The 547,737-nt window shown below is 33.2% G+C and overlaps 10 protein-coding genes, 1 long non-coding RNA gene and 1 pseudogene across 13 annotated transcripts; 4 read left to right on the forward strand and 8 right to left on the reverse strand.

The window, feature by feature from the left end:
• The first annotated feature begins 32,031 nt into the window (after positions 1-32,031).
• LOC149476681 (uncharacterized) lies at positions 32,032-35,258 on the forward strand. Its single transcript, XM_089711940.1, has 2 exons — positions 32,032-32,156; positions 34,531-35,258. The coding sequence occupies exons 1-2, from the start codon at positions 32,037-32,039 to the stop codon at positions 34,681-34,683; spliced, it is 273 nt and encodes a 90-aa protein (XP_089568066.1). The 5' UTR covers positions 32,032-32,036; the 3' UTR covers positions 34,684-35,258.
• Positions 35,259-39,315: 4,057 nt separating this feature from the next.
• On the reverse strand, positions 39,316-401,055 carry nrm (neuromusculin). Of its 2 annotated transcripts, XM_089711855.1 has the most exons (33): positions 400,594-401,055; positions 368,368-368,538; positions 210,824-210,995; positions 146,635-146,789; positions 112,192-112,362; positions 92,260-92,406; positions 81,000-81,157; positions 63,814-63,831; positions 63,361-63,511; positions 62,585-62,696; positions 60,550-60,728; positions 58,916-59,092; positions 58,210-58,350; positions 57,401-57,509; positions 56,540-56,697; positions 53,794-53,852; positions 53,406-53,500; positions 53,025-53,097; positions 51,543-51,669; positions 50,764-50,848; positions 50,102-50,307; positions 48,659-48,741; positions 48,228-48,405; positions 47,968-47,985; positions 47,181-47,315; positions 46,789-46,822; positions 44,456-45,171; positions 44,016-44,114; positions 43,087-43,193; positions 41,329-42,462; positions 40,578-41,259; positions 40,007-40,048; positions 39,316-39,411 (listed from the first exon to the last, which is right to left on the reverse strand). In XM_089711855.1, exons 2-31 carry the CDS (start codon positions 368,429-368,431, stop codon positions 40,579-40,581), a joined length of 5,742 nt encoding a protein of 1,913 aa, XP_089567981.1. In that variant the 5' UTR covers positions 368,432-368,538; positions 400,594-401,055; the 3' UTR covers positions 39,316-39,411; positions 40,007-40,048; position 40,578. The 2 variants fall into 2 exon arrangements, with proteins under 2 accessions (XP_089567981.1, XP_089567982.1); XM_089711856.1 differs by lacking the exon at positions 47,968-47,985 and having other exon boundaries at positions 400,594-401,052.
• On the reverse strand, positions 66,337-67,016 carry LOC149476683 (uncharacterized; annotated as a pseudogene).
• Positions 100,627-105,720, reverse strand: LOC149476684 (uncharacterized). Its single transcript, XM_089711650.1, has 4 exons — positions 105,707-105,720; positions 102,034-102,267; positions 101,846-101,907; positions 100,627-101,771 (listed from the first exon to the last, which is right to left on the reverse strand). Exons 1-4 carry the CDS (start codon positions 105,718-105,720, stop codon positions 101,731-101,733), a joined length of 351 nt encoding a protein of 116 aa, XP_089567776.1. The 3' UTR covers positions 100,627-101,730.
• LOC149476685 (uncharacterized) lies at positions 361,062-362,374 on the reverse strand. Its single transcript, XR_016317834.1, has 3 exons — positions 361,830-362,374; positions 361,641-361,702; positions 361,062-361,566 (listed from the first exon to the last, which is right to left on the reverse strand). It is a non-coding gene; the product is annotated as an uncharacterized LOC149476685 (long non-coding RNA).
• A 34,900-nt stretch (positions 401,056-435,955) lies between the features above and the next one.
• Positions 435,956-436,681, forward strand: LOC149476686 (uncharacterized). The gene has a single exon (XM_089711962.1). The coding sequence runs from the start codon at positions 435,956-435,958 to the stop codon at positions 436,679-436,681; it is 726 nt and encodes a 241-aa protein (XP_089568088.1).
• A 32,631-nt stretch (positions 436,682-469,312) lies between these two features.
• Positions 469,313-474,440, reverse strand: LOC149476687 (uncharacterized). Its single transcript, XM_089711665.1, has 5 exons — positions 473,912-474,440; positions 471,932-472,027; positions 470,654-470,802; positions 469,708-469,860; positions 469,313-469,369 (listed from the first exon to the last, which is right to left on the reverse strand). The coding sequence occupies exons 1-5, from the start codon at positions 474,438-474,440 to the stop codon at positions 469,313-469,315; spliced, it is 984 nt and encodes a 327-aa protein (XP_089567791.1).
• A 6,706-nt stretch (positions 474,441-481,146) lies between these two features.
• On the reverse strand, positions 481,147-483,294 carry LOC149476688 (uncharacterized). Its single transcript, XM_089711666.1, has 6 exons — positions 483,240-483,294; positions 482,805-482,984; positions 482,587-482,735; positions 482,264-482,438; positions 481,464-481,641; positions 481,147-481,345 (listed from the first exon to the last, which is right to left on the reverse strand). Exons 1-6 carry the CDS (start codon positions 483,292-483,294, stop codon positions 481,147-481,149), a joined length of 936 nt encoding a protein of 311 aa, XP_089567792.1.
• Positions 483,295-494,703: 11,409 nt separating this feature from the next.
• LOC149476689 (uncharacterized) lies at positions 494,704-496,004 on the forward strand. Its single transcript, XM_089711707.1, has 3 exons — positions 494,704-494,785; positions 494,939-495,627; positions 495,822-496,004. Exons 1-3 carry the CDS (start codon positions 494,704-494,706, stop codon positions 496,002-496,004), a joined length of 954 nt encoding a protein of 317 aa, XP_089567833.1.
• A 6,919-nt stretch (positions 496,005-502,923) lies between these two features.
• LOC149476690 (uncharacterized) lies at positions 502,924-522,549 on the reverse strand. Its single transcript, XM_089711944.1, has 19 exons — positions 522,204-522,549; positions 520,880-521,036; positions 520,136-520,360; positions 519,880-520,053; positions 519,469-519,575; positions 516,402-516,625; positions 514,781-514,891; positions 514,529-514,606; positions 513,237-513,473; positions 512,818-512,979; positions 510,930-511,212; positions 507,163-507,260; positions 506,626-506,815; positions 505,420-505,476; positions 504,732-504,894; positions 504,333-504,467; positions 503,678-503,892; positions 503,330-503,485; positions 502,924-503,083 (listed from the first exon to the last, which is right to left on the reverse strand). Exons 1-19 carry the CDS (start codon positions 522,279-522,281, stop codon positions 502,991-502,993), a joined length of 2,943 nt encoding a protein of 980 aa, XP_089568070.1. The 5' UTR covers positions 522,282-522,549; the 3' UTR covers positions 502,924-502,990.
• A 2,588-nt stretch (positions 522,550-525,137) lies between these two features.
• Syx17 (syntaxin 17) lies at positions 525,138-533,216 on the reverse strand. The gene is made up of 7 exons (XM_089711966.1): positions 532,975-533,216; positions 531,954-532,149; positions 531,230-531,351; positions 527,733-527,855; positions 527,401-527,480; positions 526,510-527,324; positions 525,138-525,947 (listed from the first exon to the last, which is right to left on the reverse strand). Exons 1-6 carry the CDS (start codon positions 533,092-533,094, stop codon positions 527,105-527,107), a joined length of 861 nt encoding a protein of 286 aa, XP_089568092.1. The 5' UTR covers positions 533,095-533,216; the 3' UTR covers positions 525,138-525,947; positions 526,510-527,104.
• A 293-nt stretch (positions 533,217-533,509) lies between these two features.
• Positions 533,510-543,287, forward strand: LOC149476692 (uncharacterized). Of its 2 annotated transcripts, XM_089711963.1 has the most exons (11): positions 533,510-533,758; positions 534,272-534,303; positions 534,851-535,394; positions 536,274-536,814; positions 537,264-537,322; positions 537,510-537,717; positions 539,962-540,331; positions 540,405-540,567; positions 541,274-541,382; positions 542,326-542,437; positions 542,513-543,287. In XM_089711963.1, the coding sequence occupies exons 1-11, from the start codon at positions 533,743-533,745 to the stop codon at positions 542,636-542,638; spliced, it is 2,280 nt and encodes a 759-aa protein (XP_089568089.1). In that variant the 5' UTR covers positions 533,510-533,742; the 3' UTR covers positions 542,639-543,287. The 2 variants fall into 2 exon arrangements, with proteins under 2 accessions (XP_089568089.1, XP_089568090.1); XM_089711964.1 differs by lacking the exons at positions 542,326-542,437; positions 542,513-543,287 and adding an exon at positions 541,930-542,134.
• Positions 543,288-547,737: the final 4,450 nt, after the last annotated feature.

The following is a 547,737-nucleotide window of genomic DNA, read 5'->3' on the forward strand; positions in this document are numbered from 1 at the left end:
GAGGCAATTTAAGTACTTTTATTCAAAAATTCAAAGAAAATCTAAGTTAAAATAGCCTTACTTTGATGAAATTTTATGTGTATTTGGCGTCGAATTTCTAAAACATACAACAGAGTAAAAAATAAATAAAAAATACACATTAAATGATAGATTTATGCTTAAAAATTTGCAATAAAAAAAATACATATTATATGATTTATGAAAGTAATGGAATATTTTAAAGTTCTCTAGAATTTTCGATTATATACGGGAGCGCAAACGCTGTTACGGCAGACCGCGCTCCGCGCTTTAGGGAGTAGGACGTGTTGTGCTGCTCCGTCAGACACAAAATTACTAAAGTACGTTTTTCCCGCGCGTAGTAGTCGGGAAGCCCACGATACTAGATTAGAATTGGTGGAGTAGACGATAACGAGATAATAAGGTCTTATAATGTTTCCACTTTGAGCGCTTTCAGCCTTTGCTACTCGACTACACGATGATCACGTTCAAACGTAAAAATACTAGCTTTCGTCTAGCGCAATTTTGTATTAGGACTCTTAAAGACCTACCGCATACTTCTATGATATCTCCTCCTCTGAAATGGACACGAATATATTTATTTTAGGAGAGTATAAATAGTTTGTTTTGCTAGCTTTCTACCCGCGGATCTCCTCGCGTGGAATAAAATAATTAATCGTGGTTTTTTTAAGACGAGGCAGTATGAAAATTGTTACGAATTTAGATGCGTCCAACTCTTTTTTCATTTTTTGAAAATTATTATCATATTTTAATGATATAAGTACATATTCGTGAATTCAGCGCTAACATATTTTTTTCAAATAAATTGTCTATATAATATAGATGTTGAATGCTGTTACATTGTTACAACTTACAATATGTATCGAGATATTGAACCTAATATAGTACATTAGTCAAACGCCATTTAAAATTTTTAACATTTAATATAGTTAAGTAAGATGAGAAAATGTTAAATAGGTAAGTATATAACTAAAGATGTTTTATATTTGTATATATTGGGCTATAATCTAATAAATTAATAGCATATAGCATAGTAATATAGGTATCTAATCTAATCAATAAAATTCAGTGGATTCACACAGGGTGCTAAGGCCATTCGACGAAAAAATAGATAACATTTTTATGAGTTTATCTCTTTAAATATTTAAATTATACTATACTACTGAAATATTTTATAAGTAATATGTGTAGATTATGCCAATCGATGTAATCTATAAAGTATAATATATATAAAACTCAAAGGTGACTGATATAGTGATCTATCAACGCACAGCCCAAACCACTGGACGTATCGGGCTGAAATTTGGCATGCAGGTAGATGTTAGGACGTAGGCATCCGCTAAGAAAGGATTTCCCGAAATTGTTGCGGAACGGGGAAAAACGGGGATGCTCGTACAAAGTCGTGGCCCGTGGGCGGAAGCTAGTATAATATAAATAGATTATTAGATAAGTAATCTAAGGTAAAGATTATTACACGCATGTCATACGAATGTATCAATGCATGTGTTGAATTTAGTAGGTAAATTTTATGTTACGTAGAATCTGATAAAGCGACCTTGACTGTTTCTAAGCTTTATATTAGGTCCTTAGCCCACGTCGATGCTATGCTATGCTACAGCATTGCTACCATCGCTTATCGCATTTAAAGTGCTACTGCATTGTTCTATATCAAATTCTGAACTTAAAATAATAGTTTTATAGCATTTTAAACGTTGTTATATGATGTCCATCAAGGCAAGGTAATCATTATAAATATCTAATGTTGACGGAGTCCATGTTGGAGCTTTTCGCCAGCGGCTTCGCCAGTTTTCGTAGTCAAAGAAAAACGCTCATAGTTCCCGTTCCTGTTCGAGTTCCGGGATAAAACCTATTATCTGTTTTTCTGAGGTACCAAGCTATATCTCTACTAAATTTCATCCAAATCGGTTCAGTGGTTGAGACGTGAAGAAGATGTAGACCTATTTATCAATATAATATCTTACCACGTTACAGTACAATAATTATTATAATATGTATTTATAATTACTTAGGGCCGATTTTTCAATGCTTGGATAAAACTTATTCGTCGAATAATGTATAAAACTACCATTTTAAAAACGTATTCTAATTGCCCGTATTTGACAGTTTACGTGACATTTTAATATTATCGTGTAATACTTTATTGGACGGATAAGTTTTATCCAAGCATTGAAAAATCGGCCCTAAATTATATATTTATAATTTATATATAAATTACAACCTATCTAATAAGATTAACCTTAACTGATAGATAAAAATTACTTATAGATAAAAAATAACAAAACCAGATATGTGACAATTCAAATATGCGAAATCAGGTGTTTCCTTAGATTAGATTTAGATAATTTTATTATAGTAGCTTTTTTCCCGCAGCTTCGCCTGCGTAATCAAAAGAAATCCGCATAGTTCCCGTCATCGAAAGGTGGCTAATTAGCCACTATTTACGTCAATTGTCTCTTTTTCACACGATTGTTGAATAATAAGAATCATAATATCTGACTTTGAAGTTTTTGTGTGTGCGTTAGTGTGCCTTTATTGAAGATCGAATGTTATGTTAATAACCAATCTATACCCTCACTTATAATATCATTGAACCGGTGTCTACTATTGGCTTATGGGCCCTCTAAACAATGGGCAGCGTTGGCCCAACAAATGATCGCCAATATATTTAGGTGTTTATTAGAAACTAGCTTACCGCCCGCGGCTTCGCCCGCTTTGTCTAAAACCTAATAAATTATATACTAAAACCTTCCTCTTGAATCACTCTATCTATTAAAAAAAACCGCATCAAAATCCGTTGCGTAGTTTTAAAGATTTAAGCATACAAAGGGACATAGGGCCATAGTATGTAGTGATAAACACCTACAATGACGATCATATAGTCATATACATAGGCCCTCTACACTATCGTGATTGCCTCTACTCGCCCATCGCTGCCCATAGTGAAGAGGACCCACACATACAGAAAAACAAACACCGTTACCATGGTTACCATTGAGCAATATGTACACCATGCACGCTTTGATCCCAATATCGAAGACCTTGTAAACGATAAACGGGTCAAGCTCAAACTATTTCGTAAAATCAATTAGGTATGTTATTTATTGGAAAACAATTTAATTTTCGTGTTTACATGAGGAAAGTTTTTGTTGTGACTAATTTTATTGTAAACATACGGAAATTAAGTTTTTGTTGTGACTACTTCTAGACAAAGTCCGAGCCCCTAGGCACGATTCGTACGAATGCGCCACGAGTCAAAGGTCCTCGTACGCCTTTTCTCGTATTACAACACTACGGTGTTCATCTCGGGATAACACAACCATCCTGCCTGGGCCACACTGACCTTACAGAACAACAACCTTCCTCATGACATAGGCACTCCGTTCGCGTATCATGGGAACAACACCAACTCATTTGTGACATAGGCATCGACGATCGCTCATCACAAAGAGATACAACTACCCTGGACCGCAGCTCGGATAGCACACACAATTCCTTCGATGAACTACATTCCCGTTACAACAATCCACGCAACAAACTTTTACTTTACACAACGCACGAAAAAACACAAACGTCAGTATGCCGTTACAAAAATACGTAAACACATTTAAAAATAGTGAGCTTGAATTCTATCCCACTTCTGATATAAGAAATTACACGCGAGGCCGGGTTAAATATTAGTTTGAATGTAATAAGAATGTACTGCGATTCTACACAGCTACCTAATTGATGTAGGTAGTTGATAACAAATCGCAGCAAGTCAACGAATATTAGCAAAGTGAGGGTAGTTGGGTCGAACGTCGTATAAACAACGTCCGAGCCCTTAGGCACGAATCGTACGAATCACAGAACACTAGTACTCTTAGCTGAGGCAGTAACTATTCTCTAATCTGTGGCTGAGGTACGAATGCGCCACGAGTCAAAGGAAAGGTAATTTATATAGTTTTCGACAGCTAAACATGTTTTGACAGGCAATAGTGACAACTATATTGACAACTATTCATCCACAAAAATCCGAGACAAAAATATTAAATCAAAAGTTACGCCTAACAATATTATTATTTATATTATTCGGGTCTAGTATGTATTTTAAAAATGTGTACGGAACCCTAAATAAAAAATCGCTACAGCCAACTTATGGGTAATAAAAAAAATTATGATAAGGACCATTATTGCCCCATAAAAACAAACATGGTAACACGAGATAAGCGAAGTTATCAAGCTACGTCAAATTTTCTAAGTAAAGTCGTAAAGATTTTTTTTTTATAAATTAAAAAATACGTACCTATAATGATAAATGATTTTTATAAACTCAATTGAAATATAGCTTTCGTATATTTATGATTTATTTAGTGTTAAATGTGAGTATAAAAAATATGATAAAAGAACTATATTATCCATTGTTTTTATCTACCGAATATCATCATTTAAGCGGGCTACTCACGTACCTGCAACAGGGGCAATATTGGAATTGGACCCTTAATTGCCTCCTTAATTGTAATGTAGGCAAGCAGGGGCAATTTAGAGAACAACTGTTAAATTGCTGCGTCGTGCAACCGAGATTGTTCCAATATTGCCCCTGTGGCAGGTACCTGAGTAGCCGGCTTAAGCAAATAATATTCATAATGAGATTCAATTAATATAGCCTAAAAATTGCAAAAAAAAGCACATCTAAGTATATAAAGATAATTTTAATGATAAGCATTTCGTGTAAGTAACAGGTGTAATGATTAAAACAGATAATTTGATATGTGTATATGATTCATAATGTAGTCGGAATTAGTATGTCGTAGTCAGGTAATTTTGTATAGACAAAGCATGTTACTTCAAGTAAGTGACATCGTATAGAAAAATACTTACATTACAAAATTTCACATTACATTTTCATAAAATTTTATGTACAGTCTCGTCGCGGCGTTCGTGCGAGTGGTCGTGTTTTCTTTGTCGATATTCTTTTGTTTATAAACTCGGACGCGCTCGAGCGTGACGGTGCACAGCGCACGGCGCCAGCATGTCGCAGGCGGAGAGTGTGTGTGTAAGTGAAGAGACGGTTTCGAGGAAAGACTTTATTGATGGTAATGATAGTGATATTTTGCCGGACGAAAGTATGGAGACGGCTATAGAATTTTATAAGAAATCTGATGATATCGAAGATGATGGTATTATGGGAGTTCGACGAGAGAGGAAAAGGGAGAGAGAAAAGGATGAGAATGAGTGGCTAGTTGTAAAAGGGAAGGAAAAAAAGCAGAGAAATACTAATAATGAGAAAATTGAAGTCTATGTATCCCACCCTGATAAAATGCCGAAGCAATTCGAACTGGCTAAGCTGTTTAAAGAGCTGAATATATCTAATGTATTAAGAATCAAATATCTGAATCCGTATCGTATTCGCATTGAATTTACCGAACATTCCCATGCTGATAAAATATTATCATCAACGTATCTACAAGAAAAGGGCTTTAAAGTACAACAGGCCATGGAAGTTAGCTATACATATGGAGTGATACGAAATGTTGAATTGAAGCTAAATGATGAAGAAATAAAGAGTCGAGTACAATGTGATTATCCAGCCCAGCTAGTGTCTGTTCAGAGATGTAAGCGGAGAGAAGGAGACAATTGGGAACTCTGCGAGACCATTCGTTTGTGTTTTAAAGGATCGTATAGACCTCCCTGCGTTTATGTAGACGGTTTGAGGGTAGATGTAGAAAAATACGTACACTCGGTTTCACAGTGCCGAAAGTGTTGGAGACTAGGTCACACGATTAAAAGATGCCCGTCATCGAAAGTAGTGTGCCCTAAATGCGGTGGGTATCATGCCAATTGCGATATAATGGAGTTCAAATGCATTAATTGCGGTGGTAAGCATATGGCGCTTTCTAAAACTTGTCCGATGTATATTAAAGAACATAAAATACGTGACATAATGGCAGATTTTAGTTGCACTTACAGAAAAGCTCTCACGCTTTACGTTGCGCCCGAAACAGCGATTGAACCCCCAAAAGAATCTGAAGATCCTCCACCTGACTTAAATTCTAATATTTTTTCAACACCGATTAAAGTTTCCGACAATACTCCTTCATATGCCGATATTGTTAAAACAAAAGTTGAAATTCACGAACAAAAACAAGAGAAAGTTATACCTAAAAAGAGAAGAACAAAAACCAGAAATAATTTTCAAAAGAATTCGGTATTGGATTGGGATTTTTCATCATCGGCATCGGAACAAGAGACTAAAGACGAAAAACCAGACGATCAGGCGGCATCTAGTAATAGAATCAGCTTTAGCGAGTTGTTATTGAAACTGAAAGATATAGTATTTTTGAGTAAACTTAGTTGGCAAGCTATAGTAAGTAATTTGATAAAAACATGCATTGAATGGATTATACTTTTGATGGTAGAGAATGTATCAGATTGGCCGTTTGTTAAGAATATTGTAGATAGTGTATTTAAGTTTAGCAATGGATAAAAACTGTAATTTATTCAATGGAATTGTCAAAGCTTAAAACCTAAGATTGTTCTATTAGAAAGTTTGCTTACACAAGAAAACATACATATTGCAGTAATAAATGAAACGTGGTTGGAGCCGGATGAAGTGATTCATATTAAAGATTACAATATATTTCGTTGTGATCGAAGTGATGGTTATGGGGGGGTAGCCATTCTGACTCATAAGTCGATTAAGGCAAGCGTAAGGCCTACTTCTATTTCTAATGAAGGTATTCAAATTTTACAAGTAAGTCTTTTTAACTGTTCATTTTTGAAAAATATCGTGTCGGTGTACTGTCCTTCATCTGTAAATACTGATTTACATGATTGGATGGAATTGTTTTCACGGGTAGAAAGTAATGCACTCATTTTGGGTGATATGAATGGACATCATAGTACTTGGTCTTATAAAACTGATCGTAGAGGTAATAACATTTTTGACGCATGTTGTGAAAAAAATCTTGTAACGTTAAATGATGGTAGATCGACTCGTTTCAGAATGGTCGATGGCTTTTTGCAGCAATCATCTCCAGATTTGGCTTTGTCGACGTCGGATATTGCAATGCATTTCACATGGAACGTTCTCAATGAATCCTTAGGTAGTGATCATTTTATAATTAAACTCTCTTCTGGCTTTGTAAATTATGCATTCAATAATATTTATCGCAGAAATTATAAAAAAGCTGACTGGCCTATGTATAAAAATTGTCTTAAGGACTTATTTGGTGAGTTCAAATTTACAAATAGCTTACAAAATGATTACAACAATTTTGTTAATTTTATTGATATATCAGCTGATCTTCATATTCCAAATTATAAAATTAATTTAGATCCAAGCCGCAACTTTAAACCCAAACCTTACTGGAGTGCCACATTATCTAAGGCAGTGGCAGAACGCCGTTTAGCATTGGGATGTTTTCGTAGAAATCCTACTCCCCTTAATTTTGATAAGTACAAAAATGCTGTTGCAGTAAGTCAAAAGCTTATACGCCAAGCAAAATGTGAATCGTGGCAAAAATTTTGTTCTGATTTAAGTAGTAATATAAGTTCAACTGAAATGTGGCAAAGAATGAGATGGCTTAAAGGCTTTCGTAGACCAACAACATATGTGGACCGGAAAACAGCTGATACCTTATTAAACAATCTATGTCCTGATTATGTCAGTAACTTGAAACCAGATTTTTACTCATCGAATTCACATATTGAAACCCCATTAACGATACAGGAACTTGAAAATGCGATTAAATCTAAAGATAGTTGTCCGGGTAACGATGGAATATCCTATTCCATGGTTAAAAATCTCCCTGATAACGGGAAAGTTATATTGCTTGAACTCTTTAATCGCTTTTTTTGTGAAGGTTTTGTTCCGTCAGAATGGCATAATATTAATATTTTTCCTATACCGAAAGCCCAAAAGAACTCAAACTCCGAAACTACAGTAAGACCGATTTCTCTTATATCTTGCCTGTGCAAACTTTTTCACTGTATCTTGAAGAATAGGCTCGAGTGGTATCTTGAATACCATTCCATGTTTAATGATAGCGTAGTTGGTTTTAGGAGGACGAAATCTTGTTTAGATAGTCTTTCTAATTTAATCACCCAAATTCAGATAGGTTTGTCGAAGGGCTCCGTAACCATTGCCTGTTTCATTGATATTGAAAATGCATACAATAACGTGGATATTACATCCCTCTTAAGAATTCTAGATGAGAACGTAAAAGCTGGAACTAAAATATGTAATTACTTATGGAACTTTTTGCAGAATAGGAGACTTCGTGTTATTAATTTTAACAATGATGTTTATAGATATACAAACATAGGGCTCGCACAGGGGGACCCGCTTTCGCCTTTATTATTTAATGTAGCAACAATAAATGTGTGTAAAGAATTACAATCTAGAACTTTAGGAATATCTCAATATGCGGATGATTTTGTTTTGTTTGTAACTAATAGTAGTATAGGTACGGCAGTTTGTGAATTACAGACAGCTTTAAATAAGTTTTCAGTTCTTATTCAGTGTTTGGGATTAACAATATCAGTAGCTAAAAGTAAAGTGTGTCTGTTTAAGTCTGGTTATAGGAGGGATGTTGTTAAGTTAACTGTGGAGGGGACTGCACTCGAAGTAGTTGATTACGTGAAATATTTAGGGGTATGTTTTGATAGATCTTTGAGATGGTCGAAGCATATCGATTATGTAAAAGAAAAAATGCTCAAGTTCACTAATATATTTAGAGCTCTTCAGGGTGCAGGGTGGGGAGTCCATCCAAAACATCTAAGACGATTGTATATATCTCTAGTTAGGAGTAGATGTGACTATGCTAGCTTTCTCTATGATAGTGCAAGTACGTTACAGTTGTCTAAACTGGATAAGGTACAGAATGTATTTTTGAGGATTATAGGAGGCTTCATAAAAAGTACGGCAATTCACGTTATGGAAAACGAACTCCATCTGAGTCCATTGCATATTCGACGTCGATATTTGGGAAGTAAGTTTTGGTTGAAGTGTAATTCATTTACAAATAATAAGACTATTGAGTTAATTAATAAATTGGCCGAAGTTGGAAGTAATCGGTATTGGAGAAACAAAAGAAAGCCGTTGTTATTATCTATTCATGAAAAATTACAGTCGGTTTCTGTAATAAAGAGTGTTAAGTTAGAACAGTTCCAACTTGAAACTTGGGTAAGCAATCTTGATATAAGTAATTTAGTTATACCACATATAAAGGAAATAGACAAACCAAAAACTTATTATCATCCTTTAAGTCTTAAATTTGTAAGTGTTCAGTTTATAAACCAAATGTATGGGAATTATGGTAAAATATATACAGATGCATCTAAGACTGAGAGTGGAATTGGAGTAGCATTTTTTAATTCAAGTAATAAAGAGTGTATTAGGCTGTCTATAAATAATAAAAATATGTCCATTATGCACGCAGAATTATTAGCTATAGCTGAGGCTTTATCGTATGTCGATTCGTTAGGAGATGGAAGATATGTTATATTGACAGACTCAAGAAGTGCGCTCCAGCATGTGACTCTTTGCACCTCTGGTCGCCGGGGCCTTCCGGTAGCTTACATGATACTTAGTTTGGTTTGTAAATTGAACACAGATAAAAGAAGGGTAGTTTTGCAGTGGATTCCTTCCCATATTGGTATTGACGGTAACGAAAAAGCGGATCAACTAGCCCAAGAGGCTTTTGAATACGGAGAACAAACTCAATTTATACCATTTTATACGGAATTGCTTAGTGAAGCAAAAAAGGATTGTGTTAACTTGTGGAAAGAATACTTTGATGAAAGATCACTCTCAAAGGGAGTTTGGTATAAGACCATACAGAACACATTAGCAAAGTGCGCTTGGATTGACAATGCCAATATGGGAAGGAAAGAAGTTGTTTTAGCCTTGAGGTTACGATCTGGACACATTCCATTAAATAGATTTGCACATCTCATGAAATTGTCGGATTCCCCTAATTGCAGCCTATGTGGTGTAATTGAAGATACGTATCACATTTTGATGGAATGTGTCCGGAATGAAGAAGAGAGGAAGGAATTATTTGATTGTCAGTTCAATTTAGGCCTTTGTAATAGTATCTTAGCCCGTCCGACTTCAAATGAAGCGAGAAAATTAATTAAAATTGTATCCTTAGGTTTAAGTAGACGGTAGATAATATTATTTTGCTTTACTGTTAGAATAATGTACTTTGTTTTGTTTTGATTTTATTTTTGAGAGTGACATGATCAAGTATGATCACTCTCGTATTAAATAAAGAAAGAAAAAAAAAAAATTTTATGTATCGAGCATCAAATTAAAATAATTTGGAAAATCCAAAAGTGCACGCCTCATAATTTTTTTTTAATAAATATATATAAATTATTATTTTTGTTTATTTAATAACAATTAAACCACATCGAATCAGACCCTGAAAAATGAAAGGGTTCTATTCCTGAGCATACTCAAGCGTAAGAGAAAAAAAAAGACTCGATTAGTAAAGTATTTCGGTCGCTATCGTGTTAACAAGAAAAAGGATCCGCACATACAGACACACGGACGTCCAAGACAGAACTTTTTTAAACTGTTTTTTAACTAGTTTAAATAACAAAAATGACATCAAAAATATCATGAACGTTAAAAATAGTGTTTTTTCTTAATATGTGTGTGTATGTATTATCTTACAAGTGCAATGTATGATACATAAAGACATTTTAAGTTTGAAAAATCAGATGTTTTGCGCGAAGTGACAGTAGTACCCACCTCAACGCTTCGCTTATGAGGCGTGCAAAAAAATGATAAAAATTTTAATATATATAATAATAAAATTGATTCTAATACAGAGATTTGATTCGTAAGATAACCTAGATAAGAAAGAAGTCTTCTTCTTTCATATTATTTCTCAATTAAACTGAGTGTCATTTTATGTAAGTATTAAGTATCAAACATAATTTAAGTTTTAAATTCAATAAAGAAATTCGAACTATAAAATTTTAACATTAACCCCTCGTTTTCACCAAGAAACAAGTTAAATACTAGTTTGATACAAAACTTGTAGAATACTTTTCAAAACATAATTATTTATTTTACACATGTATTGAGACTGTCTCAAACATTCTTTCGTTCACACTTTGTAGCCAACAAGTATTTATACAAGTATAAAACACATTTGCGTTTACACTGAAGTCTGTGACATGGTAGAACTTGTCTGATCCATTGATAGCGTTCTCACCTACAAAACACAGTCGTGGTTTAGATAAGTATTGTTTATTTTATTGCAATTTCTGTATAATACTAGTAACAAACAAGTTTTAAACTTTATCCATGTTTGTTGGATAAAGTTTTCAACATACATACATATCACAAGTTTTTTTTTTAATAGAAATTGTACGACTGAATTTGTCTCGAATTCTACAAGTATTGCTACAAGAAAAACAAGAGATCATAAACATGTAGGCAACTTAGATCAGGCAACTAGAAGTTTTCAACCAACAAGTTTCATATAAGTTATCCTACATGTATCAAATTTTGTATACAACATGTTTTGCACATGTCTATGAGAAACGAAAACATTGCATCAAATTTGTAAAATACATGTATTATACTTTGGTGAAAACGAGGGGTAATAATAAAAATTTTAACATTAATAATTAAAGTTAAATTTTAACTTATTAAAAATAAAATACCGGCCTAATTGATATTAACCTACTCCTTTTTTGAAGTCGGTTAAAAATTGCAATAGATAGGGAAGCGATGAAGCATGCATATAGATTATTTTAATGATAACCATGTGAGTCTAAACTCTAAACTCTAAAGTAACTGATGTATTTATTTTATCTACATTATAAATAATTGAAACAATTTCACACCTTATTAAATATAAATAAATGTATTATGAAATTGTCACTTTATCACTCAAAAATGGATAATCGAATTTGGATGAAATTGAGCGTACAAAATAATTAATGATTAGCAGGTATTTTTTAATCGACTTTAATGCGAGTGAAGTCACGCGCTCAAAGCTAATTATTATTTGAAAAAAATCCGGCCAAGTGCGAGTTGGACTCGCGCACGAAGGATCCATACTATCAAGCAAAAAAATACGAAAAAAACACGTTTATTCTATGGGGACACCCCTGAATTATTACACACAAAATTGACACAAAATTGTAGCGACGTCAGTTCTTTAAATCAGAAATTGTTTATTATGTTTAGAATGGTTTATCAGTATAATCAAATCTAAAAATTATTTGTAACGGTCATTAATATTATAAACTAGCGGTCCGCTCCGGCTTCGCCCGTGGTACATATTTACGTTTTCTCTACATAAAAACCATCCTCGTACTTCAAGGAATATAATAAAAAAAGAATTATCGAAATCGGTTCAGCCGTTCTCGAGTTATGCGCTTACCAACACATTTTGCGATTCATTTTTATATATATATAAGATACGCAATCGTAATTGAAATCGTAATCGTAATTGAAAAAAGTTAAGCAAATGTGCTGTTCTAACAAAACGAAATATCATGTTATTCTATGTCGTCGTTACTAGGTTACGTTGTTGAATTTTGTTGAACTGTCAAATGTTGCCTATTAAAATGGCCCTACTATAGTTGTTGAGACGATCTTATAATCTACTAGCGACCCGCCCCGGCTTCGCACGGATGCAATGCTTATACTAAATACACTACAGAAAAACTGTGAACGTTGTATATAAAAACATAGCGGCCCGCTCCGGATTCGCACGGGTATAAAATAGATAGCCGGGCGGCCGGCCGGTACCGCTGCAAACGCTACGTCCCGCAATTTTTAAATCTGTAATATCTTCGAAAATATTCACTTAAATCATACGGTGTAAAGGGCCATATAGATCTATATTAAATGAACAATGTATTCAAGGTATTTAATTAGTTAAGGATTAATGCTGTATTGGTTAAAATCGCATCGAAAATTAGCCATTATTTGTCGTAAAAAGTAAATGACAAAAAAAAGTTATTGTGGGTTATCCATAAGAGATAGACATATACCATCGCGGACTTTTCTGTAGACCTTTTCAATGTGTATAATACTTAGTACATTATTTTGATAAAACTCGTAGGGTTCAGCCTGCGTTTGCAATGTAAGCGGAAAAAATGTAATTTTTTACGACATCACATTAGAAACCTCAAAAATAACAGTACTTCTCCACTATTTAATGGATGTTATTATACATATAAACCTTCCTCTTGAATCACTCTATCTATTAAAAAAAACCGCATCAAAATCCGTTGCGCAGTTTCAAAGATTTAAGCGTACAAAGGGACATAGGGACATAGGGACAGGGAAAGCGACTTTGTTTTATACTATGTAGTGATAGTGATTACACGAAAAAAATTGATGATTATTGATTGATTTTGTTGACTTTTTAACAGATATCTTGTGACCTGAGTTATCGAGGAATGGCAAACAGTTAAAAACTAACAGGTTTGAACTGGTTTGATATTTATCTTTCATTAGATGAGTTTTATGTTTTGCAACGTTCGCAATTAAAATATTACTAACTCTACGCCCCGACTCCGCTTAGGTTCCTACGTGGTAGCGTTGCAAGTTTTTTTAGATTATTCATTTTTTTATAGATACTTATCCTAGTGAAGATCAATTGAAGGAAGCTAAAATCATTAAAATCCGTTCAGCCGTTCTTGAGTTATAAGTGATAAAACTAACACGACTTATTTTGAATGTACCTACTACGAGTGGGTAATATTATGTTTATTGTATTGTATATTTTAACTTTTAAGCATATATACAGGGTGTCCCACTGTTGGTATACTAAGCTCAAAGGAGGTTATAGTTTTGCATACGCTGAGTACGTAAAAAATACTTATAAAATTCCAGACGCATTTTTTTTCAAATAGATGTATTCTTAAAACTTTATGTCATAGACAAATCACAAAATGCTCACATTAGCGAAGCGGTATATGCCGGCTGCGCGAAGCTAGAGAAAAAAATATGGATTTCCAGGAAACATTTAGCAAAAAAATTTGACGTAATTTTGTTGTTTTAGTATTTTTTACGTGATCAGTGTATGCTAAACTACAAGTCCCTTCGCGCTTAGTATACCAATAGTGGCACACCCTGTATAGGTCTAGATACCTACCTACCTAAGCACATTTTACAGTTAGAACCTATGTTTATATTATGATAACTAAACAAAGACAGCATCTTAAAAAAGAGCGCGTGTGCCGAGCACACGTGTCAGAAACGAGTTTCACTAAACTTCTTCAGCAATATTCAAAGATATCAAAAACATCACATTACCCCATGACGTGACGGTATTGTCATGACACGACCTTGAAATTTTACTCTCAACGTGCCTAAAGAAGTTTCACTTCAAACATAGCTTTTATATTTTTTACAAAATGTTTAAAACTACAGAAAGTAAAAAAAAAAATAGTTATATCTAGTTTTATCCAGTTATAAAATAACTGGTAGAGATTATATTATCGACCCATATTTTAGGAAAATCCGCATAGATGTCGCGATGATACGAAATTAAAGTTAAATATTCATTATCATTTATATATTATTCTGTTTTACGAAATTTTCTAAAAGAATGATAACTCAAAACATTGTAAATTGATAAAGTCATTGAAATTAAAATACAATCTTTAAGTAAGTAAAATATCTCTTTATCTATAGGTATATAAAAATGAATCCCTATCTCTCTATGGTCATGGTATCACGCGTGAACGTTTAAAGCGATATTGATAAATGTTTTATTGTGTTCGTTATGTATTTATTTTATTGTTTATTTTATTGGACTTTATTGTCAGAAGAAGGATCTTATGAGAGAAAATAAGAAATTTAGCCAATAGCCGTCCTCGATAAATAGCCTATCCAACACTGAAGGAATTTTTCAAATCGGACCCGTAGTTCCAGAGATTAGGGAGTTCAAACAAGCAAACCAGCGCGGGACACAGCTAGTTAAAAATAAAACGAAATATTAAATTAAAATAAAATGCAATCAATGCATAAAAAATAGTATGTAAGTAAATTAATATATAATAAGATAATGGAATGATATTAAACCGGTTAAACCCACAAGTTATCACTACCGATTCTTTATAATCTTATCAAAAAAGTGACAGATTCCGTTGGTCTCATCTCTGTTATAAACTTTGACCTACATAAAATGACTAACTGCATATTTAGATAATTTTGTATCCAAAAGCGTAGCTCTTTTTTCTGTAGGTATTAATTAATTTTTATGAATATTAGGTACATAAAACACTTTTAGCTTAACCCGTGACGCGTCCTATGTACAGACAGTTAATCGTAACTCAAAATGGTACTGTAGCGTCCTGCGTAACAACGACTGTTCATAACGCGGCCAATGACTTTGAAGGTCACCTGTAGTTCTTACAAGTGAATGTTTCCAGTATAAAAAATATTTCTCTATGCCTTAAACATTTATAATTCGAATCGACACGACTCCGAGACAGGCAATAGAGACCAAAACCACAAAATAAAAAAAAAAAGTGAATCATTGATTGAGTTGCGTCATCGGCCATAGTTTGTGACATTTGTCTTGTTCAACGAATATTTGGATTGTGAATTATGCCGAGAGGAATAATTAGATGAGTGATAATTGAGACGTATATTACTGGAAATTTTACGTAGAATACGTTTATGATATTGGTTTTAGGGATATTTGAAGAATACTCAGTGAAAAAGTGTCTCAACTTTTCAGTGCGGAAGACGCAAAATGGCGCTTTTTTTCTTGTTTGTGAATAATGGAGATTTGTTATTATTCATAGTGAAATACGTTGTGTTAAATGTGTGAAAATATAAGTGAATGTATTTGGCAATCGTGTAGTGATATGAAAACGTGAATATGATCATTTGATGACTCAGCATTATCATGTAAGTGTTAGTATGTAAGCAATTAAAATTAAAACAAAAGAAAATCAATTTTTTATAATTTTATAGAAAAAATATATCGTCATGATTACATTTTTATGCTATAACTAGTTTCTTCCTCTTTCCAAAAATATATCATACATGGCATATAATTATAGAACAATAGGGTAAATAAAATTTTCAAACTCGGTAGTCATAAAAAAGCTAGATTTCGTGAACTCCCTTGACACTATCGGGATCGGTGCCGGCTGTGCGCCGGACGCGTCACGGGTTAAACATCTGTTTACCACGATAAATTCTTTTGAGTTGCGTGAAACAATATACTTCTTTTAGAGCTATTACGCACTGTCGACCAGTCGCCGGCGACTCAGTCGCCGGCGACTGGACTTACTCCTGGACGACTGACGACTAAGTGCGCAAGCCCCTATTTAAACTATAGTAAGTCACAGTCGCCGGCGACTGAGTCGCCAGCGACTGGTCGACAGTGCGTAATAGCTCTTAACAATAGAAAAGCGCTTGACAACTATCTCGCCTGGTAAACGATGATGTGGTCTAAGATGAAGCGAGAAAATACGACAATTCTTATCTATATAAATAAAGATAAATAAAACCAACACGTTCTTCTTAAAACTCAATCCATACTACGTATCATCTTTACTTGAATTATCTCCAAAATATAAACAGTGAGATGTCAACCAGACGACGGCCAATTAGTTATATTTAATAAATATGAATTTATAAATATCATAATACATGTTATAGTCAAATCCCGAAACACAATCTCTTCGCGAAAGGACTGGTTTATCTTGGATCATGGAAATACGCGTGCCGCGTGCGTATGGTCGGCCTAGCTATGAATTATGAATTTCCATACATATGACAAGCGCGACTGACGTACGCACTGATGGTCGGTGAAGCTCTGCAACCGGCCTTAGGTTTGGCAAAGGCCGAGGCAATCCTCGAAATACATTTGAATTTCACCCTTTGGCCATTCTCCCATTGCGATACGCACAGGCGATTCAAGTATCCTGCAAGTCTCGGAGACTAGTCGCCGCGGAGTATCTCACATACATTGTACCGGTAGCGTAGTGTGCGAGCCTACATACAAATGTATGTGAGATACTCCGCGGCGACTAGTAGTCTCCGAGGACTTGCAGGATACTTGAATCTCCTGTGCGTATCGTAATGGGAGAATGGCCTTTGACTGAAGTCAGCAGCAGTCTCGGGCGTAGGCTAACGCAGCATAGGCATCGCACGAACATAAGACGCCTCAGCTAGACAACGACTGACGAAAATTGTTTAGTAAAATGCCGAAATATTACATTTATTTGGGCTTTGACAGAGTCATTATGCCAGACCTGAGGTTCGACCAGTCCAACCTAAGAGTGCCCGAGCTTCGGGGTTTGACTATAACTGATAACATAAATTAACTTTCCTATAACTGTTAACATAAATATTATATATTAACTCTCACAACAACGGAAAAGTACGAACATCGCTAATTAACACATTAAGTATATAAATGTACTTTAATCAAGTTTTTTGTCATTACTTACGTTATCAGCTATTTTTAGCTGAAGTCACGAGGAAGAAAGATAAACAGTAACTTAATTGCGTTGAGCTAACGCTCAGAAAGTAGGTTACCGGTTGAATGCTTTTTATTATTTTTTGACAATTTTGATTTATATAATTTTTTATTAATTGATGCTGTAAAAAATGATGTCTTGAATTACTATTTCATATGACGTTCCTGCGTTCAAAGGATTCCAAAAGTATTTGCTAGGTACCAGTCCAACTTTATGAAAGGAATCTGACGATCTTTCGTACTTCAATAAAGTTTTCAGAAACGACGTTAATACGAGGCTTATTTTTATACGCTCTACGAATTCGCACGCAATGTTCAAAATAATTATTTAAAAATTAAATGTTTGAGTCCTATCCTAGTATATTTCTAATATTATAAATGCGAAAGTTTGTGAGGATGGATGTATGTCTTTGCAGTTTGTTACTCTTTCACGCTAAGCTTTCACGCAAAGACTACTGAACCGATTACAATGAAATTTAGCACACATATAGAGAGTAACTTGGATTAACACGGTAGGTATTTTCCCGGAAATCCTACTGGAACGATGACTTTTTTGACTTGAATGGCTTTTTCAAAAGTAATTCTAAAATAAATCTAGTTGAACCATCGTTCACGTTTGTATCATCCTGGGCTTTGAACTTTAATTATCTGTGGCTAAATAAATAAATAAAGAACTAAATATATTGCTATTAATGAATCACGCTGTAAGTCACTAGACAAAACATAACATGTGGTCATTCACCGCTTGTTGTGTGTTGTGTTATTGAATTTGCACATTTTCCCCAGTTTTATCGAATTTATATATTTATTATTTATTTATTTAACACTTTATTGTGCAAGAAACAAAATATACATAAAGGTTACAATAAAAAAGCACAAAGGGCAGCCTTATCATTATACAGTGATCTCTGCCAGGCAACCATGGGGAGAAAGGCAAAGAAGCGAAATATGATTGTAAAACAAAATAAAAACAAATCTAATCGGTAAATCTAAACAAATTTAATCGGTTTTAATGAAAATACCGGTTTTCTTTGTTTTCTATATCAGATGAATATTATTGGCTTAAGCCGGCTACTCACCTACCTGCAGCAGGGGCAATATTGGAACAATCTCGGTTGCACGGCGGCGGTCGGAGCAAGTTCAGCTGTTCTCTATATTGCCCCTGCTTGCCTATACACATCAAAAATAATTTCAAAATCGGTTCATGCATTTGAAAGTTCTGAAGTGCAAAAAAAAAACAGTCTAATTGAGAACTTGCTATTTGAGAGAATTTTTGGAGTCGGTTGAAAATAACTTATTTTGCAAAATCAGGCTTGTTGCAACTATTTTTCGTATAGGTAGTTAAATTTATTTTCTATATTCATCAAGAAGGGTTTTCTTTGTCCAATCTTCTTAATTAAATTAAATATTAATTAATTACGGTAATAAAATCAAACCACGTGGATTGATATCAATATTATTTCACCGATAAATTTGTTGATAACATCATTATTCTCACTTCGCCCTTTGATTGTCTTTGACCTTTGGTAATGGCGAGGAAAATTTGCACTAAACTATGCATTATTTATAAAATAAATAAATATTTCAGGACATTTTTCACACACGGCACATTCCGATCCCATACTAAGCTTTCGCTTGTGTTATGGAAACCAGATGGCTGATAAACATACATACATATATCATTAAAAAATACTTATATAAATAATTAACAACCAGGCACATAGAAAGAAAGAAAGAAACTTTTATTTATCAAGGACAGCACAACACACACGCACACACATAGACATATTATAACATAAAGAACCGTAAAAGTTAAATAGGAAAACACCACAACAATAAATAGCAACAATAACACTTAAATTAATAACATAAAAAAACACGTACAAAAAATAACATGATAATCAGTATTTTTTATTAAGGTGTGTCATACGACCCTGACAAAAAGGAGACAGCTCAGCATATGCTGCAACTTCAGGAACATTGCCAGCGCTGTTTTTCAGTGCCCCCTTTTATTATGAAGGCTTCGAGTTGGGACGAAAGGAGTAACTTAGGACTACATATATACATAAATTCATAAAAAAATAAAATAAATGAGATATAAAACATAGCAAACATCTAGTTATGTTCATCACACAAATATTTGCCCTGATTGGGAATCACAGGACATAATAGGTATATATACTCAGGGGAGGTGGGAATCGAACCCACGACCTCTGGCTTTGAAGGCAGGGTCACTACCAAGCCAACCGGTAGGTCAAAATATTATATAACTTGTTTTTAACACGCTTTTACCTTTGCATTATAAGTGTAACGCATTAGTATTAACAAAACTATATTCTTAGTGGGATAGTCACTTATAATACCACAAGAGCTTCAAAATTATCGGGTATTTTCCGATAGGTTCGTTGCAAACAAATGAAGGAGTCAAGTTTTTAGTCAAGGTTAAAAAATGACGAGCGCGAAGCGCGAGTGATTTTTCCTGAAAAACTTGACGACTTTATTTGTTTGCAGGGAACCTTGAGGGAAATGCCAGATAATTTTGAAGCTCGTGTGGTATTCGGGAGATTATTTTTCCGTCCCAAATGTCGGCCAATAATTTCACAATTGAATTGAACCTGTCAGTTTGACGTCAACGACCAGAGAAAATTTTCAAAAAATTATCAGTATAATACCATGTAGGTTGTACCACGTGACGTCGAATGGTGCAATTCTCTATAATACAATAAGAAAAACTCATGAAATTATTGTACTGTCACCGATCCTTGAAGTGTACAAAGTTTGAATTAAATCGAGTCGTTTAGATGCATATACATATATATCGATTACATAATAATGAACAGGTGAAGCTTATAAATATTATAATATAATAAAAGGGACTCCCAAACTAATTTAACTGCGAATCAGGAATCAATATTTCCCCCACACTTAGGGTTAATTTCATAATATTATATGTTACCGTTTACAGTACATATATAATATTTTATAATAAATGTGTCGTTAATTATGTTTGCATATTGCTATATAATTACAGTATTTATGTATCCCACGTGTTTTACATGATATTACTTGTATTCACGATTGTATTGACGTAGTAACTATTAAGTTATCTGCGATCGTATTTGTATCGTAAATTAAGTTATAGAAATAAGTTACACATGTCTTAGATAATGTTCTTTTCGATAAGTGTTGTTGATAACTTGAAGTAATCTAAGTTGACACCAAAGTAATTTTTTTTCGACGTACAGATCCTATTCTACTAATATTATAAATGCGAAAGTTTGTGAGGATGGATGTATATTATGTATGTGTACATGTATGTATGTTACTCTTTCAGGCAAAAACTACTGAACCGATAACAATGAAATTTAGTACACATATAGAGGGTAACTTGGATTGCGACATAATATAGGTTTTATCCCGGAAATCCCACGGGAACGGGAACTATGCGGGTTTTTCTTTGAAAACGCAGGCGAAGCCGCGGGCGGAAAGCTAGTAATCGATATTGTACAGATGTACAGATATGTAGAGATAATAAATTCGATTAATGTCATGTACAGATATTGAGATTATCAAATAAAATTCACATAATTATATAATTTTTATTATTGACATAAAAAAGTAAATTTCTTTACTCTTTTAATGATTGGTAATGATTATATATTGCTTATTACTTTTGCTTGATTTGTTTAAAAATAATTGTTATAAACTATACATATAATAAAGAATATTAGATATAAGATAATGTAATTAATAAAAAAAGGAAATAAAAATAAGTTAATCTTCGATTAGTTCCTGCCAGACTTTTTCCGTATTGCACTTTGAAACTAAACGATAAACTCAGATTTTGATTTGATTATCTTTCTGCTTTTTATCTATTAATAGATTTGACCTAGCTTTTATCTGTATGATGATGTAAATAGGTAAAGAAAAACAATTATACGCTGTCTATAGTATAGCATTGCATTATCCTTCCTGAAACTATTTTGTTTTATAATAATATAATAATTTATCAGTTACAAAACAAGATTTTAATTAACTAAGTAAATTAAATAAGTGCCATGTAATAACTATTCTATCAAGTAATTTTTTTTAATTATTATATTCGTAATGTTTTTCATTTCCCCACACCTTCTAAAAAAATATTTTTTAAAGATTTTAAGTTTAATCGGCATAGCGCTTTTCTTTTACTGTCTTACGAAAAGAAAAACAAAGCTGGGCACCGATCGATTCGCCGGCTCGAACAGAGCACGTGTGCCAAATTTGAGAAGTAAGGATTCATAAACGGCGATTTTGGGAAAGTACGGCGGCCATCTTGTTTTCGCGAAAATCCCCATTTTACACCACCCCTGATAATCGCCACCATTTCCGAGCATTTTTTGTTCAGACACCCTCCCTCCAAGTGGCATCGTTTCTGCGCACCTCCAGGGGTCCACTCTCTTGTCCAGGGTGTTGGAGTTGTCTATATTTTTCCTCTGGTCGCGTGGAGCACCTCTACACGATCTCGTCGAAATGCCCCCCACTTTCAGTGTAGTTTCCGAGAAACGCAATGTCAGTGAGTCAGTCAAAGAAAGCAAACTTTTAAAGCACAGATTTTCTTTTCTAAGCATCGCCAATTACTAGATTTTTTAAGTAGTTACTAGCTGACCTTACTATCTTTATCCTTTTTTCGCGCGAACTGCGAAGTTTATTATGTAAGTTATAATTATGTGTCTCTGGCAGTTCCTTATTTAAAAATTAAACATTTGGCAGTTAATTCTATTTTTTGTAATATTATTTGAATCAAGCATCTTTTAAGAATACTTAAAATTATAATTAATGATATCTCTAAACTCGTTTTTAAGAAACCACGTGACCAAGGGATGTAGAGATTCATTTTTATATAAAAAGCTTTGTATATAAGTATTAAGGAAAAGTCACGTTGCTTACAAATTATATAAACAATAAACATACAGTTAAAAATCATTATTACACTATACTTATTAAAACTGACAAAAAATAGTTAATATATATTTATCTATATAGCTTTTTTAAATCTTTTAGAGTACTTTCTCTCCCAATTAACTAGTTTTAATTAATCCCTCAAATTTCTCATCTTTGTCAAGTTATTTTTGGCGTTTAAACATGCTATGTTTTTGACTATATCCTTTACCTTCACGATCGCTACACGGTGAGATCGAATCAGACAAGTTTGCATCACCTCACCCACCTTACAAAAATGGCGGAATTATGAATTTATCTAAATCACAATATTGGCACGCTCGTTGCTTGTGTTTCGGTGATATCTATATATAAGTATATATTATTAATAATTATTATCAACGTTATTTCTCATAAGCATTCAGAATTCTTGGCAGTACGGTGTTGTGTGTAGTGTGCAATGGCCTCCTGTGTTCAATTATATGTATGTATTATTTTAACGGAGTTAATTATTTACGGTGTTTATGGAATTAGTGTTTTTAATTTTTACGAAAATTCGAGGCGTTTAAGGGTGGTTTTTTGCGAGTTTAAAGATTTGTTGTAGATCGGTTCTGCTTTGGAAGTAATATTATATATTTAATTAATTAAAAAAGTGTTTTGAAACGGCTTTTTATGTGTTTGTGTAATAATGATGATTATGAAGTTATAAAAGTTCCTCGAATGTTGACTATTTTTGTGTTGTTGGTGCTTTTTATTGTACCATGTTTTAATTGAATGTTTCAAGAATTATTTTTCTGTTAACATAAGAAATAAACAATTGCATTTTTCTCGGAGTAATAAACTTAATAATTTAAAGAAGCATATAGTTTTAACTTTATTAACTACGTACTTTTTTTAAACTCTATATTACATTATATAAATAAATAATGGAACAAACAAAATAATCCATACTAATATTATAAATGCGAAAGTAACTCTGTCTGTCTGTCTCAATCACGCCTAAACAACTCAACCAATTTTCATGAAATTTTATCCCGGGAAAATGACGCAATCTCGGAAATCCCACGGGAACGGGAACTATGCGGGTTTTTCTTTGACGGCGCGGGCGAAGTCGCGGGCGGAAACCTAGTATCTAATAAACTAATGAACCTATTATCATTTTTTTTAATTCCATAAAATATTAATCCCCGTGCGCTTCATAAAAAGCTCATCAAAATAGGATGTACCTTACTTTTACGAGAAGTTATTTATTTATAGATATACTACAGCAGCCTGTTAGTAACAGAATTGTTTACATATCTCACTTATCTTAATCATCTGTTTTCATTTAATATAGTTTAATAAATGTACATCAAATCTGCTGATACTTGAAGAAATATTTAATAAATTAAATTAAAAAACACGCTTTAAAAAAAGGTTACTACTTTAGATACTATTGGAACCGATCCTTGATGAATTTTGAATTAAATCTTTAAAATAATCGAGTCTAAAGAAGCCGCTTACATACAAACTTTGAATCATACAGGAGAAGCTAATAAAAACGTGTTGAAAATATACACACACACGTCGTCTAATAAACATATAATTATAAACTATACTAGATGTGCTCCGCAGTTTCACCCGTATTGCTCCGCTCCTGTTGGTCTTAGCGTGATGATATATAGCCTATAGCCTTCCTCGATAAATGGGCTATCTAACACCGAAAGAATTTTTCAAATCGGACTAGTAGTTCCTGAGATTAGCGCGTTCAAACAAACAAACTAACTCTTGAGCTTTATAATATTAGTATAGATTACACTAACAAATAACGTGGCATTCTATTCCTAACTACACTAATTTTTAAAATTCGGTTTAGTAGATCTAGAGATCACAATCTCTTAGCTTAGAATTTGTATATACATGTTTACGCTACGTGTTATTAGGGTTAAAGGTTCGAATATCAGTAAAGGCAAAAATCGTTAGATAATTAATATACAGGGTGTCCAACTGTTGGTATAATAAGCTCAAAGGAGGTTATAGTTTTGCATACGGTGAGTACGTAAAAAATACTTATAAAATTTCAGACGCATTTTTTTTTCAAATAGATGAATTCTTAAAACTCTATGTGTACACCCATAACAAGCAACCCGCCCAACTTTGCCACCAGCACGTGAGCTATCGTTTAAGATTATGTTTTCATGTTTTTTTTTCTGTTATTGTTCAAAATGATTATGAAAATTAATAACTATCAGTAGGATTATGAAATTTTAGGTTAAGCCGGAAAAAATATACCTAGTAACATGGTTGCACAAAATTAACTGTAAAATTTTCAGCCGTAATGAAGAAAAAACTTTTCAATATATTTATGAAGGCTCTTTATTTCTAATAAGCATTGCTATCCTTAAAAACCGATTATAATCTTAGACTTCTAGCTTACGTAAAACTATATTATAATGATCTAAAACTACATTTAATTCGATTTTTTTGTACAAAAAAATTATATATTTATTTGACAACCCTAACGCAGCCATAACATAAGTTATCAATATTTTAAAAGTTCCGGCTAATTTATCTCTCTAACGAGATGAACTTGAATTTAAGTCAACGATACTTCGCCCGAGTGACGACTAACGGATAAAATTATTTAAAAGGTCAAGCGTGTGTCGGGTCATAGATTACATTAAAAAAACAATTTTACATAGTTAGTAAAGAAAAAAAAAACGTGATGATGCTCTTTATCTATAGTCCAAAATATATTATTATAGCGACTCATAGATAATAATATAAGTATAAGAGACATGAGTATTTTATTTTACATCAATCTTATAAATATAGTCAGTCTATATAAAGAGTTAAACGATGTAGGTACAAAATACAAAAAAAATACAAGTTTTCTGTAAAAATTTACTCATCAAAAAGATAATTTTACGTAGGTACTTTAAATTGTATTGTAAATTCAAGACAAGAGTGAACAGGTAACTTCTAAGGAAGCGCGCACCTTAGACCACCTTTTGCGTTTACCAGGAGCGTTTATCTACTATTATGACGTATTCTGTGCCAGGAGAAGAGATCGTAGTCAAGCGCTTCCTTAGTCTTCATAAAAACAGTATGAATATGTGTTGATATCAATATCAACAAAAAAGAAATCGCAACAATTTTACGGTTTATGGCCGCTTTACACAGGCACAGAATACATAATATGTAGTAGCTAAACGCTACAGAACGGACACTCTCCGCCTTCCGCCAAAATTAAACACTTACCTCACCCCGCACGATCAGGCTATAAATGGTCCGCATTTTTCTGCAAGGACGATACGCAACGAAGTAATTTTATTATTTTGGTTTTGTGATTATCGTTTTTCGTAGAAAATGGTTAGATATTGTTCTGTTTACGGATGTATTTCATCAGAAAAACGCGAATTTTTTTTACGCTAGTCACAAATGTGCCAACCATAAAGCGTTAACACACACATTTGAGTATCTACAGTGTGACTGTCAAAACGATAATTTTGTATGGATTGTCCGGGGTGTAACACAGGTAGAGTAGAGGTAGAGTAAACGGTAGAGTAGAGTGGTAGAGTACTAACTATCCTACTTACTATCCTACCTTATCCTACCTACTAATGTAGAGACCATTGGTAGAGTAGAGTACTGAAATTTGTACTAAAACTGGTAGACTTTCTACTGAGAACAAGTAGAGTAGTATGCTAGTTCACTCTACCTTTTACCTTACCCGTGTACAGCACCCATTGTCCCAGTGTCCGAAACCTATAAACACTTCAATATATAATCAGCATCATCACAGGCTTTGAGGGTCTAGAGAATATATTCTAATCAGTATTGCTTGACACAATTAATTAATTAGATATTGTACGAATTTCTGATAAAAATGATAACATAAATTGTTAAGCGTAGCTAGTTCATTCTTTATTTTTGTGATTCGATAAAATATGATCCTGATTTTCTTTTATTTAATTCAAAATTAATACAGTATGTCATCTTCATACATCTAAATAATGGATAAAGATGCTTATACGTGTGTTTTAAAGATTTAAGCGTACAAATGGATAAAGGGACAGAGAAAGCGACTTTTTTATACTATGAAGTGATCAAAGATATACAATACAATAATACAACAGACACGACAATACAATAATTTCATGAGTTTGAGCTTGTTTTTTTTTTTTTTAATTTTTCTATCGCAAAATAATCTCTCTATACATAATGTTTTGCTTTGATAAAAATCTCATGATTTCTTATCGTATTTTCTCTTAAGTTTATCATTTTATCGAGCAAGTCAGAGTGATTTTGGTATTAGATTTTATATAAGCAGGTGATCAATATTAAATAATACTTGAGATTACATGGTATAATACAGATAATTGTAAAATACGCAAATTTGTCGTCGTTGTAAAATCTTGCGACGTAATTTTTTCGTACATTACATACTAAGGTTAGATTTTAACGGTTGACACAATAATTCGTTTTTTTAACAATAGAACTAAAAACCGCTTACAAATTGTCAGAACTAAAGAAAATTTAAATGGGATCACATGGCAGAAACTAACTTTCAAATAAAAAATAAAAAGTATCAAAATCGGTTCACTCAGTTAAATTCTGAGGTAACAAAAATACTGTCGAATTGAGAAGCTCTTTTTTTGATGTGGGCTAAAAATTATTCAGAAAATAACCAATTATACCTGTTAGTTAAAAGTCTTTTGCTTTTTATCCCGAAAATCTCACTAGAAAGTAGAGCGGGAACTATGCGGTTTTTTTCTTTAAAAAGGCGCGGCGATGCCGAGGGCGGAAATCTAGTATGTAAAAACTTTACAAATAGCAACCTAAAAACCCATTCGGTACCTAGTTAGGTTTAATCATATGCGAAATATATGATAGGTAGGTAATATTTTACATAAGTACAAAACAATACCCCCTTTTAATCAATATCAGTCAACTAATTTATTAATGTCACCGTTTACTACATTTACTATGACACAAAAACGTCAAAATTATCAATTCTATTTCAAATAACTCATCCTTATTTGTTTTGATAACTCATTGAGGAAAATTATCAACAACAATATTATTGTTATTATATTTAGTGGAGATTCTTCGTGTCGAAGGGATGGAAAGCTTTGGGATGATGAATTTATTTTTAATTATTATTCAAAAAATCCCTTTACTTTTATTGATTAGGGCCCTGCCTGCCATCGGGATTGGTGAAACTTAGTGTTTTTAAAAAAAAAACTTTAACCAAAATTATTTAACTACTTTTTTGATGCACAAAAATAAACAATTTTCGCATTAAAGCTGTCGTCGGATCTACCTATATGGCTATATAACTATATCTAATAAGAATATATTATAAATTACACTAATATTGCTCTTTGTCAACTAATTTATTATTTAGTCTATTAACACTGAAATAAAAACACGTGTTAATTTATTTTGTCCAATTATATTGTTCTGCGAAGTTATGTAAACAAAAACAAGGGGCAAAGACCGGATATCGGGAATAGGTGAAAGTACACAAGATAAATAGGTCCAAAAAATAGACGCAAATCGAGAAAATGCGCAATATATAAACGTGACAACATGATTCAATCGTATTTTCTTTCGTGACCTGCCTGTGACTGCCTCAAAAAAGAAGCAAATTGAAAAATCGCTGTAACAAAAAGTACACACACACAGGGTCCCATGTAAAGTAGCTCAAAGTAGGTTATAGTTTTGCATACGCTGAGTACGTATATTCCATACGCATCTTTTTTTCGAATAGATGAATTCTTAAAACTCTATGTGTACACCCTTTAGTTTCTGTGATCTGTGGTGTACACTGTACAACCCGCCCAACTATGTGTGCGTGTACTAGTGTACACACGTAAGAAGTGAAACTTCTATAAGACCTTATTTTTCAAAAAAATAATTTACTATATGCAACTCAATTATAACGAAAAAATGTTACACAAAATTTTTTTCCAACCCCGATAAAGAAGTTTCACTTCATGAAAAATAAGCTGCAGCATAAAGCTACAAAACAAATATATCTATTTGATAAATATATGAGAAACAATTAGTCCGGTGCATGCGTACTTTGTGACCTAAATATTAGTAACATATTTAGGTTACATAATAAATAATATCGTCGTATCTTCAACGAAAAAGCGAAAAGCGCTAATTGTTTATATAATTATCGTCTTCGTTAAATTGATTTATAATTGAATTGTTTTTATTTATTCTTATATATAAAAATGAATCGCAAAATGTGTTGGTAAGCGCATAACTCGAGAACGGCTGAACAGATTTCGATAATTCTTTTTTTATTATATTCCTTGAAGTACGAGGATGGTTTTTATGTAGAGAAAACGTAAACATGTACCACGGGCGAAGCCGGGGCGGACCGCTAGTTCTTGATAAAATAATTTCAATTTAGGAAACTTCGTGGAAATATATTTTGTTACATACTTATTATAACTTAGTTTTCATGAGAATCTGCAAATTGCTTTTTGTTATTACATTATGCTGAAACACAAATTAAATTTCTCCAAAAATGTGACTTAGAAATAAACGTTTTATTACGGCTCAGAAATTTAATATCAACCGGTATAAGATTTAAAAAAAATCATATTATTTGCTGAATCTCAGCGTTCTTATTCGCCAATTAATCGAGTAATGAGTTGCCTATGTTGATCGCATTTCATAAGTGTGTTCAGCTGTTTTTGCTTTTAAAATCGTTTCATCCATCACGTTTATAACATTAATAGAAAGTCAGAAGCAGGGGCGTAGCTACCGCCGTATCAGCCGTATCAATTATACGACCCAACGTTCGTAAACAAAAATTACTAAAACCTTCCCAATTTTTTTTTCAGTAATGTCAAAAGTAAAAAAAAGCAGTTTTCTGGTCTCCTGTGTGTATATTTAATTTGAATTGTTTGTAAAAACTTTGGAATAAGGGACAGATAGATAATTATGATGAATAAATATTTATTTTAATTTTATGCAAACATTTTTAATTCTTCCTAAGGGCCCCCAAACAAATGTTTATACGGGGCCGCCAAGGCACGCTACGCTTCTGGTCAGAAGAAACATTTTTTTTCTATTCCTTAAACTTTATAAAGCATTTGAATGACATAAGTTATGTCTACTTTATTTTAAGTGTTATGTCACATAACACTTAAAATAAAGTAGGAATACAGTCAAGAATATAACGAAAACTTCAGAGACATCGTATTTTAAATTTAAAATATCTATATCAATTTAAAAGATATTTTATATCTTAATTGATGAAAATACTTCCCTTGTACGTGGAAGAATTAGTGTCACATTTATCAAGACCTAATTATAATCTTAATTACATTAAATGATTGCAATCGAATTATCTGATTAATGTAATATACCTAATTAAAATTAATTAATACTATTTTATCATTTTTGCATATCTACAGGGGTTCAGAACTCCTGTAGGGTTTGCTTTAAGCTAAGTCAGTGATAAAACTGATGTTTCAAAATGAATAAACATATTATAATACTAGATTTCCGCCCGCGGCTTTGCCCGCGTTTGCAAAGGAAAACCCGCATAGTTCCCGTTCCCGTGGGATTTCCGGGATAAAAACTATCCTATGTGTTAATCCAAGTTACCCTCTATATGTGTGCTAAATTTCATTGTAATCGGTTCAGTAGTTTTTACGTGAAAGAGTAACAAACATCCATACATCCATATATCCTTACAAACTTTCGCCTTTATAATATTACCTCTAGTATAGATAGATATATTCAGTTATTTAACTAATGCCTTGCTACTGAGTTTTTGGTACATGAGCTTTTTCGTTATTGACTAAAAAGCTTTGTACAACAAGCTTTGTACTTTGTACACAATTACTTACTAATCTTTTACAATTTTCACCAAAACTAGGCAAAAACCAATTTTACCCATGTGGCCAAAATTATTAATTATAGACTAGAGGGTATGAAATTCATCTCTATGATGTTCTAGTGTGTATTTCTGAGTCAACAAATTTATAGATACTCAATTCTTGTTGTCTTAAAGCTTTGCTGAGCTTAGACACCTATGTGTATAGGAAAAATAATATGGTGCTATCACCATATTATTTTTCCTATACAGCATTGAAACTTACTAATTTACTAACTATAACCCTGTCTACACCCTAAAATTTCTTTCCACCTAAGGCCAACCTTGGCCAACGATGGACCAATCATGTCAAATTAGGGCACGCTTGTTTTCTATTGTTCCCGAATTAGGTTATTTTTTGGGTCATTGCGAAACAAAGAGATACTTATCGAAGCACCTTTGACATGCCATGATATAATAAACAATCATATTATTTGCTCGGAGGTACCCATGGTACTTATCAGCCGATAATGGAAATTGGGTTACATTGATTGCGAATCATTGGCAATTAATATCGCATGTTTATTATTGATCTGGCTGATAATTAATTGACTGTATTTAATAGTATCTACTGATTTGTTAATTGGCTTTTTATTTAAATTAAAATTGAGTTTCAATTCTTATCGATGGATGTAGGAAATACTTACGGCTTTTTTAATAAGTTATTAAGTGAATCTATCCATACTAATATTATAAATGCGAAAGTAACTCTATCTGTCTGTCTGTTACTCAATCACGCCTAAACTACTGAACCAATTTTCATGAAATTTGGTATGGAGATATTTTGATACCCGAGAAAGGACATAGGCTACTTTTTATCCCGGGAAAATGACGCAATCCCGGAAATCCCACGGGAACGGGAACTATGCGGGTTTTTCTTTGACTGCGCGGGCGGAAACCTAGTACATATTATATAAAACTCAAAGGTGACTGATATAGTGATGTATCAACGCACAGCCCAAACCACTGGACGTATCTGGCTGAAATTTGGCATGCAGGTAGATGTTAGGACGTAGGCATCCGCTAAGAAAGGATTTCCCGGAATTCTTGCGGGAACGGGGAAAAACGGGGATGCACGTACAAAGTCGTGGGCGGAAGCTAATATAATATATTATTATTTTAACCTATCTACATTCTCATTTTAGGGTAACCGACACCAACTCATACCTACAGTAAAATGGTTAAAAGATAGGTGGTTTTTATACATATTTGACTACCTATGAGAAAGTGTATTAGATTGCAATTTTTAAAAAGTTTTGATTCTTTTTTTATTAACTACTTATAAGGAGAAGTGAAATTAATTGAATATTTAAAATCATATAATTTGTAAATACGATAATCATTTTATATTAACTATAAATGTATTCTGAACCCTTAGTACGACTCGCACTTGACTATTTAATTTATGGGAGCAAACGATCAAATGCGTCATCAATTATATTAATGATAAACATTTCAAACTTAATATATTTTGTTGCAAAATAGAGTCAGTATAAAAATAAATAAATGAATAACTTTAATATGATCACAAATACCTACTAGTAATATTTTTTTTTATAATAACATGAACTAAATGTATAATAAACAATTTGAACAGTACGTACTTAAAATTTTTTTAAATACATAGTTTATTTAACGTAATTTATGGACGCCCCCTAACTATAAAATAAAATAAAATACATATAACTAATTTATTCATATAATTTATATTTTCTTTGTATTTACAGAAAATCGCAATGATCAGCATTGTTCTGCTGATTTGCATATCGAGCCTCATCCGGGAATCGAACGCCATGCCTCCGTGGTTGTCTAAAAACAGCGGTGTCTTCACTGCTTCAGCGGAATGTCACACCGATGTAAGTATTTTTTTATAAATACAGTATATAATACTACAATAATATACTAGCTGTGCCCCGCGGTTTTACCCGTATTTCTCCGCTCCTGTTGGTCTTAGCGTGATGATATGTATGTAGCCTATGACCTTTCTCGATAAATGGGCTATCTAACACCGAAATAATTTTTCAAATAAGTAAGTTAAAAATTTAGAAATTAAAATTTTTTAACGCTGCAGTGTGGGAAACGTCGGGAAAATAATATAATAAATCGCGTTTAAAATCCGTTAAAAATCTTTCATTTCTAAATGTATAATACTCGCGTAAAATCATACACTAGAAAATACTAAGTTAAAAATTGTTTGTAAAATTCAATTTTCTGCCTTATCTGACCATCTCTTCAGACCATAGGTCTAAGATCCGAATATAGGTCAACCTTCACCGGCATGATAATAGAAAGAGACCAATTTTATAATAAATGTAGTCGATTAAAAAATCTATTAAAGATGGGTATGCTGGAAAAATCCTGGACGGGATATTTTAATTAATTTTTAAAAAATATATTTTTTTTAATTAATTGCAGTACTTATCAAGATAATAACAAAAAATTATAATAGACTTGAAGTATGAAACCTACAGAATGTGCAGCCATAGGGTTTTCTAATATTTACCTTGACAAACTGCTAGGTTGGCAGGTATAAACAGGCATGTCCGTACCGTTTTTTTTTTACTTTCACTTGATGGGATGATAGAAAAAAAATATATTTATCAGCATGAGCGCTGTTTTATAACAAAATTGTTTATTGTCTCAACACTTTAAAAAAATATTTTTTAATAATTAACTAAAAATATCCTGTCCAGGATTTTTTCAGCAAACCCATCTTTAATAGATTTTTTAATCGACTAATTATAAAATTGGTCTCTTTCTATTATCACGCCGGTGAAGGTCGACCTATGTTCGGATCTTCTACTATAGAAGAAGCCTATTTTCATCGAACAAAATATTTGCCTAACGTATATACATAAAAACGATAAGTCTGTTTGATTGACAATATAACGATAGACACAATTGGACCACATTGTCAAAACACTGACATTGACCCCCTGGCTTACTTGATTAATTGGACTGATAATTATCTTTTTATCAGAAAATATATAACGTTTAATATTATCATTTTTATTGGGTTACTACGGCGTTCCTTCATTTTTATTTATGGTATTTCTATCTTTATTATATAGGATTTATTATAATAAATTACGTTCATTTTTATATGGTTTTATCTTTGTCATAATTTATTATTATCATAATATTTTAAATCTGTCTTATCCACGTGACTGATAAGTTTTGATTGGTGAATGTGATGGCATGATGGCATGGTTTTTAATTTATTTTTAGAATTTTCACGATTTGAGATTATCTAATAATAATTTATCGAAGTTAAATACCATCAGCGGCAGAACTTCGATAGTTAAACAATCTTAATTTTCATTGGTAAATGTAATGAATTTACTCTTTTCTTTCATACTCCTTTGTTCTCTTCGGAGTAATAAATAATAAATAGAACTCGAATAAATGTGTTTTCTTTCTTTCATAATACATAATATTTATATAGTAAAAACTAAAAATCTACGCTAAGTGCGTACGTGTGTTTAAACATATTGTATAGAACAGAGATACTAAAGACATAATAGTTTGGAAAATCCAAAAGTGCACGCCTCATAATTTTTTTTTAATAAATATTTATTAATTATTATTTTTGTTTATTTAATAACAATTAAACCACATCGAATCAGACCCTGAAAAATGAAAGGGTTCTATTCCTGAGCATACTCAAGCGTAAGAGAAAAAAAAAGACTCGATTAGTAAAGTATTTCGGTCGCTATCGTGTTAACAAGAAAATCATCCGCACATACAGACACACGGACGTCCAAGACAGAACTTTTTTAAACTCTTTTTTAACTAGTTTAAATAACAAAAATGACATCAAAAATATCATGAACGTTAAAAATAGTGTTTTTTCTTAATATGTGTGTGTATGTATTATCTTACAAGTGCAATGTATGATACATAAAGACATTTTAAGTTTGAAAAATCAGATGTTTTGCGCGAAGTGACAGTAGTACCCACCTCAACGCTTCGCTTATGAGGCGTGCAATAAAACTCTATCATAATTATTATTCATATCTCTATAATTGCTCTTTAATCTTTTGTAATAATTTAATTGTCAATTAAAATTTATGATTCTTTTTTCGTATATCACAAAGGAAATACATAGGTATCTATCTTTTATCGTCCACCATTCCATAGATTTTTATCTTTCAAGTGGGGAAATGTATAGATTATCCTATTTCCTAAACTATTAATAAATCTAAAATTTAACAATTATTATTTTTACAGGACGAGCTGCTAGACCTCTGCCAGAGATGTGCCAAATTAACAAAATCAAGACTCGCCTACCCGGCATGTTGTTCCACGGACCTCCAGGCCAGAAAATGGTGCTCAGACTATGTGTACTTCGGCCGGGGACAGTATGACTTCTATTTAATTTAGAAGTTACATACGTTGAAGGAAAATCTAATTGGCCCCATAGTATTAAAGAAATTATGATGCTCAATCTGCTAAAAGTAAGCAGTATTTAAAGTGATTGACGTTTTTTTTTGTAAGAAATTTCTTTTGTGTTCGCAAAACTTGCGCTGAACTAAATGCAATGTATTGTGTGTAAAATATCGTAAAGAATGTATTTTTTCAAAAGTTCATGAGAATTATATTTTTCTATATTACACAACAACTACAACAGTAGCTGAAATGGCAACTCTATAATGGTAAAAATTGGAACACGCATCTTTTCGCGCCAAACTGGGGCGGATGCTGATGGATTTTTTTTTCTATTCTTTATAAATTTATATGAAATATCAAATTCAACTCTATAATAGTTTAATTAATACATGGATGTAGTATCTCAAAGATACATTTGGATTATAACGATAAAGTGTACAAGCTCAAATATACCTTAAACCAACGAGATAAAGCCCAATTTGGCACTAATCTTTGAATAGTGTTTTATCAGAATTCGCTAAAAATATTTTTATTATCGTTTACATCTAATAAAGTGTGTAATTGACTTATCTATATCTAAATATCTACTAGTTTTTAAATAATGAGTATATCCGGATTTAATCGGTTTAACAAGAAATAATTGGCTAGTGATTATTTGTCAGAAATTTCGATTCGTAATGTTCTAAAAAAACTCTGAAATAAGTATTTTTGAGACAAACTTAATACCTATGATTCATTAAATGTATCTATATATTTGTTTATAATATTGTAGTTGATTGTTTCCATACCTTTAATTCTCAACTGACAGTTCTTAATTATACGTAATTTTTTCGAAATTCAGTTATGAGTTTCATTATTAATTACAATATTCTCAAAATGATCACAGAAAACTATCAAAATATGTATATATAGTTTTATGTACGGAATGCTAAATAATATAAGAAAAGTCGTGATTTGCAAAATAATTACCTAGGCAACTAATTGTATTTTTTCCACATTCTTTTTATGTATATTTTATGCCAATATCTAGAGATGATAACAAAACTATTTTTGCAAATGACATTTATCTAATCTTATTCAAAATAAGCGAACATTATGAAATTCGATTGAGCAAATTGTATTATTTTATGTAACATTTTAAAATTTGTAAGTAATTACATATTATAATGAGATTAAACAAAAAATATATTTAATTATAAAAAATGTATATCCTTCGAATAATTCTAGATTAAAATATATTATTTTAGTTTTATGACATATTACTTTTGCCAAATGTATATTAATATATGACAAATTTTAGATTTAATTTCAAAATATGGCTGTGATAATATAGGTTATGTACATAGATATTAAGGAAAACAATAAATACGTTTTTTATATATACTGTTGTTTTATTATTATACCTCTATGATCTATGAAGAGGAGATGGAAGTAATAAATACATATTTTACTGATAAATTTATTTTATAGAATCTTCTGCCTAATGGGGTAAGAAAATATCCTTTTATGACCTATTTTAAGATCTACCTATAGGCAAAAATTCATAAAAATCGGTCAAGCTGTTTCAGAGGAGTTGTATTACAAACACAGTCGGGATTTTTATACTTATGAATACTGATAGGTATAAAAGGCATGAAAATCAAGGAATAAAAGAAACACAAATAAAAAATCCATAAATTTTATTAACACTAATATTATAACAAGTATTATGTACAACATTTCTAATTGTATCTAGTGTTGTTTACAGTGTGAAATAAATACATCAATCATCAAATAAAAACGAATTGAACAAGATAGAAAGATGAAAAATATTCGATCTTTCAATCCTTTTTAATTCATACATTAATTTATATTATCTACTTATAAGTAAATACAACTTACAAAGTACAACAAAATAATTAGAAAAGCTTCTTTTGATATTTTTAAGTAGTTATCCAAAGGCTTTTTATTGTAATAAAATATAAATATATTTTTTTATTAGACCTTATTATAAGAACAGAAAGACAAAGAGAAATAAAAAAAAATATATTTTTTGTTTAACTTTAATTCAATGATAATTAAATCAGTATTTATTTCACATTATTTATATTAATTTAAGCACTACAGTGCCGTTTCAAATCTGAATTTAAATCTAAAAACACAGTCGATAATTTCGGCTCTACTTTCAGATTGTTATATTTACATTAGTACATTAAAACTTATTTTTACTAGACATTAGTTTCGTATTTTAAAATAGTTTTGATGTGGTATAATAATGGCTTCCTTTTTGGCGAGTAAAAATGGGAAATATTTGGGGTTAAAAAAATATTAATACATTTTTGACGACCAAAACAATAGTCGATTAAAAAAAATATCTATGAAAAGCTTCGCATTTGAAACTATGGGACGCAACTAGCTTAGAATAAGTAGCTACATAAAGAAATAATTATATTTCAAACTAAGAAAAAAAAAATTGTCGTAATGACATTAAAATTAAAATACAAAAAAATCTCATTGTACCACACCAAATTGAATAGTATTAATAAAAAATCAACAATTAAATTAATGCAAATAAAAACTCCTTACAGGAAAATAAATGCCGATCACACTATGGGCCGTAACTACAGACTAACACATTTTTGTGTTATTTAGATTTTTTGTGAGTATATTTTGTATGTACTTTTGATTTCATTTAAAACAGGATTTATTATTAAGATTGAAGTATTGACTTATAGATTTGTAAGATTTTTTAGACAATTTTGTTCAGCTCTCGATATTTTTCGTAAGATTTTTTTTAATATGGAGTCTAAAAAGACATATTATTGGAAATTGTCGAGCCGTTTTCAAGTGTCATCTTAATAAAGTCTATTTAAATGAACACGAACATTAAATAAAATCATAAGTTTGAGTTTGAGTTTTTTATAATTAATCATGTTTTAAATCTGGTTTAAAGTCCTACCTATAATTCACAAAATACACTCACTAGTTATTTAATTTTTAAACAATTGTTATTTTATAACACATTCAATTGAGTTATTTTACTTATAAGTACACTGTTAGTTAAATATAAGTTAGTTCAACAAATTAGTTTTTTGTAGAACTATTTTAAATTATTAACAGTTAAACGTATAGATACTGATGTATTTATTTTAGTCACATTATATTATGCTAAAAATAATTCAAACATACATTTAATTTAAAAGAAGACAGTTAAAACCGATAAATAATAATTCAAGAAGTCATAAAATAATTCGATGTTTTTGAGTTCGTTTAACAATTATTTGAAGAATTATTAACTAACTTTAAAAATGAGGTACTATCGTATCTTTCATAAAATTCGCCATTTTGAGATTTTTTTCGGGTCATTTAGGTAGAATAGATATAATGCAACTAAATGAAAAATACACAGAATCTTAACAATTTTACTTATTATATAGGTATTAGAGCTAGCGCGCAAGAGCAACTTTTGTCTCCGCAACTATTTTGTCTCTCCCATCAACTCTTTAGGAAGTTGCGTCGCTACGTGCGCGCACTTTCTTACTAGCCAGTAGCCCATAGAGTTGATGGGAGAGACAAAATAGTTGCGGAGACAAAAGTTGCTCTTGCGCGCTAGCTCTTACAGTTCGATTACAATAATTTACAATAATTGGGTGGATAACGATTAAAAAATCCCGCTTGGACGGAAATAGTGATCTAAAATAGTGGTTCATTTAAATTTGTATTGCGACCTCTTTAAATTACCTGAAGGTACTCTCATTAATATTAATTTATTTATTTTAATGTACTGATTCAGTCATTAAAATAATTTTTATGATAAATTTTAATGAGGAATTAATATTGAAGGTTTTCTGATAGTTTTAAGGTTATTTATAAAGGTCGTGATACATTATAATTTATAAAATAACTTTTGGGGACTGAAAAGCGAAAAATATTTTTCAATGGTCTCATAGATAATGTAAAAAAATCTGTGGTTATTTCTTTGGCTAAAGAAATGATGCAGATGTATTTTGTTGTCCATTGATATGAGAAATTTGTCTGGCAAGTTCACTGGGAATCGAACCCAGAAATTATCTATTCTAATTATTTTTCGTCAATGTATTATATTATTAGACATATTTTTTTATACTTTCGCTTTGCAGTCTCCATTACTAAGTGAAGGAACTTTAAACAAAAAAATTAAAATAATTAAAAAAGCGTTTTAACATGCAATATTTATTAAAGGTATGACGAAATCATATTACAAAAATAACCGAAAATAAATAATATTCTAATTTCGTGTTTTATCCTAATTTATTCGCAGAGTATTTTATGAAAACTACATTTATTTACACTTTGTCTACAGTAGTTTAATGTACATACATTTGGGGTTGATTATCTTTGGTTTTGTGAACCGTTGGTCAATTCTTAGGTTATGCTTTACGAAAAATTACTTTGTTATAACAATAAGAGGTAATAAAATTAATTATTTCAGTACAATGTTTATTTAAATCATAAGATTACATGTTACAGATCAATAATTACAAAGAATTACCACAAAAAATAAAAATTTTGCCAAAATTTTTTATTTAAAAAAAATCAAAGCATATCATCATCGGGGTTCTGTTTCTCGTATATTTCCTGCATTTTCTGTTGATCTTTAACCTTTTTCATTTGCGCGTAGATGGAGGCAGCTTTGTAGTTGATCGGCCCATAGTCTTTCATGTCGGCGTCGGCGTATATAAATTGGTCTTCGGGCCTGAAAGGCTGGGGAAAATATATTTATTATTAGAATATAAATAAATAAAAATGTTGAAAGTTGTTGCTTAAATAATACTGATATAGAAGACAACAATCGATTTTGTAATCATAAAAATAAGGGGATTGGTTATACTTTTTTATGCAAAATACTTATGATCTATGAAAGATGAGCATTTCTGAAACGTGTTGTTGTATTTATTATACATATAGCAGATAGCTCCGAATAGCTCATTCGACCCTTTTTAAATATATTTTCATACTTTTTTTGTTATTTTAATTGTTTACGTACTTTACCACAAGTAAAGAAATAGAAATTTAGTGACAAAAAGATTTCCTCACTAGAGCCACGAATGTTAATTATTATTTCAGTTGTAATTAAGTCAAAAACATCAAAGAAATTAATTGTTGTGAAAAAACATTGTTATTAATTTTTAATAATAAAATTATTGTAATCGTATCGTATTGTATTGTAATGGTAATTAATCATATTATTTTATACACAAAAAGTTATACGTATGTATGTTAGATTAGAAATAGCAAAGCTTTATTAGAATTTTTTGAAGCTCAATAGAAGCAAGTTATAGAATGATGAAAAAATTACCTTTTTTTAATAAATGTACGTGTCACTCTTAGCTAAGCGGCCCTAGAAAAGAAAATAAAACGTCACAACACATAAACCATGCCTCTTTTGATATTTTTAAAGAAATGCATTAGAATTAAAAGATGATATTTTTTGTTAATACGCTACGCGGCTCTAGTGGTTTTCTTGATTAAAAACGCAAAAAAGAGAACTGTGTTTTGTTTACACAGGAAAATTTTCTTGGCGATGCAATGTCAAAAAAATGAAAAATTCGTGAGTTATAGAATTGTCATCTCTCTTGCTCATTACTGAAAAATACAATGTTATCCCACTCTTACACTAGCGTACGCTGTTCATTTATTTCTACATCCTTTACTTTGTTGTATAATCTTATGAATCAAGATTATTTATTGAATTATGACTATTCAGAATGTTTTGATCATAGTATCTAGTGCGAAAATAATATATGAAAACAAAACTTTATAAAAGTGACTAAATACTAACTTCACAAGTTGAAAAAAGTGGTCAAAATGATGCAATACTTAGTTAACTTAATTTAATCAATTAAAACAAAAAATGTTAGTAAACTCACCTTAAACATCTATCTCGTTAAACTTAAGGGTCGCGTATTCGGTTCTCGGCTGCGGCTTCCTACTACTCCCCACACTACACTTACTACTTTCCTTACTACCCTCACTACCTATAGTGTACGTATCGTACAAATGCCTATTAGAATTGACTGTATTTTTAAATTTTAAATTATGATTACCTAGCGCTAAATCTGCGTACACTAACTTCTTATTCTTAGGCTTATCCTCTCTAATATTCGTGTTATATTCTGTTTCTATGTGTCGAGACGAATTTGATATGTAATTCCCTTTTAATAAATGCAAGTACGATTTACGTTCGGAATCGTTAAAATCCGGTTCCGGGTAATCCGGATTTTCGTAATTATCGTAAACGCCTACGCAGGACAATTTTTCCCGGAGACTTTCGGACTTTTTTAAGCGATTTAGTTTTTGGGTGTTCTTCTCTCTAGTTCTGTTTAATGTTTTAGTGTAATATTGTGTGTCTGTCGGTTGGTATATCATGGGACCTATAGTGTTGTTGTAAGATCTTTCTTGGTCTACTGGAATACGCTTGTCTACTCTAATCGGTTGGAAATAACAAAAACTGTGATGTTTCTGAAGCGGTATTTGGAAGTTTTTCTTGTTTTTCCCTTTGCTAATGTTCGGGAAGTGATTCCGTTTTTGTAGATATTGGTGGTTAGTGTTCTGAAAGGGAAATTTGTATGTTAGTCACAATACACACGCGGAATGATGTTACAATGAGTGATGCTATACCTGTTCTACTTCACTACTATTTACGCTACTTGACACTGAACTACTGCGTTTTAATGTTCTCTTTGGCACGGGTTTCTCTGTTAGTTTTGGTATTTGTAAAGTTTTTGGTGCGATCACTTGTTTTTTTGGTACTTTGTTCATGTTTTGGTCGTTCAATTGGTTCACTACGGATTTCACTAATGATGTCGATGGTAAAGTTGTCAATGTTCTTTTTGGTGTAGCTCCAACTATGTTTGGTTTTGTCAAATCTAATGCATTATTCGTTTTATCATCTTCATCTGACGTTTCACCTTTATCGAAATCAATTTTCCTTAGTGTACTGAATTTTGATATATTTTCTTCAGATTTCGTGCTTCTCATGGGAGCGTCTATAGTATCTATTGATCGTAATGAAGTCGTATTTATCAAAGGCATAGATAAATTAACATAAACATGATCTGTTTTCAACGGAGAAGATAATGGAGTTATTTTAGTTCTAGGAGCAGGTACTGGTCTATTTAGAGATGTTACAGATGCACTTATGTCCTTCTCTTGGTCTATATTTTCTTCGTACACTTGAATCGAATCTGTGAGATTCTCAAATTTTTCAACACCACTTATATCTGATTTAAATTGTAGTAAAGATGGATAATTTTCATAAATATTATCTTCAGAATCTATTTTATCTTCGTTATCACTTTTATTATTGTTAATTTCATTGAAATTTTCCCCATATTCTGTATTAGGATAGAACCTTTCTATATTCCGTTTTCTTACAATTCTCATAGATTGGAACTTTGGTTTCGTTTTGATATTTCTCGTGTTCAACGAACTGAATTTTCTTGTATCTGATTCATTTGTTTCTTCATCTATAGTTGGAAATTGTTTTAGATACGAGTTCGGCATTGGAGGTAAATACGGGTTGACCAATACAGTTTGTTGCAAAGGAAATAATTGTTGTATCGGCGATAATACTGGTATTCCATATGTTGAAAAACTTGAATTTGCAGTTTGATAATTTCCAGTATTTTGTACAAAGGGTGGACAAACAACCCTTGGTGCAAACGAAGGGTTTGTTTTCAATTGTTTTTGCAATGTTTCAACGCTCGTGCCTTTTTTTGGTTCGATAACTCTAGGCTGTATAGCTTGTACTGGCTAAGCAAAATGTCATGAAAAGAAAAATGCAAATTAATATTTCAAGCGAGCACAAGGTTAAATAAAATAAAATCATGCTTGGTAAAAGCCAAAAGGTACTATGTAAGGTGAAAGAAAGACCTTTGACATACATTTGAGTTACATTTATTTCTTTTATAATCATAAACTACTACGGCTAAAATTGTATATTATTTTACCGTTTCACAAGATGAAAAGGTCTTTCTTGCACCTTGATTAAGTAATGATATTGTCAAATTAATAAAAAATAAAAATTATGTAGCAATGCATGATACATTCAAAATTAGTTTTTGTTTGCGACAAAAGAGGAAAAGCGATTTATTTATTTAGTAAGGGAATTCACTATTGATGGACATTTCGAATACTAAATCTAAACCATGTTTAGTTTTAATTAAACATTAAAAATGAAAAATACTGCAGTTGAGCAACGCGTATTTATTTCATTATTTTCATTCCTATTCTGAATTTATTTGATCAAAATTCTTCTATCTCCACCTTTTCCTCTATACAAATAAATCACTTTTCACACATATTAACAAATAAATTGTTATACATTTATAAATATAAATGTTATAAATATTATAAATGTTATACAATATCCCTTACCTTATTAGGCGGTTGTTGCAAGCCGTGGAACGGAAGGTTCTCGTACAGCCCGGGGTTGTCCGCTCCGAGGCCGTTTGCTGCATTATCTATTCCATTCGTAGCTGGGCCTGTAATCAATAAATAAATAAATATTATAGGACATTCTTACACAAATCGACCTAGTCCCACAGTAAGCTCAATTAAGGCTTGTGTTGTGGGTACTAGGCGACGATAAATATAATATTTAATAAATACATAAATAGACAACCCAATAACAAATAATTGAGTTCATCACACAAATATTTGCCCTGACCGGGGATCGAACCCGGGACCGTCGGCTCAGTAGGCAGTTACTTTACCACTGCGCCAACCGCGTTGTCAATATTAGTATTAAATTAATTGAATAATAGATTTAATTTAAGAATTTGTTCAAATCTGGCGAGTAAGATCCTATTACCGAAAGATATTGGCCGAAAATATAGACCATGGAATTTAAAACAGCTTTCCATTTATTTTACCACTTTTAATATTTTATAAGTCAAAGCTAGAAATGCTAATTTTAAATACAACTAATTTTAGATAAAAATAGAAATAATTTCATCCATGACCAATCTTGATTAAGATAAGGGTAGTAATGTGTTAATACAAAACAATTATTGTTAATTAGTTATTCTAGATAAGATCTTCGACTCTAAAAAAATATTATTATATTTATTTTATCATGTGTTACTCCGGTATTATTTATCAAGAGAAAATTGTAATAATTATAGCAATCAGAATCTAAAAATAATTACATATCTTAATCACTTTATAAATAGGTATATAAAACCATAAATAGAAATAACATCTATATATTTTAACAGTTTAAAAAGTCAAGAAAATAATAGAGGAATACATAGGATAATTACCAATTTTGAAGGTATATTAAAATTAAAATCATGCAAACTTACTGTCACCGGGTTTTTTCCGTTTTCTCGTATTTTTCTGAATTTTACTCGGTTCCGTTCTAGCGTTCACACACATTCTCTCAGGCCTTTTGAACGACACAACTAAAACATGCCATTAATAAAACAAAATGCTAACAAAAAATATCAAGCAAAAACTTGCTAAAACTTAATATAAATGTCTTTTTAGAAAAACCTTTAAAAGGCTTAAAATATGAAACAAAGATTAGTATTGAGGGTAGTAGATAAAAATTTCTTTGAAATTCCCTTAAAAATATTTTTTTAATATTATAGAATTTAAGACATTTTTATATTAAGTTCTAAGCATTAAAAAGCTAGTGCTTCATGCAGAGAAGGTGCAAATTAAACTGTTTTGTGTAAGTGAATGTTTTGATGATTATTTAAAATAACGTGAAAAAATTGTGTTTTGTATGAAAAATAACTACCTCCTTCAGTAACTATTACATTGGGCGTTTCACTCTGAAACAATAATCGTATTCTCTTTGGCCCATAGTTTTTATTCAAGCTCATTAAGGACACCGCTCTTTTATTTGTTTTATTTATTTTTTTATATTTCCCACTTTCATCATCTGAAGAGTCACTTTTTCGTCTCAAATTCCTAATAATCCCAGATACGAAGTTTTGCGAATTCTTTGGCTTCCCACTTTTCTTCGAATATTCTGTTTTCTTATCATCTTCGTTTTTATTTCTTTCCAATAGCCCCAAATTGCTTTCTTCGTTCGCTTTATTTTCTGTTATATGTTGTCTTTGAAGTCTCGCCGGGTTTTTGGGACTCAACGTATGATTTGAATTAACATGTACCAAAACCCCCGGTTTCGCCGGCCATTTATTTGGAGTCACAACATTCTCGACTTTATCGCTATCATTTTTATTCACTAATTGTTCTTCTTCATTAATATCTTCATTTCTATTTCTATTCGCGTTTATCGTAGCTTCTAATTGTGTTAAACTCGCTTGCAAGCTATTCGTGGTTCTATCTTGAAATTTGTTCATCTCTAAATGTGAGTTCTGTGAATCTACTAGTCTAGTTCTATCCGACGTTTTTGGGCTCAGCAGACTGAGTCTAGGCGACAAAGCGGGCAAAGCTTGAGATATTATCGATTGAGCTATGGACACTTCGTTTAAACAGCTACCGTCCGGACTAGTTGAACAAAATAATAAATGTTAGCGTCATGCCATGAATGTGAAATTAAATGTACACTTAAAATAAAAAGACAACAAAAAAGTGTGAAGACATGTTAGTAGTAAATGATAAAATAAACATAAAGATATACATAAATACACACATAAATAGAGAAGAATGCTTTCAATCCCATGCAAAAATTAAACATAATAAACTACAAAACGCTTTTAAAAGAAAGCATTCTCCATTATAATGTACCTGAGTTGTTAATGGTAGTCAGTCTTAGGACATCTGGTGTTAGTGCGGTTAGGAACCTAGGTAGGAACAAATTGTTATTATTTGTTAGTATATGTATTTGATGAACAATAAACAAAAAACCCACAATCAAAAATTGTATATAGAGTTTGAACTCTACTGCTATGTAATAAGGTGCTAATTTCAATGACTGTTTTAGAAAAGTATTTTTAAGTTAATTCCTTGGAAGTTTTTTCATTATCTTTTAGATGTGATTGTGAGTGTAGTTGTTTATTATATATCAATGATTATTATGTTAGTCGTGTATTTTGTCGAGAGGGTTCTACTGATGGTATAATAGGGGCAAGTCGCTTAAAGTATTTTTTTTGTGTGTTGGTAAATAATTTGTATAATTGTAATGTCAATGCTTAACTCTTTTTAATTACTCGCTATAATTATAGAGTATCTGTTTTATATTTACTGGTAGAATTGCTTAAATATTTATACATATAGTTCTCTTCGGTTCTGCTCGGATTGAACAATGACAAAATCTTTAAAAATGATATTTCACAGATAAAAACGATTACGAAGTTTTTACGCTTTTACTTTCAGAATAAAAAAGCTTTTCTATTTAAAATTAAAGTGTATGAAGTGTTAATTCTATAGTGTAATTATTGAAGTGTATTATTACCTAGATTGAAAGGCATGTAGGATTACTATATTATTACTTATTATCATGCATATAACTCCTTAAACCTAATAGCCATTGGTCCAAGCTCAAACTCACACTCAAACTCAAACTCAAACTCAACTTGAGGGCACAATAATTGGCGATCTTGAGTGTGGCATGGATATAGTGTGCCAAGAGTCTGCTCGGACCAAAGGCGTCGCTGAAAATATTTGTAAATAAATAGATATATAATATGGGGAAAATATTATATTATTATAGATACTTATATGTATGGGTTTTTATACCTACTGGGTTTTGGTTGGATGATGATGTTTTTTCTTCGTTTTTTACTCGAATTTTTTAATCAAATTGAATATATATACATATATCAATCAGTTTACACAAGCTTATTTCTTTCATTATATTTTAGTTGTTTCTTTAACACTTCTAAATAAGTGTAGGTAGATAAGGAAATGATTTTTTCAATGTACATTAATAATTTACTGGCATATTATTAATTAATAATTTATTATAATCTAAATTACATAGGTAGATTAATAATACTTATAAATATAATATCGAATAAATAAAAATAAAAATCAACATCATCCACCCGTCTCAGTCGATTATAATACTAATAAGGGAGTAATTATATAATTACGTTTCAATAATACATTATTAGTAGGAAAAAATAAGAAATTTTATAAGATAAAAAAACACAAAAAACTTACTTTTCGCGCTCCTCAAGTTCAACTGGATTATTGTCTAAATATTAGTAAAGTCCGAATTTTTTATTAGTAGGCGGCATCCGGGAAAAAACAAAAAAATAAAAATAAATTAGTAAAATTAATAAACATTCCTAATACAATCATTCATTAGTTAATATTCATTCTCAAACAAAACTTTACTTTTAAGATATTTTTTTTTAATTCAAAACATTCCAACAACACATAACTGTAAAAAAAAAATGCAAATTTATAATTAAAAAACACTTACAGTTAGTCACTAATTTAAATTAACGTTAAACAACCTATCTCACAAGACAAACATCACAAAACAACAAAAAATCACAAAAAAAAAAACATTTTCTTTTTATTTTTCAAAAAAAAAAAAAAAAACTTACACTTTGATTTAGCGCGCATTCGCCTACAAATGCAGATAATTAATATGCACAATATGATGGTAATGATGAGTATAGCGAGAGCTATTCCGCCGATGAGCAGGAGCTTCTGTCTGTCGCGCCACCATACTTTGTTACCTGGAATATTATCATTTAATCAACGGTGCACAATTAAATGGGGAAAAATAAATAAATGTTTCATAAAATCCTTGGTACAGTGGCTAACGCGTGAACGTAGAACCTAGGGGTTCGATTCCCGGTGGAGACGAAGAAAAAAAATGTCTTGGTCTGGTAGGACACAGAAGGCTGATCACCTACTTGTCCCTAAAGAAAATCGATCAGTGAAACAGATGTATTTAATGCATCTGCCCCTTACCCCACTTGGGGACATGGGACTTCACTCTTTAGAATAACAGTTTTTTTCGAATTGGCAATGTTTTACTGTCCCTTAAGAACGGTGTCTTTTTTCGAATTGGCAATGTTTTACTGTCCCTTAAGAACGGTGTCTCTTTATTGGTGAAAGTATTCTGAAATACCTAAATGAAATTGTTTCTTGACCTTGACCCTGTCTATTTAAAATCATCATTCATAAAGAAAGATAATGGTATATTCTTTTCTTATTCATAATTTTACACTATGGTTGCGAATAAAAAGAATATATGTACAGTGAAAAATCTTGTAAGTAGGTTTATCATGTCAAAATTTAAGTTCAATTAGACAAGATGTTTTGACCCTTATTAGAATTAATTGTTATGATTTTTAAGCATTTTTTGTCACGTAATATACTTACTATAACTTTCCAAGTTAGCTGTAAACGATAATGTTAGAATTAGTCACACAGTATTGTTATTATAGTTAGAAGTGACATTGAGTTTTAAATGATGAATGTAGTCACTTATTAGGAAACTCTGCTCAATACATACGTAAGTAGAGTTTTGGTTTGGACAATTTTTAGTAATTGTCGCAATTTTGAGTCTATACAGTTTTTTTAGTTTACAATGGTTAGAACTTAGAAGTAATAAGTTTTTAATTTTATTATACACAACTCACCCATAACATCCCGTTCACAAGGCCTCGACACCCCCACACTGTTACCGGCTAAACACAAATAGGTGCGGTACACATCCACACTGTCACTCAGTCGCAGATAACTCTGTACACCTTCCGACCAAATCTTTTCGTCTGTTAGTGTGTCATTGTCGTTTTTGAGCTTCCAAGTGAATGTGACCTGGAAATTATTATAATTAATTAATTACTGATTGGGTTGGCTTGGTTGGTAGTGACCCTGCCTTCCACTGGTCGTGAGTTCGATTTCCACCGGGGGCAAATATTTGTGTGTATAGGTGTTTGCTCTGTGTTTGGGGGTTAATTGTCTATATTTAATGTTTTTATTTAAAATTAAATATGTATATTTATAAGCTATCTAGTTTCCATAACACAAGCGATAGCAACCAAGTGTATAGGATTAATGTTGTACATACCTCACTAGGATTAGCATAAGCAGTGCACACTAAAACTTGGTGGCCATTGATTTCTGTCTGTTTTATACCGCATTCGGGGATATCTGAAATATCAAATGTAAATAAATATTATAAAAAAAATAATAACTATCATCTTCGGAGGGACACTTAATGGTATAAACAGCTCCATGTATTTATTTAACCACTCTATTTAACAATAATCCATGTGCGTAGATATATTTATATTTTTACTGATTTATTATTTTTTTGGATTTATATAGAGCTGACACATATTACGTATTAACAGCTCTATATATTTTACGAACCACACAATTAAGTTCTAAGTATCAGTTCAAGAAGAAAAGTTTAATAATTTTTATGACGTCGTTTTGTTTCTTAAGTATTTTTAAGTAATCATGTGGGTATCTGGCAGAATTACCAGCGTTGTGGAGTTTGCCTCTGCAACATTATGCTGAGTCAGGGCCTTTTTGCAGCTACAATGCAAGTTTGATATAATTAATGTCAGTTATAATTCGATTGTTATCATATATTTTATTTTTGTAATTTTTTTGTATTTTTTTGATGGTGTCTTAGAATGTATAAGCTTATCATTGTGTTGTTTGGTTGCAATAAATCTTTTTTTATTGTATTATTATTGTATTGTAATCAGTGTCCAGTCGCAAGTATACATACACTTGATCCAGTCTTAACTATAAATATCCTTTTGAGCTAAATACATGAACGACGTGTATACAGGGTGTAATCGTTAAGTGTGCACAGGCGATTATTCCGTAACTATTGCAGATATCAAAAAACTTTAAACTGATATCGAAAGTACTATACCTAATGAGTAAAATGACAATAATAACTTTTTAAAAATAAAACGAGAAATATCCAAAAATACTACATGAAACATTTTATTTCCCGTACATTTTGTATTCAAAGCAAATGTTCGAAATGACGTCCTCGTTTTGGAATACCATTGTATTCCACATCAAGCTCTATTTACAGTTTCTAAATGAACTTTCATTAAGGGGAGTCCCTTCATCGAAGCGGAGTAAAATTGGTTTACAAGATCAAAATTTTTCATGTATTTGCAATTATATGACGCTTTTAGAAAAAATAATCAATACACTTCAAGATATTTCCTAAAAAGTGTGCTAGTGTATTTTGCTCGATCATATAAAATCATAAAAATAGGCTAAAATAAAAATCGAAAACGAATTATTTATTAATGAAATTTCTGATTTTACAAATAATTTTTATGTAAAGATATGTATTTTGATGTACTACAGAAAACGTACTTTGGTTTTCAACTGAAGCCCTGTAATTATTAAATACATATTATATCTCAGAACTTAACGTTGCCACGTGTTTTCTTGACAAGCTGACGCTAGGAGCGACTCGCTTTAAAATGTATAGTATTTTCAACTCTCCGTGTTAGAGAGAGAGAGAGAGACTCACACATAACATCCAACAGTACGGTGGTATTAACAGCTCCATGTCGGTTATACGCCTCGCACATATAGTGTCCCGCGTCTCTCCTCGCCACTGGACCCAACAGTAGAGTGTTAGAGGAGGAGAGAATGAGAGATTGGTTGGTGTGGTCTTTGGCGGAACTCTTGCTGGGCTGTTCTCGGCGCCAGGAGTAACTGGGCATCGGGAATCCTCTGGAAAGTGGAGGAAAGTATGGTTTTTTAACTAGTCTGGTTAAATAATAATGAATATAACTTATATAAGGTTAGGTAATGATATTAAATACGTATATCTTTCTTCATTCGGTCAAGTATTACGACACATCAGAAATAATTACAGTATAGAAGTATTATAAAAATTAATAAAAACTGTTCTTAAACAACTACATTTTGCATTGCATGCCAATCAATTGGCGATTTGTGCTGAACAATTAATTATGTAACATCTGTAAATCTTCCACATTTCTTGCAAAATAAATCATTTCATTTCATTATTAACAAATAGCAGAAAGACAAACAAACACTATCATAATTCTGTAAGTATAAAATTTATATTTAATTAACATTTATTTACGTAGGGGTTAGAACCCCTACGTTGTATAGGGGTTGAATGTAACATTTTAGCACGGTGTATATATGAATAAATCTTACTTAGCTGAGCACACGACTTTGGCTGGAATTTCGTTCTCGATGACAGATACAACCTTTGGTGTTACTGTTATGTTTTCCGGTTCATCTGAAAATATATAAATATTCATAATTATTTTTTATAAATATAAAGAATATAAAAAATTCGATCACGAGGCGGGACTCGAACCCGCATCTTTTCACGCCCATTCGGCCAGTGACTTAGATCTTATGCTTTTATGGGTGTCATCGTAATTTAAGTTTATGTAAACTTTGTTTTATGTTCCAAATAAAGAAATTTGATTTTTTTTAATTGTTTATGTGGGAGACAGGATTGTTTTACAGTGTGTGTAGTATGTAAAGTGTGTGTGTGTGTATATGAACTCATACTCCATAGCGAACTTGGTGGTGCTTTTGATGGGCGGCTTTGTGGCAGTGCTTATATTATTACGTATGTGTTTTGTGTTACAACCCCTACGTCGTGTTGAATGAAACAATGTAGTATTAAAATTTTAAACACAAATTGGGATCTATGTATAATTTACAATTATTAATATTTTTTCCAATTATTAAATTTGTTTTATTTTTTCGTCTGTACATACACTTCTTAGGTTTAAATACCTCTAGCGGCTTCGTTGCAGTGATTATATATTATGTATGTGTTTTACAGCGAGTATACTGTATAGTGTGTATTTTGTGTAGTGTATGTGAAATCAAATCAAATCAAATCTCTTTATTTGTTCGTATATGGTCATACAAAGGTGTTAATATATGTGTGAGCATAGCATGTGTGAGTCACTCACACTCGACAGCAAACTTAGTGGTGCTGTTGACAGGCGGTCCGGCCGCGTTACGAGACGATCTGCAGGTATATCGCGCCGCCGAGCCCGCGCGGGACAACCCCCCGCCCCACGCTGTCATGTTCCAGTGCTGGAACAGATCATTATTTTATGTCGTGAAATTGTTGATCAAAAATAATTAAGCACAATAATAAAATAATTTGGAAAATCCAAAAGTGCACGCCTCATAATTTTTTTTAATAAATATTTATTAATTATTATTTTTGTTTATTTAATAACAATTAAACCACATCGAATCAGACCCTGAAAAATGAAAGGGTTCTATTCCTGAGCATACTCAAGCGTAAGAGAAAAAAAAAGACTCGATTAGTAAAGTATTTCGGTCGCTATCGTGTTAACAAGAAAAAGGATCCGCACATACAGACACACGGACGTCCAAGACAGAACTTTTTTAAACTGTTTTTTAACTAGTTTAAATAACAAAAATGACATCAAAAATATCATGAACGTTAAAAATAGTGTTTTTTCTTAATATGTGTGTGTATGTATTATCTTACAAGTGCAATGTATGATACATAAAGACATTTTAAGTTTGAAAAATCAGATGTTTTGCGCGAAGTGACAATAGTACCCACCTCAACGCTTCGCTTATGAGGCGTGCAAAAACAAACAAATGTTCTCGTACAAATCAGCTAAAAAGTAATCGGAGAAAAGAGCCGAGCAAAAAAACATCTTTTGAAAGATTCAAAGACACCAAAATCGTCAATACGATGCAACCGCAACCTTGAAATTTTACTCTCAACGAGCCTACAGAAATTTTACTTCAAAAAAATTGGTGACCCATAAAATTTATGCCCCATGCCCTTCACTATTTCTGTAGACACAAAAATCATATCATAAAATTGCTCCCTTAGATATATATGAAACCATTTATCATAAAATTGCTCCGTTACCACAAGAAAAATAGGAGAACAAAAAAATGCATGCAACAGTTACGCTTATTGTTATGTTTAATTTGCAATTACATAAATTTAAATCAAAGGGTTTATAACCCCTACTTCATACAGGGATTGATGAAAATAATTAAGTGTCGTGGTAATCAAATTGAGATCTATTAATATAATAATTTATAATAAAAGTGTTTTTTTATATTGGGATTGAAAAGTCGAAAGATTCTACTTTTATCGTTTTAAGTCGTTTAATGGGTTGTAATTCGTCAATTAGTTTAATTTTCACTTATAATAAACCTGTTGCAATATTTGGGCTGAATAAAGAAAAAAAAGAGCGTGTGTACCGAGCACACGTGGCAGAAATGAAACTTTTTTGGCAGGAATTGACAAAAACGTCACCTTAGTCTATGACGTGACGGTATTGCCATGACGCGACCTTGCAATTTTACTCTCAATGCACCTAAAGAAGTTTCACACATATCGGCACGTGGGGAATAAATTGAAAGTTTCTTAAGTTTGTTTCTTTTAAACTTACCAGAGTGGATTCCGTTGCTTCAAAATCATTTCTATTGACCTGAGGTTCGATTTTTCTCTCTACAACATAGTACCTGGAAAGTTTTAATTACATTATTAAATAAAGGTTTATTTTTCAACATGTGACAAATAATTTATAAACAGTCGAGAATCAACAAACATAAAAGTAAAATGGATATATTTTAATAGTATCACGTCACTCATAATTATTTGCTTTGGTCAACTCTTAATTAATACAATTTTAATAATATTTATAAAATATTCAATTTAATTATGTGCTGTCACAAAGAAAGCATATGAACACTATTATTATAAAACACAAATAATTATAAAATCAATAATTTCTTTATAAATCTAATTACAATAAATAATTGATAATTACTTGTCAGTTTTAGAAGGATCAATAACTTGTCCATCCTTCAGCCATTGTACACTGCAGAGTGGAGCACATTCCACTGTACATGAGAGGGAGATATTCTGAAAAAATATATATTATCATAAGTAAAACATTATTGATATTTGACTTTAATGGGTTTAAAAATTAAAACGTTTTTTTTTTTAAATTATAGCGAGCTAAATTGTGCTTGTGTACAATTGTGCATGCTTGTGACAATGTAATTAATTAATTATACGTTTTCTATGTGGTTTGTTTTAGTGTCTGCGATCACGTGAAATCTACCCAAATAGTTAAATATAGCTGTAAATAGAGCAATTAATATTTGCGGCTTTAAATTTGTTAAATATTCAATTGATAAATATTTGAAACTTACTTGAGATTTATACAAAGCTCCGCTGTAGTGATTCATTGCGTATTTGAAACTAGGTGGCGCTGAAACAAAATATCATTTTATTAATATTTTATGGAGATAGCTATTTGCATTGATGTATTTATAACTTTGGACTACGTCATAATTACTTTTTTGGTTTGACTACATATAAAGAAAGAAGAAAGAAATTTGAATAATTATTAAAGCATTCAGTTTTTGCGTCTTACATTTTGCAACAATATCACTTTTCATATTGAGAAGAAATCATCGTAGCCAAAAACAGTAACTATTTAAAAACTTAAACACATATTATTTATTGGAGAATGTGTCTATTTGGCATTCAACTATGCGAATTTGTTTATTTTCAATTAGCAAGTAAATAAATAGCTGACATTTAATCATCCGCCTAGGCCAATAATTAACTCACCCAACACGACCATACTCACGTAGACCAACTTACGAAAAAGCAGTTAAAATTTAATCAACCGCCTAACCTGCACCAGCCATTTAACCAATCGACTAGGCGCTTAATTAACTCACCCAACACGTCCACACTAACACTTGCCGACAGTCAACAATTATATTTCTAATTTGATCAACCGCCTAACCTGCACCAGCCATTTAACCAACCGACTAGGCACTCTATTAACCCTATACTTGGCAAGAAAAAATTTTTTTTTTTAATTGAAAAAAAACTTATTTAATATGTTTGTATGTGGCTATAGAAGGGGTAAAAAATAATAAAAAAAATTTAATGTCAGTAAATTGTCATTTATTGAGTGTAACATATTAGATACATTGCCAAGCCCTTAACAATCAACACTATAAAATCTATGTATCTAATTTGCTACAATGCCAACTTTTCAGTGCCAAACAAATCAGTTTTTTTAATAAAATACTTGTAACAAAACAAAACTTAAAATGTCAATATTCTTCGTAAAATAACAAAAAATCCATACTAATATTATAAATGCGAAAGTAACTCTGTCTGTCTGTCTGTTACTCAATCACGCCTAAACTACTGAACCAATTTGCATGAAATTTGGTACGGTGATATTTTGATACCCGAGAAAGGACATAGGCTACCTTTTATTGCGAAATATGTACCACGGGCGAAGCCGCGGCGGACCTCTAGTAAAATATAAAATTATTATGTTCTTCTACAGACATATAAAATTAGAATAATTAACAGCCTTAGTACTTATGTTATTAACCTTAAATCTTAATGATTAGTAAATTGAGATCAATCAATACAATAAAGTAAAAAATCAGTCTCACAATCGTCTTTCAAATTGTCATTAAAATGCAAGTGACGCCTCAGTAATTGGAACTTCTTCAGGGTCATTATATCAGCTACTTTGCTGCTTCGCGTATGTTTAGCCCAATAATCTGTATAAGCTGGTAATTTATGAATACCCATATATTATACAAGAATTGCCAGAAAATCTTTGATATCATTTTCTGTAACATTTATTGAATGACCCTTTAATTGTGTGCTATATAAATTTGTTTGTTGCAATATGAGAGAAATTATGTTATCAGAAAAGAACATGCCGAAATATTCAATTGGGCTTTTCTCTTCACTTGGCTCAAACACGATTTCATCTACTTCTGCACAACCAGTAAATTTGAACCGATCCCATTTAGGTTTTAACCTTTTAGGTGGTATTGCTTTGCGTTTTACTGTGACAAGTTTAGGTCTCTTTGAACGAGTAGACGTTGAAGGAAAATTTGCAAATAATGGCGACGTTGGAGGTGACTGATGATGCCGCTTCAAGTTACTAACTCGCGGTGAAGTTAATTGTGAGGGTGCAGCTAGTACAGATGGCGATGAAGGTGATGGTATCGGACACGAAGATCTGGTCTCAGTTGCTAATGGATTAGGCGATAAAATTGATGGCGAACAAGGATTAATCAATGGTGACTGAATTGAATGTTGACTGTATGCTTGTACTAAAGACTTTGAAGCGACTATTTCATTGACCTCAATATCGTCATCTGAGAGAAGATTTAGGTTTTCTATTGAAGATGGCAATGATGGAGGTGGCGAACTGCTATCAGAGTAAGGAAGGCGGGAGAAATATTGAACTTCGTCCTCAGAAGTATCATTTCGACCAAATCTGATTTTGCTCCCGGTTTTGGAACAAGAGCTACGACTTGCCGAGCTCTTCTTTGTTGTTGCGTGTTTAAGTGAGAAATTACCTGTAAAAAAATAATAATTTACATACATAATGACTACATTTTGGCCCCTTGGCTATAATCGATTTGGAAAACAAAACGAAATATTACATCTCTACAAATCTGGCAATGTCACATATTTGATACATAGCTAAAAATATGTAGAATGTTCGCTATCTAGCAATGTATCATATTTGCTACACTTGAAAAACAATGAAGATTACATGCACTAACAATTTATTTAGGTATTGGAAAATAGCGTTAGTAGTTAGAATATATAACAAGCTTTTTAAATTAGATTAGTTTTGAAAACAATTTTAACAAAATATAATAAATAATCTATAATCTTACTTTGCGATGCGTAGACGCATTCGATCGGTCCAGCATCTTGCGCTCTACTGACGATTTTAGTGTTGCAAGCACTTCAAAAGTTTTTATTTTTTGAGCATAAATATATTTTGTACCATATTAAATAATAAAAGTAAAAAAAAAACGTTAGATAAATTCTCGGGATTTTTTTAAAGTTGAATGTATCAAATTGTACACAGTACCAAGAATAGGGTTAACTCACCCAGCACGTCCACGCTCACGCTAGCAGGCTCCCCCTCTCCCCCCGCACTAGTGGCGCGACACGAGAAGTTGGTCCTGTGGTCCAAAGTGACCGGGTCTATGGTCCAGTTCTGGGATACAATGTCGCTTACTAGACGACCGCCGCGATGCCAACGGTATCTGAAAGTTTTTATTAGTCATATAATAAAAAATATAATTTTTAATACGTTTAATGTTACATCCTAAATGCGGCAAATTTTTAAGTAGGTAGTGTTTCGTGAAATATTCTGTAAGAAAAAAAGTATCCACAAAGTTACTATGTCTACTCTATTGACAATAAAAAAAGTTAATATTCTTTAAAAAAGTAAAAAACACGCATAACATTATTGTCACCGATCATTGATAAATGTTAAAAATTTGAATAAATTATGTCTGTTTAAAGTGGTTCAAAATTCAATGTAAAGGAGTCGGTTACATACAAACATACAGGTGAAGCTAATAAAAGCGTGTTAAAAAACTTCTAGAAAAAGCGACTGATATTTCTAATGCCTATGATATAATTGGTGATGGTTTAAAATTACCATTATTACGAAAACCCCTATATAACTTAGGGGTTACAAACCCTTGCTTATAAAATTTGATTTAAAGTAAATTACAACCATCCATGTAATATTTATTAGCTGTAAACAGTAATTTAACTGGCAAAACATAATTTTAAAATACAAAAAATAAGTAATGTCACCACAATATAGAGACAAAACTAGACAAAAAAACTTACTTTTATTCGATTGATATTTTTTTTTAATTGAGCTATATAGGCTCTATTTATATTTTAATCTCGACCAAAACCAGGAGAAACAACAAGTATAATAATTCTTCTTACCTATGAGCTTCAGGTCGACCCTTTTCTTCAATACTACAGCTAAGTACTAAAGATTTGCCTTTCACCACTCGCCATGGGGAATAAGTTAATTTCGCTGGACCGGGCGGATCTGAAATTTAAAAGGATAAAAATATCATTTATTTCAAGGAAATGTTATTATCTACATGTTACAGTCGAAAATAGTTGCCGGTTAGAATCACTTTTGACCAGCAATGATTTTTGACTGTAACATAGATGCATTTTTTCTCTGGGGGCGTCCACGTGAGGTGTTTTTTTTATTTATTTTTTTTTAACGATGATGATGAGATCTGACTAAACCTCCTCTCTCCCTAAAACAGGTCACGTTATTTATGGACGCCCCCCGACAGAGAAAACAGTCAAAACAGCTATTAAATTAAAGCATCTTTGAAGAAAGCTTTAAGCTTCAAGTTTACTTTTAACTTAGAGCTTCTTTGAAGAAAGCTTCAAGTTTACTTTTAACTTAGAGCTTCTTTGAAGAAAGCTTCAAGTTTACTTTTAACTTAGAGCTTCTTTGAAGAAAGCTTCAAGTTTACTTTTAACTTAGAGCTTCTTTGAAGAAAGCTTCAAGTTTACTTTTAACTTAGAGCTTCTTTGAAGAAAGCTTCAAGTTTACTTTTAACTTAAAGCTCCTTTGAAGAAAGCTTTAAGCTTCAAGTTTACTTTTAACGATATTTCAGTAGACATTAATTACTTGATCAAAGCAACCTATAAAATTTACTTTTCCCTTTTTCATAAAGAAATACAAAGATTCAAATGTCAGATTTTTTATTATTAATTCTAATACTTACAATTTACAACTAGTTCCGTATACTGGCTTTCATTGCCCCAGCCAGCGTAATTCTTGCCTTTACAAGAATAGTTGCCATGGAAACTCTTAGTTGTATCTTGTAGTAACAGCATCGATGGGTCCACTTCGTTGCAGAGGTTTTCTGGAATACACAAACACATAAAATTAATTGATAAATCATTATTAAAGAAACAATATAGTAATAATTTTAGAATAAATTTATTTTTAGGATACATTTTGCAACTTTTAAGATACAAAGAAAAGGAGAAAGAATTAAATTACGGTATTAGTTAAATATCGTGCAATCATACTAATATTATAAATGCGAAATTTTGTGAGGATGTGTATGTGTGTGTTTGTTACTCTTTTACGCAAATACTACTGAACAGATTACAATGAAATTGAGCACACATATAGGGAGTAACTTGGATTAACATAGGATAGGTTTTTTCCCGGAAATCCAACAGGAACGGGAACTGTGGGGTTTTTCTTTGAAAACGCGGGCGAAGCCGCGGGCGGAAAGCTAGTATTTTATAAAGTACTAGGTACGGTAGTACGGTTTCATCCGCATTCCTCCGCTCCTGTTGGTCTTAGCGTGATGAATATAGCCTAAAGCCTTCCTCGATGAATGGGCTATCTAACACCGAAATAATTTTTCTATACTACTTCTTACTACTTCTCACTACTAACTACTATTAACTACTCACCATCAGTCCCATTACACTCCGGTAGATGTTTCAGCAGCTCCCCATCCAAGTACCAAATAACTTCATCCAAAACAGCAGGGTTGCCGCTAACCACAGAACAAGTGAGGGTCACGTTGCGATGTTCCGTTTCAAGTATGGGGCTTTCGGGGCTCATTGTGAGTCGGACTTGGGGCTTAACTGGAATATTTAAAAATAATAGTTACTATAAATTTATAAAGAATAGAAAAAATTCGATCACGAGGCGGGACTCGAACCCGCATCCTTTCACGCCAATCCGGGGCGGATGCTTGACAAATTCAATAGAATAAATTCGATCGCTCTGGCGGATCACGAGTGGTTGAATCTGTACTTATATTTTAAGGAGGATTTTTTGGGTAAGTTTGTTTATTATAACTTAAAACAAATATTAATAAATTGATCTTTAAAAATATTTTACCATCATTACATCTGAGTATTATTAGGCTTCATTTTATAATTTTGTTACATTCTAATTATATTAATGTATGGATGTAAATTGTTAAGGATCAATCGAATTCTATGATAACAGTGATAAAGCTTTAAAAATAAACATTTACAGCCGTACAAATAAAAACTTGCTTATTCAAACCTTATGCAATGCATAGATATGATAAGAATAAATAAAGAATAAGGATGTCATAATTTCTTACAAATAAATTTGGAATAACGTCGATGTAACTATGCTCACGCTATGCAATAGGCGCGGAGCGGCAACGTAGCAATTCATTCACAAAATTATGAAAAACAATTCAAATTGTCTACGGTTAAACCTTGGTGCTGTCATTTTGACGCTCGTTTGACTTCGTCGAATTTGTTGTGAAGTTTCATTATACGATGTTCTGTTTATTTATTTTTTTAATATTTATTTGAAATAATTTAAATATATCATTAAATATGCAAGCAAATGAAAGAGAACCCTATCCAATATCCGGAGAAAAGAAGATAAACCCACCTTGAGATAGAGAGTTGCCAAATAACTGGTACTCAAAACATACAACTCCAAGCTTAGAAGATTTATATTTTCAACGAAAGCTTATATTATTGTGATAAGTTTAGAAATAAAAATAGTGTTTTATGTATGTATGGTTTGGCGCATGTCGTAAATAAATAAATCATTATAAATATCAAAAGGGTTTTTCATAATTTCGTATATTTTGACATTTCATACTAAATTTTCCATTTCAATAGATACGTAATGAAATTATTAATTTGCTTAACTTTTTCTACTTCTCGTATTACTCTCATTGCTATTATCTCAAATTTAGATTGAAAATAGGTTCTAAAACTTGTAAAACACAGCACAATGTACTAAAAAATACGTTATAACTCAGTTATGTCAGACTTATACTAGGGTGGTAGCCGGAATAAGGACGAAATAGCATTAGTATGAATACTTATTACGAAGTTATACTAGGTTTCATTTATTACGTGTTTATTTGTATGATTTTTCCTTATTCTTAGTTTATTCTTTTCATAAAATGTTATAACTCGTTTATTTGTACGGCTGTTAGTATTTTAATTTAATTTAATTGTCCACATTTAATTGTCCATGTCATCACCAGTTGCGTCAAGGATGATGAGACACGACGCTTTATAACAATTAGATGATGACTCACAGAGCACATTGACGCTGATCATCTCGCCCGTAGTCCCGTTGCCCACAACGTTAGCGAGCAGGCACGTGTAGTTGCCCATGTCATCACCATTTGCGTCGAGGATGATGAGCGCGTGTTGATCTGTCGTACCGCCTTGGTAGTGGCTTGTGTTTACGTTTAGACGATCACCGTTACGGTACCTGAAAATAGATAAATAAATACATAGGTCATACAATATTATAAAGGCGAACGTTTTTATGTTTGTTTGTTACCTCTACGCAAAACGTGCTGAACCAATTTTCATGAAATTTAGCACACAATTAGAAGGTAACATGGATTTAGCATGAAGACTAGTTTTTATTCCGTAAATCCCACAGGAACAGTTATTTTTAAAACGGGGGCGAAGCCACGGGCGGAAAGCTAGTATAATTTAAAATAGATATTATGCCGTCGTAAGATCGTAAAAATCGTTAGATAACTAACTCGGGGGATTGTAAACAGTCGAATTATTAGCATCACATTTATTTGCTTTGCTTGCAAATTAACGAATTCTTTTTCGTTAGACTATAATGCGAATATATCATGCAAATAATTTACATTTCCCAAAAGACTATTAAGGTGCAGTCGTAAGGTCGCAACTCGAAAGAGCTCTCATAATAATATCATACATCATCATCACTACATAGTATGTATAAAACAAAATCGCTTTCTCTGTCCCTATGTCCCTTTGTATGCTTAAATCTTTAAAACTACGCAATGGATTTTGATGCGGTTTTTTTAATAGATAGGGTGATTCAAGAGGAAGGTATTAGTATATAATTTATTAGGTTTTAGACAAAGCGGGCGAAGCCGCGGGCGGTAAGCTAGTACATAATACAACAGCAATAATTTGCTGAAATGTAATGCGTTAAACTGTAAGCATTAGGTATGTAATACGAATCATAATTAGTATTCCACAGACTACAATTTCACGAGATACATTATATTAAGACCTGCTGACTATAGAGGCAAGTTATTACCATTATTTTTCAAATTAATATCGAATCTATTCAAACTTCGCTGAAAAATAATAACGACATTAATAATAATGGCCAAACAGAAGATTTTGTTTAATCTTTTGAAACTCGGTTAAACAAAAACGAACAAAATCATGCCTTACCACAGCCGTAAAACTTGCTCACTTAAAGAGATTACGTATAAAATATTTCAAGATTAAAAGGCCTAATGCCACAAAAGTTAGTGCTTAAAACTTGCACCTTTATGACCTAACTTAACTTGGGCTTAACGTTGTTACATGTTACTTGTACTTCGCATGTTAAACTTTGTCCTATTAAGTGTACGGCCAAAAGATGACTAAAATTTTGAGCTAGATTTTGTGTTGTAAGTTAGATTGCTTAAATTTATGTTACACTAGCGTGTCCCGCGGTTTTCACTGGGCTAATTTGTGAAAAACCAGTACCCTGTGTTTAACACTGAGTCTTCAACTATATTCATTCGAAAGTTTATAAATAAATGGAGTGGTTAAGCCGTGAAAAGCCTCAGACAGAAATACTTGCATTAGATACTGGATTCGATTCAAATATTACAGGAAATATGTATAATTATATTATATCAAAGAAATATTTGAAGATAATAATTAATAACTTACTTATATTTTTGCTCATAAATCGACAATATAAAAATGAAACCCGTTTCGCATTGTCACGGCATCACGTGTGTACGGCTGAACCGATTTCGATAATTCTTTTATTATTATATTCCTTGAAGTACGAGGATAGTTCTTATGTAGGGAAAACGTAAATATGTACCACGGGCGATGCCGGGGCGGGTCGCTAGTTAATTATAATTTAATAGCTCCAGTCGACGAAAGAAATAAGGTTAGTTAATATTACACTTAAAATAATAGTACTTATCCCATTTATTATATGATTGTGATAGTCTAGTATTCATTAGGATGTAACATAACCCAACATTAAATAATATGATTGCCCCTAATTATCTCTATAGCTTTTTACATACAAATATCAATCATAAAGTAATCAAATTAAATACATACCATATAACATCAGTTAGAGATGATGGATTGCTCTCATATTCGCTTTTTAATAATATCTTCGTGCCTTCCACGACCGTAATGTTAGCGGGGCCCACGTGGACTATGGGAGGATCTGGAATATTATAATTATTGTGTTATTTTCATATACATAATATAGACTGAATTAACGCTGTGTTTTTATTAACACGTAGAACGATTAAGTACCTACTTATACATATAGAATAGCAAACACGCACACGCATTTATTCATAGTTTGAGGAGACCGTAGATTTGCGTACCTAATTGATAAAAATTTCAGCTTGATACCTCCACGCATTCCTGAAAAAAGGGTCTTGACAGACAGACAAACTTTCAAATTATTAAGGATATTTTTTTATATTACGTAACTACCTAATAATAAATTTTTTGTTTTGTATTCGTCTATCTTTGTTATAAGATGTTGCTTCTTGCGTTGAAGATAGGAAAGCGCTTGACAATCTCGTCTGATGTAAAGCTAAGATGTGGTCTAAGATGGTTCCTTACGGTAGGTACCGATTCACTCTACGATTGATGCTGCGCTCATCATTCATCATCATTTCAGCCTTTCAGGACGTCCACTGCAGGACATAGACCTTCCCCAAAGATTTTCATAACGACCGATCACCAGCGGCCGATGCTGCGCTATGTTATGACAATTCTCCAACTCCCCGGTACGATGTATGAGCTGATGATCGTTGTTACACACACGCACACACTTACTCTCTCCCACACACACATTTTATAGTAATTCTACTTACACCAAACCTCCAATTCCCGTGTAGCATGTATGGGATGATCGTTATTATCTCGCATAGCATCGTTCACAGCCTTGCAAATAAACTTGCGGCCGTTTTCAAAGCGAGTCGCTTCGAAGGTTAGGTTCGATGTCGTTTCGAATGTTGTGTCGCTCTGGAAAAAGAAAAATGAAATAAAATAAATAACAGAGGAAAACTTTATTTTATTGCTTGCAATGATTGATATAGCTATTAAAAAAATATTGCTTATTTTTAAGCTCTTTCAACTACCTATGCGGCTAGTGATCGGTAGGTATGCAAGCAGAACATATTAGTAGATTTTTTAATAGATCATAAAAACAAAATCCATGCGGTTTCAGATGCAAAAGAGAGCGACAATGATCGCTCTTATTACTAAAAAATCTTTATTGACTATAAAGTAATTTAATTGAATGATTTGAAGATCAAAAAACTCACCGATTCTACCTCTCGTTGCTGCGTTACATGAAACAAAAAGAAAGTTCATTAGACAATTAATAGCTCATGTATCTATTAACCAACTATAACAGACCATTAATTAAGTGCCTAGTCTTATAAATAAACGGTTGATTAAGTTTACACCACATACGATTTTAGAATCACAGCATCATAAAAAATGTTGCAATTTAACATACAAAGTCGCGGACTCAACTCAACACAAGTATATAAATAGTAGATATAATACAAAGATGCAGAATACTTTTAACGCCGTCTCGACGTTATACAAGTGAAGTGCCGCAAAAAATCTCAAAAATGTTTTCTGAAATCCTTTTTGTCCTTGCTCCAACTTTGCAAAGTTCATGGGAGTACGGAGAAATAAAAAGCGTAGTGCGTAATGGAGGGTGTAGGTTCCGTAGTTTTAATTTACTTTTTTGAATATGAATAATACATATATATACCTATGCTTCGTTACTTATTAAGTTCGACATAGATACATACCTACATTAAATAATTAATGTAAATATAAAAAATTTAGGATTTAAATAATACCAATAAAAACATCCCATTTTAACAATATAATATAAATGAATTTTTCTGTATCCAACACACGTAGAAAATAAAGCAAAGATTTTATCGAATAGATAACAAAGATGCACTTATTAAATGAAGTCGGTTAAATATGAAAACTTTTGTCGCAAAATAAGCCAATTATACCAGCTTCAGGTAAATACAACGCTGTGACAATCACAAAATGATTTTCACACTTTTAAATAATTAAAAAACCTTATAAATTTACCACGGAACCCTAAAAAAGATTTCTCAAACTTCCCATTAACAATTTAAACGTTAAAATCAGAGCTGCGTTAGCGAATGCGTAATTTCAAGTTAAAGATGTATTTAATAAAAAGTAACATGGTTTGCGCACTTGAGAATAAAACTTTATAAAGCTTTCGAATGCGAGGGTATTTTGAGAAAAGCAGGGACGTAATTAATGAGGCTTTGACGGGCTTTCATAGCCATTTTATACAATAATATTGAATCTGTATGTTACTTTCAACTCTCAGTAAGTAAATAATTAAAATTTTGAACCTGTATGTTACTTTTAACTCTAATTAAAGTAAATAAAATCAAAATTGAGTTAGTTGTTTTAAATATTACACGACTAACGGTTTATAATGTAACTTTTGTTGCAGTTATCATATTTAATTAACAAATATTTGTGTCCACAAATATTTGATGTAGCTTATATGCACATCGTGGAAAATGTTGCGGACGAATCCTAGAGTACCTATTGATACTCGGCAATATGATAAACTAGCTTTCCGCCCGCGGCTTCGCCCGCGTTTTCAAAGAAAAACTCGCATAGTTCCCGTACCCGTGAGATTTCCAGGATAAAACCTATCCTATGTGTTAATCTAAGTTACTCTCTATATGTATGCTAAATTTCATTGTAATCGGTTCAGTAGTATTTGCGTGAAAGAGTAACCAAACACACACACACATCCTCACAAACTTTCGCATTTAAAATATTAGTAGAATGGATAATGTATCTCCGTAAAACTAATTTAACGATATAAGAAAATCTTATTTTTAAACGCGATTACATTAGCATCATAAGAAAACAATAATTAAACAAAGTCAATTACAATAAACAAGAGACAATTAGAGGACAAAAGAATAAATAACAATGACTCGGGTTCGAAGACACGTAAGTCGTAACTTAATTAACTTAGTACAGAACCTAAGTAAACCTAATAGAAATTAAGTTTTCGCTAAGTTAATTTTTTAAATCTAACTTGATGAAAGCGGACTAGGTATAGTTATTTACGAATAAGAGTAGAAGTATCTTTATACAAATATCACAAATACGAAATATTTTTCGATCAGGGCTTAAATATATATATATACTGAAAAGCCGTATATTTCCCAAAAATTCTGACAATCTTATCTCATTTTTTTTTACTTCTTAATCTCGGATATAATAATGATCTTAATTAAATTCAAGCAAAACCAGGTCGTAAAGCCAGTCTAGATAAAATTATAGGCTCTAAAAAGCTACACTGCAAATCCGTCCCAAAGCAACCGAGGAAAACATTTACGACTTGAATGTACCTTAAATGCAGCCTACTAGAGTAATCGGATTAAGTGCTAGTGATGTGCTGAGTGCTTATCGATAATTTAATTCGTCTGCACGTGATATTTTATGCAGGATAGTGGCGGTTTATGGACCGATGATGAGAGGTGTGTGTAGTAACAAATTAGAATATTCGACAGAAAATCAGTAACGCGCGAGAAATCTAGTTTGGATGATAATTAGCAACTGTAGTATAATTTGTAGATATTAATTCTAAGTTTGAAACATTTCGCTTTATTTAAAAATACACTATATTATATACACATCTTATTACTATTTCCATTTATATTTAATAGCACGTTGTATTTAAAGCTTTAATTTAGGCTTTCTGAAGCTTTTGACGTGATGATTTAATCTACCTACTATAATAATAATTTATTTATTAATAGAACATCAGAGGTCCACTTGTAAGTATTATTTCTTAATTACTATGTTAGTTTACATTGTTTTTATACAGTTTACATTTACATTAATTTAGATATTATCATTATTGAATATTTTACCATTTATAATTAGTCATTTTATTTTTATTAATATAAGATGTGTGTACTTGCTCACAATGGTGCAAGTACGCACAATCGAATCTGTCTGCAATCATTTTAAGAGCGCTATTGGTACTGCCCCACACCCGGCGCACCAGAGATGTACATCTCTTCCGTATTATACTATAAAAGCAATCTACCCGAGCTTCAGCAAACATCCCTGATGTGCTACAGTGGCGAGGCAGCCCCATCAGCGCTCTGAATGCGTTGTTATATTGAATACGCAGAGCATAGTATGCCCGACAACCATAGTTATACCAGAGGCTGCACGTGTAGAAATTAGTTCAATATGCTCTGAATAGTGTTAATTTCACTTCAGTGGAACAACGAGCAAACCTCCTGGCCACCATGTTCGCACGGACCGACAACGCTCTACGCTCCCTCTCTATGTCAGCATTATCCTTCAAGTCGGATGTCAGTATATGGCCTAGATATTTATATTCATTGACTCTTTTTAAAACAAGCCCATTCAGGGTGATTGGAGGCATTGACCGGGGTGATTTCCCGCCTGCCTCGAAAACCATAACCTCACTACAATTATAAATATTACGGATAAATATTTTCAGCACAATATTCAATTTAACTCATCGAAATCCAATTCCCGCACTAGTGCTTTCGAAGCAGAGCCAGCAAAACTTCGTCCAATGAAATAGCATCAATTAATTCTTTAAATTGTTGAAAAGAACTGAATGAGAATTAAACCTGTTAGCGAGTTTGACATTTCATTGTGAAAGTTCAGCTCGCTATTATCGTTCGCGTATATAAAACTTGAAGTATTAATTAATTTATCGATAAGTGGTTCGAACAACACTATGTCTTAAGCGATTACGCAGTTTACGTGCTAAGACGATGTTTAAAAGCTGATATCACAACGTTATATTACGATTTAAGTAATAAATTAACAAAATGGAATAAATTTAATATTAAACTTGAGACTTATAATATACGGTTGCTCGACTGCTTAATATTGTGTAATGTTTCATGGTGTGTAGGTACAGAGGTATGTGAGTGTATATGTTTCTTTTATAATCCATATTAATATTATAAATGCGAAAGTAACTCTGTCTGTCTGTCTGTTACTCAATCACGCCTAAACTACTAAACCAATTTGCATGAAATTTGGATGGAGTATTTTGATACCCGAGAAAGGACATAGGCTACTTTTTATCCCGGGAAAATGACGCAATCCCGGAAATCCCACGGGAACGGGAACTATGCGGGTTTTTCTTTGACTGCGCGGGCGAAGCCGCGGGCGGAAACCTAGTATACATATAAACTTCTAAACGTTTTGGATAGGATACGAAAGACTATGAAAAACTTCATTCGCATCATCTGAAGGTTATGTTTTTCGAGTGTAGATATGTATGTATATTTAAATGTGTTTGTTGTCTTATTAACTAAACTAAATTTAGTATAAAAAAATGAATGACGAGATTTTTAAGTTATTTAATGTATCGGATAACAAAGCATTGACGATAACAATGATTAAAATATTTTAAGTTAACAACTGTTTTCTATTCCTTTATAAATATACTTATTTAATACTAGCTTTCCACCCGCGGCATCGCCCGCGCAGTCAAAGAAAAACCCGCATAGTTCCCGTTCCCGTGGGATTTCCGGGATAAAACCTATCCTATGTCCTTTCTCGGGTATCAAAATATCTCTATACCAAATTTCATGCAAATTGGTTCAGTAGTTAAGGCGTGATTGAGTAACAGACAGACAGACAGAGTTACTTTCGCATTTATAATATTAGTATGGATTTATTACTGCGTTAAATTATAAAAAGAAATGTTTGACGAAAAAGAAAATTACGTAGCAAGATTAAGCCGAAGTACAAAAGAAAAACTAAGCAATAAAGAAAATTAAACGTGAAGCCGCCTTTAAACTGTTCTCATGGAGGAATAAAACACTTTGGCAATATTCGTGGGTGTAGTGCTGGCCGTGATAATTGGGATGCTTTAATAAATTAATCCCTACTCTATATTATAAATGCGACGCTGTGCGTCTCTTCTTTACGCCACCACTGAACCGAATTGAATGAAAATTGGCATAGTTTGTGTGACCTCGGCACTAGGTCAAATATGCGGATATATCTACTACCTTGTATACGTTATAGCTCTGATTTAAAACTAGCTTATAACCTACAGCTTCGCTAACGCAACTGATAGAAGAAAGCAATAAGACGTTTTACCGCGGTACTAAACCGCCTACCTATGCAACTTTCTAGTCTTACAAAAATCGTATCATAATCACTTCGTTGCAATAAAAACAATTACAGTAAAAACAACTTACAAAAAATTAAGAATTTATCGATTTTCATGTCACGCACTGTATCTATTCTCGTAACGAATTAAAATCAATTAATTATGTACGCTGTTAACAGTTCAGCGGGGAAGACTTTTATGAATTTACATCGCTTCAGCGCTACTTAGATATCTTTAAATAATTATAGAACAGCTGTTGAAGTGCTTTATGGTTAAAAATTTTCTATAGAAAAATGACCAATGAAATAAGAATATTAAAAAGCGAATTTTTATATATTTTTTCGTTAAAATCGTTTTCATAATTAAGGTTTAAATCAAAAAAACGGGATAAATAATAAAATCGACCTAGTCCCACAATGGCTTGTGTTGTGGCCTGTGGGGTACTAGGCGACGATAAATATAATATTTAATATTTAATAAATACATATATAGATAATAACACCCAGACCCAAGAACAAATAATTGATTACATCACACAAATATTTGCCCTGACCGGGGATCGAACCCGGGACTGTCGGCTCAGGAGGTAGTTACTTTTACCACTGCGCCAACCGCGTCGTCATGGGGATGGAAAAATAATGTTCTAAAAGTCTAAAAATAATTAATATGACATCTACTAAAACTGGTTTGACTATTTCAATAATATTCCTAATATTTTGAGTTCGATTCTGCGAAATGTTCTAGCTTGTAAATCTTCTTCTTAGTTTATACTAAAAACAGAATCTACATGGAAATAGTTGTTATACCTACTTGTTGTTTTGTACTTATTGTCTTCTGTTAAAAATAATAACTTTTATAATTGAAAAACTAAGAGCAGTTCGTCGAGCGTTAATTATTTTTGCTTGAAGAGCGATTAATCAAGTTAAATAAATATAACCTAAGATATTCAGATCTAGATCACAACAGAGTAGCGCAATACTTTATTTTTATAATAAAAACTAGCTTTTCGCCCGCGGCTTCGCCCGTGTTTTCAGAGAAAACCCGTTCCCGTAGGATTTCCGGGATAAAACCTATCCTATGTCCTTTCTCGGGTATCAAAATATATCTATATCTACCAAATTTCATGCAAATTGGTTCAGTAGTTCAGGCGTGATTGAGTAACAGACAAACAGACAGAGTTACTTTCGCATTTATAATATTAGTATGGATGTTTGTACATTGTCAGTACATTTTAAATTATAAAAAATACTAGCTTCCGCCCGCGGCTTCGCCCGCGTAGGTTTTGATAAAAGGTAAGGCCTATGTTCTTTCTCAGGGTCTAAAGATTGTCTGTGCCAAATTTCATCAAAATCGATTGAGAGGTTTTAGGCTTTAGCGGGAAAGCGTAACAAACAGACAGACAGAGTTACTTTCGCATTTATGGTTCTACTTAATTCCGGTAGTAAACTATCAATTCTATCTATAATCATTTAGCCGTAACTGACACATTTAAACACAGATTTATTATTTTAAATTCCCGTAGCAGTAAATTTATTTACTCTATATTTCTTTTAATCACGAAAGATTACAGAAATATTTTTACTTGTGCAATTAAAAATATTTAATTGGAGCTTGGAGTTGCTTTACGATCATTATGAATAATGAGCGAAGCCGGGTGAGAGGCGAGTCTATAGAAAGCTTGTAATCGTCATAAAAATATTAAGGGCAATTTTGTAAGTATACAAGTCAAGTCTGGGTAATATAGGGTTCAAAGGTTATTAATTATATAGGACTAGGTTTCCGCCCGCGGCTTCGCCCGCGCAGTCAAAGAAAAACCCGCATAGTTCCCGTTCCCGTGGGATTTCCGGGATTACGTCATTTTCCCGGGATAAAAAGTAGCCTATGTCCTTTCTCGGGTATCAAAATATCTCCATACCAAATTTCATGAAAATTGGTTCAGTAGTTTAGGCGTGATTGAGTAACAGACAGAGTTACTTTCGCATTTATAATAGTAATAATGTATTTATTATTATGTTTTAATTTTTTTTTATTTAATTATTCAGGTATCTTTAATGAGTGTATTATGGTGGACCATTCTATATATTTATTATCGAAAAAATAGATTTTTTATAGGTACTTATTTCAATACATGATACTTATTTTACGGCAAGGATGCATTATAAGCCAGTTGAGACCCCTCGTACTTATTATATTTTTTATATGTGACTAGCTTTCCGCCCGCGGCTTCGCCCGCTTGGTCTAAAACATAATAAATTATATCCTAAAACCTTGCCTCCTATTCCTCTTGAATCACTCTATCTATTAAAAAAAACCGCATCAAAATCCGTTGCGTATTTTTAAAGATTTAAGCATACATAGGGACATAGGGACAGAGAAAGCGACTTTGTTTTATACTATGTGAAGTGATTTAATAAAAATAATACTTAACACGAAGTTTTCTAACTTGCACCTATACTATAGCCAGTCAGTATTTCCACCAAAATAAATTCATCAAGATACAAACATACAGTCACGCACAATTCGTTACAAATTTAAGACTAGTCTACGTTTTTATATCACCTCCTCCTTTCTTAACAAATATAATATATCAAGTATTCAATATCGAACCTCAAGTTGCCAATAAAAAACCTCTTCCTAAATCTATCACTGACTTGACGTAATGAAAAATTGCAAGCCAATACATTACGGGCACGTGGGTATAAAGATAATTGATGCCTCTAATGAGCTCAATATGTGATTTATTGGAGTCATTAATAATATGTGCTAATTGCCATGTGCGAGGTATGAATAAAACGCTTAGGGTCTGTTTTAATTGAGTATATCTTCACAAATAATCTACACTAATATTATAAAGAGGAAAACTTTGTTTGGTTGTAATGAACAGGCTCATAAACTACTGTACCGATTTTAAAAATTCTTTCACCATTCGAAAGCTACATTATCCACGAGTAATATAGGATAGGTTTTATCCCGGAAATTCCACGAACGGAAAGGAACGGGAACTATGCGAGTTTTTCTTTATAACCGCGGGCAGAGCCGCCGGCGGAAAGCTAGTATAATATAAACTGTTACATAATCTTTAGTCCGGGAAGATATAGAAAAATATGTATTACTTCTGTGATTTTTTTTTTAATTTTAAATGAAATATTTTTTATTAAAAAACAATTAAATCGCCATAATCTATATTAATTAATATTTCTGGCTTTTCGATCAATTTATTACGAGCATTGTAATAAAAATACTTCGTGTAAGTTACATACCTTTTATCCTTTTTCCTAGAATTTTAACATATTGCTTTTGAAATAATAATTTAATTAAAAAGGCTTAAATCGATATTAAAATGCATCATGCGTATTCCTAAGTCTATAAAATATTGTAATCGTTTTATGTTAATGTACCACAATAATAGGTATATTAGTAATAAATTTAATAAAGTATATAATAATAGACACATCCAGCAACCCTACATCTTCGTTTTAACCTAAATTCAATTTCCCTTGTGGTGTATTTTAATTAAAGACGTCACACCGTCAGGTATTGGTTAATTCAGATAATATTACACGACATATTGTGTGGAAATTTCTCATTAAGTATTTTAATGAGGGTACTATTTCAATGCTTAGAGATGATATAACATTGTGTTTGTAACCAGACTCTGAACTGGACCAAATTTTAAGGTTGTTTGGTAGGGATGAAAATAGATTCTATATTTATCACAATACTAGCGGTCCGCCCCGGCTTCGCCCGTGGTACATATTTATGTTTTCTCTGCATAAGAACCATCCTGGTACTTCAAGGAATATAATAAAAAAAGAATTATCGAAATCGGTCCACCCGTTCTCGAGTTATGCGCTTACCAACACATTTTGCGATTCATTTTTATATTATAGACTAGCGGTCCGCCCCGGCTTCGCCCGTGGTACATGTTTACGTTTTCTCTACATAAGAACCATCCTCGTACTTCAAGGAATATAATAAAAAAAGAATTATCGAAATCGGTCCACCCGTTCTCGAGTTATGCGCTTACCAACACATTTTGCGATTCATTTTTATATATAAGATTTATTGTAAGGGTGTGAAACATGCGCTGGGAAAGCTAGGTTTAAAAACGTAAATATTTTTCACATCATGTGCATTATATGTATATTGTATATATATAAAAATGAAGCATACCACATCGTATGTATATCTTAATAGCGAAGCATAGCGTCTTAATCAATACTGTAGCGAATACGAAACGAAAGTAGGCAATATTGTAGGTATATGCAAAAGTCTGTATGTATGTCAATTACACTTTCATGGTAAACCACTACACCGATTTAGATGAAATTTGGAAAGGGAAAATTAGGATGAAAATGTTTGCCCGTGATTTCTTTCGCAAGAAGACATCGCTATCACATTTACACGAATTAAAAGTTTTTTGACGTGACTCGTTCGCTCTGAGGCGTTCCATGTAAGGCTGGAAGTGCAAGCGAGAGCGCGGAACGAGCGACAAAGAAGCACAATCGGACGTTGTCACGTTCAACTATCGTCAGTAAACCGACTTTACAGACAACCAATTTTTTTCAAAAATCAACCTCATATTGTTAAAATTGAGAACGTAAGCTTTGCTTCGCATACTTTGGTTAAAAAAACTATATCACAGACGATAAGCAATAAAACAAATTGAATCACACCATTACAGTTGGTTAAAGATAAAATCTTACGTTATAAGAACGGCAGCATTTGCTGATATTCAGCGAAATGTGAAACACTTCAGCGTTATTACAGCAAAAACTGAGAACGGGTAATTCCGGGTACCGTCTAAATCTAACAAAAACTCCTTGGCGCAAGGAAGGATTACCAGATATTTATGGCGTCATCTGAATTAAATTTAGAGTAAAATAGAGTGTGGTTATAATAAAAATTTACATTTGCTGTTTCTTTTCAAACTGATTACCGGTGGTTACTATTTGTTGTATTTGTTGTTTGAAAATCTGTACATGACAAAAATGTGTTTTTTTATTTAAATAAACAAAATACCGAAAAAAATCGAATATCTTATGTTTTACGCCAGATTTGTGAACACAAAAGAAATAAATTATGTGTAAGAATGAAACACGATTCACAGCTGAGAAATGTCGTCAATTAAAATAATTACACAAAAGTTTGTCTAGTACGTATAGGTACAGGCATGAGTAGTGATGTGCCGTGCTCGATGGAATTCAAGGTTATTGTCGATATGTGCTAAAATATTATATAATCGAGAAGACGGCACATAGTTCGATATTTAAATATTATTCGTAATAGATGTTAGAATTGTTTAATTTAATCCTTGTTAGATTCGTTTTATGTTATAAAATAATTAAACACAGTGATTCGCATCGTTTAAATGTTTTCTGTTGCCTATCAATCAACATTAAACAGAATGTAGTCTGCTACTTGATGCTATTTTATTTAACATCACGTCGTTCTGCACAAGAATAAGCTAGATTAAGATATAACCAATATACAAGAAGGAGTAGCTATATCATTCAATAAAAGCTTAATGTCTTCGATTTTAAACAAACTCAAGTCAAACAAGACACTAATAAAATTATAACATTCATTTTATCGATACATACACATCACTACGGCTAATTCGATCCTACCGTGCGGCAAAGAGGCTCTCCTTTACGTTAGCCAAGTTTTTTCAAAGGAATGCAAACTTTCTGAAACTTGTTGGGCTTTGAATATTTTCGCTCTTAAGATATAGATGTGAGATTACGTAGATTGCGTTATGTTTAGCATTCAAGTAGGTAGCATTCATTTAACTTGGAATTTGCGATTGAAATACCTAGATAAATAATACCTATATCTAAATGATTTAAAAAAATAGTGATTTTCTGAGACACAGGTAATAACCTAGTTCAGAAGACAGAGCGAAATAGTGAACCGAATATGTAAAATTTGCTAATAAATATTATTTTTTTATTTTTATTTTAGTGATAGTTATACCAAAGTATGCCAGATTTTTACTCGACTGCATGAAAATGAGTAATGTTTTAGATTGTATTCACAAAGTACGGTCTATAAAATATGTTTGTATTTCTTTGTGTACTTGCTGTAGCGTAAACAGCTATGGATTTTATCATAAAATCTCGTGAGACTCGTTTTGTATATGAAAAATAAAATCCTTGATAAAATTACGTGCTTATGAAAAAAAAATGATTGATAACTTTATACCTAGGTGTTTAATGTTTATACCTAGGTAGTTTTTCTACATTTTTTCTATAAACGGTAAACCTATGGAGCAAGAAATCAAAGAAAAGATCACTTTTCATGAACCTACTTGTACTACTCCGTTTCTATCGTAACAATAAATATTATAGAATACAATTAATGTTATTAGTACTTAGCTAGGTATAACATATCAATTATAGCACATGTTACATTTTTTCTGTTAATTTGTTTCGCTAGGTCAATGATACTAAGATTCACATCCCAATTTTCCCGCCTATTCTAATGGACACAGTAAACATGATTAATTTTTCATATGTACCTACGTAGTTACGAATACGGTATCTAAACAGACTCAATATTTTATTAACCTGAAAATACTTCCTACTCATTGCTATATTATATGTGTTCAGTCATGGTTCAGTCGTTTTAAAAATTTATATAAGCGAGAGAGAGTTACCTTTATCTAATAATAATAATAAAATGATATTAATTACTCACAATAATTCATTATCGATGAAAATATAATCTCTTCAATTCTACACGAATTTAAACTTCTGGATAAACAAATTTTAAATTCCCACCAATATTCATTCTTCACATTGCACATTGTACATTTCACATAGGTACTAAATAACTAATGCTTCATCAATAACTTGAATAACAGCCATAAAACAAAACAATTACTAACGTAACACTATTCGCATTGGCGCCAAAAACTAGACTAAATTCTTTTGAAATAAAAACACAAAATATGACAAAAGCGCGGGCGCCGGGCGTCGCCGCCTAGAGACTAGAGTCTAGACCTCGGTCTAGACTGTCGCTTTGTCTCTTTCCCGCTATAGTGTCTCTTTCCCTCGCTTCCCGTTATACGCTCTCGAAATTTTCAAATCTTTTTGTGTATTGTATTGAAATGTAAACAATATTGTTTCATAATTAAAACCTAAAAATATAAACCTTTGTTAATAATTAATTTATGGCTTGAATGAAAAACATAATGTGGTTTTGTTGTTCAGTAAGTGTCAAAATATTTAGTTAATTTTTTAATTGCTTAGGAAAAATTTTAAAGAAATCACGATAAGTTCGAAATTTGAATATTGTCTTGATCATTTTTTTTTTTATTATTTGAAGATTACAAATAAAAAGGTTTTAAACTAAAACTATTGTAGGCTTATTGTAGGTATTATCGATACCGCTCTTCAGTAAGATATTATTCTCTTATATATAAAAATGAATCGCAAAATGTGTTGGTAAGCGCATAACTCGAGAACGGCTGAACCGATTTCGATAATTATTTTTTTATTATATTCCTTGAAGTACGAGGATGGTTTTTAAGTAGAGAAAACGTAAATATGTACCACGGGCGAAGCCGGGGCGGACCGCTAGTTTTTAATAAAAATGTTTAAGTAAATGGATTCCGCCGACTAATGTCCAAACGGTAAATCTAATACATCTAACTAATTTAAAGTTATTTCCTTGAAAATAATGAGCCCATGTAAAATTCACAAAGGCCGCACAAAAGATGTAAAATAAAAAGAGAGATTCATCATTCAAGTATTTTTTTGTTAAACGCAGTTGACATTGAAGGATGACTGGATAAATTTCCTTTTAGGGTTCTTTCTAACGAGTCTGGAACCTTTCAAGGTCATTAAGCATTATTTATATATCTATTCAGATTACATAATATAATATAAATACTTACTACGTGTATATTAAATGAATCTCATACCAACGCTGAGTTCCTAAATGCATGTACCTACCTAGTGTAGCAAAGCTTATATTATTTTCTCTTGGTCTTGATTGTGCATTTTATTTAATTTTATAAAAAAAAATGTGAGCCGTCATGGGACGCCTGGCAGATGTGAAACATCGTTCGGTTTACAAGTGAGCCTATAGATGTGTATAGCGTGGCGACCCGTCGCCATGGCAAGCGTCGCCACGTCAACAATTCGGTTTACAAGTGAGCCTAATATAGATGTTTCACATCAAAAGGTTTTAAAAATGAGAAAAGTAGATAAAGACATAATATTTTAAGCTAAAGCCATCAGATTATTCTGTGCCAAAGCATCGAATTGGGCAAAGAAACATACATAATATATTCGACAGCGGCGGCCTTAGGTGGTGGCGAACAGGGCAATCGCCCGGGGCCTCGCTCTTTCAGGGGCCTCGCGCAACAACCCACCCAAGCGAATTAAAAAAAACAGTTGTGACAGTTGCGTCTGCTGAAAGGAGTTTTTCGAGGCTTAAAATTATTAAAACATATTTGAGGAATTCGATGACACAAGATCGGCTTTCAGCCCTTGCTAATCTTTCAATCGAAAATGACGTAGCTCATTCGTTGGATTATTGTGCTTTAATTAAAGATTTTAGCCTTAGGAAAAGCCGCAAACATCAATTTTAAAATTTATCATCTCTGTATTTGTTAATTTGGTAAATCTTTCTATGTATAAATATACAAAAAAAAATTTAAAATTCAAATTTTATTCATTTGTATAACTTTATCATTTCTCCTCAAACATAACAAATACGAAGAGCAAAGGGCCTCGCAAAGGGCCTGCCGCCCGGAGCCTCGCAATGGGTAAGGCCGCCGCTGATATTCGATTATCTTCTTGATTATTTTTCGCTACCATTCCTTAACCGTGGCGAAATTAAATCTATTTTCTATTTATTCTTTTAATTATACGTAACGTTATCAAACATTTGATTACACAACGTTAACCGCCCATAATTTTGGGTCCAAAACATTAATTTTCATTTAACTTTCAAGATTTTAATAAGAATTCCGGTGCTGTTATCTGCGAACTTAATTCGATCGTAAATTCCCAACTCTGGCTCTGATAACGAGAATAAAGTGTAATTTTTTAAATTAATTTTCATTAACTATGGATATAAAGTATTAAAGCATGAATTTTGTTTTACATTGCACTTATGGATAGTTTGTAGTGTGTAAAGATATAAAATAATTGAGTATTTTTAGTCTGTGGTACTATGTTCTTTTTTATCTATGGTCAGTGGAAATAAAAGAAGTCTTCAGCTGTCATTAGAAATGGAATAACAAAATTTTCGTTCATTCTTTTTTCAATTTTTTAAGCGGGATATTTTTGTTACTACTGCGCAGTCGTAATATGTTGGTAAGTGTATAAAAGTAGTTCGTGCATGTGTGTTTTTCAACACAAAGTTTAAATTCTTACTCATATAATATTATATCGGTGTTGGTCGGATGTCAGTAGTTCTTTCTCGAATAGAAAACAATTTTAACGTTATAGTTTTTTTCTGTTATTCCGAGTGAAACCGGGGCGAATAGCTAGTAATAACAATACAATTCACGAAGAAACAAAAGAATTGGAAACGGTTTTAATTTTTACCAAACACAGTAAAAGTTTAACCGGCTCGAAGTAGGTAAGAAAGTGTAAGGTTTTCGTTTGTGAACTTTATTGAATTTGACTTATTGGAGTCGGCGGTGCTGACGGCTAGCGGTAAATGGAACAGAGAAAACTGTGGAGCGGTCTTAATTTCAATTTGAAGTATTTGCTTTTGTTCAGTTTTATAAGAAGTTTGAAAGGCGTTTCATGGATATTGTTTTAGGTATTTCAGTTTTATTAATACCTAGGTTAAGTCTAGTATAGTATTTAATATGTAAATCATAAAGACATTAAACTAAAAGCTGATCTTTCTAACGCATTCTGATATAAAAAAAACACAACATAGCGTATAACCTTTCTCAAAACAGTTTTTCAATTCGTATCAATAGATTTTGAGATGCGCTTGTACAAACAAACAAATCTTAATACTGACTATTCATATTTCAATAATCCAATACAGACTTCCATGTCTTTTATTCACGAACAGGGAAATGCTTACGTCACAATTAAACTTTAACAACAAAGCAACTGATTGTTGTTTAACGAGAAAGCGAGGGCTTTTACATTTAAACGTACATTTTCCTTAATTGTTATTCATATACATTATAAGTATTTGTATATGCAATCGTTTTAATTATAAGAATGAATGTATGTATGTTTATCTATCTGTTTTTAAAGCGTTTAATTGTTTTGAATGAAGTTTAAGACTTGAGAAACATTTCTGTTTTAGTTTTATACCCGAGTACGGCGAAGCATTACTACTATTTCACATTTTGCGTTTTATACGAATGTCTGACGTAGGTAGTAAATATTTGCTAATCTGTGGTATTACTAAAAATACTCAATTAAGCATAATACATTAAGCGAGCGTCCTTAAACTGCGAAATCATACAATTTGCCTGCACAATATTTTCTATTCCATCTTCAATGAAGATATACAATTTGCCTACGCAATATTTTCTACTCCATTAATTTTCAAATTAAAAAATAACCAAACGTCCGCTCCATAGTTTTATTGTTAACAGCAGGTGAGGTTCTGCCGTACTCCGGGCAGCGCTTGAAATTACCAGAAATATATCTTTATATAGCTTGTAAAATCTAGACTCGAACTAAATTTTATTTAGTACCAAAGTCTGGATATAAAGTCCTTTTATGGGATTGGATTTACTAAGTAACGTTTTGCTGTATTTCCTAGGAATAGTTAGAGTCAAACTGGTTGATGAATTGTGTCTTAAAGTAGACAGATTTTGATGGGATTTCAGATAAGTGACGTTTTATGAAGTAACTTTAATATACGAAAATAAGTTGCTATGAAAATTAGTACTTATAACCTATTTTTATTGTAGATAGGAAACGGCTTGACCACAATCTCGCCTGATGTAAAGCTAAAATGTGGTCTGTGTGTGCCGTGTGGTTACGAAAAATATGAAACGTTGCATTGAATAATATTATATAAACCGATTAGGTATTTATTAAGAAGTTATATCGAACTTTAGTAAAATTGCAAAAAGTATACTTAACGGACGTAAAACTGGACTTATTAATTAAAAAACGTTATTTAATTCCTTCAAATTTACGTTACCTGCTTAATGGATTTAAAACTGGATTTATTCATTAAAAACGGGTAATATTTCCTTTCCTTCCCTAACCTTCTAAAACTATCTTACCTAAAGACAAACATAATACTATTTCCACGATATAAATTTCACAGTCCCCTTTTAGTTAACGTTTTCATTAGAGCAGATGACGTCATATTTAGTTACCCAATTTAATATTAGGTAAGTGATATTAGCTTTCCGAGTGTCAGATAGTGCTGTGTGAAAGTTGTACCTTTTTAACCGACTGTTATAAGGAGGGTTATGTTTTTGAAGTGTAGACTATACCTGTAGGCTGTATGTATGTAGTAAAGTTTATATATTTCTTTGTAGATTTTAGTTTGTTTGTTTTGTTTCTGTTAGGAATTATGACCATTTCGAAAGTATCAAATATTTCAAACTTATAGTACCTATAGTTTATACACATTAAAAAAAATATTCCACACAGACATAACCGCGTTCAATAGCTAGTATCTAACAAGGATATTCCAAAAAATCAGCAAATCCAATGAAAATATTTGACGAATTATAAAAAGCCTTCAATCAACTCGATTCAAATTAAATTATATTCTCAAATATTTGTGAATTCCTTTTTGCGGGTATTCGTGAATTAATTACATTTATTTTACCTTTCGTTATTGTAAGTGGTCTCATTAATTGAGTTAAAAGTGTATTGTGGGATTAACTTCGAATGTATAATAATGAAAAAGTTGTTTTAATCATTATAATAGAATGAATAAAAAGTATTGGGTAATGAATAAAATAAACCGTCATTAGTTACTATTGGGTAAAAATTGCAGGTTCGATTCCAAATAATGTATTACATAGTGTCGTAAACAAGTGTGTTAACTCAAATGTTTCTTCCATACCTGTATGTATTTTGATTTGGTAATGGCAATTATAATAATGAGTCAAGATATTATAACAATTGATTTATTTCGGGTACAATATGACTTATTATACGCTACCAATGATACTACGTACTTATTACAATCTTAAGTCATCGGTAAAACGTGTGCTTAATACAGTTGATACGTAGATACGTAATCACTACATACTGTTTTCTTAACCAAATATATCACAAAATGTACCCATACCACTATGTACCCTATTCAAAACAAAACAAATTTCAAACTGTACCCTACCTGTATGTTCTGCGTCTCTGTTGTCAGCAGGTCTGTACCATTGTACCATTCGATGGTGGCTGCTGGCCTGGCTCCAGATACTGCACACATGAGGGTCAGGAGTGTACCCTGGGTGACGTGCTCCCCCACTCCTGATATGGCTATCTTGTTTGGTGGTACTGGAATCAAATATGAACAGAGTTATGGAGTAAAATAATAAGGCATGGAATTGTAAGGTTGGACAGTAATCAAATTTTGGAATCATTTTAAAAAGAAAAAAAATGCTATTTAACCCCGTTATCGAAATTCTATTATTTAATTTTTTTTATTTATAAAAGCATTTAAATGATAACATAGCGTCCATAATTAAAATTAGTCAATTTAATTACATAATAAATGATGATGATCGAAGTTAAAATCTCATAACTCTTAAGTATATCCTTGTGTAACTTATTTATAAAGTCGAAAATATGCAATTATTTAAGCATAGTAACCAATATAGTTTTATTTTAATAAACAGAAATAGATAGCTAATAATACTATTGAAAACTTGACATTTTATCCAGTTACATTTGACCTTATCCATAAAGGGAAATTCATCAAGAAAATGACACAAGTCGTCATATAGACAGTTCCCCGGGGTCCGAAATGTTTTATTAGCAAAGTCAGCAGTTGTGAATAAGTTACCAAGTGTCCCCTAGAGACGAATAGTTTAGGGGCTGGTGGTATGACTATAGGTATAAGCGGAGCGGGAGCGGAAAATAGTACTCTATTCACTTATAAATTCACTATGTAATTAATGAGTAAATGTTTTATAAATGTTCTAAAATTGAGCCATTATTCCGTGAAACCGTTTTCTACAAAAGTGTAAAAAATATTCGCGTATAAATACAGTAGGTATTTAGTTGTTGGCATTGTTAATCGAGTGTTTTGCAAACCTGTTTAAATATACTTCCATTTTTAAATATCAAAAACAATTTAATCTTACATTACGATAATGCCATTGCGTACGAACGTGTTTAGCAGTTTTATCAACCCACATTTCATGTGCATTTTCAATTATTCCTGAACTTTTCTGTATTTAATTTTGATACACTGTTACTTTTTTCGCTCTGAAAATTGTTCAGCTTATCGCTATAAACACACCCTTAGATTCATAGAAGTTGAGAAGAGCCATTGAATTTTGGGTATCGGCTGTTTGGATGATATAAGGATTTAAGTTTGATTGCTTCTTGTGTGCTATTTTGATTATAAATTTAAACTATGCCGTTATACCCAGAGTTCTACATAATTTTATTAAAAGTGGGTTAAAAATTAAATATAGTTGCTATATTTTGATAACGATTCAATACTTGAGTATGTGTCATTAAAAGTGAAGTCCCATGTCCCCTAGTGGGGCAAGGGGCAGATGCATTATTCATCTGTTTCACTGATAGATTTTCTTTAGGGACAAGTAGGTGATCAGCCTTCTGTGTCCTGCCAGACCTAGACATTTTTTTTTCTTCGTCTCCGTCGAGTATGTGTTATAGTAGCTGTAGTCATTTATCTAATAAAATCGTGTTTTTATGAAGAAATAATTATGAATACATGGTTTATACTTGATAAATATTATGTATATACTTAAAAAAATAAGTAATATTTCGCTTAATTTCCTCAGAGTAATATCATTACGAAACGCTTATTAAGAAGTACACAAATTAATATCAAATATATATTAATAAGAATTTAATGAACCCAGAAATGTTTCTGCCAATAATATAAATGAAGAAATTGCTGTTCATACAAACTTGAGAAAATACGTCAACATCTTTGAAGTAAGTTAATAACTTAACCAGGAAAAAGTTGTATGTGTCAAGTTATTTCTTATTACTTAGCCTTTGATAACTTATTACGAGAGTGATGAGGAAATAATTTCCAATTACGATGTATTTAGCTGAAAGGGGACCGAATGTTTTCGTATAATATCAGGAAATGAGTTTTATTACATCCATACATACATACATGAATCAAACATGGAAATCCATAGAAATGAATGAAATTAAAGTCCCTGTAAGTAAAAAAAATACGTGTGGCACTCGGGGACTGCCGCGGTAAAGCTATTGCATAGCATGCCTTCAAGCCACACCTCCGTGCCCGTCGGAGTGGGGAGCGTGAGGTTTTTTCGTTACAGAATTTCTCGATTCGGTCCCCGCGCTCAAGGCCCGCGATAGAAGCTATGCAATAGCTTAAAAAAATATCATTTAAATTGTTTTCTGTCTGTTTGTTTCTAATTTTCACATTAAGCTTATGTATTTAATTTCATATTTTACAAGCTTAAAAAAGTATTTGTTAGTAAGATGAATCTAGATTCCTATAAGCTCTTCGTACAATTTTACTGAAAGTGAAATAAATCGTGTTTTAAATCCGTTAAAAGTATCACTCTAAGATATACCATAGCAACCTCATTCCCAATATTGATATTCAAGTTAGATACACCGAAGTTGGTGTTAGCACTAAGTTATATAAAATAAACAGCAAGTATTCAAGTTTGATTAATTGTCACTTGAAGTTAGACAGGGTCGAAATTGCTGGTTTTGATTAGATAAATTCTGAGTATAGTGTAGTACCTATTGTGTTTAGAATTTTAAAAGATATTGACACTAATTATTCATACATATTATGTAGGTTTTATGTGAGTCGACGTTTTTAACAGAAAATTATTGGTTTTGATTAATAATAATAGTTTTATTAAGTATTACCACAGACTAATAATAATATACACCGAATCGGTGGTAAATGTAAAAAATATGTATTGACGTTTCAAAAGTGCTTCTCCAAGAAGTCTAATTGAATAAATAAATGTTTGAGTTTGAGTTTGAGTTTGTATACAAGTATTACATATCATTTTCCCATTAACCCATTTAACCGAAAATTATTTAATTCAACTTAAAATATTTCTTACGACTAGTATTAAATATTCGAAAAATAAACTTTATAGAGTCCAATATCATAAAAATATCACACAAAACAGTCTATGACTTATACATAAATAATAACATAACTATCTCTAAAATTCCATCTATATATATATCACAAAATTCATACATATCCCCAGAGCTTGCGTGAAAATGTGACAGACAGACGGCAAGGAATTTATAATATTAGCATAGATGTCACATACCTGACGTCACTTGACATGCGAGAAGATATTTATATTTATTTCAAAGATGCATTGGTATTTATATACATAAAATATATTTCTAAAGCAATAAGATCTTAAAGTTTATATTCAAGTACATAATATACATATACAGTTGGGTTACCTATCTTAATCTCGAATTTTAATATTCCGAATATCATAATCCAGAAAACGTTTGGACATTTTTTCATAACCCCGAATTTTAAAATTTCGAAGTTTTGTTTGCCATATAATCGCAACTCCGAATTTCATTTGCCCATTTCTTTATTTGTACGACGTTTTATAATCCAGACGAATGAGTCCCAGACATACGAAATCTAAATGCACAAAATTCAGATGACCGTAATCCATAAGCACGAAAGCCAGATTTTTAAAACACAAATTTTTGAAATACAGTTAATTGATATCCAGACAAACAATGTCCAGATTTTTGAAATTCAAACAAACGATATCCAGCAAAACGTAATCCTTCCAGGGGGACGCAGCACGAACCTAACCTAACCTTCTGAATAGATTTTAACACTTTAACCTTTCTGTAATGGGCAAGTAAAACAATAGCGAGTCGGTTCTGGCACTCGCCGGCCGCTGCCGCGGCACGCTCGCTTCGCTCGCTCGGCTCGTGCATGGGGGGTCACAGTTCAAACCTAACCTAACCTACTGAGTCGACTTTGACACTAAAACTGGTCTGTAATGGACAAGTAAAACAATAAATTTACTTACTGACAATTATTATTTTCAGTCGATAGTAAAGGTATAATCACGATTGTATGGAAATCAAATAAAAAGATTATGAAAATCTGGCAATAGTTTATCTGTTATACGATTATATGGGAACCAAATAAAAAGATTATGAAAATTTGGCAATAATTTATTTGGAAAATGGTACGATGGGAAACAAAAAAAAGTATTCCGAGAATCTGGTATAATGAGATCTGTATTATGAGAATACGGGAAACAAAAAAATACTTTTTAAAAATCTGGTTTTGATGCATCTGGAAATTGATTCATCTGGGAAATTAAAAAAGGAATTTTAAAAATTTGTCATTCATTACATCTGTCTTTTAAAAGTTCTAACAACCGTTTTCGGGGTTTTAAGATTCGGGTAATAGAAATTCGAGTTTTTAATAGGTTACCATACAGTTGCTATTAAAAACCGGGAAAAACCAATTAAATCCACACAAACAAAGAAAGAGTAAGTAGACAAGTTTTTTTTTATTTGTTTTCATGTCTTGAAGAATAAAAAATTTATAATCTCTATCTATACCAATATTATAAAGCTGAAGAGTTTGTTTCTTTGAACGCGCTAATCTCGGGAACTACTGGTTCGATTTGAAAAATTCTTTCGGTGTTAGATAGCTCATTCATTGAGGAAGGCTATAGGCATATATCATGTCGCTAAGACCAACAGTAGCGGACCACTGCGGGTAAAACAGCGGAGCACAGCTAGTATTGTATAAAAATGAATCCATATTTCCCTTATCACGGCATCACTCGCGAACAGCTGGACCGATTTTGATAATTCTTTTATTGTTGTGATCGTTATTGTTGCGAGAAGCATTTTATGAACAAAAATTTAGGAAATTTTCGCAAAAAAAAAGAAAACTTAACGGCCTTATGAACTTTTCGTGAAGACAGGACCACGTCTATCGGGACAGCTAGTTAAAGTAATAAAATCTGTAGACAAATAATCTATTTTAATTAATCACACGTTCATATACCTTACCTATTATAGTGTTATATTCCTATTACATTCATGCATTATATACATAAAGGGGCCCAAGATTCATCCCTGTGGCACACCATATTTTACATAACAAGCATTAAGCTATCACTTAAGTGCTGTACTCGAAGCAATTTTCCGGGGCCGCTCGATAAATTGCGAGAGTCTAGCTAATAAGTGGCAAGATAGTGCGGCTAGTGATGTGCCAGATAATATGTATCGATAGATGTTGAAATATTTTAATTTATTTGATATTGCGTTAATGGTTGACATATTATATTTAAATTCAAAAACTAGTGTATTGTTGATATAAGCTCTCGTTAGGTAATATTAAAACAAATTCAAATTTCAAATTGAAAATTCAAATTCAAATATACAAGGTAAGTAATAAAACAACATTCTAAAAATATGATACTGTTCTCAAATGATAAAGCTTCAAAATAATCCATATGTATACTAGTTTTTTCATATGACCGATCTTGAAATTTTAGTAGCAAATTTATTTTTAAATGTTAACAAATATAAAAATCGACCATGACGTGGGATTCGAACCCACGTCGGTCTACATCCCACGTTTTTAAGACTAGTTGTTACCGATTTGATATATTTAAATTATATAAAGAAGTTATTTCTTATTAATTAACTTGACATCTTGATAATTTTAGCTTTTACTAGCTGTGCTTCGCGGTTTTACCCGCAGTGTTCGCTCCTGTTGATATTAGCGAGATGATAATTATATTATAGCCTTCCTCGATAAATAGGCTATCTAACATCGAAAGAATTTTTCTAATCGGACCAATAGTTTCCGAGATTAGCGCGTTCAAACTAACAAACTCTTCAGCTTTATAATATTGAGTATAGATATATAATATATACATCGCTAAATTAATATCATAGAAAATCTAAATCTTACTTCAACTGTAATACTCGTACATTTAGAATTGACTGCATCACATCAGTGTTAGAAAAGGAAATATACTTTCATGAATATTAAAATGCACTATGCTTACAGAAACGGCGCTTAGTCATGGCTATAAAAAATGGCGCAATATATTATATGGAGGCAATTTGACATACTTAGCGACCGCGAGATTATGAGCGGTGAAAAATCGCAGTCGAGTTATGTAACTACCAGATATTTTTTATATACTTAACATAATTTACTAATCTAGCCTAATATTAGTAGGAAAGATTTGATTGTTTGTTTGTTAATTATTTAAAAAGAACCTCACACCTCACTTAATATATTTTATCGAAAGCAAATTAGAAAGAGAGATTAGATCTAGTATATCTTTAAAACTAACATAAGTTGCATTTTTATACCGAATCGAACCAGGCGAAGTCGGAGCAAGCGGCTAGTATATCTAATAAAATATACTACAAAACTCAAACTGTTATTCATGATATTTTTCAAGTGCTTTTAATATAAATTGCATTTCATAACGTAATTTAAATTACAATAAATGTTTGCTTCTCTTTTACAAAACGAATATAGGTTATTCTGATATTTAGTGGTAATGTAACTTTGACAATACTTTTAACACATTTATCTAGTATTACATTATCTGTGACAAGGACGAACTGAAAATTCATTTCATTATTTAAAAGCCACATTATTATTTATACATTATACAACAAGAATTATTTTAAAAGCATACTTTGAATAGGCTTTATATTTTATCTTATTCATTCTTAGTTAATGTTCATATTTGAATATTGTTTTGACTTTTTGTTGTAAAATAGACTTTCACATTGCTTTCACAATGTTTTATCTAATATCTATCTAATATCTAATATCTAATATCTAATATCTAATATCTAATCTAATATTCTAATTATATATATTATAAAGGCGAAAGTTTGTAAGGATGTATGGATGTATGGATGTATGGATGTATGGATGTATGGATGTTTGTTACTCTTTCACGTAAAAACTACTGAACCGATTACAATGAAATTTAGCACACATATAGAGGGTAACTTGGATTAACACATAGGATAGTTTTTATCCCGGAAATCCCACGGGAACGGGAACTATGCGGGTTTTCCTTTGCAAACGCGGGCGAAGCCGCGGGCGGAAATCTAGTATTCTATACTTTACATATTATCTTCTTTGTACTTCATTCTTCTTTATTCTTATACGTAAACGTGGCTCCGTTTACATTCAAGGACTAAGCGTTTACTAGCTCTTCGCCCGCGGCTTTGTCCCTTTTCCAAGAACCATGCTATCCATTGATAAAAAACAGTATGAAAACTGGTGTATTAGATTTGACAGACATATGCGACTGACGACTATTTTTTATAATAATATGTAGTCAAGTTTTTAAAATTGCGATGTTATAATATTTTTTCTTGCGTTTTACATTAACAATGTTTATTATCGTTTATCGATACCACAGCACATCACTAGCCAAGGAAATTTTCCCAGCAAGCAATATGAAGGGTCGATAGAGCTCACGATGGACACCGCACTAGTGATAAATGAGTTACCTGTAACGTGTGGGTTTTGTTTCAGCGCCATTTTGCGATACTAGTTGAAACACGCGGGTTTTATCGTCTTTGTATTACTAGTTATGCCCCGCGGTTTTACCCGCATTGTTCCATTCCTATTAATGTTAACGTGATGATATAATTATAGTCTTAGATCTTCCTCGAAAATTTGAAAAATAATAGATAATATTATTTCGCTGTTAAATATACTCAAGGATATATTATATATCCAATTCGACGCGTGGTTCCTGAGATTAGGAATAGAAATTAAAAAGGATGTCGTGATAAAATGAAGAGCTTACGAGCGAAGTCAGCCGCAAAGCAAGTACATAATATTGTCACAGACTAATAATAATATACTACGTAATGTACAATAATATACAAATATTATATTATAAACTAAACGAAAGCGTAAAGTATAAAAAGATTTTAAAATTTTTAATTCACATTAAAAGCTTCCGGAATTACGGTATTCAGATTTAAAAAAGGTATTTTATTAGCGAAAAGTTAATTAGGATGAAGGTTCAAGAATCTTGAATATTATAAAAGGGAAAAACCCATATGGGTCACGGAATTTAGTCTTTATGGGGGACATGAATGAGTTAGTAAAACTAACTATTTGCTAGAATTACAGTTTTATGTGGAACTATTTTTTTCTATCTCTTACCTTTAGGTATAGTTAATTTTTATTGTAGTTTTGGGTTTCACAGCATTTATAAAAGAAAAAAACATTCTTTAAATATATACTGCGTGACTTTTTTTTTTAGTGCGTATGCATACGCAATTCCGGAACAATAACAGAAAACTATTAAAATATCATTTTGTAAATTAATAGCTGTTTTCCTTCCAAAATATTCGCGAATAATAGAATTAATGTTTGCCACAAAGGTAAAGATTATGTCGCGTTTGAAATCTAAATATTATTTTCTCTCGTTTTCTTTCAAATCCTATATCGATAATATAATGAATACATATTAAACAAGTTACATATTATAATATGCACTTTTCATAATTTTCTTAGACTGCTTCCTTGGTACAGTGGTTGACGCATGAGCCGAGGGGTCCTGGGTTCGATTCCCGGTGGAGACGAAGAAAAAAACAAATGTCTCGGTCTGGCAGGACACAGAAGGCTGATCACCTACTTGTCCCTAAAGAAAATCGTTCAGTGAAACAGGTGTTTAATGCATCTGCCCCTTACCCCACTAGGGGACATGGGACTTCACTTTTATAATTTTCTAAATGCAAGCCAAACGCGGATTTCTGCTGAATAGCAATAAAACGAACATTTGAAGGTAAAAAATAATAATTTTTAATTAAAAATTAATCCAGTTTCAGGTATTAAAGATTTCGTTCAGTTATCTAAGAGCCGTAATTATCCTTATTAATTTGGCGATATGAAGCAACGCTAATGAAAATTTATTTCTTTGAGGATCTTAAAAAATTAGTAAATTATTCCGTCTGACGGGAGTTTTAAATTATCGAGACATTTTAATTACTTCGTTTAGCTCTAAATGCTTTTTTGTTGAGTTTTTGAAAAAAATCAAATTATGCGAAAGGTCTGAGGATGGCACGTAAAATGCATGCAGCACGGCATGGCATATAAGCTATAGCATAATATTATAATATGCAATATTACTCATCCATTGGTCCCAAAAATTAGTACAACACCAATTTCCTGTTAGTTTTTCAGTTTACAAACATAATATTTTCCACGAATATTTATGTTACAAGTTACAACCCTATCTAAATTTAAGCTACTAGCACATTTCTCCCAAGCGGCAGCCCTACATCTGGTCTCAAATTTTAATATGATTTAGGAGCAATAACTCTGAATTAAGTTCGTATTTTTTGTCGGATTATCATAATTATATGGAAATCGGTTCTTGGGGAGTGTGGAGAGATTAATGTCATTTTATATTGCTAAGTATCCCGGAAAAATGAAAATGGCATTGGTAACATCTTTTGGGAGTTTATAAAAGTGGAGCAGCATTTATTCATGTCTCTTTTACTCTTATGTATTTTGATTTATGAGAGTGAGAGATGTATGTTGGTTATATGTATGAGATTTTTTTAATGGCGTGGATACTGCTGTAGCAATTTTGAGGTAGTTTTGTTTTCAGATAGGTATGTTTAATTAATAACGGATATAGTTTTACACTAAGCTAATGAGTTTGTTTGTTTGATACCTATCTCATAAACAGGTTTCGAAAATTCTTTCACCGTTGGATATGTACGTGATCACAAACTGTTAAAAACTATATGCCTACCACGAGTGAAGCCTAGGTGGAGTGCTAGTATATACTTGTGCCTATATCCTATGATTATTATAAAAAAATGTAGGAATGTATGGATGTTCTCTCTTTCACGCCGAATCAGCTGATCTGTTTGAATTACCACATAGGCTTCTTTCAGCATGTTAAGCGAGGGAATCCACGTGCTCCAGCTAGTATTCTATACATTTAATAATTCAACACTATCCAGCTCATATAAATTGCAATAAGCTACACGTAAACAGTTTTACTACTTGTATTCTAGGTCACAGTTTATAGCGCACTAAAATGTAGTCTAGATTCAAAGCGTTTCCTAAAAATGTAGCTGACGTGTTACTTCGAACGCGTTTCTAGTGAATTAATTCTTTTTCAAAGTGTTTGTTACATGTATGAAACGGATGAACCGATTTTGATTAAGTTTTATTTAAAGATAGTTGAATATTTTTAGCACAGATTCATGGTCAAGGGAGTTTATTTTTTTAAATACTGTTAAGCCGACTTTTATTAAATTGTAAATTTGTGCGGCCCATTTGTTAATATTTACTGCAAAAATTTATTTTGATCCTATGAAGATGAAAATTGGCATTGTAATAATTAAGTTCCAACTTATATTATATTTATATGTATTCTACACTATTCGAGTGAAATCACGTGCTTCAGCTAGTAATAATAGGAGTTGAGATAACCTCTTTTCGCGGTCGGTTAATAAAACGGATAAAAATAAATCTTACAGATTTAGTTTGAGGATTCCTAAACGTTTATGTCACATGAAGTTGGATGGGGGTTGTAAAGTTCGGAACACTCAAACTTATACTCAAACTCAACGGTTCCTTTAATCAATATAAGTTTTACAGGTTTTGAGTTCTGATATTTGGGTATAAAGTTAAGATTGTGTTACTATTTTAAAAATAAAGTGAAGTCAGTGATGCATTTTACATTTGTTTCATCATGATGAACAGAAATCGAACCCAGAACCATTTGCTACGCTCACGGGTCAATCACTGTACTTGAGATCATCATGTAATTAGATTTGTAAGTTAAGTCATTCATAAAATGTTATACTTAATCTTTTTTCGGTCGTAAGAGTTACTGAAAAAAAAAATCACGTAGGTATCACACGTGAACGAACCGCATTTTTATTTTTTTCGAGACCAAGGACTTTTATATAGGTACAATACCTAGCCCGCGACTTCGTTCATAAAATATGCATCGACAAATATTCTTTTAGCATGTAGATATTATGATACGTAATTTGCTAAACTATTATGTCTTTATACTACCAAAATCTTTAGGTATACTACCTACCTACTGTTAAAAGTTATATTTGTCAGAGACGGTCATTATTAATATTAGTATGGACGTAGATTCAAATTCTACCCTACCTCGACACAATATTTTTTTTGACGTGAAAACGTCTAATAATTCGATAGAGCCGGCTGCACGCACGAAAAAACATGACTCATGCGGCGTTACCTCGCTCTGAGGCGTTCCAAGGCTTGAAGTGCAAGCGAGAGCGCGCAACGAGCGACAAAGAAGCACAATCGGACGTTGTCACGTTCAACTATCGTCAGTAAACCGACTTTACAGACAACCAATTTTTGAATTATTTGTCTCTTCTCTTACCTCTAACATCCAGCTTCACCCTCCTAAGTACGGGTGTATCCATCGCGGCCGACGACACGTTACATACAAGCTCGCCGCCCAGCTCTGCCCGCGTTACCGTCATCGGTAGAACATGTTTCACTACCGATTGTTCTGTGATTGTTTGTGCTGCAACAAAAATTAAGAATTAATAATAAAAAAGAGCCTATGAGCACACGTGTCCGAAGTGAAACTTCTATGGCAAGATTCAAAGATACCAAAATCGTCGCCTTACTCCACGACTGTTCGGTATTGCCATGACGCGATCTTGAAATTTTTCCTGAAAGGCGCCTAAAGAAGTTTCACTTCAAAAATAACAAATGAAAAGCTATCTAATTATGCATTACTTCACAAATTACAATACGATTACGTCAAATTAAAAGTTGTGTGTGAATGAAAGTTGTATGTGTGTGTGTATGTGCGTGTCTGTGTATGAGACAGAAGATGTGTGTGTTATAATAAAAAGTTATTGAGTCTGAAGCAAGGTCTGAAGAAAACCTTTTATTTACGTTATATGGTAATATTATTATAAAAATGATGTAAAAATCAAATGTATCGTTTCTACTTTCAAAAATGTCAATCGTGCAATAAAATCTAGTAGCGTTAGAATTCCCGGCTATCTTACAAAAATAACAACAAACAGTGCATATAAAATATATATAACAAGTTATCCAATCAGTTAACAGAGGAATCTCAGTCAATAAGTCAAGATAACGATTTGCAAACGAGCCGAAACTAAGGGGATGACTCCGCAGAATTTCAGCTGGCGTGTGCTATGACAGCTCAACATTTTGTAAAGTTATTTGTATGGAAAAAAATTGTATAAGCATGACGTGTATACTGTATACTTTTTATTAATGGAATAAGTATACTAGTGTAAAAAATTTATAGTAAGTAATACGGAATAATAAATAAAAATATACAGTTTCGTCCTCTTAGCTTTCGCGTGATATCAGAATCTTAATCTTAATACCGAAAGTTTGTATGGATGTATGGATGTTTGTTACTCTTTCACGTAAAAAATACTGAACCATTTACAATGAAATTTAGCACACATATAGAGGGTAACTTGGATTAACACATAGGATAGGTTTTATCCCGGAAATCCCACGGGAACTATGCGGGTTTTCCTTTGAAAACGCGGGCGAAGCCGCGGGCGGAAATCTAGTTGAAAATATAGTCAACATAACATTAGTAAAATATATAAGTATCTAGGCAATGATCGAAGTATTTGTATACAGTAAAGTACCTAAAACTCTTTTTTTTGACCTTTATTTTTTTTAAATAAAACACAATTCTAGAGGCAGCAATGCAAATGCAACCTACAATCAAATAATTTCGCTATTTTCTATTAAAGATAATTAAAAATAATTCTATCCATACCGATGTATAATATAAGCAGAACTAATACGTTTACGTCGAGAAATCACGCGCCATATTGGAAAATTTGAAACAAACAAAATTGGATATAAAATAAATGGATAAAGATAGTTTCATGTTTCCATCTAAAATGATGAATGTTCTTCAAGGAGAACGGAAATTAAACCTTATTTTGTGCTTTTAAAGCACCTGGATGATATATGTCCTGCGTTTAGGTTTCATTTATTATAGTTTAGTGACAGACTCATTAGAACACTGGATCCTAGGGTCTTTAGGGACGTTTCTAGTTTGGTAATTAATTGTTTTAAGCTATTGCATAGCTTCTATCGAGGGCCTTGAGCGCGGGGACCGAATCCAGAAATTGCGTAACGAAAAACCTCACGCTCCCCACTCTGACGGGCGCGGAGGTGTGGCTTGAAGGCATAGCATGCAATAGCTTTACCGCGGCAGTCCCCGAGTGCCACACGTCGTTTTTTTTGTTTTGTTCAGTTTACATACAGTGTGTTTTGGTTTTACGTGAAGCTTTATGTGATTTCGTTTGAGTGCCAATTACCAACCTTTCTACGACTTCCACTAGTAGTAAATAAAGAAAATTGAAGGTTAGGAGGCTTGAATTATTTATGCTAACAGCTTATAGTAGAATGGCATACTTCAACATTTTATACTAGGTTGATTTAACGAATTGAATCTTTTATCAGTGATAAATGTTTATTTTTCTGTATTGTGTTGATTGTAAAGCTTTTTTAATTATATCTGGTTTAATAAATAGGTAAGTGTTTAGTCTGTGTTATCGTATATTACCTATACATATTATATTATATTAGTGTGAGTGTTACATACTGCGTGTGTACTCGGTGCTTTTCATTCCATACTCATGTAATTTTCCATATTTTACAATACTCCTACATTGTGTATTATCTGTATTTCTATAGTAATACCAGAACTAATAATATCAAAAGGTCTTTCGTGTCACAACTCACATTTGTCCCTTGAAACCTTACAAAAGATCGTACACCTTTCTCATGGCCAGAGTATTATCAAATAAACAGGATAAGACACTTACATCAAAAACAATTAGGTATGTGAAATTGTGAAACGACGCAAAATATTTTACCGTAGTTTAGTAAAAGTAATTGCAATAGACACAGAAGGCTGAACATACTTGATACTTGTCTGTAAAGAAAATCGAACAGTAAAAAAATGTAAAATGTGTTTACCACACAGGGCTAGTAAACATTTTATATTAAAGTTCATCTCTTTAAATATTAAAAAGAAATGTGTGCGTGTACTAGTGTACACACGTAAGAAGTGAAACTTTTTTATGACCTTATTTTTCAAAAAATAATTTACTATATGCAACTTTACAGAAATATGTCAAATCACGCGTGGTAGGGATAAGAAAAATATGGCGCGTAACGGAAAAAGTCACGTGTAACGGAAAAATGTCACGCGTAACGAAAAAATGTTACACTGAATTTTTTTCCAACCCCGATAAAGAAGTTTCACTTCAAAAATAAAATTATTTACCATTCAATAATCATGTATGTATGTACAAAATTACTTATTATATACATATTTGAAGAGACAATTACAATCTTACATAAATAACGTGTATACTGTATACTCAAACAAACATTTGAACAAATACGACCCTTTAACACCCTTGAGGCTTTATAATTAGAGTTTGAGACACGCAAATAATTATATCATTACGCCAAACAAACATAAGTTATTAACCAAATTACGTAAGTACTTAAATTAAAAAAAAATATTTTTTTTCGCAAATGTATTAAAATTGTATTTAATTTCATTTAAGTCGTTTGTACCGAGATTGACACGATATATAATAAATCCGAAAGTAATTGAACAACGTACTGAACTGATTTTGATGAAATTTGTAATAAAGAAAAGACATAGGCTAGGTTAAATTATAACTCAAGAAAACTAATAGATGAAAAAGACGCGGCTTTCTCGCAAAAAAGTGAAGAATCAGCAAGTGATGCCGCGGCAGAAAGCAATGGTACTTAAATTGTAACGAATATAAAACACGAAAGATCGATAAACATTACTTAAATAAAAGTTTTTGTTACTAGTTACGTCTTCAAAGTAATATTCGGTTGATTTAAAAATAATGAAGCCTTCATCCAAAAACTGCTGAGTCGATACCCGAGATTAAAACAAAAACCTTCCAAGTTAAATAAAATATAAACAGAAAATAGTGATGTTCGTCCGCCCGTAAAGATTTATCGATTGATTTATTTTCGGCGATTTTGATTAACGGTGCAAAATAAAGCAAGACCTGACCCGAACCTTTTCTAATCTGATGCGATAAGAGTGTAGTGATGTGGAAACATCGATATATAGTGAGCTGTCGATTTTTTGATTGTTCGAAGTATTAATGAAGTTCGAATAGCAAATGAGATTTTTATTTAGTAGGGACCGTAATTTTTGAATAAATAATTTTCATGTGAAAACTAAAAACATTAACGAATAAAATAATAAATAGGTGTATTGGTTTAGAATTATCATAATTATGCCTAATCAAATACAATAGATAATTCGAGTTACGCGAAAAATAAGTGTAAAAGATGAAAATCTTATTGTCTAGTCACACTGAATTACATTTTAACATTGTTTTACAAGATAGTATTATATTATCGTAATTATGGTTAGTAATAATTTTACTATGTATATTTACAGTATCGTTATTATGAATTAATATTTGTGTTACAGCTGAATAATTCAGAAAGGAATTCTTTCTTTTATAAATTTCCACTGGAAAGGTTTCAAAATATGAAGTGAAATAACTTCAATATTTCACTAGAAACTCGAAACAAATCCATAAACAAGCGGACATAAAACAGAGCCGTATCTAAAACGGAACAAAGCTATAACACATGAAAAATTTAAACACGTGGAAGCGATAACAGTTCTATCGATATATTTTATCGACTACCGAACTGCACTAGAGCGTAAAACGGAAAATCTAAGTCAATGAAGTGAAAATTTGTTCGCATCTGTTACCTATAGCACAAGGATTCATGAAATATGTATACTTAGCTTGGAGAAACAGCATTGTATTAAATGTATTCTTAAAAGATTGCCGAATACAATCCTGTATTGCCTTTTGGTGTTGGTGAAGAATAAATGTAATTCAAGATGTGATTGCTCCTATTGCTCCTATAAAAACCGATTTCTGATTATTTTAATTTATATGTACACGTTATACTTCCCTATCAAGTGTTATTTTCGTATATTTTTATACTTGTTTAAAACTTATAAGAACATCTGACGATTTGTTTTTTATATGATTCTGGAATATTTTTCAAGTTATAATAAAAGTTAATTATATTTCAATTTCATATTACAAGTAATAAGTAATAGTAATAATACCTATTACCTACATAATTACTTATTGGACTCGTTCACGTCTAGAAAAGACAATAACTTCTGTAGGATTTGGTCTAATTCGATTTATTTCGGTTCGAGAAGCGAAGTAATTGATACTATGTCGCCAATAATGTTGTTTATTTCGGAAAAAATCTACTGCGTAATAGAAATACGTTTATTTGATATCAATTGGAATACATGAAATAATATGTTATTGCGTGTAATTTTTTGAAAATGTGTTTACGTGTGTTTTTATATATCGATGAATAAAAAAATAAGAATATATTATATAAATAGTAAAATTGATTAGGTACCAATTGTAAATGTTGTTGTATTGTTTTAATTCATCTCAGTAAATAAAAATTGGTACCTAGGTACCTATTATATTTAATTAGCTTACCACTCGCGGCTTCGCCCGCTTTGTCTAAAACCTAATAAATTATATACTAAAACCTTCCTCTTGAATCGCTCTATCTATTAAAAAAAACCGCATCAAAATCCGTTGCGTAGTTTTAAAGATTTTAGCATACAAAGGGACATAGAGACAGAGAAAGCGACTTTGTTTTATACTATGTAAGTAGTGATAAGTTTTATAAGTAGGTAATTGTGTTAAAATGCACTTCATTTTAATTACTTCAGGTCGACATTTTCTAGGTAATCAACCTGTCATTAAAATTCCGACCAAATCGATGTCACGTTTTTGCATAATACTTTCCTAAACATACATTTAAAAGCCACAATGCTCTCGAAGATTCAAAATAAACAATATTTATTTATGTCGCTCGAAATGAAATTCCTTGTTGAATGGAGACGTAGAGGATTGTGAGAGTCACGCCCTGTTGGTATATGCTGGATGGTGGTATGCGGAAGGGAAGCAATTTTTATTTATTTATTTAAAGTGCTATTATGTGTGATGTAGTTGTAATAGAGAAGTTTTTGTTTTGTTATATTTTTGAGTGGTGGTGATTGTATGCAAAAGGGAAGACATTTTTATTTACGTTTTTATTCGATGAAATATGTGGTGGTCTTTGCTGGAAAATATAATTTCTAATTTAAAATTATAAACAATGGTTTTTGCAGGTATTTTAATTAGAAAATTTGATTAAAAAATTCCATAAGGTATATTGGCGATATTATATTATATTTAAGGAATTTACGACTACATCAAACTATTTCTGAAATAAACACATAAAAAAAATATAATTTCTATTGTATATAATTTTTTGTAACGCTTCAATTATAAATAATAATCCATACTAATATTATAAATGCGAAAGTAACTCTGTCTGTCTGTCTGTTACTCAATAACGCCTGAACTACTGAACCAATTTGAATGAAATTTGCTATACTTAGATATATTTTGATACCCGAGAAAGGACATAGAATAGGTTTTATCCCGGAAATCCTACGGAAACGGGTTTTTCTCTGAAAACGCGGGCGAAGCCGCGGGCTGAAAGCTAGTAATTATAAGTAATAACAATTCGTTTATTAATTTATCAAACGACAAAGTTATACATTCTAGCTTATGTGTCAATAACAAGTCTGCGTCAAGTTATTAGCAATTAATTCCAATACGAAATACCTTAATAAAATAGTTAATTACTGTAGTAAATAATTAGTAAGTGTTGTTATGTAAATAATTAGAAAACACTTCATCATATAAATTTCTCTTTTTCGTTTATTAATATCAATTAAACTCTCAAGAGCTATGATATATTAAATACTAGCTTCCCGCCCGCGGCTTCGCCCGCGTTTTCAAAGAAATACCCACATAATTCCTGTTCCCGTGGGATTTCCGGGATAAAACCTATCCTATGTGTTAATCCAAGTTACCTTCTATATGTGTGCTAAATTTCATTGTAATCCGTGCAGTAGTAGTTTCATGAAAGAGTAACAAACATACATCCATCCTCACGAACTTTCGCATTTTTAATATTAGTAGCATAGGATAGGATTAAAAAGGTAATAGTCTCTTGTCCCCTTGTGCACTTGCAGATGCATTATACATTTATTTCCCTGATAAATTTTCTTTACGGGCAAGGAGGTGATCACCCTTCTGTGTCCCACCAGACATTTTTTTTCTATAGTCTCCATCGAGAATGGAACGCAAGATTTTAGTTCATGCGAAAACCACTATACCAAAGAGGCTTCTAATTAATACCTAAATAAATAATAGATAAAGATTTATAATTAAAAGAAGTACGATTTGTCAAAATCAAGTTAAAGCACACAACATGGCAAAGTTGTTTAGTTCGCCAACTTCATAGATTTCAAAGCGAAGCATGAAGTATTTTATCCAACTTTGGGAACACCTGCTGAACTATCGGTTCAAATTTAATTAATGAAATTACCGTAAGTTTCGCTCCATATTCATTAATATTGAATCATATATAAGTTATTAATATTTTAGTTAGTTAACGTTCGTTGATTGTATGATTTCCTTTATATGATGTAAATTGTTTTGGATTCGATTCTTTGGTTCGTATGATTCCGTATTAATATCAGTTAATCATTTACTATATTTTAAAATATAATATATATATTTTTTTTGTACATAGAATTGTTCTCTCCACGTATCGGCTACACGTATTGGCTACATATTATATCGTGGTTCTCGTTTCACAATGCGGATTTGACTTATGTGTGTTTCATCGCGATACTTGCAGTTTGCAAATATGACCTCAAATTGGTTACCGTGATGTTTTAAAGCAGTAATATTTCCAGTGTGGAAAAGTGATGGCGACGACCTAGATATCTCTGTCTTCATCCCACATTGGAAGTTGTTAAATAAATAAAATATAACTTTATTGGTCCCTTTACATCAATATTAGCACAGGTATACCTATTGTGGAATAAGTATTGCTTTAAAACGTCATTGTAAAACCCCACCCATCCCCCACCGAATGATATTATTCAACTAGCTTTCCGCCCGCGGCTTCGCCCGCATTTTCAAAGATAAACACGCATAGTTCCCGTTCCCGTGGGATTTCCGGGATAAAACCTATCCTATGTGTTAATCCAAGTTACCCTCTATATGTGTGCTAAAATGCATTGTAATCGGTTCAGTACTTTTTGCGTGAAAGAGTAACAAACATCCATACAAACTTTCACATTTATAATATTACTAGATTTCCGCCCGCGGCTTCGCCCGCGTTTTCAAAGGAAAACCCGCATAGTTCCCGTTACCGTGGGATTTCCGGGATAAAACCTATCCTATGTGTTAATCCAAGTTACCCTCTATATGTGTGCTAAAATTCATTGTAATCAGTTAAGACGATACACAAAAAAAAATCTACTGCTTGGCGGGCGGAGTCTAATATCTCGCTATCGCGAACGCGGGTGTGCGCGAAGTCATTCTTGCAAACTCGCCGCGCTGCCGCTGGCCGACTCGGGACAAACATGTATGGAGTCGTCATACAGTTATAATATTCTTATACATATATTTAATTGTTGATTTATTGGTTTTATTTTCTTGCTTATAAACAAAAAATCTTCTTTTTAACAACTACTTAGACATTATTAATAATTATTATTATTATTTCGTAATGTTTACTTTATTACAAAATAATACAGGTTATAAATAATCTTTAAAATAACAAAAAATATTGTTACTCTGAAAAAATGAAATGGTACTCAATAACGCGGACTACTGAATGGATTTAGGTAGATAGAATTTGATGCTGACGTAGATATTACATCATGCCCAGAAATGAAAGGTAATATTTCTGAAAGAAGTTATAAACCCTAATTCTTCTCAGTCAAAGTCAAGAGTGGAAGATATCACTAATACAGTAAAACTGATGCGAAACTTTGGATGTTAATTTGTATATTTTTTTGTTAGTTGTTACTTAATCACGTCAAGACTACATTACCAATTTTGATAAAATATAGCTAATTGCCTGGATTTACACATAGGATACTTTTTATCCGAACTGAACACTTCTGTGGGATAAGACAGGATTCACGATATAATCTAATTCCACGCGGGCAAAGCCGCGGTCGGAATGATATTTTTTTAAATAAAAAAATTGTTTAAAAAAAACACAAAATATATTGACGCATGTATTTATTTTTTGCACTCTATTATAATTGTAATTATTCATTACAAATAATCAAAATAAAATAGCCAGAACAAAGTTAGGCCCTGGTAGGGTAGGTAGGCAGGTACAGCAATGTGAGACGAACACTGGCTTATTTATACCAATAATAATGTATTATAAACATTAAATTAAGTTTACTTTCTAACAACAAAAATACATAATATTAGCTAATGTGAAAGCGAATCAACCAATCATCCCACAAAAATGAAATGTGCACACAAATATTCATCCAAATCGGTTCATGTCATTAGGAGGAGTGACTGCAGCGCCATCTTCCGGGCCCAATTGTGTTTCCAGATCACCCAGGAACTCAATTTAATATACTTACACAAAATTTTTCGAAATGAAAACTCACATTACTATGTAAATATGAATATAAACCTGTTTTATTACTAAGCAATTTCCCGCACTGGTTTAGTAAGTATAAATGAAATAAATATCAACATCAAATTCTTTAAACAACATACTTATCTACCACCTTCTAAGAAATGTAATTCTTGAAATTATTTCGTATTTTTTTTTAATATAATACTACTCCAATGAGCTCCTGTTCCATATTATGTCCGCCATACTTCCACTAAGTTCACCATGATTTTTTATTTCTTTGCACTTTGTTGCTTTTTGCTAAAAATGGAATCATGCGATAAAACCAGTAGAGCTTTGATAACATACATTTTTGACTGAATAAAGGTACTTACGAAGGAGTGGATTCACATTGTGAACAATCAGTGGGTTTATTTTCCTTCTGGATTCCGGATTTCTGAACAGATTATTTATGCTATAAATGAAAAAATCTTACACATTCGTTATGTACTTAAAACAGGGGTACGTATCAAACATCGTCTATAATACAATTATCATCAAATTTAAAATAAAACCAACTTACTTCATTAATTTGTTCCAATTGTAAGCATTCTTTTTCCTCCAACCTTTATGTTTCTTCTTCTTATTTTCTTTATCGTCCCCATTTGTCTCATTTTGTCTTATCGTGTTGTCACCCTTTTTTACGATTGCGCGAGCGACACAAGTTCCCCGTGTGACGGCCGTAGCGGGAATGACTCGTGCAGCGATCGGGGTAAGAAGGTACAGGGCGGCTCTCGATATATTGGCTGGTCGGGCGCTAATTTCAAGTATTTCTTGTTTATTTCAAAACCATCGCATATTTCAAAATTCTAACACGGTAGACGTATAGGTTGTATATTTTATAGTTAATATCCAAAAAGTCGTAACTTTACGTTTGTTATTTTGAAGATGCCAGAGATTAAAAAAAAATAACAATGATAACTTTGTATTTTTTTTCTATCGAGAAAATATCATGGAATCATGTTTCTAAAACGGTAGACGTATTGTGTTACTATTGAACTTTCTTGTCAAGAATTTTCATCACGACAACTTTAATAATATAAAAATTACGAAGGTTTGAAAAGGGCCGTAAATGTTAGAAAAATTAATTCATCACCTTAAGTAGTTTTTGCGTGAAAGAGTAACAAACATCCATACAAACTTTCACGTTTATAATATTATATCAATATTGACAGCGAGGTAGGTATTTCTAGACTATTTCACTTTCACAGAACAGTCGAACGGAACCTCAGAGAAGCAAGTTTACGCGTCTTATTGCGAAAAATCTTCAGTTTTCACTGCGATTCATTTTAAATTCAATGATTCCGAAACCTCTTAAGTTTAAACTTTGTTTGCTTGAATATTTCTCAAATGAAATATGTTGGACGTGCCCATATTGCTTTTGTGGTTGTGTTTGCTTTGTTTTAAGCTAGATATTTTACCGCGGTTTCGGTTGATGACCTTTTCATCACAATAAGTTTATAGAACTTTATCTATCTTTATGCTCATGCTTATCAAATTAGTATTAGCAAAAAAGGCACAAAGTTTTTCACATATTCTGAACTTGCTGTGCCGCGCGGTTTCACCCGCATTGCTCCGCTCCTGTTGGTCTTAGGTTCATTAAATATAGCCTATAACCTTCCTCGATAAATGGGCTATCTAACACCGAAAGAATGTTTCAAATCGGATCAGTAGTTCCCGAGATTAGCGCGATCAAACAAACAAACTGTTCAGCTTTATAATATCAGTAGGTATAGATATTAATATGTGTATTGTGTAATGGGGCAATATTAGTGAGAGAGCTTATAAAATTCATGAAGTAATTTATTTATCTACCTGCTATGTGTAATACGTATTAATATTGGTGTAAGATTTAATAAAATTAATGACTAATTCACTATAACTCTTTATTTTAATTTAATTTATTCATCATTTATTTATTATACCTACAAATACTACTAGACTAACATACATTAATTATAGACATACAATATATACACACTAAGGTAAGATAGCTAGTGCAAACAGCCGGTTTCACTTGCATATCACTGGTTTGAAACTACGTAATTGCGTTCAGGACTAAGCGCTTTGTCGTGAGATTCTAAGTGGGGTGGTACAAAGGATACGATGTAGCGATTTTGTTATTAAATTATTTATTGTGTGTTATAATGTGTTGGTAAGCGCATAACTTGAGAACGGCTGAACCGATTTCGTTAATTATTTTTTTATTATATTCTTTGAAGTACGAGGATGGTTCTTATGTAGAGAAAACGTAAATATGTACCACGGGCGAAGCCGGGGCGGACCGCTAGTCTATAGTATAAAAATGAATCCCAAAATGTGTTGGTAAGCGCATAACTTGAGAACGGCTGAACCGTTTTCGTTAATTCTTTTTTTATTATATTCCTTGAAGTACGAGGATGGTTCTTATGTAGAGAAAACGTAAATATGTACCACGGGCGAAGCCGGGGCGGACCGCTAGTCTATAATATAAAAATGAATCCCAAAATGTGTTGGTAAGCGCATAACTTGAGAACGGCTGAACCGATTTCGTTAATTCTTTTTTTATTATATTCCTTGAAGTACGAGGATGGTTCTTATGTAGAGAAAACGTAAACATGTACCACGGGCGAAGCCGGGGCGGACTGCTAGTTTTTAATAAAATTTGCCTTAAGCGATAAATAGGTAACGTGGAACTAGGTATAGTTTTAATTTAGTCGTGTACGAGAATTGAGAGCAACCATGGAGTTTCTTGCCGGTTCTTCTCCATAGATACTGCTTTCCGAATCGGTGGTAATTGTTAAAAATATGCATTGACGATTCGAAAGTGCTTCTAAAAGAAGTCTAATTGAAAAAATGTTGTGTGGTTTTATGAAACCACGGTAAAAGTGAAACTGTTCGAACGGTTCCGAACACTGCTTTATACCTACTCGGCAGCCGACCGTCACGCGACATGCGCTACACAGACCAAAAAGTTTGAGACGATATTGTAATAAAAGTTTCAATTTAATAAATGTATGAGTTTGAGTTTGAAGGGAAATAATAGATAAGTGCAGACCAATAAAATTTTGTATTCACGTTTATTTCTATGTTGGTTACGATTTAAACACTAAAACTTAATTCGACTTATTAAAAACAATTTAAACTATTACAAAACATTATAATTAAACCTGCGTTTAACTATCAGTTAAAACAATACGTAAATTACTTCATATTTTGTACCACAACTGAAACTTAGCAACATTTTAGCAATGTTGACCGAGACTAAGGAGTTATCTTAGGTTCATAGTTATTGTGGTCGTGTCACTCGTTATACTGGACTGATTTAAATCTAGCTTTAGTATTCATTTCTAGATATTGCTATTAAGAAAATTGAATCCTTTATTTATAATATTATACTGAGAAAGTACTTATTTTTTAAAGGAATAAACAAAAAATGTATTATAATGATTTCTTAAATTATTTCACCAGCGGAAATCTATTCCTTAGTAGCAAAAGCTCAATTTTTACTGATTTAAATGCGATACTTAATTTTGTAGAAAAAAAAAAGAAACGAAGAAAAATCTTAAGCAAAAATGGTACCTAATTACTAAGATTTCGTCATTTTTTTCGAATACGGATACTTTTAAGTCGATAACTCCATAAACTAGAATTGTAATAATCTATACTAATATTATAAAGAGGAAAGGTTTGTATGTATGTATGTATGTATGTATGTATGGTTTTCACGCATAAACTACTGGACCGATTTTGATGAAATTTGGCACAGATAATCTTTAGACCCTGAGAAAGAACATAGGCTAACTTTTATTGCGAAATATGTACCACGGGCGAAGCCGGGGCGGACCGCTAGTATCATATAAATCACAATTCCCGACTCTGTAATAAACATTTGATTTAATTAAAACATCAAAGCATTCATTTAATGAACTATTTTAATTGGATGTGATCTAATTCCCTCGGATGCAGATAGCATTAAATTAAAAGTGAAGATACATCAACCATTATAATTTGTAAATTATTATCTCTATTACTATCTAATATCGGGTTAAAAATTAATATCAATGATTAATCGTGTTTTAATGTCTATTATTTTAACTAGCTTTTCCGCATGGTTTTATCCGCAAATATGAATCCAGTTTGATTCTAGAGTTTTCAATTATTTCCATTCCAAATTTCTTCCCTTTTCTTCCAGTTCTGAGGCGTAAGAAACATACAGGCTTTCATCCATACTTCCATACTAATATTATAAATGCGAAAGTAACTCTGTCTGTCTGTCTGTTACTCAATCACGCTTTAACTACTGAACCTATTTGCATGAAATTTGGTATAGAGATATTTTGATACCCGAGAAAGGACATAGGATAGGTTTTATCCCGGAAATCCTACGGGAACTGGAACTATGCGGGTTTTTCTTTGACTACGCGGGCGATGCCGCGGGTGGAAAGCTAGTATAAAATATTAATATAATATTATACATTAATAGTAAATTTATTAACAGTACGCTATGCATCCCAAACTGCACATTTCAAAGACATCTAAATCAAGTCACTCACACATAAAATAATTATTAGAAATTACGACTATCCAAGACCAAATTAGAACTAGTTTTAATCCAGTATTTCACATTTCCACAGGGACTAAACTCAAGTGTCCTTAAATTTAGTCTTTAATTAAAACAGTTCATTAAATATAACGTTTTCACTTGAGTTTGGAATATTGTGGTTTTTGCAAGCGAGAAATATCATAATTTGATGCTTAAATATATAATTATTTTAAAGTGTTATTTGTTTTGTTTTCGCGTATCTAAATGTTATAATAGTAGGGCTAAGTTTTCGCTTTTATTATGATATACTAGAAATATAAACAACTAGCTTCCGCCCGCGGCTTCGCCCGCGTGGTATTTTGATAAAATGCCTATGTTCTTTCTCAGGGTCTAAAGATTGTCTGGGCCAAATTTCATCAAAATCGGTTGAGAGGTTGCGGGAAACCGTAACAGACAGACAGACAGAGTTACTTTCGCATTTATAATATTATTAGTAGGGATAAGCTCGTATCAAATTACGTTATTGTATGTTATAGGGTAAATTATATTAATAAGAAAGCTATAAAACAAAACTTAACCATAAATTTAATACAACCCATTCCTAAATAAGAATTTATAAATAGACAAAAAGATCTGCTATCAACCAACATAACAATGCAAATATAAACTTAATAACATAACACTCAAAAAACAGGCTCAACTTTAAAACCAAACCACACATGTGTTTTATCCATCTAATCGTGCAAACACCAAGAACCGATAAATAAAAACAAAAAACAAAACCGATCAATCAGCCATCGCTATGACGGGACAACACGATCAAACTCGCCCATTAAATTTGAATTTCAATCGAGATCCGAATGACAGACGCAGCGGTGTCCAACATGTATTTAATTCTAGTATTTTTTGGTACAAAATTGCAATTTTAAGCTATTGCATAGCTTCTATCGCGGGCCTTGAGCGCGGGGACCGAATCCAGAAATTGTGTTACGAAAAAACCTCACGCTCCGCACGGGGACGGGCGCGGAGGTGTGGCTTGAAGGCATAGCATGCAATAGCTTTACCGCGGCAGTCCCCGAGTGCCACACGTTTTTTTTTATATCAGCCTTACTAATATTATCGATGCGAAAGTAATCTGTCTATACGTCTGTCTGCCTCTCTTTTTCACATTGTAACGATTTGGATGTAATTTTTTAATTTCAAAAGGAAACCCTCATTATAATAACGTAGGTAATAATAAAACAAAGTAAGTTATAATAATATGTCAATTCCAACCTAACTAATCAGTATTTTCACGTAGAGAAATTGTTTATTTTGTACTAATCATATCAAATAGTTAAAAGTAAAACCTTCCTAAAACTTTTCATCGTTTGTCACTTTTTAATTTATATTTCAAACTTTGAGAGCCACTAAAAATAATAACAAGGGACACACTGACTTTATTTCATCTGTGCTGTCGTTAGATTGGCGGCAAAAATGAACTTTGACAGTTATGACGTTTGATTCGGAAGTTTTTTTTCCACGGATTATTTTCATTGAGATAATATTACTATACGTATGGAGGAGACACCACGAACAAAATCTGTGCGCCATTTTTTTGCTCTAACTAAGTTTTAAAAATTATTATCTAGTTAGGTTCTTACCGATGAAAGTTATTCCTTTGCACATTTCCGTATTATTTGTATTATTTGTGCAATATCGTAACACACACGAAGGCATATTTGATGCGTTTCACTTTAAAACCATAAAAAAAAACCGTTCAACATACGTCATGTGGCGTATGTTGAGCGAAACATAAGTGATGTAGGCGGTGTCGTCTCCATATTTATGTATATCTCAATGATTATTTTAGGTTTTTATGACTATTAAACTGTTCATTGCTATTTTAAAAATGATAAAGTTTATAATGAGTAAAGTCTTTAAATTTTTAATCAGGTAATTGTACGCTTTTTTTTCTTAGATATTACGTTACATAATTAAATTAATACATAATACATAAAAAATGTTTGATTTTTAATAATTCCAAGTTCTGATTACACTATGTTTAAAATAGTGACAAATCACATTTTATAATATACAATTTACGACTTAAACATTTAATTAATATTCACAATAAACTATAAAAGCTTTTAAAGTTAAAACGACTGTAACAATTCCAAAATAATACAGCCACTTTTAATGTCACCCAACTCTCTATATATTCGGATCAATTCGATACCTTTTATTTTAGCTTCATTCCATTGTATCGGAATTCTACACAATTTTTCCTTTCCCATTTCGGCCAATGTTTGAAATTCGTTACTTTCATGCAATTTTTGTGCTTTTTAGGGTTCCGTAGTCAAAAACGGGACCCTATTACGCTGTCTCCATCCGACCGTATGCTACTAGGCTGTCATAATATTATAAAATTTACCGTGATAGTAAGATAGTTGAAATTTTTAAATATATTTCTGTTGCCGCTATAACAACAAACTTTTAAACAAAGTTAAGCCAGGGTCGATGCGGTCATAAATTGGATGTATGATTTTTATCGCTGTACGGAACCCTTTATGTCGCGAGTCCGACTCGCGCTTAACCGATTTTTTCTATAAAGTAAACTAAGTGAAAAATATTCGGACGTTTGATGTGAATCAGATGTGTGACAGTTCAGTCCATACATTGAATTTCTTTTTCAAAATGGCCGCCGTAGTTACGTGACAAAACATGAATTCGTCTGAGTGGGTTTTTGTATTTATTACTAGCGCTTTTTCATACGGTTTGATGTAAAAATATCGTTGGTTGTAGAAAATGTTTGGATTTTAGTAAATAATATAAATCAAACGGTTTTTGGACAATATCTCATTGAAGAGCATTTTAATTTGAGAGGATCTGTTTTAAATTAGGTAGGTATGTGGCTAACACACGATATTTTAGTGTATGTATTTTATCATACGTATATATTACACACAACAAGTATTTAAATATTTTATTTCATATTTATATTCGTATTTAATTATAACACAAACATTCATCACGTCGGGGTCACCAATTTGTGGACTGTGTCTTCATATCCATTTACACGCACCCCACAAACTGATTTTAATATAGGTTTGAATAAGAAAATAAGATAAAACAACGCTTTAAATTCGTATACAGTATATACTTTATAAGAGAATTTGGAAAAAGTTTTACAGGATATCTAACTCTGAAAACTTTTGAATCGTCAAAATTAAAACATGCTTTTTTACCACGAATCAAAAGCGCGTTTAAATAAACCTTATCTACGAAATAAAATTACTATTGAAAACCTACTATCAAAACTAAACACATGCTATTACTGGTTTCTAAAATTCCTATCAATTAGTGTCCAGCCTGTATACATATCTAGACTGATGAATGCAAACACAAGAACTCACTCGATATTCATGTCCCAATTGATTTGATAGATTCATGCTAAAACTGTCTATCTGAATTTCTGATAGCTATGCTAAAATAAGCAAACTATACTATACTAGTCGTTTGACCCGGGTTCACTTGGGATGGAAAATTAAGTCTTTGTTAATCAGTGAAGACGTCGACTTTCAAATCAATATAATACTTATTTTGAAAATCGGTCGAGTAAGTTTTTTTTTAAATCGTGTTAAACAAACAGATAGAAAATAAAATATTACCTGTTTATGACCAAACATTTATTAATTGCTACAGAATATAAGATTATATAAAATTACTATTTCATACTTGTCAGCATTTATCCATTTCTTATTTTATTTACATCTCTTACAAAAAACAAATTTAATTTCCAGCCCTTTCGTAAAAATAAAAATTAAAACTTGCCAAACTAGATTCAATAAAGGTCCTAGACTTTTACTGACATAGGCCATATTTCAGGCACGAAATTTCATTGTAGAAAATTTTGAAGACCCTTTTGAATTTCAAATTTACGTATAAAATGCAGATTTTCCTTTGACGATACGTTCATTATCAAAGACGGGTTCAGGTGGGCCTATTTGTAATGTATTATCATTTTAGGGTTCTTTGGGAATATAAAATTAGTTTGAAATAAGAAATTGTTAAAAAAATCCAGTTAGAATGGTATGAAAAGCAAATATAATTTGTTTTGCAGCAAGTATCATAATCCTCAGATTAATAATTCGATATTTATTCAATTCAATTTAATCGATATGATTCCTTCGATTTTTATAACATTGATGATAAGAAGAAAATATATGGGTAATATAAACTCGAACTATTTTGGTCGATACTTAGTAGTGTTGTACTTTACGTATCTATCAGAATAATACAAAAGCTATAGAAATACTAGCTTTTACTTGTAAATTCGACTACGAATGAACACATCTAAATTATCATGAGCCTGAGACACATTTCGCCACATCCTATAGCAGTCGAGTGAACAAAATCCACCATAAACAAAGTCCTTCACTAGAACCTAACAGAAACTTACGTTTATTAGCACAATATTCAGTGTTCACTCAACCGCAAACTCAAATAAATAACATTTAAAGCACACCCGGCAAACAGACACTTTGTATTCTAAAACAGTACGAAAACAATAAAATGGGAATCGAACCGATTGTGGTAAACATTTTAAAAGAAAATTTTCACACTCCATGATAGATACGCACTGTGCTGAGAGATATCTGAGAGATAGCTTGCTGTTAAATTTCTTTAAATATTATAAATTTAAAAGTAAATTTGTTAAGCTACTAGCTATAAGAAGTAATGGTAATTAATAAGACATACGTTATTATCAGAATATAACAATTTGATAAAGGATATTATTATTATTATAAAGATTTTCTAATCTTTCTAGCTCTTAAAAATAAAAATACTGAGATGAAATTGATGCCAAATAACTAGCATGATAGGTTGATTTTACTTTACAGAAATTTCTATATGTACACTTAAATATAGAAATACCTTCATAAATTAAAAACGCTATAAAGAAGTGATATGCACATATTATGATGACAAAATTCAGCACATTATCGATATTTCAAGCACAGTGTGTAAAGCGAGCGTGCTTGTAGACTGCAAATCGATAGGTTTTTAACAAATTTTCCAACGTTTAACCTATTGCAGAGTTTGTTTAGAGTTTGTTCTTGTTTACGAGCACGCTGCTTACATCAGAACAAGTGCTAACTTCATTCTATTTTGAATTTTAATGCTTTATATGTACCTTGTAAAAAAATATATATTTTTAACGACTGATTGATGAGATTGATATGTAAATTATACAATAGCTTATTAGCAAATGCTAATTAATAAAACTTGATGTGAAATATAAGGTGCGAATATGGTTACAAGCACATAAACATTTGTTACATATCTACAAAACACTTGCCTTATGATAAATGCCCTATATATAAGAACCCTTTCTGCAGTGGAACGAGATATTTTAACATTGATGATGTTGTGACAAAACCTTCAATTCAACACTCCTTGCTAATTAACAATGTCAGCCAATTACGAGCAAGAAGCAAATATCAAAGTTCAAATTCAACCGTAATTATTTGGGCCATGCACCAACTAATCCAACGTTTCTGTTATCTAGCTATAAATTACAAATAGGCAACTCGTTTGCTATTCACGCTTAATTTCGTCCGCAGTTAGGTCATCTAGATTAAAGCTTCGGTTACGTTTGAATTTGGTTTTGTGGATATGATTTGGATTCATATTAAGTTAGTATAATAGGTGATTGACTTATTCTGATCATGCTTGTGCTTTTCTATGTTTTATACGCTTTTATTCGCTTCACTTCAACTGTATGTTTGTATGTAACTGTCTCCTTTATAGTCGATTTTGTACTAATTTAATTCAAACTTTGTATCAAGTCTTCAATACAATAATTTCGTATTTTAGACCACATTTATTATTGTTTTTTCAGTATATTTATTTATTGTTTTTCCAGTATATTTATTTATATCGTGCTGATAATTAATTGTATCTTGCTTACCTTGACCTGTATATAAAATTCTGCATTGGCTATACTGCTCGGAAATAGACTGACCGATTTTTATGAAATTTACTTTGAATATTGTTCTATATTTGTATTTTCATAGCATATTTTGTGTATTTTCTCTATGCAAAGTGATAAGTAATATTAAGTAATTGTGTTCCCTTGTTTATTCCATGTTTTTTTCTACAGGTATAACTTACCATCCAGCCTTTCCTTGCCATTGAAGTACCAAGTGACCTTGGGCTGCGGCTTGCCATCCACCACTATACAAGTCACGTTCACCCGGGCTCGCTCAAGCAGTGGGCCGTAGGTTTCACCGTCTGAGAGCTGCTTGCCTTCACCGGTTTTGACTTCGATGGATTTCGGTTTTACTGTGGACGAATAAATTATTTTAATTAGTATTGATTTTGAATTAGTTTATAATAGAGTTGGTGTTATCATGAAGAACATTTGTTTGTTGAAAAATTGAATTCAAATTCAATAGTTTTGGTGACAAATGAAAGATCATTTTCAATACTAGACTAGACTAGAACAATGACTATTATTTGTACTTCAAATTCATATATTTCTATTGAAAACTAAAATCAATATTACAGATTTTGTTATAATATTATGTAAATTATTATATCATATTTGTATATCCATACTAATATTATAAATGCGAAAGTAACTCTGTCTGTCTGTCTGTTACTCAATCACGCCTTAACTACTGAACCAATTTGCATGAAATTTGGTACAGAGATATTTTGATACCCGAGAAAGGACATAGGCCACTTTTTATTGCGAAATATGTACAATAATATTATGTAGTAGTTAATAATATCAAATCTTTTTTATTTCTTACTTTTCCGTTTTTGAAGTCGGTTGTTTTTAACGCAGTTATTTTTATTTAATACTTTTTAGTGTATTTCTCAACACGAATCAAACGAGCCCAAACTCGATAAAGTTGAGTCAATATATTACTGAGTTCCTATGGCCACCTTCCGATTCCATCATCAAATCAGCTTCATGTCATGATAATGTTTCATCGCTATCAAATTTACATACGTATACAAAATTTCAGCTCAATCGGTTACCGGGAAGTGAATCAAAGTTACTTGCTACATATCAACTTAGTCATCGAGTACAGACAAAAATGCTCATAAAATAAAAACTACTGGGCCTATCCGAAAAAACATACGGTGTACGGTGTACATACATAAAAAAAAATATACCGGCCGAATTGATAACCGCATAAAATCGCATGGAGAGCTTAATTTTCATTAAAGGCTCTAATCGCACGGAAAGCTAAATTTTCACAAAAAAGCTCTAATCGCACGGAGAGCTTAATTTTCACAAAAACTCTCATCGCACGGAGAGCTTAATTTTCACAAAAAGCTTTAATCGCACGGAAAGCTTAATTTTCACAAAAAGCTCTAATCATGGAGAGCTTAATTTTCACAAAAAGCTCTAATCGCACGGAAAGCTAAATTTTCACAAAAAAGCTCTTATCGCACGGAGAGCTTAATTTTCACAAAAAACTAATCGCACGGAGAGCTTAATTTTCACAAAAAGCTCTAATCGCATGGAGAGCTTAATTTCAACAAAAAGCTCTTTTCGCACGGAGAGCTTTATTTTCACAAAAAGCTCTAAACGCATGGAGAGCTTAATTTTCACAAAAAGCTCTAATCGCACGGAGAGCTTAATTTTCACAAAAAAGCTCTAATCGCACGGAGAGCTTAATTTTCACAAAAACTCTCATCGCACGGAGAGCTTAATTTTCACAAAAAGCTTTAATCGCACGGAAAGCTTAATTTTCACAAAAAGCTCTAATCGCATGGAGAGCTTAATTTTCACAAAAAGCTCTAATCGCACGGAGAGCTTAATTTTCACAAAAGCTCTAATCGCACGGAGAGCTTAATTTTCGCAAAAAGCTCTAATCGCACGGAAAGCTTAATTTTCACAAAAAGCTCTAATCGCATGGAGAGCTTAATTTTCACAAAAAGCTCTAATCGCACGGAAAGCTTAATTTTCACAAAAAAGCTCTAATCGCATGGAGAGCTTAATTTTGACAAAAAGCTCTAATCACACGGAAAGCTTAATTTTCACAAAAAGCTCTAATCGCACGGAGAGCTTAAATTTCACAAAAAGCTCTAATCGCATGGAGAGCTTAATTTTCACAAAAAGCTCTAATCGCACGAAGAGCTTAATTTTCACAAAAAGCTCTAATCGCATGGAGAGCTTAATTTTCACAAAAAGCTCTAATCGCACGGAGAGCTTAATTTTCACAAAAAGCTCTAATCGCACGGAGAGCTTAATTTTCACAAAAAGCTCTAATCGCATGGACAGCTTAATTTTCACAAAAATCTCTAATCGCACGGAGAGCTTAATTTTCACAAAAAGCTCTATTCGCACGGAAAGCTAAATTTTCACAAAAAAGCTCTTATCGCACGGAGAGCTTAATTTTCACAAAAAACTAATCGCACGGAGAGCTTAATTTTCACAAAAAGCTCTAATCGCATGGAGAGCTTAATTTCAACAAAAAGCTCTTGATTTATGTGGGGTTAAATAGATAAAAATAATTTGGAAAATCCAAAAGTGCACGCCTCATAATTTTTTTTAATAAATATTTATTAATTATTATTTTTGTTTATTTAATAACAATTAAACCACATCGAATCAGACCCTGAAAAATGAAAGGGTTCTATTCCTGAGCATACTCAAGCGTAAGAGAAAAAAAAGACTCGATTAGTAAAGGATTTCGGTCGCTATCGTGTTAACAAGAAAAAGGATCCGCACATACAGACACACGGACGTCCAAGACAGAACTTTTTTAAACTGTTTTTTAACTAGTTTAAATAACAAAAATGACATCAAAAATATCATGAACGTTAAAAATAGTGTTTTTTCTTAATATGTGTGTGTATGTATATTATCTTACAAGTGCAATGTATGATACATAAAGACATTTTAAGTTTGAAAAATCAGATGTTTTGCGCGAAGTGACAGTAGTACCCACCTCAACGCTTCGCTTATGAGGCGTGCAATATACAGATTCTATAAATATAACAATTAAAGATCTGTTCTATGGGATAGCAGGGATATTGAGCATATTGTAACGTCACTAAAATTGAGGTTAGGTTTGCTCGAGTTCAATGAATAGCTTTGTTTCTTTCTAAGCAGAGGTAAGTTTATATCCTATAATATACATTATTTAGATAAAGAGTGTAACAGAAGAACAGTTAGGTAATAGAGATATTGGATCGAACTTTTATTCTTTTAGAGTACCTACCAAAACATCGTAGGTACTTATATATAAAATAAAACACGTTTTTTCATAAATCGTTTATTCATCAGTATCATCATAAACAATTAACACACCATCCAGAAACTGTGCTGGCGGCATTAAATCTGGTTGATACCTTGCCCAGCTAAGGTACCATATTATGCGCATAACGTGACAGCAGCAACCTACAGTTCTTCTTCCTACTAAATAATTACAATAATAAACTGTTATTGCTTCCCTTCCTATGAGAGCCCTCACTCAGCAAGAATGACATAGATATGTTGCTCTATTTCCAATCTGTAAAGAAATACTTTGTTAAAACACCTTTCATTTTTACTTTGAGATTTAAAAAGAAGATTATTGGCATTAGAAGATTATTATTACTTAAAATATTATCAAAACACTCAATAACTTAAATGACGAGGTAATATCCACTCTTATATCACTGCTCTAATTCTTTGATCGCGTTGAGAATCTTCTTAGTAAATGAAACCGTGTGCGCAATACAGAACGTCCACAATAAATGCATACACGTTGATAACCCAAAGTTACAGTGTCATCTTCATGATTTTCAATCTTCAAAGAATCATTTCCAAGTTTCCAGCATGCATCATATATGTGATCAGAGTGAGTGATCTACAAATAAAGAATTAATATTACAATTGGACAAAAGAAAGTGAATATACATATATTCTTATATATAAAATTCTCGTGTCACAATGTTAGTCTGCATACTCCTCCGAAATGGGTGGACCGATTCTCATGAAATTTTCTGTGCATATCGGGTAAGTCTGAGAATCAGCCAACATCTATTTTTCATATGTACCACGGGCGAAGCCGGGGCGGACCGCTAGTATTAATATATATAAATCTCGTGTCACAATGTTTGTCCTCAATGGACTTCTAAACCACTGAACTGATTATAATAAAATTCGCACACCATGTGCAGTTCGATCCAACTTGAGAGATAGGATAGTTTAAACATGTAGGTACCACGGGCGAAGCCGGGGTGGACCGCTAGTAAGAATATATTTATTCACATAATTCCTTGAAGTTTTATTCGCGAAAACAAGAAACAAAAACTCCAATCTTATTTCTCTAAAAATAAAATACAGCAATATAAAAGATTCATTTAAAACGCGAAATCTCACGGCTAAGATATTTTAAGGCTAAAATAATATAACCGAAAATATCTCGGTGAGATTAATAAAAACTTATAAAAGATATAATCCAGCGGAATGAAGCCAACTTTTAGAATATTTCTACACATAACGAGTGGATCTGGAAACGTGACCTACATCCTCGATCTAGATATATGCTATAAGTTTTATCCGTGACTTCACTTGCATTAACGTTATGTCGAATACTGAGTCTAGTTAGTGCCTTATTATTGGTACGGATATAATTTTTCAATGAGCGTCGCGCATTGCCTTGAAATTGAATCAGGTAGAGCTTAAGATTTTCTTTGGGCATTAAATGCTACTAGATTTCAAAGAAAAAACCGTATAGTTCCCGTTCCTGTAGGATTTACGGGATAAAAAGTCTATGTCTTAATCTGGGTCTTCACCTATATACCTAATTTAATTGCTATCGATTCAGTAGCATTTACGTGAAAGAGTAACAAACATCCATCCTCACAAACTTTCGCATTTTCAATATTAGTAGGATGGTAATCGTTACAGGTATGTAGGGAAATTTAGTGAATATTGTTGGCTTTAGGAATGTATGTTGGGTACGTGTCAGTCAAATGTTATGGTAAACAAATTAATTTTGAAAACGCATCAAGGCATTTCTTTATTCGCGCAACGCGTTGTGATCGTTTTCATTGGAACTACAACGCGATGTGGATATTTAATAATTTTTAACTCAATGAGCGTTTTCGATCTTTGAGCGTAACTTACCTACTCATAATTAATTGCGAAACTATATCTAAAATTACAATCAGTGAGTTACAACGAAATTTAAATATCTATTCGAACTTTTAACTTGTTTTCAAAGTTACCTACTTGATAGTTTAACTTTTAATTGACTATTTCAAGCTAGGATAGACCTGTAAAAACAATTTACTTGATCACGTTCAAAAATAAACGAATTTCTTTATTTTAAGTCCATCATTACAGACTTCATTAAGCTACAGTGATCGTATTAATACATAAGTACATTGCTTCGATTGCAATTTCGAAGGACCAAAAACTGAAGCTAATGAACTTTAAGCTTCATAAGTATGCCTTGTCATTACTCCTGACTGATAAATACAGTTGGAGAGAAAAGCGTTTTTCGATATTTTTTATGTGAAATATGTGCCAATTATTTTTGGAGTGTGGAATTTATGAATATTTTTTTATACATAATATGTATATAGAAAGCATTTTTTCATCGTTGAATGCTTTTCTTTACAGACACAATAATTATTATATTTTAGTTGTAGAGCTGTCTAAATCAATTGAAGGAAATTTTAGATAGTTGTGTAGTTTGCGTTGACTTGCAGTTTTGTATTCTTCTTCGTTTTATAGAAATAAAATAAGTAATAACATTATGTTACGATTGCCATGCCATCACACACATTTGAAACTATTTATAAATGAGGTTCTATTTTGCACTTTCACACCACCATTGTTTACATAAAAAATAACAAAATTATCAAAACAAATAACAATATATCGGAGATACCACTTCCAACCCTTCTAATTGATCAATTCTTACTCAACAGAAATGTATTTCGTTCAACAAAAGGGCGATTTCATCAAAAAATCTCCAATACAAGTTATGTCCGTGATTGTACTCTCTAGGGCCAATCATCGTTCCTGCTATAACGATGTTACCTGATTGCCTTCATTTTATTCGCAATTAAATTCGCTTACAAATTATGTTTTTAATTTCGTGATTTTGTGTATTGATTTTATGCTTGTGATTCGTTGGAAAATAATACAAATAGTTTAAAGTTTGATCGATTTTTAATTCGTGTTTTTACATTATTCACTAAAAATATAAATGGGGATATTAAGTATGTTTGTATTGTATTATCCAAATTACTCGTAAAATTGAAAATAATATAATCATCACAAACATTATTATTTACTAGCTGCGATTCGCGGTTTCACCTGCGTGGTCCCGCTCCTCATGTTAGTGAACTTAGCAGATCATTTTTAGCAGATCAAAAAAAAAAAAAATGTGAGTTCTTATCGCGTGCAGTTGAGTTCTACAGTTCCTGATACTTTTTAGACATTTGAAAAAACCCGACCTGGACCCGGCTTAACGTGATGCTAAGACGTAATGCTACGACGTGATGCTACGACGTAATGCTACGACGTGATGCTACGGCGTGATGCTACGGTGTGATGCTACTTCGTGATGCTACGGCGTAATGCTACGGCATGTGTAACGGCGTGATGCTACGGCGTGAAGCTACGGTGTGATGCTACGGTGTGATGCTACGGCATGATGCTACGGCATGATGCTACGGCGTGATGCTACGGCATGATGCTACGGCATGATGCTACGGCGTGATGCTACGGCATGATGCTACGGCGTGATGCTACGGCGTGATGCTACGGCGTGATGCTACGGCGCGATACTACGGCATGAAGCTACGGCATGATGCTACGGCATGATGCTACGGCATGAAGCTACGGCATGATGCTACGGCATGATACTACGGCGTGATGCTACGGCGTGATGCTACGGCGTGATGAAATATGACATAAATAAATTTTCTAGTATTTCTAAAAAGTATCAGGAACTGTAGAACTCAACTGCACGCGATAAGAACTCACATTTTTTTTTGATCTGCTAAAAATGATCTGCTAAGTTCACTAACATCCGCTCCTCTTGGTCTTAGCGTAATGATATAGGTATAGCCTATAGCATTCCTCGATAAATGGGCTATCTAACACCGAAATAATTTTTCAAATCGGACCAGCAGTTCCTGAGATTAGCACGTTCAAACCAACAAACAAACAAACTCTTCAGGTTTATAATATTAAATATAATAGAACTACCATCCAATAATATACTATGTTATCTACTCTTAGAAACTAATACGTCAAACTAAAAAATAATACAAAAACTGCGAAAAAGTTAATAAATAATAAAACAGAAGAACTACAATATGAGCGTCCCTCGTCATTGTTTCAATAACAGCGTGACAGTTTTTTCATAATATGTCACGCATATAGAGAAAAGTAATATAAATAATTGTTAATAGTTATGTTTGATATTATTTACGTGAAAATTCTCCAAAATAGAAAATAGTTATTGTTACGTTTTACATGACATAACCAAATCTATGTAAAGACAGAATTATGCTTGTTTTATAAAATAAAAGAGCGTGCGTGCCGAGCATACGTGTCAGAAGTGAAACTTCTTTGGCAAGATTTTACATCGTTGCCTTACTCCATCCGGTATTGCCTTGACCTTGAAATCTTACTATCAACATACATAGTTTACCTTAAAAAAATCTTTAACAACAATAGTTTAACTTAAAATATTAAGAAAAAAGCGAATATTCGTCATCGAATTTTCCTTCTTACACTTCAAAAATACGTCCAATACGGTGTCGAAATTGTAAAATGCAATTCAATAATAGGTGTGAAGGGATCCGTCCTCCACACGACTCAGCAAACTTTAAAATGAAAAAAGTACGCATCCATGAAACGCCTTCCCAGCAATTTCTATTTCTCAGACATTCACAACAATCTACACTCTGATCAAAACCTTATCGCTTACATACAAGGCACATTTCACAACGCCCTGCCACAAATCTCCATAACTCATTTTTCGCAGAGGACTACAAAAGTTCATGTTTTATCGAAATATTCGAATCGTATCGGAATCGAGCGATTTATTATTGAAGTTTGTGTACAGGCTATACAAGTTTAAAGTAGATAAGTTTTGTCTATGGACGGTAAATCATAGATGCTCTATACAAAATTGGGACGTTTTTCCCCATTTCTTATGTTGATTACAAGTCTAGCCGAAAAACATTTAACATAGAACAAAAAAGAGCGTGTTCCAAGCTCACGTGTCAGAAGTGAAACTTCTTCTACAAGATTCAAAGATAACAAAATAATCGTCTTACTCCGTGACGTGACTTTGAAATTTTACTCTCAACGCGCATAAAGAAGCTTCACATCAATAATAGTAATGTGAAGAAAACATTATCATGTTTTTAAGTTAAATCAATTTATTATCTGTCAAAAATGTATCCAACATTAATTGTGTGCGTCTAAATTATATCTCATTTTCCCGTTCAAAACAAACATAAATTCAACACGCAATAAACAACACAATTAAATAACATCTCAGCCGAATCTAATCCTGATTGTGTGAATTAATTCAAACGGTGGCACAATAAACAATTATACAGTTTACATGGCGGGTAACGAAACTGACAGATGTCAACACATGTCAGTTTTGGCGGCAATCGTGCGGTGTCATGGCGGCCTGTCAGGTTGCGTTGAGTTTATTTGCTAGTTACGAATGTGTGGTTATGAAAATTGACGTTTTCTGTACATAATATTATTGTGTACTCTTTAAATTGAGAGGAAATATTTTTAGTTTTATATAGAACTAGCGGTCATAATATTTACGTCTTCTCTACATATGAACCATCCTCGTACTTCAAGGAATATAATAAAAAAAGAATTATCGAACTCGGTTCAGCCGTTCTCGAGTTATGCGCTTACCAACACATTTTGCGATTCATTTTTATATATAAGATGAATAAGATCATAACTACCACACCGATTTCACATACTTAATTAATTTGACGAAACACTAATTTCAAATGTCAGAAGGTACAACACGGAAGGCAACAGCTTTTAATAAAAGAATAATTATTATCAAAATCGATACTCCCAGTCTTAAAGCACACCCAGTCGAAAGTGATAAGGTATCAAACCCAAAATAGAGTCAAATAGAGTCACTTTTCCTTTTTTGAAGTCGGTTAAAAGATGATAACAATCATAAAAATTTCTAATAAAGTGTTTTTTTTTCAGAATTTATCGATTTTGATTTAGGAAAGATTTTAAATTAAAGTAATAAATTAAATTTTTTTCACGTAACCCCGTTATTTTTGTTATAAGCACCTGCACGTATTTTGAAAGTTGTGTACTGTTTATTCTTCAAAATTTTCAATATAGAAGTTGTTAAGCCTCGTTTTCGTATTATTGTAACAAAGTCAGAAGCCAAAGGATTATAAGAGCCTTTCATTAAGTTTTGTTAAACTTCTCGATGGCCACGTGAGGCGGTTGCTAATATTGTGTATTTATCTTTGATTATGAGTGAGTTGGATTAGGCTGGAGGCACAATGGGTATTAAATAATAACGAATTTAAAAGGAAATTTATGTATCAAGCTTTTAGGTGAAGTAGGAAAGCGAATTATTTCTTAGATTGTTGATAATCGATACTAATATTATAAAGAAGAAAGGTTTGTAATTATGTACCTATGTATATATGGTTTTCACGCATAAACTACTAAACCGATTTTGATAAAATTTGGCACAGATAATCTTTAGACCCTGAGAAAGAACATAGGCTACCTTTTATTGCGAAATATGTACCACGGGCGAAGCCGGGGAGGACCGCTAGTAAATAATATTAACATAGCGTAAAGTTCGAAGTATAGAGCTAAACATAAATAGGAGCCTATAAGCTTATGCCCATTGCCCGCGCATTATGACAAATACCTACCCTTTTCTTGCACCCTTATTTCTTACTAATATTATAAGTGTTTGATAGCTATTCTTTTTGTGTATATCAACTTGTACTTTCAACCGCCATGATACATCGCATTTCCATGGGAATTTCCTTATAGTTTTTTTCTAAATACCCTATAACGTATGTGATATTAGATGTACGTTAAAGATAACCCAGTGTACCCACAGAATTATGAAGACGTTTGCAGTGTAACTTTTACCGTGTACTCGACTTAGAAGTTTAACGAACAAAATTCCGAATTATCTGAACTTCGATACGTAACAACGACAAGTATGTACAACTCGTACTACATTATTTACTACGATACTTTCTTTTGAATGAAGGCACATTAATATTCAGTATGTGGCTCTTTCTTAATAGTTAATTGTAGTACTAGTTTATAGAATAATAATTATTATAAATGCGAAAATAACTCTTTCTGTCTATCTGTTACTCAATCACGCCTAAACTACTGAACCAATTTTCATGAAATTTGGAGATATTATGATATCCGAGAAAGGACATAGACTACTTTTCCCAGGAAAATGACGCAATCCCGGAAATCCCACGGGAACGGGAACTATGCGGGTTTTTCTTTGACTGCGCGAGCGACGCCGCGGGCGGAAACCTAGTAGTTTTATAAAACTAAAGTAAACGTTTTAATAAGAAAAACCATGGACCGATATAATCTCAAGGAAAAACTTATGATTATTTTATGGTCGCCGATGTTTGTTAAATGTAAAAATTTTCAATTAAATATGTACGTTTCAAGTAGGTTAAAATCGAGTCGGTTGCATACGAATATAATATAGAAAAATATATGAAAAACCTGTTAAAAACACACACAAATTATAAGTACTTACTGAAAATGTTATCTAAAACTAATCTGCAAAATTCTAAAGATCGATTTCATCTTTCTATACAAAACACGAGCCAAAATAAACAAAGACAAACGTTCTAAACATTTCAGAATATTTCAGACTTATAGAATTTAATCAGAGCTCACAGCAAAATAATCCGGGTTAGCTCACCATACGTTAGTTCGTCGGCACGGCGTTTGAATATTCATTGCTTGCTCGAATAGCCGTGTTTACAACTATACTCCTTTATAGCGTTCAAGTGATTTAGGTACAATGCGATTGCTCCTTTCGGCTGGTGTTGATAAATGTGTAAACGCTCTCGTGGTAAGCGTGTCGTGTAATTTATAAGAATTGTTTTGTGAATATTTATTTTTATAGTTGTTTATTTATTTGAGTTGAGTTTTTCGAAGCGGTTTAAATTTATCTAAGTATGTACTAGCTTTTCGCCCGCAGCTTCGCCCGCGTAGTCAAAGGAACACCCGCATAGTTCCCGTTCCCGTATGATTTTCGGGATTAAAAAATATCCTATGTTTTTTATACAAGTTAACCTCTATATGTGTGTGCCAAATTTCATAAAAATCGGTTCAGAAGATTTTGCGTAAAGTACAAACAAACAAACATACAACTTTCGCATTTATAATTATATTAGTAGGATATTTTATTAAACGTGTGGATACAATATATTTTGTGAATGAATAATTTTAGGTTGGCAGAATATTAAATGTTTTCTTCTGTATAAATAAATCTGCTAACTTATTTATACAAAATATTGTCATCCGATTTATTATTCTACGCTAAACTGCCACCAAAAATTGCCAAAAATACAGAATTCACGGTAAATTTCCAAAAAAAACAAAGGTCGAAAATACATTCCCAATCACCAATACATAATTGACATTGAGAACCGGAAGAAAGATGGCGCGACCTCCGTCCGGGGAAATGTCAAAGTTTTCCAACTTCCTGTTATTGAATTTTAAACTAGTTTGCGTTACGGATTCAAATATAAGTTTTTTGAATTGAATTCGTATAAACGGGCTTCACATGTTATATTGGATACGTATTGATATGCTGTTTTTAGTTTTAATAATTAACAATGTTCTTAGAAGTTATCTATACTAATATTATAAAGAGGAAAGGTTTGTAATTATGTATGTATGGTTTTCACGCATAAACTAGTGGACCGATTTCAAAAAGTCTTTCAACATTAGAAAGCTGCATCTTCACTGAGCAACATAGGCTATATTGCATTTTGAAAAAAATTAGAGATCCTTACCAAAAATGCAATAATGTAAGCCAAGGTGTAAAAAATTCTTTAATAAAAATTCTGTCATCGCGTGCGCTGCGGAATCTATTCCTTGAAGTACGAGGATGGTTCTTATCAAAAAAACGTAAACATAACAATATATTATAACAAAGTCGGACCGCTAGTATAATATAAAAAACTTAGATTATCATAGTGAAATGTCACCCAAATTACGTTTTTTCTATGCTTTTAAAATAATTTACTGCGAACGTGATTTTATGCATGCAATACCTACCTAATATACACGTATAGAAAATTACTTAGCAGCGGCTGAATCAATTTTGATGGAACTTACCTATCATGCTTTTAATATTAACCTATAATTTTTTACTAGTAACTATTTGAAGAATATAAATAATACAATTTTAATCACCATTTAAAACCGTTTTATTTCAACACCGCAATTTAACCCTGAATAAATTATAATTAAAATATTAAATCAAAACATTAACCGTTCTCAATTACTCTAGGTCCATTATAATGTCCTTGGTTAAGCCAGATTAAATTTAATCCCCCTCATAATAGGGTTTAAATTTAATTAACGGGTTATGTTTGATTTGTCAAAGTGTTAAATAATTAGTGAAAACCGTATAAAAGTGAATCCTTTGAATGGTTTTAACTCTTTGACTGTAATTTTATTGAGTTTTTTAATTGGAGTGCGATCTATTTGAGTATGTAATAGTATGAATAGTTTGAATGTGTGTATGTATTTATTAAATATTATGTAGTAGGTATATGAAACCATATTTTGAATGCGTATAAAGTTTTAAGGATTCATATGAAGTATATTCAAATGAAAATATGCCTATGTCCTAGCAGTAGGAAAAAAAATAGAAAAAGAATAGGCAGATGATAATGGTAATACAATGCATAATATGTTTTGATTAATAAATATGTACAAGTAAATTGGAAACCAAATTGAAAGCCCTTCCCTATCTGATTGAATTAAAATAATAAATTAATTTAAATATTAATTAAACACAGGTTGATCCCTAGTTATTTACTTATTATACCTCTATGTAAAATGGAGTAGAAAATTTAATAAAAATTTACCGGCCTGTTCTAAGAAAATTCCATAATTATAAAATCCTAAATATCTGTGACATATCATCAAGTAAAAAAGAAAAATAATAAACTCCAAGACAACGTCATAAATATATACGATACGTATAAAAAATATTTACCGTATCTGTAACGAGACGTCGTAAAAAAAAATTTCAAGCAAATTACTTTTTTAATTTACGGCCCGCCATTTTTAATTTAGTTCGCTCCTTTGTTGTTTCAAATTGAAATTCCTGTATGTAACGCTCTGAAGATTTTAAGAACTTAACTATATATTAATAATAAGAACTTATCTATGGATATAAGGTGTCTAGTTTAATTAAAAAGGCTGTATGAATGTTTATGTACGCCCTTTGTAAGATTTAATGAATTTTAAAAATATTGTCGTACTTTTTCTTAGTTTTTTACTTTGTGAATGAACTAAATAGCGTGAATTATAATAGACACAAAGCATGTTTGAGTTCTGGTTTAAGTCAAATAAAAAAAATCCGATTTATGAAACTTTAAAACCAGGGTCAAGAAGTTGACTGTGTAACTACCAAAAATATTATAATCTTAGAGGTATACGGTCTACCATATTGTTTTTTTTAAAGTGAAAACTTCTTTAGCGGCGTTGAGCACTTTTTCTGTAATGGGTATAAAAATTTTAAACTCGCGTCAGGACACGTAACCTGATCGAAAAAGCGTAAGACATAATATCAAACATGCTCAACGTTAATAATCAAGTTTTCACTTCTGCCGGCACTCCCCCAGTGCAACCCGTCTTTTTTTTACAACGAAAGACTGTTTTAATAATGTAAATATTATTATATTGATATCTAAGTTGTAACGTAATGATTTCTTATAAATAAAAAACTGTAGCTAAAAGTCTTGTTAATTCGTCTACAAATTATATTAAACGAAATAATTGGAATAATATGCTTTCCGACTGTTCCTTTGAGTTTAAATTACCCTTATATTTAAGCACTAAAGTCCTTTTTCTGTCAGATTTTCATACAAAAAGATCTAAGTTTGTAAGAAAAACATATTCCCTAGTAAGTAACAAAATACTAGTATAAAATACAATTTCCAAAGTGACTTATTCACCGCCTTACACCGCCAAATATCGGTAAAAACGCATCACTAAATCTCCGTATCACAAATCGCAACACATTAGTGTTGTACCCTTATCGATGTCTTGGACGGTTTCCATGGCCACGCCTCTCGTGTTATCGATAAATTATCGACTAGACTTGGCTTTGTTTTGTGGATCTTTAGTATATTAGATTTATGTGATCTTAGTGTAGTTAAAGTGAGTTATGGCATGCATTTTGCTCAACGTTGTAAGTGCGGGTATCGAGGTTAAATGAGTTAGAGTGAAGTGGTTATTCTTGAGGTTGTAATAGGTTCAAAGTTTGATTTATCCGTTAATGTTATTGTAGCTGTCGTGTTTGAACCTTCATCCTTGTGTTTGTTTCTTCAAATCTGTTTTTATTCTATTTGTTCATAGTAATTAAGGAGAGATTTTATTCAATTATGTTACACCTGATATTTTTGTTTTAATGGCATTCAAATGCTACATCTTGTTAAATGTTACATCTTCTCTCATTTTATCAGCTTATTTCTATACTAAAAGTCGCAAGGCAATACTCTGTATATATAATTACTACAACGTTTATCTCGAAAATAAATCCCAGACTACTAAAAGAAACAATTTATAAAAATTCATAACACAAACCCAATTTATCGATACATTTCCACCACTACGCAAAGTATCGATGACTCCAGCACATCACTATCAATTTGGCAAGCTGTCATTGGCAAGCTCCAGGCGATGCATTATGCGCTATCGCAAGCTGAAAGGTGAAATATTTGGATAATTTCGCTTATCGATGAATTTTTTAAGTCGACGGCATTAGTAGCGCTAATGTTGCGAAAGATTCTTTTTAAAGGTAAGTACTTTGGATATATTTATTATTTTAAAACTGACTTTAGGGAATTTAGTTGTACAACTATAGTGTAAGACCTGATAATTACTTGTTATGAAATAAACTAATTAATGTGTGTGTGTTTGTACGTGTGTGTGTGTAATACGAATGTGTGAGTGCAAGAAAACTAAACATAAAACCTTCCTCAAGAACTACGATTTCAGGTAAAAACTGAATGAAAACCGGTACAGTAATTTTTGAGTATAATGCAAACAGACATTCGTGGTGGAAGGTATGTTTATAATAGTGATAACTGATAAGGTGGAAATATAGGATTTATATAATAGGTATGCCTTTTAAGTAGGTATGTATATGACATTTTCTTAACTTTCTTTATTATTAATTTTATTTACAACTAGCTTTCCACCTGCGGCATCGCCCGCGCAAAAGAAAGAAAAACCCGCATAGTTCCCGTTTCCGTGGGTTTCCGGGATAAAACCTATCCTATGTCCTTTCTCGGGTATCAAAATATCTCTATACCAAATTTCATGCAAATTGGTTCAGTATTTAAGGCGTGATTGAGTAACAGACAGACAGACAGAGTTACTTTCGCATTTATAATATTAGTATGGATACACAAAAGCAATACTTTTTTCATCTTTCTCATTTGCGTTATTTTGACAAATTCACATAATATACTTGAATAACTTACGAACAGAAATAACTTTAGATTCCGCATTTTCAGTGCACGTTGACGTCTTGTGTCCCGAGGGGGCAGAGTCCTACTTGTTGGCAAACTTGAGGTTTAAATAAAATAGATTTTCAATGGGCTTCCTTAGTTGCTAGATAAAAAATTTATTTTTAGTTTATTTCAAATTTTGATAAAAATAGCAGTTGTGTTTTTTTTTTTAATTTGAGAAGTAGGTATTTCTCTACATTTTATTTACTGCTGTGAAAGTACATATCAATATTTCCAAAATTCAGATAGTTATTCAAAGTATATTTAAGAATACAGGAATACCTCTTTAAGAGAGTTACACAGAAATGTATAAGAATAAAAAAAACGTTATGCAGTCTTCATAGTATGCGTACAAATTAACGTGTGTGTGTGTGTTTGTAGTTAATCGATTTGTTGGCAAGCTTTGGTAATATCAGAAACAGCTTTAACCCCCTCTGAAATAAAACAGCTTATAAATGCTCATTACAACATACGAGTTTTCCCTTTATACTAATACAAAATGGCAGCCAAATGTTTACGTAAAGGCTTATAAACGCGCCCTACTGGAAGAGTTTTTTTACATAAAAAACCACCCTCAGGTAATCCTAATAACGAAGATAACGAGATGAATCGTTAAAAACGTTAAAAATGTCGTTAACCGCTCAAGTATCTTGTTATTTATGGAAATGATTCCGATTCCGATCGTTACCCGTTTACGTGCCATTTACATGTCGCGATCAGTCGTGTCGTTACATTTTATCGTGTGGTGTTAACACCGTAATGAGCGTCTGGTTATAATCGGCTTGTTTAAGTCATGCTAAACATAATATGCATGTAATTAATTGTAAATTATTAGTTGGAGCAGAAAATTATGGTAATGTGTTTAATTTTTCTAATTGATTGTTGCACGATATTGTAATAGACTTATTATTATGTTTGTACTTTGAATTATAAGTTTATTAAGTTTTAAATAGAGCGCTTACAAGCAACTTACAAGTTTGTCTTTTAATTTAAATTTAAGATGTATTCTAGCATATTTATTACAAAGTAATTTATTCATGAAAAGCTGTTATTAATTCTAACATCTTTTGGAATAATTATGTTTACAAGGTTTCTATTCACAAAACCTCTAAAGGGAATCACTTTAAATGCAAATTTAAATTAAAATTTAATCATCCTGAGGTTTATAATCGGTTTCACAACTTTTCAGATAAAATTTGTCTTTAAATTTACTACAATAATATCGTATTTAGTGAACTCAATGAAGATAAAATCGATTTACTGATTTATAAAATATAAGAATTAAAATAATAAAGTGGAATGTCGTGGTAATTGTATTATATTTATAAAACAAATGCATATTCATAGTTGTAAAATTATAAAAATGACAGTATTTATATTTCATCAGTTATAATAACGATAAATCTGAAATATCGTGTCGTGATCGTATCGTACGATATAAATTTCGATGCTATAATGAGATGACTACACTTAACTCTGCCAGAGACATAATTATGCAACGTTGTTTGGTTTTTCTTAAGAGGACAAAGAATGTCTTCAGGAATTATACAGAGAATCTTATTTGGATAGTATTATCCTTTGAATTTGTATTTTTAAAGTCTGACGATTTAAAGGGGCTTTCGGTTTCAGTACGATTGAGAAACACAATATGCTATTATTGCTATGTTACCTTTATGAAAGTAAAATAATTAATTGAATTATAGTAGACTAGCCGCTCATCCCGGCTCCGCTTGGTTGACCCGGGATAAAATAAAGAAAATATAGGGCAAATGTGGCTTCTTGCTGGTTAAATAATTTAAAAAATCTGTTCTGTAGTTTCCTTTCTCTTGAATATGCAGATTCGCATTCGGATGGGTATACATATACCCATGCGAGTCGAATCTGCATACATACAATAGTATTATGGCATATGCTATTGCAATAGCATATGCCGTAGATAATTCAACATAGAAACATAGAATAGAGCATGCAAGTTTTGCAAAACTTGCATGCTCTATTTCCACCCTTTAAAGATAAATGAAAAAAAAAATCATAATAATATGTTTTGACCGTGGGTCTTCTACTTCTACTGAACGGGTATGTTGTAATTAAATCTTTCTACATTTTTATCCATCCCAAACAATAATCTTCAATTTATAAGTACATATTTGGTAACTTATTATTAAATACGCAACATCGACATCATAAATTAGGCGCCAATAAATTGCCAAAGTATTAATAAACTACCCACATTTGTCTATGAAAAGTTATGATAAACTGGTACTGTATCATCAATAACAGGAAAGATATAATCTATTTACGGTATGTGTCGCAAAAGTATACATTTGGCAAGACACCAGGCTAGTCTAGGAGCCGGCGACGTAAAACTTTAAGTGCTTTAGTTTGGAACTTTTTTATTTTTACACTGCATTGTGAATTTTTTACGGATGGAATGGCAGATGAGGGACGTTTTTTTGGATACTAATGCATTTGATGTTTTTATTATGATTTTGGGTATTATTACTTTTTGATACATGGTATGCATAATGATGATCTTACAATACTCTAAAAGTGTTAATTAGAATATACTTATAAAGTTTAACTCACTATGTGATATATTTAATTGAATTGATATTTAATTACTTGTTTCGTCTTTAGATACATGTTAATATATATAAATAATAAATAACGTGATATAATCATGCAACAGAATTAAGAAGGTATTGCACTGAATAAATTAAAATTAAAATATTATTATTAGCATAATTGATACATATTGTATGTTAATTTGAGATTTATAGCTAAACTAGAGGTCCGCCCCGGCTTCGCCCGTGGTACATATTTCGCAATAAAAGGTAGCCTATGTCCTTTCTCGGGTATCAAAATATCTCCATACCAAATTTCATGCAAATTGGTTCAGTAGTTTAGGCGTGATTGAGTAACAGACAGACAGACAGAGTTACTTTCGCATTTATAATATTAGTATGGATATTTTACCCATATAAAGAGAATACTATTATCATAGTCATTTAAACATATTATTTTTAAAACATTGGACGATATACATAACAAAATATAAATAAACAAAGGAAACTAGCTCTTACGTCATACGTAAGTCGTATCTTTCTACAGATAATCGCGTGCCACGACTACATCTTGGCAAAGAACCACTTGTCTCAATATGCACTTTGTGCTTTAAACTATATATTTGTACGAATTTCTGTAACCTTTGTGAGTAACCTAAATATTATAAACGTAAAAGTGTGTATGTTTGTTGATGTTTGAAGCAAAACCCACTGAACGGATTTTGATGATACTTGGCTGTCATGTAACTTCATATAATTATTATGTACGGCAAAATATCAATATTATAATATGGAAAAAATCGATTTTTCTGGAGGGTTCCCGTTATATTGCATTATATAGAAAACTAGCAGTGCCCTTCTATTTTATACGCATTGCTCCGCTCGGCTCCTGTTAGTGTTAGCGTGATTTAGCTTATAGCGTTCCTCGATGGGCTATCCGAAAGAATTATTCAAATCGGACCAGTAGTTCCTGAGATTAGCGCTTTCAAACCAACAAACAAACTCTTCAGCTTTATAATATTAGTATAGATATAAAAAAAACTAAATAATCTAGATACGTAACTAATTTTGATAATTTTTTCATAAATTGGAAGCTACATTTCGTAAATCATCTAATTAGTTTTTTTACATAGTAGAGCCTAGTAATTTATAGATAGTGTATAAATAATATGAAAATACTCACTTTCTAAGAACTATACTTCTCGATTGTGGAATCGATGTTCTTGTGAAGAAGTTTTAGATTCACTTGAGGTTTTGTGTTTATGACAAGGTACTTTACTTGGATATGACTTGGCTTTTATATAAAAAATAAAGGTTTTTCTTTCTTCAATGATTGGTAGTATTTTGTATATTACAGATATTGATTGAAAAATTCAAGGCGAAATAAGCTTAAACTGTATCGATTATTATTTGTGTATTCGAAAATATTCGAAGGAAAGAAAAGTATATAAAATTTGATTATAATAATTATCCCATATTAAAATTCAGAAAAATCTGTTCAACCGGTTGAATATTTGTAGACATCTAAACTAAATCAATTTATTTCTCACGTCAGGGTCACGAGTGGCCGCGTTAGTCAGGCGTCCCGGTTTGGCGCGAAAGGATGCGGGTTCGAGTCCCGCCTCGTGATCGAATTTTTTCTATTCTTTATAAATTTAAATTTATTTCTACTAACTTAACGACAAGCATTTAGTTTTGAATTTTTGTATTCAAAAATCTTTCCAAACCGTAACAAACGAGTATATGCGGTTTCAGACAAGCGCAGCCTGGCGGCAAGCCAATAGCGTAAATACTCCTATCTGTAAACTGTACCTTTGAATTTATTGTGCAATGTAAAATGTGTCTTATTTCGAATGGACGTAATGTTAATGTTGGTTCAATTTGAGGATAGGTGCAGAATGTAACCTATATGATACTAGGATGCGTTTAAAAATGCCGCTATCGTTCAGTTAAAGTTTTATTGGTTTTGGTTCAGTTTTTTCTAAGATAGCTTCGGACTAACAGAAATATAGACAAAGAGACGGATTAAAAATACATTATATGTAATAATATTAATTATTATATATTATTCTTTAATTACCACGAGCAATGCAAAAACTAATATACATTAATATACATACGTAATTAATAATATTCTTATTTATTTTGTCAATGTTTATTTTACACGTATTCAATTCTATCCTACACAATTTTTTCCATATTACCAAAGCATACTTACTACACTAAAAACCTACACAAAAACTATCCTTATCACCATATAATCGTCGTTGTAATCTCAAATCGTACACCAAAATAAAGAATTGAATTCACTAATATCTATAAAAATTGGCACCAGCTCTGACCATATCTCACTGCAACGGAACACTGGATTCTGGCCAGTAAATATGCATCGACCACGCCCTCCTGATACACTTGGAAACGTACTGCTTTTGGAGAATTGAAAGGAATTTATTTCAAGACCTCGAAACAGAAAAATATACTACAAGTAAGCAAGAAGTATAAAAAAATGTTGTGTGGTTTTATGAAACTACGGTAAAAGTGAAACTTAGGCACAAAATTATCATATTTGTACGATTATAATTATCGTACGGTTCGACCGTCACGCGACATGCGCTACACAGACCAAAAAGTTTGAGACGATGTAATAAAAGTTTCACTTTAAAAATATTGAGTTAGTTTGTTTGAACGCGCTAATCTCAGGAACTACTGATCCGATTTGAAAAATTATTTCGGTGTTCGATAGCCCATTCATTGAGGAAGGCTATAGGCTATATTATATCATCACGCTAAGACCAACAGGAGCGGAGCCACGCGGGTGAAACCGCGGAGTGCAGCTAGTAAGTAATAAATTAAGATTTATGATCGAATTTTAATTATTATTAATTTGATTTGTTTCTTTTATTCATCTGAATTTGAATAATAATTGCAAACCAATTGAATCAACCAGACTCGTAGCAGTATTTAGTAAATTAAACTGAAAAAAAAATTGTCATATTATCCAGGATAACTTTTAAACGATAAGCTGATGATTTGCAGAACATGTTAAAATATGAACTAACAGTCGAAGTCTAGCTGTAGAGGTTTATAAACAGCAAAAAAAGTTCTTATCCCATAATTTTTGTTAATCTTAAATAATTTGCAAATCGTTTTCACTGACTGTAATGTCTATAGTTTGCTACACTGCTATCAATTCTCTCAAACAATTAAAGTATCTATTAAATATATACAAAGCACTACAGGAATGTTGACTCTATTTCTCTTTCAAGGAGCATTCGGAGAAAATATTCGCAAAAGAAAGAACACTATGTTCTAAAAGGAACGGCCACAGAGTAAATAAATTCAGATGCAACGTTGTATTTTTTATTATTCCTTTGTTTTGTTCCATTTGTGTGGTTATGGCCGGTTGGAATCGCTTGCTGTTTGAATTTAATGCCATTTTACTTAGTAAAGACCATCGGTTTGGTATTTATTGGCATCTTAACAGTTTAAGGAAATATTTTATTGGTACAGGGATTTGTGTTCTGAAAGAAAATCGGTTTGAGATAAATTTGCACCTATTTGTGTGTTTTGTATTTTAGTTCTTGGTCTATACAATTGATTTTTTGACGTGATAACGTTTTTAAAATCGTTTTAGTCGGGTGACATGTTCAGAAACTTGTGTCACACCAAAACCTCACGAGCGCGATAGCAGGTATAACGAGAGAGAGACGGACCGATCTCCCGTCTCATCTCGAGCGCTGCCACCAATAAGACGTTATCACGTAAACATCTCAATCGTAAACCTACTTTACAAACAGCCAATTTTTTTTGTTAACAAGCTTAGTTGTCGTATTTTTTTTGTGCAAATACATCCTTAGGCATAACATACATAAATTCTTAACATTAGGAGCACATACATAATAATTTATTACAAAGCATTTAAAAATACTCATTATTTGTCCTTTACTGAATATCGATCACATAGCTTAGTCGTAGAATGAGGCTTTAGGTATAGAATATGCTACAATGTCTGGTTATAGTTTTAACCACTATCAACATATTAATAAATTTGAACAAACCCTCTATACCATTCTACTCTGTACAACATGTTTGCTCTGTCAAAACCATAAAGATCTCGCCACATTTTATATTTCAATGATAAATAGAGTTGAAACAAAACGATTTTGAAGCGTTTTGTAAACAAGTTTGTTTGAAATTCGCGTGAATTGTTCACGAAAGTGCGTTTACAGTGCGTGATGAATTTGGTTTCGTACTTTTATAAACAACTACCTGTGCCCTGCGGTTTTACCCGCATTGCTCCGCTCCTTTGGGTCTTAGCCTGATGGTATATATTCTGGAGCCTTCCTCGATAAATGGGCTATCTAACACCGAAACATTGCCCACATCGGACCAGCAGTTCCTGAGATTAGTGCGTTATAAGTTACAGCCTAAAAGATATAATAATATTATGTACTTCTCGCATTTTACTGCTCAATTTTTAATTCAAAATTTATTTTCTTTACCTTCCTGACCTTGCCATTGATTTTAAAAGAGCAACTATGGAGTTTCTTGCCGGTTCGGCTCCATAGATACTGCTTTCCGAATCGGTGGTAATTGTTAAAAATATGTAATGGCGATTCGAAAGTGCTTCTAAAGGAAGTCTAATTGAATAAATAAATATTTGAGTTTGCCACTAATTCATTTTTAATTATTTTCCTCTCACTAAGCAAGATCTTTCTGACCCTTAAGACACGTGGGAATTAATCAATGGGTCTCAAATAAAAGGTATTTCACGCCAAATGTACGTTATTAGCAAAAATCACCTATTCTACTCGTAATAGTCGACGTAATAATAATCTCGACCATTGTGTGGTGCAAGTTATAAGTGGAGCGTTTTTTATTTATATTTCTAATAGCGATCCGTCCCGGTTTCGCTCATTTATATAGCCTAGAGCATATACGACGGTGAAATAATTTTTTATAGCAGTGCAGTAGTTACTGAGATATGACCGTTTAAACAAATTCTTCAGCTCTATAATATTAAGGTATAGTTGTGGCAGGCTTTCGAAATATGCACGAATTTCTTATTAAAATGTTAATTTTTATTAATTATCTACGAATACGGCAAATATAATATTATATCTTACCTTTTAGTTACATTCTTATAGTTACTTATTGTAGTTCATTTTATATCAGCTATCAGCTTTACACTTGGACCAATCGGTCAGTGATGGTCGAGCCATTGTGAAGGTCCAGTTGCGTAATGTCACGTGAAATAAGCGCTTCTTACGGAACTAGTGATGTGATATATCGAAAGAGTGTTTATCGATACATTTACCACGCAATTGTGAATAAGTTTTTAAATTCCTTGTTAGAGATAATATGTTGTTGAGTTGTTTTAATTTTAATATATAGACGTACCTAATTGTTTTATAAATCATATTATTTGAATTCTTGCACTTTTTAATGATTTAACCCAATTTTCTCATATTATGCTAAAAATACCACTTAATATTATGTTGTACGATATTAATTTCTTGGTAAGTAGCATAATGGATCGTTTTTGGTTTTCTAAACAAAAAAAGGGACACACGGATGGAATGAGTTACTAAAATAACTGGTTTGCTCGTTCCAATCTATTACGGAATTGGAATATGAAATAAGTATTACGCGACACAAAAGAGTTAAATCTTAAAATAAAATACAATAAAACTGTAAGTAATGTTTTTAATTTTTGTTAGTCATTGTGTGTTATAGTTTGTAAATGAATGTGTCTGTTTATGCCTTATGCACTTCAATAAATAGTACGATATTTGTTAATATTCATCGATATAATTACATAATATTATTTTCACATCACTACATCAACTAATGCTTTGTGAAATTCATGCCGTCGTAAAGGTGGCGATTTCCCTCGAAGTCGATACATTTTATATACATATTATAAGAGCACACAGAAAATATATAACATCCTACTTTTATTATATGTATATGCAAAAGTTTGAATGTTTCTTTGTTTGTTACTTCTTCACACAAAAACTACAGAACCGATTTTCATGAAATTTGGCACACAAATAGAAGGTAACACATAGGATAGTTTTTATCCCAATTTGGATGCGATTTTAATGATATTAAAAGTCTTGTAAATCGAATATCTAATAATAAAATGGTGATTACAATAACAAAATAGAACTTAGAAAATAGAAAAATATTGTACAATAGTTATTTAAATATTTTGAAATGAACTAGAATTCTTTCGCATTTGTATCCAGTCTACAATAGAGTATTGTGCGATGGCCTGAATATAAAACAATTTATAATGCCTAGAACATACATAGACTTTAAAACGTATTGTTTTCTGATGAATTCTTATGTTTTGTATGAATATCTAACACAAGGTTGCTTGGATGATTTTTTATTTATAATTTTGTTGTGGAAAATAAACTTTATTTATTTATATTTTATTCTATACTAGCTTTCCACCCGCATAGTTCCCGTTCCCGTGGGATTTCCGGGATAAAAACTATCCTATTTCCCGGGGTAAAAAGTAGCCTATGTCCTTTCTCGGGTATCAAAATATCTCTATACCAAATTTCATTCAAATTGGTTCAGTAGTTAAGGCGTGATTGAGTAACAGACAGACAGACAGAGTTACTTTCGCATTTATAATATTAGTATGGATTGTACAACAGTCCTATAAAATAAAAACAAAACTATTCAAAATGTACAAATGGAGGCCTTATGGCTCAAAACCGTCTCTGCCAGGCAACCTTCAGGCAAAGGACAAATTTAAGATGGAAATTTATTGTAAGTTTTTATTAAAATAAAATATAACAGTCATTTTAGAAATCGTGATATTTCTTCGAGCTTGAATAATTAATGTTGTACAGTAACTAAGAATTTACAAACAAAAGTACTGACTTCACGATAAACATTAAATCAGTCACAGATGATCTCTTTACTTGTAATCTAAAACAAACACACATACACACACACAACTATTGAATTTAATAAATGAATTTAAAGTTAAATAAACGAAGAGCTTGTATTTTATAAGAAAAAAAGAAAAAAAAATAATCAATGAACCATCACAAGATATTTCAAACCCTTCAAAGTGGGTTAAAAATAAATAAACATTTTCAAAACAATTCTCAGCTCATACTGTATTCTGTATCGTCAAAAGGAATATAAACCTCGTGGAAAATTGAATTTAAAGCTACGGGCCTTTGAATTATATATTGAACGATAAACGTCGTTATTTTAGACCCTGTTTCTAGACTTGTAATTACTATATCCACCTGAATTAATTAAAAGTTTATTTTCGAGATAAATACGTTAGCAAATTTAATATATTATTTGCAGGCGATATAACAAATTATAGGTAAAACTTATTCGTCGAATCCTAACTTAAATATTATAAATGCGAAATTAAGTCTGTCTGTCTCTGGTTTACCGCAACCGATGAACCGATTTTAATGAAGTTTTGATACTAGATGAATAGACTACTAGATTTGATAGAGATACTTTGTGAAAGGTATATGATAATTTTTATACCGGAAATCCCACGGAAACGGTAACTATGCGCGTCTGCCTATATTTCGCGGGTGAAGTCGCGGGTGGAAAGCTAGTAACATACCTATAAGAAAACAATAATTAAAAATGTGTTCTTTTGCACAACTTTTGATATAAATATTACACAGTTGACATTATTATTTTATTGTAAGTATATGTATTATGTTTTATTGGATATAGCAGTTTTAACCAAGGATTGAAAATTCGTCCCTTATCAGATAAATAGTTCTGTTTAAACAAATTAACCGATTACATAATTATCAAGTTAATACATTATTAATGTTAATTATGATTCGTCATTATTTTGATAGTTTCAAAATTAATTGGGGCTATGCAATTTGATAAAATATAGTAGATAAGTATTGGTAAATGTATGCGTAAATTGTTCATATTAATTTGCGTCAATATTTTTTTGTATGATATAAGTTAGAGATTCTGGGTTCGATTCCTGCTGAAGACAAATAAATAAGTCATAAAATATACACCACTAACAAAGGCATTGCAAAGAAATCAATCAAATAAAATACAAATATATAATTTAAAATATAAAATACAAATATATAAGTATTATTTCCAGCATGGGAAAGAGATGGCACTAGACGACCTAAATAGCGCTGTCACTTTCACACATTGGAAATAAAACTGCTTTGACTGACTGACCGGTTGGCTTGGTTGGTTGTGGCCCTGCCTTCCAAGCCAGAGGTCATGGGTTCGATTCCCACCCGAGGCAAATATTTGTGCTATGAACATAGATGTTTGCTCTGTGTATGTAGTGTAAATTATATATATGTATGTTTATCAGCCATCTGGTTTCCATAACACAAGCGAACGCTTAGTATGGGATCAGATCGTGCCGTGTGTAAAAATTGTTTGAAATATTTATTTATTTATTTAAGACATTATAGTACAGGGGCTCTTTTGTCGAGACTAATATAGCAATGATAATAACCCATAATTTTTCATTGACAGCCAATCAAAACGGCGCTAAACGGACAGTCGTTAAATAATTACTATACTATTATCCACACTGGATTTCCCTGTAATATCGTCTATCATTTAGTACCTAATAATGGAGTTATTATTTCTTACGATATTGGAAAGCCTGTTATTAGAATTGTGTAGTGTTTGATGGAAGAGTAGGGAGACCTATTTAATCGTTTTTATTTAAATGTACATTACTTTGTATTCATGATAGGTGGGCGTTAAATAATTATTTTGTATGAAAAAATAAATGAATGAATGAATAAATAAATAAATGAATGAATGAAATTTTATGTGGGAAATATAACTTATTTTATGAAATTTAGGCTTATTTATTGAATAAGAAAAGCAATAGTTGGTTATTCATTAGAATTTTGTTAATATTCCTTGAGAACGACTCTATCAATTGGAAACAATGAAAATCGGTGTAGTAGTTTTTCAGTTTAAGACGAACAGAACTATTCATCTGTCTGTCTACATATAATATATTAATATAGACAACAGACATAGCATAATATTATGTAGGTATATGAAATGATGCACTACATAAATACGCAAAACATAAACAACGTCTACTAACTAAAAAGGAAAACATAATTTCATACTAATTACTCAATAATATCTTGAATATATTAGTCTATGATAATATATAAACACAACTTTTGTTCACAATAATGACACACTGAAAACAACAGCACAATCTACACACAACAAGCTACTTACACTATAATTATAAAAGTTCATGGCCCAAATAACACGATTCTAAGTGTAACATTCCGAACTGTACACAGGAAGGAAAACACAGCGCGATCCAACGATGCATTTTTCCAAACAATTTATTACGTCCTACATTGCTGGCTCGGTGTGCGCGGAAACGGATACAAGGGAACTGAGCGAACAATGGTTATGATGTATGTTGTGATGTTCGCACGATAACGCAAGTGATGGATTGTATATTGTCTTTAGGTGGTGAGGATTTCCTTCGTCATGCGGGATTACGAGAAACTTTTTGAGCGGTTCGCGTCATTGTGGTGATGTAGGCGTTTAAAATATGTTTTTGAACTAGCTTTCTGCCCGCGGATTCGGTTGTGTCAAAACTAAAATTTTACACTAACTTTCCACCCGTGACATTGCCTGCGTTGTCGAAAGCTTAAAGAAATGTATACTGAAACCTTCCACGAGAATGTCGCTACCCATTGGTGAAAACTGATGAAAATCGGTCAAGTTCTTTTTGAGTTTATCGTGAACAGACAGGCAGACGGACGCGATGGGTGATTTTGTTTTATAAAATTCTTTCTAATACAAAATAATTTACTGTCGTCTATTTCGCCACGTTAATCAACTTTCAGTTCAGCAAATAGCCTACCCGATTATTTTGTTTCTGTGATTATTTATATCTTGAAATAAAAATAAAAATATTGAACGGCTCAAGAATGAAAAGAGAAAACGTACTACGGACAGAGGGTATTAATAATTGTCTCATATTATATTTATTTTATACAATTGTTTATCAAACATACTTTTACTTATATAACGAATTTTATAACATTAACTTACAACTTCATTTACATATTCAAAGAGAAGAGTTGGCCCAACTTCACATCCTTGCGCAACTCCCAAGCGTGATATATCTTTTAACTAACGTTACATTTAATCTAACATTTGAATGCCGGTAGCAAACCATTCCCACCGTTACATAAATTAACAAACACAATATTTTGCACCTAATTAAGTTAAACTAAGTTATAAAACAGTTGAAGTTAACTTGGGTTACGTTGTAAAATGTTTTAACTGAATTATCAAATCCCGACGAGCTCCCCTTTCAACTGTGCCACCATTAATAGACTCACTATAGTACCTTATTTGGAACAACTCTTACCGAAATTCAATATGATTTTGTGCATATTATCCATACTAATATTATAAATGCGAAAGTAACTCTGTCTGTCTGTCTGTTACTCAATCACGCCAGAACTACTGAACCAATTTGCATGAAATTTGGTATAGATATATTTTGATACCCGAGAAAGGACATAGGATAGGTTTTATCCCGGAAATCCTACGGGAACGGGTTTTTCTCTGAAAACGCGGGCGAAGCCGCGGGCGGAAAGCTAGTATATAATAAATCGTAGCTGTGAAAAATCACCAAATGAGGTTTGTATCTATCTGATTCTTTAATCAATTATTATTAAATGTAGTATTTTTAACGAGTTAAAAACACGATTATCACATCGCGGAATTTAAATCAATATTCACTGTATCATTAAAAATTGCATTGTTATTGCAGTAAAGAATAAAATATTATCGCTTTCTTATAGATTTAATTTAGATTCGAGTCTCATTGTTGTAGTTGTAAACAGATTATGTCAACAGTCTAGTTTTAATCCTAGATTTACCTAGATTAAAATTTTATCCGACTAATAGAAATTTATTTTATTAATTCTTCAATAATCATGTAATATTTTAGATATATTATTATGTTTATATGTCTGGCTGGACCTTTATTTAAATGGCTGATTAAGCTAAGAATGTAAAATATATTGAAGACACTATCCCAAACCACATTTTAAAAACAACACGATGTAATATAATGGACGAGAAGAACACGGTCAAGTTAAAACTTCATAACTTGTTCATCGCTTACATAGACGATAAATATTTAAATTCAATTTATCGACAGGCGATACGAATTTTCAAACTAATTTAAATTCACTTTATATTCAGGAAAATGTTAGAAAATGTAAATTTCTTGACGATAAATAATTAATTAACACTAAAACTGCGACGGAGTTTAAAAGATTGAAAGCATCCCCTTAGGTCTTTCGTCCCCTCGCACTAATCACTTTAAGGCTAGGTATAAACGAGCGTATGGAACGTGGAGTTTACGCTATGTCATTATAGGTTACTTGAAATTGAATATAATGATGTTAAAATGTATAAAACTAGTTTCATGATGCGCACATTATTTCTTTTAGATCATTAACAGACAGATATTCAAAATATTAGTTTTATGTGTTTTTTTGTATTATGTACCTATATACTTATACATAATATAGATATACAGGTATTTACATTTCATATATTTTATCCAGATATCAGCTTTTTCGACTAAAATATGTTAAGAATACATGTTTATCATGCATAACTAAATCATTTTCAAATATTTAAAAGTGTGGATAAAATAAACACTTATCAACCAACCGTCATTATTTACACAACCGCTCGTGCATAACCAGCCTATTGTCTTGAGGTCACAAATTTTACATTTGTATGTAAATTATATAAAATGCTTGGATTAAGCAAATAATTTACATTCATTCATTTGGTGTTCAATCGAGCACCAAATGGCGCGTTCAATTTGCTCTAAGTCAGATTTTAATGTATTTTAAGCGATCTTCAATCATAAAGAGGAATACATTAGGATAAAATAGATCGGGTTTAAATTGGAAAATTGAATTTTTGCGAAATAACGCTCGAGTGATTCTTGTTAGTGTTTATGTCGTTTGAATTGCGATTAAATGGATTCTATTGGATTTAAATTTGGAATGGTGATTAAATTCCATTTGCACATTGATTTATTTTCATCAAGATATTTATTATAATTGTTCGATGGGGTTTTAGTTTTAATGGCCTAAGATTTTTCTTCTCTTATTTATAATATTATGATTTATTAATGAATTATCTTGTAGAAATAGTTTTTTACCTGCACAATGTTCGTTTAGGAATTGCTAAATACTTTAAAATTAAGTGAAAAATTTGGAATTAAATTTTTTTTCATAACAACAATAAGTATAGTAAATAATATGTAATAGGTAGTACGTAGGTAGGTACAGTTTGTACTCGAAGTTTCTACAACAGTTTTTTCTTACATTTTTCCTACATTCGATGTAATGAAACAACAAATAATTTAAACCAATGTATACATAATTAATCACTCCAAACCACCAAATCTAGATCTCTAGAATAAAAACATAACCTATAAACCATTTGACAAACTGGAGTTTCAATTAAACGTTAGTTATTAATTGAAGCCGGATGGACCGTCGGTCGCTTGCGGGTTAGACTCGAAACTCGTGCCAATATTAATTCTTTAATTATTTATATGGCTATTAACTAAGAATTGGGGATAATCTGTTTTTTAACGATTTATAAAAAGTATTTATATTGACCTAAAAAAGTTCCAATTTGGTTTCTATCTGTTACTAGATCGTAATAAATGTTAATTCTATGAAAAGAGAATAATATTACGATAAGCTTTATAAAAAAATGTCACAAATAAAGGTTTTCAAGTTGAATCTATGCCGAAATCTATGTCGAACTAAGCTATAGCATCTTAATCTTATACACGGCCTGTCTATTCAAAGGGACTTGCAGTAGGTAAATAATTAAATAATTTCCTGAAAATATTACTAACAACTAAATAATAATTACTTCAAGAAACCCATGATACTAATACGTATATTTCTTCCACAATCATAACAAGAAAGGGTAATCATAAAGTATGTAGGTATATTATACAAGAAAGAAACTATTACTATAATTTTCGTATAAACAAAGTAAATATTTGACTGAGACAAAAATTAAGTCCACCGGAATCGTTAAATAAACAATACAGTTCCATTTCTGTACATCGTGAAGGATAAACAATAATATTATGAAAGCGCCTTATTAGCTCACTATTTTACTTAATCGCTTTTTTATAATACATTGCTCGCTATGTTCCACCCAAAATTTGACTATTTCCAAGTTTTCATACCAACTCCGCAATGTACTGCAAATCAGTTTTAATATTTTTACTCCCTCTTCCATAATGAGGGTCACGTGCGTGTGAGAGAGAAAGAAAATGTAGCACATACAATCGCTTCGGGCGAAATGGAAGTAATATCCTATTGGCAATGAAACTGTTCACTAGTGATGTGCTAATTGGTTATCGATATCTAGTTTAACATAGGCATGGATATCGGTAATTGCTTGTGTAGTGTTACTTAATTGCAGCTATCCATATTAATATATTATATGCGTAATCGTATGAATATGATATTATGTATATTATATATGCGTATCGTAAAATTTTGTTTATACTTATAAATACAAATACCGATACCTACCCTATTATTTTTCCGGTCAGCACGGCTTCTAAAAATTTTTGCATCACGAATGTGTCACGTAGTACATAATTTTTAGTTAAATTTTCGCGAAAAAAGTATCCCATAGCTCCAAAGGTATTATATGCCTCTGTTAATGGATTTAGGGCCGATTTTTCAATGCCCAGATAAACAGCTAGATAGACTTTATTCTTCAGTTAACAAAATATTCAATTTTTCAATAGACGAATAGGACTTATCTATCGAATAACTACGTTATTTGAGGAATAAATCTATTTGCCGCTCCAACGGCCAGATAGCGTGCTATTCGACGGTTAGGCGTTTGAGTTGACAACTGACGCGTCAAATTTGGGATATTTTCGTATGTCATAACATAGAGCGTAGAATTATTAACAATTAAACCTCTTTCTATATAATTATTATCAATTAAAATCATATTGAAATTGATGTTTTTGATAGTACTGATGACCATGCCATTGAAAATTTGCTGAACGCTGCCTTTAAGTATGTCGTTTCTATCGTAAAATATATAAATTGAAACACAAATTTAACCAAACTCTTTACTCGAATCAAAACAACAATCAACAATCATAGAAGACAAGAGCAATACAAGACAAACTAAAATGCACTCCTGACGTGAGTCATAATGACGGTTGTTGACAAATTGCAAGAGTTGACTCTATCCCGCTCTAACCTGACTAATTTAATATTTTTGTTTCGCCACTCCGAGAGCAGAGCTGCCAATATGGAAATATTTGGTCAGATAGTTATTTATCAAATAAATCACGATTGAAAAATAGGCGAGCCGTTATGAGTTAGATAAATAATTGAATAAATCTATTCGAGAGGTAGTTATTAGACTGTTTATCTCGCGATTGAAAAATCGGCCCTTAGGATTACAAATAATTATAATTACAAAATTAATAATTGCAAAATAAGCTGTTCATTCCGTGCGACGATGAACCGGAGCATGCAAAACAAACTCAATCGGTATTCAGTCTCATTAATTTTGTGACTTCTTTACTTACACAATAAATATTCGAAACTTTCATAGTTGAAGTTGAAATATATTCAGACATGTTTTTCGACTACTAAATTAGTGGTGTGATACGATAGTGGTGTTACAAAGAAAGCCAATATTAGTATTACACAATTCATTTTATATGCGATATTTCGTAAAAGGAATAGAATAGAGAATATGAAAACAAATACGAAAAAAATATCGACACAGACAACTAAAATAGCGCATCACTAAAAATGGGATTTCATTCAATACGATCGCTTAATGTCATTTATGATATGCGTTGCGAATTAGTTTATTTATATTATTATACCCTCGTATCCTCGTCTGGAATATTATATTAATTTGAGAAAGATTGTGAAGATTGCCGGGTTATTCATATTGTCATATTATGCAGAGAGAGTCGAATTATTAATGTCATAAACATGACTAGAAAAGATTATTGATTTCGACGTCCGCACATGATGAAGGATGGCATCCTACTGATCTGTTTATGACAGAAATGGAGGGTAATCTGACCGTAATGGGAATGTGTGAATTATTATATGTATGTGTGCCTGCGTTATATATAATATACTAGCATTCCGCCCACGACGCGGCTTTTAAAACCTAATAAATTATATAATAAAACCTTCCTGAAAAATCACTCTATCTAAAAAAATCAAAATCCGTTGCGTATTTAGGGACATAGGGACAGATAAAGCGACTTTGTTTTATACATACTATGTAGTGATTATGTATATATTTTATGTTTGTATATCTGTCATACTGTGATTGACGCGTGAGTGGTAAGTGTTAAAAATATGTAAAGACGATTCAAAATAAAAGTGCTTCTAGAAGAAGTCTAATTGAATAAATAAAAGTTTGAGTTTGAGAGCCTAGAGCATAATTTGAGTTAGGTAAAAAATGCCTCAAATTGGTAAGCTACAGAATAAAGTTCATATACTCGGAAAATCGATAAGAAACAGATGTGAATTACATTTACCCCATAACCCACAAAGGAACACGGAACTTCACTTTTACGATTGATCGTCGATTGCTTTTTATTGGAATTACCTACGTATAATATAATATGTGACATATACGTAGATATACATAATAATAGTTGTATGTCTGTGAAAGTTTGTGAGGATGTATGTATGGATGTTTGTTACTCTTTCACATGACAAGAGCTGATTACATTTGTAAGTAATTATGTACAAAAATAGATTATATCCTTGATTAGCATAATATGTGCTACTTTTTACCTGTGTTACATGCAAGCGAAGCCGCGGGCTCTATCTAGTAACTGTACAAATGTAATAATATGTATAAATGAAAATTTTAAATAATTAATAGTTAACAAGTTACTTTGCCATTTTCCATAATAAGTATTCTACTGTTTTAATTAATACCTTATTTTTTTTCCTTTCTTTTACAGATAAAACAGCTACGTGAGAGAACATATTTTGAAGTTTATTTATGCAGTACAATCTGTACAGAAATAAGACCATACCGTCAATTTGTTAAACTATTATCTAAATCTTATTTTTGTAGTTTTATTTTAAGCCCAATACTAAAAAAAGATTGACTAAAAGCATCCACTTACTATAAGTATGGAAATCCGTGATCTGCACAGTATTACAATCCTCCCCCACTTGAAGGTATGTGATCTCGCAGCGGTAGACCCCCTCATCACCAGGCTGCACGTTGGTGATCACAAGCTCAGCGTACGTGGTGTTGGGCTCGTGGGATATTGACATCCTGGAAAGATAGAAAGATTTTTTGTATTAAATGATATTTAAATTTGTTTATTTGTAGCTCCCAATTATATAATTTATGTATATTTAGTTTAAGATAAGTACACAAAATAAGTTAACTGAGAAACACAACAATTTTTTATTTTCAAGTTTTTAAATGTTTATGAATAGCATTTTTTTATCTGTGGTAGATTTGTAAACTTGCTTTTACCGAGAAACATCGGTAAGAAATTCGATTCATATACAAATCATAATAATATTATGGAGTTACATGATATAGGTACGTTAAAATATTATGTAAATTGAATAATATATTTTCATCAGTTCTGATAGCTCATACTTATAAGGAAATAAGCAATAATATATTATTCTTTAGTAATATTAAGCATGTTTAAATTGTGTTAGATTTAGCTTTGTGTTAATTTGTATAAATGCCGAAATAATTCGATGATTGTTCAAATGTAATACTTAAACCACGTTTCATTTCATAAAAATCAATACGTAGCCACGTTTATGATATAAACTGACGTCTTAGTTTACAAAATAAATGGGATTATACGATTAAATAGTTCTGTAATAGACAGAAACTAAATAAATGTTGTTAATCAATCCCGGGAAGTTGGGCCAACTCATTTGAAACGTTACGAAACTCAATTAAAACAGTCAGTTACAGAAGATCTATTTGGAAACGTTTATTTTGTACGGTTTTATTATTTAACTACAACATAGCTGTGAGCCTGTGTATTGCGATGTTAGAGTCATTATAAAAAAGTGGTACAGCGTAAAAGGGGTAAGACAGTGTCTCCTATCGAATAATCTAAACTTAATTTTATAAATCTGAATAGTTTGTTTGTTTGAACGCGCTTATCTCAGAAACTACTGGTCCGATTTAAAAAATAATTTCATTGTTAGATAGCCCATTTATCGAGAATCTTAAATTTATATCAATTATCATGCTAAGACCAATAGAAACAAAGAAATTCGGATAAAACCGCGCGCACAGCTAGTATACAACATCAAATATATTATTATAAATGGAAAAGTCTATTTTGAAACTAGGAAAGCATATTAATAAATATATTTCAGTTTATTTTCACGATAACAGCTTTCTATAGATGAAAGGGAACGTCGCGAGGAAATCGACATGTCGAATATTTGCTTCTATTTGAAGATTTGTGTAGTTTGACATGTGATAACTCTAATCCACACATTATTGTTGTGAAAAAAGAATTTATCATCACAAAAGTACCTTTATTTAATAGTATAATCATATTACAAGACGACAGTGATAACTTTTATAAATATTAAGACTGATAGGCAAGAGATGGATACCTATCTATATTATTCGACCAAGCCAACTAGACGCTCGGGTGGAATGCGGCCTCCCCGCCCGCTTACCGCCTCAGGTACCGCGTTCGCCTTAGTACGGATCGCAGCATCGACGCATCTACGTTTCGCATCGCTAGTTATTTCTGTACTTTTTATTGTTAAATCGTTAAATCTTGTTGTTGACTGTTAAGTTTTTTGTTGTTATTTCTTTAAGTTTTTACCCTTTCCTTTCATTCATAGACAGCCCTCGAAATGGGGAAAAATAAGACTATTCATAGCGGAGAGCGAACAGTGATATTATTAATATTTTTATTTTTGCTATCTGTACCCGAGACATGGGCGGGTGACGTCACAGTTGAAAAGGGTCTAGTTGGCTTGGTCACGTAGTATGTCGCAGGTTTTTCATTAAATTAGGATTTTGTTGAAAAACCGGAAAATTACATAGTATGAAATCAATTTTTTTATTAACCTGTAACTTATATGAGAATCCGTGACATATAATATTATCTATACATACATAGATTACTATATTTTGTAAAAAATATCATTCACATAAGACCAGAAGATGCGGACGGAAAGCTAGTAGTATTATAAAGTTATTTTTGAAATGAAACTTCTTTAGGCACGTTGAGAGTAAAAAAAAATTCAAGGTCATGGCAATACCGTCACTTCATTGTTAAAGGCGGTGATTTTGGTATCTTTGAATCTTGCGAAAGAAGTTTCACTTCTGACACATGCTCTTTTTTTGACAATAGGGAAGCGCTTGACCACAATCTCGCCTGATGTTAAGCTAAGATGGTACACGCTTCCCTAGAAGGTACCCGCGGCCCCGGCTAACTGCGGCGGGACAGAACACAGTGGAGTTTAGTCGGTAGGTCCACTGCATATGGTTCATCTGTAGGTAGTGGGAGTCCGATATAACCTACGGCCTTTTCCCCGAAGGCCGTAGGTATGCAGGAGCATTCTCCACTCTGAAAAAAAGATGTGACCTAAGATGCCACGCGCTTCCCTAGAAGATATTAGGTACCCGTTAACTCTACGCTTGAAAATGTAATTATTTATATGTAAACTACAACACAACTATCTGTAGAATGATCGAGAAACCTTTCATTTTGATTGATTAATATCTGCTCTTGACTTCTCTAATTGAATTCTCGTTTGAAACGGCAACATTATATACTATTTACTGGTTGTTTTTATAGCTTTGATTAAATAAATTACATTTATTGTAAGCGTTTTATAGTTGGGCAATTGATATTTATATAACAAAAATGAATTGCCAAATGTGTACTTAATAAATATAAAGGTTAACCAACAGTTGGTGCGGTCACAAATTCGATGGGAGACCAATTTTTTTTGCAGTTTCTCTTCCTTTCGGAATCCTTTTTAGGTCACGATATGACTTGTACTTAACCGATTTTTTTATTTTAGAATATTAGTAAAATTCTTAAATGTCTTACGCTTACAAATATATAATTAAGTGTTTATATTTTACCTATTCACATTAGCAGGTTTATTATTATTGTACAAAACAAATTGACATTTATTTATAAACATATTAATTACGTTCATTATTTACAATTAAAAACGGCGCCTGTTTAATAAATGTTTACAAAACAATTTTTATGAATTACAAAGAAGTATTCTAAACATAAAATTAGTAAATCATAACATCATATTTTCATACCAATAAGGTTTTAATAAATCTATACTAATATTATAAAGCTGTAGTTTGCTTGGTTGATCGAGCTAATCTCAGGAACTACGGGTCCGATTTAAAAAATTCTTTCAGTGTTAGATAGACCATTTATCAAGGAAGGCTATAGGCTATATTATATCACCACGCTAAGACCAATAAGAGCCTAGCAAATAGCAATGCAGGTTAAAACCGCAGGGCACAGCTAGTAAATAGTTCTTATCACACTATGATGAATTTTCTTCACTATTAAACAAGTGAAGCGAAATTGAACAATTTAGCTCCAAATGAAGGAAACTCAATTAAAACATGTCGAGCAAGATAATCAATCTCACGGAATGTTTTCGCTGTTTCATCTCTTTACTTTGTATGTTTGTCCTTCTGTTACGTGGGAACGGATAGACTTTGTTACAAGTATTGAAGTATAGGACTTTATAATATTTATCTCACAAAGATTGAATAAATGAATGTTTGAGTTTGAGTTTGAAAAAAAAAGAACCTCTAAAAAACATAATATTTTTGTCAGTACATTAATTCATCTGTATATTTTTTTAATGTTCGACTGCATAGTCGAAATTGTTATTCCGTTCAAATTTTGTTGTATAGGTAATGCGTAGTTTAATATCTATTAACATCTTATAACTACAACCATTTCAAAGTATCAAACAAAAACAAGATAAATTACATTTTCGTTTTTCAATTACGACCCGACCATGCGAAATAGCCGTCCATTTTACTTTTTATTACATAGATTATGTCAAACGAAACTTCAAATTTTACAACAATAAGTCATTAAAATATTAAAGCGCTTTGTTGTGAGACGTAAAGCGATTTAATCGCTTTAAAAATTATCGCTCAACACTTCCAATACTCTAAGTGCTAAGTTTGAACAACAAAGCGCTTCAGCGATGGAAAATTTAAAACTTTTACGGTCTATAAAGACAGGCGTTTTATGTCAGCTTTTAGTTCGCTGCAAAATAATAATTCGAAAGACTTCCATTACATTTTTTATTGACGAAACATAACCATTATCAGTGGCTGTTGATTGGGTTATGAACCTTAGATGTATTGTAATAGAGTTTGAATTAATTTGTGTTATAAATATCGTTATTTTTGAAATTAAAGAATGCGAGTTTTTTGTATGGTTTGTATGTTTATATTAACCGGTTTTGACATAACTTGTACTTCTCCCTGTGTTAAACAATAACACGATTTTCTTTAATCCGTCAGTCCTCGGATCACAGACACAATAGAAAATCTATTGTGTCTCGGCCCGATCGGGCCGCTCGGTGGTCAATGGGTTAATTAAACACGTATTAATAATTGTCTAAAATCTAAAAACTAAATAGCGGTTAGTTATTTTCTCTACAAAACATGCAAGTGAAGCAGCGAAACCTACTAATTTAAATATATATTTTTTACTAATACGGATCGAACCTACACCATTTCACACACCAAGATTACTAAATCACCAACCCAAAAAAGCCATAATGAACAATTAATTTCCTCCACTCACACCGTAAAAAGCATATCCAACTCACGCTACCGAAATTCAGTTAATGAGACATATTAAATAGTTTCACGTAGGCTATTAAAACTAAAGCCGAGTAATATAATGCAAACTACCCGTTGGGAGCATGTTACACCGTAGCGTAACAATGTTATTGTGAACGTGATTCATAAAGTTGATTATTGGATTAATTATTGAACTTATATAAGTAATAATAATTAAATTATAATTGCATACATAACTTGTCCTATATTATTAAATAGGACAACGATGTATTTAATGTTATATGTAGTATTATAATAGGAAAAGCGTGCGCTTGTGGGCTATGGATGGGGTAGATCTTTTTCATATTGGTTTAAATTTAGTAGGTGGTAAAGTTAATTGCGTTTGTATTCTCCACATTACCATAGTATTTGTGATAAGAATAGTGCTTATTGTGAATTAGAAAAAGAAAATGTTGATTATCGTGTCTTACCTACCTGAAGTTGACCAACAGGGTTATGACTTAAATGCTTGTAAAATACAACTGTCTCTACTGTGTGAAATATACGCTGAAGATAATCAAACGTAACTTATACTGAAAGCTATATCTTTTATCTGTGCGACTCAAAATCAATTCAGCCATTCCAGCTTAAAACACCATTAAACGTACGCTTTAGTGACGGCACTTTAAATATAATCCCAATAAGTACCACTATAATAAATGGAACTTGGATTCCCGTATTTCGTATAATTTTTATGTGCGACCATAAAGCTTATATGAGCGAAAGCGTCAACATTAAACAGGCTGTAGTAATAAAAACGTACTCATAGAACTACTTTTCATATAAAACTGACTGTCTATCACACCGTGACGTAATAAAGTCGGGTGCGCTCGGCGATTCTAAATTTTTGAATAAGTAGTTTTGAAGTTTTTTATGGTATGATATAAAGACTTCTGCTAAAAATAGTTTATGTATTGTACATTCAATTTCGATATAATTTGGTTTTCTTTGAATTATTTTTATTTAGAGGCATTAAAATGTACATCATACATCTGTTTAATTGAATTATTTTTAACCATATTATAAGTAATAGTTTGATTTATATATTGTAAGTATAGGAAAATTTATCAGTATGAGTTTTAATTATTATTTTAATTTGTGCTGACAATATTATTATTAATCAGCAAGTGTACATTTTTATAATCGATAAAAATATTGTCTCTCCATCCTTAATAACGAACACAATATTGACTTTTTAATAAAAATATTGTTATTAATTTCTTATAACTATTACTTCATATTAAAAATATTAAAATGAATTTAATATTCGGTGTAAATGAAGTAACATGCATTAAAACCATAACTGGCACAATAAGGGTGTAAATTTTTGCCTGCATTTGAAACATGGAGCTAAAAACTAATATACTTTACTTTAATATCTTTCGATATGTCCCCCGTGGGGCATGGGGCAAACGTTTCCTGTTATTATAACGTTTAGAGGTTGATCACTATTGCAAATGGTCATTTTATATTCATCGTATTTTGTGTAATTTTTAAGCAACGTGCAGTTTTTGTATGCTGTCATCTTCCAAAAATTATAATTGCGAAATTTTGTATGTTTGTTTGTTTGTTACTCCTTCACGCAAAAACTGCAAAACCGATTTTAATGAAATTTGGCACACACATAGATAATATAAACTTAGATTAACACATAGGATAGTTTTTATCCCAAAAATCTCACGGAAACGGGAACTATGACTACGCGGACGAAGTTGCGGGGAACAGCTAGCTTCTAAATACGTATATAACAATGCTATTATTTTTACTTGCTAAATCATTGATTATTTAATACACTAAATCGCAATAAGTTAAATTGTCACAACTCATTTAAAATAATTGTACAAAAACTAAAACAATTGAGACGTTTTTTTGTCTCAAGGACAATTGTTTAATATCCCTTATCAAAGACAAAGAAGAGTCAGTCCATTGGCCCGTGTAATCGTCCCCGGTGCCCCCAATTGTGTGCCGCTTATTTCTCACTTACAGAGGACACCTAGCAACGTTGGAAAGGTTTGCTGTCTATTTTTAAAGATAATAATTGTATAGTTTGAAAAATCATGCTTAAACTCTCAATATTATTGTATTGTCACCGATATGTTATAAATATTCACAAAAGTCACCTTACAAAAAACTTAAATGAAGTGTCCATAAAACCTTTGCTCTCTGATTAAACTCCGTTTAAAGTTCAAGTAAGTTGAACCCGCGTTTAAAAAGATAAACAAAACAATTGAACAACATTAGGGCCACCCGAACCATTATCAGAAGCATTACTTAAACGAAGTTTACAAATTGGTGAACCGATAAACAACGGTTAACATTATTTCATTGACTCGAACCGGAGAATTTATATTTGTTAAGTTTATTTAGTGTTATTGCTTATTTTTGTTAAATTACATTGACTGGCTTTGTTCGCGAAATAATGTTCGGTAACTAAATTATAATTAAACTGTAATTTATCTGTACCAAGAAATATTTATTTGGTTCTTTTAAAACAAATTCTGAGACAATCCGTTTTCTTTTAAGTAATCTTCATCTTGGAACATTTTCTATACAAATATAATGCAGGTATACTTCAAAATAATCAGTCAGCTCAACGTATATAGCTCGTTTGTTATAAATAGATATTTACTTTCACTTCTAAATGTAAAAAATAAATAGCATTTTAACGCCACAGTGTAAAAAAAGAATCAAAATGAAAAACAGATTTACACATACTTAATTCTCCATAATTGTTAAGAACACCCTTACTATCTCTAAAAGGTTTTATATATCTAAATTGTCACACATTTCCTGTTATATTAATGGGATAATACCGATATCTCGTAGCATCCATCTACGCAGGTCTACAGCGCTACGCAGCTACGATAAATGCTACGCGACCAGCCCCCCTAGTCAAGTGGCTTTCTGTTAGCGTAGCGTTCAATAGAATAGACTAATGTATGAGATTGACGTAGGCTGTAGATAAACGTATCGCATCACTCATGAGTGTAAAAACAAACCTTTGATCGAATGTAAAGCTACGTACACATTTAGTGACATTAAAAATAAAATAACATATTATATTGTCATGGAAATGTAAAACTATTTTTCACTGTGGAATATTAAAATATATAGCTATATATTATTTTAATTACACGATTAACAATTAACTATTTCAATATTTTATATTTATTTTTAACAGAAATTTCATAATAATATATATAATGCTTCGGTATTTAGAATGCATAAAATATACTAATCTTTAATAGCAATATGTAAATATTATACATCTATCTTGTATATTTTTTATTTACTCTTGCACACTGTGCTTGCACATAGTGATGACAGTTTTATAATATAATTGTAATAATATGATAGTTTTTAATGTTTTGTTTTCGCAAATTCAACACAACTGTGAACACGCGGCATTAAGAACATTGGCTATTAAAACTTTATGAGTTCGTATAAAAAACCATCATGTCCGCTTCCCTTTCAGTCGAAGGTTCTGTACTTTTCTAATTATAGCTACAAGAAATAATCTCTTATGTTTCGTTTTATAAAATAGGAAATAATTCACACAAACACATACACAACCCAGACGCAAATACAAATGTATGAATTTTATCATAATTTATCTGTATACTAAAAAGTGTAGGTATCATTGTATATTTTAATAAGTAGGTTTAAATTGTAGTTTTTTTCTGTTGGTTAAATATAATTAAAATTAAGATTAAAATACCTTTCCTATAAATAAACGTTAGTAAAGTCTAGAGCAAATGCTCATTTAATTGTGTATTACAGTACTTGTAAATAAAACATAGATATTAAAGTTATGGAGTTTCTAGGGTTCTTTAAAGGGAACCCTAAAAAATAATAGCCAATCGGTGATTATGTTTAGAAAAGACCTTTATAGCCGACTATAAACCTAAAACATTAAGGCTTTATGGGCATTCTGCGCGAATTCTTTCTTGCCAAAATAATAGATACAGATATTTAATCATTTATTTTATTTTTAAAGTGAAACTTTTATTACATCGTCTCAAACTTTTTGGTCTGTGTAGCGCATGTCGCGTGTATCGCGGCTGCCGAGTAGGTATACCTACTCGGCAGCCGACCGACACGCGACATGCGCTACACAAAGCAGTGTTCGGAACCGTTCGAACAGTTTCACTTTTACCGTGGTTTCATAAAACCACACAACATTTTTTTTCTATTAATATTTTATTTGTAAGGCTTTATCGGTTTTTCTCGGAATAAATAAAGTAATAAGGGTAAGTTTATGATTGAATTCCGTTTAAAAACTGTACTCAATTCGATTCATTTGTTTGTGTGTTAAAGCACATAATTTTATGTAATGTCTGTAATTTGGTGTGTACAATAAGGCTCTCATTCATTCATTCGTTCATTATTATTCACATACTCGTTTTTATTAGGTGAGTTTGGTTTAAACTAACTTAGAATACAAATAAAATTTACTGCATTAGAATACAAATATAGGTATAACTAGATTTCCGCCCGCGGCTTCGCCCGCGTTTGCAAAGGAAAACCCGCATAGTTCCCTTTCCCGTGGGATTTCCGGGATAAAAACTATCCTATGTGTTAATCCAAGTTACCCTCTATATGTGTGCTTAATTTCATTGTAATCGGTTCAGTAGTTTTTACGTGAAAGAGTAACAAACATCCATACATCCATACATACTTACAAACTTTCGCCTTTATAATATATACATATATTAGATTATAGTGTGTATAAAAACCTTGCAAATATTCCCGTATATTTTATTGTTCTAACGTTTGTATACAATTAAATAACTTTATTAAATTAAAATATAATATACTCATTTACATTGTAAAAGAAAAGAACAAACACTAAATGAGATGAATAAAAACAGCTATGAAGCGAATTGAAATAGTACAAAGCACTTTGATAAAATCACATAATTCATTAACTTACATATCTACGTACAAAAGAAGACCTTATTATTTATAAAAAAGCATAAATGAATATTTTGCATTCAACAAATCAAATTATTACAAAATAGATTGCCCCGCGATTTTACCCGCATTGCTCCGCTCCTATTCTTTGCATTGCTCCTATGCATTGCTTCAGCTTTCCTCGATAAATGCAGTACTTATCTAACAGTGGAATAATTTTTCAAATCCGACCCGTGGTTTCTGATATTAGTGCGTTCAAACAAACAAACTCTTCAGTTTTATAGTATTAGTACAGATAAATAGTATTTTACAAAGCTTTATATTATTAACTTAACTTATAAATAAAAACCTTTACTAAGTTGATTTTATTCCTACAGAAAATTTTAAGGGAAGCATCCATACTAATATTATAAATGCGAAAGTAACTCTGTCTGTTTGTTACTCAATCACGCCTTAACTACTGAACCAATTTGCATGAAATTTGGTATAGAGATATTTTGATACCCGAGAAAGGACATAGGCTACTTTTTATCCCGGGAAATAGGATAGGTTTTATACCGAAAATCCCACGGGAACGGGAACTATGCGGGTTTTTCTTTGACTGTGCGGGCGAAGCCGCGGGCGGAAACCTAGTACTATATAAATATGATTTTGAACATTAAACGTATCAAAGAAATAGGGAATTCCCTTTGAAGACAATTCATTTAGAATTACCAATAAGAAGCTTTATTTTTACGTAAAGCTGAAAGCTTTTTATTTTTATTTTATGTATGTAGTTATGGAATTTTTATCATACCTATGTGCCTTTGGAAGTATTTTATTTTTGTATAATTTTAAGGTCAATCGATTACAGTAGAGATAACAAGTACATATTTGAATTTATGCCTTACTAGCTTTCCGCCCGCGGCTTCGCCCGCTTTGTCTAAAACATAATAAATTATATACTAAAACCTTCCTCTTGAATCACTCTATCTATTAAAAAAACCGCATCAAAATCCGTTGCGTAGTTTCAAAGATTTAAGCATACATAGGGACAGACAAAGTGGCTTTGTTTTATATTATGTAGTGATTCCTATCCAATTTATATTCATACGCAGATCTCTGATTTCTGTGTTTATGTAAAAAATTGGTTAAGATTTAAATATGTTTAAAATTATATTAATAAATAAATGTTTGAGTTATACGTATTCAATAACAAAGTCTACTTTGTTTGTAGTGTCCCTTTTACTAGTCTATCTATACATATAATAAAATCGTAGGAAAGTCAAAACTGTACATTGAATATTTTTTTAAAAGAATACATAATCCATGATCTATAATCGATATAGAAGCCAAAAATATAGTTTTTAGAATTTTTGTCTGTTTGTCTGTTTGTCTGTTTGTCTGTTTGTCTGTATGTTTGACCGGGCTAATCTCGAAAAGTACTGCATAGATTTACTTCAAATTTTGCATGAATATTCCTAAGAGGTCGGGTGAGGATAGTTTAAACATATTATCATGATATCACCTTCGGGGGAGGAGCTGTGAGCCTTTATTTTTCTTACATATTCCGTGTACTACGATAGCGTACAATCTAAAGACTCATGTTTAAATGTTGGTTTCGAGTAAGCCATGCTATTATCTAGCTTTACAAAATAAAAACTATGTCATTTACGTAATTTGGGCAGAGAAACAGTTAAATGAATCTTAGCAGTATAAAGACAAATTTGAAACAGCGCCATCTATGAAGTGTTAGAAAAATCAAACACACGTTAACTATTGGAAATTAATAATCAAATGACGCATATATAAATGTTGTTTGACAATATCTAGATTGACACTATAAAAATTATGCACATTGACATTATAAAAACTTGGGAAGAGAAACAGAATGTAAGTTGTATAATGTTAATTTTTTTACAGCGCCATCTATGAGATTTCGTAAAAATCAAATCAATTTAGATGTTAACACTACTGAATAAATTAATAATTTAAATATAATTATGTTATTTATTTAACTCTTTAGCCCATATCTTCCCTTCCCTATAAGGTATATTTCGTGTAAATAATAAATATACTACATTTTTTTAAAGTGAGGGTAGATGTTTATTATTTTAAGTAAAACTAGACACCATTATCTACAGTTAATCTAATATTGATTGCGTTCATTAGTTACAATTTTAAAAATCTTCGTATTTTATAAATTTACTAGCTTACCGCCCGCGGGTTCGTCCGCTTTGTCTAAAACCTAATAAATTATATACTAAAACCTTCCTCTTGAATCAGCCTATCTATTAAAAAAACCGCATCAAAATCCGTTGCGAAGTTTTAAAGATTTAAGCATACAAAGGGACATAGGGACAGAGAAAGCGACTTTTTTTATACTATGTAGTGATATTTATAAAGCAATTGAATGCCATAAAACCAAAAATATCAATTAATGCAATCTTCGTGTTTTGTGAATTTTCACCATCATGCGTTCCCACAAAAAGTAAGTTGTTACTTATAGGTATTTATTTTTTATAATGATAGCAATTCATGTTTTTTGTTGGTAGGTATTATATTACACTTTTAGAATGAAATAATAAAATGATGAATTCTTTTATTATTTTGAGGTGCATTGGGAACAGTAGTTTTTGATAAAATTTTATTTGTAAGTAGCTTTTTTTATAGATTTACAGTTAACTTTTGATTTTTTTATTTACAGATTCAATGCTCATAAAATTATATCGCCTTTGGAAGACGATTTCTGCTGATATTTTTACAACACCACTTGAAAATTGATGATTTGATGATAAAGATAGTAGCAGCGAGGATTAAGTGGAAATTAGTAATCATCCGCTTCGTCAATTTTTGACTGAAGTTAATGTCCAACGTCCAATGGTTCAATCATTGGAAGTATCTCGGGAAATTTTGGAGGATATTTTTCAGGAAGGAGAGGAGGCGCAGCCAACCACATATCAAACGACTACATTTTAGTACCGAAAAAAATGTTATTCCAAATGAAACGTAAATTTTGCACTCACAACTGTACAAGTAATGTTTTTATTTTGACTTTGCGGTTATCTGATTATAATATTTATCGTTATGGCTATCGAGGTACCGACCGTACTGGGATCAGAGTACATGATATACTACAGTTCATCATCCAGGATTGCTAAGAGCATTTTAACACTGAAAAAGATGTTTTCTTTGAATCGTAGTTGCTTCATTTATTTATTTTTAATCATTTTACATAATATGTTTTATATTTTATAAATATAATATCATTTTCATTATTTAAGTAGATAAAATAAATTATGTAACGGTTTTATAAGAAAACACAGTATATTTATTAGGCGACGGTGATTTCTTCCAGGCAAAAGATATTCATCAGCTCAATAAAATTGAATAGTATGTTGTTAGTTATTCTTTAGATTCACAATTGTAATGAGCATTTCCGCAAGCAAGTTGTATCGTAGTTTAGATATATCATAGTTTTGACATATTAAAGTTCCAACAAAACCCTCAAATTTTTGAGCAGGGTTGAGCAAGATAATTTGAAAAATGTGCCGTGTTAAGTATTATAGAAAAGGTTAGTTCGTTGGTAATTATTATTTCTTCTTCATTTACATGTTGTTAGTAAAAATAAACTTTGACTAACAGTCAAAGTATATTTTAACTAATACTACTTAATATCTATTATACCTACTTATGTTCAGTATTTATCTGTTTATTCATCATCATCAGCCCATATACGTTCCCACTGCTGGGACACGGGCCTCCTATGAGGGTACAGGCCATAATCCACCACGCTGGCCAAGTGCGTGTTGGCGGATGACACATGTCATCGAACCTTTTAATTCTTTGACATGTCGGTTTCCTCACGATGTTTTCCTTCACCGTTCGAGCAGTGGTGATGTTACAACATGCGCAGATAAATTGAAAAATCTATTTATTTCCTGCGCGCTCGCCTGGTCTCGAACCCCGGACTTATCGATTCGAAGTCCGAGGTCTCACCACTGAGCCACCACTGCTTATCTGTATTATTATTGCTTGGTAATTAATATATTTTCATGTCGTATACCTAATTATAAACATAAGTTTCATGTGTAATTAGCTGGATTTATTTTTACACACTCACAGACTTATATTTTATGTTAAAAGAGTGTTAATAGTGTAAATCATGATATTTTTTCACAATTAATAATAATCCTTTTTTCTAATGGTGTTGGCATTAAATTAAACCGCGCTGTCGTTTCGTTCACAAAAAGTGATGTTATGAGGAGCATATTCGGTCCTCATGTGAAAACAATAAACACGTGTGAGGCCCTCACGGCAGATCGGGGCGGTCTGACGCGAAGTGGGGACAGCGTTGTCACTGTATCGCTCTTGCCACGCTGTTCAACAGACTTATTCGATAGTTCAGTTTTGTGTTAAGACCGCTGTGACAACCAACCCGTGAGACAACCAAACCCGGTCTCCCCTACTATCCCGTGAGACCGAAACCTTCACTGAGAGGGTATGACGTCTCACAGCTGATCGCAAACGGCTTAATGTACTATCCCGTGAGACCGAAACCCTCACTGAGAGGGAATTACGTCTCACTACTGATCACGACAGTCATATTTTATCTCGAGAATCTGAAATTTTACTCAATATGAAGACCGTTTGACAAATGATAGGGTGCATCATAATATTATTCGATCTCTTGAAGATGAACATGAGTATAAGCAATGACTAGAGTAGGGACGCGAATATTACAATTATATGAGACAAGAACGATTAATAAGTTTGTTTAATGAAAGATTAAGAATTGAAACTATTCGGTCTCTGGAAACGGACGAATAGCGAGAGGCCCGTCTTACTGCAGACAGATTTCGTCATAGTCTTAATGACTTGAGGTAAACAATCTACGAATTCGGTGGTGTGGTCTGACAAATATAAAAGTGGGTTTGCTTATAACCTTACAATTGATTACAGATCATCTTCTGTAAAGGCGTAGTATGTTCTTTTTGTAATGCTTTAAAGTGTAGTAAGGAGTCGGCTTTCATTTGAAGATACACCGGAACCTTTGAAATCACTACTTTTAGAGGGACATACTGTGCAATGTAAACTGTTATTAGACAATATTCGCTCTTATAGTAGCGCGTTTCAAATGATCCTTTGGTGCTCAATAATTATCAGAAGGTCCGTTCATGCTTACTTTTAAGATACAAAGTCAAGTTTACCATTTGATAGGATCCCTTTTGCCTGTAGGCCAACCTAAGTTTGTTTAAATACCTATATTTTGTATTCGACTACAACGAATAGTGGAATACAAGAAATCAATATTTCTCAAATTTAAAACTGAACTCATTTCACAATTTTAGAACAGGTTAATTCGTATGTATGCAGTTTTAAATCGACATTACGCCCAGGCCACAGTATTACAAATTTTTCCTAAAATAGAGCAACGAATGTATTTTCGCATAGCAACGGAGGGGAACTCGCGGGGGGTCAAGTGACGCGTCACGCGGGCCACTTACCACAAACATGCTTAGTTATATTTTGATACTAAGTAATGTAGAATTTAAATCACATTCATTCATGTTTTCTTCAGATTTTAAGATTTTCTTATCAGAGTGTTCAATTTTAATGTAAGTAGTTAAATTTTATAAGAGACAATAATTAAGAACATTCAAAAATAAAGTGTCACGTATTTTTTTTAAACGACGAATGACGAAAAACGACCTAATCGCGGACGAAGTCGCGGGCAACAGCTAGTTAATAAATACGTGTGGCACTCGAGGACTGCCGCGGTAAAGCTATTGCATAGCATCGCTGTGCCGGTTGGAGTGGGGGGTGTTAGGTTTTTTCGTTACGGAATTTTTACATTTGGTCGCCGCTCAAAGTCTGAGATAAAAGCTATGCAAAAAAACATTCATCAAATAAACTTGAAATTCAAAGCGGATTATACAGGTTAATGGAGTGGCCGTAAAATATCAATTCGCCGGTTTTAAATTATCAAATTTTCACACAATAAAGATAAGAGTTGCGCAAGAAAAGGTTTAAATTCCTGCGGTTTATCACAAAGGGAGTTATGACGGTCTTTGTTGGCGCCATTTTTAAGGATTTCGTTTGAGGCTCTTATCACGCAGCGGGAGATTAACGCATCGGGTATGGCTAAGAAATTTGCGATTTTTCACGTTATTTTTTATTTTGTTAAGGTTTATTTTACATTGTAGAAACGATGAAGATGATCATCATATTAAGATGATAATCATAGAAGATTATCGTAAACTGTGATCCATTTTATAATTTGTTTTGTATTGTTATTGTGGTTCTGTTTCCAAGCTTTGACAAGGATTCATTAAGTAATTTATACAGACAATAACGAACTCTTTACATTCAACAAAGATTAATTTTCATGTACGAGTAACTATTTATGAAAATTGTATGAAAGTACTGTAATGTTATTTAAAAATATTCACAATGCGATAATCTATCTGTGTGCGAAATTTCACCCACATTCAAACAATTACTCTGGTGCTTTTAAGAAATAAACTTAATAAAACCAAACTGTTGAATTCATAATAGTTGAAAGCATAGAACATAATTATTATTAAACAGTGTGGAAATCACGCTTAAATCTAAACGTATCATTCCATTTAAAATCGCTTTAAAGCACTTCATCCGCTTATTTCATAGCCCAACCAAATAAACAAGAGGCTTTGCGGATTATCTTATAAAGAATTACGTGTGTTTGTTCAGGAAGTTTTTTAAGTAAATATAACTTGTCATGGTTTCAAATCCTGTAGGGTGATTTTGTTGCCAAAGGGGCTTAGGTAAAGTGGAGTATTTGAATCGGTTGATAGGGTTTTTGAACTAGGGATATTTTAGTATTATCTTATGTTACATTTTACGCGAGTATTATACACTAGCGGACCGCCCCGGCTTCGCCCGTGGTACATATTTGGCAATAAAAGGTAGCCTATGTTCTTTCTCAGGGTCTAAAGATTGTCTGTGCCAAATTTCATCAATATCGATTCAGTAGTTTATGCGTGAAAACCATACATACATACAAACCTTTCCTCTATAATATTAGTATAGATTTAGAAATTAAAATTTTAACGGATTTTAATTTTTAAATAAGGTTATTTTTACAAGTTAAGGTTGTAGTGAATAGTCTATTGTAACACTACGCTTTTATTGGCTTCAACTGTATGTTTGTATGTGAACTGAAGACTGGATTTTGATACACTACACAGATTTAGTTCAAACTTCGTATAATTATTAAGGATTGGTGATAAAACAATATTTCTACAGTTGCACGTTCTCAAATTTTTAACTGTAATTATTATTAATATAAGCTTTTATATTAATAATAATTACAGTTAAAAATTTATTTATATAATTATGATATAATTATTATTATCTACACTAATATTATAAAGAGGAAAACTTTGTTTGTTTTATTGATTGTAATGAATAGGCTCATAAACTACAGGACCGATTTTAAAAATTCTTTCACAATTCGAAAGCTACATTATCCACGAGTAATATAGGCTATATAATATCATCATGCTAAGACCAACAGGAGCAGAGTAATGCGGGTGAAACCGCGGGACACAGCTAGTTAATAATATAATGTGTTATCTGGTAGAACGTAGACGTTTTTTTATTTTTATTTATGTAAATTAAATACACATAACAGGCCACGATCTTGCCGGGTCCATAGGCGCCACATCAGTATCACGAGCAGATCGCAACCCAACAAAATGTGTACAATTACCACTACAATGGGATACAGCTTACAGTTATCTAAAGCGTATTACAATAAATTCATATTTAAAAATTCGATAATTTAATATTACATACAAAAGAAAGACAATAAAATTTTAATTACAAATAGTATAACCGGGACTCTATCATATAATTTGAACTCAATCTGAACTCTTTTATCATAAGAGCACATATTTATTTTAATCAAATTAATTGTATAGATATATCGAGTATACATTTCGCATAATTTATTATTAGATTCTGTGAATATAATATTATAAATGCGAAAGTAACTCTGTCTGTCTGTCTGTTACTCAATCACGCATTAACTACTGAACCAATTTGCATGAAATTTGGTATAGAGATATTTTGATACCCGAGAAAGGGCATAGGATAGTTTTTATCCCGGAAATCCTACGGGAACGGGTTTTTTTATTGTAACTGTTTAACGAAAAAGATACGTAGTATGTTGATGAACCTTTTTTAATAAACAAATAAATAAATTTAAATACTCCAACAACACAATTTTACCTATGTTAATTTTAATTCCTATTGTAAGTATCGTAAACAATTGTTGTTTCAGTCCAAAAGGGTTTCAAAGTAAATGTTTAATTTTATGTCTTTCTCGCATACCTATCTTTGAATTTCAGATCTTATTTAACTTAATTGTGAAAATTATGTTTATTTGAATGGCAATTGGCTTTTAATTCCCCCTGTATATCTTAAAATTGGTATTTTCTTGTTAATAATATTTTTTAATAATAGTTACACAGTTTAATATATTATTTAGACCAAATTTCAAATATCACGCGGTTGGACCGATTTCGATAATCTTTTTTCGTTTAAATAATATATATTATTACTAGCGGTCCGCACCGGCTTCGCCCGTGGTACCTACATGTTTAAACTATCCTATCTCTCAAGTTGGATCGAACTGCACATGGTGTGCGAATTTTATTATAATCGGTTAAGTGGTTTAGGAGTCCATTGAGGACAAACATTGTGACACGAGATTTATATATATTAATATTATTTAGAATAATTACAATATATAAGACGAGAGTTAAGAGAAAATATTGTCTATAAGTAAACGACCCTAACTTTTATACTATAACAGAGAACATTTGTCACGTAAGCTATTAAATAAATAAATCATGTTTTTCGCATGTTCCAAACGAAAGTTAATTTTCTTCGCTTATATTGTGACAAAACACCGAAAATGTAGGCTTTATTTTTATAGCAGAGTGTTCACGAGAGACGTCAAATCAGAGGCTAAATTATAGGCCGTGTACACAATACATAACGAGTGTACACTGTTGACGAAATTTGGATGCGGTATATGGAAAGGAAGATTTTTTTTACATTACTTGGTACATAAAAATGTTAATTTACCGCTACGTGGTAAAACTACGTTAAAAAAAGATATTTGGAAAGAAAAAACTATGATATTTTAAAATTTCTTGCGGTCTATATTACGTCGCATAAAATGATTACTTCCACAGTTACTTCATTAGACATGAGATATTTTACGATAGCGAGGTTTTGTTTTCGATCTTACATAGATAATTAAAACAGTAAGTTTCCTTGATATACCTACCTAGTGATATTATTTAGTAACTAACCTAAAACTAACTTATTTAGTAACTAAATTGTGTGAAAAATATTTTAATCTTTAAGAGCTTATACATAACATCAGTAAACATTCAAAAATAAAATGTATTTTATTTAATGCTAGCTTTTCCCGGCGGTTTTACAAGCATTGCTCCGCTCCTATTAATTATCTTAGCCTTCCTCGATAAATGAACTAAGTAGGTATCTAAAAGTGAAATAAATTTTCAAATCGGACTCGTAGTTTCTGATATTAACGCGATCAAGCAAACAAACTCTTCAGCTTTATAATATTAGTATAGATACCATATCCAAGATTCCCACATTCATGTATACAGTAAATATGAAGATTGGTGAAACAGAAGCGAATCCCGGCGGAGAGCTTGTATTTATCCTGCAACTAATTAGGTTACGTTTGTCTTAGAATTAATTAAGCCCAAGGATACCTGTTGGAACCTATGTTTTTTGTACGATATATTTTTTTTTAGACTAGCTTTCTGTTTACGGCTTTGCTTGCATATTACATCATTTATGATACTTTCAATGTTCTGTAGCTCATAATAAATCTACAAAATTTATTAATAATCTTAACATTTTATCAAAATACGTTCATCAGGAGAAACGTTACAAAAAAGTATACACAATAACTTTTGTATTAATACTCGTACGTAATATTTTTAGAGAAACAAAAATCACAAAATCAAGTGCATTGTCAAAGGAAAGCCACATCAATTTTAATTTAAATTAATTTCACGATAAAATCCCGTAAAAGAGAATCAGTAAATACTAACAAAGTGCATAAATATTGCCTTAAATTTACAGCTAACGTCATTCGAGTGCAGTGAATAAAAAATTATATGAATTGATTCGTAGTCAATACTAAATGTAACACAATACATATATACATATAATTATTGGGCCTGTATATTTGAAAATATTGCAGTAAAAATGACAATACAAATAAATCATTTTTAAAATTCCTTTTTTAATAGCAATCTACATAATATTACATATAATATATCGTTATTCTTTTACCACATTATATTACCTATTCCTAAAGTTCACATTTTAATCGAAGTCAAAAGTAATCTATGTACAAAAATTCATCAAAATTGCCATAACCATTTTTGAGTATTTGAATAAAAAACACAAAAAACAAACTGTCACACGTAAAACAGAACAATTTCCACATTATTTATGAAAGAACTTAAAAATAAACTCTAAAATCCATCGCATTCGCAGATCACTTGGTAGTTATCAAAAGAAACAATTTAAATTATATAAATCGAGATCTCATTCAAAATACATCCAAGCTATTTTTATGAAGAAAAATACCGATGCAGTTGTCACGAAGAAAATTATTCTGTCTGTCATTTTTATAAAAAATAGATACTAGGGAAGCAATGACGTCTGGCATTTGCGCTATTTTTTATACTATGTATTTATTTTATAATTAATATCGAGCTGTTTTATAAAAACTAATCTATACTAATATTATAAAGCTGAGGGGTTTGTTTGTTTGAACGCGCTAATCTCGCGAACTACTCGTCCGATTTGAAAAATTCTTTCGGTGTTAGATAGTCCATTTATCGAGGAAGGCTATAGGCTATACATATATCATCACGCTAAGAAACCGCGGAGCGCAGGTAGTTATCTATATGTCACGGACGAATTCTACCTATTATACACGTGGCCCTGTCGTTGATGCGTCTTGACGGAACACAGTGGGGTTTTGGTCGGTAGGAATCCGACATAACCCACTGCCCCTTCCCCGGAGGCCGTGGATATCTATGCAAGATTTCCCCACTTAAAAAAAAGGTAGTTATCTATATACACAGTAGTCTTCTATATTATATTTAAGTGTTCCCGCCACGTATCGCTTGGCTACATATATATCGGGGTTCCCGTATCACAATTCACAATGCGGATTTGTCGAATGTGTGTTCCATCGCGAACCGTTCCGTGCAGTGGAATGCTTACACGGTAATAGAAGAGTGAAGCTGAATTTTGACATTCGAAACTCATGTAAAATATCTATAGTACAGGTTATTACAATAATTTAAAGATGCAATGATGAATTATTTCACTTCTATCTATGCTTTAAGCATATAACTCCTGTACAGCAAATAAGCTCTCTAGCATACAATTTCTGCGTTGTATTTGGTACAAAATGTATTGTTAATTGATCCTAATTAGATTGTATAATGTTGTAAAACCTGTTCATTGATTTGCACAATAAAACTTAAAAAATAAAAACAGTCTTCTGACTATCCAATTATCCATACCTGTATATTTCCTAATAGGTGGTAAATGGTAAAACTATGTTATGACGATTCAAAAGTGCTTCTAGATGAAGTGTGATTATAAAAGAAATAAAAAATGGTTTGAGATTAAGTTTTGGTATATTTTATATATATATATATATATATATATATATATATATATATATATATATATATATATATATATATACTTTCTAAGAAATATATAAAGAAACGTCAGCTACATAAACTAGTCTTATCAAAATACATAACGAATAAGTTCAGCCAATTAGGTGAACCCGATAAAGAGAATAAATCAATCGCCCAGACATTGAAAAACTGTCACAGGAGGGAAAAAATCTACATTTTTAGCACAAATAAGGTATTGGATGCGGTCCAAGATGTATTTTCTACGCGATTTCAGATATTTTGAAGGAAATGAATGAAAAAAGTTCGTTATTTTATTCACAGGTAAGTAAAAGGTCGTGGGTTCGAACCGAATTTTATCAAGTGATATTTTTCACAAAAAATTTTATTAATAGCCAATTCATAAGACGATTATGATTTTAAAACTGTTTAATATACGTTAGGTATATTTTAATGTTGAATATAGTGATAAGACCTTAAAATGTGTCTGCACCTATACCATTTTATGATTCAACTTTTTATAATAACTTGTTCTTAGAACAAACAAATTCTAAACTTACATACCTAAAATATAATATTATGAACATTGCCTTTTACCAAACAAACTTATCTATTCCATATGCAATACATCATAACAAATATGTAAATTCCTACACAAATCATGCTAAATCACTGTACCGTCGTAATTAATCGCTACCGCTTATGAATTACACCAGTTCAGTATAAATCAGCCATCCGCTATAGGCCGGGGTGAAATGTGGTATGTAAATACGAACCCTTAGAGCCTATTCACACGGATTCTGTTTATTCAGACTTTTTCTAGAATCTAGGTATTAAAAACCCCTTAATTGGAAATCAAGTTCCAACTACCAAGAAACCTTGGAATATTTTACTAATTATCCATACTAATATTATAAATGCGAAAGTAACTCTGTCTGTCTGTCTGTCTGTTACTCAATCACGCCTTAACTACTGAACCAATTTGCATGAAATTTGGTATAGAGATATTTTGATACCCGAGAAAGGACATAGGATAGGTTTTATCCCGGAAATCCTACGGGAACAGGTTTTTCTTTTAAAACCCGGGCGAAGCCGCGGGCGGAAAGCTAGTATGCAATAAATTATGTTCCAGAAGATTAATAGCCTTTCTTTTAGTTAAAAGATACTCATAGGTATATTATAATTAGATCCAAAGAACTGCCGAATGTGACTGCACTAATACATTACAGTTAAATTAATACTTTTAGTTATTACTTTCTAAAAAGTCACTAAAATACCCCACTGAATACGTTATGACAAAAATAAATTCGTGCCATAACTGCCATTTAACTCTCATAATTCTGATATTCTCAATGTCACTTATAATTAACCACACCACTCTAAAATCCATTAGGGCGTTTACAGAGTATGCCAAAGATATATACTTACTCAATAATTAAAATGCCTAGTTATCAGTTCGAATCTATATCTCAAAACTACGTAGGTTCTCATTTCATCTAAACTAATATTATAAAGCTGAAGAGTTTGTTTGTTTGAACGCGCTAATCTCAGGAACTGCTGGTCCGATTTGAAAAGCTCTTTCATTGTTAAATAGGCCATTTATCGAGGAAGTATACAGGCTATATATCATCACGCTAAGACCAACAGGAGCGGAGCCAAGTGGGTGAAACCGCGCGGCGCAGCTAGTACAATATATACATGAAATATACCCGTGTGGAACCACCATACCACCGATATGAATTATGGCGCGGTTATCGCATGATTCTTTGTCAAGTTTAAGACGAGGGTTTCCCGATTTGTCTCTGAGGATAAAGATTTATTTCAATCCCTTAGGAATCTCCCGAAATTCCCGCTATTGAAGTTCTGTTCAAATGAAATGCGTAGCGCGTAATAAATTGCGTTAAACTATACGTTCTTGTAGTAATAAATTACGAATAGAGGTATTACTAGAAACGTGATTTGATATGAAATCCCTTGAAAGAAAAGTTCTATTCTATATAATCCATACTAATATTATAAATGCGAAAGTAACTCTGTCTGTCTGTCTATTACTAAATCACGCCTGAACTACTGAACCAATTTGCATGAAATTTGGTATAGATATATTTTGATACCCGAGAAAGGACGTAGGATAGGTTTTATCCCGGAAATCCTACGGGAACGGGTTTTTCTCTGAAAACGCGGGCGAAGCCGCGGTTGGAAAGCTAGTCTAGAATATGTTAGAAAATATGACATGAAATGTTTAAATTTAACACAAAAATTTATATTTAACACGTTTTCATACAATAGGTAAGAATAATAAGACAATCAAAGGAGACATAAAGTAAGTAGTAGTAGTAAGTAAATGAAAGTACACTGTTAATTTCAATATTCACATACGAGATACGTTTTGGCGAGTAAATAAGGTCGAAATAGAGGAAAGAAATTTGCATTAAGTACGGCTATATGGATCATCAAGGAATGAACACAAATATTGTATTTTTAGTTTAGTCATTCCAATTTCTACTGTATCGAAAAAAATTAAAACAATTACTCGTTCAAAGAGGTTCTTGTTGAATACTTAGCCGAACAACTCTTGGTCTTAAGTTCTATACAAAAAGAAAACACGAAAAGGCTTCTGTTGCACGCCAAGTGGAAAAAATCAAAAAGTTCATAATGGGACCGCGCTACACCGCCTGTCTACCGGCCGCTGTCACACCGTAGCGTAACGTGTGACGTAATGTAGAGCATGTAGCGAACGTGAATGTAGAGGCAACTTAATCTCTATTGTTCTTATAAATATATAAATCATACACAGCCTTAATCTATTATATAAGTATAGTTTATTGCTAATTGGCTACCTTAAGTTATAATTTGTCCTTTGCCTGAAGGTTGCCTGGCAGAGATGGCTTTGAGCCATAAGGCCGCGATTTGTACATTTTAAATGGTTTTGTTTTATGTACTTTTATTTTAATATGTTGTACAATAAAGGGTAAATAAATAAATAATAAATAAAAAAAGTACTCTTGGAGTATTTTCATGCACACACAACTTTAAAAATTACGATAGTAAAAAGGAACTTATAGAACATGTTAACACACATAACATTTTCCATCATCCTTTCTCGCATTTGTTTAAGACGAAATATTAAAAGACGCATAAGCTACCTTATAGCTTATCTTACCGGTTACCTATATTTTAGTTTATAACCTAATAATGTTATCGAAGAATATATTATATATCAGAATATATCATATTCTGTATTAAAAATATTCTTTCATGCTTGTCAGTTTTGAAACAAGCATAAAATTAACACAATCAATCTGAATTGTACCTACAATTAATTTAAAAATATAATTCAATTATGAAACTATTTTAAGTGTATCTTTTCGGTGTGTTAGACGGCCTACATAGTTAAATAAAGATGGCGCACTCTGCGGAATGAATTCACAACTTTTGTTCAAGCGATTTCTTCATTTACTTACATTTCTAAATAACGCTTTTATAATTATATAAGTTGTTGTTCTATATAAATAACTTGAATTACTTTCAAAAGGTTTGAAACAGTTTTTTGAAAAAAGGTCTTTTTAACAGAATATAAAACGAGATATTTTTCAACTTCATTTTATTTTCTTCACCGCGTTCTGCAAGTAGGTATATCAATTAAACATGCATTCGACAAAGCATTGTGACATTTTATATCGTCATTTTATGATATTATGTTACTAAGTACTAACTAATCGGTGTTAAATGTTAAAAATATGTAATGACGATTCAAAAGTGCGTTTATAAGAAGTCTAATTAATCGATAAATGTTTGAGTTTGGAGTTTGGACTGATAAACGGTGTTCTGTAAGGATGTTAATAACCCAGTTAACGTTTATTTTGCGACCAAAATATTATGAAAATCGGTCAAATAATTTCGGAAGAGTTTGGTTACAAACACTCTTATATGCGAATTTATTATGTATTAGTAGTATCAATGACCCAAATTCCGCGTATATTTAGTTCACTAAAACCTGACTCATTCCGGTACAATATAGCAACTAAATCCATTGTCTCGAACATATTCTTCTATAAAAATCACGACAAAAGCTAATGGATAATCAATATCCACACGAGGTTGGGTTTCAGGTAACGTTAGGTTATGTATACGCTAATATACGAATGTGTAAAAACTTTATACAAATGTAAAAGTTCGTAAGGATGAATTAATAATAAATAAATAATACATTAAAAACTTTATTTGCATCAAAATAGGTACAGCTTATATATTACTAGAGGTCCGCCCCGGCTTCGCCCGTAGTACATATTTCGCAATAAAAGGTAGCCTATGTCCTTTCTCGGGTATCAAAATATCTCCATACCAAATTACATGCAAATTGGTTCAATATAGGCGTGATTGAGTAACAGACAGACAGACAGAGTTACTTTCGCATTTATAATATTAGTATGGATGAATCCATAGGCTCCTGAATTAGTAAAATACTGTGTCTCAGGAAAATTTTAAAAACAACAAATAACGGTAAGTGGAAAAGCGCTTTAATGTTTGTGTGTGTGTATGTGTTTTTATGTTTTAATAATTTTTGTGAAAGATTAATGTGAATCATTTTCATTTCATATTATAATCTTCTAATTATAAGATACAATAGTTAAGTTTATAAATAGCTGTTATGGAATGTTATAAAATTGTATTACAATAGTTGGGTAGGTTTTTTTTTGCTTATAATGCTTGCCTTGGCTTCGATTGGATTTTACAGAGATGAAAGAAATACCTATGTTATTTTCCTGTAGCTTTCTGTCAGAATTGAATGAATTGTCCTGTTCGGTTCACTACTTCCGAAGATTGCTACATATAAACATAAAAGAAACTTTACCTCTTTATAATATTAGTTTAGGTAAATGCTCATCATACACGACCTTAAACAGTTGGATATTCATAACTGTGTCCTGCGGCTTTACCCACATTGCTCTGCTCCTGTTGGTCTTAGCGTGATGATATATAGCCTATAGCTTTCCTCGATAAATGGGCTATCTAACACCGAAAGAATTTTTCAAATCGGACCAGTAGTTCCTGAGATTAGCGCGTTCAAACAAACAAACTATTCAGCCTTATAATATTAGTACCTATAGATACCATCAATAGTGTTAATTTTTGAACTAAAACTCACACATCCAAAACACTACTAATTCAGGCTTTAAAACGCATTCATTTCAATAAACGAGAACGAAGCTTCATTGAAATATTACAGGGCTTATCTTAGATGCAAATAGGGTCTATAAATCGATCGTCTAATTCGCAAAAACGAAGAGCCATTGCGATAGAGTACAAGCTAAAAGGGAAAAATTGAAACGGGCAGTATAGTACAGGAGGTGGTTGGGTGTTTGTTAATTTAAAAGCATAATTATTATAGTTCTTGTTAATGTAGTCTGACTGTATGTCTGTTTAAGAATCTTCGAAATTGTAGCCTGATATTGATGAAAACATCGCAGGTAACACATAGGATTATGAGTTGATATTTTGGTTGGTTTCACTTTTAATTATTGTGTCAATCAATCAAGTACTGTTGCGAAAAAAGTGTTTTGTTCTTGTTAATTTGACACCTGTCGTATTATTATATCCTTGATACTTTTATCCAAAAGTTATTACTAAGAACCCTTCGTCAATTCCCATGATATATTTTAATACTTAAATAATGTTTTATGTATAAAAACGTCAAAGCTTAGACACAAATAAGTTCATTCAACTGAATATATTTTATAAAGAACACTAAATATACGTTTAACATTACGTGAAGTAAAATATAATAAGAAAATATTCCATTCAGCAATCAGAGAATGCTGGAGGCAGTCAATTCTGTATTTCAATTGCTTACGAATTTTTACGTGTTTCAAACTAGTATAGAATGTGAATAAAGAGAGTTCAATATTATGTTCAATGATTTTTTTTTACTATACAATACTGAATTTAGTGTTGATTGAATACTGGTTTATTCTCTATATTTTTTATTTTATTTTATCCGGTGAATCTTCCTATATGGGTAAGTATAGTATATTAAGTAGTAAGATTGTTCACATACATACCAAACATAAAAATAAAAATAAAAGATTTAATTTAATTTCAACTGGTTTTACATTACATATATTTGATATAAAGTTAAAATGTATTTATTACAATTTAAAATAATATCTATTTCAAAAACACATACTCAACAAAATACCCCAACCGTCTCCTGCACTACAATGAAAGGCCGAATTAGGCTCCTGGACAATAGCTCTAGTACTGCAGTGTAATCGACGCTGTCTCCAATTAACTGCATCTGCACTGGGGGGAAAAATTACCCCATTGTTGTATCGGCTAACTGCTATTGGGTGGTAGAGATAACTTTCATGAGTTTTGACGTGAATATGATAGTAGAATATACTTTTTTTAGTAACTGTCTAAATGTAAGTATATATTTTGAAAAATTTAAAAGTTTGTTTGATCAAAATAATATGAAACTTTTATTAATTTTAATAGAGAGAGATCTAAATATAAACAAAATTAGAATTTTAAAAGTCTATTGCCTCTGTTTAAGTCCGAACTGCTGACTTTTGTGGAACTGCAAGGCTATTTGGAACATCATGCGTCAAAAACAAATTACTTTTATAAGATATGGTTAATGTTACGATGACTTAATTTAATACATAAATATGAGTATTACCTCCAAAATCATCTTAATAGATAACTAAGAGAACGATTACTAAATGGACACTACTAAAATGTAGAAAAACATAATATGTATAGCATGTTTGAGCTTTATTATTAACGGCAATTTTAATGATAATTATAGAACCTTCAAACTTTCTCAAATCCATTTTCTATAAAATCTAGCATCACTGCACAACCTTCGTAAAATAACAATTCACAATAAGAACCGGTACTTCTCAAGTACATTTAAAACAGTTTGTAAAATAACAACAGAATAAATCTGCAGTTTGGAAACCATAAAGTTTTGCAACATTTAAAACGTAATTACATTTAATAGTGTCAAATAAATTGTATTTATCAAGCGGAGCGCAAATAAGAGCTCGGAGTAGGATGGTGATGCATTCACGAAGTTTTCTTTGAACAACTTTATTGTACTTGTAAGCGATTTTATATTTACTGGGATGGATTTGGTGTGTCTATTTACTTATTTACGACTGCTACATTGTATTTTAGATATCATATAATAAGTGGGGCCTGATGACCACAGGTTCCCAGTTCGGGCACCAGCTTTCTTAAGGTTCCCTAATTTATTATATTTGTAAACATTATTTGCAAAGTTTTTTAACCCTCGTGGGAGAGATAAATATATATATATTTTTTTATTTATGTAATATGTATTTGGGTATATTTGAAAAAGGAATCGTACTTCGTAGTGAAAGTAGAAATTACTAGTTCTATGAAAGTAACATTATAGAAAATAATCATGTAGATTTATACAAAAAATTAAATGTATTAAAAATCAAGGTATTATGGTGTTTCTACTTTGAATATTATGACTAAGTACTTAAAATTAATGAGTAAGGATTATTTTCTAGAAAAATTCAGTGATAATAAGAAGCATAAACTCAAACTCAAACTCAAACATTTATTTATTCAATTAGACTTCTTCTAGAAGCACTTTTGAAACGTCATTACATACTTATTTTAACATTTACCACCGATTCGGAAAGCAGTATCTACGGAGAAGAACCGGCAAGAAACTCCATAAAATATAACATAATATCTCACTATAGGTTTAATGAGTAACTACAATAATTTATTTCAGACAATTTTTTTTAGCTTCTTGTAACGTTTAATACCTATCCATATAGCTGTTAATATTTATTAATAATGTTTTAGTGTATAAAATTTTCTAGAATTTACTTATTTTGGGTTTATCTACGAAATCCAGTCCTGTGCAGCTCATTCTAAGTTTTATGAATAGAAGTGAGTTTTATGAAGAAAATGTTTTAAATGTAAATACAGTTAGTTGAAAAGGTTTCAGCGATACTAACTTAACTTGAATTGCATACTTCTTGGAATTTTACCAAGATTATAATCTGTATATTATTTTACCCGACTGCAAAAATGAGTATGAATATTGATATATAAAACTCATAAAATTGATGTTCTCGAGTTCGTTAATTTGTAATTTTCAATTGTAATAATGCTATTTTAAAAAGCTTTTTTCTATTTTTTTCTATCATGTCTGTCATCGGTAAAACAATAAATAAATACAAATTCTATTTATAAAATAAAAACAGAATATTATGTATAAAATATGGTTTTCAAACGCTAAATGAGGCAATATGATTTGTTCTTTACAAACACATCCCTCGCTACGCATTATCGCACATCTCTTGTGGAAATGCACCCTAAATGAAGTCTCGACTTCATTGATTCATACCATTTTAAATAAAGAAAAATCAACCTATAGTAATAATTTTCAACACATATCCAATTCTTCACAAAAGAGTACTTAAAAATATCAATCCTGTACCCTATATACGTTATTTAATAAAACCCGTCACGTGGTACATTTGACCCCATATGACCGCATTTTCGTAACACGCATAAGCCATTAGTGTTTAGTTTACACAACTACCTTTAGGGTCCGATCGACCCTTTAAAAATATTTTGACAAAAGGTTCATACAAAATATACAAATCCATTGTTTGTTGATAGTGTTAATGGAATTTGGGTATCCAGGAATATATAAAATATATTATATTCCCTGGTCGCGCCAATATAAAAATATACGTAAATATATTCTTCGATATGAAAGTGGACTGTATTTTGATCTACGTGGTGTTCGCAAAGAGGGATAGACAGGATCATACGGCACGTACCTCGTCGGAGGGAGTAGCGTCCAGAACACACGCGCCGCCACGCGGTCAGGGTCCTCCAGCTCGCGGCGGGCAAGAACGGCGTCCAGTCCCACACTCCACACAAACACACACGCGGCGGTGAGCGCGACCAAGGGCCGGGGCACGGGATACCCCGGTGGTGTTACAAGGGCACAATGCCTGATGATCTAGAGAGCCTCGTGGAAGCTCTCCGGCGGTGGCCGAGTCCCGAACCTCGCGAAGGAACGGAGCGAACTCGACTGACTGCAGCGACACGAACGTCGCGTTCACGTCTTATTGGACGTGTCACGTGGTTAGTGACCACGCGATGATTGGTTGTGCTCGTATGTAGGGAAGGATGAAGGAACACACCACAAACAATAAACGTTTAATTTCTACATTTACTATTTTAATTATATTGGCGTTACCATATCCACCCGCCCTAAATGGGTCACCATTTAAAACCAATCATAAGATACAGCGAAAAACTATGACTCTAGGATCGCATAATGCGCGCGGGTTAATAAAGTCCTAAGAGCCACGGCGGTAATATAAATAACAAGTTCTATGGCTCTAGGAGCGCAAAATGCGAGCGGGATAATAAAAAATCCTAAAAGTCACGGCGGAAATATAACTAACAAATTCTATGACTCTAGGATCGCGTAAAGCGAGCGGGGTATAAAAAATTCCTAAAGTCACGGCGGTATTATAACTAAGAAATTATAAACGAAAGCGGTGCAAAACTTAAAATTAAACTTAACTAACTGCGGTAATATACTAATGCGATATAACTATTGTCTTGGAAGCGGACATAAACGAACGACCGGGCGAAGGTAAGTTCCCTTGGCGGTTCTAACTGTACAAACGCGCGCGACGTCGTCCTTTGAAGGATGTACTTTCTCTACGACGGCTAAAAGCCAGGTTAGGGGCGGTGCATTATCATTTATTACAACCACGACCGTTCCAGGAGTAATAGGTGTCGAAGGCGTATTCCATTTCTGCCTAACCTGCAAACCGTGTAAGTATTCCATTCTCCAACGTTCCCAAAACGACTGGACTAACTTGTCCAGTAGCGAATGCCTATCAAGCAAACTGACGTGATCAGATTTGACTTGCGGCGCGGGTAAAGCTAATAAAAGCGCGGTAATTAAAATAACACGAAACAAATATGTTATAATATTTATATATTTAATATGATAATAATCAATGATCATGATAATTATGTGATCATTGTGCGGCAATATCACTGGATGCTTATGTGCATATTCCAGGGCGGAATCGCCTAGACGTCCGATAAGGATAAGTCTGTTGCGAATAAAAGGCCTCAAGCGGTCGAGAGCCTGCGAATAAAATTTATAAAAGAGTATATTATAATACTCCTCTGCAAAATATTTATTTTGCAGGGCGGGAATAATTTTATTCTCAGCGAAATTAGGTTCCTCTACGGTCATCATAACACCGCGGCGGGTTAATAATATAAGGAACCTATAAAATATATAAAATACACGACGCGACGAGACGCGAAGGGCGGTATCGTATAAGGCGCAATGCTTTATAGGCGGGCACACAGTGTGCGCTAATAATTTTTGTTCGGGAATGTCTGCAATAGACTCACCATCGAGACTCTTAAGAGGCCAATCAGATGGGTCCGAACGAGCCCACTGGGTTCCGTGGAACCACAGAGGGTGCGAGACGAGATTTTGTGGCATAATGCCACGCGAAAGAACGTCAGCGGGATTTTCAATACCAGAAACATGGTAGAAATTATTTGATGGGATGTTATACACGACTGTGGGAGCAACGAAGCCCATCATGTCCCACAGACGGGCGGCAATTGACAAGAAGGAGTGCTTAGTGCACATCACATCGGCGGAAGCGGTAATTTTAAAAATAAAACAATCATCAACGGTAGACCAATGCAGACCAAGTAATTTATGTTGCACGGTCTTATCAAACTCCACCGCGGAGGGTAAAAGTTTGTGCGAAGCGGGAAGATTATCTAACACATTTTTGCTATTACTATTCCATTTAACTAGATCCCACTGAGCTCCCTTAAACAAATCGATGAGCTGCTGCGACGCGGAAACTGCTTCACATTCCGTGGGAATAGAGAAGGCGATATCATCCATATACAACGACGAAGACGCAATGCCACTCGCGAGCGGATATTTCGCGCCGTCATCTTCTACGAGCTGTCTTACCGTGCGCAGTGCATGATAAGGACTAGACTTGATGCCGAAGCAAACTCGATTAAATTGATAAAGAAGTAGCGGATCCTGCGGGCTGAAACGATATAAAAAACATTGAAAACGACGATCAAACTCACGCACGAATATCTGCAGAAACTGTTGGCGGCAATCGGCGGTCATGGCAATCGCGTGGAGACGAAAACCTAAAATTATTGTAAACAAATTGCCTTGTAAATTCGGCCCAACATGCAGAAGGTCATTCAACGAACGCTGGCTTCCAGAAGTTGGCATGCTAGCATCTAAAACCATGCGCAGCTTAGTCGACGATTTATCCTCGCGCAGAACAGCGTGATGCGGTATAATATAAATAGGTGTAGGGTCACGCGGATCATACGGAGGCGCGGGTGAAATATAATTCTTCGTTAGATAATCTTTTATGACGTCATCATATGCCAACCTTAATTTAGGTGAAGCCTGTAGCTTTCTTTCAAGGCACATGAAACGTTTGCGGGCAATATTAAATGAGTCACCGAGAGTGTAGAAATCATCCTTAAATGGAAGCGAAACAATATATCTGCCACTCACGGGGTCGCGGGTTGTAGTTAATTTATAATATTCTTCACATTCAACATCATCGGGATGTTGAACGGGCGGTGCGGTAGGAAGCTCCTCGAGCTCCCAGAAACGCCTGACTAATGAGTCAATAGCGGCGGTCTCTTGAACGTGACAACACGTCAAGGGCGGTTTATGTATGTTAGGTATGGTGGGTACTGAACCCATTATTACATAGCCTAACACCGTGCGCAATGCAGCGGGCGCCGACGAGTCACGAGATGCATGAACTACGTCGGGGAGAAGCAGATGAGGGAACAGAGAAGCACCGATTAATAAATCGATTTTATTTGGCGTACCAAAACTCTCATCTGCGAGCGGTAAATGCGAAATATGCGATAAGACAGAAGTGTCTATAACAGCGGTAGGTAGTAAATCCGTAACATGATCAACAACTAGCGGTGAAATATTAAAGAATATGTTGTTGTCAAGACGCGAATAAAATTTTATATTTACGGAATTACTATTTACAATTTTTTCCGAACCACCGAACCCCTTAATAATAGTACGTTCGGTTTTCTGCGGTTTAATACCTAAACGTTCACAACATTCATTCGTAATGAAGTGACTTTGCGAAGCGGAATCTAAAAGCGCGCGAATAACAAGCCGTTCGCCTTTACAATTATAAGCTACGACTTCAGCGGTTGATAATAAAATAGTACGTTGTTTATTCGCGGGCGCGTTGCATTGAAATGCGTTATCAGTATCAGCTGTATAGCTAGCGGTACATAGCGCAATGTCGGAGCGGACGCACTCGCCCGACGGCGGTGACGGCGCAGGCAACGGCGGTGTGCTGCGCGGCGGGGGGTGAGACGCAGGCGCGGGAATGGAAGATTCGCGTTTCAAATGTAACATCGTATGATGTTTTAATTTACAAATGCGGCAATTAGAATTAGACGAACAACTAGAAACTCGATGTTTTATACTGAGACAATTTATACACGCGTTTCTATCCTTTACGTATTTCAAACGTTCCTGCGGACTCATTTTATGAAAACTCGAACATTTATATAAATTTTGATGCGTAATATTTGTACAAAGACAACTATATGCGGAATCAGCGGTTGTTACGTAAGACTGATACTTAGGCGGAGCAGACGAGATATTATTTGAACTGCGGTTATAATTATTATACTTTCGAGGCGGTTTATTTATTCCCGAATTTGTGGAAGGATGAATGCGTTCTAATACCTTCGCACGAGTTTGAATAAATTGAACTAAGTTATCAAAAGTAGGCATTTCACTACCAAACTTTGTCTCGAAAGCGCGAACAGTATCTGAGTCTAACTTCTTCAACGCGATATAAACAATCATTAAATCTGTAATATTATCTAACTTTATATTCTGTAAGGCACGCACTGCGCTAATAAAGTTATCTGTAAATAAATCAAAGTTTGTTGCGGACGGAGAATGCAAAGGTTTAAAATCAAACATTTGATTTAAATACGCGGAAACTAACATACGTTTATCATCATATTTATTTTTTAAAGTTTGTAAAATTAAATTATAATTTTCAGCGGAGGGGGTTATACCAGCTATAACAGTTGTGGCCTTCCCCGTTAATTTACCTAGTAAATAATATAAACGCTCGGCATCTGTAAGGCCGGGATTGTTGTGAACAATTGATTCAAAATTCGAAAGAAACAGCGGAAATGAGCGAATATCACCCGAAAATGGTACTAATTCGATAGGCGGTAATTTAGGCCTATTTTTATGCAAATTATTAATATCTCCGTGTGACGGACTTGGTTGCGAATATTGAGATTTAATTCTTATAACTCTGCTATATAAAGACTCGAATGCAACGAGGCTTTTATAATCAGGTTTCGCGGTAGGTGTTAATAATAATAAGCGAGTATTGTATTCGTCTAAACATTTTTCAAATCTTTCACGTAATGATTCTATCTGCGCGGACTCGTCAAGGAAACTTTCCATAAGCGAGGCGTTGTTATGAACGTTTAAAGACAAATCATACATTTGTTGCACCATTTCGAATATAACTTCGCGTTTAGCTAATAACATGGATAACTGCGAATCATTTATATCTTCCGAATCATTAACATCCGAAGCGTCACTATCAGGTAACTTAGTCATTTTCTTAGGCGGCATTTTTAATAACAAAAGTATATATTCAAACAGAGAATGTTACAATACAAGTTACAATAACAAGTAATACGACTAAATAAAGTAGGTCAGCGACGCAAGCGTAATATGAACCGAGTATGAATTTTCAATATGGTCGGATTATAACAGCGGATCGCGGAATGACCTAGATAACGTTATAAATTCTGTGCCTCCAGTGAATAAGGGAATAACTCAAAAACAGCACTTTTCAGGAGAGACAAAAAACTATATATCTATACTAATTCTTTATTAATCCAAAATTTTAAGCTTGTATGTGTAAGATACGATGTTAGACTATATTTTTACATATGAACACATATTGTAACAACCCCATAAATATACTTTTTTCATGTTTTTTTGTAGTTGTGGCCTTATGAACGAGTACTTCATGGAATAACTCAATGTATTCACATAATTTTTTTTTTACTCTTTGCAATATAACGACTTATGCCCTTATGCACTATGTTCATAATCGCACAACACGACTTATATTATTGCCAGTTTTGGTTTTATAGAAATGATGTGACTTATTATGCTTGAAATTTGTGTACTTTATGACTCAATTGAGGCATTTTAGTGGAAAAACTATGCACGTAGCTTAAAAACCAATGAAATCAACGGGATTTTTTATCGTTATTAGATAATAAAAACAAAACAACATTTAGGTATTTATGCATTTAACCCTAGAAGTCCAATCTACGTAAATTTGACGTATGAACTCTTCTATATTTACCATCGAATCGCTGCAAAATCCAGAACCAACTTATTAGCCGTCGAGACCTCGCAGTACATAGTTGGCTCATCCAGGTAAATTCCGCCATTTGGTTATAAAGAGGATGTTGTGCGTCATTTTGACGTATAATTGGGCTTTTCGTAACTTTTCAGATTGTTTCAAATTTTTATTTTGTGATTTATTTGAATAATTTTTTTCCAAGTCACGTTTCACATGATATCTATAGTATTATACTATAGATTGAGTATAAAATGGGATCCAGACAACTTTTATACTAGGACAAAAAAACCTTCAATTTTAGTAAATGACGATTATTGTCCTCCGCTGGATTTGGACTTCAAGCAAGGGGATTGGGTGGCTGAAGATGTTGTCCGGAGTAAAACCGAATATGTTATGGGGTTTTGTTACCCATGTATAATGAAAGTCGTAGATTGTAAAATAAACCTTTAATCGATCTTTCAATAATACAGTATTATGTTGTTAATGCTATACAATGTTTCACCAGTCACCACAATGAGTCTAGTCTGTACAGGTTAGCAGGAGACAATCATTGAGTATTGGTATTAAATACGTATCAACTGCGTATTGCGTTTTGCGTATTAACTAGGTATTGTCCTAGTGAAAATTAATCGTCGAATCAATTTAAAATTCGATCAAGTGCGTTCCGTTTCGGAACGCCACAGATAATAAAATATAGATAATAAAAGTGGCAACGCCACAATGTCATGGTGGTAGACATTGAGGATACAAGCACTTTATAGAGATAATAGAAGCCCGAAAACCATATTCCTGTATGTTCAGTTAATACAGGAAAAGTTATAGGTGGTCAGTGGCGATATTTTACGGCATGATATAGAATTTTAACAATTTCTATATCATATAATATCCAAATAATGTAGATAAATAAAGAAAATACAATGAGCCGCAAATATTTTATGAAAAAATTAAGCACAGATTTGAAGGTGCCTTGGATGCAAATACGACTTGTGGCACGCACTTTGAAAAGACTCTACGTGACAATAGCCCAATTTTTTCAAAATATGTGGTACCAGAGTATCCATAAAATGTTTACGAAAATGCAGGACCAAAGAAGTATCGATATTGCGGATTTTTTTCCTATAAAAAAGGCAAATTACCAAAGCACAGTAGCTAAAACGCTATATGCGGAGAAAACAATATTCATAATTATTGTCAAGACTGGTTATAAATACTTTTTTTTATGCCACTATTATAGACTATAGTATTATTGTCTTGATTATTGTAGTTAGATAATTAAAAAAAAAAAGATTAAAAACGAGTTATTTTTTAAAAACTTACCCAATTATAAGAAGAAAATATAAGTTTAACATACTATAATATATATTTGTTGGCTTTTTTTAGATGATTCAACTATCGTTCTGTATTTATATAAACAAAGAGTATAATATCATTAAATGCACTTAATGTGTTAACTGTATTTTTAATATCTATTGCAAAAAATAGTTAATTTCCATAGAAATATATATTAGTATCCCAAGTTAACTGATGAACCTTTTTTAAAAAATATAAAGATTTGTTGTTGCAGATTTATTGTAAAAACGATTTAAAAATAATAAGGAATAGTGTGTGTTGTTTCCGTGCAGTATTCAATTAATCGACCAATAGCAACACGGCATTAATGCCAAACTGTCTCATGTCGTCACTTGAACCAATGACACTAAAAGAGTTGTTCCTTTATGCTCATGTTAGAAAAATGACACAAATGCGTTTATACTAAAATAGTGTTAGGACTGATGGAACAAAATGAATTAAGTCTTTATTCAAAAAGTATAACTACACATACGTCTTTGTGTTCGTGGGTACTTTTGACTCGAGACGAATAATTCCTTTGCGATTGCCTAAAATGATGGATAAGGTAACTTATACCGTTAATCACACCCTACTTATACCGTTTGGGTCATTCGAAAAAATGGGTTAGGACGCAGCTAGAGATATGACCTTTTGATATGTTGTGTATTTTGACGAGCTGAATCCAATGGTGCAATAAAAACCAAAGGGAATAACTCGTCTTACTCCCTTATTCACTGGAGGCACAGAATTTCGAGCGCGGGTAGCGGATAAATAAATATGATGAAATATGTTCGATTTATAATGATTTTAGCGTTATAACTGCGGATAAACGATATGAATATAGTTTTAATTAACTATTTTAATAATAATATACGCGTAACTTAATGTTACGGGCGGAATAAAATATATTTTAAGCAAAAAATAATAGATGACGCAATGTCGATCTATGCGGTATATTATAGTTATTTCACAATGAATGTACTATTAAATCGCTTATTAGGGCCTACAATGAGTATCCTAATAAGGGCGGGTTTAAAATATATTTTATATGAATAGTAGAAGACGCATTGTCGTTCTATTATATGCGGTATATTAAATAGTATTTCGCATTGAAGATACTACTAATCGCTTATTAGGTCCTACACAATGAGTATCCTAATAAGGGCGGTGGAATCATCAGGTAATGGTTACTATCCGGGTCGAAGGTACCACTCAATGGTCGCGCCAATATAAAAATATACGTAAATATATTCTTCGATATGAAAGTGGACTGTATTTTGATCTACGTGGTGTTCGCAAAGAGGGATAGACAGGATCATACGGCACGTACCTCGTCGGAGGGAGTAGCGTCCAGAACACACGCGCCGCCACGCGGTCAGGGTCCTCCAGCTCGCGGCGGGCAAGAACGGCGTCCAGTCCCACACTCCACACAAACACACACGCGGCGGTGAGCGCGACCAAGGGCCGGGGCACGGGATACCCCGGTGGTGTTACAAGGGCACAATGCCTGATGATCTAGAGAGCCTCGTGGAAGCTCTCCGGCGGTGGCCGAGTCCCGAACCTCGCGAAGGAACGGAGCGAACTCGACTGACTGCAGCGACACGAACGTCGCGTTCACGTCTTATTGGACGTGTCACGTGGTTAGTGACCACGCGATGATTGGTTGTGCTCGTATGTAGGGAAGGATGAAGGAACACACCACAAACAATAAACGTTTAATTTCTACATTTACTATTTTAATTATATTGGCGTTACCATTCCCTATTATTATATGTGCCAAGCACTCGTGTCAGAAGTGAAACTTCTTTGGCAGGACTCAAAGATACCAAAATCATCGCCTTACTCCATGGCGTGACGGTATTATCATGATGCGACCTTGAAAATTTACTCTCAAAGCGCATAAAGAGGTTTCTCTTCAATAATAATATAGTATTAATTGTTAAAGTAATTCATTGTAATTCATAAGCAAGTAATAATACGAGACGCTCACAGAATAAATTATTGTAAATATTTTCACATGACATAGTATCTGTGGCTCTACAAAGGAAAAATATTTATTTTCATATTGTTATGTTAAAATAAAACTAATAGACAAAGGAAATGTATCTCTTCGGAAAGACGATTTCTTATATAATTTCTATTTTATTATTTTACCATAAAGTTCCTAAGGTCCATCTTAATTTAAATCCAAAAAAACATCAACACATTTTCGGTATTTCATAAAAACAACAGCTATTTATGACCGAGAGAACCGGGCCGTAAAAATTGTACGTGAGGTGACCGCAGACCCCGGAATTTTATATACTGCCCTGGGTAAAAATAGAATAAGGTTTTTGATATACTTACAAACATGTTGAATGACACCGCGAGTAAATGTATTTCATGATTTTTTGTCGAGCAATTTCCAGCGTGGTAGAGCTTTGAATTAAATTTTCATCGGTTTACGCAGTTTAAAGGTTAGGTACGTATTTTAAAATAATTAATTTCATATTCACATTGTGTTTTTATATAATTATGTTAGGAATCGTCAGTCTGTCCAGATATTTTTGGTTTCAACAAACAAGTTTTGTAATAAGAAAGTCCATAAATATTTTTTATTTATTTTATTTTATTTTTTACACTTCATTGTACATGTAAGAGAAATTAAAATACATAAAAATGAAAAGTGTACAATAGGCGGCCTTATTGCTTAAAAGCAATCTCTTCCAGGCAACCATAAAAATAAAGGACATGTAAGACATAAATAATAGTAAAGAAATAAATTATAGTTCCCTATATACATTATACACTATACAACATGTTTATATACAGCATACATTACAAGGTCAGTAAGCCGCCTACGGAAGGTCACCATTTCTGCATTGCTTCTTTTTTAAGCGCACTTATATCACCTAAAATAACCATCTTCATCTATATCTATACTATCTATACTAATAATATAAAGAGGAAAGGTTTGTAATCATGTATGTATGTATGTATGGTTTTCACGCATAAACTACTGGACCGATTTCAAAAATTCTTTCACCATTAGAAAGCTGCATCTTCACTGAGCAACATAGGCTATATTGCATTTAAAAAAAAAATAGAGATCCTTACCAAAAATGCAATAATGTAACCCAAAGTGTATAAAATTCCTTAATAAAAATTCTGTCATCGCGTGCGCTGCGGAATCTATTCCTTGAAGTACAAGGATGGTTCTTATGAAAAAAAACGTAAACATGTAGGTAGGTACCATGGGCGAAGCCGGGGCGAACCACTAGTTAATAAATAAATCAACACAACAAATCGAAAATACCCAGAAACTTCCTGTACATGTACTAAAAACAGACATTACACACGAATAAATCTATCGGAGCTGTCATAATGATATAAAATATGTTTTCCCCACAAGATTTGCAAAAGAAATTTTTATTATTCAAAGTGTAATAAAGGTTGTGTCTGTAGCGATATGATCTGTGCCCTCGGGAGGTCTCTACATGAAGATTTATGGTCTACATTCGTGACGACACGGTACTACACGATTTTACGTCCTTTTGGTGTAGTGGTTAACGCGTGTGCGTAGAAGTGATGGGTTCGATTCCCAGAGGAGATTAACAAAAATATTTTGGCAGGACACAGAAAGCTGATTACCTACTTTTAGGCAAAGAAAATCGATCAGTTATACAAAATATAACAATAAAAAAAAATGTATAAATGAAATGAAACAGATGTCTATGCGATCAAATTCAGAATTAAATGGTGAATCCATTGTGACCTCATAGGTGTCAACTCAAACGAATTATCATCTAAGTTTAGCAATAACATTATTATTTAAAGTAAGTACATGTAATAATAGTTAGAAAAATAAAAATAATTCGATACACATTTTTAAAATTTAATTTGCCACAAAATGTCATTCACGTTCCTAATATCGATATCGATATACCTATATGATCGTATCGAAAATGGATGGATATTTGTTACTCTTTCACGCAAATACTGCTAAACCGATTACAATGAAATTTGGTATTTAGGTAGCTGAAGACCTAGAATAAGACATAGTCTACTTTTTATCCCGGAAATCTCACAGGAGCGGGAACTACGCAGGCGAAGCCGCGGGCGGTAATCTAGTATTTGATACTTTCGCTGATTTTGTTAGTATGTCCGTGTGCCTCCCGCTACACCCACGTTATCTCGTTCCCGGGAGAGCCGTGAAATTCCGGGAAAGAGCGCTCATTTGTACTAAATGAGACCTTTTATTTCGTATGTTATTTTACTAGATGTAACTAGGTTTCGCCCGCGGCTTTTGCTGTGATAAGAAGGATATATATTTAGGTAGGTAATATCAGTTTGAGTAACGGGTATATCTATATAATAAAAATAAATCACCAAATGTTTAGATACACGTAAAAATCGAGAATGATTAGATTAATTTGGATATTTTTAAGCTGTTGCATAGCTTCTATCGCGGGCTTGAGCGCGGGGACCGAATCGAGAAATTCTGTAACGAAAAACCCTCACGCTCCCCACTCCGACGAATACGGAGGTGTGGCTTGAAGGCATGCTATGCAATAGCTTTACCGCGGCAGTCCCGGAGTGACACACGTCTTTTTTTATTATTTTACATATTTGTTGCATAGAAGGCTTGTATGGACAAAAACACGAAAAAGAGGACAATAGGTCAGCACTAGGTCGATAGATCTAATCAATAAAAGCAATATCTACACATATTATTAGTATCTTTTACTTTATTTATAATAACATAATAATTTATCTACATAACTGGTCGCATACTATAGAGTAACGAAAATTACCACAGCAATATGAATAAATCAACACCAAGAAGGCAATAAAAATTCACATGCCATCAACACATCCTTACACCAAAACAGCATCCCAATTAGGCAAAACTTTCTGTATCAACTGACAAACACACAAACTTTCGCATTTGTAATGTTCCAACTCAAACAGTACAGTACAGTCAACTATAAAAACATTTAACCCGACTGAAACAAATTAAAAAACTATTTACTGTCGCCAGAGTAATAAATATATGCAGGAGCGAAATCTCATGACTTTGTATTCGTGTTGCGAACGTATTTATTTTGGTTCACTTCCTTGTGTGGGATAAGGGATGGGATTGTGCGATACGATCCCATTATAATGTGGGATTGCGGTGGGTATTCATTCGTAAAACGTAAGGTACAGGTTTGTCAATACAACTAAAATATATATTCTTAAATCTTAGCTTAAGATATTAGTTGTATGTATGTAATAATAAAAATAAACTAGGTTTCAGTAATTTCTATGAATACATTCGTTTGTAAAAGTCAAAATGTCTAGGACTTATAAAATCTCTAAGATATTTTATCACAAAATTAAAGTTGTTACAAGTAAATAGAGGTACATACATAATATATACACAAACTTTTTTTACAAAAAGTAAACTTTTCAGTTCGATTTAAGCATTTCATAAAGCACCTATAATTTACCCACACATTTGATAAAATAGAAAAAACGTGTGTACCGAGCACACGTGTCAGAAGTGAAACTTCTTTAGCAAGATTCAAAGATACCAAAAACGTCGCCTACATGATGTGACGGTATTACCATGACGCGATCTTGAAATTTTACTCTCAACACGCCTAAAGAAGTTTCACTTCTATAACCTACATAATATATTATATTTTATTACATTTAGCTATTATATATTTTATTACTTCATACGCTTATAACTTGGCCACAACAATTTATTCCTTCGCGCCCTTAGGGCGACAATAAACACGACTGTCCGCGCCTAACCAAACAGTTTGGTCAACGCGACCGGAATCTCTACTTGTTTATTCCCAGATATTTAAACGGCTTCCAAACGGAACTCTGTTTCTACTACATTTATAGGATATTGAATTTTATTTGAGAAGAGAAAATGAAACTTATGTAGGACATAAAAAGATAAAAATATCATGTAGACATATATGCCAAGACGAACAGAACGGATTTACATTGACCAATACAGTTTAATTATTATTATACATAACTTCATATTAGGTATAGGTTTATCGAAAGAATTGAGAAAAACTTAGCTTTTGCCCTATCATCTTTCTAGAACCCGCACTTCAAAATTGCTGATTAATTATAATAAATGTATTTATTAAATTTTTTTATGTGCACGCGTAGCAAACAAAATGACTAGGTCTCGCAGGACAAAAAAAATCATATATTTTATAGCCGTAAAGAAAATCGATCGTATCGAAACTATGTGAAACACATTTATCCCATACCCCACAAGGGAAAATGGGACGCAACTATCCCATCGCCACGCGGCACGAAGCCTACAAAATTTAATTAATTATAGACGACTGTAGCGACGTCCAAAATCACAGTAAATTACGTGAACATTGGCATTCACAATGGCATAATTAAACCAAAATGAAATAAATAATATTAAATTTATGATAAATGCAAAGTGAATTACAATTTGCGATTGTTATGGTGTCGTGCGATAATGTTTTAATTTACATGTGTTAGGGCTGCTACATAATATTATTGAAAGACTAGGTTCTCGCTTTAAACTTGAATAAATATATTTTTTTAAATTAATCTCGAATAAACAGACAAATGCGGCCGAGGGCTTTCTTTTATAATATACTAGCTTTCCGTCCACGGCTTCGCCCGCTTATTCAAAGAAAATCCCGCATAGTTCTCGTTCCTGTGGGATTTCCGGCAAAAATCTATCCTATATATTAATCCAAGTTACCCTCTACGTGTGTGCCAAATTTCATGAAAAAAAACCGATTTACTTAGCAGTTTTTGCGTGAAGGAGTAACAAACAAACATACACACCTAGGATAGGATAGGATAGTAGGATAGTATAGTACAGATAGGATAGTGATTCAGTGCCATCAGGTGATACCTACATACATACATGAAAAGCATCCACATGTCGTTTACGTTAGTGTCTATCTGCTTGATTAACCCGCGCAGGTGTACGGATCGACCCAGTGACGTATTAATTGAACTGACATTTTACCTTGCACTTAAGCTGTGTATGCACTTGCGACGTGATAGTGAATATCTGTGCATTTGACATTGTTTTATGATTTATTTAATATATTGTGAATATAGATTATAAAACGTTGTTATTAGATGCTTTATGCAAACACACATTCAATATCAAAACTAACAAGTTACAATCGGAAATGCGACTTTTTCGAAAAAAATCTCTTAGGTATCATATAATATTATTATGACAAACTTTACGTCTAACGAATATCCTTTCTATTTTTATAGGTAGGATATGATATCATGAATTAAAAATCCCGTCCAGTTATGAAAATTATTTCATAAATAAATTTTCAGTCGCAATTCGCAAGTGCATACCCAGCCTAAAACTATAAGGTGGAAGCGGTATTTTTGAGTCGGTGTATTCCACTCCAGCGATTGAACCTCAAAGCGATGCCTTTTCTTTGCTTTAAGTGGCTGTAGCTTTGACTTATTGAAGTAATTGTAAGACCTGAACATCTAACTTGAGTATACCTAACCTATCACGCGTCTGGCGCACAGCCGGCACCGATCCCGATAGTGTCAAGGGAGTTCACGAAATCTAGCTTTTTTATGACTACCGAGTTTGAAAATTTTATTTACCCTATTGTTCTATAATTATATGCCATGTATTATATATTTTTGGAAAGAGGAAGAAACTAGTTATAGCATAAAAATGTAATCATGACGATATATTTTTTCTATAAAATTATAAAAAAATGATTTTCTTTTGTTTTAATTTTAATTGCTTACATACTAACACTTACATGATAATGCTGAGTCATCAAATGATCATATTCACGTTTTCATATCACTACACGATTGCCAAATACATTCACTTATATTTTCACACATTTAACACAACGTATTTCACTATGAATAATAACAAATCTCCATTATTCACAAACAAGAAAAAAAGCGCCATTTTGCGTCTTCCGCACTGAAAAGTTGAGACACTTTTTCACTGAGTATTCTTCAAATATCCCTAAAACCAATATCATAAACGTATTCTACGTAAAATTTCCAGTAATATACGTCTCAATTATCACTCATCTAATTATTCCTCTCGGCATAATTCACAATCCAAATATTCGTTGAACAAGACAAATGTCACAAACTATGGCCGATGACGCAACTCAATCAATGATTCACTTTTTTTTTTTATTTTGTGGTTTTGGTCTCTATTGCCTGTCTCGGAGTCGTGTCGATTCGAATTATAAATGTTTAAGGCATAGAGAAATATTTTTTATACTGGAAACATTCACTTGTAATTCACTACAGATGGCCTTCAATGTCACGGGCCGCGTTAGGCACAGAGTTTGTGCGCAGTACACTACAGTACAATTTGCGTTACGACACAAATATTGTGCGTAGAACGTGTCACGGGTTAATGCAATGCGTTTGACATTTGTATGACATTTGCTATTCTTGCAGTTGCGTGAGGTAGCTTTTTTTCATTTTGTGAATGTGTTTAGATTTTTCCTTTTTATTATGTGCCACCAAAATTGTATAGGTTATTATTGTAAGGTGCTTTATTTGTGTTAATAAAATTATTATAGCAGTTTAACTAAAACATAATCAGCTTAAAGCTTTATTGAACCATATTTCTCGTTTCAATAAACAAAAGACATTGAAATGAAATAGAATAACAATAATTTCACCTTAAAACTGTAAATAAGCTTACAAATGTTTGTAACTATAAAGCCAGTAATACGAAGAGCTCTTTTTCAAAACATTCCAGAAACTTGAAAGTCGTAACAATAATTATGTTTTAATGAAACACTTGCCAAGTTGAACAACTTCAAGTACTTAGGTATAAAATTAGTCGAGGAGTTTAAATTTCATAAATATTTACATTAACACCTCTAATTAGTATACCGTGGTATATACTTACGTTGGCTAGCTTAGTTATTAATTTATTGTCATTAAAGAATGTGAAAAATGTCATCCGTTAAAAATTTCTGACCCTAGTGGTCAAGGAATATGCGATACCTATTTCAACCGGGTCAACTCGAGTAAAAATTTGCCTATGTTACCTGTTAAATATATTTCAATTTCTACCAAGGAAATAATCTTTAAAATCAACAGATTAAGTAGCTATTGAGTTTATTCATCCCACACAAAAATACAAATCTTTCATGTTTACAACATTTGTATATCAAGAAAATCATATTTTAAGAAAATACAAAATAGTCGCACTGCCGACAACTCGTCGCTCGTGCACATCCAGCCTAACGCGATCCGGTTAAAACTGGCCTGAACTGAATCGCGCCAGTATTTTCCGGCCGAGCGCGCAACCAACGGTCAAAGCGCTTTCAACGCTTTTTGTACTTAAATACCGTGGGCTTTTGACTTTTACCATAAGAATTTCAGAGTGATCTTTTGCTTTGGAGATTCACCTGAGTGATATTTGATGGTGATATCTATATAATTGTTAACGATATACATTGAGTCGTGTGTAAAAATTGTGATGGAAGCTTTTTTATAAATTCAGCGATGTACTCGCAAAGTAAAATCTTTTCACTTTGTTATTATGTTAATTTATTACACATAACGTTACTTAATTATTACTTTAAGATTTTTTTTAAGTGAAAGTATAATTTGGAATATGCTTTTTTTGACGGTGAATTATTATTATAAGTTATTGAAGTGAAACTTATATAACGGGGTTGGAAAAAAAATGAGTGTAACATTTTTCCGTTACGCGCCATCTTTGATTCGACATAATTCTGTAAATTTGCATATAGTAAATTATTTTTTGAAAAATAAGGTCATAAAGCAGTTTCACTTCTTACGTGTGTACACTAGTACACGCACACATTTTTTTTAATTTCTAACAGGCTTCTTTCTTAAATATAAATTTGTTTACGTATATACTAATATTATTAATAGCTATCAAGTCATAAAATTTTATACAATTTACTTTCCTCATATTTTCCACTATTATTGCAATACTTAAAAATATTACGATATCCAGTTTAATATCGTAACAGTACAATTCTCAGTCTTGAACACTTAATATTTGCAAGCATATTGCGTCTTAGTCAACAGAGAACGAACCTATATGAAAGAATTGAACGATGCAATATGAGAAATATTTACCGCACGGAAATTTTAAAATTGGCCGGGTATCCATGTGCGCGAGAGAGGGTTATGTTTTTACGTGTGTGACTGTGTATGTATGTAACATAACGATAATAGTATATAACCATAGAAATCTAAATAACAAGACACTAGAAGTCGTAAGCGTGCGTGACCTTGTCGCCACTCAGGTGATTTGCACATCACCAGTGCATTCGTCACTGTTCAGTTGCTCTGGAGACCTATGAGTGTATACATGGTGTGTTTCAGCAATTCCCATTGCGGAAATTCTTCCACAAGTTGTAATTATACTTATAAAGGAATAATATTTCATCGGAAAATATTTCTTTTTAGAAATAATGCCGTTTTTCCTTAAAATTATAGAATATTTACAAGTATTACGAGTGTCACCATAGTAATCGAAATAACAATGAATGACACAGTCGACCATTCTTATTATCACGTTTGTTCGTATTGGAGCAAAAAGTCTCATATACTTAGGGATGTTATTCTAAAATAAACCGTAAATTCGTGCGTTAGGATACATATTCAAAAGCTTAATTTAATAGATAAGTTAGTTTTCACTAAAATCAAGCTGTCCAATAAAAGGCATAGTTTACTTGTGTGTACTGTTTAGCTTTCGGTTTGAATGTGTTGATTTTGGCGACAGCGGTTTTCATACGAATTATGACATTACAGCACTTCTATGTGTCTTGTTATTTAGATTTCTATGTATATAACGGTTTTAGCATGTTGCAAGTTATGTCATTTTTAACGCAGACCTGGAATTTTTATTTTATTTCATGATTCACATTGGTAATACGCAAAATGATATTGAACATGTCACATGACCATATTATATTTTTTATTCACTTGATTTATTCAACTGTCAACATACAACATGTAAATGAAAAACTTACATGTACTGAGATTAATGTTTATGTTGAATTCAAACCGTCAAGTTTTCTGATAAATTCGATAGCTAGTAGAAAACTTTGTCACGGTTAACCAGCGCTCAAAGGATGACTATCTGTAATCAGTAAGTGTTCAAGTCACCCATCCATAAACTGACCGCGCCATTTGTCACTTAACCTGCACGTTCAAAAACCATTGAATGCAACTAGCCGTTAAGAGTGCTCATCCTCATTAAGAGTACTGCGGTTATGTATAGAGCTATTAACGCGATCAGATGTGTGTAGACCCTCATATAGTAATAGGGACTATACACATGTATTCGTGTTATACTAAAATCTATTTCAGCGGAGCACTGTGCGTAAAATTAATATGAGTATCGTTCTGGGACAGGAATTTACGGATTGTTTATTAATTTAATTAACTGCCGCACTAAAATTGTTTGATAACGGTAATGTTAAAATGAATTTTGACCTAGCTTAATTGGGACCAAATTTGGACTAGGATTTGGGAGCGAAGTTGAATCTTAGATTTAATTTTAATATATTGAGTCTAATGTTGATGATAATACGGTTTATAATAGCTTGGCAAATAATAATTGGTTTAGGTTAAATCAATTATAGTTTTATGGATTTCCTAATAGCAAAGGTTATTACTGTTACTTTAGCAAAAAGTTGTTCTTAATCATTGTATAAGTATCAAAATACGTTCATGTACTCATTTACAATGAAGTCGATTTAAAAAATTACAAGTTCGTTTTTAAGCTCAGCAAAATCGACTAATATGTAATATCTAATAATAGAAATGCTGAATAATAATCATAAAAAAGAGCATGTGTGCCGAGCACACGTGTCAGAAGTGAAACTTCTTTGGCCAGACTAAAGATACCAAAATCGTCGCCTTACTCCATGACGTGACGGTATGGCCATGACACGACCTTGAAATTTTACTCACAAAGCGCTTAAAGAAGTTTCGCTTAAAAAATAACTGGCTGTAAATTTTGCTCCTATCAAATACATTTATCTTATGCCCAAGAAGTTCTTCACAAAAATATAATCTAACTAGCGGTCCGCCCCGGCTTCGCCCGTGCTACCTACATGTTTAAACTATCCTATCTCTCAAGTTGGATCGAACTGCACATGGTGTGCGAATTTTATTATAATCGGTTAAGTGGTTTAGGAGTCCATTGAGGACAAACATTGTGACACGAGACTTATATATATTAAGAAAAAATAAAGTAATCCTATCCAAAGGTTGCCTGCCAGAGATCGCTTGAAAGCGATAAGGCCGCCTATTTAACATGTTGTAGCTTATGTTTTTCTCTTTTCGTTTTCTTTTCTTCTGTATGTGTGTTTTAAATAAAGAATTTTGTATTGTATTGTAATCATTTTTAAAGCTAATTTTTATCATTTTCCCATAACATTTTAACAATATCCGTAGATATTTCCGTATCGCGTCAGATCGGAACAATTTCATTATACAGACTGATACCAATATAATGAACGAACATTTTGCTTGCATATTTGCATTGATCATTATCAATGATTTGTTAAAATTACATTATCTTTTCGGTTTATATTTTAGCATCTATATTATAAGCTAAACATTTTTTTATTCGTTTAAACTTTTGTGCTTATCAGTCAGTCTTTTTACCCTACTAGCCGATATAAGCAAAGCATTAACATATTTTAAACAACAAGGCCAAAAATAATATAAGTAGCTTTACATCGGTAAAAGAATTCTGGGAAATGGGAATTGCTTCTATATTTATTTTCGTTTTTGTTCCAGGTCAAGCAGGGTGCAGAAGGACGCCGGACGTGAAACTAGTTAAGAATAAATAAATTTAAAAACTATGTAATATTTATTTAGTATATAATAGTAGTTGAAAGCAATTGGACCGTCTTTGCCACAGTGATTCAAGTAGCAATTCTCCGAATTATAGGAAGCTCGCCTATTTCACAAAAAGAAAATAAATTAGTGTAACATATTTATGATCAATATGCCCTATATTCATAAAACTATATTTATCCACACTAACAGTAAAACACGTATATTAAAAAAAGGACGTGTGGCACTCGGGGACTGCCGCGGTAAAGCTATTGCATAGCATGCCTTCAAGCCACACCTCCGTGTCTGTCGGAGTGGGGAGCGTGAGGTTTTTTCGTTACGGAATTTCTGGATTCGGTCCCCGCGCTCAAGGCCCGCGATAGAAGCTATGCAATAGCTTAAAAATACAATCAATAATAAATAAATTGTATTTAATACAGAGATATTAGCTGATTTTCAATGCAGATTTATGTAGTACTTTCCACAAGATTCGCTTAGTTGATCACTAGATGGCGTTGATGGCGTCCAAGAATATCATTATGTACTTCCAAGAAACATCTCATGGCCAATTTGGACTTTAGTGCGCTTCAGCTGAGCTCAATCGGTCGTTTTGGGATTTGTCTGGATAATTGAACGAATGAGCTTTTTGACTGTGTACTATGGAGTAATTTATTAATAGATTTTATGCTATTGTTTTAAGAAAATATTATTTTGTGTTAAAATACAGTTAGAGTAGTTATTGTGTGTGTAGTATTTTTTAATGTGGTGTATATATTATAATATTATGTTGTTTATTGTTTTTATAATATATGGAATTTATTGTATTAAACTATGTTATAGTCTTCTGTGTTTTATTTGGTTCATAACTGATCATTCAATCACACATTCAAAATATCGTTTTATAATTTGAATTTGATTTTTAAGATTGTTCATAAAGCCTACAAAAATCTTGGTTTCATCTTGCGACAAGCTGATCCATTTAACGACATTACTTGCTTGAAAGTTCTTTATTTTGCCTACGTACGTAGTGTTCTCGAATTTGCAAGTGTGATCTGGCGACCGCAATATAAATGTCACATTAAAAGATTGGAAGCAATACAAAAAATATTTGTGAACAAAATGAATTATAAAACCAAACATTATTCGTTGAATTATGAACAGGCTTGCTCACATTATGGGTTAAATACTTTGGAGGATAGGAGAGATATAATAGACATTATGTTGTTATACGATATCGTGAACAACAAGTTTGACTATTCCACAGCGTTGGAAAATATAAAGTATCTTGTACCCACACAGCGTACTCGCCATACACGCCTATTCCACGTGCCGGCTACATCAACTAATTATCTAAAAATGTCACCGCTCCATAGGCTCCCGGACATTTATAATAAAAAATTTTCTTCTGTGGATCCCTTCTGTTCATCGCGTACTAGTTTTAAAAAGCAAATTTTACAATTAATCAATACTGAAGCTCAGCTCACATAATAATATAATACATTAGCTTTTTACACTCACTGCTATTACACTCACACATTCTCATACACGTACTTTCACACACACACACACACACACACACACACCCACAATCACATCCTACTTACCAGGTTTTACTTAATATTAAATTAAGTTAGTTTTAATTTATTATGAATTCGAAGACATTTAAAACATTTCCTTTCTTTATAAATACTTATTGGGCTTGATCAATGCTTACTTTACCTACATGAAATTAAAATATTTTCTCTTATCATTTGTAAAATTCCTATACTAGTCTTTGTTCACATACGTATATTATTTTTACTACCTATTGGTGTACCTTTTAATTGGCGTAGCTTAGTATTTATTCATCTCAATAATTGTATCACTAGCTGTAAGGTACCTTATCATAAATAAATAAATAAATAAATAAAAACTCTATTATTTTAATATAATTACATAAAATTATGAAGAATTTAATAAAATTACCTTCCTGACTATTTTTAATATATATAAATCTCGTGTCACAATGTTTGTCTTCAATGGACTCCTAAACCACTTAACCGATTATAATAAAATTCGCACACCATGTGCAGTTCGATCCAACTTGAGAGATAGGATAGTTTAAACATGTAGGTACCACGGGCGAAGCCGGGGCGAACCACTAGTAATATTTATAACCAACTATCACTACTTCAACCAGAAAACTTTCTAGGACCTTCCTCACTATTATTTCTATTTATATTACTTTACTGTTAAGATTTCAATCATATAACTTATCTAGGAAAACAATTTCACATTTAATACTAATTCTGAATGACGCAATAATACGCCCCCATTTAAACATACTAAGCGCTAGCCTTCAGCTGTGTCCTAGGCTATTCAATAGGGAATAGAACAATAGACTTGTGTCTTATAGAATACTTGTATACTAGCTTTCCACCCGCGGCTTCTCCCGTGTTATGAAAGAAAATTCCCAGGGGAATAACATGTTTCACCACAGCAAAAAATTCACTCTTTAGCTTGCTATCTCCAGGTACAAAAATAATATCATAAATCGCTCCTTTTTGACAATATAGAAATATAAACAAACACACATTCTTGTAATATTCCTAAAAATTAAAAAGCTCCGGTAGTATTATCATGGACTAATAGAATCTAAAGAGGACTGATGATTGTCATACTAGAGATCGTACCCCGTAATTTCAGCTTATTGCTAGATGGCGCTCTCATTTGAGCTTATTATTTAATTTGCAGTTTTAAAAGCGCCACCTAGTGACCAATTTTAGAACTAAGGAAACAGCAAACTATCGATTTTCAATTATTACATCTAGAGGGCGTTGTTTTAAAAACTCCGGTGTTTTTGAATTATTATTTTAGTTTTTAGGGAGCATCTAAGGAAGTGAGTACCTCTATTACGATTTCGACACCCACTACAAACATTCGACATAGTGATCAGAGTAGTGTATATAATATAATTATATTAAATATATTCTTTATTTTCTGTTAAAAAAATGTCTATATCTTTTTTCTTCTTAAGTATTCCCTTGTAAACAGTATTATTTATATGACCATAAAATACGGGAAAAGAAAAAAAATGTAGATGTACAGCGATGATTTGAACCAGCATCTATCGATTTTAAAGTACGAGACTCAGTCAACACAGCTACAGGCACTTTTACGTCTTACATTGAAATTTATGCTCTAATTGTTCGAGTATTTCTTTGATAAATACAGTTCATAGCAACGCGGTGGTGGAGCATCTTAAGGAAGTGAGTACCTTTAATAAGATTTCGACACCCACTACAAACATTCAACATAGTGATCAGAGTAGTGTATATAATATATTATATATATTCTTTATTTTCTGTTAAAAAAAATGTCTTATCTTTTTTCTTCTTAAGTATTCTCTTGTAAACAGTATTATTTATATGACCCTTAAAATACGGGAAAAGAAAAAAAAATGTGGATGAACAGCGATGATTTGAACCAGCATCTCTCGATTTTAAAGTACGAGATTCAGTCAACACAGCTACAGGCACTTATACGTCTTACATTGAAAGGAGATTGCCCAAGTGACTATGGCACTTGGTATCGCAATCAAACTTATTGTGTCAAGATGAAATATAGCTCAATTTAAAGCTTGATGTTAGTACTTTTAGAAACGATTAAAGTTTTTATGTAAATAAGCCGCAGTTCACGACAATAAAAATAAAACAATAGTTTTATTCAACGCTTCAAAAAAATACTTTATCGAGTTTATACTAACGATGAACGTTAAGTTTTACATTTATTACATAGGTAATATTTTAATTTACAAGACAAATGTGAAAAGTAAATCGTAATAAACATTAAAATTCAAAATAAATAACGTCGAACAATGCGTCGAACACATTCATTCAACTATGACATATGACGCAGGACGCTTGCAAGAGAGATAGATATATGTGTCAAAACAGAAACTTTACTTTTATTTCTATTTATTCGGTATAATTACGACTTAATAGTGATAAATATGATCATTATAAATACAAATAGGAATTAACAATATCACGAACACGTGACACAACTAGTATTTTACCGATTCCATACGTGGTCATACATGTTTCAAAAGAATAACTTTTACTATTATTTCAATTTATCCGGTATAATAATTAAGACTTAATATTGATACATATGATCATTATAAATACAAATAGGAATTAACAATATCACGAATACGTGGCACAACTAAAATTTTACCGATACCGCCCGTGGTCATTCTCCTTTATGATCTAATTGTTCGAGTATTTCTTTGATAAATACAGTTCATAGCAACGCGGTGGTGGAGCATCATAGAGTAACTTATATAGGATTGTGGAGCATCTTAAGGAAGAGAGTACCTTTAATAAGATTTCGACACCCACTACAAACATTCGACATAGTGATCAGAGTAGTGTATATCTTTATAATATAAAAATGAATCCCAAAATGTGTTGGTAAGCGCATAACTTGAGAACGGATTAACCGATTTCGTTAATTCTTTTTTTATAATATTCCTTGAAGTTCGAGGATGGTTCTTATGTAGAGAAAACGTGAATATGTACCACGGGCGAAGCCGGGGCGGACTGCTAGTCTTATATATAAAAATGAATCGCAAAATGTGTTGGTAAGCGCATAACTCGAGAACGGCTGAACCGATTTCGATAATTCTTTTTTTATTATATTCCTTGAAGTACGAGGATGGTTTTTATGTAGAGAAAACGTAAATATGTACCACGGGCGAAGCCGGGGCGGACCGCTAGTAATATATATTATTTAAATTCTTTATTTTCTGTTAAAAAAAAATGTCTATATCTTTTTTCTTCTTAATTATTCCCTTGTAAACAGTATTATTTATATGACCATAAAATACGGGAAAGGAAAAAAAAAAGATGTACGGCAATGATTTGAACCAGCATCTATCGGTTTTTAAGTACGAGACTCATCAATACAGCTACGGGCACCTATACATCTTACGTAGAAATTTATGCTCTAATTGTTCGAGTAATTCTTTGACAAAAACAGTTCATAGCAACGTGGTCCATGGTCTTAGATCATTAAGTAATGGATGGAGTACGCTGGCAAATGTTCTAACTAAACTTTCTGCTGATTTTGGTGCGGGGAAGGTAACTCACACTATTGAAACACAATCACACATTCACAAAAATAATTTGTGTCACGAAAGTCGTAAAAATTAACGAGTTAATTTACATTAATTAACCTTTTAAGCGACGAGTTTTTAAATTCAACTCTATCCCTAAGTTCATAAAGATTAAATTTGTATTTCATTCCAAGTTGTCTCGTGGGGAGTGCGGTTCAATATCGCGTTCTAAATTCAACTTTATAACTTAGAATATAAAGATTAAATTTGTATTTCTTTAATGCCTCAGCCCCCGGAATCACAGACACAATAGAAAATCTATTGTGTCGTGGGCCGTGGTCCGATCGGGCCGCTCGGTGGTCAAGGGGCTAAAAGATAGACTCGTAAGGAATGCGGTTCATTATCGGGTTTTAAATTCAACTTTATCTCTTAGTTCATAAAGATTAAATTTGTATATTTTCTTTCCATGATAGTCTCGTGGGGCCGCATCAATGATCGAGTAAACGACTCGATTATTTGTCTTGATCATATCGCTAAACGATACATCGACGATTATTAGAAATTGCATTTAATTAGAAATGTACGTTAAAAAAATATACACAAATTAAAGGTTATTCCATCTTTTTTAATATTCGACATGTTTGCTAAGTCCATGGTGGTCACGAAGTCACTCTCGAACAGCGATGAACGAAGTGACAAAAATAGGCGGTCCATCCTAAGGAGCGCTGGTGCAGTGAACTCCCATAAATAATTATAATAAAGTTGTGCTCATTCATTTAACAATTAATATATCTTTAATTTTAAATTAAATTTATCGTATACCTAAACTCCAATACGAATATCAAATGCCTAAATACGGAATCCAATAAGAGGTTAAGAGAAATTTTCAGTCCTTCACGAAACAAAAGATCACGTAAACATAGCGCAATCCATTTTATAGATCATCTTCATACTTGATAGTATTATTTTTTTATATTTTTATTGAAATTGATTCCAGAAGATAACTTTAAAAATTCATTTTGTTACTTTTATTAGTAGGTACGATTCTTATAAGTATTTTAGTGTATTCAACCAACTTAAAAAAGTGTGACTATTTTACAACAATTTGAATATGAATTGTATACAATATCGAAGCTTTTTAAGAAATGTATAAAATACTTTTTTAAGAATTATTATCATACATAATATTATGATACCGGCAATATATTATTAAACCCGGCATTTTATGCAATTCTTTTATGCATTTTATGCAGTCCGCCCCGGCTTCGCCCGTGGTACATATGTATTTACGTTTTCTCTACATAAAAACCATCCTCGTACTTCAAGGAATATAATAAAAAAAGAATTATCGAAATCGGTTCAGCCGTTCTCGAGTTATGCGCTTACCAACACATTTTGCGATTCATTTTTATATATAAAGATTTAAGATATTACTTTGTTCTCATGCTTTGAGTTAAAATTGTACCGTAAAATAGCGTTTTTTGTTAAAAATCTGTAATAGCACCCTTATTGTGGTGCTTTTTTTTGTAATGAATTTACTACGCTACTGTATTTTCTTTGTTTTAGACTTTAGTTCAATACTTAATTAAACACCCATACAATTTTGTCACGAGTCGCCTCTGGTCAAACTAACCGTTATTAGTGTTACGTTTACTCAAAATACAAAAATGAAGAAAGTATTATTTTACGCTTATTAAATCTTTAAAACTAAAACAAAATGATGTGGAGGTAGGGAGGTGGATTTCCTCAATCGAAAAAGGGAGAGACTAGTCTACTCGACCGGCCGGCCGTAAAGGCCCCGATTATTGATGGCGGAAAGTTGTATATATGCTCTGTAGCGAAAACATTTCGCTTGCGCGATTCAGAGCAAAAAATAACATTTAAATAAAAATATTTTTTTGCGTATTATATTTTACGTATTATATTTTACGTTATAGTTTACGTTTTTTGCGTATTATATTTTACGTCAAGATACTATTTGGCACATTGATTTTTTTTGTAGCGACATCTCTTAGCTTCATTAAACCGACTTAATGCTCTAAGGCGACATCTAGTTCTTAAACGTATAAAAAAGCTTATAAAAATGCCAAATGCTACTGTGAGTGACATCTATCGACAAAATTGGGAACTGAGAAACGAGTTACGTTTTTTACTATGGCGATTGTAAGTCTTCTTGAGTGTATTAGTCTATGGTATTATATAGTATTTCTTTCTAATTCGTGAGCGTTTCGAATTAAAACCTACAACCTTTTCTGTATTAAATACTTTCAATAAAGCTGGTTTAAAGATTTTTAACAAACGATCTAGTAATATATATATCATAATAATAATATGTTAGTTTCAATCGTGTGCACACAAACACATTTGAAGAAATTTAAAAAGTAACCTCACACAAGTTAATTGAAACTAGACATTCACATACAATTATATTTTGCTAGTGAATTATACATATTCATTTAATTTAAATCATTTTACATTAATATATAAACTTATTCAACCTTCTTCCCCTAATATAATATCTTCTTTTTACTAATATTCAAGTTGAATAAATTCTAAACCGCCTGTAACCTTAACCTAGGTACTCCGGACTTTAGAATTGTTACACGGACAATTCAAAAAGGACCCGTCGCATTACGCAAACTATAAAAGTAACCGACTAATTTAACTGCACGTGTAATGAGGGTTTGTAACTAACGCGTTTACGCTAATTTGCTTAAATTTCACTACCAAATGTTCATTGTAAGGATTATAGCTGTCACTAGGCGTATAAAATAAAAAAAAATGTGTGCGTATACGTAAGAAGTGAAACATCTTTATGACCTTATTTTTCAAAAAATAATTTACTATGTGCTACTTTACAGAAATACGTCGAATCACGCGTGGTAAGGATAAGAAAAAGATGGCGCGTAACGGAAAAAGGTCACGCGTAACGAAAAAACGTTACACTAAATTTTTTTCCAACCCCGATAAAGAAGTTTCACTTCGAAAATAAATGACAGGAGACAATTTTTTTATTATTTTTATACTTATAACAAGACCAGCACAGACGGCAGTCTTATCAATAAGTTGTGATATCTTCCAGGCAACCCACTCCGAAAGGAAATAGTAGAAAGGAGGAGCAGGTAGGTAAACAAGTACATACATTCATAAATATATACAAATATTATAAAGCTGAAGAACTTGTTCAGCTGTTGTGTTATTTGTTTGTTTGAACGCGTTAATCTCAGGAACTACTGGTCCGATTTGAAAAATTCTTTCGGTGTTAGATAGCCCATTTATCGAGGAAGGCTATATATCATCACGCTAAAACCAACAGGAGCGAAGAAATGCGGGTGAAATCACGGAGCACAGCTGGTAATAAATATAAAAATGATTATTTAACTTTTTTTTACAACAAAACAATTATTACCTCAGAAGACATCCTCCAATTCGAAAGTATCAAATAAAACACTTATTTATAACTAGCTTTCCACCCGCGACATCGCCCGCGCAGTCAAAGAAAAACCCGCATAGTTTCCGTTCCCGTGGGATTTCCGGGATAAAACCTATCCTATGTCCTTTCTCGGGTATCAGAATATCTCCATACAAAATTTCATGAGAATTGGTTCAGTTGTTTAGGCGTGATTGAGTAACAGACAGACAGACAGAGTTACTTTAATTACAATAAATATAACTGAGCATCATCTTAAACAAAAGCTTGAAACAATTCCACAGTATATATTTTCACAAGAGAAAACTATTTGACAACTGCAAGTGAATTTATAAAACATGCGGTAAAATATTCAGAACTGCATTCAGTTAAGTTAATTTCATTAAGGTCAAAACTTAGTCCCCGGGAATTAAGCCTGTGCCCTGGTTCTCATAATTCGAAGAACACAAGTTATATAAATTTAAATTCAACCGAAATTTTCTGTGGTCTAAGTTATAATCTTTCTTATAGGAATATAGGACATAATTTGACTTATGGCCAGTTTTTGAATAAAGTATTTGACGATAAGAACGTCTCAAACCATGTTTAAATACTGTATAAAGAAATTCTTGTTTGACATAAGTTTTTCGAATCTTAATTAAATCAATTTTCAATAATTAAAAAACCCGCTTTTAGTCTATAGTAAAACCTCATCTATTAAAAAATAGAAAATATGTCTACACAATTCTACTTTGGTTTGGACCATCTATATAAGTATAAAATTAAAACTCATTCGATTCTTATGAATCATCAATTTTGTATTCAAAGTGATTAAGTAATAAATATAAACTTTAAAACACAATCAAAATCGATCCAACCGTTTGCGACTTTAGCTCTACATAAAGTCAGTTTAAAACTTATTTACTCACAGCACCCATTACACATATTAATTAATTTTCATTTCCCCAAAAGAGCAAATATTTTTAATTAACAATTCGCAACATTTCAATCCCGCTACAGGCTACGCTCAGTGCCGCGTAGCACATTGCTACGTGATCTTCGTAGCACTCACGTAGCACATTATCAGCGAGTTAGTTAATACAGTTACGGACCGGAGTTACAACTGGACAAATATTGTCATGTCGCTGATGCTGATTTATATTTTATGTCCATAGGGATAAAGTTTAATTTTCAATTTCAACTCAAAGCTCGTAGAGGTAAGTTATCTTAACGTATATTTCTAGGACATTAGATAAACATGGCTTATTGAGTTAAGTCTTCTGTATGTATCTTTTAGATATTAAATTTCCTTTATAAACTTGTATTATAGTATAAAGGTTTAAGTATATTATTATAAAAGCTAAAGCTTGGAAATAAAAGTTTTAAGATCAGCTGTTTTATTTTCCTTTATACAAAGTGTGTATTTGCCATTTATCATCATAATTATTGTTTATAGTTTAAAAATTGTTCACGGGATTGTAAAATTAACTCAAATATTTTATATTAAAGTGATGTTAATTGGTCACAGCCGCCAATGTACGCCTATGTTATGAGGGTTTGCTAAAATCTTATTTCTTAGAAGGCTATGTATTGCTGTTGTTGAAGGACACTGTAGGGGGTAAGTAGTTCTAGATCTTCATCATATGAAACAGGATAATGAGAAGCAAGTTACTCCTATTTTCTATATCTTCAGTCGATTTATTAACATGATATTATATGTGTAAAAAGTACATTTAATATTATAGTAAGTAGTGTTAGATGAAATCAAGAACGCACATCACTAGTCGCGGCCACGTCCTCTCCCTAATACTGGCAGATGTCAGTCGATTGCGCGGGAAGAAAGCAGTGTGACGCGACATTCCGTTTGACTAGAGGAAAAGCTATTAATTCATTAAAAGTCTTTATTTAATATCCTATTAGTAGATACTTACTAAATTGCATTAAGATTGTGTTCAGTAATTTTCTAGTAAAAGAAACTAAACTAAACAACAGCGGCTTATAATATTAGTAGCATTTCCTTAAATCCAATTAAAGGCTATCCTTTCCAAAACATTTATCTAGAATGAAAATCCGATTCGGTCAAGCGCGAGTCGAGATAATATCCCAAATGGAATCCGTGATTCTGTTTCACATTTATCTGATGTAACTTTTGTTAATTAAGTTGCCAAGTTTTTACTTAACTCAAAATCTGTTGAATCTTGGCCATGTTAAATTAATTTGGAATTTACTGACAATCTTCCAGAGTTTTATTATTGACTAGCAGTCCGCTCCGGCTTCGCCGTGGTACATAAGAACTATCTTCGTACTTCAAGGAATATTATAAAAAAAGAATTAACAAAATCGGTTCAGTAATTCCCGAGTTATGCGCTTACCAACATATTTTACGAGTCATTGTTATAATATTATTATAGAAGATGTATAGAGATTAAATACAAATCTGAATAAGAGTTTCTAATTTAAACTGTCCTTGAAGCTCAATTTATACATAGCTTTGCCTCTGACTCCACGTGGGAGTCGATAAGACGGCTTTTCTTATGTAATTTGCGAAATTTTCCTTTGATACTCCGCTCCTTTTATCGTAGCGATGTAATATAGCTTACAGCCACAGTAAATTGGATACAGGAAACAAAAATATGTATTTTTAATTTGTATTCGTCTAGCAGTTTTTGAGAAAAACATTCAATCAAAACAACAGCTATACTTTATTATAGACTAAGATAATATATGCTAAACTATGAAAAAATATATATTCAATTCCATACATACCATTCATAAGATAAGCGCGTTCAACTAAATAAACATACTCTTCATATTTATCTTATTATATTCAATACATTTCGATATAATATCGCAAAGCAAGCCGTGGGCGACTCGTTTCACAAATAACTCATTCATATTAGGTATTTATCTTTATTAAATACTAGGTTTCCGCCCGCGGCTTCGCCCGCGCAGTCAAAGAAGAAAAACCCGCATAGTTCCCGTTCCCGTGGGATTTCCGGGATTGCGTCATTTTCCCGGGATAATAAGTAGCCTATGTCTATTCTCGGGTATCAAAATATCTCCATACCAAATTTCATGAAAATTGGTTCAGTAGTTTAGGCGTGATTGAGTAACAGACAGACAGAGTTACTTTCGCATTTATAATATTAGTATGGATTATCTTTTACAAAAAAGCTCATTACGAACCTCATATATTTCCCTTCACCATAAAAATCCGTCTCAAATGGCGTATCTAAAACTGGACCCACTACATGTCGGTTTCGCTTGTAAAATATTCATTTCCAAGAATAAATCCCGCAATGTAATATATCTGATGTGGTTAGTACGTTGAATAATTTAGACAAATACGCTTCTAGTACTGGCACTTGTAAATGTCAGTCTAGTGTAGCGTGCATTGCAATGTGAACCTTATTTCTTAGAATTAAAGTTCATTTCAGTTTGCGGAGTGTATTCTAAAAGTTATAGAATGTGCAATGAGATCAGAATAGGACGATTACGTGTGCAAAGGCCATTGTATTTCTATTGCTATTATTTTTTTGCAGTAATGAGTATTTTCTCTAGGAATGTCGCATGTTAATTGCAAACACTTTATTTCTTGGTAATGTCGTAAAGATTTCTATGTAGTTAGTGTTTATGGAAGTTTTAAAGTCACTAGTGATTATGTGAGGTAATAAACTGAAAAATAAATAGCGATGCAATATGTTATGCATGCTAAGTTGTATAATAAATTTGAAAATCATGTTGCTTGTTACAGCGGAATTGCTGAATCGGTTTTAATGAAACATAGTAGATTCATAAAGATCCCATATCAATGGGCTGATTTCAATATTGATGTAATAATTAAACGCCTTTATGTGGAATGATACTATAACAGATTTTTAACAGTTAGTCTTGGATTCAATTTTTCCTTATTGATCCTTATTGATTAATGACGAACAAAATAGCAATATTTTTGTGAAAGTACTTATTTATTATTACATTTCTGTATTATGTAGTGTAGTGTGTACATTTCAGGAAATACTTATCTAGCTTACCTGCCTGTAAAATTTTAGTAAAATAAAATCTCAAATTGCAATAGAGTTTGAATACGTAATAAGACGTGCCCGTCGCATTGAATCGAGTATAGGTAATAATCCAATTGGATTTATTAACAAGTGGTAATGGTATCGGGTCTCTTTCCATTACACCGCTATGTTTGAACTGATTTTATGCTTTTTACTGTGTTTATTTAACTTAACTGACTTTGAAACAAAATATTCATATTATGTGTTAGAATCGAGTGGTAGATTGATTTCAATTTTCCTGTCACTATATTATAATAATAAAACTGAAGAGTTCGTTTGTTTGAACACGCTAATCTCAGGCACTACTGGTCCGATTTGAAAAATTATTTCGGTGTTAGATAGCCTACTTATCGAGGAAGGCTTATAGGTTATATAATATCATCACGATAGAATAAGACCAACTGTTTTTAAAGTGAAACTTTTTGGTCTGTGTAGCGCATGTCGCGTGTATCGCGGCTGCCGAGTAGGTATACCTACTCGGCAGCCGACCGTCACGCGACATGCGCTACACAAAGCAGTGTTCGGAACCGTTCGAACAGTTTCACTTTCACCGTGGTTTCATGAAACCACACAACATTTTTTATATATAGAAATTTATCGTCAGACAACGGAAACGTTTCAATTTTCCTGCCATTGCTCAAGTAGTTACTGGTTCTATTAAAAATTCAACAACAACAGAACAGTTTGACGTGTGCGAAACTTTTAAATGGGGATGACAATTTTTCATAAAACTTTCGAGTTTCATTCCGGGAGTATGAGAACTTTTGTAGTTATTTATACAATAATGCATTTGAATGGATACATTTGGATTTATTTACGAAAACAAATAATTTGTTGTAGCTAGAGGACATTATAATACGGAACAATAATGTAATACTTTGCGTAATTATAAGCTTCCAAATAATACTAGCACCTCCCGTGGCTTCGCCTGTTTTGTTTAAGACATATTATATACTTTCCTCGATAACCAATCTATCCATTCGTGATTCAACAGAATGAAAAACGGTTCAGTAGTTTTTGAAGTGAAACTTCTTTATCGGGGTTGGATAAAAATTTAGTGTAACATTTTTGCGTTACGCCGTACGCGTGACATTTTCGCGTTACGCCGTACGCGTGACATTTTTGCGTTACGCCATACTCGTGACATTTTTAAGGTCATAAAGAAGTTTCACTTCTTACGTGTGTACTCTGGTACACGCATACATTTTTTTCTTGAGTTTATCACGAGCAGGTAGATAGAGGGGCGCGGCAGATGAAATTGTATTATAATTTAAGAAGTAATGAAGCAGGTCCACATGGAAGAAAAGTGTTGGCATAATCTATTTCCTCGGCCGACCCACGTCCGCATAGATTTTCATACATTAATTGCTTCGCGAGGCTGTTCATTCTGTGAAGACCCGCCTATATACAATATAATTTATTCAAAAATATAAACATATTAATTGTTCACTAATTATCATCAATTTACAGGAAAAAATGTAAGAAACATAATTAATATCAAACATTATTCTTAACTATGATCATAAAATATTATTTTATCCCAAATAATTAAAAAAATATATAAAAAAACCTTACCGATCCATCATATCGCCCTCCGGTCTATTAATAGCTGCATCTTTAGAAGCCGAATACACGTAAACCCGGGTGTCAGCCTTATACCACTTAATACTGTGCATCTCTCCACACGACTTGCCGTAGATACGGCAGCGGAGTCGAGCTGTCTGACCGACGAGAGATGAGGCGTGATCTGGAAATAAAAAATAAATAATAAATATTGTTAAAAAAACTAAAAAAGAGCGTGTGTGTTAGAAATGAAACTTCTTTGGCAAGTTTCAAAGATACCAAAATTGTCGCCTTACTCTATGACGTATTGGTATTGCCATGACGCGAATTTGACCATTAGTTTCTATTATTTATGTAGGTATGTCTTTGGGTATTGACTCTATATAAATTATAGAATATGTTGCAACAATTATATCAAATAAGTATAGCAGCTGTTGATACAATATTTATTAAATAATTATGTTTGTAAGTCTCTCCTCTTGCAACAGAATATAGCTAAGTTTTTATCAAACAATTAAAATGTAGCTTACTATGAAAAGAGTAAACTTCTGGTTAAAAAAAATACGTTAAATATTTTTGGGAATTTTTGAACGAAAGAATCGTGTAAAAACACATTAAAGCAAAAATTTACAAACTAAAATATAAATAAATAGTACACATTCGCATGCAAAGAAAGAACACTACAAAACCTAAACATAAAATACAAAAACCAACCAAGATAAATTCTAAAACATCTTCCTTCAAATCTTATTCAACCAGATTCAGAAATCCTAGACTCTAACTATAGTCCTTTTCACCTATGATGATTCCTGTGACACTTCATCGTGTTCCGAATTACGAATTTTATGTTTAAAAAGTCAAAATAATTTTAGTGCATAATATTTTTATTTTATGGCGGCATTATTACCAAAAATATAAAAATGAAACATCTTAAGCTTATAAATCAAAAACAGTATTGTTTAGTTTAATATAATGAAAAATAAAATAAAATAACACAAAAATATAATACCTACGCAATTCGTGTACATGAAATGGATCGTTGAAAAATCATAGAGTTGGAAAATCATATAATCGGCGCCCATCTTGTGATCGTTTGTTAATGGAGTCAATCGTCTGTACGAGTGCGTCAGCCTTGTATACAAGTTGCATTTTTATATTGATACTTTACGTGATATTCTGTTATTGTTACTAATTGTTATTGTTGGCTTTTTGTTGCTGTTGTTTGCTAAGTTTCCTTAGTTAATTGTTGGCGAAATGCCGAAAAAACTAATTTTGGTACTTTATTCAAATCGATTTCATTTCCATATAGAATATTATCGATTATCAGAAACAATTGATACGATTTCAGTAACCGACATCTCTACACGTGTCAAAAATCGATGTGTCACAGAAATCATCTTAGGTGGAAAGGACTATAGAAACACGTGTGAAAGAATACAGAAAATGACATTAACTACGTAATCCTAATATTGTTGGCTCGTATGCTATGAACAAACAGCTTTATATATTTTCTGTGGTACAAGTTATGAGCGATTTATTAAAAAAAATATTATGTGCTTGTTCTATCCTATAATAAAAATTTATAAGATAATATGTTTCTTTGTTACTCTGTCATGCAAAAAATACTGAAAGATAAAACAAGAATAATTATTGAGAAAGAATATATAATTAGATAGGTAAAGGCAGTTTTTATTGGCGTAAAGTTAACATAAGCAAAGACCGTCGTCTTTCGTGAATTCGTATTTTCAATATAAGTAATCCTAACTAGATTCATTATTTTAAGTAAAATGTAAAACTATATTATACTGCCTTGGTGTACAAGAAAATATTAACATTTTTCAATTCCAGTCTATTACCAGAAACCATATCGTATACTATCCCGTTTTATGTTTGTATTATTTAATTTTATTTCTGATAAAAAAAATTAAAAAATTTGGACAAGCATCGTTATCTTATAAAATGTCCTCTTATTTCGTCCTGACCTAAATGTTATACAAAATTAAACCTTCCACCATTACCATAAAATCGCTTTCAGCTTACACATTACTACGCTACATAAGACGTTATTCCGAGATGCGAAACATAATCCGTTCGTGAATACCCTTGTTGCTGTGAAATGGATTTTTGTGCTCTTTTAGATTATTGTTCAATCTCTGACATCATCATCCTATTATGATAATAGTTATTTTGTATTTTACATGTACAGATTAAGCCCAAAAAAGGATGTAACAATTTTGAAAATACTTTCATGTAGGTAGAGTTGTGGTAGAGCTATATTTTTTTTAGTTATAATTATTTGATAAACGAATTACCAGTCGAAGTTGGGTGGATCGGATCTATTTTTATTATAACGATCACATACTATGCTACTATATATACAATATTGAACAACAGAGAAGCATTTTTATTTATTACTAACACCACCAAAACTGTCTTAAACATTTTCCAAGGGAATATAATAATTTCGACTGAAAAAAGTTCCATACGATTTCCTCCACACTTAACTCTCCGTTAAAAAGTTTATTAATTCCTCAAATCAAAATTTTCATATAACACTCATTTTGAACAAAAATTCCTAAATCCCAGCTCAGTATAAACACAAACAGAAACACCAAAGTCAAACTGGAATTTCCATCCAAAATTAAATAATCCAGGATCAAGATGACCGATCCTTGAGGGTCGAGGATTATGACCGTAACAATAAAATTACAATCCTAACGCAATTTGCACGTATTTAGACGCCCTTTATTAAATCTATCTTATCCCGGCTTCGCTGAATGCTGTTAATAAATATGTTGCAGAATAATCTGCTCCATTGCAACGTGATATAAAGACACATAAACAAACACATTCGCATTTATAATATCTATAAATTTTTCTGCGAATTTTAAATGATATGTTTTACCGTAGCTTAGCCTATCATTCTCTAGCTTCCTAACTGACACAAAAATCATTAATAGTGACGTGACAGAAAGACAAACATAATAATATATACTTAAACATAATAATATCCCGACCGCGATCGCCTCCTTGGTACAGTGGTTGACGCGTGAGCCGAGGGGCCTGGGTTCGATTCCCGGTGGAGACGAAGAAAAAAAAATGTCTCGGTCTGGCAGGACGCGAAGGCTGATCAACTTGTCCCTAAAGAAAATCGATCAGTGAAACAGATGTATGCATAATACATCTGCCCCTTACCCCACTAGGGGACGTACGGGACTTCACTTATATTAATCCGGAATAAAAATTAAACATTGCCTATTACTATGCCTACATAACCACGAATACTTTTAAAAATTCTCAATTAAAACAAAACAAAATAGCATTATGGTCAAAATAGTTATTCGTTATAAGTTTATAAGCTCATATCACTCGTCAATCAATCCTTTCTCTAGTAAACGACATTTAACTGTATTCCTAAAAAACTGATAGTAAAGGTCATTTAAATTCCGTTAAAACTGTAGGTTTTCTAACCATCTAGCACATGGAGTAGATAATTGAACTGTCAACTGTCGACATCGTTTAAAATCGATATAAGCCGTAACGCATCCAGTGTTTGTCGAGCCGTGTTAGTGTAAAATTCAGTTTTTTGGGTGTAAAATCATTTTTAGTTATTGATAAAACACTTTATTAACATACTAGCTGTGCCCCGCGGTTTTACCAGTCCCGCGTTGATTGGTCTTAGCGTGATGATGCCTCGTCAATAAATGGGCTATCAATATTGAAATAATTTTTCAAATCGGACCTGATATTAGTGAGTGCAAACAAACGAACTCTTCAGGTTTATAATATTAATAGAGATTGCTACTAACTGTTTATTTAGAAATTAAAGATTTTTAACGGATTTTAAACGCGATTTATTCATTATATTATTTTCCCGACGTTTCGAACACTTTAAATCACTATCCTACTAAAGTATTAAAGTGCAACTATTTTATTACTTTGACGATATTAAATCTCACAAGATTATCCTGCCTTCATAATACTACACTAATATTGATACAAGAGTGGTTTTCTGTTAGCGTAGCGTTCAATAGAATAGACTACGAAATAATAATTTAGAATTTTTTTTATTTTCATATTGAATATAGTTAAAATTAAATTTAAACTTCATATTTATAGGAAAGTTGAGCTTGTTAGTGAGTTGAAATTTTTTATCACTTATTATCAGAAAATTCGCGAAAATCCCTGTTTCGTGTGTTCATTAAAACATTTTTAGTGATCTAATTAGCGAGTTACATTTTGTTAACATTTTGGTAACTAGACTTGTTCGTGTAAGAAAATTTATGTTTTTACGTGTGTTTCTTAAAATAGGTATAATAATTTAGAACTTATCAGTTATCTAAAGCATGTGTGACAAACTAAATGAAACTCTTACTCTTATTCTTCTCAAATACTAGATTTCGGCAGGCGGCTTTGTCTGTTTTTGTAATATACTAAAAACTTACTCAAGAACCACTCTATCTATAAAAGAACTGCATTAGTTACGTAGTTTTAAAGATCTAATCCTAGATATGGACGGAGAAACAGCAGAACATTCTTTTCTACTACAAAATAGAAATCTAAACAAAAATTAAAAAACAACTTCCAAAACTTTATTTCCGTACAATCTTTCAAGGTAAAACAAAACACCTTTTCCCAATCTAATGCGCTGATTACACCTAACGAGTACAGTGGCGAGTCAGTAAATACGCTCTCGGCCGAGACAGTTGCCGAACCGAGTGGGTGTTTACACTTATTTCACTAGTGGCGAGTCAGTTCAGTTTTGATCACGATGCTGACGTCTGCAATGGATCGAAAAAAAAAAGAATTTAAACGGGTTTTAAATCGGCTGTTACCAGTTATTATTAACGAATTGTGGGATTTATTAGAAATAATAAATAAAAATAATAATTCTTTGAAAAAATACAATGACGAAACGAACGAGTGGCGAGTGGCCGAGTGACGCGACGAGTGCGTGTTTATACCTGCCGAGCGGGATAGCGAGTGGGTACTCGGCCGAGTAAACAAATTGGGATTCTAGTGACTGTCTCGCCGCTCTTCTCGGCCGAGTACTCGGCCGAGCACTCGTTGAAGTGTTTATACCAACCGAGCACTCGGCCGAGGACACTGACTCGCCACTGTACTCGTTAGGTGTAATCGCCGCATAAGTATGACGTCACAATATAATAATTTGAAGCCAAAATAGCTTCGTTTTAACTTTTATGTAACATTGACGTATATGATAATGACGTCATAGTCTTAACGATACGGGTTAAATAAATAGCTGTAGAATATTATGATTTATGGTGATTATTTGTAACGATCATGACGTGATATTATTATAGTTTGAATTTGTGCTTTGTGTTGACCAACTTCGAAAAAGGACGTTCTCTATCGTCTTTTTTTTATTTGACATAATTTTAACATTATTTTGTATCATTTACAGGTGTGAACTGTTTTAAAATAAATAAGCTGATTTCAGAGTAGCGTCTGTTTTTATGCACACAGCCCTTCTTCTTTTGTGTCGAAACAAACGTTTCTAAATAATAAATGTTTTCTTCTTTTACTATGAAGACTAGTAGGTACCGCTGCGCTTACCAGTCACCATAATATAATAGAACACTTCATATTACAAATAACTTTTATCCACATAATGTACATAAGCGTGTGGATGTGACATTTCGAAAATACCGTTCAATATTGCCGCATCCATTTTGGAATTGTGTGTATTTTGACGTAAGCTTTCACTCCGCTACATTTGGTAAATTCCAATGAATTTTTATTTATTGCATTCGAATGAAAAGTTATTCGGTTATTCATGTGTAATCGAATGAAACTGGTAAGTGTTCGTTAGCAATTTTTAAATATTGTTTGTACCTTTGTGCAGAAATTTTACATTCAAATCTTTAGATATAACTATCATAGCAAAACGTTTCTTTTATTTCAAACTAAAATAAATGTTTATTTATCCATATAGTAATTAGAAGCATAGAAATATTAAAATCAATTTTAAAACGGTCGAAGATAATTAAGTTAATTCGTAAGAAAAAAAGTAATCTAATCTTTCATTTTTATTTACAACTAGCAGTCCGCCCCGGCTTCGCCCGTGGTACATATTTACATTTTCTCTACATAAAAACCATCCTCGTACTTCAAGGAATATAATAAAAAAAGAATTATTGAAATCGGTTCGGCCGTTCTCGAGTTATGCGCTTACCAACACATTTTGCGATTCATTTTTATATATAAGACTAGTTTTCCACCCGCATCTTTGCCCGCATGCTCTAAAACTGAACAAATTATAATATTTATCTTCCTCAAGAACCACGCTATCCATTAGTGAAAACAGAATGAAAATCGATGCAGTAGTTTTCGAGTTTACCACGAACAGACAGACCGACAGACTAACTGATGACTTTGTTTTAAAATATGTAGTGACATTAAGTAGGATAGATTTTTGTTAAATAAAACTTCAAGCAATATTCTCAACATTTATTTGAAAGCTTCAAAAATAACGTTAGCGTTAGTGACCATACAGTAGTTTGGTAAAAAAACCTAATTTTGCTGTCGTCTCTCACACGCGATCTAAGACTTATTTTCAGCCATTATTTTGAGGCAATTTTGTTAAGGCTTCGTCATATAGCTTACGAATATGAAAAATTTAATCGCATATTAAAGCTTTAATTTATTAAATTTTATATAAAAGAAAAAAAAATATAGCGAAGTATATCTAAAGAGCTATATAATGAAATTGGGTACATATAGGTAGCTGAAGATCCAGAATAAGACATACGAGAACTCTGTAGGTTTTTTCTTTGAATACGCGGGCAAAGCCGCGGGCGGAAATCTAGTATTATAATATGTAAATTTTAATCCATTAGAAAAACGTTAAAATATCTTCCTTACAAAACGCATTGCACTCGCCCATCTAACCCAATAATTCATTGAACAAAAAAAAAAAACAATGTCTGTACGAAAAGGCCTTAAATAAAAATCCCGCATTGTACAAGCATCATTCGTATTAAATCACATCAAAAACTTCGGCCATAACCGCTCAGCGGTTGGCAAAAGTTGGCAAATTAGCCGCCGATTTATGGCAAGATGCTAATGTGGCGGATAATATCGGGTCGTTCACGGAATAACTGATTTACATGTTTTCCCGTAACGTGAGGAGTAAACAGGTACGTGGATGTGTATAGAGTTTTAGAAGTGATACTTCTTAAAGCGCGTTGGCATGTCGTCATGGCAATACCGTCACGTCATGGAATAAGGCGACGATTTTGGCATATTTTTTTTTACAAATTTTACGTTTATAGAGGCAAACAGAGAAGGTTAATATTATTGTTATGTGTGTTTATAGGTATAAATGTCTGAAACAGATGAAGTGGCTTATTTTCGGCTAACAGCGGCTCCTTTTTTCGAAACATACAATTTTTTTTAAATTAGAATTTGCAAGCATCGTACTATTATGTATCTAATCAAACACATCATAAAATTATTACAGAAGTAAATACTTTTCAAATCAATCATGGTTATTCTTCAATTTACTAACTTGATAATTTCTCCTCGCACTATATATTATGTACTTATAATACTATTATTATAATAATTTACATTAGCATCAAAATAACAGGATATAGCTATACACAATCATACAAACGCAGAAATTTTATTTGCTGCATTTACACCTCAATACAATAATCTGTCCCTACAAACAATAACATAAACACAAAGCATACAACGCTCGCTCTGAACACACTTAATTAAAAGCCATTAACAAAAAATGCAATGAAACCGTAACTTCCGAAAGCGTCATACGTAAGAGTACCTCCATAGTATAAAGAAAGAAGTAAGTTATCTTCGAACAAAGGTAAATCGCGCCGTTTGTATGTAAGCGGAGCGCTTGGCCACGCCCCCCGTTCATGTACGTACGCAAGCTTGACTCACGCACACAACGCCGCTCGGTTCCTTCTCACACACCGGTCTCGTGAGGGCCGTGCCATTGCTGTGAGCGGAGTTTGTTTATACAATTATTTCACATATCAACTTGACAAGTAACAACCTCTTATGGTTGCCTGGAAGAGATTGCTTTTAAGCAATAAGGCCGCCTATTGTACACTTTCCAAGTTTATGTGTTCATATTTTATTTTCGATTCCTGACAAATGTACAATGAAGTATCATAAATAAATAAATCAAAACCCTGCGCCTCACGAGTTTGGGTACCGTGTGCTCCTCAACGCCGGAAGTTGGCTTACTGTTGGTCTTTATACTATGGTACCTCTTAATATTTGCATGGTGACCCAAATTGGAGTAATCCGAAAAAGTTTTTAAATCACGCTTTTGTTCATGACTCTATTGAGGAAGTTGCTTCATTTTAGCTGTCGGATAAGTTTGTATTAAATAGTTTTAAAGCGTATTACCTGTTTGTGTTCTTTGTGAAAATTATTTTTTGATTACTCTTTGGTGTAATATTAATATAACTTTGTTTAATTAATATGTTCATACATTTTACTCCTAATATAATTAATCTGCACATAGTAAGATTTTGAGTTGATTAAAATGCAGATACAGGGTCCCATCCATAAAACTCGTGACAGCTGTAGCTTTTGGAAATATTTTATATTTGTAGTTATTGTAAAAATAATCCTAAAAGATGTAATTTTCAATCCACACTTATATTATAAAACTTAAGAGTTTGTTTGTTTGAACGCGCTAATCTCAGAAACTACTGGTTGATTTGAAAAATTATTTCAGTGTTAGAGAGTCCATTTATCGAGGAAGGCTATTATACATCATCACGCTTACGACCAAAAGAGCGTAGCCACGTGTAACCACGTAGCAACGGGTGAAACCGTGGGGTGCAGCTAGTACATAATATAAATATAATCAATCAGAAGAAGTGCAGGAATATACAATTATTTCCACCTTATATTTGATTACTTTCTGATATTACAAAAAATATTCTTATACTAAAAATATTGTTGAAATACAAGCGATGTAAATAAAAAGCCATGTTGGTACATCTCAGTAATTCAATTACAAAGTTGCTTCATGTTCAACTTTGCGTCTGCAACTTGCTGTATACTGTGTACACTGACTTTGTATACCTACTGTACTTTATTTTGCAAAGCTTTGATTTTTAATAAGTTGTTGAAACATGATTGCGTGTAAGAAAGAACGTGGGTGCAAAGCATACATGTCAGAAGTGAAACTTCTTTGGCAAGATTCAAAGATAATAATCGTCGCCTTGCTCCATGACGTGACGGTATTGCTATGATGCGACCTTGAAATTATACTTTCAACGCGCCTAAAAAAGTTTAATTTCAAAAAATATAAGACCCTCCTTTTAAACTATTTACAAGACGGACTTATAAAAGGATATTAATAATTATGGAGGATATTTTTATTTGCCGCAAAAAAGTTAAAAACTAATTTTCCCGCTAATTTGCACAGAAATAGTTCTATTAGCCAAATTCAAAAGCAACTTATCAAACAAATACTTCCATAAATTCACTTGAACCTTTTAAAACTATGGCAATGAAAAAGAAATATTTCTTACAAGTTCGGTAATAAATGTGCAAGTTTGTAATTGGTCGTTTTACGGATATTTATGTTCGGGAAACATCGTGGCGATTCGGCTTTACATTAATAGCAATGTAAATTGATCTTTATTCAAATGTAACAAAGTTCCTTTTCGTTTATTATTCATATACGCTTGGGCGTCTGAAATTACACTTTTCCTTGAGACGGCTTGTTTAGATTTAGGTGTTCATTTTTGTATTACTGTTTTAAATGTTGGTAATTGTTATTATTTTGCTAGAATTTTTCCCAAATAATATATATTTTCATCTGGTTAATTCGAAAGGTATGGACCGATTGTAATGGAACTTTCCTTTGCAGAAAACTTCTGCTACATTTTGCAACGTATTCAATAATTAAGGAAATAATATAATTAATAAAATATGGTCATATGGCATTCTTTTCAATTCATCCTTTTTTCCATATTAATATTAAAATTCTAAAGTGTGTTTGTTTGTCTTTCTTTTTCGTCACAACAGTGCTATAAAATAGGATAATTTTTGTATCTGGAGATAGTTCGGAAACATAATTTTTAACTTGAATTTCCTTTGATAACAGTTTACAAGCTCTAATATATTTTAATTTTTAATATCAAAAATCGAAATTTACGTAAATTATTTAACGAAACAAGTAACCAATCAACGTTTAAGCAATCTCAAATAAGATTGTATCTGGTTTATTAAATTGTTACACAAAATTAATTCTTTGATGTTTTCAGCATTTTCTTAACAAATTAATTATGTACTTATAATTAATATTGCGATCAAAGTTCTATTAAATGTAATTTGTTACAATTGATAAAGGAAATTTATCTTTCGTTAATCAGAGGATATATTGATCCAACTCTGTAAAAAATATATTGTAATAATTTAATTTCGCCAACTACCTAGAAGAATAGATAATAACTATATTTTTATGTCTGATATTGTAGGTTGTAAATTGGTGATGATTTACGTTTTTTAGGGCTGATTTTTCAATGCTTGGATAAAACTTATCCGTCCAATAAAGTATTACATGACAATATTAAAATGTCATGTAAACTGTCAAGTACGGGCAATTAGAATACGTTTTTAAAGTTGTAGTTTTATATTCGACGAATTAGTTTTATCCAAGCATTGAAAAATCGGCCCTTAATCTATAATATAAAAATGAATCCCAAAATGTGTTGGTAAGCGCATAACTTGAGAACGGCTGAACCGATTTCGATAATTATTTTTTTATTATATTCCTTGAAGTACGAGGATGGTTCTTATGTAGAGAAAACGTAAATACGTACCACGGGCGAAGCCGGGGCGGACTGCTAGTTAATCAAATATCTTAGTCGAGTGTCTTAGATTTCTTGGAAAAAGAAGCAGTTGTTTTTCATCAACTTCCCGGACCTTTAGCCTACCTACATTTAGTAGAATGTCCATTTATAACTATAGCTTCAAAGGTTTTGATAAAAGCGAGCGGACTGTAGTCAATACTCCATTCGAACTAAAATCCACACAGTGAAGCCCATTCTAATATAACACAAATAAATCATACCGTCCGCATGTATCCCTGAATGATAGGAAAAAATAAATAAAAATCGTGTAGGTACGGATAGCATATCGTTTTTCTACGTCACTATCTTCCGGGTACAATACCCGTGATTTATATGCTGTCCGTATTTTATTAACATAGTCCGAGATTAATGCTGTTTTTTGTAACTGATAGATATCATTTTTGTCATTATAGTCTGTACTCATATTACGATGATAATAATTATAGTGATGTATGTGTTATGTTTGTATGGTTAAATCTACAGATTCACTAAGCAATCGATTTAATGTATTTTTTTACAAGTCTCTTTCGGGAATCGAACCCAGGTCCTATTATAACATTCATACTATTTCGTCTTGAAATAAATTCTATACATTTAAGTTTTTAATTAGGTACACATTTTCGTTCACAGTTGGTAAAGCTATCTATCTAATATTATAAAGCTGAAGAGTTTGTTTGTTTGAACGCGCTAATCTCAGGAACTACTGGTCCGATTTGAAAAATTCTTTCGATGTTAGATAGCCCATTTATCGAGGAAGGCTATAGGCTATATAATATCATTACGCTAAGACCAACAGGAGCGGAGCACTGAAACCGCAAAAACTGCTGAAAACTGCTGGGCACAGCTAATAAATACTTTAATTACACATTTTTCGTTCACAGTCGGTAGAGCTACGTACCTATAAGTAATATATAATTGAACCTCAGCAAATCTCATTGCGTATTATAAGCTTAGTATATTTGCAGGCTCCAAAATTGTCTGAGATACTATTTGCAGTCTAGACAAATAAAAAATAGGCATTATCTACAATACTATAACAGGGACGTACTGGGTACAAAGTAGGTACGCTGAAATAAAGAAGTAAAAGAGAAACAGCAGCTCAATTTCTCTCTTTCTTCTTTATTAAAGAAGATCTTAAGAAAAAAATATTACATTAAAACTACTAGCACTACTAATAGTTCAAAGTTTATTAATATTAAATACAAAACCAGCTATATTCTGTTATGCCAGGATAAAAAGATAGACAATCTCATATGGAATCGATCAGCTGATATTGATAAGGAACATAATCATAACATAATATTTCTATATATTATATGTTATTTTTATTTTAGGAGACTATCAGTTGCCAAAACATTATTTTTATAACTAAATAACTCAGTTGAAAAGATAGATCAATAGCAATTATTATTCATGATCTCTTATTTAGAAGTTAAAATCGTAATTGCTTTTGAGCGTCTTTAATTGCTTCGTGAAATATAAAGTTTCACATTAATTAATCATGAATTTGCGTAAATAATACAATTATATATTTAATTGACATTAAATTAGCGACATTTGTATATTATATATGTTAATTGTTTTTACTTATCCATATTATATCAAATTTCTTAAAAATAAAATAAAAATAACTGTCAATTATTTCATTTAAATACTTCCATTCATGAGAAAGCTGTAATGAATTACATACAATAAAATACAAAAATTCCTATGGAAGGGGGAAAATTTAACATTCCGTCAAGTCCGGCCCTGGTGTCCATTTAGAATCTAGATCATAAAAATCATTCCAAATCCCTCACGTCGACAGTTTTTTTGCTCTATTATTTATAAATTATACATTCTACCCACATTTATAGAATATAAATTATGAAATATGCTTTTCCTTAAACAAAAATTTCTTAGTCAAAGATTATTTTACTTATGAACACATACAGCAGAAAGCTTTTATAGAAGCGGTCTAAATTTAATTTAGATACAATAAATGTGTTTCATATTTACTCCATATTAGACCCGACTCAGTATTAACCAATGATTTCATTATTGGAATCAGTGTTATAGTTTTCAAAGATAAATTCAAAGATTCTATAATAATAATATGTAATACGTAGATGAATTTTATCATCTCTTTGAATTTGTTAAGGCATTAAAAATATTATTATCTTTTCAAAACCATAATATTATGTGTAGCAGTTGTCGCTAACTATAATTGTTAGTTATTTTTTTATTTACATTTCCCAAATCATGATAATTTTCATTGAAAAAAAAGTTTTCAAGTTCTCCGACTCCGTCACAAGATGGCACTAGTTCAACTATTTTTTTTCAATGATATCGTTCATTGGGTAACCATGATGTATTTAGGAGTAAAATTATAACTTTAATAAGTGAATGAATGCAGCGTACCTACCACGCGATTAGGAACTTCGTTCCAACAGTATTATATCCAATGTGGGAAAGTAATGGCGCTAGACTAACGGCCTTACTAATAAAAAGTTAAACAATGGATAAATTTCTACCATTTTATACCATAGCTGTGTCCTGCTCTTGCTCACATGAAATGTCAATCATAAAAAGAAGACAGCTTATTGCAGTAACTAATCCATTGCATAGCGAATGGGTAACATTTCATTAGTTAGTCCGTACCAATATAGCGCTGTCATTTTTCCAAACTGGAAATAACACTGCTTATGTCTTAACATACATAGTATAAGAGCTATACCGCACTTGACACATAATATTGGGCAGCAAAAGCCGCAAGTCACGCTTAGCTTTGTATTTGACTCACGTTGTGACGTAGGTTCGATGGTGTGTCAGAATATTTTGCAGTTATCATCATTTCTGAGAGGCTGACGGGTACACTGTTAGTGGTAGATCATCTATGGATATAGTGGATGGATATATATTTCACTATGGATATAGTGAAAATAAATATAAGCAGTATATAAGCCTGTTTTTATAGAAAATACAGTTATTACCAAAATACTGTTATTTATAGAAAATACAGTATTTTGTCACACGCATCACCTTTTTATGTAGATATAATATGTTACCGTATTATTAAAACTTATAAATATCTTACTAAATAATTATTATATTAGCGGCCCGCCCCCGCTTCGCCCGTAGAATAAATAAGAACCGTCCTCGTACTTCAAGTAAAATAATTAATTAAATCGGTTCAGCCGTTCCCGAGTTATGCGCTGACTGACACATTTTGCGATTCATTTCTATAATATAAGTAGGATTATGAACCAAGGAATTGGGATTATTATTGGGATAAACAGGAAATTGAGAAACTGTTTTCTTATTTATTTCTAGCAAGGTAGTTAAGTATCCAGAGTCATCATATCCAACGATGTAAGTATTTTTAAAATCGGCAACGTAATTCCTGAGTTTAGTGCTTTCAAACAAATAACCTGACAATATTATAAAATAAAAATATTAGTTATCCCGATGATAAAATACCCGCATCTCAGTAGTGGGAACGTATATGGGCTGATGATGATGAATATTATTAGTATAGATACATTAGTAATAATCTATTCTAATATTATAAAGCTGAAGAGTTTGTTTGTTTGAACGCTAATGTCAGGAACTACTAGTCTGATTTGAAAAATTATTTCGGTGTTAGATAGCCTATTTATCGAGGAAGGCTTATAGCACGTAGGCTATATATCATCACGCTAAGAACAACATAAGCTGAGCCACGCGGGCAAAAACGCGGGGCACAGTTAGTTAAATTTATTTCAAAATAAGGCTTAGTACTATCACGTTGATGTCAGCGATGTTTACCTCCCCTCGTCCTTGAAGTTACAAATGTTTATATCCAACTTTATGTAATAACTCAAGTGAAACGTCAAACATAACGACAAACTAAGTTAAAGTTGGTAACTTAACTATGGATACATTTACTTGTATAATTATTTGCTAGTTAAGTTACAGGAACGCTCCGCTTTATTAGTTTTACTTACTTTTCAACACGTGGTGTGGTGTTAAATATGTGAATGGCTGTCTGTATATACAAAATGAATAAACAAATTTATGTGTGATTTTAAATACGGGTATAGAGATGTTACTCTATCTTTAGCTGGTGCTAAAATTGCAAGTTGGAGAATTATTTCTTATTTTTTATATGAATAATATAATTTATAAAAGACTAAGTATAGATAATTTATACCATTTGAAACACTTGAAATCGAACCTATTATCCTAAGGCACCCGTTACACGCTCAATCTAGAATGTGATCCTTGATCATGATCATTGATCTCAATCCAGATTGACTGTGTAATGTATTTGATTGACGGATCGTAAAATCTGATCAGAAAATATCTAGATTTTTTGAAATCAACGATCTCGATCCTTTGATCGAGATCCAGATTGATCGTGTAATGTAACATGCTGTCAAATTACGTCAGTCTGCGTTCGGAGCGCGATGGAGTCGGACGACAATAACGACGATATTCCGGCCCGGCCACAAGTGCTGGCTAGTTTTGCAGCTAAAAAATGTTGTAAATAAAAGTTGTTCCTCGAAAAATAATCTACAAAAATGGTCTTTATCATTTCTTCGTAAAATGATAAAAAAAAGTTTTATTGAAAAATATAAATAACTCTAATTAATGAACATTTTCGCTTATAACTTTTTTATTTATAGTTCTACAACAAAAACTTACTGGACCAAAGTTGTAGAGAATTTAATTTGCAACAAATAATGTTAACAATTTTTTTATCGGATAAATAGTTTAAGAGATATATCGTAAAAACCATTTCAACCGCTATTTTCAAGATGGCGGTCGTGGGACAAGGGTGGCGACCCCACAAACTTGGTTTTAGCTTCACACTGACCCCCCTACATATAAAAAAAATAAAATTGCGTCCTCTAAAAACGCAAGATTAGGCCTGAAAAACATTTCAATGGACTAATAATTATTGCTGCACAAGCTTTGTTCTTATTCAGATCCATTTAGTGGTTGTGAATGCGTGTGCATTTGACAATGTCGAACAGTGGACTGATATGACCTGGATTGACCATCTAATGTCGCGACGATCCACATAAAGATTCGTCAATCCGTCACCTGACTTGGATCGTGATCTGGATTGAGCGTGTAACGGGTGCCTAAGTTTTAAAGCATGCACTCACCACTATACCAACGCCTCTATTCCATACATAAATTAGTTATATGCTTAAAAACCATAATTTTTCATTTCCCAGTAAAATTAAACACAATTTCGTTACATATATCACGTCTAAGCACTAACGTCAGATTTATGAAATAGAAAATTGTCTATTAGCACTACGAAACTTGGCATATATTAAGTTTGAAGGGGATGTGTCGACAATAGTCGTCGTCGTCGTCGTCGTCTAATTTGCTAGTTCTTTTTGTGTCTACTTTTCAAAATTATATATCCTACTAATATTATAAATGCGAAAGTTTTTGAGGATGGATGTATGTGTATGTATGTATGTTTGTTACTCTTTCATGCAAATACTACTGAACCGATTATAACGAAATTTAGACACATACATAATAACTTGGTTCAACACATAGGTTTTATCCCGGAAATCCCACACGAACGGGAACAATGCGGTTTTTTTACAAAACGCGGGCGAATCCGCGGGCGGAAAGCTAGTCAATTTATAATGTAACATCATTTCCTGTACGCCTCAACTAAAATTAATTAAAAAAGGAAGCAATTTTCTTTATTCTTAAACGTAAAATAATATAAAAAAGTACATATTATTAAAAATATTACAACGTAACATATTACGTAATCTAACAGCAAGCTGCAACTCGCTTATTTCAGGAAAAATCTGCAGTCTTGCACCATACATTACATAAATGCTCTTATATTTGTCCATGAAACAGTGCCATCGCAATCCTTAAGAAAAATAGCGCTTTCCACGCCTCGAGAGGCGATTTGTCGACTTTTTGCTAGCAACCCCCTCACAGTTAGCGAGGCTATAAATTATGGCAATGGACTGTAATATGTCAGGGTTGAATCATTTTTTCTATGACTTATAATTTTCGAGTTTTATACAGAATAGTACAGTAATATTGAAATTTGATGTTTGCATTTAGTAATGAAGGTATAGTCTCCTAATGTCGGTGAACGAGAAGCTCCAACAATATATTATTATGTACAATACTAGTTGGGCCCCGCGGTATTACCCGTAGTACTCAGCTCCTTAGCGTGATGATATATAGACTATAGCCTTCCTCGATAAATGGGATGGGATAAATCTAACACCGCAATAATTTTTCAAATCGGACCAGTAGTACCTGAGATTAGCGCGTTCAAACAAACTCTTCAGCTTTATAATATTAAGTATAGATTACTGATTTTTCCCCAGTACAGAGCTGTCAAAGTACGCTTAACACGATCACTAACTTAAACGATGGTTTAGAGTCTCTGACCATCCGTTGATAACTTGACATTTGTAGAATCCGTCTTCACTGGGAACGGGAGCTGCCACTTGAGAAAATGAAAAATAAGTCAAATATTATTCAATGGATAGGGAACATTATTAGAAGTAGGTCAATAATATGAGAAATTTATCATAAATATTTTTTATATAGAAGATGAAAATCCATGGAGGGTTGTCGCGTAAACCACAGGACAGTTCTTTGGCAAATTATGATATATTATGTAGTTAGATATAAGTTACATATTATGTAAAATTGAATTGTAATATTGACATGATTATAAAAGAGCAACTACCGAGTTTTTTGCCGGTTCTTTTCCATATCTATGGAGAAAAATCAGAAATTACTGCTTTCCGAATCGGTGGTAAATGTTAAAAATATGTAATGACGATTCGAAAGTGCTTCTAAAAGAAGTTTAATTGAATAAATAAATGTTTGAGATTGAGTATTTTTTATTTATTACCACCAAAAATTATTCATTTATTCAGTAGGTAAATTAAAATTACCTCAAAACGCTATAAATGCAAATTCTCACCAAAATTGAAACAGTGATTGATAATGATACGGTCCCTAATAAAAAGGAAAAGCTACACAACAAAATAAACAGTAGACGCTGTCAAAACTCTCAACAGCGGCGTAGCAATTACTGGTATTTCGAAATATGTCGTACGTATTAAAATTTCGAATAGACATGTCTAGGCTTGACTGAAACTTTTTCAATTAGTACTTCGGCGATTGAATTAAAATTGAAATGGTTTTGATTTTTATTTATAAGCTTGCTATTCATGTCGTTTTGAGAACAGAAACTACCTTTTTAGCGCATTTTTTTTTCATATTTTAACGTATTTTACCTTTGAAAGTTTAGAGCCACTTGTACATTTTAAATGGTTTTGTTTTACTTTTATAAGACTGTACAATAAAGAGTAAATAAATAAATAAATCTTAAAATGATTGTTAGAAACAATAGAAACAATAAAAATAAATTATATTAATTATCAGATCATCAAAATGAGTTCAGTAGTTTTAAATATCACTTGTATTATATAGTTATTACCTAAGTTGAAAAAAATAATGTAGTGGTTTTACTACACAAAAAAGATATAAATATAAACATAAGCATTCTTTATGGTCTTCCTTTTTATATCCCCCTCCCACGATTCGCCCATAATTTAATTCACCAGCGAAATTTGCAACACAAACTGTTTTCCGATACGTTATCACGATTGCTTTACGGCTAAATTAACTGCGCCATGAACAATATAGGGTTAAAAATATATAATGCGACTAGCATTCCGCCCGCGGCTTCGCCCACGTTTTCAGAGAAAAACCCGCATAGTTCCCGTTAATGTTGGATTTTTGGGATAAAAAGTAGCCTATGCGTTAGTCTGGGTCTTCATATACCAAATTTCATTGTAATCGGTTCAGTAGTATTTGCGTGAAAGAGTAACAAACATCTATCCATCCATACTTACAAACTTTCCCATTTATTATATGAGTAGGAAGGTTTTATAATTTGATAGGTTAATGTTATCAGAAACTAAGTGTATTTGTAGTAAGCATTACTAGATTAGTATGAACATTTTGCTAAAGCTATACGAAAAATGTATTGTATCACATACGTTGAATTTTACAATCATTTACAGGTAATAATTTGCCTTCAGTTCAATAAACCTTTTTAGAAATTACCATTTAAAAATTCAAGAAATAATCAATATTTTGAAGTTAATACCTACATTTTTTTTTACTTTACTTTTTACTTTGTTGTTTCACATAAAAACTGCTCGTATCTGCATGAAATTTATCAAAAAAGGAAATCAAAACCTGGACTAGCACAAAGGCTATTTGTTTTCCATATTCCACTAGAGTAAAACCACGGGCTAAAGCTGTTAAAAATATATAGTTTAGTACATTTTCAATATTTTTGAAGTGAAACTTTTTTTCAAAAATTTCAAGGTCGCGTCATGGCAATACCGTCACGTCATGGACGTAAGGCGACGATTTTGGTATCTTTGAATCTTTGAAGTTTCACTTCTGACACGGTACATACACTCTGTTTTCATTTACTATATGGAATAATATAACATTTTATGAATTTTGCATAAATGCATAAAGATAAAGCCGAAAGAAAAATATTTTAAACCATTAAGCACCGATGATGCAATATAAATGAATCGCGATTTAAATCCGCTATTAATACTTCATTCAAACCATTTCTCATTATAATAAAATTCATTAAAAATATCCTACTAATATTATAAAGGCGAAAGTTTGTATGGATGTTTGTTACTCTTTCACGTAAAAACTACTGAATGGATTTGAATGAAACTTTACCACAATATAGCTTATACATCAGAATAACACATAGGATAGGTTTTATCCCGGAAATCCCACGGGAACGGGAACTATGCGGGTTTTCCTTTGAATACGCGGGCGAAGCCGCGGGCGGAAATCTAGTCATCCATACAAATAAAGTTGAATCTGCATGTAAAGCTTGATAAATAAACAGCTTATCTGCTACAGCTTAGCTGCTTAATCTGTTAATGATTTAAAATATCCATTCATACATAAAAATAAACTATTTTTCAGTTCAGAAATCGATTCCGAACGAAAAATAAAACAGCCCCCCTAGACAAGTGGCTTTCTATTAGCGTAAAGTTCAATAGAATAGATTATGAATGTATGAGATTGACGTTTGATTACGACGACGACGACGATTGATTAAGTCAATCTCATACATTCATAATCTATTCTATTGAACTTTACGCTAATAGAAAGCCACTTGACTAGGGGGGCAGGTAATTTTGCCTTGATATCGATTGTTTTGTCATAAGTCAATAAAACATGACGTTTAAAAATAAAATGCATTATTTTTACTAGCTTAAAAATCCAGTAGCATGCTTATGTTACCATTACACGCCGATTTTCTGTTGTGATGTGATACCTTCCTACCTAAGCGTTCTCCTCTATACAATAAAAAACTAAAACACACTAAAAATAATACTTTACCACGTAGTTATAATACAAGAGCGTCATCTAGTAGCACAATTAATAAGTACGAAACTGTGCAAGGATTAAAATTGTTTGAGCGCGGTATACGGGATTACGCTTGCTAGTATCAACATTGCACGCTCCGACTATATCAGAGTTGCTGATGTAAAGTAATTTTTAATAACGTTTATAAGTTCTTTGAGAATAGTTTTTAGATTTTACAGTCATGTTTTAATAATATTATGTAAATGTATAATGAGATCAAAATCGGTCCAGCCGTTTTGGAGATTAAGAAGCAGAGTTCAGCACTTGTCACGCTCCATCATAATTATACTAAATCTCATCATAATCGATTCAGTAATTTACATTTTCTTTATGTAAGATAGACAAGGTTGTGTTTAATTAATTATATAGGTTAATTATATTAACGTTTATAAAAACCACACAAAGAAAACAAAACATACTTAATTATAAAATAATAAAGTTGTCAACAAACGAGATAATTAGCGACTGTAGCGAAAAATAATGTTTTTATAGAATTACATTAAAAATGTTACATTTTAAATACATTGAAATGGTAAAAGTGTAAGTATTGACCTAAAAAAGTAAAAACTATTCAAATAGTGTTTAATACTTATAATATTTATATTATAATTACTAGCTGTTGCCCGCGACTTCGTCCGCGATTAGGTCGTTTTTCGTCATTCGTCGTTTAAAAAAATACGTGACACTTTATTTTTGAATGTTCTTAATTATTGTCTCTTATAAAATTTAACTACTTACATTAAAATTGAACACTCTGATAAGAAAATCTTAAAATCTGAAGAAAACATGAATGAATGTGATTTAAATTCTACATTACTTAGTATCAAAATATAATAATCTAAATTAAATGTAGATTAACAGTTTGAGCACACCATTATAGAATATGTACTTAAGTATTAAATTACGTTAGTTAACTTTACTAAAAACACGATGACTTTCTTTCGCGCTCGGTACCACAAACTAAGCATGTTTGTGGTAAGTGGCCCGCGTGACGCGTCACTTGACCCCCCGCGAGTTCCCCTCCGTTGCTATGCGAAAATACATTCGTTGCTCTATTTTAGGAAAAATTTGTAATACTGTGGCCTGGGCGTTATAACACGTCCAGGGAGTTCCTGAGTGCCGATATCACCATCTTGAGGAAAAGCTTCTAATGTCGATTTAAAACTGCATACATACGAATTAACCTGTTCTAAAATTGTGAAATGAGTTCAGTTTTAAATTTGAGAAATATTGATTTCTTGTATTCCACTATTCGTTGTAGTCGAATACAAAATATAGGGTAAAAGTGGGATAGATTTAGACTTTTTGAAATAGCCTCATAATTTTAAAAACATGAATCTTATACGAACACTTTGTATGAATATAGCTAGGTTAATTATCTGTTTTGAATCACTATATATATTTTTTATCCTATCATTTATAGATAATGTGTAATAAACATTTTTGTAGAACACCTTTTTTGAGTATAGATGCCTGCAGAGTTAAACAAACTTAGGTTGGCCTACAGGCAAAAGGGATCCTATCAAATGGTAAACTTGACCTTGTATCTTAAAAGTAAGCATGAACGGACCTTCTGATAATTATTGAGCACCAAAGGATCATATTTTGAAACGCGCTACTATAAGAGCGAATATTGTCTAATAACAGTTTACATTGCACAGTATGTTCCTCTAAAAGTAGTGATTTCAAAGGTTCCGGTATATCTTCAAATGAAAGCCGACTCCTTACTACACTTTAAAGCATTACAAAAAGAACATACTACGCCTTTACAGAAGATGATCTGTAATCAATTGTGAGGTTATAAGCAAACCCACTTTTATATTTGTCAGACCACACCACCGAATTCGTAGATTGTTTACCTCAAGTCATTAAGACTATGACGAAATCTGTCTGCAGTAAGACGGCCGGCCTCTCGCTATTCGTCCGTTTCCAGAGACCGAATAGTTTCAATTCTTAATCTTTCATTAAACAAACTTATTAATCGTTCTTGTCTCATATAATTGTAATATTCGCGTCCCTACTCTAGTAATGACTAAGTATAAGCAATGGCTTATACTCATGTTCATCTTCAAGAGATCGAATAATATTATGATGCACCCTATCATTTGTCAAACGGTCTTCATATTGAGTAAAGTTTCAGATTCTCGAGATAAAATATGACTGTCGTGATCAGTAGTGAGACGTAATTCCGCTCTCAGTGAGGGTTTCGGTCTCACGGGATAGTACAATATGCCGTTTGCGATCAGCTGTGAGACGTCATACCCTCTCAGTGAGGGTTTCGGTCTCACGGGATAGTAGGGGAGACCGGATTTGGTTGTCTCACGGGTTGGTTGTCACAGCGGTCTTAACACAAAACTGAACTATCGAATAAGTCTGTTGAACAGCGTGGCAAGAGTGATACAGTGACAACGCTGTCCCCACTTCGCGTCAGACCGCCCCGATCTGCCGTGAGGGCCTCACACGTGTTTATTGTTTTCGCACAGATTTTTTATGATATGAGGACCGAATATGCTCCTCATAACATCACTTTTTGTGAACGAAACGACAGCGCGGTTTAATTTAATGCCAACACCATTAGAAAAAAGGATTATTATTAATTGTGAAAAAATATCATGATTTACACTATTAACACTCTTTTAACATAAAATATAAGTCTGTGAGTGTGTAAAAATAAATCCAACTAATTACACATCAAACTTATGTTTATAATTAGGTATACGACATGAAAATATATTAATTACCAAGCAATAGACAACAGATAAGCAGTGGTGGCTCAGTGGTGAGAACTCGGACTTCGAATCGATAAGTCCGGGGTTCGAGACCAGGCGAGCGCGCAGGAAATAAATTGATTTTTCAATTTATCTGCGCATGTTGTAACATCACCACTGCTCGAACGGTGAAGGAAAACATCGTGAGGAAACCGACATGTCGAAGAATTAAAAAGTTCGATGACATGTGTCATCCGCCAACACGCACTTGGCCAGCGTGGTGGATTATGGCCTGTACCCTCATAGGAGGCCCGTGTCCCAGCAGTGGGAACGTATATGGGCTGATGATGATGAATAATACAGATAAATACTGAACATAAGTAGGTATAATAGATATTAAGTAGTATTAGTTAAAATATACTTTGACTGTCAGTCAAAGTTTATTTTTACTAACAACATGTAAATGAAGAAGAAATAATAATTACCAACGAACTAACCTTTTCTATAATACTTAACACGGCACATTTTTCAAATTATCTTGCTCAACCCTGCTCAAAAATTTGAGGGTTTTGTTGGAACTTTAATATGTCAAAACTATGATATATCTAAACTACGATACAACTTGCTTGCGGAAATGCTGATTACAATTGTGAATCTAAAGAATAACTAACAACATACTATTCAATTTTATTGAGCTGATGAATATCTTTTGCCTGGAAGAAATCACAGTCGCCTAATAAATATACTGTGTTTTCTTATAAAACCGTTACATAATTTATTTTATCTACTTAAATAATGAAAATGATATTATATTTATAAAATATAAAAAATATTATGTAAAATGATTAAAAATAAATAAATGAAGCAACTACGATTCAAAGAAAACATCTTTTTCAGTGTTAAAATGCTCTTAGCAATCCCGGATGATGAACTGTATCATGTACTCTGATCCCAGTACGGTCAGTACCTCGATAGCCATAACGATAAATATTATAATCAGATAACCGTCAATGATAATGGTGTCTAGTTTTACTTTACTTAGGGCCGATTTTTCAATACTTGGTTAAAACTTATCCGTCCAATAAAGTATTACACGATAATATTAAAATGTCACGTAAACTGTCAAATACGGACAATTAGAAAACGTTTTTAAAATGTAGTTTTATACATTATTCGACGAATAAGTTTTAACCAAGGATTGAAAAATCAGCCCTTAAAATAATAAACATCTACCCTCACTTTAAAAAAATGTAGTATACATATTTATTATTTACACGAAATATACCTTATAGGGAAGGGAAGATATGGGCTAAAGAGTTAAATAAATAACATAATTATATTTAAATTATTAATTTCCAACTGTGTATTCAGTAGTGTTAACATCTAAATTGATTTGATTGTTACGAAATCTCATAGATGGCGCTGTTACAAAATTAACATTATACAACTTACATTCTTTAAACTATGTTTCTCTTCCCAAGTTACTTAAATGGCATAATTTTTATAGTGTCAATCTAGATATTGTCAAACAACATTTATATATGCGTGATTTGATTATTAATTTCCAATAGTTAACGTGTGTTTGATTTTTCTAACACTTCATAGATGGCGCTGTTTCAAATTTGTCTTTATACTGCTAAGATTCATTTAACTGTTTCTCTGCCAAAATTACATAAATGACGTAGTTTTTATAGTCTCAACTGTAAAGCTAGAAAATAGCGTGGCTTACTCAAAAACAAATTTTCCAATAGTTAACGTGTTTGATTTTTATAACACTTCATAGATGGCGCTGTTTCTAATTTGTCTTTATACTGCTAAGATTAATTTAACTGTTTCTCTGCCAAAATTACATAAATGACGTAGTTTTTATAGTGTAAAGCTAGATAATAGCGTGGCTTACTCAAAAACAACATTTAAATATGAGTCTTTAGATTGTACGCTGTCGTAGTACACGGAATACGTAAGAAAAATAAAGGTTCACAGCTCCTCCCCCGGAGGTGATAGCATGATAATATGTTTAAAAAAGCCTCACCCGACCTGTTAGTAATATTCATGCAAAATTTGAAGTCAATCTATGCAGTACTTTTCGAGATTTGCCTGGACAAACATACAGACAAACAGACAAACAGACAAACAGACAAACAGACAAAAATTCTAAAAACTATGTTTTTGGCTTCTATATCGATTATAGATTACGGCCCAAGTATTCTTTTAAAAAAATATTCAATGTACAGTTTTGACTTTCCTACGATTTTATTATATGTATAGATTATAATAGTAATTATGTAAATGTGGGTAAGTCTGTAGAATCATAGCTATGAAATTGATGAACAAATTTGAGTTATATCTATACTAATATTATAAAGCTGAAGAGTTTGTTTGTTTGTTTGAACGCGTTAATCTCGGGAACTACTGGTCCGATTTGAAAAATTCTTTCGGTGTTAGATAGCCCATTTATCGAGGAAGATTAAAGGCTATATATCATCACGCTACCACCAACAGGTGTGGAGCCACGGGGGTGAAACCGCGCGGAGCAGCTAGTTTTTATATAAAGTTTTATTCGATTGTATTCAGCTCTTATTTATTTATATTTGTGTTTGATTTTGAGTTTGAGTTTATTTATTGGATTGTAGCTACAAATTTTGATAGTAAATTATGTAAGCATTTAAACAACTCACGTAGAGATAGATTTGGTAAAGCTCACATTAAGGTATATATTGTAACATCGTATTGAATAATGTTATCTGTTAATTATAATTAGACATAAATCAATAAAATTATATTTATAAATCGTAAATCATTATTAAAATGAAAGAAAGAATCTTTGTTGAATTTTGTTGCGAATGGTAAAGAATATCTATTATCTATGTTTAAGTAAAGATGGCGTCTAATATCTAAGTACAACGTTATAATTTGTGATGATATTTGCATTATCATCAAATATAATGCATCATTTATTCTACATCCTAACAATCTTTTACATGTAATAACACACACACATTAAACAATTTATTAAATACTTAACAAATTTATCACTTTAAAAACATCGATACCTCCCTAAAACGTTAAGCACACTTGAAACATACCCCACTTTTTACATGGATTAAAGTGGGTGTAACCGCTGAGTTCGTAATGCCCCTAATCTTACCCCCTGACACCTTCTAAAATCTCTATGTCAGTACTCCACGAGACGCTGGCTTTATTAAATTTCAGACTCATCAACGCGTTAGGCTCTTTACGCGTGGGACGAAACGCAGCATTTGTTTTCGTGAATGTTATAATCTCGAGATAATCTTTGACTTCTATAAAATAATAAGATCGATACCGAAGAGTTTAATTATAAGTTATTGTTTTGAAAGGTTACAGTATGATTATAGTAATGGAAAAAATATGTTGCCATTGCAAATTTATTTAAATTGTTAACAGACGTTCTCTTCGAGAAAAAATAACATCGTTTTTGAGCTTTATCTAAATCATCTTATTTCACCTCAAATTACAGAATTTTGAATGTTATAAAAACACCGCGTTTAAACGCGCAGTCAAACCACCCAGTGCGTATCAAGCCTAAGTAATAGGTACATGATAAAGTGGTTCAACACTCTATTTAGGTAATTATGCGAAGATGAGCCGAACATTTAGAGTATTAAGTAATGCTTGTGTTGTGATAACTGAGTAATTAAATTATAGAGATTAGTGAGGTTAAGCGACGGTAGGTGCGGTTACAGTTTGGATGGGTAGCTTTTTTAAATTAGTTGTTCAGCAAAAAGTAGATAGTTAAAATAATTCAACACGGTAGGTAATTGTAATTATCTATTGAAAAGCCGCTTCAACATGCAACTATCCTATTTTGATTATGAATGTGATTTGTCTGTTTGGTTGCTTATAAGTTATAACACAAGACCTAAAGATGAAATTTTGATATTATAATAGTTCTTTATGTGTATTATTACAGACAAAATTTTGTTTAATAATAATATACTGTTACAAAAACTACATCTTCGTGAAAAACTTTTTGAGTAGGTAATTGTTTTGTAGCTGACTTATGATTTTAAATAAAAACATTACAATAATTAATTTAAAAATCTTATTTTTCAAACAACATTCCCAAAACCAAGGAAAACCACCTTATCACAAATTTTTATTTATCAAAAACACTTTCCATTTCTATACAATCTCTTCATCCCACTTTCCCCATTCCTGAGTATTTATATTTCTAAACAATACTAGGACACGTTAGCAATCGTCTAAAATTGCTAGCCTCTCCACCCGGCGCTACGTGCGTTGTTAAATTTAATTGACACATTCGAGGGTCTGTAGCACACTCCAACTATTGGTTATCGAACATCTTGGTTTTTGGTTGTGCTAAAATATGTGTATTTTGTTTTGTAAGGAAGTTTTGGTGGATTAGAAATGGGGTTTATGTTACGAGAATATGTCTAATGTTAATATAATTTAAAACAATAAAAAAAAACTACGACAAATACGTTTACGTACAAACATACAAACATAAATGGACAATTTCAAAAATTACTTAACCGTTTTTGAATATTCTTTCATTTGTAGGAAATTAAATAAAGTTATATGAATCTTAAAGGGTTTAATTTCTCACGTATATCTATTTTAACATATATTTATGTTCTCTTAAACATCTAGAGATCGTAAAAATCGTTTCAGCTTTTCCTTATTATTTGGCCTTTTGACAGTGTTTTAAATCTAGATGTTTTTTAAAACCTACTTTTACAAAGCTTTGTTGTATCCTGATAAAAATCAAATCTAGCTCGATCAAATCTTCTGCACTTTACGATCACTTTCGATACAATGCCACCATTCAACGTCTCAAAGGCCTATCCTTTCGCTTTGAATCGAAACACATTTGTGATAGTACCTTAGTGCTCGTATGTCTAATTGATGTACAACTACTACTTGATATCTAAATTGTCTAAATTTAGTGGAGTAATTGATCATTTAATTTGTTGTTTATCGTTTATTAAATCAGCAAGTAAGTATGTTGTTTAATCTTGTTAAGGTCAAATAATGTATGAATGAGCCGTTGATAGAGTAAGAGATTAATAAAAAAATTGAGTTGAGTTCAGGATGAATACTATATTTATTGTAATTTTATAATGTGTAATTTCTTTCTTAATTCATTTACATCCCGACAAACAACACCAGTTGGTTAGTTTTAAAACAATCTAATACTTATAAATTCAACTAGGACCTAGGTAATACATAAAACGTCTTCTTGAGTTCCAAAAACCAAGACCTCATGAATTTAATGATTATCGTAAATTTCACAAAAAATTAACTTACGTACAGCACCGATGAATACCTTAGCTATAATTCGTTCTTTATTTATTTTTTTTGCATTTGCCAAATACTCCTCAAGGGATATATTAGTACAAAAAAATCGTTTTATCCTTATTAATCACAACACATAGCGGTTTCCTCGAAGCCTGCGAGGTTTCATATCGTTCAAGTGCGCTGCGCCTGACAGCCGCTCTTACAAACTTCTGTTGTTTTTAGGATTGAGCACAGTTATAGAGAATCTAATATTTCGGATAAATATATATCACCATTAAATAATATAAAAACAGTATAATAACGAGTACGATTTTTAATAGATAGAGCGTTTTCGAGGAAGGAATTTAGTATATATAATTTATTAAGGGCTGAAAGCTATATGGGCACCAAAACTGCAAATACTCTTCTATCTATTGAAAAAGCCTTATCAGAATCGGTTGCGTTATTTTAAAGATTTAAACATACATAGGGATGATGATGAGGATGGATAGCGACAGCGACTTTGTTTTATACTATGTAGTGATAGTGCATAATAAGATAAAATCTATATAATTTTAGATATTATAGCTATATTTATACAAACAATCCTAACACTCATCGTGATTCGAGAGACAAATGGAGATTTCATTTAATTAACTGCGAAGTATTAACGACTTAAATTTGTTAAGTGGTTGGTTAATTTGTTTTTATTTTGTTTTAATTGTGTCTTTTAAGTTATTAGTGACATAATCATTACTTTTAAGGTATTATACAACTTTTAATTTGTAGGTTGTTTGATGTTTCATATCTTTATACTCATAGAAACGAATCCCAATTGCTCTTGGTCATGTCATGACGCGTGAAAAGCTGGACTGATTTCCATCATATTTTTTATTTATTTATTCGTTACTTCGCGGGTTCACCCGCGTGGCTCTGCTTCTCTTAGTCTTAGCGTAATGATATATATAGCCTTCCTCGATAAATGAGCTATCTAACACCGAAATAATTTTTCAAATCGGACCAGTAGTTCCTGAGATTAGCGCGTATTCAAACAATCAAACAAACAAACTCTTCAGCTTTATAATAGACTTTTTTTTACATAGGTAAGGATGTATTTCAATTTTTAAAATATATCAAGTAGTTTACGAGTATTTTGTTTACTTTACTTAAAAAAATACATGCGTTTTTGCACGCCTCATAAGCGAAGCGTTGAGGTGGGTACTACTGTCACTTCGCGCAAAACATCTGATTTTTCAAACTTAAAATGTCTTTATGTATCATACATTGCACTTGTAAGATAATACATACACACACATATTAAGAAAAAACACTATTTTTAACATTCATGATATTTTTGATGTCATTTTTGTTATTTAAACCAGTTAAAAAACAGTTTAAAAAAGTTCTGTCTTGGACGTCCGTGTGTCTGTATGTGCGGAGGATTTTCTTGTTAACACGATAGCGACCGAAATACTTTACTAATCGAGTCTTTTTTTTCTCTTACGCTTGAGTATGCTCAGGAATAGAACCCTTTCATTTTTCAGGGTCTGATTCGATGTGGTTTAATTGTTATTAATTATAAACAAAAATAATAATTAATAAATAATTATTTTAAAAAAATTATGAGGCGTGCACTTTTGGATTTTCCAAATTATTTTTATTTATGATATTAGTTTAGAACAGTACTTTTGAAATAACATGGTTAATATAACTTATTTATATTGATTACAGAACTGAAGCCCATCACTATCGAAAGACAATTATTATTGGACCAAATTCTCACGACATTTTGTGAACATTCCCATGTTACTGTGAAACTGAGAAACAAAAGACTACTGTGTTTAAGTTAATTTGGTTTTGTTCAGAATTCGGTTCACTTAATGAGGTTTTGATTAAAAATTGCCTGAACAAGGACTTGTATTTAGGAAGTGTTTCCTTTATTTATAAATTTACGTTAAAAAGTAGAAAACCCTTGTAGTGATATTCTAAAAAGCTCTATTCGACTTATTTAGAAATAACGGAAACTAGGGCGGGTTCAATATTCCGTTTGAAAAATCCCTATAAAGTAAAATAACGATACCAAATTAAGAGATGTTGATAAAAATAAACTCCTTTAATCAATAGAAGAGTTCTCATCTTAATTAGGAAATTTATTACTAACTCAATATTTAATAAAATTCCAATTATCTTTAAATTATTAATCAAAATTACTTATGGAAAACGTATATCTATACTTTGTTTGTTTGAACGCGCTAACCTCAGGAACTACTGGTCCGATTTGAAAAATTCATTCGGTGTTAGATAGCCCATTTATCAAGGAACGCTATATATCATTACGCTAAGACCAACCGGAGCGGAGCCACGCGGGTGAAACCAAGAAGCGCAGCTAGTATAGAATATTGATAAAAGCATCCCACCAAAAACATTTTCATGTAAAATGTTGCCAAGACGAGCCCATATGACTCGCACTGTCAAAAAGTTATCAGATCTCATGTAGAGCCAAGCTTCTAACACTACACGCCCTAACTCTACAAGGCCTAACTTCACAAACTCTACACCTTAGTCAAAATATGTGGCTTGGCCATTTCGCTACATTCACATCGGCGTAAGGTGAAAAATTAATTCACTGTTCATTACTTTTGTGTTATACAACAGTTCTTGTAGTAACGAACGGCCAAGCCACATATTTTGACTAAGGTGTAGAGTTTGTGAAGTTAGGCCTTGTAGAGTTAGGGCGTGTAGTGTTAGAAGCTTGGCTCTACATGAGATCTGATAACTTTTTGACAGTGCGAGTCATATGGGCTCGTCTTGGCAACATTTTACATGAAAATGTTTTTGGTGGGATTTCATTTCTTTTTGTAAGTTGTTTGTAACAATCTTTTTTTATTTTTAGCTACTGTGTGGACGTAAGAGGCAGGAGACGTTCGCAACACTTCTATTCATTCATATTTATATGATCTGATCTGAAGTATATGTCTCAATATATGTCGATTAAATTTTTAATTTTTTTTAACAAGGAGTACCTATACATATATATATCTAGGGGAACCAAGTTTTAGATTATTAGATTAGACCTCTAGCGTCATCAAAATTTAATTTAAAATTACAGGTCTCATACAAACTCCCATCCCCTAGTTTAAGGGGTTGGGGGATGAAAGTTACAAGTTTTATAATTTTTTTGTTGTTTGTGTGCTAATACTAGCTTACATACAAAATTTCAGCTTTCTAGGACATTAGGAAATACCTTAAGAATTTTGATGATCATCAGTGAGTCAGTGACGAAATTAGCGTTTTTTAGATATAAATAAAATCTGAAGTATAAAAGCTAATGTAATTAAAACTTAATATGTTCAATAAGTCCGCTATTGACAATATATCCCGAAAATTTTGTTGATCTAGCATAATCCAAACCCAAGTTATGAGGGTTCAAAAAAACGTCGAAGCGCTTCGAGAAAAGGTAGGTAGTGCCCGTGCGCGTAGTCGCTTGGCTCGTCTTGGCGGGGGCACTACCGTGCCCCCAGATTTAAAACATAAACTCTATCGTTCTTAACATATCAGAATATGGATTTGTCGAATGTTTATTAATTCATCTTGCTAATACATATTATATAAGGTTTCATCGCCGTACCTGTAGATTTTAATTCAACCTCTTGTCTAATCTTATCTCAATTAGATACAAATACCTATATCAATATCTCACAACAGCCAAATCTTTAAATAATTTTCTTATTCTTTCCGTATTAACACATAATAATATTATACGTCCACACCAAACGTACTTCCTTACAAGTACCATTCGCTAATTCTCCACGAGATTTCCTAACAAATAGCGAACAAAAGTGTAATAAATTGCAAGTTAACCCTAAACTACTTGCGTCGATTATACCTGGTACACTTCGTAATCGTCTAAGTGTGTGTCGACTCAATTTCATTTGGGGTCAGCTCATAAATCTTCGCTTCTGAACGAAATCTTGTGTGGTGTGAGTAAGAGGTGATAGCGATTATAAATATGTAATGTAGGTAGCCTACCTTACTTCATTTTGGAATAAAAACATAAAGACAAAGCTTCAAAATATAGGGAACAAAATGTTAGAAGTGGAATTTGAAAAAAATCTGAAACATGTTATTCTTGATTTGTACGCAAAGATCTCAATACCAAAAGTTTATTAAATTTAATATAGAAACTGGCTTTATAAAAATGTCCTTTCTCAGTGACATTGTGAGATGTAGGCTAATATTTCAATTTATTTGCACAACATAGCATGCACTATATTATACTTTAAATCTTGCACCTTCATAGGTGCGTAGGTACTTATGCTATGTGCAAATAAATTGTAATAATAAGTAAATTTCTGCAAACTTTAACATTCTGCAAAGTTCTTGTCAGTGAACCCACCCCATTATATACGATATTATATTATATGACTAATCAAAAAACATATCAACTAAAATACACTATAGCTTATGCTATTAAGGACTAATAATATCTATGTAAAAGTGCAGCATTGCGCATATTACGTCATAAAAAGCGTTATCTAGTTTCACCTAGATCTGTGGCAACACTTTATAGCAAAATGCCTCTATTACGGTGTAAAATATCAAAATATTAACCCTCATTTTTAATTTCAATGTACGTGCGAGTTAAATGTCGCTAGTCGCTTATAAAATACATTTTATTCTCCCGAGTTTCAGGCTTCTGTTTAATTGTAGAATTATTACAACATCGCACGGATTACAATCAAATAAACGAAATTAAACTTTATCACCGACGCATAAGAGTCATGCGAATCGCTTTTATAACTTTGCAAATTGAAATTCGAGATAAGCCGTGTTATGCGATTTTGGATCTTATCTCGACGTGGTAAAGCATATGTTGAATATAGGGTTGTCACACACATAATTCTTAATGTGAGGTAATATGTTATTGTAGGGAAATGTTCAGAGAAAATGAAATAGAATTTTCTTTAAGTGATCATGTTTTTATTTACGACACTTGTGTGAATTTATGTTACATTTTATAATTTCGGTCTGCCAGGCAGGTAACAACAATACTACGATATGATATTATGAACTTATATTTTTAGAATGAGTACGTTCATACGATTTTATTATTGTTACGTAAGACACTACACTTTATTGTAACTAGTATATTTTAGACCCCTTTTCATGTTTTTGTATAATATTTTAAAAACGATTCGAGTGAAATTCGGGAGTATTTCTCTTCTATGAGAATAAGATTTAAATTATTTACCCCTGCAGTATTATCTTAAACAACTCGGTCTTACATCACCACTATAGAAGAGTGTAAATAAAACAATTTACCTCAACTGTACACACGTTTATTCTCCACTAACCTTAAAGTATAGAACATTTAAAGTACAATTATGACAAAAACCGCCTCACGAACATATACAATGTAATTCGTGGAAAACCGCAGACAGGGAGTTGTCTTCAATAAACATTCCACTGACAACCCTATTTGCAACACAAACGAAAGTATACCTTATGTACAAGAGAATAAAGTTTAAATTAAATCGAGCGTTGTTTATAAAGGTTGTTAGGGTTGCGCGAATTTTAAATTTATCTGTTTTTAACATCAGCTCAAAGATGCTTTGCGAAATAGCAACAAGGTAACGTAGATAATTTTCCATATGGGGGTTTATCTTACGTAAGAAAATAGTATATATATGTATTTAGTTTTTTATGGCATAGGAAAAAAATGAGCACGTGGGCCACCTATAAATGTTAAGTAGTCACCGCATAAACAAGCTCTAGCTACAATAGTAATATCACAAAGTTACATTATTATGTATTTCGACGATCAAAACTATTCTAAAAGATCCTAATTGAATTAATAAATGATCGAGTTTGAGTTTAATTTTTCGCATCAAAACACAAAAGTCTATAAAAAATTGCTAAAAAATATGGGTCACGATTATCCATCATTCACATTAAGTGGTTCTGAATTAAAACAAGAGCTCCTTAATTAACAATAAAACGTAACTTGTTAATTATAAACAAACTCAACCAGCAGATAAAAGAGCAATTTTCCCGACTTGCTCTGCGCTTTCTTTATTTACGACGTGCTACGGAAATCGTAAAATACGCTGAAATATGCCACGCTGTCATTTATAAAGATATATAGATACTGGATGTGATAATTTTATTTATAAAATGTTTCTTTTTTCGAGTAAAATCAAATGAGTTGTGTTAACGTTGATGTTTTAATGAGTTTATTTTTAAATATATCTTGGACTCTGTTGCTACCGTTATTTTGCGAACTAGTTGTGGTATCTGTATATTAAAATATAACTGAAATTTTAATTCATTTAAATATGCGTATAGTTTTGCTCACGCCTCTGAATCGTAATAGTATTAAATAGCAAATAGGTACCACCGGATCAGAAAGTAAGTAGTTCCTTTCCTAAAGAGAAGTTTCATAATATTAGGTATATTTTTACACATTTTTTCTTATTTCAGTCATTTTTAGAATCACTTTATGAGTTAAAATGGTTCAATTAATAAGAAAATCAACTAAATCCTTTCGTCTGCTTATTGCTACTAAATATAAACATAAGCATAAATATATTTCATAGAATGTATGGTTAGTAGTAAATCTAGTCTTATCTAGGAACAAATTAATCTAGATCCATGTATTGGCCCATATTTTCTTAGGCGTAAAGTTCGCGAGCTTTATTATACTTGAAGTTGAAGAAACTGCAATCAAATTATATAATTTATGTATTAAATAAGTTAAGGCGGTATTTTTTAGTTTATTGGCCAGTTATTTTAAATCATTGCTGGGTTGTCCTTGTTGCTTGGTTTAGGGGATGTTATGTAACTCTCGGTATTGTTTATGTACTCATATTATATATTGATTTTTCGGGTCTTGTTTGTTCAAAATAAGCAACACAATATAATAGTATAAGAATATATAGGTACTACACTAGGTACACAACAATATTATAATATATTAGTATGATTCATAAGAATTGTTAGTCAAACTTTTGGTTAAGATATATTATGTGTATTTAGAAAATATGGTTTTAAAAATAATCAATAACATGTTATGAATAAATGATATTTAATTGATTTTTTTTTGTTTTATTTCTAAAATTAAATACTATAAGTAACTCTCTGTGTTCCGAATGGAGATGACGTTATTCAAAGAAAGCTGCTATCTGTACTCCATTACGACGAAATTTGTTCAGCCGTTTCTACATACAATAGTTCTTGCAAAGATTCATAGTAAATACTGTAGATACGGGATATCGCAAGAAATATAAGAAAGGAAAATCACGGAAAATCTCTGTAACGAATTATATGTCATATGTTTTGACGGAGTGTTTAGAGCTCGAATTTTCTAGAAAACTAGTGCTTAGCAAATTGTACCTATGTTTATACAGGGTTACTTGTAAAACACCGGCAACCTCGCAGGACAAGAAAGCTAACATCATAAGTAACAACATTTGTTCTACGACTTTTGATAATTTGTTAGATTTTATTTTCATACAAAAATAAATATTCATATAATTTTCCGTCTGAATATTATAAACTCTACGCCTCCCAAAAATTACGTAAACAAAAAGCGAACGAGAGGGGGAAGGGGGCGTTGCGTCGTCCATCCGATAATTAATAGAACATTGACTTACAAATGTAAGGAGAGTACAATAAAAGTTTAAAAAATCATTTAAAAATAATTTATTGCGTTATGCCAAAAGTCGTAGAACAAATGTTGTTACTTATGATGTTAGCTATCTTGTCCTGCGAGGTTGCTGGTGTTTTACAAGTAACCCTGTATAATAGTTGTACTATAATATTATGTTTTATTTAAGGGCTTGGTCTAGTAGTGCAAACAAATGCATCCTGTCATCCTATATGTAAATAATACAAATGTACTAAGGGAAAGTTGCTCCACTTAATTTTTAAAAATTAAATCATTCGTATAATTTAATATTCGTAATAAGTACCAAAAATGACAATTTGAAACAATTTTCGTGAAAATTACACCGGGTGATTTTTTTTTATCAGTACACAAAATTTGCGAATACTTTCTATTGATATCTTCAACTTCATGTTTATATAACTGATCAACTTTTACAAAGAAATTTGGACGAAATATAAAAAAAAATAAGCTTTCCATACAAAATGCATAACTCTATACATTTTTTTCGACCTAAGTTTCTTAGTGAAAGTTGTTCAGTTTAACTAATAAAACGGATAAACAAATTTTGTATTTAATAAAAAAAATGTAATGTTTGTGTTAAAAAATTATAAAATAGAAAAATACGCAAATGAAAACAAAAGATATTTATTTCTGACTAGCTTCCGCCCGCGACTCCGTCCGCGCGGATGTCAGTCTTCGCGTCTTCTACAGATTTATTATATTATGTATGTATAATATATAGATTTATATTGATAAACCTAATAAATATTTTGCTAGCATTCTGATGCTTTATCGGTTGCACTGGATTTATCTCTTTTTTTTCAATCGCTTGAATGATATAGGATGGGTCCTTGATGGGCATCGAATGCTGAAGTCTCGAATCAATCAATTCTGACAGTAGGCAATTTATGTAAAATCTTGATAATGGTCCATCATTTTATTTTGCCTAAACGTTACATACTTTTTTTATATATTCTATTTTTAACGAATGATTCACTCCAGTCCAAACAGCAAATAAGCAGACTTCTGCTTCTGCAACGTTTAGTTGTCCCTGAATTTGGAAAAAATAGTCATGATTCTTATCTATGACAAAAGTGTTATTTTTTGCATTGTATTTCAAATATTAAATTTTTTTTAACCGCATCTTCCGCATTCATGTCTTTTGCCGGAATTAGACATTTAACTTCTACTAGTCCCATTTTCCCTTTTTGATATGGGAGTGTATAAAGTAAATTTTTTAGATATTTCTCGTTATACTTTTAAAAAGTTATTATTGTCATTTTGCTCATTAGGTAAAGTAATTTCGATATCAGTTTTAAGTTTTTTGATACCTGCAATAATAACGTCATAATTGCCTGCAGGCTGCACATACTTATCGATTACACCCTGTATACAATCCACCATCCACATTCATAATGTTTTCCTGTCCTCCTCTCCTTTACGCTGTTTACCGATACATTTGAAATGAGTAAATCTGCTACCACTGAAGGATGTTTCATTGTGATCAGCAAATTTTCACCACTGTTGTCGATTATTTGTTTTTCATTTTTAATCAGCAATTGGGAATCATCAGTTTTGTTTTTTGCAGATTGGTGATGTACCCTAACAATACGTCGAAAAGGGAAAGCATCAACGAATTATCGTGTTCGTCCTCTTTTTTTATTCTTCGCGTCTCTGTTACTTCTGTTTGTTTAGTTCTCAACCCCACTGAATTTTGATGATGTGATGATAATCCATTCGTTTTAATATTGGTACTTAGAGTTGGTAGACTAAACTAGAAATGGTGGACAAAATTTGTCAGCGCGTCTGTAAGATCAGAATATAAAACCAACATCCTGTATTTAAGTTACAAAATTAATAATCAAACAACATGCCGCTACGTTGAAAATGACTAGAAGAAAAAATTAAAACACCTCGGATCAATTTTGGAGTAAACATATCATTTTCCCCGTATGGGGATTTCCCCGGATGAACTTGGGAAGTTCAAGTTCTCAATACAAGTTTATATTATATTTCGTATTTCTCAAACGAAAAATAAACATTTTTGGAACTTCAAAAAAATTATATTATAAGAAAATTTATGAGCTTACTTTAGTTTTAAAGAAATATACATCCCTTTACTGACACCCCGTAAAATAAAGAAATTGTTGCCAATCACCTTTGCAATCTATTTGGTTTCATTAACTTTATGTTCGAAGATAATTTTTTTTCTAGTAGTTACACGCGTATTTTTTTCGTTTATTTTCCATATCGAAATCAAATGTTTAAAAATACGAATATTTGCACAAAACTAAGATAAAAATAATCAATTAACAAAAATATTAAATTTAATGAAGTAGAGCAACATTCACTTCGGTATGAAGGAAAATCGAGCGTAGAACACACGTCATAACGCTCCGGCCCAAGGAGCGCGACTAAAGAAATTCGCTAGGATTTTTCCTTATTATTTTAAATATTTTTTTAATATTTAAAGAATTATCAAAATTAAAAAAAAAATTTTTTTAAAGGATTAATACTCATTGGTCTTCAACCAACTCGAATAAATTAATGGAAAAAATAACTTTTAGCAGTATTTATCAATCGATTTTGTGAGGCAAAAAATGTGAAATTTAATGAATTTATAACGTTCTAATTAAGAAAATCATAAGTTTTTCGGCAATTGTATTCAGCAGTTTTTAATAACGACTATATAAGGATAATAATGCGCTGATCAGATTGTGTAAATTGTAATCGGTTGCAACGTAGTGAGTGCACAAACTTAGCTCGAAATGATTTTGGGGGAAAGAGACTTATCTTGAAGGCCTGATTAAGGTAACATAAAGTAACTTTATAAATGTGAAAAAATTCACGCGCATTGCGTATATAACACTATTACTAAACAAGAAAAAAAAATTCAGTTTATCATTTCATTAGCCGGGAAAAAATTGTCAAATAACTTGTTGAAAACGCAATTTTGCTAGACTGCAGCCTTAAGTCGTAGTTTCGAAGAAAAATCTGATAATATGTGCATTCAAGCTATAGGTATATTAAATGTTGGTCAATTATATAAAAACATAATCTATCTATATCTATAATATAAAAATGAATCCCAAAATGTGTTGGTAAGCGCATAACTTGAGAACGGCTGAACCGATTTCGTTAATTCTTTTTTTATTATATTCCTTGAAGTACGAGGATTGTTCTTATGTAGAGAAAACGTAAATACGTACCACGGGCGAAGCCGGGGCGGACCGCTAGTAAATAATAAAAACATTTACATCTAAATAGTATTTTTAAATGTGTATGTATTATAAGTCTCATTTTTTCTTGGTGTGAAATACAAAAGAAAAGGAGAAATTTATTTAAAATATTAGATAACCATACCACCTCAGTATATTAAAACAATCAATTTTATTACAACACACTTTACAAATGAAGTGATAAATCTTCATCCCCCTTGCACCCATTCATCTAACATATCACCGTCTCTTTCCCACCCAAGATTTGAAACCGCCAAAAACGATTTGGCTAAAAGCACTCATTTGTATTGCTTTCAAATACAATGACTTATTTCATGTGAATACTATTTCTATTGGTATATGCTTTTTCGTATATTTCAACGAAATGAAGGGAACATGTAGGAAAATTCAAAATATAAGTAACGTTGCGTATTTAATTCTCGGGTCACAGTGTGAACTCTTCTGAAAGAGCTTAACCGTTTTCTATGTTATTTTTCATGTATATCCGTTACATCTGCAATAGGGAGAAATAATAAAAATATTTAATATATCCCATAGGTGATTAGAAAGTGTCGTCAAAACAATATTTTCTGATTGTGATAAAATCTACCATCTTTAGAAAATCTAATGTTATTCTAATAATTATTTTTTTTTATTTATATAAATTAATTATAATTGTAATTGAGAAAGTAATTGACTGTTCGTCATTCTATTGCCCTTCCTACCTAAGCTACTGAATCGATTTTAATGAAATATTGTAGAGAGGTAGAGTTGACCTTGAGAAAAGGTAATATTATGTCGCAAAACTAAACCTTTAATAATTTAGAATGAAGTAAAAGCTCCAATATGAATATCTGGAAATTATTACTTATTAAAATAGTGATAATTTACTATTTCTATTTTCAGATTATTAATTGTAGAGATTAACAGACAGATCTAAAATCCTAGTGTGATTATAATCTATATAATATGTAAAAATAAAACCCGTTTTCCTTGGTCACGGCATACGCGTGAACGGGTGGACCGATTTCGATAATTCTTTTTTTATTATATTCCTTGAAGTACGAAGATGGTTCTTATGTAGAGAAAACGTAAATATGTACCACGGGCGAAGCCGGGGTGGACCGCTAGTTTATTATAATAAATGTCCATAATAATCTAAAATATACATAAAACATTGTAACCATTTTCTTTCTTTCAACTTATAAAAGCCTAAGCTATCACAAAAACATAACTTGCTATAAATATTGTTGTCATAAATAATATTTTCTATGGAAATGAAGTCTACAAAACTAATACAGTATATTAATAGTTCAAAGTATCACAACTTATAAAACTTACCCGCAAGTTCGTAGTTTGCGGAGATAGCAATAAAATATTATGAACCTTATTATATAGAATTTATAACTTTTTTCATAACGTTTTCAATGAAGATACATACAACTTTTTTGAACGATGTACTTAAACTATTATGTTTAAATAGATTTTTATGATTTTATTTAATGGTTTAAAAGGATTTATTTCAGTGTTTTTTTACCAAAAATACTTACGTTACTGAAATATACAGGGTGTAATCGTTAAGTGTGCACAGGCGATTATTCCGTAACTATTACAGATATCAAAAAACTTTAAACAGATATCGAAAGTACTTAACCTAATGAGTAAAATGGCCATAATAAATTTTTAAAAATAAAACGAGAAATATCTGCAATATTTACGGAATAATCGCTTGTGCACACTTAACGATTACACCCTGTATATTTGAGTAGGTATCATTAACAATCCATTGAAAAATACAGGAAATTTCTAAGTCGTGCTTTTCCACCAATAATGTACGAGGATGTGTAGCGAGGAATGTGTTTGTCAATAACCAATAGTATCGCTTCAAACGCTACACGCTTCAAACTTCAAACTAAATGAAGCGATATGATTGGTTATTTATAAACACATTCCTCGCTACACATCCTCGCACATTATTGGTAGAAAAGCACCCTAATGATGATTTGAAAACTACAGAACTTCGAACTGATTCTTTTTAATAAATTACTATTTATCTCTTCTTTAAAGAAACTGCTTTCTGAACCGATCCATATTAATCTACGTAAAGATAACGATTCAACGTCTCTCCTTAAAGAAATCTAGTAAATTATGTATTACTAGCTTTCCTCCCGCGGCTTCGCCCGCGTTTTGAAAGAAAAACCTGCATAGTTCCCGTTCCCGTGGGATTTTCGGGATGAAACCTATCCTATGTGTTAATCCAAGTTACCCTCTATACGTGTGCTAAATTTCATTGTAATTGGTTTAGTATTTGCGTGAAAGAGTAACAAACACACACACTCATCCTCACAAACTATCGCATTTATAATAGTAGGATTTTAAATTGAACAATTAAATATAAAAGCCTCTATTGAATATTTACATACATAAATATAATATAACACATGTAGTTATTTACCGAATTAAAATTACAATAGCGAGAAGTGGGATGTTCTATACAACAGAACTACAAATCCCTTCAGCTCGAACTTTGCGCTGCTGACACGGCAGTTTCCAAACTATACCGTGTTTCTATGATGTACTAATGTATCCTGGATCTGTTTCATACATAAAATACTGGAATATTTATTATCAATTTTAATAATTTTTGTATTTTCTCTACTTTTCTTATGTTGGTAGATTGAGTAAGAAACATGTTCATTACATTGTTTCTTACCGTAATAAGATTATTCAAAACCTTCTAATTATTTTTTTACACGAAATGGCATAATCTGTATGAAATTAAGTAAATCTATACTAATATTATTAAGCTGAAGAGTATGTTTGTTTGTTTGAACGCGCTAATCACGGGAACTACTAGTCCGATTGGAAAAATTCTTTCGGTGTTAGATAGCCCATTTATCGAGGAAGGCTATATTATATCATCACGCTAAGACCAACAGGAGCGGAGCAATGCGGGTGAAACCGCGGGGAACAGCTAGTAATAGATATTAGTCAAGATTATAATATAGGTTCATTTTTACATGGATACAACGCGAGTATTATAAGTTCATAGTGTTAGATCATTTCCCAAATTCATAATAATTTAAAAACATCATATTATAATGTTACAGAATTTATGATGATTCTCTATCGAGATGAATCCATCTAAATACCACTAAAAATCTACAATCTACAATCCTACATTTATATTTTTTCGTTTAAGTACCAATATGTAGTTCACTAACAACCTAAAAATTTGTTTATCATTTTTCGTTCACCAAAATATATCTCAGGTCAAACTCCGAAGGAATATTAACACATATTTCTGTATTCAAAGTATAAGTTGCCAGAAGTCGCGCTAAGCCACAAGTGGCGCGATTTGTTGCGAATTTTAAGCGGCCCCAAATACTTTAAGCTTAAGTTGAGCTTTTTAAGTTTAACACTTGACACGATGTTGGAATATCATCAATGGATTAAGGTAAGTTGCGTGTAAAGCGTATTTTATTTTAAATTTTAATCTTATATATAAAAATGAATCGCAAAATGTGTTGGTAAGCGCATAACTCGACAACGGCTGAACCGATTTCGATAATTCCTTTTTTTATTATATTCCTTGAAGTACGAGGATGGTTCTTATGTAGAGAAAACGTAAACATGTACCACGGGCGAAGCCGGGGCGGACCGCTAGTTTAACATAAAAGATACTTTATTTCTTATCTTTCTTTCAATTTAATTAAGTTTCTAGTTTCTAATTTCGCTCTAACATAGTCCCTAGAAATTCTTATAAATACAGGTATGCATATTATGTCTCTTGCAAAATTTCATCAAATAGTGTTCGGACAGTCAAATGCGTTCGAAACACAGGTAAATGTATAACTATTAAGAAATAGGCTGAAAGTATATAGCATACGTGCAAATTAATATTTAAAATTTAATTTGTTTTATAAAATGGCTTCATTGTGTGACGGTATAGCATTAATAACGACCGATTTCTTGAAACTCCTTAAATTAGCATGAAATTTATAAAATTAGTCCTAGAAATCTAATTATAACTTTCTTGAACTCTGAAGTAGGTGAACTAGATTTTAACCATCTTTAAAATAAAAGTATTGAAGACTAATTAATTAATGCTGTTCGTTTAAATATCTTGCCATATTTTTGGTATACCAAGAACTACTTGACATATTTTACTTTCAACGATAATATTCAATAGTATTTAATTAAAATTAGTCTTCAATTATCAACTTCACTGATCTACACAGTACAAAATATAATCCTTTTATAGATAGCTGTGCCCCGCGGTTTTACCCGCATTGCTCCGCTCATAATGCACTTAAAGTGCATATATAATTCCGCGCCCTTCTTAATAAAAAGGCTATGTAACAGTGAAATGATTTTTTAAATCGGACCCGTAGTTCCTGAGATAAGCACGTTCAACCAACCAACAACTCTCCATCTTTATAATATTAAGTATAGATTGAAATACTGTCCCTTCTTTTTTACCAAATAACACAAAACTACAATAAAAGAAAACCCCATCAATCTAGAATCCCATCCTTTATTCAAGGCATGGGATTCGATCCCATACAATAACCATTACACAGATCTAAAAGGAAATCAAACAAACACAGAGCCCAAACAGATTTGGAATTCAAAACTCAATTTGTCCGCGCGATGTGTTCCAATAAAAAACACAGATAGCCTACGGAATCTCCGTTTCGAATGTATGCAGTTTTGAGCTTTCGTTATAATTTTTAAACCATACGTAGGGCCTATGTAACTGTGTATATTAATGGCTTAGAATATGTATTGTAGAACAAGATAACAATAAGAGGCTTTCAGGCGGATTGATAACTTCGTCGTGTTTAAAATCATTTAAAAATTGTTTTATTTATGGATGCGAAGAATAGAAAAGATGAAATGCTTATTAATTATGATTAAAGAAGTACGCAAGAATATTTAGACCAGGCATTTTTATTTGACCTTTATTATTACAACACTTTAGTAGATTTTGGTGTTTAAAGAAATCATTCAAATAAAATGACTCTACGCGAGTCAGTAAATTACGTTCGAAAAATAATCTGAAGTTTGTGTGTGATTCTATTTACAATTTGGTCAAAAAGATCATACATTTTTATACACCCATTAACTAATTAAATAAAACACAATATATAACCAAGAAGCTTTTCTATACTTATATTATAAAGAGGAAAAGTTTGTAATAATGTATGTATGTATGTATGGTTTTCACGCATAAACCTCTCAACCGATTTTGATGAAATTTGGCACAGACAATCTTTAGACCCTGAGAAAGAACATAGGCTACTTTTTATTGCGAAATATATACCACGGGCGAAGCCGGAGCGGACCGCTAGTATCTAATACACTGGAGATTGCACTATGAAAGTTTACTTGTCACGGGAAGGTATGACCTTGAATGAAGCCTGGTTGTTCCTTCATCCCTTTCACACCAACTTGCCAAGTTAGGTGTGAAAGGGACAAAAATACAACCAGGCGTCATTCAAGGTCATACCTTTCCGTGACAAGTAAACGTTCATAGTGCAATCTCCAGTGTATTAGATATAAGCTTCTTGTATATAACCAATATGTTAACATTATACAGGCTATTGATACAATATAGATTGGCCAATCAAATTATATGAACATCTTATCAGCAAATGACCAACCGCATTATGTACTAATCTTATTAACGACAATCGTGTTGACCGACTTTAAAAACTGATGATATTCATACTATGAACAGTGATAGCTTGTTAACTAAATTATTGTTTATCTATATTTCATGTATTTATAAAATATGTAACTAGCTATGTGCCGTGGTTTTACCCGTATTGCTCTGCTTATTGGTCTTAGTGATGATATAATATAGCCTTTAGCCTTCCTCAATATAATTATGGCCTATAGCTACCTAACACTGAAAATTTTTTTCAAATCGGGCCAGTAGCTTTAAAGCAAGCAAACAAACAAACTCTTCAGCTTTATATTATTAGTATAGGTCTAATGTACAAATTTAAACATGGCTATAGCGAGGCTCTATATTCATTGAAATTACTTAATATATTTGGTCACGACAGAAATATAAAATATATTTAAAACATAGAAATGATAATAGGTACATATTGAGAAACAGTGTATGCTTGTAAATGCATAACTCTAAAATGCCTGCATGAATAATTACAATGATAAAATTAGTCTACACAGTTTATAACCTACACCAGAATTATAGTAAAAACTATGACAATAGCTAACAAGTTTGAAATTTAACTAAAGCTAACTACAAATTAGTTCATAAACCGAATTAACATTCAACTCTCTAGTTTATACTTCTACGTTAATAAAATTTGCTTTTACTATATTCTGAGTACAATCAACAATTAAATACTAGTTTTAAACTGCGACTTCGCCCGTGTCTGCGAGTAAAATTATGCGTAGTACAACTGCATATTATATTATCACAGTATTACAATATTATTTCCTAATACTGTGATATTATGTGTAGGTATGTTTGCTACAAATATTGGGTTGTTTGGAGGAAATCGCTCATGAGCCAATACTACATATTATTTAGAACTAGCTAACTAGCTTTCCGCCCGCGGCTTCGCCCGCTCAGTCAAAGAAAAACCCGTATAGTTCCCGTTCCCGTGGGATTTCCGGGATTGCGTCATTTTCCCGGGATAAAAAGTATCCTATGTCCTTTCTCGGGTATCAAAATATCTCCATACCAAATTTCATAAAAATTGGTTCAGTAGTTTAGGCGTGATTGAGTAACAGACAGACAGACAGAGTTACTTTCGCATTTATAATATTAGTATGGATGAGTACTGTACTATGTAACAACCGATCTGTTTCTATGTATGTGCCTTTAATTAATAATATAGACTCATAGAGTATTCGTTCATTAATTGAAACGCAATTGTAACTTTAGTATAGGAGCTAACTAGGCCTAAGTTTAAGGATAGGTTTAATCCAAACTAATATTATAAATGCGAAAGTAACTCTGTCTGTCTGTCTGTTACTCAATCACGCCTAAACTACTGAACCAATTTGCATGAAATTTGGTATGGAGATATTTTGATACCCGAGAAAGGACATAGGATACTTTTTATCCCGGGAAAATGACGCAATCCCGGAAATCCCACGGGAACGGGAACTATGCGGGTTTTCTTTGACTGCGCGGGCGAAGCCGCGGGCGGAAACCTAGTTTTCTATAAACCTAAAAATACATATTACTCTGTTCAACAGTAGATTCAGATTTAAGCCTAAGGGTGCAAAAGCACCCTTATCCACCAATAATGTGCGAGTAATAACCAATCAAATCGCTTCATTTAGTTTGAAGTTTGAAGCGTGTAGCGTTTGAAGCGATATGATTGGTTATTTACCACATTCCTCGCGACACATCCTTGCACATTATACAAAATCATCCTTAAAATTACTATTCTAATAACTTACTAATCCCAGCTTAAAATTATCCTACAATTCCAGCTTTTCCCACATAACAACCCTCCACAAAAGGACAATATGGAAATTGAAAGCAAAAATCTTAACAGAGGAATTGTTGCATTTCTGTACTGATTTGAATACGAATAGAAATTAAACACTTTGTAGAAAAATTGTAACCGTTCGCTCAGAGCGCTCTCTAGGCGACGAATTTACATTTTTTAACCGACTGCTTAAATTCGTAAATTTTTAGGGATTTTTATTGAGAAGAGTGTATTGAATTAAATGCTTATTGACTATAACACGTGTTTTCATCAATACATAGTACAAAATACTTGTCACTATATCATGCTTTTGTTAATCAATATCACTACATAGTATATAAAACAAAGTCGCTTTCTCTGTCCCTATGTCATTGTATATGCTTAAATCATTAAAATTACGCAACGGATTTAGATGCGGTTTTTTTTAATAGATAGAGTGATTCTAGAGGAAGGATTTAGTATATAATTTATTACGTTTTACACAAAGCGGGCCAAGCCGCGGGCGGTAAGCTAGTATTGTATAAAACAAAGTCACTTCACACTCTGTCTTAAGACTTATACAGTATACATAGTACAAGATATATGGCAAATAATATTATAAGAAGTCTTGATTATTTTCTACTAGAGGTCCGCCCCGGCTGCGCCCGTGGTACATAAAAAGGTAGCCTATGTCCTTTCTCGGGTATCAAAATATCTCCATACCAAATTTCATGCAAATTGGTTCAGTAGTTTAGGCGTGATTGAGTAACAGACAGACAGACAGAGTTACTTTCGCATTTATAATATTAGTATGGATTAATTCAGACAAGCTTAAACCTCATAACTGTCCTTATCCTATAAACGCAAACTTTAACAAAATAAGGCAATCATTTAAAAGTAAACTTACTAAATCGCCTTTAGAAATAAACATTTTAAGTTACATTCGAAGTATTTTGAATGAAATATTTAAAAGTATTTTTAAATACTGAATGCATATAAGAAGTCTTCAGTGAAGTACTCTTATTACATCGACTCAAGCTTCGTCTTTTGATAAAATATATTTCTTTACAACCACTTGATTTTTAATAGTAATTTTATTTATTTTAATTGCTTCAACATTTATTTATTAAGTATTATTTTAAGTACATTCACCTGTACTATTTAATTTTAAAGTTAAGTTTGTTTTTATTAATAAAATATTTAAATATTGTGTGTGTATGTGTGCAGTTCGTTTCTAAGATGAAAATACAAGATACATTCTTTTAATACATGATCTTTAAACGATTACGATGATTATGAAAAATTGAGTTAAATATTTATAAATGAAGAACTATTTTCATGATATTGTAATAAAGCTATGTAAGGAAAAAAATGTTTCGATTAAAAAATTACACACATATTATTATAATGTGTATCCTAGTTAGTAGCTAGCGGTCTCACCCGCCCTCCGCGTGGCTCCGCTTCTGTTGTTTCTTCTGTTCCTCGATAAATGGGCTATAATACACAGCAGTTCTTGAGATTACTGAGTTCAAACAAACAAACAAAATCTTCAGCTTTATAATACTAGTATAGACTATAGATTATTATCTACTCTAGTTTCGCAGGAGGCTTTCAATCATTTCTAATTCAAGGAATTACATCGTTTCTAGTGTTACAATTATTTATTTCAAAGGTACAAAAATAGCAAAACAAAAATATTCCATCCGAAATAAAATGCAGCGATATCTTCTGTTACATTACATTCCACATCAAAATTCAAGAGCAGCGATAAGTTAGGACACTTTGGAGTTAACAGGACAATAAATCTTTCGTACTTGTTCACCTTTCGTATAAAACTATATAATACGAGGTTTTTATTTGCTGCAGTATGTGTGAAATATGATACAATTATATGTTACTAGCTACTTGCCCCGGCTTCGTCCTAACTTTCCTACTTGAAATGGAAATATGCTATACTTAATAAAAACGTAGCTTTTTAGTGGTAAAATAATATTTGAAATCGGTCTAGTAGTTTATGCGTAAAATATTACAAAAACATACATACAAAACATAAATGTTTCCTCTTTTTAATATTGTTGAGATATATCATTGCAAAAGAACGATATTTATATGGAAAAATACTTTAACAAGATTAGGCGCAACGAACCGTTTTATAAATGATGTTTTTCTATGTACAAACATAATATTATTATTGAATTGATGTTATTACAGTAAACAATAATATTTACTTCTTCTATCTAATTAACGGTGATTATAATAATAGCTATAGACAATTAATTTCTAAAGAAATTTAATTTCTAAGCTGATTTTCACAGCAAACATCCTGTTTCCTTTACATTTAATAAATAATGTTAAATGTAGGGTTCTTATAAAGCCGATTATTTAATTAAACAGGCTTTACGCACACTGCAACAAATGTACCTGTTTACATTTGTGTGTGTGTGTGTGTGTGAAATTTAACAGCTACTTGTATGGAATATTTGTGTCGTGGGTGTTTTTCCTTTCGTAAAATAAAAGACCCAGAAATAGATATAAAATTAAAAGCAAATGGAAAAACCCGCTGACCTCTGAGTGTAAGTAATTTTGATCCTAATAAATACTGACGAATGCTGACTCAGCAAAATTTGTTCTATCATAACAACCTTATTTTTATATTAGGCTGAAAAAATAGTTTACACACAACCTACGCTTGGAACTACAAAAAATACTTACACAAAAAAAGAATCACGTAAATCGGTTCAGAAACCTCGGAGTAATCGGTGTACAAAACATACCGGCCGAATTGATAACCTCCTCCTTTTTTTTGAAGTCGGTTAAAAAATCGAATATAACAAAATATTCTAAACATCTTAATATTCATGAAGTAAAAATAGTAAGTAATTATAGTGCAATCGTATTTTATTCCAATCTAATAATCTAAATTCGTCAATAAATAACATCACAAATTTCTTAGTAACAAATAGATCTTGTATTTCACGACAACTTGTTTAACAAACATCCCTTTATACAATTGACGTCTATCCAGAGGTTATCCAGAGGTCCATCACCCCAGGGGATACTCTGATGAAGGTACCGCCTTGGGCTTGTAGTGACCGCTCTATGTTGTCTCTGTGGACGGTTAATATTTTGACAGTTCTACTGTTTGCTTACTCTATGGTCGTTTAAATTTGAAATGTTATATAAAGTATTCAAAGTTCAAACGCCAATGTGTTTTATATACGGTCTAATTAATAGAAAAACCTAATTGCCTCGATTTAACTAGCCGCTTGCCACAACTTCGCTCGTGTCGATATGGTATATAAAATAACCTTAATTTAATTCTATGAATATTTCTAATGATAGAATAATTTTAAAATCGATAGTGTTTTCTATTATTTTATTAATTACACAATAAAAATCTTATCTTCAGGAGAAATAAAGAAATTTTTAATATTAAGTTGTAGAGAAAAAGTCCAAGAATCTTAACTTCTCCTTGCTCTATAATAAGGTAATTTGAACAAAAATGGAGGTACATATATTAAAAATTCAAGTATGATCAAGAAACGCTAAATAGCTTATAAAATAGGTCGCTTCGAGCGGCACACTTCTCGTATCTGATGCTGCCCTGGTATCTCGGAGAAAAATATTCAAAGGGATTATATTATTATGTTATTATAGTTAATTTCTTTATTTGCTCTTTGTATTTGAATATTATTAATTGATTACTATGTTAACGAAATTTCCTATTTTATGTACTACTTCGGTAAATAATTATAATATTGCAAATATTAAGTCACAAATATAAAGTATATTCTTAGTAAATATTTATGAAATAAAGTTTCAATCAGTCATATTATCTGCATAGAAAACATGCTCTTCGAAAGACAATTTACGCAAAATAACTATTCCTTCTTTAGTTTTTTCTGGCATTATTACATATTATAGACAGTTATTTTTGAACCTGTGGTCACCTTAGACCTTATAATACTAGCTTAAACTAGACTAGCAGAACTAGACTAACTTGCTATCCTAGCATGGAAATCTAGCCTCGTATATAACGGGCATAAGAGGCATTTTTTGACACATTCTTATGTCAGAAGAAAACTCCATCCTACATTTTATTACTTGAGCAATAGACAAAATATAAACGTTTTCAATATAATAAAACATCCGCCAGTACAAACCTAGACAACACAAACTTCCCTACAAAATAAACCATCGTTATATATCTCAATAAAACAAAAAGATGAACAATCAAACTACCCTCGCTTTTGTACTTCATACAAAGCGCAGTGTAAACATCTCCCTTCAAATTGGCTGCCACTTGACGAGTCCACACCGTGCGCTATGCATGACACAGTTAACTTGTTTAAAAGAATATTTTTAGTTAGTGTCAGTATAATTATTTTATTTCAAAAAGATCCTAAATATGAAATGAACAGCAACAATTTTTCAGTGGTTAATAATATGGTTTTTAAAATATGTTAGAAATAACCCGCATAGTTTCCGTTCCTGTGGGATTTGCGGGATAAAACTATCATATGTGTTAATCCTTACCCTCTATGTGTGTGCCAATTTTATTGTTATCGGTTCAGTAGTATTTGCGAGAAGAATGACAAACATCCATACAAAGTTTCTCATTTAAAGTATTAGTAGGATCGAATTTTTCATATGCCTAATACTATTCTGCATACATTCAAACTTTTAGAGTCTGTAGTAGTTTCAAAGGTAGGTAATAATATAAATCAATGAATGCATTATGATTTTTATTGTTAATATTTTAACTCGGATTTATGTGTGATACATTGACATTCGCCTAGATGTGGAAATATTTAAAATATCAGTATTCATCAATTTGTATTCAAAGCCCTTTATCATATTTAAGAAACCAAACAAAAAAATAGTAAACGATATTTGTGTGGAATCGCCTTTATAATTACCACCAATGCAGTGTTTGTTCAAAAACTCTCAAACTAAAGTCGAAATTTCGAATTAATTAGGGAATTATTGGCTATTTTTTGGCCTGTTTGTCTGTCTAGGCTTTTATACTCGACTACTGAGTCCTTGTTTTGTTTTGTTGGTAGTGGTTATTTCGGTATGGTGTTTCAACAGAATTTCTGCCTATAGAGCTAATTCCAATAAAACTATATCTAGTGGTTAATAATAGTTCAACTAAAAATATTTGTGAAATAAGTATTTTATTAATTTTATGATATTAAGGGCCGATTTTTTAATGCTTGGATAAAACTTATCCGTCCAATAAAGTAAGTATTACACGATAATATTTAAATGTCACGTAATCTGTCAAATACGGGCAATTAGAATATGTTTTTAAAATGGTAGTTTTATACATTATTCGACGAATAAGCTTTATCCAAGTATTGAAAAGTCGGCCCACAATATAATCATTGTTGCATGAGCATGACGCTTTCGTAAACTCGTATTAAATCGATAAGTAGGTATACTATGAAAACAATTGCAATTGTTCATCATGTAAAAATAAATTAAATATAAACAATGTTTATATTAATTCCCATTACAATTAATTGAAATATTCCATATTTAGAAAATCGATTGAATACTTACTTCTTTATAAATGTCAACCTTTTTATTATTTTATGTTTATTTTAAAGTGAGAAGCTCGTTATCTTCCAATTAGACAGCATGAGAAGACTTGAATGAAATTTACCATCACAGAACTTAAGACGCGACATTCAACGACATTTGCAGTAAAGGCATTTACAATTTACCTTTCATTTAAGTTAAACACAACCTTACTTAGCAAGTAAAAACCATAACCGCTTAATCCACACTTAATTAAATCGAGAAATTTTCACAACATAAAATTTTAGAGCGCCCTCAAGGAATGTCATTAACGCGAACTTAAAAAAAATGCCCACAATTTTTCTTATTTCTATTTTGCCTCGATCTCGAAATTGTATGGCTCTTCTGAAATAATAGACAGGGATATAAGTGCCTCTTAGGTAGGGTGCCGGTTGAATGCCAAGTGCACTCTAGTCCGACTGAATATTTACGGATTCGCTCGTCATTTTTTCATGGGATTTTTGAATCGTCAGCCATCTTAATTAGCATTGAAGGTTGACGATACTTCACTGTTTAAAAATTGTTAGCCGGAGGGAGCTTAGGTTGCACATGGTAAACTAGACGTGATGGTTACTTTATGTAGTGTGCTATATGCATATGGTATCCTGTCCTGTCATATTATCCTGTACAGAACAGGATTCCTATCCTATCTATACCATGTGTTTGGCCTATGATCCTATCCTACTTGTAACTATAATTATATTCTTGTAATTGTGTAATATACTTGTAATTATAATTATGTTAAAGTTCATTTGAAAGATAGATGTTTGTATATTTACTCGGATCTATGTGAAATTCGGAACAGAGATGGTCTGGATCAGTTTTCAATCTGAGTGCCATGCGTGATGCGAGGATACTGTTTCTTTGTTTTGGACCAGCTTATTTACACCTGTATTTGCTTTGTTTGATTATGTGTTGAAAATCCATAACACTTAATCATTACCCTCTAGCCAAATTAAGGTGTTTAAGGAATCTGGGACAAATTATAACGTGATGGAAAGCAAGGTATTCTTACTAAAGTAGGTATCTTTTTGTGGTAAAATAGTTATTTTAATCCATAGATATAAAGATCAAGGCATTCAAGGATAAACCACATAACATACTGACAGATAGAGGAACAAAAAATTCCATCATTTCAATATATGATAAACAATACAGTCCCAATAAAAAATGCCTATTCCTTAAGGATTACATCAAAAGAGTCGAAGATAATCGTGTTACTACATGGTTCAATGACCTCGTAAATGACGTTACGAAATAAGGAAGTACTCATGGTGTGTACATACTTTATTTATAGTGTAGGATCTGGTTGGAAATAAATGTAGTCGATGAAGTAAATATACAATTAATCGTAGAAGTAATATATAATTAATCGTTGTAAGTTAAGTAACTGTAGTTACTTCAATAAAATAAAAGAGCTGTGCAACTGCCTGATTACAAATGATAATATAGGCTAAAGTTCGTCAAGATTCATTCAGGTGTTCTGGTGTGATTGCAATACAAACATAATTCATGATAGGATTATACGTAGGTACTAAACTTTCACATTTATAAAATTAATGGATATAATTAAATTTAACAATAATATAAACTATGTATCTTTACCAAATGGATAAAGTGAGCATGTAATATGTAATATTGATATTGTATTGAGGATACCTCTATTTACACGAACTTTTCATTTATAAGATAGCTGAACAAAATCTGCAACAGTCTCTTATACTATAATCATATTGAATTTCACGGTACAACATCCAGTCTTCGCCCTCTGGGATACTTGATTTGCTAACATGTACGCATTTCTGTGAATCAACTATATATTCATCATTTGAAGGAAAGAAATTGTTATTTTATCACTAGCTTTCGCCCGCAGCTTCGCCCGCGTAGTCAAAAACCCGCATAGTTCCCGTTCCCGTGGGATTTTCGTGATAAAAACTAACCTATGTGTTAATCCAAGTTCACCTCTATTAGTTTAAATTTCATGAAAATTGGTGCTCTTGCAGTTTTCGCAATTATAATATTATCTATAAAATTGATCAACAGATTTCGATGAAATAAAACAAATAAAAAAAATATCGCTTGAAGGATATTGCGTTTAAAAATAATATTGCTCTTTCTTCTGTTATTAATAATATGCGATGGTTATATTATTCTTTCGAACAACATTTACATAGGAAAAACAGCCTCAAAAAATTACCAAGTTAAATATTATTTATGTTTCAAAGTTTCGCGTTAACTTTATTGATATTAAACCCTGCCTTCCGTATAAAATTAATTTTAAATTAAAATTTTATTTTCATTACCGTAAAAATTATGAAGCTCAGTAAACAGTAAAAAACCAAACGCTCAATGAATTTTTCAGTGAAAATTTCAATACATTTACAGTTAAAGAAAAATCTTTTCATAATAAATATAATAGTTTTAAATAAAATAACGATGAATGGCCGGAATTTTGAAAGCAGTAAGTCGCAACTCTATTCACTAAATTGAAAACAACTTGTGTATGTAGCAAATACTTATTTTACCTTAGTGGTAGTTAAGTGTAGTTAGTTTAGAGCTCTAAGTTATGACACAAACATACACACAGAATTTACTTACGTCATTGCATTATGTATGACTGTAAACCTCTCTTTCAATTCATTTATAATATTATGTACATTGTACACACATTATTTCATTTATTATAAAATAAATTTGTATTATTTTTAATTCAATAGGTAACAATTCTATAGGAGGTTTTCTATAAAATATGTTTTAGTATACTTCGGAATAAGTTATTTGCAGTATTAAGTTAAAAATAATATGCACAAAAGAATAGATTGCATCATATAATACTATGTGTCACTCATAATATTATTATAATGGGTTTTACATGCGCATGTTTCACAGCAATAAGACAAGAAAACAAAGAAATTTAAGTTATTGAAGCAAGTAATGCAAGTACATAGAAAGTTCGATAAGTGATATTCGAGTGACCTTGCTAGCAGGATTCACGCACGGCTACACAATCCTTACTGTTTTATAGCATACGATATTGTGTCGTGGCGGATCGCGGCTAAATATAACGGTCATTTTTTAAAGTGAAACTTTTATTACATCGTCTCAAACTTTTTGGTCTGTGTAGCGCATGTCGCGTGTATCGCGGCTGCCGAGTAGGTATACCTACTCGGCAGCCGACCGTCACGCGACATGCGCTACACAAAGCAGTGTTCGGAACCGTTCGAACAATTTCACTTTTACCGTGGTTTCATAAAACCACACAACATTTTTTTTGCTCTTTCAGCAGTGTCCTCGTATATTGTAAAAGATATGAAAACACTTGTATTTTTATTTTAATAAAAAAGTTACCGCATAATATTTGAATAAATTTGATAAAAGCTTTTTTTTTCAATGGTCATGGCAATATCGTCACAGAATGGAGTAAGGCAATGATTTTGATATCTTTGAATCTTTGAAGTTTCACTTCTGATACGTGTGCTCGGTACACATGCTCTTTTTATTGCTACAATATTTATTCTAAAATTGTATGCTGATATTATGAATTACATTTTTATATTATGATATTATGATAATATATAATATTATGTAGTTAGATGTAAGTAACATGTAATGTAAAATTATATTGTATATGGACATGACTTTAAAAGAGCAACTATGGAGTTTCTTGCCGGTTCTTCTCCATAGATACTGCTTTCCGAATCGGTGGTAAATTTAAAGAATGTAATGACGATTCAAAAGTGCTTCTGGAAGAAGTCTAATTGAATAAATAAATGTTTGAGTTTGAGTTTATATCAAATATCAATCTACGTTGTTAAAATAAATTTCGCATTTAGCGAAATAATACTTATCGTAACATTCTTAATAGGAACAAAATAATGTAATTCAATACAAAGCGACATATTATAAAAATATCGTACGACATATCGTCCGGTGTAAAAGGGCAACGGACGTAAGCGTACCCACAAGGATTCACGGACGGACGGACACAGGTCCTTTGTGTTTTTGTATAATGATGCCAACGGTTTCTTACGATTACAAATTTATATGCTTTTTTAAAAAAATATCTTCATGTCTAAAACACACTCCAGTTGTTTTGTGTTAACAAAATGGCGATCTACCCACAGTTTATATTATTTTATTTATGGAGCTACGTATATCAAAACAAAAATGGTATATCATAATATATAACTTTTGCCGTTGATGGTGTTTTCAACGGTTTCAAACGGGCCAGTAGTTACTCTTTGTAATTAAAATGTTAAAACTTTGTAAATGCTAACTCTTTGTAATTCTAGAAAAGGTTGTTTATATTATCTTGGCATCATGGTCTAATGATTTTAAAAATGGTAGTTAATACAAATAACAGAGAGACATTTATCTGAAAATACTTTATAATCTTCTTATATATAAAATTCTCGTGTCACAATGTTAGTCTGCATACTCCTCCGAAACGGGTGGACCGATTCTCATGAAATTTTCTGTGCATATCGGGTAAGTCTGAGAATCGGCCAACATCTATTTTTCATATGTACCACGGGCGAAGCCGGGGCGGACCGCTAGTAATATGTATAATACTTGCCTTAAATATTTACTTGCATGTTCAAGTACTTACATATATTATATCCATTACCTATTTCACACCCTAGATTAATTGTATTTACTCTATAAAAGTAACATAAAAAGCCTTTTAAAGTTTCATGTTTATATAAAAAAGCCCGTATCAAAATCTATACAGCATTTTTGGAATAGAAGCATACTTACTAACATAACTGTGACAAATAGTTACTTTCACATCACTATTATAATAATATTTTTAATGCGAATAAACCACTCTACCACGCTATCATTATACATTTCTCTGTTAAAAAAAAGACGGGTTGCACTCCGGGAGTGCCGACAGAAGTGAAAACTTGATTATTAACGTTCAGCATGTTTGATATTTTGGAATGGTATCCGTCTTACGCATGGAATATAAAGGCTAAAAAAAAACCATCCGTCTTACGTTTTTTCGATCGACGACGCGCTGACGCGAGTTTAACCCTTAAATTGTCACCCCTAGATAACTTGTGTTTATAATGTCCAAATTTGGAGGATGTGTTGGAATTAGGATAGAAAAGAGGAAAATGAAAAAAAAAATTAAAAATTTTAATTTTTTCTATTGTTTTCACTATGTCACATAAAACGGACACTGCCAATTATATGTACATGTTCGAACCGTCACATATAACGGACATTGCACATTATTCCTGCAACCGTGGTACATGAATACAATGCACATTTTCAACTCTGTAATTCAAAATTATTATCAAATTATAATTATGGACGATCTAGAATAAGCTTTTCAAACATCTGTCTTAAAATGTTGGTTAAAACTTTAACGATATCGTTAAAAATAATGGATTTTAAAAAACGACACTACCAAAAATCACAGCCTAAGAATATGCTAAGAATTGGAATATAAATAGTATTACATAGCCTGAGAACTTATCTAATACACCAAGAAAGTCCTCTTCCCATTCCTTATATTGTACAGATTGAAATGTGTTTGCTTCATCGTATGCAAAGAAGTCGTATACCATGCCTGAAGTACCAAAACAAACAGGAAATTTAAATCGCTTTTTTTGGATTCTTTGGCATATATTATATCCATTTTCTGCCAGTTTTTTAATTTGTAAGGTATTTTTTTTTAAATTTTTCAACATTGGGTGGTATTTCTGGTAAGTAACATCATGCTGTGGCTGAAGAACTACTGAGAAGTAGGGAAGATTCATCTCGCACCGCATGTAATGGCTGTAATTCTGCAGCAATAATATTTTGTTGATGGTAAAAATTCTGACTTTTTGTGTCTTCATTGTGTCTCAAATCAATATGTCGTATAATTCCGAAGGTATGGTGCTGGGGGTAAATGATTGACACTGTTATCATAGTAAAATCACTCCCGTAGGTCTACATTTCCTTCAAAATCGTCATCTCAACTCAACGCCAGACTCTTCAGCTTCCGCCAGAGATAGGTAGGGAATTTTTTATTGATTGCCAAGTTATGCTCCTCTAAAACATATTAAAAATAGAGAAAAATATATCAAAATGATGACGTTGAAAATGGATGGCCTTATTGGCAACGTCCGTTACATAGGACATGTGAAGAATACCCTAGTATATACTCCAAGTTGTCAACGTCCGTTTTATGGGACATCGTATATAAACTAAGATTTGTATTCCAAATATTGTAAAATATGTAAAGATTATGTCAAAATACTATACTTACAATCGTATTCTAACTAATAATATAACATTATAAGCAAAATAGCAAAAATACTTACAGTTATTATCAATTTTATCAGGAGAGTCAAGAGATCCGTTTTTTGCAATTTTCAAATGGTCACCATTCGCGACTGTACTTCGCTTTGGTAAAAAAACCTGCATGTATGCGAAGGACATAGCTAGTACCTTCCCAATATACCGATTAGCAAAGCTTAGGTCTGCTATAACAGCGCCAGCATGTGTGTAAATACTATGTCCTTTAAAACGGACGAAATCAATTTAAGGGTTAAGATTTTATACCCAACGCCGCTAAAGAAGTTTTCACTTCAAAAATATTTTTATGAAACGAACTTTCTTTTAAAAAGGCACAAAAAATATGTTAGGATAGAAACCTACGTCTTCCTGTAACTTTATCTATAAGATATCGAATTTCACCAATACCTTCGTAGTCCCATGACACAATATTGTAAAAAAGAACACAAATATCATGTTATTTTTACTAGCCTCCGACTGTTGGTTTGTGTGTACTTTTTCTAAGGCGAGAATATTCAGTAATCTATACTAAATACTAGCTGTTGCCCGCGACTTCGTCCGCGATTCGGTCGTTTTTCGTCATTCGTCGTTTAAAAAAAATACGTGACACTTTATTTTTGAATGTTCTTAATTGTCTCTTATAAAATTTAACTACATTAAAATTGAATACTCTGATAAGAAAATCTTAAAATCATCGAAAATCATAGACATCGAATATCTGAGGAAAACATGAATGAATGTGATTTAAATTCTACATTTCTTAGTAATTAAAATAATAATCTAAATTAAATGTAGATTAACAGTTTGAGCGCACCATTATAGAATATGTACCTAAGTAATAAATTACGTTAGTTTACATAGTAACTTTACTAAAAACACGATGACTTTCTTTCGCGCTCGGTACCACAAACTAAGCATGTTTGTGGTACGTGGCCCGCGTCACTTTACCCCCCACGAGTTCCCCTCCGTTGCTATGCGAAAATACATTCGTCGCCCTACTGTAGGAAAAATTGTAATACTGTGGCCTGGGCGTTATAACACGCTCAGGAAATTCCTGAGTGCTGATAGACTTCCGTCTATCGGCATTTATACCAATTTTATATTAATATCACCATCTTGAGGAAAAGCTTCTAATGTCGATTTAAAACGCATATATACGGATTAACCTGATGAATTAACATGTTCTAAAATTGTGAAATGAGTTCAGTTTTAAATTCGAGAAATATTGATTTCTTGTATTCGATTATTCGTCGTAGTCGAATACAAAATATATTTAAAGAAACTTAGGTTGGCCTTCAGGCAAAAGGGATCCTATCAAATGATAAACTTGACCTTGTATCTTAAAAGTAAGAATGAAAGGAGCATCTGATAATTGTTGAGCACCAAAGGATCATTTAAAACGCAATACTATAAGAGCTAATATTGTCTAAGAACTGTTTAGATTGCACATGTTCCTCTAAAACTTAAAAGTAGTGATTTCAAAGGTTCCGGCGTATCTTCAAACGAAAGCCGACTCCTTACTCCACTTTAAAGCATTACAAAAAGAACATACTACGTTAATATCGCCTATACAGAAGATGATCTGTAGGTAATCAATTGTGAGGTTATAAGCAAACCCACTTTTATATTTGTCGGACCACACCACCGAATTTGTAGATTGATCTTCTATGTTTACCTCTAAGTCATTAAGACTATGTCGAAATCTGTCTGCAGTAAGACGGGCCTCTCGCTATTCGTCCGTTTCAAGAGACCAATAGTTTCAATTCTTAATCTTTCATTAAACAAACTTATTAATCGTTCTTGTCTCAAATAATGGTAATATTCGCGTCCCTACTCTAGTCATTGCTTATGCTCATATTCATCTTCGAGAGATCGAATAATATTATGGTGCACCCTATTATTTGTCAAACGGTCTTCATATTGAGTAAAAGTTTCAGATTCTCGAGATAAAATATGACGATCGTGATCAGCTGTGAGACGTAATTCCCTCTCAGTGAGGGTTTCGGTCTCACGGGATAGTACAATATGCCATTTGCGATCAGCTGTGAGACGTTATACCCTCTCAGTGAAGGTTTCGGTCTCACAGGATAGTACATGCCGTTCGCGGTCAGCTGTGAGCCGCAATTCTCGTTGTGAAGCGGATTCAGGTTCGGCATAACACATGTTGTTTTCGGTCAATAGTAAGCCTCTTATCTCTAACGATCCTTGAGAACTCTTATTTCTCATTTTCTTAACTTTGCTCGAATTTCGATATAAAGATTTTTTAGGTGGCACTGATGCGGGTGAATAAAAATTAAGTTAAAGCCTGATTCCCACGATATGTTTGCTTCACAAATCCGACCGCGCCACACCACACCACATGCCATGGGAATCGGCGCGATTGTCGCTCGCCAGTGCTTGCCATACGCACACATGCCGTGGGAACGCTCAGTTCAAATCGCGACGGATGGCGACAAGCGCTTGTCGTCTGCCAATGCTTGTGAAGCAATACATATAATAAAATTGTGGAAAAGTGATGTCTGTACAATTAAAATATGTAGAAAAAAATTAGCAGGTGTTATTATTATCGAGAAATCGAGAGAAACCATTTTTTTCTCTTAAAAGCTCCCCCCCCTCCCACTTCCCGAACTCCGATTGACCGTAATTTATTTTTCCTTACATTTTTATCATATCCTTTTCTAATGGGTTTCATCCTACTGCGATTTTTTTTTGTTTCAAAAATTTAGATAATTTTTGAAACAAAAAAAAATCGCAGTATATAGGTATATAGGTAAATTTCCACATAAAATGTCCTTTAAATTATGTCGTATTATATTTTTAACCCCCGACGCAAAAAGACTGGTGTTATGTGTTTGACCGCTATGTATTTCTGTGTGTGTGTGTGTCTGTCTATGGCACCGTAGCTGGCTAACAGGTAAACCGAATTAGATGCGGTTTTTTTTGTTAGGCAGAATATTTTCCGACGCTGGTTCTTAGATAAAGTGTATCAAAATTGGTTCATCCACTTATTATACCTACATAGGGGTAAAAGTGGGAATGAAAAAAAATGAGTTATAATTTATTTTTAAAGATCGTCGGGAAGATTATGAAATTATTTATTCCTTTTTCTATACACTTTTCTTCGTCTAAACGGTTTAGTTACGTGCTCTCTCTCTCTTCAGCCTTTAGTTACGTGCGTGAGACAGGAAAGATCTAATTTGGATTTGTTGCTGGATTTGATAAAAACTGAGTATCGATTAAGCTGATCAGTGGCTACACCATAGATTATTAAAAACATCCGTTTAAGAAAGGAAGGAAATAGAATTTACTCCTCTCCCCCCCCCTGGTTCCTAAAAATAATATGACATAATTTAAAAGAAATTTTACGTAGACGTACACGTACGTAGAATTAGTTAGGCATTTCTTTTTTGATTTTCGATATTATATACTAATCATAATTTTTAATTACATTATGTAGTAACTATTTGGTATAGGTTAGGCATTTCATTTCTTGATTTTCTTTAATAATTTGGTACGTAAGTTTTTTAGCTCAGTTTAGTAAGAAATTTTAATAACAATTCTTTCAATTATTTATGGTAAAGTCCGGTCGCGGAGCAGGAAGAATTTCGTACATTAACCTGTCACTGTCACTCCCTTGTAAAAATAATGTGTCTTGCTCGCACAGGTGCAATGACCGCCGTCCTTAGGGATTGTAAACCTTTAACCTGAGAGCGTAAGGTTTGTGTTTGCTTGATTGGTGTCAGGTGTTCAATTATGATTTTGTGAATTCAAAATTTATAAGAATAAACCTCAAACTCTTTATGTCCAATCAAAATCCGCCTAAGTCGAAATCGCGTGTTAGAATAACGTATTTCTGTAATATTGTACCTACATAGTAAATTATTTTTTGAAAAATAAGGTCATAAAGAAGTTTCACTTCTTATGTGTGTACACGCACACTTTTTTTTATATAATATATCGTTGTTATTGAAAAAGTTAAAATGTAACTAACTAATAAGTATTGTAAATGAATAGAGGACATTTATTTAATAAATTAGTAAAAAACATTTTCTCCTCCAAATATTTCATGTAAACTGCACTTCATTCAAAAATGTTTGTGACCACTGTCAGTAGGTAAAGAGGTCATTGTACGAAATTCTTTCTGCTTCGCGACCGGACTTTAGTACGTATTTACTCAATAATTGTATCTTAAGTAGTAATTCAGCATGGGCGTAGCCACGGTGGGTCTGGGTGGGGCGCTTACCCTGGCTTTGATCTGGTAGGTACTAATTGTGAAGGGGAGTGGGCGTGGGCGTGGGATTGGGACTGAACGTGGCATATGGCGTGGGAGTGCGAGTGGGCGCGGGAGTGGGAGCATGAAAATAAAAATGATTTTTTATTGTTGCCCCACCCTGAGCCCATGGTCATAGGTCCCATAGTCACTATTCCACGCGAAAGAAGTCGCGGGGACAGCTAGTAGACAAATATAATCAGAAAGCTTTGAACTCCTAAGCTCAACCATAAAAGATAGACATTTATGATGTCGGGAGATATTTTTTATATAATATGGAGAACATTTCTTTCATACTTGATTTCTGTGTAGCTTTAACCATTAAGATACACGCATTAAGAACGCACACGCGACGAAAGCTTAAAAATGGAGTTGCTGCTCTGCTCACGAATATGAAAAATAATAGTTATTTAGGAAATATATTTCATGTGCAGAATTGACCTCTACAGATTTAATATAAGTAGGTATACATAATATATTTAGATTCCAATTTCCATGTAACGTTAAATTCGACTATACAATAACTAACAGATAACGCAGGTTACTCTCGTTTCCGTAAGTTGAGGCGGCTACATATTCGGTCCTAATAACATGACTTTTTGTGAACGAAACGACAGCGCGGTTTAATTCGATGGCAACACCATCAGAAAAAAGGAAATATTTTTAACTTTGAAAAAATATTATGATTTACACTATTATTAATACTATTTTAACATTAACACAAAATATAAGACTGTGAGTGTGTAAAAATAAATCCAGCTAGTTTCACATCACACTTATGTTTATAATTAGGTATACGACATGAAAATATATTAATTACCAAGCAATAATCATATAGATAAATACTGAACAAAAGTATTAACAGTCAAAGTATATTATTTTTTACTAACAACATGTAAATGATGAAGGAATAATAATTATCAACGAACTAACCTTTTTGTATTAGAGTCCCGCCTCGTGATCGAATTATTAAAACACGAAGATTTTTAAAAATGTAACCAATGAACACAATCAATATTAGATTAACTGTAATGGTGTCTAGTTTGACTTAAAATAATATACATCTACCCTCACTTTTAAAAATGTAGTATATTCACACGAATTATAAGCGCACCTTATAGGGAAGGGAAGATTTATTATGGGTTAAAGAGTTAAATAAATAACTAACATAATTATATTTAAATTATTAATTTTTAACATTGTGTTCAGTAGTGTTAACATGTAAATTGATTTGATTTTTACGAAATCTCATAGATGGCGCTGAATCAAATTTGTCTTTATAGTACTAAGATTCATTAAACAGTTTCTCTGCCCAAATTACGTAAATGACGTAGTTTTTATAGTGTAAAGCTAGATAATAGCATGGCTTACTCAAAAACAACATTTAAACATGAGTCTTTAGATTGTACGCTGTCGTAGTACACGGAATACGTAAGAAAAGTAAAGGTTCACAGCTCCTCCCCCGGAGGTGATAGCATGATAATATGTTTAAAAAAACCTCACTCGACCTGTTAGTAATATTCATGCAAAATTTGAAGTCAATCTATGCAGTACTTTTCGAGATTAGCTCGGACAAACATACAGACAAACAGACAAACAGACAAACAGACAAACAGACAAAAATTCTAAAAACTATATTTTTGGCTTCTATATCGATTATAGATCATGGAATATGTATTCTTTTAAAAAAATATTCAATGTACAGTTTTGACTTTCCTACGATTTTATTATATGTATAGATTATAAAGCTGAAGAGTTTGTTTGTTTGAACGCGCTAATCTCAAGAACTACTTGTCCGATTTGAAAAATTCTTTCGGTATTAGATAGCCCATTTATCGAGAAATGCTATAGGCTATATTATATCATCACGCTAAGACCAACTGGAGCGGAGCAATGCGAGTGAAACTGCTGGGCACAGCTAGTAATTATATAAACTATATAATAATAAATAGCTATTATCTTCCTTTTTAAACAAAGAAATTTATCAGTAATACCTGTTATTATAATAATATCTGTGCCCTGTGGTACATAATGCTTAAAAATTCGTAATATAAATGTTCGTTTGTCTGTCATTCACGTAAACACAGAAGTTTTCAGTAAAACTACAGGTTGATTTTCAATCTATAGTCCAATAGCATTTGAGATTGTAATGACGTCACGATTGCTTTGCTTTCTCTAATTCCGGGAAAATATTACCACGTCATTATTGTTTATTTAATGTGATATATTTTTTATAATTTGTTATTGTTAACTAATTAGTTGTTATTGTTATCTTAATTGCGTAATTCAAGAAGTTACGATTTATTTGTTTGTATAAATTTAAAATGTGTAAACATAATTAAAGAAATAAAAACTATTATAATATTTAATTTTGTTTATAAAATATTCTAACGATGTTATTGAAAATTAAATGCTTTATAATTATGAATCTGATTTTAAAATGTGATTATATTTTTAAATTATTTAGGTATTGTATTATGGCAATGAGCCAAAATGCGTACAGACAAGGCGAGAATATAATTTGGAACATTTTTTTTTATAATATTGAATGTGAAATCCTTACCTTTTGGTCTTATCTTTACTAATTATTATCACTACATAGTATAAAACAAAGTCGCTTTCTGTCCCTATGTCCCTATGTACGCTTAAATCTTTAAAACTACGCAACGGATTTTGATGCGGTTTTTTTAATATATAGAGTGATTCAAGAGGTATAGGTTTTAGCATATAATTTACGTGGGCCACTACATTGGAATGTCCGTAATTGTACTTTAATAGCATTTCTTAACACCAATCTACTCGATGTCGTTTTTGTTCTGGATTGAGTTTGGGAGCAATCCACCGGCAACCAAGCTTCCTAACTTTGAAATGTTCATGTAAAATTTTCTAAATTTGTCTCATACCAATCCCCAAATGTCCTCGAATCTCCTAATAAGTGATATGGCAATTTTCTTAAATTAGTCGTCTGACGGTAGCCATATTTTCCTCCGTGATCGCAGTTGAGGGTCGACCTTCACGAATGTCATCATGGAGAGAAACATGGCCGCGATGAAATTCAGCATATCAATGCCTTACAGTGCTCAAATGAGGTGCTTCCCTCCCAAAAGTATTTTGAAGACGAGCAGTGCAAGCTTTCGGAGAAAGCGAACTTTTAAAATCATCAAAAATGATTGCCCTAAAATTGTTTCGTGTTAGTTCCGTTTTTGCTGCGGACAACGAACTTCAACTTGAGATAAAAAAAAAATGGACAAGCGTTTCCCCCTAAATTTTTTTTCCTCAACTTATAAGACTTCATATGTTAAAAAAATATAACACTCGAAATTCAAACATTTATGGGTGGCCAGAAACGCAAAACTTTTAGTGTGCACTAGGTATTAGGTTATGACAACATCATTCAACCTCAATTGAAGCCATTAAATAAACCAAAAATATCAAAATCATTCAACCTACTTAATTTTTTTGTGTCTGGAGATAGTAGGCTAGATTAATGTTTTGCTAGTTATCAAAATAATCACGCGCCAAAAAAGTACATTCTTCATACTGTCTTACACCCTCAACATAAGAAATCGTATCGTTCATTTACACCACACGACACACGATAATTACGGCAGGTTCCCACGGGAGCGTCGTGTCGTTCCACTTGGCTGGTTATGTAAAGTGGTTTTTACCACATGGTGATAACATACGGTGTAATAAGAAATATAAAGAAACAATGAATTTATAAAGGCATATTATTATTTAAGAATTTTGAGATTAGCAATTTTTTTTTCGTCGAAACAACCATCTTTCTTTACATACAAAATTATATTTATTAATATGACGTACAATTAGGAAATGTATTATTTTAGTAATCCAAATCAATGCAGACAGACAGACAGACATTCAAATTTAGGTATTGCATTACTAGCCGGAATAAATATAAAGTATCTACAGCTTGGTTATCTATTGGTACTTAAAATAATTTTTAAAATCGATTCAGCAGATCCATAGATTACCCCGAACAACACAACAAACTCATTAATTCACGTTCTTTACCTTTTACAATATATTTTTTAGTTTATAATAATTGTTAGATTAGTAGGTACCTAGGTATTAACTTAGACTTCAAAATCCTCTTCTCAATTCACACCATTTTATAATATAACAAGTAAGAAAACCAGTAATTAGCCTCATTTCCATAGAAACTCAGTATAAAATAAGATAGGAATTTAATCAGTAGGTACCTAGGAGCTAAGTACAACCGCAAGAGCCCATCTGACCAGGCATTGCTTTGGCTTCGATATTGAGTTACGACCAGACTAACTTGACCCCTGTAGCAGTTTGCTTTATTTTTATAGTTAATTGAGTATTAAGAATAAAATCAGGTTAAAATGAACTTAAATGTAACACTATTATGTTATCTATATTGTTAAAAAAATGTATATATTTCATTGGCTCGCTCTGGCTTGATGACTTTTTTGAATTATTTCGAACTAAAGGTCCGCCCCGGCTTCGCCCGTGGTACATATTTCGCAATAAAAGGTAGCCTATGTCCTTTCTCGGGTATCAAAATACATGCAATCCATACAAAATTAATTAAAATTACATGCAAATTACATGCAAATTGGTTCAGTAGTTTAGGCGTGATTGAGTAACAGACAGACAGACAGAGTTACTTTCGCATTTATAATATTAGTAGGGATTAATAGCTAAAATTTATCAGCTTACGAAATGTCGTTTTATTCATGACACTGGATTAATTAAAGAGAGGAGAATTTAAACAGATAATAATTTAATCTAGTTATCCTACTTCCCACTTACATTATAAACGAAAAAGTTAAATAAGAATATACGGGTGTATGTTTGTTACTCTTTCACGCGAAAACCACTGAAATAATTTTGATAGTACTTTGCAGAAATGTAGCTTATGTAACAGACTAACACATAAGCTATAGAAATACGTTAATTCTGTTTAACTGCATGGCACAACTAGTACCTAATGTAAATATAATTATTGTTTTATTATTTTGTTGCAGAAACAATAACTTTTCGACTAATTTCCTTAATTTCAAATTTTAAAGGACTTTCGCCAAAGGGTTCAGTTGCGGTCCAATACCCCTAAAACTACTGAACCGATCTTGTGTAATTTATAAAGGAGATAGCTGTCAAAAGTGACAAGGGTCAGTCAACAGTTACAGGTAAGAATAATACGAAAACTGAAGTAAAATATATATTTCCTTACCCGACTATAGTAAAAGGAGGGTAATATTTTCCGAGTGTATGTATCTATGTATGTTTATTACGCTCTACTTCTACTTTATTTTTATTAAAAAAAATATTTCAAATAATATTAACTCGATTGTTAATGATAGGATTCTAATAAAGAAAAAGATAGAATAAAATATTTAGACAAGTACAAAATATTTCATGGAAGGTTCTTACACTATGTTTATTTGACAACACCATACAAAATAATCCATACTAATATTATAAATGCGAAAGTAACTCTGTCTGTCTGTCTGTTACTCAATCACGCCTTAACTACTGAACCAATTTGCATGAAATTTGGTATAGAGATATTTTGATAAAGGACATAGGCTACTTTTTATCACGGGAAATGGGATAGGTTTTATCCTGGAAATCCCACGGGAACGGGAACTATGCGGGTTTTTCTTTGACTGCGCGGGCGAAGCTGCGGGTGGAAAGCTAGTCTCATATAAACGTTTGAAACGCAACTCGTATCATATCGTAAACACTAAAACTGTGAACTACAAAAGCCCCAAAATCTCAGGCAAAGCCGCATGTAATTACATGTATAAATTTTCCTAACATTACATTATTTCACACAAGCAAATTTCAACACTATTTCTAAGACACTACAGTCTAAAGTCCCAATACAATGCGCGTACAATATTTGAAATTTACGCGCAAGCAATTCCAAGTCTTGTCTTGCGGGAATAGAGTAGGAATTCTAGTATCAAGAAAGTTTCATTATGGCTGTAATTCTAAAATATGAACAATTTAAACTGCAACCTTATCATCAAAACATAAAGTCTAAATTTAAATCTCACTTTGATAAATGTTTATTCCAATTTTGGACGGTCAGATGCAAGCTAAAATGAACCTTAGTATCAGGACAACCCGTTTCTAATTTATTCTAAGATCCCATGCACATGGAATAATTATTAGGCTGTTATTGGGCTTGATTTTTAATAGAAGTTATTTGTAGGGACATAGGAAATTACTTCTTAAAAAGTTGAGTCTAAACTAATCTTTTCAAATTTAATAAGTTTTGAAGATGCTTTTTTTAATTTCACGAAATTATAGGATAGTAAACGTAGGTGCCTAAATGCGGGTAAAACCGCGGGACACAGTTAGTTATAGATATACTCAACGAAAGTTATTCGGTCTGTCTGTTTGTCCAACCTCGGAAATTACACTCTAACTGCATAATTTAACTGAAGTTTTGATTTCCATGCAATGAATTAACGAAGCAATTTATTATTTTCTTATTATTGTTAAGTACCCACGATAACTTCTTCTAGTAAAGTTAAGATAAGTAATTTTGTTTGAACGCGTTAGAGCTCTGGAACTACTTATTTGAATTAAAATATTATTTTTGTGTTGAAATAGTCAATTTATTGAGAAAGGCTATAAGGCAATGGGTATCATGTTCGAAGAGAACGAAACTGCAGGGCACAGCTAGTTTTCTTTAAATATTAATAGAATAAAATAATTCTCAATTCTTTGCTGATCTCCATTAGCAACGTGCTTTCATACAAAATGCAGGTCAACATAACTGGTTGGTTTCAAAGACGTTCATTTATTAAAAAGTATAAAATATGTAATTTTAATTTTTTATTTGACAGCGAGACATGTTTAAAATTCGAATACCGACATTCTAGAACATAATATTCAAAATTACATTTTAGAACGTCTCGTGTACATCGATATATACCATAAACATGTAAAGCGATTTTGAGTCGTATGTCCTTAGTAATACAGTTCATAATAATTTCACTATCAATAATTATAGAAATGCGATAATGAATCTTATAACCATCATCATAAAGTGTACATTAATTGAACATTGAAATTTGAACTTTATGCTCGTGCGATAAGCGCTACATGGTGTTTGCATAAAATTATCCGCTTCGTTGCATTTGATAATTGTTGCTATTTTCTCACGGATTTTCTCTTAGTCCAGGAGATGGCAGTTAAATTTATTATCCTTATTTGTATGAGATAATAAATTATTATTACTTACACCTTTTCTAAAGTAACATGTTTTCATAATTTTATGGAAAAAAGAATTTAATTTTCATGATATAAATTTTCATTACCTTCTTTATGCCTTGAAGGTAAAATAAATGAAAATCATTTATCAGTGGATGCCTACGTCACAGTGGCTATCGCCTATCTGCGTGCAAAATTTCATCACGTTCAGTCGTACAGTTTGGGCTGTCACCTGTGCGTTGATAGATCCGTCAGTCAGTCACTTTTCGTTTTATATATTAAGTATGTAGGTTAATTAGGTCCAATTAATAATCACACAAAAATAATTACCATTCAAAACATATCAAACCTTTTTGTTGACAAGATAAATGTCCCTTCACATAGACAATTCTTGCACCCAAATCACCCGTCCTTATCTACCGTCGCGATAACGCTAATGAGTGAGCGAGACGGACGTATGTCAATCAGGCCTTGATTGATGAAGACGGCTGATATAAATGGTTCTTTGTTAGAAATAGATATTTGGAAACGCTTTGGAATATAGTTTCTCATATTAGTTTTAGGACAGTAGTTATCAATTTAGACTGGCAATTACAGATATTTAAAAAGCCAACTATGGACTTTATTGCCGGTTCTTCTCCATAGATACTGCTTTCCGAATCGGTGGTAAATGTTAAAAATATGTTATGACGATTCAAAAGTACTTCTAGAAGAAGTCTAATTGAAAAAATAAATGTTGAGTTTGAGTTTGTGTTTCAATAAAATTCAATTCCTGGTGAAAAAGTATGGAAATACTAGGTACTAATAATTATAATTACCTCAAAATATTTGAAAAAAAATAATCGGGAAAGTATTTCATGTCATTTTGTATTTACTGCAGTTGTAGCAACGACAAATAGATACATATTGTATGAAATCAATGACAGTGCAAAATTTATAATCAATTTGGAAATGGTTGAATCTGATGTGTAATTAATAATTATTAGAATGAAGTGTAAAATTAATTACCAATTTGCATTTTAATTATAATGCTGTACTTAATTCCAATCCTGATGCACGAACAATTTTGTTATATTCTTAGTAATCGTATTTAACGAATAATTAATTGATTTTTAGTTTAATAGCATGAATTAATTTTATAAATGTTTAAAAATTCTTAAAAAAAACAAATTCAAAGAAATCAAAATCGTCGCCTTACACCTTGACGTGACGGAATTGCCATGACGCGATTTTGAAATATTACTTTTAGCGCGCCTAAATAAGTTTCACTTAAAAAAATGAGGATCCTGATTGCGAAGAACTACATTTTTTTTCTTTTATCGTATTTTCAATATATTAAATTAATACACACATACTTCAGTGGTATATCCCATAGAAAATATATGAATGTACATTACACATGCTTTAAAAACTTAACCCTCCTTTGGCGCAGTCGGGAAAATGCTCCAATTTGTAGTTTCAGTGGTTAACACAAGCGATATCTATTATTATCTAGATTCAAAACATCAGATACTAGGAGAATCACTGGTTATGGAATAACTCGTGACCTCATTTGTGTAGGGTTGTCACTTATTAATTTTATAATTAATACAAATTTTGAAGTCAAACTGTATGATTTATAAAGTATTGCATATAATATCTGTAATATAGAAGCTGTCTATTAGAAAATATTCATTTTAAAATATATTAATCAGTAATGAGTCATAATCATTTATAATATTTAGCGCCTTATTTCCAGAAAAAGCTCACAGCACATAAGAAAAACAAAACTAGCTATTCCGTCGCTGCGGTGATATTCTAGCTATAGCCTTACATAGTATTATCACGTATTATATTATCTGTGGTCTTACGTCTTGAAGTGATGTCGTTAGACGACCTAAAGCGTTGTCTTTCCACACTGGAAATAATAATGCCTACTAATTAGCTATTCAAACGAGCAGCAGCCCTATTCAGCCTCAACCACATCCGTTGTCATTGGCCCGAAATATTCGCGCTCGTAACATAATGCACTGCTATCTCCTACCTACGTGCATACAGTTACATGTCATTTGGACGCTTGCTTTTTGCTCGCGGGTTTATCTGCATTAATCCCATAGATTAATTTAATCTCTGTTTTCATGAACACAATTAATTTCTTGGCATACGAGTTTTCATGGAAATAACAATTGGAAAGAAAATCATCGACTTCGGCATTATAAATTCTTGTTCATTTTAAATATAGGCAAATATCCTGACGATTCTCGTAAAAACGCTTGTTGTGTGCGTGAGCCATTTCAAACGTGTTGTATGAAGTTTCCCTACTGGTTGTATCTGTATATTGTGACGCGGGTGAGAAGCTTTATACCCAGAAGGTCAGATTTTTACAACTTATTAAATATGGTCATAAATTCTGGTAATAAATAAAAAAAAGTACAGTTTATAATAAATGCCTTTATGTTTAAGAAATATACGTGAAATATACCTTTGGAGCAACTGTAGTGTAAAGGACATGAATAAATAATGACAGCTTCAGCGGATAGTACTGTAATATTAATGTGCCATACTAACATGATCATTTGAATATATTATATTCATACACGCTCATAAATACATAACAAACCAGTTTAATATTACAGCGAAAGTCATATTACATAAGTAAATCAACTAAGAAAAAGTGAACATGACAGTAAATTATAAGACCAATAATACTGTGCATTGTGCAGTACTGAAAAAGGCATACTTAATGAAAAAGGCATTAATTAGCCTGTCTATAAGTCAATGCTGATTTTCCGTATCCAAACATCAAAATATACAATCATTTAAGAATTAAAACTTTTCGTTTTAGTAAACTATTACTACTTTTCATTAGTCGTATTTAATACTAAAACTTCGCGCTCTTACCTTATATTAAGTAAACTATACTCAAACTCAAACATTAATTATTTATTCAATTAGACTTCTGAATCTGAACCTTCAGTAGATACATCTTCTTATATATAAAATTCTCGTGTCACAATGTTAGTCTGCATACTCCTCCGAAACGGGTGGACCGATTCTCATGAAATTTTCTGTGCATATCGGGTAAGTCTGAGAATCGGCCAACATTTATTTTTCATAATATGTACCACGGGCGAAGCCGGGGCGGACCGCTAGTAATATATTATATTATTTTTAACATTTACCACCTTATAAAAACTACATTCCGTTTCAAAAACAAACAACCCTAACCAGTTTATCATTACAATTAAAAACGCAAATCATTGAAGCATGGAACATTAAACTGTACTGTCGCTAAAAAGCGTTATCACCATTTTGTTATCTTCACATTTTTGCGACTGCCCGGCTACAACAATTATTCGTGATGCCATCCTTTGAATGACAATTTTATGTTCTGTTGTGCTTTGTAAATGTTTATCTGTTTGTTTAATTAAATGTTAAGGTCTGGCCTGTTTGTGTGTCGTTGATACGGTTTTTGTTTAGATTTGCATGCGAGTGTAACTTTCTTTTTATGTGTGGAGTAAGAAGCATTTTATGTGAGTAAAACGAAATATTATATCCTCTATAGTTAATATTGTTAGGAATAAATGTTGGTGTTAAGATAATATTATATAGATTAACAATGTATGTTTTGATTGTTCATTTGTGATGAGATTTTTTGAAGTGAAAACTTCTTTAGCGGCGTTGGGTATAAAATCTTAAACTCGCGTCAGGACACGTGACCTGATCGAAAAAGCGTAAGACGGATGGATATCAAACATGCTCAACGTTAATAATCAAGTTTTCACTTCTGCCGGCACTCCCGGAGTGCAACCCGTCTTTTTTTTTAATTTTAATTTAACTAATTTAAATCTACGTAGCTATTTGGTTTCGCGTATATTATGTGTATTATAATTAATTTCAAAAAATTCGCGCAATAAATTCGCGTGTATTATAATTACATTAAGCGTTCCGTTTTCTATAGATTTCGTATATTTCCACACCACACTAGGCACCCTTTTCTTTTAGGTTTAACTTTTACTTCCCATTATTTCACCTCGAAATAAATCACCTTTACTGTTTTCCCTTTTCCTTTTCTTTAATTACTCAACCAGTCATCACACACCTGTGCACATTTTCCTTAATAAAGAGCCTATGTGCCAAGCACACGTGTAGAAGTGAAACTTCTTTGGCAAGATTCAAAGATACAACCGTCGCCTTCTCTGATGATGCCATGGCATCATCAGGGAAGGCTCACGTCATGACGTGACCTTGAAATTTTACTCTCGACGTGCAAAGAAGTTTCGCTTCAAAACTCAGATTCCCATTCCATTCTTCAAATCAAATTCAAAATCGATCAGCATACCAAACTTATAATTGCAACCTCCGTCAAAAGTCTCCGGATCTTGGAAAGCGAAGCCAATAAATCAGTAACTAATACAAAAACTGTCCAACGGTTTACTATCGCTCAGGTGTGGGTTTGATTTACACGCTCGGCTGCCACAAATCACTCTTTATGGTTTATGGAGGTCTGTAAATTCAGGGTGCTTTGGGATTTTGACGTCCACTAAGTAGAAATGTACTTGATTCGGTAAATAATTGAATTGTACTGGATTCGTTAAATAATAGAAACGTAAGTAAAGTAAGTACTTTCTATTGGGTGGGACCATAAACAACGAAGAAGAAGTACTTGATTCTTTAAATAATAGAAAGGAAGAATCGCAAATTGTTGCTAATGACGTGGATGAATAGAAAGATATTTTTCGATTTGACGAAACATAAAAGACATGTTAAGAAGAATAAATAGATGAAGTAACTGGTCATATCTATCCTGCTAACAAGAAACATTAGTACAATATGAGGATAGATGAATGGTAGTTTGTGCCTTCACTCAAAATCAGCTTAGTACAATATTTAATTTAGCAAAGAGATATAAATTAGGGTCTGCATTAGCATTTTAATTTATAAGCTACCTCTAATACCTGATATCAAATTTATGTATAAAAATATGATTATTATGTCCGAATGTTTTGAGATGTGAGTTTTAACTTTTTGTTTGAAAAAAAGTAAACGGGCAAAGGTAAAGAGACAAATAAACGGGTAATACTTATTCCTAGAAATAAAAATGACTTTTTATAAGCATGTACTCGAGTCTATGAATAAATTATATAAGTTTGAATTTGAGTTCAATAGATGTTCAGAATTTCTGAGAAACAGCTTTCTCAAGGTAAATTTTGAGAGCAGAAAGCAAAATAATGTCGAATATTTTGAAGTATTTCCAGGAAAATTTAAAAAATATCAACTTGCTAAATTCTATAGTTGTTGAATAAAACGTCAAGGGTTTACACGTGTATGCAAATATAAATAGAATTTTTATATGTATGCCTACATCAGCTCTGCTGTTATAGTTTTTGAAAGAAAAACGACATGTTCAAGAATCAAACATTACCTATCTTTTGTATAAAAATTCATTTCTTTAAACTTAAACTAGCTTACCGCCCGCGGCTTCGCCCGCTTTGTCTAAAACCTAATAAATTATATACTAAAAGCTTCCTCTTGAATCACTCGATCTATTAAAAAAAACCGCATCAAAATCCGTTGCGTAGTTTTAAAGATTTAAGCATACATAGGGACATAGGGACAGAGAAAGCGACTTTGTTTTATACTATGTAGTGATAATAATGTAGATTGGAGATATAGGAGTCAAATTTCTATCTATTCGTTACGAATATACTAAGAGCATAATATCTTGATACGTATGAAAAGATATACAAATAAAATGTACGGTGGATGCGGAAATGTCGAATATTGGGTTAAGCGTCGAGACTTCCTCTTGCTTATGGCGTTATGTTACTGCTTTATACATATTTTGTATAAAGAAAACTGGCCGATTCTATGGAAAGAATCTAAAATATAAAAATGAATCGCAAAATGTTTTGGTAAGCGCATAGCTCGAGAACGGTTGAACCGATTTCGTTAATTTTTTTATAATATTCCTTCAAGTACGAGGATAGTTCTTATGGAGAGAAAACGTTAACATGTACTATGGGCCACGGGCGAAGCCGGGGTGGACCTCCTGACAATAAGGAATACAACAAAAAAATAATTATCGAAATCGGTCCAGTCGTTCACGCGTGATGCCGTGACCAAGGGAAATATGGAATAATTTTAAGACCTCAACTCCTATGTACGTATATATTATATATTTTAGAGAGTTTTCCACGTATAACTTGACTACATAATATATCGTTGTTCCCGTATGACAGCGAATTTGTAGAATGGAGATGTCGAGAATGCTCAAGAATTTTAACATTGAGTTCTATTTTAATCGCCCAAAAGCCAGACGATATTAAATAATTAATTAAAAACAACCTCCGAACACTCAAATATATGTAATTGGATCCTTTGTTGGATAATTCGAGATGTAATTATACAAGTAGCGTAATTATTTTTGGCGTACGATCTCTTATTGATTGTAAATTAATTGATTGCGATGGCCTCTGATGTGATTGCACATGCTTTATGTATATGTAATTGGCCACTTCAGTTGTATAGGTAAGTAGTCTTTGTAAATCGCAATTGTTAGTATTTTTTTAATACAATTAAGAGCCGATTTTTCAATGCTATCAATAAAACTTATCCGTCCAATAAAGTATTACACGATAATATTAAAATGTCACGTAAACTGTCAAATACGGGCAATTAGAATACCTACGTTTTTAAAATGGTAGTTTTATACATTATTCGACAAATAAGTTTTATCCAAGCATTGAATATCGGCCCTAAGTTGAATGAAGTGTGTTTAAATGTAATGTCAAGTTATGAATCTAAATATGGAATACGTACACAGTATAACCACAGTATTACAATATAGGAAATAATATTGTAATACTGTGGTATAACAGTGTTTATGTACGTATTCTTCTAATATTATAAATGCGAATGTTTGTTTCCTTGTTACTCGTTCACGCAAAAACAGCTGATGAACTTTGAATTTGGCACATATATAGAGGGTAACTTGGATTAACATACGTATTTGAAGATTCCGAAAATGCCACGGGAACGGGAACTATGCGAAAAGCTAGTAAATAAATAATGATAAAATTATATCTATTTATCTGTGTGATGCAATGAATGTTGGAAACGTGAAGACACATTTTTATAGGATTTTCATCTATAACCCAGCCAAATTGCAAACCCCTACCAAAGATACAAAGCATACTCTAACACTATTTCACGGTCGGTTTTGGTTAGGGAGCCAGGTGCAAATTTGGTTAACTATTTCCTCTCAAGAGATAATTCGTCAGACGCATGAGAGTATAGTATTATAAAGCCTCGTGAACGTCAGCTGGCGCTCGGTTGGGGGGGTGCCTCCCACGCACATAGGAAAAAAAAATACATTCATTCATTCATTTCCTCTCAGCTAAAAATTTGTCAAATTGTAGCTAACCCAATATCTCAACGAAAAAAAATAGTCAGCTGGTTACAACATGGTGTATTATACGTCAGCTGGTGTCTCGAACATGAAAGTTAAATTTAAAGAAAAATTTATTTTCCGTTATTTCCTCTCAAACAAAAATTTACCTGATGATACCTTATATGTAACTGTGGATAAATATATATGTCAGCTGGCTGTATCTTGGTGGAAAAACCGTCAGCTGATACGGGAGTCTACAACCGCTCTTCCCCCCAACCGAGCTCCAGCTGACGTTCACGAGGCTTCATAATACTATACTTTGATGCATTTTACTAATTACCGCTTGAGAGGAACTTGGTCATAAAATCTGCTGCTGGCTCCCGGACCATTTATTTTACTAAAATATAATAGCGCGTCCCAAACACCAGGTGCCTAAGTAGTGGAGATATATTACGGGGGTGCAAGGATGGATAGCATCCCTAAAGTCTTGCCTGTCTTACAGCAATTTATCTTTTTAATTACTTCACTATGTGCGCCGTTTTTAATTGGCCCTTTTTTGATTGGGTGTTTCAATTGTTATGTAAAGATAATGTTCTAGAAGATTGGAAATTTGGAGAGACTGTATAATTTGTTTTATTTTATTCTTTGAAGGGTTTACAAATTGTAAGCAATTGATTAAATGCTTTTTACAATAATAAATCTATGCTTATCTTTATTCTATATGAATAAAATGTAGTACTTTTTGTAATAGACAGTTTTTATAATAATGTGAATAATACATTGAGTTAATATGTAATGGAATAATACTGATATAGAGTTTTAACTGCAAAGAATATAGGTATTTTTAGAATGTAAGTAGAATTCCAATGTTGCTATCATAATGTTAGTGAACTTAGCAGATCATTTTTAGCAGATCAAAAAAAAAAATGTGAGTTCTTATCGCGTGCAGTTGAGTTCTACAGTTCCTGATACTTTTTAGAAATAGTTCTGGCGTTTTTACCTTAAAAAACGACATTTGAAAAAATGATCTGCCAACTTCCCGTAGCAGATCATTTTTAGCAGATCAAAAAAAAAATGTGAGTTCTTATCGCGTGCAGTTGAGTTCTACAGTTCCTGATACTTTTTAGAAATAGTTCTGGCGTTTTCACCTTAACAAACGACATTTGAAAAAACCCGACCTGGACCCGGCTTAACGTGATGCTAAGACGTAATGCTACGACGTGATGCTACGACGTGATGCTACGACGTGATGCTACGGCGTGATGCTACGCTGTGATGCTACGGCGTGATGCTACGGCGTAATGCTACGGAATGTGTTACGGCGTGATGCTACGGCGTGATGCTACGGTGTGATGCTACGGTGTGATGCTACGGCATGATGCTACGGCATGATGCTACGGCGTGATGCTACGGCATGATGCTACGGCGTGATGCTGCGGCGTAATGCTACGGCGCGATGCTACGGCATGATGCTACGGCATGATGCTACGGCATGATGCTACGGCATGATGCTACGGCATGATGCTACGGCATGATGCTACGGCATGATGCTACGGCATGGTGCTACGGACATAAATAAATTTTCTAGTGTTTCATTTTACGCGAGTATTTCTAAAAAGTATCAGGAACTGTAGAACTCAACTGCACGCGATAAGAACTCACATTTTTTTTTTGATCTATTAAAAATGATCTGCTACGGGAAGTTGGCAGATTATTTTTTCAAATGTCGTTTTTTAAGGTAAAAACGCCAGAACTATTTCTAAAAAGTATCAGGAACTGTAGAACTCAACTGCACGCGATAAGAACTCACATTTTTTTTGATCTGCTAAAAATTATCTACTACGGGAAGTTGGCAGATCATTTTTTCAAATGTCGTTTTTTAAGGTAAAAACGCCAGAACTATTTCTAAAAAGTATCAGTAACTGTAGAACTCAACTGCACGCGATAAGAACTCACATTTATGTTTTGATCTGCTAAAAATGATCTGCTAAGTTCACTAACATGCTATCATAATGGTGGACGATAAAACCTATTTTTTCACGTTTATAATTAGGTTTTATAGCAATAGCTAACCTAACCTACAAAGTTTTACTATGGTGTTAATAAAGGTTCACTAGAGCCGACAAAAATAAGACGCCGCAAACATTTTAACGTGCAAATTTGAATTCTAACACATAGATGTACAGTCCTATTTTCAATGCTGCTATTGTTTTGAAAAATTCGAATTGAATTTTCGCGTGTTCGCGTCTATTACAAACACTTAATTGGCTCGAAATTCGACGTGTTTCATGGATTTCCATTCAAAAATGTACTTTAATTGAATAAAAATAAAATTCAATTTCGATTACACCTTAGTTTTGATAGCTGAATCGCTTTTTTATTGGGAATTAAACCTAATCGTCTCGTGGTAAGATCGAATTTTGATTTGAGTTGATGTGAAGTAAAGTTTAGTTTTTTGGCCGATATAAGTATCGCATTTGGAAACTTTCATCAAATTATTTTTAGAACATTAGCGGCGGAAATTCATTAAAGATATTGTGGGATTTCCGTTATTATTTTATTGAACATATAAATATGTGAAATAGTTATTATTCTAATGCTTACCAAAACTTTTCATTGATATTTCTACCGTTTTCTGTTTTATATAATAACTGATGGAAAGATTTTTGTATCATTTTTCGGTGGCTTCTCCATCGATTTTTTGTTCTATACAAAAAAAAGATAATATAAATACTACTTTACAAACACTGGATCGCTTGTCACGATCTTACATAGAAAATAATACATTATTTAATATTAAGGAAGAATATCACCTTTGAAGAAAGATATCAGAATATCTCGCAACGACAGATTCTATCCCATTTGATAAATTACGAGGGAGATGCAAAGAAAAATGTACCCTTTTGCAACGAAATACAGTTCAAGTTACATCAACAACTGCTGTGATGGATCGGCCTCAATGAAATGAATGTTGAAACAAAAATGTTCTTTATTTCAATGCTGTTCAGAGAAAAATTCCTTTGAACATTTATTAAAAATTAAAATAGAACAAATCTTTGGCTGTTATTTAAAAATAAACCATAGTACCCAGATAATAAAATTCAAAAGTATTATTCGGTGTTTACAAGAAAATGTGTATTAATTTCCACGGTACTGTAATGTAATAAAGAAGATTGAACTTTATTTCGTACGTAGTAAGGTAATATTTCATGTGCTTTAATTTTGTTTAGTAGCGTTCGAAGTAGGACAATGCTACGTATGTGAATTGAGTTTTTAGTAAAAAAATAATTATTTATGCGTTATTCTAATTACGCCTTTTGTTTTTCAAGTTACTTTTTAATTTTTATCTATTATTTAGAAATAAGAGCTTATTATAGTCACAATTATGAAAGATATGCGGGTATATTATATAGGGTTTTATCTTTTCTTTTATAGTTGTATACAGCTTGACACATTCTGCATACTACTTTTACATGTACCCACCTTAGTCCATGATAAAATATTACTTTTTCTTAGAAATTGTGTCAATTTAACTTTGTTTCACGGCGTATTTATGATAATATGGTTTTTGTGTGGGAATGAATTTTTTTTATGGTAGAGCAAGACTTTTCCTTATTTATAATATAAGAGATATTCATCCATCAATTCAAAATTAGTATTATAAAAGGCGAACACTACATAACTAAAAAATATACTTGCCTTTTTCAGGATTGCTGTAGCTAAAATAAATTTGAATTTATTCATTACAGATATACAAAAATCAACTTTTCCTTTGTTTTAATTATATGAAAATAAGAATATTTTTCATGTAATTGGAAGCAATGTACCAGGCGTACATAACACCCAAGAGCTATAACAAGATAAGAGACATTACAGCAAAACTCTATAATTAATTCGCGGATCAAATACTTACATACAAAAATTAAATCATTCCTTTATAATTTTAAGTAATTAAAGATTATATTAGTGTACATATAGGTAAATCAACAAAAAATAAATCAAATACTAAGTATGTGTAAAATTAATAAGGACATAAAAATACAGATTGGTCGCATATTTGTACCAGGCGTACATAACACCCAGGAGCTATAACTTAAGATAAGGAACATCGTAACAAAACTCTAATTATATCCCGGTCAAAACGTCGCATTGGCCCGGAAACGTACCGGATAATTGAATTTAAGTTGATTGAAACGTTTTAAATGGTTTTAAACATCAATTTATTTCACTTCGACCTTTATAATTACTTTTCTATTAGGAAAAGGGACGAATTTAGTATTATTATTGTCGAGTTTTAATCCAGTTAGTTAGGAAATTGTCTAGAGGTATTATGATAATGTATTTCTGACTGACTGGCCACAGGGACAATCACTATAACTGATGTTTATAATATTTTATGTGGGTTACGATCCGGGACAAATAATTTGTAGACTAGTGTAGCAAGACGAATGCCAATTGCCATGATAGTTATAAGCTAGGTCTTTTATGAAATAAAAATTTATTAACCTTCGAAATAGAGGTAAACATAACTTCGAATGCCAGTTACGTTCTCCAAATTTAATTAAATAACATAAGGAAAAGCCACGAATTGAAAAATGTCCTTTGTTATGTATATATGTATACCCTATATCCTTCCCCAATAAATGGGCTATCTAACACCGATTTTGTCAAATAGGACCAGTCGTTCCCGAGATTAGCTCGTACAAACAAACTCTTCAGCTTTATAATATTAGTATAGAATATATTGATTGGTGATCCCCATTTGCACAGTCGGTTAACAAAGAGTACGGTAATGTTTGTCGCGGTTCCATTTATCTTTCGCGGTCGGTTGTCATATTTCACGTGATTACAATTAATTTCGTATTGGTACTTAAATACTATTTATTACATGAATTATGTTTTTGATATTGCTTTATATAGGTACTAGTTTATGTTTGTGACTTTGTCTCAGTTTTGTGGACGTAAGCTATTAATTTCTTAACTTAGGTACTTTGTGTATTTATACATATATTTCAAACTTTTTTTATTTATATTAAAAACAAAATATTGAATTTAATGCAATCGCATCATTGTAATGAAAGTAAAATAGACAATTATTATTGAATAGAAAATTCCTGCTATTCAAATCAAAAATATCTATACAACATTAGTCAAATTTAGTGGGCATTATCGAAAATAGGATGGATTCAAATGATGCGAATAACCAAACCCGCAGCGGGTTTGTTATAACTAATCACATCACGCGAATTTAGCATTTAACACATACATAATAAAGGTCTAAATCGCATACGTAATTGTTGAAATTAATCACCTATGATGTGCGGGGTGTATTGAAAAGGAAATGTTTCGTTATAATGATCAATTTAATAAATTTTAGCCAAATTACCGATGATATGAATTTATTGGTACTAATAGGTATTCTGTAATATAATGTTAATTACCGACAAGAATATTACTATTTTAGGAATGAGTAGATTAAAAATGTTATGTTATATCCACATTCCACATCCCAATGGGTATATTGACTTCCGTTCCATCCTATCCTACTAATATTATACATGCGAAATTTTGTGAGAATGGATGGATGTGTATTTGTATGTTTGTTACTCTTTCACGCAAATACTACTGAACCGATTACAATGAAATTTAGCACACAAATAGAGGGTAACTTGGATTAACACATAGGATAGGTTTTATTCCGGAAATCCCACGGTAACGGGAACTATGCGAGTTTTCTTTGAAACGCGGGCTCAGCCACGGAAAGCTAGTTATCAATATACATAACTGACATAAAATCCTTACAATAATAGCAGTAATACAGTAGGTATTATAACTAGTATAGTACTAGATTTCCACCCGCGGCTTCGCCCGCGTTTTCAAAGGAAAACCCGCATAGTTCCCTTTCCCGTGGGATTTCCGGGATAAAACCTATCCTATGTGTTAATCCAAGTTACCCTCTATATGTGTGCTAAATTTCATTGTAATCGGTTCAGTAGTTTTTACGTGAAAGAGTAACAAACATCCATACATCCATACATCCATACAAACTTTCGCCTTTATAATAGTATTAAGATTATAGTATCTGTGGTATTATCATCCAAAATCATTGATAACAACGCTACCTGTATCAAAACGATAAACCAATACATTTGAAACAGGATTATGCGTTAAAGCGTTATAATTTAAATTAAAGTATGATTAAAGCACGCAATAGCTTAACCTCGGATTAGTTCAGGTTTCAATAGATTTGCATTTCATCGCACTATTATTGGCTGAGTGATTCATTATGATGTTATTATTTTAAACGCAAAAAAATGTGAGTTTAACTTATGTTTCTAAGATTAGCTGCTTGTCATGGCTTCGTCCGGGTAGGCAAAAAAATAAATTATTACTTAAGTTACTCGGTAAATAATTCTAACAATAATTGTTAACTAAATATGAGTATTATTTATTTACGAAATAATAACCAAGCAGTTTAACACCAATTACATACATTGATATATTTATAAGTTTTAAACTATTTTGTAATACCTGCATATTTCTATTAAATAACATTTGCTCTTTTTCTGCGCACTTATAATAATACAAAATCAGACACGCAAAAAAAAAAGAAATACACAAAATATTAAAAGTCACCTCGTTAACGAAAACCTTCACAAAGAAAAAGCCAGGCATCAAAACCTGGCTACACTTGCAAGCAAGCAATCCTGTGCTAAAAGGGATTGGAATTACCTCAATCTGGAATCGAACGAAAGGGCGCTAACAAATCAAACGAAAGCCTAACTTGCTTAGTTAAAATAACATAAGTTGTGGGTTAAGTTAGGAGCGACTGTTTTCTTTGAAAATGTTAGTTGTGTTTTATTTTAAGCATACTTCATGATGTAGTTAAGGATATTTTATCGGAATAAACATTTAAAATACATAGAATTGATGTAATTCTGTGAAAAATAACAGATTAGTTTTTTACTTACGTACTAGTAAATCTTCTCTTATATATAAAAATGAATCGCAAAATGTGTTGGTAAGCGCATAACTCGAGAACGGCTGAACCGATTTCGATAATTCTTTTTTTATTATATTCCTTGAAGTACGAGGATGGTTTTTATGTAGAGAAAACGTAAATATGTACCACGGGCGAAGCCGGGGCGGACCGCTAGTTACTAATAATTATGAATCTAGTTGTTCTATAAAAAGTACTCGTTATATTTGTTCTAATGCTTCGTTTTTTATTTACATAACATATGTGTACTGAAATTCATATTTGGTTTTAAAACTTATATTTTTACATGTCTTTACACGCTGTTGTAGCAAAAGTATGTCTCTCTACATTAATCTTGTAACGTAAACGGACGCACTCCAAGTCTGTAGAAAACGCTGTATTTTTGCTGTTCTTGAAGGTTTTTATATCATAAAAAAGATATTCAGAACATGTTTGCTTTATTTATCTTTATTCAAGCCATTGCTAAACTTTATTATGGTATTATGCATTAATATTTTGGTACCTCCTTTAATGTATAAATATGTGATTTTCTTATCAGAGAAATAAATAAAAAAGCAAGAAGATATTAATAAAAAATAGTTCAAAAGTTTAGACCATGTTCCAAATTATATACGATATTTATATAGAGTGATCATTACCGCCGCTTCCCACAACTTATATAGCGCTGTCAGCACCTCTAAACCATTCGAGTTTGCTTGTTCGTGTGTTTGTCTTCTCGTTATATAACGGAAGGTTAAACGATCAATTTAACGAACTCAGCTTTTATTTCACTTGAAAACACTCGAATATAATTGATCTACTGTTAATTGCAGGTTAAATTGAATACATATTTTTAGTATTCCGAGAGTTTAATATTACCTTTGTATGTTTGTACATACTTACTGTATTTATATAAAGGTGATAAAAGCTATTTTATAATTTTTTGTAGCTAGTTTTAACTTTAGAGATTAATCAACTAAGGTTGCTACTTTTTAGTGTGAATAAAAATTTTAAAGGAAATTTGTATGCGCAAGTAGTTTAGATACGCACACACACATACATGTGTTACTTATATCTCCATAATATACACTTGATTTACATCTATGCCTACGACTTGTGGTTCCAACTGGCTTTCCGCAATGTTGTCTAGCAAGTCTGATGACATATCACATAGCATAACTCTCCCACAAAAAAAACAACCTATTTTCGTACGAACGTATAGCTATTAATTGTATAGAGGTATTTTATAGGCAAGCAGAGGCATAATATAGCAAGCTAGGTATGATAATTGGGTAGATAACATACACATTATTCAATAGCTGTGCTCCGCGGTTTTAGCCGCATTGCTCTGCTCCTGTTGATCTTATCGTTATGATATATAGCCTATAGCCTTCCTCAATAAATGGGCTATCTAACACCGAAAGAATTTTTCAAATCGGACCAGTAGTTCCCGAGATTAGCGCCTTCAAACAAACAAACAAGCTCTTCAGCTTTATAATATTAGTATAGATTATTTTCCCGACGTTTTGCACAATTTCTAAATGTATAATACTCGCCTAAAATCAAACACTACAAAATACTATAATGTGATATAAAAACATCATTAAATCGAAATCATACACATTTTTTTAAAGGCAAACATCAAACACACCCTTTAAGTTACTGTTGTTGTAAATAAAAAACGGATTTACGAGTTATTAGAAACTGTTTTAATTAAATCAATCACAATTAGGTACAGTTACAGTCACGGACGACGCCAAAAAGGAACAAGGAAGTTAACCACAGATTATAGCAATAAAATAATGACATTGACAATGCACCACAGATCTAGTACAATACACAATGTAAATGTAAGAAGGCTGCAATTTCAAATTTTAACACACCCACCAAATTAAAGCCTTCTTCAGTCTAAACTACAATTTACTTTACATATTCCTTTACATATAAACACAGATCAAAATAAAAAATTATCAAAAATGACATACATAGTCATACACACAGTTTGTAACAGTGTACTGATACATTAATATGTATTACAACAAAACAAAAACATCAAAACAAAAATTACATCTTTAATTTTACACCCATTTTATCTCTTAAATATTGAAATCTCACTCGAGGAAGGGGTTTAGTAAATATATCTGCACACTGTTCATTAGTACATATATAGCTTAAATCTATTTCATTCTCTTGAAACTTCTCCTTTACAAATTTATACTTTACATCAATGTGCTTACACCGTTTATGAAAATCTACATTTTTAATTACTGATATTGCACTTTGATTATCTACATTTAAGCAAATTGAATCCTGATTATACGCACTAATATCACAAAGTAATCTTTTAATCCATAAAGCTTCTTTTGTGGCCGAACACGCAGCCATGAATTCTGCCTCTGTAGTGCTCAGTGCAATGCTCTGTTGCCGTTGACTCGACCAAGTGACAGCTGCACCATTTTTTATGAAAACATACCCAGAAGTAGATCTTCTAGAGTCGGTGTCTGTGGCATAGTCTGAATCACTATACCCTTCTACTATATTATTGTCTGTTGAAGAATAATTTATACCATATTCTTTAGTTTCTTTTAGATATTTAAGTATCTTTTTAACAACAACCCAGTGAGTGTCATCATAGCAATCAAGATACCTACTAACTAAGCTGACTCCAAACATGATGTCAGGCCTACTTACAATAGCTAAGTGCATAAGAGAACCTACGGCCTCTCTATATGGTATTCTCTCTTCAAGTGTCACCTTTTTCTTTATTAGGGAAGTATGAGGATCAATAGGTATACTACATCCATTAGCATTGTTCATGTTAAATTTTATCAATAATTTTTCAATATATTTTGTTTGATGAATGAATAAGTGTCCTTTAGACCTCTCTATTTGCAAACCAACAAAATTTCTTGGCTCCATAGTTTTAACTTCAAAATTTTCTTTTAGCTGACTTATAACTTTATCAATTACAGATTTATCCTTTGATATTATTAATCCATCGTCAACATATAACAACAAATAAACTTTAATACCATTTACATGACCTGTATAGACACATTGATCTGAGTGACTGTTATTAAAACCAAAATTGTTCAGAACAGTTTTGAACTTAGAGTTCCAACACCTTGGAGCTTGTTTTAGTCCATAAAGAGATTTTTTTAATTTACAAATATAGTTTGATGGAACATCTAATCCTTCAGGTGGATACATATATATATTTTCTGTTATGTCTCCATACAGAAAAGCAGTTTTAATATCAAACTGTATCATTTCAAGATTGTGTTGACATACTTCAGTTAGTATAATTCGGACTGAGTCATATCTCACCGTTGGAGAAAATGTTTCTGTATAATCAATTTGATAGCTTTGTGAACATCCCTTGGCACATAATCTAGATTTATAAATCATACCTGTTGGCTCATCTTTGATACGAAAGACCCACTTGCATCCAATAGTCTTAACATTTGGAGGCTTCTCTACCAACGTCCAGGTTTCATTTTGTTTGTGTGCCTTAAGCTCCTCCTGAATTGATTGTTTCCATTTGTCTCCATCCCGGCACGACACAGCTTCAGAGTATGTCTGCGGCACATCAGGTAATGTAACTCCATCTATGCAGAGGTAAGTATTATTATCTTTTATTATTCTTTTAGATCTTGTTGTTATGTTAATATTCGGTAGTAATTCAATTTTTCTTTCAGGTATGTACAGAGATATGTCATCATCATTGGAATGAAAAGAATCATCGCTATCTGTTGCGGAGGTTATATCTTTAGATTGGGAATTATCCAGTGAATTTTCATTCAACTCAGAATTTACATTTGTAGGCTTAACATTACATGTTGATTCTATATTTTCACTACTAGAAATTGGTACTACAACATTATTTTGTTTTATTGAATTTTCCAAAAAGACAACATCTCTACTTACAATTCCTTTCTTTGTTTCAGAATCTATGAATTTGTAGCCTTTTGTACCGTCGCTGTAACCAACAAATATCAATTTTCGTGACTTTACATCCAACTTACTTCTTTTTTCTTTAGGAATATGCACCATCGCAGGACATCCGAATATTCTCATGTGGCTCAAATTTGGCTTTTTTCCAGTCCATACTTCATATGGTGTTGCATCTGATAAACTGCGGGTGGGAGAGCGGTTCACTATGTAAGCTGCTGTAGTTACTGCTTCAGCCCAAAAATCTTTCTGTAAACCAGAGTTTAACAACATACATTTAGCACGCTCAATAAGTGTACGGTTCATTCGTTCGCTTAATCCGTTTTGTTCGGGTGAGTATGGATTTGATGTCTGGTGCAAAATTCCATGCTTTTTCAGGTAAGTCTCAAAAATATTATTTTTATATTCAGTTCCATTGTCAGATCTAAGAATTTTTATTTTTTTATTCAATTCATTTTCCACTCTATTTTTATATTCAACAAATTTTTGAAATACTTCACTTTTGTTTTTTATAGGATATATGCATACTCGGCGAGAAAAGTCATCAATAAAGGTTACAAAATACCTTGCTCCTCCTATTGATGTCTGCTGCATCGGTCCACACACATCACTGTGGATAAGTTCTAGCAAGCTGGTTGCTCGGGAACCTTCAGCAGGGAACGGTTTTCTCGTTTGCTTGCCTTCAAGACAGGTAACACAGATGGAATTTTCCATACCTGTTGACAAGTTGACTCCTTCTGTACAGAGAGGTACCTTATTAAGACTTGTGAAATTTAAATGACCCATCCTTTGGTGCCACAGATAAGTATCATCATCAGCCTTGGCCATCATGACTTGCATTTCTTGAAAAGTGTTTAACAGATATGTTGCATTCATTAATCTAGCATGTGCTACTAATTTGTTACTAGCATTGTAAATTTTACAGCCAGATTCATTAAATATTACATTGCATCCACTTTGAATTATTTTGCTGACTGATAATAAATTAGTTTTCAATTCTGGTACAAATAAAACATTCCTCACCTGTATTGAATCGGTGCTGCCATCATGTGCCTTTACCTTAATACATACATTCCCGCAGCATTCAACTTTTAATTCTTTGTTGTTAGCAATCCTTATGCTCGGTACAGGTGAAACGGTGATGTCAGTGAGCCAGTCCCGGTGCATAGTCATATGCATGGATGCTCCTGAGTCAACATGCCAAGAATTAGACTCATTTGCTGTGGATGCTGAAAAAGCTGCAACATAACCTGTGTCTTTATCTGTTTTTTTACTGGTTGTCTTCTTATGCCAACAATTTTTGCTGAGATGTCCGTACTTATTACAATTAAAACATCTAGGGCCTTTCTTATCACTTTTGGGCAAGTATTTTTTTGTGTTTGTATAAAGTGCAGTAGTGTCTGACATTTTCACTTCCTGTAGTAATTTATTTTTTACTAAGTCAGCACTAATTTTCATACCGGAACTTTCTAAGCTTTTTACATCCTTTTTCATAGCCTTTGGATCATTACAATCGGGTTCCCTCGTAAGGCATTCATCTTACTCCTCGTGTTGCAGATACGCTCTGACGGCGAAACTCCAGTTGGACCAGTTGTCTCGTCCCGTGAGTTTTGGGATCGACATAATTGTATTGTTACTGTTCATCTTGAATTTTGAAAAGCAGCAGAAAGATCGCGAGCCGGTAACTGATGTGAGGTTATGCACGCGGTACTTTGTCGGACTAAGTATTATTCAACAATCGACTGTAATCTGTACTACGGCAGGTTGGCCTGGGCCCATAACCTGTTGTTGTAAATAAAAAACGGATTTACGAGTTATTAGAAACTGTTTTAATTAAATCAATCACAATTAGGTACAGTTACAGTCACGGACGACGCCAAAAAGGAACAAGGAAGTTAACCACAGATTATAGCAATAAAATAATGACATTGACAATGCACCACAGATCTAGTACAATACACAATGTAAATGTAAGAAGGCTGCAATTTCAAATTTTAACAGTTACCCATTAAACCACTTTCCCGAACAACAATAAGTTACAATCAAAGAATTAACAAAAAGCAATCAATCTTCAAAGTAAATCTATCATATTTCGCATTCAATCCCACTTCCCTAATTGAAAATAATTTGTTAGATTAGAAAATAAACGAGCATTTAACAAATTCAAGGAAAGAGGAAAAATTTTAATGGCAAAGTTACTTTCAACGTTTGACGCCGAGCGGATTCTTTAAACGCAGGAAAACTTTGACAAATCATTAATCTGAAATAATGGCAGCGTTTTTGGAATATTTCTGTATTAAATATTTTGAGTTGTTCGAGCAAGAATGAGGGAGGAATGCGCAATTTTTTAAGAGGAAGATACTCAACCAGTTCATTGTAGATTTTATTAAGTAAGTAAGTATATAGAGAAAGAAAGAAAAGAAAAACGTAACAACAACCTCTATTTGATACTGCATTTATCTAATTCAAACCTGGATGAATATCACGTTGTAACAAAATTAATCTCTTTCCGATTTTAATCGCAAAGGATTGTGAGGACCTTTATTACATTCTAATGAAAAATAATTGACCGATTCCGAATGAACTTTGGCATCGAGATAGACCAAAGTCTGGATTAGCACAAGCTCTTTATCTGAGTATAATAATATGACAGAAGTTGCAGTTTGAAGTTAGTGAGATACAAATTGTCCATTACTGCAAGGTTGTAAACATTACAGTAAATATTTAAATTTGCTGACAGCGATCTCTCTCAAGGGAACACGGCTAAAACTGTATATCTCTTAGAAACAGTTTCTGAGCCAAATAAAATTAAATAAACACGGCCACTTGTATAATTTTACTGGACGTAATGTGTTGGATGTCTTTATACACAAGAGAACTAAGATAGTTATGTTTCGAACGTTTTTATATACATAAGTAGTAGTTTAACACTAACCTTGTAGGATGTTTTTATGTAAGTTCTAGTTTATTACACTAACTTTGTTGTGCAAAGACCCTGCTAATAATGAGTATATTAAAAAAGTATATTAAAAACTAGCTGTGCCTCGCGGTTTCACCCGTATTGCTCCGCTCCTGTTGGGCTTAGGGTGATGATATATAACACCGAAATAATTTTTCAAAACGGACCAGTAGTACCTGAGATTAGCGCGTTCATACAAACAAATAAACAAACTCTTCAGCTTTATAATATTAGTATAAATTACCCGTTAGTAGCAGTATAAAAATTAAGCATATTTAAAGTGCTGAAAATTGAAATTTCTAGCTTAAAATTTATAAATCAATCGTCCAGCTTTTCCATTCACCATCAATCGACATTAAGCCCAGATTTACCTATATCTAGGAAATTCCATGACATCCACACAAACAAACCAAACGATCGAGCTATTAATAAAGAATGCCGCTAGTTTGAAGTCACACTGAATCTCCATGGCATCGCAATAAAAAGTCAACTTTATTGCCTCACTATAGCGTTCATTTCGCATTAACACTTAATCACCTGAAAGGTTTAGATAGGGGCTTTTTATTGACGTCATAAACATGACGTACCGCCAACCAAACAGTTTACGACTACTTTATGACGATCACGACAATGTTATCGTAAAATTTAGATTAGCAGCCCTTCGTATGTGTTGATGTAATGACTGATATCACTATGGGACAACTTATTCGTATGGATATTACAGGTAGCAGTATTATAGACCCTAGATTAGAAGCTACCGTACGAACGTAAGTGATTTACCAAGTATACTTCATTTTAAAATCTAAACTACGTACGTAAGAATTAACCAATAATAAAACGCATTCACATCTAAAAAAAGTATATTTCTTCTAAATATATACAGGGTGTCCCACTATTGGTATACTAAGCGCGAAGAGACTTGTAGTTTTGCATACACTGATCACGTAAAAAATACTTAAACAACAAAATTACGTCAAAAATTTTTTGCTAAATTTTTCCTGAAAATCCATGTTTTCTTCTCTAGCTTCGCGCAGCCGGTATATATCGCTTCTCTAATGTGAGCATTTTGTCTATGAAAACATAATATTAAACGATAGCTCATGTGCTGGTGACAAAGTTGGGCGGGTTGCTTGTTATGGGTGTACACATAGAGTTTTAAGAATTCATCTACTTGAAAAAAAAATGCGTCTGGAATTTTTTAAGTATTTTTTACGTACTTAGCGTATGCAAATCTATAACCTCCTTTGGGCTTAGTATACCAACAGTGGGACACCCTGTATAATGAAGACTTAATACTATAACTAATTTGCATCTAAATTATAATAAAATTTTAAAGTTTCGATTCCGTCAGGAGCTCCAATAAGTACCTATATTTTACTCTTATATTGAGAACAACGTAAATTATTAAACCTGTACATACACAATATTATTAGTAGAACTCAAATGGTAATTATATTATATTTTTCGATACGAACATGTTTAATCAACGCATTATTACACATTCATGCAATGGACATAGTGAGTAAACATGTACTTAACAAAGTAAATAGTCTATTTAAGTTTAAGCACTACACAGCCACATTCCAACTTGTATATATTTATTTGACAATGACAAACATTCAACTCCTACATCTAATTACATGTAAATAAATGATAGAGTCCACTTTGTATGTAAGACGATATTTTTATCCCACATAGTTATATACATACTAGTCACTCGTCCCGGCTCCACCCGAGGTAATAAACAAAATAATATGATACTGATAGTCCGTAGCTGTCTATTACAAATAATATTTTTTTAAATCGTTTCAATAGAGCTAGATATTATGCACTTAAAACATCAAAAAACTTGAACCTTTTTATAAAGTAGATGAGAAAAATATATAAATCTCTTCTTATTATACACGTATGGGAATCTATAAATAGTAAACATTTTAAATAATCTGTAGATACAATTATAATCACTGATATGCTAGATTTTATTAATTTAAAGTTATTGATAACACATTTTTAAACCCTGTTATAACTTATAATTATTTGTCACTGATCCATGTTTTCAAGTTTTTAGTGCTGGAAGAGACTTGAAGTTGTCACTTTATAAAAAGAAGAACTTTGTAAAACTTGCAACATTAAAAAACTTGATTTATTCTATAAAACAGGTATTAAGCTTACGGCAAATAATGTCGTAGCCGCGTAGCACCGTAGCACCGTAGCAAATAACGTAGCACTCCGTAGCGTTAATACTTAGGATATTCTCGTAGCGCGACTTTAAAAAACTCTGACATCCTTTCCTTAAGCTATGTTTAATATAAATAGCTTGAAAGCAACTTAATTTCGAAAGTAAATACAGTGAAATTTGTACGCAGATTGTCTTGAAGATGCAATTTTGAGATTCATTGCAATATAGTTAAATGTGCTTTTGTCAAGGATTTTTATTATTTATATTTAACATTAAAATTGATATGTATTTAATTGCATATTTTCTTTTCTTGTTTCAGAATACACTGGGGAGGACTGGTTTATACTTTAGCAAGAAATAAAATTAGACCACTATCGAATAAGTATTCTGCATCTACAATAAATTTTATATTATTCGTCAAACCCTTCCCAACATTACCAAAACAAACGCACATAACAATTTCCAAAATCTTCAGACATTCCATCAAAAACGTTCCGAAATCCTCAATTAACCGAAACAGGCAACTGTACTTATTTCGATGAAACTTTGACAATTTCGAGTAATTTAAAGTAGACTTGAATCATTGGCAGCCCTCTCATGCTCTAAGATTTCATTTAATTCTCAATGGAAAAGTTTTCTGAATGTATTTGCTCAATGAGTGTTAAAAGGTTGCAAGATTAATGAAATCCGTTCCTTTTGGTAGTATGTTTAATGAGATATTTGGGAAGTAAATTTTATTAAAAGTTATGTACATAGAATGAAGTCTTTTGGGTGAATATCAGAAGAAACATATTATTTTCTTGAAAGAAAGAGATATTATGGCAGTGCTGGTGCAAACACTGCCATAATATCTCTTTTACAAGTGTCATATATACAAAAACTCTTTTGAAGGTGATTCAATCGCAATGTGGTAGCTAAATATAAATTGTAACTAACATTATACAGCCTTTTTGTCCGTCTTTTTGTCGCATTATGAAAAAGGCTAGATTAGAAGGAAAAAAAGAGAATACATTTAACTTATAATTACAACAAAGATACTATAAAGACATTGGATAGGTAGTAGAGTATTAGATACATAAATTTTTTACCTATAAAAACAGAAATAATCTACTTATAGTTCCCGGACAAAACTCAAATCTCATGAATTGTTTACAAAAAACGTATTCTTTTGTAAATAATTCACAGCCTACTATTTTAGAAGAATTTTAATAAAATCCTATGATATAATATTCTACATACCTACTAAAATATTAAGCCTATTCCCCGATGAACAGTTTTACTTGAAGTACAGCCTCATTCCACCGTCCTATAACTCTCATTTAATCTATTTTCAGGGATGATAATATTACCATTATTTATAATCCTGTTGCGATGAAATTACATATAAAAACAAAGATCTCCGAATAAAAATGACAATTTTTATAGGCGAAATAAAAAATACAATTTACGGGCTGTTTTTACAACGAGCGATAACTTTTTTTATTTAGCTAGACTTATTTTAGAAGATTGATAAAATAATCCTATAATATAAAAATGAATCGCAAAATGTGTTGGTAAGCGCATAACTCGAGGATGGCTAAACCGATTTCGTTAATTTTATTTTTATAATTATCATAAGGAATATTCCTTGTGGTAAGAGGATGGTTCTTATGGAGAGACGTATACATTGTACCACGGGTGAAGCCGTGGCAGACCGCTAATTATATACTAAAACCTAGATCATCTTCGTTCACACAAAATAAATAAATAAAAAAGACGTGTGGCACTCGGAGACTGCCGCGGTAAAGCTATCGCATGCTATGACTTCAAGCCACACCTCCGTGCCCGTCGGAGTGGGGAGCGTGAGGTTTTTTTGTTACGGAATTTCTGGATTCGGTCCCCGCGCTCAAGGCCCGCGATAGAAGCTATGCAATAGCTTAAAAATTGCTTTAAAACTTTGTCTCCAAGAAAAACTACCAATGAAACTTTGCAAAAGGAGTATTGACTCCTTTAAAATAAATTTCACAATGACCACGTCAGTGAATTTCTTTAGCAAAATACGAGAAGCGTGGCTCAATTTAAAATAGATGTTATCTCTCCAATCCATTTAACATTGACCCCTCACTCGGGAGCTCAGTCACTTGGACACTTGAACATGCAGGGATCTTTATAAAATGGATACATAGCTACCGACAGCTTGAGTTGTCCCTTATAGCTGAACGCTTTTAAAGAATTTGAAAGGTTCCAGCTATTTTTGTTAGCAAAATAACTTGGATCATGTAAAGTATTACGAATAATTTTTATTTTAAGAACTAACTTTATTAGTCATTTTCGGGAAGTTAATTGTGATTCACAGAAACCTTTTTTATGTGAGACGCCCTCACTGTAATATCTCGCTTTCTACGAACCCTCTGTAAAAGTCAAATTCAATATCATCTAATTACTACTAATATTATAAACGTGAATTTGCAAATTCGTATGGTATTAAAAATCGCGGAGAAATTGTTTACTGAAATTAAAAAAAAATTAGCTCCTATTTCCTAAATTCACTTAAATACGTTATACTAATACTAATAATTTAAGGGGGCGCATAAAGCAAAATAACCAATCTTCTATTAGATGATACGTGTAATATGCAAGACCAAATCTAAAAAATAAAATATATATCAAACTAGATGATATTTTCAACGATTCTGTTTAATCAAAAACATAAAATATTAAAATTTACTCGATAAAAAAAAATCACCAAGTTAGCTCTAATTTTCACACTTTTACGTTTTCTACTTGACATGGTAATACTTATTATGATTTTTTTTTCATAAACAATTATATTAAAACATTTGCAAGATATTTGTCAGAGCATTTTGTGTAATTACTTTTAGTTTTGGTTTTATCTGCGATAAACCACTTTTGGCGCTCTTTTTTTCTCGGGATAAACGTTTGATTTTGTCACGATAAAAGGGGTTTATCGCAGATAAAACCAAAACTAAAAGTAATTACACAAAATGCTCTGACAAATATCTTGCAAATGTTTTAATATAATTGTTTATGAAAAAAAAATCATAATAAGTATTACCATGTCAAGTAGAAAACGTAAAAGTGTGAAAATTAGAGCTAACTTGGTGAATTTTTTTATCGAGTAAATTTTAATATTTTATGTTTTTGATTAAACAGAATCGTTGAACATATCATCTAGTTTGATATATATTTTATTTTTTAGATTTGGTCTTGCATATTACACGTATCATCTAATAGAAGATTGGTTATTTTGCTTTATGCGCCCCCTTAAATCATAATTTAAGCCCCTTTACCAAAAAAACTAATATCTTTATCTAACTACCCTGACTTTCATAATACGGTGCTAAACCAAAATAAATCACACTGTAACATAATAATTATAGCAATAAAAGCTAATAAAGCACAAAGATGTATCTCCAAAAGATTCGTTCATTCGTTCGTTCGTTCCCGGTTGTCGTGACAAAGTTGCTGTAACTTGGAATTGTCAATGATTTCATTATTGGAGGGAACGTTAAAATGTAACTTTTCAGCAGCGCCTGTGTTAGCGAGTTATATTTATTATCTCTATTTGAAAAACAGGTTTATAATCCTGCCTTATTGTCAATTGCATTCTATTATTTTAGTAGTATGTAATTGAACATAGAAATTAAAAATGCATTTAATATTATTTCATCATTAAGCACATCAAATTAACCATAATATTGAATTTTGAAAGGACAATATTGAGTGAGCGACTTTGTATGAATGTCTTACATACAAAGTGATATACTATCACTAGTATAAGTATTTAATAATCTATGCTAGTATCCATTCTAAACATAGCAACACATCTCTATGGAAAATTGCCTTTATTAAAAAAAATCTTGTTTAAAAACTGCATCAGTTCATACTTAATATCACAAGGCCCATCATCAGTTCACAAGCTACAATCAAACAAACTTTCAACCACCCATTTCAAGTGAACATGACAAAGAACATTTTAAACTACAAGTGATATCACATAATACAGCTCATTCATAAATATCAGCTCGTATTAAAACGCTACAAAACGAACACAACTCGCTACCACTGGGACTACGTCACAAAATTAAAACGACAGCACGACCACACCCCGGACACTCCATACAAAATGATCGTTTTGACAGTCACACTGTAGAGACTGCAAATGTGTGTGTTAACGCTTTATGGTTGGCACATTTGTGACTAGCGTAAAAAAAAATTCGCGTTTTTCTGATGAAATACATCCGTAAATAGCACAATATCTAACCATTTTCTACGAAAAACAATAATCACAAATCCAAAATAATAAAATTACTTTAAGTCAATTTGATTAATGTTGTCAATCTTCGTTGCGTATCGTCCTTGCAGAAAAATATGGCCCATTTTATGTCTGATCGCGCGGGGGTGAGGTAAGTTTAATTTTGGCGGGAGGCGGAGAGTGTCCGTTCTGTAGCGTTTAGCTACTATTATGTATTCTGTGGCACGACTAACAGAACTAAGTAAAAACAATCTGCACCAAATCTCACACTCAAAACTCGCACATATCCCCTTGCAATACAGTCGGAATTACAATGAAACCACATTCACTTCACTTCCGAGCGTGTAATCTAAATTAAAACTTAAGAGCTTTAAAATAGAACATATTTCAAATTGTCTACATTACTTAGCTTTTTAATTGGTTCCATTATGAAACGAATTTACGATCGAAAATGGCTCTTATAGCTAAGTGACATAAAAGTCATAATGTTTTTTATAAGTGGCTTGGAAAAACATTTGTTGTCTTACACAATTACTGTGGAAGCGAAAAGATATTTTATTTTTCAGGATATAAAGTTGATAATTGGACGATTCAATTTATGGAGGCTTTCCTAATTTGGTAATATTGATGTGAAGTCATAAAATACTTTACGCTTAATAAAGGTCTCAAAGCTAATTAGAGGAATTTTGAACATGAATATTTTCTTATTAGGTTTACCTTCTTTGTATTTTTATTGCCCAATTTATTTTTCTCGTTCATTACGAAAGTAAAATAATTGATGAATTAATAATGTTTAATAAGGGAACACGACATTTAACTTGTGTTCTATTTAAATTATTATTTGAAGACGGAGAAACATTTTTTTTAAATCCCAAAATATAAGTTATTCGTGACTGTACTATAACACCGATTTTAGGGCCGATTTTTTAATGCTTGGATAAAACTTATCCGTCCAATAAAGTATTACACGATAATATTAAAATGTCACGTAAATTGTCAAATACGGGCAATTAGAATACATTTTTAAAATGGTAGTTTTATACATTATTCGACGAATAAGTTTTATCCAAGCATTGAAAAATCGGCCCTTAGATGAATTGGAAACGAAAATAGTTGAAGACACAGTGTCAATTATCCAATCAAGCCACTATGTTATCCAAAAATCATTCATTTAGAGGTTGTAATAGGACATAATGTTGCTTAGCTGTAGTTTTATCCGTGTGTGAAATAATCGTTATTAGTAGTTATTATATTTCGAATAATATTTTTAAAATTTAATCTTTATCGTGAGCGAAACGTTTTTGCGTACAAATTAACAGAACTATAAACGAACAAAAAATATATATTATCATTGTAGTTATCAAAACACAAAGAACGCCGATATTTTGATGTATCGAATATAAAGTAATTAAAACATTATCAACACTTCAATTTAATTTATTTGCATAGATAATTAATCTATGACATAATGAAACTATTATGAGTTAAAACTGGTTAAAACGATATAATAAACTCGATAATAAAGATTATACAGCCTTCCGACCGTTGTAATTAGGGCTTTACACACTGTGCGTTTGTAAATCTAAACTAATATTATAAAGATGGATTTGTTTCTTACGATTCAAATCAAAACTACACGACAGATTGATTGTAATGTTAAACAGTTTTGATTAACAACTACTAAATCAACCACAACTACAAGTACTAACTAAAAGTAACTACTAACTAAAAGTATATATATTATTTTGGCTATATTTAATTTTCTATCGCGTTTAATCCGTAAAAACCTTTGTATCTAGTAGAAAAAATGATTAGCTTAGGCTACAGCTGTTCTATTTAAAATAAAAAAATATTTGTATTTCAATTTCATTAAAAAACATTTATTAACAAATCCCACAGAGATATACCATTTACCTACAAAGTAAGGCTTTACATGAGATTTTTCATTTTAAATACTTACTCTGTAACCAATATCGTCAATTCTACGAATTTCACTTTGTCCTAAAAGTACACAACAGTTAACCTTTTACATTTACATGCCTTTTTCCACGGTTAATGTTATAAACACAACACAAATACCCTGACTATGATCGTTATTTACTCATTATTCTTTAAATGAGATAAAAATAAATAAATAATGCACTAGCTTCAATCAATGGTGTTACTACCATTACAACCAAACACAAAAGCTTTTATTTATCTGAATATAAAATTTCAACCAAATCGGTTCAGTATTTTAAACTCTATCCTTACATTTTATATGAATTCAACTAGATTGAGTCGACCAAAAAATATCAATTTCTATTTCTATTGATTCAATTTCTATTTCTATTGAAATAAATCGTGTTTTTAAACCGTTTAATCCAACGCAATTTAATTTATTTGTCCCCCACTTAATTCACCTCAATTTACAATGAATACTGATCTAAATTGTAGATCAATGTGACATGATAATCTATCCGTACCTAGGCTAAGCCCGGATTCCTAAGACGAACTAAACCTGTACATGATAATAGTCCTTACGTTACATGACCCTATCTTATTACATCTTGATTTTCTGTTTCGGATGTACTCTGTATCATCTCTACATAGTAAAACAAAGTCACTTTCCACCCTCAAAATTTCGTCGGAATTTATGTTTTAAGGGTTTCGAACCTACAGATAATAAGTATGAAAAAAAATATTATCATTAAATTTAGCTCATTGAATTTATTCATTTTTATCTAAATTTTGCCTTTACTTCGAATACTATAACTATTCTGCAAACAACACTCGAATAACTATTACTTGAAGTCAGTAATCGGCTTATAACATTGAAGACTTTGATTTATTTGAGTCCATGATTTATTCCATTCCTATTGGTTGCCTAACTATGAATACTTATAATTACGTAATAAATATTCTTATAAAAATACACACATTTCATTTTGTTATTTATATAATATATAGGTATGCGTTAGTTTCTGATTATGTATGTACTATTAGCAGGAGAGCCCGTGGGAGATCGTCCTTCACCGATCTGATAACCAGATGAGACGTATTTTTTATTAAATATTTTTTATAAACAAATATGCCTTTAATTGCTTGCCTATCGAAAAGTGGTCATGGCTATTTTTAATTAAATTAACTTTTATCGGTTTTTTTTCATCACCTTCATACTTTTGATAACCAAATGAAATTTATTTGACTGATAGTTTTTGATACACAGAATATGCCTAGGTATGCTTTTTTTTCACCTATTTTGACTTACCTGTTTACACCTGCTTGCCAGGTAGTTATACACTGAAATGAGTAGGCAAGCATACCAACAGGAGCGGAGCAATGCGGGTGAAACCGCGGAGCACAGCTAGTTCCATATATTTACATTTAAGAAATTGTAAGATTACTAGATACAACACAACACAGTGCGTACAATTTAAACATAAAAGTTAATATTACGACGCGATATTGTTGAAACGCGTTCATTGCGCCGTTTATTTTATTTCAAACTGTATTACTTTATATTACTCACGCAATAAACAGGGTGGCTTTATTTATTACGACCCTCCATGCTTTGGCTGTACAACCTTTCGCAAGACGTGTACAATTTTATAGGATTATAAATTTTATAAAGGGGACAATAAGATTCTTTTGTGTTTTATGTGAAAGGGGATCAAAGGAGCTGAGCTTCATGATAATAGAAGTAAGTAGCAATTGCTTTTGGATTGGAAACATTAACAGGAGATTTAATTTATTTCATAAAATTAACAATTTCATACAAAACTGACAAAATGTTCACAGAATACATGTTTTTTTTCCATGCATAGTGTAATTTGTGTAAGCAGTGAATTTGTAACAGACTAGCTGTGCTGAGCGGTTTTTCTCGCGGTTATATATGCGGGAAAATTCAAGAATTACCGTAGTTCATATGTTATTCTGATGTATTAGGATGTATTATTTATTATGATGCTATATTCCCTAAAAATACATCAAAATCCGGCCAACAGTTTTAGTATGAAACATTAATAAACATACATAAATCATCGCAAAACGCATTTATAATATTAGTAGGAAATAAATTCTCCTAAATGGGTTCTAGGAACTATCAAGTTTCTTGCCGATTCTTCTCGATTCACATGACATTCCAATTTCCAGCTTCAATAGTAAGCTTCTAAGTTTTGAACTAAATTGAAAGCGAATTTATTTGTGACTAGCTGACCCATGTCTGCTCTTAAAACTATTTTTTTTACACTTTTCCGCTCCTATTAGTCGTAGCGATGAATGCATAAAAAAATCACAGTTCGTAAGATTAGAACGTTCAAACATACAATTAAAACTAAACTTCAAAACTTCAGATTTATTACATATAGGTTTCCGACCACGGCTTTACCTGCTTTATCTAAAACGTAACAAATTATAAAAAATAGCATCAAAATCGGTTGTGTAGTTTTTAAGATCTAAGAACACATAAGGACATAGAGGCAGCGTGAAGCGATTGTGTTTTATCGTGTAATAATAATAATTATTATTATCTATCTTATATGTAAAGATGTATTTTAACTTGAATTAATTCAATAGAACTAGTGCACTAAAACAACATAGTACAAATAAGGCTCGTTACACATCACGCATTCCAACGCTAGCACGCTCACTGACCACCTCGGTTGCGAACGCAAATGCCATTCCAATCGGCTTGCGTAACAATCCATGGTTGTGATTAGACGCCTAGTGCGTATAGCACCTAAAGCTGTTTGTATAGACTGTGGTCTATAAGTCTATAAATAGTACTACGTGGTAAAGGTTATCGATTCTAACTAAACATGTCTAATGTGCTACGCATGTTTTCCTTTTCTTTAATATAATGATATCATTGTAAAATTTGTAATGATACATATAATTGTTAATTAAATAAATAATTTAAATAAATATTAACAGTCGAATGTCATGTGTTGTGTCACGTGTTATTTCGCGTGTGTCGAATGTCACGTGTGTCAAAATATGTCACGTGTGTCGAATGTCACGTGGGTCAGTGGTGTCACGTGTTGTGTACATGCAAGGTCCGAAAATACCAATTATGTTTAGGTAGGCATAAATTAATAAAATAAAAATAACTACGTTAAAAATTGCCGACTTCAAAAACGTAACAGTAAAAAATAAAAATGATTTGATATTATTAATTACTACATATTATTTAGATGTACTATATACTACATAGGTTTTGTGTCGGTGCACGGGCTTAATACTTAATAAGTATTTAGTGCATATTTTAGGTGTATTTTTTTCAACACGAATCAAACGAGCCCAAACTCGATAAAGTTGAGTCAATTAATTACTGAGTTCCTATGGCCACCTTCTGATTTCATCATCAAATCAGCTCTATGTCATGATAAATTTTCATCGCTATCCAATTTACATACTTATACAAAATTTCAGCTCAATCGGTTACCGGGAAGTTAATCGAAGTTACTTGCTAGATCGAGATCAGACAAAAATGCTCATAAAATAAAAACTACTGGACCTATCCGAATCAATCAATTTTTATGGGACCAATTCGAAACTATTCCGCATCAATCAAAATAAGAATCACGTAAATCGGTTCAGAAACCCCGGCGTAATCGGTGTACATAACTAAAAAAAAATTATACGAGTCGAATTGTGAACCTCCTCCTTTTTTTGAAGTCGGTAAAAAAAAAATAGAGACGCTAAATTTCACTGCATTGGTCTTATTCTGACCGGAATTGTATTTGAAAATGATTTAGTTTTTGTTAAAAAAATATTAATCGATGTTCTCAAAACAGATGAAGGCTCTTTCATTTTAGTGTTTGTTATTATTAATTATCGATTTATATTCTCAATATCACGTTTAATAAGAGAAGTAAAACTTTGTAAGGAAACTGTGTATATCTAAGAACCAAAGACAAACGACGTGTGCTATCTACGAACCCGCACTTTGCCAGCGTGGTGGATTATGGCCCAAATCCCTTTACTTAGGAGCTCTGTGTCGTTTACTTTATTTATCTCAAACAGCTATAAGAAGAGAAGAATTTCCAAAATCGGTTCGTTAGATTATTTGTAAATCATATAAACAAATTAATCAAATATTTTCATAATAAAATACGTGTAGCAAATTTACCAATACAAATCTGAAACCATAAATCAAAACCAAATAACCATTAATTATTTAAATTGAACTAGCTACCGCCCGAAGCTCCGCTTGTTTACTTTTGAAATCACCGCGTTCAAATTTTCTCGAATAAATAAAACAAAATCAATGAAATTTAAAGATCTTTAGTCCCCTTTTATAAACCAAAGTTAAATATTACAAGTGTCCCTCATTACAAATTTAATAAATATTCCAAACGAAAATGCATAATTTTACCGAATTTAGAAACAACGGAATTCAGGAATTGTTTTAACCCCTCAATATTGAGGAGTGAATAATATTAATATCACGCTTTGGCCCCGTACAGAATTTACATTATTAATAAAGGTTTTAACGTAATACAATGTAACGTATCGTGATGTGAAATGACATAATTAAAAGCAGTGCTGTAATGTGACAATGGCAGGCACACGCGGTCTGACGCGTGGCGTTGTGTGGCGTAGCGTAACGTCGCGTAGCGTGGCGTAGTGTAACGTCACGTAGCGTGGCGTAGCGTGGCGTGGAGTGATAGTGACAAACACATTCGATGTGACGCAATGTCACTGTTGAATCTTAGGTACACTAGACATTCAAGTTAATAGTTTACCGCTATAGCTTAAGTTTTATGTTATGAAAAAAATAATAGGAATAAAAGAAAAAAAAACATTGAATACTACAAAGACTAGAGATAAAAGTAAACTGATACTTTCTACTGATAGTATAATACGTAAAGTTGAAATTTACTCTCCCTTATATTATGGGAAATAAACGAAGGTTGTTAGAGAACCCCAAAATCTGCTTAAATAATAAATTATGCATTCGTTTAAGAATTCCGACACGGTGTCTAAGACAATTCTTTGTCGATTTCTTTAAATCAACGACTTTTTCATATTCACCGCGTTTTGAACGCTTGGAAAACGTCGCAATTTTTATATTATAGGTGAAAGGAAGCATTTTAATAATATTCTTAGGTTCTATGTTTATTCATATATATTCAATATTAATAAGCATATTAACAGTACAATAAACAAGTGAGCAGATCATAAAATCTCATAAACATACGCTATTTTCCCAAATTCCTTCTTTCCCAAAATCTAAAATTCTTATCCATACCGAGATAAGTTTTTTCTTGATATTTTCTATGTTGCAATGCATCCAATTAATGTAGGTAAGTGTTTAATAATAATAGTTTCGCCAAATCAAATTCTACACTCATCATTTCAATTTCAAAATTACTAATAGTCAGAAGAAAAAAAACGCTACGTTTCTGCAAACCGTGTGAAGTGCCCTTACATCATTCTTTAACTTGCCCCTTATCTCGACGCGTCATTAATAAAGCTCGGAGCGGATCCGCGGCATAAATTCACACTTAACGACACCTGACAGTGTCCCACAGTTCTAATGGCTGTTACAGACGAGATGCGTTTTATATTTTTACTCTTTTATTTTGCAGGTTTCTTACGAGAGTGTTATAATGACATTTTTTTACATATTCTGTTGTGTTAAAATGTTTCTCGATGTTAGATAACCCATTTATCGAGGAAGGCTATATATTATCACGCTAAGACCAACAGGAGCGGAGCAATGCGGGTGAAACCGCGGGGCACAGCTAGTTGTTCATATCAATAATAACGCCTGTTTATTATTGCTTAGGTAACACAATAAAAAATAAAAATGTTATATTAATATTTCCATTTATTTCAAGTACCTTACATCAAATTGTATACATTTTGATCAAGTACAACAGAAAATTGAAAAATAAAACGAAATAGAAGCTGCGTATATTTTTCAGCAGCCATTTTTTCAAAATAATCTTGATTAAGTTTTAATTGAAGCGTATGAATATTTTTTCTATTTGACTCACGTGTTGACAAATTGGCCGTACCTGAAACAATAATAAAGGAGATTAAATAGTGATAAATATAATATAATAAATCTATGTTAATAATATAAATCTGAAAAGTTTGTTTGAACACGATAATCTCAGGAACTGCTGGACCGATTTCCAAAATTCTTTCACCATCCGATATAAGTATACGAGCGAATGCTCATTCCAACCCCACTATGTCAAATTATTATTTTAGTGTAAACAGGCGTAGAGCATTCTTTCGTTATTCTTAGTGCGTTCGAAAAGATTCTATGCAATGTTCTAATACTGAACAATACTGAATACGAGTTTCGTTTACACTAAAGGATCCCGAAAGAATGCACTTGCTCTAGTTCTAGCTCTATGTTCGTTTGATGGAAATGCACCGTTATAGACTAGGTATGTACCACGGGTGATGACAGGGCCAACCGCTAGTATTGTGTTATAATTTCTAAACCGCTTGTCTCGGCTTTTCCCTAATAATATATATGGTATAATATACTTGGTAGAGACTATCTAAGAGAAAATATTTTTTAAGTATTCTCTAAAAACGAACCTGAAAATGTTATCCAAATTTCTATTAGTTATTAGTAATATTTAAACAGATTATTATTTAACACAGATGCCGTACAAAAATGGTGGTCCACAAAGTCGAAATTTATTTTTATTTTCCGACAATTTGCGGGGTTTTGGTCATTTGATTGTGTACGGCATCTGTGTCATACTATTTCTATACTTACAGCTTTTAATCCATTCAAAAATCATGGAGACAAGGGGAAAAAATCTCTACATGTACTTTCGAATTCTCATCTGCACTCAGGTGGACAGTTTACAAGTGACATCATAGTGCTGAATCTTATTATTTTATGCTCTTATATCGTTCTAGATAGGACACCTTGTGGTTCAAAGGACCCATAATTTTTTCAACATGGGCCTGTAGTCTATATATAGTTCCTACGTTTGTATTAGTTAGTAGTTAGTTGTATTAGTTATTAGTTACGAAACAAGACAAACATACACATTTTTCCATGAAATGAATAAAAACATTAATTAGAATTTAATCCCATTTCTAACACTCATATGAAAAGTTTTCAAATTAAAAGTAAATTACAAGGTACTTGACAACGGTGTTCGTATGCGTTTGACGTTAATGCTTGTTGGGTAGATAATTATTTATTTAAATGCTTCTCTGGTTAATAAATAATATTTAAAATAAATAAAATATTATGTATGTGAGGTGTATAATACTTGTCTGTAATTAAATTGCTTTATTGTTTATCTTCCGTAATTAGTTTTATCGTAGATTCATATCTTATGAGTAAATTATTTATTCAAGTGTACTTTAGTAGTTTTTACATTTTATATTATGTTTACAGAAATTGTGTTATAATTTTTGATTTGAATTTCTTTTAAATTCGAACGGCCGTTTTTGCAAAAACTTGACATCTATAATATAAAAATGAATCCCAAAATGTGTTGGTAAGCGCATAACTTGAGAACGGCTGAACCGATTTCGATAATTCTTTTTTTATAATATTCCTTGAAGTACGAGGATGGTTCTTATGTAGAGAAAACGTAAATATGTACCACGGGCGTACGTACCGGGGCGGACCGCTAGTATATAAATAAAAATTTGACACCGCTTTTATATTTTTCAAAGCAATGTGAAATATTAATTTAAGATATAAGTAGGTAAACAAACTACGAATAGCGTATAGTGATTGTGGTGGGAATATCCCGTAAATTTTTGTTATCTAGTGTAAAGCAGACATTACGATAGTTGCCTGTGCTATGTAAAATATTACGTTTAAACGAACAAAATCTTGGAAAAATCTTGTTTTTAAGCCGTTAGTACAAATTTACCTTTACCTACTTAACCAGCAGCATGTAACTTATGAAAATAATATGGCTTGAATGGAAATCGGTAAAGTACGGTTTACTGTTGAGGCATCAAAACCAAAAAGTCTAAATTTTTATCTTTAAAATATCTGTACGATCCATTTCACAATTTGCATGTACAATACAACAAACTATTCAAGCGGATAGTTTCAAATCAAACATGAAATTCAAACATATAAATAACAGAAGTACCTCAGTGGCTTGCTTCGGATTAGACTGTCAGATGGGAGCAAAGACGAAGGGCTCTACTGGGCTTAGGGTTTGGCTAACAATTGCTTATGTTTGGATGTGTTTCTTGTATTGTAATTTGAATTTGTCTGATGTATGTGTGAGAAAGAGGATTAACATTGGACTATGATGTAATGTAGATATTATTATGAAACTGTATGTTTCGTTGTCCGCACTAAAGTGCATGTTTGATAGTATTTTTTGTGGATTTTATTGTTTTTTTACGATTTATTGATTGATATACGAATAAACTAATGTATTAGCTATAAGTTTATCAGCCAGTAAATGTCCCATTAAAAACAAATCTGTCGTTTTCGTAAACAATCGACAAACACAATTTATTTAAATTATGTTTTCATATTGGTTTATTCTAAAGTAAAATCTGAAATTTATATTTTCTGTTTTATTTATTTTACTTTATTAACGTATAAACTAAATCATAAACTTCGTAAAGTCATAACTAAATATCTCATTTATAACATATATTCAATATCAGGTCCTTATTCACTTTTTCATTGAAATCTCAATTTATTGTTAACATCAACGCAAAATCATAATGAGCTAGCATTTCAGGGAATCGCCAAAATGTATCGTTTTAAATTAACGTGTTTCGTATATTTAATATTTAAACTATAATCTATAATATTTCGTAAGAGATTTAAATTTGAATAAATTATTAAGATAAACGAGTTTATTGTGAAAATAAACAAACATGTAGAAATAGTTTTTTATAATATACACTTTCTCGTAAAAATAAGTTACTTATTTCATTAAAACAAATTGTGGCTTTAAACATAATATCCCGAAGTTTATATAAATCGTTAAATAAATATAAATTTTGTTATAAAAATTGAATTATTCTCTCTTAAATTCAAAATATTAAAATTTTTATTCCTTTTTGGAAATTCAATATAAAACCCTGTCTAATAATTAATTTCATGCGAATTCCAATATTTTTAATAAAAATCTACAAGAATAACAATCAAACAGAATATTTAAATATGAAATCATTTACACATACTTCGAAATCCATACACATAATTATTTATAACATAAAATGTATCTCTTACTAAAACAGATCTCAAAGGTATAAAGAAATATTATGATTTAAACTACTTTAATTGTAAACTACAATATTTTTTGTTCATGTACTCGAACCTGGGACCTCAAACATGCTAACCACTAAACCAACAATAGATTGGCTTATCACAATAGATCTCAGGTTAATGAACTGTCACCACTTGTGGCCATAGCGTCAGTTAATTACAATACAATACTAGCAAGCAGTTTATGAGATAATACTATTGGTAGATATTATCTATCGATACTAACATCACTACATAGTATAAAACAAAGTCGCTTTCTCTGTCCCTATGTCCCTATGTATGCTTAAATATTTAAAACTACGCAACGGATTTTGATGCGGTTTTTTTTTAATAGATAGAGTGATTTAAGAGGAAGGTTTTAGTATATAATTTATTAGGTTTAACTTTAAGATAAAGCGGGCGAAGCCGCGGGCGGAAAGCTAAGCTAAAGTAACTAATATTGTAAAGAAAATCGTTAAAATTGATGATGTTAAAACAATACGCGGTAATTATGTCTGTATCGTCAAATCGTGCTAAAAACTTAATCATTTATTTAATCAATTAGACTTCTAGCACTTTGAATCGTCATAACATATTTTTAACATTTACCAACGTATATTATTTTCGATCTATCATTTTGTACAAAACTCTGAAACGACTAGATATAAGTACATTTCACTTGTAGTTAATAAATTGAAGTTAAATGAGACGGATCGTATGGAACTTTAACAAAAAGGATCATCAAAATCGGTCCTACCAGTCGAAATTTATAAGATTTAATAACAAATACTTAGGTACAAAAAAACATAATAGAGAATTTCCTCTTATTTTCTGTCAACTTTTCCTACTTATTACTAAAATAAGTATAAAAAAAGTCGCGGGCACAAACTAGTAATATAATATTCATTCCTCAACCACGAATTTCTCTAATAACGGAATAAATAAGAACAAACGAAGTTACACAAATAATGGAAAATCTAATACTGGAACCACATTTTGTTTTCAAACGAGTTCAAACGAATCAATGAGTTTTACCGAATCCCTCCGATTGTTTTGTGTGGTGTAACGTATGAGCGGTAGCGGGAGCGGATTTATTTTATTTTATAAGTTAGATAATATTTTTGTTAACTTTGTTAAAACTGAATACACTTACCGACATATTATTAATTGCATTCTATATAAAATATGCAAGCCCTAAATCTAACACTAATAAATAGTTTTAAAGTAATAAGAAACGTAGAGCCAATTTATGGCAATTACTCGTCTTTATGCGTGCATTAAGGATTTTAAAAATCCTTTCACCGTTTTATATTATGTAAATGATCCCTGAATGCTATAGGATAAATATGTACGACTAGCTGTGCTCTACGGTTTTACCCGCAGTGCTCCGCTCCTGTTGGTCTTAGTGGGATGATAAATATATTATAGCCTATGGGCTATCTAACAAAAAAAAATATTTTTTTCAAATCGGACCAGTAGTTCGCGAGATTAGCGCGTTCAAACAAACACACTTTTCAGCTTTATAATATAAGTATAGATGAGTGAAGCCGTGGTGGACATATACTTTTTCTAATTGTTTGAGGATAATTCGATTTGATAAATATTTAAGCTTATGCCTTGCACCATAATCTGCTAGCGACAAGCAAATGAGCGTTTCTGAAAGCCCAAGATAACGAGAATATTATATTATTATTGATGTTCAATGACGTCACCTAATAAAGCTTAAAGTAAATGAAGCCGTAGAGAATGGTCTTTAGAGAATGCAATGAACTTTTGTTATAAGTATTTTGTATTACTAATGGGGATGTATTTATGGAACTTGTACTAATATTATGAAGCTGAAGAATGTGCTTGTTTGTTTGCATGAGCGCGCTTATCTTAAGAACCACGGGTCTGATTTGAATAATAATTTCACTGTTAGATAGTCCATTTATCGAGAGAAGCTATAGGCATCTTCAGGATAAGATAGGCGAAGCAATGCGTGTAAATGCACTGGAATTGTGTGACATGATACAGCTAATGTATTACATACTAGTTGTTTTACCCGCATTGCTCCGCCCCTATTGGTCTTAGTGTGATAATATAGAGACAATAGCCTCCCCCGATAAATGAGTTTTCTAACACCGAAATAATTTTTCAAATTGGATCAGTAGTTCCTGAGATAAGCGTGTTCAAACAAACAAACAAACTCTTCAGCTTTGTAATATTAGGTATAGATTAGTATAGATATCTCTAAGTGTTCATTCACCACCACCATTTCTGTAAATATTATGTACTAGCGGTCCGCCTCGTGGTACATATTTACGTTTTCTCTACATAAGAACCATCCTCGTACTTCAAGGAATATAATAAAAAAAGAATTATCGAAATCGGTCCAGCCGTTCACACGTGATGCCGTGACAACGCGAAACGGGTTTCATTTTTATAGGTATATACTAGCGGTCCGCCCCGGCTTCGCCCGTGGTACATATGAAAAATAGATGTTGGCCGATTCTCAGACTTACTTACCCGATATGCACAGAAAATTTCATGAGAATCGGTCCACCCGTTTCGGAGGAGTATGCAGACTAACATTGTGACACGAGAATTTTATATATAGGTATATATAGATTAACACATAATCAAGAGGATTAATTGAAGCTTAAGTTATATAACAACATTCAAGCGATTTCTTTTTTATATTCTACATATGCTTATTTGTAAACGCATAGATATTATCAACACAAGAATAAAGATTTTTTATTTGAATACATATAATATTATCGTGAATAACTTTTTTTAACTTGGATTAACACATATGATAGGTTTTATCCCGGAAATCCTACGGGAACGGGAACTATGCGGCTTTTCTTTGAAAACGCGGGCGAAGCCGCGGGCGGACAGCTAGTACAGATATATGTAATTGATAGATAAATAGGTTAATTTCTTAAAAATAATTTAGGTTACCCACGTAACTGAGAATCAAGCAAGTATTAAATAAGAACATAGATTAACCCAGAAGTTTTTATAATACTTCAATTTCAAAGACATTAGGTTCGTTAAACTCCAAGCAAAGGTCACAGGGAAAAACAATTGTGGGAAAATTTCCCACGACGCTTGCTACAGACTGCCATACAAAATTATACTAAACTAAAATCAATCGTATTTCCTAACAATAGAATTCAAAATCAATAATCGAGATTTCTCACTTACACATGCAAAATTTTTTGTTCCGATTTCCCGTGTTTCGTAATTATAATTCTTATTGCATTGTGTTAGAGCATAAATTAACGTGCACGTGTGTGAAACTTCTTCTGCCATTGAACTTAAAACTTTCTTGCGTAAGAAATAGAATTCTTTTTACAAAAATAATGTTACGTAACTGGCAAAATTGTTCCCATAGGTGTTTGTATTTTCTTGAGACTATCTCGAATTGAATCTTAAATATACTTTAAATTATTTCGTCTGTTCTAGAAACGGAAAGAAAAACGACTATAATAGTAACGTTCCTTTCTAATATTCATTATACTTATTTGTTAAACTAGCTTCCGCCCACGACTTTGTACGTGCATCCCCGTTTTTCCCCGTTCCCGCAAGAATTTCGGGAAATCCTTTCTTAGCGGATGCCTACGTGTCCTTACATCTACCTGCATGCCAAATTTCAGCCCGATACGTCCAGTGGTTTGGGCTGTGCGTTGATAGATCACTATATGAGTCACCTTTGAGTTTTATATATATAGATTTAAGTTTCAAATCATCACTTTGGAAACGTTCGAACATAATAATATATCTAAATATTGTATACTTATAAAAGGTGACTGACTGCAACTTAGTGTTCTATCAACGCACAGGCCAACCGCTAAACGGATCGGGCTGAAATTTGGCATGCTGGTAGACTACGTAGACATAGACGAAAGCAATTCTACTTTTTGAAGTGAAACTTCTTTATCGGGGTTGGAAAAAAATTTAGTGTAACATTTTTTCGTTACGCGTGACATTTTTCCGTTACGCGCCATCTTTTTCGTATCCCTACCACGCGTGATTCGACGTATTTCTGTAAAGTTGCATATAGTAAATTATTTTTTGAAAAATAAGGTCATAAAGAAGTTTCACTTCTTACGTGTGTACACTAGTACAGGCACACATTTTTTTTAATTAGGACGTAGACATCCGCATTAACAAGGAACATAATTAACATAATTAACAAGGATTTTGATCAATTCCACCAACAAGGGGATAAAAAAGGTTACGAAAGTTTGTACCATGAAAATTTATCTTTTCCACGCAGGCGAAGCTGCGGGCAAAAGCTAGTTATAACAAAAATATTATAACGATTCAAAAGTGCATATTAAGTACAATATTATACCTACCTTTAAAATTTAGGGTTCAAATTCAAATTCAAATTCAAATTATATTTATTTGCAAGAATGTAGTTACAAATTATAGATCTCAGTTAACCGTATTTTCAAAAAAGAGCCTAGATTTTTCATACAACGCAATGCACATTCATTATTTTTTTGAAAATTAAACTGCTGAAACAATGTTGATAAATTTTATCCCGAAATTACTTCGTTGCGCCATATAACGGAAATTACGTGCAAATAATATTTAATCAGAATGATAATAATTATGAAATTGTTAAATAAATGAATTGTAATTAATGTTTAGAAATTAATTTTAACTATTATTTGCATACCATTCATTGGTGAAACATTGTTCAAATAATGTAATATGTAGCATCAATGTGGCATGTTGCAAATTAATTAATATATTGTTATATTATTATCGAATACACCATTATTATTTTTAGGTATATAGGTAATATAGGTTTATAGGTGATATAGGTATTTGCTTAGAATCCGACGTCGGCGGGTGAAACAGCGCGACAACTACTTATTTCATAGTTTTGTTATATATTTAATTTAAATGTATTGTCAAGTAGGCAAGTAAATACATTTTATCGTCACCCAGATAGATTCGAACCTACACTCTGCTTCAATGTCCCCTGGACCATCAGCTCAAATAATTACTGATATTATAAATGCAAAAGTATGGATATCAAATGAATGACAAATGTTTGCCCTCAATCACCTAATAGCTGCGAAACCGATTCTGATAAAGCTTAGCCGTATAACTTATATATGTAAACTAGCTGTGCCCCGCGGTTTTACCCGCATTGTTCCTTTCCTATTGGCTTTAGCATGATGATATATCCTACCTATCCTAGATGCCTACCTCGATAAATGGACTAACACCGAAATAATTTTTCAAATCAGACCAGTAGTTCCTGAGATTAGCGCGTTCAAACAGACAAACAAACTCTTCAGCTTTATAATATTAAGGTATAGATAAAACAGATTAGTAAAGGTAATACAGCAACTATGGAGTTAATGGATTATGGATAATGCTTGACGAATCGGTGGTAAATGTTAAAAATACTATGACGATTCAAAAGTGCTTCTAGAAGAAGTCTAATTGAATAAATAAATGTTTGAGTTGGAGTTTACATGTGCCCGTGGTTGTTTCCACAAGCTAGTGAATAAATAAAAGACAAACAGTGACTATTCCAATGACCATTTAGTTAAATCTGAATCAGGCTAAAATATATTTGTACCGGAGTTCATAAATACAGATAAGCGGCTCAATGGTTCACAGTTAAACTGATTTAAATGGCTTTTTCACAAAATTGCATTTATTCGATGCTTTGTAGGAATTAGGTCAAAGTATGTGTGGTGCATAGTTACTATTGAGTCTTCATTGATTTGTAATAAATTTTAGAAAAAAGAGAAATTGAAAACCAAGGTTTTATTGTTTTGTTGAAGGAACTACTTCAGTTGGTTAAATTATTGTAATCGATGTTCAGCATCTAAAGTTTCTTTTTTTAAATTTAAACTGCAAAATTTAGAGCACCGGTTCGGAAAGCAGCTTCTACAGATAAGTGTGAGCAACAAAGTCTATAGTTGCTCTTTTGTAATTTTTCAAATCGAACTAGTAGTTCCTGATTAGCGCGTTCAAACAAACAAACTCTTCAGTTTTATAATATTAAGTATAGATATAGTATAGATGTATAATGTTATGTTTTGTTGTAAGTCACACGTCAACAAATTCAAACGTAGGCCACGCATCACTATTTGACATTATTGAAGTGTCGTGTGTGTTAGGCTCAGACCACGTATGTAATTATTTGACACCTTAGTACGTGCACAGATTACCTACTAAATAAGTAAATAGTTACTAGGTACATGTAGTTGATACGTTTTCGTCTTACGATAGTTTTAACAATCAGACCACACTTTCAACTAATTGGCATTAATTATAAGTGTCAAACAAAGAAACATTATTTGCTTTTCTTGGTTTTAGCTGTCTGATATTTTTCGTAATACTGTACTCATATAAAGTCTTAATATTCTTTAAAAACATGTTCTTTATCCGACGCATCACTTTATTAGGTACGATCCACGCATGCAACTAAATTAGATACATGTCACAACTTTACGTCCACACACACATTAAAAAGTGACGTCACATCACATCAGGTAGACGATAATACCAAGACATTTCACACAACTAAGACTAAGTTCCGAAAGCCAGGAGCGTAGTCATAATGCGTTATTCGAGCCTGATTGAAAGGCTGTCACCGGGTAATGTAAACATTGCCCGGATTAGCACCAAGTTTTCGTATGTTATTACAAGCGTACTGAAAGGCACATTTACTTAAGGTTTTAAAAGGGAGAGGTAAAATGTGAAGTAAAATAAGGATCTGAATATATGTTGTGATGATCTTATATGATGTTCGTAAAAAACAATTGTCCAAAATTAACAACGGCCGTGTACCGAACCTTCAAAAATTAAATTCATTTCTCTACATTTTTAGTTTGAGATTTCATTTTAGTAAATGTTTACTGTACTTTACAGTACTTTCTATTGCTTTTTATTCTTAACAACCTACCGCGACTTACAGATGAAAATGAAAAGGTTTTCCATCTGATTTACTAAATATACCTTCCCTATTATTACGGTGAGGATTATGGTTATCTAAAATCAAATTTAAATTAAACCAATTACAACCATAGCCTTTCAAAAAAATCTTATTTACTTTCTAACAGAGATCTTACAAAATATATCCACAATACCTACACTTACTAACAATCAAAGACTTCATACTCAGATCATCGAACATTCCAGAACAGCCACAGTGTAGCTCAAATCCACCGTTACAGCAGTATATCAACGTCCGCAGAGATCGTAAAAGCGACAAATGTATGGGTGCGGTTGGACAAACACCATTTGGTGTACTGCTCTCTCTGCTCTGTGCTAAATGACGTATGGCCAGTTAAACAGTTGCAACAAGCTTGGATAAAGATCTTTTTGAAAAACTATTGATGTGAAAAATTTTGTTTAATTCGTTGAACCAATTTGGCACAAAAAATTGCACGTAGAAACAGTAGATAATTTTCAAAATATTTGTCCTGATTAATTATAATTTAATAACTATTAACTACATACTTTACTGCAGTAAACAAATGCTTGACTATTAAACTTATAAATAAAGCTTTAATCTGAGATAAAATAATCACAAATAACATGTTTTATTAACTTTAGACATATGTACCATATTTATTTCTCAAAAAGATTACATTTGAATCACTTACAGAGAAATAATAATAAAAATTATAAACATGTTTGCTCGCATAACGTTGTACATAGTAAGTAGTTTGTTAACACAAATAGAATACAACAAGAATAAATAAAAAAATATTTTATTTACACAATTGTTTTATTAAAATACGTATTCCAATAAAGATAAGATTTCGTTTATGTTGTCACTCACCCCAGAATAACTAAAAAAAATAGTCTAAGAGTCAGAGATGTCGCGACATAGGTACATTTTTACATATAGGTACAAATTGATATCATATAATATTATAAAGCACAAGAGTTTGTTTGTTTGTTTGAACGAGCTAATCTCAGGAACTACTGGTCCGATTTGTAAACTTTTCGGTGTTGGATAGCCCATTTATCGAGAATGACTATAGGCTATAATATAATATCATCACGCTAAGACCAACAGGAGCGGAGCAACGCGGTTGAAACCGCGGGGAACAGCTAGTTTATATATATTTTTTTCTTTAAAACGCAGGTTATATATTCGAACTTCCACGTGTTATTTACGAATAATCAGTGTTCAATCACTTTTCAATTAAAATTGATTTATTTCATATAAATATTATATCTTATCTTATATATAAAATTCTCGTGTCACAATGTTAGTCTGCATACTCCTCCGAAACGGGTGGACCGATTCTCATGAAATTTTCTGTGCATATCGGGTAAGTCTGAGAATCGGCCAACATCTATTTTTCATATGTACCACGGGCGAAGCCGGGGCGGACCGCTAGTATTATATAAAATTGATTTAAAAAACATTTCTTTTGATTTATTTAAACGTATTTGTGAGGCCTCATTCTGTCTCCATTAACGATTTAAAGCAGATAGCTTTTTTGATGACAAAAGCGTCTGCAAAGGGTCGAAATAACGAGAAATTAATTTGAGACGAATTAAACTATTCTACAACGAAATTATAATGAAAATTATTTATGTAAATTGAAAGATCTCAATTTATTCACAGTGCAGATAAGGCCTCTCTTTGTTCAACTTTTTTATTAGCAAATAAATGATTGTTTAATTATACCGTTGAATTAAGCATATTTTATTTGAATTGGAGGTTCTTTTGGTAAAATGAATAAAAAAAATCATTTATTTAGTACCAATTGATTGACATAACAGTATACATATTATATTAACCTGTGCTAGAGACGACCGATGACTTCCATACTAGACTTAGCAATAGGTGGCAATAGCCAGTATTGTAATATATACAAATTTAAATTATTTAATTTTATCCTTAGTAGTAAGTATTTAGTAATCTGTGGTTATATGGTAAGAAAACATCGTGTATGTCACTAATACATAGTATTGTGTAGGAGTGGAGTAATACAATAATATTATGTAGGAGTAACATACACGCTACATACAAATTAAAAAGTTTGTTTGTTTGAACGCGCTTATCTTAGTATCTGCTGGTCCGATTAAAAAAAATCTTTCAATAAGCCTTCTCATTGAGGACGGCTATATTATATCAACATTAGGATTATTAGGAGCGGAGAAGTGCAGGTAAAACCGCGGAGCACAGCTAGTTTAGTATAATTTTATAGCAGTTAAACGTTAGGTTTGAGCCTACGCAATCACAATTTATTCGCATATATTTTTAACAAAAGCTCTTGATACGCCTCAATAATTATGGTCAGAGTTATTGTAACATGAACATTTTTGTTGAATTAAAATTGTACTTCACTCTATAAACTGTTTTGAGGGAAAGTAATCTATGTAATCTATACTATATTAATATTATACACCTGAAGAGTTTGTTTGTTTGAACGCGCTTATCTCAAGAACCTGGTCCGATTTCAAATATTATTTCGGTGTTAGATAGTCCAACAGGAGCGGAGCAATGCGGGTAAAACAAAATGGGGCACAGCTAGTTGTAGATATTTGTAATTAAAAAAAGCTATTAATGCTATCTTTACTGTTTACGTAAAACATACAACATTTTCTATACTTTTGTAATAGAAAAAATTAGAAAGAATACCATCTTTTTTATATAATCTGATAGAAAACAATTTACTTCCCGTTAAAATAATGACCATTCCTTTCCTTATATATCTTTATCCGAAGCTATAAATAAAAACATTTTCTAATAAAAGGACCCATAAAATAAAGACGGTAGATATATCTATACACACACACATATAAGCCAAATTGTCATTTGATCTGCCATTCACGCCCACAACAAATTAAGCTCTATCCTCTTTGTATTATGACATAATTTCGCATAGCAAGTAAACATGAAACCTATACCCGGTTATGATTACATTATCAATGTTTTTGTAAGTAATGGAAGTTATTTTTGGATGTTGTTTTTAGGGAACATAACGGGTTTTGCTAAATTTGAAATAACAGGTAGCTGGGTTGACCTGTTTCCGTGGTCAAACGTTTATACGCAAGGTTAGCGAATGGATGGGTGATTTTGATTGAACGTTGAATAAAAAAAAGAATACACTTACTGATAATTATCAAGCGAAATGTTTATAAAAACGGGTGAAACGATAAGGATAAATTTATTATTTGTTCTATATTATTTTTTCAAACTACACTTAGTCTATATTTTTCTTCATGTATTAAAATTGAAACTTAATTAATTTTTTTACGATGTTACATCATGTAGACGTCTAAATTCATACTTACACTAATCTTCTACACAAAAATTAACTTAAACGCTTCAGTTCAACATTAATTTCTACATTTTCATTTATCTTTCACCTTATACAATCACCTAAAAAAACAGTATTCCAAATTTAAATTTCCCCATTCCAAATGACACCTCATACGATTTCAACCATATCGTTAACACCACGAATACCCGCATTCTATAAAAACGCATCAAAACCCCGCACGTTTCGCCAATATGTCTGCCGCTCCCGTATCGAGCGGACGTGTGCTGCTGACGGTTTATTACAATTTAATATTTAAGTGTTTCTATCTATGAGGGAAACGTTCGCTATTTGCTGTATGGGAACGACTTTATTTGAAACATTTGGATTCTGTAGATGAAATGTGAAGGAATTCGTAATCTTTAAAAGATTTGCGACCGAGTGTATGCGACATTTTTCATACATATTTATATCCCCTATTCTAAACTTTTAAAGTCTGTTTTTATATGGACAAGTTTTAATTCATTTTATTCAAAGCTTCTCTCTACCAAACTCTATGAAAATCGTTTCTTTGATTTAAGCATGAAAGCGAAACAGGTCGACAGAGTCATTTTATTAATCTTATATATAAAAATGAATCGCAAAATGTGTTGGTAAGCGCATAACTCGAGAATGGCTGAACCGATTTCGATAATTCTTTTTTTATTATATTCCTTGAAGTACGAGGATGGTTTTTATGTAGAGAAAACGTAAATATGTACCACGGGCGAAGCCGGGGCGGACCGCTAGTGTACTAAAGTAATCATTTTGTATTTATTCTAGTATGAAAAAAAATATTGGATATAAGTTTCATAGACACACAAAAGCACAATGATTTAATTTATAATCCTTTGTATTTTCTAGTTACTTTATATTTAATACAAGCGACCCGCCCCGGCTTCGCACGGGTGCAATGCTGAATGCTGATACTAAAATACACTACAGAAAAACTGTGAACGTTGTATATTGATATTATGTATAAAAAAACATAGCGGCCCTCTTCGGCTTCGCACGGGTATAAAATGCCGGGCGGCCGGCCGGTACCGCCGCAAACGTTACGTCCCACAATTTTTTAATCTGTAATATCTTCGAAAATATTCACTTAAATCATACAGTGTAAAGGGCCATATAGATCTATATTAAATGAACAATGTATTCAAGGTATTTAATTGGTTAAGGATTAATGCTGTATTGGTTAAAATCGCTTCGAAAATTAGCCATCATTTGTCGTAAAAAGTAAATGACAAAAAAAAGTTATTGCGGGTTATCCATAAGAGATAGACATATACCATCGCGGACTTTTCTGTTGACCTTTTCAATGTGTATAATATTTAGTACATTATTTTGATAAAACTCGTAGGATTCAGCCTGCGTTTGCAATGTAAGCGGAAAAAATGTAATTTTTTACGACATCACATTAGAAACCTCAAAAATAACAGTACTTCTCCACAGTTTAATGGATGTTATTATACATATTAACCTTCCTCTTGAATCACTCTATCTATTAAAAAAAACCGCATCAAAATCCGTTGCGTAGTTTCAAAGATTTAAGCGTACAAAGGGACATAGGGACATAGGGAAATAGGGACAGAGAAAGCGACTTTGTTTTATACTATGTAGTGATGATTATAATTTCGATATATTTCCAATCTTCCAAGAATCTGTAAGAACGAAGGAATATAATGCGCTAAGTTCATTCAAGTAAGTATTTTCTTATCATGAAAGTAGTTTATATTACGAAATTATTATTTTACCTGACTCTTGCAAATGCCTTCCATTTGCTTCATGTTTATTGTTTAGTGATCAGGCTATAGATATGAATAAATACATGTTCTGGGATACATCCTCAAACTAAGCAAAATAGTTCGAGCGGTAGGTATAATTTATCACATATTATAATGAGGATAGGAAAACTATTCTTAAAAATATATTGATCTTAAAATTCATGAAAGGATAGGATGATAATAGAATTTAGAAACTAGACGACTCAAAAACTACAAACCTCATAACAAATAATAATTATTACAAGGTAGTAGTTATATTTCAAGAATTAAAACTACAACCAAAATTCAAAAACAAATTTTATTACACAAAAAGAGATATCCAACATTATATTCGAGCCTTACATTATATTCAAGCCAATATCCGCGAAATGTCTGTCTGAGCCAGAAGTAATTTTAATATTTCCCAGCAATCCCATCTCAGTTTCACAGCAACAAATTTAAAAACACTAATCAAATAAGATCTTGCAGAAAACCCGCCAAGGGAGCACAGATAAGAAAGCGACCAGAGATTAACATAGACTAATGAATTGCATCGTGGCATTAAGATGCATAAGAAAATGTCATTTGATCTTTAATTATTTGATTTAAAAAAATTAAAATTCATATAAGTGACGATTTTGTTGTATATATTTATACATTTACGTAGATTGGGTGGTAGAGATTGTTGTCTAGCAATAAGGCCACTTCTTGTAAAAACAATACGCTTCTTATGATGTTGTATAATTTATTGTTGTTGCTTTAGTCTGTGAAATAAAATGTCATAAATAAATGAACATATTCACATAGAATCGTCTAGTAATTACCTACTGTAATAGGATCTTACTTTAATGCAGCAGTTCTAGACATTATTTAATCCATAGTATTTTTCTTATAATAATATGCTATACCAAAAAATATATCATCATGACACAAAAGCAGATGTTCCAAAAGATTCACTAATCACATTTTTAGATAACTGAATTACCAGGAGAACAGGAATATCAAGGAAATACGCAGTAACGGCATCGTCACTACGATTATCGATTAGTATATCTGCAACATACCTTGAATATATGTATGTTTAAGGCCAGTCCTGTGTCCATCACAATTAGCAAATATTCGGGTTCGCTATTTAATTCATTTGGGTAATTTTCTCCAGATAATATCTTCCATTAGCAGTCTCTTTTACTAGCAGTTCCTTTCTGACATTCGGCCTATCGGTTTGATGAATCAGCTGGCTTTAATGTAATTAAGAATTCTCTAGGGACACGTAAAAGAAAAATACTTTAGTATATAGATGTGCTTTCAAAGATAAATCGTGTCAAAATGTGCGTTTTCTGGCTCTACATAGTCAGTGGTAAATTATATATACGTACTACAAATCTAGCAGTAATAGCAGAAACGTATATTGACTCATAAATACATCACTCAATTATATTAAAACAATGTCACCATGTAACCGAGGTTCACAATCATAAACCAGAAATAATTGTGTAATAAGACTAATGACAATTATATTACAACGATCTGTAATAAAATCATAACCCAAACAACACAATTTAACCCTAACGTATAATTTCTCGGAACAATTTAATTTGAATTTCCTCCATTATCTCCCTGACCTTGGAAGCCGTTTGTCTCTCGAAACAAAGCAACCTCTATTTCAGTTTATTCTTTACTGTAATCTGATACAGCAATTTCGGAATACGTACTGATAAAATGACCTACATCACTGTCTCCAAATCAGGGAAGTATTGGCAAGAGGCAATCCCGAATTTTATTCCGCGAATGATTGAAAACAAGTGCCCTCGACGAATCAATTTTACAACGTTTAAATTGCCGATAAAATCAACCCTGTACTTCACAAAATAAGGTAGAATATCCCTCAACACAGGACAGAATTAAGTTGGGAATTTGGAAAATTTACAAAATTTCCTCACGCCGATAAGTTCGAGTCTACCCTAATAACAATAAAGTAGAAATTCGAACGGCTGCACTGGTTCAAGGTTTGTATCCAATCAACTCTGCAAAATTGTATTTACTGCCTGATTAAACTGTATTCCAAGGTGTTAAGATTGAATTTAGTCTGAGAGTGCATCGAGTGATTTGGTTTAGGGTTGTTTCCTCTAAATTAGGTCACGTTTGTAGACAAAGGCAGAGCTACGTTCAGCCCTAAGTAACGCGATATATTTACTACTTCCCACGTTCCGTTCCTTGGAGATTTTTTTCCTATTGGTCAATGTTTTTCTTGTTTTCAAAATGGACGTGGGAAATGTAATGGGATTTTATTTTCTTTCACTGGATACGTGTTTGTTTGTAAATACTCATTAGTTGCTTCTAGTTTCATTCGATTGGCACCACGAAGTAGTACGTCTGTACCGAAGCATATTCTTGTTAATGAAAGTTGATTTCCGTGAAATTTTTGTTCGTTTTAAATATTTCATTTCAAACACTAGTTTATAAACATTATTAATTTCAGTGCATATATTTACAAACTATAATTCTATCTATTTTATATATTATGTTTTAATAAACAACTTTAAAATGAATTCACTGCATTGATATTTGTGTAGTAAATCTTCCAATTCTACCACCAAAACCTATTTTCTATATAGACTTCCAAATTACTTACACTTTTACCCAACACATTACTCGTCTTTTCATTACCCACTTATCACCTCAGTACATATCAAAATGATTACTAAAACCCCTACCATAAAAACGCGTAGTGGTCGGATCCTTGCAATTTATCTAGAAATGATTCACGTCGGCGTGTTATACTGACGTAATCACTTTATCTCAGCCTGGAGGCTGTAATCGAGAGAATTATGTGCCGAGAAAAATTAGTATCGCCCAGTTCATTTGGTGAATTAGGAGCGCCTGGCTGTAAGTAATATTGTATGGAGTTATAGTGTAGTACTTAGAAGAATTTTTTCATGAAAGAAGAATTAGTACTTAGAAGAATTTTTTTGAAGAATTTTTTCATGTAAACGGTGAGATTCTGTGTAGTAATTCTATATTTATTAGACTTATCAGAGATTTCTTAGACAACAATAATTATGCACACAAATTTCATGAAAATGGGTACAGTTGTTTCGGAAGAGTTTAGTAAAAAGCAGCATGACACGAAAATTTTATATATTAGAATATTCGACATGTAATGAAGTCGTGATATTGACCTAGTTATCTGTTTGTTATTGGATAGATTTCTGCGTATTGAGAAATTGATATGGCTTCAATATTTTATAGTGAAAGAGAAATAAATTCTTGTTTTGAAAATATATACAGAAATCTATGCTAATATTATAAAGCTAAAGAGTTTGTTTGTTTGTTTGAACATGCTCATCTCAGGAACTAATAGTCCGATTTGAAAAATTCTTTCGATGTTAGATAGTTCATTTATAGGAATTCTATAAACTATTAATAACATTACGTTAAGACCAACAGGATCGGAGCGATGCGGGTAAAACCACGGGGCACAGCTAGTATTATAAACACGTTGGTTTTTGTAGTTAAATATATAAAAAAATTAGCTATTGTTTATAATATCTGGTTCTAATACTAATTTACTAGGTACAAATATTTTCAATGTTAGTATTTCCCGTATTTATTTCCTAAATTTACATATAAACGTTGTGCTCCAATATTGTGTATTTAACTTTGTATTCAATGAATTCCATAAGAAAACATTACCCATACTCGTAGATACATCTACGACAATGCGTTTATAAGTTAAATTTATATTATGGCTTCGTTAAATAGAACGTGTTAATGAGATAGAGCGCTAACTTGACGCTACGAATTTGATGTATTGTACTACGCGCTATTGGCTTTTTCAGATAATATAACGCGTACTTAGCGCTCTGTTTGACGATATATTACCACATATATAGCCAAAACAAATCGGCGTCAGTTTAGCGCTATAACGCTGTGTACTTATTTTTATTTACATTACTGTGTAATACATTTATTTAATTAAGAATTAAAGAAAATAAGGAAGAAGAAAATAAGCTACTCGTGGCCGAACGAAAGATTCTACGCAAAATCCTAGGTCCCGTTAAAGAGCCAGATGGTAGCTTCAGAATTCGTAGGAACGCGGAAATTCAACACCTCGTGGCCGAGCCCAACATCATTGGCCAGACAAAGGCGCAACGCCTCCGATGGCTCGGTCACGTTTTAAGAATGGGGGATGATCGGGCCGTGAAAAAGGCATATCTGGGCATTCCAACTGGCCGACGCCCCGTTGGCCGTCCCAGATATCGATGGAGCGACGCAACAGTAGCCGATTTACGAAACTTGGAGGCCGTCAATTGGCAAGAAACTGCGCGCGATCGAGGAAAGTGGCGTAAACTCGTGTCGGAAGCCAAGACTCTGTTTGGGTCGCAGAGCTAGTTTAATAATAATAAAATAATAATAATAAAATATAATTAAGCGTTGGGATATCGCATTGTCGGGCGCTACAATCGCTTTCTATCTGGCATAGCCTTTAGTAAGGTAACTTCAAATTTGGGACTTTAACAAATTAAATGTATGCAGACACTGTTTGTCTTCCATTGGAACTCCTTGTTTCGCGACAGTCTATGTGTTTGTTCAAACTTCGCTTTGAATTGAAATATCAAATATTATGACTCGAAGCGAATGGAACTAATATTCTAAATGCGAAAGTTTCGATGATATTTATCTATCTGCAATAATCCTACTATCCTACTAATATTATGAACTTTGAAGTCTGTGAGAATGTATTTTTGTTACTCTTTCACGTGAAAGCAGCTGAACAGATCTGCATGTAATTTCGTAAAGAGATAGATTTAAGGGACATTGCATATCTTAGGGATAAAATAGTAATACTTTTTAGTTATAACTATAATGTAGGTAAGTGAAAACTATATTTTCTAAAGTCAATCTTTTGTAATAATGTATTAAAGTTTTTGCACATGAAACCGCAGAATACAAGGCTTTGGAAGTTCTCATAAATTAGCTTAATTAGGCGCGAAGTAGCGGATTTAAGCTTGTAAATAATATTATGGTAAAGGTATTTCTATCTCTTTTGTTGAATTTGCTAATAACTTTCAATTGAAATAAGTTCATAATATTATAAGCATTATGTATGTTAGCCTTTCATTACTTTTAAGTTTAACTTATAAAGTTATAATTAATACTTAACCAGATTATACAATCTTTAGTAAACACGGATCTGATTTTATATTTAAATAAAACCGGCCAAGTGCGAGTCGGGCTCGCGCACAAAGGGTTCCGTAGCAGCAAATATAATAAATTACAGTTAAATCAACCTATCTCAAAAACTATAAGAGATACTTTGATCAAACCAAAAATCGTTGAAAGAGTTAATTAGCATGCATCACCTCTATTTTTTTTAGAATTTTATACCCCGTAGTTATAAAAATAGAGGGGGGGGGACATACTTTTTACGACTTTGAGAGCTGATATCTCAAAAACCGTTCACTTTAAGAAAAATGTTTTTTAGAAAACTTTATATCATTTTAAAAGACCTTTCCATTGATACCCCACACGGGTATGTACATCGAAAAAAAAAATGTCATCCCTCAGTTACATGTATGGGGGGCCCCACCCCCAATTCTTTTTTTTACTATTTAGTGTCATATTTTTGTAGCGGTTCATACAACACATATTCCCATCAAATTTCATCACTGTAGTACTTATAGTTTCCGAGTAAATCGGCTGTGACAGACGGACAGACGGACAGACGGACAGACGGACATGACGAAACTATAAGGGTTCCGTTTTTGCCATTTTGGCTACGGAACCCTAAAAAGAACGTAATTTTTTCCTTAATTACAGCTGCATTTAAAAACACATCGAATGATTCCGAGTTAAATTATTCAAAATGCGTTCGAATTTTAAACTTGCCGCGAAATAACAAAAATGTCAATAATGAAAACAGAATATATTTTAAAACGGTGTTCCAATTTTTTAAAATTGGAACTGCTTTTTAAAAATTATTTCAGTGGGCCGCCAATTACCTTCGTTTTCGTGTATCGATATTTTTTCAATAAAATTCGACCCTTTTAATAAAAACAGTATTCCGCAATTAGACGAAATAGCTGTTAGTAAAATGACATTCTCTTTTTTGTAAAAACTAAAACATAAATTTATTTTTCTAATAAATTTATTTCTTACTAGCTATTCACCCGCAGCTTCGCCCGCAGAGTCTTAGAAAACCCTACATAGTTATCGTTTTCGTGAGATTTCCAGGAAAAAAACCAATACTGTATCTTTTCTCAGGTCTTTAGCTAACTCTGTACCAAATTTCATCCAAATGGGTTCAGTTTTAAAGGCGTGAAGAAGAGACAGACATACAGATAGAGTTAATTTCGCATTTATAATAATATAAGTATTGTTGTATGTCTTTGAAATCTTGGAAACTACTGAGCCAATAATAATAAGAGACAGCAATTTATTCATTATTCATGCTCACGTTTTCTATAAACTATTGGAAACAGGTTAAACATAGTAATGAAGATGTTATAATAACGGAATTCGTAGAATTTCAAAGATAAACTGCTTATAATTTTGGCAATTAATTGCCTCTAAATTATCCTCCTTGTAATATCTAAATATAGATGTTATATCATTCGCTAGAGTGATATAGGTAAGCCTTTTTTAACTTTTTCATAGCTTTTGTTGTTTTAAGCAAGTTAAAATTATTAATAATGCTTACCTACTACTTACAAACAACAAACAAAATACAGAATCAACGAAATGAAACATTAAAATAAAAAAATTAAGTAATAAGGTATATGCAATGCACCCATCTGACGTGATGACTCTATGACTATGACGAATGACCCATCACATTTGGAATACCATCGCATCATAATAACTATAAAATTAAAATTCGTCGAATAAATTCACAACACGCTACATTTGCGGAATCAGCTAATACATCCCATATTATTCCGAACAAAAACCATTTATTTGACAGTGGAACGGAACAATTTTTAGGGCCGATTTTTCAATCCATGGTTAAAACTTATCCGCCCAATAAAGTATTACACGATAATATTAAAATGTCACCTGTAAACTGTCAAATACGGGCAAAGAATACATTATTCGACGAATAAGTATTAACCAAGGATTAAAAAAATCAGCCCTTATTAATCTTTCAAATTACTCTGCAAATCCTAAACAGCAGTCCACTCCAGAAGTTTCCATTTGATGACGTTTGTTTTAATTAAAAACAGATTGGTGTTGAGTTAAAATGCTATATAACTTCAAGTTTTATAGTCTGTCTGGATGTAGGAAGACTGGATAGTGCATGTAAAAAGTACTAAAGAAACTACATTGCATGAAAACTTCATTATTTTTTATTCGCTACAAATCGTTTTTATATTTTTATATAGGTAAGCAGAAAATAACTAGTTTGACTCTAATAATTATTAAAGATGAATCTAAAAAAAAAGACGGGTTGCACTCCGGGAGTGCCGGCAGAAGTGAAAACTTGATTATTAACGTTGAGCATGTTTGATATTTTGGAATGGTATCCGTCTTACGCTTTTTCGATCAGGTCACGTGTCCTGACGCGAGTTTAACCTCCTAAGGACCAAGCTAAAAAAATCCTATTCTGCATTACCACCCATTGTTCTCACCTGAGTACATAAAAATACAACAGACCTGCGACCCAATGGTATTTTTTTGTTTTTTTTATTGTTAGAGTTAAAATTTACTTGTGAGATTTTTTATCTGTGTAAAATATAGCTTATAGAATACATTTCTGAAAAAAAAAAACTCGATTTATTTTGTTCCCATGTGATCACATCAGACCTAAGTGAATCCAAAAATTTTTTAATTAAAATAAGGTTTTACTTGTAGATTTTTTTATTTACTTATGTTATAACATATGAGATCATACAATAACCTCTACAAAGTATACAAAAGAATTAAAAACAGTTTTTCTTAAATTCTAAATGTGTAAGTTTACTACATATTAGGTAATAAAATATCTAAACTATCTGAACATATGTTAAAAAAAGAAATAAAAACATTGGAAGTACAATATTAGGAACTTGAAATATCAATGAGCTAACTAAAAATCGATTCGGAAACAAATGGTGGGTCTCCTAAGTCTTCATCACTAGGAATAAAATCTCCGTCAGTCGGCTAGGAAATCGAATATATTATCGTCACGAATAACTGAAAAAATAAGGAAGATAACTGTTTATTTTGATTGCAATAGTAATTCCTGTTGACAGTTAAAATAAATTATAATCATAAAACAGGACAATTATACTCAAAATTACTGTAAAACAACAAAATAAATTATTAACTAATTAAATGTTTTATAGTCATTGACTACCAATGTCTTCAACTGAGTACAAAAAAAATGAAAATAATGTTGTAAGTAACGACCAATGTTCTCACATGATGACATTAAAATTATCCGTGAATTTAAAAAATACAATATGAATTGTTTCGTTAAATTTAATTAAAATACGTTCGTGTACTGTTTTTACTATTTATTTTTCAATACCAAATGAAAATCAAGTGAGAGATTAATATGATAATTAACGATTTAACTTACCTCTGTTACGTTGACCAGCCATTTTAAAAACTTTAACTAAAGTATTTTAAAATTCTGTGATTGGATAACCCATTTACCTACCAAACCTAATAGTTCAATTCAGCCAATCGCGTTACACAGTGATCATAGGCAGAAAAGCGCGGTATTTTTTAAGATATTTCGAATTTTCGATTTTGTCATCGGATGAGGACGGTGGTTGGTAATTTAGTTAAAACTTTTTGGTGCTTTGGGTTGTAATGGTGATGGTGTTTTTGTACTTATATGAGGCCATTGGTCCTTAGGAGGTTAAGATTTTATACTTATTACAGAAAAAGTGCTCAACGCCGCTAAAGAAGTTTTCACTTCAAAAACCTCTTAACATTAACGAGCAAACCAATCAGCACGCATCATTCAATCGAATGAAATTTAACTTTTTTCACTTCAAATGTGATTTTTTTTTATACATTTTTCACTTCGATAGTTTATAATGTAACGAAATTAATGCGTTATATTGCAAGCAAATGATAATTTTTTGATAGCTTGCAATCTCGCGAGTAAGATTATAATTTAACGGTTCTTCTCAATCTTACGACGACGTATAAAATAAACCAAAACCAAATACCTTGTACTAACTACTCACAATTTTACATTCTCACGTGTTCACATAATTTAAACTTAACAGATAATTTAGGTCACACGTAGATACTAGATAATAAGTTCCATCCAGTACTCTAGATCTTCGAGTAATTAGAAGTACGCTCGCTTCAAAAAGAGAAATACCTACTTAATTTGCAAACTTCATGTAACTTTGTTAACAGAGCTATTTAACTTGAGTCTATTTTTAAGTGACCGACTTGGTCGGGCGGTTTGTTTGAGTTAGAACCTAGGTATTCCTAAAATACCTATCATAGATAGCACTACCTCAGTTTATAAAGTGATTAAATGCATTTTTTATTAGTATAAACATAAAAATTAACGCAGTGCTATTAAAAATTGGTTTCTTAATTATTATTATTTTCAAATTTTTAAAACTATTAAGCATATCCAATTTTATATTGTTTTTTAAAACTATTAAATAATTTATTAAATTAACAGTAATACCAATGAAATAAAACGCGTGAAATTAGAAATATTCGAAAACTTATTCATTATAGGTATTTTACTTTGCACATTTTTATCTCCTACACAATTAATATCATCTATACATATAATAAAATCGTAGGAAAGTCAAAACTGTACATTGAATATTTTTTTAAAAGAATACATAATCCATGATCTATAATCGATATAGAAGCCAAAAATATAGTTTTTAGAATTTTTGTCTGTTTGTCTGTTTGTCTGTTTGTCTGTTTGTCTGTATGTTTGACCGGGCTAATCTCGAAAAGTACTGCATAGATTTACTTCAAATTTTGCATGAATATTCCTAAGAGGTCGGGTGAGGATAGTTTAAACATATTATCATGATATCACCTTCGGGGGAGGAGCTGTGAGCCTTTATTTTTCTTACATATTCTGTGTACTACGACAGCGTACAATCTAAAGACTCATGTTTAAATGTTGGTTTCGAGTAAGCCATGCTATTATCTAGCTTTACAAAATAAAAACTATGTCATTTACGTAATTTGGGCAGAGAAACATTTAAATGAATCTTAGCAGTATAAAGACAAATTTGAAACAGCGCCATCTATGAAGTGTTAGAAAAATCAAACACACGTTAACTATTGGAAATTAATAATCAAATGACGCATATATAAATGTTGTTTGACAATATCTAGATTGACACTATAAAAATTATGCCATTTAAGTAACTTGGGAAGAGAAACATAGTTTAAAGAATGTAAGTTGTATAATGTTAATTTTGTAACAGCGCCATCTATGAGATTTCGTAAAAATCAAATCAATTTAGATGTTAACACTACTGAATACACAGTTGGAAATTAATAATTTAAATATAATTATGTTATTTATTTAACTCTTTAGCCCATATCTTCCCTTCCCTATAAGGTATATTTCGTGTAAATAATAAATATACTACCTACATTTTTTTAAAGTGAGGGTAGATGTTAATTATTTTAAGTAAAACTAGACACCATTATCTACAGTTAATCTAATATTGATTGCGATCAAAGAGTACTATAATATGATTGCGATCATAAGTTACAATTTTAAAAATCTTCGTATTTTATAAATTTACTAGCTTACCGCCCGCGGGTTCATCCGCTTTGTCTAAAACCTAATAAATTATATACTAAAACCTTCCTCTTGAATCAGTCTATCTATTAAAAAAACCGCATCAAAATCCGTTGCGAAGTTTTAAAGATTTAAGCATACAAAGGGACATAGGGACAGAGAAAACGACTTTTTTTATACTATGTAGTGATATTTATAAAGCAATTGAATGCCATAAAACCAAAAATATCAAATGCAATCTTCGTGTTTTGTGAATTTTCACCATCATGCGTTCCCACAAAAAGTAAGTTGTTACTTATAGGTATTTATTTTTTATAATGATAGCAATTCATGTGTTTTGTTGGTAGGTATATTACACTTTTAGAATGAAATAATAAAATGATGAATTCTTTTATTATTTTGAGGTGCATTGGGAACAGTAGTTTTTGATAAAATTTTATTTGTAAGTAGCTTTTTTTATAGATTTACAGTTAACTTTTGATTTTGTTATTTACAGATTCAATGCTCATAAAATTATATCGCCTTTGGAAGACGATTTCTGCTGATATTTTTACAACACCACTTGAAAATTGATGATTTGATGATAAAGATAGTAGCAGCGAGGATTAAGTGGAAATTAGTAATCATCCGCTTCGTCAATTTTTGACTGAAGTTAATGTCCAACGTCCAATGGTTCAATCATTGGAAGTATCTCGGGAAATTTTGGAGGATATTTTTCAGGAAGGAGAGGAGGGGCAGCCAACCACATATCAAACGACTACGTTTTAGTACCGAAAAAAATGTTATTCCAAATGAAACGTAAATTTTGCACTCATAACTGTACAAGTAATGTTTTTATTTTGACTTTGCGGTTATCTGATTATAATATTTATCGTTATGGCTATCGAGGTACCGACCGTACTGGGATCAGAGTACATGATACAGTTCATCATCCAGGATTGCTAAGAGCATTTTAACACTGAAAAAGATGTTTTCTTTGAATCGTAGTTGCTTCATTTATTTATTTTTAATCATTTTACATAATATGTTTTATATTTTATAAATATAATATCATTTTAATTATTTAAGTAGATAAAATAAATTATGTAACGGTTTTATAAGAAAACACAGTATATTTATTAGGCGACGGTGATTTCTTCCAGGCAAAAGATATTCATCAGCTCAATAAAATTGAATTGTATGTTGTTAGTTATTTGTTAGTTATTTGCTAACAGACAGTATAAACATTTGGCTCCTAAAATGTACAATGCCCTTAATAATTACCAGAATGTAACTAGGTGTACAAATTACCAAATAAAATCTAAAATTAAAAACTGGCTCTCTACTTTTGATTATTTAAATACTGAACGTTTACTCTATTAACTAGGACAGTTCTTTTCTCTAATAAAGTCATTCACACACTACACTCCAACACTACACTCTCATACAACACTCTCACACCTACACACCATATCATGTTTTACGTCCACACACTAGGGTTAACCGAGTGGATTATAAACTATTTTTATTTTTTATTTTTATTGTTTTATTTTTTAATGCATGCATAATTATTAAATAGGTAATTAATAATAATGTATAATGAACAAATGTTGAAATGTAACAAATAATATTATAATAAATTATGTCTAAAGCTGAGTAAATTCGTGTACATACGCCATTGTAACAGTGTAATATAAATTAGTGTGAACACAGGCTCCTGAAAAACAGTTTACAACTATATTCGGAGCCTGGGTCATTAAATTTTTGTAAAATATATCTAATGGTGCAAATAAATGATTTATAAATGATAAATGATTCTTTAGATTCACAATTGTAATGAGCATTTCCGCATGCAAGTTGTATCGTAGTTTAGATATATCATAGTTTTGACATATTAAAGTTCCAACAAAACCCTCAAATTTTTGAGCAGGGTTGAGCAAGATAATTTGAAAAATGTGCCGTGTTAAGTATTATAGAAAAGGTTAGTTCGTTGGTAATAATTATTATTTCTTCTTCATTTACATGTTGTTAGTAAAAATAAACTTTGACTAACAGTCAAAGTATATTTCAACTAATACTACTTAATATCTATTATACCTACTTATGTTCAGTATTTATCTGTATTATTATTGCTTGGTAATTAATATATTTTCATGTCGTATACCTAATTATAAACATAAGTTTGATGTGTAATTAGCTGGATTTATTTTTACACACTCACAGACTTATATTTTATGTTAAAAGAGTGTTAATAGTGTAAATCATGATATTTTTTCACAATTAATAATAATCCTTTTTTCTAATGGTGTTGGCATTAAATTAAACCGCGCTGTCGTTTCGTTCACAAAAAGTGATGTTATGAGGAGCATATTCGGTCCTCATATCATAAAAAATCTGTGCGAAAACAATAAAGACGTGTGAGGCCCTCACGGCAGATCGGGGCGGTCTGACGCGAAGTGGGGACAGCGTTGTCACTGTATTGCTCTTGCCACGCTGTTCAACAGACTTATTCGATAGTTCAGTTTTGTGTTAAGACCGCTGTGACAACCAACCCGTGAGACAACCAAACCCGGTCTCCCCTACTATCCCGTGAGACCGAAACCTTCACTGAGAGGGTATGACGTCTCACAGCTGATCGCAAACGGCATATTGTACTATCCCGTGAGACCGAAACCCTCACTGAGAGGGAATTACGTCTCACTACTGATCACGACAGTCATATTTTATCTGGAGAATCTGAATCTTTACTCAATATGAAGACCGTTTGACAAATGATAGGGTGCATCATAATATTATTCGATCTCTTGAAGATGAACATGAGCATAAGCAATGACTAGAGTAGGGACGCGAATATTACAAATAAATGAGACAAGAACGATTAATAAGTTTGTTTAATGAAAGATTAAGAATTGAAACTATTCGGTCTCTGGAAACGGACGAATAGCGAGAGGCCCGTCTTACTGCAGACAGATTTCGTCATAGTCTTAATGACTTGAGGTAAACAATCTACAAATTCGGTGGTGTGGTCTGACAAATATAAAAGTGGGTTTGCTTATAACCTCACAATTGATTACAGATCATCTTCTGTAAAGGCGTAGTATGTTCTTTTTGTAGAGGTAATGCTTTAAATTGTAGTAAGGAGTCGGCTTTCATTTGAAGATACACCGGAACCTTTGAAATCACTACTTTTAGAGGAACATACTGTGCAATGTAAACTGTTATTAGACAATATTCGCTCTTATAGTAGCGCGTTTCAAATGATCCTTTGGTGCTCAATAATTATCAGAAGGTCCGTCATGCTTACTTTTAAGATACAAGGTCAAATTTACCATTTGATAGGATCCCTTTTGCCTGTAGGCCAACCTAAGTTTGTTTAAATATATTTTGTATTCGACTACAACGAATAGTGGAATACAAGAAATCAATATTTCTCAAATTTAAAACTGAACTCATTTCACAATTTTAGAACAGGTTAATTCGTATGTATGCAGTTTTAAATCGACATTAGAAGCTTTTCCTCAAGATGGTGATATCGGCACTCAGGAACTCCCTGGACGTGTTATAACGCCCAGGCCACAGTATTACAAATTTTTCCTAAAATAGAGCAACGAATGTATTTTCGCATAGCAACGGAGGGGAACTCGCGGGGGGTCAAGTGACGCGGGCCACTTACCACAAACATGCTTAGTTTGTGGTACCGAGCGCGAAAGAAAGTCATCGTGTTTTTAGTAAAGTTACTATGTTAACTAACGTAATTTAATACTTAAGTACATATTCTATAATGGTGTGCTCAAACTTTTAATCTACATTTAATTTAGATTATTATATTTTGATACTAAGTAATGTAGAATTTAAATCACATTCATTCATGTTTTCTTCAGATTTTAAATTTTTTTTATCAGAGTGTTCAATTTTAATGTAAGTAGTTAAATTTTATAAGAGACAATAATTAAGAACATTCAAAAATAAAGTGTCACGTATTTTTTTTAAACGATGAATGACGAAAAACGACCTAATCGCGGACGAAGTCGCGGGCAACAGCTAGTAATTATTATAAAATCGCTTCATTGCAACGTGAAAGGAGGACAAACATACAAACACGTGCATTTATAATATTAGTAAGGTTAATCAACTACAAAGTTTATATCAGTCAATATTTCAACCAACCAGTCAAATACCCAGCCTTATAAAAACTACACTATCCCATATATTAAACTATTTGTAATATAATATTTTACAGCCGCATAACTTATGTAAGACATTATGTAGCTACGTGACCGTCTCCGCGATAACTTATCATTATTGCGAATCGCGTGTCGGGCGGGTAAGCGTCGGTGTGCGAGGTCGGATCTTGGATGGGGTATTGTGAATAAAATTAAGAGTTGTGTACTTACCTACATACTTATTGTATTCTAAGTGTGTCTAATGAAAAATGTAGCTAAAATTAAACTTTTATATCTTACTTGTTGTGCCCCGCGGTTTTACCCGTATTTCTTTGCTTCTATTGGTCTTAGCGTAATGATAATATATAGCCTTTCTGGATGAATGGGCTATCTAATTCGGAAACAATCTCAAATCGGACCAGTAGTTCCTGAGATTAGCGCGTTCAAGCAAATAAACAAATAAATAATACTCTTTTCAGCTTTATAATTATTCAGTCAAACGAACAGTCGGTTTTGATTGATGGAACCAAATTACATCAAGATATGAAACGGTCGAGAATTATGATTAATAAAATTTATAAGACAATTGTATTAGGCGACCTTATCGCCACTTAGCGTTCTCTACCAACAAGTTTGACATCTCGTCAATACAATTTTATTAACTGACAACCCTTTAAACGCAAATTTATTGCTATTTGTGAAAATTCCGTAAACCAAATTATCTTCGTGTTGTGAATCACAAATACTGTCATGCCCTTGTATGAACGTGCGATCGAATTTAATATGCCGCTTATTGTATCATTAAACTAGCTTTTCCCACGGCTTTGCTTAACTTCACGTCTTAAAAACAAACTTTCATCTACTATGTTTGACTTTAGGAATTGCAACCAATGCCATCATTTTCGTTTTTTTTTTACGTTTTGATGTCTATTATAAATTCAAACATTTTCGCTTAACTTTAGGACTTTCATACAATAATACTAAATATTTTATTCGATTACATTTTCTGTTGACATATTATAATATTATATTCGATAGTTCTGGGATTATTAGATATTTTTTTACCGATTGGAGCAATAGTGATGTGAAAAAAATGCACTTAAATTTTATAAAAATTTCATTTTCAAGTTTCCATCACGCTCGCTACAAAGCGAAACGTCGGTAAAATAATATAATGAATACATCGCGTTTAAATTCCGTTAAAAATCTTTAATTTCTAAGTTTCCATCCCTCGTATAGTTAATATCATTTAAATAATTATGATTATCATTCTATCACTACATCTTGTCTTCTATATAAAAATGAATCGCAAAATGTGTTGGTAAGCGCATAACTCGAGAACGGCTGAACTGATTTCGATAATTCTTTTTTTATTATATTCCTTGAAGTACGAGGATGGTTTTTATGTAGAGAAAACGTAAATATGTACCACGGGCGAAGCCGGGGCGGACCGCTAGTAGTATCTATAAAACAAAATCGCTTCCTACTGTCTTTAAAACTACACAACAGATTTTTACAGTTTTCTTTAATAGATAAAATCGTTGAGATTTATCAAAAGCGGACGAAGCCATGGGCGATATTGAATTAAATACTAAAATTTGTTATGTTAATAGTTAATATGATTCAGCATTACTAAATATTTAGTAAGTTGTGGCATTACTGTACACAATGTACATTGTACAAGGCAGGTAATTAAGCATTGCGGCTTTTCGAAATGTTCTGTTAAAACAATTTAATAATTTCCTCCTTGTTACCTTTAAATATTTCCTGCATTACGAGTATTTTATTTCGTACGGAAACAATTTTATATGCAAAAATTTATTCCATCGTGATAAATTTTTTTTCGGCTGACTTCAAAAAAGGGTCTCAATTCGACTGTATTTTTTATTGTGACTTCAAATATCTAGCGGTGACCCGTTTTTGATGATGATCTAATTGTTTGAAAGGTCCAAGTTTGACAATTTGAAAGCTTTTTGATAAAAAAAAAACAAACATTTCTTTTGCAAAGATTATGTTCTTTATTGTTCTATATATTTTTTCAACATAATAGTTTTAGAGTGACCTATTTAATTGTATCCACATGTTCACGCAACTTAGAATTATAAATACATATAAAGTCGAGAATTGGTCTGTAATAATTTGCATACACACTGCAAATGCTAAACTCTGTCTTACCGGTTATTACATAGAAACATGATCATTTATGTATTAATTTGTTTCAGGAAAATGCTGTATACTGTATCTTTATTTTTTTTTCGTGTGATGCAAGAGTCTTTAAAAATATGCAGTTGTTTAGAACTATCACACAGAAGCTGTGCTCTATCAAAGAAAAATATAAAAAAACACATTTACGGTAAACTCATGAAATTATTAACTATATATTCGTATTGCCACAGATCCTGGATAAGTGTTCAAAGTTTGAATTAAGTAAAATAGGACCTTCATATCTCAATTTTACTTCGAAAATAAGTTTCAAATCACCAAAACATTATCTTCATTATTACATTACATACCCAACTTTATTTCTCACTATACGGTATACCCATACAGTAAATCTTATAACACACACATACATACATACATACACATATAAATCCCATAACACACAGAAAGACAATACGAAATCGTCAATATGTCGACCCTAGCAATAAAGAGAATCCCTTCGATCTCAGCTAACGCCATTAGCGACCCTCGGTTCGATTCCCGAGTTAAGCAGACTGCAACAATTCAATCAGGGGGGAAACTTTTGCATATTTGGTCATTAAATGCGTTAATGGCGTTATTATTTTTGAGTGACAGTGTTGAGATTTATGACGTGTGATTAATTTTGTAGAGTTGATGCTCTTTTGTAGATGTTAGGCTACATGTCTTGATTACCTTATTAACAGGATTATATTAAGAGTAGAATATTTAGATTATCTTGTACATTAAGACTGTGATGCGGCTTTGTTCATGTTTTATCCACCTAACCTGTAACTATACTGTAATAGATATTATTCTATTATATTTCTGCCCCAAAATGTTCAGATCAATAATTAAGTGATTATCACAAAAAATATACTTCTTTCTCTTTATGATGTATATAAAAAGGTAAATAAAATCCTTAAGAAATTCACAACTACCCCCAAAAATCGAAACCAAATAAACTCCCAACACATTTCACCCTAATGCATGTGCTGTTAACATAATCCGAATCTTAAACACCCCTCGAAGCCATCGACAGCTATAACATTATTTGAAGAGGATTGTCCCATACCCCATGGCCCACACCCCATACCCCACGACCCACGAACAATCATTATAACGTCCCCCACTTACGATAAAAATCTTTCGCATTTGGGATTTTTTTTCGAGTGTTTCTCGTATTTGACTATACGATTTATACAAATAACATTATGGCCATTTTTCTCACTTTCTGATAAAGTTTAACCCTTTTTCGATAGTATTATGTTACGATACTAACTTATTATTATGTATTTATTTGATAGACGAGCGAAACAATGAATATGTCAAAATATTCAATAAAAACTGTATCACTTTGTACTTAAAAGATAGCAAATATAATGAGATATGAAACTAAATCTGGTCAGCTTTTTACCATTTCAGTAATATTACTGTAATATTACCCTCTATCCATCGCTGATACAAAGTTTGACACACAGCAGTTAATCGGAAAGTTCCAAAACTATTGTATCCAACAGTTTGTCACTATTTCTATTTTTTCAAAACACTTGACGCCCTTTACAAGTTGACAAACTTTTCCAATCCCGCCTGTCCGCCGGCTACCCTATAGCACATGAGTAGAAAGACGGAACAGAGACTAAGCTTCAAACAACCGCGCGAATCGATTGCACTACTACAAGTACGCGGGGCATGTGTGTGTGACCGCAGGCCGCTTGTCACGTACGCAGCGATTCTGGAAAAAACCGGTTTGCGCTTGCACAGGCTGAGGACAGTCTCAGGGTTGATATGACGCACGTTGTTTGTTTTATTAGTTGCAACTTGCAAGTTTTAATATTTTAATATAAAACGTAATATTGTATTGTTAAAAATGGTTGTTTATTGTACTGTGTGTATGAATAATACTAGAAAAACTAAAAATATATCATATTTCATTTATCCCAAGGAGTACAATAGGTGAGTAAATATTTTGATTATTACTTTTTCAAGTTAGTACCTACTTGCGTTTATTTCATTAGGTCCTTTTTTAATAAGAAGAGAATTAATTGTACACGGTGTGTTTTTACCTTTCATTATTATTACAAGTTTAGCATTAATTGTAAGTATGTATGTATGTATTGTAAGTGTGTACATACCCAACCCACCCAGGTTGGGTTGTAGACTGTAGTAGGTAGTTTTGTTTAATTTGTCTTAACCTATTGTGACAACCCTACCAAAATAGGTAACAATTTTGCACGTTCTTAAGAAGCTTAGTCTCTGTTCCGTCTTTCTACTCATGTGCCTATAGTGTATAATAACATGGATTTAAACTTACTAGATAGGATATTCTAATTACAATAATATACTAGCGGTCCGCCCCGGCTTCACCCGTGGCCGCGAGTGCGTAAACGTCCTAAGTAACATCTTATAATATTATGAAAACGCTCAATTTGTTGCAAAGCGCACGAGAACGGCTGACTCGATTTCGTTAATGCTTTCGCTAGTTTTGTAAAAAAAATAATCGGTGGGCCTGTTTTTAGATTTGGCGTAGGTACAAAATTTCTAGTGCATAGCCAAAAATATAAGTGTTTTACAGAATTTGACATAATTTTAATCATTTCTGTTTTTTTTTTCAGGAACGGAGAGTGCCTAGTTGCTATGTTTTGGAAGACACCTTTGGAGTTCATTTCTATTATTAAATACTTGAGTTTTACTACTTGAATTTTTTCCCTTATTAATAAAAAATTTAAAATACCCTATCTAGAATACTAATTCCGTGTAAGACGTCCATTTTGCTGTGACGTCACATTTTACGCCTGTCTAATCATTAAATCTCCAGATAATAGATTGACACAGATTAAGCAAAATTCGAGAGCTGTATAATCTTAGCCATATTTTATTAAGCCTCGTTATATTTTTTGCAATTAAATTGAATTAAGATAGTCTTTCTGGGCTGATATTTTTGTGTACAATATTATTATGTACTCCATTATTTATCCTTTAAATAATTTTGTACTTCACGCAAACACAGACAATCGGATCTGTATGAAATTATCTCTCAATTTTAGTCTGGATTAGTAAGTGGTAAAAGTGGGTACTTCCTGAAAATACTACCTGTAACAATTTTTTTTTTTCCTGTGGATTGGAAATAAACGGGCTTTTTATTTATTTATTTATTTATTTTAAAAGTGGGTACTTTACCCTAAAACTGCGAGAGTGAAGCCGCAGCCCGCAGATACCAAATCTATGTATATTTCGTGATGCATATTTTTAACAAGCAATGCATTAAATACAAAATAACACATACGCATTACTACATAGTATTAAACAAAACTTTCTGCCGTCTGTGTGTTTTAAGCTTAGATGTTTAAAACTTCACAACATAGATTTCAATGGAATTTTTTAATAGATAGAGTGATTCAAGAGGAAGGTTTAAGTATATAATTTGTCAAATTGTCTATAAGACGCGCGCGGAAAGCTAGTAATTATATATCTTATAATTATTTTGTTTATGGTCGACCACTACGTTTGGTTTTTGGTCTCTTTTGTTTATGGTCGACAAATTACGAAAGTAACATCCAAATAAATAATTCAAAAGGTCATAAACGCCATCGGGTACTTAGTGAATTTGAAGTTTTCGATCTCAATTTTACGGCTCGTTTTACGACAAAAGCAGTAAATCAAGATGAAATTTTCTCGGAACTTAGCTCAGCACCATCTCAGCACAAACGGACATGCGATGCATTTAGGAATTAGGCTTTAGGTAATATTATTCTAAGCATTTATATGGATATTATAAGCAGACTTTTATCTATAAAAATGAAACCCTTGGTCACGGCAACACGCGTGAACGGGTGGACCGATTTCTATAATTCTTTTTTAATAATATTCCTTGAAGTACGAGGATGGTTCATATGGAAAGAAAACATAAACATGTATCACGGGCGAAGCCGGGGCGGACCGCTAGTTTTATATATTTTCTGTTTTGTTATATTGGATGGAATAAATAAATGTTTACCTAGTATCACTACATAGTATAAAACAAAGTCACTTTCTCTGTCCCTATGTCCCTTTGTATGCTTAAATCTTTCAACCTACGCAACGGATTTTGATGCGGTTTTTTTTTTATAGATAGAGTGATTCAAGAGGAAGGTTTTAGTATATAATTTATTAGGTTTTAGTCAAAGCGGGCGAAGCCGCGGGCGGAGAGCTAGTTGTATTATAATAAGATGTTTGTTTATCCGATGTTCCAGACGTTTTTCTGTGAATTCTTTAATTATATTCATATATTCAAATATAATGACTAAATTTAATTTGTTTAATAATTAGCAAATTAAAGATAAATTTCAAAGTAAAAAACTAGGTATATCTAAAAGTAAACAGTGTTATATAAAATTATAATCGTTAAATAAAATAGCTATACTAAATATCTCCATAATATTAAGATACAACGAGGGCTGAAAAACCGAATCTTTTTAGTTTATATATAACATAGAGACAGATATAACCGCTTCATCCCTCTATTATCTCAACAGCCAATACGATCTATGAATATAAATCGTATCTAAATAAGTTCATCCGTTTAAAATTACCCACAAACATATTAAACTTACCCTCGCGTATAAATTGAACACCCGATATCAATCATTTAATAATCTCTCCAAAACAAGGCAATAACTTTAACCATCAGACATAATATCCAATGTCATTTCATATAACCCCAAGAAAAATACATTTGAGGGTACCTCGTATATCAACAAAATCACCCCGTACTATCACACAACCAAAGCATTAGATACTACCGCTTGATTTAAATAAACGCGTAGCTTGCGCGCTGCGTACAAACGTTGTGTAGTAAATTATCAAACGAGTGAGTAATGTAAATGATACTGTCGTAAAGTGTCGTTTATGTGGGGGGAGATCGAATGGCTCGTGGCACGAATGCTTTGGCTTTATTTACACCGTATTTACTATTTTTTAAGTCGTAATAGTATTTCAGTTTTTTACAGTGAATTTTATTGCATGTAAGATGTAATATTATTTATTACATATAAAGGCATCAAATGTTAAATAATCTTCTCTATGTTATATTATGTAAATTCTTATGTCACATTACTCCGAAATGACTGGACCGATTCTCAAATTTGTTGCTTTGTAGATCTCCGAATCGGCCAACATCTATTTTTCATACCCCTAAGTAAGTAAGTAAATAAATACGATTCGGTGTAAGTGTGGAACATAACAAGATCAGTAGATTCAGCAATTTGTAACATTGTAAACATAGCGCGTGGTATATGGGCCAAAGTGCTCAAAAAGGGTTACATATCTATGTGTTTTGGTTTTTTATTACTTTCTTGTTTATATTCACAGTATTGAGGAATTTTTAACTATTGATGTTTCTTTCTAACTGGTAAATAGAAAATATTCGAGTATAATTTGTGTTTGTGCTTTAATCTATACTAATATTACCTATAAAGCTGAAGAGTTTGTTTGTTTGTTTGAACGCGCTAATTTCGGGAGCTAGGTACTGGTCCGATTTGAAAAATTCTTTCGGATTTAGATAGCCCATATTTCGAGGAAGGCATCTCATCACGCTAAGACTAGCAGGAGCACTGCGGGTAAATCTGCAGGGCACAGCTAGTGTTAAATAAATTGGAAAAAGACTCTGTTTAGTTTGAAATTTATTCGTGGTTGTATTTTGTGCTTACATTTACATTGAAAATTACATTTTGCGTCTTTGAAAATACATATAATTTATCTATCCATGTGTGTGTATGTCGTTGACTTACTAATAGTTTTTAAATAAACTACAGATTTTATAAACTTTACGTTGTAGAAGCTTCCTGCTCTTCTTTGACCAATCAAAAATATGTAATAATAATGTCAGAACACAACAATAGATATTTCTTGTGATATTTTCTTCAATGAACCTCATTATTCTTATCTAGGCAACCCAGATTTTGTATAAAACCTGAGCATAATCATCTAGCAGAGATTCAAACAGATAATACTAGGAACTACCCGAGACCTGTTATCACGTTTTGCAAACCACATAATATATAGGTACTTCTTTATAAAGCGCTTTTTAATCATCATGATAATTAATACCTATAAATTATTTACCACGTATGTAAAACCGACTATGAACTATCTCCGGTACAAATCTCATACAAACTATCTGTGCTTTAAATGCTGTGCTGTGTTTATATGAAGTAGTGACAAACAACTAAACAGTCAAACAACCACATTAATTTTGAGTTTCATTAATTAGGCTAAAATGGTAGGTAAGTTCTCCAGTGATAGAGCTTTTCTGTGACAGTCGATTATACCTAACAGTTTTTTTTCTCCCTTGGTTTTTCCTCTTAATTATCATACTATTCTTAATAATACAATGATACTGTTATCTAATAAAAAAATAAACAAACATAAAAATATACTAGAATCCATGAAATATAGCATTGACATAATAACCTAGCGGGTTTTCATGATCCAATTTCATCGATGCCACTATTGATACGGTCAATGATTTTCAAAATCCAACCTTATCTTCATAATATTTTGGCCTAATTTCTCTTGTAACTGCAGCTACTTTGAAGTTATTTAAATGTCATTTGGAGTAGTTTGATAGCGCATCATTAAAATAACATGACAATTATGTTATCGATTTTGGTAGTAATTAAAGGGGTGTCCAAAAGCTCAAACTATTAAATATGATTAAAGTTGTTTAAGGATAGATAAAAAGTATATTCTTGGAAATATACACGAATGTAGTACTCAAGTAAGAAAAGCTTACTCACTTACTTACATATATATTACACACACTTTCGCACCTACTATAAAAACTATTCATCTGATAAATGTGCGTATTTTATGAATCAATACGTACAATAATATTATATAGACATAATGAATTTTTTTATGTTGCAGACTGTACTACAAACAAATCCTTTATCAATTAAGAAACCTTACCGTTAATACAACATCTCTTAGGGACTTCATTATAGTTTGAATGTAACCAGTGCCCCGTCAATTTAGACGAATCTTAAGACACCTCTCAAGCTAAATTCAAGCCGTTTACGTTTCAGAGTTTACCTTTGAAATAGACCCTCTGTCCAGTGAAATCGGGCAGAAATTAATTTTACCTTTTATTTAAAGCAAATCCAACTAGCGAAAAAATCATAGACATTTCGTTTCATCCAAAATTGAACTACTGACCTATTTTGTAAACGGTACAAGGGTAGTCATCGAACCAAAATATTATTTACGTAAATGAAAACTGATATCAATGAGTTTTTAGCACAACAAAACAGGATTATATGGGTTATTTTGGATTCATTAAAAAACGCAACGTTATAACTTAACAAGGAGACGAATAAATGACATATTATAATACCTATGTATGATGTTGTACTCAAGCGTGAAGTAAATGTTAAACTATTTGGTTTATAATTTTCATTTATAATCGATAATTCTATAAATATATTATCGACTTCTGAAAAGCTTGGGAGGAAAAAGCTTTCACAAGAAATATGCTATATTATTCCTTGTGAAAGATTGATTATTTTTTTTTTGTTTTCATATCGTGACTGTGGCTGCGAGCAGCGGGCATTTCCTACCTCAGAAATGTTATGAACATGCAAATATGTAAAGATGGATCATCTTACTAATTCTAAAACATGAAAATCGACAACAAGGCTTTTCAAAAGCGCTTTGGATCATACTAATTACTTATCACGAATGAAACACAGTTCAAATACATCTCTGTACATTCATTACAGATAACTTATAATCTAGATTACCAAACAACTGAACCGCAGGCATTTACATGTTCGAACTTCAGTCTGAAATCGAGAGGCATTTATAAAGAGCTACTTAATCCAAGATAGATGGCCCTCAGTCAGGACGGGGTTCCGTTTATATATTGTAACTAGATTTCCGCCCGCGGCTTCGCCCGCGTTTCAAAGGAAAACCCGCATAGTTCCCGTTCCCGTGGGATTTCCGGGATAAAACCTATCCTATGTGTTAATCCAAGTTACCCTCTATATGTGTGCTAAATTTCATTGTAATCGGTCGGTTCAGTAGTTTTTACGTGAAAGAGTAACAAACATCCATACATGCATACATCCATACATCCTTACAAACTTTCGCCTATATAATATATATTAGATATTAGATAGAGAGGGATTTTAACACAACCTTGTAATTGTTTAATGTTAAATTCGATTTAGATCGTTAAATTACTTGACGAAAATAGATAATTATAATGGTAGGTAAACAAGTCATATTTTACTTATTGAAGTTGTTTAAAAACTCAATAAATTCATAAAAATTCGTAATTTAATTTATTACAATTCCATATTATTTACTGTTTTTACTAATTTGGTTACAAACTTATATGATGAACTTTTAAAATTTTATGATAAGACGTATAAAGATGAACTAACAAAACACTGAGAACTTCCTCCTTGTTAATATTTGTTTAAAAGCCAATAAATTTAAAAATAATTTGGAAAATCCAAAAGTGCACGCCTCATAATTTTTTTTTAATAAATATTTATTAATTATTATTTTTGTTTATTTAATAACAATTAAACCACATCGAATCAGACCCTGAAAAATGAAAGGGTTCTATTCCTGAGCATACTCAAGCGTAAGAGAAAAAAAAAGACTCGATTAGTAAAGTATTTCGGTCGCTATCGTGTTAACAAGAAAAAGGATCCGCACATACAGACACACGGACGTCCAAGACAGAACTTTTTTAAACTGTTTTTTAACTAGTTTAAATAACAAAAATGACATCAAAAATATCATGAACGTTAAAAATAGTGTTTTTTCTTAATATGTGTGTGTATGTATTATCTTACAAGTGCAATGTATGATACATAAAGACATTTAAAGTTTGAAAAATCAGATGTTTTGCGCGAAGTGACAGTAGTACCCACCTCAACGCTTCGCTTATGAGGCGTGCAATACATTTATTAATTGTTTCACCCGTAATGATCAATATAAACAATCTTATATATAAAAATGAATCGCAAAATGTGTTGGTAAGCGCATAACTCGAGAACGGCTGAACCGATTTCGATAATTCTTTTTTTATTATATTCCTTGAAGTACGAGGATGGTTCTTATGTAGAGAAAACGTAAACATGTACCACGGGCGAAGCCGGGGCGGACCGCTAGTTTAAAATAAAAATTTAACATCAACGTGAAAAACTAACCCATATTCGTACACTGCACTAAAAAAACATTCCAACACAGCCAAATGAATTAAAAGCTCCATCGATCAATTCGTAACTAACGGACATGGGGCATGTTTGTGCCCCTTGCCCCAGGGGCATCGTAAGCCTGTCTCTTACAAATGGCCATGGATTTACAAGCCCTGTTAGTGTCGCAAATGGGACCTTTGGAACTTTGCTTTGTACTTGTAATTTGTTCTATATACATACTATTGATGGTACAATAAATGTGTGAAATAAACTCGGGAATGATGTTTATGAAGTTGTTTTGTTAATTAAAACGAAAAATGGCTCATTTGGTGATAATTATCAATCCCAAAAGCATAGCATTTTTATCGATGTCTCTATACGTTATGAAAACATTAAAGAATGGACATCTTTATTATTTACTAGCTTTCCACCCGCAGCTTCGCCCGCGCAGTCAAAGAAAAACCCGCATAGTTCCCGTTCCCGTGGGATTTCCGGGATAAAACCTATCCTATTTCCCGGGATAAAAAGTAGCCTATGTCCTTTCTCGGGTATCAAAATATCTCTATACCAAATTTCATGCAAATTGGTTCAGTAGTTAAGGCGTGATTGAGTAACAGACAGACAGACAGAGTTACTTTCGCATTTATAATATTAGTATGGATTACATATTTAAATAGGTAGCACATAATACCTAAACACAAGAAGAAATAATGTTTATCGCACGATCATTATTTTATCTCGTTTCGATAAAACATATTTTCGGTATAAAATTAGCTATCAAAATATAACTCCTCTCATATAAAAACCAAAAACTAAACGTTGAGCGTATTTAAACAAATTAACAAAATAAACATTGATAAATGGACCATAAATTCAATCAAAAACGAACGAAAAATTACAAATGAAATTGGCAAACAAAAAATTTAACAAAATTCGCCAAACAATTTTTCGATAGATAATAAATTATACCGAAAACAAACAAACCCTCTTTATTGGAAAAATATTGGTTTTATTGAATTAGGATCTGATGAAAAAAAACAATATTCTAAAATGAATTAGAAATTTCAACGGGCTCATATAAGGAAGTATATAATATATATGTATCTAATGCCCTGGAGGAATCAGGATTTGTTGTTAGCATTGGTAACGATAGAAAATAAATTACAATATAGCAATAATAATCGTGTATTATACATGTAAATGTATGATTTTAATATGTATTATTCTTACATTAAAAAAAACTTTTGTATTATGTCAGCTAATCAAGCGATAAACTCATTCAAAGATATATCTTCTATATAAAATGTAAAATACCTAGACACATGTTTTCTAGCAGTGGTGATAAAACCCACATCCACTAGAATAAGCAGATACACAATCCACTAAATTAGTTGATCATTATTATAAATTATCATAAGCGTCTAAAATATTAATCTCAATTATTAATTTCAATTTAAAGCCGATTTTTCAATCCTTGGTTAAAATTTATCCGTCCAATAAATTATTACACGAACATTTTAAAATGTCACCTGTAAACTGTCAAATACGGACAATTACAATACATTTTTGATATGGTAGTTTAATACGTTATTGGATGAATAAGTTTTAACCAAGGATTGAAAAATCAGACCTTACTCAATTACTATACATATGTTCACACAACAGCTAATAACACAAAACTTCAACAACCTTGTACAATCTTCCAAGTAACTCGTGTAATATTATAATTCCTGTCAAAACGTTATCCCATGAAATTATTCATTTAAATCATGTTTAAATCACCTCAATTTTATGCTAACGGTACGCGGAAATTGTAAAGTAGAATTGGGTAGTCATTTCATAAATTGCATTTGACCTGCCGCTATTAAATTTGAATTTTCCCATATTTAATATTGGGATGTTGATGTATTTTCTGGCAATCTTATGCGTGACTTGGTGACCGAAATTTGTTAAATCGATTGAATGATTCTGTAATGAATTTAAAGGGGATACAATTGTGAATGCAATCTGGCGTTGTGCTTTCGTTTCTGATTTTATATATTTCGTGCTGATTTTGAATTTTCTATCCTATAAGACGAATATAAAAATTATGAGGTTAAGACGATACACAAAAAAAATCCACTGCTTGGCGGGCGGAGTCTAATAGCTCGCTATCGCGAACGCGAGTGTGCGCGAAGTCATTCTTGTAAACTCGCCGCGCTGCCGCTGGCCGACTCGGGACAAACATGTATGGAGTCGTCATACAGTTATAATATTGTCATACATTTATTTAATTGTTGATTTATTGGTTTTATTTTCTTGCTTATAAACAAATAATCTTCTTTTTAACAACTACTTAGACATTATTAATAATTATTATCATTTCGTAATGTTTACTTTATTACAAAATAATACAGGTTATAAATAATCTTTAAATAACAAAAAATATTGTTACTCTGAAAAAATGAAATGGTACTCAATAACGCGGACTACTGAATTGATTTAGATAGAATTTGATGCTGACGTAGATATTACATCATGCCCAGAAATGAAAGGTACTATTTCTGAAAGAAGTTATAAACCCTAATTCTTCTCAGTCAAAGTCAAGAGTGGAAGATATCACTAATACAGTAAAACTGATGCGAAACTTTGGATGTTAATTTGTATATTTTTTTGTTAGTTGTTACTTAATCACGTCAAGACTATTACCAATTTTGATAAAATATAGCTAATTGCCTGGATTTACACATAGGATACTTTTTATCCGAACTGAACACTTCTGTGGGAAAAAACAGGATTCACGATATAACCTAATTCCACGCGGGCAAAGCCGCGGTCGGAATGATATTTTTTTAAATAAAAAAATTGTTTTAAAAAAAACACAAAATATATTGACGCATGTATTTATTTTTTGCACTCTATTATAATTGTAATTATTCATTACAAATAATCAAAATAAAATAGCCAGAACAAAGTTAGGCCCTGGTAGGGTAGGTAGGCAGGTACAGCAATGTGAGACGAACACTGGCTTATTTATACCTATTATATATATATTATATATTTATACAATAATAATGTATTATAAACATTAAATTAAGTTTACAACAAAAATACATAATATTAGCTAATGTGAAAACGAATCAACCAATCATCCCACAACAATGAAATGTGCACACAAATATTCATCCAAATCGGTTCATGTGATTAGGAGGAGTGACTGCAGCGCCATCTTCCGGGCCCAAGTGTGTTTCCAGATCACCCAGGAACTCAATTTAATATACTTACACAAAATTTTTCGAAATGAAAACTAACAAACTATGTAAATATGAATATAAACCTGTTTTAGTACTAAGCAATTTCCCGCACAGGTGTAGTAAGTATAAATGAAATAAATATCAACATCAAATTCTTTATACAACATACTTATCTACCACCTAAGTACTAAGAAATGTAATTCTTGAAATTTTTTCGTATTTTTTTAAATATAATACTACTCCAATGAGCTCCTGTTCCATATTACGGCCACCATACTTCCACTAAGTTCACCATGATTTTTTATTTCTTTGCACTTTGTTGCTTTTTGCTAAAAATGGAATCATGCGATAAAACCAGTAGAGCGTTGATAACATACATTTTTGACTGAATAAAGGTACTTACGAAGGAGTGGGTTCACATTGTGAACAATCAGTGGGTTTATTTTCCTTCTGGATTCCGGATTTCTGAAAAGATTATCTATGCTATAAATGAAAAAAATCTTACACATTCGTTATGTACTTAAAACAGGGGTACATATCAAACATCGTCTATAATACAATTATCATCAAATTTAAAATAAAACCAACTTACTTCATTAATTTGTTCCAATTGTAAGCATTCTTTTTCCTCCAACCTTTATGTTTCTTCTTCTTATTTTCTTTATTGTCCCCATTTGTCTCATTTTGTCTTATTGTGTTGTCACCCTTTTTTACGATGGCGCGAGCGACACAAGTTCCCCGTGTGACGGCCGTAGCGGGAATGACTCGTGCAGCGATCGGGGTAGGAAGGTACAGGGCGGCTCTCGCTATATTGGCTGGTCGCGCGCTAATTTCAAGTATTTCTTGTTTATTTCAAAACCATCGCATATTTCAAAATTCTAAATCGGTAGACGTATAGGTTGTATGTTTTATAGTTAATATCCAAAAAGTCGTAACTTTACGTTTGTTATTTTGAAGATGCCAGAGATTAAAAAAAAATAACAATGAGAACTTTGTATTTTTTTTCTATCGAGAAAATATCATGGAATCATGTTTCTAAAACGGTAGACGTATTGTGTTACTATTGAACTTTCTTGTCAAGAATTTTCATCACGACAACTTTAATAATATAAAAATTACGAAGGTTTAAAAAGGGCCGTAAATGTTAGAAAAATTAATTCATCACCTTAATAAAAGTTTTAACGAAACATACCCAATTTTGTCGAGATCGCATACCTTGTCAATCGATTTTCAATGAGATTTTCAGTGTTTAGTAGAGACATGTATTACGATACTAGAATATTTTATGTAAGTGTATTATCAAATTACACACAGATAAACACCAAAAGCGTAGCACTTATTTTACAAGGTAAAATGATATAGTTTGAAATAATAATAGCAATTTATAGTTATTATATTATTAGTATTCATAAAGCCTTTGATTTTTTAACAATCCCCGCGGCTTCAATTAAATAAATATTGTAATATTACTAGGTACCACGTGGGCGTAATTTTTCTGGAACGTTCTAACATTATTTATTCATTATTCTAACATCTTTAGCCTGTATTTCATTATAATGAGCCCTTGATTTTCCCAAAACTCCACCTAATTTATATTTTCTTTAACCCTTTTTTGTTTCGCCTCGTGTAAGTAATTGTTAAACTGGAGATTGAATAGGTTAAGCGTTCGTTCTCGCTGACTGGTTTTGGATGGGGTGCGTTTATTTGTGCATTTTGTGTTGGCTGAATATAATTATTGTCTCTATTAAAATTAAACCTTTGAAACTAAGTACTTATATATTATTTTCATATATATTATTATATACAGTAATTTAAAATTTCTCAATATCTATTAGCATGTCTAGACGTATCTTGAAATGTATATTGTATATTTCGTTATTAAGTAAAATTATTATTAGGTTCTTTTTCTATTTTCAATCTCGAAATCATCATGATTATCATGTAAACATAACGACAGAAAAGTTCTGCGTTTTTTAAATACCTGCATCTGATCCCAATACAAGAAAAACATATGAATATGATGATGAATATACCTAGTATTTTTGTAGATGTCAAAATTTAATAATTTTTCACTTTTTGCATAAGAAATTTTTTTTCGAATCGATCCATTAATTTTTGAGTTTATCGAATATATAAAAATCTCATCACTTTAGTCTATAATTTTCCCAAATACAAGTACCTATATTCGCTCTATTTATGTATTACATCTTAAGGTGAACTCTAGCAAATTAATTGCCAAGTTAACTGTGTGACAACCGAACAACCAACGCGTATTTCACGTAAGCCACTGTAATGGGAATTAAAGCATAAATTATGTTCTATTTATAACAATTTAACAAGGAAATAAGTCATAGTAACAAAGATTACATTACGAAAGAACGAAAATGTCCTAATATACATGATTTTTAAATGTTTAAGAATTATTATAATAATTATGTAGTATATAATATTATACCATTGTAGTAATGAAAAGGATTTGAAGTAAACGAAATTATAAAAACTTATGTAAATACAATTTAAACAAAATATAAAATATCAGAATTTTATTGTAGGAAGACCTAAAAATTGCTACACTTTATTCAAAAATTTGACAATAATCCAGAGATAACCACACCACAAGATGTTAAATTATCATATTAACCTATACATTGCGCCGTACATAAGACTTAAAATCAATCAATAACCAACAAAAGCAGACATGAAAAGCACCTAGCTACAGCCTTTAATTATATCGAAATTGCTTTATGATTGACTTCGGCTGCCGCGTGTAGGATGTAATCTCATTATTACACTTTGCCTACAGTTTCTTGTCGAATAGTTTTTAGTTAAATCAATTAATTAGTTGATAACCTTTATTTATCAACTAGCTTTCCGCCCGCGGCTTCGCCCGTGTTTTTAAAGAAAATTCCGCATAGTTCCCGTTCCCGTGGGATTTCCGGGATAAAACTTATCCAAGTTATACCCTCTATGTGTGTGCTAAATTTCATTGTAATCGGTTCAGTTGTATTTTCGTGAAAGAGTAACAAACACACACATACACATCCTCACAAACTTTCGCGTTTATAATATTAGTAGGTTATCAATGTATTTATTGAAGGGCAATATTCAGGTACAAAAACTAAATTACTATGAAACCGTGTAAATTGGTAATATTTTGTGAATACAATTTATAAATACGAATATTCAATTCAGACACAAATAATACCATTGTTTAATTAAAACAAATAAGGTATATTTTGACTAAAAAGTCATAATAATAGAATCTGCCCTTCTATCTTTAGAGTTTGCCTATCTTATCTTATATATAAAAATGAATCGCAAAATGTGTTGGTAAGCGCATAACTCGAGAACGGCTGAACCGATTTCGATAATTCTTTTTTTATTATATTCCTTGAAGTACGAGGATGGTTCTTATGTAGAGAAAACGTAAACATGTACCACGGGCGAAGCCGGGGCAGACCGCTAGTCTTATATATAAAAATGAATTGCAAAATGTGTTGGTAAGCGCATAACTCGAGAACGGCTGAACCGATTTCGATAATTCTTTTTTTATTATATTCCTTGAAGTACGAGGATGGTTCTTATGCAGAGAAAACGTAAATATGTACCACGGGCGAAGCCGGGGCGGACTGCTAGTCTCTTATATATAAAAATGAATCGCAAAATGTGTTGGTAAGCGCATAACTCGAGAACGGCTGAACCGATTTCGATAATTCTTTTTTTATTATATTCCTTGAAGTACGAGGATGGTTTTTATGTAGAGAAAACGTAAATATGTACCACGGGCGAAGCCGGGGCGGACCGCTAGTTATTCTATAATAATAGTTTATTTCTCTGTACCTAAATTAAGCATTAAATATAATAAAAGTACCTACACAATACTTTAGCATGTATTTTTGTACATGTAACGTTCAAAATACACTTTACAATCACTGCATCGTCAAAGTTAATTCAATCGACTCTGTATCTGTATCTGTACTTAGTAAATTATTTTCTCTGACCGAGTAAAACCGGGATAAACCATTAGTTGAAGATATATCGAAACTTTTTTACGGGTTTATAATCATAAGATATATTCCAACAATGGAGGGTAGTTGGCAAAGTCCAGTGAAGTCAAAGAGTAGGCCTTCATCAATCAAAGCTGACCAAGGATTCTTGTTACAAAGTTATTTATCATTTTCTACTATTATGTAACTTCCGAACCGACTTTGTAATGCAATTTCAACTGTATCACGTGTGTATAGGAGCTATTTTTGCTGTATATGCTATGTTTGAGTATTGTTTGCTTATAATATATGAAAAGAGGAAGTATAAAAATCATCGATGAATAACGTTTAGTTATAGCTTTTGGGGTATTACATATAACCCCGACTTTGCTCGGTACAAAACATACACATACATCAATGTCATATTTTCTACAAACTCAATCTAAATCTTTGCTACTGTTTAACGTGATTAACAGTTTAAATAAGATGTACATAACTGCCCACAAAAAAGCTATGTTTTTATAAAGCATTTTAATGCCATAAAACCAAAATATCAATTTCAACATAACATAATAGAAAGATACCTTAAAATATTATGTTCACCTTAATAAAAGGATATTTACCTAAATTGTTTATTTTAAACTGGTAACATTAGGCACACGTATATCATTGTTTATTTCTAATCCTATCTCGTTTGTTTACTTTCATAACAACTGATTACATAAACATAGTTATATATGTCACGGCTAAAGGTAGGTGAGAACATAAACTTAAGATTAGCCGGCTAAACTTAGGTTTATTTTCGACGAGGTGTTAATGTTAGTTTGTTCTATCTTTAGCCGGCTAAACTTAAGTGTAACCGCAGGCCCGTGGCTAAAAATGTCGGGGTGGGTAGATTTGGTTAGCGCCGGGCCGGTGGAGGGCTTGAGGGGCCCGCACAGTGCCAGAAAACACTCGCCCTGTTCCTTACATGTATTATAGTAACCAAATCTACCCACCCCGACTCAGGGCAGAAAGCTGGTGGCTAGGTTAGGTTAGGTTAGAACTCTTAAGACCCGCACGAGCCGAGCGAGCGCAGCGAGCGTGCTGCGGCAGCAGCCGGCGAAGTGCCAGAAAACACTCGCCCTGTTCCTTACATGTATTATAGTAACCAAATCTACCCACCCCGACATTTTTAGCCACGGGCCTGCGGTTACACTTAAGTTTAGCCGGCTAAAGATAGAACAAACTAACATTAACACCTCGTCGAAAATAAACCTAAGTTTAGCCGGCTAATCTTAAGTTTATGTTCTCACCTACCTTTAGCCGTAACATATACAAAAGATTATTTTGCAAAATAAATCACAGTATAGTACCACAGTATTACAATATTTCCTAGTATTGTATACCATAGGAGGGAGGTGCATTATGCATATACATCTGTTTCACTGATCGTTTTTGCCAGACCAAGACATTTTTTTTTCTCCTCCACGGGGAATCGAACCCAGGTCCTCTCGGTTCTACACTCATGCGTCAACCACTGTACCAAAGGGCAAATAAATCTCACTGTTATCAAATTCAGCTTGGAATTTTGAAAACCATTTATTCTTAGCCGATACAATAGCTTTTTGCAAATCCACACTTTTATCGTATAAAAATAACTGTCACGTCTGCGCTACAATTTAGTTATTTCATTTTGCTTCCCCGTGATTGATAGAGGAATAAAAACTACATTTTATTTGGAATATTCTTTAGATACGTTTGTTAGCTAAATAGATTTGACTGGGCTGTCTTTTTTGAAGTATTCTTTGTGCGAATGTATGATTTGAATTGATGTATAGATGTGTTACTATTTTTTCGTTTATATTATATTTTTATACTAGCGGTGCACTACATAAATAGAACTTTATTGAATCTATTCAAGTATTCATCGGTCCAGTACTTCCTAAGATTAGCACGTTCAAACAAACAGTCTTCAGCTTTCTATTATTAATATACATTTCAAAGCACAACATCTGAATATATGCATAATATATAAACTGATTTAATTTTAATAAATAGGTAAATAAATATGCGGGTATTTTTAGATTTAAGCCTATAAATACTTCATCTATCTTAGAGAGGAAGTTAGTCATTGTCGAGCTATCAGATCGATTACATGCCTTGTTGTTTACCAATGGGTTTACCGAGCCTATTATATGAGACATTAAACTTGTGGGGAGCATTCAGATTGTGGGTACAGTGGTCAGCATGGTATAAAGATATAACATAGCTAGAAATTGTAGTATATTGAATTGAAAATCGGTATTTAGAACAATAAATAAATCAAATTTCAATTCATTTGAATTTTTGTTTTAAAAAAAACTTTTTAAAAGGCTTAAAACATAAATTTATATATATAAATTCTTTTAAAAAGCTTTTAAGGAGATTTAAATGACAAACAAATAAAATTTCAGTTCATAAAAAAATTTATTGTCTTATAAATAATATCATCACGAACGTTTTGTCACGGATGGATGTTGATTTACTATTTCCTTGTTTATCTTCTTATTCTTCTTATACTTATTAAAATGGACCAGTATATGCATGGGTGCATTCTAGAGATAGTTTTAAAGAATTCCCAAAGAATATGTCTCCACTCTATAGGCTCTTATCTACCCCGTGGCAATAGTACGCATTTCTAGCCTATAATTTTAAGAAAAATATAATGAAGCGTATTTCATTAATTAACTAGCTTGATTCTGCAGCTTCACTCGTAAACCATGACTGAAAGTAGTAGAAAATAAATTACTAATGTGCTGCTGTTTGTCATCCTGAATAAATAAAATAAAAAGGAAGTCGTAGGACGTAACGCAGGTTTCTCTCAAGAATCATATTATATCAGGTAGATTTGTTCTAAAATATCTACCTGATTAAATAAAAAATACAATGAACTATATCTTTTTCTTCTTAAACTTATTCATCATCAACATCATCATCTACAAACAACATGTTCTATGTCAGTTGTATAAAAATCGTATAATAATAATTCGCAACTATTTACCATTGTTTGGGGTAATAATATTAAGCGTATTCTATTCTATTTCTATCTTCTACAACGAGGCATTCTACTTTTACATTTATCTTGCATTTGTATTGAGTATATTCTGTGCTAAATCTACAAACCTCTTTCAGCAAACGCCTGACAGGCCATGACAGCAAGAACAACTGTCAAAATCTTCGACGCCATCTTGGATTTCGAGTCACAAACACTTCATTACACCACACTACACTACACTAGTACTGAATCCAAATGTCGAATATTTTAGTTCACTCAAATTTTACACCATTGTGGATCTGAAACAAAAAGAAAAAATATATTAAATTTATTTGTTTAAAAAAAACATTTAAATACAAAAAGTTTTTGTAGTAATGCATGGACATACATTTCGACGATTCATTATTATTTAGTTATTATGATCCGATACGATATGGAAAACATTTGAATGTTCCATTTTCTCTTGAAAACTACTAAAGCGATTTAAAAATAGTTAATAGAGAGGAAGATTAAGATTAAAACATTCTACTAAATTTTGTTATTATTTGCCTATATTTAAAATCAGTATATTAATCCATTCTTATCATAATAATAATACTCTTCGATCGTTTCAGTTTTATTTCAAGCTGCTTTCAATTGATATCATGAACAGAACACGAATTAGAAGCTAGTATAATTAATATAATATTATTTATTAACATTATCTTCTATTAGTAATAAATACTATATACAATATTATTGTATAAAGCCTTACAAATGCCACAATCTGAAGAACGGTTTACGCTACATTATAAATGCAATACTACGAAGGAATTCCGCTACGTGTTTAATCCTAATTAGGTTAAAGGTCAAACGCATTGTTATTTTATTTATTATTAAAACGAAGTAGCTTCTAAAATATATAATAAATAAATAAGTGTGCTTTTGAATGCATTATAATATCATCTCTTTAATAGAGTTTCGATCAACACTAGCCACATTGGTCTAAATTGTTCTATTAAGCTTTTATAAGCTGCATATCATATTGTATTTTCGGAGCAACGGGGCAACTTTATGATATGATTTTTATGTCTAGACATAGTTTGTAGCATAGAGAGTCACATAAGCTACTTTTTACCAGGATAAAATATACTCATTGCAATGGAAAGTTCTTTTGAATAAGTGTGCAAAGCCGCAGGCCGTAAACTTGTTTTAAATATATAAATAACACATATTAATCTCAAATGTACCAGTAACTCTTAGATATCAACAACGCTACAGTATTATACCACATTACACGAATTTCCTCTGACGTCACGCTCCAGTGTAAAAACGTCCAGAATGCGTGTCAGATGCTATAAATACATTGCCGGCGGGCGCCTGTCTATTTGTGGAACTGCGCATACAGAACGTCCTATGTACGCGTTACAATGTGGTTAGATCGAGTTCTAATCGCTTCCTTTTTGCAAATATTTTGATATTAATTGATGTAATAGAGGATAATGGATATTTTAGTCTACATGCTGTGTATACTAGCTTGTTGCCCGCGCTTCACTACTGTGAAGAAATTATACCCATTATTTATTTATTTGTTCGTTATATCATCGCATTGATTATTAAAAAACGTAAAAATTTTAAAAACGTTAATTATTAAAAAGTCATAGTATTTTGTAAGTCAAATTCTACACGAAATTTCATTAAAATTCAGCTATATTTACGTGAACAATACAGTTATATTAAAGCAAAATTAATATTAAGAACTTCACTACATAGTATAAAACAAAGTCGCTTTCTCTGTCCCTATGTATGCTTAAAACTTTAAAACTACGCAACGGATTTTGATGCGGTTTTTTTAATAGATAGAGTGATTCAAGAGGAAGGTTTTAGTAAATAATTTATTATGTTTGAGACAGAGCGGGCGAAGCCGCGGGCTGAAAGCTAGTATAATTATAAAAGCAAAACTGACTTGTGATTGACTGACTCATAAACACGAATTCCAATCTAATACTTAGTAATTTAATTTGAAAATTTTGAAGTCATTTAACACTTTTTACCTCAAATTCCTAGCCTATTTTCACTTTTAGCCACAAAATACAGTTTATTTGTTTATTAAATCGCTTCAAATAAATTAAAATGTTTATTTGTATGATTTGTGGTAATCACAAACTGTTATAGGCAAGCAAAACAAAACAGTTGATTGGCATGCACATATTGGAATTAAATGTTTACATTAATTAAATACAATTTCTAATAATTTGAGTAATTGTTTCAATTTTAATGTTTGTAAAATTGAAGCTATATAAATGTTATGTAGAGGTTTTTGAAGAGAAACTTCCTTAGGCGCGTTGAGAGTAAAATTTCTAGGTGGCGTCATGCAATACTCATTATACGTCACGGAATAAGGCGACGATTTTGTTATATTTGAATCTTGCCAAAAAAGTTTTACTTGTTACACGTGTGGTCGGCATCCACTCTCTTTTTTGTTGTATGTTTGTTATGATTTAAATCAAAAACTACTTGACCGATTTTTTAAATTAATTAACCATTATAAAGCTACAATTTTACCAAGTAAGATGAGCTATATTTTTCGCACAGATCAACTCAGGAATGCCTGGAAAATTGGTTAGTCCTAAATGTAGAGTCATAAAAATATCTTTAAATAAGACAAACTTACGCTTAATTCTTTAAGGTATACAATTAAACGCGACGTTGCCTGGCTTATAACTCTTATCTAATTGAAGATTTTAAAGAGATTTAAAAGAGTAAACATAAGCGACATTCCGAAGAGACGGTGGAAGTTTTCAATAATGATTATTCATAAGCACTTGTTCATATGAATAAAACAAGTTTTCAAATTTTATCAACGCAAATATCTTAGTTTCCCAACTATATGAACAACCCCTTTCGTATAACTAATGCATTGAAATAATTAACCTAATTACTGAGGTATTCAACAGCTGTAACGGTTTAGGGGCATACATTGGTCTTACGTTGTAAATATTTAAACATGGCAGCCACATACCGTTGGGATGAACTTTTAATTTAACTGTTTAGGAAGTGGTTTTGTTAAGGAATCCTTTTTTGAGTTTAAATGATTCAGGAAATATTTAGACGAGGAAAAAAGGTAATACTGTATAGCTACAATATTTTTATTAAGCTTGTTAACTTGCCCCGGTTGCCTGGAAGAGATCTTTCTAAGTGATGAGGCCGCCTCATAAACTATGCTGTATTTTGCATTAAGTTTAATCATTAAGTTTCCCATATTATACCGTTTTATTAAAGAGTAATAAATAAATGAATAAGAACTACAAATACCATTAAAGAAACTAGCCTAGAGAAGGGCAGCTCTTATATTTTTATGAAACAGCTCTATCTTAACAGATTATTATTTTTTTGGATATTTGGCTATATTAAAATAAATAATGTTTTTGATGTTTTGCTAGGCTTCAACGTAACTTCCATGAGGGTAGAGCTGGCAGGCTCTTAGCCTGTTTGGGCCCGGTGACGGGCTGCCGCTGATGGGGTCACGGATGAATTTTACACATACCGTATACCGTGGCCCTGTCGCTGATGCGGCTTGACGGAACTCAGTGGGGTTTTGGTCGGTAGGAATCCGACATAACCCACGGCCTCTTCCCCGGAAGCCGTGGGTATCTATGCAAGATTTCCCCACTAAAAAAAAAAAAAAGGCTTCAACGTAACTAGAATATTATTAAATTTAAAACATCACTTTGAAGACAAAACGTCAGTATTCACATATCAATGAACAAATCATTACATTATCTCTAATTGTGAACTAAACAGTTAACTACCCGTCAATAAGTAGATTTACCCTAAAGTAGGGTAAAGCGACCTATTTACGTACACTTATCAAATAACGTGTATCGAATTATCTATTCCACGTACACACGGACAGACGATCAAATATGTACACACTGTTTAGCGTAGAACATTCATCGTAATTTCTAGGTATAGATGAGAATTTATAACTAGGTTTGACCTCAGCCTCCAGCAGTCAATAATAATTAAAACGGAATATTTGAACGAAAGTTATACAGAGGAAACGTTGATTTTTTGTATGTTTGTATGATTTTAATTTATGAACTGAAATCCAAGAGATGTGATTAAATTTTCGTTTCATCATTAAAAGTTTTATTATTTCTAACTGACTTCATTTTCTTAGTTTTGTTTTACTTCGGAACATAAATTTAATCAATGCGACATTGCTGTATTGATTTGAATCAGATTCTGCGAGGAATTTAGGTTTGATTTCGACACCACGATTCATTAGTTATACATAATAACACGTATATTTGAGAAAATGTCCACATAAAAACATATTATTATAGAGTAGGAGTAAATATTAGGAAAATATTAAAAATCGCAAAACAAAAAACATCGTATCGGCATGACGTGACAAACCCCACATAGCGATATTAACTCTCTTTGTGGCTTTATTATTGTTACAGCAAGTCATAAGCGGTAGCGATTATTCACACATCTATTAAAATTGTAAGATTTATTAAATTTTTAGGAATCTTACTCGAAATGGTAAAAAAGGTAATATTAAATAACTTAAAAATAATTCATAACGTGAATTGACAACACAAGACAACAAATTATTCATCATATAATATTATTATGATGGACTGTCGTGTTGTTTTTAGGCCTACTTTTTAAAAACTGAAAGTTATGTATGAATTGAGCCAAAATTTTGACGCTAAGCATTGAAATATCATCTATTATTATGTATCAAAAATGCAACCTGCCTAATAAATTTTTAAAAGATATTTCAGTATATTAAGGAAGTAAACATATATTTCTTTCTTTCGATCCTATAATGTAAATGAATAAAATATAAAATTGTTTTTAAAATCAGACCAAACCTTGTATTAAAGGTTCTCTGAGTTTAACTTTACTTCACCCAGAAAATACATAGCATAAAATAAACATAACATTTATTTCTCGTTACATCTAGTAACTTATACCACCACATTTCAATTGGAAAGGTAACCGCCACGCAAGAACAGGTGTGTCCCTAAATTGTCTGTTTACTGCGATCGCGCCAATGTTTGTGCTCAACCGCCAATATTGGACCAATTGCCCTGTAGCTCAGTGGTTAATAGTTATGAATATAAGTAGGAACTCAGTTATAGTCAAGGTGTTAAGTGTAATACAGTTTATAATTGTCGACATCAGACTAGGTAGTAGAAATTACTTTTTACTTATTGCTTAAAAACGGATAAAAGTTATGTATATCAAATCATATTCTATAGTTGTAGTCAAGTTGTAGTAGTGATATAATTATTATTATTTTCAACATTTGATGTGTGGATCAGTGAATAGAATCTTGAAATGTTGTACAAAGCGACGAAAAATTGTGAAAGCGTTTATAAAAAATAGTTTTGTACCGAACTATACAGAACCCTCGGTACGCGAGTCCGTCTCGCACTTGGCCGGTTTGTTTAAGATGAGTTTTCTTTTCATAACGAAAATCAAATTAGCTATTACTTTTGTAGTTTTATTGAATTCAGCGATAAATACATTGGCCCAACGTGTCCAACGTTGGCCCATCAGGGTACAGGGCCGCAGTCAAGCGTGAATCGCTTTTTACCCCTTCTGTCAATGCTTGTTTCATATCTCTGAGGTGACGTTTTATTGTATTTCCTGTTATTATTTCGATAAAATTGAACGTTTGTTTTGGTTTGATGAGCTAGCATTTTCACCTGGTTTTACTTGCATATGCTTTAAATTATCGCACTATAATAATACAAACTGCGGAGCTTTTTAAAAAATCATACGCTTTTCATATCAGTGTCAATTAGAAATGAGTGTCTAAACATAAAGACGGTTTACTCTCTGTTTGGGAGCAGTATGGGAACTTGGTGGGAACGAACATTGTGACATGGTAATTCTATATATTAGACAAAAGAGAATCTATTTCACAAATTATTACAACTCTACAAAGATCATTATAATATATTTACTTAATTATTTACTTATTTATATTAAAGGAATATTATTCCTGTATATCCAGATATTGGAATAATTACTGGAATATACCTGGAATATTCCGGCTATAAACCTGGTGAAATCTGTGTCCTCTTTTGGGAATTGTCTCGATATCGTACCGTGCTGATAATGCTGATATATTATGGCATTATTCCTGTTTTATACCTGATTTTACGTTTAAATATAAGTTATAACTACGTTTTTAAATGTGTTTAGTAACATCATATTTTATGAGAATGATTTTGTTTTCCAAATTACGTATAACGCAAACGTAGATCATAATAATATAAGGCTTCCGTCTTTTTCCATTTAAGGTACTCTACACATTATTGATAGAGATGAAAATTAATATAATAAATATATACAATATGATATCTATACTTATATTATAAAGCTGAAGGGTTTATTTGTTTGTTTGAACGCGCTAATCTCAAGAACTACTGATCCGATTTGAAAAATTATTTCGGTGTTGGATAGCTCATTTATCGAGGAAGTCTATATCGTCTTCCTCGATAAATGAGCTATAGGCTATACAGGGTGTAATCGTTAAGTGTGCACAGGCGATTTTTCCGTAAGTATTACAGATAACAAAAAACTTTAAACTGGTATCGAAAGTATTTAACCTAATGAGTAAAATGGCCGTAATAAATTTTTAAAAATAAATCGAGAAATATCAAAAAAATTATCTTTAAACCCTCCCATACATTAAGTATGAAATATGAATATCCCATATACATTTAATATGAAAGATTTTAGCTTTCTTTTTCTTTTTTGGTTTTTTGCTTTAATTACTTCGCAAATTTGAAGTGATATTTTTCACGCTTTTTCCGGACATTTCCACGCATTTTCCGGATATTTTCCAGATATTTTCCAGACATTTCCCTGGCATTTTCCGGTTATTTTCCGGGAATTTCCCGGGATTTTCCCAGACATTTTCCGGGGATTTTCCGAGCATTTCCCGGGGATTTTCCAGATGTTTCCCAGACATTTTCCGGACATCTCCCTGGCATTTTCCGGGGATTTTCCATGCATTTCCCAGACATTTTCCGGACATTTTCACGCATTTTCCGGATATTTTCCACGCATTTTCCGGTATATTTTCCAGACATTTCCCAGGAATTTTCCGGTTATTTTCCGGGAATTTCCCAGACATTTTCCGGGGATTTTCCGAGCATTTCTCGGGGATTGTCCAGACATTTTCCAGACATTTACAGGCTATGTCAGGGAAATGTCCGGAAAATGTCTGGAAAATATCTGGAAAATACCCGGAAAATGCGTGAAAATGTCCGGAAAATGCGTGTAAATGCCTGGAAAATCCCCGGAAAATGCCTGGGAAATGTCCAGAAAATGTACGGAAAAACGTGGAAAATGTCACTTCAAATTTGAATAAGAATAAGAATAAGAATAAGAATAATTTATTTCGCCAAAAGCCAACAACAGATATAATGAAAAGAACAAGGAATACAAAAAACACAGAAAAAGACAAAAGTGTGGCAGACCTTTAGCAAAAAGGGGACCAACTCAGTATTAAGCTGTGCCTTCAACAGCACAGCACTGATTTTCAGTGGCCAATTTGCGAAGTAATTAAAGCAGAAAACCAAAAAAGAAAAAGAAAGCTAAAATCTTTCATATTAAAATAATATGTACATAATATGGGATATTCATAGTTCATACTTAATGTATGGGAGGGTTTAAAGATAATTTTTTTGATATTTCTCGATTTATTTTTAAAAATTTATTACCGCAATTTTACTCATTAGGTTAAGTACTTTCGATATCAGTTTAAAGTTTTTTGTTATCTGTAATACTTACGGAAAAATCGCCTGTGCACACTTAACGATTACACCCTGTATATCGTTACGCTTAGACCATCAGGAGCGGAGCCACGCGGGTGAAACCGCGAAGCGCAGCTCGTACGTAATAATATAAAATAAAATTTGGAAAATCCAAAAGTGCACGCCTCATAATTTTTTTTTATAAATATTTATTAATTATTATTTTTGTTTATTTAATAACAATTAAACCACATCGAATCAGACCCTGAAAAATGAAAGGGTTCTATTCCTGAGCATACTCAAGCGTAAGAGAAAAAAAAAGACTCGATTAGTAAAGTATTTCGGTCGCTATCGTGTTAACAAGAAAAAGGATCCGCACATACAGACACACGGACGTCCAAGACAGAACTTTTTTAAACTGTTTTTTAACTAGTTTAAATAACAAAAATGACATCAAAAATATCATGAACGTTAAAAATAGTGTTTTTTCTTAATATGTGTGTGTATGTATTATCTTACAAGTGCAATGTATGATACATAAAGACATTTTAAGTTTGAAAAATCAGATGTTTTGCGCGAAGTGACAGTAGTACCCACCTCAACGCTTCGCTTATGAGGCGTGCAATATAAAGACATCACTATGTAATTTACGTAAAAGGATAAAATACAATCTAAAGAAACTGTTTTATTGTTATACGCTTGACTCTACGAGAAAGCGTAGACGTGGAAAATCATAATATGAGATATCAATTTCATTAGTAATTCGAACTATTAATATTAAACATTTTACGCTACACAGCGCTTTACGCTACAGCTAAGATATTACCTACTTAAGCAATTTCAATGAAATACACCGTTAACTATTATACATACTTATATTATATTATATATTTTACAATAGGCATTTTACCTAGAGATAAAGAATAATGTTGATCGTATATAATATTATAAAATTAATTGTGATACAAACGATGATATCTATACTAATACCAAAGAATACATAATAGTAGCTAAACGCTACAGAACGGACACTCTCCGCCTCCCGCCAAAATTAAACACTTACCTCACCCCGCGCGATCGTGATTAAAATGGGCCACATTTTTCTGCAAGGACGATACGCAACGAAGATTGACAACATTAATCAAATTGACTTAAAGTAATTTTATTATTTTGGATTTGTAATTATCGTTTTTCGTAGAAAATGGTTAGATATTGTGCTGTTTACGGATGTATTTCATCAGAAAAACGCGAATTTTTTTTTACGCTATTCACAAATGTGCCAACCATAAAGCGTTAACACACACATTTGCAGTCTCTACAGTGTGCCTGTCATAACGATAATTTTGTATGGAGTGTCCGGGGTGTGCTAATACTGTAAAGCTGAAGTTGAGAAGCTGTATTTGTTTGAACGCGCTAATCTCAGGAGCTACTGGTCCAATTCGAAAAATTCTTTCAGTGTTAGATAGCCCATTTATCGAGGAAGGATAGGTTATATCACGCTAAAACCAACAGGAGCGGAGCAATGCGGGGCACAGCTTATTAGAAATACAATTAACATTGACAAAACACTAATAAAAACAAGATCGTAATACCAAGAACTAATCCATTCCAATCGTGCAGAAATCCACCAACTAGACCACTAAAACAGTCGAGTGACACTGAATGGATGAACTTCTAATTTTCAATTCGAATCCGGCAGGAACACATCATTATATTCTGTGAAAAGAGTCAGCATACAAGAGCAGATTGACCCAATTTTTTCTAAATGGAGTTCCGTCCTATTTGTCTTTGGAAATTCTAATTAAGCAAGGCCTGGTTAAAGTGGAAAATAGGGGTTTTAATTATTTGATTTGTGTAATGTGGGGTAATTATATCGTGGACATTATCTGGCAAGTCTTTAAATATACTACTAATACCAATTGTGTTCTAGTCATAATTTTACACGTGATTGTGAGTATTTTTGTGTATGTAATTATTTTAAATGAAACGAATGAATAGCGTAATTTATATTTTGATTGAATTTGTCAGTAATATACTTTACTTAAATATTGATCTATGCTACTTTATCTTTACCCATCTGTACCGAGTTCTTTTGCCCAAGTCGAACCATACCCTAAATATAATAAAAACTACTAGTCTATACTCTATAATATGCCGTGTGCATTTTATCGATATCTGTTCAGCTATTTATGAATCAATGCAGTAAAAAGAAACGTAAAACTTTTATAAAATAGCATTACTAAACCTCAACTACAATAATAATAATAATCGTTAACTGCAAAACAAAATTAGCATTCTAATGAACCCATCCATACTCAGCCGCGGCAAAAACCGCTTAACTCAAGTATGTAATCGTTACGCAAGGAAATGCCTCCCGCGAGCCCTGAATAATGTACGTCTTTAATTGTTTAGAAGATTATAAATAAGAAGGGTTTAATTGTGAAGCCCTTGGAATAGGGTGCCCATTATATCGGCTGTTAATGGGACGTCCCATCGCACAGGGTGGACATATTTTTATGTTATTTTTTGACACTTTTAGGTATAAAAGTAAAATTTAAAAGTGAAAGTTTATGATGCGTATGTTGTTTTCAGGGATGTTTTTGAGAGTTTTCCCTACATGTATATTGCGATGGTTCCCAATCAAAATGCAGATTTGTCGAATATGTGTTTCATCGCGATACGTGCAATGGAATGCGGAGAGAGGCGTTAGGGTTCATTCATTTTAATTTCTACAACGGAGTGATTCTAAATCTCATCACTACATAGTATAGCAGGATTATTTAATAGATAAAGTGCTTCTTGGTTTTAGTATGTATTTAGTTTTCCACAAAGCGATAGTAAGCTATAAAAATACTAACTTTTGCCTTTGGTTTTGTCGTAGCAGCGCTATTTATAAATATTTAACGAATACAATGAAATGGAGTCCCTACCGACAATTAAGCAGCCCATTTCTACAAGTAATGATTATTATCATTAAAACAGAACAGACACGCAATTTCGATCTGTTTTGTTGATGTAAAGTTTAATTTATTATTATTTCTATTGGTAATATATATTTTGGTTTCTTGTTTATCTTATTATTCTGTGTTCTTGTTGTATTTGTGTATGTTGATTTGTGTTTTGTAATATTTAATGTATTACTTTTAACTTATTTTTATACTGTTCATTTTTTTCTGTCTTTTTATATTCACGCTTTTATATTCACCCATATAAGTAATTACGAGTAGATAAAAATAGACCAATGAGAATATAATTTATAAAAACTTTGTTTTAAATAACAATAAAACGTATTTATTACAGTTCTTCAGTACTTATTTCGTGAACCATAAAATCGAGAGATAGTACGTTCAACAGTCGATATAAGTCGAGAACATAGGTCGAGACTAATAAAAAAAGTTTTGTTCTTAAATATATGTATAGTGTAAGTATAAATACTAAATATCTTTGAAAAACATAACAAACAATAAAAATCGTAATAATATAATATACTTTACTAACTGTACCCCGCGGTTTTACTCGCATTGCTCCACTCCTGTTGGTCTTAGCGTGATGATATAATATAGCCTATAGCCTTCCTCGATAAATGGGCTTTCTAATACCAAAATAATTTTTCAAATCGGAACAGTAGTGCCTGAGATTGGCGCGTTCATACAAACGAACAAACTAATATTATAGTATAGATAATTAGCTTGCCGCCCGCGGCTTCGCTCGCTTTGTCTAAAAATATGTAATATTTTATATATGAAAACCTTCCTCTTGAATCACTCTATCTATTAAAAAACCGCATCAAAATTCGTTGCGTAGTTTGAAAGATACATAGGGACATAGAGACAGAGAACGCGACTCCGTTTTATACTATGTAGTGATATGGAAAAATACCTGAATTAACTTTTAGTAGCAAATGAATTTATAAGCATTTTTCATGAAGCTACGAGAAATAATAACATATCTATAATTACATTGAAATAGGACATTGGATTGACGAGAACATAATAAAAAGTCATATTTATACGAAGGAAGAATCAAAAATCCTTTTATACGAAAATAATAACGTTTGATGTTAACGATTTTCCGATATATTTATATATTTTCATATATTTTTCGATTAGCATTTCTTTAGTCTGTTTTTGCTGTAGGTAATGCTTATTAAAGTACCTAGGTAATAAAAAATAATTATTTTATTAACAAAAAACTAAACCACATTGCCAAATAGTCACACTAGATACAATTTAATAGAAAGCACTAGCTTTCAAATAAAAAATAATCATCAAAATCGGTTCACTCAGTCGAAAGTTATGAGGTACCTATAAGTTATAAAAAACACAAAAAATACATTCCAATTGAGAACATTCTCTTGTTTTTGCTTGAAGCAATCGCTATTGATATAGGTAAATATGTTGAACTAATATTATTTCAATATTCAGTAATTATTTATACAAAGCAATGTTTGTGTTCACTGTTTACTCAGTTCTCATTTATTTTGGACTTCTAGGAATTTATTTAGAACTAAATAATGAAAGATAAATAAAATTTATAATATCTGTATCGGCTATTTCAAGTACGGCCAGCAAATATTATTATTTTAAGTACAAAAGTTAAGATAAAATTGCATATAAATTTTTAGCAATGCTCAATGTCAAACGTAGATTTAAAATCAAGTAAATAAGTTCTTATTTAAATGACACTAACCCATGCTTAATGCATATATTATTATTAGTTTATTTTGCCACGAAAATGCCAAAAAACTCCGAACAGGACAATAAATGTTAATTTAAAAATATAAAAAAAATAAAAACTAACTATATGGAGCTGATGCCAACAAAAGCCAGCAATATTCTGTAACTAAAACAACTGATCCTGAAAAAGTCGTTTTAGTTACTCCATTTCATTATACATGAAACGCCTGAACCGATTTTAATGATTGTAATAAATATTGTTTTATCCGCTTGGATTAAGATAACATTTAAAAAGCTTTAAGAAAGTACCCGAGCGGAACCGGGACAAACAGCTAGCTTTTTTTATGTTAGAGCAAGCAAAAGGGCAGGTGGGCCACCTGATGTTAACATCACCGCCCATAAGCACTTGTAACCGTTTGTTGAATTTGTATGCACTAGGATTAATATAGAAGTACCATTAAATTTTAAAATCTTTCAAGACATAGACCGTGCAGATCCGGGTCGCTAGCTAGTTTATCAATAAATAATAACAGACGATGAAAGCACGTCTTCGGTATGTCATCGCAAATCGCTCGCATTATGTCTTGGTGGAGAGCCAAGGGATAGACCGAGAGCAGGTTGTTCAACTTGTCAACTGATGTTATTTATAGTTCGGGAGCTGGATAGCACTTATCGTTTGTAACACTATTCAAAATGTATGATACGGTTTAAGTCACATTTTTGTGTTTATACGTTATACAGTAATGTGTAGTGTCTATATTCAGTTAAATTAATGATAATTAAATTAATTTAATTTAATTAAATGAATGATATCTAGTTACATTTTTCATAGAGACAATATAAACAAAGAATAATATTATATACTTACATTTAAGTTTTTCTTTCTTTGTTCGTATTAGTAATGGTAGTCTGGAAGAGATCGCTACCTGGGTAATCGATAAGGCCGCCATTTGTACATACTTTTCTCTGTTTGTCTTACTGTATCTGTATTTTATGTTAATTTATGTGTGTGCAATAAAGAATTATCTACCTATCTTAGTTTTAATCCCGCCTATTCTAATTGTCAATTTAATATAAATATGTATTAACAAAATATTATCAACCTATACATAAAAAAATATATGAAAGGTTATTATAACCTTATACCAATACTTATATAGGTCGTCTAAAAAGTTCTAGCATTAAATCAACTACTGAACTATGCCAAAGTTAGCCCACAACCTTTACCAATGTAACTATTCTAATAATAAATTCAGTATTCTATATTTAAGGCTGTTTCGAAATATAGCGGTTAAAAATGGTTAGAACGTAATAGTAATGTTATATGATTGCAATGCATAGCTGTAACTAAAGAAAAATTACAGGGAGTATAGTGCTGCAGTAAAAATTACAGCTTTAAGCTATTGTTTAAGTGAGTACCTAAGGTATGCTTATTTTTTTGTTTTGTTTTTTTTTAATTGGTTGTTTCATACTTGTAGATTAGAATATTTCTTTTATATTATAACTAGCTTTCCACCCGCGGCTTCGCCCGTTTTGTCTAAAACCTAATAAATTATATACTAAAACATTCCTCTTGAATAAAATATCTATCTATTAAAAGAGACCGCATCAAAATCCGTTGCATAGTTTTAATTTAAGCATACATAGGAAAGTAGGGATATAGGGACAGAAAAAGCGACTTTGTTTTATGATATGTAGTGATTTGATAATCTAATTAGCTGCTTGCACCGACTTCGAATTTACTTGAGATAAGAATTAACCTGTTTACAAACTGCATGTCTGTAAACAAACACAAATGTTTTCTCTCTATAAGTTGTATAAATTTAAATAGAAAACTGAAATTGTTTCGACCTTTAGGTATATCAATACGCAGTAGATTTTCACGAATGTATTTCAAAGTGTTTTCATAAAATATTTATACAGACTAAGCTCATATTAATTTTGAAATAGAGAAAAATGAAAGTCTCAAGTATCGTATTAACTTATTTCGAAATAGAACAAGTTTGAATAACTTTTTAATTCAATTAGCGAAAATTGTTTCAATAAATTGCTTCATTTGAAATAGCAAATGAATATCGACTCTATATCATAGAAAATAGAAGTTATTATCATAAAGAGTAATAACTATAAAAATTTTCATTACTTTTGGAGTTCCATTCTGGTACCGGCTTTGATTTAGGAAGTGGTGTAAGTTATTAGAAGTTAGCGATAAATAAATACTTGATTATTATTAAAATATGAAAGAATGAATAAAAATGTATGTTTATTTAATATTTATTCCAATATATATAATAATACATTTATTACAATAGATATATAATATACATTTATTACACTGCCACATAGTAAACAAAATTAGGCAAATGCTACTAAAACGATGGAAAGAAGGTATAATTGGATAACACTCAATTTATATCCTTCGATTTATAAATAGTACTATTGTTTCTTGACACTATTTCGTAAATTACCCTAGAATAGAAATTAAAGATTTTAATGGATTTTAAACGCGATTTATTCGTTATATTCTGATATAAATTGAGTGTTTATCCAATTATACCTTCTTTCCATCGTTTTAGTAACATTTGCCTAATTTTGTTTACTATGTGGCAGTGTAATAAATGTATATTATATATCTATTGTAAAAAAGCTGGAAGAAATTATTTTACAAAGCATGTTGTATTCCAAATGTCGCAAAAATTATGACAAGATCGCCTGGGGACATGACAAGATTTACGAAAATAAACATTATTTGACATGAAATGTCCCAAAATTGTGATATTTGTTTATAATATTATTATAATTAATTCAGTCACAATATTTGGTGAATTATGGCACGCTGTTATTTGTTTTATTTTAGGCAACAAGGAATAATTTAAATAGTAAAAAGAGAAGTAACATTTTAAATTATTTAGGTTAGATGTTTTTAACGTAAAAAAAAACAACTAAATAAGTAAGTAAGGTTATTTTTGCTAATTTAATTAATATTAATGCAACAATACCTAGAAAGCATCTTACAAGATTCATTTATACCATGCCGTTTACTCATAAATTTATTCAAAGTCAAAGGCTGATGCTAGTGTATAAACACAATATCAGTTCGAAGCGTACAAAGATTTAGGTCGTATCATTTATTATATTGACAATATTCTTTCAACGTATTCCGTTGATATTGAGAAATTCCGCATAAAAGTCGGACGGAAACTTAGGTCTAATCTGGAAGATTGTTTCTCCTAATACCTATGTATTTACAAATAATAATTTTCTACAAGCTTTTCAAATTCAAAGTTGGTTTTATGCTGTATATTTTTGTATAATATCAAATAAATATACTTTCCATTTAAAACCATAGTTCTATGTAAAATAAATAAAAAAAATGTGTGCCTGTACTAGTGTACACACGTAAGAAGTGAAACTTCTTTATGACCTTATTTTTCAAAAAAATGATTTACTATATGCAACTTTACAGAAATACGTCGAATCAAAGATGGCGCGTAACGGAAAAATGTCACGCGTAACGAAAAGATGTTACACTAATTTTTTTTCCAACCCCGATAAAGAAGTTTCACTTCAATAAATTTAATATTGTTTCACAGGAGCTGGATAACTTGCAACGGAAGCTTCATACGTCGCCTCGGGGGATATTTGACATGTGCTTTTGACCCAAGATGATGGCCAAAGGGACTATTCTCTGACAGCGTTCAAACTGTTTCTTGTAAATAGGTAAATAATCTTCTGTAAATAGTAAATATATGGTAATGTGTTCTACATTAAAATGTTATTTACTTCATAAAATGTTATTGCCAAAAGTCCTACTTATATTATAAATGTAAAAGTTTGTGATGGTGTACGTAATAATTATGCTAGTTACTATTTCAGGAAATACTGGACTGATTTTTTTTATTATGAAACTTTAAAGTTATATAGGTACTAGGACAATGCTTAAACTATACTTGATTTTGCACGAGGATTCGCCAAGGCGTAAAATAGTGATTCCATTATGGTCAAAACGTAGTATTTTATACCTTAATAGACGCGGAAACTTCAGCGCGATTCAGAAATATAAATAAAAACTGCGCATTTTCAAAACCCAAGGCTGAAACATCAAGCATTTCGCGAGAAGGTAGTTTATGCTAATGAAAGCAATTAGTATAATAATGAGCTCTCCGGGCTTTTCTTATTTTTCTAGACTCTTGCTGTAAAACTGTGCTAAGTACAAACATTATGCGATTTTGTTTCATTTTTAACTTATTTATGGTGAATATCGCAAATATGACCTATTTGTGTTAAGATTTGAATGTTTGTTGTTCTTGGCAGGAAAACGCGCGTCTATTTTGGATACAGTTTTGTATACAGATAGGTTTAAATGATGAGAAACATCTGTTATATAAATTATAGATATAGATATTATATTGTATAAATGAAAGATGTAGAATAAAGTATCGTCTATACAAATGTGTTTTATTTATTTTATGACTTAGTAAATATACTTTTTTGTAGACTGTACTCATAGTTTTCAATAACCAATTTAATTAAGTTCAAACTTTGAACAGAATAACATGTTTAACTTTAAATAGATAAAAGCCTCAAACATTCCATTGATCTCACATTATAAGGAAGTGTACACAAACCCTTACAATTATAAGTTGTGTTGAACTTGTCTTTGCGAAGTTGGGACAACATTATCTTTTGGTTATAAATTGACAATTGTGTACACAGGCCTCTACCCGACCCTACACTCGCATTACGCTTCGCGCATTTGCTATCATGAAAGACCCTTTGTTGACCTCCGTTTGTTGGACTATCAAATGCGTTGGTTTATGTTGAATACTGTTTTGTGAAAAGGGATTAGTTGGTAAATGTAAGTGAATTAATTTTGTGGTAGAACTTATGATATTGATTAATGTGCTAGTGTTGATAAGATCTTATTGTTTTACTTTTACAATTTGATAGAAAATTCACAAATAAAGTCAGTATAACAAGCATAATGTAGTTGCTGCTTTATAGCAGAAAGCCCATATTTAAAACAATACGATGACTAGTAAATTAATAAAAAACTCACAGTACGAATAAGACTTGCTCTAGTTATGTATTGTTCTTCTTCTAACGAAATAAAAATAAGAACAAAAAACACATTTATTTAACCACTCCTGCCTGTGTTCGATACAACTACAACATACTTGATGTAGCAACATCACAAAATCTCTACCAATCATGACAAAACAAACTACTTCACAAAATCGCTATCGCTCATAATTCAAATCGCCGCCACTCACCATACAAACCTCCATACCTCACCTACGATTCACGCTTGAACCCGCGACCGCTACGAACTTCGCTTCAACCCGCTACCGCTCAAGCCCAACCCGCTATCGCTCACCACTCGCACTACAAACTGAGGTCACTCTTGGCCACCCGCCAGCCGCTCCGACCTTGCGTATTATTTCCACCATTTAGTCACTTTTAGTTAGTTTTAGTCATTGCTATTTACGTCATGGTGCACTGATACTGTTTTGACATGCTATCAAATGTTGTTTTTCCGGGAATTATTTAAATATCTATAAAGACCTTAAAGCTATGAATATATTGTTGTACAAATTTCTATGTAAAAAAAATACAGGAGTCCTGCCATCTCTGCAGCACGTTTTTCATCTTCGAGCCAAAACTCTCGTAAAAGCTAGAGCAACACAAACAACATTATTAAATAGTTCAAAAACAACATAATGTTATAATCCTATGTACATAATATTATGTTCAATACAACATAATATAATACTTGTATTGTTGGACCGCAGTCCAACAATAATAAAATGAGTACGCATACTCATGTTATTATGCGTATCCAGTCAGCTAGCTTTTTATGAAGAGCTTTTTATATTATCATCATATTATTATGCCATAGTATAAAATTAGGCTATAAATTTGTAGCAAGTATTAAATTTTACATCATTCACAGCAGGTCTAGTAAAAAAAATATAATAACATTAAAATCCCACTAATATTTTAAATGTGAAAGTTTATGTGTTATTTTATTTGTTACTTCCTCACGCAAAGACTGCTGAACTGATTTTCATGAAAATTTGCACACACATAGAGGATAACTTGGATTAACACAGAATAGTTTTTATCTCGAAAATTCCACGTGCTGTTTTTTCTTTGATTACGCGGCCTAAGCTGCCGGCGAAGAGCAAATATGGTATTACAAATAAGTAGGTATAATATAATATATAAGTATAAGATTTGTTTTAAATTAATACTCCTTATTGAAGTCTATTCAAATACAGATAAATCAAACATCAAATATAAATTTTGATATAAAATCTTCACAATGTAAAAATACGTCAAGGCCGGGAGCTGGCGATGAAATAGCTCGGAAAATGGGTTTATTATATGATATGAAGATTCACAAGGTCAATGCAAGGAGATAAACAAACGTTATATCGCTGTAATAACGAGGCGTGAACGTTTCGTGGGGTTATTTTAACCAATTACTGTATACTAGGTTTTGTTCGTGGGTTTGCTTGTTTGTTATGTTTTTATTGTAGCGTTTTGATACAAGTATATGTCTTATACTCTTTAAGATTATTGTTTTGAAGATTAAATATGACACGTTATTCGGTAAGTACATAGGTTTTTAACTAAAAATGTAAATGTTACATGTTTTAAAATTGTTAATCATTTAAACAGTCAGAATCAAATGAATAATCGGTAAATTGTTGTAATTTTATGAAATTTTCTTCATGTTCTAATAATATTCATATGTAAATATTTTTTTTGTCAAATTTACGCACAAGGTATATGAACAAATTCCATAATTTTGCATTGTTTACTTTCCAAATCAGTTCAAGGTTTTGCGCCATTTATACTCATCCAAATATTAGCTTTAAACTTCCGCATTTAATAACAATATCATTTGTGTTGATAATATAAATACTTCCGAATATTATTAATATGAATCTCTTCCCACATTAATTGATAACACAGAAGAAATGTAACAGAACAATATCTTAATCTTAATACTATTATAAAGGCGAAAGTTTGTAAGGATGTATGGATGTATGGATGTATGGATGTTTGTTACTCTTTCACGTAAAAACTACTGAACCGATTACAATGAAATTTAGCACACATATAGAGGGTAACTTGGATTAACACATAGGATAGGTTTTATCCCGGAAATCCCACGGGAACGGGAACTATGCGGGTTTTCCTTTGAAAACGCGGGCGAAGCCGCGGGCGGAAATCTAGTTAGGTATATAATAGAACAACTTGTATATAGATTTCGAATCCAGGACCTCCGTCTCTCAAACCTTAACCGCTGCACCAAAGAGACATTACATATATATAAGCTAGAAATATTTATAGTATAAGCAGGAAGAAAGAAAATTTCCACTAATCTATTGAGATTGTTTGTATAGCTGTGAAGATTTTCTTTGATATTTCACGCAAAAACTTGTGAACGGATTTAGTTGAAATTTCATATGCAAATAGATTATCTATTGAAATATCCAATAATCTACTTTTTATTATAATAAACTGGATAAAATATGCCATAATTTTTGTTATATCAGTTAAAACAAGCGAATTGTTCGCTAGCTCCTAGCCTATGTCGATTTCTTAGAAGCTATTTGTTGAGTCGTGTATTTATAAAATAGTTGACCTGGATACAGAGTCGAATATTTGAATTTCGCTATCTCGAGACATGTGATTACATTGAACAATATCCGAGGGTAAGCGACCTGCGTGGAGTCGGGAAATTGGATGGGTTTTTGAATAAATTTGGTTATATTTTGAATGTTTTATTTTAGGATATTTCGTCATAACTAAAATAGATAGACTACATTTATTATTTGGTCGGTGTTTCAATTTTAATAGGTAGATTATGAGTTTTCTTAAAAGATTCACTGAAATATGCAGGACTAAAATAATCTTTTATCTTATCTTTAATCTATTCTCTGAATATTTAAGTTGCTATATTTTATAAGTTGCCAGTTTCTCTAGGTATACTATAATATTACTAACTACAATAAATATTTTTTTTATAATAAACAGACAACTACATTTTACTAAATTTTGAGTCTGTTTTTCTTTCACAACCTTAACAGTTATCACATTCGAAGAACCAAATTTCCTTTACTTTCTCGTTCTTTAACACGCTCCACTGCACCTAAAAACCAACAAAAATTCCAAATCACAGCCCACTACGGCTTCACGTAAATGGGATTAACTGTAAATCTCACAATCCCACTTATTTACATAATATAATTAATGTAATCCGTAATTAGTCGATCACTAATGACAATGATAATCTATTATAACATCCACTTTGATACCAAATTAATGGGTTGCATGATAAATAATTGTGTTATATAACTTCTCCCGTTATGATCATTATCGGTATTTTGTATATCAATGTATAGTTAATACAAGTAAATCAGAAACATAATAGTTTCACTCTTATATACTTACTATGTCCCGTGGGTTTACGCAGACAAAGCCACGAGCAAAAACTTTCATTCCATATTACAAGCCTAATTAAAAAAAAACTGCGTTTTACCTTTGCTTTTCAACTAAAAATTACCATTTCATTCAAAAGGGTACAATTATTTAGTCGAAAAAGCTTAACAGACAGACAAACTTTCAGATTCACATTTGCTAATGGAATTTTCGCAATGATTAATATAATTTAACCTAAATAAATGTTGCTCAGTGATAATGTGGCATTCTCATCATGACCTATTTTTAATGGCATTGAAAATAAAAATATAAATCGTTTCTCTTTAATATTATTTATCCATATTATTTCACGCAAGTTTTCATATAGACATCCATACTATCCATACTAATATTATAAATGCGAAAGTAACTCTGTCTGTCTGTCTGTCTGTTACTCAATCACGCCTTAACTACTGAACCAATTTGCATGAAATTTGGTATAGAGATATTTTGATACCCGAAAAAGGACATAGGATAGGTTTTATCCCGGAAATCCTACGGGAACGGGTTTTTCTTTGAAAACGCGGGCGAAGCCGCGGGCGGAAAGCTAGTATTATATAAATTATTATGTAAAGAAGTATACATTTACTTTAAATATAACAAGTAAATCCATACTTAATATTATAAATGCGAAAGTAACTTTGTCTGTCTGTCTGTTACTCAATCACGCCTGAACTACTGAACCAATTTGCATGAAATTTGGTATAGATATATTTTGATACCCGAGAAAGGATATAGGATAGGTTTTATCCCGGAAATCCTACGGGAACGGGTTTTTATATCCAAAATCCAAAAAAAATTATGAAATCGGTCCATCAATTCCTAAGATCAGCGCGAACAGATAAACAAACTAAAACAAGCATTATGTTATAAATTAGATTGCTATCGATAGCATTTTTTTATAGAAAACAATTTTCATGCAGGTATTACTTACCTACGCATTTTTTTTACAATTTTTAATAGTAATTATAGTAATAGAATTTAATAAGACCGTACTTAATTTGTAGCACATTATCTTAAGTTCTCATTAATAATGATATGACACTCTCAAATTAAAGTGTAGGCGATAATGCAAAATAAAATTAAAAATTACAATTAACTGAGTCATGTGAGTGGATAGAACATGAGCTTAAGACTTGACCCAGATTTAGTGCATTTGAAAAATTCAGTTAGGCTACCTATACACGAGCGTGAAATATCGTTGACCTAATGTTGATGTGGAACATCTATAGGCGCACGTAAAACCGATTTCTGGCGTGGCGACGCATGCCGCACGCAACAAAATAGTCTAACTATATACTAATCTATATGCAGTAGTGTTTTCACTAAATTTGTCGTACAAAATAATGTCGATGTTTCACATCTGCCGGGCGTCCCGTGACGTCTCACATTTTTGAGCGTTTATTTCGTCAAATGGTGCAGTGGTGCGATCTTGCTTTGCATTAAAGTTCGATTTCAAGCACAGGAAATGTAAAGATTAATTATAATATTATATATAAAAAAAACACTAAAAATAGTCTACTATGGTATGTACTGAAAGTTTATACAAGTATTATGAAAGAATTTTCTGTAAAGAAGATCCACAATTACTTACGAAATTATCAAATGAAGTTTCAACAAACCTCAATTAGTATTAATTAGCCAAAAACGCCGCGTTTGACCCGCTCGTGTATCAAGACCTAACTTTTTATATAGAGCATCAGTCTTAATGCACTGAGTCTGCTCTTTTAATATAAAGAATGGTTATATGCAAGTGGCTTATCCCATATTTTATGTTTCAGACATTTAAGATATGCATTATTCACAATTAGAATAATTTTACCTTACAAGCTTCTACCGCGTTTTATTCAAAAAGAATGAATTATTATAATATATGAAACGTAAGAACTTTACATTTCAAAATGAAACATATTTTTACATTTCAATTTGACGTTTTCAAGACTTAAAAGCTAGAAAAGTTACAAAATTATATATTACGGTGATGTAAATCAATACTGACTAATACTATTATTTGAATTGGCTGTTTGTCATCAAAATTATGCTTATTTTTTGATAGATATATAGAGAAAAGAAATGAAATCATTCATTAACATCACAAAATACGCAGGAAAAGATTTACGAAGTCGGATACAAAATATAGTACACACACAGCAAACATACAATAAAATATATCTCCCCAAAATACAGATTGAATTTTTAAACATCAAAAATATATTAAAAATGCTGATAACACTTTTAAAATTCATTTTCTCTCGCAATTTTTTAAAATTAAAAACATAAACACAAAGCAAATTTCAGCCTGACCTTCTGAAATCCAATTTAAAATAATAAATATAGCTGCATTAATTAATGGGTATAATTAAATTTCCATTTCAATAAAATATTACGATAAATAATATCGTTATTTCTGTTTGACCTTAGGGAAATATATCGATACAGTTTTTATGTAACTTTGTATTTTCTTGAGTTAATAACGTAGTATCTTAATTAAGAGTAGTCACAATGGATTTAGAAAAATAAATAATTGTTTAATTTTTGCTCATATTTTGATTTATGTAGAGTCGTAAGGTATAAAACGGGAAATTTTCGTTCTTTTTAACGGATGGAAATGGCAATTTATTCACTAACTAGACGCCTAATTCGTCAATAAAAGTTATCTTATCATAATATGTAATATTTACTATACTATACTAGCTGTGCTTCGCGGTTTTACCGGCAGTGCACCGCTCCTTAGCAAGATGATAATATATTATAGCCTTCCTCGATAAATGGGCTATCTAAAATCCAATATTTTTCAAATCGGACCAGTTGTTCCTGAGATTAGCGCGTTCAAACAAACAAACAAACTCTTCAGCAGTTTACATAATATTTACGTGAAAACCATAATGGAAAGTCTATGCTAGGAAGAGTGTATGAAGTATGTTTGTCGCGTGATAGCATGAACTATTCTTACACCATAGACATAAAAAATTATATTCACAGTATAATAATTTCATAGTTCGACAATATACGTAAAATCTATTTAAAGAAATGGGTCATAGATTTCTATAGATTACTCGCACGCTGTCATTGAACGAATCATCATTATTTTTATAACTAGCAGTATTCGTTTTAGCTATTATAGATATTACATTAAACTACTAATATATTTAAACGTGTCTTTTTACAGAAACGCGTATGTGAAAGGGGGTCAGTGAAACACAAATTATATTTGATTTGTTTTTGGTCATTAAAATCGATATAAAAATATGTTTATTTCTGAATAGTATTGGAAAAACAGTTTTTCGAAGTTAACTGCAAATTTTTGTCACTAAATATATTATTGCGTATACTGACATGACTTACGGTTGTACACAATATAACTAAGTACGATAAAAAATAACTTATATTCATATTCTATGACTTTTATTACCATGTGAAAAAACCAAGTATTACGTCATCATTTTTAAAGAAACTTGCCTACATATAAAAATATTATAGAAAATTCATGTTTTATATTTTAATACGCAAACAAACATAATACAATACAATACAATGTTAACGTAAAAATCCTAGTTTACACTATACTAGCTTACCGCCCGCGGCTTTGCCCGCTTCGTCTAAAACCTAATAAATTATATACTAAAACCTTCCTCTTGAATCGCTCTATCTATTAAAAAAACCGCATCAAAATCCGTTACGAAGTTTTAAAGAAGTAAGCATACAAATAGGGACATAGGGACAGAGAAAGCGACTTTGTTTTATACTATTTAGTGATTACAATACTACTAAATTACTAATAGTAAAGTTAACTACTAAAACTAAAATACTCTTGAGTACAAATAACCGGAAACCCGGGGAAATGTTCCAATTCGATTTTTATCAAAGCCTTTAAAGCTATAATTGTCAAGACAAATTAATTTCTCAAATACCAGCTAACTAGATTTTCGACCTTTATTCAGTTTTAATATCTGATGGCATTTTATATCTTTGTTTCGTATTGTTGTAATATTTGTGTGTATTAACAGATCACTTCTACGAATTAATATTTAATGAAATATATTCTTATCTCTTCACAATTTTAAAATTACTCATACTCTCTGTGACATCAGCTATCAGCTAGGAAAAATCCTATAAAAACGAATGTAACATACAATTTTGATCATGACTAAACAATTTAATACTATACGCCAACAGGGTAATATCACAGACTAATAATAATATACTACGTATGTAATATTACGTTACTATAGTATAAACTGTTTCACACCTTCCACATTCATAGCTTTTAATATTTACAACTATATGAAAATACTAGATTTCCGCCCGCGACTTCGCCCGCGTTTGCAAAGGAAAACCCGCATAGTTCCCGTTCCCGTGGGATTTCCGGGATAAAAACTATCCTATATGTTAATCCAAGTTACCCTCTATATGTGTGCTAAATTTTATTGTAATCGGTTCAGTAGTTTTTACGTGAAAGAGTAACAAACATCCATACATCCATACATCCATACATCCATACATCCATACATCCTTACAAACTTTCGCCTTTATAATATAAATATTAGATAGATATTAGATATTAGATATTAGATATTAGATTAGTCAAAAATAGTTAAATAAGGTTATCAGTGACTTTACAGAAAGCTCTGAAACCAGGCCTTGATGCAAGCAGTGGGTGTACACTATATGTATGCGTAGGAGGTTCTATTCTTAACGTTTTTCAGTTCATTTTTGTTATCATACGAGAGATCTACTTTAATATCATTTTTAACTTGCTCTATGTTGTCTATTTTTGGAAATACTCATTTTAATATTAATATTTTTTAATGTTTACCTGTTGTTCACATTCTTGACTTGTATTTTTGTATATAACTGTCTTTTAGATTCTATTTTGACCCACTTTAACACAGATTTAATTAAAATTTTGTACACTATTCAGGGATCTGTAATAATTCAATAATTTCATGAGTTTAAGCGTGTTTTCTTTTAAACTATATAAACTATTATATTTATTAGTCCTTTCGTAATCGAACTTAGGACCCTATGTACCTTGTAATATATGAGTATTGAGTATCTAACACTTGTACTAACGTAAGTATTACATAACAACTTCAGTAATTAGCCCAGCATGATAAATATAGTACGTCAAGAACAGTGATTATGAGTGAAAACTGAACATTATTAAGATCGATGTAATATGATGTAATGACTCAGCAATTTTGCGGCTAACGAGTAATATAAAGGGGTTAGTAAAGTATTGAATCAGCATAAAAACTCCCGGCAGTCGGTTGACGCATCGATTATACAATAAGCACAGAGTGAGCAGCCTCGCGAAGCAATTGCCGCGCGAGGCGATGTGGAATTGGCTTGGCGAGGAAGCGGCGTCACATGTGTTTTACTAAAATTGTTGAATAAGCTATCGTCTAGTAAGTTATCTCCAATTTAGACTACGAATAGTCGACTAATCGTGACTGTGAAGGAATATTAGTAGGTGATAAATTCAATTTTGATATTGCCATTGCTCCATATTCATGCTGTTTTTACTAAATATTATACAGGAGATCATGTGTTTGTTTGGTTGATTGTCTTTATTCACATTTTTTTGAATGGAGATAGACCTTTTACCCTGTTAAAACATCTCGTTTCGATGGGTATTTACTTTGACCACACTGCGGACAGCAAACAGTGTCGCAATTACTGATAGTCACTTATATCAAATCATTCACTTATAATATTGCTATAGATAGTGTAGGTATGTGCAGAAGTAAACATTTCTGTCCGTTTTTACCCATACACGACGATAAACCGACTTTCCTTAAACTTGTAAGAAGGCCTTGGCAAACATGCGTTCAAAAATCAACTTTTCTTACAGAGTACAAGCCTCTACAAGTATTAAACAGAAACCTCGATCAAAGTCCTGACGCAAAGCTAGCGTAAGTATAGCAAACAACTCCAAGATTGAAAGGCCTAAAGATAATTTTGAGCAAGTTTATCAGCACTCGCCAAAACTTGTGAAGTATTCCGAAGCAGAAAGCAGTTTAAATTCAGCGGCTTTAAGTCCGAAAATTTAAAATGTATAAAACTCATCTAGCTTACCAGCTGGAGCCTCCTGAATAGTGCATGGAATGTACTTAAAAGAGTTGATAATGGTTTGATGCATTTTGGAGCAGCCTTGATTTTGTGTCCAGTCTTTGGAGTGCTTTTCTAAGATGCTTTATTACGTATAACCTACTTGTAATACTAATATTATACACGTGGAAGCTAGATGTATAGATGTAAGTTTGTAGCTCTTTCACGCGAAAACCTCTGAACCGATTTTGATGATGCTTGGCAGTGACGTATGTAACGTACCAGAAAAACAAGACTTGCTTGTTACGACACATTATATGTCAATTTCAATTAACAGTAGCTCTGTAATTACGTATTGTTGATATGGTAGAGTCGTTCAAATACAACGTAAAATTGAAAATATCAACCGAAATTTTTTAGTTTATCTTTATTTATTTAGTTTTTCAATGGATGGAATTTATTTTGATGAAAGCTACACGTCCTATAAAGTATGGTGTTCATAAATAGTGTATTCTTATAGACTTGTATCCTTTCAGTGGTAATTCATGCAATTAAATCAATATTGTATTAGAATTACAAGAATATTTTTTTTGAGTGCCTTTTTCAATAGGTTTTCAATATTTTAATACAATTAACTCGATAAGAAATTCTATTGCAATAACAATAACATTTAATAAAACAGTAAATTCATAACAATAAAAGTAAAGTAATGCGTTTTGTCAAATAAAACTCGAAATACTTCAGTGACATAGTAAGCTTGGAAGCAATTTCGCAAAGTGCTCATACATTTGCATTTAAACGCTGCCGGGTAAGTTTCTGATTGATTTTTCATACTTTTAAAAGTTCTTTGTGATTTATGTGCTTTATTTTGCTTCCAATATGTTTGGGCTTGTGTTTTATCGGAGTGAAGAGTTTACAATTCATTCGCGAATCATTTTTCCTATTGTGTTTACACGTTTAACGATGTGTGGTGCAAATATAGTTTTTGGTGATTTTTAAATAAAAGGTTTTCAAATAAATTCATAATGGAGACTAGAATAGGAGATTTAAAGGTAATAAAAGGCTTTTAGTAGCATATATTTTATAAATTCACGCTCAAAAAAACCGTTTTTGACTCTATACTTAACAACATTGACCGTGATGCACAAAATGTGCTCATGTTGTTTTAGACATTATCAGACATTTGCACAAACTAAAATCTTTCCTGTTAATAACAGATCGTAATAAAAATACCGTCGATTTTTTTATTTTCAAACACATAACGATTCCCTATTGTACTCTACAAATATTTTAAGTTCCGCATGATTGAACCAATTACAAGATGCTCTTACCGCAGAACAGCAGTTCTAGTCCATCAATAATATCCACTAAATATTTAAAAAAGCAGTTATTTATCAAGCTTAACAGTTGCAGTTTTAAGTACCTAATGAATGCAATGTCTAGTATATTTAGTTTATTCAAATTTTTCATATCCAATTAATTTTGTAATAACAGAGATTCGTATGATCAAACAAACTCGACTATTTTAGTTCTAGTTTATGATGAGTTGATCTTCACGTTACATTAACCGCTTCCTCCATTTTAAAAGTCGGTTAGACAACGATTGTAAACATCTTACAGAATCCTGTACATGCCATACGAAACAATTTCGCGTTTGAGTTATACGTTTAAGTTAGGGTTACCACTGCTATTATTAACAAAATAACTATATAACTCCAATTATATTTAGAACTAGCTGCCCGTGGTTTTGCTTGAACATCGCCACCTTGTATGCAGAACTTTGAAGCTAAGAGTAAAGTAAATTTAAATAAAAGTAAATTTATATCATATATGATATAAATTAGGAATTCGATATTCTGACGTCAATGTACAATACAAGTCTTCATAATTCTGTATAATATGTATAAACTTCATGAGGTATCGACTGCGAAGTGTTTCTTTACAATTGTCAATTTGCAACAAATATTACATGTAGAAAATGACAACACAACCAATAAATAACTATAGTCATTAACTAATCTGGCAACCCTAATTATAAAGCATACTGCACACACGTACTCATTAAAATTAAAGCTAAGATTTACGTAAGCTCGAACGAAAATAACCGTTGAATCACGGATGTATTTAATTCGGTTTATTTAAATCGATGGCTTGGCGTTGTGGAAGGTCACGGGTTCGAATCCACGGGAATCTTGGAAAATAGGATTTTGTTAATTAGTTTCTATATTACTTCGTAATTACTGAATTTAAACATAGTAGTAGTTTAAGAATTTATATTATGTACCTACATAACATCTTTGTAATTCTACATTCTGCAAATAAAGAAATTTGAATTTGAATTTACTGTGATTTTCTTAATATACCTATTATTTTGTATTATGTCTAAACTAATATTATGTTTTATTTGCCTTAAGGAATAGTGAAAGCTCGTATATATTTTAAGAATTAATTCTAGCAACTGCTTTTTCTATATTGAATATTAATGTACAAAAAATATTTTTATTTTTATTTATCTTAAGACTGTTTTGACTATGCATTCATTAGTTCGTAAATAAGCTTTACACCAATCTTTTGTCCAATTTTAAAATGAAGCAAACAATTACAGATATATGTATGTTTTATAACACCTTTAGTATAATTAATAGTGATCGGGTTCAATTAATATAATTCGTAATTAATATTATCGTTCACGCAAATATAATTTGTATGTTAAACAGTTTGTATGAATGGTATTTCGTTTTACGGTGATTAATTAGCATTTTTAATGCAATATATCTATTTTTAATAATATTTTCGTACACTTCTTTCTATTTTCTAGTTATTTCCTACGCCAGAAAATGAATATTTGTTATATTTATAGTTTACCGTATTTTTTTTGTTTTTGTAAAGAAAGGGATTAGGTAGAGCATAACTATTTGAAAATACGATTTTGGCACCAAATTATAATACACGTTCATAGTTTTTTCCCTTAACACCTGTCAAATGGTAAAAGAGAAAGATTTTAAAAGGTTACTTAAAAATTTAACTTTACAATGTTTCATACAGTCCTTTGTTTTCATTATTACTTGTTAAATTAAGCCCGACGTTTATAACTGCGTACAAACCCCTTGTAGTGTAAGCCTATTTTCTAATAAAGATATTAAAATTCAAGGAAGCCTGTGGAATTGAACAAATTTACATTTTATAAGTCGACATTTGCATCAAGCAGCTGTCGTTTGAGTGCCCCGCGAGTAAATGCGAAATTCCGTGTGTTTGATACTCGATTGCTATGTAACGGCTTTGTTTAATTAGGTATGGTTGTGAATTTAAATGTTTTCATTCATGACCTTATAGGCTCTCAATGACTCGTTACTAATTAGATTTTTGTTTATATTGTTACATCACACTAATTTATAATATTATGATTAATTTAGTCTTATTCCAAGCTTAGTAAAGCTCATAATATAAAAACTATATTACCGATAAACATGCTTGAACTGAATATAACATGCTCTATTTATTAATTTAAGATTTGATTTTATTATATTTGAAATTTTATTAGTATTTTCTAACTAAGATCTAAAGGTGTATAAAGTTTATATACATTGAAAATAACATGAGTACGCCAGACTTAAGTTTTCGAAACATCACGTTTAGTTGAGGTATTATAATTATAATATAATTAAGCTTACATTAACAACCTTATGCCCGTTGTAATTGAGATTTCTAGAAACATTCACACGTTTTCAGTAATTAAAAACTTAAATACAAAAGCCCTGAAAATATATGTATATCAATTAAATACAAAGGAAGCGTTAACGCTACATTATTTATTGTACTGTGGCTTAAAAATAGACCTTATAGATATATTCTATAAGCTCTATTTTTACCAAATCTTAAAACGTATTATTAGTGCTTTTCATATCCTTATATTATATATATAAGAAATACATATTTTTATATGTTTAAGGCTCTTTATATTATAAAGTATCACTAGCTGTGTTCCGCGGTTTAACCCGCGGGTTATAAAAATTCATCCCCTAATCCAACCCTTTAGGGATTCATAATTGCAAAAAATGAGACATGTGTTCGACCTTATGTCGTTAACTATTTATTTAAATTTCCCCCTAATCGATTTTGGTTTAGCTGCGAACGCGTAATAGACAGATTTTGCATTTACTTTATTATGGATTACCTAGTTATTAATAGTTTGTTGGCTTCTCTACATTTTTATACAAAACTGTATTTTAAAGATTTTGTATACACTAAAGTTGAAAACGACTGCATGATATTCGAGTATATAAATTGTTTTAAAATTGATATTGATAAGATTTTATAAAACTAGCCGTTTGTCCCTGTTTCGCCCGAGTTGACCCAGAATAAGAAGAAATACTTAATATAGTAAAAGTCTGAGTAAAGATGTAGCTTTCTTATCGGAAAAGAAGTTTAAAATCGGTCCACTACATTTCGAGTTAAAACGCAACAAACAATTAAAACTTTCCCCTTTTAAAATACAAAAGTAGAGACTAACATAATACAGTTAATATCTTTTTCGCATATAAAATATATAAATTGTACAAAATTTACGATATCATAAAGCGTTAAATAATTACTTATATAAATCATCATAACCTTTGACTGTACAATTTGTATGAATTTCATATTATTTTAAAGTCATAAATACGATAACCGACCTTTTCATCAGTCAAAATAATATATATTTTGTTTCGGCGATAAATACTTAAGTTTTTGCTATTATATTTTATAGATATTTTTCAATTTATCACAATAATATAATATGTAGCATTAATAATAAATAATAATAATACTCAACCAATTGCAGTTAAAACTATAGAGATTAAAAGTTTGTAATCATATATTTGTGTACTGTCGAAACTGCTGATTCGATGTAGAGACGACGTAGAGTTATAAATTGATATCATCTTCAATTCTATTTTAATTTTTTAGCAGTCACGTATAAAAGCTACTACCGAAAATACATTCTGGATTATTTTTTTGCTCTACATAGAGTCGTATAGTAATAGTTATGTAGTTTAATTTTAGTATTCAGTATTTTAGTACCGGCCTAATGAAATGAAATATAATGTGAAAATTATATATAATTTTAAAGAAAATAATAATTTAGAAAACGCTTCGTAGAGTAGTGCAAAATCAAAGCTTAAAACTTGCTCTGCAGCAAAAGCGTTAATTACTCCGTGAGAAATAATTAATTAATTGAATAAATCAACGTTATGTGCTTTATAAAACAGTACAACATTTAAAGTATTTTGCACGCTAATTATAAATAGAAAAATTTTCCCACATTTTCCACGATTTTCCATAATTACGCGTTAACACTTTTCGCTATCATTGCTTATAAATAGCTCACCTTATCCATATAAATCACATTCCATTACACAGCACACACATCACAGGCAATTTATCATTCAAAAATTTTTCAAAACATAACACACGCGGCTCTCGATCCCGTCGGCTACGACACGTCGCTCTCCACGGCGGTCCGCCCGATACTAAAGCTTAAAGCTCGAACCGGGGGCGGTGCGCGTGTGTGTGTGTGTGTACGTACGGGGTGGTTTTGTCTATGTGCGCACTCAGGTCACTCGAATTTTGGTAAGACAACCGATGTGAAGTGGCGTGCCCTACATACGTATCCTTTAGGAAAATCACTTCTTTACCAAACTTATTATTGTCAGGAAACTTCTGCGTTGATTACGTACGTTTATTTAGTGTATATTAATTAAACTTGGTAATGATCGATACGGGAATGTTATGCTGTTATCTGTTCTTTGCGAAATTGTTAACTGACTTGTATGTGTGGAAAATCAACACTAATAGGAAGTTGTATGTTTGATAAAATAGAAGCTTTATGAAAGCTTAGTATAATGCGCATTATGTAGTAATTTTACCGCAGTTATGTTTGTTGTCGTTTTATTGTCATTGAGATAGAGGCATATTGTTAGTCTAAAATTGCTAATTTTTCGCAAGTCTTAATTGTTTCATTGAAATTAATTAAACTCATTGTTTTAGTCTGTCACACGATCGTTTTCGTTTGCTTTGTGTTTTAATAGTGGTAATTGTATATAATTTATTGAATATTATAATAGCGGTTAACATACTATAACACTTATTCAAATTTTATATACTCTACAGTGTGCTAAAATGTGGTCTCTATCTTTAAATTGTACTTATAACCATATGCCATACAAATGATTACATTGTTGTTATTATTTTGAATTAATGAACTGACTGTCTTTTTTAATATTAAAAATAGTCAGTTGATTTGTTTTTTTTTTCACTTTAAAAATCTGTCATTTTCATAGTCTCTACATTTTGTAAGCTTTCTATTGTGTATGTTTTCCGTTTCTCAGTTGAGATTCTTTTCGCATAAAACATCAGATTTATTAATAATTTACGATCTTATTATTATTTTACAAACTTCGAGGGTGACTCTATCTATTAAAAATAGTATCGAAATTCGTTTGAAGTTTTACAAGACCTAAGCACACATAAGGAAGCGACTTTGTTTTACACTTTGTATCTATAGTGTTACTAACTTGCTATTTATTAAATGACAATCGCGGAAGCACATAACAGGTACAGCATTTAAAACTGTTTGACGTGAGACAATCACAATTGATTCCCATGCTAGGAATATTTCTTTGTTTATTTCTGTTTAAGTTCCTCTATAACGGAAGTTCGATTACGTATATATATATTTTTGTAAGGTTTGATTAATTGTGTTGTGTTTTATGTAATAAAGTGTGGGTTACGGGTAAACTATTGGAATATTTTAGGTAAGTATTTGACGTGTTAAGAATATTTGGTATTTCGAGTGACTGTGTTAAAAATAAAAATGTATCTTGTATGAGAAATTTTTAGATTTGGTTTGCGTAACATCTTTGTATTTGGTTGAAGAATTATACCAAGAATAAAAAAATAAGCAATATATTTGACTTTATATTATAATACAATGTAATTTTGTCTCATTTAAATAAAGCTACGACATGAACTGTATGATATTATATTGTGTAGTGTATTAAACGTTATTTTTAAAATACGAAAGAATAGTAAAAACGACGCGATGTTTATTTAGTCGCATCTTAAAAATATAACTACTATTTATAATTATTACAGTAAACTATTTGTATTTTAACATTAAAATATATTTTTCGAATTTCTTTATTTTTGACGTCTCACAATTAAAACAGCTTTGACAGAAAGACGGTGAAATTATCAAGTAATTGAAGGGGTTCTTTCCGTTCGTTTTGTTTTTGTTTGAGGTCGGAAGCCTCAAAAAAACTTTCTTAATATTTGCAAAACATAGGGCTTTGGAAAATTATGAGTTGTTATTTTTTGCATGTTTTCCTGTAGTCTACTTGATAAGTTGAAAATGGCGTAAACTAGAGATAAGGCTCTTAAAAATACGTGCGATAGCTCATTTGATTCGGAATGACGTCTAGAAAAATGTATCGGAAATGTTTATTAGCACACAAAAAATTGCAAAAGTTATAGGCAAATTAAGTTTCCAAAAAATAGGTATTTCGTTTATTGTTAATAACTCCGAAATTATTAATATTTCAGAAATTATGAAAAAAGATTCTTAAAGAGGAGGAAATTTCCAACGAAAAACTCCCGACTCCCGGAATTCTATCTCAATTATTTATAATTTTAATTTAACGCTGACAATAGGCCTCCGCGCGGCATTTTTAGATAGCGCGCGCGGCTTCAAAACCGAGCACGTCACACTAATTATTTTTTTAAGGTATTAAATATTAATTTAAAAATTTAAAAAAATTATGGTGTATTCCGAACACTTCAAAGAATTTGCTCCCGTTGGAAATTTTACTTAAAGTTAATTTTTCAACAAATTAGACAAATGTTAACTAACGAAATTTTTTTGAACTTCCGGCCTTATTGCACATTAAAAAAAATGTTTAAATAATTGTCGGTAAAATTTTTCACTTCGTGGAGCCCTTCATATAAATATACTTAATAAGATCGCGCCATAAAAGTTTAAAAAATGTTAATACTTTGTTTATAATATTTTTTTCAAGTTAACAAAAAACTAGAAATTTCTAGTTTTTTGATCAATTTACTTAAATTGAAAAAATTATTATAAACAAAGTAATAAAAATTTTTAAACTTTTATGGCGCGATCTTGTTAAGTATATTTATATGAAGGGCTCCACGAAGTGAAAAATTTTACCGACAATTATTTAAACATTTTTTTTAATGTGCAATAAGGCCGGAAGTTCAAAAAAATTTCGTTAGTTAACATTTGTCTAATTTGTTGAAAAATTAACTTTAAGTAAAATTTCCAACGGGAGCAAATTCTTTGAAGTGTTCGGAATACACCATAATTTTTTTAAATTTTTAAATTAATATTTAATACCTTAAAAAAATAATTAGTGTGACGTGCTCGGTTTTGAAGCCGCGCGCGCTATCTAAAAATGCCGCGCGGAGGCCTATTGTCAGCGTTATTAAAATTATAAATAATTGAGATAGAATTCCGGGAGTCGGGAGTTTTTCGTTGGAAATTTCCTCCTCTTTAAGAATCTTTTTTCATAATTTCGAAATATTAATAATTTCGGAGTTATTAACAATAAACGAAATACCTATTTTTTTTAAACTTAATTTGCCTATAACTTTTGCAATTTTTTGTGTGCTAATAAACATTTCCGATACATTTTTCTAGACGTCATTCCGAATCAAATGAGCTATCGCACGTATTTTTAAGAGCCTTATCTCTAGTTTACGCCATTTTCAACTTATCAAGTAGACTACTGCGTTTCAATTTGTTTGTGCTTGTAGATTGCAATTGCTCAATTTCACAAAGGTATTGTAAATCTAAAATTAATAAGAAATGTAATATTTTTGATGCCTAATTTTATTATTTACCTACTCACATACATTTAATTTTATTATATATTAAACACATGTTTGAAATGAATACATCTTATAAACATATTGAAATATAGGTACACTATTCAAAGAAAATATATCATAACATCTCTAAAAAAGCACCATCAAAATCAATCCAGCCGTTACATTGCAACGGACACGCGTACAAAACATTATTTAAAAACACCCTCCAACAGGTGACACGCAGGCACCTGAAGTGACGTCACATAACAGGTGCATTTTCCGTTAGCGGCCACAGACTAAACTATAACCCTACAAGATTATTTACGCTACTGCTTATTTGATGGAATAACGCTTGGTAATTTTTTATTCTGTGGCAACATATGGAGCGCGTGTGTAGTGATGTGTAAACTTTTTTCTATTCTCTAATAGATGTTTTTGCCATCTTGTGTGTGAGGTGGCGTTCTTAGTTTTAAATTTTATAACAATAATTTAGATATAATAGAATTAAACAAGAAACTTTATACAGCGTTTGAAACTTAGATAATATAATAAACTAGCTTTCCGCCCGCGGCTTCCCCCGCGTTTTAAAGAAAATCCCGCATAGTTCCCGTTCCCGTGGGATTTCCGGGATAAAACCTATGCTATGTGTTTATCCCAGTTACGCTCTATACGTTTGCTAAATTTCATTGTAATCGGTTGAGTAGTATTTGCGTGAAAGAGTTACAAACATACACATACACGTCCATCCTCACAAACTTTCGCATTTATAATATTATAATTAAGTAGGATTAGCTGTTTATATCCTTCGCATGCATTTCTTTCGAAACATGGCAAATTTTATCCAAATCTGTTTTGTCGTTTTGTTTCTATTTCATGTATTGTATTAATGTGTTTCACTTCTATACCGGAGTCACTTAATAAAAGCTTTTTGGTATGTTTGAAGGACTAATAGCCTAGCCATATTCATTTATATGTAAAATTTCGATACAATGTAATTCAAATTAATGCAGCTGAACATATTATACATTTATCATATAAATTGGAGGAATAAGATACCTAAGGTACAAATTTTTATTCGCATGTTTGTAAAAAAGCGAAGAATTTAAACTATATAATAAAGCTATAAATAATCAATATTAAGAATATTGTTGCCAATTAAAAGTTTCCATTGTAAATAATTTTTAATATTATATACGTAGCATAATCAACGACAATAATTAGCAAAAAATATAGCCTTTGATCTACGACATTAAGAACATTTCTGTCTCAATATTATGGCTAATTGGCAAAGTTCATTAGAGATTTAAAACGATAATTATTGAGACGACACGCCGGAGTCAAAGCTCAACTTTAGATAATTATTGGACAATTCATTTTAACATCTTTGATGTCTATTTTGTGATCTTTTTCATAATTTTAGGGTTCACTGGTGAAGTGTTCATTTTTATCGTTTAAGTTTAACTTTATGATTAACTAGCTGTGCCGCGCGGTTTCACCCGCGTGGCTCCGCTCCTGTTGGTCTTAGCGTGATAATATATAGCCTATATTACTCGTCATTAACTATTACTACACTACTAACTCTCATCTATACTTAATATTATAAAGCTGAAGAGTTTGTTTGTTTGTTTGAACGTGCTAATCTCAGGAACTACTGGTCCGATTTGAAAAATTCTTTCAGTGTTAGATAACCTATTTATCGAGGAAGGTTATAGGCTATATAACGCGGGTAATACCGCGGGGCACAGCTAGTTTTATATAAATACCAATACATATCACAAACTGTGTCCAAATAAGTATTTTATTCATATTACAATCCAAAAGGAAGGGCCACATCTTTTGCGTCGATCTGTTATAAAGTTTATATTAGCGACCCATTTTGACTTCGTTGGGTAAAATTAAGATAAAATTACTTTCGTCATCCATTCATTTACTGAATAATCCTTAAACTCCTGCTTTGTTTATTATATAACATACTAATATTATAAACTAGCGGTCCGCCCCGGCTTCGCCCGTGGACCGTGGTACATATTTACGTTTTCTCTACATAAAAACCATCCTCGTACTTCAAGGAATATAATAAAAAAAGAATTATCGAAATCGGTTCAGCCGTTCTCGAGTTATGCGCTTACCAACACATTTTGCGATTCATTTTTATATATAAGATACAAAAGTTTTTTGTCTGTATGTTTGCTAATCACTAATGAATGCATTTTATAAAACTTCTTAGCGATACGGCTTATGTAGTAGAAAAACACATAAGCTGTAGTACATATCGTACTAGCTACAACCCGTGGAACATCTCATACAATGTAACAGGACAAGCATTGTCTAGTGCGAGAACCAATGAATTTTTTACTGTATTACCTTTAGCTTTAAGAAACTGTAATATGCATGTAAATTGTAAAATGTATGATTGATGTGTATATTAAAGTAATTAAGAGTTTTAAATGTTTTTTATATTACCTACCTATTTCCCATCCATTCCTCATCATAATTATCCATTAAAAAACAATTAAACTACATACAAAGCGTTAAGACCGCCTACATGTCCTATAATATTATTTTTAAACACTATTTAAACCTCAGACAGGACTGTATTACCATTTCAATTAGATTTTGGCTATAGATTTTACGATCATCTGCTACATATCTGTATAAAAATAAAATCCCATCAATTGAAAACCATACACAAACCAAAGCTAATCACAAGCATAAAGGACGACAATCGTTTCTCTGTCGTTACGATAAATTGCAAACGGCGGTCAGGCCGATCTGACGTGCAGACGGCTGTATCGAGCTTCTAATTATGTGGCTTGCTGCGTTCTTTATTGGTATATCATCAATACTATAATATTATAAAGCTAAAGAGTTTGTTTGTTTGAACGCGCTAATCTTAGGAACTACTGGTCTGATTTGAAAAATTCTTTCGATTTTAGATAGCCCATTTATCGAGGAAGGCTATATTATATATCATTACGATAAGACCAACAGGATCAACAGGACACTTGGAACCACGCGGGTGTAACTGCGAAGAACAGCTAGTCAATTATAATATACTAGCGGTCCGCCCCGGCTTCGCCCGTGGTACCTACATGTTTAAACTATCCTATCTCTCAAGTTGGATCGAACTGCACATGGTGTGCGAATTTTATTATAATCGGTTAAGTGGTTTAGGAGTCCATTGAGGACAAACATTGTGACACGAGATTTATATATATTAAGATATAATATATTTGATGGGTATACGTATGGTGTAAATTAATGGTAAGTTGAATATTGCGGAAGCTTTGAAACTATGATTGAATGAAAATTCTTTATGCGTTACAAAACATACGAAAAATCTTTGAGGATAGATAGAAAAGCTCACGGGATAGATAACAAAGCTCTGGAGACAGATAAAAAGCTCTGGGAATGGATAAAAAGCTCTGGAGACAGATAAAAAAGCTCTGGAGACAAATAAAAAAGCTCTGGGGATAGATAAAAGCTCTGGGGATGGATAAAAAGCTCTGGGGATGGATAAAAAGTTCTGGGGACGGATAAAAAGCTCTGGGGATGGATAAAAAGCTCTGGGGACGATAAAAAGCTCTGGGGATGGATAAAAAGCTTTGGGGATAGTTAAAAGCTCACGGAATAGATAACAAAGCTCTGGAGACAGATAAAAAGCTCTGGGGATGGATAAAAAGTTCTGGAGACAGATAAAAAAGCTCTGGAGACAAATAAAAAAGCTCTGGGGATAGATTAAAAGCTCTGGGGATGGATAAAAAGCTCTGGGGATGGATTAAAAGCTCTGGGGACGCATAAAAAGCTCTGGGGATGGATAAAAAGCTCAAAAAGCTTTGGGGATAGTTAAAAAAGTTCTGGGGATAGATAGATAAGCTCTGGAGACAGATAAAAAACCTGGAGACAGATAAAAAAGCTCTAGAGACAAATAAAAAAGCTCTGGGGATAGATAAAAAGCTCTGGGGATGAATAACAAGCTCTGGGGACGGATAAAAAAGCTCTGGGGATAGATAGATAAGCTCTGGAGACAGATAAAAAAGCTCTGGAGACAAATAAAAAAGCTCTGGGGATAGATAAAAAAGCTCTGGGGATAATTAAAAAAGCTCTGGGGATAGATAAAAAGCTTTGTATTAATAATTTAATTATTAAGGTAGAAATAAATAGGTAAGTTAGGTTTTTTTTTTTTTTTTTTTTTTGTGCGGTGTCTCTCAATGATAGCCAGAAGGGCTTCTACATTTTAACGCGGACGCGGGGGTGAACTGAAGGTTCACCCTGGTAGCGACATGCACAAGGGCGTCCCCCCTTGACGGGGACCACGAACCTCGGCTTGAGCTGTCGCTTGAGTGGAGGAGGCCAGAAGGGCCCTAATCGGACGGGAGGTAAGTTAGGGCAAATTAATATTTCCAGTACAACAGACATCGACACATAACACCAAATAAAAGCTCAGAAAAAGCTTCCAAATAACATCCCCAATACTTCCTTATAACAAAAACAATAGAGCAGAATCGCAACGCATAGATGTTTGAAGAAAAATAGCAACTCCATGCCACTCCTGTTCTCAAGCATTGCATAGAACTCGACAAACAGCGACGATACTGAAGAGCCTAATTTGTTCAACGCTACACAGGTACCGCTGTAATGTAAAAGTTTCTATCTTACATTCAGATTTAGATTCGATTCGTTCTTTTGTTAGAAAAATATTCATTCGACTTGAAAAATAGGTGTAGAGAGGTTTAAACATAGCAATGGTGTTGGAAAATACAATTCATCAACTTGTATGTTAGAATAAACTACGTACACTTGCATTTAATTTCATCTCTCGTAGCATACCATGTAATGATCTATGTAGTTATATGTATACGATAAATTAATAAAAACAATGGCCATTTCATGTTCATGTTCAAGCACAATTCTGGCGATTTTTAAAGTGAAAAAAATTTTGTTCTTAAAACAATGCCTTGTCTTTTCCCTTTCAATTTTATGACCTATGCAACATTTGTATGCAATCATAAAGACACCAGAATTGTATTAATTTATTTATACTTAAACAAAAATATAATGCGAGTTACCTTACTTTCCCCTTCAGCTATATTTAAATAGGTCATGACAAGAAAGATGGCGCCATTTAAGATGTTTATAATTATTTTAATGGAGACTGGCTTGCGCCTAGGTAAGTTAGATTGAGAATTATTATACTCTTATGCAAGTCTAGTATATTCTTTAAAATGCTAATTTTAGTGACCGTAGCGTAGGAATAAAGTCCAATTTATTTTGTAACCTACATAAAAAATATTACAAAATAATTTTAATATTATTAATGAAAAACAAACTATTTTGCAATAATAGTTGCTCAAACAATTGACAGGTTTAATTAAAATAAATATACCTAACTTAAATATAGTTAAAACGATACATAAAAGATAAATGTATAAAATACTCGTTCAAAGTAAAGGTCATCGTTAATGAACAATCAAACATTATTATGGTCATAATAAAGTACTATAATTAATTAATTGCTCCTGACAAAAAAGTTACGCAACATTATATTTTCATAATATTTGCTTCATAGACCGGGAGATACTGACACAAAATTTCGAGTCATTTGTAACAGGATGGCGGTTCTACAGGGTTCTTAGTACGCAATGACAAAAAGAAAAATGATGGTGTGAACGCTGGTACCGGGGGCTTAGTCGCGTGGGCGTTAGTCGAACTCATCGGAAAATAGCGAAAGTCAAACGATTTGTAACAGTATGGCACTTATTTTTCCTGTAAGTTTGAGGATCAACGAATATAAATACAAAATTTCAAAGATCTAGGTGTTGGAAATCTTCACTTATATAAATTAATAATAAATTTATTTTTCAAGTATGACAGCACTTTTTCCCCCTACTAGAAGTATGGCAAATATAATAATGGTCACATTTTATCAAATACTCTCCAAAAAGCCAAATGCAATACTGGTACAAAAAGATAGGCGAAATAAAAAAAAATTGCAGATTTTCGGCGGTATGGCGACCATTTGGAATCGTCCGAAAAGTATGGCATGGCGATTTTCGTAAATGGCTGCACGACGATGGTTACCTGTGCAAAAGTTAGCTTGGTACAAATGGTTGAATAATTGTTTTTTTTAAATCAACACATTCGCGTCGGTATGGCGGGCTGTAAGTCATACCGGAAAAGTATGGCATGACACTACCGCCTACATCTTTTTTATGGGCTATCGGTAAATTCTAAAATTTTTGTGTTACAAATCGTTTGACTTTCGCTATTTTTCCGACGAGTTCGACTAACGCCCACGCGACTAACCCACCGGTACCAGCGTTCACACCATCATTTTTCTTTTTGTCATTGCGTACTAAGACCCCTGTAGAACCGCCATCCTGTTACAAATGACTCGAAATTTTGTGTCAGTATCTCCCGGTCTATCAATATTCTATACGGATAAAAACAATCAGGATATTTTTTTAAATTACGTTCAACATTGAAATTATTCATTATATTTAACCTACGTATTCATTGAGATATAATTGAAACGTATAAAGCTGATACTTTCGATGAGTATAGAATTAATTATTATAGAAAGAATTCAGCAAACAACAAACATGAACCGCAAAATAATGCAAACAGACCGAAGAAAATCTCGACAATCGAAGAGCGGCTTCTATTTACATTCGAATATGAAACAAATAATAAGTTTACGCTAGGGCTGTATCACACATACAAAATATTTTTTTAAACCTAAAAAAATACATAAAGTATTCAGTTTTTAGCATATAAAATTAGTAAAGTAAAAGTGGTCTAGTATCATAATTTAAAATATTAAAACCATTAAAACTAAAAAATTTTAATACTAAAATGTTTTCAATTATCCTGATCTTCCGTTTTATGTGTGCTTATGTTATATGTATTTCTTCAAAAAATTAGAACAGTATTTGATAAATCAATTGTATTTATACATTATGTACTAATAATTACTTCACATTGGTAATTTAATTTTGAATAGAAAACATAATGCCCATTATGTACACAGTAATTGACATGCCGTCCGTGTGTTCACAACAATGGAGCTAATGTGCACGTGGTGTCTCATTGTATTGCGATTGTGCTGTTAACCTAAAGCGAATGAACAATTATATAATCCATACTAATACTAATGTTATAAGTTTGAATGTCTGTTCGTCAATATCGTATCTCATATCGTGTTCAAACCTATCGTATAGTATCGTATTCTCGTGAAGCAATTATGATTATTCTTTGAACATGTTAAGGGAAATAAATACACATAAATAAATAATTCGCATTTTATTCGTTAACATACCAGCACCACACACTGAAAAAAAAATATAGTGGAAATTGTCGATATTCTTTAATTATACATATTTAAAAATGAACGTATTTTAAGCACCACTTGCATCATTGCGTATATTTTTGATGAACCTGATAACATAATATTATCTTATCTTCACTGACCAATATGTAGACAACGTTTCATGACTGAAATAGTATAAATCGGTTAAAAAGTATTTAAATGCATTTTTCTTTCATAAAATTCACCAAAAAAGTACAAACTCCCATTAGAATACATTTCTCGCAGCCCTACAGCGAGGAAATACAATCGCAGGCATCTTACTTTGATGTTTGAAGTGCGTTCGTTATCAAATATTTGTACAATGTTTGGACCAATCTTTCGAACTTTCCAGATTAAAGGGAACTTTTTAGATTAACTTTTGGACCGAGTTCGGGGACGTTTTTTGCAATTATACATTCGACACAGCAAGGGTTATATTTTATTAGAAGTTTTTGTTTTCATGTATTCAATCCTATTTCCATATTAAAAATGAAATCTTAGAAATTATTTTCAAACACACACTTGAAACATTAAAACCCTTGTTGCACAACCTCTGGTTACATTTTATTGAACAATAAAATTAATTTATCAAAATATGTATACGACAAGATAAACGATAATCAATGAGTCTATCGGTCTAAAACATACTGAAGTACTTACTAAAAAAGTCACTACACATTTTTAACTCCTTTTTTAAAAATTTGTTACTGAAACAGATATATAAGTTTAACACTACATATCCGAAAGATCTGAAACTAGCTCTGAATGCTATAAAATTATTCAGTGTTACTAAAAGGTTTTCGCCCGCGGCTTCACTCGCGTCCATTTTACCTACAATATAATATTTTGTAACAAAAACGTTATCTGATCACTGTATGTACATGGAGTTTTTAAAATTATTACCAGGGTCATATTTTGTAATACAACAGAACAAAGCAATGACACTTAAAACATTTGTCTGGGTTTCTTCTTGATGATCTCAGAAATTGCTGAATTGATTTTGAAGCAGTTTCCAATACCTACTGTTCTATGTCGACGAAAATGAACAAAAATAATAGCGGATACAATACCGTGTTATGTATTTCCGTGATGAATAGTGTAAATAAATACAATCCAGTATTAAAATCTATAAATAACTGGCTCCAAACATAAAAAATAGTATTTATTTTATCACTTGAACTACATGCTTCAATATATTTCTCCACATTGTGATACAAAGAAGAGTTGTAAACAATTTTAGTAATCATAAAATCCACCCTCAACACATGAATCGTGTAAATCAGTACTCCTTCGAAAAATATGAGAGCATTGTAGTGTTACACGTATATTGCCTTTCACAATCGGAAGGCTTACAATTTCTGTGAAATACGATAAGGTTTTAAAATGTAATAAATAATGAAATAAAATTCAGTGTATTTACCTCAGAAGACGTTAAAGTACCTACAGTTTATAAAGATGGATGTTCTTTAATAACTAAATACAAATTCATTAACATTAATCTGTCTTTAAAGAAACTTTAGATACATTTTCTATGAGACTCCACAGTAATATCCAAGAAGCTTATATCTAATACACTGGAGATTTCAGTATGAACATTAACTTGTAACAAGAAAATATGACGTTGAATGACGCCTGTATGTTTTTTTATCCCTTTCACACCTAACTAACTACCTAGGTGTGAAAGGGATAAAAAAACATACAGGCGTCATTCAAGGTCATATTTTCTTGTTACAAGTTAATGTTCATACTGAAATCTCCAGTGTATTAGATATAAGCTTCTTGGTAATATCTATTTAGAAACAGCCTTCACTCTTTCCACCTACAGTATAGCTAAATCTAGACATGTAGTCTAATACATCGAAGATTTTAATCATACGTACAAGGCTACGCGCCAGGGTGGCCCCCTTTTTTAATTATTGAAGTAGAACACATTAACATAAAACGATTATAAAACGAAATAACGCAAGTCGTAAGCCAGTGACGTGTGTTAATAAAATAAAGCTTGTAGTAAATAATCTTCATGATATTCCATCATGGCGTCTTGTTCGGGTGACCATATGAATGGAATCTGGAGGTTTATTTGTTTTAGCTAAAGCCCAGTCTGATTACAGAGACTAAAGTACCTTTAACCCATTGTGCTCCAATAGGCCCGATCGGTCCCAGACACAATAGATTTTCTATTGTGTCTGTGGTTCCGGGGCTAGACAGATTAAATTATATTTTCGTTGATTAGAACAGGTAATGTAGAGAATGGTTACACCGTAGTATATTATTATTAGTCTGTGGTTACATGTATGAAATAATAAGTGAAAAGTAATAAAAATTAATAAATTGGTTAAAAAGTATTTCAATCGCTATTTTGCGTAAAATCGACATAGGTACATATTATTATTGTAAATATACTTTGCTAAGATATTATTTGCTACGAATGATATGTCGCGAATTGCAGGCGAAGTTTTTAAAATGGTTGTAATTTTACACAATTACATAAAGATACATTTAGGTATTACGATTGAGAATTTCACTCTGTTTAGTAAGATATCCATGCAATGTTGCAGGGTGCAGGTTTGATGTCCATTGTTCATTCCTGAAAAAAAAAGATTCATCTATGTTAATAATTCTTACCTACAAGTAACACATATTTATTCATGTCTAAATGCTCAGTTTCATGTTTTTGCCCAGGGATAATCTTATGGATTCGTGTTACCAATATGGTAATTTTAAGTTTCAAATTATTAACATTGTAAAATTACTGAAATTTTCAAGATAATATTTCATATTTTTAAACCACAGCTCTAATCCACCTCCACTACCACAAACCTATTTATTAACCATTATTTCTTGCTACACTTCTAAACATTTTTCCATCCGGGACAGTCCCCCAAACACAAAAAGTGTGTGCACAAAACATATAACTCGCACCCACGCGCTGCACATCAATATCTTCGTAATTCGCATTTATGTGTGTGTGTGATAACGTTATGTTTATTGTAATATTGTACAAACTCTGTTTACAAAGTGCTATAAATATGTTTTCATTTTGAGACCAAATTTATATAGGTACTAGCTTTCCACCCGCAGCTTCGCCCGCGCAGTCAAAGAAAAATTCGCATACCTACTTCCCGTTCCCGTGGGATTTCCGGGATAAAACCTATCCTCTTTCCCGGGGTAAAAAGTAGCCTATGTCCTTTCTCGGGTATCAAAATATCTCTCTATACCAAATTTCATGCATATTGGTTCAGTAGTTAAGGCGTGATTGAGTAACAGACAGACAGAGTTACTTTCGCATTTATAATATTAGTGTGGATTAGCGGGTCATATTGATACATTGGTAAATTGTTAATTTTTCTAGTATTATTTTAACGTATATCTTTGATACGTTGTTTTCTTGGAATATAAATTATAACCTATCTATGCTTTAATAATATACTTGAGAAAAGGGGAAATTGTGTCTACCAAAAAAGGTCGGAAGCTACTTAACCAATTTCGAAAATTCTTTTCACCAGCAGAAATGTACATTATTCATGAGTGACATGGGATAAGTATGTTTATTTTTGTTTTATCTTGATTCGACTGGGACGGAATCGGGCTGGGCTATTACCTATATAATATGTATTTAAAACCTTCGTAATAATAAAACTCTATTACAAGTTACTTACGTTAAACCACAGAATACATAATAGTAGCTAACGCTAGTTAAACAAAAATTTTAAGAACTACTGAAACAAAAAATTAAATAACAACAGTAACTTAGTTAAACAATGTTAACTTACATATTAAATATTAGAAAACTTCGACAATTCTCTTTAAAAAAGCGTGTTAAATTAACTAAAAAGGTCATCCGTACAAAAATAGCTAAAAGAAGAATAAATCGTCGATTAAACCTGCCAACCGATTTCATTTCACCCATATAAAGATTTCATCATATTATTTTCACTTCATAATAATTTGAATATATTTGGGAAAGGGTTAACACTCAAGTCACGTATATAACAGGTGTGGATGGCCATACCTATGAATAGTATTTACTTTATTGGACTCGGGAAATTTATATAATACGCCATTTTGCTTTTCATTTCTAGGATACATACATTTTCTTATGTTTACCTATAGATTTGGTAAACATTGAAGATAGAATGGGATAAAAATCTTCAATAATTTTTTAATATTATAAAGCTGAAGAGTTTGTTTGTTTGTTTGAACGCGCTAATCTCAGGAACTACTGGTCCGATTTGAAAAGTTATTATAATATCTAACTTATAGTCCATTTATCGAGGAAGGCTATAGGCTGTATATCATCACGCTAAGACCAACAAGAGCGGAGCACTGCTGGTAAAACCGCGGGGCACAGCTAGTTAACAATATAAGTGATAGATTATTAATTCCGGTTATCAAAACTTAACTCGTCGAAACTAGCCGTCTCCACTTCATATAATTGCCTTTCCTATAACTTCCCTCTAACGCTGTCTATAAATCATTAGAAGGGGTTTATCTATACTAATATTATAAAGAGGAAAAGTTTGTAAGTATGTATGTAAGTATGTATGTATGTATGTATGGTTTTCACGCAAAAACTACTGGACCGATTTCAAAAATTCTTTCACCATTAGAAAGCTGCATCTTTACTGAGCAACATAGGCTATATTGCATTTTCAAAAAAATTAGAGATCCTTACCAAAAATGCAATAATGTAACCCAAGGTGTAAAAAAATCCTCAATAAAACTTCTGTCATCGCGTGCGCTGCGGAATCTATTGAAGATAGAACAAAAAAATGTTCTACAGTATTATAGAATGGATCAATATCTACAAGAAAGTCCGCGATACCATATGTCCATCTTCAGTAGTTATGTTACTACAACAACTTTTTTACGTTTTCAAAGTAAATAGAAGTGCCGACAGTAATCAAACCATGTTATCCATACACATATATTAATCCTTATCCCATTAAATGATGTTTTATTATAGACTGTTTCAATACCAGCAAAATACTTTTTAAATGAAAAGAATTGGATATTCCATTCAAAAGATATAACGAATTTAAAAGTGTCAATCTACAGAAAATAGTAGGTATACTGTTCGAGCAGGCCGTAGTGCGGGGGTCACGGAGGAATTCTACCAATATGCGTCTTGACGGAACACAGTGGGGTTTTGGTCGGTAGGAATCCGACATAACCCACGGCCCCTCCCCTGGAGGCCGTGGGTATCTATGAAAGATTTCCCCACTAAAACAAAAAAAAAAGGCCGTAGTGCGGGACGGGGTAAAGGTGATTTTCATGTCCGACCTATAGTAGACTTTTCACTGTAAAGATATCGCTATCTATGCGGGTGAAACCGCAGGGCATTGCTAGTTATTAATAATCAAGTATATTATTGAGGGAAATAATTTGTTTGTATAATGATTTTGAAAAATCTTTCACTTGTTGAAAGTTATGTTATTTCTTAGCGACTCTACATTTTAATCCAGGATCAAATCAATATCTAATCCATACTAATATTATAAATGCGAAAGTAACTCTGTCTGTCTGTCTGTTACTCAATCACGCCTAAACTACTGAACCAATTTGCATGAAATTTGGTATAGATATATTTTGATATCCGAGAAAGGACATAGGATAGGTTTTATCCCGGAAATCCTACGGGAACGGGTTTTTCTCTGAAAACGCGGGCGAAGCCGCGGGCGGAAAGCTAGTATTGTATAAAAATGAATCGCAAAGTGTGTTGGTAAGCGCATAACTCGAGAACAGCTGAACCGATTGAATACTAATAAAAAATAATGGCAGTTTTCTGTCATGAATTGACATAACACACATACGTTTACAACGTCATAATACATAATGTTAACTCAGGCCCCGGAATCACAGACACAATAGAAAATCTATTGTGTCGTGGATGTCGTGTAGAAAATCGATCGGTCGATCGTTCGCTCGATCGTTCGGGGCTCAATGGGATATCAGCACTGAATATTCCGATTTGTGTGTAGTTTTTATTATTGTAGCAATTGTGACGTCATAGATTCAGTCGCTTCAGTTGGAAGTTTCACCACTCTATTGAAGATATACCCCGAACTTACATCCATCGATTACATCTCTCGACAGTTTCCCATCCCTTTATTAAAAAACATGGTTGTAGTTGTATTTCCTGTATGTTGTGTGTTTTCCTAGTATTATAGACGTTATATTTTATAAGAATGGATATATAGATGGTCGTTACTATATCACACACAAACAGCACATGACCTGTATAAATTAACAATAGAAATATTAATATTAAATATAAATTCTTAGAAAGTAACGTTATATAATTATTGCATACTCTACCCTCTTTATTAGTGACTCTCTACTCGACTTATATAGTAAAAGCACAAAGGAATAAGTTATAGTAATCTATATAAATAAAAACGAACTTCAGCATTCGCATAACTTTACCCAGCTTTCGTTCATCTTTAGTAACTGAAAACTGTAAATGAACAATTACCATAGTCTTGATATAAAATACTGATATCTAATCCTAGATAATAATTTATTTAAATCAACGTAACATTTCGAATTTGAATGTTATAGGCAAGATGAAGTTATAATTGATAGCGCCGTGGGAGGCTGCGGTGAGCCCTAGACTTAGGTATCAAGTCTGTAAGTACTAGTCGTGAGTTGTGGCCTGTGACGTCATCGATCCTCGATACTGTTTAGTTGGGAATGTTTTAGTGACCTTGGATTTGATGAATGCCAGTTTTAAGTCAATTTGTGTAATCGATATATTTTGTGTTATAATATCTGTTTGAATGATATTTAATAAAAAGCCGGAATTAATATATTTATTGATGAGAAATACAAGGCATAAAAATATGCTCTATATTTTCCTTAACTTTCCAAATAAGAAAATTTCTTACAAACTGCACTTCGATGTGTATTTTAATGCATTAAAAAAATTGATGACTAATATTTTGCACGACTATTCAATTATTAAATCCAATGGTCATTGCTAATCATAACTTAAAACCTATCCTATATGTATGATAATCCAAGGTACCCTCTATATGTCTGCTAAATTCCATTGTAATCGGTTCAGTAGTTCTCGTGAAATATACACACATCTATCCATCCTCACAAACTTTCACATTAATAATATAAAGTAGGAAGGATTATTTTAATAAATACCAATGAACCAACTCAGTGATTTGCACGTGTAAGTGTAGTGACTAGTGGCTAGTGACTAGAGGTGATAGCACTAACTCAGTCCGCACTAACTACTTCTAGTTCGGATCGCCCTCGCTGTTATTGGAGATGTGTTCTATGTGACAAGCGGAAGCGAGTTAAGTTTTAAGTTTAAGTTAGTAATTGGTTCATGAGAAAATAGTAATAAAAAGCCTTATCTCCATGATATTAATAGCTTAGCTTAATAGCTTATCAATAAAATGCATTCAAATAATGTCAAATGCTTAATCTCACATCTTAAATACTATTACTGGAATCTTACTCTATATGACGTACATAGGTACGTCATATAGAGTAAGATTCCAGGGCCGCTAGACCTCACCTATTTTCTGATGGATGATATGTGGACGATTGGGTAGTGTTTTTAATTTTTATGTGCTACCATCGTACGCCTACCCGCTAGCTTATTCAATGCGCCAATTTCCAGGTATCAGGTGATCAAGGTTCATAAAAACAGTTCTTACATCACGTATTTTCTCATAGCTGATTTCCACATATTTTTTTTAGAATATAAAGTTAAAAATAAGACGTCAGTACTCCCAGACACTTCTTGTAGGCCATTTTACTCAACAGACGCCTTAAAGCTATCAAAATAATAAAAAAGTCATCGAGATAAGTGAAATTCCATCAACATGAGTCCCCGTAAAAGATAAGTACCTAATAACTTTATTGTCTGCCTTAACCGATTTTGATGAAATTTGGTAAATTTTACCAGATCATATAGAATATTTCTACGATTCCGCTACCTCCCGTCCCCGGCGTCAACAATAACAATTTAAGTTCCGTTCACGCAGTGCTCGCAAGCGGTCGCGTACTTAATTATTATTCAAAAGTTCATATACGCAAATATAACCTTTAAATCAGTGATAACTGTGAATAAAGTGGCGTGAAACAAGTCGAGAAGTTCTCCGCGGCCCATACTCACTTCTGCGAAACAAGGACAGCTGTCATAATTGCTGTCTCACGGCTCACCCGACTGCCGCTTCAATTGAATTCGAAGGCGATAAATAACACTGACCAGTGTATTCAAAGGATTAAAAACATAATAATATTGTAAACTGATTTTTACGCAAATCAGTTCTGACATTCCGCCCGTTGGAGCGGACGAGAAGTAGACGCTGCCGCAACACCGCGCCAGGGATATTGCAAGACCAGTAGCCCCAATCTACTTTATTTGCGTAAACAGAGGTTACCTGCTATAAAACATCGATTATAGTGAACAAATCGACACGAACTTGAAATTATATGTGAATTTTAAAAATCATCCTATTAATATATTTTAGAAGACACCGCCGCAACCGCAGCATTCAGATCGGAAGACCGCAATCTAAGGGGATTGTACATTTATTTCAATTAATAATTTGTTTTACAGACCAGTAGCCCCTATTGAAGCTACTGTTTAATTGCTATAAGTGTAATTGTAAATCGGAGAGCATAGGAATATCCCCTATTTATTTACATATATATATATATATATATATATATTATAAACACACCACAAAGTATTTATTAATATATATATTATTATTTTTTTTCAATATTTTATTAGATTAGGTCAGTTTTTCCCTATTGGGGCAACTGTTAGGTTTCTTGTTTGACTCTTTAGAAATAATTATTGTAAGTATTATAATTATTTTATGACTTTTTATCTTTGACTTTTACTTTTTTGAGAAATAATTATTATATTATTATTTTACACAACTGTCTCCCTATTGGAGCAATTGTTTAGATTAGTGTTATATATACTTTTTTATTTTATTTTTAGGTTAGATCAGTTTTTTCCCTATTGGGGCAACTGTTAGGTTACTTATTTGACCCTTTAGAAATAATTATTCTAAGTATTATAATTATTTTATGACTTTTATCTTTGACTTTTTACTCTTTTGAGACATAATTATTATATTATTATTTTATACAACTGTCTCCCTATTGGAGCAATTGTTTAGATTAGTGTTGTATATAATTTTATTTTATTTATTCCGTGACAATTACATATTGACAATTTACTTATATTATTAGTAATATAACTTTATTTTATTTCTTTAACATTTTTTTTTTTATTATTATAAGTTCTGACTCAACTCATAACGATGTTCCACACACCCCAAAAACGTATAAGCGACACGAATGACGAGACAACGACTACGACAAGACCTGAGGCATCCGTAGTGCGGAAAAGCATTGACAAACTGGAGGCTCTGAATTCTATCGTTTCACCCCCCACCCGAGAGCCACCAGCTCTGAAAAAGAAACTCAGTAAGAGGCAAGCTGAGGACAAGGAGGGAAGCCCATCTGCAACGACCGCTATAAAAAGCACAAAGTTGATCGAGGGTAAAGCCTGTCTACAGAAAGCTAAAAATCACATAAGGGACTCCCGAAATATGAAAGTAGAAAGGAAAGAGGGACTCATCGTAGCGGTAGACAGACTCTATCAAATAATTAAAGAGTTAGATGCAGAACTCACCAGTGCTAGGGCTGGGAGCGTTGGAAGACAGGGGAGGGACTCTTTACATCCACCCCAGCCGTCCAACGCAAGTCCTACGATATTTGACGACGTACTGGTGAGGAACATGAATTTACAAGAAAGCATGAATGAGAGAATGAAAGAAATGACGAAAAGGATGGAAGAGATGAGCGGAAGTATTAAAGAGAGTGAAGTAAGAATGGAAAAGCTAAGCTCGTTGTTGGAGAGCAATATGACTGTCGCCAAAACGGCAAGTTATGCGGCCGTTGCTTCGAGAGGAGTCGCTGAGCGTCTCCCCGAAACAAGGGCCCTGCATTCGGTCATGGTGTCCTCCAAGGACGAACAAGAAACGGGAGAAGAAGTATTGGAGAAGGTTAGGAAGACTGTGGACGCAAAAGATGGATGGGTAAAAGTGGAAAGAGTAAGAAAGGTGAAAAATAGAAAAGTAGTCGTCGGCTGTGTGAGCGAAGAAGAAAGAGATAAGGTGAAAGAGAGATTGGGAAAGAATGAGGGATTAGTTGTGGAAGAAGTGAAAAACAAGAGCCCTCTTCTGGTCTTCAGGGATGTGATGAAGTGTGACACTGGCGACTTCATCACTGCGCTAAAGAACCAGAATGCAGACATCCTTGAGGGCTTGAAAGGGGATGAGCGAAAGGTTGAAGTAGCGTATGTGATGGGAGCGAGGAACCCCCTCCAGAACCACGTGGTGGTCAGAGCGAGCCCACAGGTATGGAGAAGATGGATGAATGAGAGATACGCCCACATAGGGTTGGGAAGAGTGAAAGTGATGGACCACAGTCCGCTGGTGCAGTGCTCCCGCTGCCTGGGGTATGGGCACACAAAGCGCGTGTGTAGTGAAGAGCAGGTACGATGCAGCCACTGCGCCGGTCCTCATATGAGGACTGAATGCGACAAGTGGCTGCGGGGAGAAGCGCCTCAGTGCATCAATTGCACGAAGGCCAAGAAAGGTAGCGTGAAGCACAGTGCCTTTGACCGCGAATGTGTGGAACGAAAGAGGTGGGACGCTCTAGCCAGGTCGGCGGTAGCGTATTGCTGAGGTTGTCCAAGGTGAGTACTTCCAGTACCGAATATTGCAGGCCAACCTCCAGCGGAGCCAAATCGCCACTAAGGAGCTATTGCTCGAGGCCACCAAGCGTAAGGCCTGCGTAGCGTTACTTCAAGAGCCCTACGTAGGTGGGGCACGGAGTGTGAGGACATACAATGGAGTGAGGGTCTTCCAGAGCGATGGCGAAGGGGGCGGTGTAGTTAAGGCGTGTATTGTGGTACTCGACGACTCACTGGACGTCGAGCTACACGCACGCCTTAGCAACAACAACATTGTTGTGGCCACCCTCAGAACCAAAGCATGGGAGATGATTGTAGTGTCCTTCTACTTCGAGCCCGATAAGCCAGTAGGGCCCTACCTGGACAATCTTATGCGGATAGGAAGAAAGTTAGGTTCCAATAGGATGGTCCTGGGAGGTGATGCGAATGCAAAGAGCCCGTGGTGGGGTGGTGAGAAGGAAGACCAGCGAGGTAGGGATGTGTCTGCTGTACTGGAAGCAATGGGTATGCACATACTCAACACCGGGGACATCCCGACATTCGATACCATCAGAGGGGGGAAAAGATACTCCAGCTACGTGGATGTGACAGCATGCTCCGACGATCTGCTGAACCGAGTGGGCGACTGGAGAGTAGAGGAGGGTCTCACGAACTCGGACCACAACGGCATATCATTCGGCATCAGACAACAGAAATCCACAGGCACGAACATAATACGAACTACACGCATATTTAACACACGCAAGGCAAACTGGACTCAGTTTCATGAGAAACTGACCCAGCTGATGTCAGACGGACAATTGACTTCACACGACATAGACACAATACACAGCACACAACAAATAGACGAGGTAATAGACAGATACACACAAGCAATCACACACACATGCAGAGACACAATGCCGACCAAAAAACACACACAGAAATACACCTTGTCGTGGTGGAATGATGAGCTCGCGCAGATGAAAAAGGAAGTTGCCACGAGGAGACGCAGGATCCGCAACGCAGCACCTGTACGCAGAGACCGCGTTGTTGGATTGTATTTGGAACAAAAGGAGAAGTATGAAAAGGCGGTGAAAGATGCGCAATGTGAGAGCTGGAAGGAGTTTTGCCAGAAACAGGATAGGGAGGGGGTCTGGGAGGGCATCTACAGGGTGCTGAACAGGGCCACAGGGAGAGTGGAGGATCTGCCCCTTACGAGGGGCGGTGAAACCCTCAATGCCCGAAGCTCTGCGGAACTGTTGGCGGAGACCTTCTACCCCGTGGACCTGGAGAGTGGTGAAAGTGAAGAACATCGTTTGACGCGCCGGCGGGCGAAGTCCTTGGACACCGAACTGCCGATGGGTCCGGACGATCCTCCTTTCATCATGGAGGAGTTGAAGGGAGCCGTTAGGTCCTTCAATCCCAAGAAGGCCCCCGGGGCGGATGGCCTCACGGCCGACATCTGCCAGCACGCTGTAGATTGTAACCCGGAGTGGTTCCTTGCGCTGTTGAACAAGTGCCTCACTGTCGCCTACTTCCCCAAACAGTGGAAGTGGGCGACTGTGGTGGTCCTGAGAAAGCCGGGCAGGGAATCATACCGGGTACCGAAAGCCTATCGACCGATCGGTCTCTTACCTGTTCTCGGCAAAATCTTCGAAAAGATGTTGGTCGCCCGACTCAGGTTCTACTTGCTGCCCAAAATAAGCCCCCATCAATATGGTTTCATGCCACAGAGGAGCACCGAGGACGCCCTCTATAGACTAGTGAACCATATCAGAAATAAGAGGGAGGAGAAGAAGATTTCTGTTGTGGTTTCGCTGGACATAGAGGGAGCTTTCGACAGCGCCTGGTGGCCAGCCATAAAGGTGCGGTTGGCCGAAGTTGGGTGTCCGGTGAACTTGAGGCGGGTGATTAGCAGCTACCTGAGTGAAAGGGGAGTGAATGTAAGGTATGCAGGTGTGGAAGTGAGTAGGGAAACCAATAAGGGGTGCGTACAGGGGTCCATAGGTGGACCGCTCCTGTGGGACCTCTTGTTGGATCCCCTGCTGTGGATGTTAGAGGAGATGAAAGTGTTCTGTCAGGCGTTTGCCGACGACATAGTGTTAGTGTTTGATGGAGATACGGGTTTAGAAATAGAGGTCAAGGCAAACCGCATATTAGGAATAATTGACGAATGGGGTGTCAAAAATAAGCTGAAATTCGCGCCACATAAGACATGTGCCCTGCTCTCGACACGAAAACTAAAATATGACAAGCCACGACTTACAATGGGTAGTGTGGACATCCAGTATTACGATAATATTAAGATACTGGGCCTTATTATTGACGGCGGCCTGACGTTCAACGACCATGTCGGGAGCGTTTGCAAGAAGGCAATCGCCCGCTACAAGTTGTTAGCGAGAGCAGCCAGAGTAAGTTGGGGGCTTAACCCCCAAGTAGTTAAGACCATATATATCGCCGTTATAGAACCGACTATCTTGTATGCATCAGCAGCGTGGGCACCCACAGCGGAAAAGATGGGGGTCCAAAAGAGGCTTAACACCGTTCAACGGGGTTTTGCCCAGAAGATCTGCAGAGCATATCGGACTGTCTCCCTGAACTCTGCGATGCTGCTGGCTGGGATTCTCCCTCTTGATCTCAGGATACTCGAAGCTTCGAGGCTTTATGAGATCGGGAGGGGTGTGTCGCACCCGGCGGTGTTGAGGGACAGGGAGGTGGAACGAATGGCACCCGCGATTGAGGACCCACATCCGGCAGAGCAGGTAGAGCTGGGGTTCGGCTTGGTAGATGAGGACACCTATGCCGACGTGGTTGACAGCCACGTCCACAGGGTCTATACGGACGGCAGCAAGATTGAGGGTCGCGTCGGAGCCGCCCTTTCCGTATGGAAAGGTGAGGCCGAGACAAAGGCCGTTAAGCTTGCGTTGCCACCGTATTGTACCGTCTATCAGGCTGAGCTCCTAGCGCTCAAAAGAGCAGTAGACATAGCCTGCAAGAGCGGAGCGGCAAAGGTCGGTGTCTTTAGCGACTCCAGATCGGCGCTCCAGGCGGTTACCCTGAGTTCCCGTCATCCCCTGGCTGTGCAAACACGGGCGGCCCTCCGAAATGCTGCATTGCAGAGGCGGGAGGTCTCCCTGTTTTGGATTAAGGCGCACGCAGGGCTTAGGGGGAACGAAAGGGCAGACGAGTTAGCCAAGGAGGCCGCTCTGGGGTTGAGGAAGAAACCGGATTACGATCTGTGTCCTGTTTCATTCGTCAAGCGTATTTTGAGACAGGATACGATCAGCGAATGGGATAGGAGATACGATGTAGGAGGAACGGCCGGAGTCACGAAGCTCTTTTTCCCAAGCGCTGCTGCTGCATACAAGGTAGTCGGGAAAATAGACATCACACACCACACCACACAAGTACTGACTGGTCACGGCGGATTCGCCTTCTACTTGAACAGATTCAAGCTGAAGGAGAATCCGTCGTGTCTATGTCAGCCCGGAGTAGAGGAGACGGTTCCTCACCTGTTACTCGAGTGCCCGATTTTTGCAAGCAATAGATATGCTATTGAGCAAAAATTGGGCATGGCGATGACGGGTGAGAATCTGCCTTCCGCCCTGGGGGACAAGTGTAGGGATACTTTCTTTAAATATTGTAAATATATTGTAGAAGTAGTCAATAAGCGTAACAATGGCGTGTGATGTGATTCTGTGATATTAGTATTAGGATAGTTTCAATTTTGTAGCATTTATTTTATTTACCCAGTATTTTAATATCTTTGACTTTGTATTTGTTATATTTTTAATTTAGTAATAATTTTATTTTTAATTTATTATGTGGCTGAAAATTATGTATTTGTAAACAAATAAAAAATGAAAATAATGTCTCTGGACAATATTCCAGAGGTGGCGCGAACACCCTGTGATGACGGGTGCCTTTTTTAAAAAAAAAAAAAAAAAAAAAACAATAACAATTTGACGTTCTTCAACCTCTAACCCACAAAGCTCCAATGAATTAGTTTTGTTCGCTCAAACTTCGACTTGTTACGTTACAATATTATGTTTAATTCATTATTTACAATTTACATATATCTGTTATTCGCAAGACAAACTTCTCGGATACTGGGAAGAGTTACTTCCATTCATTTTGTTGAGGAAATAATGAAACGCATAAATTGAATTGTTCAGCTTTTATATATAACGTTACGCAATGCTGGGCTTGTTTATTATTCATAATATTTAATTTAGATATTTTTCATCAAATTAACAATTAGTCTTAGTAATAAATTAATAGTAGATTGTATTAAGATTTACGTATAGCATCATGTACTTTGTATTGTACGTTTGATTGATTATTTCTATACTGATATTATAAACAGGAAAGATTTGTATGTAAGTATGTTTGTAACGAAGTGGCTGAAAAAGTACTTGACGGATTTGGATAAAACTTTACAGTGATATAGGTTCTACATCAGAATACCACAATATGATCTATAGAAATTAGAATACTTGATTTTGGCCGCGGCTTCGTTTGCGTTTGAAATCGTGCGGAATCTAGTTGGCTCATAAATTAGTAACTATTACAGCTGTTCTGTTTATTTTAAAGGAATGTTATTGTATAATATATATACGGTTTATATTATGCATCTTAAATTAAATAACTAGAAAACCAATCAACGAAACTGATAAAAATAAAATAATGTAATGTAGTTCTGCACGGTTTCTTCCAGCGAATTTTATGAAAATTCCAAGAAAAGTCACTTACCACTGAATAGAAATAATAATTGAGTAGTGTCAGATAATAGAAACTTAACGCCTAGGTCACGTTTTCGTGTATCAGTGGGTAATCAACTCAACGTAATGTTAATATTAATCTATTTGAGAAGTAGTAAATAACATCCAATAAAAATTAAATAAAAAAAACTATGACTACACTTATAATTAAGACGTATAAACCATACAAATGATCCACAATACCTTTCCTATCACCTAGAAACACCATACAAATCTTAAACAGTACCTGCACAAAGTTGGAAACTTGTAGTTGTTTAAAAATTAATTAACCGTCCGGTTTCGTGTTACCCGTAAATATAACAATGGTGAACAAACGGGCAAGTTCGTGAAACTTACTGCAATGAGTTACGACTGCGAACCGCGTAGTACAGGAGATCATTTGTGTTGTATAAGTTTTTGGTATGGTACTTTTGATTGATTGATTAATTGGTTGGTATGTTGGTTGGTATGTTGGTGGGTTGGGTATTTATTAGCATGCTTATTTTTTCACTATAGTCTAAACTGTTAACCTGTCGTATTGGTGGAGTTCAGCTAACACTACCATATATGCATTATGCAGTCTAAGATATCCGGATAATTTTCAGTTTATGTTCTATTAAAATTCGATATTACGTGCAGTATTTCAGCTATTCTTTTTATTTTACACAAATGGTATTTTATATAAACGGATTATTTTATGCATATTAAATTAAATAACAAGAAAATCAATCGCTGAAACCTGAATGTTATTTACATTAAAAAATTGTAGAGCTTCTTTCAGCGAATGGATGAAAATTCCAAGAAAAGTGACTTACCGCTGAATTGAAAATATAATTAACACATTCACTAGAATCCATGATCATTCCGTGAATTGTTAGCAGATTATTAGCAATTCCTCTATTTTTCGCAAGATGGCCATTTATCCTTCACTTCACTACTTTACACCAGACTTTCCATACCAAAAACGTTAAAAAGATGAATTATATTTTTAACTGTAAAATGATTGAAATTATGAATTTTTTTCAAATGTAATTTCGTATTAGATTCATTACATTATCAGTGTATGATTCACCGAAAGTTACCATTTTAGCTCCGCAGATCATATAGCAAATCTGTCAGCCAGCTCTCGAACTATGCGGTTACATAACTGGATCGGAATGCAATAAGCCAGGTGGCTGCAGTCTGTTTAATTATTGGATGCCACAATATACGACAATCAAATGCAGGTACCACTGCAATTAGCTGAGCTTTCATTTTGAATGCCCCTTTTATATCTTACCCTTTGAATAAATGTTTGAAACTGGTAAAGTGCGAGTCGGGTTTGATTACAAGCCTGCAGGGTACTACTGTTTTGAAAATATATTTTAAATTGTTAAACTTTAGCTAATTTTTACTCTACATAGTTAAAAACTAAATCGGAACGATCCATATATCCGTATTATGTGCCTTTGTTGCTTAAATCTTTAAAATAGGCAACAGATTCTCTATGTGATGTCGAGAAACTTTTTCGTACAGGAGTTTTTCATAACTATGTTTCCTTCATTTACAAACTAACAAACTTTAAAAGGCCACACAAGTCATATTTCTATTTAAATGTGTTATATCAAGTTATTATTAGTGTATAAATAGGCTAATGAATGCATTGATTACAAGCTAATATATGACTCGCTTCAAAATTAACGTTAAACAATTAATGTACCGCAGTGTTATGGATATAGGGTAAAGGCAATATTATCGGCCTATATCAAGACTTATAATTTATTACTTATAGAATATAATTTATATGCAAATTGTATAGTAATCATATTGAATATTTAGGATCATGTCTAGACATGATACACGCCTCTTGCTATGAGCTTAATTAGTTGCAATTTCGTAACTACATTTCGAAGAAAGGAACATCTGAATTATGTTCTCAATAATTTCGTTGTAAATTGAACAAAAGTGTATTGTTTTATATACAGCTCTACATGTTATCTTGATCACTTTTATGTTGTGTATTACCTTTTATTGTAGCATATCATCAAAAATAACTTTAAAACATACTTCGACTATGCCCTACCTTAATGTAGTTAAGTGCAGAGACAAATATAAGATGATCGAATGATGAATGAGTGTTATCGGTCTTTGAGCATAGCATATTATTAAATTATTGGTTCAAAAATTAACTCTAGTATACATAATTGTGTATTTGTGATCTATTATCAACTAATTTTCTTTATCCTTCTTTGGCATATTACAGTACTTTGATAATTATTTGATAATTAGTAGTGTAAGTGTCGCTCATAGCTACATTTACCTCACCGCACTCGTAGTTTGACGAGGTTGAGTTATTTGAGCGTATTTGTTACAGTAACGTTTTGTGTCACGCTGATTTGCGGTCGTGCTTTGTTATATTTTTATTGTTATACTAAACTCGCTTTTCAGTACCTATTTTTGGTTTCAATTTCCTTTTTCTGGTTTATTAATTTTCTGATATACTATAATGTAATATGGGGTATAAATTTTAGGTAATTTTTAAGTTCCTTGTTATAGTTTGGTACAATTTGCATACGGTTACTAAATACTAAGACGGTTTTATGGCTAAAATTGTTAGTAGGAAGCTTGAACACAAAATACAGCGAAACTGGGGGGGAAAGCTGTATAAAATTATAATAATAGGTTCGTATTTCTCTTTCTTTCAATATAATGTCAAAAAGAATTATTTTACAATAAAAAAAAACATTTTTATAATATTTCATAAACAAAATATAGTTTAACAGGAGTAACATTGAAATGTTTAATTACGTCAAAGGATACAGGAAATTCGTTATAAAACAATATCCCCTTTATTGGAATTGCTCGCTCACTGTAATAGATTGCACTACTTGCTATACACGAATTTCAACCTATATAACTATTAATTAAAGTTTATATTTGATTAATATGAAGCTATACTATATTGGTGATACGCTGAAAACTAGGTCTTAGATTCCGAGTAAAGACTTTGCATTTACTTACTGAATATTATATTTTATCAAATACAGTTAGTTACCCTTATTAAATATAATGAAATATATCTTCTGTTACTAGGTAATTGTGTAGCTTTCTAATGGTATAGTCTAAGAGGAATATTGCAAAAGGAAGAAGAGGAATAAGCTATTGTTTTCCGTCAATTACCTATAAATAAGTAGTGAACGAAATGTTTCCCGAAAAATCGATTAAATTTATTTAATTAAAAATGCTTGCGGCCAAATTTTGACTGACAAGTGACAACCCAGTCGATATATATTCTCCTAATTATAAGGATACATAAAGTTTTTGTTTAAGCAAAAAAAAAACTATGAACGCACTAATCCTGCGGTGGGATCTTATACTAGTAGAAGAATTAATAAAATCGGTCGAGTAGCTTACGAGGTAAGGTTGAAACGAACACACGCACATTTATTTGCTCTTTCTGATATAAAACTTTTGAAATTTATATTTCATAGTAATACATACATATTCTGTTAGAAAATATTGCATACCTACTACATACATTTACCTGGTACATTTTTCAATTTACTTAACGTATGTAACAACTGTCTTACAAAGCTTAAACAAATAAAGGAATTTGTATACTTCCACAGTTCCAACATTTACCCGACCACAACAAAACACCAATAGTCTGTCACACTAAATCAAACACACAAACCGACAGAACGTTTAAAACATAAACAGAAACAAACATAATTATTCAATTAATTAAGAACTCTGTCACATAAATCAACAATGAACAGCTAGTTTCCGCTAAGGGCGCGAACAGAGGCGCGACGCGGGATTTTTCATTTCCCATCGCACGGCAGGTACTGGCCTTATGCGTGTGCTATGAGTGGGAACTTCGGCTATTTAGTTAAAAAAATATTCCATGATTTTTTTAGAATTGTATGTAGAAATAATGAATGTAACATTTTTTCATTTCGTTAAAAATACGTGGAATAAATGGTAGACAGTAGTAGGTAGTGTGTATGTTTTTTCACGTCGAAACAGAGCGATATTATCATATCATGATATTTGTGTCAACAGATAGGAAGGAAGCTATAGAGATTTATGCTACTTTTTACTGTTGCAACAAATGTCATTCTCATGGGAATTGCCTTTATCTACGGCCTACGCAGACGTCTTTTATAAACTAGCTAAAGCCCGCAGCTTCACTCGCGTGGTACTCTAGTGCCAGACTAAATTATATTTGTGATTCAAAATTCATAATATAGATCCGATCCGATATTGCGTGAAAGCATCATAACATAACATCGTAGATTATTTTCAACATTCTACATTCAAAAACATATTAGTTTTTACCATAATCACACCCACTAAAAATGTTCAAATAAAATAAAACATAAATAAATTGTTTTCCGATAGGTACCTACAAGTGAAATTACAGATTATTGAAAAACATTCTTTTGAAACCTTTTTATCCATCAAGGATCTACGATACAACCATTTTAATGAGTAATTTAATTAATGAATTCAATCCAGAGGAAAAAGTATCTACTTTCCTTTTAAAATTTTCGGCTCAATTTGAAAGGAAACTTTTTTCCTTATTCATATTTTATTTAACACAATATTGTTATTAAAAAACTTCTCTCCCGGAGATTGATGCTAAACGAAGAAAAGAATAAAACTAACGATCTTCGTCTATATCATAATATACTAGCCCGCGGTTCCACCCGTATTGCTCCGCTCCTGTTGGTCTTAGCGTGATTATATAATATAGCCTATAGCCTTTCTCGATAAATAAGCTATCTAACACCGAAATTTTTTTTCAAATCGGACAAGTAGTTCCTGAGATTTACGCGTTCAAACAAACAAACTCTTCAGCTTTATAATATTAGTATAGATTTCTGATGGTGAAAAAACTTTTGAAAGAAATAGTTTTTGAGTTTCTTTCGAAGATACAAAAATCAACTCTTTGCTTCTTAGTATTGTAATAACTCTAATGTATCTAATCGTATATATATATATATAAGTAATATATCAACGCATAATCACTACACAGTATAAAACAAAGTCCCTTTTTCTGTCCCTATGTCCCTATGTATAATTAAATCTTTAAAACTACGCAACGAATTTTGATGCGGTTTTTTGTAGTAGATAGAGTGATTCAAGAGGAAGGTTTTAGTATATAATTTATTAGGTTTTAGACAAAGCGGGCGAAGCCGCGGGCGATAAGCTAGTATTCAAATAAACACTTAAGTATGTTAGTAAACTTAGCAGATCATTTTTAGCAGATAAAAAAAAAATGTGAGTTCTTATCGCGTGCAGTTGAGTTCTACAGTTCCTGATACTTTTTAGAAATACTCGCGTAAAATGAAACACTAGAAAATTTATTTATGTCATATTTCATCACGCCGTAGCACCATGCCGTAGCATCATGCCGTAGCATCACGCCGTAGCATCACGCCGTAGTATCATGCCGTAGCATCATGCCGTAGCTTCATGCCGTAGCATCATGCTATAGCATCATGCCGTAGCATCATGCCGTAGCATTACGCCGTAGCATCACGCCGTAGCATCACGCCGTAGCATCATGCCGTAGCATCACGCCGTAGCATCATGCCGTAGCATCATGCCGTAGCATCACACCGTAGCATCACACCGTAGCATCACGCCGTAGCATCACGCCGTAACACATGCCGTAGCATTACGCCGTAGCATCACGCCGTAGCATCACAGCGTAGCATCACGCCGTAGCATCACGTCGTAGCATCATGTCGTAGCATCACGTCGTAGCATTACGTCTTAGCATCACGTTAAGCCGGGTCCAGGTCGGGTTTTTTCAAATGTCATTTGTTAAGGTAAAAACACCAGAACTATTTCTAAAAAGTATCAGGAACTGTAGAACTCAACTGCACGCGATAAGAACTCACATTTTTTTTTTGATCTGCTAAAAATGATCTGCTACGGGAAGTTGGCAGATCATTTTTTCAAATGTCGTTTTTTAAGGTAAAAACGCCAGAACTATTTCTAAAAAGTATCAGGAACTGTAGAACTCAACTGCACGCGATAAGAACTCACATTTTTTTTGATCTGCTAAAAATGATCTGCTAAGTTCACTAACATCACTTAAGTTCAAACTCAGCGTAGTTCCGCCATAAACAAAGCAATACCGAGCCATTACTCAATTTCCGAGTTGCCACAATTTGTCGAAACAACATCCCAATCGAATATTTCTCCCCGTCTCTTAATATTTTTGTCTTAAAGCTTTGCTATAAAAAACACATTACGTACAAAATATACATATTATTGTTTTGAAATCGGTTAAAAAATATAATATTATCTTGAGTCATTTAAATTTATATCTAGGCGACATCTATAATTAGCCGCTTGCCGATTATAGCCCTTTCAGAAATAATGTACCTTACTACGTATATTTATTTATTTTTGATACTTATTATGTAGTTTTTGAGTATAATACCACAGCTGTTGATAATACATTACAAATATCTCATCATATCATTACAACCGCAAATCAATCCTTCATCTTTATGATATCAGTCTTGGTTAGGTTGGCTACGTCTGTAAGTACTACAATTACTAATGAATGCGGTTTTCAAACCGATTATATTATGTAATAATTATTAATGTATGTATTATTCCTGGAAAAGCTTTCTGCTAACTGTTAAAATTACCCTCCTTGCTACGTAAAATTAATATGTTTGTATAAATACAAAGATGTAAACGTTCTTTTAAGTACAAACACATTGTAAAATTAAATATATATCTACTTATAAATGCGAAATTTATTTTTGTCTGTCTTTCACGTCGCAATGGTGCTATTTTATACCATGATATCTTTGTCTGCTGACAGTTAAGAGGCTAAAGCGAGTACCCTACTATAAGTAGTAAGTCATCGTGGTAAGCAACGCTGCGCGCTGTAATATTCACAGTATAAATCGCATCAAAATTTTCCTCCTTTTACCACACAGTCAAAGCCATGAGAAACAGCTAGTATACAAACATACTAAATCCATGAATACATTCTCCGAGTCGTCGTCCCCTATTAGTTTGTATCCCCCCCTTGTGCCACATTAATCCCAAGCACGCGTCCTCTGAAAGTCTCGGGTTAAAAATAAATCTGAGCCTAGATAAATTGATTCCAAACTCAATACCTTTGCGAGCTTTTCTTGAAATAATAAAAAATATTATGTTCTAATTTATCAGTTCTATGTGGGTTTTTCCAATTAGCCTTTTTTGGTAGTTTCGTAATATTTTTTTTCGTTTACTTCGGCGAAAGGGTATTTTCTACATCTACGCAATTTACTTTTTATGCGTAAAATAATTATTTTATACGCGAAGAAACTTACTAATAAAATATAAATTACGAAGAATAAATCACGTTTTAAAGCCACTCATACACTCACTGCCATCCATCGAAGAATATCGAGTAAACCGCGCTTTAAATCCCTCAAAATTCAATTTCCCCAAAATAAATACAACCAATGTGATCCACCCTAACATTAAGCGTATCAAACGCTATAAAAATATAAGTAAAGGTCCAAGAGGCAGCTCAATTCAATTCAGCTCACACAAGCATTTATAACGAGCAAATCGGAGGCAGTAAATGTAGCATGTGGGTCTTGGGCCCTCGATAGTCGGCCGCTTCATTACGGACCCAAATTAATCTGAGTAATGTCTTAACCACGGCTCGATACCCGGTGGACGTACGCGTGGTGTGGTTCTAGTATCGAATGCAGTCGAAGTGTTTTCGCTTCGAGTTGTGTTGTATGTCGAGTTGCGTTTCAAAATATTTGCAGTTCTCATTCGAGAAATGCGAGTTAATTAAGATACACCAAAGAAAAATGTAAATGTAATGAAAATGTAAATTTCAACGCATAACAAATGCTTGTTAACATATCATGGAAAGTTATCGAAGTATATAATTTATATTATGTAACTCACAAAATTGCAACTTGAAGTAATGCGTATTTATTTTGTAGTGTATCGTTCTTTATTAATTAGTGTAATATATTCCTTTTCTAAATTCATCAAAATGTTTCATCATAATCATTAAACACTTAAGAAAGGCACCCAGGTAGCTTTAAAAATGGCGGAGATACGACGCTTCAAATACGCCGTGGGATTAGATATACCCCACGCGAGTAATTAAGGGTTAATAACAATTTATCTGATAGTCATAACATCTTATGCTAATAAATCTACAAATAGCTAGCACATTGCCTCATACTTCACAGCTTTCTAAAATTTACATACGGCGAAACACACCATACATAGCAAGTGAATAAAAATAAAATGTGTTAAAGTAAATACTGGTACAATAACCAGTCCTTCCTTCCTCATCATCATTCTCTCTTTAAAACATTCACGATGTAATCTCGAATCGATTTCCCCACAAGAACCCATAGTAGAGGTTCCAGCCAATAATACAAATGGGCTAGAAACACGCTATCTTATCAGCCGGCTCGCTGCGTCCCTGAATTCGGACTTTTTTGATTGTGCCCAGTCGAACAATATCTTTGTATCATGGATTTAGATAACTCCCTGTTTCGGAGTGAATGATTCCTCTGAATTATTTATGGTGGACTACTTATATGAGTCTATGTGATCTGACATAGCTCAAAGGACTTATTACCTAGGAATATTATAGAAAATGGCCGCTTTTTATTCCGCTGTGTAGTAGGATTCCGGGAAAATATGTGCGTATGTGTTATATAAAATATTAAAACTTATGAATAATAAAGTTTCATTACAAATGAATATGGCTAAAAATTTATTAATAACAGAATAATTTAACAAAAACTTTTTAATAAATAATAATATCACGTTAGCCTAAACTTCGACAGAGATTTATCTCTGTCGAAGTTATGTAGTATGTTCACATATTTACTCACTATTTATAGTGAGTAAATATGTGAAAACATACAACACAAAAATAATATTTTTATTGTTCCATATATTTTTGTTATCAATAATAACTTGCTTCCATTTACATGCAATATCAATATTTTACGCCGATCCACGCTCAAATGCATTATTTCAAAACTTTCAAATAATGTTCATAGTGAATTTCATTTTGTTTGTTGTTTTAATCAAAAATATCACAGCAGATGAAGAAAATGCACAAAAGAAAATCGAAGATTTAGAAAAAGAGAAGAACGATCTTTTCTTCAAAATCAATGATGCTATTGACAAGAATATCGAGTCGTTTAAAATACTCAATGAAACAGAAGCCATTCTTGCTGCTAATTATTTGAAAGACCTAAAAGAACAATTGCAAGAGTTAAATAAAACAGATGAAGCGCCTGATGTAGAAAATGTAAACGTAAACGAAACAACAGAATTTCGACGTAAATCTAAACCAAAAAATAAAGAAGACTTCGTGAAACATATGGAAAAGATTCTAAAACCGAAACACGTCTCACAGAAGAAGTTGAAAGAGATACTGGAAACCCGTGACAGAGTGAAAATCAAACTAGACGAATGGCTCGAAGAACGGAAAAGGGAAAAGGAGAGGATAAAAAAATATAAAATGGAAATGAAGTACCTACAAAGAATGGGGAGGATTGAAAAGTGTCCAAGATTAGGTTATGGAACTAGAAAAAAGTCTGATAAGAGTGACTACGTTAGTTGTAAGAAGAGATACAAGTCTAGATATGATAAGATGTGTTCGCCGGGAACTAAAGATCCGAATAGACCGTTGAAAACTCGCACTAAAGGGAGAAAACTGTATCCATGCTGTAGAAAATGTTGTAAGAAATCGTATTTGGGATGTCTTTAACTAAATATAGTTTTAGTATCTAGTCTGAAATTTCTTCATTCATTCACAGAGAGTGTGAATTATTTATTTGTTCAAAGTAAAACGTCTAGAAAAATAGTTTTTTCATAGTCCTAATTGGTACTTACAAGTAAAATTAAATTACGAAAATATTGACTTGCCGTTAAAAGAATGTAAACTTAGAGCCTGTAATAATTTTTCTGAGCACACTACATCTTTACATTTCTACGCTGAACACAAAATTCAATCATCCTTTTTGAATTAGTACTACGTCCATGTTAATTATCATTTGTAATTCAAAAGTACTAACACAAATACAGCAGTTATAGAGAAACAAGTAAAGAATTAACTAATATTGACAGAACCGTCGTTTTTAACCAATTTGCGACAAAATTGAATTCGAGCGCAATCCACTGCGCAAATATCACTCAACTTTTACAACATTCGTGTTTCATTATTTTTCACGGGCTGTTTTAGTTTGTGGTAACTATGTTTAAGTACTCATTTTAATTGAAAACATCAATATGTTTTCACAAAATTAGGTAACCATGAGCTTTATAAACAAAAAAAGAGCGTGTATGCCGAGCACACGTGTCAAAAGTGAAACTTCTTTGGCAAGATTCAAAGGCAGCATATTCGTCGCCTTACTCCATGACGTGACGGTATTGCCATAACGTGATCTTGAAATTTTACTTTTATTTCTTAAACATTTATGAAATTAAATAATACCTACTTACGTATTATAAGAAATAAAAAGATTCTTATAATAACATACAGAAAGAATTATATGCACGTCATAAGATAATATGGGAATTATGTATTAAATAAAAATGTAGAATATGAAAGCAACTTTTAAATATATTTTACCCCAAATAATCCTACAAAAATGCCGAATTATAATTACGTGAAAATCCAGAACAATGTAAAGAAAATCGAACAGGAATGTTCATGATGTATTTTTGGTATTATTTATTGTAGGTTCTATTATATCAAAATTAATTGCCGATCTTGCAAAAACTCACGAGCAATTACAATATTTTTGATTTTTGTTTAAAACGCTATCGAATCGTTGAAATTTCATAATATTATAATCTACAGGAATAAAATAATGGAACTAAATAGGTATCTTATAATACTTCAATAAAAAAAATGTTATGGTAGACAATAGAATATATATAAATACGAGGCAATCAGAAAAACTAACCTCTGATTTCTTTCAATAATCATGACTTGCAATCAAGACTCCGATCGAAACCAATCCGTTTCATCAGACATGTTCGAACGGAACAAGAAAAAAATATCTTAAAACGCATCCATTAACCGAAAAGAGGACACCACTAGACATCGACATCGAGTGACGTCATTCGATTAACTAGTGATGTAATTGGTGTCGATGTACAATGCCATTAAGGGGATTAAAACTGGCGTAGAATATCGAACTTTAAAATAGAGTATCTTCTTGAAAGGGGCTTTTTTGGTCGAAAATATTTTATTAGCACTTGACTTTAGATTGTTATTGAAATAGGTAATTGGTAGGTAAATAAATTCACTTTTCCTTATTACAGAGATGACAAAATAGATAGGTACCTACAGACAGAAAAAAAAACTACTGACGACAAAGAACTTCCTACATAATAGTTATTAACTAATTAAGTGTTTAATAGTGTTAGTTTTCTTAAGATGATTGCAATACAAATGGCACGATATTAATATACAATAACATTTAAAATTCAACTTTTATACAACGTAAAAATAAAACCTTTTAAACCTTAAAGTTTCTATAGAACTTGAGCTATTTGAGGGTAGTTATCGTCTTTTGTTGATACAATGTCAGAGCTTAAATACAAAGGTTAGTGTCAAGTGCTATTTGGATAACATTGTAATACAAAGTAATGTCACTCAAATGATAGACATAAATACACGGGTTATAATATATTATATAGGTGCATATTACAATAATTATTAATGTTGGATAGTGAAAAATACTGTTACAAATTCATTAAAATTTATTTTGATAACACACATACTCGATATTTCGAAGAAATATCTAACGATAAAAATCTATACTGATATCATTAAAGTAAAACATAACAATTTTACAGGTTTACAACACTTAATAAAATAACACAATGGTTCAACATAAAAAGATATTAATGATAACAAAGTTTATGAGTAAGCGTTATAATATGTTGAACACTTAGCACATTGAATCTGTGCAACAATCACTAACAACAATAAAACTATCGACAAGTGAATTAGACAAGACGTACCTAAGTACTAGCTGGTTTTATCCGTACTCAACCTCACAGTTGATATATTTATTAGATATGGAATTAACTAGAGACAACCGGATTGAAAAATATAAAAAAGTATTGTATGTATATGTAAATCAGGAATAATATAGGTATGTTTTGGTAAAAATCGAAACAAATACTATTACTCTATATAATATTGGTCATAAACGTAAACATCTTAAGCAATCCCATATAAAATTTGTTCATCAATATATTATTTGAATTGTTAAGTGTTTCCATAGGTTTTCGGATCCGGTTGTAAGGATCACGTTATATTATGGAGTTGTGAGGATTGTACAGGTTTATGCTATGGTACATAAATAAAACAATTACGTACTAATATGGTATATTGGCGTTATCCTATGTATTATTATTCAGTATACGCGAACGTGATAGACCCCTGTCGGCGTAGTATAACATTTTATAATCTATCTTTAAATTCACTCATATCTTATGGTGGCAGTACACATTGGGCCAACGTGTTGGGCCAACGGGTTGGGCCAACGTGTAGAGAGCTACTTGGCGGTATGTTGGCTTCATTAGCCTAGTTGGCGCCAATATTGGCAGGCCAACCGAATGTTGTCGGTTTTTTGTGCACACATCAAAGGATCTTGGCGCGCTCCACAAACAGCGTTCACACGTTGGTGTCTTGTTCAGTTTGTTGTTACTCGTCAGCGGAGACAGTATCGTTGCGCGTCAATGAAATTTATGTTTAACCATGTTCCGATAGCGATGGCGGCGCCGAGGTTTTACAATTCGTAGATTTGTATCGACATGAAGGAATAATTTGGAATCCACGGCATGAACTACACAAAAATAAAACCATATGACTCAATAAATTAGATGTTCTATTTTCTATTTATTATATTATTCTAGATGTTTTTCTTATCTAACTTTCATACAATGCGATAAAAAAATGAATATATTTATAAAATGAGTAAAATAGTATTAAAAAGTTACATAACAATATACAATGAGCATTATTTTGATCAAATTGTGCTTTATTACATAAATAATATTATCATTTAATAAAATAATATCTAAAATCTAATCTTTAAAGTTTCGTTTTATAGGTAAGTAGTTAAAATTAAATTAAATGTAAAATGTACACATTTTAAACATTTGAAAAAATCTAAACATAATAATGTTTTATTTATACAGTTATAAAAAAAGGACAATAGAGATTGGAAAATGGTATCATCGCAGACGGCAGAGTACACTCATTGTTATTGATGCACATGTACGTAATAATTAAACGCACTGTATATAATTAAATTGCCGCGGCTGCAAGAACTTCTACGGACTACGTCCATCTTTGAAGCGCCAATGCAGAATGATCAGTACGCCAATGTGTGAACAGGAATCTTGATATCCTTCATTTTTTCCCAACACGTTGGCCCAACGCCTTGGCCCCATGTGTACTGCCGCTATTACACTTTGCGGTTTCACCCGCATTGATCCGCTCCTGTCGGTCTTAGCGTCATGATATTATATAGCCTATAGCCTTCCTCGATAAATGGGCTATCTAACACCGAAAGAATTTTTTAAATGGGACCAGTAGTTCCTGAGATTAGCGCGTTCTAACAAACAAACAAACTCTTCAGCTTTATAATAAAGTATAAATTTAAAAGTTGCAAATGTTGTTGTAAGTTAAAGTTGAGTATGGACACCGGCTATCGACATCCACTGATCGATAGGTCCAACTCTAGCAATCTAACTTAGGTAGTTTACACTGGGTGCTTAGAACTAACTCCTAACTGAGGTTATAAGACTGATGTGTGTGTAATTTTATTAATGAGTGCATCTTCATTATATCGTTGTTTACGAGGAAAAATATTTTTTGGATGTTATAAGGGCATAGAAATCTGGTTTCTGGATAATTTGCATTTTATTAATTCTTCATATTTTGTCATTAACGATTGACTATCCATGTATTTAAAATGTTATGTTAACTATCATCTTGTCTCATTTTTTGTTTATTATGTTATGCATAGTTTACTTGCCATTTTTTTTTAAATATGCCGGCAAATTTTCATTTAAAATCTGCTTACGTTTTTAGTAAAAATCTTGCGTTATTAATTTTAAATTGCATTGAAATAAAAGTTTAAACATATTTTTATCGCGCCAGAAACAATGAAGGGACACGTGTACAAGTGAAGTGTTTTGTTTTGTATTCAATACTAACTCGACAACCGAGCTTAACTCAATTATAATGTTTCTACATAAATAAAATAATAATAACATTTTAACAAGGCTCGTTATAAATAATTAGTCGAAAGCTAATTATTATTTTTTTTAATAGGAAAGTATAGAAAGTAAAAAGTATTTTATTCCTAGTAACTACATCAATAACTATAATGAATATGTTCAATAGAACCACATAACCCACTTTTTAGCATGTCGGGTAAAACAAACATGCATTCGCAATGGAACCAAATCATATGCATTCGATTTCCGACTCGGTTACACTGATCGCTTTGTGACGTCACATCCTCGATAAAATTTATCTAATTCAACGGACATATTACGTTATCTCGACGAGACTTTTATAAAGATATCACTGGAACATAATATTATCTTTATTCTCTTTATATAATATTTACTAAAGTGCTTTTTTTCGTAAGCATCGCTACAATGTAGAGCACTAAATCGTATAATAGGTAGGTATTATATTATATACTGTGATGCAATTATTAATTGTTATACATTCTTTTTTGTGACTTTTCGTCTATTTAATTAACCGTTAGATAAATTAACCACAAAAATGATATTTTCTCTTTATATATATTTTTTTCTAATCTATCATTGCATTTAGGTGTATTAAAATCTTAACATTACAATAATACGTACACGAGGTCATATTATATAATGCAGTTTTATTCAACTAGAATATTAATTACTAACGTAACTAAACATCCCATCTATATCTAAAGCTACATACATTTGATTGAAACTTCGTTCTAAATGAAAGTCATCACAACGGGATTAAGAACGAAAAAAATTCGGTTCCGTCGACTGGGCTTCCCTCAGCCTTTGTGATACGGCAAATAGACAAAGAGTTATCACTCCGTTTGAAATTTTTAGCTATATTTCACTGTAGTTAATATGCACTATGCAGGTTCACGTGTTTCGAAGTACGCTACACGTTTCGACATTACATAATGTATCATTAATCATTGTCAATTCTAGCTTAAATATTGAAATCAATTTGTGATCCAGAAATATTACAACTGAATGGCCATTTTTAGAATAATCTAGAATTCCAATTCAAGATGGTAATATTCTTGTTTTTTATAATATCTCTTTTATAATAATGCTGATAATATAAAGCGTTTTTGTCGTTTGTTTTAGAGGCGAACTGCTAGTCAAATATTACCAGTAAAAACAATAAACACGCATCTATAAAATTTAACGAGCGACGGTATTGTCGACTCGTCAAAACTATATCACAATCTACAATATCAATAAAATACGATTTTTATGTGAAATATGCTTTGAATCTATGGTTTGCATCATTTAGCTATAGAACCTCGCTGTATACCGCGTTTATTGGCAAATAAATGAAATTGAATTTTGAATACAAACTTCGTCTTAAATCTGATGTAACTCTTGCAATAGGAAATCGTTAATTATTTTCGTTTAAACTTCGAATTCATCCAACGAAATAACTTTTTTGCAAACCAACTCAATATAATGTTTAGCTCTCGCACTAGGCTCTCGATGCGACTTTTGACATGCATTCCGCGCTTGATGCCTTAAATGAATTCTCCAAACAGACTGGGCAGCAAAAATCAAAGCATTGCTACCATTCTCCTGGACGCAGGACGTGTACTATATTGATTAAATATTCATATGTAAGTACGTAGGTATGTTTAGTCGTTAAAAGTCTGAAATGTAACCTTGTGGACGTCCTTTTCCTTGAGGTAAAACAACATACACAGTACACACTATTGTGTGATGTAATTGTCCTAACTATATCTGTGGATATTATGTTGTCAAGAAACAGGAGTTCGTGTAAACTGTATGTCATAGTCACTCGTGAATTCTGATTATTTTTATGTGATATCTTATCTGATTTATTAAATTATGGAAATAGTCGTATCTTTTTAACTAACCTATTTATTGATTAACAGCTAGGTTGCATGGTTACATTGATTGCGGTATATGTGTATGTCAGTTAGGTTATCGAATTCAAACCGATGAATAGTTTCCAATACATTTGTTCAGACTTGTGGTCACTCAGTGGTCAAATTCGACCATTACCATAAACAGAGGAATAATGTATATTGTTTTAGGTGTAAGTGTATCAAATGCATGCCTGTAATGTTTTTTTGTTGCTGATTTAATGTATTTTAATGTTTTTTTTTTTATATTAGCCGAATGGCCTATAGATAATTATAATTAAACGAGTGTAGAAAAAACCGAAAAAACCGCATGAAATACCTTAATAATTCATGTAAATTATAAATTACGTTGAATGTACAGTAGATCTGTAAAGTAAAACAAACGCAAATAATTAATCGCAAACAGTACGATGTAATACGAGTGATGCGCCAAACGGAAACGACACAGGTGTGCTAGTGATGTCTCGTTTATGGATGTTTTATTTTGACCGGTAAATTCTGAAATTCAGTTGGACTTCAAGTGTATGCTTTCTTCTAGGAACAGATAAATAATGAAAAAATATTGCTGCTGAAATTGTACTTGCTCGCATATTATTTCTGAAATCTTGCTAGCTGCTATACTGGCAAAAATTTTACTGTTATGTGATTATCAAAACTTTAACAACTTTTGCTGCTATGATTAATGGCTAATAAGGACCTTTGATGATGGTGTAAACGGTGAAAACATAACGTGTTTTGATGGCTCAATTTGCATGACTATGATAAAATTGCATTTTAAATTGAAATTAACATCATTTACATGAAAAATTCAAATTATCGTGTTCGCAGCCAATTACATTAACACAAAATTGTTCATCGATAATTTATTATATCGACACAACACTAATGGTAAAGTATTTAGTGACACAGGTAGCGCCCGCACCGCTCCGGAAATCAAACAATCGTCACAGCACTTCACTACATTTTGCGTCTCTCTCTCGCACACGTAACAATGCTGCGTTAGACAAGGACGGGTATAGCGATAATATCATTTGAAATAATAATTGTTTTGTTATTTGAATGGAAATTGGTTTGTTCTAGCAATTATTCGCTAATACTGTTTTCATTTATTGCCAAACACCGATGCCATGATGGAGTGCAAATATCGCATTGGTACTAATAAGTGTTTGATATTGGATGTAACTAATATTATTTGTTTAATTGTTACGGAAAAATTGTGAATTAAGAAAAGAAGCTTTAAAAATTAATTTGGTAAAATACATGCTTACAAATGTATCTATCTACCTGCTTGAGTATTTTTTTTGTTATCTTAATAATGCTTTTATGATTAATATAAGATCTGGATCCCGTCTATTAAAAAAATCATTCAAAATAATAAGCAAAAAGACGTAATATGTAATTTGCGCTCGGGAAGTGGCACGTCAAAATGTGGCTAATTAGCCGCATTATTTTATTTATTTCTCACTTATAACACCACAAGAGCTTCAAAATTATCGGGTATTTTCCGATAGGTTCGTTGCAAACAAATGAAGGAGTCAAGTTTTTCAGGTTAAAAAAACACGAGCGCGAAGCGCGAGTGATTTTTCCTGAAAAACTTGACGACTTTATTTGTTTGCAGGGAACCTTGAGGGAAATGCCAGATAATTTTGAAGCTCGTGTGGTATTCGGGGGATTATTTTTCCGTCCCAAATGTCGGCCAATAATTTCACAATTGAATTCAACCTGTCAGTTTGACGTCGACTACCAGAGAAAATTTTCAAAAAATTATCAGTATATTCAGTGGTGCAATTCTATTGGTCGATATTTGGGTCGGAAAAATAATCAAGAATAATTACAAAAGGATACATTGTAACAAACTGTGGCCTTGTCGCTAAAAAGCGATTTCTCCCAGACAAACGGTTTTACACGTTTTATATAAGTTGTCTCGTTTTCGTTCACGATAGTTTAAATTATACCATCTAATCGTCTGTTCGGTAGAGTGCTGTTCTTAAACGTACCTTTTACTTAGAATATCCTTGATTCAAAACCATACTTCAAACATAGGTAGGTACCTAACATCCAGAATGATTATCTCATCAACAAATGTTTCAAAAATATCAATAATCGAACCCCTATCACCCAAAAATTTAACCACTACCGTACCAGTCTCAATACAAGACGATAAATATATTCAAAGCTGGTAAACTCAAAATAATGGCCAGAGATTGTCCGACGAATTTGTTCCCGATCCAAAGGATTACGCGCCGATATCTAAGACAAGTTTACGACAAAATGGCCGACACTTTATGGTTTTTAACGCATTTCGTTTACATAGGATTTCGTGGGTCCGTTGTAAATAACGATATCTTGTTTGCCAGCGTGTTTACTGAAGGTGGGATGTTTTTAATGATTATGTGACTCTTTCGCTCTTTTGAATTGGTGATTAGAAAGAAAGGGATGACTGTAGTTCTGATTAATGATCCTTAACTTGTAATGCCTTTTTGCTAAAACCCAAAATCTTATTAAATTCTTATAAATGTAAATCAGAATAAGCTTTAAAATCATCGAAATTTTATACCAGTATAGAGACTAATATTAATATTATATTAGAAGGGAATATGAAGAGAAATATAAAACTTACAGATAACTACTTGGTACCTATATTTTAAGCATGAATTAGTCGTAATTTTATTAAAGCAAAGTATGTAATATGTATCATCGTTGTAATATTATTATGTGGTTCACAAAAAAAAACATGAGATGCTTATTGAACTACATGCTTACGAACTCGTATATATTTTTATCATAGAATGTATGCATTTTGCCGAGATTCTAGAATTTACTTACGCTATAAATTGCTTCTATACATCGACTATCGGGCCAAAATTGAATTTCATCATTTACCGGAATTCAAGCAATATTGTTGGACAAACTTTATATCAGGTTCTCGTACTAGCTACCAATAAATTATTTGTTAAATTATGTTATAATATCTTTTTCGGCCTATTATTCTATTTAACCAAATTTACTAATCGATTTTCACTTTTTACAAGTTTTGCAGTTCGCAACTTAAGGAACCTTAGCAAAAAGATGCCCGTTTTTTTATTAAATTATAGTACGAATTATGTACAAGAAGTGATGCGAGGAAGGATTGTTTTCTATTACTCTATAATATTTATTTTATAATAGGAATGTGAATATACATAGATAGCTACTAGGTATATAGGTGCATTCTGGATAAGCACAAGTTTCACTACAATGAAGTGAAGTCACGTTCTAAGTAAAGGCAGTAAGTAGAAATGAAACGAGTGTAAAACACAATATTAGCCCGTAAAAGATAAAGCCAACTCGAATAATGAGATGTTTCGTTAATTGGGCGATCGTTGGAAGATCCAGAAAGGAAATAGGATAAAACTAATCACAATAAAGCTAAAATCGTATCTCTTTTCTGATTTATTCCAAGAACAAGGTAAAGGTCGTCACTTGAATACGAAATGCGCGGGATTATTCTGGCGCTTGGACGAGTGTAACAAGTTTACGCGGCTACAAAGTAGAAAACGTGACAATATACATGTATATTGTGTTTTTATTTTTATTGAATAAAACACGAAAAATAGGAAAAATGGCGTGTCAAGCGACCAAAAATGTTTCATTCTATGATCGCTACTACGGTAATATAAAAGACTTCGCTTTTAATTGACCTCAACAATAATGCCTCAAAGTCAATATATTGACCTATTTTCAATTGTTATTTTCACAAGAATAGGTTGCAATAATATCATACGGATACACTATAATTAAATCAATTGCCAGCATGATCAACGACATGGAGATCATATAGGATGTATGTATATATCTTCCTGAATACTGTAGTACGCTCTCTGAACTAGTACATTTTTTATATAAGTTTTAAATTTAGAACTACTAAACTCTTTAATATTATGAGGAATTCTATTGTAAAAGCGTATACCTTGACCCATAAATGAATTTTTAACTTTAGCTAATCGGAAAAATGGCATTTCAATTCTATTTCTGTTCCTTGTGCCATAACAGTGTCTATCTCCTACTCTTGTGTGTAAGTCGGCGTTTTTGTGTACATGCAAAATATTATTAAATATATACTGTGATGGTACAGTAAGGATACCAGTATTCTTAAAGAGATCTCTTAGTGATATATAGAACGAATGGCTCTTTTCTGTAAGATAAATATAGTTTCTATATCTGCTGCCCTGCCCCATAGTAGAATTCCATAGGACATAATACTATGAAAGAAGCTGAAATAAACCAATCTAGCCGTATCTTCATCGGTGAGATGCCTTACCTTTCGGACTGCATATGCTGCTGAACTGAGCTTACCTGCAGCGGTGTTGACATGGGCTCCCCACTGTAGTTTCTCGTCCAATGTTAACCTAAGAAATACAGTCGATTCTGTAGGGTGTAATACCTCCCCGTTCAAGGTAATATTTCTGCTTAACTTTTTAACGTTTGGTAGTAAAAATTCAACACAAGTTGTTTTTTTGGCATTTAATAATAAATTATTAGCAGTAAACCAGTCATGCCTATCCACATTAAATATTAATGAGGTATCATCTGCAAACAGAACTATTTCACACCTATCCTGTAAATAATAAGGTAGATCATTGATATATACCAAGAACAAGAAGGGTCCTAAAATAGATCCCTGTGGAACACCAATGTTAATTGACGCACCGCTAGAACGTTCTCCATTAACAACTACAGTTTGTATCCTATCATGCAGGTATGAGGCTATGAGGTTCTGAGCTTGTCCTTTAATCCCATAGTGACTAAGTTTACGCAATAAAGTACAATGTTCAACGCAGTCAAATGCCTTGGAGAGGTCACAAAATATCCCCAAAGCATTTTTTGAGTTTTCCCATGCCTTATACCGTCAGAAAAGTACCAATAGCATGGTGACTTTCCCAAATTTGAAAATACAAAAATTACAGATGAAGGATAATTAACTAACTACAATAAAAATTTCACAAATGGTTCGATTGATTTTATTTCTTTGTTTTCTATTACCATCTATTCGTCATTATGGCTGTAGACCACACTGCAGCAGTTATAGGGCATTACTAATCAGTAATCTCCTTTTTTATCGACTACCTACCTATCGGAAAATACAAGAATCGGATCAACAAAACATTCCATTTTCGTTCGCGGATTCAACTCCCACACCACAGTCGATACTTTCTTATCTTTTAATCTTCAAATATTAAAAATACGTAATAAATGAAGCAAGCCCAATCAGAATAAGCCGCCCAGTGTTTAATTACACGGTCCGATACCTCGCCGCGCCTACAGCGAAGGAATGACAAGTGTCTCAGCTAGTTCACACATTTTCACATCCCCTTTATTTACGGTCAAACTTTCGTATTTACAATGCTGTATAAGGTTTATTGGATACGCGAGTTTTGTATGGCTTTCCGACTGTTCTGGAGTACTACGAATGGTATTTTCGAAGTTGTTTCTATCAGCAGAAAATGCTTATGTTAAGACATCATTTTTATGATTCTTATAGTTGGGTAGCTAGTATTATAGTAATATGTACAATGTACATCATTTATTGCACCTTGCTAAATAAGTTATAGCCTATAATATGTTGCCCGGATTCTAAAGGTAATATATACAAAAAAATCGTGAAAATCTGTCCAATAGTTGTGAAGACATAGCGCAAACAAGATAAACAGACAGCTTTTTTCTTGTTTTTCTAATTGTTTCTTAAACCCTCTTTTATTATTATAACCTGCAAACATATTCATATTATTTTATTATAAATGTATGCATAGATAATAGATATAGATTAGCTAGCTACAGCTAATCTAGTTTGCTCTATTATATAGAGTAAACTTTCACAATTTTATATCCCTAAAATATATAGCAATAAATCAAAACAGTTCAGCTTCCATCGGAAATGGAACCCACGACCACACTTATTGCAAACCGCACGCCGCCAAATAGCAATGCTACGGCAAATTTTAATATTGCAATTGGCGATTTGAATTTCATTCAACATTCCCGTCTGTCGAAACCGCGCTGCAATTATTCAATTATTTCGATACTAGCCTGTGCTCACGGGTTTTGTTATATTTGAATGTAAAACTACAGAATATATATTTTATTGGTCCTGTTGGTCTTAGCGTGATGATATAGGTATAGCTTATAGTCTTCCTCGATAAATGGGCTATCTAACACCGAAAGAATTTTTCAAATTGGACCAGTAGTTCCTGAAATTATCGCGTTCAAACAAACAAACAAACTCTTCAGATTTATAATATTAGTAGGTATAGATATAGCGTACTCACAATATAATTAGAGTTACGCATGTACACATTTGTATGTTTGTTCTACTTTTAGACCTCTAAACTTATTTAAATAATTTAAGTTAGAAAGGATAATATAGACTACATTCTGCGAAAGAATACCGCCGAAAAATAATGTTTAAGAAAATATACATAGTTGATGGAAATACATATCATTTGATTCTAATATAGTAAGTAGTATCACGAGCAATGTACAAACACTAATTATTATCTAACGGTGAAAGAACTTTTCAAATCGGTGCAGTAGTTCTTAAGATTAGCGCGTTTAAACAAACTTGTCTTTATACTAAAATCTTACAGGTTGATAAGGCAATGATTGTGACATCAGTACATGTAGCCGTGTGACGGGAACCATCGCTCGCTGACAGGAACATCATGTGGTGTGTGGTGTAAGTCATAAGATATGTTTTATTTAAAACTTAAAAAAATCTATGCTTACTAAAGAAGACCCTTGAAAAGTGCGTTTTACTGATTTTTCAGTTGTTTAGTTATACTTGTACGTAGTATACATATACAGGGTGTCCCAAGAAGTATGGATGAACTGAAGCCAGGAGGTAGAGGACCTAGAGGGCTATCCGAATCACCCCCATGTGTGTTATGCGATTTTTCGTAGTTTCAGAGTTATGACTCTTTTTTCAATTTTTCACCTATCGCCGAGCACGATGATATTTTCACTCATGGTGACGTCAACTATTGCGCTAGATGCTTGATTTTTTTTGTGTGCTAAGCTGAAAGATAGGCCAATTCAGTATGGTAACACTTACTATCGTTAGATCTTCGAATGGAATAAAAAAAAGAATTAAATGCCAAGAAAGATAAAATTACCCAGTATGTTCACAACTTCAAGGGCCCATAAAAAAATAAAATCACATAAAAAATGTTTTCCGTTTGGCTTTTAAAAACTTGCTCTATCTATCAGGTAGCTACCCTGAAAATTTCATTTTATTATTCAGAAGGCTTCAATCGAAAAATTGAAATCTAAATGTGGTAAGTGTAAAAATTTTATTAACATGATGATCATTAAAACCAATACATAGGTGTTTAGTTACCAGAATTTTTTTTAAAATAACCCCGCTGTTGCTCAATGCAAGTGCGACATCACCGTAAAAAGTTGTCTATTAAATGTCTTTATGCCCTTTTATAATTTTAAATGGTTTCTTCTGCTTCTATGAATTTCCGGGCTATTTCGTCCAAATTGTGGCATTCTCTCAAGTAGCCGAGGTCTATTTAGTATCCCCATTGAAACAAATCAATTGGGTTTAGGTCGAGGGACCGTGGAGGCCAGGTTTTAAGGCAAGCGTCACCGGCGCATGCGCAGGCTGCAACGACCAATCCATCTTTCAGGGTATCTTTACCCTTTAGCCTGGCCTGAACGGTCTCCGGACATAAACCATATTGATTTTTTTCCGGGGGATACTACAAAGACGAGAGACTGCTACAATTTGGACGAAATAACCCGGAAATTCATAGTAGCAGAAGAAACCATTAAAAATGATAAAAGGGCATTCAGACATTTAAAAGACAACTTTTTACGGTGATGTCGCACTTGCACTGAGCAACAGCGGGGTCATTTTAAAAAATTCTGGTAATTAAACACCTATTTATTGGTTTTAATGATCATCATGTTAATAAAATTTTTACACTTACCACATTTAGATTTCAATTTTTCGATTGAAGCCTTCTGAATAATAAAATGAAATTTTCAGGGTAGCTACCTGATAGATAGAGCAAGTTTTTAAAAGCCAAACGGAAAACATTTTTTATGTGATTTTATTTTTTTAAGGGCCCTTGAAGTGGTGAACATACCGGGAAATTTTACCTTTCTTGGCATTTCATCCTTTTTTTTATTCCATTCAAAGATCTAACGATAGTAAATATTACCATACTGAATTGGCCTATCTTTCAGCGTAGCACACAAAAAAACATCAAGCATCTTCCGCAATAATTGATGTCACCATGAGTGAAAATATCATCGTGCTCGGCGATAGGTGAAAAATTGAAAAAAGAGTCATAACTCCGAAAATACGAAAAATCGCATAACACATATGGGGGTGATTCGGATAGCCCTCTTGGTCCTCTACCTCCCAGCTTCCGTTTATCACTACTTTTTGGGACACCCTGTATAGATAATAACACCCAGACCCAAGAACAAATAATTGAGTTCATCACACAAATATTTGTCCTGACCGGGGATCGAACCCGGGACCGTCGGCTCAGTAGGCAGTTACTTTACCACTGCGCCAACCGCGTCGTCGTCAACGTCATATTATTATTAGTCTGTGGTTATACCATGGTTGTCATAATATATCTAGCAATTATTACAATTAAAAGTTCTGATTGTGACCTCATAATATCAAAACCATTCTTGAAGCAAACAAATAATTTATTGAGTACTCACCACATACAAATTGGAAATGTAACATGAAGCAACTGCAATTCATTCCTTAGCAATTGTTTAAAATATAGTCACTTGCGTTAAAACTAACTTTCATCTTAGCGATTTACTATTAATGGCGTCATAAACTGCAAATTTTGCCCTAACGTAAAATAGCTTGTAATGTACTAGTAACATCATCACACATACTCGAACATCTTTCACACCTCAAAAGCTTATAAATGACGTCACTATACGGCAGTGACACTTCATTGAGACGTCACCGACTTGCAGACCTTGCACATGTAACGTTGCATAACTGGAACTACTCGCTACAGAATAATAACATTTTGTAGATGTCCTTTGTAGATGTGGCTTCTGGGAAGAAACTGAGAGGCAGAGATATTGACTATCAGATTTTGTATATTCGAATATTGACCAACGGTGATTTATTTTATAGTAATTTATGATGATATTACAATATATTCGGAATGAAGTGAATAAATATAATTTGAATTTGAAGAAGAATTTATTCATTGTGTTTATTTATCTGCGTTTCATCTCCAGAGAGAGTTTTTGCTATCACGTTTCAATAAACATTATAAAATAGTATGAATTACAAAAAATGCAGTACGGATCATTATAGAACTGTCTACTTACCTCGTTAGTTTAGAAAATCACATCATCTTAAACTAGAAATAAAATAGAAACATCCAAACCTCAACTTATCTACAAAATTGTCAAGTACAAACCTTTGCAACTTACTTGAGCGTGTACAACAACTGTTAATTAAAATGCATTGTCCCTTAAGCCAATTTTTCCTCCAATCGAACATCAATAAATATAAATAGTGCTCTATTATTCACCAGTAACGAACAAAAGACAGAGCTATGATAATTGGGTGCATCCCCAAATTGGTACAAGGCACCAATTACTGCAAGCCTTTGGATATTCCGATCGAAAAGTATTGTGTTCCGGGAACCTGATCAAGCAGGATAATACATATTACTTCGAAATATACTACGATATATAGTAGCTACTTCGCAATTACAACCGCAAAATCTAGTATTTTTTAGTTTATGTAGAGATATGTAGAGATTATGTAGTTTATTTAGAGATAATATTAATAAAAACCTGCCCGTACTGAATGATCAATCCTGTCATAATAATCCTTGTGAAATGTTTAAAAATCTTTTTAATTTAGTGCATAATGAATTTGAAAAAATATTTAAAGTTAAATCTTTAAATATTACCAAGGATTTACCATTTAGTAAATGGGCGACACCTAGCATACATAGGTGTAGGATCGTTCTTTATGAGTTATATGGTATGAAGCAATATAATAAAGACCCATCTTTTCTTAGTTATGTTAGAAATTACTCAAAAACTTTTAAAATTGTTTGTTTTACTGCGAAGCGTTTGTATATCAGAGATAAAATACGCGACTCCGATAATAAAGTTAAAACAGTTTGGTCTATTATTAATGGTGAAATGGGTAAAAGCAAATCAAGTAATACCATAAAACTTGTTAATAATGGCATGGTTATTGACAAAAATGCTGATGTTGCGCTTGCATTTGAAGATTTCTTTAGTAGTGTCCCTGCTAGCATTACTAATAATTTAAATTCGTCTTCCGCACTTGCAGAGACCTTTTTGAGGGACCATGTTGCGGGGTGCAGCACATTATTTGAATTGCGACACGTAACTGCTAATGATATTGTTACAGCCTTTAAGACACTAAATTTAAAAAATACTTGTGATCTTTGGGGAATGTCCGTAAATTTAGTTAATAATATAATAGAAAATATTGCGAACAATTTAGCTTTTATATTTAATAAGTGTTGTGACTATGGTACATTTCCTAATTTATTAAAGCTTAGTAAAGTTATACCTCTATTTAAGAAAGGCGATCAAGAAGACTGTAACAACTATAGACCTATCTCGATTTTACCAACATTAAGTAAGGTATTCGAAAAGTTAATATTAAACCAATTGACTAGTCACTTTGCATCTAATAATTTGCTGCACACCAAACAGTTTGGTTTCACAAAGGGGCGCTCAACCACAGATGCTGGAGTTGCACTACTAACACATATATATAAGGCATGGGAAAACTCAAAAAATGCTTTGGGGATATTTTGTGACCTCTCCAAGGCATTTGACTGCGTTGAACATTGTACTTTATTGCGTAAACTTAATCACTATGGGATTAAAGGACAAGCTCAGAACCTCATAGCCTCATACCTGCATGATAGGATACAAACTGTAGTTGTTAATGGAGAACGTTCTAGCGGTGCGTCAATTAACATTGGTGTTCCACAGGGATCTATTTTAGGACCCTTCTTGTTCTTGGTATATATCAATGATCTACCTTATTATTTACAGGATAGGTGTGAAATAGTTCTGTTTGCAGATGATACCTCATTAATATTTAATGTGGATAGGCATGACCCAAATGTTGACGAAGTGAACAGTGCTCTTTTACACATATCCGACTGGTTTACTGCTAATAATTTATTATTAAATGCCAAAAAAACAACTTGTGTTGAATTTTTACTACCAAACGTTAAAAAGTTAAGCAGAAATATTACCTTGAACGGGGAGGTATTACACCCTACAGAATCGACTGTATTTCTTGGGTTAACATTGGACGAGAAACTACAGTGGGGAGCCCATGTCAACACCGCTGCAGGTAAGCTCAGTTCAGCAGCATATGCAGTCCGAAAGGTAAGGCATCTCACCGATGAAGATACAGCTAGATTGGTTTATTTCAGCTACTTTCATAGTATTATGTCCTATGGAATTCTACTATGGGGCAGGGCAGCAGATATAGAAACTATATTTATCTTACAGAAAAGAGCCATTCGTTCTATATATAATTTACGTGCTCGGGACTCACTAAGAGATCTCTTTAAGAATACTGGTATCCTTACTGTACCATCACAGTATATATTTAATAATATTTTGCATGTACACAAAAACGCCGACTTACACACAAGAGTAGGAGATAGACACTGTTATGGCACAAGGAACAGAAATAGAATTGAAATGCCATTTTTCCGATTAGCTAAAGTTAAAAATTCATTTATGGGTCAAGGTATACGCTTTTACAATAGAATTCCTCATAATATTAAAGAGTTTAGTAGTTCTAAATTTAAAACTTATATAAAAAATGTACTAGTTCAGAGAGCGTACTACAGTATTCAGGAATATATGGACGATAAAAACCCATGGAGGGTTGTCGCGTAAAAACCACAGGACAGTTCTTTGGCATGTTATTATAATATATGTTGTTACATATGTATTTTGTAAAATTGTAAAACTGACATGATTTAAAAGAGCAACTATGGAGTTTCTTGCCGGTTCTTCTCCGTAGATACTGCTTTCCGAATCGGTGGTAAATTTTAAAATATGTAATGACGTTTCAAAAGTGCTTCTTTAAGAAGTCTAATTGAATAAATAAATGTTTGAGTTTGAGTTTTGAAATGTTTGAGTTTGAGTTTGAGTTTATGTTCTGCTACATGAACTATACTACTACACTGGTTTTTTATTGGTTCAGTAATTTTGGCAAAATTGCATAAGAAACATCCACATATGCTATCCTTTACATTGTGTGTATATATTTATTCAGTAATGATATATTCTAAAAATAGATATCTTAGAAACGAGATAGTTATTGACCAGATCAAAATCTAGAATCCTATTTCTCGTGGATTAAATCTAATTAAGATCTCAGAATTGTTCACGGTCCAGTTGACTCTATATTTTAATTCTAGTAACTGACTTTATCGTAATACCAATTGCCTACTACACAAATGTTTTAAACCAATTATTTAGAACTTTTGTTGAAAATGTATCCATTCTAAGACAAACAGAAAAAAATAAGAGCTATTAAGGCGCCCTTACCCAAAATGTATGTTTCTAAATCATGGTTTTTGGATAGAAATCATCATATTTAAAATCCAAAAAAAATATATAGCACAGATAAACGTTTGATCTAGTGACTTTTTTGGATAAAAACACAATATTAAACATTTAACTCGATCAAAAAAAAATCAGAAGTAACATCGATTTTGAAAGCATAATCAGTTTTATGAGAATTAGGGGAACGCTATGTTTATGAAAATTTTACATTTCATTTACTAATCAGGTTTTACAGGGAAATTTTTGGATAGATTTATAATTTAGCCCTTATTTTTTTCTATATAAAATATAATACGTAAAATGCGACTCGCGCGCACCACGTCAGTGCCGCCAGAGTCCAGCCGGACGTCATCGAGGGAGGACCTGTGCTAGTTTTGCTCCCGACCACGTTGTAGTCGCCGGTCGCGTATTAGAACCGAGCGGCAAGTAAAACGGCGAGCACGGCGACGGTATAAATAAATCAGTAGTTTGATTTTATTAGTTATCCTAGGATTATTGTTGTAAATATAAATTAACTTCTTATTCTATACTATTAAACGAGCAATATTTGCATATTAATATATTTGTTTGTAAATACAGTGTGGAAATTTTCGATGGGCCCTGGGTGAAAGTACTAGAAATACTGGAGATAGCAAATTTCCTTTATTTTTAAAAAGAAATAGAACTGCATTCAAAGATTTTCAAAAAATCATTTTCTTCGACCGGGAATCGAAAGAACTAAAAATGTAAAAAAAATAAAATTTTCCATTTTATTCTTCAAATCAACTGTAATGTATAAGTTTGATATTACAATTATTTGTAACTAGCGACCCGCCCCGGCTTCGCACGGGTTTAATGCTGATACTAAATACACTACAGAAAAACTGTGAACGTTGTATATAAAAACATAGCGGCCCGCTCCGGCTTCGCACGGGTATAAAATATATAGCCGGCCGGTACCGCCGCAAACGGTACGTCCCGCAATTTTTTAATTTGTAATATCTTCGAAAATATTCACTTAAATCATACGGTGTAAAGGGCCATATAGATCTATATTAAATGAACAATGTAATCAAGGTATTTAATTGGTTAAGGATTAATGCTGTATTGGTTAAAATCGCTTCGAAAATTAGCTATTATTTGTCGTAAAAAGTAAAGGACAAACAAAAGTTATTGTGGGTTATCCATAAGAGATAGACATATACCATCGCGGATTTTTTTGTAGACCTTTTTAATGTGTATAATACTTAGTACATTATTTTGATAAAACTCGAAGGGTGCCTGCGTTTGCAATGTAAGCGGAAAAAATGTAATTTTTTACGACATCACATTAGAAACCTCAAAAATAACAGTACTTCTCCACTATTTAATGGATGTTGTTATACATATAAACCTTCCTCTTGAATCACTCTATCTATTAAAAAAAACCGCATCAAAATCCGTTGCGTAGTTTCAAAGATTTAAGCGTACAAAGGGACATAGGGACATACGGACAGTGAAAGCGACTTTGTTTTATACTATGTAGTGATTTAAAATTATGTTTTAAAAATTACCTTGCCTGAGATCCTCTTTTTTATGGGTTGTTGAATAGGAATAGCGGCAAAGTTTTGAAGTACTTTAGTAGAAAGACTATTATGATGTTGGTTGATCTGTATTCAATGAGTATAACAAATGTTATTTTTATGAAACAACAATCCAAGATGGTTCCGACGTTAATTTGACCTTTTTCGTGATGGGTGTCATTTTCATGGTTTTTGGGGTAGCTATTAGCGAATATGAGGTAAAAACTAAAATCCAAGATGGCGCCGACGAAAATTTTACATCATTTTTCGGATTTTCCGGATATTTTCCGGGGATTTTCCGAGCATTTTCCGGGCATTTTCCAGGCATTTTCCACGCTTTTTCCGGACATTTACACCCATTTTCCGGATATTTTCCAGACAATTCCCAGACATTTCCCTGGCATTTTCCGGTTATTTTCCGGGATTTTCCTGACATTTTCCGGGAATTTCCCAGGCATTTTCCGGGGATTTTCCGAGCATTTCCCGGGGTTTTTCGGATGTTGCCCAGACATTTTCCGGACATTACCCTGGCATTTTCCGGATATTTTCCGGGAATTTTCCAGGCATTTTCCGGACATTGATGCGTGAAAATGTCCGGAAAAAGCGTGGAAAATGCCACTTCAAATTTGCGAAGTTATTAAAGCAGAATACCAAAAAAGAAAAAGAAAGCTAAAAATCTTTCATATTAAAATGTATACGGGATATTCATATTTCATACTTAATGTATGAGAGGGTTTAAAGATAATTTTTTTGATATTTCTCGATTTATTTTTAAAAATTTATTACGGCCATTTTACTCATTAGGTTAAGTACTTTCGATATCAGTTTAAAGTTTTTTGTTATCTGTAATACTTACGGAAAAATCGCCTGTGCACACTTAACGATTACACCCTGTATAAAAATGAATCGCAAAATGTGTTGGTAAGCGCATAACTCGAGAACGGCTGAACCGATTTCGATAATTCTTTTTTTATTATATTCCTTGAAGTACGAAGATGATTCATATGTAGAGAAAACGTAAATATTATGTACCACGGGCGAAGCCGGGGCGTACCGCTAGTATTATGATATACATATATGATAATAATTAATAATTCATAAAAAAGTATTTTATACATTTCTTAAAAAGCTTCGATATTGTATACAATAATACAAATTATTAATTGATTATTATTCAAATTGTTGTAAAATAGTCACACTTTTTTAAGTTGGTTGAATACACTAACATACTTATTACATACTTATATTCAATTATTATTTTGCCTTTTTATTTGTTATACTTTTAATTATTATTACCAATATTTTCAGAAGAAAATAAATCAATGTACTTATCACTTATAACTTTAAATGTATTTATAAAATAGACCAATAAACCAGAAGCGTTCTTTATGTTTAGATGATGGTGATTCTACAATAAAAATGTTCGATTCCATGATATTTTTATTTCTAAGAGCAAATATTTTTACGAGAAATTAACAATAAATTATCTTTTATATTGTTTCTATCGATTTGAATAATAAAATAAAATTTGAAAAAGGAATGTTTCCTTTCAGAAAAATTTTCTATCCCTAGTATTTCAAGTACTTTCCTTTCAGGGCACATCGAAAATTTCCACACTGTATATATACAAACAAATATATAAATATGCAAATATTGCTCGTTTAATGGTATAGGATAAGTAGTAAATTTATTTATCAACAACATTCCTACGATAGCAAATAAAATCGAACTACTGATTTATTTATACTGTGTCGTAATCGCCCGCCTTCATAGGTCACCGGAGTTCATGTCGCGCCGGCTCCAACGCAACGCGGGCGCGAGCCGTCTCAGTTCCTAAAATGCCTAAACTTTCTCTACAAGGGCCCCTTAATAAGCTGGTCGCCTGCGCGGCGTCTATATCTACATCTGTACCAAACTTCATCGTGATACGGTCAGCTTTTTTACATGAAATTATAACAAGGGTTCATTGTTATTCCAATTGAATTATTATATTTTATTCTACACATTTTTTTAAACTTTTAATGAGAATCTATGCATTCAAAAAGTAATAAATAAAAAATACAATACGATATACACAACTAAATCACAATAAAAATACATTTAATCATCTCCCATATTCCTTACACTATTCTTGGTTTGATACGCATTAGGGTTATATAGAGAGTCGGAATTCTTTTGCGCGTAGTCCTGCATGCCTCGCTTCAGGAGCTGATAGAACAGACGGATCCGGGGGTGCACGGCTACCTTGAACGTTTTCAGCTTGTTCACTATTTCCTTAACCTGTGGAATTAAAAAAAAAACTTTTTTTATAATCTGCTATTCTTGAAAACTTTGATCGATTTTTAATATTGTTTGAAAGTTTTGCAAAGGTATGTAAGCATTTTAAAGCTACACATTACACAACTAAAAATTAATCAGCTATGTTATCAAGGTAGCTGGTACAAAAAATTCAAGTCTGAAAAGTAGGACCTTTACTTTCGATAGACGTGTCTTTAGCTAGAAGTATCAGCTAACTTATTAGAGAACAAAATAAATGTCGTGTTAAAATTAGGTTGGAGTACATAAATAATGTATAAAATATACCTATTTGCATCCGTAATCTGATTTATCTAGAAGTGTAATAATTGCATACAATATAGTATCAGCAATACATAACATAACCATTGAATGATACAGGTACATATCCCGAACGAATGTTGGCAATAAAACTCGCTTCATTTGAAAAATAGCAAGCGAGCGTACCCGCTCTATTGGTCGCCATTTTGATTCAAACTTACATTTCATTGTATCAACTAGCTATCAGACAGACGATATTCATCAGTTACTGTTGCCGATAAATAAAAATAACCTAAAAACTAGTCAAAATTTAATTTAAATCACATTCTTATGTACACTATTCGAATTGAACAAATTGTATAGATTTGACCTTTATCACGCGAAAAAATCTTACGTTAATGAATGTTTTCAAGGCGTATCTACACTAATATTATAAAGAGGAAAACTTTGTTTGTTTGTTTGTTTGTTTGTTTGATTGTAATGAATAGGCTCATAAACTACTGGACCGATTTTAAAAATTCTTTCGCCATTCGAAAGCTACATTATCCACGAGTAACATAGGCTAGGTTTTATCCCGGAAATCCCACGGGAACGGGAACTATGCGGGTTTTTCTTTGAAAACGCGGGCGAAGCCGCAGGCGGAAAGCTAGTTAAAAATAAATTCAAGGAACAGATAATAAAAAATATAATAGCAGCAAAAATATAACTTACGTGATTAGCGACTCCCTCGTCCGCTTGTAATTTGTTGAAATCTTTTTCTAGAGTAAATATATGCGTTCCTTCCTATAATTTTGGATAATATAATATTTAGAATCAATAACATTTAAATTTGGGCTTTCAGTTATTATTTTATGTAACATTACAACTGTAAACTTGTTACATTATTATGAAAATAATATGCTTTATGTATATTTAGAAATTAAATACTACGAACTAACTCGACGTTCAAATAATTTTCCAACTTAGGTTGTAAGGTGGTTAGGTTGTGTGAGTTTACATATAAAAATAATTATGAAAAATCTTCAATAATGAAGCCGAACATTATAATAGTGTTAATATATGGATGTCTTTCAGTTCAATGTATGGATTGAAGGCGTTGCGAAGCTCTACCGAAACAAACACATTAAATATTAAATTCTCCATATAAATACACATTAAACTGCACATTACTATCACTCACCACGTACACAAAACTCAGAAGCAACGTATATAAAGGCAAGAACATTATTCGATCGAGTTTATTTTGTTTTTGAGTCGTTAAATTTTTCGCTTGATGGAATTTCGTTTTTCCATTTAATTACGAATCTCGCAGATTTTCATGGCCGTAGTTGTGTAAGGTATTTGTTTTAATTGTAAGTTTAATTGTAGTGTATTCGCATCTCCATTGTTTAATAGATAAGTTTAAATGATATTTTAACATTATTTATAATGTATATGGTTTTGTTGACCTCCTTAAAAATAATTTTTATTATTGACTATTTTAAGATTATCGATTTAACATAAACAAAATCAATAAACGACATCACAGTTATGTACATAAGTTTTAATTTTGTAAATACCTTACAGCAAGTATAATACAAACGTGACTCTATTTACATAATAATTAATTTATGTTTATTATTTTTTTAATGCTTAATTAGTTTTATGTAAACATTAACACGGAAATGTTTATTATTTATAATGTCAACACCATCCTTCAATTTTATTAATTTAATTTAATACACAGGTACTTATAACCTACAAGCATTCCGCCCGCGGCTTCGCGCGCATTTTCAAAAAAAACCCGCATACACATGCATCCATAATCACAAACTTTCGTATTTATAATATTAGTAGGATAGCATAGTAGGATTTCCCACACGCACAATTACAAAACGCTCACAAAAAGTAAATTTAGTATAATCAGTGTGGTATTTTAACAAAATAATGGTGACGGGCGTACGACTACCCGCCTCTTCCTTGTTCCGTCCTTGGAACATCACCAACAAACCTGACCTTTCTATTTCATCCATATTGTTCATTTTCTTTAACGCCGTTTTTGAATATCCGCAAAAATAATATTCGAAGACAAAAAGTTGGTCCGTTGTTTATTTTGACCTTACAGGAAATATTACCTTGGAGGTTTACAGTGTTATGTAATATGTTAGGGTGAATTGAACTTGTATCAAATTCAAATTGTCTTTATTTGTTACTAAAACTATCCTACTTCCTAATAATATTATGGAAGAGGATGAATGACGATGTTTCACGTAGGTAACGCAGCGGGTTAAAAGTTGTCTAGTAGTACATGTTATTATGATGTTCAGAAAACGCTCTTAAAATAAATCTAATTAAAAAATGAATAAATGTTTCAAATCTAAAATCCACATTCTAAGCTTAATCAGAGTAGATACATAGGTAATCAAAACACCTAATTATTGCAATTATAACTGCAGAAAATAAAAGTACGTCTCCTTTTACTAATTACCACATCATCATATATGTAGAATCTCGCATCATATTATGTTATAGGTTTACTTCATCACGACTGAGAGTCGTCAAGACGTCAAATATCAAAGCCTTAACAACGAACATTGCAAAAGCATAGTATTTCTGTATATTTTCGATTTTACATCAATCCGTATTATGACGCCAACAAGTCTTTGAACAACATAACGAAGACGAAAATAAGTTTATATTATCGATATGTCTAAACTTGATTAAATAAACAATTAAACATAACCTATTATTAATTACTATCTCTTTGCATTTAGAGAAGAATATAAAAGCAAGGTCAGGTATATAAAGGTTGTATATTTAGGGTTTCTTGCGTCATTAGGGGCGACTACAGCGAAAGGGCGGGAGTTCGGGAAGTCAGTGATAGCGGTCATTTGAGATATGTTTGTCATCTGTTTATGTAGTAAATAGGAAAAATATTCAATATTTATAAATTGCAATGGGTTTTTAAGGGATTTTTGTTTAAAAGTATTTGCCAGTAATTCCAAGTATTTCTTAATCAATCATCGATGTGCGATTCACTATCTTTAATTTCGCGCTAAATTACGAATTAAATTTAATTCATGTAAATTATAAATAACCATTGCTTTGAGACAATTCAATCGCAACTAATAGTTTCATATCTATTAGGACTTCTTCAATACTTGCATAATATTGAAGTTCAATACACAAACAAACAGTTCCCACTACCCTATTGACTACACCAACACATTGTTAGCACGTTCCAATCCAACAAAGCGATCCTTCCCACACAATAAAAATGTATAAATTCAGTCAAATCTGTAAGTAGGTAAAACCGGTAAAATGGGTAAAATCGGAACAATTTCGTGGAGGGTTGGAGCCGATAAGAGACAAGGCGAGGGTCTTACATATCAATACGATAAAAACATTTCGACTATCAATTGTATAATGAGATGGTTGTGGGGGAATGCTGGGTGGATATTGTACATTGCTCGCTAAAGTAATTAATATAATACAAAGTTTTTTATTTCTGTGAATTAGTTCATAAACTCTATTGCAGTTGCATTAGACAGATAACATGCTAAGGAAGCAGCAGATAACTTTAAGATTTAATTAATTTCATAAGAATCATTAATTGTCTACGTATATTATGTTTTGTATTTTATTTTCTAATCAAAAAGCTAATTATCATTCAATTAAATAATATGTGCACAGATAATACATATTATCCAGTTACTAAACAGTTTTAGATGTAAAAAATATCTGATCACATATTTTGCGAATTATCACTTTAAAATAATATGTATATAAGCAATTGCTTCGAAATATGATTTCAACACAAAAAACTTGTTACATTATTTTATTTGATGTGTTAGTCATCCTGTGTCCAAAAACAATTAGATTTTGTATGTTAGTCTAAACACGCAATGTATACAAAACAACGCAATAACATCATACATTGAAGACACTGCAGTAAAACGCTGAAGTCGGTTCTGTATGTAACGGAGTTTGTGTATTTTAAATATTTCGCCGGCTGTATTAGGAAGTATTCCGTATGAATAAATTGTGTATAAATGACACCAAAGATATTTAACTAAAAGTCTGAAAATAGGTAAAAAATATTTAAAGTTTTAAAGCCAAAAGCTTCACCAAACTTTTTAACATAAAAAGCCTTAAACCTGATACATGAATTGCGATATCTGTATATATTTTTCACGTTTTTCACAGTAACTTATTTCTTTGAACGTGTGCATGTGCACATCCATGCCATTGTTAACCACAATCATGGCATGGATGGCAATTGTTTTAACGTGCTTATTAACTTAATGTAAACAAAAGCGGTCATATTTTGAATAGGAAATTGGTTTAAATTTGAAACATAAATAGGTATGTATTATCAAGTATAAGCTTAAGTATAAGATTCTAAACGAAAATGGCACGTCAAATAACTTTTTCTATTTGGTTAGAAAAACTAGTATATTATTATATTATTTGTGGAAAACTATTCTAAATAGTAAGATACTTATATGGATTTCATTTAAATTCATTGCTTACATTTTATTTGTGCACAAAGCAGTTCTTACTTACACACTAAGTTGATCTAACCTAACCTGATAAGATAAACTCCTAAACCTAACTGCAGTCGATCGTGATGGACCAAACTTGTATTGACTTAGGGTTTAGAGCTGAGTGACCTACAGATCTAGACTTTAGTGCTATAGAGTAAGATGTGCGGAACAGTTAGAGTATATTAACAGCTAACACATTATATTTCGAGATATGTAAACTACAAGCTTCAAGTTCGGCTTTCGTGAACTTCCCGTGATGCTTAAATCACCGTTTTCTAATAATTATGACCTCCTGGATACGTTTTATCATAATGTATGTAAATAACATAGACAATATAATATGTAGAGATACAGATATATGGACGGTCTAAAAGGAATAATACATTGGAAGTAAAGTTTCTGTAAACGTAAAGAACCGAAAAAAAAGAAATATTGTTTATAGATAAATATAAATCTAACAAAAATAATCGCGAAAAACTTTAATGTTTTATGTCATGCTAAAAAAAGTGATAAAACTATTCTCTTTATTAAATGATACATATTTTTCTTTCAAAAGAGCCTATATCATATTTTATAAGATAGATTACTATTCCTTTAAAGTTTAAAGTATAAATTTATAACAGTGTAGGGTATACTTGTAAATCTTTTTTTTTTAATAAAGCGCAAATTAGTCAAGCATAATACAATAATTTACCCTGACCTATTTCGCAGCACAGTGCCAAGAGAAAGCAACTTAAACGTACTTACAAGACTTAAGCATTTTAAGGAAACAGGTTTTCAATTCTTCACTGCTTTTCAAGAGCGCTGAATATTGTACTTGCACCGAAAAATAAGGAATCATTTTCAAGACTTAATTAAAAACTGTATTAAAACTGTTTCATCCGTTCAGGGTGTATGGTGTCACAAATAAATGTCTTGTTTCACAGATACCTTTTTAAAATTTCCTATTTTATAAGCATTAAAATATCATAAAATCGTAAAATATTATCTCACCTCCGCTAAATTAATGTTGTAAATTATAATTGAACTAGATTTCCGCCCGCGGCTTCGCCCACATTTTCAAAGGAAAACGCGCATAGTTCCGGTTCCCGTGGGATTTCCGGGAAAAAAAATCTTATGTGTTCATCCAAGTTACCCTCTATATGTGTGCTAAATTTCATTGTAATCGGTTCAGTAGTTTTTACGTGAAAGAGTAACAAACATCCATACCTCCATACTTACAAACTTTCGCCTTTATAATAGTATTAAGAAGATTTCGATTTCACACTTCACACTACATGATAATTATAATGAATTGAAAACAATTTTCATTTCAATAGTGACAAATGACAATATTATGCTAAATAAACACTGTAAAATAAATCCTTTGTTACTCAGATTCAAAAAAAATGTCTATTAAGCTTTTTTACTATCAGAAGAACATCACAAATTATTTTTAAAATCGGTCTACAGAACAGACAAATCGGTAAACTTACAAATAAAAAATATACATTTCAAAACAGAATCCATCTTTTTTCAAGTTGGTAAATAATATACCTTTACACAATAATATGTACATTAATACATGTGTATTTAAGTGGCAGTGTAACCTGACCCTGAACAAAGTGGTTGAGATAGCAAACTAGGCTACACAATACACATATCATGCGACTTCCTTATCGCACCTACATTAAGTTATTGTATACGATGTGCTGAAGAATTATATCTATATCTATAATAATATAAAGCTGAAGAGTTTGTTTGTTTGTTTGAACGCGCTAATCTCAGGAAATAATTTTTATAATCGGACCCTACTGGTCTGATTATAAAAATTATTTCGGTTTTACCGTAGTACCGTATATACAGTATAGTACCGTAAGACTAACAGGAGAGGAGGACTGCAGGTAAAACCGCAGGGCACAGCTAGTAGTTAATACAAGTAAAATAAAATGAATTATTATTAGTACGAAATAAGAAAGATAAAAAGAGCAGTAATAAGTTCATAGATAAAGCGTGAATCCAAATTCCTAGAACAAATACCGCCCACGCTATTTTTGGTGAAATTGTATTTCATGAAAATTTTTATAAAAATTCAATAATTTCAAGGTTATCCAGCAGTAAAATATTTCTATTTTTATAACATGGATTCACCACTTTCAATTCTATAGGTAACCGTTGAACAAATAACGCAGAAATATGAAAGTGAACTAAAGCAACAAACAAGAGAATAAAAAAAGTGCTATTTTTGTCAGTTTATATTCCCCGTACAATATTTGCGTACATCGGAATACAATTCGATGGCCCCGCGTGGCCCCAAACCTCCGTAAGCCCTGCGTAGCCCGTAGGCCCCCGTCCCCCGAAGCCCCGTTAGTCCCGCTGGCCCCGCACTGCCAATCGAATAACGCAAACTGCATTGGGCGATGCATTCTCTCGGTTAAATTCAGGAAAGCACCAGAACCAGGACTTATGTTGCGGTCTCTGTATTGAATACTCGATTTTTTTCCTTACTTAAATTGTTCAGCTATGAAGGTCGAATATTGCAATATGGTTTTGAAACAAAATAAAAAGATGAAGTGACGTAAATACAATGTGAAACGCAAAACACTTCTAAGTAATTATTATACAGGGTGTCCCAAAAAGTAGTGATATACTGAAGCTGGGAGGTATAGAGGGCTATCCGAATCACCCCCATGTGTGTTATGCGATTTTTCGTATTTTCGGAGTTATTACATTTTTTTCAATTTTTCATCTATCGCCGAGTACGATGAGATTTTTATTTATGGTGACGTGAATTATTGCGCTAGATGCTTGTTTTTTTTTGTGTGCTAAGCTGAAAGATAGGCCAATTCAGTATGGTAACATTTACTATCGTTAGATCTTCGAATGGAATAAAAAAAAGAATTAAATGCTATGAAAGATAAAATTACCCAGTATGTTCATAACTTCAAGGGCCCATAAAAAAATAAAATCACATAAAAAAGGTTTTCCATTTGGCTTTTAAAAACTTGCTCTATCGATCAGGTAGCTACCCTAAAAATTTCATTTTATTATTCTGAAGGCTTCAATCGAAAAATTGAAATCTAAATGTGGTAAGTGCAAAATTTTTATTAACATGATGATTATTAAAACCAATAAATAGGTGTTTAAAAATGAATTTTTTTTAAATAGCCCCGCTGTTGCTCAATGCAAGTGCGACATCACCGTAAAAAGTTGTCTTTTTAATGTCTGAATGCTCTTTTATCATTTTTAATGGTTTCTTCTGCTACTATGAATTTCCGGGTTATTTCGTCCAAATTGTGGCAGTCTCTCGTCTTTGTAGTATCCCCACGGAAAAAATTCAATAGGGTTTATGTCCGGAGACCGTGGAGGCCAGGCTAAAGGGCAAAAATACCCTGAAAGATGGATTGGTCGTTGCAGCCTGCGCATGCGCCGGTGACGCCTGCTTTAAAGCCTGGCCTCTACGGTCCCTCGAATAAACCCCATTGATTTTTTTTCAATGGGGATACTAAAAAGACCTCGGCTACTTGAGAGAATGCCCCAAATTGGACGAAATAACCCGGAAATTCATAGTAGCAGAAGAAACCATTAAAAATGATAAAAAAGCATTCAGACATTTAAAAGACAACTTTTTACGGTGATGTCGCACTTGCACTGAGCAACAGCGGGGCTATTTAAAAAAATTCTGGTAATTAAACACCTATTTATTGGTTTTAATTATCATCATGTTAATAAAAATTTTGCACTTACCACATTTAGATTTCAATTTTTCGATTGAAGCCTTCAGAATAATAAAATGAAATTTTTATGGTGGCTACCTGATCGATAGAGCAAGTTTTTAAAAGCCAAATGGAAAACCTTTTTTAAGTGATTTTATTTTTTTATGGGCCCTTGAAGTTATGAACATACTGGGTAATTTTATCTTTCTTGGCATTTAATTCTTTTTTTTATTCCATTCGAAGATCTAACGATAGTAAATGTTACCATACTGAATTGGCCTATCTTTCAGCTTAGCACACAAAAAAAATCAAGCATCTAGCGCAATAATTCACGTCACCATAAATAAAAATCTCATCGTACTCGGCGATAGATGAAAAATTGAAAAAAATGTAATAACTCCGAAAATACGAAAAATCGCATAACACACATGGGGGTGATTCGGATAGCCCTCTTGGTCCTCTACCTCCCAGCTTCCGTTCATCACTACTTTTTGGGACACCCTGTATACGATTGTCTCTATCTCACTATTTTAAAACTTGATAAGTTTGAAATCAACTTCTTTCATTATAACATTTGTTAATATTATCAGCAGAAAATAATACAGTAAAAGATTCAATAATACAGGTTTAAACAGGAATCATTAAAAGCAAAGTAAGTACATAATATTATTTTTTAATCAATATTGAAATATAAACTACTAAAACAAAATAAGACTAAATCTACAGCATCAAATACATTGTCAGCAACGGAAAGTGAGTACTTCAAACCTTTCCCGGGCACTCCTTGCAATGTTTTCATTTCGTGCTCAAATTTCCTTGTTTACCGAATGCATTCTTATTCACGAGCGAGTGATGTTTTAATGTTAACTATTTTGGGGCTAGAAGTAGGTATGTAACAGCGGTATTTTGGTTTGGTTTGTTTACATTAAAAGTATTAAGTTTTAGCTTTACTGGAAAACTATCTATATAATGATTCTTCCTTTTTTTTTTTCAAACGAAGCTGCTTAAATAAAATTGTTATGTCTCTGTAGATCTAATTCAAAATCACATTGAAATATGGATACTTAACACGTAACACTAAAGCATAAGTCTACTATAACTCGATAACTATTTTTAAAATATGGATATTTAATAAAAGTCCTCAGAGTAAATCTTTTTTGTGATTCAGTATATTTCAGAGCATTAGCCAGCCAAAATATATTATAACATTAGTAAATCCCAAAGTACATTATATTTGTGAATTTAAATATTTCCTAGTATTAGCAGCTCAAAGAGTATTACTTCTCTAATACAGACATCATTAATGTAAAAAACGACATCCCAGTTTTCACGAACTGTAATGGAAAAGGAATATTTTATTAGTGTCACTTCACATCTCGTGGTATATTCCACTTAAATAATTATTAAATAATATAACTATGATTAAAACGTTCATTTTATGCACGACTGTAGCGCATATAGAGCTAACACTCATACTTTCATTATTAAATATTATACTACTGTGATATCTTAGTTGATATATTTTTATCTTGAATCGAGTATTAGTCTATTTAAAAAAAAGAAGACTACATACGACTCTACATATTTAAAATCCACTTTTACACGCATTAACGATAAACAATTTAATTATTATTCTTCAAAATTATTACTACGCTATAATATAATTTCTTACCCAGGTGAATGTCTCAAAAGTAAGAGTGACGGATCCATAAATATAGACGGGCATTCTCTGACTAAGCGCGATGAGGAATATCAGCAGTTTCTTCTGATGCTGTCGGTTGAAAATATACCACTTCTCTGTAGCAGCTGCTTCTAATTCTGCACACTGTAATTGTAGAAGGATTACATCATAATTATTACCTAATACATATTTGATACTAGCTGTGCCCCGCGGTTTTACCCGCAGTACTCCGCTCCTGTTGGTCTTAGCGTGATGATATATAATTATATAGCCTTTCTCGATAAACGGGATATCTAACACCGAAAGAATTTTTCAAATCGGACCAGTAATTCCGGAGATTAGCGAGTTCAAACAAAGAAACAAACTCTTCAACTTTATAATATTAAAATTATAAGTTATAGTTGATAGGGGATTGGTAGTTGAAGAGATAGTTGGGAGGCTAGAGGTATAGGTTACTTTTTACAAACATCTCATTCCTACGGGAATTTACTGTAAAAGCGCGGGCGGAAATCTAGTATATCTATTTCACGACTCATGATACTTTACAGAATGCTCTACGATCGAAAATTTTGTTTTGTCACGTTCCGTAAGTATTTAATTAATTACACAGTAGGTAATCCACGTAACATCCTAAATGTGCATACTATATACCTAGATAATTTAATGAAGATTCAAAGAATTGACTGAAAAAAAATGAAACAGTGGATTAGAACCGATAAAGAATGTAGAAATAGGAAACATTAATTCCCGCCATCAACATTTCTTTCGTTTGAAACACGATGCGTAGAAATTTTTTTTTATTTTTTATTTATAAATTGTTTTTGTAGCGTTTTTATACACTTGATTGCGTGCATACTGCCGCACTACAATATAATATGGATATTTCCTGCGTAGTTATATTATGCATATAGATAATATTATTAAATATTGGTCTTACAGCATCATCTATCATCTGGCCCTGATAACTGAAGATGCATATTCCCACCATGAGGAGAGTCAGGTGTACACCATACTTCAACAAATGCAATGTTAGTTCTTGCTGAAAAACATAAGCGCGCTTTAGAAAAGGAATTTTAACTTGTCTTTCTGTGTGATTATATCAAAATCAACGCTTATTACTAGTTTCATACTTTAAACTAATTCAGCGAAAATTATATCGTTAAAATTGGCCGAAACGTTACATAGAAAAGCTTAATTTACTAAAGTTATAAAAATATTATTTTAATTGATGAAAATAGGCAGAAAATAATAATTATTGAATACAATATAGTATTCATTTACACTTGCAATATCTTTGTACCATTTCTTGGTTGCCTATCTACTTCTTAATTATTTATTGATTTAAAATAGTTTGAGTACTTACTAGCAATGCTATCTTCACAAAGCACACACCTTCAAGGCTTATTGATGAAAGCACTAGCCCAAGGAAATAAGGCTTGTAAACTTTATTCAGTTCACGAGCGAATCTGAAAAAAGTAGTGTCAATGTTTTCTAACCTAATTATTTATCCAGTATGTATACCTAATAAAAAACTAGCTGATAGGTCGTTGTTATGTTAGTTTTTCTGTATTTACATCTGAAATGTAGAGATGCTTCGTTTTTCTTTACAGCTGTTTGTTAGCTTTCCTCCTACACAATCTTTAGGTATTTATATTTTGTCAATGCAATAAAACACTTAAGGTGAAAAAAATACAGTGAATTTTCGAACAATCGGTAATTAACTTAAATCTGTTTGTTCTTAATTATTGATATTATTTTCACTTATAAGAAATTATGTGATTATTCATATTTATACCTTTTTGTTTTCAGATAATGTCCAACACAAAGGGACAGGAGAAAGTCACAAGCCGGCTCCCAGTCGTCACTCTTACCCCCAGTTATTTCCAATACCATCTCATTGAAATTATACAGAATTAATGATAATATATTCAATTGCCGTCGAATTTGCAATATGAACAATAATAGTAACGTAATGAAAGACGCAAAACCTAAAACAAAATATCTTTATTATATTCTCAGAATGTTTAATTAAGTTAAGTTTGTTTATTAACGTAAATTAGCATTTCGGTATCTATTTTATTTTATAATTTAAAATAATAAATTACAGGAATAAGTACTTTTGTAAAAATTTAAACATTATCACGTTATTACTGAATAGATGCTAAAGAAATTACAAAAATAAACTGTTTGTTTCAAATAAATAGCAATTACTTACCGATACTACACAAATATCCGACATGTACTTGGAACATGAACGTTAGTATATAAATTACTATATTATTTGTACTCCACGGGAACGACATGTCAAGGGCTGGGAAATAATATTCATTATTTAGGACAAAACCTCAACAACTATTCAAACTCAAACTCAAACTCAAACATTTATTTATTCAATTAGACTTCTTCTAGAAGCACTTTTGAAACGTCATTACATATTTTTAACATTTACCACCGATTCGGAAAGCAGTATCTACGGAGAAGAACCGGCAAGAAACTCCATTCAAAATAAATAGAAACATATTCAAAATGTAGACCAAATTTTTTATTGTGATTATTTTAATAAAACTTGTTATATTGTTAGTTTATTTTTACCTATAGACTAGAGTAGATAATTTTTGAAACAAAAAAAAATCGCAGTCGGATGAAACCCATTAGAAAAGGAGGGGAATATGATGAAAATTAAAGGAAAATTAAATTACGGTCAATCCGAGTTCGGGAAGAGGGAGGGGGGAGCTTTTAAGAGAAAAAAATGGTTTCTCTCGATTTCCGACAAAACTACAAGTCCTACGGAAAAAAGTTCAATCGCAAAGTTGTAGGTAATAAAAGGATATTGTTGTATTCACAATTTTTTCACATAACCTCAAAATTTAGGTGAAAAATTCAAAAAACCAAGTTTTTGGTTTTATATTTTTATCTACTTCAAAATTTATTGCTTTTCTACGAAATTTGGTGAAAACTTACTTTATTATGTCCCAAATACACTGTAATTTATTTGATTGAAAATATTTATTTTTTCGCCTTATTTTGAATTAATACCAAAAAAACAACCTAATTTTCAATCGAAAAGTCACCCGTCAAAATATCAGCTTTTTTCAAAAACTTGGGGTGCCTTTTATTCATTGAAATCTCTACTTTCATATAGTGTAAAAAAAAAAACACCACCATAGTAAATGTTCTCAGGAAATGCATACAAACAGTGTGAAAATTAGCTTTTACTAAATCAGGCACACTTCTCGAACTACCTGAAATGTTTATATCGACATCATTTTGCTTTTGAATATGCTGTAAAATGTTAAACTTAGAACAGATAATTATTTTTCTTTTGAAATACTACCGAAAAGCCGATACAAGAGAAGATATAGAGTTCGAGAAGTGTGCCTGATTTAGTAAAAGCTCATTATCACACTGTTTGTATGCATTTCCTGAGAACATTTACTATGGTGGTGTTTATTTTTTTTACACCATATGAAAGTAGAGATTTCAATGAATAAAAGGCACCCCAAGTTTTTGAAAAAAGCTGATATTTTGACGGGTGACTTTTCGATTGAAAATTAGGTTGTTTTTTTGGTATTAATTCAAAATAAGGCGAAAAAATAAATATTTTCAATCAAATAAATTACAGTGTATTTGGGACATAATAAAGTAAGTTTTCACCAAATTTCGTAGAAAAGCAATAAATTTTGAAGTAGATAAAAATAAAAAACCAAAAACTTGGTTTTTTGAATTTTTCACCTAAATTTTGAGGTTATGTGAAAAAATTGTGAATACAAAAGTTGTAGATCCTTTTATTACCTACAACTTTGCCATTAAACTTTTTTCCGTAGGACTTGTAGTTTTGTCGGAAATCGAGAGAGACCATTTTTTTCTCTTAAAAGCTCCCCCCTCCCACTTCCCGAACTCAGATTGACCGTAATTTATTTTTCCTTACATTTTTATCATATTCCCCTCCTTTTCTAATGGGTTTCATCCGACTGCGATTTTTTTTATCTTTTCATTATTTTTAAAGGCTTCTACCCCAGTCTACTAGTAATAGTTGTCAATTCAGCATCTCTTAACATAAATATTTAACATTTTTAAAACGTTATCTATTATTTCTTTCCATAGTAATATTTGTAATTACAATTGGCTTAGTTGTTGAAATATAGAACGAAGAAAGTTCAGTATAAACTAAATATTTTAACTACAAAATACTCACGCAATATTCTCGTGGAGTTATCCTCTCTCACCTTCGAGGTGTACATCGGAGCGAACATGTACAATGTAACAACAAAAGCGATACAAAACGAGTACATTTGTGATAAAAACCTCGAAACCCGCAACAACCTCTCTTGAGAACTAATTACAAGAGATTTCAATTCCCTCATTTTATCTCCTTTTGATCGAGAATTAAGAACGTATTTGATAAACGGGTTTTCCAAAGCCGGGTCGTTAAAAACCATTTCTGTTAAGAAGTTTTCGAATTTGCCTTTGTTGCCCAAGTACAGGTATAAGGTAAGAAAGGTTATATAGAACGTAGAAGCGACGACCGCAGATTCGATACTGAGATGTAAATCTGGCAAGCAAGAAAATGTGAAAGCTGTAGAGGAGATGATGGCAAAAAATATGGACAATAAAGTTAGGATCTGGAATGTTAGCCATTTCTTTGAATTCCAGTTTTTCTTGCAAAATATAGTGACGCCGGCCATGGAGAGGACACGGTTGTAAGCTTTGACCGTCGCATCCATGTTGACCCAAGGGAATATTAATTATCATTTTTGTATTCAACGTCTTTTATATCACTTATTATGATCTATAATATTAAAATGTATATTATAATAAAGGGTGGAGTACTGTCGTGTTAAAAATTACTCTGATTTTTATTGTCGAAGCGAATATTACCAACGAAGACTAATTTTACGGTTCAATAGGAATTAAGAATGGAACTTAGAATTTATATTTTATTTATATACCTAATATATTTAGATTGGATAGAACATAATATGTCATAGTTTTGCCTCCAATATTGGAGGCAAAACTATAGGTAAGTAAATATGATGGCATTCAAATTATACAAGAATTTTGTTTTAAGGGTAGCGTTTTTTTAATCCTTTTTTTCGTCCCTTCTGCTTTTCAGTTTCCATTACTTATGACATATTAATTCTATTTCATGTGCTTTCAGCTTTACAGTAATCTCATGTAGGTACCTAAATAACTTTCCTCCACGCTTGTACGTATGCACCTTATACTTAAGGTAACATTACATTTATTAAAAATGTTATAATTTCGTGTAATAACATATAATAAGGATTCATCATTCGTTCTGGGAATATGTCACATGTCGGTGAAATGCTCGCACTGTACAGTGTACGTTTTATCGAAAAAAATTTTTTGTGAATAATTCAGTTCTCCTAATTACTATAATTAGATACGTATTGCGTTTGTTGTTTTTGTTTATAGATAAACTGAGACTTTTATAACTAAATTACTCAAAGAAGATTATAATCTGATGATACATACAAGCATATCTTTGTAATACTACTATTATTTTTGCAGGTTTGTAATAAATACCATCAAAACCTCTTATTTGATTTTGAAAACAATTAAGTAGTAGATATCTGTATTATTAGACCACGAAATCTTTCTTTTACTTGCGTAATTTATTTATTTTAATGACATCATTATTGTATATTTAAGGACATCAAATTTTATAGAAAGACTGATATGTCGCCACACAAACATGCACAATTAGCTCATTCAAGTTAATTAACTCTTTATATTATTTTCAATCGATCCATAAATTTTATCAAGAATATACGTGCACTATGTAAATTAAATTTTAATTTATGCAAAAAGTGTAACAATTAAATACAGAAGCGATCGTTAAATGCTCATAAAATTATACAATTCATACAGGACCATGCATTCATGCATTTGCAGCAGAAGTCTGTAAAGTTGCACAATGTAGCAAGTAGTAACTGTTAACAACAAACTATGCTTTGTCCGCTATTTGACACTATTCTGAGTAAATAAGAAAGAAAATTACTAATAATTAGTTCTTAAAAGCACTAGTAAATTGTAATTGATATAGATATCGCTCAAATAGATCAAGTTAACTAATGGTCCAAACCCGTGGTGTGGTCCAAACCAACATTGCAAACACGCTTAGGTATCACTAGGTACATAATATAAAACAAAGTCGCTTTCTTTGTCCCTATGTCCCTTTGTATGCTTAAATCTTTAAAACTACACAACGGATTTTCATGCGGTTATTTTTAATAGATATAGTGATTCAATAGGAAGGTTTAGGTATATAATTTATTAGGTTTGAGACAAAGCGGCAGAAGCCGCGGGCGATGAGCTAGTATGCAATAAAATATCTATAAATATAAAATCCTATGGAAATTATATTATACACAAACAAACTCTTACATTATCACTTAAAATAACATTTACTCTACATACAGTATCAAAGCTTTAACGATTTTATATTATCTATACATGTATGGTCCGGGAGCCAGCAGCAGATTTTATGACCAAGTTCCTCTCAAGCGGTAATTAGTAAAATGCATCAAAGTATAGTATTATGAAGCCTCGTGAACGTCAGCTGGAGCTCGGTTGGGGGGAAGAGCGGTTGTAGCCTCCCGTATCAGCTGACGGTTTTTCCACCAAGATACAGCCAGCTGACATATATATTTATCCACAGTTACATATAAGCTATCATCAGGTAAATTTTTGTTTGAGAGGAAATAACGGAAAATAAATTTTTCTTTAAATTTAACTTTCATGTTCGAGACACCAGCTGACGTATAATACACCATGTTGTAACCAGCTGACTATTTTTTTTCGTTGAGATATTGGGTTAGCTACAATTTGACAAATTTTTAGCTGAGAGGAAATGAATGAATGAATGTATTTTTTTTCCTATGTGCGTGGGAGGCTACAACCGCTCACCCCCCCAACCGAGCGCCAGCTGACGTTCACGAGGCTTTATAATACTATACTCTCATGCGTCTGACGAATTATCTCTTGAGAGGAAATAGTTAACCAAATTTGCACCTGGCTCCCTAACCAATATAAAAATGAAACCCGTTCCGCGTTGACACGGCATCACGTGTGAACGGCTGAACCAATTTCGATAATTATTTTTTATTATATTCCTTGAAGTACGAGGATGATTCTTATTTGGAGAAAACGTAAATATGTACCACGGGCGAAGCCGGGGCGGACCGCTAGTTTTCAATAAAAGTGTTTCTCTACTATGCATGTTACATGCATAATATAAAACCTTCCTCTTAAATAACTCGATCTATTAAAAATCCACATCAAATTTTTTTGCGTTTTTAAAAATATATACATATTTAGGTATAGACATCGGAAAGCGACTTTATTTTATACCAAGTAGTGATGTTGAAAAGGGAAAATATATGACAAAATATGAGCCTTCTGTTTTGCCCCACTCTCTCTGGAGAGCTCTGAGATTTCAAGTTAAAACGTTATTATCCTCAATGCTAATCCCAATTCTGTTTATACGGAAATTTCTAAACCGTTTCCGCTGAATAGATTGTGATTTGTATACTTTCTTGTGCTTTTTAAATTTGATTTTGTATTATACGTGAAAGGTAGAGAATTAAATGGAGTTTTTTTTTTGTACAAAATTTTTATTCATCAAAAAAATCAATAAATAGATACAAATTGTAGAGATTAATATTTCTGCGTGTGTGTGTGTGTGTATGTGTTAGAACAGAATTGTCGTAGAGGACGTTTAGGAATGTTAATTAATAAAAAAATTTATCAAATTGAAATATTATCAATTTATTAACATAAATGCATCCTTAAATATTTACTCAGCAAATCCAATTATCTTAAGAAATAGTCAAACTAAAAAATGAACTAGGAATAAAATCCCTTTTAAGTTCTGTTTCCACCGATTGCGCAAAGGATCCCTGGAAGCTAACAATATCTTCAATGCGTGAACATGACCACCAGACACCAGTACGGAGCACTAAGCAGCACTCAGCTAATTAAAAACACTTCTTTAATCGAAAGTTTAAATCTCAGAAAAAGGACAATCTAGCAAATTACTGTCTCTAAAACATCTGCTATAACAATGACTGATTCCGCCGCCGGGTCTCCGAGGCCCCCCCCGCCGCCGCCAGGGTTGTCAACTTTCATTAATATGGAATACTATTTTTGTGTAGGGCTGCCGACGTGGAAAAGTAGTAACTTGACGTTTGTCTATTTTCGGTTGACAGGTGATGAGTGGAAATACATTTTGTATTGTGGTTCGGAAAATTTGTAGAGGTTTAGAATATTTAGCATAGAAACCTAGGGTCATGTTATGCTTTATGATTGATATCAAAAAGTCAAAATAATATATAAGTAATTGGGCATTTAAGTAGAACAACAAGTAAAATAATAAACCGTGGTCTATTTCAGTCCTGTGAAGCAAGTATATAGGATATATAGAGCGTTTTAGTATGTTTTATACAAATCTTAAAAAGATTTATACTGAAGACATTCGACAGGATTTCAAATATCGCTATAAATTCATCGAAATCCATACATTTTTCTATTCTACGAGCAAATAAGTAAGTTATTTTCTCCAGAAACAACTTCCCAATTAACACATTGCTACGCAAATGCAACAATGAGTTCATTGGTAATCTGATAAACGTATTTACGTAATACGTTGCAAAAACTCCCTCACCAATTGAATAATTTCGCATTTCACACTGGTTTAAAGTGTGTCTCTAAAACGCTTGTGTGGCAGCCCTAGCTATCGCCGAGTGGGGTATCGGGAGGTGCACTCAAATCATTAACCAGATACATTCCATCGGAATTAGCAGCGGGACTGACAGTTTAGATGATTAAAACATTTTCACTCGCGCGCATTCAACGAATTATGTCTGGGAATAGGTATTTCGTAATTGAAATTTCTAATCCGACGTTTATTTACCAATATTCGGTTGAACATAGCTCGAACGCGATACAGAATATTTGACTTTTGTACACAATTCGTACACCATTGAACACGATTGAATTAATGCTCCCGATTATTTATTTGTTTGGCTAAATTTAGCGCTTTTGTTTTATTTATTTTTTGTCATACAACGCAATAAATTTGTAGGAAGTGAAAATTTTAAAACGTTTATATTATATTGTGTTTGGCAATAGTTTTTTTGAATTATTTGCCTGTATGATAAATTCTTCGTAAATAAACTCTACATTGAACCTAAAAGTAGTTAGTTTTATGAGAACCTTGCTTATGAAAACTCTATGCAAGTAATGTTCTTCAATACATGTTTTTACAACATTCAATTATAATATCACTAAAAATGCTACAGTCTAGACATTATCAATGCAACGTTTATGTAGAGAGAGAACAGGCCGCAGGGGATTCCCCATAGTGCACGCCGTGCGCGATACATTGTCGCTTAGCCAACAAATTTAACTTATTTAGCTCATTTAACACAGACAATTCTCACTGCCGAAGTGACATCACAGGTAACATGTATATTTCCAGAATAACATATAGATACTTTGTTACAATAAACAATGTGTAGTGTAGTTGGAATTTATTTATTTGGCGTTCATTCGCAGAAAAACGGAAAAAGAAATACAGGTCTTATACCGGTATTCTTATAATATAAGTAGATAAATAAATACCCTGAAATATATATAACTTATATATATTTCAGCGTACTATAGAAATATGTAACAGTACAACGCCAACAGAAGTGTGTAGATAAAATTATGTTAACCAATCCTTATAATTATGTGTAAATGCGAAAGTTTGTATGTTACTCCTTCACGCAAAAACTAATGCTTAACCGAATTTGGCACACACCTAGAGCGTAATTTTGATTAACACATAGGATAGTTTTTATCTCAAAAACCCCACGGGAACGGGAACTATGCGGGTTTTCCTTTGACAACGCGGGCGAAACTGCAGCCAAAAGGTAGTACAAGCATAAAATCATAATATGTAGATGTTGGCTTCCGAATGAACGCAGTGAGTGTTTCGAGACACCGAATCAATATGAAAAACTTTCGTTCCTTAGCTGATCTTTAAATGGAGGTTTTTTGAAGTGATCGTTGAAATATGAAGGTACTTGTAATTTTTTATCACTTTCTTAGACAACATCAGAAAATGATCTACTAATAACTCTTTAAAAACAATAATTATTATAATTTAAGCGTTATTTTTCAACTACGTGTACCTGAAGTAGCCAAATGAAAACTGCGAAAATCTTATTCGACTTGAATTCAAGAGAACATCGCTCTATGACATTAAAAATGTAATAAGAGTAGCCTAAATTGTAATCCAATAAAATAATTAGTGCCAATAATTGTATATACGATACGCGAGCTTATGGGCACTGACAGTGAGGCATTGCAGCTGTAAAAGCGTTCCTGTGTTGAGCTTACACCATACCACCGCTTCGATATATCCGCCATTCTAACCGTATTGCTTTTGGATTCAATTTATATTAATAGTACTGTACATTAGGATCCGCTACCGAGATAGATAAATAATCTGTTTCGTACACGGTGGTATCTCCCTACGTATATCTCTTCTTTGTTTTTTAATGAAGACCAGATATTATGCAGTTAAAACAAATCTTAATAAACTAATTGTGACGATAAAATTTCATAAGACTAAGGTTTTATCATATTATATTGAATAAACAATTTTAAAACGGGTTATAAACAACGTAACAATCATGCGCACATTTTTACAACTTGGTCATGCTACGAGTACCTACAACAGTATTTATTATTTTTCATATTTTCCTTATTCCTAAAGCGTACTTTTGTTACAAAATAAAATGTCCGATCGTATAACACACGCTGCAATTTATTTCGCATCACAATAATTGAAATTGAATTTTAAATCTGCTTTTACTAATTTGCACGTTGATCGATTTCAAATTAAAATTGTTTTTCAGATTATAAAGCGCAAGATATCGAGAATACAAGGAAACCGTGTGATTTGCTTCGAAACCATGCAAATTGCGCAAAAATATTGTTCATGGAATTACGCGGCGCGGGCGTGGTACAAACACACGAACTATGCGATATGCAATATGTATTTCTATGTACATGTTTAATTCTAAATTTTCGCCCGCAGCTTTTCCCGCGAAAACAATGCGGATTATTCCCATGGGAATCAGATGAAAAAATAACACACGACACTTTTGCAAAAATAGAACTTAATAAAAAACACTCCTAAAATGCAATTATTGTATTGTCACCGAACCTTGATAATTGTACAAAGTATGAATCACATATATTAATTATTAATATACTATACGTTTGAATTAAATCTTTCCAAAATATAAAGTTTCCATGTAAATTGTAAACTCAAAATCGTGTCAAAATTTATTTGCAAGAATGTATGTAATTACAGCTATTTTGATGCATACAAATGCTTATACATATCTCTCTCTTTCAACCTGTGTTCGTCCACTGTTGGACGTAGGTCTCACCCATGGCACGCCACTTAGCCCTATCGTTAGTTTCTTGCCGCCAGTTTTTCCCTGCTATCTTACGCAAGTCATCGCTCCATCGTGTCATTGGGCGTCCTACACTACGTTTGCCGAGACGCGGTCTCCACTCTACAACACGGGTGCCCCAGCGGTTATCCGTCCTGCGGCAAATATGACCAGCCCACTGCCACTTCAGCTTACTAATCCGGTGAGCTATGTCGATAACCTTAGTTCTCTGTCGAATGACTTCGTTCCGGATTTTATCCCTTAGAGAAATACCGAGCATAGCTCTTTCCATAGCACGCTGAGTGACTTTGAGTTGGTGGACCAGTCGAACTGTGAGTGTCCACGTCTCGGCTCCGTAGGTCAGCACTGGTAGGACGCACTGGTTGAAGACTTTCGTCTTCAAGCACTGGGGTATCGATGACGTTAATATTCGGCGAAGTATTATACATATTATTATACATAGTATTATACATATATACAAATGAAAATATACAGACGAACCTAATAAAAGCGTGTTAATAAATCTCCCTTCGCTTGTACCACAGGCAGCCATTAAAACGCTATTACTAGTGACGGCGACGGAGCGGTCACGCGTTGTAGCCGACCAATGTTTATAGCGGGCATTATTAGTGCACTGCTGTTACTGTTCCTAACACTGCTTACACATCATTATTAGAAAAAAAATTAATATATCATGCATTCATTTTGACGCTCTTTCTTACTCGTTACTCAGAATTTATTATTTTTTTACACACTCATGATAAAACCGTGAAAATAATGCAAGCAAGGTGTCTAACTTAAATAATAGCTCATCTTGCCTTACGAATAAAAACGATTTGAAAAATTTGTTTTTATTCGTTGTATCCTTATTTCACAGGAGCGTTTCCAACGCAACTTTTTCAACTTACACGAAAAGTCTATGATTTTGTAATTTCAAAAGGCTTCCATCCATGCTACCTGTCCAGTGTCCATGTCATTGTCCTTAATATAATAAATAAATAAAAGAAACACATCAAATTATTTAATATCATCATCAACTACATATGGATTATTTACAACAGTATCGCCATCTGGTGGTAGTATTTCGTCATCATCTTCTTCACCATGATCCGGCATGTACTGTCTCCGGGAGCGAGGCAGTCGGAACTCCGGGATGGGTCCTCCACCGAGGTTCACTATCGCTATACCATCATTGCCTTCTTCTTGTATAAGCTGGTCGATTCCACTTCGTCGAGTTTTGTGCCTCAACTTTAAGATTGAAGTGTTTTAGAAAGTATTTTTAATAGAGTATAAAGAATGTTTATATTACTAAGAATCTTAATATTTGGCTAATAGAACTCAATTTATAATACATGTTTTATTATAGTTAATAATCGAAAGGATCAAGAATGTTTACCTTCAGAATCTTATATTTCTTAGTAGTAGATCCAGATTTTGATACAAAATGATGATCATCTATGTAATAAAGCAGATCATTTTTTGATACATTTATTTCATTTTTATTAGCATTCATAAATGACATTTTACTTTGCGTAGACCGAACTTCTATATCATTGGCTAAATACAAATTTTCTCTTTTAACATCTTTAACAATTTCGTTTTTTACTTTATTACTATCAGTTTTAGTATTTCTTTCATTTGTTACATATATGGAACTATTTCTTTCATCTGACTTTGCTCTCATTTGAATATCATCTTCACTTTCGTTTGACATATAATCGTAGTTGTTTTCCGTCAATTTTTTTCTTAAACTCCTCACAAGTTCATCAGAATTTTTATCTTGATTCATATAGTCTGGAATTGTATGGAATTGCATTTAAATTAGAAATATATTAAGAAAGAACTAGAACTCATACGTATATTCCATACGTATACATTCCATATTTTATATATCTTTATGGACTTAAGAAAATTATACTTCATGACGCTTTTCTCTTAAAAAATTACAATCATCTTAACGTGGCTATTTAGTATTTAGCTATAAATCGACAACAATATAATTTTTCATCAAATTGTCTACATAAAATACCTTCATAATACTTAACATACCTTCATTACCTCCATTCGCAGTAACAACACTAACAAGCACAAGAACCAGCAACATGGCAACATGTTACGTCATAATGACGTCACAGGCAGTGTTTCCCAGAGCTCTCGCAATCATGAGGCGTCGGGGGAATCTGTGAAAAACAACCTCTTAATTACGTCCCTTGGGGTACACCTCGTCTAATTTACTCAAGAAATGTGCTCTCGATCGCTGGCCGACATAAATATCGTTATATTTTCTAGCTACATTATTTTTATGTCAATATTGGTATTCGTAATCTCTAGTGGTTTTGATTATATTAAAATGTTGTTAGAATTAAATTATTGTTTTAGTCTTTCCTTTACAGAATAATATGATGTTATCAGGGTCCATTGCTCGCTCTACTATAAAAATTTGACTTACTTTATCACAGAACTCTCAAAGAACTATATTATTATTAAAATATATTTGAATTCCAACAGTAACAGTTTACGAACACCATAATGTCAGCGCCGAGAATTTTCATATTATCGAAACGAGAACAATAAAAGTTTTATATTCAACAGCTATGTTCAGGTGAACATATTTTTATGTTTAAACATGCATTGGTTATAACTTGAAATGATATACAAACAGAATAATTCATTTATTTTTCATTTATTGGTGAATCGACAGTGTTTAATCGTTCCTAATATTTGCATGGAATTTTGTAATCTTGAAAAATTAACAAAATTGGGCGATCAGCATACATAATTAGACATGTTAGGTACTTATTCTGTTATTTTTTTCTTTCTATAGAATCTATATCACAGTATTACAATGTGTCTATACCATATACCAGCAGATTATTATTTTATGTTTTGGGTATTAGATAACTGATGTAAAAGAAAAGTCTAGTGGAATAAATAAGTGTGCAAATCTTATGTTTGGATATTTTTTTCACTTTGAAAATTAAAAAAGATAATAGTTTTACAATGCCAATAAAATATTGCAAACATTTTGTTTACCAAAAAGCTATCGGATACCGTTGGAATACCAACCCTTGCTTTATTTATCAGATTTCTTTGAAATTAGTCCTTTATCTTCATTTCGGGAAAATACAAGAAACACAACAAAGTTGCTTTTCCAAATAATCTTATAAATCAAGGTTCAGTTTAAATGATACAGTTTTAAAATTGTATGCGACATTTTCTGTCGAAACTACGTCCATACTATATAGTATATACCTACATATTATGTAATTCCAGAAATTAATCAAAACCCTTCCTATAGCTAATACTGTATACTACTTGCTTTATTTTAAAGCGGGGAAGAATTTTATTATTATAATATCTGAATGTCTGTAACGAATAAATTGAAAACTACTCGACCGATTTCCAAAAATATTTTACGAGCAAGTTTATTGTATGATTGATTATATAAATCAGTTACAATCGCATTTTAAAAACTTCATTATATTATTACTAACTAGTGCACCTGGCGAACTTCGTATCTCCTGACAGTCGATTTTTTTTTTAATTTTTTCCCCGTCAGAAACATCCTAGTACCTCAGGGAATATTATAAAAGAAGAATTATTAACGAAATCTGTTCAGCCGTTCTCGAGATTTGCGCCTAGCAACAAATTAGCGTTACATTTTAATATGCATTATAGAGTATTGATTGTTGTTTGCTGTTGTCTAATCAATTGAAAAGCTTCCAATCAATGATTTGTTACACGCTACAATGTTCGTGAGCTCTCGCAGAGCTCATTGCAGTAATCAATACCCAATGGAAGGAGCTCCTCATTACAGGCTTTGTGCAAAAAGATGAAACCGCTACATCCTACTGGATAACTCCTACTGGATAAGCTCTTGTACGAGCAAACATTTTAGCACAATAGCATAGTATCTTCATTAGTTCTTTTGTTTCAAATCATATCGTATGATATGTCTGATTGGATTTATATTTATCGCTAAGTGATCACTGAAAACTAATAATTATTGTTTACTAGAGGTCCGCCCCGGCTTCGCCCGTGGTACATATTTCGCAATAAAAGGTAGCCTATGTCCTTTCTCGGGTATCAAAATATCTCCATACCAAATTTTATGCAAATTGGTTCAGTAGTTTAGGCGTGATTGAGTAACAGACAGACAGACAGAGTTACTTTCGCATTTATAATATTAGTATGGATTGCCATAAACGATCATATAAAGAGCGTGTGTGCAGAGCACACGTGTCAGAAGTGAAACTTCTTTGGCGAGATTCAAAGATACCAAAATTATCACCTTAATCCATGACGTAACGTTATTGCCATGACACGACCAAGTTTGACTTTAAAAATGAAAAGGGCATGTAGTTGTGAAAAATATAGATAAAATAGCGATTTATAAAATCAGAATCCATAATTTATTGTTGCCTCTCTACCTTTATAATAATTATTTTAACTACAATAGCGTAGCGAAATAAAATGTCTGGCTTCAGTTTTTATATGTTTATACTTACAAATGAATACAGGTGACGAGTTTTTGTCTGAAAATATTATAATAACTTTTTGTAAAGAAAATAACTTCAATATCAGATATTTTCGTTTCTTATTTAACATAATAATTAGACTGAAACTTGTATTATGATCAGTGGAAACTTTTGTAATTTGTGAAATAATCAAGTACAACTTTTTCAATAGTTGATATTTGTTAAAAAGTTTCAGCAATGAACTTAATTAATTTTAAATTAAATGAACGTAAATTTGTTTTAAATTGTAAAGCGCCAAAATAAAAATTTGCCCGTTTGTTTGTTATTACATCGTATTAAATTATTTGTGAGACTGGACAAAATCATTCTAAACCATATAAAATCGACCATTATGATACCTAATGTTGATTTTTTCACAGTATTCTATGCTTACACGATGCACTTGAAACATGATCATTATCAGAATAATATTTCTTTGTGAATCCAGAGCAAGATCTAGTGCCCGGCCTTAAGATAAGGAACCTAACTTCAGTATTCGTTTTACTGAGGGGAAAACTTCTTTCGAAGCGTATGATACATTTTTAAGGCATGCAAACAAGCAAAAGACCATTTTTAAGTCACAAAGGTACGGTCAACAAGCACGTTTGATTGACGTAAAAAACCTATAATACCACTAAAGTCTGCTAAGTCTAACAAAAAAGATGTAAAATAAACAAACCTATTACAAGCGCAACCCTATTCCAATCAACAAGTGAACTACATGAAAATTATAAGTCACAAAGTAGGTCAGAGATATGCAGCAATATAAACGAGAGGCGCTTGTCTAAAAATTGTCGCGATATTTCATTCAAACGACGATCCACTGCCCCCCCCCCCTCTTTCCCCCTCCCCGCTCCCCCCGGGGACGGGGGGTGAAAATAGCTTTACAAATGGCGGACATTTAGTGCGAGTTATAGTAACTGGGTTTTGGATTAAACCTTTTATTTAAGAGCAGGGCTCCGCTAATGTGCTCACCTTTGAGAGATAATCTAGTGATCCTAGTCTGAAACAGTTGTGTCCTATTTTAGTGTAAAAATTGCACCTAACCGTAAGTGGAATAGTATCAAATAGAAACCAAACGCATTAATGGGTAAATTGGTTTCATTCTTTGAATTTAGTTTCACTGATTGAAAGTATTAGAAATGCACCCTTTTTTCATTACCCACCTTTCTTCATTATTTTTACAAACATGAAAATATTAATAAAAATAAAAAAAATGATTATTCGGTTTGTTCAATGAATATAATTTCAATTTAATCAATAAAAGTATAATAAAATGTCTACTGAACATAACTCTCATTGATAAATTGTAACAGTAAGTAGGTATACCGCATAAATTCATTCATAGCACAAAAGTCGAAATAAGAAGTAGTAACAAAGTAGGTCGAGAGTCTCACACAAGTTAGTTCCCAATCTGCCGATATCGCATAAAGGGAGCCCTTATAAATTCCCTGTGTCCTTCGCAGACTCGTTACATCCAAATGAAAACTTTTATTAATCTTCTTACGGCCACTTTAAAGCTAAATTGGCAATAGACTTCTAATTAAATATTTATTTTATCATTTATGATATCATTTTTGATATTTGCTCTTTTAACTAGTCGATGCATGCGACTTTTCTTCTCCAATTTCAAAACTCTACTCTACTACTTCTAGTAATTCTTGACGAAAAAATAATAGCTTCGGCTTCGTGGCATTTTAAACAAATTTTCTTTTTGAAAAGATGTAGATGACCATGATTCTATTCAATAATCTCTATAAATATAAAGGGCAAAATAATTGTGTTCAACTATTATTATAACTAGATTTCCGCCCGCGGCTTCGCCCGCGTTTGCAAAGGAAAACCCGCATAGTTCCCGTTCCCGAGGGATTTCCGGGATAAAAACTATCCTATGTGTTAATCCAAGTTACCCTCTATATGTGTGCTAAATTTCATTGTAATCGGTTCAGTAGTTTTTACGTGAAAGAGTAACAAACATCCATACATCCATACATCCATACATCCTTACAAACTTTCGCCTTTATAATATATATATTAGAATATATTAGAATATTAGATATTAGATATTATTATCGATTGAATTATGAAAATGTTTAATGAGGGACTTATTCAATTAAGTAATTTAAAAATCTTCAATTATACGAAACTTTACATTTAGTATGCTCTATCTGTCACAAATCTTCACAAGATATTTAATTAAAATTAAAAATTACCAAATTCATATTAAGTAAAATTTCATATTAATTACTATAATGATATACTAAGGAATAAATATCAGTTTCTTTTATTAGTATGTCAAAGAAGCAAAGTCAAGTGATAAAGCTGTTATAATATGAAATACTAACTTTCCGCCCGCGTCGTTCGTCCGCTCTAAAACTTTATAAAATATGTATTAAAACCTTCCTCTCAAATCACTCTATCCTTAAAAAATGCATCAAAATCCGTAATGTCTAGTATTAACGATAGATACATACAGTAGTACGGTGATCGGCAACAGCCGCTTATTGACTCAATCGTAAATACATACTTTTCGTTGGCTAATAGGTATTCAAGTCGAAACCTATATCCCGCCCGAAGCCTAGCTAATCTAAAAAGACTCGTGTAGCAGAATTATTGATAGATCGTAAGTTCGACTTTCAATCCACTTACAATTTATTTCGTTCACAAACGGATGAATTTTTGAACGCTTCCCGAAGTGGAGTTTAGAAATATTCCAAATGTCCGTTTAAATTCTTAGAACCGATCTAAATTTATCGCCTCTGAATTATTCGAATATTTCACTTGATTTCTTTACATAATATTGTTAATAAAATTACACAAATATTTTAGAAGTATTTTCTACGCCTTTCCTTCCGTAATCTCTAAAACTCCGCTCCGCTGAATTTTTGGAACTCTATTTACATTTGTGACTTACAAATATATATTTAGCATAGAATCTTATTTAGGTATTCCTGTTTCAATAACCAAATATATTGGTTAGTTTGTAATTTATTATTTGTTAAAGTCAGTAACAAAAAGTTAAGCAATGAAATAAGTTATTTTAAGTTAGTTAGAAAACTGTACAATATGTATATTTTTACAAACATAGATTATTAGATAGATAGATACAGTACTAAATAATGAAATATTTTATTTGATTTATTTAGATTTTTAATGACACGATTTATACATAACAAGGAGAAACACGAAACTTACAACGCTTGTCCCGGCCATCAGCGCGGCAAGCGTAAGCTATGTAATTGTATTATAATGATCATCTATTATTCCGGTGTGAAGTCTTAGGCTTTGACGGAGTACTCGCGAGATTGTTGTGACGTCACCGAGATCGCTCCAACGACTCGGCGTTCGGCCGCGACGATACGGAGGCGATACGATATCCTAATTCTAAAATGGTAGTTTCAATAAGGTGATTTGTTTGCGTTCTACTTTAAAATTTTAATCATATTTTGCAATTAGTGGCTTAAAATATGTTTTATTTGAATGCGATACGCTTTTCATTTTACTGTTTACATAAATTGCAAGTTCTATTCAATGTGTGTATGATTTTGGCTAAGTTATACTTTTTCGCTCAAAGAAACCGACTAAATAGTTAAATACATTAAAATTTAATGTAAATGTGACCCTTGGCAATAAGTTTTATGTTTTAATTGTATATCTCTGCTAACCACCGACCCATCGTGTGATGTAAAGGGGATCGCGCTTAGCGGCGCATCTGTAATTCCATCAGTTCTCATTCTTCTCACACGAAATTGAAATCTTATGAAATTCGAAGAGACAGCGTCAATTGCACAATGGTGAGTGGCGATGGCTCGTCACTACGGTTCATATTCACTTACATTGATTGTCGCTCTTATACCAGAGCTACCTACCTAACAATTGACGAACCAAAACTTGAGGACGAAGAAATGAGTGTGATTTCTTGTGACTTAGACATAACAAAAGAATTAATTAAATCGGTATTAGGGCTGTTTCATTTATAATGTAATTTTACAAAAAATGTTTTGTAATTTCCATTTCCGTTAGTGTAATAATATAAAGTTTCAAGCTTATTACGTATATAGATATATACCAATATTCCACGTCGCTGTAGATTGTATACTCGAAACAATTGAGTATTCATAAGTCACAAAAGTTCCCATCAAAAGCATTTGATATGATTTGAGTCATAGAAAGGAGACTTTCAATTCTCATTATTTTCATCACGCGTCTGATAAAACCTGAAACAAAATAGGTATATATTTCGCGTAATTCCTTGAGTTCGCAATTTCCATAATACACTCGTATGTTTTTTCACTCGGAGTTGATTTGATTTGATTAAAAACATCGTTACGTCTCGCCCGTTATGAATATTAAAATTTGAACTAGATTCAGTATTGTGTCGGAATAATATTATACGAATAGTTGAGGGGACGCGTAGGTGTCCCTGTCGCGAAGTCTATTCAAGTGTTTTATATTATTACTAGCGGTCCGCCCCGGCTTCGCCCGTGGTACATATTTACGTTTTCTCTACATAAAAACCATCCTCGTACTTCAAGGAATATAATAAAAAAAGAATTATCGAAATCGGTTCAGCCGTTCTCGAGTTATGCGCTTACCAACACATTTTGCGATTCATTTTTATATATAAGAAGATTTCAAGTGCTACGCGGCTACGAGCGTCTACGCAATGCTACGCGGTTGAAGTCTGCATAGTACATTTGACTACGTATGTAATTTTTCGTGTACTTTTTTACAAAATTAGAAACACAAGTTATCTAATTAATTAAGAAATAATTACTACGACTTTCTTTATGATTAGAATGTTCTTACTTTTTATGAGAATTTATTTATATCGAAATATTATTTTCAATAATAGAGATTGTGTTTTCAATTTTTTTTCAAAAGATTAAAGCATTATAAAAAATGAATGCTAAGAACTGCTTAAACTAGCTTGTTTAATGAAGTCAATATCATATACCTGTGATTACAATGTGATTTCCCATATAAGAAATTGTAAAACATAATATTATGATAATAAGCATATTATTTTCTACATAACATATTGATATAGTTTATACAAAATTACAACAGAAAAACAATGTAGGAAACTTAAGACGTGATTCCTTTCAGATCTATCTACCTCACCCGAGACTATTGTCTGCTGCGGAAATGTGACAGAATCGCATTGTCTCAGCAGATTTCGCGTGTCTATTTAGGGGACAATATTTTTTACGAGCTATATTTAGCTCCCGCGTCTTTTAAATATTGTTGTACATAACGATGACTAAAACAATATTTTGGTTAAACTAAGACCTGTTTCTGGATTGGGAATTGATTAGATTAAGGTTTTAGAAAGCTTGTGTCACATACAAGAAAAGATTTAAGGGAACTTAAAGTATGGTTTGTGATGTTCTTATGTTCATTTCAGAAACCGGCAGTTAGTCAAACAGACAGACTTGGCTAAACCGCATTTATCATGTTGCCTTACGTGTGAAAATTACTTAAATATTGAGGTGAAAGTTAACCCACAAGCACATTAAAATCATAATTCATTATAAGTACATTGCAATTATATTATGTATATGGAACTTGCTACTCCACTGTAGCATCTTATGTATAATTGAAACCGTGAGGTTCAACCGTGAGGAGGAATACATAAGATGCTTGATCTAAAAACCTCCGTAAATGGTGTACAAAACTGTGGTACAAACGTCAGAAACTAGAAACATTACTTCACACACAAACGCAAGAAAAATGTTTCTATAAATAAGGGTTTAAGATGTGAATAAGTTGAACGTTTACACGCACTGTTAATAAGTTGCGAGTTGCGAGTAACGCTGGGGCCGGCGGAGCGGCGTGAAGCTTGTGCTACATGGGTGAATTGCGATTTGCTGTAAGCGGTTGTACATACTATAGTATGTACTATACTGTATTTGAAATTTAAGATTTAAAAAAGAGGAGTTAAAACACGATTATCAAAATTTATTATTAAATTAAAAGACGGTTGTCGACACCGTTTGCTGAATAACATGTATTCTAAATCAAAATAATTACAACAGACCATTTACTGCTTCTATCAAAAGCTTTCTATATTTATATCGTAAAACTCAAATCGCCGGGGATGTATTTATAAAAAATAGTACTTATTAATTATTTTGCATACTTATAATATTTAAAACAGTCTTAATTTCCATTTTCTAGGCAAAAATTGGACAAATGCATCGTTAAATACGAGTTAACTATGTCCGTTAATTAACACCAATATGAGTTTTTTTCTCAATAAGTCAGGGATGAAAAATATAACTAAAAAAGTACTGCCATTCCATCCATTTTGGGACTTCTTCTTCTTCGTCATATCACTCTAGTCAGAGCGAACGTGGTCAACATGAGGTTTGGGGGGGTAGATGTTACCCGCTACACGATGTTCCGCCATATCTCTCTGTTTCCTGGCATTCCGCTACACTCGTGAAGTGAATCGCCAATCTGAATCTGGCGTATCTATCTGAATAAGCAGAGCGAAAACAACTTTTGTATTGTATGAATATTGTCGAATATCCAAAGAGATGTTAACATATTAACAATAATTCAGACTCCAAGAAATTATTTACAAATTATATTTAGAGGTACTTTACAATCGCTTTCGTATGATCTCATTTACATGTTACAGTCCAATAATTCGCTTAAACAATTTACACACTATTGTAGCATGTTTGACCGTCTTCACATTAATATAAGTAAATATTGAACAAGCGGCCAGCTGTGTGCCCGCGACCTTATTCCTAACTCGCCGCCGCGGTCGCGTCAAAGAACGCTCTTAAGTATTTTTTACAAATTATTCACACGTCTAGCCGCTCGAGCTTGTTTCCACTGTCTTACGATATTTGAAAAGTTTTTTTATGAAATCGGTTACAGTTTTGCACGCCTCATAAGCGAAGCGTTGAGGTGGGTACTACTGTCACTTCGCGCAAAACATCTGATTTTTTAAACTTAAAATGTCTTTATGTATCATACATTGCACTTGTAAGATAATACATACACACACATATTAAGAAAAAACACTATTTTTAACATTCAGGATATTTTTGATGTCATTTTTGTTATTTAAACTAGTTAAAAAACAGTTTAAAAAAGTTCTGTCTTGGACGTCCGTGTGTCTGTATGTGCGGAGGATTTTCTTGTTAACACGATAGCGACCGAAATACTTTACTAATCGAGTCTTTTTTTTTTCTCTTACGCTTGAGTATGCTCAGGAATAGAACCCTTTCATTTTTCAGGGTCTGATTCGATGTGGTTTAATTGTTATTAAATAAACAAAAATAATAATTAATAAATAATTATTAAAAAAAAATTATGAGGCGTGCACTTTTGGATTTTCCAAATTATTTGTATTTATGGACCGATTGAAGTTGCAATTTTATTTTGGATCTACCAATTAAATTTAAAAAAAGTTCAGTTTAGTTTAAGATGCATAATTTAAAATTGTAATCAACTCCTGTTATAGTTTTTATCCATTATAATATTAAGATTTTCAAATTGCTACGAAGCAACAGAGCAATCATTTACCAATTATAATAATGAATCATAGGTAAAATTGGATTTGCCGCTCAAATAATTTTTGAAGGTTTATGAAGAAGTTAAGTATTTTATAAGAAACAGCACAATCTCAGTATCCCACATACAACGGGCACACGTGGTTCCGCGCGAATGCCCGCGCTAACGAGTGAGCTCGCGACTCGCGCCACTCTGCTCGCCCGCGCCGCCCGTACCGGCCACTTCGGGCTTTGTACACACACTCAATATAATGAATAACACGATTTTACCTCAACTGTGTTTATTTCAAGTTAATGGTTAGTGATGTTACACCAGCATAGAGTTGAATATCAAATGGGCATTGCAAGTCTTATTTGCTTCGCTGTATTTATATTTGTATGAAGAGGTTGTAGTTTACATGCATTTAAAGGTTTGCCGATACGAATAATCTGAAACTAGTACACTAAGATGCTAATTAGTAAAATTATAAAATACTGGTTATCACCCTATCAATAAGGAATTGTTAAAATTTCGATTAGCTGACTCAAACAAATGACAACACATCGGTTATTTTTTTAAGTAAACTATTAATGTCATAGAGAACGACCATCGGGAATTGTTAAACATATCCCAACATAAGAAATAAAACAACTTCCAAATAAAATAGCAGATGATAATGAATAAAGACATAAGAATGAGATAAAACTGAAGTAACGTAGCAACACAGCCCAAGTTCAAAGGTCCTCCGAAACAAACAGTCGCTCAGCTCTCCCGCGGGACCGCAGTCATTCGGATTACATCATTGAATATTTCAAATGGAATTTTTTCTTGGATTTATGATTTGTGTGTACATTAAATCATTACGATAATAAATGTCAACTTCGGTTTTTTATCCAGTAATCGCATAATATTTCCCTGAAACGCATAGGTATTTGCTTAAAGAACACATTAAGATACATATTTGAAATATAAAATTATGACTGAAACATCAATAATCACTACAAGTATATTTGTCGACATCAAATCGATTCATAGTTTTAACATCAAAAATAAAGAAACTGTTACCTATCCAATTATCAAAAGATCGTTACCAAAAGATATACTTACCATGTTGTTACAGATGTTTTCCTGTATGAAACCAGATCGACGCGAGATGAATAATATCTTCGTATGTGTAACATGAATATTATTTTAATTTTAAATCGTAATAATTGGCTCGAGTGTACTAATTCGTAAATAGGTCGTGCTTTGCAACAAACATCAAAAGTATTAAATAAATGGCCGCCGTGAATGGAGCGAGCTGATAAATTCAGCCATAAATAAATTGTGCGCTGGAACAGTTGGTAGCGGATATTGCGAAACTAGACTCAATTTGACGTTTTATAGACATACATAAAGCTTTAAAATATAAAATCGTAAATATCAAATTCAAAATTGATTTTAGGCGTCGCTTTTATTAAATTGGAGCTGAAAATGAAAGGTTGAACATGATTTTTATATTCGTTGTATTTTTCTTATCTAAATCCTCGATCCGCGAAACAGCGGCGAGTCCCGCGGGCCCGCGCGCAGGTCTGTTTCTTTCAACATAAAATTCCTTTTACTGTATTCTCTGTAAGTTTTTGATTTAAGTGCAAATATCTGCTGGGACTTTACAAATTACGAGCTCGAGTCTTTGAGTTTTTCAGTTATCTTTTGTTATACTTTACCGACCGCTCATTTCAGACAAAAATGCAGATTTGTTGGAAGTTATAAAACTGAATCTCAGGACTAATAACGACGATTATGCCGACGCGTCGACGACTTCCAATGTCACGCACGGGCCGTTTGTGCCGAGCTCGAGTATATTGTTTAGTATGCGTCGGAAAAATAAAATAGAATCTATCATTATTAATAATAATAACGTGCTCGATTTTGATAAACCCAATTCAGTAAATAACACCAAAAATAATAATCAGATGTTCAAACCGATAATCAATAACGAAAAACTGGAACAGGTAGTAAAAACGACTACGAAAAATCCACCATCTCTGACCACGCATTCATATGCCATGCGAGTTAAGTTTTCCAAATCGAAAGCAAACAAAATTGAGAGGATCAAAAAGTTCTACGAAAAGAATAAAGTGCTGTTGAAAGAGTTTCTGAGCAGTAAGATAGCAGCCAAGACTCAAACTACAAAAGTGACTCAGAAACCGGACCTTAGACAGAAAGCTATGGGAAAATCGGTTCATAGTGTTCATAGACAGAAGGCTGCGAAAAACATTGAAATAAGGAAGAAGGTTATTGGAGCGAATGGAGTGCTGAGCAGAGGACAGGACTTGATTGGCAACGAGCAAGCTTCGGAGCCTCATAACGCCGATCAGCTCGACATGATGCCAGCGATTGGCGGGAGGATACATTTCAAGAGAATAGAGGTAAAAGCAATAATAATCAATATATAGCTTTTAAAATCTGTTAAAAATTCTTACTTCTAAATAGATAATAATATTCTTATTTTAATAAAATACGATTTCAGTTTAAAATCAGTCTAAAACTAGTCTTTACATAAATACGAATGGATTGTATTACACATGTATGGTCGTGCATTTAAACAAGCTTGTATCGGCAGGGTCGGCTGTGCCACCGGCACGTGATCGTCCCGGAAGGCCCGAAGTACGACAGCAAGGGGCGCGTGTACCTGGCCGCGCACGCCGCCAAGGTGCGCCGCCCCTATGACGTCACGCGCCGGCCGCGCCTGCTGCTGCCCAAGTGCTGCAACTGCTGCCGGAAGAGCGTGCTCGGCTGCGAGTAGATACCCCTGCTCGGTGGCCGGTGCTTCACGAAATATGAACTGAATAGTTTATGAGATATTGCGACATTGAATATAATATATATAGGCATTATCCTAAGAACTTACGTAAATGACTTAAGTAAATGGACTAAATCAACATGCATACAAATAATAACTCATATAATAAAAAAAGCATTATGTACTTAACTTATTATGTACTTATATATTATCTAGATAATAATAAAATATTGAAAAAAATTATACCGCGTTATTATTTATTCTAGAATCTAGAATATAAACTAATTTTGATATTTTCGTTTACATTTCCATGTTTTCATAAGTTAATTATTAAAAAAACAGACGTTTACTATTAATGTTGTTTAATTATTCATTAGTTCCAAGGTACTCATTTAGGTTCACAAACATTTAGGTTACCTAGCTAATGTCATATTATTACCACGGGCAATCTGAAAGCAAAGTTGGTAAAATAACATTTTGATAACATCAGACGTCCATATAACAGCTATGAAAATAAACCTGAACACTTACTTTTGCGCATTAATGTACATTTTCATTCTGAAAATTTAAATGAAATATTAATATCAACACGTTAGCAGACTAAAACATACGTGAGAAAATCAAATCACATCTTATGAATAAATAGTAATATAGTGTCAAAAATAGATTGATTGAACTAGTCACAAGAACTTGATCTTGTTTAGTGATCAGTAATTAGTTCAAACTTCAAAGTAGTATTACTTAGTCGAATGCCTAAATACAAGGCTTCGTAATGTTCGTTGATCTAAAACAAGGTTTGCCAACGGTGATAGATGAAAGATCATCATAATGTTATGTACTAACTAGGTAATTAAGTATAATATTCGCCCGTTCTATAATATATTATTGTCAACGTAGCCTGATATAAAAATCCCTCCATATTGTAGAAACTAAATTTTATAGTCTCCGTTGCTAGTTATTTAATTTTAATAAGTCTATAGTAGATATGTGTGTCAGTCTGTCTGTGTCTCTATATCTAAAGTTTGAAACGATGATGGTGATTGTTTGAAACCTAATAAAGGACATAGGAGAGGACTACGACTCACGAGAGTGAAACCGCGGGCGGAAAGCTAGTTAGCTCTATAGCCTCTTATAAACGTTATATGTTTTCTTATACGTAAATATCAGTATCATATAGATCACAGCTTTTTTATTTACCCATTTGTCTCATCCTGATTCATTACGAACCAATCTGCCGGCCGCTGCTGCCGTATCACCTTAACGCTAGAGTACGCTCGCCTCTCGCTCGGCGTCGCTTCGCTCTCAGCATACGGGAACAATATAACGTGATAATATTATGTGAAGGCTTTTAATCGCTACAATGTTTTATTATTTTTATTTCGAAGTTAAATCGACTCGCTTACATAATATGAACATTCATATTATATAATTATATAGTACTATAATATGCGTGTCAGAATTGTTAAATATAACTTTTAAAGTAGAAATAGATTTAGTGTTCCCGCGTAAACTCGTATCCATTAAAATGCATCAGGTACCCCGTGGCCCGTACCTACTTAGATGTTTATTTATGAATGATAAATGGTCTATAAATAATACATATTTATTTATTTTGTGCACAACCCACACACCATTTCAGTGATTGGAGCTACTGCTACTGCCCACTCTATAAAAAAATTGTTATCACGTGGGCAGTAACTATTAACCCATTGAGCCCCGAACGGCCAGATCCGGCCGCGACACAATAGATTTTCTATTGTGTCTGTGATTCCGGGGCCTGATTGTATTCAAGTAAAGTTTTAAAAATCCAGCAACAAGATCGGGGCTAAATATAATATTCTTACTTACTTTTAAAGAACGATCGTCAAAGCCATTTATAAAAAGAACCTGTAATTTTATTGGAACAAAGTAATGTAGCTTGTAAGAGATTCTGTAATTTTATTATCATTTAATCATTATGTACCATTGATATTATTAAAATTAGACATGTTTTAATCGTAAAGATACACATCTTGTTCACAACCTTAATTCACAACCATCAAGTAAAATGCATCGGGTGTAACCGACTGGACTGTGCTGCAAAATCGATTACAAAGCATCCGTTACTTTAATCAGTATTATCAAAACAATTAAAATTTTTATCTAATAAATGGAAAAACATTAAGTAAGAGCTTATAGACTGGGGTAGAAGCCTTTAAAAATAATGAAAAGATAAAAAAAATCGCAGTCGGATGAAACCCATTAGAAAAGGAGGGGAATGTGATGAAAATAAAAGGAAAAATAAATTACGGTCAATCCGAGTTCGGGAAGTGGGAGGGGGGAGCTTTTAAGAGAAAAAAATGGTTTCTCCTGATTTCCGACAAAACTACAAGTCCTATAGAAAAAAGTTCAATGGCAAAGTTGTAGGTAATTAAAAGTTCTACAACTTTTGTATTCACAATTTTTTCACATAACCTAAAAATTTAGGTGAAAAATTCAAAAAACCAAGTTTTTGGTCTTTTATTTTTATCTACTTCAATATTTATTTTTTTTCTACGAAATTTGGTGAAAACTTACTTTATTATGTCCCAAATACACTGTAATTTATTTGATTGAAAATATTTATTTTTTCGCCTTATTTTGAATTAATACCAAAAAAACAACCTAATTTTCAATCGAAAAGTCACCCGTCAAAATATCAGCTTTTTCAAAAACTTGGGGTGCCTTTTATTCACTGAAATCTCTACTTTCATATGGTGTAAAAAAAAATAAACACCACTACAGTAAATGTTCTCAGGAAATGCATACAAACAGTGTAATAATGAGCTTTTACTAAATCAGGCACACTTATTGAACTCTATATCTTCTCTTGTATCGGCTTTTCGGTAATATTTCAAAAGAAAAATAATTATCTGTTCTAAGTTTAATATTTTACAGCATATTCAAAAGCAAAATGATGTCGATAAAAACATTTCAGGTAGTTCGAGAAGTGTGCCTGATTTAGTAAAAGCTAATTTTCACACTGTTTGTATGCATTTCCTGAGAACATTTACTATGGTGATGTTTATTTTTTTTTTACACCATATGAAAGTAGAGATTTCAATGAATAAAAGGCACCCCAAGTTTTTGAAAAAAGCTGATATTTTGACGGGTGACTTTTCGATTGAAAATTAGGTTGTTTTTTTGGTATTAATTCAAAATAAGGCGAAAAAATAAATATTTTCAATCAAATAAATTACAGTGTATTTGCGACATAATAAAGTAAGTTTCCACCAAATTTCGTAGAAAAAAAATAAATTTTGAAGTAGATAAAAATAAAAGACCAAAAACTTGGTTTTTTGAATTTTTCACCTAAATTTTGAGGTTATGTGAAAAAATTGTGAATACAAAAGTTGTAGAACTTTTAATTACCTACAACTTTGCCATTGAACTTTTTTCTATAGGACTTGTAGTTTTGTCGGAAATCGAGAGAAACCATTTTTTTCTCTTAAAAGCTCCCCCTCCCGCTTCCCGAACTCGGATTGACCGTAATTTATTTTTCCTTACATTTTTATCATATTTCGCTCCTTTTCTAATGGGTTTCATCCGACTGTGATTTTTTTTTGTTTCAAAAATTATCTACTCTAGTCTATTATTCAAATCTATTATCATTTTATACAGAGAACGAGTAAGTTATCTTTAAATAAATAAATAAATAAAAATGATTTGATATTATTGATATTATTTGATCACTACTACTACTTTAGATGCCACGTGTTATGTCACGGGTGTCCAATGTCACGTGTGTCGAAAGTCACGTGATGTGTCGCGTGTGTCGAATATCACATGTGGTGTCACGTGTGTCGAATGTCACGTGAAGTGTCGCGTGTGTCAAATGTCATAAAATATCAATTATGTTTAAGTAGGCAGAAATTAATTAAATAAAAATAACTAACTATGTTAAAAATAACCGAATTCAAAAACGGATATGTAAAAAATAAAGATTTGATTAATAATTACTAACTAGGTACATAATATTATTATTTATATGTGCTATTTACGAAATAGGTTTGATGTCGGTGCACGGGCTTAATACTAAATGCTTAGTGCATCAACACGAATCGATGTTACTTGCTAGATCAACTAAGTCATCGAAATCAGACAAAAATGCTCTTAAAAATAAAAACTTCTAGGCCTATCCGAATCAAAAATTTATGGGACCAATTCGAAACTAGTCCGTATCAATCAAAATAAGAAACACCTATAGTCTAAGATCCAAATATAGGTCGACCTTCACCGGCCGGCATGATAATAGAAATGAGACCAATTTTATAATAAATTTAGTGTATTAAAAAAAGTATTAAAAATGGGTTTGCCGGGAAAATCCTGGACAGGACATTTTTAATGAATTAAAAAAAACATTTTTTTTTTAATTAATTGCAGTATCAAGATAATAAAAAAAAATTATAATAGACTTAAAGTATGAAACCTACAGAATGTGCTGTCATAGTCGTTTTCTAATATTTACCGGGACAAACGGCTAGGTTGGCAGGTATAAACAAGTATGTCGGTACCAGTTACTTTCACTTGATAGGATGATAAAAAAAAAATTATGTCAGCGCTGTTTTATTACAAAATTGTTTTATTATCTCAAAACTGCAATTAATAAAAAATGATCTTTGAAACTACGCAACGGATTTTGATGCGGGTTGATTCAAGAGGAAGGTTTAAATGTATAATAACATCCATTAAATAGTGGAGAAGTACTGTTATTTTTGAGGTTTCTAATGTGATGTCGTAAATAATTACATTTTTTCCGCTTACATTGCAAACGCAGGCTGAACCCTCGAGTTTTATCAAAATAATGTACTAAATATTGTACACATTGAAAAGGTCTACAGAAAAGTCCGCGATGGTATATGTCTATCTCTTATGGATAACCCACAATAACTTTTTTTTGTCATTTACTTTGACGACAAATAATGGTTAATTTTCGAAGCGATTTTAACCAATACAGCCGAATTAAATACCTTGAATACATTGTTCATTTTAATACAGATCTATATGGCCCTTTACACCGTATGAATTATGATAAGTGAATATTTTCGAAGATATTACAGATTTAAAAATTGCGGGACGTAGCGTTTGCGGCGGTACCCGCCGGCCGCCATTGCACCCGTGCGAAGCCGGGGCGGGTCGCTAGTTTATTATAAAATTGGTCTCATTCTATTATCACGCCGGTGAAGGTCGACTTATGTTCGGATCTTCTACTACTAAATTGGTTCAAAAACCTCGAGGTACTCGGTGTACATACATAAAAAGAAAAAATATACCTGTCAAATTCATCGAAAGGTCGAATTTCGAGTTCGACAGTCGTCGCAGTCCAATCTGTGGCTTGGCCACGCCCCCCATGTACGTACGCAAGAGAAATATAAAGTAGGTAGTCGGAAACTGTATATTATGTAAGTAGTTCGCTGGATTTTGTTAATTCATAGGTAAAATAAAATAAAACGCAAAAGTTTGTAATAATATTTATTTAGTACGTACTACTAGAGCATATCAACTGTTTTCTAACATACAATCAACCATCTCACTCGCACTTACACAGGCGGCGTACTGCCGTCTCGCTCGCACTCACTAACGTTACAATATCATATTTTACAAGTACAAAACACACAACACTTCTTCTTTACAAGTATTCAGAATTATTTATTCGGAACAAAATCATTTCGTAGAAAACCAGTCGGTTTGTGAATTCATATACAGATGTGGTAAAAGATAAATGTATAAATAATGGATATTTTAGTGTGTTGGAAATTACCTTAAACGAAATATTTTAACAACTAACTGACCTTATCTCTGCCTATCTCGTACAAAAAGCTCTTTCCGTTTCCCCAAATTTACAATTTTTCATTAAATCGTCTTGTATCTTATTCAGACTATTACAAACACTTTTTTATCTTAATCGGTCCAGTTATTTTCAAGCATTCCTCTGAACAATATAACAATATTTTATTTCTATTTATACACAAGATACTCCATTACAATATGTCATTGTTTTTGAACAATGCATGTCAAGAATTACTGCGTATTATATTACATAATATTTTATGTTTATACACAACTAAATGTGTTTACCATTTAATTACATGTAGGTATATCTCGTCACTGGATCACTTGAGAAGTACAATGGAATGGAGCATGAAGATATTACATCAATTTTATACATTTGACATTGAACAGTATATTTTACAGTCGTAATTATTTTGAATTTAACCACTTATGTATCTATAATCTCTTATTTGACTATTTTATTACGCAATAAAGTGGTTACTTCCAAAGCACGTAACAAGTTGTAATTCTTCCGATTTGCGGTATGTCCTTTCATTAGTACACATATTTTTCTATTTCACCGATACATCGAAGACATTTAGCAGTTAGCTGTATTTGTTTACAACGTCAAGTAATAGTTATCTGTTTATCAACTGGGCTGTGAGCCTTCGATCATTAATAACAACTAGACACAATCACAACACAACAATCAGGGAAAAAACTCGACTTTGATTCATTGGGATAAGGTTGATTGTACATATTTCAGACTCGATCGTCCAGCTTATTGCTGTTATCGTTTGGTTCGTCTTTATGGCGCTACTTTAAACTTTAAACATTCTTTAACATTAGTATCTTTCGACTAGAAGAGTTTCAGTTTCGTTTTGGTTGTTGTATCTAGTTGTTTGTCAATGATGATGTAGTGTGTGTGTGTGGGTCTACTTGTGCAGGCCGGCCCGCTTGGCCGCGGTCTACTTGTGCAGGCCGGCCCGCTTGGCCTCGGTCTACTTGTGCAGGCCGGCCCGCTTGGCCTCGGTCTACTTGTGCAGGCCGGCCCGCTTGGCCTCGGTCTACTTGTGCAGGCCGGCCCGCTTGGCCTCGGTCTACTTGTGCAGGCCGGCCCGCTTGGCCTCGGTCTACTTGTGCAGGCCGGCCCGCTTGGCCTCGGTCTACTTGTGCAGGCCGGCCCGCTTGGCCTCGGTCTACTTGTGTAGGCCGGCCCGCTTGGCCTCCAGCTCGTATATGAGCAGGCGCCACATCTTCACCACGAACACCTCCGCCTCCTCGTCCAGCACCTGCGACAAACAATACATATAATATGACACCTTCTAATATTATTAATGCGAAAGTAACTCTGTAGGTCCGTCTGTTTCTTCTACACGCAACACGTAAGTTACTAAATCGATTCGGATGAATTTTGAAAACTTGAAAAAAGACATAGAACAGGTTTCATCGCGGATATTCTACGAGAACGGGATATATAGTATAGTCAGTAGTGAGGTGTGTGGTGTGTGGTGTGTGGTGTGTGGTGGTGTGTGTACCATCTGCACGTCGTCGAGGATGGTGTTTGGCGCGGAGCCGGCGAGCACTTTGCTGCAGATGAAGTCCACGAGCGTCGGCTCGGGCTCGCCGATGTACTCGATGATCTTCTTGTTGATCCACGGCCGGATCTTCTTCTCCATCAACACCGCGTCGATCTGCGAACGTAATACCACCGTCACAATCTCATAATAAATGTAGTAGTAACAAAAAAAAACAAAAAGATAAACTCGCGGAATTATTGTATTGTTGACGATACTTGATAAGTGTACAAAATTAGAATTAAACCTGTCTGTGTAAGTGAGTCAACATCTAAAGAAGTCGGTCGCATACAGAGATACAAGTGGTACCTGTTCAGTGTCGAGCTTGTACTGGAACAGCGCCTCCTTCTGCGTGGGGATCTTGTCGATGAGGCTCTTCACCTGCTTGCGCTTCTCCTCGGCGCTGCGGCTCTCCCCCTCCCCCCTCTCCCCCCGCTCCCCCCTCTCACCCCGCTCCCCCTTCTCGCCCTTATCGCTCTCGCTCAGCTCACGTTTCCGCTTCTCCTTGTCTTTCTTATCTTTTACTGAAACGATAAACATTACATACGTTATATGAAGCCAGTTTAGAAATTTACACGCGTAGCAAAAAATCATGTCTAGGCGGATGCCTAGCGACAGCGACGCAGGGACGGCATCAAGTCCCCGCGGCCCTCAGAGCCGAGCTCGCTCTCTGCTACCTCGAGCGTCGTACGCGGCACACGCCTACAATAAGCGTGCTATTGTCTTCTGTTATTTTGTACGATTCATTATAATTATTGTCAAATATAATTTAGAACCTTTGGATGGTTTTTTTTGATACCCCAAGACCCCAGTCTTGCACGAATCAATTCTGTATTTGCGTATTATCTTATTAAATGGAAACTTCTAATCTCGAAAACGAGACTATTTTCTACGTTCTTTAATAGTTTTACAATTTCTCAAATGAAATAATGTCACATAGTACGATTTTAATAACTTCTCTCACCATGCCTATGTTCCGGTTCGTCATCATCAGCGAAAGCGGCGTGCACTCGTCTCGTGTGACCGTGACCGTGACCGTGACCATGACCGTGACCGTGACCGTGGGCGCTCGTGTGAGCGTTCACGCTATTGGATTCTGCTGCAAATATATTATTTGTGGTTTTAAACGAGAAATGTTTAATTTCTTATTATTTTTAACTACATTGCATAGTAGAAATATACCAAAATCGGTAGAAAAGTTAAACAATTGTATTTTTCGAATAATTATTCATCTCGAAAAGTTGAAATGTAATAAATTTATCATAACAAAATATATTTTGATAAAGTGTGTCTATTATAAGACACACTTATCTGCGTGTTTGTGTTCGACTCGTGTAGCTAAATGTGTGCGTGTGCGCGTTACCGTTGGGCGTGAGTCCGGGCGACTTGCTCTTGAAGCTGATGGAGATGGGCGAGCTGCCCACGGACGCGCCGCCCCCGGCCCCGCCCCCGCCCGCCCCGCCCCCGGCCCCGCCCCCGCCCGCCCCGCCCACAGCACCGCCAGCATTAGCCGCACTTGTCGCACTCTGCAATACCGACACAATGTTGCTTAAGGTTGCTCTTAGTGTCACACGTACATTTATAATATAAATAGTCTAAGATCCCACGGCAGGATTAGTGCGCTCACAGTTTTTTTACTAAAACCAAACTTTTATGTATATTAAGAGAATATATTATATCGACTAGGTTGCCAGTCAAAATTTGGCCGCAAGCATTTTTAATAAAACAAAATTAACTGATTTTTCGGGAAACATTTCGTTCAATACTTATTTATAGGTAATAGACGGAAAATAATAGCTTTAATCTGATATATGATACGGTGGGATCTTTAACTATAACTTTTAAACAAAACTACTTGTACACGTTTTAAATAATTCGTAGAGACACAAGTTTACACAATACCATATCGACCGGTGTCGATCGACTTCGATATTGATTTTCTTACCCGTTTACAAAAGAAATATTGTAAAAGGTAATAATTTATTTATATAATATTATATGAGTCGGTATCGATTAGTGACATATTTCGTAAGTATTAAAAATATACTCACATGATGCCTGTGCGTTTGCGTAGGTTCTGGAGATGGTGGTGTGCTGCCACCATTTTGCTGAAAAATAAAAATATAATATGTATTACTATTGATAGAAAATAAGTTTGACATAAATCAATTCAAGATATCATTATTGATGATTATAGTCCTTTTCACCTATGATGATTCCTGTGACACTTCATCGTGTTCCGAATTACGTATTTTATGTTTAAAAAGCCAAAATAATTTAGTGCATAATATTTTTATTTTATGGCGGCATTATTACCAAAAATTTAAAAATGAAACATCTTAAGCTTATAAATCAAAAACAGTATTGTTTGGTTTAATATAATGAAAAATAAAATAAAATAACACAAAAATATAATACCTACGCAATTCGTGTACATGAAATGGATCGTTGAAAAATCATAGAGTTGGAAAATCATATAATCGGCGCCCATCTTGTGATCGTTTGTCAATCGAGTCAATCGTCTGTACGAGTGCGTCAGCCTTGTATACAAGTTGCATTTTTATATTGATACTTTACGTGGTATTCTGTTATTGTTACTAATTGATATTGTTGACTTTTTGTTGCTGTTGTTTGCTAAGTTTCCTTAGTTAATTGTTGGCGAAATGCCGAAAAAACTAATTTTGGTACTTTATTCAAATCGATTTCCTTTCCATATAAAATATTATCGATTATCGGAAACAATTGATACGATTTCAGTAACCGACATCTCTACATGTGCCAAAAATCGATGTGTCACAGAAATCATCTTAGGTGGAAAGGACTATAATAATTTTTTTAAAAGAATGAAATATCATAACCATGTTTATTTCTAATATATTTTTTGGGATTATGAAAATTTTATATACATATTATAGCAAATATTTTATCTTATATTATTATAATAATTAAAATATTATAATACAAGGTATTTCGTAAACATTTTTACATCTACTTAAACCAGTATCGATATAATTGTCATTTTTTTTACAATTATTTAACATCTAGTGCAGTGTTGTGTGCAGGGTGTGCAGTGTGCAGTGTGCAGTGTGCAGGGTGCAGTGTGCAGTGTGCAGTGTGCAGGGTGCAGGGTGCAGTGTGCAGTGTGCAGGGTGCAGGGTGCAGTGTGCAGTGTGCAGTGTGCAGTGTGCAGGGTGCAGGGTGCAGTGTGCAGTGTGCAGTGTGCAGTGTGCAGGGTGCAGGGTGCAGGAGTCACTCACGGTGTCGTGTCGGTGCCGGCGGTGGCGGTGGCGGCGCGGCGGCGTGTCGGCGCGCGGCGGGGTGAGCGGCGGCGACGCGGGCGAGCCCGGCGACCCGCCCGACGCGCCCGACGCGCCCGACCCGCCGCCCGCCGCCGCGCCCGACCCGCCGTCCGCCGAGCCCGCCGACCCGCCCGAGCACACCGCGCCGCTGGAAACGGGCAAACTTCATTCTGAACCTCACGCAAAACGCGCTCTACGACACAACGCGGGCGGAATAAAAAAAGGTTGAAGACGAAGCGAAAACGTTTACGAACACGCATGACGTTTCGCATAATTTTATTACACATCTATCGTAGGTTCTCTTCACTCTCGTTCACACTCACGCAGGTATTTCCTAAACATGATTAAACTTGTGATTTCAATTATTCAAATTTTTTATTATATTGTTTTTATTCGAGACACACAAACGAGCGTAAAAGATTTGAATTATTAATTATTCGACAATAACAAATACATATATATGATTGATATATCGATATCGGATCGGATACTCACTCGGAGTCGGAGTCGATGGGCTCGGCCTCGGTGGGCAGCTCGCGCGACGCCTGCGCGCGCAGGTAGCGCTCGCGCTCGCGGGCCACGCGCTCGCGGGCCTGCGCACACGGGGCGGTTAGCAGTTATATACGTTACGATCGACTTCATCAATTGCTTTGTTTGTGCCGAATCTGAAACGGCAACTTAGGCACATAATGTATCCATATTAATATTATAAATGCAAAAGTAACTCTGTCTGTCTGTCTGTTACTCAATCACGCCTTAACTACTGAACCAATTTGCATGAAATTTGGTATAGAGATATTTTGCTACCCGAGAAAGGACATAGGATAGGTTTTATCCCGGAAATCCTACGGGAACGGGTTTTTCTTTGAAAACGCAGGCGAAGCCGCGGGCGGAAAGCTAGTTAACTATAAAATATAGAATTGGAAATGAAATATAAGTTTGAGAACACGAGTGAACAGCACCTCTCGGCGCGCCTGCTCGCGCTGCACGGCCCGCTGCGCCTCGCGCTGCTGCTGCAGGTCGCGGTGCAGCGTCACGTCGAGCAGCGGGCGGGCGGTGCTGCTGCACTCACCTCTCGGCGCGCCTGCTCGCGCTGCACGGCCCGCTGCGCCTCGCGCTGCTGCTGCAGGTCGCGGTGCAGCGTCACGTCGAGCAGCGGGCGGGCGGTGCTGCTGCACTCACCTCTCGGCGCGCCTGCTCGCGCTGCACGGCCCGCTGCGCCTCGCGCTGCTGCTGCAGGTCGCGGTGCAGCGTCACGTCGAGCAGCGGGCGGGCGGTGCTGCTGCACTCACCTCTCGGCGCGCCTGCTCGCGCTGCACGGCCCGCTGCGCCTCGCGCTGCTGCTGCAGGTCGCGGTGCAGCGTCACGTCGAGCAGCGGGCGGGCGGTGCTGCTGCACTCACCTCTCGGCGCGCCTGCTCGCGCTGCACGGCCCGCTGCGCCTCGCGCTGCTGCTGCAGGTCGCGGTGCAGCGTCACGTCGAGCAGCGGGCGGGCGGTGCTGCTGCACTCACCTCTCGGCGCGCCTGCTCGCGCTGCACGGCCCGCTGCGCCTCGCGCTGCTGCTGCAGGTCGCGGTGCAGCGTCACGTCGAGCAGCGGGCGGGCGGTGCTGCTGCACTCACCTCTCGGCGCGCCTGCTCGCGCTGCACGGCCCGCTGCGCCTCGCGCTGCTGCTGCAGGTCGCGGTGCAGCGTCACGTCGAGCAGCGGGCGGGCGGTGCTGCTGCACTCACCTCTCGGCGCGCCTGCTCGCGCTGCACGGCCCGCTGCGCCTCGCGCTGCTGCTGCAGGTCGCGGTGCAGCGTCACGTCGAGCAGCGGGCGGGCGGTGCTGCTGCACTCACCTCTCGGCGCGCCTGCTCGCGCTGCACGGCCCGCTGCGCCTCGCGCTGCTGCTGCAGGTCGCGGTGCAGCGTCACGTCGAGCAGCGGGCGGGCGGTGCTGCTGCACTCACCTCTCGGCGCGCCTGCTCGCGCTGCACGGCCCGCTGCGCCTCGCGCTGCTGCTGCAGGTCGCGGTGCAGCGTCACGTCGAGCAGCGGGCGGGCGGTGCTGCTGCACTCACCTCTCGGCGCGCCTGCTCGCGCTGCACGGCCCGCTGCGCCTCGCGCTGCTGCTGCAGGTCGCGGTGCAGCGTCACGTCGAGCAGCGGGCGGGCGGTGCTGCTGCACTCACCTCTCGGCGCGCCTGCTCGCGCTGCACGGCCCGCTGCGCCTCGCGCTGCTGCTGCAGGTCGCGGTGCAGCGTCACGTCGAGCAGCGGGCGGGCGGTGCTGCTGCACTCACCTCTCGGCGCGCCTGCTCGCGCTGCACGGCCCGCTGCGCCTCGCGCTGCTGCTGCAGGTCGCGGTGCAGCGTCACGTCGAGCAGCGGGCGGGCGGTGCTGCTGCACTCACCTCTCGGCGCGCCTGCTCGCGCTGCACGGCCCGCTGCGCCTCGCGCTGCTGCTGCAGGTCGCGGTGCAGCGTCACGTCGAGCAGCGGGCGGGCGGTGCTGCTGCACTCACCTCTCGGCGCGCCTGCTCGCGCTGCACGGCCCGCTGCGCCTCGCGCTGCTGCTGCAGGTCGCGGTGCAGCGTCACGTCGAGCAGCGGGCGGGCGGTGCTGCTGCACTCACCTCTCGGCGCGCCTGCTCGCGCTGCACGGCCCGCTGCGCCTCGCGCTGCTGCTGCAGGTCGCGGTGCAGCGTCACGTCGAGCAGCGGGCGGGCGGTGCTGCTGCACTCACCTCTCGGCGCGCCTGCTCGCGCTGCACGGCCCGCTGCGCCTCGCGCTGCTGCTGCAGGTCGCGGTGCAGCGTCACGTCGAGCAGCGGGCGGGCGGTGCTGCTGCACTCACCTCTCGGCGCGCCTGCTCGCGCTGCACGGCCCGCTGCGCCTCGCGCTGCTGCTGCAGGTCGCGGTGCAGCGTCACGTCGAGCAGCGGGCGGGCGGTGCTGCTGCACTCACCTCTCGGCGCGCCTGCTCGCGCTGCACGGCCCGCTGCGCCTCGCGCTGCTGCTGCAGGTCGCGGTGCAGCGTCACGTCGAGCAGCGGGCGGGCGGTGCTGCTGCACTCACCTCTCGGCGCGCCTGCTCGCGCTGCACGGCCCGCTGCGCCTCGCGCTGCTGCTGCAGGTCGCGGTGCAGCGTCACGTCGAGCAGCGGGCGGGCGGTGCTGCTGCACTCACCTCTCGGCGCGCCTGCTCGCGCTGCACGGCCCGCTGCGCCTCGCGCTGCTGCTGCAGGTCGCGGTGCAGCGTCACGTCGAGCAGCGGGCGGGCGGTGCTGCTGCACTCACCTCTCGGCGCGCCTGCTCGCGCTGCACGGCCCGCTGCGCCTCGCGCTGCTGCTGCAGGTCGCGGTGCAGCGTCACGTCGAGCAGCGGGCGGGCGGTGCTGCTGCACTCACCTCTCGGCGCGCCTGCTCGCGCTGCACGGCCCGCTGCGCCTCGCGCTGCTGCTGCAGGTCGCGGTGCAGCGTCACGTCGAGCAGCGGGCGGGCGGTGCTGCTGCACTCACCTCTCGGCGCGCCTGCTCGCGCTGCACGGCCCGCTGCGCCTCGCGCTGCTGCTGCAGGTCGCGGTGCAGCGTCACGTCGAGCAGCGGGCGGGCGGTGCTGCTGCACTCACCTCTCGGCGCGCCTGCTCGCGCTGCACGGCCCGCTGCGCCTCGCGCTGCTGCTGCAGGTCGCGGTGCAGCGTCACGTCGAGCAGCGGGCGGGCGGTGCTGCTGCACTCACCTCTCGGCGCGCCTGCTCGCGCTGCACGGCCCGCTGCGCCTCGCGCTGCTGCTGCAGGTCGCGGTGCAGCGTCACGTCGAGCAGCGGGCGGGCGGTGCTGCTGCACTCACCTCTCGGCGCGCCTGCTCGCGCTGCACGGCCCGCTGCGCCTCGCGCTGCTGCTGCAGGTCGCGGTGCAGCGTCACGTCGAGCAGCGGGCGGGCGGTGCTGCTGCACTCACCTCTCGGCGCGCCTGCTCGCGCTGCACGGCCCGCTGCGCCTCGCGCTGCTGCTGCAGGTCGCGGTGCAGCGTCACGTCGAGCAGCGGGCGGGCGGTGCTGCTGCACTCACCTCTCGGCGCGCCTGCTCGCGCTGCACGGCCCGCTGCGCCTCGCGCTGCTGCTGCAGGTCGCGGTGCAGCGTCACGTCGAGCAGCGGGCGGGCGGTGCTGCTGCACTCACCTCTCGGCGCGCCTGCTCGCGCTGCACGGCCCGCTGCGCCTCGCGCTGCTGCTGCAGGTCGCGGTGCAGCGTCACGTCGAGCAGCGGGCGGGCGGTGCTGCTGCACTCACCTCTCGGCGCGCCTGCTCGCGCTGCACGGCCCGCTGCGCCTCGCGCTGCTGCTGCAGGTCGCGGTGCAGCGTCACGTCGAGCAGCGGGCGCGGCCGGTACTGCTCCTCGCGCTCCCGGCGCGCGCGCTCGAAGGCGGCGAGCGCGGCGGGGTCGTCCCGCGCGCGCGTCCCGAAGATGTCGTCCCGCAGCGCGTCCAGCTCCGCCTGCTCGCGCGCCCGCTCGCGCGCGTCGCTCTCCGCCTCGCGCACGCGCGCGCCCAGCCGCCGCTGCAGCTCCTTGCCCCTGCACGTGATCACACGTTATACCGATTCGACTGCGGGCTACGTACATTATTTTATTGACGGGTTTATCCGACATTGAAATCGACATTGAATTTTGAATGTAATAATATAGAAGCTAACGATCTAAAAAATTTGGAAGTGAAATATAACCTTAGATTACAAAATAAAATACAGATGGAGCATGACAACCGCCCGTCGCCCTTGTCAAAGAAAATACGAAATCAAAAGCAAATACGTCGCTGCTCCAGTGCTATAGCGCATATAGTGTCATGCAATACGTCAAAAAGGGTTTACAATTTTAGTAAAAAAAATGCTGTCTTGTGATAATAAAACGCTGTAAAATTTGTTCCCGAAAACAAAAAAAAAGATAAAACATCGTTTCACAGGTTTTCTGTAGATTATTTGGCTGATTTATTTCTTTATACGAATAATAATTTTACAGATATGAAGGAATACAAAACTTCAACGTATGTTGCCAGTATTTTGAAAATGAATTTGCCATTTTTATTGGTAAAACGGTAAAACGGTTAAAAGATCTTCAGGGTAATGCTGTTGGATTTTTCGATCGTGAATGTGATTATTTGTAAAGAGCACTAAAGGTTCATGATCATTATTAGATTATTTTAATAAGCATAATACATTATTTTGTTACTTTTATAAAGCTTAAAAACGCCATAGTCGTTTTCGCTAGCGATTTAATTTATGTGAACTCTATGATGGTTATAATGAAAATAAAATGTCCCGTATTCTCGACTAAAAACTACCGCTATTTGCATTCATATATATTTTGAAAAATAAAAAATAATATAATTATTATAGTTAATATTGAAAATTTTTGAAGTGAAACTTCTTTATCGGGGTTGGAAAAAAATTTAGTGTAACATTTTTTCGTTTCGTTACGTGCCATCTTTTTCTTGTCCCTACCACGCGTGATTCGACCGACGTATTTCTGTAAAGTTGCAAATTATTTTTTGAAAAATAAGGTCATAAAGAAGTTCACTTCTTACGTGTGTACACTAGTATACGCACACATTTTTTTATGTAATTTATTTAATTAAAAATTTAATACAATTATTTTGAGCATATATAACTTTAGTAGGCAGGTACTTTATATAACAAAAGAATTTTTACAATACATATTATAAAAACAAAATATCAACAAACCCGAAATAATATTAAAATAAAAATTAAAACTTGACTGCTAATTTATGTATATAGCCTACGTCACTACCGCCACTAACATAATAATTCAGATGATTGCAATGAAACCTCACAACTCAAAATCGGTCCAACGGTTTATATACTGCAGGGCGTGTCAAAGAAATATTATACATACATACATAAACTCGAAAAACATAACCCTCTTTTTTCCGTAGTCGGGGAAAATTTTGGGAAATTTTTCAATATCTGGTAACATTACACGCACACAGAAGCACCGTGTACGTACAGTGCAGCGGCGAAATGACAGCACACATAGCTTTATTGAAAATGACGATAAATCATTCGGTTTAGTTCGGCAACGCTCCATCTGTCTTTTATTTTGTAATCTAAGAATATAACATTACCACATTATGGAACAGAAACGTCTCAGACGGATGCGACTCACTTGTAATACTTGTGATCGTCGCGCTCGTCGTCGTAGTCCTCTAGGAACTGTTTGAGACGCTTCGCCTCCCGCTCTCTCTCCTCCTCGCGACATCGCTCCCTCTCCTTCTCCCGCTCGTACTCCTTACACTTGCGGCGCTCGCGGCTCTCCCAGTTGCGTAACCTAATCGTAAACGATTCGTGAAACATTTACAAGTACATATATATACTATTATATATAAAATAAAATTTAACAACTAAAACCCGGAAAACGCGCTGTAAAAACAAGATACATACCAGCTGATAAATATATTTAAATAATATACGCGATCGTATCATAAAATTCATATACAACAACGAAACATTGGAAAAAAAATGATTGTAGCCAATCAGAGTAAACAAAACAGTTTCGTAGGAACTGCTACAGCTGCTCGGACTCACCGCTCCTGGTAGGCGGCCTCCTTCTCGCGCGCGCGCTTCTCGAGGCGCTTCTTGTCGCGCGCCTCCTCCTCCAGCTCCTTGTCGCGGCGCGCGTCCGCCGAGCCGCGCCCGCGGGACCGCTCCCGCTCCCGCTCCCGGTCCCGGTCCCGGTCCCGCGACCGCTCCCGGTCCCTGTCCCGGTCCCGGTCGCGTTCGCGTTCCCGCTCCCGCTCGCGCTCGCGCTCTCGCTCGCGTTCACTGTAATGACATAGCAGTCTTCGTTGTAGTTGAAATAATTATTTGTTCGCCGGTCGAACAGTATAATACGTTAATTTAGAGGCGATGACCGGCATTATCTATGCTATGTTAAAAAATAAACACAAACTAAACATTAAGCTTCATCCGAATCAGTTTCAGTCATAGTTTTGACTGAAAAAATCTACAACAATCAATGTAGTCGCTTTAATAGAGGACATAACTAATGCTCTGGACGCGAACCCTATTAGTATCCACACTATAATATAAAAAAGTTATCCACGCGCTTGACTTATTGGAACGTGAAATATTGCTAAAAAATATGTGAAATAGATATACACACAAAAATATCGATAATGCGCGTCGTATCTTCAAAATCCTACTCAACTTCTGTCAGATACACGGGATACATTTCTAAGGAAAATTATATTTATAGGTGAAGTTAGTTCATTTTATTTGTGAATGATCTTTAAGACTAAAATGTAATTTTAAAATTTACGCAGAATCTAATTTCAATTTTTTTATCTAATATCATCATGTTTTATCTTTTGATTTGTAATTTTTGAACATTCCACATCAACAAAATCTTAAATAATCACAAAATACCCCGTCCGTGAGGCACGCAAATCCGCGGCAATTTCATATCTTGTACGAATGTACGGATGTATTGACAGCACAACCACACCACACATGTTATGTCATTTGTTTATTTTATTTTAAAAGATCACTATTTTTTAACTTATTAGGTACTCTAAAATTTGTTGAAAATCAATTCTTTTAATATATGCTTTACACGTAAGGGCAAGTAAATGTCGGTGCTACGATACGAGTGTTCCGATAACGGCTAGGCAATTACTTCCCACGATTGTGAACTGAGATATAAGTTTTATTGTTTTCTTACAACACTATTTGCTGTGTTTCAAATTACGATTTCCATTATGTGGCGTTATAAACGATATTTCTTTTCAGAGTACAAATACGAATATTGTTTTTGTCAATTCATATCATGGCTTTTTTTATTTGTTAGAATATTTGATCAAAAACAATGTATAACGTACCGTTCTCTGTCCCGCTCCCTCTCGCGCTCGCGCTCCCTCTCCCGCTGCTCTCTCTCCCTCTCACGTTCTCGTACCTCTCTAAAGAATACACATGTAACACTTTGTTAACAAACTCAAGTTTTTATGTTATTGAAAAATCTAAATTTATTAACAAACCACACTAAGAATGGATTTTTGATAATGCAGTAAAAATTGCTGAATGATCAAAATAGGTATAATCATATAGCATAAATACGCTTGTGTACAATGTACCTTTCTCTTTCCCGTTCTCGCTCCTTCTCCCTCTCGCGTTCTCTCTCTCGTTCTCTCTCCCTCTCTCGTTCCCTTTCCCGTTCTTCTCGTTCTCGTTCCCGTTCTTTTGTCCTGTAAATTAATCAAAAAATTATGTAAAATTCTATTTCAATAAGATTGAAAAGATTGAAAACGTGGTCAAATTTGTCAAAAATAAGCTAAGTAAAAAATTGGTTTGAAATAATCCATACTAATATTATAAATGCGAAAGTAACTCTGTCTGTCCGTCTGTTACTCAATCACGCCTAAACTACTGAACCAATTTGCATGAAATTTGGTATGGAGATATTTTGATACCCGAGAAAGGACAAAGGATATCTTTTATTGCGAAATATGTATCACGGGCGAAGCCAGGGCGGAGTAATATTATAAATGCGAAAGTGTGTTTATTCGTTTTAACTTTTAATGTGAATAAGTCGGGAAAATTTCCATAAGAAAGGAAAATTTCTATACGTCAGGAAAATTTCTATACGTCAGGAAAATTTATATAGATAAGGAAAATTTGTATAAGTCAGGAAAATGTTTATAAGCCAGGAAAATTTCTATACGCCAGGAAAATTTCTATACACCAGGAAAAATTTGTATAAGTCAGGAAAATTTCCATAAGTAGGGAAAATTTCTATAAGCCAGGAAAATTTCTGTCCGTCAGGAAAAGTTGTATAAGCCAGTAAAATTTCAATACGTCAGGAAAATTTCTATGCGTCGGGAAAATTACGATAAGTCAGGAAAAATTCTATTAACAAGGAAAATTTCTACACGTGAGGAAAATTTCTATAAGCCAGGAAAATTTTTAAGTCGGGAAAATTTCTATAAGGAAAATTTCCATACGCCAGGAAAATTTCTATACGCCAGGAAAAATTCATAAGTCGGGAAAATTACGATAAGTCAGGAAAAATATGTATAAGTCAGGAAAATTTCCATAAGTCGGGAAAATTTCTATAAGCCAGGAAAATTTCTGTCCGTCAGGAAAAATTGTATAAGCCAGGAAAATTTCAATACGTCTGGAAAATTTCTATGCGTCGGGAAAATTACGATAAGTCGGGAAAATTTCCATAAGGAAAATTTGTATAAACAAGGAAAATTTCTATACGTGAGGAAAATTTCTATAAGCCAGGAAAATTTCCATAAGTCCGGAAAATTTCAATATCTCAGGAAAAATTCTATTAAATTTCTATAAGAAAGGCAAATTTCTATAAGCCAGGAAAATTTCTATAAGTCAGGAAAAATCCATAAGTCGGGAAAATTTCGATAAGACAGGAGAATTTCTCTTTGTGGGAATTTAGCACACATATAGAAGGTAACTTGGATTAACATATAGGGTAGGTTTTATCCCGGAAATCCCACGGAAACGGGAACTATGCGGGTTTTCCTTTGAAAACGCGGGCGAAGCCGCGGGCGGAAATCTAGTATCAATAAATAAAATTTTAAGTACTTAAAAACATTAATGTTACAAAGAATCTCAGAAAAAAATGAATCGTCTAATATTCACATATTTGTTAATGCGCAATGTCACTTTGGTCGCGTTGCATAAAAACTTTCGATAATTGAATTGATAGAGAAACACGTCCCCGAATGTGCATACCTGGACACGCTCCTGCGGCGGCGGTCCTTGTCGCGGTCGCGGTCCCGCTCGCGGTCGCGGTCCCGCTCCCGGTCCCGGTCACGCTCCCGGTCGCGCTCCCGGTCCTTGTCGCGCTCCTTGTCGCGGTCGCGGCCGCGCTCCCTGTCCCGCTCCTTGTCGTCCTTCTCCCGCTCGGGCTTGTCGTCCTTGTCCCTCTTGCGGCGCACCACCACGTCCGCCTCCTCCTGCACAAGCGCTCACTTGTACCCGACTCTCACGTTTGCACGTTACACAAAATACACTCGCACAATACGGAATAACTTGTGTTCCAAATAAGAGGTCGTTTAGTGCCAATCGATATGGACGGAAAATTCTTTGTTGTCGTGTAGCGTGTGTTTTTTTTTTGTTGAATACTCATAAGATTAATGCGCTCTCCCTCACCGTGACGTCATCGAATTCTTAAATTTTAAGAATTTTTAAATGTAAATATTTGATTAAAAATAACAACTGATTTCGATCGCTAGGTGCAATTTTAGTGTTCATATTTAATAAATTAATTTCAGTAGGCCCCCATAGCTGATGTACCAAATTTTTCAAGAAATTTTAAAGATAATTGATTAGAAATGGAAAAATTTAAAGTTAAGACTTCTTTTTTTTGAAAAACGAACACTCGACTGTTCAATTGTGGGATATAAATAAACCATATAAAACCAGAAATTTTCGTACCCTCTCCCAAACAAAACAATTTAGGAAAAATATCCAACCAATCGTTCGGGAGAGCAGCGCGAGTCGCTAAATAAATCAACCCAGATAACCGAGTCGCTACGCATCCCATCGAGAGCACCGCAGCTAGTGTGCGTGTGTGTGTGTGTGTGTGTGTCGATGTGTAGGGGACTTACGTGCGGCGGCGCGGCGACGCGGCGCGCGGCGCTCGGCCCCTCGCCGCTACAAGCAAACGAACCACTGCTGTCGTCAGTCCGAACATTAGCGCTCCTACAGCCTACCGCTACCCTACCGCTACTGCCTACCGCCGCTGCACTTGGCCGGGCGTGCCGCGTACGCGACAAGACTGCGGCTATCGCTATTTTGAGGAAAACTTTTGAAAGAAACGTCTGATCTTTTTGTGACGCACGACATTCTCTGATTTTTGATCAAGAAAGAAATTTAATTTAGAACTATAATATGTGTGTGAGACATTCGATGTTATGTTTTTGTAGGTAAACTTTTTGTTGATTTAATATAGACATCGATGAAGCCACAATTTGTGTTAATATCTAGCCTTATTCAAAGATTAAGCCATCGTTTTGTTTAAATCCGCATTCTTTTAGATCTCACATAGTACAAAAACGATGTAAATTAATATCAAGTGCAGCAGCTGAAAGCTAACGAAACCGAGGAATCCAAACGCCACCTGCAACGCAAGTGACCGAAATACCCCTTTCATACTATCGCGCTCTCGCTGCGTTCCAGTGCTGTCAGCCCATTGAATATATCATTCGATTTGTAAGTGTGCACTGTGTAACACATGGAACATCTCGAAACATTTCGTACGAGATGTTTTTTTTTAAACAATTAAAAGTTAATCGAATCATCGTTTCGAAAGTGTTATTACTTTAAGACAGCGTTTAGCTCGTTAATATTCTCCACAAATAATTTCCACAAATGAAATCTCACAAGGCTGGCAGCACCGGTTGCGGTCATACATGACGTGTGGCGGCATGGTGTGGTGTGGGGTCGGTGTGGTGTGTCGGTGTGTGGGAGGCAACTCACGTGTGTCCGCCGGCGCCGCCGCTCCCCGCGCGCCCGCGCCTCGCCCGCCCCGCCCCACCCCGCGCCGCGCCCCGCGCCCTGCCCCGCGCCCCACGCGCTCACGCAACGTGCATTTTCAAATTAAACTCTATCCGACACCCATGTATCATATGTCTGATATTCCCCCAGGCTTAAAGATAAACCCTGTCAAAAGTTTTTTGTGGTAACGCAAAAGTTCTCCCAGCTCAGCGAGTCTGTGGGGCGAGGCTCGAGCGCGGCGCGGGGGAGGCCGCGAGCCCGCAACTTACGAGTGCGGACTCGCGACCGGCGGCTCGCACGGTCCAGGTCGATTGCAATGCAACAAATTCTATTCTTATTCTTAGCTTATGTTTCTTTCGCTGATCGCAATTATTAAGAAATCGACTTAGACTGATCGATGCCGTTATAATATCTTAACCGTCTAATTATTATTAATAATATGAACCTAAACATGCTGGTAAACTTTTTATGTATTCGAATATGACTCGAATGGAAGATTTTACTTTTAATGATATCAGAATAATAATGAACTGTAAATTAAATGTGAAGAAATTAATCGGAAATGATTTTAGTTAAATGTATAAATTTAATAGGACTATGACTATAATGACTTCATATAAAAAGCAAATAAATATCGTAAAAAATAAGAAATTAAAATAAGTAAATGTATAAAGAAATATAGTTTATTTATAATAATATAATGATTAGCACAACCCAGATCTGCAACACCTCCCTGTCTCTGAACATGTTAACACTACATAGGCCGTCTCTGTCACCCGGGGGTGTCGGCTGCAGAGTGCGACAGAGAGAGAGAGACAGTGAGGTGCCGCAGCGGGCGCGCGAGAGACGAGAGAGACTCACCGACGGCGACGCACACAGCCGCAGCGCGACACACACACGCGTCTGCCTATCCACTACGTACTTGGCGTCTACCGCATTGCGTATAAAATAGCTCACCTTAGGTTTAACAATGTACGTTTAACATTACACATAATATTGAGCTACATTTTAACAGTGATAATTTTTTTATTAATATAGAGGAACTGAAATAGCGGCAAAAATTAAACTCATTATCTTTAATAATAGTCCATTGTGTTATACAAAACTTTACACAGAATTTAATGTTGGTGAATATTTAATAAATCATTAAAAAAATTATTTCACCAAATTTTTGGTGGCATATTGAAAGCGACAGTTTCAATGAACGGGTAGAGTAGCGTCGGTGGCCCGTGTGTGCCGCGGGGCGTGCGAGCGAGAGGCCCGAGGCGCGCGCGTGCGCGTGCGAGCGGGACGCACTCACCTTCATGCTCTCACGGAACTTGCCGATCTCGCGGTGGATGACGTCACGCTTCTCCTCCGAGATGTCCGCCTCCTCCAGCACGCGCGCCGTCTTCGAGATCGCCTCCTCTGCAAATTCATTGCATACATTAATGCTAATACATAATTTGTGAACGTATTGTGATCTTTGTTATCCGAATACAATGACAAACAAAAATTTATACATAATACGTATTTGTTGCAAGTTACTCAAGAAAATGAATTCCCACTGTATAAAAGTTTAAATTGTCTATAAGTTTATTAGTTCATATTTATTTATATAATAATATGTTTGTGTGCAAAGAAATGTTCACACTAACATTATATAAACTGAAAAAAAATTGCTACTTTTATTGTCAAAATTCACAGCACAGAGCACACGCTGCAAACTTACCCTTCTGCAGCGTCTCGTAGTTGTTGATCTCCTCCTGGTAGTCGCGGTAGATCTGCGCGATCTTGCGCTCGGCCGCCTCGTCCAGCCCGCGCTGCTTGGCGTCCAGGTACGACTCGCCCTCCGCCCCGCCCCCGCCCCCGCCCCCGCCCTCCGCGATGCGCGTGCGCTGCTCCGCTAAAACGCGAATGCGAAGTTATGGAGTCATTGGCTAACAAGTATAACACGTTACAATCGGTTCGCCGTCCGCGACACTCACTCTTGTAGGTGTCGACGAGCGCCTGCATCTTGCCGTCGACGCGCGCCAGCAGGCTCTTGTCGGCCAGCGCGCGCTCGTGCAGCAGGCGCACGCAGCGCAGCGCCGCCTCGGGCCCGCAGAACTCGCAGAAGCCGAACGTGCTCACGCGCTTCCAGCTGGCCACGGCGCCGCACGCGCCCAGCAGCGCGCGGATCATGGCGTCGGGCGCGCGCGACGAGATGTTGCCTGCCCGCGGTGGCGTCCCGTTAGCGTGGCGCGCCCCGCCTCGCGCCCCGAAACATACCGAGCTGGCGGATGTTTCGCGGCGTGAAGCGAGGATTGCGTTCGGCGGTTTTATATTCATTGTAAATAAGTGAAAATTAAAAATATATATAATATATATGAAGTAGTATCGATTTCTAATTTACATTAAAACTTACCGAGTGGATTCCGGCCTCTCAATTCCGTGATTTGATTTAACGACTAAAACAAATGTCCCCTACTTATATTTCTGAGGTTTTACAGAGATTCATATCTACATAAGACCTCCGAGTAGAAAATATTATATATGTATTAGCTTAGTTTTCATATGAAGATCGATTTATCTACATTTAAAATTATTACAAGTAATAAAAATTAGCAAAGGCACGTATTAGGAATGGAAACATTTTTAACAAAAAAAATGCGTTAAGGAAATTAAATTTATATTTAAGTAGCCTTTCAAATTTAAAAGTTGATATTGAAAGTATTAATCAGAATATTTACCGATGAACACCGTAACGGCGGGCCCGTCATCCTTGGCGCCGTTCTGTGGGCGGGCGGGGCGCGGAACGGCTTTACCTGCGTTACCGGCGGGCGCGGGCAGCAGCGCTCCTCGGCCGCCGCTGCTCACGCCTGTCGCGCCGTAAGCACCCACCATCACCTGCACATGCACACTCATCAAACACAACTAACTCTACAAACTAATTTGTTCATTTACTATTTGGACAAAATATTGTTGCTAGGTAAGATTACGAAGCATTTTAAATTAAGCCATAATTACTGGATTTTTTTTGCATAAGAAGTTTGCAATACAATAATCACTAGCAGTATAACTATTAATAAATAAAATAATCTTCTGTATTGGTTGAACAGTAACTGATAACAGACAATAAAACAGCGATCTCGAGTATGGTAGCTAACATTGTGACACAAGAATTTTAAATATACTGGGTTTCATCGGTAAATGTGTTATGTGCACAGGGTGTGTGATTATTCCATAACTATTACAGATATCAAAAAACTTAAAAGTGATATCTAAAATACTGTAATACATAACAATTAAAATGACAATAATTACTTTTAAAAAATAGAACACAAAATATCCAGAATTGTACACTAAATGTGTACAATTCTGGATATTTTCTGTTCTATTTTTACACTTAACCCATTTAACACATTTTGTATTCAAAGCAGATGTTTGAAGTGACATCCTTGTTGTGCAATACAATGACAAGCTCTATTTACAGTGTTTTTTGTGCTGGGTCTCTCGATGTTAGCCAGAAGGGTTTCTACATCTTAATGCGAACGTGTGCATGAACTGAAGATTCGCCCTGGTAGTGACATGCGTCGAGAGATATGTGGGAGAGAGATATGTGGGTCTGGATAAGCAGGTAGGCTAAATTAAAACCGGGTGCCACATGAGTGAAGCCGCAGAATGTCACTAGTGTTATGTGAGAAAGCCGAAATCATGAAGATATACTACAACCATAATATTACATTTACATATTCATGCAGTAATTAAATTTAACGTAAATTGTGCAGTAACAGTGCAGTTATTGATTATAAAAGGCTTATACATGAAGTACCTACTATGATATACAGTATACACTATACAGGGTAGCTGGTAACTATGCGACGCATAAATATTCATTCAAATTATTGTGACACCCAGTGTGGAAAATGCTATTGTACGCCATATGATTTGCCACGACAGGAAAAATTATCACATTTTCATATATTAATAATTAATAATATTTTCGAATACCACCCCTTGTACGGTCTATTAGGTTAGGTCTTGGAAGAAAAAAAATGACACTTGTTTACTTACGTGTGTTGGCATCTGCATAGTAACGACCCCAGGAGCAATTCCATAGGGTACCATGGGTGGTCGAGGTGGAAACGACATCACTCACAAACCAAACAGCCAATTACAAACTCATCAAATTCACTACACTTCCTAACCAAACCCAATGACGCGTACACGGCTCTTTACTTTTCAAACTTAGATAACGTTTAAGGTAGTATATTTATGGTAATATCATTAAGTTTAATTAAATGGAAGCATTTTGATAATAGAAAATAAAATATTTCGCATAAAATTTTCGTTAAATTGTAATGAGTCTCTGACATTAGAGACTCGCGTCAGCCATTTTTGTTGTATTTGAAAAAAACAACATGGTTCATTCTCACTCTACGAACATAGAGTTTACAAACCAAAGACTATAAAATGTTATATACTGTCAAAAACTCGATTATACACAATTAAGATACACAATGATGCGATTATCAATTCTTGATTTTGTACATGCTTTAAAGCACGCCACTCAAGTCGAAATACTTTAGTGCCACATTACGAATCTGGAATCTGTGATAAGACTTGCTCATAGAAATCTAATTTTTTTAATAGGTAGTCAATTACTTTTTATAAATATCATGTTATAATTAACTTAATCGATAAACACAGGCAAAAAAAAACCTCATTTTTTTATTATTTTCACTTTATTTCATGGATACTTACTTATTATACATAGTGTTCATTTTTATTTAGCTTTGACTAGTTAATATAGTTATAACAATAAATTTCTAAAGAATAAGTAAAACAAATTCGATCACGAGGCGGGATTCGAACCCGCGTCTTTCGCTTTGCCGGGGCAACGCCTGGCCTCACAGCCACCCTGATCCCGTCAGAACAATCGAATTTCTTCTACTATTTCCGTTTTATACATGCTCTAAAGATACTATTTGAAATAATGTTTCATATTGGTCGAGACGGTTCGTCTCGACCAATATGAAACATTATTTAATCATCTCAATAGATGGTGTGGGGTGTCCCTGCCCGGTTGACATTATATCTTAGTATTTAAGAGAGTGCTATAATATAACTAGAAAGGCAAGTGCTTTAGTACCTACTTTAGCACACGTGCGAGTTAACGTTTATATTTCGTCCATTTCGTCGCCAGGATGAACAATCAACGTCGCGAAATAAACCCCATTTTACGCAAACGGCAAAATAATTAGTGTGTTAATGGAACAAATAGAAGAAGACATTTTAATTAACTTAAATTTTATTGCAATATTCTATAACATAGGTTTTTTTACCTTCGTCTACTTAATAATTCTCACAAGTTAAATCATTTCAAATAATAAAATAATTATACATTTTAAGTGAGTAATCTAACCCTAGTGCACTCTCCTAAAGTTCTTACTAAATTTTCTGTCTACACATAGATAAGTAACGAGGTTATTGACGAGCTCAGGCACAGATTAGAGAATAGTTCCCCAGGTGTCACTGGTAACGAAAATAGAAATCAATTCTATTTTGATTCTAATGAAAAGTACTAAACCGTACTAAAGCGAGTAGCGTTTACATGTTTCTATTAAAGCACTCTCCTAAAGCACACCACTAAAGCTAAACGTTAAGGTCCCACCTCGTGATTGAATTTTTTATATTCTTTAAAATTTCTCATTTATAAAGCATTTGAACATTATAAAACAGTGTTAAATGTTTATAACAAGATCAGAAAAAATTACATGTGCACAAATGCATTATTAACAAGGTAGGGAAGGACAATTATTATTACATAAATTCAATATATGTACATATTATGTTCATACATGAATAGATTATAAAAACACAACTATGTTATATTAAATTGAAAATAAAATAGACGGTATCTTATTTATTCTACTGAGAAACTAAATTACTAAAAACCATTTATCCAACCATTATATACAATGTAAAATAATAAAAAATCATTATCTTTATTAAACTTTGTTTACACATTGTGCATTATTTCTGAACGTACAAACTATCGTGTTGGCAACACTCAATGCCAGTAAGACCTCATTCACACGAGAGCTTTTTTAACGTCCGTTAAAAAAGCGTCCAAATAGAACAAATGCATTCCCAAGTATATGTTCACACGTCAGCGCTTTTAAAGCGCGACGCTTTTTTATCGCGCAGTGTTCTATTTTCAACGCTCGGCGTTGGGCGTTAAATAAAATAGACCATAGGAAACTTCTTACTATTATTCAGACGAGCGCTAAAAAAGCGCCGGCGCTGCGTTCAGTATGCCGCACGCTCGCTCAGCGCTAGCACGTGTTTGTTGTGCTTATAATCATCAGAAAATCGATACGATGTCGTGGATTGTTGATCCCGAACTATTAATTATAGATGTGGAGTCTCGTCCGTTCCTGTATTCAAAATCGTTATAGACATTTGAAAATAATTAAAAAAATTCCGGGGTATTGCCTTAACTCTTCGTACAGTGTCACAAACTGCCCTTTTAAGTATCTCTGTTCATTCAGAGGATGTACCCAGAATGCCTTTTGTTTTCTTTTTCGTCTTTTAATAACACAAATCGCTAGTGCCAATCTTTCTTTCTTTCTTTCTTTCAAATATACCTAACATATAAAAATTAAAACAGTAGGTATTTTTATCATATTCCTTTAAGTAACATGTTTATCGATGACGAGTTTGAACAAATACCTAAGTAGGTACCTACAAGTGGTTTATTAAGAACAAACTTTCCGAGGAATTCTAAGCAAATATAATTATATAAATATCATAAAGATATTACGCAACTGACATTACGTAATTATTTTAGCAGAAACCATTTCCACGTCTTACTGAAGCCAGAGACGAGACATGAGTGATTTTAAAGCGTTAGTATGAACAACCACAGAGAGAACGTTTAAAAAGCGCCAACGCCGGGTTTTAACGCAACGCTTTTTTAACTCTCGTGCGAATGAGGTCTAAACGTATTATTAGGCGATTCAATAAAGAAACGAATCTTCAATGGCGGCCAAAGCTGACACTGACGTATGGTAGGGTCAGCAAAAAAGAAAATAAAAATAACGTAAATGGATAATGATTTTATTAATTATTTTAAATTGTTTGTTGACAAACTTTTTTGTTGTAGTATTTGTGAATGTAACAAAATCCCCATAATATTTGTAATTAGCCCATAAAACTGAACAACTTTTCCCAAAGAACATATTTTGTCAAATTCTAATAAAACATTATTTACTACTTTCGCAAATTATGCATAATTGTCATTGTAAATTTATGATATAATATTATAGGGATTATAGGGAAAATCAAATACATTTTAGTGAAAATCACTAAAATGTACCTATTTGATTTTTCCATTTTTTTCTGCATGCCGTACGGCCGTGTGTAAGCGAGAGGGAATGATAAGCGCCGCCATTGAAGATTCGTTTCTTTATTGAACTGCCTTATACTAGCATATATCAGCCTATTAAAAAATTAAAAAAAACCATCGTTACGTACACTGTCGTATGAACGCACAATTTTTTAAAGCAATCCAAGTTCATAATAACACTAATTCTGTATTCCACTACAATTGTCTTATAATATTTTACATTAATGTATGAACAAAAATTGTTTCTATACGAAAAATATCATTAAATTTTGTTAACTATCATAATATGTATAATGCGTTTGCGTATAATTTGCTTTTATTTTTGCTATATTGCAAATTGGTTGTCGATATCGTCACGCTTTACCGTAATAACCAATAGTATCGCTTCAAACATTAAACGCTCCAAACTTCAAACTTTATTGAAAAGTTTCAAAAAAAAATAATACAGTTAAAAATTTGGGGAAATTAAAGCCTGTGTTAGTTCAAAACTGTGTTACAGGCTTTAGAATCCCCTCACAATCTTAGTATATTGGTTGCCTTTTTCAACTTAAATAATTTTACAATTTAAACAAAAAAAAAAGATTGCATGCATGTATGTTTGTGTGTGTGTGTGTGTGTGTGTGTGTGTGTGTGTGTGTGTGTGTGTGTGTGTGTGTGTGTGTGTGTGTATGTATGTATGTGTGTGTAATAGAATAATAATTTCTTTTAAATATATGAACGTAATAAGTTCTCTGTGGCTTCGTAATCTAACTGCTTAAGAATAATTAATAGATTTTTTTTAAATTTATGATTTGTATATTTTTTAACTATTTTTACGTTATTACCAAATAAGCTATTATATATCTTTGGAGAAAAGAAATCCAAACATCTACTACCGAAAGCAGTATTAAACGTTGGAACAGGAACCCGCTCCAATCGTTTGTCACACTGTGAAAGTGTCGGTACAGTGTATCGATGAAATTTGCAAACTAAACTAAATGAAGCGATATGATTGGTTGTTTAAGACACATTCCTCGCTACACATTGAGCATCCACATTATTGGTAGAAAAGCACCCTTACGATTCTTGAGAATTTAGTAAATAGGTAAACGGCTTGTCGGTTTTTTCAATAGATGGCGCTTTAAATATTTATCTCTTTTGACCACATGGGCACAGAATACGAATATGAATAGCGCGGTTTTCGCGCGGGCGAAACCGTTCCTTAGTTTTAAGCTTAGTTTTGTATAAAGAAGGTATTCATTTGTAACGAAATGCAATGATGATTTTGTTAAATTAAATTAGAAATAGGTACAAAATGAATAAGAATTAGCAAAATAATTTATAACAGAGATTAATACAATTATACCGCTCTTTTTTGTAATACTGTATTCAATAAAGAATTTTTCATTCATTCAATTATTATCCTGCGGGTTGGAAAGCTACTGTATTTAGCACATTTATGTAACAAAGTTATCACATCTGGTTAGCCGCCATCGTTGTCAGTCGTCACGTTGCATTAATGACTGTAGAGTGTAGACGATATCAAATCAACGCGCCATATTTACACGCAAACGCATCGCGATCGCTAGCGGTCCTTCTTGCCGTCGGTGCGGGCGGGTGCGGGCGCGGGGGGGGGCGAGCTGTGCGCGGCGCGGCGCCCCAGCAGCGCGGCGCCCAGGTAGCCGAGCGCGGAGCCGGCCAGCGCGGCGGCGGCGCCCGCCTTGGCGCCCAGCGCCAGCCCCACGGGCCCGCCCGCCAGCGCGCCCAGCGCCATGCCGCCCAGCCCCAGCGTCGCCAGCCGCAGCCTGCGCGAACCAGATCCCGCGTTACTCACCAAGCGGTATTGTCAATTAATATATCATTGGATTGGTTAAAACTTACTTTTCCGCACTAGCGAGATGTGACCGCGCCACTTGAACGTTATCCGCTGCCACTTCTACGTTCTGTGCCGAAGAGTTTATCTGTTGCAAACGGACGTACGGAGAGTTTAAACGATTTGAAGAAGTATCATTGAATTTTTTTAATAACGAAATACAGACACATTGAATCTAGGGTTACTTGTACCACTATTTTTAAAGAGGATACAGACACATTGAATCTACGGTTATTTGTACTACTATTTTTAAAGAGGATCACCTAGTTCTGTTTTTAAAATCTAGTGTGTCGTTTGTTGGGATTGTGTGTGTAACTGTGTTGGTTAGTGTGCGTGGCACCTGGTCGCGGTGCGCGAGCGCGGCGGCCTGCACGTGCTGCCAGGCGTCGTGCAGCGCGCGCACCTCGCCCTGCAGCGCGCTCCACCCCGCCAGCAGCGCCTCGCGCTCCCGCAGCGACACCTCCTGTACGTGCTCTCCAATTATTGAAGGCCACACCGATATGCACAACATGGCTAAAATTCATTATTATAATTCTATCACTTTCAAGATGCAACCGCTGACATTTTGCATAAACCGATAAACGAATACCTACAAACTAAGAATCACATACAAATGTCCGACCGGCTTTGTATAGGTTTACGAAGATCTTATGTACCGTGAAATATGCCAACATTGCCCACTTTTTTTGAATAATTTCAAGACCACGACGACGATGTATATTTCTTTTTACTACCTACATTAATATAATTAGCTATACTAAAAATGCATAGCGCGCACGCAGCCACCGTTTCAACGTCCATTGTGTGAGACAAGGCAAATGACAAGTGAGGAGCGTCGCGATTAATTGCGCGAGTAGAGCAGTGTGTGGGCAGAGAGGGCAATGTCACGGCGAATAACGGCAGCGCGATGAGCAGAGCGATGAGCAGCGCGAGGAGCATAGTGTGTCAGGAGCATTAGATCGTGTGCACATATTGTTGTAGCAAATTTCATTATTATTCAACATTTTATACATTATTTGTCTGTGTTTGAAGGCGGGCAAAGTTATCTGCACTTTTTACCAACATTGCCCTCGTCAATTTTTGACGTAAATATGACCTTTAGCCAGATTATATTAAAGACCAATTCAAAAATGTCATGAAAGGTTCCTTAATTAAGGTCGACTTAGGTGGCTGGGCAAAGTTACCCAGGTATTTTTTCTCTTTTTCATACAAATCGCCTTTCGCTTTTCCAAAAAGCATAGGGTTTGTACATATCAGTAAAATGAGCATGACTTTCGATTTCATTTACTGCGAAAATTTTGTAGTAGGATTATGGATTTATCACTGAACAATATTCTGTTTTGCTTTTTTTATATATTTTTATTGCCTACAGGCAAGGCAGATAAAAAAAGCAAAACAGAATATTGTTCAGTGACTATTTAATAAAAATAAACATTTTTTTTCTTTTAAGTTGTGCAGCATTTCAGCAATTTAACTTTATTTGCTATGAAATGTGCCAACCCTAAGCATTTTTTGATGGTGGGCAATGTTGTCAAATATAGATCGCGACTTTGTTGGTAAATTTTGCCCACCATTGTAATTTTTGTTTAAAACAACCTTCAGTGGTAATAGTAGCATTAAAATACTCTTCGAACGTTATTTCATAACACATTATGATTTAAAATAACCTGTGTTTTCGCCATCATGCACAAACTATCACTCGAATTTTCACCATTTTTTGACCGTGAAATCACACATGATATTCACCGAGGTACAACAAGTTCCTGATTTAAGTTAGCGACACACACAATAGGCAGTGTTTTCAGACATATTATAACCTATCTTACACCAAATTCTATTATTTTTGCCAAAGTATGAAGTAGGCATGTGCGCCGATCGGCGTGGCGCACGCCGCCGGCCGTTTCAGTCACGCCGACGCCGCCGATTTTTTTTCCGGCGTCATCGGCGTATATAGTTTAAATAAAGCATTAGTATTTTTAAATATATAATAATAATAAATTAATATATTGCTGCACAATCGTGAGATATGCAAACTCAGAGACTATTTCCTCGCAATGTTGGCTATGCAATCCATGCTGAAGTCATAGAATGTGACAAAGGACTCACTCCCCTGTCCCTGGCCAAACAGGACTGGCAAAAGCCGGCAGTGCTCAGCATTTCCGACAGGGAGGCCACATGGAAAGAGAAAGAGCTACACGGTAGGTTTCACAGGATTCTGCATGAACCTCATGTAGATTTCTTGTCCTCCGTTCACTGGCTGCGTTTTGTTACCTCTTTGGGGAAACCGAGGGTTTTGTCTGTGCGATACAGGATCAGGTGGTTAAATCGAATAATTATCGGAAGTACATCATAAAGGACGGGACCCAGGACTTATGTCGTATGTGTCACCGTCCTGGAGAAACTCTCCGACATGTTACTTCCGGTTGTTCCATGCTCGCCAACACTGAGTACTTGCACAGGCACAACCTAGCAGCTAGGATTATCCACCAAGAGCTCGCTCTGAAGTATGGCCTTCTTGACGGAAAAGTGCCTTATTACAAGTACGCGCCGGAGCCGGTCCTGGAAAATAACCGTGCCAAATGGTACTAGGATCGGCCCATCATCACAGACAGGACTATTCTAGCGAATAGACCTGATATTGTGGTGATGGACCGAGCAACTTCCAGGATTTTCTTGGTAGACATCACTATCCCACATGACGACAATCTTGTTAAGGCCGATTCAGATGACATGTGCAAGAAACAAGTAAAAAAGGTAAAATAATTTGCATATTATTTGTACTTGTACATTTATATTTTGCTCGTACTTCCCTATTTTATAATTCCTTGTTTTTTTTTCTGATTTTGATTGTCGCCAATGGTATAAATAAGAAATTTAATGGAGATTTAGGCGTATTTTACTCATTTTCCCCATCCACGCCGATTACGCCGATGACGCCGCCGCCGCCGGCAAATAAGATGCTAGACGCCGCCGCCGGTCAAAAGAGCATCGGCGCACATGTCTAGTATGAAGGCATTTTTGCAATTAAAAAATTTTCTTATGAATTGATCTTCGGGCAAAGATACCCTTTTGGACAATATTGGCATATTTCACGGTATATGAACATCTTACTTCGTGGCATGACCATGATAAAAGTACCTATATGCTCATCAGAAGTACAGCTACGTCACGAATTCACGATTCAATAGAACCAGCTTAAATAGCTATATAAACAACTAGCTACCCGCTCCGGCTTCGCACGTGTGCAATGGCGGAAGGCCGGTACCGCCGCAAACGCTACGTCCCGCAATTTTTAAATCTATAATATCTTCGAAAATATTAAATACAGTATACGGTATATAGGGCCATATAGATCTATATTGAATGTATTCAAGGTATTTAATTGGAGGATTAATGCTGTATTGGTTAAAATCGCTTCGAAAATTAGCCATTATTTGTCGTAAAAAGTAAATGACAAAAAAAATTTGGGTTATCCATAAGAGATAGATATATACCATCACGGACTTTTCTGTAGACCTTTTCAATATGTATAATACTTAGTACATTATTTTGATAAAACTCGTAGGGTTCAGCCTGCGTTTGCAATGTAAGCGGAAAAAATGTAATTTTTTACGACATCACATTAGAAACCTCAAAAATACCTCAGTATCTACTTCTTCACTATTTAATGGATGTTATTATACATATAAACCTTCCCCTTGAATCACTCTATTAAAAAAAACCGCATCAAAATCCGTTGCGAAGTTTCAAAGATACAAAGGGACATAGGGACAGAGAAAGCGACTTTGTTTTATACTATGTAGTGATACTGAAACATAAACATTTGCACCGACTCACGTGTTCATCCACTTGGAGTTGAATTTGCTCCGGGATGACGCCGACCGACTCTGACGACACTACGCTTCCCGAAACGTCCGCTTCGGGCATCGGCACACGGTTTATTGATAAGGGGCTAGTTTCTGTACAGAAAAGTCGGTTTTCATTTATTTATAGTATTGATATGAGAATTTAAGGGCATGCAAATCTTTCGATTGAATAGTGCACTAATACAAAAGAAACTATATTAGAAATGTGTGACAAATTATGAAAAAAATTAGTTTGATGAAAAAAGAAATTTAGTGAATAGTGTCCATTTCTAAATTTGCTACTATAAGTGTAAGTATATTTCTTTGATAACAGTTTTATTATGTTAAAATGATGAGTCATTTTTTTTTTAATATGAATATTCTATGCATTAGTCATATAATATGTTGTATATTATATTATTAATTTATTTGCATTCTTCACAAAAGCCACCCAGATCTCACCAAGAGGGCGCGCGCGCGTCCTGTGCGTGTCAATTATCGCAATGCAACTTCTTTCAATAACTCCTAGAACACGGAGTTGCCATATTTTTATGCTTGTTTTATTTCCGCGGTTGAATTTGTTTAAGTACATATATGATCTTATAATTTCTCAAAACATGAATATCTTTGCAAACACTTTATTTCAATTATTTAGTTTATTTTATTCATCAAAAATCGGAAATGCTATACCAATTTTTGAAAATACGAGTTTTTACCTAGATAGTCCATGATAGCTTTCAAGGTGAGATCTCTGGAGCGCTGCGTCATCTGGTCGAACTTGGTGCAGTCGGAGGTGCGCACCTGGCGGCGCAGCGCCTCCAGCTCGCCCAGCAGCGAGCGCAGCTGCGACGCCACGCGCCGCGCGTGCGCCTGCTCCGAGCGCACGCGCCCGTACTCACCCAACTCTTCATACTATTTATAAAAGACAATACTTTATTTACGGAAATTCAATACTATTTTTCCTTCTTTAACACAAACAAATATTAGCCATACAAACTACAGTTTTTGAAGTGAAACTTCATTATGCGCGTTGAGAGTCAAATTTCAAGGTCTCGTCATGGCAATACCGTCACGACATGGAGTAAAGCAACGATTTTGGTATCTTTGAATCTTCTTGCCAAAGAAGTTTTACTTCTCACACATGTGCTTGGCCAACACTCTCTTTTCTAATTATTCATATATAAATCCCGTTAAAGTAACTAGGTGTATTTTTATCTAGTTCTAAGTATGTCAAGGCTTCTTTTAATTTGACACAATATTTTGATTAGAGACCCCATGGGTGACCCTATAATTATTTAAAAACGAAATGTAAAACATATGTGTAGTATGTGTCCGATGAATCATTGAAACAAATTATAACTAAGTAATTTGTAAAGTATAACAAACATAATATATATTGTATTTGCTACAATAAACCAAAAGGAACAGTAACTAAGTCCAATTACATTATAAAATAACATTTGTAACTGATTTTTTTAAGGAATACTTGTATATAAAGACAACAGCCATTCTTTCTGTAATGAGCCAATATTTCGTAGATGACCTTCAACCTCTAAACGTTCCTAAAATAGTTTAATAATATGTACTATGATATTAATAGAACTTTTGTGACGTCATGTCTTTCTATTTTACGTACAATTTTTGATAATTTTCTTTTTATTTCAAAACAACATGACAGAAAAAAACATTTTCTAAGAACAATCTAATAAAACGCATTACAACCAAAAAACATTTTACCTTTAAAATATTCGCTTTGTGCTGGCGTAGTAAATCTAAATGGTGTGGTATTGCAACTTCGTTAAACTTTGATAACGACAGCTCTACTCGCTTCAAAGGCAACTTTCCTTCTTCCTCCATGCTTTAATATATATGATTAAACTATAAAAAAAAACTATATGTATTGATGTAATAACTTTAATTACATGTTTTCATAACAATACTCCAAAACATAGAACAGATGATCCGACAACTATATTTGTTATGACAAGTGACAATTGACATCTTGAATAACATTGACGACTGACGTACTGTGACAACGAGGATATGAATTACCCTATTTAAAAAATTTAATTATACGCGCAACCCTGTGGCGCAACCTTACCACCGTGCTTAGCACGCAACCATTTGGATATCAAAAACGAGAAGTATAAAGAGATACCTACTTATCTTTCAAATCGTTTAAAGATGAGGCCCTCAATAAAATTGTTTTATATTTTGTTCTTCTTTAACATCTGTGACACTGACATGTAATGAAATACAACTGCTCTGAACAACGATCATACAACTGTCGTCTGTCGCCTTTGTCAAAATACTGTGTCAAAATAGTCAAAAAATCGACCGATATTGCATGTACCTACCTAATACCTATCGAAAACTGATTAAAAAAAGCATTATTGGTGATTTCATGATGCTTTTGAGTTTATGTCTTTATATTATCGACATTTGAGGGTGTTCTAGTAATATTTGTGAAGTTTTAGTTTTTATTAACTTTAAAATAAAGCAAATATGGACGTCGATACAGGTAAATGTAATCATATAACCTAAGAATGTTGTGCTTGTTTGGTTCTTGTTATTCAATGTTTTAGCCGATATACACAATATTGTGCTAGAAGCAATGAAAATTAAATATGATTTATTTCACGTTCATTTGTCTTACTTGGACTAAAGAATGTTTAAATTACAATAATAAACAATAAACCAAATATCTATACCGTAATTTCATAGCATTTATTTACTTCAAGTTGAAATATATTTTATGCCTACTTTGACTTTCTACATTTGATTTTTTAGAGTTTTTCTTTAACTTATTTCTTAATCAACAATTAAAATGATAATGTTTGTATGAACAGTAATATATAAATTTGTCAAGCCAGCTTTTAATAAGTGGCACTGCTGAACACCTACAATTTGTATCTCTAAAGAAACATAATATTATTAAGAATCATGATCCATTGAATATATGTTTTGCTTATAATATGTTTCATCAAAGTTGTTTGAAGGCTATATTGTCTTTAATTTTATCACATTTCTACAGATGGGAGAAAGTCCCGTTCACGCAGCAGATCTGTAAGTATATTACATATAAATTTATAAAGAATAGACTTGTCGGGACTCGAACCCTATTTTATACTTTTTTCTTTATTTATGATATATGCTGACTTATGTTGCGTTAAGGTTTTGTGGTAAACTCAGAGACATTTTACTTATAAACATAAGTAAACATAAAATGTATAACTATGTGTAAAATGTAATCTTTTGTTTGTTTAAATTTGAACTGGAGTGGAAGCTTGAATGGAAATAAAGACTTTCCGAATCAGTGGTTATTGATAATGATGACTCAAAAGTGGTTTGAGAAAAACTTTTATTGAATAAATAAATATTTTGCATTTGAAATGACACAAATTAACTTATTTATTTAATTATTTTATTTTATTCTACCACATTTACACTGAATAAAAAGTAATTAGTTACAAAATGGTACAAAAGGTGGTTTATTATGTGCTGTGCTCTCTTCTCGGCAACCTTTACATGCTAACTTAATATGTTTTCAACTTAAATAAATTCCTCTACTTATGGCTACTATACATATACTATTTGAAAATTATTTTAACAGGCTGAATCAGATTCTAAGATGTCACACGATGGATCAGTGAAGTCTAAATCAGGTTCTCGCTCCCGCTCGAGGTCAAAATCATCATCGAGGTCGAGAAGCGGCTCTCGCGCGTCGTCCCGCTCTCGCAGCAACACGCCCGCGTCGCGTCGCTCCAGGAGCGGCTCCCCCAAGTCAGCCCGATCGGGGAGTCCGAGAAAGTCGAGAAGCGGCTCACCGGCTTCCAGAAATGCATCCCGTTCGAGGAGTAGGTCTCCGGCTTCCAAAAAAAGCAAATCGAGAAGCGGATCACCGAAGTCTCGAAGCGCGTCTCCCGCTAGGTCCCAGTCGAACAGCCCGCGGAAATCGAAGAGCCGCAGTCACTCTAAATCGAGGAGTCCCAAGTCTCCCGCAAAGAGCCGCTCGCCCAGCGCGGGCTCGAAAGCGTCGCCCGTCAGATCTGGTGGCTCGCCCAGGAAATCCAGAAGCAAGTCTCGTGAACGCTCAAGAAGTAAATCTGTAGAAAAGATGGATGTTGATGGAGATAAACCACCTCAGTCTCCTACAGGTAATCATTTCACTTTGTTTGTTAAATGAGTTAAGGTTCAAATGTGCTGAGCAGAGGAATATTGAAGGTAAATATGTGTATCAACTTTGACTGTTTAGTGTTTATTTCATACTAGACTAGATTTCAATAAATCATATTCATGCCACAACACAATGGACTATTGTTAATTATTTAAAATAATAATATAAAAAATATATTCATGAGTTTTCAATCTATAGTGGTTTAAAGTTAACTCAAAAATGGAGCATTTTCGTAAATTTTCTAAAAAATCTTAGAGAAAGTGTAAGAAATGTTATAGTATGCTATATATTCGTGATCTACTCAATAAGCTCTTTCATTTGATACCCCACACGGCATGTTTTGGAAATTTTTATTTTTTTCTTTGTATGCCATATTTAATTACCGGGGTGGGGAGAGGGGGACCACAAAACTGGTTGGCAACATCTGTCTATAGGATGTCTGGGATCTATACAATATATATCAGAAGTCAGATTTAGGTCCGCTATTTTTGCAAACGAAACTCCACTGAGAGTCTGGTCTATATACTAATATTATAAAGAAGAGAGGTATGTAATTATGTATGTATGTATGATTAATAAACTACTGAACCGATTACAATGTAATATAGAGGGTAACTTGGATTAACACAGGATAGGTTTAATCCCACGGGAATGGGAACTTTGCGGGTTTTCCTTTGAAAACGCGGGCGAAGCCGCAGGCGGAAATCTAGTCGTAACATAACTTCAGTCATTCATTTCAATGCTGGAACTCGGTATTAATATACTACTACATTTACGCTGTTGGTACACTACCAATGAATTTAGTATTGTAAGTTTGTCATTTATATTTAATGTAATTATTGATTTCTGTTTATTCCAGGAAGTAAAGCGAGTCGCTCTCGCTCTCGGTCTGGTACACGCAAGTCCAAGTCGCGTTCACGTTCTGGCTCAAGAAAATCGCGATCTAAGTCTCGCTCTCGCTCCAAATCCCGTTCGCGTTCCAAGTCCCGTTCGCGTTCAAAGTCCCGTTCACGTTCCAAGTCCCGTTCACGTTCTAAGTCCCGTTCACGTTCTAAATCCCGCTCACGTTCTAAGTCTCACTCACGATCCAAATCACGTTCCCGTTCGAAATCAGGTTCGCGCTCTAAATCAAGGTCTCGATCCAAATCCCGTTCCCGCTCAAAATCCCGGTCCAGGTCACGTTCGAAGTCCGGCTCCCGCTCCAAGTCTAGGTCTAAATCCCGTTCGAGGTCCAGGTCCAAATCTCGTTCACGCTCCAAGTCGAAGTCCGTGTCGCGCTCACGTTCCAGATCACGCTCCAAATCGAGATCTCTATCGAGATCTAAATCCAGATCTAGATCTAAATCCAGATCTAGATCTAAATCTAGATCTCGCTCGGGTTCAGCAAAATCTGCTTCAAGGTATGTCAAACTACATTGTACAGCTCAATTATAATACTATTATTTTACAGAACAATGCTAGTTTTCTTTATTATTACAAATATACATGATAAGAAACAACAAGCATTATTATTATTTAAAAAGTTACTATTGATACAAGATTCCCAATTGGTGGTTAAAATGGCCCTATGCCGTACCATATCTCTGTATTGCAAATATAATATTTTTTGTGCAATATGTTTATAATAATATTATTATTTTACAACATTTAAGAAACCATATATATACATAGATTGAAACCCTAGTTATGTGTCCTATTTTGATTTTCTCATTTTAAAAGTGTAATTTAAAAAAAAGTTTTGTTTGTTTAAAAAACTTACCATTTATTTTTATTTATCATTTTAAAACTTTTTTCTTTTTGTATTTTTCTGATAATTTAATTTTTACCTGAATATTATTTATTGTTACAGATCTCGCTCACGATCTCGCTCCGGTTCGCGTTCCGGCTCCGGATCACCGGCTCGAAAAGGTTATCATAATTTCTTTCATATTTTTTAATCATATACAATTTCGTCGCAATCAGTGTTCTACTTTTTAAATACTTTTATATTTTTCATTATTTTTAAAATCGTTGCAGTCACTGCTATAGTATAGTCAGTAAAGCTGGAGGCTGCAGGGATGTTTTATTTTATTATTTGATGACTATGGTCGGACAGAGGGCAAGGCGCGGCGCACCGTGCGGCTGCAGTCGGACGACGAGGACGGAGGGGAGGGCGGCGCGGGGGCTGGCGCGGAGGGCGGCGGGGAGGGGGAGGGGGAGGCGGGGGGAGACGCGGGCGCGGGGCCGGCGGGGGGCGCGGGGGCGGAGGGAGACGCGCCCGCGCCCGACTCGTCCGACGATGAGCTCGACCCGGACTCCAAGAGGTGCGCAGCCATCTGTTCTGTTTATAATGCAATACTTAATACTATGATTGTTGACAACATCGGTAATGCCGTTATGGAGATTAGCCGGAACCAACAGACAGTCCAATAAAAATTGTTAAATCTTGGTATATTATATGTATACCAAACTAGCAACTTTAGAATTACAAAGAAACACTCCAATCCATACTAATATTATAAATGCGAAAGTAACTCTGTCTGTCTGTCTGTTACTCAATCACGCCTAAACTACTGAACCAATTTGCATGAAATTTGGTATGGAGATATTTTGATACCCGAGAAAGGACATAGGCTACCTTTTATTGCTAAATATGTAGGTAGCTCGCCCAACGACCGGGCGAGTTTATACGTTCGCTAGCTATGCAGATACTGAGCCATTCTGCGCACGCGCGGCCTGTGGATAGAGAGCATAGCGTAAGGGATGTGGGTGGGAATAGGTGGGTGATTGGTAGTACTTTAATCAGTCGTAAAAATTTCCAATTTTAGGAAGATTAGAAAAATGCTTTTAACAATAGTTAGGGAAATTTCGATTGACTGAAAAATCGAAAGTCAGGAAAAATTACTATAAACCAGAAAAATTTCCATAAGTCGGAAAATTTTTGATAAGCTGGAAAATTTCCATAAGATGGGAAAATTTCTATAAGCTGGAAAATTCCTATAAGATAGGAAAATTCCTATAAGAAAGGAAAATTTCTATAAGCTGGAAAATTTCTATAAGAAAGGAAAATTTCTATAAGTCAGGAAAATTTGTAGAAGTCAGGAAAATGTTTATAAGTCAGGAAAATTTCTATACGCCAGGAAAATTTCCATATGTCCGGAAAATTTCTATAAGATAGGAAAATTTGTATACGTGAGGAAAATTTGTATACGCAAGGAAAAATCCATAAGTCGGAAAATAGAAATTTTATATAAGATATATACAGAAATTTTTCCGACTTATGGATTTTTCCTGTCGTATAGAAATTTTCCTGGCGTATAGAAATTTTCCTGACTTATAAACATTTTCCTGACTTCTACAAATTCTACTGGCTTATAGAAATTTTCCTCATGTATAGAAATTTTCCTTGTTTATAGAAATTTTTCCGACATATATTTTCCTTTCTTATGGAAATTTTCCAGCTTATCGAAATTTTCCGACTTATGGATTTTTCCTGGCGTATACAAATCCTCCTCACGTATACAAATTTTCCTATCTTATATAAATTTTCCGGACATATGGAAATTTTCCTGGCGTATAGAAATTTTCCTGACTTATAAACATTTTCCTGACTTCTACAAATTTTCCTGACTTATAGAAATTTTCCTTTCTTATAGAAATTTTCCAGCTTATAGAAAATTTCCTTATAGGAATTTTCCAGCTTATAGAAATTTTCCTTATGGAAATTTTCCAGCTTATCGTAATTTTTCCGACTTATGGAAATTTTCCTGGCTTATAGTAATTTTTCCTGACTTTCGATTTTTCAGTCAATCGAAATTTCCCTAACTATTGTTAAAAGCATGTTTCTAATCTTCCTAAAATTGGAAATTTTTACGACTGATTAAAGTACTACCAATCACCCACCTATTCCCACCCACATCCCGTACGCTATGCTCTCTATCCACAGGCCGCGCGTGCGCAGAATGGCTCAGTATCTGCATAGCTAGCGAACGTATAAACTCGCCCGGTCGTTGGGCGTGGTACCTACATATTTCGCAATAAAAGGTAGCCTATGTCCTTTCTCGGGTATCAAAATATCTCCATACCAAATTTCATGCAAATTGGTTCAGTAGTTTAGGCGTGATTGAGTAACAGACAGACAGACAGAGTTACTTTCGCATTTATAATATTAGTATGGAGTATGGATTGATTGTCTTGACTGACTGGAGTAATTGCTCTAAACCGTTGTTAGGCGATTGTGAAATATTATATATTTAATTAAGTATTTAATTTGATAGATAAATTAAAAAAAATAATCAGAGAGATAATGTAAAAAGCAGTTTTAATCCTACTAATATTATAAATGCGAAAGTTTGTGAGGATGTGTGTGTCATGTGTGTGTGTGTTTGTTACTCTTTCAAACACTACCAAACCGATTACAATGAAATTTAGCACACATATAGAAGGTAACTTGGATTAACACATAGGGTAGGTTTTATCCCGGAAATCCCACGGAAACGGGAACTATGCGGGATTTCCTTTGAATGTTAGATTGAGTCGTTAATATCTGTCATGTGGCGGTGCGGCAGCGCGGAGATGGCGGGCGGCATGTCGGACTTCGAGCTGATGCTGGCCCGCAAGCGCGAGGAGCGGCGCGGGCGCCGGCGCCGGCGCGACATCGACATCATCAACGACAACGACGACCTCATCGCGCAGCTGCTGCAGCAGATGCGCCAGGCCGCCGACGACGACCGCGAGCTCAACCGCCGCAACCAGCCCGCCGTGCGCAAGGTGTCCATGCTCAAGGCCGCCATGTCGCAGCTCATCAAGCGCGACCTGCAGCTGGCCTTCCTCGAGCACAACGCGCTCAACGTGCTGTGCGACTGGCTCGCGCCGCTGCCCAACCGCGCGCTGCCGTGCCTGCTCATCCGCGAGAGCGTGCTGAAGCTGCTGATGGACGTGAGTGTGGTCGTGCCGCCCCGCTCCCCACCCGCACGCGTGACGTCACACTAACCGCCCCCCTCTGCCGCAGTTCCCCTCCATCGACAAGTCGCTGCTGAAGCAGTCGGGCATCGGCAAGGCGGTCATGTACCTGTACAAGCACCCCAAGGAGACGAAGGCCAACAAGGAGCGCGCCGGCCGCCTCATCTCCGAGTGGGCGCGCCCCATCTTCAACCTCTCCACCGACTTCAAGGGTGAGCCGCGCCCTTTGTTCCGTATACGTTTCATTTCTATGATGCTTTCACCTAATTAGTTATTAAAAAATGTTTTTATCATGACGTGTTTACATTAACTCACTATAAACCATACAATCGCCTACTAAAAAAGTCCAAGCGGCGTGACGTTTTATGGAACATTAATTGAAATTAACATTTTATTCATAACGGTTACCTTTATATCTATTGTATTGCTTAAAAATGGGTTTATACACGCGCAGTCGGAGTTTTGTATATTATATTCTGTACTCTGTGTATTAAGTTGTCAATGTTACAATTAATTATAGATATTTTTAATAATTTGTCTGTGATGCAAATATTATAATTTCAAAAAAAAATATTCCGAATTAATTGTACTTAGATAAATTTTACCGTTCTATACTATCTATACAGGATAATTTGTTATAGGTGTAATGACTAATAGTTTTACGAAAGTTCATTTGCAGTAAAAAAAAGTTAACTTTAACTAGCCGAAATTTTTAGAATTATTTTGACATAACTAATTCCACCCTTTTTTGAAAATTTACCAAATTCTTAGAGAAAATGATAAAAAGTAATACAGAACACAGGTCTGTCTACGGTTCGACCTAATGATTAATCTATATTATAATAGACATTGATATCGAATCGTCCGATACGTCAGTGGGGTGATACAATGGATAACGGTGCGGTTGTGGTGTTACAGCGATGACGCGCGAGGAGCGGCAGGCGCGCGACGAGGCGATGGCCGGCGCGCGGCGCCGCGACGAGCCCGGGCCCGCGGCCAAGCGGCGCCAGCTCGACGAGCCCGACCGGTGCGCGCCGCACAGCACGCACACAGCACACACAACACGCACACAGCACACACAGCACACACAGCACGCACACAGCACACACAGCACGCACACAGCACACACAGCACGCACACAGCACACACAGCACGCACACAGCACACACAGCACACACAGCACACACAGCACGCACACAGCACACACAGCACGCACACAGCACACACAGCACGCACACAGCACACACAGCACGCACACAGCACACACAGCACGCACACAGCACACACAGCACGCACACAGCACACACAGCACGCACACAGCACACAAGCACGCACACAGCACACACCCCGCACGCACCCTGCACACACAGCACACACCCCGCACGCAAACAGCAAGCACACAGCACACACACAGCACGCACACCGCACGCAAACAGCACGCACACAGCACACACACAGCACGCAGCACACACAGCACGCACACCGCACGCACACAGCACGCACCCCGCACACACAGCACACACCTCGCACACTCCCCGCACACACACGGCACACTAACGCGAGCCCTGTTGCAGCACGGTGCGGCCGGGCGAGCCGGGCTGGGTGGCGCAGCACACACACCGCACACACAGCACACACCCCGCACACACACACTAACGCGAGCCCTGTTGCAGCACGGTGCGGCCGGGCGAGCCGGGCTGGGTGGCGCAGCACACACACCGCACACACAGCACACACCCCGCACACACACACTAACGCGAGCCCTGTTGCAGCACGGTGCGGCCGGGCGAGCCGGGCTGGGTGGCGCAGCACACACACCGCACACACAGCACACACCCCGCACACACACACTAACGCGAGCCCTGTTGCAGCACGGTGCGGCCGGGCGAGCCGGGCTGGGTGGCGCAGCACACACACCGCACACACAGCACACACCCCGCACACACACACTAACGCGAGCCCTGTTGCAGCACGGTGCGGCCGGGCGAGCCGGGCTGGGTGGCGCGCGCGCGTGTGCCGCTGCCCTCCAACAAGGACTACGTGGTGCGCCCCAAGTCCACCTGCGAGACCGACATGTCCAGGGTACTATACTCGTTTATTTCGTCGTGTATTGTTAATGTGATATTAATGAAACACGTAACGTGTTCCCTTCCGCAGGTGAGCAAGAAGAAGATGACCCGCTACGAGAAGCAGATGAAGAAGTTCATGGACCAGAAGCGGCTGCGCGGCAATTCGCGGCGCGCCGTCGAGATCTCCATCGAGGGCCGCAAGATGGCGCTGTGAACAAATGCGTTCCGATTGTGCGAGAGAGATAACCCTGTAGTATACATAATGTGAACACGATCATTTGTTCTATTGGTTAACTTTTATAATAAGTCTAAATCGTTCGCCTGTTTACGTTCTCAATGCAATAAACGTCGCTCATAAACTATCGCAATATGAAATTTAACTCCGATAGGCCCTTTATATGAGTGTAATAGAGATACATATGACTTCTCTAGAAATAATGTTTTTTTTTTTTCTAAACTGAATAATAAACAAAAAACGTCAATATTATTGTTGAATATATCGGCTGAGCTTTATACGATTCCCAATCAAACATTTTATCATCAACTATAGACATAGAATCGAATATTTTCAACCTTTTCGAGACTAGACACAATATTATGATCGTATGAGAACTTGTAAGTCAGCCAATGTTGTTTGGTCACCAGTCACCATTATAGATATGTTAATAGATGTAAGATAATCCCTTGTTCCCAAATGTTTCTTTATTTGGACGCAAGGAGGCTCCTCATCGCCGCACTGTTAGACAGAACTTATGACAAAAGGAAACATTTGGGAATTGTACCGGATGATGATTCATCATACGGCATATTATGTGATTGTAAATTATTTGATAAGGCTTAATAAATAAATGACTGAATTTTGATGTGAGTTTTTTTTTTACATACCCCTATATACATATCTATACATACTAGCTGTGCCGCGCGGTTTCAACCGCGTGGCTCCGCTCCTGTTGGTCTTAGCGTGAATTATTCAGTAAATTATTATTCATAACAAACACAGATATAAATCCTCGATAAATGGGTTATCTAACACCGAAAGAATTTTTGAAATCGGACCTGTAGTTCCTGAGATTAGCGCGTTGAAACAAACAAACAAACAAACTCTTCAGCTTTATAATATTAAGTATAGATATACTAGCTGCGTACCGTGGTTTCTCGCGTGGTCCGCTTCAGTTTGTCTTGGCGTGATGATATAAATAGCCTATAGCCTTCCTCGATAAATGGGCTATGTAATACCGAAAGAATTTATGAAATCGGACCAGTAGTTCCTGAGATTAGCGCGTTCAAACAGACAAACTCTTCAGTTTTATAATATTAGTATATAATATATTAATACATAACAAACACAGATACATATATTAAATGAAAAGAAACGGTAAGTCATAGGACAAAAATATTGAGAGAAGGTAAATCTATTCTATTTTGGAGCTGAATATCTTCCGGCAAGGTGATATAGGTTATAGGTAGTACAAACGTCAGCTTGAAAGCAATTGAATCGAAAATAACACATGCTATATAAATATATTATTTATTTAAATAGGTTTGATGTCGGTGAAGCGATTTGTGCTTGGCACCGATGTCAAATCTATTTTAGTGTACATACTACATAGTACATACACATAAAAAAACAAACCGGCCGAATCAAGAACCTCCTCCTTTTTTTAAGTCGGATAAAAATCACGTAGACTTGTGCGTAGACTAGAGTACATAACCAATGGCTTATCAATAACTATAAACTAACGGGTGCTAACAGACTTTTTTTGCATAGTCTACCATTATAGTATACCTACCAAATTATCGACGGTAACATTGGGGATTTTTTAATAGCTGTCTCAAAAACCATGAAAAGGACACCCATCACGAAAAGATGTCAAATTTTCGTCGGTGCCATCTTATCTTGGATTTTGATTTTGACCTCTAATTAGTTTAAAGTTACCACAAAAACCATGGAAATGACACCCATGACGAAAAGATGTAAAATTTTCGTCAGCGCCATCTTGGATTGTTTTTATGACCCCATGTTTGTCATACTCATACAGATCGGCTAAAATCATAATAGTCTTCCTACTAGTCTACTTCAAAACTTTGCCGCTATTCCTACCCATCCAAATCTTACTAAGAACTGCTTTACCCCACCAATCTATTCAACAACCCATAAAAAAGAGGATCTATGGCAAGGTAGTTTTGTTCTCATGTTCTGTGGGCAATTGGGAACATTCTTTTATCTTACAAATAAATTGAAACATAACTTTGCGATGGACGCTATTTTATTTTAGAGTTTTAGAGTCTAAAATAAAATACTATTAGTGTCCATCCAATGTTCTTGGATGCTCGGTCTGATGTCTGAACTGTAAAATTTAGACCGAGCATCCAAAAACAAGAAACAACTAAACCAAAGAACCGAACAATCGAACAACCGAACAATCGAACGACCGAACAACCGAACAACCGAACAACCGAACAACCGAACAACCGAACAACCAAAGAACCAACCCATGAAGGGTAATTATAGCTACTCGGGTCTTCCACGCAAGCCTTCACAGGCTTCGGGGTAACTGTTCGGGGCGATGGCCCCTTTCAGTGATAGCAACGCCGCCTGCTACTACAGGCGGGGCACTGGGTGGGACCGGATGGTCCAAGGTGTCATGTCCGGGAGGTATCCTGCTGCAGTGCGATCGAGTCCGCGGGGTATCGCGAGCGATCTGCGACCTGCTGCGGGGGGGAATGTCCGTGTGTGCTTCACCCGCCGCTCAGCGAGGTCGAGCTCGCCGGCAGTGTGCCGGTGAGCGCCCGTCAGCCAGCGGCGAGGAAGCGGTCGTGTCATAGGAGATTAGGTCACGTGGTAGGCCTCTTTTGTCCGGCGGTCGTCGATGGTATGGCGCGATGCCGTGCAAATGCTGGGATCGCGCTCCGTCGGCGCGCGCGAACATTGAGGAACTCAGGCGGCGAACGAAGTCGTCCAGGCTCTCCATGCGCAGGTCCCTGGAGATGACCTGATTCCGTACGAAGCGTGGTGCTCCGGAGATGGTGCGGAGCGCTAGCGACTGCTGCGCTCGCAGAGACTTGCGGTCCGTCTCGTTGGTCAGCGCGAACCACGCAGGGGCCGCGTAGGTAAGTCGTGTGCGAATGTACGCCTTGTATATGCACAGCTTCGTACGGAGAGGCAGGTGAGACGCCAGCATGGGGCGGAGTATATTCCGCACAGCTCGCGTCTGGGCGACCACGTTTTTCACATGGGGCCGCATCGAGAGTGTCTTGTCAATGGTCACACCAAGGTACTTGGCCGTCGGTGACCATTCGACGTTCTCGCCCATGAGAGACACCGGGGGCGGCAAAAGGCGCGCCCGCCCGATGGAAATCGCCTGAGTTTTACCCACGTTGACCTTGAGTCTCCAGTCCTCCAGCCATGAGGGAAGTGCATCCAGTGCTCGCTGCATCTTTACCGATGCGTGCTTGGCGTTCAGCGAGGTGGTAATGAACGCAGCGTCGTCGGCATACAACGCTAAAATGGCTCCGCCAGCGACTGGAATGTCGTCCGTGTATCTGCTATAGCAGACGGGCGACAGGCAGCTTCCCTGGGGCACACCGGCTCGGATGGGGCGCTCTGAGGACAAAGCATCTTCAACCGCCACTTGAAAACGCCTGTCTTGCAGGAAGGTGGCCACAGTCTTAACTACTCGACGTGGAGTAGTGGACGTGGACAGCTTGTAGATGAGTCCGGTGTGCCAAACGCGATCAAACGCCTTCTCCATATCAAGGAATACTGCAACTGATTGTTCTCGTTTGTTATAGGCGGTAGCGAGGTGGTGCAGTACTCTCGTCACTTGTAAAGTGGTGGAGTGTTCGGCGCGGAAACCGAACTGTTCGTCGCGTGGCTGAAGGTGGGGCGTAATGTAATTATAGCCACACTGACCATACAATATATGAACTCGAGAAAAAATAATCATAGTGCGATACAGAAATAATAAAAATAAATTACCGCCATCTATTATCACCTTACTCAAGTAATATTAATTATATCGAACGATCAGTCGCGAACACTCCATTATGCCATTTTTAGGACAGTACTATAGAAATGATGATTAAAATAAATTCTACATTAAATTAATTTTTATCTATTTATGCGTATTATTATGATTACCGATAGATATAATGAAAATGTTTATATTTGGAAACAAGGCCATCTATGCAACGGATGAAAAACTTTAATAAACGCAGCAGCACTCTGTGATTAAAGCCCACCCAAAAGGTCCGAGGTTCGAGCCCGGGTGGGCATGCTAATTATTATTTTTTAGTTTATCTGCGAATTATCGACATCAAATGATATTATAATTTATATACCCTATTTAGATGTATTGTGTAGATTCGTAGTGTTTTTTTTTTATCTTTTAGGTACACTTAAGACATATAATATTTAAAAATTAATTATTATTATTCTTTATTCTTGTAAATGACTGCTTGCGGAGGATAGTAGTTACAAAATGTAGTTAAAACTTATTTTTTTTTACATTTCTATATTATAATATAATACATTTAACTACATAATATAACAAATTTAAAACAGCATTATTTTATTTTATTATATTTGTGTACGTTAAGTTTTTGTTGTTTTTACGGTTTACCCAAAATACTTCAAAGATGGTGTTAGACAGGGTGTCTAAAATAAAAATAAAAGTAAATAACAAAATAATTTGGAAAATCCAAAAGTGCACGCCTCATAATTTTTTTTTAATAAATATTTATTAATTATTATTTTTGTTTATTTAATAACAATTAAACCACATCGAATCAGACCCTGAAAAATGAAAGGGTTCTATTCCTGAGCATACTCAAGCGTAAGAGAAAAAAAAAGACTCGATTAGTAAAGTATTTCGGTCGCTATCGTGTTAACAAGAAAAAGGATCCGCACATACAGACACACGGACGTCCAAGACAGAACTTTTTTAAACTGTTTTTTAACTAGTTTAAATAACAAAAATGACATCAAAAATATCATGAACGTTAAAAATAGTGTTTTTTCTTAATATGTGTGTGTATGTATTATCTTACAAGTGCAATGTATGATACATAAAGACATTTTAAGTTTGAAAAATCAGATGTTTTGCGCGAAGTGACAGTAGTACCCACCTCAACGCTTCGCTTATGAGGCGTGCAATAACTACATAATAATTATTGTTCAACCGAGTTTTTTGGTGCGGATTAGCGTTAAAATCTTATCTCGAATATTTTATTAACCGTTTGTTCAATTTCATTAAATTTGGTATGTATAGATGCGCATCGATAAGAACTTTTATTTGAAACTAATATTGTGAA

Source organism: Colias philodice, chromosome 27 (genome assembly GCF_061535455.1).
Source record: "Colias philodice isolate Cphi_HAF_F1 chromosome 27, ilColPhil1 Martin Lab GWU primary, whole genome shotgun sequence".
Classification (NCBI taxonomy): domain Eukaryota; kingdom Metazoa; phylum Arthropoda; class Insecta; order Lepidoptera; family Pieridae; genus Colias; species Colias philodice.

What these genes read in the sequence shown, in the direction of transcription:
- LOC149476681 (XM_089711940.1), top strand. Translation starts at nt 32,037, where the DNA reads ATGATCAGCATTGTTCTGCTGATTTGCATATCGAGCCTCATCCGGGAA. An exon ending in CAGCGGAATGTCACACCGAT is followed by an intron (nt 32,157 to 34,530) that starts GTAAGTATTTTT and finishes TTATTTTTACAG; the next exon opens with GACGAGCTGCTAGACCTCTG.
- LOC149476684 (XM_089711650.1), bottom strand. An exon ending in AATTGGAACAAATTAATGAA is followed by an intron (nt 101,908 to 102,033) that starts GTAAGTTGGTTT and finishes TAATCTGTTCAG; the next exon opens with AAATCCGGAATCCAGAAGGA. An exon ending in CAATGTGAATCCACTCCTTC is followed by an intron (nt 101,772 to 101,845) that starts GTAAGTACCTTT and finishes TTCCATTTTTAG; the next exon opens with CAAAAAGCAACAAAGTGCAA.
- nrm (XM_089711855.1), bottom strand. Translation starts at nt 368,431, where the DNA reads ATGGCGTCGAAGATTTTGACAGTTGTTCTTGCTGTCATGGCCTGTCAG. An exon ending in ACGGGAATTGGAGGTTTGGT is followed by an intron (nt 62,697 to 63,360) that starts GTAAGTAGAATT and finishes ATAATATTCCAG; the next exon opens with ATCCTCCCATAGTCCACGTG. An exon ending in GAGCTTTGTATAAATCTCAA is followed by an intron (nt 53,501 to 53,793) that starts GTAAGTTTCAAA and finishes ATATTTTTTCAG; the next exon opens with AATATCTCCCTCTCATGTAC.
- LOC149476686 (XM_089711962.1), top strand. Translation starts at nt 435,956, where the DNA reads ATGTTCATAGTGAATTTCATTTTGTTTGTTGTTTTAATCAAAAATATC.
- LOC149476687 (XM_089711665.1), bottom strand. Translation starts at nt 474,440, where the DNA reads ATGGATGCGACGGTCAAAGCTTACAACCGTGTCCTCTCCATGGCCGGC. An exon ending in CGGATATTTGTGTAGTATCG is followed by an intron (nt 470,803 to 471,931) that starts GTAAGTAATTGC and finishes ATAATCACACAG; the next exon opens with AAAGACAAGTTAAAATTCCT. An exon ending in GCCAGATGATAGATGATGCT is followed by an intron (nt 469,861 to 470,653) that starts GTAAGACCAATA and finishes CTACAATTACAG; the next exon opens with TGTGCAGAATTAGAAGCAGC.
- LOC149476688 (XM_089711666.1), bottom strand. Translation starts at nt 483,294, where the DNA reads ATGTTGCTGGTTCTTGTGCTTGTTAGTGTTGTTACTGCGAATGGAGGT. An exon ending in TGCGAATGGAGGTAATGAAG is followed by an intron (nt 482,985 to 483,239) that starts GTATGTTAAGTA and finishes ATACAATTCCAG; the next exon opens with ACTATATGAATCAAGATAAA. An exon ending in TATGGAAAGAGCTATGCTCG is followed by an intron (nt 481,346 to 481,463) that starts GTATTTCTCTAA and finishes TATTTGCCGCAG; the next exon opens with GACGGATAACCGCTGGGGCA.
- LOC149476689 (XM_089711707.1), top strand. Translation starts at nt 494,704, where the DNA reads ATGATTTTTATATTCGTTGTATTTTTCTTATCTAAATCCTCGATCCGC. An exon ending in TCCCGCGGGCCCGCGCGCAG is followed by an intron (nt 494,786 to 494,938) that starts GTCTGTTTCTTT and finishes CGCTCATTTCAG; the next exon opens with ACAAAAATGCAGATTTGTTG. An exon ending in TACATTTCAAGAGAATAGAG is followed by an intron (nt 495,628 to 495,821) that starts GTAAAAGCAATA and finishes TTGTATCGGCAG; the next exon opens with GGTCGGCTGTGCCACCGGCA.
- LOC149476690 (XM_089711944.1), bottom strand. Translation starts at nt 522,281, where the DNA reads ATGTCGTTTCCACCTCGACCACCCATGGTACCCTATGGAATTGCTCCT. An exon ending in GCTCGTCGACACCTACAAGA is followed by an intron (nt 520,054 to 520,135) that starts GTGAGTGTCGCG and finishes TTCGCGTTTTAG; the next exon opens with CGGAGCAGCGCACGCGCATC. An exon ending in CCCATCGACTCCGACTCCGA is followed by an intron (nt 506,816 to 507,162) that starts GTGAGTATCCGA and finishes GCCCGTTTCCAG; the next exon opens with CGGCGCGGTGTGCTCGGGCG.
- Syx17 (XM_089711966.1), bottom strand. Translation starts at nt 533,094, where the DNA reads ATGGAGGAAGAAGGAAAGTTGCCTTTGAAGCGAGTAGAGCTGTCGTTA. An exon ending in AGCTATCATGGACTATCTAG is followed by an intron (nt 531,352 to 531,953) that starts GTAAAAACTCGT and finishes TTTTCTGTACAG; the next exon opens with AAACTAGCCCCTTATCAATA. An exon ending in AACTCCAAGTGGATGAACAC is followed by an intron (nt 527,856 to 531,229) that starts GTGAGTCGGTGC and finishes GAGCACGTACAG; the next exon opens with GAGGTGTCGCTGCGGGAGCG.
- LOC149476692 (XM_089711963.1), top strand. An exon ending in ACCACCTCAGTCTCCTACAG is followed by an intron (nt 535,395 to 536,273) that starts GTAATCATTTCA and finishes TGTTTATTCCAG; the next exon opens with GAAGTAAAGCGAGTCGCTCT. An exon ending in CGGATCACCGGCTCGAAAAG is followed by an intron (nt 537,323 to 537,509) that starts GTTATCATAATT and finishes ATGGTCGGACAG; the next exon opens with AGGGCAAGGCGCGGCGCACC.